This window comes from Epinephelus fuscoguttatus, linkage group LG14, assembly GCF_011397635.1.
Source record: "Epinephelus fuscoguttatus linkage group LG14, E.fuscoguttatus.final_Chr_v1".
Classification (NCBI taxonomy): domain Eukaryota; kingdom Metazoa; phylum Chordata; class Actinopteri; order Perciformes; family Serranidae; genus Epinephelus; species Epinephelus fuscoguttatus.
In genome coordinates, this window is record NC_064765.1 from 25,339,647 (window position 1) to 25,818,632 (window position 478,986).

General features: G+C 42.1%; 17 protein-coding genes across 29 annotated transcripts; 6 read left to right on the forward strand and 11 right to left on the reverse strand.

Annotated features, from left to right (window-relative positions):
- Positions 1 to 14,375: 14,375 nt before the first annotated feature.
- Positions 14,376 to 16,619, forward strand: LOC125901423 (uncharacterized protein C22orf31-like). The gene is made up of 3 exons (XM_049597133.1): positions 14,376 to 14,579; positions 14,914 to 15,242; positions 15,350 to 16,619. The coding sequence occupies exons 1-3, from the start codon at positions 14,445 to 14,447 to the stop codon at positions 15,561 to 15,563; spliced, it is 678 nt and encodes a 225-aa protein (XP_049453090.1). The 5' UTR covers positions 14,376 to 14,444; the 3' UTR covers positions 15,564 to 16,619.
- Positions 16,620 to 17,731: 1,112 nt separating this feature from the next.
- Positions 17,732 to 23,442, reverse strand: LOC125900785 (KH domain-containing, RNA-binding, signal transduction-associated protein 1-like). Of its 3 annotated transcripts, XR_007450876.1 has the most exons (11): positions 23,068 to 23,442; positions 22,386 to 22,513; positions 21,737 to 21,853; positions 21,478 to 21,624; positions 21,187 to 21,314; positions 20,668 to 20,935; positions 20,438 to 20,514; positions 20,279 to 20,340; positions 19,970 to 20,144; positions 18,131 to 18,190; positions 17,732 to 18,046 (listed from the first exon to the last, which is right to left on the reverse strand). XR_007450876.1 is itself a non-coding variant. In XM_049596007.1 (9 exons), exons 1-9 carry the CDS (start codon positions 23,216 to 23,218, stop codon positions 20,035 to 20,037), a joined length of 1,188 nt encoding a protein of 395 aa, XP_049451964.1. In that variant the 5' UTR covers positions 23,219 to 23,442; the 3' UTR covers positions 19,130 to 20,034. The 3 variants fall into 3 exon arrangements, 1 of the variants encoding a protein (XP_049451964.1); XR_007450877.1 differs by lacking the exon at positions 18,131 to 18,190; XM_049596007.1 differs by lacking the exons at positions 17,732 to 18,046; positions 18,131 to 18,190 and having other exon boundaries at positions 19,130 to 20,144.
- A 1,250-nt stretch (positions 23,443 to 24,692) lies between these two features.
- Positions 24,693 to 28,326, reverse strand: zbtb8os (zinc finger and BTB domain containing 8 opposite strand). Its single transcript, XM_049595348.1, has 7 exons — positions 28,126 to 28,326; positions 27,835 to 27,859; positions 27,308 to 27,429; positions 27,123 to 27,205; positions 26,665 to 26,717; positions 25,477 to 25,513; positions 24,693 to 25,282 (listed from the first exon to the last, which is right to left on the reverse strand). Exons 1-7 carry the CDS (start codon positions 28,205 to 28,207, stop codon positions 25,196 to 25,198), a joined length of 489 nt encoding a protein of 162 aa, XP_049451305.1. The 5' UTR covers positions 28,208 to 28,326; the 3' UTR covers positions 24,693 to 25,195.
- A 52-nt stretch (positions 28,327 to 28,378) lies between these two features.
- On the forward strand, positions 28,379 to 34,142 carry LOC125900386 (histone-binding protein RBBP4). Its single transcript, XM_049595345.1, has 11 exons — positions 28,379 to 28,498; positions 29,283 to 29,430; positions 29,541 to 29,686; positions 30,175 to 30,348; positions 30,436 to 30,551; positions 31,616 to 31,776; positions 31,899 to 32,025; positions 32,146 to 32,223; positions 33,445 to 33,579; positions 33,667 to 33,777; positions 33,943 to 34,142. The coding sequence occupies exons 1-11, from the start codon at positions 28,483 to 28,485 to the stop codon at positions 34,003 to 34,005; spliced, it is 1,275 nt and encodes a 424-aa protein (XP_049451302.1). The 5' UTR covers positions 28,379 to 28,482; the 3' UTR covers positions 34,006 to 34,142.
- A 12-nt stretch (positions 34,143 to 34,154) lies between these two features.
- Positions 34,155 to 40,172, reverse strand: LOC125900387 (syncoilin-like). Of its 2 annotated transcripts, none has more exons than XM_049595346.1 (5): positions 40,046 to 40,172; positions 36,708 to 37,198; positions 35,035 to 35,445; positions 34,828 to 34,952; positions 34,155 to 34,748 (listed from the first exon to the last, which is right to left on the reverse strand). In XM_049595346.1, the coding sequence occupies exons 2-5, from the start codon at positions 37,182 to 37,184 to the stop codon at positions 34,703 to 34,705; spliced, it is 1,059 nt and encodes a 352-aa protein (XP_049451303.1). In that variant the 5' UTR covers positions 37,185 to 37,198; positions 40,046 to 40,172; the 3' UTR covers positions 34,155 to 34,702. The 2 variants fall into 2 exon arrangements, with proteins under 2 accessions (XP_049451303.1, XP_049451304.1); XM_049595347.1 differs by lacking the exon at positions 40,046 to 40,172 and adding an exon at positions 37,449 to 37,559.
- A 71-nt stretch (positions 40,173 to 40,243) lies between these two features.
- Positions 40,244 to 80,552, forward strand: si:dkey-157l19.2 (uncharacterized protein KIAA1522 homolog). Of its 3 annotated transcripts, none has more exons than XM_049595344.1 (8): positions 40,244 to 40,503; positions 54,115 to 54,412; positions 73,008 to 73,154; positions 73,334 to 73,377; positions 73,486 to 73,621; positions 74,254 to 74,364; positions 74,536 to 78,582; positions 79,559 to 80,552. In XM_049595344.1, the coding sequence occupies exons 2-8, from the start codon at positions 54,139 to 54,141 to the stop codon at positions 79,618 to 79,620; spliced, it is 4,821 nt and encodes a 1,606-aa protein (XP_049451301.1). In that variant the 5' UTR covers positions 40,244 to 40,503; positions 54,115 to 54,138; the 3' UTR covers positions 79,621 to 80,552. The 3 variants fall into 3 exon arrangements, with proteins under 3 accessions (XP_049451301.1, XP_049451299.1, XP_049451300.1); XM_049595342.1 differs by having other exon boundaries at positions 40,245 to 40,503; positions 54,115 to 54,424; XM_049595343.1 differs by lacking the exon at positions 40,244 to 40,503 and adding an exon at positions 41,434 to 41,551 and having other exon boundaries at positions 54,115 to 54,424.
- Positions 80,553 to 82,286: 1,734 nt separating this feature from the next.
- On the reverse strand, positions 82,287 to 85,367 carry si:ch211-67f13.7 (uncharacterized protein LOC565426 homolog). The gene is made up of 8 exons (XM_049596011.1): positions 84,818 to 85,367; positions 84,630 to 84,742; positions 84,445 to 84,551; positions 84,144 to 84,318; positions 83,926 to 84,040; positions 83,414 to 83,493; positions 83,236 to 83,324; positions 82,287 to 83,048 (listed from the first exon to the last, which is right to left on the reverse strand). Exons 1-8 carry the CDS (start codon positions 85,277 to 85,279, stop codon positions 82,396 to 82,398), a joined length of 1,794 nt encoding a protein of 597 aa, XP_049451968.1. The 5' UTR covers positions 85,280 to 85,367; the 3' UTR covers positions 82,287 to 82,395.
- A 3,384-nt stretch (positions 85,368 to 88,751) lies between these two features.
- mfsd2aa (major facilitator superfamily domain containing 2aa) lies at positions 88,752 to 105,634 on the reverse strand. Its single transcript, XM_049596984.1, has 14 exons — positions 105,411 to 105,634; positions 103,635 to 103,763; positions 102,893 to 103,017; positions 98,629 to 98,752; positions 98,458 to 98,536; positions 98,220 to 98,371; positions 98,024 to 98,114; positions 97,144 to 97,259; positions 95,534 to 95,617; positions 94,067 to 94,150; positions 93,858 to 93,970; positions 91,393 to 91,536; positions 90,961 to 91,137; positions 88,752 to 90,697 (listed from the first exon to the last, which is right to left on the reverse strand). The coding sequence occupies exons 1-14, from the start codon at positions 105,492 to 105,494 to the stop codon at positions 90,643 to 90,645; spliced, it is 1,557 nt and encodes a 518-aa protein (XP_049452941.1). The 5' UTR covers positions 105,495 to 105,634; the 3' UTR covers positions 88,752 to 90,642.
- Positions 105,635 to 129,927: 24,293 nt separating this feature from the next.
- On the forward strand, positions 129,928 to 133,471 carry mycla (MYCL proto-oncogene, bHLH transcription factor a). Its single transcript, XM_049595537.1, has 3 exons — positions 129,928 to 130,230; positions 130,707 to 131,334; positions 132,057 to 133,471. The coding sequence occupies exons 2-3, from the start codon at positions 130,791 to 130,793 to the stop codon at positions 132,647 to 132,649; spliced, it is 1,137 nt and encodes a 378-aa protein (XP_049451494.1). The 5' UTR covers positions 129,928 to 130,230; positions 130,707 to 130,790; the 3' UTR covers positions 132,650 to 133,471.
- Positions 133,472 to 147,061: 13,590 nt separating this feature from the next.
- Positions 147,062 to 163,210, forward strand: LOC125900500 (cytosolic 5'-nucleotidase 1A-like). Of its 2 annotated transcripts, none has more exons than XM_049595538.1 (6): positions 147,062 to 147,534; positions 151,652 to 151,819; positions 152,036 to 152,165; positions 159,532 to 159,654; positions 159,741 to 159,925; positions 160,307 to 163,210. In XM_049595538.1, exons 1-6 carry the CDS (start codon positions 147,406 to 147,408, stop codon positions 160,676 to 160,678), a joined length of 1,107 nt encoding a protein of 368 aa, XP_049451495.1. In that variant the 5' UTR covers positions 147,062 to 147,405; the 3' UTR covers positions 160,679 to 163,210. The 2 variants fall into 2 exon arrangements, with proteins under 2 accessions (XP_049451495.1, XP_049451496.1); XM_049595539.1 differs by having other exon boundaries at positions 159,562 to 159,654.
- Positions 163,211 to 174,493: 11,283 nt separating this feature from the next.
- LOC125900503 (interferon alpha-inducible protein 27-like protein 2A) lies at positions 174,494 to 176,241 on the reverse strand. The gene is made up of 4 exons (XM_049595541.1): positions 175,596 to 176,241; positions 175,409 to 175,438; positions 175,074 to 175,235; positions 174,494 to 174,728 (listed from the first exon to the last, which is right to left on the reverse strand). Exons 1-4 carry the CDS (start codon positions 175,603 to 175,605, stop codon positions 174,643 to 174,645), a joined length of 288 nt encoding a protein of 95 aa, XP_049451498.1. The 5' UTR covers positions 175,606 to 176,241; the 3' UTR covers positions 174,494 to 174,642.
- A 5,873-nt stretch (positions 176,242 to 182,114) lies between these two features.
- On the reverse strand, positions 182,115 to 183,546 carry LOC125900501 (interferon alpha-inducible protein 27-like protein 2A). The gene is made up of 4 exons (XM_049595540.1): positions 183,421 to 183,546; positions 183,227 to 183,256; positions 182,879 to 183,052; positions 182,115 to 182,331 (listed from the first exon to the last, which is right to left on the reverse strand). Exons 1-4 carry the CDS (start codon positions 183,527 to 183,529, stop codon positions 182,240 to 182,242), a joined length of 405 nt encoding a protein of 134 aa, XP_049451497.1. The 5' UTR covers positions 183,530 to 183,546; the 3' UTR covers positions 182,115 to 182,239.
- A 1,356-nt stretch (positions 183,547 to 184,902) lies between these two features.
- LOC125900504 (interferon alpha-inducible protein 27-like protein 2A) lies at positions 184,903 to 190,738 on the reverse strand. 2 transcript variants are annotated; one of them, XR_007450861.1, is made up of 6 exons: positions 190,670 to 190,738; positions 190,091 to 190,135; positions 189,897 to 189,926; positions 189,053 to 189,214; positions 185,937 to 188,699; positions 185,645 to 185,782 (listed from the first exon to the last, which is right to left on the reverse strand). XR_007450861.1 is itself a non-coding variant. In XM_049595542.1 (4 exons), the coding sequence occupies exons 1-4, from the start codon at positions 185,944 to 185,946 to the stop codon at positions 185,054 to 185,056; spliced, it is 282 nt and encodes a 93-aa protein (XP_049451499.1). In that variant the 5' UTR covers positions 185,947 to 186,032; the 3' UTR covers positions 184,903 to 185,053. The 2 variants fall into 2 exon arrangements, 1 of the variants encoding a protein (XP_049451499.1); XM_049595542.1 differs by lacking the exons at positions 189,053 to 189,214; positions 189,897 to 189,926; positions 190,091 to 190,135; positions 190,670 to 190,738 and adding exons at positions 184,903 to 185,139; positions 185,455 to 185,616 and having other exon boundaries at positions 185,759 to 185,782; positions 185,937 to 186,032.
- Positions 190,739 to 192,628: 1,890 nt separating this feature from the next.
- LOC125900355 (interferon alpha-inducible protein 27-like protein 2) lies at positions 192,629 to 195,838 on the reverse strand. Its single transcript, XM_049595291.1, has 4 exons — positions 195,769 to 195,838; positions 195,629 to 195,670; positions 194,949 to 195,110; positions 192,629 to 193,075 (listed from the first exon to the last, which is right to left on the reverse strand). The coding sequence occupies exons 1-4, from the start codon at positions 195,833 to 195,835 to the stop codon at positions 192,981 to 192,983; spliced, it is 366 nt and encodes a 121-aa protein (XP_049451248.1). The 5' UTR covers positions 195,836 to 195,838; the 3' UTR covers positions 192,629 to 192,980.
- A 500-nt stretch (positions 195,839 to 196,338) lies between these two features.
- On the forward strand, positions 196,339 to 207,295 carry LOC125900353 (galectin-8-like). Its single transcript, XM_049595290.1, has 8 exons — positions 196,339 to 196,750; positions 197,015 to 197,103; positions 199,179 to 199,389; positions 199,491 to 199,610; positions 199,730 to 199,756; positions 202,779 to 202,867; positions 203,005 to 203,170; positions 204,293 to 207,295. Exons 1-8 carry the CDS (start codon positions 196,712 to 196,714, stop codon positions 204,440 to 204,442), a joined length of 891 nt encoding a protein of 296 aa, XP_049451247.1. The 5' UTR covers positions 196,339 to 196,711; the 3' UTR covers positions 204,443 to 207,295.
- Positions 207,296 to 207,425: 130 nt separating this feature from the next.
- On the reverse strand, positions 207,426 to 275,497 carry LOC125900352 (palmitoyltransferase ZDHHC14-like). Of its 3 annotated transcripts, XM_049595289.1 has the most exons (11): positions 274,947 to 275,497; positions 274,036 to 274,330; positions 253,385 to 253,545; positions 233,807 to 233,959; positions 228,490 to 228,627; positions 227,505 to 227,553; positions 224,858 to 224,960; positions 222,890 to 222,999; positions 218,508 to 218,613; positions 209,323 to 209,345; positions 208,394 to 208,589 (listed from the first exon to the last, which is right to left on the reverse strand). In XM_049595289.1, exons 2-11 carry the CDS (start codon positions 274,275 to 274,277, stop codon positions 208,538 to 208,540), a joined length of 1,137 nt encoding a protein of 378 aa, XP_049451246.1. In that variant the 5' UTR covers positions 274,278 to 274,330; positions 274,947 to 275,497; the 3' UTR covers positions 208,394 to 208,537. The 3 variants fall into 3 exon arrangements, with proteins under 3 accessions (XP_049451244.1, XP_049451245.1, XP_049451246.1); XM_049595287.1 differs by lacking the exon at positions 209,323 to 209,345 and having other exon boundaries at positions 207,426 to 208,634; XM_049595288.1 differs by lacking the exon at positions 209,323 to 209,345 and having other exon boundaries at positions 207,426 to 208,589; positions 274,947 to 275,496.
- A 10,210-nt stretch (positions 275,498 to 285,707) lies between these two features.
- On the reverse strand, positions 285,708 to 477,915 carry LOC125900793 (AT-rich interactive domain-containing protein 1B-like). Of its 4 annotated transcripts, none has more exons than XM_049596018.1 (22): positions 475,956 to 477,915; positions 452,587 to 452,790; positions 431,349 to 431,504; positions 415,717 to 415,821; positions 347,423 to 347,723; positions 333,215 to 333,301; positions 330,100 to 330,279; positions 318,720 to 319,038; positions 317,487 to 317,648; positions 310,071 to 310,210; positions 308,054 to 308,157; positions 304,801 to 304,995; positions 303,864 to 304,079; positions 302,006 to 302,228; positions 294,322 to 294,463; positions 293,229 to 293,398; positions 291,725 to 291,857; positions 291,360 to 291,479; positions 291,134 to 291,209; positions 288,828 to 289,566; positions 288,363 to 288,493; positions 285,708 to 288,093 (listed from the first exon to the last, which is right to left on the reverse strand). In XM_049596018.1, exons 1-22 carry the CDS (start codon positions 477,210 to 477,212, stop codon positions 286,252 to 286,254), a joined length of 7,002 nt encoding a protein of 2,333 aa, XP_049451975.1. In that variant the 5' UTR covers positions 477,213 to 477,915; the 3' UTR covers positions 285,708 to 286,251. The 4 variants fall into 4 exon arrangements, with proteins under 4 accessions (XP_049451975.1, XP_049451974.1, XP_049451973.1 ...); XM_049596017.1 differs by having other exon boundaries at positions 288,828 to 289,563; positions 431,349 to 431,507; XM_049596016.1 differs by having other exon boundaries at positions 431,349 to 431,507.
- Between the last annotated feature and the right edge of the window lie 1,071 nt (positions 477,916 to 478,986).

Genomic DNA, 478,986 nt, shown 5'->3' on the forward strand with positions numbered 1-478,986 from the left:
CAATTATGAGTATTGTTTAAATATCTTTATGTCATCATACTGTGAGAGCAACAGAGAGGTGTTAACTGCAGAGAGAGATTGTTCTCACATGGTGCTGGCCTTTTCTCATTCAGCAAAAGAGATTTAAATTGGCGTATTGTTGAATATCTGGCAAAAATGTCACTGTAAAAGACAGATATGTCTACTGTATGCACGGGCAGATTATGAGACAATGGGCCCCTGGACACAGATATGCAAAAGGCCCCACCATCTCTCCTACACAGGAGCAAGACACACAGAATTTGTGGCGTTTTTGCCTGTTTTCTGTTGTTTGCGTCTCTCTAACATAATCTTGTGTCTCTCTGAGGTCATTTAGTGTCTCTTTGAGGTAATTTTGCATCTGTTTTGGCCATTTTGTGTCCCTTCATGGTAATTTTGTGTCTCTCTGAGGTCATGTTGTGTCTCTCAGAGGTACTTTTCTCCTCAAAATCATTTTGTGACTTTTTAAGTCATTTTGTCTTATTTGAGGTGATTTTGTGTCTCTTAAAAACCATGTTGTGTCTCTCTGAGGTGATTTTGTGTCTCTCTGAGGTATGTTTTTGTCTCTCTGAGGTAATTTTGTGTAGCTTTATGGTAATTTTGTGTCTGTCTGAGGTAATTTCAAGTCTGCAATAATGTTACGCCTAATTATGTATCTCTTGAAAGTCATGTTGTGTTTCTCTGATGTAAATTTGTGCCGTTTCAATAATTGTGTCTCCTAGGTGACAGAGAGTAGTTTACTTAGTGTAAAATGCTGCTTTAGAAGCTTTTTCACCCTGACCAGAACACAGGTCTCTGAAATACAGTGAATACTTATTATGGTCATATGTTCAGGTATTAAACATTGTACAAAATACTGTGAGTCAGAAACTTCAGTACAACAGAACCTGTATCTGCGCTCTACTTGTTGACAGTCATCAGTTGTTTTTACAAACCATGTTAGAGTCACATTATTGTAACAGTAGAAGTCAAATGTTACATCTGCCCCCACGTGCAGGGGCGACTGTAACAACACACTTAATACTTTGATATAAATACCAAAGACAGCAATAAACATCCAAGAGTGTAGATTTAGTTAGAACAATTCAATATCCATTGAACAGTTAATTCATTTTTTTCCATTTTGAGGTCAGGTGTACGCTATTATGCTATTTCATTCATTTCAAATGTATTAAAAAGTGGAAAATACAGTGTAATATCAGTGTTTTGTTGGCTACATCACTGTCAATTGTGATCATTTTTGTTAAGTGTTGGTACGTCATTAAAAAAGTCATCAAAAATTATAACAAATTCATAAAAAAAAGCATAGTTCAGTGTGTTGTGCCTAAAAATGACATAAAAAAGTCACAGTGTGCACTTTTTCTGTGTGTCCCTCAATCATTTTCTGGCTCCTTCAAATGGCACTCAGACATCTAAACTCTGAAAACTCCTGATCCAAGATTTGTCTTTCAAATTGCTGTAAAATGGTCAATTTAGCTGTAAAGTTTCTAAAAAAAAAATCACCCAGGGGGTTAGTGGTGATTTACAATGGTCCCCCCAATGTTAAATAGGTGATTACGGCCCTGCATCACAGCGCAGCTGATCAGAGTTTCATTCGCAACTAACGGCAATTATATGTTGACGCTGAAAGTTGCGTTTCACACATCCATGTCAGAAACACGGTAAAACTGTGCATCGTTCGTCTGATGGCCGTCCTTCAAGATTCCTCTCTGGGTCAAACATATTGTTACGGACCTGGTGGTTCCATGGTTGCTATGTGGTCTCTAAGTGCATCTTTTCACACGTTTAGTCATTTAAATCAGAACAGACTTTATGTCGGAGAGACAAGCAGCACAAAACTTTCACTCGACGTTTTTTCTGGAAAACACACCACAAACTGAGTCCTTTTGCTCCTGGACCTCATCTTAAGACCTGCTGTCACTGACAAACGGACTGCTTTAAGGTAGACATGAGATTTTGACACTTTTTGAAACCCATGTTGTTTTCGGTGTGTTTAACGTTACCTTTGAGACTTTACAACAAATGTATCGGCCAAATATTACTAATACTGGCGATATTTGCCTACATCAGTACTATTTTAGTATAAATTAATCAAATTGGACTGACGTTTGACTGTTACCAAGTCTGAATAAGTTTATTTGAAGCTACTTTCTTTGGTTCACCAACTGTCTGCTTTATCTGTCCAACAAATAGCCTAGCATAAACATGCTAATAAAAATGTAGCCTAGCTTATACATTATTTAACATCTTGGTGATATAGGCCATCGGTGATGCAAACAGTGACACAAGCATTGAAGCCTTAATATTTGATAATGCTCATAATTCAACCATTTTCTCAATATTCAGGATATTGTTCAATTATGAGTATTGTTTAAATATCTTTATGTCATCATACTGTGAGAGCAACAGAGAGGTGTTAACTGCAGAGAGAGATTGTTCTCACATGGTGCTGGCCTTTTCTCATTCAGCAAAAGAGATTTAAATTGGCGTATTGTTGAATATCTGGCAAAAATGTCACTGTAAAAGACAGATATGTCTACTGTATGCACGGGCAGATTATGAGACAATGGGCCCCTGGACACAGATATGCAAAAGGCCCCACCATCTCTCCTACACAGGAGCAAGACACACAGAATTTGTGGCGTTTTTGCCTGTTTTCTGTTGTTTGCGTCTCTCTAACATAATCTTGTCTCTCTCTGAGGTCATTTAGTGTCTCTTTGAGGTAATTTTGCATCTGTTTTGGCCATTTTGTGTCCCTTCATGGTAATTTTGTGTCTCTCTGAGGTCATGTTGTGTGTCGTTGAAGTCATTTTAGTGAGGGCTGGGCGATTATGGCAAAAATAGTAATCACGATTATTTTGACTGATATTGAAATCACGATTAATAAACACGATTATAAGTTGGTCGTGTTGCCTTGGGGGACAGACACCACAGCGTGAAAAACTTTGCAAACAATTTCTTTTTGCTCGGCGTCCGTCAACTTGAAGCCAAAATGTTTCCAGATGACTAAAGTTGTCCTACCTTTCTTCTCAACCAAAGGCTGTCTTTCTGCCATGTTCTCAATCACTCGCTCCACATTTTATTGATCCACACATGTCACACGCTTGCTGCTGCTGCATGTGACACAGGTGCATTCACGGTGCTTTTCCAGCACAGGAACTTACATACACGGCACGCCGTGTGGCGCATTAATCGTTTTTCTTCTATTATAATGTTTTTATGATCGTGAGAATCCAAAATTGAAATCATGATTAAAATTTGATTAATTGTCCAGCCCTAATTTTAGTCACGTTGTGTCTCTCTGAGGTCATTAAGTGTCTCTGAAAGGTCATTTTGACACTCTGAGTTCAGTTTGTGTCAATGTATTATTTTTTTTGTCTCTGAGGCTATTTTGTGTCTCTTAGGTAACGCTGTGTCTCTTGAGGGTCATTGTGTATCTTGTTAAAGTCAATTTATGTCATTTTAGTCATGTTGTGTCTCTGAGGTAATTAAGTGTCTCTCTGAGGTCATTTTGAGTCTGTTTGGGGTCGATTTGTGTCTCTTTTGGTTGTTTTGTGTCTGTTGTCTCTTTTGTAATTCTGTGTCTCTTTGCAGGTCCTTAGCATCTTTTTGTGGTCATTTTGAGTCTCTTTCTGGTCAATACGTGTTAAAATGAGTGATATTTTGCAGGTGAAGGCCAGAGGGGCCTAGACACTTGTGCCCAATAGGTCCATTCAGTCATCCATCAGTGACTATAAGTGTGCTGTCAGAACGTTTCCAGACTCTTAGAAGGACAAACTGAGTTTAGAAATAACCTAATTATTGTGACTTAAAGAAAGGCTATAATTTGAATTAGTTTTCAAAAGAAGATTCTGACTAAATTTTCTGAGTGTGGCAGTAACGTACAGTCAGAGATGTTACATTTAATTGTACTCTGTACACTCAATTTTTAGCAGTGCTGAATGTGTGCTAACGGAACGATTCAGTATGTGATGTGATGAATTTTCTAGAAGGACAAGTGGTCTCAGAGTTGGATTTGTTTTTCCCTTCAGATGGCCCAAGGCTACAACTCCAGGCTCCGATCCCTCTGAGCTCCCCCAGTTAGGGTTAGGGTCCCGGTACACTTACCCTCTGACAGACTGGTTGGCCAGTCCATCCACAGCACCCTCCAGCAACCACAGCTGCTTTCTCCACCTGCAGAGTCGACCAGACGGCTGTGGCCAGACCTGCACCTAAAGCCTCTGCCACCAACCTACAGCCTCGACGTGCAGACTCTGGCACACACCTTAGCAAAACCTCCAACTAGAGCCTCTGACAGCAGCCTGCAGCTGCCGCCTCCACCTCTCACTTGTGGAGTGAAAACAGGGATCCTTTACAGCTCACAGCTCGGCCGCTCCAGCTGAAAGCCTCTGCCAGCGACCCACAGCCCTTGCCTGCAGGTCTGGCAGATCCGCTCAGCTTCTCCATCTCCAGCCTCCGTCAGGAACCTGCAGCTCGGCCGCTCCCGCTGAAAGCCTCTGCCAGCGACCCGCAGCCCTTGCCTGCAGGTCTGGCAGATCCGCTCAGCTTCTCCATCATCAGCCTCCGTTAGGAACCTGCAGCTGCCACCTCCCCCTGCAGACACCTGCAGCCAAACATTCAACTGGAGCCTCTGACAGCAGCCTGCAGCTACCGCCTCCACCTGTCACTTGTGGAGTGAAAACAGGGATTCTATTTTTCTGTCTTATAGTACATCTCAGAATAATGTCTAATGTGGAAACTCTCTCTGTTTTTTTTCTCAGGCCCTGTTGGACTTGACAGACTTCCAGGTCAACCAGGAGCTGTTAACGACTCTGGCAGACGCAGCTCGGCCGCTCCAGCTGAAAGCCTCTGCCAGCAACCCGCAGCCCTTGCCTGCAGGTCTGGCAGATCCGCTCAGCTTCTCCATCTCCAGCCTCCGTCAGGAACCTGCAGCTCGGCCGCTCCAGCTGAAAGCCTCTGCCAGCAACCCGCAGCCCTTGCCTGCAGGTCTGGCAGATCCGCTCAGCTTCTCCATCATCAGCCTTCGTCAGGAACCTGCAGCTGCCACCTCCCCCTGCAGACTCTGGCAGACACCTGCAGCCAAACATTCAACTGGAGCCTCTGACAGCAGCCTGCAGCTACCGCCTCCACCTGTCGCCTGTGGAGTGAAAACAGGGATTCTATTTTTCTGTCTTATAGTACATCTCAGAATAACGTCTAATGTGGAAACTCTCTTTGTTTTTTTTCTCAGGCCCTGTTGGACTTGACAGACTTCCAGGTCAACCAGGAGCTGTTAACGACTCTGGCAGACGCAGCTCAGCCGCTCCAGCTGAAAGCCTCTGCCAGCGACCCGCAGCCCTTGCCTGCAGGTCTGGCAGATCCGCTCAGCTTCTCCACCTCCAGCCTCCGTCAGGAACCTGCAGCTCGGCCGCTCCAGCTGAAAGCCTCTGCCAGCGACCCGCAGCCCTTGCCTGCAGGTCTGGCAGATCCGCTCAGCTTCTCCATCTCCAGCCTCCGTCAGGAACCTGCAGCTCGGCCGCTCCAGCTGAAAGCCTCTGCCAGCGACCCGCAGCCCTTGCCTGCAGGTCTGGCAGATCCGCTCAGCTTCTCCATCTCCAGCCTCCGTCAGGAACCTGCAGCTCGGCCGCTCCAGCTGAAAGCCTCTGCCCGCGACCCGCAGCCCTTGCCTGCAGGTCTGGCAGATCCGCTCAGCTTCTCCATCATCAGCCTCCGTCAGGAACCTGCAGCTCGGCCGCTCCAGCTGAAAGCCTCTGCCCGCGACCCGCAGCCCTTGCCTGCAGGTCTGGCAGATCCGCTCAGCTTCTCCATCATCAGCCTCCGTCAGGAACCTGCAGCTGCCACCTCCCCCTGCAGACACCTGCAGCCAAACATTCAACTGGAGCCTCTGAGAGCAGCCTGCAGCTACCGCCTCCACCTGTCACTTGTGGAGTGAAAACAGGGATTCTATTTTTCTGTCTTATAGTACATCTCAGAATAATGTCTAATGTGGAAACTCTCTCTGTTTTTTTTCTCAGGCCCTGTTGGACTTGACAGACTTCCAGGTCAACCAGGAGCTGTTAACGACTCTGGCAGACGCAGCTCGGCCGCTCCAGCTGAAAGCCTCTGCCAGCAACCCGCAGCCCTTGCCTGCAGGTCTGGCAGATCCGCTCAGCTTCTCCATCTCCAGCCTCCGTCAGGAACCTGCAGCTCGGCCGCTCCAGCTGAAAGCCTCTGCCAGCAACCCGCAGCCCTTGCCTGCAGGTCTGGCAGATCCGCTCAGCTTCTCCATCATCAGCCTTCGTCAGGAACCTGCAGCTGCCACCTCCCCCTGCAGACTCTGGCAGACACCTGCAGCCAAACATTCAACTGGAGCCTCTGACAGCAGCCTGCAGCTACCGCCTCCACCTGTCGCCTGTGGAGTGAAAACAGGGATTCTATTTTTCTGTCTTATAGTACATCTCAGAATAACGTCTAATGTGGAAACTCTCTTTGTTTTTTTTCTCAGGCCCTGTTGGACTTGACAGACTTCCAGGTCAACCAGGAGCTGTTAACGACTCTGGCAGACGCAGCTCAGCCGCTCCAGCTGAAAGCCTCTGCCAGCGACCCGCAGCCCTTGCCTGCAGGTCTGGCAGATCCGCTCAGCTTCTCCATCTCCAGCCTCTGTCAGGAACCTGCAGCTCGGCCGCTCCAGCTGAAAGCCTCTGCCAGCGACCCGCAGCCCTTGCCTGCAGGTCTGGCAGATCCGCTCAGCTTCTCCATCTCCAGCCTCCGTCAGGAACCTGCAGCTCGGCCGCTCCAGCTGAAAGCCTCTGCCCGCGACCCGCAGCCCTTGCCTGCAGGTCTGGCAGATCCGCTCAGCTTCTCCATCATCAGCCTCCGTCAGGAACCTGCAGCTGCCACCTCCCCCTGCAGACACCTGCAGCCAAACATTCAACTGGAGCCTCTGACAGCAGCCCAAAGCTACCGCCTCCACCTGTCACTTGTGGAGTGAAAACAGGGATTCTATTTTTCTGTCTTATAGTACATCTCAGAATAATGTCTAATGTGGAAACTCTCTCTGTTTTTTTTCTCAGGCCCTGTTGGACTTGACAGACTTCCAGGTCAACCAGGAGCTGTTAACGACTCTGGCAGACGCAGCTCGGCCGCTCCAGCTGAAAGCCTCTGCCAGCAACCCGCAGCCCTTGCCTGCAGGTCTGGCAGATCCGCTCAGCTTCTCCATCATCAGCCTCCGTCAGGAACCTGCAGCTGCCACCTCCCCCTGCAGACACCTGCAGCCAAACATTCAACTGGAGCCTCTGACAGCAGCCCAAAGCTACCGCCTCCACCTGTCACTTGTGGAGTGAAAACAGGGATTCTATTTTTCTGTCTTATAGTACGTCTCAGAATAATGTCTAATGTGGAAACTCTCTTTGTTTTTTTTTCTCAGGCCCTGTTGGACTTCACAGACTTCCAGGTCAACCAGCAGCTGTTAACGACTCTGGCAGACGCAGCTCGGCCGCTCCAGCTGAAAGCCTCTGCCAGCAACCCGCAGCCCTTGCCTGCAGGTCTTGCAGATCCGCTCAGCTTCTCCATCTCCAGCCTCCGTCAGGAACCTCCAGTTCGGCCGCTCCAGCTGAAAGCCTCTGCCAGCGACCCGCAGCCCTTGCCTGCAGGTCTGGCAGATCCGCTCAGCTTCTCCATCATCAGCCTCCGTTAGGAACCTGCAGCTGCCACCTCCCCCTGCAGACACCTGCAGCCAAACATTCAACTGGAGCCTCTGACAGCAGCCCAAAGCTACCGCCTCCACCTGTCACTTGTGGAGTGAAAACAGGGATTCTATTTTTCTGTCTTATAGTACATCTCAGAATAATGTCTAATGTGGAAACTCTCTTTGTTTTTTTTTCCTCAGGCCCTGTTGGACTTGACAGACTTCCAGGTCAACCAGGAGCTGTTAACGACTCTGGCAGACGCAGCTCGGCCGCTCCAGCTGAAAGCCTCTGCCAGCGACCCGCAGCCCTTGCCTGCAGGTCTGGCAGAGCCGCTCAGCTTCTCCATCTCCAGCCTCCGTCAGGAACCTGCAGCTCGGCCGCTCCAGCTGAAAGCCTCTGCCAGTGACCCGCAGCCCTTGCCTGCAGGTCTGGCAGATCCGCTCAGCTTCTCCATCATCAGCCTCCATCAGGAACCTGCAGCTCGGCCACCTCCCCCTGCAGACTCTGGCAGACACCTGCAGCCAAACATTCAACTGGAGCCTCTGACAGCAGCCTGCAGCTACCGCCTCCACCTGTCACTTGTGGAGTGAAAACAGGGATTCTATTTTTCTGTCTTATAGTACATCTCAGAATAATGTCTAATGTGGAAACTCTCTTTGTTTTTTTTTCTCAGGCCCTGTTGGACTTGACAGACTTCCAGGTCAACCAGCAGCTGTTAACGACTCTGGCAGACGCAGCTCGGCCGCTCCAGCTGAAAGCCTCTGCCAGCAACCCGCAGCCCTTGCCTGCAGGTCTGGCAGATCCGCTCAGCTTCTCCATCTCCAGCCTCCGTCAGGAACCTACAGCTCGGCCGCTCCAGCTGAAAGCCTCTGCCAGCGACCCGCAGCCCTTGCCTGCAGGTCTGGCAGATCCGCTCAGCTTCTCCATCATCAGCCTCCTGCAGCTGCCACCTCCCCCTGCAGACACCTGCAGCCAAACATTCAACTGGAGCCTCTGACAGCAGCCTGCAGCTACCGCCTCCACCTGTCACTTGTGGAGTGAAAACAGGGATTCTTTTTTTCTGTCTTATAGTACATCTCAGAATAATGTCTAATGTGGAAACTCTCTTTGTTTTTTTTTCTCAGGCCCTGTTGGACTTGACAGACTTCCAGGTCAACCAGGAGCTGTTAACGACTCTGGCAGACGCAGCTCGGCCGCTCCAGCTGAAAGCCTCTGCCAGCAACCCGCAGCCCTTGCCTGCAGGTCTGGCAGATCCGCTCAGCTTCTCCATCTCCAGCCTCCGTCAGGAACCTACAGCTCGGCCGCTCCAGCTGAAAGCCTCTGCCAGCGACCCGCAGCCCTTGCCTGCAGGTCTGGCAGATCCGCTCAGCTTCTCCATCATCAGCTTCCGTCAGGAACCTGCAGCTGCCACCTCCCCCTGCAGACACCTGCAGCCAAACATTCAACTGGAGCCTCTGACAGCAGCCTGCAGCTACCGCCTCCACCTGTCACTTGTGGAGTGAAAATAGGAATTCTATTTTTCTGTCTTATAGTACATCTCAGAATAATGTCTAATGTGGAAACTCTCTTTGTTTTTTTTTCTCAGGCCCTGTTGGACTTGACAGACTTCCAGGTCAACCAGGAGCTGTTAACGACTCTGGCAGACGCAGCTCGGCCGCTCCAGCTGAAAGCCTGTGCCAGCAACCCGCAGCCCTTGCCTGCAGGTCTGGCAGATCCGCTCAGCTTCTCCATCTCCAGCCTCCGTCAGGAACCTACAGCTCGGCCGCTCCAGCTGAAAGCCTCTGCCAGCGACCCGCAGCCCTTGCCTGCAGGTCTGGCAGATCCGCTCAGCTTCTCCATCATCAGCCTCCGTTAGGAACCTGCAGCTGCCACCTCCCCCTGCAGACACCTGCAGCCAAACATTCAACTGGAGCCTCTGACAGCAGCCCAAAGCTACCGCCTCCACCTGTCACTTGTGGAGTGAAAATAGGAATTCTATTTTTCTGTCTTATAGTACATCTCAGAATAATGTCTAATGTGGAAACTCTCTTTGTTTTTTTTTCTCAGGCCCTGTTGGACTTGACAGACTTCCAGGTCAACCAGCAGCTGTTAACGACTCTGGGAGACGCAGCTCGGCCGCTCCAGCTGAAAGCCTCTGCCAGCAACCCGCAGCCCTTGCCTGCAGGTCTGGCAGATCCGCTCAGCTTCTCCATCTCCAGCCTCCGTCAGGAACCTACAGCTCGGCTGCTCCAGCTGAAAGCCTCTGCCAGCGACCCGCAGCCCTTGCCTGCAGGTCTGGCAGATCCGCTCAGCTTCTCCATCATCAGCCTCCGTTAGGAACCTGCAGCTGCCACCTCCCCCTGCAGACACCTGCAGCCAAACATTCAACTGGAGCCTCTGACAGCAGCCCAAAGCTACCGCCTCCACCTGTCACTTGTGGAGTGAAAACAGGGATTCTATTTTTCTGTCTTATAGTACGTCTCAGAATAATGTCTACTGTGGAAACTCTCTTTTTTTTTTTTTCTCAGGCCCTGTTGGACTTGACAGACTTCCAGGTCAACCAGCAGCTGTTAACGACTCTGGCAGACGCAGCTCGGCCGCTCCAGCTGAAAGCCTCTGCCATCAACCCGCAGCCCTTGCCTGCAGGTCTGGCAGATCCGCTCAGCTTCTCCATCTCCAGCCTCCGTCAGGAACCTACAGCTCGGCCGCTCCAGCTGAAAGCCTCTGCCAGCGACCCGCAGCCCTTGCCTGCAGGTCTGGCAGATCCGCTCAGCTTCTCCATCATCAGCCTCCTGCAGCTGCCACCTCCCCCTGCAGACACCTGCAGCCAAACATTCAACTGGAGCCTCTGACAGCAGCCCAAAGCTACCGCCTCCACCTGTCACTTGTGGAGTGAAAACAGGGATTCTATTTTTCTGTCTTATAGTACATCTCAGAATAATGTCTAATGTGGAAACTCTCTTTGTTTTTTTTTCTCAGGCCCTGTTGGACTTGACAGACTTCCAGGTCAACCAGGAGCTGTTAACGACTCTGGCAGACGCAGCTCGGCCGCTCCAGCTGAAAGCCTCTGCCAGCGACCCGCAGCCCTTGCCTGCAGGTCTGGCAGATCCGCTCAGCTTCTCCATCTCCAGCCTCCGTCAGGAACCTGCAGCTCGGCCGCTCCAGCTGAAAGCCTCTGCCAGTGACCCGCAGCCCTTGCCTGCAGGTCTGGCAGATCCGCTCAGCTTCTCCATCATTAGCCTCCGTCAGGAACCTGCAGCTGCCACCTCCCCCTGCAGACACCTGCAGCCAAACATTCAACTGGAGCCTCTGACAGCAGCCTGCAGCTACCGCCCCCCCCTTGTCACTGGTGGAGTGAAAACAGGGATTCTATTTTTCTGTCTTATAGTACTCTCAGAATAATGTCTAATGTGGAAACTCTCTTTGGTTTTTTTTCTCAGGCCCTGTTGGACTTGACAGACTTCCAGCCAGCAACCTGCAGCTGCCTGCAGGTCTGGCAGATCCGCTCAGCTTCTCCATCTCCAGCTGTCAGGAACCTACAGCTCGGCCGCTCCAGCTGAAAGCCTCTGCCAGCGACCCGCAGCCCTTGCCTGCAGGTCTGGCAGATCCGCTCAGCTTCTCCATCTCCAGCCTCCGTCAGGAACCTACAGCTCGGCCGCTCCAGCTGAAAGCCTCTGCCAGCGACCCGCAGCCCTTGCCTGCAGGTCTGGCAGATCCGCTCAGCTTCTCCATCATCAGCCTCCTGCAGCTGCCACCTCCCCCTGCAGACACCTGCAGCCAAACATTCAACTGGAGCCTCTGACAGCAGCCTGCTACCGCCTCCACCTGTCACTTGTGGAGTGAAAACAGGGATTCTTTTTCTGTCTTATAGTACATCTCAGAATAATGTCTAATGTGGAAACTCTCTTTGTTTTTTTTTCTCAGGCCCTGTTGGACTTGACAGACTTCCAGGTCAACCAGGAGCTGTTAACGACTCTGGCAGACGCAGCTCGGCCGCTCCAGCTGAAAGCCTCTGCCAGCAACCCGCAGCCCTTGCCTGCAGGTCTGGCAGATCCGCTCAGCTTCTCCATCTCCAGCCTCCGTCAGGAACCTACAGCTCGGCCGCTCCAGCTGAAAGCCTCTGCCAGCGACCCGCAGCCCTTGCCTGCAGGTCTGGCAGATCCGCTCAGCTTCTCCATCATCAGCTTCCGTCGGGAACCTGCAGCTGCCACCTCCCCCTGCAGACACCTGCAGCCAAACATTCAACTGGAGCCTCTGACAGCAGCCTGCAGCTACCGCCTCCACCTGTCACTTGTGGAGTGAAAATAGGAATTCTATTTTTCTGTCTTATAGTACATCTCAGAATAATGTCTAATGTGGAAACTCTCTTTGTTTTTTTTTCTCAGGCCCTGTTGGACTTGACAGACTTCCAGGTCAACCAGGAGCTGTTAACGACTCTGGCAGACGCAGCTCGGCCGCTCCAGCTGAAAGCCTGTGCCAGCAACCTGCAGCCCTTGCCTGCAGGTCTGGCAGATCCGCTCAGCTTCTCCATCTCCAGCCTCCGTCAGGAACCTACAGCTCGGCCGCTCCAGCTGAAAGCCTCTGCCAGCGACCCGCAGCCCTTGCCTGCAGGTCTGGCAGATCCGCTCAGCTTCTCCATCATCAGCCTCCGTTAGGAACCTGCAGCTGCCACCTCCCCCTGCAGACACCTGCAGCCAAACATTCAACTGGAGCCTCTGACAGCAGCCTGCAGCTACCGCCTCCACCTGTCACTTGTGGAGTGAAAATAGGAATTCTATTTTTCTGTCTTATAGTACATCTCAGAATAATGTCTAATGTGGAAACTCTCTTTGTTTTTTTTTCTCAGGCCCTGTTGGACTTGACAGACTTCCAGGTCAACCAGCAGCTGTTAACGACTCTGGCAGACGCAGCTCGGCCGCTCCAGCTGTATGGCCCGGCCAGCAACCCGCAGCCCTTGCCTGCAGGTCTGGCAGATCCGCTCAGCTTCTCCATCTCCAGCCTCCGTCAGGAACCTACAGCTCGGCCGCTCCAGCTGAAAGCCTCTGCCAGCGACCCGCAGCCCTTGCCTGCAGGTCTGGCAGATCCGCTCAGCTTCTCCATCATCAGCCTCCGTTAGGAACCTGCAGCTGCCACCTCCCCCTGCAGACACCTGCAGCCAAACATTCAACTGGAGCCTCTGACAGCAGCCCAAAGCTACCGCCTCCACCTGTCACTTGTGGAGTGAAAACAGGGATTCTATTTTTCTGTCTTATAGTACGTCTCAGAATAATGTCTACTGTGGAAACTCTCTTTGTTTTTTTTTCTCAGGCCCTGTTGGACTTGACAGACTTCCAGGTCAACCAGCAGCTGTTAACGACTCTGGCAGACGCAGCTCGGCCGCTCCAGCTGAAAGCCTCTGCCAGCAACCCGCAGCCCTTGCCTGCAGGTCTGGCAGATCCGCTCAGCTTCTCCATCTCCAGCCTCCGTCAGGAACCTGCAGCTCGGCCGCTCCAGCTGAAAGCCTCTGCCAGCGACCCGCAGCCCTTGCCTGCAGGTCTGGCAGATCCGCTCAGCTTCTCCATCATCAGCCTCCGTTAGGAACCTGCAGCTGCCACCTCCCCCTGCAGACACCTGCAGCCAAACATTCAACTGGAGCCTCTGACAGCAGCCCAAAGCTACCGCCTCCACCTGTCACTTGTGGAGTGAAAACAGGGATTCTATTTTTCTGTCTTATAGTACATCTCAGAATAATGTCTAATGTGGAAACTCTCTTTGTTTTTTTTTCCTCAGGCCCTGTTGGACTTGACAGACTTCCAGGTCAACCAGGAGCTGTTAACGACTCTAGCAGACGCAGCTCGGCCGCTCCAGCTGAAAGCCTCTGCCAGCAACCCGCAGCCCTTGCCTGCAGGTCTGGCAGATCCGCTCAGCTTCTCCATCTCCAGCCTCCGTCAGGAACCTGCAGCTCGGCCGCTCCAGCTGAAAGCCTCTGCCAGTGACCCGCAGCCCTTGCCTGCAGGTCTGGCAGATCCGCTCAGCTTCTCCATCATTAGCCTCCGTCAGGAACCTGCAGCTGCCACCTCCCCCTGCAGACACCTGCAGCCAAACATTCAACTGGAGCCTCTGACAGCAGCCTGCAGCTACCGCCCCCCCCTTGTCACTTGTGGAGTGAAAACAGGGATTCTATTTTTCTGTCTTATAGTACATCTCAGAATAATGTCTAATGTGGAAACTCTCTTTGGTTTTTTTTCTCAGGCCCTGTTGGACTTGACAGACTTCCAGGTCAACCAGGAGCTGTTAACGACTCTGGCAGACGCAGCTCGGCCACTCCAGCTGAAAGCCTCTGCCAGCAACCTGCAGCCCTTGCCTGCAGGTCTGGCAGATCCGCTCAGCTTCTCCATCTCCAGCCTCCGTCAGGAACCTGCAGCTCGGCCGCTCCAGCTGAAAGCCTCTGCCAGCGACCCGCAGCCCTTGCCTGCAGGTCTGGCAGATCCGCTCAGCTTCTCCATCTCCAGCCTCCGTCAGGAACCTACAGCTCGGCCGCTCCAGCTGAAAGCCTCTGCCAGCAACCCGCAGCCCTTGCCTGCAGGTCTGGCAGATCCGCTCAGCTTCTCCATCATCAGCCTCCATCAGGAACCTGCAGCTCGGCCACCTCCCCCTGCAGACTCTGGCAGACACCTGCAGCCAAACATTCAACTGGAGCCTCTGACAGCAGCCTGCAGCTACTGCCTCCACCTGTCACTTGTGGGGTGAAAATAGGGATCCTGTTTTTCTGTCTTTCAGTCCATCTCAGAATAATGTCTAATGTGGAAACTGTCTTTGTTTTTTTCTCAGGCCCTGTTGGACTTGACAGACTTCCAGGTCAACCAGAAGCTGTTCACGACTCTGGCCAGGAGGACTGCAGCCCGTAGACAGTGCCCACACTGCAGGGACGACCAGGTCAGACATTTCACTTTCATATTTTGGATGAAAAAAATTTTTATGTCACAAAGTGTTTTAGATGTAATTAGACAGGTTATAGAGAATTTAAAACACACGTTAGATTACATTGTGAATACTGAACATTGCCAGACACAGTACTGTACAGTTGTCTTGCTTACTGGGCTCATTTACATCACAGTAACTTTCCTGTTCAGTTCCCATCAAAGTTGACAAAGTAGTCCTCTGTACTGCATCTGATGTCTTTGTCTCTTGTGAGATTATAACAGCATGTTGTTAAATAAGAACCTGACTGGAGCCTGACATCCTCTCATGTGTTGCTGACCTTCCCCAGGTGCCAACTTCAGGGCCAGATCACCAACACTCTGCTGGTCCTGCTGGAAAGCATCCCCAGAAGAGGAAGCGCACCTCCGTGGCTCGTCCTCCTTCCGAACCATTGGAAGCTCCAGAGGTGGTCACATCTGTTGCCACTCCTGAGCCCTCCACCTCAGCTGCTAACACGGCCTCTGTTTTGAATTTGGTCCCTAGGCCTTCTGCGACCATCTCATCATGCTCCAGTGTAGCCCCCAGCTCCCAGCCCGACGATGGCCCCCTGCTGATCCACAACCGCACTGTGGAGGCATACCAGTGCATCTACCATGAAGTTGTGGATGACATGCTGAGGTTTGTTTCAGTCAAAATCATCAATCTGCCAGTGAAGTTTTTTAATGTTGAAGTTTTTTAATCACGTTTCTTTATGATTTAATTTCTGTTTCTTCTGCTCCTCACAGGGACCTGGATGGCCGGCTGCATCCTTACAGTCTGGCATTGGGGAGGCGCATCAAGCAGAGGCTGTGGGAGCGCCTGGAGCGTCCAACACTCACCGAATCAGTCAGTGAGGACGGACTGGTTCGTGTTGGCGCGTTAGACGGGGTTGAAGACCATCCTCCCCTGTATGACGTCAGGCGGACCAAAGCCCCGCAGACCGCCACAGAAATGAGCTAAGCACTGAATATTACTCATGTCAGCTCAGTTATGTAAATAGTTTGTAGTTTAAGTTTTGTAGTTTAAGGTTAAGTTTTGTAGTTTAAGTTAGGTTAAGTGTTGCAGCCGTGTTCTGCAAGATGACAAACTTCTCTCCACCTCTGTCACACAGCCATTTACTGCCTCCACCCTCTGCCTGCAGGTTTTACCAGCCAATTGCTGCCACATGCTCCACCTACAGACGTTGGACAAACATCTCCACCAGCAGTCTCGGACATTTCCTGCTCTACCTTACATTCATAGCCTCTAACAGCCACGGTCAGATTCAAGTTCTGCCATCCACAGCCTCTGCCAACAACCTGCACCTCCACCTGCAGATTCTGGCAGACTGCTGTGGCCAAACTGCCTCTAAACTGTTCTGCTCCACCCTATACCAAAAGACCGTTACAGCTACGCTCAAGTTTAAACTGGCCAAACCTCCACCTACAGCCTCTGCCAGCAACCTGTCATTGCTGCCTCCACCTGCAGATTCTGGCAGAGAACTGCTGCCAAACCTCCAGCTACCGCCTCTAAAGTGTCCTGCTCCACCCTACACGAAAAGCCTGTCAAAGCCACAATGCTAGTTAAACTGGCCAAACCTCCACCTACAGCCTCTGCCAGCAACATGCAGTTGCCGCCTCCACCTGCAGATTCTGGCAGAGAGCTGCGGCCAAACCTCCACCTATTACAGCCTCTGCCAGCAACCTGCACCTCTGCCTCCACCTGCAGATTCTGGCAGATTGCTGTTGTCAAACTATCTCCAACAGACTAAACCAGAGTCCTTCACTGATGCCTCCACCTACAGATTCTTCCAACAACTGTAGCTCCATCCCCACCCTCCTGCAGCAACCTGCACCTCAGAGTCTAATCCTGTTGCCATGTGAAGACCTCAGTGGAAGAGCAGGGACCAGAGATCCACTTGTAAATACAACCATTCAGATAATATGTAACAATGCTGTGTAATAGTAGCCTGGGTTGATCAACTGAAGCCATCTGTCTGTTTACATATTCTTCTTCTTCTTCTTACAGGTATTTCCATACGCTGTGTAAGGTCACAGTGCTTGCTCTTGGTGGAAATTGTGGAAATTAGTTGGTTTTTTGATTAGTGTTCAGAGATAATTTTTGTGATCTGTTGCTATATTATTAAATTGGCTTCAGCTGAATTTGCTTAAAAATGCCTCTGTCTCTGTGTCTTATGTTAGAAAATTACAAGTTAGAAATGTTGCAGTGTGATAAAAAAAATAGTCTGGAGTTTTTCAGCTCCTAATAATCCATCGGCAAAAGTTCATCAGTCCGGTGTAGTCATACAAATGTTTAAAAATGTATCAATATTACTATTTATTAAAAAAAACAACTTCTAAAAACCTCCTGCACAAAAGCAGACAACACTTTGTGTCATTTCTTACCAACAAATAGTGACAAAACAAGAAGTTCAGAGATGGTTCAAAGGAATGATTTAGTGAGGTGAAATAAATAATATACAGAATCTACAATATATCATATACTACACTGGGCGCCCTGATTATTGAGCTCCTACACAACATAGCCTTTAACAGAAGTGAGGAATAGTGAACATTAAATGTATAAACTTGTAAAACATGCATATGGACTCTAATATTTTAATTAGTTTTGAGCCATGTTTAAACATGGAAATACATCTCTTTTTCTGACACAGATTAGGAACGTAAGGTTATTATTTGGAGTATCTACACTTTTTCCTCTGCCTGGTGGGCTCAGGGAGTGTGGCCAAAATTCTGAACTGGGTATTAACACCTGTTACCAATCTGGCAAGGAGGAAGTTTTTGTAATTAAACAACTCACTTTTTCATTGCAGTTAATCTGTGTGGATCTGATAATTGGATTTTGCCATAACTGTCAGCCTGTTTGTTCTGGGTCTTTAAATAGCAGGCAAAAAAGGTCTACAGTAGTTCTTCTTTGGTCAAGCAAATCTCATATCAAACCATCGTAAACTGAGATTAAAATCTACACATATGTATAATGTAAAACAAGGCTGAACAGCAAGACTGCATATTTAAATTTAACCTTTACTCACTGAAACCTTAGTGCAGCCTTTAACACAATGACAGCCTTCTGGCTAATATGGACAATGCTCTTTTGGTGATCAGACCACATGTTAAGACAGAACACAATTTAAATTTGTTAAAAAAGACTTTATTTTCTTTTTTTGTTTCATAAAAAGGCAGTAAAAATTGTTGTGTAAAAAATACTGTAAACCCTAAAATTCAATAAAAAGGATAAAATTCCACAGAATCAATGATCACTCAGCACATCTTAAATTTTTTTTTTTTTTTTTTTTTTTTAAAAAGGAGCGAGCATCTTCTCAGCAGCGATAGAGAACGCTCCCCCTACATTTAAAACCGGACAAATCCCTTGAGGGAACAAAGAAGCAATGAGTCTCAGAGACACTGCAAGGCCTCTGCTCTTTCCAGGGACTTTCAATGGACCTGTTAAAGACAAAGAGAAGATTTTAATCATCTACACAGCCACAGTCAAGGCTTACACTTGTCTGCATCATCTTTTAAACTGACCATAAAAGTCTGGTAAGCTGGAGTTCAATGTGCCAACAGCACCTACACAGTTCTGACAACCTAAGAAGAGAAACACAAGTGAGATCTCGGACACACCAGTGCTTACATGCACAGTGGATAACACACATGCAAGACTAACTTTATACTACAAAAATATCATGCAACTCAAGCTGAAGGGTTTTTGTCCACCAATGGGGTGTTTTACCTCTTTGAGTGCAACTACTAATTTTCATTAATCTACATTCTACAGAAAATTATCAAGATGGAAATTGGTAAGTATTGAGTGAAATGAATGGACCAGTATTGGTTTTATTTGAGCAAGAGTTGCATCACAACCATTTCTGATTGTTTTGTACGGCTTATTTTGCTCGGAAATAACTACAGATAGCATAATTTTGTACTTCAATGTTTTTGATATGTTTTGGATGACTTGCATTACTTGATGTTTTGCACAGAAAAGAAAACAAAAATCTAACAAATGAGTGTTGGGGTTAGTTTTACCTTCTTGTGGCGATCTTTAGGCTTTTAGAATCCTCTCCTCTGCGATTTTTTTCTTTTATAAAAACCAGCCAGCATGACTTTGCATCAAAGTCAAGTAAGATCCCTGCAAGCTTGATTTGAAACTGTTGAAATTCAGTTATTTCAAGTGGCTGAAGATACATTGCTCTCTTGAGAGCTTGAATAGATACACTAACTAAAGGTTAATGACAATACATGTTCAAGCACTATATCATTCTCAAATCAAACATGTATTTGGCAGCACATTACCTCAAGGAATGATGAGCTTTATTTTTTTTGAAGGTGACATAACAAGTGTCATTTAGGTAGGTTTTGAAAAACAGACGAAGAGGATCAGCTCATTGTCCAAACACTGCTTTTGTTTTTTGTCGTCAGGCTGACGTGTATACATACAGCTTATTCAGCGTTGTTGAGAACCACTGAGGACCACTTTCACAAACTGAAGGCATTCCTTTGGTACAACAAAGGCAAAATACCATGTTTAGATTGATTAAAAAGAAACTAGAAACTTTATTGAAACACGCACTGCAGAAAAACATTTTGGGATATATTTAGTATCCTATTTAGCCAAAGGTACACAAGCATTATGCATTTTGGAGACGGCACGGCTTAAAGCATACACAGTTGTCCTAAGGTTATGTACAAAATATTGAGTTGGCTGCAGCTTTCCTCACACACAGTAAGGATTGTTAATCCTTCAAGCTTTACAAGAATTAGTCGATCATCAGAGTCGATTTTCCAAGTAATAGTCCGACAGATTGTAAATACCAATTGTAAAGTGTGGCAGAATAGAAGCATTTGTCTTTATCAAATTGACTTCAAAAGTTTTTAGGAGATTCTACAACTTTACACAAGACTAGATTTGAATTGTGGTATAAAGAAGTAAATGATAAGACTTTTGTTTTTTTAATCAAAACGGCTGTATTTGAGTTGGTGACTAAATCTATTCTAGTTATAGTGAAGTCACATTGAGGCATTATGAATAATTTTTGTCCAGTCATGAAGGACTTTTAAAATGCAGCCTACATGGGAAATTTATCGCCACAGTCACATTTTGTTCATGGAAAATTAACTTAAATAGTAACCATCAAATATCACTAAAATGTTACTCTTGATCCTTTAGGTTTTTGTCACTAGGACCTGCCAACTACGCAAATGAAACAAACATTAAATGGAAACAGGTAAACAATGAAAAACCTTCTCCATGTTTCTTCCCTGGCCCTCTAAAGATACATCCAACAAAATGTCTCTACTGAGTTTAAAAAACAAAAATAAAACAAACAATAAAAAAAAGGGGGAACAAACGAGAGGGGAAATTACTTTTGAAAAGTTCAGCGAGTTACAATCGGAGACAGTTGCCAAAGCAACTCTCTACCAGTGGCCGTTCAGTATCTTCCATAAGGATGCTCTCTATAGGCTCCTTTTGATTGCCTGGCTGCTGGGGCTTTGCCTCCTGCCCCAGAGTTGGACCATGAGTTGTCCCAATCATCTTGAGCTACAAGGACAGAGAGGAAAGACACAGGAACAGGACATTGGTTAATATTCTGAGGGAGGTAGACAGGGGGTCCAACCATCAGTGAATGTGTGTGCTATGTGGTAAGACAAAAATGGACAACAAATTTTTCTTACCATAAGGCTCATATGCTGCTTCCTGGGCCTCTCCGTGTCCGTAGTCGTAATATTCAGTGTCCCTGTGGGCAGGAAAGAAGTGTTAATACAGCACTTCTCCCATTCACATGTAGTAAAGATTAACTGGGTAGATAGTCATTCAATATAGTATAAACTTACGCAGGTGCAGCTTGCTGATTATAGTAACTGTCATATCCTTCGTAGGCAGGCTCTGCGTATTGTTCTTCATATGGAGGCTAGAAAGAAAACAAATTTATAGTTAGACAATGTCAGGTGAGTCGTGACCACTGCTATCAAAGAACCCACACTACATCAAGCAAGACATCACTACCATTCACTAAAAGGCAATCCATGTGAAAAGTAGAATCCAGGGGGGAGTGGAAACTTACATAGTCTTCATAGGCATCGGCTTTGGGCTGTGATCCCGAAGAAGGACCCTGGTGTTGCTGGTGAGACATGGCTGCAGCGGGGAGCATCCTTGGAGCCCCTGCTGCGGGGGGTCTGGAGCGGGGAGCTGAGCCTCCCCTGTTGGGAGCAGAGGCTAGTCCACCCCTACCAGATGGTGCACCTCTAGGACCGTTGCCCCGTCCCAATCCTCCCCGTGGGCCTCCACCACGCATTGTTCCTCGAGGGGCCCCACGTGGCATCCCACGCCCCCTGTGGAGAATAAGCAGAGTTGTAAAATGTGATCAACCACAAAACTGATGAACAAGAGGCTACTTGGTGATAATACAATAGCTGTGCATAAAAACAGTGTCTGCATGGTGTGAGCATTTTGGGACATGGTTCCAATGAGAATGTGTTTACAGATATTAACAGGCCAATGCAGTGTGGTAACAGATGATTCTACAACGTGCAATAAGTCAGCAAGAAGTCAGTATCATTGTCAGTATGAATCAGGGTCCTACCTTGGTCCTCCAGCACCAGGTGGTCCACCTCTGCCCCGTCCCATATGACCACCGCGCCCCCTTCCTGAACCATCCTGGGATCCATTCAGGAAGTGAGGATCCATGTATGGGTCATGCTCACCAGGTTCCTATGAACAAGACAAAAACAGCATGATATTCCCCTGTGGCAGCAGCAGGAGAACATGCATATGCATGGCATATAACATGCATATGCATGGAATATAAGGAATGCAAATCTTAAGTATTACGTACACAAACTGTTTCAGTGATTGTGATGCAAGAGGCACATACCGGGATAAGGAACTTCTTGACCTCCTCCATGGCATGAGCCATGCGCATATAGGCTTCTGGTATGGGTGCCATCACCTCAATGAACACATGCAGCTCCATGGCCAGGTGAGCATACTTGGCCTCACCACCCTTCCTCAGTTCTTCCTCCTGGTGAGCAGATAAAATGTAAATTATAGTTATAATTAAAAACAAAACATCACAGATTAATGGACATCATCCCTTCAACAGTGTAGCAATGAAAGCTTGTCTGTACACATACCTTATTCTTGTCCCTCATGGAGCCTTTACCCAGGACGGAAATCTTAGCACCAGTCTCTTCCTGGAGTCTCTTGATTGTGCTGCCCTGAGGTCCCAAAAGCTTACCAACAAAGTTGACCTGTAGGGGAATTGTATTACTATTCATTACAATTAGCAAAGAAAAGCAGATCACAGGTCAACATGATGGTAGGAAGTACAGTCTGTTCCCACATTAAATCACGTTATGAGAGTCAAATTTGGCACAAAAACACCCTTATCTGCTCCGCGGTAGTGACCACAGCCCTCTCCTCACAAGCTGCATTTTTTAGACTACTGCGAAATTGTTCACCCAGAAGCAAGCTTAGTAGGGCACTGAGCGCATGACTTGACTAATTCTGGGACAGCAAAGCTGGAGGAGACAGGGGTGCTTTGATCAGATAGACAGGATTAGTCTGACAGTGCCACATGCTTATGCAAATTGTGCCTCCATTAAACGTGTTTAACCCAAGAATTAAAAAAAAAAACAAAAAAAAAAACTATCAACAGGATGAATAAAATGTCCCACTGGGCACCAGTCATAAAATGAAGCATCCTTTGCAGACGGATAACCCCTAAGGGACACTAAACGGTGGTCAAGCCCTGAATTAGAATAGGAATAGGAAAACACTCACCCTAGGGTACTGCTTGGTAGGAATGAGCACCCGCTCTTTCAGTTTGAGATTCTTGGTGGCAAACAGGTCCAGATAGGTCTCCTTCTCTGTCTCTTTCTTGGCTTCACCCTTCTGAATCCTCTCAATCTCTGCAGGAGAAAAATGTCTGTAAGCATGTGCAGACTCAATGTCCAACTGACCTCGGGATGATCTTCTATGGGCCTGCGAACCAGTCAAATATGAATTTTTTCCCCAGTTATTTTAAATTTAAAAGCAAGGACCCAGGTCACTACCCATCATAATCTTTAATGCCTTAGGCAACACAGTTTATAAGTTAATTGCATGTGTGCATTACGTAATTCATAATAAATGAAGCGCCCTGCAAAAAAACACGAGCCGAATTGAAGCTATTCAGTGAACTACGATATTAACGTAATTAACGTTAAACAAACTGTTCGTTAAAAACACAAAAGTAAATCAACATACTAAACAAAGTCGAGTGCTTGTAAATTAAACAAAACCTGGTGCATCTGAAACCAAGAGAAGTTGACCCACATCGCTACCACGTGTGTATTACACCATTGTTCAGGCCTGTGCCGCCCGCTGGCGTCTCGCTCAAAGAAGAAAGAGACTAGGCCTCGCGCCATGCTAACGTTAGCTAGCACGTTAGCTTCGATAAAACCCAAAAATACAATCAAATTACCTGCAGAAATGAGTTTCATGGCATGCGTGAACGATGAGTCCAGGCTGTCCTTCTCAGCCAGGAGCTCCGGCAGGTACTTGGTGTCTTCCATTTTGCTATTCTTCTGCGGGGTTGACTCTATGGCGGACTCAGAAATGCTCGCTTTGCTCATAACGCGCTAGCACGACCAGATTAACGAACGAAGCCTCGCTAGGTCCGTTAGCTTCGCTTTTATCGATACTACAACTGAATAGATAAAGTTGATTCCGACTGCAACGCGACAAACGGTCAAAGTTGCAGAGCCGCCCGGTGTCTCTCCGTCGTAGGTCGCTCCGCTCTTTTCAATGGACAAAGGCGGAATGGCGCAGCTGCATTTCAGCGCGGTGGGAGGAAGAAACACAGGAGAAGACAGTGACGTCACCACCGGAGCGCACCAAGGTTAAGATCATAGGTAAAGACAAAGTTGGGAGGAGCAATTTGCCCCCAGCGCTCTGCTCATTTTCTTTCCAGGGATCAGGTGAGGTGGGTGCCTCTGACACAATTTATAGTTGCAATCATAACTGCAATATCTTCATATCATCAGCAATTACCACACCTCTAACAAAGGGAGTCAGCTTGGGAGATAGGCTTATTCCTAGGTTAATGAAAATGACCAACTAATACTGTTTTCCCAAATGTTGACTCTTATCCTATTTGTGTATATATATGGAAATATTAACTAGGCCTACATATGTGCCCAACTTTGTTTTTTCCCTTTCTTTATCCACACACATCTTTGCCTCATACATCAGCTGGGACAGGCAGCAGGGGTGTGCCGTCTTATTATGCCAGTGGCATGCCATTGAAACAGGTTGTAATAGATCCAGCATCCTCTCCACAATGGAAATTTCCACCGTCCTACACTTGCCAGATTCATAATGTCCTGATTGCAACCTTTGTTCAAAATCTTTAGCGAGTTGATAAACGTCACATTTTTAGTTAGTGACAAACCCCTCAGTCAAGTTTTCTATTTTTTGTAAAGTGTCTGTGGTGGTCATCTTGAACCTTTAAAATGGCTACCACCCACATCACCCCCTGTTTATAGCTGGATCCCTCATGATAAATCAATTTGGCTTTTGAGATTAGTGGCCAATTGCCTATTTTTGAAGCCCAGGAAACAAATGAGAACATTTGCAACACACTAAACATAGAAACCGATGAATGTTAGCCTCCATAGTAGCTATGGAAGCACAATGTGCTGCATAAAGTGTGAAGTATAAGTTGCAGACACAAAATAAAGCCAACAAATGACCATTAAAGTGAATCAAATCCATTAAAACTAGGAATAAAACCTCATGAAATAATAAATAAAATAACTAAAAACAGTATAAAATAAGATAACAGCTTAACAACGATGGATGGCCAGTATGTTATTAAACTTAATTGAAGTTACTGAGTCCTGCAGATTCTTTGGCCCAGGCATTTTTTTAATTTCAGTTTAAACATATTTGTAGTGCAACTGCTTTTGTCTGTTGGCATGCATATTTACTATTTTTATGCTATTACTTGCTATAGACTCAAATGTAAAACTCTATAGTATAGCATTGTACATTTGAGGCTCCTGTTTACTGCGTTGTCCTCAAAAATGACCAAACATCCACAAAATATTCAAAAGCAAGATTTTATTTTGAGGTACCAGTTACCATTTAATCATCCCGAGGAAGAAAAATAAACATCAGTAGATTTATTTACAATGATAAATAAGGCACCAGCACAACTGAAATGTGACAAATAAAAATTTTCAAAAGCATTTCCAGTAAAAGCGGGTTGACAAATGTGTTTTAAAAATGAAATACATTGTTTTACGTTTACTGTGCTTTAAAGTAGAGTTCAATTAATTCCATGGCTTTGTGATTTCTGTAATAATGTAGTTTATAAGATATCAGTGTCGTATTGCGCATCTGTATGTATCAGAGAGCTCTTCCATCGTGCACCCATAATCACAAGAAATGTTGGGAAATGCTCGTTTGTAAACAGTTCAACTTAAAAAGTAGAAAAGCAGATTTTACAAGTCAATAATCAGTGCCTCAGTTAAAAGGCCAGTTAAATTGGCCGAGTAGATATTCCAGTTCCATTGAACCAGGAGTGCAGTCTGCCTCTGGAGGTGTCGTCAGATATCAATGATGGCAAATATCTCTGGCTTTTCTTTATCGTGGATCTGCATTGCGGAGTATGTGATGGCTTTCACCTCAGTCCCCTGGATTTACAAGACAGGACATAACACTTTGAATAGATGCAGTTATGTGTCTTTTATTTTACATAGTTCTTCTATGAGTGTCAATGACATAAAACATAAGGTAAAACCCTCCATAGTTTTATTACATAAAGGATTATAATCTGAATAAAGGGATATTCTACAGTGACATCTTTAAACAAGCTTTAGTGTCTTACCTGTGGATGCTTTTCCAGAGAGAATTCTTCACCCCAACTTTAATAAAGAAAAGAAAAATGACCACATCAGAGAGCAGATTAAAGGAGATACATAAAACAAAAAAAATAGAAATTAGAAATTATTAAAAATTAGACAGTCGAAGAAGATAACAAAAATAAGATAAAGGGGGAGGAGTAAAAGGTTTTTTGGGAGAGACAGGTCAGATGCAGTACTCTGATGTTTATTATCTATGCATGTTGTGTCCCTCCCAAACCTTAAAACCCTTTAACTTTACTAAAGGAGCAGATTTCTGGTAGGAATGCAGGTGTCTTCACAGACACTGATGTGACTGTATCAATGTAGTCATCCAGGTTGTCTTCATTAAGATCTATGGAGTCCATGCAGCCTCTCAGACTCTCTAAGGCCTTATAGGCCCATATTATATATCTTCTTGTTTCCTTTTTAGATGCTTTGAGCTTTTGTTACATGAGGGAACGAAAAGGATGAGGAAGTGATCAGTGGAGCACAGGTGGACAACTTAAATGCTTATATACTGGTCTGCTAGCAGCTGTTGTCCGGAACTGGTAGTTCTCCTTAAGAAGGATATACACCCCAACCGGTATTAAAGAGGCAATTTCATGAGGGGAGAAAAATGGTTTGGAGTAAATACAAAGACTTTCTGGGTCAGGGGAGCATTTAGACACAACAGTCACATCAGTGCACAAACTTAGTTTAATGTAGATTATTTCCCCACTTTTGCTTTAATGACTCAGAGGAGTTGTGGACTACTCTGTGCAGAGAAGCCTGGTAGATTGACTGCAGCGTTGGGAGTAATGTACATTTATTTTAAAAAAAAAAATTACCAGTAAGTACCTGTCTCTGAGTCAAAGCCCTTGAGCGTGTTGCCTCCTATTTACTTTGTTGTGGGTATTTGATTGATCATTATGAGCGGGTCTGTTCATACAAATTTCTTTGGAGTGTGTAACAGATTCAGCAGAAAATTTTGTGAGAGGGAGCTTCTATTAAATATAAGTTTGTTTTCAAAATTAATCATGGTGGAGTTAATGGGGATGAGTTTAGTAAAGAAAAAAATAACAGGACATCACAACACTGTGGCTGCCTCTTGCGGTGTCGTTATTAAATCTTGTGAAGAGGTGCTAAAAAACGGAGGCATTGTCGTGTCAATGTGAAGAGTTAACCAAACTTACCCAATGGAGCGGATTTTGAAGTTCATTCTGTCTATGTGTAATACTTTGACCTCCTAGTAGATAGATGTAAGATATAATGGTGTAAGAGGAATAACATACAATTGACAAAAAACAAGATCTTAACATAGTCTGTCCATCAAACAACAAACAACATGCATGTTGTGTAAAATATACACAGTAGTGTATTAACAAGCAGCTGTGGCACATGTTGTGATATAAATCTCCTTCAGGGTCACAGGGCTCTAAAGGTTATTCCAAAATACAGTCAATTTTAAGGCAAGCACAGACACACAGTCACAGAGTGTTGTACCAATAGTGAGTTAACAGTCTGCAATCTCCACCCATGAGACAAGTTGGTAACAGGCAAACACCACAAAGAAGAAGACCAGGGCCTGAATAAAACTATGACTGTTCTTTCTTTCTTCAAAGCCACCTCATAACTGACCAACAATACTCACCCTGGGAACAAAGAAGAGATCTGCACAAAACTTGTATAACCAGTCATCTAGGAAATGGAAAAGAAGAGACTCCATGTCGTCACCTTTTGAGAAGGGAGGAAAAGTATGCATAAAGTTTAGCTTCAGTGATCTGGAGAAAGCATGACTGAAACGATTGGTCAGTGATAAACTGGCTTCACTCTCACCCTCTGATTCAATCTCAACAGTATCAAGTGGTTCTACTGTTTCCGTGTCCGTCATGTAGCCGAACATGCCCATGGCACACTGCTCGAACGCCTCCTCTAGAGAGTTTCCCCAGGAGTGGATTCTTGGAGGAAGAGAGCAGAAAATATGATCGTGATGATTTATGAACAACAGAGTAGGGCTGCAACGGTATGAGATTTTCACAGTGCAATAACTATCGCAGGAAAAAGTGTGGTTTCACAGTATCCCAATATTACAGAATTTATATTATTTTCAGTCAGAATTAAGTTATTGAAGTTATTTGAACAAGCATTTATTGATATAATTGAAATTAAATTGTTGCTATAATTACTGCTCAAATAAAGGGGGGATTCTCTGTCCAGTTGCTTTTATATATCATATACATGAGATATATATATATATATATATCTCATGTATAACTTGTATATCACTGTATACCTTAAAACCGGTATATTGCTGCAACCCTACCACAGACAAACATTTCACTGAGATATGAAAACACACTCACTGTACATCTGCTGTATGATCCAGATCTGTAATAGTGAGACACAAGGTGACAGGATGAGTCAGAGCATGCTATTAAGACAAACTTAGACTATATATGTAAAGTTAAACTCTGTATGGCAAATGTCACTTAATTTAGACAAACAGTTTAAATGAATTAATCAAATTAGAGCATCGATATAACATTAGCTACAGTTAGCTAACTTTAGCTGAGTGTGTAAAGAGTTTCTTATAGTTTTCTATCATAGTAAACAAGCTATGCTAGCTACATTATTCATCATAACTTCGGACTTACACTCATATTTCTTGTTAATAGGCGGGTATTTTGACTTCGTAGCTTTCTGTGCCTCTGTCAGGTCGAGCTGACGGTCGTCCATTGTTGCTGTAAGTTCGTTTAACGGTTTATAAAGTGATAACGTCTATTCGTTACCATGCTAGTTTCTTACAACCGGTTGCAACATGTATCTAAAGGAGGGCGTTCCGGATGTAGTCATGCGTTGCAATGACGACTTCCTGTCAGTTTTTTGTTGAACGCTGATTGGCCCATCCTGTTCTACGGAGTTGGCGCCATAGCGAGCCTCCGTGCTGTCTACAGAGCTGTCTCTGAAGATTTTACACTCTTTGCCGGTTTAAGTGGTTTAACCACGACACAATGGCGGACAAGGACGGTAAGAGCGTTCACTTTTATGAAGTAACTGGTTAAATATGTGTGTATGTTGTTCACAGTGATAGAAAGTAGCGCTCAGGATGTACCGGTGGTTGTTGGCGCGCCAGCCAGCATCACCTTTCATTGTTATACACCAGCCAGCTAGCTGTTAGCTGTCGTTAGCTACTAGCAGGATGGCTATGCGGGGGTCTTAATTTACGAGTTAACTTACTTAAACACATGGAGGGACATATTAGGCTCTCCCTCACGAGCTCAGTATAATTTTGTGGTTATTTAATTGACCATAGCAACGTGTGCTAATGTTATCTCATCAGCAAAACAAACACTGGTGCTGGCAATTAACAAGGAAAGACTTTGCTGAGTAAGATAAAACTTTATGTCTATATCTGTTTAATCCAGGCAAATTACTATGAGATGCTGAATGGCTGTTATGGATCATATTGTTACTGTACATATCATTTGTCACTGTCAATATAACTCCTGTGTATACAGTATGTAAATATGTGCACAATACTGTATATAATCATCCAGTCTAATTTTGTTCCATTTTTATTTTCACTGTTGATGATTTTTATACATATTATCTATATAAACACCCTTTTTTCACATACTTGTGTACATAATAGTCCTGTCTATGTTTTACCTCTGTTTGTCCAGCTTTGTGTGTCTGTTTAAGTACTTTGAGAGTAAAAGTCTTTGTATGTGTGTGGATACTTGGCCAATAACTGTGATTCTGAGAACTTTATAACGTAACTTTGTGTCACTGGTAAATTTGACTTCTGCAGCTGCGTTTGATGATGCTGTGGAGGAGAGGGTGATCAACGAGGAGTACAAGATCTGGAAGAAGAACACCCCTTTTCTCTACGACCTGGTCATGACTCATGCCCTGGAGTGGCCCAGCCTCACTGCCCAGTGGCTGCCTGATGTCACCAGGTAAGAGGAGATTTGATTCACGATGACATCCACCAAGACGTGAGAGAGAGATTGGATTTTCCTAAACGAACGACTATATGATATATATTTTACTTCATCCCACTTGACAGGCCTGAGGGGAAGGACTACAGCGTGCACAGACTGGTTTTGGGAACACACACTTCTGATGAGCAGAATCACCTTGTTATTGCAAGCGTTCAGCTCCCTAATGATGATGCCCAGTTTGATGCATCACACTACGACAGCGAGAAAGGAGGTGAGAGATGATGTGTGCATGGGAAGCTGTGTTGTTATAAAGATTAGAGTACGCTGTATGTTGTGCCTAGCTGCTTATTGCACAAAATGAATTGATTGATGGATAAACTATGTTCTCAAATGTTAATGGCATATAATCGTGGCTTCAATTCCTTCACGGTGCCAAGTCACATAAACTAATTCACATTGCAAGCACTGGGTCCATGTAATATATCAGTATTAATATAATTCTCATCCATTGTCTCAAACAAGTTCCTGTGTTTGAATATTGTGGCAGTTCTTCTCAATGAATGAATACATTTAAATCTTGCTGAAATCTTTAATGCTTCAGAAAATATAGGTACGTATCTTTGTTTTAGATTACATTTTAGTTAATAAACTGCTATAAACCATACTTGTATGTAGTATACCATTAGAAGAACAAAATTTTTCTTCGACAAATACTCTTGTGCAGCAACCATCTTATGTAACTGTTGTTTTTTATTTCAGAGTTTGGAGGCTTTGGATCTGTAAGTGGGAAGATCGAGATTGAGATCAAGATCAACCATGAGGGAGAGGTGAACAGAGCCCGCTACATGCCGCAGAATCCTTGCATCATTGCCACCAAGACCCCCACTAGTGATGTACTGGTCTTTGATTACACAAAGCACCCTTCCAAACCTGGTAGGATTACAGCCACAACACATTTTCTGAGTTTTCAAGTGTTGTTTTGGTGCAATTTTTGAAACATTGGTTTTATTTCTATTAAAGATCCTTCGGGAGAATGCACCCCAGATCTGCGGTTGAGAGGCCACCAGAAGGAGGGTTATGGCCTCTCGTGGAACCCGAACCTCAGCGGCTGCCTCCTCAGTGCGTCTGATGACCATGTAAGCAACCTTTCACAATATACCTGAACTCTTCTGTCTTTAGTCTCTCTTCCTATTTTACCGCGTGTTAACTAGAACCTTGTGTTTCCTGTGGCTCATGTTGGATATTAAAGTAAGAATGAATTTGTTAGTTTTCTACTTAAAAGGACAGTAAGGATCTTTCAAATTGGGTTGTATGTGGCACCTACCCATGGTCAATGTATTACATACAGTTTCGACAAGCAGGCAGGAGTACAGATACAGAAGTTAAGCAAAAAATTAAGTACCAGTTTAAGTGTTTATTATTGTTTATTTAGAATATCTTCACCACTTTACCTTGCTGCCAGACAGTAATTTCAGACCTGCAGCTGAAAACGTTATGTTGCGTTCTTCAAAGCCAGACTCCATTTAGAAAAAAAGTGATTTAACATAACTGAACACTTGAGTTGCTGAGCTACCACTGCCTCAATCAGTTAGTTTGTTTGTGTTATTGTGTGACTTTGCTGAATCTGAACTAACCCTTTTAAAACACCTAAGTCACACAATAAAGCTAGATAACTAACTAATCGAGGCAGCAGTAGACCAGCAGCTCCCTGTGTTCAGCATGCTTAAATTACTGTTTTTCTCAATGGAGTCTGGTGGCATTGAAGAGAGCATACATTGGGGACTGAGGCTGTGAACAGCTTCCCTGTCAGAACGGGATGTCTTTGTCAAGGTAACACGGCGACAGTATTCTAAATATAGAAAAAATAGACTTAATCATTTTCTTTTTAAAGTGGACCTTTTTATAGGTGGCTAAAATACATTTTGCAGCTGCCCCTGTCCACACGAGTAAGCTACTTAGCTCCCATAGCAATGCTCTTGTCTGCTTGTTTAAACTTTAGGGGTGCCAGCCTACATCTTTTGCAGGTAATACACTGACTATGGATAAGTACTTCATGCAACCCTACTTCAAAAGATCCAAACTATCTCTGTAACTAGTCTTTTATTTGTGTTGTTAACCCATCTGTTGTTGTTATGGCAAAGCATTGTGTAACTTTTAATTGTTGTTAATGCATTTCTACCACTACTCTGCTCTTTGACAGACAATCTGCCTATGGGACATCAGCACAGTGCCCAAGGAGGGAAAGATAGTGGACGCCAAGACCATCTTCACAGGCCACACAGCAGTGGTGGAGGACGTTTCCTGGCACCTCCTCCACGAGTCGCTCTTTGGGTCCGTGGCGGACGACCAGAAACTCATGATGTGAGCACCTCTTACGTTGACAACAAAATATGTTAACAATGTGATGACTCAGAACAATGAAAGCTAAAGTTCTGTTTCATTTTTCTTTCTTAACAATGGTGCTTTTGTCTTTTTTGGCACAGCTGGGACACACGCTCCAACAACACCTCCAAACCCAGCCATGCAGTAGATGCCCACACTGCTGAGGTCAACTGCTTGTCCTTCAATCCCTACAGCGAGTTCATCCTGGCCACTGGCTCTGCCGATAAGGTGGGTCCACTCTTTCTCTGTAGAGCTGTTACAAAGCATGTTGCCATCTGGTGATGTAGAATCTGTTCTCATCTTTTACGAGGGGAATCGTTTAAAGCTGAAGCTACTTTTTATTTTTAGACTGTGGCTCTTTGGGACCTGAGGAACTTGAAGCTGAAGCTGCACTCATTTGAGTCTCACAAGGACGAGATCTTCCAGGTAAGAAGTTACACTCTGATCAGTTACATTCATCTGAAATACGTTGTTGCAGAGTTACTGTTTGTAACAGTAGCTCATTAATCATGTCGTGCAGTCAAGCACACATGTCGCTGCTGCATGAACCTTAGTCCTGTGACATTGAGCATGTTAGAGTTGTTATCCACCCGATCTGATTCCATGGAGTTGTTGTAAACACCCACAAACAAACTGGTCACAGTCAGCCAACTGTTAGACCCATTTTATTCTTGTTGATTGTGCCTATTTTTTTCCTTTTATTAGTGCAGTGGCACAAAGTACAAAATAATGACACATTAGACAGACATAGATGTAACAAAGTATACAGACAGTAATACGAGACATAACAAATGGAGATTATTATTTGACTATGGTGCAGATTTGTAGTTGTTTTTGTCAGTCGGAGAATGGTTTGTGCATGTATGAAAGTGTGTCTTATATTCATATATGTCTAACTGAAACCAGAGGTATGTGCAAGGAAGAGAAGAGTGAAATAAATAATAATAATAATCTTAATTCTTAAAAAAAAAAAAGGCAGATGCTATTTGCACCCAGGGTGTAAATAGGCAATGTGGCTTTTTACATTCGGGTGTATATGACCCCGCCTCCCATGGGCGCATGGGGAGTGAGAAGTCTGAGAAGTCCAGCGCTCTTCATAAAACATTCAGGACGCCACAGTTTATTATACACTACTGAAGCTGCTCCTCTTTTTGGAGCCGCTGCGGAGTCTGTAATAATTTTGCTTTCAGCCATGCTTGTTGTTTCCACGGGTAACAGTATGACTTCAACATGTCAACAAGTTCAAATATCACGAGTATCGTAATATGAATTTTTTATATGATATTAAAAACGATACTGGTATTATCGTGAACGAGGTGATATGGCACTCCCCTACTTCCAACCATGACACATCAAAGCAATGAGTACTAGCCATTCACAGATCTGAGTGGGATCCATAATAATGCGACATAGAGATGGTTGTAAATAGCCGCAGTGTGACTGTTGTCACCTGGGTGCAAATAGACACTCCGAAAAGAAAATACATTACATGTGCACATACACTCATATGTACAGTATACATATATCACTAATAAAATAGTAAAGGCAACTCTGGTTCAGTTCAGCCAGGGAGAGGCAGCCAGGCTGGGTTTTGGTTTTAATTTTTCATTGCAGAATTGTAACATCTGGCCCATCTCTACCCGACAGGTTCAGTGGTCTCCTCACAACGAAACCATCCTGGCCTCCAGCGGCACCGACAGGCGGCTCAACGTCTGGGACCTCAGTAAGATCGGAGAGGAACAGTCACCAGAGGATGCTGAGGACGGCCCTCCTGAGCTGCTGGTCAGTTGTGACAAAAACCATCACTGTGTGTGTTTTAAATTGTATTTAAACTGCTGTGCTGATCCTTCCTGCTCTGTCTCTCTTTAGTTCATCCATGGAGGACACACAGCAAAGATCTCCGACTTCTCATGGAACCCTAACGAGCCATGGGTCATCTGCTCTGTATCAGAGGACAACATCATGCAAGTGTGGCAGATGGTAAGAGCTTTGTGTGTCACATGGGGGCGTCTGAGGTTCATGAAATTATGTGGGATTATAAGGAGCAACAAGTATCAGACACAGTAAGGATATAACATTGAAGTGCATTTATTAACATTGAGCAGCAGTTACAGTGAATATGCTTCTGAATTGTTTCTTGTACAGGCTGAAAATATCTACAACGACGAGGACCCAGAAGGTGCAGCAGATTCAGAGGTCCAGGCATGAGTCCTGTCTCCACATCTCTTCATTCAACCTGCTCATTAAAAATGGATCCATTTTCCAGCGCTGGGTGCATACGCAGTAATCTCTTTTTAAAACACATTTTGGGCAGCAAAGTTTTTTAGTAGAACATTTAAACAATAAAATGCTGTCATCACGTCCTAAGGTATTTAAAGTCTGTATTGGTGAGATCTCTTTAGATCTTTGTAGTTTCTCAAACTCCCAGTACTCAACTCTGGCTTGTGATGAAACCAACACAGATGTGTCCAGTTTTCAGGGTTGCTTTCTGATGGTTTTATTTCTTTCTTCCTGATTAGTTGTGCTGACAACATTTCTACAAAGATCCATTTTTAATAAGAATTGTACATATTGTAGGTTTTTCTGGTAAATTGCTTGATATTCATAGTATGAATTTTCCAGATTGTCTTTGTCTCTTTATGTGTTGTTTTTTTTCTCTGCATTTTTTCTGTGTTCCATCTAATCTCTTGTGTACTTAAGTATATTCATAATAAAATATTTACAGTAAATCTGTTTGCTTTGTTTCTTGGCACAGCATGCCAGATGTTAAGTTGTAGTAAGAGTCAATTCTGCAGAAGCAAAAACAAATTATGCATTATTTGTTATCTTTTCTATATCCAATTTAAATGCTCTACTGTGGTTTGGTCTGTGTGTAGGTACTCAAAAATATCCACTGGAAACAAAATCAGGGATCCTCCTCTGCAGTGGCTTCACTAGGTTCATCTCGGCCTCTATGAAACAACACACTTGTTAGTCCTGATGTCACAGTTCAAATTAAAGTAAAGAGTAAAAAGCTTGGCATAAACCCACCTCAGAAATGTCAGCTCTTTTAAAAGGTCATTATTATAATCCTCCAGAGCTGTCTTAGATTTTCTTTGAACTTCAAACTCCACTTCTAGTTCTCTCAGGGTTTCTCTTAATCTCTCCACAGTCTCCTGCAAACAGAGAAACATCTCGGTTGGTCTTGTTTTACCAAACATCCTTTCTTGACCTCCTCCTTGACTTCGGTCAGTGTACCTTGTGTTGTGTGACGCTCTCCTCCCTCCCCCTCTCCATCAGAGAGATCCTCTGCTCCAGACACGCTCTCTGCACCTCAAGTCTCTGTATATCCTCCTTCAGGGGCCCCAGCTTGGTCCTCAGATCCATAGCCTGCTCCCTGCTCTTCCTCAAGGTGTCCTCCCCGACTTGCCTCCTCCTCAGCAGGGCCATGAGCCGAGGCTCGTACCAGCCCTCCAGTGCCCTCACGCTGCCGCTGAGCCGCCGCTGCAGCCTGACCGAAGCCTGCCGGCACTGGCTGACGTCGCTCATGGCCCTGGGCCTGCGCGCCTTAGAGGCCTGGTCCCTCAGGGTGTTGAGCTGATTCTGCTGGGCCTCCTGGAGCTGGGACAACTCCTGGGTGAGGCTTTCAATGTGGGCCTTGAGCTCCTCCTATGGATGGATAAAAACAGAATACACAACACTCTGGCATAATTGAGCAAAGCAGTAAACCAAGATGTGCAGAAAAATACAAATTGTAGAGGACATTTGTTAAAGATTTCACATAAGTCAGCAGGTGATTAAACAATTAGGCAAGAAAAACATATATAAATCTACATCCTACGTATTAATTGTATACAAGTTATTTCAAGTAACCAACATGTCTTGCTGGTCATACATTTTTATATATGTTAAATTGTTTTAAAACATTTTTAAACTTACAAAGTTCATGATTTTAGTTCCTCACTACATCTGTTGTATACATTAGTCACAAAAACACATTTATTTTTTGTGCATCAAGTTTAGAATAATTTATTCTCATATGCACAACAATTACAGAGAAGTAGTTATTAATTTAGTTTAATTTAATTTAATTTAACTCTTAGATCTCAGGCTCCCTCCAAAAATGCTCTTACAGTATGTAGGAAAAGAAAATCATGTAGTCATTCCTGATTCTTTCTTTCTTAAACATGCACATACTGCTCTAAAGCCATATCGACTTCATCTCATTTAAAAGAAACATTTGGATACCAACACATGGTCATTTATTTTTAACTCCATATATGAATTTTACTGTTTTAAGAGCTGCCAACTTTTGAAATTTTAGAGCCTTTAATTTAATCAAAAGAGGGTTTTTTTGGTTCCTGATAGTAGTTTAAGATACTCGTGGGTCTCTATTGAAGTATGAAAATATATTTCTGATTCCTCCGCACCTCTACACAATCTGTAAGGTATGAGACTATTATAAATGAACAATATAAGATGCATAATTATGCTTGATAACATTTTAAACAGTATTTTTATAGAGATAATGTTGCTTTAACATGATTTATATTTGGTTTCCAGCATAATGTGTTGTATGTTATCACTCCCAAAATTTGGATTTCAGGCACTCTCTCAGTCTAAACATCATTTATTGTAAGTTTACTTTGTAGATTTCATTAAATAATAATTAGTTTTCTGCTACATGCCTTAAATTCAGTACTGACCCCTTAAGTTTGTTGCAAATATTAACTTGTTTTTTAAAATGTTGGTTATAGTATCTGCTGCAAAACTTATTTTTAACTTGAGACAAGTTCAGAAAAAGGTTAAATTTACAGTAGATTATCAAGTTGGAATATTTCTTAAACTCCATATAAATAAGCCACTACTATGTGCTATGACTAGCCACAGTCAATCAGTCCTCCGGAAGTGATCAACCCTGTGGTTCCTACCTGTGTGACAGCAGACTGAGCCACCTCGTGCTCCTGTTCAGCCAGCGTCACCTGGCTCTGGATGCAGTCTCTGGCTGTGGAAAACAGTTTCCTCTTCACCTCCTTCACTTCCTCATAAACAGCAACATAATCCAGCTGAGCCAGCGTGAGCAACCTCCGTGTCTCCTGCAGCTTCCCTCTCAGGTGCCCGATAACCCGCAGAATGGGTTCCTGGAGACCGAGGAGCTCTTCTATGAGTTCGTCCCTCTGTGTCTCCAGGTGGGACACTTGCTGGATGCAGTGGTCAAAAAGTCGCCCTAGGTTGTTCATGACTGCCTGGTCCATTTGTAATTGGGGATGTGGTGTACACTCATCCAGGGGAATGATGGTCTCTGTGTCAGAGTCAGTATGGTTGCTGTGTGTTACATCTTCAGCAAGTTCAATGTGTGAGTCCTCAGATGCCATGTTTGTACCATCCTCTGCTGTTTGCTTGTCCATGGCCTTCTAAGAGGCTAGGAGAAAGGAGAAAGAGAGAACGACCGTTAATCAAGTGACCCAGTGATAACTGATGATATTGTGGTTTTGACATCCCTTTAATCTGCTCATTCTTTTAAGGCTGTTTTGCATCACAAAGCAAGTTAAAGTCAATTTAATCATGCTGAAACTCCAAAGATCACACACACTAGAAGACCTTAAAAACCTCCACTGTCAGAATCTGTATCTGATGAGCAACACTTCATATTAACTTATATTTCTACTTACTTTGTTCGGAGATGACAGTCCTGACAGCTACGAGCACAGCTTGCTTTAAACTTTACGGACAGCTCTTCAGTGTGTCTGTCTCTAGCAAAACAGAGGCACACTTTGTGTTTATTAATAACACCGGAGGCACGGGGGAAACTCTATCTAAGACTCTCTCATACCCCCCCAGGGGATCACAAACTGTGTCAGTGCTGAGGGCAGACTGGCCTACATGCTCTGGATGCACCAGCTAACACATGTCTGGTCCAGCCTGTGTGGCACAGAGAGCTATTTATATACAGATGGTTTTATGTGTGTGTATAAGAAAGGGGTGACATCATGACTGAAAAGTGTTTTGAGCAGTAACCTTCCTCAACTTTCTGCCTTTTGGGCCTCAGACGACTGCTCAGGGAGAGGAGGTGGTAACACTAGCTGCTCTATTCTTTTAATAGCTTTCTTCAGTACTGAGCTCAGCTGCGGATAAAGTTTGCATGGCTCATATACAGTATTTGTTTGTAGTGTTTTGCATACTGCCCATCAAATACATCACATACAAAGGAAACAAACACACATCGTCACACACAAGGATATGCACAGAGGAATCTCATGAAGCAGGCAATCTGTGTCATATTTTGTATCATATAATATGCCATATTCCACATGAAAAAACCCCATTAAAATAAAGATAAAGAACCCCCTGTTGGTTTATCCAAAGTGCCTTTATGATAACATGACTGCATCATTTGTGTCCATGGCAGCATCGTGTCAATGTAAAGATGGACACCACTACTGGAGGTAATGGAGGACCACTGGGACTGATAATTGAAGGATTACATGCTTAGAGAGAAACTGGACTGCAGGTGACACCCTGAAATAGTCTAATATGACTTCTCTTGAGGTGACGCAAAAAAAAAGCATTTTATTTTTCAATCTCTAAGTTTTCTATTTTCCTGTGTATGTTGAACTGAATATGTATGTCTACATACGGTGAACTTTCATATAACCCATGTAATTTTTTTTTTTTCATAAATAACAAATAAATAGATATTGACTTACAAAGGTGTTGAATCAAGACATACATATAGAGACAGTGGGCGGCCACTAATCACACCACAATATGTTTCTAGTACTTGTTCAGACAAAGTCAGGCCTAATGTTTGAGACATATATGAGCTACTTCATGCAGTTCTCAATAAAAAAAATCCTTCTGGGTTCTCAAATTAAAAGTCTCCATTACATAACTATTATATACCAAGTCAATCCATTCATCAACACTAGGTATTTCTTTTTCCTCCATTCTAGTTCCTCCAATCTGATCAGGTACATCGTTCAATTTTATTTTGATATGTTTATGTTATTTCCTGGTCATGTTCAGTGTTTTAATTGTTATTATTTTAATTTGTTTTGATTTATTAAGCCTCTGCCCTGGTGATAGCCATGACTAAAGGCATTATGTTTTCACGTTGTCTGTCTGTGCATCCCATTCTTTTGAATACAATATCTCAAGAGTGCCTTGGGGGAATTTCTTCAAATTTGGCACAAATGTCCAATTGGACCTGAGGATAAACTGATTACATTTTGATGGTCAGAGCTCAAAGGTCAAGATCACTGTGACCTTGTTTGCCCCATGCCCATGAACATGACATCTTAAGAACTCCTCGAGGGAATTTCTTCAAATTTGGCACAAACGTCCACTTAAACTCAGGGATGAACTATTAGATTTTGGTGGTCAGAGGTCAAAGGTCACTGTGACCTCACAAAATATGTTTGTCAAGATTTTTTTTTTTTTTTGGACAAAATTTCACACAAATATCTAACAGGGTAAAAATGAAGTGATGACATTTTATACCCAAAAGGTCAGAGGTTAACTTCACTGTGAAACCATAATGTTCTGCAAAACCACTTTTCTGTCCATTATTGAACATTATCACACAGGAACAGAAGGGAGAAATACTGAACCATAATGGTGACTCTAAACTTGGTTTGGGTATCCACCTTGAAACTGTAAAAATCTTCTGTGCTGCAGGGTTGAGGATGTGTGTGACGCATCAACATTTTAGAATGTGCAGCTTCTTTGCAGCATCATCCATACTTGAAGCATTGTCAGATGTCATGGCTACATGAGTCTGGACAGACACGTAAAATATAAACTGTAACTGCAACTTGACAGGTTTGCATATGCATATAACTGCAAGGCACTAATTCCAGCTTTTATACATATTTCCATGTTGTGTTGCTTGTATATATAAAACCTGATAAATATTGTCACCCTTTGTAAAGGAAACTGTCAACTTATGTTGAAATGTGGGAAATAACCAAATAAAGAAAGTTAAAAAAAAAGAGCTAAATGCAATGTATGTCCTGTCTATGAATTAATTTGTACTTAAATTGTGTGCAATATTTATTTATTTATTTCCTTTATGTGGAATAATTTTAAGTTATTTTATGTTCACAGCAAAAGTTGTCACTGCTCACTGCATTGTATTTATTTACAATGTAAAAGGAATTTAATTGAATTGTGAGACATTATTTGTCACTCATATTTTATGTATGTAAACAGCTAATATCCATATGCACATACACATTCATAGCATTTCCTCAGGGGACATTTTCTTTACCTAAAAAAGCTGTAAACACAAGCCGAGTGTGGGAACGGTGAAGTTCTCCTTGCACTGTGTCACTTGCTGTTCCGCCATCTCACCGCTAGATGTCCTCACAACACCGACCGCAGCCTCGCGCCCTCACCTGAGCGCGCCCAGCCTCCTCCAGGTGGGAGCTGCAGGTCGACACCAACTTCACTTCACTTCCTCCCTGCGGTCCACTGGAGCGTCCACAGACAAACAGCACGGGGCAGTGGGAGAATTAACTTCAGTCTCCATCCACACGAAACAGACCCGTACCCGCGGGTACACACACATCCAGAGTCCCGTCGCTTCCTGAAGTGCTTCTCACGGAAATGGTTCACCTGAAGTTTCGGTGAAAGTTTGGGAGTTGGGGAGGAAGGAGACGCAGCGGGGAGACGCTGCAAATGGAGAGAGGGTAAATTAACCCATCTGGATCAGCAAAGTTCAGCAAGGTATGAGAAAGTTTTCTTTGTCATTGTGTAGCCTATGTTTGAACAGAGAATTGCAGTCATTAGTAGCCTTTGATTCCTTCTTATAAAGCTTGCTAAACTTTTCTTTGGCGTGGTTAATGGTGAAAAATACACTTAAATGTTGTTTTAAATAGTTTAAATCACGGTTAAATAACATTAGGATTGACTGAATCAACTTTCAAGTATGTCTAAGTACATTTTTAAGTGTTGTCTGATTAGTTTACTACAGTTGCTGCTTTATAAAAATATATAGGATAAGATCAGACTTAAAAATAAATAAATTACTCCCCACTTATTAAACCAGTGTTCCCCAGTGTAATCAGATAAAGCGAGTTCTTGATGGATGACAGGAGATCCAGGTTGAGTATAGGCATGCATGGAAAACTAGGTGTGGGAGATTTGCTTAACTTGGCCTTGAGGGATCCCAAGCAAGAGGTAATTTAAGACCTGCAGTGCTCCTCTCTGCTGATGACAATGAAGACTATTGTGTTCTTCCCCGTCACTGACCCAGCAGCATGGGGCTCTGACACTTGGTTTAATCTGTGCCAGTCAATGACAGGAGTCTGCTCTTATATAGATCCATTGCTTGTTGATTAACCTGACAGAGATAACATGCTTCTGAGGGGTCTCCCCCTGTCCCCTCTCTCTGTTTGCCCGCCACCTCCTCTGCACTTTGGACTGGAAGCTTCAAAGTCAAACTTTTCTGAAAACTCTGCAGCATTTCCATCGATCAAGAGTGGTTGTTGTTGTTGTTTTCAGCTCCATGGATTCACCTTTACCTCTTGTACCCTCTGGTAGGTGAGGCTGAGACACAGCCATTTGTTTAGAAAGGGTGTGTCTCGTACCGGTGCTCCTTCTTCGCCAGCCATGCCATGCCAGGGCTTGTACCCATGGAGATTACAGGTGTGTTATGTAAGCATTAGAGGCAGAGCAGAGCCTGGTGGATTCCTGAGATCCAGAGGAAGATGAAGGAAGAGACGAGGTGAGAGATGAGGAATGGGACAGGATAAGGCGGTTGTGGTGCAGCCTGGTAGGTTTCAAAGACACATGATTATGTGTGTGTTAGGCAAGTGGAGTGTGTGTGTCATGCAGGCCTGCGATAAGAGGAGACTCTTTCCTGATGAGTGTGCTGTTAATCAGAAGGATTAGCTGATGAGTAACTAATCAATGACTCCTCATCAACACCTCTGATAAATGTAATCAATAGCTGTTAGGGGCATGATGGAGTTTGAGTGCATGCAAACAAGCCTGCACATTTCTGATTTACTCCCTCCTTCTTTCTTTTCTTGTCTCTCTGAGAGTTCACATGAGTTCTGGTCCAAACTGCGGCCGTTCTTTTATATTCCCACGATAAATTTTTCCTCGACTGCCGTCCACTCAGGCGACTGTCAGACGGAGTCAGCTGCAGATTGAAAGGATTTGAAAGCAGCTACAGAGTTTTTGTTTTGACTGGGGTAGAGCAGAGACACAGAGATGCCAGGATGTATTTTTAAACCCCCAGTGTCCAGCTGTGTTTGTTCTTCGCTGCAAACTGGTCACCGCTACTGCATAACACTCTTTCTTTTTTCACCCGTGACTGACCTGTCAGTTCAGGGGTCTTAAGCTCCACAGAGGCTGCAGTCCTGACTTAAGACCCCTGGCAACCCCTGGAAGCAAAGCAAACAACACACTTTTAAGAGCTCTGTCGCTGTCTGTGCTCGCTGTGGTCTCCTATGGTGCCAGAGAGGAGTTAAATGTGTGTCGTTTTTCTGTCCTGTTTTTGGAAAGAAGCTAAGATTAGTGGGATTCAAACAGTCACATTGGAGGAATTTTACTTGTGTATTTCAAAATCTACTTAATGATACTTGACAGAGGTTGACCAACATTTGTTTGTGCATCTATATCACACACCTAGGGATGGCACGATAAGATTTCACCACATTAAAAAACACTCACAATGAGGTGATTGTGGTGAACTTCCATTATTGGGATATTTGTCAATATCATGTCAAGACTGTTGGGCAACCAACAATAAAAGCCATCCTGCAAAAACAGGCTGCCTACTCACCAAGCTTAAAAACGCAAAAGATCCTAATCAGTCATTGGCATATTTCATATAGAATGATATGACGATGAATGTTCACCAAAAAGATGTGTCCTTTATGTGATGCAATATAAATAATTTAAAGTGATTCCAGTATGTTTTAGTGCTGTTTAAGGGTTTTAAGCATAATTTGAGGATTATTTGGAATAATGGTGTGAATTGTAATTATTTTGGCCAGAATTATTGTAACATATCACACACCAGTAGATTGTTCTTCTTATGCACTGTTGACATCCACAGTATATGTCAGAAGCTAGAAATATTAGAGCTAAAATGGATTAATGGATTAGATGACGAGAAAACTGTTCGGCAATTATTTTGATCATCGATTACTCTTTTAAGTAGTTTTCAAGTAAGAATTATTTGTCTTATTTGATAGTAAACAGAATATCTTTGGGTTTTTGACTGATGATGAAATGAAACATGAAATTTGAAGATGCCTCCTTGGACTATGGGGAATTATAAAGGGCAATTTTTTTTTTATTTTTTTTTTTGACATTGACAAAGTAATATATCAGGAGAAATACTAGCAGACTAACTGGTGATGAAAATGATCATTAGTTGCAGCCCTAAATAAAATAATTTTAGGTACTGAGGCTTGTAATATTCACAACACATTTAATGCAACTAGCTTGAGATTAGCTGGCCAGTATATCAATATTATATTGATATTGTGATTAGATTTTGGACATCATACTATTGTTAGTGTTGTCTTTTCCTGGTTTTAAAGGCTGCATTACAAAGTGATATCATTGTCTGAACTTACCAGACTGTTCTAGCTGTTCTGTTATTTGCCTTTACCCACCTTTCCATTGCATCCACATTACTAATAACTATGTATCAAAAATATCATTGTGTAAATATTTTGTGAAAGCACTGATAGTCAAAAACAATATCATCGCAATATCAGTATTGAGGTATTTGGTCAAAAATATTGTGATATTTGATACTCTCCATATCGCTCAGCCTTAGTTCAGTTATATTGTAGGATATGTAAATCAACATCACAGTGTTGTCATTATACTAACATTTCTAACTCTGATACAACACCCTGAAAAGGTTAAAGTTAAAAATTTTATGAAAGGACAAATAATAAGGCTTTAACAGCGAGAGAGAGCGGGAAGTGCTGCTGGCACCAGTGTATTGATACTGCAGGAAATGAATATTGAAACCGTTTCAAATATTCAGAATCAATATTTATCGATAAATCAATATTTTTGACAGCAGAAATCTGCCCTGTTTCCATAGAAATAAAACATTTGTGACTCCCCTCTTAAAAAGAAAACCTAGTGAACAATAATCTCAGTCAGAGCACACAACCCCCATGTTATAATCTTATCAGAAAATGACTCTCATGCGCCAGCCATTATCCTTTTTCTTTCATGGCTCCGTCTCCTAGGCCACTGTACTCTGAGGGATGTGTGGCAGGGCGGGAGGGAGGGAGGGGGTGAAAGGGAGAACATGAGGGGCGGAGGAGTAGGAGGAGGAGGTGTAGAGGGGGGTGAAAGCACATTTGGAGTGAAGAGTTCCTCAGTCGGTAATTATCAATCTCTCAGGAATGCGGCCGCTGCTCTTACCAGACAAGCTGCTGCATGGCTACAGCGGCCTCGCAGCACGCCAACTTGCATTACCCCGTCCACAGATCTCTGCGCACACACGCACACGCAGCGTCTATAACCTCAGTGAGTCCAGTTACATAGCGTTTTGGTTTATTTGTGTCATTATTGTCTTACGGTGTTTATTTTTATCACTGTCATTACCTACATGGTCTTTTTCTGAAACTGTATCCTCTCTGCAGCAAACAAAGGGACCACATAATGTCAGCAAGGGCTTGTCTTTCAGTCCAAGTCCCTCACCACTGTGTGTTTATGCTGATATGTTGGTATGGAACCAAAGTGTAGGAAACTTGTGGCCACCCTGAAAACCTGGGATTTCTAATGAAATTTTCATGAGCTCTTCGGTCTCATTAGCTTTATTTCTAGTGATCCTCTCTGTCAATGCTAAACTACTTCCCTTAAGAAGGGAAATCTCTCATTGACGCCTGAAGACTCCCACAGAGCTCTCGTAAAAAGTTCCTCCTCAGTCATGTCAAAAGTCCTCAAGCCGTGGAATTGAGTATTTCCAGTTTGTGCCTCGGTGGCCTTATCATCCATCACAGTACATTTCTGGTTGAGTGTTTGAGCTCCAGTGTGCAGAGCTGCAGCCCAGACGAGGGTTGCTTAATTCTGCTCCCGAGTAGCAGTGCTTCTCTTTGTTTGATAATGTCTACAGAAGACGGCCAACGCCCTGACTGATGCCTGCAGGTGCCACACAGTAACACCAGTTTTTACGCCGCTGAACACTCGCCATGTAGTCACGGAGTCACTTTGAGTGCAGTTTAAAAACTGTTATTGTCCAAACTGGCTGTTACTGTAAAGCCTATTCTGGTGATCTCAGCAGGAAGACCGGAACAGATCCGAAACTTCCTCCAAAAAAACCCCCCAGAATATGAACCTTGTTTTTTTTATGCAGACACTAACCACATTCAGCCTGACCTTAACCTTGCTCGCTGACGGCTAAATCATGCCATGTGAAACCCCATAGCTCAGGCGTAGATGTGAATGGCCTCCTGGTTAAACTGAGCCAGTCCTAATTCAAACAAAGGTGGCTGCCTGTATCACTGCCACTCCCTCTTGGCTTATTCCCGTGAGGCATTGGAGTCTGCAACGTCAGCTTCCCTTTGTGACTCACTGCAAAGTTACAGTTCCTGGAGACCCTCCCTCGTCCCCCCTGCTGCTGCCTGTGAAATTCACATTGTTCATATTTGCCAGAGTCGATAAGGGTGTGATTACACTTGAGCATGAAATCAGTATTGTGAGTTGACCAAGGTTTGGGCCTCTGTGCCTCCATGGAGTTTTTTTTTAGGCTTTCCAACTCTACATTTGAAAAAAAAATTGAATTTTAAACACTTTTTATGACACGTTTCAACCTAATTCTTTTCCGCATGGTTGTAGTTTGCCATATAAAGCAACACAATGGGTGTCAAAAGCATGTACAATCATAGGAAATTAGTTCAAGGGCAGTATAGTTGTCCCAACTGTCTTGTGGACTACATCCCTAAAACAAATACTGACAATTATTTGCTGTTCCTCTTTGACCTGGATCTGGCGAGGGTGTGTACATGCTTAAGTCACTGAAAGTGGTTTTCAAATATAACGAGAACTGGCTTTCCCTCATTCTTTTTACACAGCAGTTTGTCAGAGAAAAGTACAGTAGAGTCCGGTGTGAGATGGAAATCTTTGGCATGGATTTGGGTTTGGATTTGCACAGTAAGCTTCGCTGCTGTGTTGTGCTCCGCTCCAGGCAAGGCAGGTGTCAGTGCACTGCTCTGCTTTAAGTCTATTGACCCACCTGCATAAAAAGTGGAGGACACCCACATATCCTCTGGAATTTATGTCCTTGAGCTCCACTCCAGGACATATAGCTGTTAAAAGCGCACAGACGATAGATGTCATTTTTAGATATGGTCGCAGTCTATTTAATGACAGTGTGTAAACTATTATCAGCCCCAGTTTACTTCGTGCTGATGTGTACACACTGCTGTCTATGTCAGATAATCAGTCAGTGCGGCAGGTATTGACACACTGCGTTGAGGTTTGCCGTGTTTGAGTGGTGCCTCCTGTCCAATGCGAAAGCCTGCCGTCTTTTTGTAAAGGATAAGTAAACAGCATGTTGGAACACATGCCTGCTCCGGCAGGACTGGGGCTGGGCTGGGAAACCACAGCGGCTTTAGTGTGTGTGTGTGTGTGTGTGAGAGAGAGAGAGAGAGACGGAAAGAGAACATACAACTTTTTTGTTTGTAAATCAGCTCAGGGCATATGACTTGATCATGATGTTTCTGATGATATGATACACCCTGATGTGGTGTACTTAAAGGATGTGGTGGATGTTTTTTAGTTAGGTTTATGCTACAAATCCTCAAAAACAAGTCCGATTTTAAATCCTCCTTTTATGCCTATAGTTTGTGTATCAACTTTTATGAATTGAGAGGCGTGGTCCGGGGTTAAGTAATTGCTGGGACAATGAACAAACTCTGTAATTAAGTTGTCGGCCAGAGTGGTTTAACTTTGAAGAGAGATTGTGAGTCCAGGGCCGACCTTATCCCTAAAGCGATATAAGCAGTTGCCTAAGGCCCACTGTTCTCTGGTGGCCCCCTAGAAAAGATATTTTTGAAGAGACAGTAATAAAATAGAAATTGAACTAAACAAAACAAAAACTGACAACATTTTGTGTCGTTTTTGCCAAAAATGGTGACAAAACGGTCAGCTCAGAGACAGGGGAAGTTAACTGTCCCCTACAAAACAAGTGCTCCCAGGATTCTGTGGTTAAAAATAACATTTAGCAGCTGTATAGACCAAATCACAAAGTTTATTCCGAGTAACTTCCGTGCTGAAAACCCCCGCATCATGTACATGAACTCAAATGACACCAAGCAAGCATTGCCAGTTAGTTAGTTTTTAGCCACGTAAAAAAGGCCTACCAAAAAAGGCCTATCAATTTAAGTGTGCACTATATGTAGAGTTTTTCACTGCCTTTGTATCAAAGCCACCAGACTCCATTGACAAAAACAGAAATTTTACAAAGCAGAACACTAATGCTGTGTCTCAAATCGCGTACTTCTGTACTTACACTTACTATTTTGAGTGCATAAGTGCGTTCACACTGAGAAGTATGGAAAAATGCAGTGCACTATGAATACCCTGATGGTGCACTCAAAACAGTCAAGTTGTTGGGTGTGGAACTATGGACACTTCTCGCCCTCAATGGTCGCCATCTTGGCTACGTAGCAGAAGGGGAGGGACCACTTTTCAAACTGGAAATGGCGGCCGAGGACTGTGCGACTGTGAACGTTGCTGCATTGTACAAATACATGTGTTTTTTGCACTAAGTACCACTATACTGTTGGCGGATATAAGCCAGCAGTATGTTTATTGGGTTAATGTAGCAGTCTGTAATGATTTGGTACCACGAACGATAACGCAAATGCTAATCTTCATTAATGTGCACTGTCCCTATCCAAATGCTAGTTTGCTAACTAGCTAATTTGCGGTCAGCATTTCCGGTGAGTGCACAGTGGCCATGTTTTGTTTGAGACAACACAACCCTGTCGAAATTTGCGCACTACGCCACTAAGTACGTAGTGCACATAGTATACTACATACAAGTATACTAACGGAAGTATGTGATTTGAGAGACACCATTAGTGTCTGGTCTACCATGGCCTCCATTGGTTAGTATGTAAGGCAGTGCTACTCAACCTGCAGCCTGTGGTCTGTATCTGGCCCCCAACAGGGTGCTGGATGCCACCCCAACCATTTTCTAATTCACAATAAAAATAAATTGACTAACACTGGGGATTATATTTGTACTTTTAACACACAGAAGGTGCCAGAGTGCATAAAAAAGTACCAAAATAAAACTTTTTTTTATCAAAAAAAGGTGCCAGGGAAGGATCCCCCACACCTTTAAATCCCAGAAAACACCTGTGCATACATGACTGGCCCCTGGTCTCCTGTCATTTTGCAAAAGTGTTCCCCAGACAAAGCAAGTTGAGTATCCCTGATGCAAGGTAAAGCGAAGCAAATATTCAAATATAGCGTACACTAACACTGATATTTATTTTATTTATTTATTTATTCATCCACAGCGGTATGTTGCTTAGCTTCTGTGCTGGTAGATTTGGTTCATCAAAGATGGCAGCATTTAACTATGTATCTTTAATGTTACAGTTACGGCTGAAAATGAAACAGAAATCAACAAGTCTGTGAATTTTTCTTATCTCTGCAGTTGAAATCAATAGCTACCTGTTAGTGATTGATGTTGTTAGTGTGATGTCACAGGTATTTGGCTAAATCAATAAATATGACAATAACGAAAGTCAGCACAAACTGGAATAACAGCCAACGCAAGCTATTCTTTGACAGTTTGCCAGTACTGCAGCCCATAATTTCAGTTAAATAAATTACATTTGGCGGTCTGTTTAAGAGGATCATTGGAAGGGTCAGGGGGTCGCAGACACAAACTGTATTTATGTTGTCCATTTAAAGACAGCGTTGCTGCTAATAGGTCCCATTTTAGTCTTTGTGTGCTTATTTGTACATTATATGTGTTTAAACTAGTTTACAATACATAAGTTGGTTCATTGTCATGTGAAGAAGTGGCATGTTAGAACGAGGAGGGCCCCAAAACCTGTTTAAGGCCCCCAAAAATCTAGGGCCAGCCCTGTGTGAATCTAAAGCTGTTTTGCTAAAGAGAGGATTGTGACAGTTACCTTTAGATAAACCCAAGAGATGTGCCTTTTTTAGTGAGACAAATGTAAAAAACATAAACAGACGTCATCAAACAAACAGTGAGAATTTCCAACGACACTCCACTGTCTACGTCACCTCATTACATTTGTTTGCTGAACTGAAAATTGCAGGTTGTTATGGGTAACCACAGCAATGGTGGCATGAGTCAACTCCTTGTGACTAGACTGCACAGACAGCGGTCTGCTGGGTGGTCCTCCGCCGTGTCCCAGAGCTCTCAGCATTACTCTGGTCCCTCTGTGATGGAAATAATACGAGGAGCTGTTGCACTCAGAGCAACCTTGTGGGCTATAAATGAATGAACCGGCCCCCTCTCCTCCCGAGAGAGGCGTCTGATTATTGGCGACTGTAGCCAATACAGATGCACGGATCTTAGTCATGCCCAAATGACTGTAATTTGGAGCAGGAGAAACACAGGGCTTAGTGAGGAGAGGAGAGGGAGAGGCCTGGTGCTTTTCTTCAGAGAAGATGGATGCTCTTCCTTGTTACTGGCCTTTCACTACAACTCACTCCTCATGTCTAACTCCATACTCACTGTGCCACATTAGATGTGCAGCAGTGGATAACAAGTTCAGCTGGGCTGCATTAAGATAACAAATTACTCCTAAAACGCCCACATATGTATAAAGTTTAGAAAAGCATTTAAGTACCTCAAGTAGTCATCTTAAGCCTCTCATATGGGACAGCATACCTCTCTCTCTGGACAGGGCAGAACCAGATTTAACTCTGCTTTTCAGCCTTACTAGAGGCATTGTTGAGTCTGAAATATCTCAGCTAGGGATAAGATTTTATTGATACCAGTGCTAATACTACTTATTGGTCTGATTCTTTATCTATCCTCTTATTGATTCCTGATCAGATATCTGTGTGGAAAAAATGTAGGCTGCTTTATTATCTCTGAGTCTGAACACTGTGTATCTGTGTAGCTCTAATGTTATTATAACATAGGGTATTGACCCTCAGTAATGGATGTGCTGCTCGGTTGGGAATAGGGTTGCAGCAGTATACCATAGACCTTACACCATGGTATTAAAATTAGCGGTTATCATACCATGTACATTTGCTTATCTACAGTACTGAAAAGTATTGCAGTCGAACAGGTAATCTCACTTGTGTGTGTATCTCCTGTCTTCCACCGCTGCCTCTCAGATGTTTTACATATACTTCTCCTAAAAGAAATGGTTTCAAGTTTCAATTATAACAAAGCATTTAACCAAAAACACTTCACTTTCATTCCTTAAAGGGTCATTGTAAATGATAATCATAACAGACTAATGGTCGAATATCCTACACCATGAAACTTTATTTTCTGAGACGGTTATTGTACCATGAAACTAGGGCTGCCACTAACTATTATTTTCAATGTCAACTAATCTGTCGATTATTTCTTCGATTAGTCAACCAATCATTTCATCGAAAAATGTGTTAAAATGTTGAAAAATGTCGGTCTGTCTCTCCCAAACCCCAAAATTATGTCATCTAATGTCTTGTTTCGTACTCACGCCAAAGGGTTTTAGTTCACTGTCACGGGAGAGTGTGTAAAGCTGCCAATATCTGAACGTAAGAAGCTGCAGTAAGAGTATTTTGGGGTACTTTTATAGTACTTTTCTATGAAAAATGACTCAAACCGATTAGTCGACTACTAAAATAGTCACCGATTATTTTAATAGTCTATTAGTCATCGATTAGTCAACTAATCGTGGCAGCCCTACATGAAACTCTTAGACCGTTTCAACCCCAGTTAGGAAGCAGTGCCACTCATGTAGAGTATCAAATACATGGCGTTCTTTGAACTGAAGTCCATGTTGTGTAAAACGATGTTTCAGCATATCCTCCTGAGACCCTGTTTCCTCATATGGGGACATCACATTTGGGGTTTACTGGACCTTAAACTTCATTCTGCTTACTTCAGACCTGCTGTCCTCGTTTGTGGACACTGTTTTGTGCCATCTAGTGGTAGCAAAACCACAATACACTAATTCATGTAAAAACAGGATGGCAGCCATCTCTGCCAAGTCAATCTGCTGCCAACCATGATACAAAAGGGGACAAGGTCCAAAACCTGATTAAATTTAATGATTGAAATGATTGTTTGCGATTAAAAACATTTGTAGTTTGATATGCTATACAAACTTTTTTGTACTACGAGCTAAGAAGTTGTTGATTAGAAAGTACTTGTTAGGCAACATTCGGACTTTATTATCGTCTCACTTGAGGATATTGGGACTTAATTATTGTGGACAATGTTTAGTTTTTTATACTTATCAGGTCCTACTGATCCCAAATAGCTAGTTAAATAACTAATAACAGTTCAGATCTCAGGAGGATATTGCAAGTGTTTCCATGCTTACTTGAAATGATCATTTTACAGACATTACAAACCGCACTGTTGTCATCTTTCCTCTTAAAATGAAGCCTTTGGAGTGTCTCTTTCTGTCCGCCATGATTCCTTTTCATTGCAAGTTTCCAGCAGCATAAATGCATGGTTTTGATGTCATTTGCTTGTAACTTGCAACTGTTAGAAAAACATGCCAGCATCGATAAAATTAATTGATAAGCTCAAAAGAATGGATCGGTCAATTTGGAACCGGTTCAACTGCAACCTGTTCTCGATTCCGTCCCCTGATGTCAACAACTATTTGATGGATTACCATGAAATTTTTCACCAACATTCATGGTGTCCAGAGGATGAATCCTAATCTCTTTCTGACTTTTCACAAATTTAGTTTGTCATCCATTTTGTGTAGTGCTTATAACTTAATGCTGGCATGCTAACATGCTAAAAGATGTGAACATGGTAAACATTATACCAGCTAAACATCAGCATGTTAGCATTGTCATTGTGAACATGTTAGCATACATTAGCATTTAGCAATGTTGGGCCTAAGTGCAGCCTCACAGAGCAGCCGACATGGCTATAGAATTGTCTCTACTTTAACTACACAGTAAAGACCAATGTCTGCCTTAGAAACTACATCAGTTGCCAGTTTATTAGGTACATCTAGCTAAAACTAATGCAGTCCAATGCAGCAGTCCTGCAATAAATCTTTCCCTTTATGAATGCACAGTTTTGTTTAAACTGTCAAGATTTGACTGATAAAAGATAAAGTTATGACCAATGTTGAGAATGTAAGGCATCTGGCTTTAAATAGTGCACATCTGCTTGAAAACTTTCCATACCATGCATCCAAACCAGAGTCCTCTAACTCCTCATCAGAACTCCCCCTCTGCATTACACACAGCTTTGATGATGAGAGGCAGTTTGGAAAGTCACATTTGTAGTCCTCGGAGAACATGACATAGGTTTCTGTGGTTTAGCTCCATGTCTCGTCTGGGGCAGGAAAGTATTCCTAGAGACTGTGAAGGAAGTTTGCTTGTATTGAACACATGTTGCTTGTGCTAGAAATCTGCCTGCAGTGTTTTTCATGCATGACTGTGAAGCAGCATAGCAGCCAAAAACTTTTCATGAACTTTGTCGACAGCAAATCATCCAGGGCTTTATTATAATTCTCTCACTCCGACTCGGCTCCCACCTTCCTGCAGTCTTTGTGTGTGCTTATTTACAAGCCGTGACTCCTGTCATCTTAGGAGCTTGCTCCTACTTTTAGCCTGTGATTTGGAGATAAGTATCTAATAAAGTGCGCAGCTGGAAGAAGCCCAGTGTAAGCTACAGATCCCCAGGAGCAAGGCTGGGAAACCTGCCTTAAAGTCGTGGAGTTCAACAAGGTGAAGGGGTGGAGGAAGTCGATGAGCTCATTCTACTGAGAAAAAAATGAAGGAAGACAATGGAACATAAAAGTGATCGTGAATCAAAAACTACACTGCTGTATGAATGGACACTGTTTGTTAGAAACACCTCGGTGCACACTGGCAACTGTTTATTTTGCTGTTCTCTAGCTCTTCCCAGTGTGCCGTTGTGCCTGTGTGTAAGAGTGCAGGAGCCTCACGGGTGCGGCTTTGTGAATTATGACTCCATGTTATGGAATGAAGGGAGCAGTGCCAGTTCTTTCTTTGCAGAACTGTGAAGTTTGGTTTAGAGGCAGGAGGGGGTCTGTGTAGGCTGAGCGTGTGGGTTGAGTGAGCAGTGCCCACACAGACAAACACAAACAGACATATACCCACACAAATACCAACTGGGGTTGTTGAAAGAATAAGACTTTGCAAATGTCGGACACTGTATTTATTTGCACTACAACACCTTGCTTTGCTGACAAGCCTTCTCCAAAGCATACTTTAAGTCTTAACTTGTTTTAAAACCTCACAACCACTTCTCTTCAAGATGAAAAGACTCGCCTGGAAACCTGTTTGGCATAATCCATCATCTTGAACCTTGGTGCTTTTGTGGTGCATTCAATAAAGCACCAATATCCCCTACATCAACTGCAGAAAAAGCGTGCAAATAATGAGCTGTGTTGTTGGGAAGTCAAACCTGGAAGGCAGACAGTAATCAGATACAGTAATTGTTGTAAGAACACTGAATTTGGCAGCTTCCTGAGCTAGAGAGGGTTTTTTATACACCGGCCAACTCTCAAATATCGGATGTTGTGATTTTTTTGAGCAGAACAGTAAGGTTGGTTTTCATAACAGCCCCTGCTTGCAACTGCACACAATGACAGGGTATCTCTGACAAGAAATAATGTTGACATTTTGTGTCCTAAATTGTGATATGAGCCTCCATTTAAGTGGGAATGGTAGTTTTTGCATTTCATTGTTACTGAAAGAAATATAAAAATGATGATGATGTGACTTTTGCTGGGGTCTCTACCAAACAAGCATGTTCCCTTATGTCTGAAATATGATTTTTAGGCCGGGGCAGCTTTGTAGCACCATTATGCGTCATTTTAATGGTACCATTGTGACACATGTTACCTTTATCAAAGAATTCTAGCTCTTGTGATTTGAATATTGCACTGCAATATAGCGATTTCAGTAATATTCTAAATAGTTGTGGAGCCCTACTGTTATGGGTTACCTAATGCAAGGTTCAGGTCTGTAAGTTGATTTTAATTGCCACCAGTGGAAGCCAGAAATGTTAAAAATCAATCAAACAAAATGGTGTTTAGTATGTCTCCCTGAGTGTTGGCACATGTCATGGTTTGATAATGCTGATGTTGATGGCTAAAATTTAATTTCAGCCTCCCCTCTCTTCTCTCCTCTTTCCAGGACATAGCTCCAGTGTGAGGTGGTATGTCAAACCGTGACTCGCTAGGGTTCGGGGAACTGCTTCCCCAGGATGTGGTTGATATTTTTGCCCAGGAGAAGCATGGCAAGAGGGGCCAGAAGAAACGCAGCCACTCCCTGGGCCGGGCTCTGGGCTGGCTGAAGGGCAAGAAGAGGAAGGAGCTCGGTGCTAAGGGGCAGGGCCTGGGTCTCGGTCCTGCGCTCGACTTGGCTTTGGATGGGCACCCTGCTGGGCATCAGGGTGGACACAAGGGAGGACATAAGTCGGGAAGACCACAAGGTAACAGTCATGGTAAGAGCCTACAGGATGCTCAACAACCATTTTATCCCCTTAAGTATTTTATAATGGTGTTTGGGACTACTATCTGACAATATTTTCCATTTAAAAAAAAAAAAAACTGTTTCTGTGAGCACACCATAGAAAAATTAGGTGGACCAACTCACCAGAAACAGACCACACCCACTATCATTGTAAAGGTTAACACACGTTTATGAAATAAAGCATTAAACTATTGGGAAAAAGAGCAGAGACACTCTTTGACACAGCAAAGCCATATATTTAAAGGAGCTGTATATGACATTCAGTTTATTAATATAACAGCAAACAGCTGTTTTCTATAAAGACATAGTGAAGTAATAGAGTCCTGAGCAGAAAATGAAGTCACGCTCCATCTGTGTGTGTTGTAGCCCAAGCTTCTCTGTTCTTTTGTAGTAGATGGTCCAGCTGTGTGTGCACGTTAATGCATGTGAACCCCTGTGTGTGTGTGTGTGTGTGTGTGTGTGTGTGTGTGTGTGTGTGTCCCACTGGCTAGCTAATCGTCACTGCTCTGCTCTGCTCTGCGCTCATACGGCAGTTACAGCTGATAATGCTGTCCTGGCCCATCGAGGCAGAACAGCGTTGTCGCAGAATCATTGCGAATCATCACCCTTCTGCTGCCCCTCCTTGTTAACACTCTTGGCTCCGTTAGCACTGTTGCCATTGTTAGCGCTGTTCATGTTGTTAACACCGTTAGCTGCTAGCCGCCAACTCAGACAACTTCCTGTTTTTTGCTCGCTAGAATATAGCTCACTCCTTTAATGGATGTGGCTATTGATTGGGCTGTCCTTTACTCGTTTGATCCCGAGATGAGAAGTGTCAAGATCTGTCGGGTGTACCACCTCAGCCAATCAATTTTCCTGGGAAAACTCTGACATTTACTTTGTACTGTCCAGAAGGCCAGTGGTGTCATTTCACCAGAAAATGAGACTCAGCTTGCAGAGACTGGAAACCTGCTTCAGGTAGCTAATTTAATTGCAGTGAACAGTTTATTTGCCAAACCTACGTCGCCCTCGGCGTCTGTCTTGCTCATTACACAATGTAATAATAGAGCTGACTGAAAAATAAATTGCACACCATTTTGAAACTCGATTAATTGCTAGTGCCAGCAATGAAGCCAAACACTGGGTTGTTTCAGATTCTCAAATGTGTACATGTGTTGCTTTTTGTGTATCTTTTGGTCATGGGTTGTTGTTTGGATTAAACAAGGAGCTCTGGGAACTTGCAATAGGCTATTCTGTCACTATTTTCAAACATTTCTTGTAGTCTTAACAATTAATTGAGAAATTAAATAATTTACATTAATTAAAAATAAGTCATTCATTGCGGCCCGACAAAAGAAATACAATTTCACCAACTGGGAATTAGGTTTGGATGTAAGAGCATCTTTGAATGCATCACCAGTCTCGATAGTTACCTCTGACACATACTCACACTCGCACAAACCAAACCATTCAAGTAACAAATTATTATGATGAATGATTGTGATGTGATGTGAATGTGATGAATGAATCTCTATCAAGGCCATTCCAGTTCATTAACATGCTGTGCTGATGTGAAAGAGACTAATGGGTGCCTGCAAGGAAGGAAAAAACCTGCAGTTCAGAATAAATATTAGTAAAATAAAGATTGTCATTACCATGTGAAGTAATTTGTTGCTAATGGGCTAAAACCCACAAGTGGCCCCTCTGACTTCTTGTTGTCCCAAATACAACAGAAACCCAGTTCTCTTTCACTCGGTGGAGAGAGGGTTGCCTGAGGTGTTTCACAGATTTATATTTTGAGGGCTTATATGCTTATAAGTATAAATTGTTCTGGTACTTTCTAACTTGTAATTACATTTGCATATTTTTTTTATTTCCTTGTCTCAGATTCCAGTGGGTCCTCTTGTCGTTAAGATGCTTTCTGTCCCTCAGGCACGTGGTGTGATCTCAGTTTCATATGAATATATCATCCTCGGGTGTGGCCTGTCTTGCAGGGGTTTAGGGGTAACTGGGAAAAGAAGCTTGAGCTTGATGTGACACATGAATCGTGGGAAAGAGGCGTTAGTCAGGGTAAAAGCTACATCTTCACGTGCCTGTCTAAGTTAAATTCAGTTTAAGGTCCTGCATAGGGTTCATTTTATTAAAGCCAGGGTTAATAAGTTGTTTCCAGGTACAAGTGATACCCGTGGTAGATGTGGCTTGTCACAGATGGATCATACTGAGTTCTGCTTAACTTTTTTAATGCGTTAGACAAAGCCCTCAATATTGCACAAGACCTTTGGAGATCCTCTTGAACCATCCAGTCTCACTAAGAAAGATTCAAAGGTTGTTGCTTTGGCCTCACTCATATCCCGGAGACGATTACAGTGGAAAAGCTGGAATCCACCCACGTCTTTGTTCATTTGCCAGTTCCTATAAAAGATGGCTTCCTATTATCTCATATGTAAATACTCGTACCTCAACTGATACATCAATGCATCCATTCTTTGATGAAAGCACCTTGAGCTTCCCTCTAATAGTACTCCCCTCCCTCTTTTACTTCATTTTATTCACTTTTTGTGTGCATGATATTTATTTTAATTAGTCGTTTGTATGCATGTGTTTCTTCTTTGCTTCTTTTTGAGAGTTTGGGGTGGGTGGAGGGGTCATTCTTGGAACCCATCAGCTATCAATCTGACAACAATAAGCTTCTGGGGCAATGGCCGATAGTTTGGGAGATCTGGTGTAGCCAGTGGATATCCAGGCCATGACTTCCTCTTCTGTGGGCTGGCCATTTCGACTAATCTCTATAAAGAGATATCTGCACATGAATGCAGATACATTGTAAAAAAAAAAGTAATATAAAGCTAAGTCGTTGTCAGATGATAGCTGATGGGTTCGGAGATTGCGTTTCGGTCAATGCTTTCCATCTCTTTACATGGACCACTGAAACTTGATACTGCTCAGACTACCTTTGGTCTACAAACATAAAAAACAGAACACTTAGGATACCAAAATCTCTGTTTCAACACACCAAAAAGTACTTTGCGTTTGACATTAGTGTAATACCGGATTCTGGAAACAAAAATTACATGGGCAAAAAAACCAGAGAAGTCTCAAACGTGTGATGTCATGGGGGTGCAAAGTCTGGAGCTGCTCCACAATAAATGGGAGCCTGATTTTGTGGATCCACAGAATGTTTTTTCTTTTTTATACCTGAATTAGCTTTATTCTAATGTAGTGTTCCTCAGATCATTACTCCGGGTGCTTTCAGTGTCATCTAGAACATTCCCAATTTATTGTCTGTGGAGCAGCTCCAGGCTTTACACCCTATGACATCACAAATTTGAGATTTAGCACTCTAGTTTTTGGTTTGTGAGAGAGTTGTTCATGTTTACCTACATTTCTGTAGAGAGTAGTCTATCTCAGACGAGTAGGAAGACCTTCCTGGGAACCAGTCGACTATGCTGCTCCTTGGCTCCCAGGCATGTGTGTTTGTTCACTGGGGGGATGTTTGAACAGAGTGTCTTCCTACTCCCCTTCTGAACTTAAGCTCACTTTGTTTGCCGTGAAAAGAAATCTCTGTCTGTCCTGTTCTGTGACACCATCACTTAACTTACCTGGTCTTCAGGTTACGTGGAGGGAGAAGTGCTGCACTGTGGCGTCCATCCACGCAGGACACGCGTGAAGTGGATGGTGTATTTTATTTCAACCTGTGTGCAGCCACATGGGTACACATACACCCAGACAAGCAACGCTCACACACAAAGTGAGTGCAAAAAAAAAAAAAAAATTCACACGCTCCCAAGGAAATGGCAGCAATGTACTTTTCCCAGAGCTGTGGGATCTTGTTGAAGCTTGCACATGTGCACTCGCATGTCAGCATGCTGAACTACACCAGTCCTGTTTTCTCTTTGTGAAAACAGTTTTTTTTTCCCAGTGTGAACTCTAAGTTCTAACTTTAGTTTAACACCCTCATTAATCACACCCTGATGCAGTCAGACCTGAAACACAAAAACATCAGCCAGCAGAACCTTGTTCTACTGACAAGCCTTACACAAAAACAGAAAGGCGAACACAGTTTTGGGCCCGGGCTGTTTTATGTGTGTTTGTCTGCCAGTGTTTGTGCAGTCTTGGCTAATTGCCGCACAGACACAGAGGTCCCGCCCGGTTCTTTTGCTGCGTCTTCTCCATGTGGAACTTGTAGTTCAGCGGGAAGGGTGTCAGTGGGGATTTCCATGGGATTCAAACTCATTCACACAGTCAAACTATACCCACAACAGAATATGTATAAACACGTTTTCAGTCATATCTGTGGCTTTTGGTAGACGGTGAATGCATAGACAAGTGCGTCAGCAGTACAGTAGACTGCATTACACAATCTTTGCACTACGCTATGCTACTTATGATTAGTTACAACAGCAGTGTGGGCCTAAGAGTTTTGTAAGAGAAAGTAAACTGTGACGACAGATAAGGTATTTCTTCTCTGCCAAGGTCAGCTCAGAGGCTACCTCCCACATCGGACTGAAGCCATGAATTCTTCTTTCACTTCTCCAAACATGCACTCAAGAAGAATTACTGAAAAAAGTAGATTTCTGATTTTTTTTTAAAGTTGGAACCAACCTTTAAACATTGTTTTTATAGCAGCCACAATGATTTTATTCTATATTTATTCCCTCAAGGTAATAGGCCTCAGGGTAGCAGAATTATGTCACCACAACGCTGGAAGTGTTGCCTATTAAGTGTGAGCTATGTGCCAGGTATTAACATATGCTCCCATTGAGCCCTCAGCGAACAGTGTGTTGTGTGTGGCATGCAGATTGTTGGTGCTGGCAACAGACCGCAGCAAACTCCTCGCCAGACGCTTCCTCTGATTAGAGAAGGAGCTCAGCGAATTCCCAAAACGCATCCAGAGGAAGTTTATTGCAGGAGGAGCAGGACACGGTGCAATGTAACACACTTGGCCAGAGAATTGAATACCTCCAGCTGAGCCCCTGATGATGATCTGTATTGATGCCAAAGGGGCCTCCTGCCCACTAAATGCCTGGTATGGCAGGCACAGTGCCAGTTAATTAAAAGCCATGCCAGGACTGTTACAGTGAGGGAGGAACAAGGGGTTCTGTTTTTCCTGACCCCTTCACTCCCAATGTTCCTCCTCGACCGGGACACAGAGGATCGTGTGTGTGTGTGTGTGTGTGTGTGTGTGTGTGTGTGTAAGTACGAACGCCTTGGTATCAAACCTCAATGTCATCGCAGATACCAAGTATACAAAACAATATCAGAAACGTCTTTTCAAAATAGTTTTTACATGATGTTGTTTTATTCTGGATGCTGAAGTTCGTAAGAGAACTATAAATCACCATAACAGACCATTTTAAAGCTGAAATGATTAGTTCATCTTTCATACATGATTAATTGTTAAGTAAGTTCTTCAGTAGTAGAAATGCCAACTGTTCCCTATTTCTAGCTTCTGAACTGTGAGGGTTTTCTCCTTTTCTCTTTATACTTGACAGTAAACTGAATATGATGAACAAATTTGGGCAGTTTTTAAACAGATACCAATAACCGATATTTATCTGCATCTCATGGACGATAACTGATACAATAACTGATAATTTCACATTCTTGTATTTTAAAAATAAGTGTATAACCTGTAGACAAACAAGTAGCTGTGTCTCACACACATGCAGCCAGAGAGAGATGTGCTCCACACTGGGTTGCCAGGTAACAATACAAATAACTGTAGCATCACATGGCTAGCAGTTATAAATAACTTTAACAACAAAGTCGAGCTTTAAAAGCTTGGTGTTGGATGTTAGCTGCTGCTGCTGCTAATTAGCTTGTGCTAACACTTTGGAGACGGTCCTTCAGCACTGTGTCTAACCTGTGTCGGGCTGTTGGAGATCAGATCCTAAGGGCAATCCAGTTGTCTTCCTCTGAAACTGTGAAAGACATCCACACCGTGACATGTTTTGACCTGTAGACAGCGTGCTGTAGATGTTGTGACTCTTCTCCTTTGTTTAACAAACCAAGTTAAAAGGTACATGTACCGCCACCCACTGTGATGGGTGTGTACATGCTGCCCTTGTTAAGTCAGTGAAAGCAGCCTGGCTTCATATTGGCGCTATTTTTCAACTAGAATTATCAGAATAATGCATAATTATAAAAATGTCCCATTATAATTTATCGGCCCGATATATGTCGTCCATCCCTAGTTTGATCACATCACCTTGAGCTCTAGGAAATTTTATTCATTTAACTTTGTCTTATTTTTATAATTATGTGACATTCAATATACATTTTATTTACTCAATTAACAGTGGTAAATCTGCAGATTAAGGGACAGTAAAAATAATCGTTAGTTGCAGCCCTAGACATGGATATATTACAGAATAGGTCTACCAGGCCCAGAGGCCCTAGAGCCCCAGGGATCAGGGACCCCCTAAGCCAGAGCCTTTGCGTGAAGTTGCTGTTATTAAATCAGCATTTTCTTGTCAGAGGGCTCAGTCACTCATGTCAGTAACAGAGCCCCTCCTAAAATAAAATAAAGGAGTAGCTTTAACAATTCACTTTGAAGTTCTTACAGGAAAAAAAACATAATGAAGCATTTTAAGTGAGTGTTTCGTTTCCAGTCAGTTTACCTGTAGGACTGTAGACGGGCTGAGAACTCTATACAACATGGGCCCTTCGTCTCAGTGGGGAGAAGAAACAACATGTTGTACCTGTCCTGCAGTGGGTGGAGTGGGGCCTAAGGCACTAAACAATATCACCGCCAACTTTTCCAAAAACTTATTTGACGCATCAATACAAAGCAGCAAAATCTGTTGTCTCTTTTTTCCCCACAATATTTTTTTAAGAACACAGTATACTCAAATCTTTTCCATTTCCCAATACTTAGGCTATGTATAACCTAATTCATAGTCAAAGTGAATCTACAGTTGCTCTTAACACATCCCTACTCAAACTGGAATTCAGATTATTTTAATTTTTGGGGGGTAAGTGTATTTTCTTAAAAGATTAATGCACCAAATCCCACTCTGAAAATGGGGACTTTATTTTTAGGGAAAAACTGAATTGACCAATTGCAATGTGTCCGCAGCACTGAGTATTGAAAACTGTCGAATACGTAAAGCTGCCATTGAATGTCTGGTCAGATTTGTAATCTTGATTATTTAATCTTTAATCTGATATTTCCTAATTTTGGACTGATACTATTAACACATCAGACAATTGAATCTGGCTGTGTGTTTGCTTTTCAGTTTGATTTAAGGATGACAAACAGGTTGCTATAGATTTTCTGTATGGGACTACTTTACCCTTTGCTCTTGTGGTAATGCATTTTTGTAAACAAAGCCTTTGGAGTTTGACCAGAGAGGAAACTGCACGGTAGCAGTTTTTGGAGGTGATAAACTCTGGACCTCCTGGACCTTTCAGTGTGGAGATCCATTAACTCTGCGTTGTCTTCTCTGATTACCTGTGCAATGATTCATCCTGAGCTGAAAGGCCAAAAGTTTATCTGTCGTCACGTGTTTAATTTGCTTCCATTTGTCTAATTCCTTTGTTACCTGTCTGCAGATGTGGAGGAAGTTTTCAAACTACTAAAGTAAATGCCCAGTAAAAGTCCTGCATTAAAAATGTTACTTGAGTAAGACAGTATAATCGAATGTACGTAATGTAGAAAAAGTCAAAGTACTCAGTGCAGAAAAACGTCCCCTATGACAGTTGGATTATTATGACTCATGCATTAATGGAAAAGCAGGATTTTACTGTTGTAGTTGGTTGAGGCGGAGCCCACTTTGAACTATTTACTGCTGATTATTTTCATGATGGATTAATCTGCTCCATCTGCTGCTTAATCTACTGATTGTTTGGTGTCTAAACATTCTGCAAATAGTGATAAATGTCGACACAGTGACCCCAAGCCCAAAGCAACAGCCCAAATCTCAACATTATTAACAATATATTTAAAGTGTTAAAATGATTAAAAGGAAAAGTGACAAATCCTCACATTTGTGAAGCTGGAACTGTGACATATTTTATATGAAAAATGTTTAAACAATTATAAAAATAGCTGCTAATTTATTTTCTGTCACTCAATTGCTTGACTGATAATTTCAGCTGCCCTTGTATAAACTGTTGTCAAGTTTTATTCATCACAAAGCATCATATTTTCCAACTGAAATATGTTTTTTTGTGTAAAAATCTTAATTTGTAAAGTACTAAAGCTTCCAGATAATTGTAGTGAAATAAGAAGTACAATATTTCCCTCAGGGATGTCGTGGGAGAGATGCAGAAGATGCCATTAAAGGAAAGACTCAAGTAAAGTACAAGTACCTCAAATTTTACGTACAGCACTTGAGTAAATGCACTTAGTCACATTCCTCCACAGCCCTTCTGACAGTGATTTATGTCCCTGCCGTGCTGTCACTTTACTCGATCCTGTGTAAAACTAGAAGATGGGCCTCTCTTACGCAACTCTGGCAGCTCAGATCTTGCCTCGGCTTCATAATGGGCTCTGAGAGGAACGGCCTTGGTTTGGTTAAATGGAAATATGGTGAAGTGAAGACTGATAAGGTCATACAGTCCCAGGAAGGTCACCTGTTACACTCCCTCGGAGATTCCTCACATTCCTGAGCGTAATAAAGATAGTTCTTTGAGGAAGTTAGAAATAGATAGCCCTTTGTGTGTGAGTGAGTGTTTGGCATATACTGTATGTCAGGTGACGGATCACGGGAGGCATTTTATTTGACTTCCTCTGTTGAATATTTTGTTATAGACAGTGTATTTATTTAAGGTGCAGACACATCAAACAGACATCAAATATCTTGTGGCGACGAAGGCAGACACCTCACATCATCTGTCTCTTGGCCACAACGTTGCACTTGAACACACCACAAAGACTATAGCTGATGGTCAACTACGAGTACGTTCTGGGAAAAAATATCTCTGCATACAGACGGCAGTAGTCTGTATTCAAAAAGGGAAATCTAGCATTGTGGATATGCAAACCATTGTTAGGATATACACATGAAACAAAGCAGCGTTGCCGACCATTTTCACACCACTCTTCTTCTATGTTTGCCCTCTTGACTTTAGTCATTTGCTTGCTTTCCTCGCTTCTGTTTCTTTCTCCCTCCAACATTCTCCACCACCGATTCAACAGGGTCAATTAGCCGAAAAGCCGCAGACTAGTGCTAATGGTGCGGGACACGCTGCAAAAAACTAGGGTCACAGATGCTTACTGAGGGCGTCACGTTGCAGATCCAGATGCATAAAACTCAGTGTAGATTCACGCACACCTGCATGACCCTCATTTCCACACACACACATTTTGCCATGAATTGATGTAGAAACGCCCTTAAACATCCGTCTGCATATCGATACTTGGGCCCGCTCCACCATTCATTAGACCTGTCAATTAAAAATACAGTTATGAGAGAGCAATTTCACTGACTGTGTTGCATTGGCGAGGTTCTCCTACAGAGCCGGAGCAGCTGTCATCGTGCACGGCTGTGGATATTTGTAGCATCTGTGTCTGTGTCACAACTTATCACATGTTTCTGCAAATCATCATTGCATCATTATTATTATTGAACATAAGAAGGATGATCAGTGATTCATTCATGATACTCATGTTGGAACTGACTTTACAAAATGCTTCACAGGATAAATGATCACTCACAGGGAGATGAATCACTCAAAAATGATTTGATATTAACTTCATAAATGTGCCTTTGATTGACATTTTACAGAACACTGTGCAGCCTGCAAAACACTGACAGAATCAGTGAAATTAAAAAACAATTTAAAAACAATATCGTCTCATAATTTATATTTAATCTTGTCCATATCATATAACCCGCAGCTATCTCAGCTAAAACCATGTGTACACCTGGTCCAAAGAATCTGTAAGGTGTGCACATTCTCATGTGTGGGAAAACACACACGCATTGTTTTTGTGCGTACATATCGTTCATGCATAGGGCCCCTCTTCTGTCAGGGCCTTGATTGCATTATAGCATAAATCAGGGAAAATGTGTTTTCAGGGAAAATAGAACTTCATCTTTGGGATGGCAGATAGTAGAACAAGTTAAGACTGATGGAAAACTTGCAACACATTGTTCATTTAGGGAAGAAAACAAGGAGGCAGCAGGGCACAAGTGGCAGCATCCTTATTTAGATTCAGCTGGAACATACACACTGTCATGTTCAGTGAAATACACACAGGAGCTTTGGGGATTTTTATAAAGAACAGTAAGGCTAAAAGACAACATCAACTGTCGTTTCATTAATCGAAATGAATATTGCTTTAAAAAAGTGGTGCCTTTAATGTTGTTTCCAACACTGTGGTTTAATGTGTGTGTTTGTAGTTGTGTCGAGATGATGAAACAACAACCGTAAATGGCAGGAGAACAGGTTTGAGAAAACTGGTATGTGATAACGTTTCACTTTCTTGCTCTCATGGCGGGAAGTAAACAACCAGTCCGCCTTTTTATACACTGTCACATGAGGGAGGTGAATCAGTCTGATTATTTATAAACCACTTGTTAATTCTGTCATGTGTATTTGTAAATTAAAACATCATAGTGGAGTGAGGATGGGGTTAACTTCTGTCGTACTTTCAAGTACATTTTGTCACTTTGTCTGTAAGATATCTGAAAATTTAGCTGACGCATCACAGACGCCCATCTGCTGAGCTGTTATGTGAGAATCAGGCTGATGCTGACGTCGTGGGAATTTCTGTACTTTCTTGACTACCTGTGTAGTAAACAGTCGCACAAATGCTTGCTTATAATCACAGGGTTTTGTGGGCATTTACTAGGATTTTGTTTCAATAGGTGAAAAGTCACCACGCCTGAATGGCAGAGGAGATCACGTTAAGGTCACTCGAATGGTAAGAGAGGTTTGCCCTCCAGTCCCAACTGAATAATCTGCTCCGGTTTCATTTAATCAAGTTCCTTTTATTCTTTGCAGTGATCTAATGTTTGGTGTCAGTGTTACCAAACTAAGCAGGATGGCCGAAAGCAACAGTTATTATTTATGAAATCATACATTGTTTCATTGTCAAGATGTGCAAATGCATTGTTACTGTGGCTGTGCACCGACTGCACACACTGTTGTCACGAAAGGAAAATATTTGCCAACACACTGTGGCAAGTCTACAGAGAGACAGACAAATATGTGCTTGGAAAATTTTGTGAGTCACCAGTCATGACTTTTGTAGTCAAATCAGGCTCTTTTTGAGTAATGGGGCTTACTGTAAAGACTTGACATTCACAGTTCCATTGGTGAAGATAACTTTGTTGGTTTTACTTCACTACTGAAACAGAGTTTAATAAAGGTGCACACAGAGTTGGTTGTTCATAGTTTTCCTCTCTGAGTACACACTGTTCTGACACGATGCGTTCAAGGACTGGAGCTGTGATAAGCCTGCTGGTGTATAATGGAGGGACTTGCCCAGTTTACATCAGCACAACCTAGTGATTTAGTGCCCAGGGGTGTTAGGGAGGTGATCCACTTTTCATTTTTTGTGAAGATGTAGAATTAATGGTAAACAAGAGACTACAGTCATGCTACCACCTCTGTGAGGCTGCATGAAGGTTCAGCACATGAACCTGGATACTGGACCCCAAGATGGTGCCTATTCATTCCAATAAGATTTGCTCGCCTGGTGCATATGCCAAAAAAAGTTTCCAGCTGCAAGTAGGGATGGGGGAAAAATGGATATAGCATAGCATCACGTTTTTTTTGTATGGCAGTATTGTGTCAGTACACAGACGCCAATTATCGATTTCTTTTATTGTATGAATTTTTAATATTATGAATACAAACTAAACTTTTGGTGGCCTGATACAATAATAAATTACTTTTTCAGTTCACCAGATACATTTTGCTGCAATAAAAATCATCAAAGTGAGATGGACAGACTGCAAACTTTTTATCGTATTAGATTTTGGGACTTTGGTATCACAATACTCAGCATATTGCAGCATTTTCGATATCATAATAATATTGTATCATGATTTAAATATCGTGATAATATATTATCTTAGGGCCTCTGGTGATTCCCACCCCTAGCTTCCAGTTTTACTTCCAGGGTATGCTGCCCGCTGGCCCTGCCAGCGAGTAGGCCTATCCGCTCGTCCCTTGGACTTGACATTGTGATGGCATCATGGATTTTAACATCACTTTTCTCTGCTCTAGGGAAGTTTTAGAAATATAAATCCTCCATGGATCAAAAACTCAGAACAGAAAACGAACAAGCTCGCATTACGTCACCACCCAGCGGCAGCATTTATTGGTCTGGTGCGGCACAGTGCATCCCATTATTTGCAGGTTTTTACCTCTTGAGCAAAGGGGAATGCCACAGTCTTTTTTTTCTGTTTTCTCTGGTCTCTAGCACCATTTTCAAAAGTATTTGCATCTTTCTACCACATAGACAGCCCACTTGTATAAAAAGACCATCTTTTACAGCAGTGAAATACTTTTTTAATGAGCCTACAGCCATGCTAGCATGTCTGTGAGGCTGAATGTAGGCACTAGGATGGGTTGAACTAAATGCTAAAGCTTAAATACATAGAGTGTATAATTCGTGTATACTCACTCTTGTTCTACTGAACGGACTGTGAAGCTTTTGTATTGTCTGTAATCGTATGTAGCAGGGGCCTGTAGCAGCGCTGTGCTTACATTAAACAGGCACTAGCAGGCTTGAATATGTTACATTCTCCTGTACAGTTTTTAATGGGATTTGATTAGTTGCTTACTGCTAAACCTATCGATAGAGACCTCATTGCTCTGAAACTGGCACTGAGTTTACTTACTCTTGGCCTTTAAACTGTGCAGTGACAGGTGAAGGCTGCAGGTCAGCTCAGGATGTGAACTGACATAATGACATTGACTGTGGTGCAAACAAAGTGACCACCTGCAAAATAGTAGTGACGGTGTGTTGTGTGCACCTTGAGTTTATTTCTGGAGGTATCTGATACATGCAGGCTCGCTGGCGTACAGACTGTGTTGTCTGACAGTGAATTGGAGTGTAACTCTGCGTGCCAGATGATGCAGGTGTATCTGTTACCTGGATTGTTGTCCTTGTCACACCACGCTACGTCCTTCCTTTCTTCCAGCCGGGATGTTTATATTTTATTCATTGAAAACCAAGAGCGTGAAAACAGTCAATGGAGCACACAGGCTCTGACCAGGATGTGTCCAGATGAGACTGTGCATACTGGCTTTTAAAGAAACAGAGAGCCCCTCCAGCTCTTTCCCACTGTCATCACAGTGCGTCGAGTTGGGTTTGTGCTGATTAGAGAGGCTTAAGCACCTGGCAGACAGCACCCTCAGAGCCCGAGAGAATGTCTCTGCATGGCTGTCTGCCTGGCAGTGCAAAACAAGAGAGAGGGGCAAGTTAGGGCAGGGAAGTTAGGTGTGTGTGGGGCATTTGCATCTGTTTGATTCCCATGAAGCGGCGCTAAGTAAGAGTCACATCACGTCAGTGGTAGTTTGTCTGCGCTAGTGTGTGTGTGTGTGTGTGTGTGTGTGTGTGTGTGTGTGTGTGTGTGTGAGTGAGTGTGGGTGCGTGTGTTGCTCCATCTAAAGCAGGGATCTTAAACTGTTGTCTTTTACAGTAAAGTTTAACTTTATACATTCTGGAGCAAACAATTTGTCTTTTCCTCTCCTCTTTTTTTCTGGCATTCTGCCTGCTTTGTAAATGATGCTGTTAGAGATGATATAGATAAAATATAGACAGCAACTTCACAAAAAAAATCAGTTGTCCATCCCCTTTTGAAACTAGAGCACCCAGTATATGTCAGGCAGAGCTGTAGCCGCACTGAGGACAGTGAGGTCATGTTCTCGGCATTTTTTTTTTCTTGGAATTTGGGGGTTTTAGTAACTTGAAGGGAGGTTTACACTCTACAATTAAAATACAATAACGTGGGCACTTCACAGTATCTCTACATCGCGTAAAGTAAAATTTGGCATCTTTTAGGTGATAAATAAATAAAAATAAAGGATTCTGTATTTCCTTACTAGAATTTTGCTGTTGGCAGTGTGGAGCGGGCTGAAGGGGACAGTTCACCCTAAAATCAAAAACACACATTTTTCCTTTTAACTGTAGTGCTATTTATCTGTCAAGATTGTTTTGGTGTGAGTTGCAGAGTGTTGGAGATATCGGCTGTAGAGATGTCTGCCTTCTCTCAGTTATAATGGAAGTAGACGGCACTTGGTTTGTGGAGCTCAAAGTGCCAAAAACTACATTTGAAAAACTCAACAGCAAAGTCTCTTTCCAGAAATCAGAACCCAGTTACACAAGATAATCCACAGACCTTGTTGTGAGCAGTTTTATGTAGTTTTGTTTTTGCCGGACTACACTCGCCAACGTATCACTGCGCAGCGTGAAGCGTCCATCTACTGCTTGCACACCTTTTTATCTTGTGCTGTCACAAGCACAAGCCATTGTCTTGTCCATGAGTAGATGCATGCTTTCTTTCTGCACTATGATGCAATTGGTGGGTGTAGTTTGGTTGACAGAAAATAGTTCCTACATGAAACTGCTCACAATGAGGTCTCTGGATTATCTTGAGTAACCAGATCATGATTTCTGGAAAGAGACACTGCTGTTGAGTTTTTCAGATGTATTTTTTGGCACTTGGAGCACCACAAGTCAAGTGCCATCTTGTTTGATTACATTGGAGAGAAGGCAGGCATCTCTACGGACGATATCTCCAACATTTGGCAGCTCACACCAAAACTATCCAGACTGATTAAAATCAGTACAGGTAAAAGGAAAAATATGTAACTTTAATTTTAGGATGACTTGTTCTTTTAAAAACAGAATCCTGAATTAATTAAATATGGTTAAAAGAAAATAGAGACTTGGACTTGTCCTGGTAAATCAGGCTACTGCTGTTCATAGATAAACTGTCTGTGCTGCCCTGTTGTCACAGTTAACTAAATGTTAAATGATGAATTTGTATGCTCTGATTTAAAAGCCTTGTTAACAAAATGAAATGAAAAAAGAAGGTTAAAATACTTCTTGAGTAATTTCTCGGTCCTTCTATTCTAAGCCCAAATTGATTCAGAGCTCAGTGCTCCTAATCTAAAACAGGTAGTCAGAGCTAAAATGTACAAAGCATCGCCATGGTTGCAGATCATAAACACTCTTCATCGCCGTCTGTGTCACTGGGTGTAATTTGTTTATGACGGAGTTGATGACGTAACACATCTCCTGAACCCTTCTGTCTGTGTTTACTGCCAGGGAATCCATATTTCACCAAAGCACACTTACTAACAGATGTTTGCTGAAATGTTTTATTTTAAATCCATCGTTATTTACATGTCATAAAATGTAATACATAATTCCCCTCTGGATCTTATTGCACATTGTTTTTCCTCATTAGAGGCTGAAGTCTGCAACATAAATCCAGCACTCACGTAGTATCACACCCATTAGATTCAGTCTGTTTATCCAAATCCGAGATGTAAATAATCGCTACCAGCCTGTTAATATGGTCAGCTTCAGTGACAGATGGTGTGTTTAATATCAGTGATAAATATGGACACAATTACAATGTGATCACAGAACCAGTGATAATAGGAGCCCCTCATTAACGTGCGGCCATGCCCCACCCACCACTTCAGGCCTCTCCAGTCAGTGTGTGCTGTCATGGTAACCAGATAAGTGTTTTCCTAGACTGACTTGACCCCACACATACATATCAACTTTCTGTTTACGTCTTTAGGTTGAAACCTGCACTTAAGGGAGTGGAGTCTGTGTGTTCAAACACCGTTTTTTTCCTATTTGTCACTGGTAACACATGCAATTCATTTCTTTCCTTTTCTCTGTAAACTGCTTTTGTCTTGAGTCACTCGCTAGGATCACGACCATGAGAATGTTTTCCATTTGTTCAGATGGCATACATTCCATGTCATGTCTGCTCAACACACCAGGAAGTGAACAAACCCCCTTTAGCCGCACGTGAGTTTGAGGTGTCTGAAATAGAAACTAAAAGAAAAAAAAAAAGGAGAAGAAACAACAGACTCAAATCAACTCAAGAGCAGCATAAAAGTTTTTTTAATGCGTCTCCAGATCATAAGTTTAACTTCTAGATAGCAGCTCCTGATTAACTGAGTAATTTAAGATCTGTCATCTTCTGTTTTCATGCTGCATAGTAACTAATCTAACGTAATGTTGCTGGGAACAATAGAGAACATTTTTCACATGTGTGACCATGTGCTGTGGAGCTGAGGGCCTCCTGTTAAACATGGTTTTAATCTTGTTTTAGAAATAGATTCTTTTAAATCACTTACTCCCCCTTGTGGCAAAACAAAAAAGTTATATGTCATAATAAAGTATGGGGAGGTGAAACTTCCTGCTTTAATAGGGTTCAACAGGGAAAATGGTGTCTGATCTAACAAAGCAGTGTAGTGTTATTTATTAACAGTGAGGCTCAAGTGAGAGGGAGCCACCCGTGACGCAATCATACCTCAAAATCCCTAACAACAGCTTTCCCCTCAATGTTTACATGCGTGATGTCATTTTCATCTGTGCCCTGACTGACCAATCCGGGGCGGGCGTGCCTGCAGATGGGGGGCAACAGTGGGATGCTGGGTAGCTTGTTGAGCAGCGAGTGGGGGAGATACAGCAGAGAGGGGTGGCAGGAATTAGGCTGCTGAGGATTAGTGTCTGAGCTCTGATTGTCCATTGGCTGTAGAGACCTGTAACACTGCATGGACATGAACTGACAACAACAGCTTCATCAATAACAAGCAAGGCTATCATTGTGCCGTGATCTTTCCGGGATGTTTTTTGAACTGACGGACTTTAGATCCTCTTTTCTTTAACACAAACTGGGCGTAGATTTGGATTACTCTACCAGAAACCATGGTGGTGCTTCTGACCAATAATTCTAGTACTAATTTCTACTGCTTTCCAACTCTCTTCAGGAGGAAAGGTGAGTGAAAGCAGCACAATTATTTAAAATTACAAGACAACAGCCCTGATTGGTTCATGACTAAAACCAATTGCTCCTGCGCTGATTGTTTAAACTGCTATTCAAGTATGACCAGGACAGGCTGGATGAACTGGCTCGCCGAGGTCAGGCAGTAAAGTAATTTAAGTGTGGACAATCACTGCTGCTGTGGACCATAAAAGCTACTGTTTGTTATGTTTACTCCCCTCATGTATAATATGCTGTGATTTTTAGTCTCACTTTAGCAAATAATACTTGCTCTAAATTGCAGGAAAAATAGATTAAGGGTTTGGAAATATGCATATTTATAGATAACTGCGTATCAGGAGCACCTGTAATGCTGTTACAAAAGAGACAGTGGTGAAAATTAGTGGTGATCACTGAGCACATGGCTGCTGAGGCTAATTACAGCACGGTCTTACAGTGACAGCGCCGACAGTAGAGTACAGTAGGTGCCTAAATGTGGAGCAGCTGTTACATAAAAGTGTCTTAGCCGAGTGTTAGCCCGGTGATGCCAGACTTGGTCGTGGTAGTGTGAGGACACCACATGGAGTTCAATCGCATGCTAGTTGGTCAGCTAATGTAAAGCTACTGTAGTTTTTTTTAGTGTCTATCTTGATTTTGTTTTGCATTTGAAATGTAGTAGAAATATAGTAGACAGAGCTACTGTCTCAGGAGATAGAAAAAAACATTTAAAAACTATTTATAGTTCCTCAAAAAACACCTAAAAATTATAAATGGCAACCAAAAAAATTAATTAATTAATTACAAATTCATTAAAAGGCACAGATACAGTATCTCTTTTAGCTACATTCACAATAAAATTAGCACAGCACAGTATCACTTTGGTAATTAAGATGAGTAATTACAGGAGCACATAGATTTAAAAAACGCTGTCTTTCTGTGCATGGAGTTTTCCCATTATTTTTCCACTGACTACACTGTCAATAACCTGTCCTGCTATTGATGTAGGGTGGGTGGTGGTGGTTTAAGCCAGGATAGAATTGTATTTTTTTTGCCAACGATAAAAAAATATTCAGTTTGCTTTAATCCATAGCTCCATTAGGGATTGTTCCTATTATATAACACAGTGGGTCTATTGGCAAATCAGTGTTTGAAGTGGTCAGTATTTCTGGGCTACAAAAGGCTACAACTTTAAAACCAGCAACTCAGAGTCATTAGAATATAATATTCAGGTTTTTGGAGTGCAAAGTAATATTTTTTTAATGACGCACATGACTCAAGTGTTACATAATTAGACTGTAGCATTTTAATTGGTGTCCTCACTGTCTAATGAAGTGATACTTGGAAAAAATGCGTAACGCTGAGCATACTTTCTGACAGTAGATTTTTTGATGTGATAACCCAGTCTTAAAAGTCACTGTCAGAGTCACTGGAGTTAAAGCCTGCGTGACTGGAAGGAACGAGTTCAGCCTTCCTAATTCGCATACTCTCATGTAATTAACCTGTGACCATATTTACTGTTCCTGTGCTTAAATGTCCCTGACAGACACTTGAATGCTCTCATCCTGTCCATATGGCCCGTTTATCTACTGTTACAGTAACACAGAGCTTTGAGTTGATCCAGACTGATCCCCTCTCCTCTCCCTGTCTCTCTACTTTAAGCTGTCTCCAAGCGAGATGATGATGATGACAAGACTCCGGCACCCCCGGAGTTCCAGGAGAATGTGTTCATCGAGGCCAGCAGGCCCAAGTACCTGGAGAACCTCCACACTGAGGCCCTGGAGGGATTGAAAATGATGCAGCAGGAAGGTACAAAGCACTCTAGTGATGCAGTATTACATCTGTGCACTAAATTAGAGGTGTGCCATGCCAACATATTGACAACTGTCTGAATATTGCTCAAGAGGGTGTGCACCAGAGGATATAAACACTGCTAAGGATTTTATTTGTCATTATAAATCTGCAGTCAAATGTTTCTCTCCTTGCAGAAACCAATAACGGAGTGGAGTTCCAGGACAATGAAAGCGCGATTGTAAGTAACGCATCACAGCCAGATTTTATTTTCTTACACTTACAGCAAACACACATTTCTGTACAAATGATTTTCATTTTTTACAAAAATATTGTCTCTTTTTGCCAGTCGACAATAGGGACCAACACGGACAGGGAAGATGCTGGATTTATGACAGACAGTACGATTGCTGACACAACTTCTGTTGTCTCTGTACAATCATCTGTGTCCACAAGATCCTCCCGCTCTGGGCTCACCAGGCAAGGTAACCACAAGCAAAATACTATTTACATCTCGTCTTGGTCATAATACAACAAACAGTGATGATGCACACACATTAAATGACAGATTAAGAAAGGAGTGTGTAAAATTTTGGGGGATTTAGTGGCATCTAGTAGTGAGGATTACAAATTGAACAATTGATTAAAACCAATAAAAAACTGAATGGAGACAGGCTGCTAGCCTAGCACCTGCAAATGTGTGCTCACCTTTTTTACTCTGATAACTTAAGATCCAGACCTTTAGGATATCTTTAACAGGAGCTGAATTACATGCAGAGATGTCTTCCTCTCAAAAGCAAAGGGACACTGTGATTGAAACCAGCAAAAACACAAAATAAAGCAGTTTCACGTAAAAAAAAATCAGTGCCTTTCAAATGCAGCTTGTCACAGAGGGGCTGCTAACTACGGTCGTTGACGCAAAAACACGAACACTCCTACAACGAAGCCACAGTTCTTATTTCCTTTGATTATACACTAAAGAAAACATTCTCATTTTGTATTCCTTTTCTGCTAATATATCCCCCGAAATCCTACACGTTGGACCTGCATTAAATAGGTTAAATATACAAAGTGTATTCACTTTACATTGACTGTTTTCATGCCTCTGTGTGCCCAGGATCAACATTCAGACCCTTAAACTCTGGGGAAAAGCCTGACAAGAGCAAGAAAAGGAGACGACACAGGAAGACTGTTGGGAGTATCCCACAGCATGTCCAGAGAGAACTGGGTATGCACCTCATCACTCAAACGTGTTACTTACAAAAGACACATGTCTGTGAATTACTAGTTTAATTGTATGTGCCACATGCAGAAACATCATGGAAAATAAATGGTTAGATGATTTGCTTGCATGTCCATTTACTTAATAATAACATGAACCTCTCCTGTCTTGTCTCAGGCCTGGACAGAGCGGGTTGGTCACTGACTCAGAGGTTAGATGAGGAGCAGCTTTACAATGGTGAATCTGACATCAGCCCAACCACTGATGGGCTACAGCAGGCAGCACAAAGGGGAGCTGGTGCCAACTCTCCCAACATCAATGTCATGCATCCCCTCAGCAAAGAGAAACTTGAGCAGCTGGGTGATGCTCGTCATAGGGATGACCTGGACCTGCTGCATCACCTGAACCCTGACTTGTCAGATGGGGACAGGCCTCATTCCCTGGCCGTTCCTTGGATGACCACTGCCAACAGCCTCCAGCCGGAGCTGCCAAGCCCTGTCATAACCACATCACCCCAGGCTGCCTACATGTCCAAAATCATTCCCAATGCTGTGTTGCCACCGTCTATCGACGTGGTGGAAATCAGCCGTGGACGGAGTCGTAACAGTGTCCGCACGGTCAGCAAGAGCAGCCTGCTGCTGTCCAGTCCAGCCACCTCTCGTGCTTCCTCCAGAGCCTCCAATGTCACCTCCGCTTCCCACCAAAAACCTCCCAATATGTCCGACAGCTCTTGTTGGAGCAACTCTGAGTCCTCAGATACCTTGGTATCTGACTCCTCAACCATCTCCAGGAGCAGCACCCCCAGGCAGAAGAGGTCACAGAATGGAGATGCCTCTGCTAAAGCGGACAAAAGCAGTGTTCACTCCTCCACCAGCAAGGGTTCAAAATGCACCTCCAATGGGAAGGTCATTATTAAGGAAGGCGAGGGTAAGAAAGATGGGTCGTTTGCACGTAGCCTCTCTGTCATGAAAGCCAAGAGGGCTCCTCCCCCTCCGAGCCGCTCCTATTCCCTTCACAATAAGATGAAACGACGGTCACGTGATCTGGCGGAGGTCAGGATCAACTCAAGGGAATCTTCATTACAAAACATTGCAACGTCTGGTGAAAAAGAGAAAAACAAATCAGGATCTTCTCCTTTGCCCGGCAAACCTGTAGACAGCCCTGGATACAATGCGGACACCAGTTCTCTGGAAGACTCTACAGGTTCTGCATCATTCAGTCCCCTCAGACCCTATCTGCCTGCACGAAAGACAGAGGAAGCTGCAAAGGTTGATGAATCGGATTCCAAAGATGCTTCACAAGAGAAAAAGGAACCCCTTAAGGAGAATAAGCTAAGCAAAACAATCTCTCCGTCCAGTGGCTACTCCAGCCAAGATGTTTCTAAGCAGTCCCACAGCTCATCTCCAAGGCACAAAAGAGGCATCTTTGCAAAGCTTCAGAGGTTATTTCCTGGGTCCTCTCCTGCTGCTTCAAATGCATCCTCTCTCACCAAGCCAGAGGATCCCAAACCTGATACCACAGTCGATACTGTCAGTGACAGCCCTTCTGTGAGGGCCTTGAGAGAACTCTTCAACATCCCTCCACCACCTAAAATCCATGCACCTCCACCCCCTCCTCCAGAGGTGTGGGTTCACAGCAGGCGCTCCATTGAACTGCTCCTGGGACCACCGGTCCCCGACAACCTTCAGGCCATCATAAAGAAGAATCCAAAGGACAGGAGACAACAGAGGCAGTCTCCTCCTGCATCTACAGAGGGCTCTGTGAAGAGCTTGGTGGTGGAAAAAAAACACAAGAATCCGGCTGTGACAGTGGAGTCCGTTGATGGATCATTACATGTGCAGGAGATAAAGAAAGTTCAAGAAAGTGGTATTTTGAGTGCAGAGATTCACAAAGAGAATGATGAGCGACTGGCTGAGCAAAATGTTGATTTGGAAGGAAACAGCAAAGTGACAGAAAAAGATGAGAAAGTAAGAGTAAGTGACATTATAAACGGGATGTTAGTGAAGGCTGTAGAGAAACGCAAAGGAAGGCTGGCAGCACTGAAAGAAGACGAAGCCAAAAAGAAATCCACACAAGCCACAGAGCTAAAGACTAACACAGATACGATACCTGCTATTTCATTAGCACGCATTCCTCCCCAACCCCCAACCACTGTATCCCCTGAGTCGTCCTGGCCCCCACCACCCCCACCAATAGCACCAGCGGGCCTCAATGGGCCTGATGACGTTGATTTCCCTCTTCCGCCCCCACCAATGTTCAGTGAGGTGGGGTTAGTTGTACCTGTGCAAGTCCCACCTGAGAGGACCATTCCTGGTGGTAACTCCTCTTCTACAACTACGTCTGTAATATCAGTGGTGAAAACAGAAAGTGTTAGGGTGACCACAGAGGCTGAAACACAGAAGCCCAGTACATCCGTTGCACCTACACCCCTGATTATCCCCCCTCCCCCGCCATATTCAGCTCCCCCTCCACCAGTTAAAAAAGTCTCCCCTCCTACAACTAGAATGGTCACTCCTCTGCCACCAATTCAAGAGGTCTCTGCTCCGCCACCACCAAAGGAGGTTTCTCTTGCACCACCTGAAGAGATTCCTCCTCCACCACCACCAATAGAGGTTGTACCTCCACCACCAACAATAGAGGTTTCTCTTCCACCACCTAAAGAAATTCCTCCTCCACCACCAGTAAAGTTTGCAACCCCACCACCACCAAAAGAGGTTTCTCTTCCACCACCCAAAGAGTTTTCTCCTCCGCCAATAGAGGTTTCACTTCCAGCACCAACTAAAGAGGTCTCTCCCCCTCCACCACCTGAAGTTTCACCTTTGAAGCCCACAGAGCCCTCTCCTCCACTTGTTAAAGACGTCTCTGTCACACTGGTTACCGTGGTATCTCCTTCACCAGTTAAAGAGGTCTCCACTGTGTCCACTGAGGAGGTTTCTCCCCCATCTTCTCAAGAGAATGCCTCTGAGGAGGTGACACCTGCTAGCAAGCACACTCCACCAGAAAGTATTCCACCTCCACCACCCCTACAGTCACAACCAAAGTCATCAGAGCAGGAGACTGATCTTCCACAAGAGAGCATCCCATCTGAGTCTGAAACTAACCCAGGTTCATCTAACAGTATTCTCACTCCCCCTCAGAGTATTCCCCCTCCGCCTCCCACAGAACTTTACCACCAACCTCAGGTTGTGCCTACGAACATTGATGTTCCAGCAACCCAGGAGGCTTCCCCTTCACCACCATCTGAAGCCCCCATCCCACCAGTTCTAGAAAACTCTCCTTCACCAGAAAAGGCCCAAGAACCTGATCCTTCTCCACCTGTAAACATTCCTTTGCCTCCACCCTTGCCTGTGCAGGGTCTTGCCAGCATCAAGCCGCAGCCTTGTCCTGCAAGCACAGAAAAACAAACCCCTGAGGTGACCTCTGCCCCTGTTGTACAGGAGGGATCCACTCCCATTGTTACCCCCTCCCTTCTGCAGATGGTCAAGCTGCGGTCAGTCAATAGCAGCCCTGAGCCTCCTAAAGCTCAGGAGCCACCAGAGGCTGAGGTCACGATGAGGGAGCAGCAGCCCAGCAATCCAGTCCCAACTTCATCTGCCAGTGGTGAGGCTCCTCAGAAGCCCATCAGAAGGTCTCTGATCCTCCTCTCTCCCGGACCCTTCTCTCCACCATCCACCTCTCCGCCATCCACCTCTCCACCACCCACCTCTCCACCTGCTATAGTTACCGCACTACCAGCTCTGCCCAAGTCCCAGTCCATTTTGGTTCCACCTACATCTTCTTCCGCAGTCATCTCCCCTACAAAAAAGTCTCCTCCTGCCATGACGGCTTCTCCCTCCATGAACCTACAGGAGGCCATCCGTCTGAGGACAGCAGCCAGATCCAAAGAAGGCCCTGCATCTCGCCTCAGCTTGCACTCACCAACATCACCAGTAGACCTCCGTAAGTCCCCATCCCCCTCCAGCACAGCAAGCTTTATCTTTGCCAAGAGCACCAAGAGGGTGGTGATTGATACCAAGCAGGCACCAGAGACCATGGCGACCGTACAGAAGACGGTGGAGGTTCCCTCCCCAACAAAGGTGGCGAGTGAGGCGGAGTGGGCGAAGAAGGGCATCAAGGTGCCACCACCTGTTGCAAAGAAACCCAAAACGAAGGGCAAAGAGATTGAGACCAGTGAAGGGACGGCGCAGACTGCAGGACAGGAAGCACTGGAAGAGAGTATCAAGGGTAAGAGAGATTTTTTTTTTACAAACCAGAAATAAAACTCATCAGAATTAGACTGGACAAGAATCCATACAACCACGCTGTGAGGCTGTACTTTGGCACAGCATTTCTTTGAGCTAAATACTAATGTTGAATGCATGTTGACATGCTCAAAATAGCCATGCCATCATGCTGGTATTTATGTCACATTCACGTCATATAATTTTGACCATAATTATGAGTGACCAAGTCAGAAAAACAGTTCACGTCAGCTCCCAAATTGTAATTTCGGCTTGGGGGTCCTCCACCAGGAGGTTTTGAGCCGCAAATGCTGAATGTACTGCATAAGGGTGATTCACCAAGTTGTGCTTTTTCTGCATCAGTTTATCTTAATGCCCTTAATTTTGTCAAAATAAAAGCCCTCTGCTACTTTAATGTTTTTATTCAGGAGGGCAAATGGAGGTAACGGGAGGTTTTCCGGTTCTTTCTGCATGACAGCAGCTTTAGCAGGATTAATGTTTATCATGCTCACCATCTTAGCTTAGTTTGTTCGCATGCTAACGTTGGCTAATCAGCACTAAAAGTAATCACTATGTAGAATGGCCCATTTCTGATTATTGATACAGAATATAAATAAACTAAGTTACTAGTTGTTTAAGCTTTGAAAAATAAATGCAGTAAAGTAGAAAAGTATGTAGAGGAGTAGAGAAGTTGTGCTTAAGTACAATACTTAAGTAAATGTACTTAGTTACATTCTACCATTGAGTATTGGACTAATTGAAAAGAGATTAAAGTGATTACATTTCATTCTAAAGGGGGCATGAATGTGCACACTTATATTGCAACCCATCAAATAGTGTGTTATTTCATTCTGAACCAACCAAACCACGCGGCCATCTCTATAGCCATGCCACTAGCATGTCTAAAAATTGAATCAGCTTTATTGTACAGCTCCTTTGTGCTATAATAAACTAACTCTGCTTGAATTCTCCAACTTTAGATGCTGCGGAGAAAACAAATGGGACAGCAGGTACTGTTGAAGGAGGGACACCATCAGCATGATTGTAAAGACTGAAGGAGACCTGGGAAGGACTTACCTATAACACTGAAATTGCTGACAGTTGGTCTTTGTGTGTGAGAGACAAGAAACTGGATTTTGAAAAGACGAGATGCTTATTTCAAAGATTGCATTTGGAAAAGCTGTGGATTTTAAGAAAATCCTATGACTTTGATGTTAATGGTGTGGGTCTTAAATTTCTCAAGTACTCATTTTGGAGTTTTGTAAGCGTGAATTCAGCATATTTTCTTTTGCCTGTGGGTCTTCTGAGCTTTACCATTGCTAGAGATGGGAGTATATCGCCCTCTAGTGTCAAACATTGATTGTACCACTTTTGTCCTGCTGAATCAGAGCTTTAGTCAGTACTCGTATCAATGGGACTTTTGGGCACTCATCTGTAAATATAGCAAGATTTTGTACATTTAACACATCCAGGAGTGATGGATCTTTCCTACAGAGTTCTGTATTTTCTCCAAAAACGTTTCCACACCAATTATATTTGTTAAAAAATGTTAATTATCTTAAGTTATTTTTCCTGTTTCCATGTTCAGAGGAGGGTCTCTACAGGCACAATGTCTTCTTTGCAGTTTTGTTACACCCTAATATCATTTAAATCAAATGTGTATGTATAGCTCTTAATCATTCCAAATCGATGTCCTTCTCAGAAATCCCACGTCCTTTTTATTTTGTATGATTTAAAGATCTTTATGTGTGCGACCGTTAATGTCACAGAGGCAGTGAGCAGAAATGTAAAGCAATAGAGAGAGTCGTTATTTTGGTGCACATTTTCTGCTGCTTTTAGTTACTGAGAATGGATTAATGGCTCAAAACAGTGGGATATATCTGTTAAACTATAATATATTTCAAGCTGGTTTCAGACACTGTAATGTAATAAATCATTTATAATGGAAAAATAAAGATTTATGGACAGATCAAAGCCACACCGATTGAGAACATCTTTATAATTTTGCTGCTAAGTCCTATACTTGCTGTTTTATTTTCTTATTACAAGCTCCTTTTGTTGAGTCTCAAGTTTGTATGACACAAATACAATATATTTTAAGATATGACACATGTTTTTGACATTTGTAATTACCGGTAGTAATAATATTGACATGGCTTAATTCTACAGCAATCAGCCACAACGTTAAAACTACTGACAGGTGAAGTGGATAACACTGATCTTCTTGTTACAATGCAGTGATCTGCTGGGAATCCTTAGGTCCTGACATTCATGTGGATGCCACTTGACCTGCACCACCCACCCAAACACTGTTGCAGACCAGTTGTCTCCACCAGCTCTGCCCAAATCCCAGTCTGTTTTGTTTCCACCTGCATCTTCTTCCACAGTCGTCTCCCCTACGAAAAAGTCTCCTTCCATGAACCTACAGGAGGCCATCTGCCTGAGGACAGCACCCACCCAAACACCATTGCAGACCAGGTACACCTTCTCGTGGTAATAGCACTCTCCGATGGCAGTGATATGCCACACTGCAAAAACTGTTCAGGACTAGCCTGGGGAAAGTGACAAAGACCTCAAAGTGTCGACCTGGCCTCCAAATCCCCCAATTCCCAATTCGACCAAGCATCCACGGGACGTGCCTGGTATCTCAGAGCAAAGTCTGATCCACGGTGGGGCCTCCTTGGATCGTACTTGGCTTTGACCTGTTGAGGCATAGACATAGGACCTCTGGTTTTCCTGTTATGTCTGGCACCAGCGCCCAGTTATACAAAAAATGTAATTGGAAGTCCCATGTTTTGCTGTCCAGGATCAGCTAAACCATTTTACTTTTGTGTCAGTTTTTAAAAGCAACATTAGATTGGATCACCTTGATCCACATACAAAGTTATCCAGATTTGGTAATCTGGAAAAGTTTAGAGCTAAAGGTAGGATGTCTGCCACTGCAATTTGCAGTTATGGCAATAGGTGCCGCCAAAGACAACATAACAGAGATCTTTGAGATTATAACTTTAAATCATTTTGACAGCTATTTGTGGGATATTTTCTGGGGACAGCATCTTTTTGTTAACTTTACTGTACTGAAAGGCACAATAGGTAGCCTAATGTCTACTTTATTTACTCTATCAGAGCAACTGTTAAACAAATCTAGTGCAAAGTATTTTGCCAATTTAAAAGTTTTATAACATTCTGTTCCTGAAATCCATTCTGAATCCAACCATCTGCTAGGATTAAGATAATCCTTTTTTGCATAAAAGGTATCCAAATCCTACTAAAGACTTTTGAACACATACTTAAGGTTTGATCCAGATCAAACCCACACTCGATTAAGTGATCTAATCCAATTTCAGAATCCCTTTTTTTTTTTTGAACAACCCATTGTCAGGATTTCTATCCGACAGCCAAACTCCAGTCAGATTACTTCTGAACAACTGGGCTCTGGGCGTTGGTGGTGGATTCTTTGAGTCCTGTGGGTTGCGAGACGTTCTGTTGGATTGGGATGCTATTTGGGAATGTCGCTGTACTTGGTCTGTAAACTGTTTGGGTGGGTGGAACATCCACGGCACCAAAGGAAGTAAATGTTATTCACTTCACCTGTTAGTGGTTTTAGTGTTGTGGCTGATTGTTATATGTCAGCTGTTGGAATTCATAATGTTTAGGATGTCTAAAATTTTTAATTGACTTATTTTGGTTTCCAGTCATGACGAAAGAGTCCATCAACCGCATTTTCATGTTTTTATTGAAACAAGTCAGAATATTCTTCTGTAATGGAGAGTTACAATAGTCTGAGCAGAGCACTGATCGACTCATTGAGCTAATGCTACCTCCATGTGAAATACCACGTCACTTCACCATCCTCTACTAAATCTGCTAAACCCTCATCATCCTTCCATTCCACCTCAGCGGCCTTCATCCTGTCATCCTCTTCACCTCTACCTGTATGCTTCCCATTTTCCTCCTCCCCTCCAGGTACCAGTAGCTGTAACTCTCTCTGTGGGCCGACTTGTGTTGGTAACATTTGCCCCACCTGCACCCAGTGACGCAACACTTCATCTTCCTTCTGATTCAGATGGATCTCATCCTCTCTTCCTTCAGATCTCTCCTCCTCTTCACCTACATACCCTGACCCATCTTCTTCGAACTCGTTTGAAACCTTCACTACAGACTCTTTCTCATCCTGCTCCACCAACTCATCAAAATCAGGCTCTGGTATCACTCCAAAGATTGCTCCACTTTCCTCTTCATCTTCATCTTCTTCAAACGCCTCCTCCTCTTCCTCCTCATCTGCGTAGTCCTCTTCATCACCATACTGTACTACATCCTCACTCTCCCACAGGTTCTCATCACTGTGCGGCTCATCGATGTAATGATATATGGTGGCCTCGCCTTGGCTGCTCATGCTGACTGGTAGAAAGCCGTCTTCTGCTGCATACGGCTGATCAGAGACCAACAGCGACCCGCTGCTGACAGAGCCTTGAAGTAAAGTCAGAGATGGAGCCATTTTTAATCATCACAAGAAAATGTACGATCACTATGGTAGTTATAAGAGAACAGTCAGCTGGAGACACTTGTGCAACTGAAACAACCACAACAACCCAGTCTCTCTGAGTAGGAATGGATTATTTGAGACTAAACATTTTTTAAAAACACTGACACATACCTTCCATCATGGCCTTCCGGTTTTTAGAGGTCACACACTGCGAGTCACAGCATTTACATACAGAGTCGTCCCCAGTAAGGGCTGTCCACCTGTAATGACAAATGGACAAATATGCTAAATCCAGAAAAGTCAACTATATACCTAGAATGGAAATTTAATTCATAGCGTGAACTCTCACCTGTTCCCTCTGTAGGTGCATGATTTGTGAGCAGGACCCGGGTCCTCAGATGTGACGAATAATCTGCAGTGAATACTGACCTAAAAAATGGAAACAGCGGCTAAACACATAGTGGTTGAAAGTGTTTACATTGATGGAGGAGATTAAAAAAAAAAAAAAACCCTCTGTATTTAAAAGCAGAGCATTTAATTTTGGGAAAATCTCCAGCTACTCTTTGTCAAGATGAAAAATATCTATTCAGAGTCTTGAGAACCTCAGCACTGAAACAGATAACCAAAGGATGGAAACAAAACTATATATTATTTTATTAAATGCCCAGTGTACCATCACACAGTTTCTCTGCTTTCTTCTGCAAATGAATGTATACCTAATTAGACAATGCCTCGTTTGCATGTTTAAGCTTTTATTTATTGTGTTTGTTAAAAATAAATAAATAAATTATCAACTGGGGAACTTTCATAGTGGTATACTAGTTAACTTAACCCGCAGCTCAAGTTATATCCCTTGCTCACCTCCGTGTCAGGGTCAGAGGTGAACTGGAAAGCCTTTAGGGAGAATCTCAGGGTCTTGTCTGTTCGAGAGATGAACTGGGAGGCCCCTGGGTCCCTCTTGCTGTCCAGCATGCAGCTATGGGTGACAACAATATCACGCCAGTCTAAATTTAATTGCAAATCAGGGCACCAGGGGTAAACCAAAAGACTGTAAGTGCATTACTGTGCAAAACACTCACCCAAAATTGTCAATGATGCTGTATTTGAGAGATGATTTAAAGCCACTGGATGGCGTAGCATAGCAGGTATTGATGTATAGTTTTCCACCAGTTGGGAGATGAGGAGCAAAGACCTGGAAATTAATGGTCTTTCCAAGCTGGTACACCTGGGACTGGGCTGGTCTGCTCCATGAATCTACGAGGTTATTAACATAAATCACAACAATTGAAACCACTAAACAGACATAATCTTTTAAAATATATTTGCACTGAAAACCGAAGCAGCTCTTAATCTCTTTCATCCAAAGTCCTGTAAACATACCGTCCATCAGCTCCATCTGAAAGTCAGATGGACTTCCTTTCAGCCTTTTACGCACAACAGCAGTTTCCCAGGTGGGCTGCACAGTCAGTTGGTACACGTGATTATTCCTGGACAGGTATTGGAGGCTGTAAATAAATAGTCTTTCACACACATGATGCTGAAAATGACCAAGAGACAAGTCTAACCTTGGATAACGGCATTCAATGTCGACATTGATCCTGTGCGCTCTGCTTGGGAAACGCTTTGGCGACGGCTCATAATGGAGCACGAATTTGTAGAGCAGATAGCCGCGGGGCGCCTGTCAGGAGGGGTCAGAGGTTGTGATTTTAAGATTATGCAGGTAGAGTCTGGAAACAAATGACACTAGTCTTACCCCACGCACGACATCGCACGCTGTCAGAGGATACATGAAAAGCAGGTCCCCGTATGGCCTGAGGACCCCGTTGCTTTTGCAGGAGCTGCCTAATTTCAGCTCCTCTGCATCTGCGCCCAGACCGTAGAAAGCTGGTTTGACCCGCACCACAAAGTCAGACGTGGAGCAGGTGACAGAAACGTCTTGGAGGTAAGCAAAGTCCGACTGGATCTTTGTCTCATGGTCCCCTGGGCGCAGGGCTCGGGCTCCGAGGTGAGACAATGTAGAAATGCTGGCAGGTAACCTCTGAGAGGATTTTCTGTCACCTGTCGGAGACTGTTTGATTGGTTTGGATTTTGGCGTTCCCAGTTTGAAAACCTTTTTCCGTCTGCTAAATGGAGATTCATAAGTGTCCACTGCACAGCTGAGGAGGCCAAGTGATACAACACTCCACAAAATATAGAGATGCCACTTTGTTTTCATCGCAACAGACTGCTGTCCGTCTTCCTTTCCTTTTCTATCTGCGCGTAAAACCAGCGCTCAGCCACGGCTGGAGGTAATTAGTGGCAATGATGACTAAGCATGGACGGATTGCTGGAGAAAATGCGAAGTCATGCTTCCTTTGGTTGGTTTCTATTTTATAAAGGAAGCAGTGGCAATTATCTTTGGCTGAGCATTTCTTCGTTTCATCATTTTCTTGATTCCTATGGGGTGCCGTTTGTAAAGTGTCTTACGCTGAAAATAACATCAACATTTTGCCACATTTAGCTTCAAACAATGTTTAAAAAAGTATTGTGATTTTTTTAACGTCACCTTTTACCACATTTACAGCAATATTTGTTAAATTAGAAATATATTAAATAGTTAAATTTAAATATTAAATGTGGCACCTAAATGTTAAATCTAAATGCTAAATCTAAATCTAAATCTAAATGTTAAATCTAAATATTAAATCTAAATCTAAATGCTACATCTAAATCTAAATATTAAATCTAAATCTAAATCTAAATGTTAAATCTAAATGCTAAATATAAATATAAATGTTAAATCTAAATATTAAATCTAAATCTAAATCTAAATGTTAAATCTAAATGTTTTGGGTGAAACTAAATATTTAGCTAATATGCAAATTCACACTGCCGGTCACCGGAAGTACCAAAATAAAAGCTCGAGAAGGTCAGACTGTTTATAGAATCAAATAACGAATTAAAACTAACTTATCGGGGGAAATGGACACTTGAACATACATTAGCGTGATAATAACTACCTAAAATAACAAGAAACGTGTTTGGAGAAATTTTATTTGACGTGTACTTTGAGTTGTTAGTGTCCCTTCGGAGGGATTAACAACCTAAGCTAAGCTAACAACCGTCAGTTCTTAGCCCCGTTAGCAGTGTCTGTAATGACTCATTAACTCTTAAATGGTCCGTGAAAAAAATATTTTTTTCCAGCGGATGTCTTAGTTACAACATGATTGAGCTAGCAAAGCAGTTTTGTGTTGCGATGTGTGGTATTTATTCAGTTTTGGGAAATCACGATGTCTAGAAAGCACCAGTGGCCGCAGCAGCAGCAGCAAAGCTATCAGGACGTCATCTGTTAAATGTCTCCCATTGTCGGATGTTGTAACTAAGACATCCGCTGGAAAAAATATTTTCTTCACGGACCGTTTAGAGTTAGTGAGTCATTACAGACACCGCTAACGGGGCTAACAGCTAACAGTTAGCCTCGCTAATCTACGATAACCATGTTATTAATTTCAGACCGTGATAGTAATGTTTGTTCAGTCATAGTGTTTATAGGCTTTACAAACACCAGATTAGTCTAAACGGTGATACAGTGACGTGAAAAACGTGAGATGTGCATATATATATGTTGCTAAACTCTGGTTTTCTACCCGGAAGTATTTGTAAACAACAAAGTGACTTCAGAAGGGACACTAACAACTCAAAGTACACGTCAAATAAAATTTCTCCAAACACGTTTCTTGTTATTTTAGGTAGTTATTATCACGCTAATGTATGTTCCATCTCGAGCTTTTATTTTGGTACTTCCGGTGACCGGCAGTGTGAATTTGCATATTAGCTAAATATTTAGTTTCACCCAAAACATTTAGATTTAACATTTAGATTTAGATTTAATATTTAGATTTAACATTTATATTTATATTTATATTTATATTTAGCATTTAGATTTAACATTTAGATTTAGATTTAGATTTAATATTTAGATTTAACATTTATATTTATATTTATATTTAGCATTTAGATTTAACATTTAGATTTAGATTTAGATTTAATATTTAGATTTAGATTTAGCATTTAGATTTAGATTTAATATTTAGATTTAACATTTAGATTTAGATTTAGCATTTAGATTTAGATTTAATATTTAGATTTAGATTTAATATTTAGATTTAACATTTAACATTTAGGTGCCACATTTAATATTTAGATTTAACTATTTAATATATTTCTAAGTTAACAAATATTGCTGTAAATGTGGTAAAAGGTGACGTTAAAAAAATCACAATACTTTTTTAAACATTGTTTGAAGCTAAATGTGGCAAAATGTTGATGTTATTTTCAGTGTGAGACACTTTACAAACGGCACCCCATACATTCCAGTCACAATATCTTTATACAATCACTGTAGCTGGAAAGTTTTTGGAAACAGGCTGACTTGTGGAGAAATGAGTGAAATGATTAAGCAGTAAAAACCTGTTTCACTGTTGTTTTTGAAGTTTTATTTCTTCTAACTGATTTAATACAAAATAATCTTTCTGTGTGCACAGGAAACTGCACACACACTAAGACTTTACTTTTATTCTACTATGGCTTTTTTTAAATATTATTATTAATTTTTAACTTTTTATGAATCAGGCTTCTCTACTATCACTTTTATATGACAAAATATGCCATTCCTTTTTAAAGATATACTACACTATGACTAAAAAAAAACCCAACACGTATTGACTTAAAAACTTATTAACGATATACTACGACTTTTTCCACATTTTCGACTTTTTCTTGTTATACTATGACTTTTAAAAAGACATGACTTTTATGACATTTTTAACTTTTTATGACAAACTACACTATACTTATTTATAACATACTATACTATGACATTTTTATGACAACCTGTACTGTGACTTTTTTTTAACACATACTATACTATTACTTTTTTATGACATACTATACTATGACTTTTTTATGGCATACTATACTATGACTTTAATAGGATACTATACTATGCTTTTTTGTGACATACTAAACTATGACTTTTTTTTAACACAACCTGTACTAGTACTTTTTTATCACATACTATACTATGACTTTTTTAAATCACATACTGTACCATGAGTTTTCTTCACATACTGTACTATGACTTTTTTAATTACATTTTCAATGATATTTACACTTTGCAAACGCTTTGATTTAGCCTACTTAATATTCATATTAATTTTAGCTTCCACTTTGTAAATGTTTTGAAAGTAATTCAGTTGATAGGCAGTGTTGACATTTCTTGTACCTACCAACAGCAGTTGAGCAACTGCTTTTGTTGGGGCTATGGCACCTCCACTTTCACAAGTGACCTGCAAAATTGCAGTGCCCTGTAATACTAAGCACTGGTAATGATAACAGCAATTTGTTACATTTTTTATGATTATGATCACAGTTGCTGATGACTATTTTGGACGACAGCGCGTGGTTACCTTTTGAGGCATTGCAAACTTTTTTCTTTATTTTGTGCATATTTGAATATTGGGGAGATGAGTGTCCCCTAGAATACGTGATCATCTTTGCTGAGCTGAGGACGGATCGCTTTTCCTTTCAGTAAGCAGCATGTGTTTATATTCAATTGTCAAAAAAGGTTAAAGAATAAATGTAATTAGAAATGCTATATGGGGTAGAGTTTTGGATATCGTAAAGACATCACACAGGTTCTTCTGTTTCAACCAACTTTATTCACAGACTTAATTACAAATTTACAGCACATTAATTTGCCCCCTCGCTGCTTTATATATTGCTCATCAAGGTCAAACTTAGAAAAAAAAAGTATTTACATATTATACATAAAGCAGCATTTCAACACCATGGAGACCTAGGGTGAAATGTAATCTGCATCATACAGTTCATTTAGAGAAATTTCAAATGAAAACTATGCAGGAATATATAAAGTTTCAAAGAAATTTCTCAGAAATCCTAATAACTTATTTAATTTATAACAAATAAGGATATCATGTGTAGTTAAATCAAGCCATCTAAAGTGAGGACAGATGTCTCCTTCACACCTTTACAACACAAAAACTGGGTTTGGGCAGTTGTTTTAAGAGTCACAACACTGTAAAGGCAGCTTGTTTATCACAACATAGCAACGTGATATTTTCTTTCTTGGAAAAATAAAAAATAAAACCACCATTTTGATGTTCTCAAATGTTTTCCATAGGACTTGAAAATCACTCATCCATCAAACACCACTCACTGTCAATGTGCTTTCACAAGAATGTAAATCCCTTAGATAATTTAAATAAATATTTAATTAAAGCATTTTTTCTTCCTTTTGGGAAGTGAGAGCATGCTAGATGAAATTACTTCATACTGGAGTTGTCTCCGCAGTGAAAGCACATTCAGAAATCTAACAATCCTGACGAAGATTGGCTGAAATGTTAAAGGACAAAAAGATGAGATGGAAATCATTCTTCGTAGCAAAAAGAAATATAATCTGAGTTCAACAGACAATCTCATTGCAACTAATTACTCAAGATGTGTGTGTAAGGCAGTGATTCAGTCATACAGTACATCATACCACAAGGTGCCTTTTCCCCTTTCAGAAGAAGTACACTTAAAGTTTTTGCCTTTCTGAAATGACCTCTAGGAAACAACACCAAATGAAAAGTAGAAATTGTATCATAGCTTCATACAGTTTCAATTAGTGGAATAGTGCTGGTATGCCCTTTATTAATAAGGGCTGATACTGTATAGTTCCTTCAGAGCACTGTCTGAAAGTCAAACACAAGTGACCTAAGAAACAGTAAACATCACAGGTAATCTCACACTCCAGTCTGATCTTGTCTGACCAGCAAATAAATACTTCATAAAAATACCGCAAATCACAAACTGTGTCCCAAATTCAACCTGGTATTTCGGTATGTAGTGTATTGCCACTGGAGGTGATGAGAGTTGTTGTCCCACAATGCAATCACACTGCAGCTACAGGAACATCTCAGTAAACAAAGTCATAACTCTTTGGAAAAACAAGTTTGAGTTCTCTTTGGTGAGTAAAACTCCACCAACTTAAAATGACCACAATGCCCACGAATCAAAAAACCTAAGTAGCTGTAGTTGGTTAAATGCTGACGAAAAAGTGTTTTATCCTCCTTAAATGATAAGGTGATCAGATTTGACTGTACTTTCAGCTAAATATTGACAGAAAACCTCTAAAAGGAAAAAATATATTTGTGAGTGAAAGTGAAGTGAAAGGACGAAGAACAGACACTAACCCAGGATTTTGTTTCTACGCTGTCTGACAAAACAATGCATCGTGGAAATCTGTAAATTGTGTCTGCCTTTTAGTTTCAGCAGATGGAGTTTAATTGGGACACAGCTGGAGATGAAGGACATCAGAAAAAAAATACTTCAATCCCACACGATGCCATTGGCCGACCACTAGAGGGCGACGTAAACCTGCGTGATCCATCAGAGGGAGCTGGTTAATGCTGATAGTGTTTGGGCAGCAGTGGTCTGTGGTCTCCCTCTGTTAGTCCAGATAGTTGGTGGTTGTGTCCCTCGACAGCCTGTGCAAACATGTTAAAGCAGCTGTGGTGGTTGGCTCGTCCTCTGCCACTACACACTGCTTCCAAGCGCTGACGTTTCTGACTCAGAGTCTGTTTCAGAGTCTCTGTTAAAGGATGAAGAACAGCCAGGAGTCACACACAAAGGACTCGGCATATCCAGACAGGATGAATAACTCATGCCAACACTGGAGCAAAACAGTTTTCCTCAAAGGTTTCATTAAAATTTAGCTCAGGTTCATGGAGCAGAACTGAATGTAGCACGAGTCCTGCTGCACAACAGCACGTTTCTAGCCTTGTTTGGTTATCACGAATCTAGCATTAACCTCTGTATAGTAGTGTTAGGTGCTTGTGTGTGCTTTTCACTTACAGGAATTTCTGCAGTAGTTTTTGGTTGCTCTCCCTCCTTTCTTCATCAATGGGGTAGGTCTTCAATATCAAAAGTCCCACAGCTATCAGACCCACAGGCACAGGTGCAACCAGAACCTTCAGGGTAAAACTGACCGCCTCGGGTTGTGAGCAGGCCCCAGTCACATAACCAGCAAATCTGCGAAAAAATGCAGATAGAGGGAGAAATGTTGAGCTGATGTGAGTACAGTCTGGAAAGACTGTAAAGTGGAGGATCATATGATTGTTGAACACATGACTGCTGGACTGATGAACTGTAAGACGGAGCTAATCTCATATAATGTTAGAGACGTAAACTGAGTGGAGACTTAACTTTGGTAGACAGTGAGGGAAAAAATGTAAATGAAAATAATTGTAGGACAAAATGGCTACACATATGGACCAGCTAACTCACTTCAAACTGAGTGTTGAGATACCCAGGGATACTCCAGAGGCAAACTTGATGAAGAACACATAGAAGGAGTAGAAGATGGCTTCATGACCGTGGACGTCTGGGTTTTTCACCTTGAAGTCATCCACTACATCAGGAAGCATCGACCTACAAGCACAAATATGACAATTAGAGGAAAACTTGACACAGTCAACAAAGATCCACATCTGCGTACAAATCCAGGGATGGCTTCTGTGGCAGGATATACAGTAATTTTTCTTTTTTTTAACCAGGAAAATCAATCTAAGTGTTGAATATTTCTCTGCTCATCGGGTGCCATGAAAATACTTCCATTCACTGGTCCGAAAAAGTGTGTGCTTAGAAGTGAAATCTTGGGAGCCAACAATAGGTTATGGTTATTTTTCCCCTTTGTTTTCAACTAGTCCATACCCATTGGTAGCTTTGTCACCTTCTACCTATGCCAATCCTCAATGCCTATGTGCAGTTTCACAAAGACTAACCACGTCAGTGAGTAGAAAAACGTGGGACAGACAGAATGACACACTGACAGTTTCCGTGATTATGTACAGCATACCATACCATGACTTAGTCATACCAAAAATTAAAAAAAAACAACAAAATATTCGGCCACAGGGGGAGCCACAACGATCGGTCGCATTTTAGCCATTTTTAAGAATTTTTCTGTTGTTATAGCGCCACCCAGTTGCCAATTAGAGTTAAATTTCTCCAGTCACCTTGAGGCGTCCTGTTCTACACCAAGTTTAGTAAAAATCAATATGGCGGTTAGGCCTAGATAAGAAATTAGCTCTCTAGCGCCCCCATTTTGTTTGATGGGGTCAATAATGGAGGGGTCCCCTCAGATTATGTGTGGTCATGTGCCTACAAAGTTGCGTGGTGATGGGTGAAACCCTTGAGATGTTATACACCGTTATGTGATGAGCCACGCCCTCTGCAATATTCATTGCCTTATAGAAGCTCAGTTTTAGTAAGTTTTCCAACTTTTGCCAAGAGGGAACTTTAGACATTGGTCCCTAGATTATGTTCACAGAGTTTCATGCAGATCGGTCAAACTTACTAGGAAGAGATCGATTTTAAGTGTTTGTCAAAAAATTCAAAATGGCAGAAAATCTATATAACCGGAAGTTTTGGGTTCTTGAGGCAGATTTGTTCCTCATGAGGAGAGGCATCTCTGTGCAAAGTTTCATGTCTCTACGACATACGGGGCACGAGATATGCCCATTCAAAGTTTGCAATTTCAATCGGTTGCTGTAGCGCCCCCCTTTGGCCAACTGATGTAATATTGCTTCATTCGCATCCTCCCATGACCCTCTACCACTGTGCCAAATTTCACATGGATTGACCAAGTCAGTGAGGAGAAAAACGTGGAACAGGCACACAGACACACCCACAGACAGAGTTTTCATCATCATATAGTAAGATGTTTAATTTGATTTTTTTTTATTATTTTTTTTTATTATTTTAGAAGAGAAATGTCCTATATTTTTGATTTAAAGGCGGTTAGAACTAATTTATCAAAGTAATTAATAAGGCCAGGTTGACTTACATTTATTTTCTGGGTTTTTGCAAATAGATTTCTTTTATTTGATCTAACAATATGTCAGTCTAAAGCTCAAGTAATGTCTTTGTGTTTATATGTTCCCCCAATGAACATAGGCTAACATTATATTTATCTATTTGCTTCTGAAATAGCATTATTATCAAAGACTGTTTAATAAAGATCCCAAAAGTGAAGCCAAAACATCTTGATCGCCCCCTGGTGGCTGGTTGCAGTGAAGGTCATAAACCCCGCCCCCTCCCTGTTAGAGGATGCACATGGGCCCAAAAGGGGAAAATCAAATTACGTGTCAAATAAATTTTTCCCAAAGATGGTTTCTGTCATTTTAAGTAGTTCTTATCACCCTGGTGTGTTCAGGTGTTTGTTCTTTCTAAAAAGGTTGGTGTTATTAACTATGTGATGCTCTAAAGAGTGGGTTTGACATCATGATTGACAGCTATGTGTGCCTATCAGTATGCTCGCTTTCAATGGTGCTGCTCATGATTGACTGGATGAGAACTTGATACTGCAAGGATCACTGCTGCGCAGACTCTGGCTCCAAGTGACGTCACCAGAGCAAGATGGCAGCAGCTGTATCCGTGAAATTTTGTCTTTATTTTTGTATAGTGGGAGGAAGTGGAGATACATTGCCCATCTGTTTATAAGTCTATAGTTATTACGCACATGAGAATATAATGTATAAGAAAAAGCAACCTTTTTTTCAATAGACAAATGTTTTAAACATGTCTTGATGATGTCATTCTTTATGTAGCCTGCCTGTCAGTTGTTTTCAAGACCAATGCACACAAATAACAGTTGACTAGAATTTCTTTCAATGAAATCTTCCAGGAAACATGGACTCACACCACTTTTTCTAATGGAAACCGTGATTTGTGGATAAACTCATGCTTACCAAGGCAGAAGGAAAGCTGCCGCCACGCTCACACCTGCCGCCACTGCGACCAAGTAAGAAAGAATCAGGTTTTTTCCAATGGTGACGCTTAGGATCATGAAGGGTACTGCCCACTGCGGAAAGAGACACACAGATGTGAGCAATTCCATAACACACACTTTTTGACTTAATGCCTTTGTTGAACCAAAAAAGCATTTCTTTTTACTCACAGCTATGCCAAAGTAAGAGGCCGTCTTCTTCCCAAACCGGGTCAGAAACCACTGCCACCACGGGATGGTTAGAGTCCCCGATAGCTGGAAAAAAACGTGAGACAGAATTCTCAGTATTGCTGTTTCGTTAAATCCAATTATGCATGCTCGCAGAAGGACAAGGGACGTGATTTATCTGGAATCATTGAGACACATGAAGCAGTTTAGCCTAGCGAGATTACTCATTCATACATTCATTTTCCATAACCGCTTATCCTGTCAGGGGTTGCGGGGTAGCCAGAGCAACCAGCAGACACTGGGTGATTACACATAACATTACACATAACATTAATCTGCATGTCTTTGGACTGTGGGAGGAAGTCGGAGTACCTGGAGAAAACCCACACTGACACAGGGAGAACATGAAAACTCCTCACAGAAGGGCTCCCCCACCCTGGGTTTGAACCAGGAACCCTCTTGCTTTGAGGTAACAATGCTGGACCAGCCATGAGCCACTAGCCAGATTAGCTTAATCAAATAAAGAGGAAAATTCTTGAGGCCATATGAATTATGTTGTGTTTATGGAGCTAAATTTAACAGACAAAAATATTTATTTGCACAACTTGCAGCCTAAATGATAATTATGGTAAATAAATATTCAGTTAGCAGACATTTAAGGGATTGTGTGAAATAGCAATTTATAAAATAACTATATCCTGAAATCAAAATTCTGACTGGGCTTCATTAAAATTCAGAAAAATTGTGGGAAGTGGAAAGAATAAAAGCGCTCTTGCAAGAGAGGTCAGGGAACAGGGGCACAGTTTGCTTTTTTGTTCTTGACTTGTCCCTGCAGGGGGCGGCTGACCTTCGACCTCCTGGTCAAACTTGGTCAAGTAGTGTTAAATGGCCACACAAGAACAAGTTTGCTACTGACAACTTCGCAGCATGAGAAATAACATGAACATCAACTTTGGGCAAATATGACGGGAAATATTTCCTTCCTCCCTCTCAACTCCCACCTCTCCAAATATGACACATGGTGTCCAAAAAATGTTTCCACTCCCAGTCAGAGGGGAAAGCACCAGAGCAGAAAACAGCAAGCGGAGAATGGAGAGGAGGACGCAACCAATGGTGGTAGTTCCCATGGTGGCAGTGAGAGATCACCAGGGCAACAAAAGCTTTACTGTGTGCCTGTCTCTCCCTTGATGTCCTGCTAACGCCAGGCGAGTGTGTGACTGGGAGACAGGTTCCCAGGAGTCCAAACAACACCTCCTCTCACCCTGAAAATCTGCCCTTTCAGCCCCAGTACCATGCGTCTCCTCGCGTGAGGAAAGGCCTCAGAGTACGAGCTGAAAACCCCTCAAACACTGGGAGCTTACTCTGTGCCACAAGGATAGCCAAACAAGGTTGATGTCCTCCAGATCTCACACTGATTAGGGCTCTGACGTGGAGGTAAACAGTCCTTGAGTGGAAAATAGAAACACTCACCATGATGAGCAGGAGAATATTCTGGAAGTCTTTTCTATGGCCAAGAGCGTAGGTAATGAAGAGGGCAAAGTTTCCCTCCATTAGCTGTAAAAAAAAAAAAGAAAAAAAGAAAAAAAGAAGAAGAGTCAGTTTTACGCAAACTACAGTTACAGATAAAGGAACAGCTCAACATTGTGGGAAACACACTTCATATCTTGCTTGTTTGATCTATAAAAAGCCAAAGTTTAAAAACACTATGTTGTGGTCTTACCATTGGACTGCTGTTTCCACTTGTCTTTATGCTAAGCTAAGCTAAGCTAAGCTAAGTGTCTCAGGGCTGTAGCTTCATTTAAACAGATGTGAACAACATTTTTTGAAATGGGTCCAGTGTTGAGAGACAGGGCTGCAGCTGGCAGCCGCGTTGTGCCTGCTATGTAGCCAGATGGGGCAATTGTGCACCATCACTGTATGTCCAGGCTCAGATTTTTATCAGAAGTGTCTTAAGTGTCTCTTTACATTTTGTGTTGCTTCCCTGCAACAAGTCTCATTCTGAGATCTAATAAGACGCAAGTGAAAGGGAATAGTGTGTTGTGTCAGAGTACAGAAGTGTTTCTTATTGTTATCTTAAAGATTTTCAGTGTTGTGGATGATTATTTAGCTGATTTCAGCAATGGGAATGAGGCCTTTGAGCTTCTACTAATTTGTCGAGGGGAGGAGGAGAGCGAGAAACAACCGGCAGCAGAGGGTGAGCCAGCTGCTGTAAGGCCATGAAGCTCAGGAGACTGGTGGTGTAACTGCCACATGAGATTTTAGAACAAGACTTCTTGAATGAGACTTAGATGCAATAACAAACATTCAAGATCAAGCAAAAGGTGAAAGACACACTTCAGACACTTACAGTAATAACTGCGGTCTTTCTGTGGAAAAAATAATCACTTTTAATGGACATACAGTGATGGTGCACAGTTGCCCCATCTGCTTACATGTCATTGTGCCTCTGCCAGATGAGAGTCAATCATGTTCGCACACTGAGACCAAAACCTTCCTCCTTCATAAAATTTTTTGGAACAAGTTCCATTTTCTGCGTTTTCGAATCTGTCAGAAGTCTTCAGAGAGCTGTCTGACCAAGAATCAGTGAAGACAATGTGGCAGTGGGACACAGTTACAACAGACAGAGGAAAGGGGCACACAGAATCACCAGTTCACTTTGAACAGGTCAGATAGTAAGATTCAGGTGGATGATGATGAAGAGGAAGAAGATGTGGACTGCACACAGAATGTGGAGGACAGAGAGGAAGGACAGCTCTGTCCCTCTCATGCAGCTACAGTGCCAAATGAAAGACAGGGAGGGAGTGATGACAGCCAGAAAGGTAACTTCAGTGGAGAGAGGCAAAAGAGGATGTGTGTCTTTTTATTTTGTCACGTATTGCAAATTTTCGCAACAAATAGAATAAATCACATCAGAATCTTTCGAAACTATTTTTTCCCTGGATGACAGATAAAAAAAACGCATCCGGAAAAAAAAGGACTCGGTGTGCAAAGGCCTTAACTCTTGATAACAAGGCAAAGATATTTCCCAAAATGTTGAATCATACCTTCAACTAAGACTTTCATAAAAACTTTAATATTACCATGAATGCCAGAGAGGTGAAGAGGAAGGCAGTGACCAGTTTGACGTACGGTCCGTGACTCATCACCAGCCACAGGCCCTGACGGAAGGTGAGCGGAGAATTTTTCTTCCCGCACTCTGTAATCAAAGGTGGAGGAAAAGAGAACAAAGACAGCTGAAAATGTTTGCTGTAAGAAATTCAATGCACAATGCAGAGCCATTATGATGGGAAACAATGTTCTGGTAAATGTCTGATTCATTTCATGAATTCTGGCAGACATTTAGTGTCTGCCAGAAATGTGGCTGCCACTTTGACATTTTTTTGAACAGTTAATGATAAGGAAACAGTGACAAATGTCTCCCAAGGGAAACTGATACAAACTTTAAATCAGAAATGGAATGTCATGGTATTGTAAGACACCAGTAAGACTCACATTTTGGCTATGAAGTCCTGAATCCTGGTCTTTAAGTTTTCATTTTAAGTCCTGAACAAGTCATTGTGCAGCCATCACTGATGCCATGCTATTTGTGTGATACAGTCACAATTATTTGCATTGATTTGCCCCAAAAGTTCTACATCCTGCAGTCTGAGTGATGATCTAAGGTATCTGTCATCTGTCTTTTAGTGTGACTGCTCACACAACATGATTGGCTGCTGTCAGACTGATTCGGAGTTATTTCAGGAAAGTGAGATTTAAATCCAAGTGAAGTCATGAGTCATTGGTGTTCAAGTCTTTTTTCATTTTTATCAGGTTGAGTCTAAAATCCTCAGATTCATGACTCAAGTTTGACTCCAGTCCAAATCTGTGTCTGAAGTCCACAGCTCTACTTTAGACATTTAAAGTATTCAGCTTTGGCACTGGCAAATTAAGAACTTCTCCTGGTATTTAATGGATTCATACCTTTTTGCTCCTTCACACCCAAAAACAATATGGCAGCACAGGCGATGTAGATGATGCAGATGACCCCTGAAGCAACCAAGTAAGCTTGTTTCTGAGGACAGAGAGGACAGCATTAGCTTGGACAAACACTCATGCAAACACTCTATGTAAATATCATCATTTATCTGAAACAATGCAAAAGACTCCAAAGGCTCACCGTCTCTTCCAGTGAAACTCCGGTCGCGTTCATTACAGTTCCGTTTCTGCTGTTAGGCTCATCAGGCTCAGTGGGACAATCCGCCGCACCACCTACTATCTGTCCCGGGATTGCGGTGCCCAGAACTGTGCCCAGCACCTCTACCATCATACCTGAGAGCAACACAGAAATTGAGCGTCAGTTCCTGAAAGATAACTCACATGTAAAAGCGTTTGATCTCACAGGAGAGCTGACGTACGGTAAGCAGTGGCAGAGTCCCTCTCCTTCTGGTTGCTGCTGATGAACATGGTGAGAGCTGAGTATGGCACATGGAAGCACTGCAAATGTACACAAACACAAAGTTAGGCTAGTGTACACACTGGGACCAAGGGGGGAGAAGTACAGCAGAGTGTCAACAATACATACTAACCGTCTGCATTGACTGGAAGAGGCAGTAAAAGATCAGATACCAGACGACCTTCCCTTGCTCGAAAGGAGGCACGTACCAGATTAGGAAGTAAGTCAGCACTGCAAACGGAGTAGAGAAAAGGATCCTGGGAAGAAAAGAGAGGAGGATAGGAGACAGTTTGATAAATTTATCAAGTTTATTTGTATTGTTTTTAATAAGCAAATATGTGTTTTTAGACAAAGCCAGAGTATTTTCCTCTCATTTGAAATCACTACAGTGTGGTTCCTCTTTACATTCTGTACTGTTTGGCTTGAAACAAAAAGCGTGATCAGCCTGCTATTTAATGAATTCTGCCAACTGTTAATGCAGCTTTACCCCCGCTTTTCATTTTTCCCCCCTTGCAGCCACTTCTTTGCTACTTTCTCCCTGCCGCTTTGTGAATAATCCCCCTAATCCTGCCTTGTTAGAGCTCGTGTGTGGAGAAAGGGCTCAGTCTGGGCTGCAGAAAGAGATGAGGGTGGGCTGAACCAACGGTGAGGCCACTCTGGCCCACCTCGCTCTCACCCCACTCGGTCTTAACAGCCTTTTCCTCAGCTTTGTACATCCTCCAGCTGACCTCAGTCAGAGAAGCTGGTGCCACTACAAAAACTTGTTTTCAAAACAGACTACAGTCCAGCTAAAACTCCCCACGAGCATGAAGATATCATAGTTTTTCTTTAGTCTTACTCAGTCTATTGCTGCAGGGCAGTAAAAAGAAGCAGTACAATAATTTTTATTTTGTGCCTCAACACACCCTATCAGGTGAAGCAAAGCTGAAATAATAAGTCAATGATTTTATTAGCCCAGGCTTTCCTACATATTCCTTTATTTGTGGCAGCCTGCCATGATTAAAAATCTGCCACAGTTTTGGTGCTAAACTGTTCTGTAGGAGTGCTATTGGAATATACATGTTAGGTTATTTATAGGACCATGCTGTCGGAGTCCAGATGTGGAGCACGAGAAAGTCAGTAGTATTGAAAGTGAAACTCCTTAACCATCCCTTTTGCTGGGCCTAAAAGTTTGCATTCACTTGCAGCAGCTGCTCCTCTCTAATCTGATCAGCTCTGTATGGCTCGACAGGCCAATTATCCACTCTGTAGGTCACTGCTGCTGAGGAAAAAAAGAGCCCCGTCTGTGCTGTGTTCACAGATCTGCAAAAACCTCTGAATTTAGAGAGTGCAATAGTGCTGCTGTAATGTCTGTAAAATGATCATTTCAAGCAAGGGTGGAAATACCAGCAACATGATGAAACGTCTTCACAACGTGGGATTAAACTCCAAGAATGCCATGTGTTAGACACTCGAGTGCCACTGCTTCCCAACCAAGCAGCGCGTCCGTTACCAATGGTAAATATCCAATGTTTAAATAAGTAACATTAGCATTACGTAGGCAGGCTCAGCAATCTTTTCTTAAAGAAGAAAACCTAAATAAAAAAACGAATGCTGCACAAAGAGATGAAAAGTCCAATGTGTAGGATTTATGGGGATACATCTGCAGAAATGCACTTTAATATAATAAGTATGTTTTCTTAGTGTAAATTCACCTGAAAATAAGAATCATTGTGATTTTGTTAACTTAGAATTGCCCGTTTATATCTACAGAGGGAGCCAGTCCTCATATCCCAAAACAGACAAACCAAGACACTGGCCCTTGAAATGCTGAGTCTCCCTGAGAGCCACGTCACACACACAGGGGGTTGTGTCTTGATTGAACATGACACTGCTGCACTCGCACGTGGTTGTATACCCCGCCCCCCTTCTTGTGTGACACATTTGGGAAACAAGAAAGAAAGCCCCTCCTGATTCCCTCTCATGTCTGAGTGAATTAGGTTAATGAGAGCTAATTTATCTGGAAATGGAGGCCAGGTTGAAACTGTGAGATATTGAACACACACCACAGATCAGACCAGTAAAGCACTGGAACATCCACTAAACCAGTTTAAAAGCAAAACCTGTTAATGTTTAATATGCAGACAATGCTAAATGTCCAATTCTGGTGTCACGTAACAATATGTTTCTGCAAAACATTTTCAGCACAGAGGAGCGAGTGAGGACATAAAAAGGCATCTGCGTGTTCTTATCTGACAGCTGGTTGTTTCCCTTTGAGAAGTAACCCCACCGCACAGTATCATGTACATGTTTCCCTTTTTAACAACGGCCTCCATTATTTCCATGAAGCATGCCTCTTGACCCAAGGTAACCTCTCTCTGCTTCTGCAAAAAAAATCCCCTCCCATACAGCAAAAGAAATCAAACACACACACACACACACACACACACACACACACACACACACACACAAAGATGGACACACCCTTATTGGTTTGAAGCTGATGGTGTGTTGTGGGTTGGACCAATCACAGCAGAAGCCGGTAGAGTGCCCTCCCCCACCTCAACTGACAGCGTGCAGCACAGCCGGCATCTCTGACTCAAATACCCACGATGCTCAAGATATCACCATGACATCATGTGAGAGAAATGCCAGTAAAATATTTCAAATCGGTTCCTGTGCAAATCATGGCCTGAGGCGACTTCTTCTGAACCAGGAGGACTTGTAACACTGCCACATCCTGCCACCGTATTTCATGCTCTCCTTCTCCTCCGACACACACACATTTATAAAAGAAACTGCGTTATGTTTCACCGCACAAGGAGAACCTCAAGGTCATCTTTCATCCATTCCTTTACAGACGGACTTCCTCAAGCAGACCATTTGAATTCTACAATTTTAAAACCTTTCCCTTGCTTTGTGTCGAGCTTGTCAGTGCTTAAGGTAAAAATATATGAAAACATATCTGGTCTATTCAGGGTTGCAGGCAGATCAAGCCAATCCCAGCAAGCACTGGAAAGGGGTAGAGATTCCCCAGACAGGATGCCAGCTGGTCGCCACTTGCCAGTGAGTCACAGGGTTAACACGTACAACAGTTAAACACATTCACACACTGAGGATATGCTGCACACTGTGAGACTGCTCATATATACTGTACATCTTAAATATCTTTAGCTGTTAGATCTTTGTAGACAAATCAAATCAATGAGCAGAAATGCTTCAAGGGAAAGATTGAATTTTGGCTTTAATGTGACTTAATAAATATTAGATTTCTCATTGATCCACTGATGGAGGTAACACACCGAGAAACCCAGCGCTATGCTAACAAAGACCGTGAAGGAAACCTCCTCCGGCAAGTAAACATGGTTGTAAATATTTGGCTAAAAGCTTAAAAGTTCTTCCAGCTGTTCAACTTAAGGCCCAGACACAATAAAATGGCATCAAAGAACTAGCAGCCGACTGTTGTGTCGCCACATGTTGTCTATGTCCCGGCCAACAAGTTGCATTGGAACACGCCGGGCAGCTGTGGTCTGTATTCGTCATTCAAAAAGGGCAACGCAAGATAGACAGGACAGCTTCAAGATGCTAGTTAGCCGGTTAGCATGTTAATAACGCAACCAGACATGAAAACAAATTATATTTACTGTGCGCCAGCAAACAATAGCACAAAGAATTACAGTGTGTTTATGCTAAATAGCCCAATAGCTAAAAAAAACAATCCTTCTTTGGATCTCATGCCCTCTTAACAAATGTTCGTTTGCGTTCCTCACTTTCCTTTTTCTTCTTGTGCGCTAAGCTGAAATGCCAGTTAGAGTGATTTCAAATCCCGATAGGCTCTGCCAGCCCCAACGCTGAATCAATAATCTGAACCGGCCAAAAACAAACCCACAAGAGCCAACTAGTGTGGGACACACCGCAAAATCTAGTGCGACAGACACTCACCGATGACTCAACATTAATGGAAGGCCAACTGTCAGCTTGGTGTGTCAGGACACTTAATTGTACTAATGCCAAATCAATTAAAAAAAATGAACCACATTTCTCTTTACTAAAGCTAAAACAGCTGCACACATCTGCGTCTAGAAAAAAGTGAAGACGAACTCTAACGAATGCCACTGCTTCAGCTGCTGTTTGCTCATTTAAAAAGGTTACTTTTGTGGGTTTCATGTGCGTCATACTGATTTCTGATGCACACATTACATGCACTGTGTTTCATACAGACTATATTCTCACACTGTTGCCACTCATTATTCCTCAGCAGCCAACCCTGTTGCCATGGCTACTGCCAACTGCATGTGAGCTGGTTTTTGTCAGTACTTTTGCCTCACCATTCTCACCCCACTCAATATTACCTTACATTATCCTTTAATATGTGTGAATCTAAAATGCATGTGCTGCTGTGACATTCAGACACCTACCACGGCATCATGCGGCCGATGCTGGTCCATCTACTCCGGCTCACAAGGAAACCCACCGTGGGGTCTGTGACCGCGTCCCAGGCACGGCCCACAAACAGAATGATAGAGGCATGGAAGGGATCCAGCTAAGGGGGGAAATAGGGAAAAAAAGAGTGAAACCAAAACAAAAAGAATGCCAAATACTACGTCATGTGGAACAGCCTGTGAATGAGTCAAAGGTGCCACGACACCAATGGGGTTACAGAGACATTTCAAGGCTTTAGAACTGCAGCGGTGAAATAAACAACTGTGTCGTTTGTTTAAGAACAAAGTGGCATTCAAAGCCCCTGTAATGCTCTCATCTCTGGAGCTGAATGGCCTCTATTTAAGGTCCTACTGTGTACAGTGGAAACGTCTAATTTCCTAATTGAGTAACAAAGCAAAGCAGTAGGAGTCCAGGTTAATGCGCTTGACCAGCCACTGCGGGGTGAAGACTGATACAGGGCTGAGAAGAGCGAACACACACTCTGGCCTTGGGGTTAATCAGTATGCACAACTACGGGGAAAAATGCAAAGATAAGGAAATGAGTCTCTAATTTGGGTGCTGCAGAATCCACAAATGATTTGTTTTAAAGAGTGGGGAGTATAAGGGGCATGCAGTTTGCAACTTTAAGTATTCCTACAACTTTTTACAGTTATACAAAACGCCTTTTTATACATGCATGTGTGCTTTTGCTCTATTTGTGTGTCTGTTGTCAATCACCTGAGCCACATCCAGCAGGTAGATCTGGAGGAAGAAGCCCAGAGCGCTGCCTGTGATCTGGTATGGAGCCCCACCGATGGCATAGCTCAGTTTGTTCCACACAGACAGACCTTTCCTCTGCTCCTTTGGCTGGAAGACAAAGAGAGGGGAGGACAGTAATGGAGTTAGTTTGGCTTTATAACAGTTTGTGCACATTCCCAGAGGAGCTATCAGGTCAGGTAAAGTGATGCGGACAGTGCGGACTCTCTTCTGTGCTCTGGAGTTCATTTAATCTCCATTTTCTGCTACATCCATCCCTCTGTCCAGAACTCTTTGAATAACTGATGCCGTGTTAAACAACCTGTTACCACGAGGGACCGAGATTGGCTAACCTCCATCACCCCACCGCTCAGAACGGCAGATTAGAGACAAATCCCCTGATGTGGTCCTGGCCATGTACACCACAGTCAGACAGTGGTGTGAAACTGCGAGGTTACTACAGTTCACACACACTACACCACAAAGACTCTGCTATTGGCTCTGGCAATAGGATGTTTGAGGTAGTGTGACATTTCATGCTGAGTTGCCAGCAGACAGCTTAGAGTCTTATCACATCCAACAACCACAACCAATCACCTGTACAGGGCTCCATGATGTCAGCAAGGGAGTCTCTACACTCCGATCCACATCCGCTTCAGACACAGAGGCAGCATCACCTCATGTTGAGAGCAAATCGCTGCCTCCTGTTCTCTCCACCCGGATCTTTCAGCGTGACAAGTCCACGCTGGCATGACTATCATGTGGGAATGAAACTAAAGATACATGAAGGGGAAGAGCCTGTAGGCGACTGGGAAAATCATGGGCAGTGTAACATAAAGCAGTGGGCAGACAAAACTACACAAAGATTCTGGATTCAAGTAAAGAAATATAGAGAGACAATATATGAAATGTTTTCTATTTGAATAAGAGCTGTAGATTGGACTATTTTCTTGTTTATATCCTTAAAACTTTTGTCCACAAAATGTCTTAATGCAGTAAAAATGCTAATCAAATTTCTGTCAGCTGTATTTAAGGTATATTTGTACAATCATTTTGATACAGACAAGTTTAGATTGCACACGCTCTAAGCATTTTGTACAGGTGAAATGCCCTGTGATCTAATATTACTATTTAAAAGGGGCACAACAAAGCAGACATGATGTAGCTAAAAAAATAAAATGCAGTGCTTCCACAGTTTTTCATATAAAATACAAAAACACACAATCATCTGCAGACTATTAGACACATACAGCTGCTAATAAGAGTCCCTTGAGGCTTTTAGACTGGTTTCAAGTCTCTGTAGAAGCACTTAAAGAGATGTTCATTAACAATACAAATCCCAGTGTTGAATGCACGCTTAATTTGAGACTTTCAAACCAACCGGCTCATGCATCATGAAGCTCTGGAGCTGTGGCATCTCGTCCACGTCACGCTTCTGCAGCACATCTGTCATCACTACCAGGCTGCTGTTATAGCAATACTGTACGGTTTGGATGAGACGTTCAAATACGATGTGGTCCCTTTAAAGTCGGCACGCGAGCCTCACGAGCAGCTGCCCGAGGACAGGTGGATGGACCGGGTGAAATTCAAATACCGAGGACGAGTCAAGGGGGGGCGTTTGAAATACATGCCGAGAGGAAGTAACCCCATTTATCAGATGTTGCTTCAATTTAGGCGCCCGTTTAACGCTCCGGAATAAAGCAGGAACACCACCTTAGAATTAAACCATAAATGAAAAAAAAGAGTCCTTCCTCTTACCTTTGCTGTCTTGACTTCTGTATTTATAGGCTTGACTGATAGTAAACCCGCCGTGTACTGCTCTGCGCCCTCTCCTCGTGCCATTGTGCTCTCAAGTCGATGAAGTAATTAGTATTTTTTTTTAGGATAAAGTAATATTTTAAAGTATCAGAGGAAACAAAACGCCTCACACCTTCATAGTGTCTCGTGTCGCTCAGTGCTCTGACTGTCTCTGAGTCAAGTCTCTCGCGCTCGGTCTACTCATTCATACTCTACTATGCCGCCTACGTCACTGACGTGCCGTGACGTGCCCATCGTATGTTGCGGATGCTGGTATAATAGCTGAAGGGCATCGAGCCCTGGTTGGATGGTCAGACCAAGGAGACCCCGGGATAACGTGTATGTGGGCTATTGTCCTTCAGTCAGCAACACATTGGTGAATGAGAGAGTAAATATCGGACAGGAAAATGCGCCATTACATTCAGAATCAGAATAAGGTTTATTGCTAAGTATTTTTTTTTTTAAATTCTGATTCATTAAATGTTACACAATTTTTGATTTAAAAAAATCATGACCCAAGGCTACACATTTTCCATCTAGCCTGTAACTGGGCGAATGTAACAAAATGTAATTGTAGGCTATGTACAGCTGTATATTTTGTTTTATTGGAAACTGGAAAAAAATGACCTTACAATTAGCCATTAAACACAGCAGCAAATCAAAGTCAAAGTTACCTGTTTTTTAAATATATATATTTAAATTTTTTTTTTTTTTTGTTAATTTCTTTTTACATTTTTAAAAAAATGTATTTTATTATTAATCTGTGTTGCACAGAGAGTTTATAGTTATTGCTCATTTTCAGCTCTTGTCCCTAGTTGGGCTTTTATATGTAGACCTAAAATGTTATTTCAATAAATAAATAAAAAGATATACAGTTTAAAACATCACACAACCCCAATACACTGAACATGGAATGGACAATACACATACCACAGTGCATATACCACAACACATCTACTACAATAGACATAGGCTACTACTATACACATACCACGATACATAGACTTAATACCGCAGAACACCAAAACACTAATAGATACAATATACAGTGGTGGAAAAAAGTTTTCGGACACCGCATGCATTTGTGAAATATTGCATTAAGAATCACTCTTAGGTCTTCAAGTGCAATTTCTTTTAGTACAGTCACAGCCAAAATACTAAATAAATCCTAAAAAAAAGCCATTAAAAACTTAAAATTGATTGGTTCCACAAAAATACATAAGAAATTTTGAGTATTGGGTCATTTTGGTACCAGTGATGAAGGTCGTTCTTTTTATTAAAAGACACAATTTTTGTTGCCAAGCTTCGTGTCTACATAAAGCCAGCACATTTGAAAGTTCTTCAGACACAAAAATGGCTAAAACAAGGAACCTAATGCAGGAAACGCCTGAAGATAAAGATTCTCAGCCAGGAAGGGTACAGCTGCTGCCAGATAGCCAGGAAGTGCAGATGCAGTCCTTCAGCAGTTGGATACACTCTGCAGAAATACAGACGAACCAACAGCTTGGAAGACAAACCAAGATCTGGGCGTCCAAGGGTTTCTTCAGCAAGAAATGACCACATCCTGATCCGCATGTGCAGGCAAAACCGCCGAATGACATCACAGGAGCTTCAGCAGCAGTGGTCAAACCAAACTGGTGTCCAGTGTTCCACCCGCACTGTACGTGGCCGACTTTTAGATCATGGCTTGAGGTCCTACAAGGCTATCAAGAAGCCCCTGATCAATGAGAGACAGAGGTTAGCCCGGCGTCTTTGGGCCCAGGCACACAAGAACTGGACAGCCAGGGATTGGAAGAAGATTTTGTGGTCAGATGAGTCCAGTTTCCAGCTTTATCTTCCTCCTACTAATGTGAGGGGACGCAGAAGGCCAGGCGAAGCATTATCTCCAGCATGTACAGTACCTACTGTCAAGCATGGTGGAGGCAGTATCATGGTTTGGGGATGCATGGGTGCTGGTGTTGGTCATCTCACTGTCTGTGATGGCACATTGAACTCTACCAAGTATTGTACCATTCTCCAAACCCACATGCTCCCTTCTGTGTGTGCACTGTTCCGTCGAGGTAAAAACTGGATGTTTCAACAAGATAATGCCCCTTGCCGCACATCCAAGGCCAGTAGAACTTGGCTGCAGGAGCACAGTATCCAGGTCTTAGAGTGGCCAGCTCAATCCCCGGACATGAGCCCCATTGAAAATCTGTGGTGGATTATCAAAAGGTCTGTTTCAAAGCATAAACCAAAGAATTTAGAAGAATTAAAAGCAGTAATTCAAGAAGAATGGGACAAGATTACCCCTCAACAGTGTGAAAGGCTCGAGGGGAACATGCCAGCCAGGATTAGAGCTCTACTACGTGCCAGTGGCAGGACTACTAAATATTAATTTGATGATGTGATGGTTTATTTATTTTTTGTTCAGTTCTGAACACATTCTCTGTTATTTGTTGACTTTGATACCAACAATGTTGAGAACTGACATATTGAAACTGTCAAGAATTTAGTTTTGTTAGTTTTTCTTGTAAACAATAAACAAAACAATATAATTTGTATTTGTTTGTATCTGTCTAATGCAGCCACACCTTTTGAAACACAAAAAAGATTTTTCCACAAATATTTCATGATAATATTTGAGATTGTGTAAAATTTTAAGGGTGTCCAAAAACTTTTTCCACCACTGTATATATGTATAGATTTTACAAAGTCAGTTTGCTTTTTGCCCTCTCTTGGGATAAGACATGGCAGTGTACAATATTGCATAAGCAGTCAATCACGAGGCTCTAGTTGCGTTAAGAGACCAATATTTTTGCAGGGGCAAACTAAACCATTTAGTGCCTTTAAGGGGGGATGAGAGGGGCCTATGAGAGCTTTCATTGTTTTTTATACAAAGTGTAGTCTTTTAACTGATTTATTCACCCATTTTTAATTTAGTCATGGCACCTGTTTCTTAGAAATGTAAAAAAACAAACGCAAACAAAACTTTTCATTCAAGCTGTCCCTGCCCCCTTTCCACCCTTACCCCCCTCCACTTCAAGCCCCTGAGATAGACAGATGGATAGATAGATAGATAGATAGATAGATAGATAGATAGATAGATAGATAGATAGATAGATGGATAGATGGATAGGTAGAAAGATATTAACTTGTGCACAAGTATTTTAAATCAGATTGACAGTGATGACATTTCAATGACTCAGAGTTGATCCACTACCTACACATTTTTGTTCATGCGACTGAGCAAAAATATATAAATAATGTACTTACACACACCACACACACACACAGGAGTATATATCATGACTCATATGACTCTAATATTGGACAGTTCATAGTTGCAAAGATAGAGAGGGGGTGACATATAAAAAAAGGTCTCCATCCACTTTTGCTTACAGTAAGTTCTATGCATATGTCAACTTTTTACACTTTTACACTCAGTGCCAATACACAGTGAGAATGATTTATCATCAATATAGCTTCTGACCTGCAAAGAGGGTGTCTGCTGTCTTTACCCTCTCTGAACCAGTGTCACCAACAGAGCCAAAGTGGGTGCCAGACCAGTCAATCTAAAGACCCTTTCAAATGTATTATGTACAGTATCACAGTGCACCATAACTTAATATGTTTTATCATCATTCATTATGCATAACCCAAGAGATTAACATTTTTTAACTGGTTAGAAAACCCTGGAAATGAAAGAAGTCATCAGTAAAAGTACAAATACTGGACCATGTGGTGTTAAAGTCCTATGTTGCTGATCTGATTTTTGATATACTGGACAGTATAAAGAGTCTAGGTAAGTGGAGAGAGGGATAGCTTGCATCTATTATTAGCAGTGGGTCAAACTGGGGGGCTTCTTTGAAACCAGATAGCACCAGGGAGCTTCACTTTGGACTCTGCGATACTAAAAAGGTTTGCAGGTTGCAGTACAGCACCTTGGTGACAGTTTCAAGAAAAACAATGTGTTTCCTTTTCAATACTAGACTGAAAGTAATGGATTTTATGTAGGTTATGTTTAGTCTTTATTTTACATAGTGCTTTGAACACCGCTGCCACAGTATCACCTTTATTTACCTTGATGTTTGTAGACCGAGCCATATTCCCCTGGCTATTTACTGTAGCATTTTATTTGTCCACTGCATAATTTCCAAATGGGTTGCATTGTTTTCCCAGTTTTCCCAATCTAAATATACACAAACACACAATCGTTTGTTCTATTTGCACACCCACTTCAAACAGAACAGAGTAGGCAAAGCAGCTAAAACAAGATGTGCCTTCCCTCCCATATTATATCTGTCTCATTCTGAAAGTTAAAACAAGATGCCACCTCTTGGCTGAGGCACTGTGCTGCTTCTGCTCCAAACAAGACAAGTTAACACTAACACAGAGTTTGTGCCAACACAAACTGTTGTTCACATTCAGCCTTGAAAACGTGACTGAAGGAGGAAAGCTTTTGAGGCGTGTGTGTTAGTGTGTCAAAATGAAACAGAAAGGGAACATGTGTCTCGTGTAAATCGTCTATCACAGTTTTTGTACTGCTAAAACACATTTCCTGAGACCTCCACCCATTTTCTCAAAACCTTAATAACAAATCCTAAAATTCAAATTTTCTATCACAATCAAACTATCACCTCAAAACCAGTTATCCTGTGTTCAAAGCCAAACAATGTGTTCAGATCATACACACAGCACGTAAAAATATATTCACCACAGAGCATTTGTTAGACACTACATAAAATACTGTAATTTAGGACACAGCATCCAGGGCATGTAGTTACAGTTTTTCTTAACCTCTCTAACTCCACTCCTCGCTTCATCCTCTTGAGGGTCGCGGGGGGGCTGGAGCCCATCCCAGCTGACATCGGGCAAGAGGCAGGGTACACCCTGGACAGGTCGCCAGACTATCGCAGGGCTGACACATAGAGACAAACAACCATTCACACTCACATTCACACCTATTGACAATTTAGAGTTATCAATTAACCAAGTCCCCAATCTGCATATCTTTGGACTGTGGGAGGAAGCCGGAGTGCCCGGAAAGAACCCACGCTGACACGGGGAGAACATGCAAACTCCACAGAGAAGGGCTCCCACGCCCATGATCGAACTGGCAACCCTCTTGCTGTGAGGCGAGAGTGCTAACCACCACACCACCGTGCCACCCCTAACTCCACTCCCTCCTTTGTTAAAGGTATTTAACAGGCACACTACATCATCAAACCACGTCATGTTTGGTGTGGAGACTTAGATCTTTTATAAAAGGCAAGAGTCTCACTCCTACCACTATTTTTGGCTGAGATATACCGCCTAGAAAGTGGGATCACAACTTTCATGTTTCATATGGCTTTATTTGGTGATATTTTATGGTGTTTCTGTGTCATAAACAACATCAGCTATCATAATCCCACCTGATTTCAATAAGGTACGATGTTTGAAGCTGACTGAGTGTTGTTTGATCACTGATAGTACTGTTTTGAAGCGGAGTGAGCTCCACCTTGATCTTTTCATGGAAAAAACACTGTAGAATGGTCATACTTTGAGCAATTTTCTTCAAATATTTTTTTTTTTTTTTTAGGCAAAATCTTCAACTTTGTACTGATTTCAGAGGCCCATTACTCTGTCTCTGTATCACCTAGAATGTTTCTGACACTTTCACAAGAAACTTCAGTTTCGTCACTTTTCTTTCTGGCAAGACCTCATGCATGCATGTAGTCAGAGTGGTTCAGAGGCTACAGTCATTTTAATTTGGATATGTCATTTTAGACGTTTTCGCTATAAAATGGGGGTGGAGTGCAAGAGGCTGAGGAGGAAGCACCGGTTAGCCCCGGTTTCACTACAGGCAGATTCACTCGCTAGAGGGGCGAGGGAATAAAACCTAAACAGCCAAACAGAGTGATCTCTTTCACCGACAAGATCCACCGCCTTTTCAACATGCTCAATCGGCCGAAAAGCTGCCGATGCCGAAGGGCCGACAGCGCGGGACACACTGCAAAAACTAGGCCGACAGACGCTCACCGACGGCCCGACTTTGGTCGATGGCCGACCGTCGGCTTGGTGTATCAGGGCCTTAACAGAAAATGTTTAATGTAAATGCATTTAGCAAAAATATATCATAGTGATAGTATTCAGCACTTTCATAAGAAAAAATAAAAAAAATAAATGAAAAACACATTACCGCACAATCAAAGTAACTGAGATTCATTTTCCATCATGTGTTTTTGCAGGGTCAGGCAGAGGACTTCATCCACGTCACAGGCAACATTTTCCCTTGCCAGACAACGGGAGAAAACATTCTGGTGTGCCAAACCCAGCCTTGACAAATTCCACAATTATATCATCACAGGCCTGTTCAGTTGGCGCCAATAAAGTCCCCCTGGTGTAGGACTCTCTCACACCCACAGAAAAACTCTTCTACTGGATTCAGGAAGGGGCTGTAAGTTGAAAGGAAAACCTTGATGAAACGCTGGTTGTTGGTGAACCACTCACGTATCAGGACAGCATGGTGAGAGCTCACATTGTCCCAAACTATGACATATACAGGATGCACTGCTTGCTGACCCAGCTGCTCACATGCAGCTGTAATATCCTGGACACCACCACGCAGAAATAAAAAAGAGATGAGTGTTATATGGCCCCAGGTTTGCATGACGGTGGAGACAAAAAGTAGTTTAGTACAGAAAGTGATACAGAAAGACAGACTTCTGCAATAGTGTATTTACAGTATGCACATCAGATTTACCTACATTACAATCAAGTTTACAGTCCTATAAAAGTAGAAACTGCAACACTTACCTGCACATACTGATATCTTAGATCTTTGACTCTTGCAGAGTTGCACTCAAAGGGTACCCTGGAAATCCAGAGTTCTCGCTAGAGCACAATTTGAATTTGCTCAGCGAGTCACTCTGGCAATCAGTAATGATGCTCATTACCCATGCCGTTGGAGCCGAGCTGCACCAATCACATCGGTGTATCTGATATAGGCGGGCCAGAGGCGAGCTAAGCAGATGACGACAGCGCTGCGACGATGAAGTCCGGAATCAGTCAGTAAACATTGCAAGATGGCTATGGATGAACATCAGTTGTTTGAAATGGCTTTGGCCGCTACAATGAACGAGTTAGACTTGGATTTTTCTCTAAAAAAGGAACAGAAGATGGCGCTTGAGTCTTTCCTTTGCAAGAAGGACATTTTTGCTGTTTTGCCAACCGGATACGGCAAGAGTCTAATCTACCAGTTAGCTCCGCTGATTGTGCTCTGGATACGTCACCCCATGTATTGTTCTGATTGGTTGTAGTGTTATCCAATTGCGTGCAGTGATATTTACAAATGCATGCTTGGTGCCGCCCCTCGAGTTGGGCCATTTTCATTACTCATAGGATTTCCAGACTACTCAAAGGGTACTCTATATACTTGTTTCATGCTAAGTCTGTTGCGTTGGAGGACATGATCAATAATTGACAGAGACAGATTCCATCAAAGTTGACATTTGCTGTGTCTCAAATCGCGTACTTCTGTACTTACACCTGATATTTTGAGTACATAAGTGTTTTCACACTGAGAAGTATGAAAAAATGCAGTGCACTATGAGTACCCAAATGGTGCACTCCAAATGGTCAAGAAGCTGAGTGTGGAACTATGGTCACTTCTCGCCCTCAGTGGTCGCCATCTTGGCTACAGAGCGGAAGGGGAGGGACCACTTTTCAAACTGGAAATGGTGGCCTAGGACTGTGTGGCCGTGAACGTCACTGCATTATACAAATATACATGTGTTTTTTGCACTAAGTATCACTATACTGTTGTCGGATATAAGCCAGCAGTATGTTTATTGGGTTAATTTAGCAGTCTGTAATGATTTGGTACCGCGAACGATAATGCGAATGCTGAATTTAGGGTTGTCATTTCCAGTGAGTGCACAACCACGGTGTTTGGTTTGAGACAACACTACCCTGTCGGAATTCGCGCGCTACACCAATAAGTACATAGTGCACATAGTATACTACATAGAAGTGTCTCATTGTTGGGAGAAAAGAGCAGTCCTTCCACCCTCATTTGGTCGTCTTTCAATTCTACAAAGGGAAAAATGCACTTACAAACATATGCAGCCAGTAAGAATAGTGTTGTAATGAACATTACAGTACTGACAGTTCAAATAAACACAAGAAGTTTATGCTCTAGAGAAAGGATCAACACTCAGTGAAGAACCTAAGCCCTATGATAAGCTAAGGCATGGCTTAACTATACAAACCAGTGAGCAGTGATAACTAGCATGTCTTTGGGGTCATCGGGTGGGAACCTCCTTTGACCAGTGTTTCGTCTAGTTGGTCCCATGACACCTCCAGGAGGCTAGACGGTGATCTCTGGCGTCCCAGAGACACTTCCCTAATGCCAGGTCTCACTGCTCCCCTCCCCGCACCAACCCAATAACCTCCTTTACCTTACTTACACATGGCTTTCTCAGCCCAAACAGCACTGCCACCTTCAACCAAACCCAGGCTCCGTACATGTGAGCTCCAGGTAGAAACAGGGCTGATACTACCTTTCCTAGCACATTCACCATACTCTATTTCACACGCTACATAGCATAACTCCAATATAAGCTAAAGTTAAAGGAGCTAAATAAACTTACAGGATCAGCAAACACATTCACCTTGCCGCACCACAGTATAGTATTCTGTATGACAAATGTTGTACAACCAGAAACAATTAACCTGTTCTCCTCTCTGAATGTCCTGATGATGCTGGCCACAGAGAATCTGCTCAGATTGGGATGGACTCTTTGTCCTGCTTCTCTCATTGTCATCCCATGAACAAGGACATGGTGTACAATAGTTTTCATCAGCAATGATTGTTCTTGGTCTTCCTTTGCCTCTTCCTCATCCCCTTCCTCCTCATCCACCACCTCTCACACGAACTCTTCCTCCTCTGCCTCTCTGTATGTTTCTGTCTATTGTAGATAGATGGATCCTGCCCAGTTGGACTGATCACATCATTAGAAACACGTGTTCAATTTTGAGTTGTTGTGTGTAAAAGATGACAGCTGTGCTGGAGTTGTGTTCACATTTTGCTGCCAGTGTTTACAATTTTGTAACACAAGTGTATCACGGTGAGAAATGTGTTTAGTGACTGAGAATGTGTTTAAGGTTTAGCGGGAAAAAAAAGAGCAGATGAGTGTTGCAAATTGAGTCTAAGTACCTGAACAGTGTTTAAGGTTTGGCCAAAAGAGTGTTTGATTCGAAAAATGAGAATTTGGTTCAGATAATGGGGTTCAGTGTTTTAGCAGCTGTGGAAAACTGTAATAACAAAGCTAAGGAGGATCCAGAAGAAGTGTCTCAAGATCAGGAGTTTATATTAAAAATAAACATAAAAACTCAACTCAATCTCAGTCACTGTCAGACAGGGTTGATGCCAGACTTTCTAAAGACTCTTTTCTACATTGTGAAGGTACAGGAAACTTACTCAGTCTTGTGACATACAACAACAGAAAACATCTTAATCCTGCAGATTCCAGCAAAAGTAAAGGTTTGGCAAGCCTTTACACTTAATGTGAAAGAGAAAGTCTGAGTACTTAGTGTCAATACTTTCACTTGTGTTTTGACCAATGTTTCTCTTCTTGTTAAAGAAAATAAATACAGTGCAGATGTTCAATGCTCCAGATAATTGAATGAAGATGAATTTCCCCAAGGCGGCAATAAAGTAAATGAGTAAGAGCCATCTGGCTTTACTTGATTATTTTTCCTATTCAAATAGTTTCATCCTTGAGGCCTTGTTGCAGTTGACTCACATCACAAACACCAAAACCTTCCAAGTCACCTACTCAACTTTAAATCATTATGTGACAACACTGCAATTTTATTTTTTTTAATTAGTGGATTAATATTCATTCTACTGGCAAGAGCAGATGAACACAAAATACAATAATAGGATGGTATATGAATTCATATCCACAGATATGTGCTAGAATAATCCATTTGCCTGAAGCCATGTTGGCATAGTACACGTCTGCAAACCAGGGATATGTTACATTTGCACATTATTATGTAGTGGACACATTTAAACTTTATGTTTCAACAACACTGTGGTTAACCTGTGGTTAGGGTTAGGCACAAAACCCATTTGGTTATGGTTATGGTTAGGAAAAGTTCACATTTGGCTTAAAATTCTTGTTTGGGGGGGCACTATTCCAGCAGGAGAAGCAGTGGTGTCTCAGAAGAAACACAACCACTGTTCATGCCTAAAAAGCTGCTCAGAACAAAGCAATGGGTGTCTAAAGAACACCCATGTTTGGGGGCTAAAAGCCACAGGAAACACAAAAATGACTCAGCAAATCATAACTAGTTTTGTTGCTTGTTGGGCTCAAACACTGATCTGCAGCTTGGCACACCATCCATCCGTCTTCTGCATACCTTGGTTGTAATGAGCAGTTGTTTGAGTTACTGTTGCCTTTCTGTCAGCTTGAACCAGTCTGGCCATTCTCCTCTGACCTCTGGCAGCAAGGCATTTTCACCCAGAGAGCTGCTGCTCACTGGATATTTTCTCTTTTTCGGACCATCCTCTGTAAACCCTAGAGATGGTTGTGTGTGAAAATCCCATTAGATCAGCAGTTTCTGAAATACTGGCACCAACAACCATGCTACATTTCACGTCACTTAAATCACCTTTCTCTCCCATCCTGATGCTCAGTTTGAACTTCAGCAGGTCGTCTTGACCATGTTCACATGCCTAAATGCATTGAGATGCTGCCACGTGATTGGCTGGTTAGCTATTTGCGTTAATGAGGAGTTGAAGAGGTGTACCTAATAAATCGGCCATTGTGTCACTTTACAGTAACAGTAAGTAAGCTAGTCTGGTGTAAAACCCCACCGTGTCCCTCCAACACTCTGCCAGATATGGGTTCACCAACTGCCCAACGTGGCTGAAGACAGTCACCAAATTGCTTTCCCACTTCTGTGTGTGTCTTTTTAAACCAAAACTCATGTTGCATCTCTGATAATTGATTTAAGTGAAAATGGCATGCAGTTTGGGACTGTGCTGCATAAAAAGTGCAAAGGAGAAGAGAAGGAGTGTGGAGCTCAATGTTTCTGTTCTCTGGGTTTCTTAAACAATATTTAAAGCTTATTTAGAACATAATAATAAGAATTAGTGCATGACTTTTTCAAACTGCAAGGGGTAGAAGAAACGGAGGAGAGGTGAGCAACAAGGAGAGGAGAGGAGAGGAGAGGAGAACGCACTTAGCCTGATTTTTGTGACTGAGCACAGGCCAACTTTGTAGTTTGGAGGGATTGGTTGGTTTATTATTTTATTGATTCAGAGAACGGCATTTTTCAATTATGTGTTAAGATTTGTTGATTGTGATGGTTATTTACTTTATAGACCACAAAAGCGTGCACAATGTGTTTACTTTGTTGTTGCCTGTTATAAGTAAAAGATAATTGTAGAAAGTGTGTGTGTGTAGTAGTGGCTAATTTTGTATAGATATTTAGATGCCTCATACATAAACTAGACAGACGTTTCACCAGCTCATTACTGTGCACAAATTTATTGTATGTACTTAAGCCTTAGGCTCGAGAAACCCTCTGATGCTTGCAGAAACCTCCCTGCAGGGTGCATTTTGCGTGCAAATATTTTGTTGAAAAAACAAATTGTGGATAGTATGCCTGTTTTTCCACATGAGCATCTGTGGGGCAAAATGTCTGTGCACGTCACCGCTGATATAATACGCATGTAAAGTAACATATTTGTGGCAGAAATGTACAATGCCAACATTTTCTTCCGGAGATTTGTCAGAATTTTAAAGTTTCATTCACTTAAATCTCTATTGACAAAAGATTTACAACATAAAAGTGACAATATGTAACTTTTAAGAAATAATAATCGTAAATTACTCTCTTGAATATGACTTCACAAGCAATAAAACAGACCCTGGATAAATTTAGTTCACTAAGAGATCTGGTATGACCACTAGCTTATGATGGCCAGTGTTAGCTAATGTTAGCAAACCATTTGCTGTGTAAATGAGATTACAAATTTGTGGAGTCAAAGGTTTTCTATGCTGTGAATTACTAAGAGGTATTAGAAGGATTCAAAGATAAATAAAAGCATAGTCTAAGTTTTCATTAAGTGTATGTTGCTCGGTGTGTAGGTGGACTCTGAAAAAATAGTCAAATGTAGCCTACACATGCCACAAGTACAAGGTAAACTATAATTTAAATTTGAGCTCAAGAGCAAATTTGCAGAAAAGTTTAAATTTACAATATACAAAAAACGGTTCTGTACGCAAAGACTTAAAGTAAATAGCCGAAGCATGAGCAGCAAATGCATCAAAAGTAAAAATGGCCATTATGCAGGATGCCCATTGTCAGTGTGTTATAAAGGGAACACTTAATGGACACAGTATAACACCAAGTCAGTTAAACTTCAGGGATATCAATCTGTCCATATAGGAAGCACAAGTCATTGTTAATCAGTTTCACCTGCAAATGAAAGTTACAAGTGGCAAGATATGAAAGAAGGTTTGCTGTGTCTCCCAGCACAGTCAGTCTCCTAGCACAGTCTGTTTCTGACCAAACTGTCAGAAACAGACTCCATGAGGGTGGCATGAAGGCCCAACGTCCTCCAATGGGACCTGTGCTCACAGCCCAGCACCGTACAGCACATTCACCAGAGAACACCAGAATTGGCTGGTCTGCCATTGGCGCCCCATTCACATTGGTTTACAGCAGGTTCACAATGAGCACATGTGACAGGTGTGAAAGAGTCTGGAGATGCCATGGTGAACATTATGCTGCCTGTAACATCATTCAGCATGACCGGTTCACTGGTGTGTTGGTGATGGTCTGGGGAGGCATATCCTTGGAGGGTCACACAGACCTCCATGTCATAGCCAGCGGTACACTGACTGCTGTTAGGTACCAGGAAGAAATCCTCAGAGCGACTGTCAGACCTTAAGGCCCTGACACACCAAGCCGACGGTCAGCCGTCGACCAAAGTCGGGCCGTCGGTGAGCGTCTGTCGGACTAGTTTTTGCAGTGTGTCCCGCACCGTCGGCACTTCGGCGTTGGCAGCTTTTCGATCACATCACTCTGATTGGCTGTTCAGGTTTTATTCCCTCGCCCCTGTAGCGAGTGAATCTGCCTGTAGTGAAACCGGGGCTAACCGTTGCTTCCGCCTCAGGCTCCACTTCACTCAGCTGCCCGAGAGACCCGCTACTTTTTCCCCACTTTAACCTGAATAACAAACAGGAGCTAGCTGGGAGCGGCTAGCGGAGCGTTAGCCGCAGCATGACGGGAGGGAAGCAGAGCCAGTTAGCCGCCGCTAGTCTCTGAGCTAGGCCCCGGCTCTCTGTTTGGATCCAACCAGAACACCGAGCCCTGGTTTGTTATTCGGGTTAAAGTGGGAAGAAGCTGCGGGTTTATCGGGCAGCTGAGTGAAGTGGAGCCTGTGGAGGAAACACCGGGACCGTCTGGATGTCATAGGATGGATGGACCACTCATTCACTCCGCTCTCCCTCACGCAGGCTCAGAACGTACGTGCCTCTTGGCGGTCGGATGTAGTCCGTGTAGTGTGTTCAAATGCAACTGACACAGGGCGATGTGAGGCAACATAGACGACGCAACAGTTGGCTTTCGTCGCCGCTAGTTCTTTGATGTCGGTTTGGTGTGTCCGCACCTTTACAGTGGTGCAGTGGGCCCTGGGTTCCTCCAGGTGCAGGAATGCCTGGCCTCATGTAGCCAGAGTGTGTAGGCACTTAATATATGATGAAGGCATTGATGCCTTTGACTGGCCCTCTCCCTCCCCTGACCCAATTGAGCACCTATGGGGTTATGTATCGGTGTATCCGACACCCCCAAGTACCGCCACAGACCTTCCAGGAACTCATTAGGAGATCTCCTGCCGACTCATCAGAAAACCCAGAGGTTGTTGGGAGTGCATACAGACATGCGGGGGCCATGCACACTACTAAGTCACATTATGAGTTGCCGTGATAAAATTCACACAATTTGGATCAGCCTCTTTTTTATTTTTTTTTTACTTTGATTTTTGGCGTGATTTGAACGTCATTTTGTTCTCAAAAAAATGTATAATGTTCATCAGTAAAGATTTTCAACTTGAATAATTAGTTCGCTCTTGCAGAAAATCCTGAGCATTCTGGTTTATTTTGATGCATCAAGTTGTGCCTTTGCTTAATTTTTTCAAGAGAGACCTGAGTACATAAATAAAGAATACATAAAACAAACAATATAAAAATGTTCAAAATCAATTGTGTAGGAAATACAATGATATAAAAATGATCATTTAAAAAGTCATTAAAATCACAATAATGTAAAAAAAAAAAAAAAAGGCCAGTTAAAGCAAGTTAAAAACAGTCAGTTGAAATCAGTCAGGATTTTGACTAGATTTCTGAATCGAGCCATTTAATCCAGAGTATCAAGCCTCAACACTGCAGTTCATTACAAATGTAATGTGCTCAAATCAAACAGCAGTCACTGTAAACATCTGAAAAGTAATGTACAGCTCTAATGTAATGGAAAGACTCAAGTCAAGAACCACAAAGTATGAACAGTGGGCTGGAGTAACTCTACTTTCCACTAGTGGAGGCTGAAGAGCAGTTTGTAATGAGGTTAAAACTTTCACCGTGGCGCCACCTACTGGACGTCAGTGTACATTACAACGTGCTGTGCCGTAACAAGGACTGCATGCCGAGCTCTGTAATTTGAATAGTTGATTAAATAAAATTCTTATTCGTCTGTATGATTCAAGTCATGTGTATTAAAAACAAACATTAAAAGATATCAGACAGTAGTAACAGTGCGTAATACTGAAGGCTGAGCTTGATCACAGTGATTTTAGTCACAGGGATTTCCAGAAGATCTAAATTCTGTCTGATACATTGTCAATACTAGCCATATGCAGAGGTATGTCAATCTTTGTGAGATCTTTAAAAACAGTGATACTCAACTTACAGCCCTTGGGTCAAATCTGGCCCATGTTACGGTGCAGGGTGGCCTAACGACCATTTTCTAATTTGCAATGAAAATAAACTGATTCATTGTGGGATTTTTCATTTTATATACTTTGAATGTAACTAAGGTGCCAGAGTGGATATAAAGAACATAAAAATAATGTTTGTTTATCAAAAAAGGTGCCAGAGGTAGTTTTCCTCATAAAGGTCCAGGCTACACCCCAAATGTCCTCAAATCCTAGGAACACCCCTGCGTACACCTGATCTGTGTACCCCTGATGCTACTGGTTTTCCCTTATGGCAAAGATAAGTGGGTGAAGCAAGTGCTGAAAGGTTGAAAATGGGCATTTCATCTATAATATGCACTAATGAATTTTATTAATCTGTGTTCATTAACTGGCCCCTCTCCTGTCATTTAACAAAGGTGGCTCCCAGGCAAAGCTACTGAGTATCCCTGTTTAAGAGTCTGATCTGTCATGATCACTCTTTGAACCTTATCTGTCTCCCTGTTTGTCACACTGGAGTCAGGTCATTCCAGTAGTTGAATATTACTAAATATATTCTTTCAAATACTACACCTAAGCATAATTATAGGATACTCTTACTTTGAATATTTACTTAGGTTTCTCTTTATTATTTTTCCCCCTTTATGTGTGTACTTTTTACTCCATTATAAATGTTTGTCAGCATATTTATTTTCTTCGCTGATTTAGTTTTCACATAAATACACTCATGATTGTCTTATAAAATATGATGCACTGCTGGGGATTACTACTTAACAGTGAATCAAGAATGTAAAATCCTATTTACACAACAGCAACAATTATCATCATTAGCAATGCTAATAAACTAACTCTCAGAGAGCGCATCTGCACTTTGACTTTTCATACTTTAACTACATTTTGCATATAATACTTCTATACCATTTCCTGTTTTGAATGCATGGTTTTACTTGTTATAATTCTACTTTTACCTATATAAAGAATCCAAATACTCCCTCGACCACCGGGCCATTCACAGCAGTATGTGAGTAAAGACATCAGCTCTTAGCTCAGTTATTTACACATAGCAAACACCAGGTGGCAGCCCAACTTAGTCCACATGTGCTGCAGTGAGGGCTGCACTCAGGATGTGGCTCTTCAGCTGTTACTATGTTTGTACTTCACATGATGAGCTCACTCCTTTTGCACATGTTATTCAGAGTTTGTTGATCTCACACCTTGATCAGAAAACATTACACTAGTGTGAGAAACCAATGTATTGATGGTATGAACATGTTCCGCATTTACCATGAACTGAGAGGTGTGGTTGTCCTGTGAACATTCAAAAGGACAGATCATCCCAAAATGAAAAATATGTTTTTCTCCTCCTACCTGCAGTGCTATTAATGAAACTACACCCACCAACTGTATCACCGTGCAAAATGTGCATCTACTGCTAGCTAACCTAACATAACTGAACTAGGTAACATTACAAATACAAGCCCCTCGTCCATGAGTAGATGTACGCTTCCTTCTCCTTCTGCTATGATATTGTTAAATGGGTAGAAACAAAATGGTACCTACATGAAACTTCTCACAACAAAATCTGTGGTTTGTTTTGAGTAACAGGGTCATGATTTCTGGGGAGAGGCATTGGTGTTGAGTTTTTTTAAATGTATTTTTTTTGCTGCTTTGAGCACCACAAGCCGAGTGCCATCTAGTTCCATTATATTCAAGAGAAGGCAGACATCTCTACAGCTGATATCCCCAACACTCTGCAACTCACACCAAAACAATCTAGATTGATAAAGAGCACTACAGGTAAAAGGAAAAATGTGTATTTGGGGGTGAGCTGTCAGCTGTAAAGAAAGGTCAGGACCTTAGACTGTAGGCGTCTCATATCTAATGATATTTGCTGTAAACTTGCACTTTGCTGAGGAGGAAATAAAAGACAAGTGATAACATCAGCAGTTAAAGCTCAATGTAATGCATGCACTGCTAGATATAGATCGTTGGTGCTTGAAAGCTGTCAGCAGGTATAGCTGGCACCCTGCCGATCACATTCTCATGGTACTTTAGGAAGGGGGCTGCCAGAATACGGTGTGTTACATCCCTGGGGAGCAATAACACTTGTGTGAATCATTTACGTCGTCTCCCTCGTCTGCATGGCTTTTCTCTGAGCTCTGGGTGACTGGTCCCACTTTTGCTACAGATTGTATTTTTCTAAATGGGTGGAGGAGGTGAGAGGTCATGGTTAGGGGGATCCCTGTGTCACTGAGGTCGTGGGGAAAAGAAGGACGCCCCCTTGTATAGCACACGGGGTCAATTCCGCACACAATCCTCAAAAAACCATCCAAATTCCTGCACTGCATTGTGCCCGATATTCTTCAGGCGGCTGAGTGGGTGTTGCGGACTACATGAGGACTCTGCTGAGGTGGATCCCGACCCCCCGCACCCCCTTTTTACCATCCTTACACATATGCTACTATGACAATAAAGGACAATGGCGGGTACTTGAAGTTAAGCTGGGAGATGACTTGGGGAGCAGGCTATTGTTGGTGTTAAGCATTGTTACCCCAACAATGTCCCGTCTGAGGAAAAGATCTCCATGTTTTAATGAAGGAACAGAGGAGAGGAGAGGGAGGAGGTGGAGGGCCTCATCTGAATTTTATGGGACCAAAGTTTTTTCTTTCTTCTCTTTGGCAGGGACAAAATACTCCCAACATAGCAGACTGAGGGCTGGTCCACTGTGTAATTATGGGATGTGAAGTTACAGGATCCACAGGCTATGATCATTGCTCTGTGGGCAAAATAACTCCAGAATCACATTGGTGAAGCTTGAAGTTAGCCAGAATATGTCTCTTTTTGAACTTATTTTAGATTCAGAACACTATCCATTTTAGACTGATATCACTGCTCTGCATAGACGCTACAATTTTCAATGGTTCCTATAATAGTCTCACTAAGATTAAAACCTCTATCTAAGAGAAATTGGCCCAAGAAGGCAACATTAGAAAATTATTACAACAATAAATCCGAACACCATAAACCGGCTTTGAAAACTGTCACAGGCTACAAAAGAGTGGAGACAACTTCCTTACTAAAATGACTGAAGATAATGAATTTTGAAGCAAACCTTTGAGCTCACTCCAAAGTTGTTGAGTTAGAAGATAAACAGACTTGTAGTCATGTGTGGGAAATGAACATCAGTGTTCCTGCAGCAGAAAATGGATTTCCGAAATAATTCTGAGTTTGCCTGGTCATTTGTGGAGCAAAATCACTCTTACGCAAGTCACAGGTAAGTCTCAGGTCTTTCCTTCAAGATCCTGAGTCCTAGCTCCAAGTCTCTAAACTATCTGTTTCAATTGAGATTGAAAAGTTTAGACGAAATGTACGTTTTTGTAATTTTATGCAAGTGGGCAGATCTTGCAACACGATTTAAAACTCCTTAACAGCAACTGAATGGACTTTGGGGTCAGAGTGTTTTGTCACTTTCTGTTTCCAAGCTTAAGAGTGCACTTTAAATCTCTATTTTTAAGCCAACGTGGACCAGAAGGCCAAAGAGTGTTCTGAAAATGGAAATATGAACATCTATGATATTGTGGCAACTGGGCCAACTGCTGCGTGTGATTTCAAAAGCTTCAGAGCAGCTACTGACAGTGTTGCAGTACTCGACATTGGTCTTCTTGAAGGTCTCTGTCACATTTCAAATGCATTTTTACCTGGCCTTGTGTCTGTCTCAGACTAAGAGGGCTCAGGAATTTACTCCAAGACTGGTCAAAACACAATTGCGGGGATATCACTAATAGTCTGTGCAAAAAAGGAATGTTTAACAAAAATGGTTCCGTTAATTTTAGCTCCTTAGTCTTTGTTCGTATTTGTTTGCTCATGGAAAACAAAGGAAAACCTCTGAAATGCCTTTTGACGATTTGATCTAGACATTTCTCATTCTCATTTCTACACATACATTACATTACAGCAATAAAAGAGGTGAATAAAGGGGAATCTTCATTTCTTTTCTGTGGGTGTTTTAATGGAAATGTAGATTTTTCAGATCAATTTGCAGAGTGCATATGGTTAGCATGTTCCATATTCTAAGTGTGTCATGCAGAGGGTTAGGGTCTCACACCAATCTAGTCTTGAGAGTCTCAACCCATCAGTCTGATTTTGTCTAAGTTTCATTACCCTCTAGTCTTGGTCATGAATTGGTCCAGGTTTAGGTGGTCTAGACTATTACAATGACTACTTAATGATGGGAAAGTTTTGTCAGCTTTTGTTTTTGAGTCCTTAGCAAGCATCTGACGGTGTAACCTGCCAAATGCATATTTGCCTCCTGCTCGTACAACATGATTGGCTGCTGTGGAGTGATTCAAAGTGTATCTGTTGTCATGAAATTGGAGGTTTGATATCCCTGTACACTTTAAAAAAGCATATATTTTTTGTTTTTTGGCCTTGGGCATGATATCAAGTAGGGCTGCAACTAATGATTGTTTTCATTGTTGACTAATCTGTTGATTATTCCGTCGATTAGTCGAATAATCATTTTAGCAAAAAATGTGTTAAATGTTGACAAATGTCAGCCCGTCTCTCCCAAACCCCCAAATTATGTCATCTAATGTCTTGTTTCGTAGTCACGCCAAAGGGTTTCAGTTCACCGTCATGGGAGAGTGTGTAAAGCTGCCAATATCTGAACGTAAGAAGCTGCAATAAGAGTATTTTGGGGTACTTTTATAGTACTTTTCTATGAAAAATGACTCAAACTGATTAATCGACTACTAAAATAGTCACCGATTATTTTAATAGTCGATTAGTCATCGAATAGTCGACTAATCGTTGCAGCCCTATTATCAAGTCATTCTAGTCAAACACCAGATTTGTGACTCAGCTCTCTTTCCCGTCTTTGTCTGATAGGATATTGATTGATACTGCCTTTAGTCCACTTTAACCACACTACACACTTAAAGAGGCCAAGCATCAGAGGCCTCAGGCAGACCTCAGGCCAGTCGCTGACAACAGATGCCCGTCACTAATCAGTGTCATTAACTTGGCCCTAATATAATCAGGGATACTGTTTTTCTTTGTTTTGTCCACTGAGATGCTTAATCAAGGAGAAGGCGTGCATGCTATGGACCCAGCGGATCAATATGTTAGACGGGAGGAGGTTGAGGTCATGGGTGGTGTATGATTTTGACCTGGCGTTGTCTGCTCATGAGACGTTGGAGAACTTTGACCTTTTGCTCACCAGTGAGGATAAAGCATTTGTTCACGCCAGACAATATACAGACAAATCATGTGTCTACTTAATCATTGCCTTGTTCAATATGTTTATATCATGGTTAAAATAATTTAATGTTCCAGGTCGCTGAGTGCACATACAGGGGTGGTCTTTTCTTTCTCTGGCGGAGCTGTTATTGTGGCCTGTAAACAAGAATTTAAGACCCAATATGGTAGTGTTTGCTTAACACATTAACATGTTTGTTTTCTCTCACTGTAAAAAAAGGATTACTTACTTCACCACCACCTGCAGACAGCTGACACTCCACTGTTTGTGTCCTCGTTGTGCTCTTTTGTGTTAAAAAGCAGGTCATTCAAACGTGCGCTCCACCCTTCTCTGTGGAGATGTTTCACAGCTTGGAATCGAATACACCTGTGTTAAGATACTGAATATGGAAATGAGGAGCTATCCGCACTTAATGTCAATCCTTTGTGATACGAATGGAAGAGTTGATACTGTGAACTTTTCACACCTATGCAACTTTATGAAACTGTTCTGCAGCTGCTTTGTCTTTCTCTCTAACTGATGTCCTGAGCTGAGCTGGTTATGGGTAATAATTGACAGACTGAAAAAGAGTCACTGGAAAAAGGGCGGATTGGAAATCTTTTCTGAGGTTTACCAGTTTTAACAGGATTAAGGAAAAGAGGATCATCTTAAAACTAATGTTTAGCCTCAAGGTCGAAACATGTCAGCTTTACCTCAGGATGAGGGAAACAGACTCATATAGCAATGCAGAGACGTCAGACTGGAAAAAATTCTGTCAAAATTCTGTCCAAAAAAGGCTGAATGTAACAACATTGTGGAATATTTCAAATGCATTATGCTGTTATAGTGAAATATTAACTCAGCAACATGTAATAGTGATGCTGGGAAGCAGTGGTGGGAGATGGATCCTTTACTGGAGCAAAGCAGCAACCTTATTGCACAAAAATGGCCATTGGGTGTTTATTACTTTTTACTTTAGCTGTGATTATTTCCTCATAAGTCACTTTTAATCTATAAATGATCAGAAAATAGTAAAAAGTTAGCATCACAATTTCCTTAAAGCAAAGCCAACATCTTTAAATGTCTCCTCTTGTGCCATCAAAATATTCAGCTCACCAGACGCCCGTTCAATTAATCAACTCTTTGCCTCGGCTCTATTATTGCATCATTAGCATTGTGACAAAGTTGTTTCACTGCTGCAGCAGGACAAAGAGGAACTGAGTCTTACTTCATATATCGCTGAGTAATTTGATCTATGGCCAGTGCTGGAAAGGTTACTTTTGAAATATTAAAGGTCAGAGATTACATGTTATCCTGTTAAACATACAATATGTCATGCCACTAGTTTAATTACTCTGTCAAAGTCATATAATTTATTACATTTGATTACTTTTTGATTTCTGACAAATGTTTTAAACTGGGAAATAAAGCTAAAAAAGGGGGGGCCAGAGATAGACAGTGCCAAAAGAATAGTCGCAGATGAAGAAGCAGAAAGCTACACTTGTGTAAAAGTACATCTTCACAGGAAATGTCTCTGGTAGAAATTAAAGTCACCTAGAATATTACTTCAGTAAAAGTCAAAGAAGCTAGGACCAGTTGCACAAAACACCATAATTTTCTCCTAAAGTTTGACCGTTAAGGCTTAATTTCTCCTTACACAGTTGCAGAGAATACCTTAAAAGGTTTCCTTAGTTAAGGAAAAGCGTTAATTCATTTCCTGCTGTGCTACTACTACTGTAAAAGTTTCCATGGAGATAATTTGTTTGATTGAACTCACGCTTGTGATGTAAAGTTGGCTTAAAGTTAAATAGTGAAAAAAATGGCAGAAGAAAATAAGACGAGAGAATCATCTTGGTCAGAGGAGGACAAGATTACACTTCTAGAGGAATACAATCACAGAAAGCACAAACTACAAAGTAAATTTGATCCCCAAATAACAGAAAACTGGAAACAACTGCAGGAAGAATTTGCAACAGAAAATAATTTGGTGAAATCTTTAGTGTAAAATCAAAAGTGTGTCTATTGGGCTCTCCTGGTTGCACAACTCCTCTGTTAGATTTTCATGTATCATCATAAACTCTTTCTTTGCAGTCGTCTAGGGATTCCTTAAGTACAAGACCAAGAGAAGGAGAAAACCATAAATACTTAAGTGAACATTTTAAGGAAATCTTAAGGAGAACACTTGAGGGTGTTTTGTGCAACTGATTTTACTTTAAAGAAACTTTAACCAGGACTTAAAGGAAAAATCTCAACTTAAGGTGTTTTGTGCAACCGGACCCTGATATTTACTGTACTTAAGTATAAAAGGTAGTTTGATGATATTAAATGTACTCAGGTATTAAAAGTAAAACTACAAATGATATTAATAAAAAAGCAAGCAGTCCGAATTTGGAGAATGATTAAGTTTGTTTTTCATAAAATGTACACCACCTTAAAAATGTCACTCTTGAAGAAAAGGTTTTTTTTCACAACTTAAAGGATTTAAAGAAAAAAATCCAGCTTTTCCTTCCCTCCCCTAACTCCATTCATCTGTCCATCCATCCCTCCTTTCTTCCTTCCCTATTTTGTGGTAAGTATGATGCTTGGGGGAAATGTATTGGAATAAATGTACAGTTCTTGTGCTGATCATTTGCTCAGGCTGGCTCCATGCATCATTATTGGCATTTATTAATGCCTACTTAGAGGTCAGGAACAGTTCATTTGTGTCTTTGATAGTGTTTTATAGAATAATAGATATAACTGTTTATGGGCAACTTACACTGTAACAACATAGAAATGAAACCTAGATGACTGGAAACAAAGACACAGCTGTGTTTGCATTGGTTTCAGCCATTTTTAAAACTGATATAGGCTGAACGAATCTGCTACGAATTTCCAATCTTAACAATAAATATCTTTCTAAAATTTCAGTACAAGTGTGTCGTATTTCATGTGTGCATCATTTGCATTACCAAATCTTGGATGTCTTTTGTTATAGGCCAGTATATCAAAGTCATTTAAGCATTTACTGGAATTGTAATCTATTGAACCATTTTATTTTACAGATTTTACTGTAACTAAACATGAAAATAATAACCTATTTATGAGGTAAATTTAACCCAACATTCCATGTCATTTAATTCTGTACATATTCCACAAAGTCTGGAGATTACTGATTAAAAATCCAACTTGTAGCAGCAACATATCAGACCAATGTGATGGCACAGAGAATACAGTTATTGTCAGAAAATTTTCACAAGACAACTTACAAATGTTCTTATTCCAACCAACACCATTTCCAGTGTTTCGTGTACACATCTTTTTTTATTCTTTTAAGACTAGAACTAACTTGTATACTCAATCACCATTTACTGTTCTTGTCTAGTGTGCAAGCTGCTATTCAAACTGTTGAATATTTGCACATTTACATTGAGTGCAGTTACATCTTTGCACGACTTGGTTGCTCTTATTTATTTTTATTTGTAGTATCACCTCTATTTTATACTTATCCTTTTGAACTGTCTGCATCGTGGGTCAATTCAGAGTGAAGCGTTGTTTGATTCTCTATATGCCTATACATAACTGTAGAATTGACAATAAAGCCTCTTATATCTTGAAATGTTTAACTATAAGTGGTAGAATCATCATTGTATCGTCTCTTGTATTGTTTGATGGATGTTTAAATTGTCTTTATTGTAATGTCCAATGTTATGAATTGTCTGAGGGTTTTGTCTGCAGTGTCAAGTGTTTGTATTGTGGTGTCTTCATTGTAATGTTTTATGTATCTTTTTCTGTTTTCTCTGACGGCCACAGACACAAGAAAAATTTCCAAAAGGACAATAAACAATATCTATCTAGAATTAACCCAGCATTGTGGTGATTGTTGCCCAGCATTTGGGGAGACTTTTCAACCCACTTTGCTGGGTTAGATTCAATAGCTACCCAGCAGTGTAGCTGAAATTTACCCATATAGGGTTGTTGTTTTTAACCCATGCAGCCTTTTAAGGGTGTAATAGTGTGCTCTTAAACGTGACAGAGTAGAATCAGAATTCAGCATATAATGGTCAAGCAAAGCAGGCTGAAGGATGGGAATGTAAATCTCAAAGGAAATGCCTGCAACAGTAAACACATCGTTTCCTTCTACTTCCACTGAGAGCAACAAATATTAATAACAAAGTCTGTCAGTTATTGTGACCATAATAGGTGTTGTAGACGGGGCGGGGCTGTGCGCCTCCACCCGCCTCTGATGCAAATGAAGGGGCTTACCCGGATCTACCGCTGCAGATATTTCCGAGGCTCCTCCCTGCACTTTTTTTTATCGCCTTATAACAGGATATCTCACTGGCGCGAAAAACGCACTGTGTGGCTCTCTATAATACATTGTGGGGCGGATCTTGTGTGTGTTGTTTGAGCCCCGGCTTTTTTTTCTTTTACTCAAGACTAAAACAAAAAAGTTTGGACTGTATCGCAGCAGCGCGTATTTGTATCCAGCAACAACTCGGTCAGCTTTTATCCGGTTGATCCCGGTGAACCGTGGACTCTTTGCTCTTTGGCTGCCGGGGGATTTTCAATGCACTGAATTTCACTGTGGGATTTTATTTTCCGGAGAGCCGGTGAGTACTTTTACCCATGTGTGTGCCTTTGAAAGTTTCCAGTGATTAAACAGAGGGTTGTCTGTGCGCCTTAACACACGCTGTGACTTTTCTTCTTCGCCGGTTCACATGATTGCTGCGTGAAACAAAGCGCTGCCTACATTTCAGGAAACGCAGCCACAGAGCGTTACTTTTACGCAGGATAGTCCTGTACAAGTCTGCAGCCCCTTCCTCTGTATTATACATTTAATTATATATATAGGCTATAATAGGTTATGTAATAACCTTGTGTGCCCGGACAGTTTGTCCATCCCTGCAAGAGGAGCATCCGCAAGATGCAATCAATTATTAATGTGGTCCCATTTGTAGAAAGTAGGCTGTTAGAGGGATGTGATGTCCTAATAGCCCATTAGATGGACACTTGAAATGTGATCTTACATCTGATGGGAGCCACTTTAAAAGGATCATTGCTAATCACTGTGATATTCCCCCCTCAGGTTGTACAGGACGTTCTTCAGAGGCCACTGGTGTCATTTGATCATTTCTGGGAATAAACTCTGGAGGATTTATTAACTGGGAACATGGAGTTCGACTGTTACCAGCACTATTTCCTCGATGATTTCGACAGAGAGGAGGATTTTTACAAGTCGACCGCACCGAGTGAGGACATATGGAAAAAGTTCGAGCTGCTGCCCACCCCTCCCATGTCTCCCACCCGGACTCTGAGCGGTGGTGCCCTGCACCTCTCCCCGGGAGACAAGCTCAACTGGCTGTCCAAAGTCCTGGGGCAGGACGAGGAGTGCGAGGGTCAGTTCATCCCGGACACGGAGGAGCTTTTCGGGAACCTCAGCTCCATCATCATCCAGGACTGCATGTGGAGTAGTTTCTCTGCCAGCAAGCAGCTGGAGAAGGTCAACGGGAGAGTGTCGGCTGCGGCACAGACCGGTGTCTCCCCGGTGGCTCAGATCTCCGTGAGACCGAGCAAAGCGCAGTGCGTCTCTCCCAGTGGCCCGCACGCCGCCTCGGCGACAGACTGCGTCGACCCCGCGGCTGTTCTCACCTTCCCGGCAAGCAGCTGCAGAAAGCCGGCGTCGTCTGGCTCCGAGTCTCGCTCTGATTCCTCTGGTAAGGAAGCAGTCATGCTTTAAATTGCCCCACCCTTACCCTGCCTCAGGACTATATTGCCCTCTAACAATGCGTAATTTGGATAGCTGGGCTGCTGTTGCATAACTGTGGTCTGTGGTGCAGAGGGGTTATCAAGTACGACACAGTCAGTCACCTTAAAGCTGGATTTTTTACCCTCACTTTGACAATGCGCCACATGCTCGCTTTGAATTCCCATGCAGTCTTTTAAAAACCGCGCCCCCGTCACTTTGACTTGAATTTCCCCCTTTCAATATCATCCACCGGCTCTGCATTACAATCAGAGTGCGGTAGAGGGGCGGGGTGACCGGGTCCTGGTGATTTATTACTACTACACACACAGCGACACACAGTGAGAGTAACTCTTTCACATTTTCCAAATTAGGGTGTGCCCCCTGCCAGCAGATCTCCTCATTTAAATTGTTGATGAATGCTCAGTGCTCAAAGACAAAAGCCTGAATTCCTGCAAACTTTGGCATAGATGACCACTGCTGTTAACACCTCAGCTCCTGCTCTGCCCTCCTCAGATGGGGGAGTAGTGATCTGCAGGCTTGGCTGAGGAATGCACTTCCTTGTAGTCAGTTTTGTAACATTTTCATTCAGCTTGACTGGCTAGTAGAGTATTTGGGAAAGGATGGCACTGAAACATGCCTTTAAAACCTTTATTCTACATGTATTGATGAGTACTTCATATGTGATTCCAGATGATGATGAGGAGATCGACGTGGTCACCGTGGAGAGCAAGCAGAACCGGGTGCGGCTGGTGAACGTCAGAAAACCAGTGACCATAACAGTCCGGGCTGACCCCTGCCCCAAACGCTTCCACATGTCCGTCCACCGGCAGCAGCACAACTATGCCGCCCGCTCCCCAGACAGTGAACCAGAACCCGAGGAGGAGGAGGAGGATGAAGATGAGGAGTATGAAGAAGAGCCCCAAAGCAAGCGTTCCTGCACAGGATCCAGTCATCAGTCAGGCTCTTCTGCTGGTGCCTCCCTGCCTGGCTCCCCCTCAGATAGTCCCCAGAACTCAGACGCAGAGGACACTGACCGCAGGCGGAACCACAACTTCCTCGAGAGGAAGAGGAGGAACGATCTTCGGTCCCGTTTCCTCGCCCTGCGGGATCAAATTCCCGGTTTGGAGTCGGCAAAGACTCCAAAGGTGGCCATCCTGACCCAGGCGACAGAGTACCTGGCGGACCTGCACACGAGGGAGAAACGGCAGCTCCAGGAGAAGAAGCGCCTCAGATCCCGACAGCAGCAGCTCCTCCGCAGACTCTCTGAACTGAAGCGCTCTTGAGACGCATACAAACTTTGCTTTTTACATAAACTGCCTCATTATTTCCAGTCAGGAACTTTACTCTCAAGTTACCTGTCACTTTTGGAACGCTCCAGTTTTTATATAACAAACATGCCTCATGTAAATAGCTGTGAATATTGTTTTGGAATACATTCATATAGCTGTGGGCTTCCTATGAATTGAGTGTGCTGGCCAATGAACCTGATATGGGGAGGAGGAGCAGTTAGTGTGCTGTGTTTTATCTTTTCTCTGGACAGTGTGTTAGTTGTGAGCAGGGGTGATGGATTTTTACAATTATGACTAAGACATTTCCTGGTATGCTGTGATGGGAAATATGAACTTTGTTAATAGTTTATCAGTGTGATGATAGTGAGTATATGCAGCCTTCAGGATGTGTGTTTGAGATGTCTTCATTTCATCATTGCACACTTAAAAATGGAGTGAAGTGTGAATGCCTTTCTGTGTGTGTGTGTGAATGAATGAACAAATGAGTCAGTTCTAGTTTGTTTGGTTTACATGACTGAGTGTTTGATGTACAAAGTGTTCTGTAAATAATAGCTTATTGCTCCCGGTGAAGGAGACAAAATCAAGAGTCGTCAACAAGCTTTGCTCCTCTTTATGACGTGCCATCAGGCATCGAGGAACCTCTATTTTGTTAAGAAAATAGGAAAAATGGGCAAAAAAAAGGAGTAAGTAGCACTGCTGTACTTTATATTCACACGTCACTTTGTGATTTCAATGCTTCTCCTGATTTTAGTTGATTTTTAAAGCATGCTAACATCGACAGCAACATTAAATTTTTATACAATATTTGCATACAAACCTGAAGTCTTTGTGTTTTATTCAAATGCCATACACTGCTAACACACAAGTTACCCTGCCATCAAATTAGTTCTGTTCTCCTCTCAAAATTACCACCATAGCATCTACTAGTTTCCACTTCCATCACAAAGAAACCATGCACCAAACTGAACCTTTAAATTAAATGTTTAAGGCAGAAGTAACAAATGACACAGATTCATCCTGCCTCACACTGGTGGTGTGGGTAACATCCACCACATGCTGCCGTGGTATTGCCCCTCCGGAGAGAAAACCTACTATCACACACAAATCAGCTGTAAATGAGGGCGGATCACAAACAACCTGCTTGATTTCCTCCCCTCCGTGTCACTTTGCGGTATCTGTCGAAAAAATGAGCATGTCTTGTGCACCAGCTGCTGGTCTACAGAAGGTTAGACTGAGCATGTCCTTGAAACTTGCCCTTGAAGAGTGTGTGATACTGTTGTGGATCCTCCCCTCTGCAGTGGCTGCTGCACGCTGGGCACCTGATGTGCTCTGAACTAGGTTACCCACACACACACACACACACACACACACGTACAATCGGTATCTTTAGAACAGTCCCCGGTGGTTTGGAGGCAGAGGTTGTGTGGACTGCTACTTGGATCCAGTGCAGCTATTCACACAGGTATGCAGCTGGAGAGCAGCGCTGCTTCATGTAAGTGGCTGTAAAGTGGCCTGTAAATGGAGAACAGTTAAATCTCTGTGTGAAAATCTCTCAGTCATTTCTACATTATTGGATAACACTACCCTCTTGTCCCTCCTCATAAGGCTTACATTTGTTATGTGACATGCCTTTTACTGCCCTTTGTTATATATTCCATTGCTTTGTGGTCCATGTAATTGGTGGGTGTTGCGTGCCTGTAAGACTCCTAACATGCAGCTGCTATTCCCTAGAGAGCTACTGGTGTAGGTATAGCAAAGAGATCTCGTAAAGATTTCTTCACTTTTGATAGATGAAATTGTCTGTTAGCAGCAGATGCCCAGTTTAGTGCAGTTACCAACAATAATTTCTTAATGTGCGGCCCGAGGGCCAATGGCAGCCCTCAGACACATTTTTTACGATCTCTGAGCATGACATAAAGTGCATGCATTATATTTTAATCATCCGCTGTCCATTTCAATTTCTTCATCTTCAGTGGCTTACATTTAATACACTACTCAGCCTTAAGAGCGCCTGTCTGGTTAGGTATGACTACTTAAAGAAAGCTACTGGTGTCATGGTAACAAGTGGCACCTCATAAGTGTTGTTTGTGTAATCAATGCTAGTGCTGTTAGCTAAAGTTTAATGTGGAAGTGAGATGGAAAAGATACTTTGTTTAATATATGCATATTTGTTGTGCGACCCCCAATCATATACTGGCTCATTAAATTAGCACTCTGTCATAGAAACTTTGAGAAGCCCTGGTATAGTATGTCATAAAAAGTGTGTTTAAAAAGTAATAGTATTTTATGCCATAAAAAAATAAATTAAAAAATCATGACATAATATGACATAAAAATGTCATAGTATAGTAAGTCATAAAAAAGTGCAAAAAAAGTATATGAATAGTATGTCACAAAAAGATATAGCATAGTATGCCCCTGAAGGATTTTTAACCCTGTGAGTAAGATCATTACACTCTCATATATCATTAGCAGAATGGTAGTTGTGAGCACATAATGCCCTATGTTTAGTGAGTACAGAACAACAGAGTTAATGGAGCAAAAAATAAAGAGTATTCTAACATCTGAAAGTTACCAAAACTTTACTGGACTGAATAAAGCCAACATTTTGATCCTAGCAGGCCTTCATCAGGACACACTTCTTCAGAATTTGAGCAGGTCAACAAGCTCCCATCTGCTGCCTTTGTCGAATTCATTCTGAATAAATCTAACGAACATATAATAACTTCTTTCATGTATGAATTCCTGTGCAATGCTGCTGCCCCATCGATGACCTCACCGACGAGTCTCTGCAAGCCTGGATGACTAAGGTTTGACTGGGAGTCATTTGTTTAATAAGCTCAGAGCAACCATTTCGTTCAAGTACAGCCTGACAGACGAGCCAGGCACACCCTGAACTCCAACTGTCTCACACCTCACTGGCCTTTGTTACGGCTATGATAGCTTGGTGTTTCACCTGCCTGTGTTCGCTGTCTGGGCCCCATTGTTGGCCCTGAGGGCACTTTTTTCTGGCACAGTTGAATATTTCCTTTACAATATCAGCATTTGGTCTCAGGAAGCTTATTCGAGGGGGTAAAATGACCCCATCTACACACAATAGATGACTGAAACTCTCTGCAACGATACTGTGTTTGCTACATTTTACTGAGAGATCTCTAATATTTCTGCAGAACTTAGTGCTTTGTAGTCCTCATATTTACTTAGTAAACTAAGAACAAGTCCACATAGCATATCAAGTAATGCAAACCTGAGTGAACTTATAATGAAATGAAGTACAACCTGAGGTTGACATCAGCTGCAGCTGTGTTGTTTGTACTTAATACAACACCAGGAAGTGAAAGCAGAAATCAGATATCAGGTCCTGGACCAGATAGCAGTGACCTGTCTCATACATTTCCTGTTACCTCTTGACCATGAAATTCATCTTAAGTGATGCAGCACAAGAGTAGGAAATCAATAATTAACTTGATAAGGTAGTCAAGGTTCAAAGACTTTCTCCAGGAGATCTACTGTTAGCATAGTTGCAGGTTCATTTCTGGTCAATGCAACGATCCAACACCAACATGCAAAGTATTAAGTTTGTTTCTAGGAATGCCGACGGAGAATATTGCTGAAGTTTGGGGAAAGATCATATCTCGATGATGTCACTTCTTCAGGAACTAAAATAAAAACAGGCTGTGTGTAAAAAAAAAAAAATAGGCCCAACATTCACTTGAGTTAACCCAGTGAGGGTTTTCTAAGGTCAGCTGTCAGCTGAGTGTTGAGATAAAAACATTAAAATTGTTCTCAAGTTCTCAACAGAAGCGTGTGCATGTGTGACAGTAAACACTCTGTGATTATGGCGCTCCTATGTTTAAAAAAAAACAAAAAAACAAACAGGTTTTCCCTGCAGGAAATAATGAGGTAAGAGGATCTCTTTTTCCTGTGGGATGCTCTGCTCTGTTCTGACGGTTAACTTGCCAAACCAGATTTTCTGCTCTCAAGTTCATGCAACGCCCACACCAAGCTGCGACTTCTCAAGTGCACGTGTGATGACTTTCACACACACACGCTCATACCGTGGCTGTGTCCTCTTAGAGTGTACGTGTTTTATCTCTCACACATCTGCGGGCTACAACGGTTTTCCGCAATAAAGTAAGACTTCTAGTCCCAAACAGCTGCAACCTGTTGCCATTCCCTTTGCTAAATATCAGGCGTGTGTAAGAGGAGATCCATTCATGGCTGTGTCATAGAGGTCTACATATTCCCAGGGTACACGGCAGAATGTGACAGGTTTACTGGTGGTCAGGCAGAAGCGTGTGTGATGTGTGCAATCAGGGTGGGACTGTGGAGAATTGATGATTTGGCTGGGTGGTGCTCAGCCTCTCTCTGATTTATACATCCTCCCCACACACATGCTTGTCTTATGTAAAAAGCAATCTCATTCATTTTTTCTTGCCTTTTTGAGGCAAGTAAAAAAAAAATTATATTTCTTATGTTCTTTCCACATGTTACCTTTGGCACATAATTTCATCACCTCAGAACAAAGGCACAACCTTGTAAACGTTGGCAGAGAAACACAAAAGCAGATGAGCATGCCTTATCTTCGCCCTGAGGAGAAACTCTACCAGTTAAACTCGTTGCTCCAGCATTTCTTGCACCATCAAGGTCAAACTACTGTGAATGCGAAGTTTGAAAAAAAAAAATAGATAACTGAAACTTACCTTAACAAGCTTTTAGTTGAGCAATATACGAAGTGCATCTGTTTTCCTGGAAAGTGGGAGGATAAACTTTCGCAACTGTTAAGATCCCCAAGCTGTCACTGTGATGAATCTCTTAACTCGGCACTTTAAAAGAGAGAAAAAAAAAACACAGACACACAGGCAGATTGAGCAATATTTCCAGCATGTTAACTGGTTGGGTTCTGACCGGCCTGGTTTGTATAGCATGTATACATTGCGTGTTTACACAGTGGGGCAGAGGAGGAAACGGACTATTAGCACACTGCACTGGTTTGTGATTCTAAGAGCATGGTTGAACTGGCTGCTTATCTCTGACCTACATGTGGGTGAATATAGGACATAGAATATGGGCGGAAGAGAAATGGGCTTATCTTAGGATAACCTTATGATCTCCTGTGTGAGAATGAGCTGTGGTAGCATTGAATCATCTCCCATTAGGAGGCTTGGTTCAGGTTGTGCTGAGAGGTTTTGAGCTGTTGCATGCTCAGTGGGAATCAGCTGGTGAGAGGAGAAGTGGCCTCACTGTCATCCCTTCTCTTACTCAACAATCAACACACACCCTTCCCCTTATTCTATTTTTCAAGTGGTTGACGGTCAAGAAAGATGGGGAAAACATAAGCGGGAAGAGACGCAGATACACACGTCTGCTTGTGAGGACACACACACACACACACACACACACACACACACACAAATCCTTGCAGGAAACTTTCCCTGGTCGCGGTCCTCCATCTCTCTGCCTACTGACCCACATTCCAGCCTGGTTGTGTCACTGGAACTCAGCCGAGGCCGTGGCGGCTACTGTCCATCTGATCCTAATGAGGGTGTGAGCCTACCACTGAAAAACCACACGCATGTGCTGGCATGCAAGATATCACATTCTTTAACTCCCTGTTTTCTTGTTTCCTATTGTCTTATTGTTTCCCTATCTCTCTCACTACACCCCTTCTTCCCCGAAAACCCCCCTCAGACACCAAACTGTATTGTCCCCCCCGCTCTCTCTCAGGTACTTATCTCCACCATTTGCTGATCTAGGTCAGTCTTCTGAGCTCCGTTTCTCTTTCCCTCTGTGTCGCTCACCCTCCCCATCCTAAGGCCAGTGTTACATAACAGCGATGATTCAGTTGGAACATGCTGTATATGTTCTTCTGTCTCTAGATACATCTGGCCCTGGCTGACTGGTGTCAAACCAGTGTTTTGTTTTCAACTGAAGCCAGGCCAGAAGATTGGGCTGCCTTAAAACCAAATAAACACACGAGGTGTCGGGAGTTCCTGTGCAGCACCTGTTGTACAGCACAAAAGCATATGTTGCTGTTGTTGTTTTTTAAGTTGTTGCTCCTCCACAAGCACCATCCTTAGCCTCAGACAACCCCATCACTTGAATAAATGATGCATCAATGAATTAATTTTTAACTGCAAACCACAGATACATTTGTACATTTTGTAGCGGATATGTTTAAACTTAACGTTTATGTTTCAGTTTTAAATGTCATGTTGTGACAGCACTGTGGTGAATGTGTGGTAAAGGCTTAGGCACACTCACTGAGTTAGGGTTATAAAAATATGCTTTGTCTTAAAATAATAATGACATATGTTTGATCACTACATGGACATGTCATGAACTGTCATTAAAAGGACTCAGCTGGTTGCTACAGTACAAACACGGCTGCCCATGCACCTGAATGATTTTTTATTTCACATATTTTATTAGCATTTTAGGAACTATCACAAAACAATTTAGTGACACGAGTATTCAAACAATGAATGGCTGCAGGTTCAACTCCAACCCATGTCATCACCTCTCTCTTCGCCTTTCGCTCTCAAGCTGTCGTATCAAATAAAGACAAAAACCCGAGAAATAAAACATCTGCTTTTGTTGCTGCACTTAAACACAACTGGACATGTCCCTCATCGTCATTTAAAACACCCGCCTTTGTTGCTGCAAATGCTACCGGACATGTCCCAAACTGTCGTTTCAAAGGACCCCGTTTGTTGGTCAGAAACAATAACCTGCTGCTGTCTACTGCTTGGCAGCTGTCTCGCCTAGGTGCCACAGCATCCACCATCCCCTACTCCTCTTGACAAGAAACTCTACTCTTACATGTAATCTGAACTACATCATACGTATGAAACGTACAAAGGTAACATATCTGTTGAATGCAGAAAGGAACAATGCCAACATTTCATTCTGGCGACTGGGCTGCCTCAGCAGACAGCTATACATTCTGTTGTGGGTTAGTAGCAGGTTAGCGTGGGGCCAGGCGGCCATGTCGTGTCAGCGGAGCAGGCCTTTCAACTCGCCTGTCTAATCTGGAGCTAATCCTAATCCCGTTAGTGTAAACACTGCTGCCATCTGGGCCCAGACACACCAGAGCTCCGATTATAATGAACCCATCAAAAGGTCTTCAGACCATCACACTGCGTGAGCCATTGGTGGCTCGCGCTAAACTCTCTGACCTGGGTTTATGACACAATCACGCCGAGGACGGACAGTCCAACAGTTGATGGGTAAACAAACAAATGCATAGCCAACACTGTACATGAGCTGATGTTAATGAAGTAGGCAATTAGGATGAGAGACTAGAAAAAAGCCAAATGAATTATGTGTAAGAGTCTACAGACACAAACATGAGTAACCTGCTTCTATAGGTTGTTTGGCCAGTGGAGATGTAAGAGCTACGGTGATGTAACCATGGTGCTGGTTAATGGATAAGCAGAAGGAGGTGGGGGGAAGGCCTCAACAGTGACAACTGCTGTGCTACCCTCACCCTGGCAACTCCCTCACCACCACCCCTCCCAACACACACACACACACACACACACACACAAACACACATGCTGAATGGGTGACATGGTTTGTGAGTGAGTCACCAAAGCTGGCAGTATGCTCCCAATGAGTATGTTTACATTCACACTACTATCTCAATGTTGAGTCTCACTCTGTTTTTAATTTATATCGAGGATCTGTTTTTATTTATTTATTTATTTTCACTTGACAAGACATAATATTTGCCTCTAATTGTTCTTGCACTGACATAATGTCTATCTCTCACCAAATGGAGCTGGCCATAAATAGCTCTTGGTTTTGTCATATGATGTACATTATCACGTAAACTCAAAAGGCTCAATGGTGTCATTCACAGTCAGCCACCCTCGAGTACGATGTAATAGTATGAAGTGAAACCTTGTTATTTATGTTTGTGTTCATGACTTATTGGCCACGGTTTCGGATCGTCTGACTCTGTCCAGCCATTGTTTGTTTTTTCTGCGCTGACTGAGTAACCTTGGCAGGTGAGGACAAACACCCCTGGGTTTCTGGCCTCCTGAGCTTGGTCCATCTCTGTGTTGAGTTTGGCTTCTTCATCATGTTACCAGTAATGAAAAATGAGAGTGACAGAGTATGCTTAAAGCTGCTCTAAATATTTTTTTTAATTTATACAGGGCACTTTTATTGACACTAGTAAAGGTTTGTTTGTTTGTTTGTTTATTTGTTTATTAAGACCCCTATTAGCTTTTGCACTGCAGCAGCTGGTCTTCCTGGGGTCCACACAGTTACATATTGACAATACTAAAAGTGCCTTCACACTACACAACACAATACACTAAAACACTGACATAGTTTACGTAACACTGATTTGGCTCTGACTGAATCCACCATAATCTAACATATAAATAACCATATAACATACAATAGCCCAGAAGGGCCATAAAATATTTACACTCCAAAGAATACTATTTATTAGTAAAGTTTCTAAGTTTCTAAAATAATGCTCTTTTAGCAATTTTTTAAAACCACATATATTATTTTGTTGTATAATATGATTTGGAAGTGGATTACATTCTTGCATTGCTCTGTATGTTAGAGGACTGATGTGGTTTGGGATTTTGCTTAAAGGAAATGCCCACTTTAGAATGAAAATACAGACAGTACTTACTGACCCTCATGCCAACAAGAAGTCCAGTGTAGTTTTTTAATCCACAAAGATAACAGCTACACTTGAAGTGCATGGAACCCACATTTTGAAAATGTAATAAAACTCCGGCTCGTGTGTCGTAATCCAAGTGCCCTGACGCCGCAGCATGCAAAATTGACTTGAAAAGACGCAATTTACTCCACTTTTATAGCATCATTTCTCACCGTGGTCAGTTAGCCTTCCCTGCAGGCGTGCTGTGTTTACATGGCAACTCGCGCGAGACTCAAGAACTAGCACCACCACTAGCCATCAGCTGGTCTCGCGACGATTACGACGGACAAGCCGTTGTTTTTGAAATGCAATAGAGGAGTTTTATTACATTTTCAAAATGTGGGTTCCATGCACTTCAAGTGTAGCTGTTATCTTTGTGGATTAAAAAACTACACTGGACTTCTTGTCGGCATGAGGGTCAGTAAATACTGTCTGTATTTTCATTCTAAAGTGGCCATTTCCTTTAAGGTAGCAACAAGCTGGTGAACAAAGTGGAGCATTTAGCTGTTAAAGAGGCTAACATTACCTCCGTGGTTGGTGGAGACCAAAACAGAGCTAAAATGAGAGTGACTATTTCACTACACTTCTTCAAGTGGGACTTCAACACAACCCCAAATTGATAATAATGTTTTCCAAACAATGTTGATTTTGGGTTTACAACTTGTTGCGCTCTCACAAAATGTAAAAAAAAAAAATAAAAAAAAAAAGTTAAAAAATGCATTTATAGATCATCACTACATTGCTTCTGGGCATATATTTGGGTTTTACTGTCTAACTACTCTGCAGGTTGAGGATGCCAGACAGCGATGAGAAATCTCGGTAAAATGTTTATATGCCACTGTATCTCCCAGCTAGCATATCTCAGTTTTTCAAATCTAGGGTAAATTTACTGCACATGTGCCAACCGTGTGTGCAGCGTGTTGCATTTGCTCCTGATAGTTTCTTTTTTTTTTTTTTTTTTACCAACTTTTACGCTTCTTTGTACTTGTTCTGTAATAATTGGGGCAATAATTCAACTGCCACAATACTCTGTGTGCACACTTCTTATGTTTATTGTTATTCTTGTCTTTATTCTAGTGATGTATATACTGTAGTAAACATTACAGCACAGCACATATTCTATATTTCTGAATGTAACACTAGTTTATACAGTTCGATGTAGCACAATGCATGTATATGTATATTTTTATGTATGTATTTATGTATTTTTATTTTTTACACACAGACTCAGCACTATCTTAAGTGCTAGTGTTAACATAGTTGCATGATGCAGATTTTTATTTCAATATATGATATTTATTGAATGTAATACTTTATATTTAAGTGCTACTATTTCATATTCTTACTTCATATAATTCTCTATTCTTTACATCAGAGCGATTGTAATGACTCATTTCCTGTCAGGGATCAGTAAAGTATTTCTGATTCTGATTTATGATTCTGATAAGGACCTACCTTTATCTAGGATGTGGTGTTTATGCACCGACACATAACCTTGCCTCTGCAAAGACTACATCAAAACTGGGTTACTTGTGAATGCACTATTTGACATAGATACTGGCATGTTCCCACACTGCTTTCGAATAGAGTCAACTTCCTCTAAAATTTAAAAGCACATTTAAAAGACCATTTTATGCTTTCAAAAAAAGTGAAGCAATCTAGTCGGGTTGCCAAAGGAAGTGAGACGATGCCAAGTATCTATGATCTCAGAAATATGTTGTAACCTGTTGCTACTGTTGGGGGTTTCATTTGCAGAGCAGCAGTCTAAATCAGAGTTGCTACTGCTCTCACGGCTCTGTCAGCCAGCAGATGTTCCATTGTTTGGCTCTGTGGTGTAAGGTTGCTTCAGTTGAAGTTGGGACACTTGCTGCATCTTTTGAATTTAGCCCCATTGAGTGCCGTCAACACCAACCCCCACCTCCTTCTGCCCCCCCAAGCTACTCAGAGAGGGGCTTTATCCCTCCCCCCAAAGTCCCCTTTAACCCCCTGCAGACCTTATAGTCGCCCCCCTCTAGATCTCCACTTTAGTGCTTGTGCTCTTTGTATCCCCCTCGGTGAGGCCTCCAGTAATCAGCACCCCCACTACCACTCACACACACACACACACACACACACACACACACACACACACACACACACACACACATCAAAAGCCAATTTACTGACCAATTACTGCAGTGTGAGAGTGTATGTGAAGAGTGTATTTGCATCAGTATACATTTAAATGCAAAAGTACAGATTCACACACACACACACACACACACACACACACACACACACACAGACGCGCAGTGTGTGTTATCAGATTGTCTCTTATCAGATGGTGAATGCATAGTGTATAGATGCCTCTGTTTGTCCTGCATGGTTACAATTCCTTCTTTTCAGCTTGCGTCTGAATGTGACTGCTGTTGTAGTCAGGGCCTGAGTGACCACCACTGTGGGGCTTATGTAATAATCAGTGCCCTGCTTTCCTCTTCCCCGCTATAGGCCTGTGTGTGTGTGTGTGTGTGTGTGTGTGAGTGTGTTTGTGTGTGAGAGAGACAGAGAGAGAGAGAGGCTCTGTTATAAGGCCTAGGAAACACACAGGCAACGCAGACTTCCTGTTTTTGTGTCGAGCCCATTGGAGGCAGGAAGTGAGAGGAACCGCTGCTCTGCTCTTTTTGCTCTCTGATGGGTGAATTTTGCCAGACGAAAAAGATGCCGGTGCTTAGTCAGCTGCCTCCCACTTACAGATTTAGGGGGGTGGGAATGAATCGAGACTGTTGCCTCTCTGAAAGCCAATAACAACAAATCCAATAATGTCACTTGAGTGCAGTGTGGCTATTGTTAATGGCCTGCGATGCCACTTCAGCAAATGACCTTCATATGAGTGCTTTACCTTGGTGGTGGATGATCGCCAGCTCTTATTTCAGCCAGACAAGGAAGAGGGCTTCATACTTGTGTGCGGTAATACCACGTGGCTGTGGGTTTTCTACATGGAAAATGAGGAAGGGTTTGAGCCAAAACTAAGTGGAACCCAGCTAGAACAAAGAATCTGGTGGTGGCAAACATGCCTGAGTGGTTGCTTTGAAGGACTGATTAAGGTTATAATAGTCATCTGCCTTGCCTGAAGCCCTCAGGCTGTGTGTTGGGGGGGTGGGGGCTGATAAGAGGTGGTGGTGGTGGGGGGGGGGGGAGTAGTCCAGGCTGTTACCCTCTTTGTTCTGGCCCGCTCCACTCATGCCTGCTTTTGTCTCCACCCACAGTCTACCACTGAGAGAGCATTATCTCTCTATCCGTCTCGCGCCAAAACAGAGAGGGAGGCATGTTGCTGTTTCTTGTCCTTTCTATCTCTCTGTCCTTTTTTTCCCCCCAAGGTACATTTTGTATCTGACGTTTCCAGGGCAACCCGGTGACTGCAGGTATAGAGAAGGTGTGCCAAAGCAGCCAGTGCAGTCCCCTTCTCTTTCACTCTATTTCTGTGCCTCTTTCTCTCCAGCATTTCCCGCCACTCCAGGGTGCGCGGGGAGGGGCATGGTGTCACAGCCGGTATGAAGAAAGGCTGGCTCCTCTGAGCCTCGCGCCAAATGCCGGCGTTATTCAAATCAGCTCAGTGGGTGCGGCCCAACTGTCTCCATGTCCTGTTAACCCCCTCAGAGCTCCAGACTAGAAAGCGGAGACACAAAGGCGGAGAGCAAATGTGGGCTCAGCTCTCAGCCACATAAAGGGTAAATGTATCATTGATGTTCCACACATGCAGCAGAATGTGAAGTCTTTACTTCCCCCTACGAAACAGATTAAAAACATGTCACTAATGTGAGTTTGTTGCTGTTCCAGAGTCTATTTTTAGACATGAAATGTGGTATTTTTACATTGAGTGAAGCTTTATATTATCACATTTTTATCAACCCTTCTTTGACAAAACAGGATGTAGTTCACCCTATAATAAACCTTAAAAATATAAGGTTTATTTTCATAAAACCATTAGTTTTTAGATCATTAAAATACACATATACACTTAAAGTTTCTCCAGGGAGGTGTATTTGAGCCACAGAGCAACTATGCCAAAGTTAAAGTGGTTCAAGATACGCAAAAACTCAGGTTTTCAGATCAACTTCCTCTCTCACACTCAGAGAGTTTCTCTTTCATGTCCTCTTTGTCTGCACAGCCCAGAGTGGTGAATAAAGCAGTAAAGCATTCAGGACCACACCGGAAGGCTGAGAGACTGATCCTCTACCACACTCTAGTGGCTGTGAGTACGAAATGCAAGAAATAGCTGACTTTCAATACCATCTCATTGAAGAGAGACTCTAAATAAGGAAGAAACTCAACTGTTAATATAAAATATGCTGGATAAAAGTCCACAGGTCTCAGATTTTTAGACACACATAATTGTTTGGACGTACTAATGAGCGTGCAAGTTTGAATTCTAATCATGTCATGAAAATAGATTGCATGCATCTACAGTTCCTCTGCTTCCAGACAATGAAAGACACACAATCCTTCAGCTGTCCTCAGTCGATCGATAAAGGCTCTTTGCGGCTGGTCTCTGGAGAGCCTGGAGGAGAGTGTGTGGCCACAGCCAGACACATTATCCTGACAGTAACGTGGGCACAATTGCAAACGGCACTTTGCACTGTCAGATTCATGTGTATTGGACAGATAGGTGTAATGGGCGCCTGCTGTTTTGTAAATTGATACAATTTTGATGTTAATGCCTGGAAAGCATAGAAAGCAACACTATAAATTTACAATGAAAGGTGGTGAAAAAGATTTAACACCTTTTTAAAATGTCTGTTTGTCACTTATGGTGTTAGCCAATGTGTTTTTACATACATAACCTCGATGTCAACACGCAGTTTGCTACCTCTGTAATTCTGGCAGGTATATAGAGATGATGGCTGTATGTGCCCGTCAGGCTGTGTCTCTATTATCCTTTTGTTCCTGGAGTCCCTTCATGGATGTCTGCTCAGTATCTTTTCTCCAGAAAACGTCTGTAGTTGGCAGAGTGCCTGTTTGTTGTCATAAAAGCATGCGCTAATATCATTTATGATGTGTTTGTACTCTTCAAAGCGATACCTTTCATCTTGTGTTTCTGATTGATGCCGTGTTTGGAGGGCTATATATACAGTCCAGTGTCCCCGCAGCCAATCAGATCCTAGATATGGGTGTCCCAGCCAGCCTGACTCCCTGGCCGTTGCCTGGCAACTGGGACTGCTGCTCTGTAATTCAATCTATGGAACGATCCTGCAGGGGTTTACGCCAGGCAAGAAGAAATGATCATTTGATGCACAGGGGGAGGTAAATGACCCAGGATGGACTCCATTTCCCACACTGCTGAGCAGGAAGATGAAGCAGTGGTGTACAATTGAGAGTGAGCACACAATGCCCCCAAACTGTTTTTCCCAGTAATAACACCCAAGACAAAACTAATAATAACCATCCTCACTTTCAATGACCTGACAGCATTATGTGAGAAAACAGACATCCATCTCCACCTCTTCATCGGAAGAAGTGACGCGCAAAGGCATTACAAGCATCATGACACAGAGGTGCTCTGACACGCCCGCCTGTTATGTCCAGTAGGGTGCATCAACCAGTTGTCACATACATTAAATCACATGCTTTCCTTCAGGAGATTATACACCGAAGGGTTAAAAAGGGGGAGGATGCAAAATGGCTTGAAGTCAGCAGTATGTATGTGTGTGTGTGTGTGAGACAGAGAGAGGGGAACAGAAAAAGACAAGCACAGAAGGGCTGAACAAGGAATACAGTGCGTGATGCTTGAGATAAGAGGAAAACGAACAGCTCCTCCTAAGTCTCTCCATCCCTCTGCAACATCTTCTTCTCTTCCTTTTTTTTTAAAAGAAAAAGCATTTTGCTAAGTGCCTCTGCAGCTGCAGTCAAGAGAGATCTCATCTCCTGAGTGCACCAGGACTGAATTCAAATGGTGAACAGTGAGTAAGGACTTTCTTGGGAACTCCTGCCAAAGGGGAAGAGACTCGATAAGAGAGCTATCAGGGGACACACTGGGACTCAGTGTGGGCCTGAGGGAGACAGGAGAGTTGTGAGTCGAAGAGGTAAGATGAGTCTAAACAACGGTCACGCTCTGACCGCAAGTGGACAGGACTTGACCAGCAGCAGCAGCCGGGCCCCCTGGGAAGATGCTAGGACGGCATTGAAGCCCTCCACCCCCAGCAGGAAACCTAAACCAGTGAGTATCCCTACAGCCTTCCTTATGCAGCATCCATTTACAGGTGCAGTTTCCATGCTTTGGGAAAGTATCAGAGTTGTTGACAGCAAAGAGCATCTTTGCACATATTGCTTGTGAACTATGAAGTCAAATGTAATCTTGCTGTCATCACTTCGGAGCTGAATTATGTCGCACTTACTTGCTAGCTAAAGCCTGCCAAGACACACTGGTGTTCACCACTTGAGGGCTTATTTCACAGTGGCCAAACACTGGCATGATGAATGACAGATGAGAGAAGACAGGCACTGCAACCTCTCAACTTTATCAAAGCTCAGCCCTGGTAAAAACAGCAGTGGGTTAATAATATCACGTTCAAGTGCTGCATTTTGAAGCCTTAGAAAGATGGAATCATGTGGAGATGTAGTAAGGTGAAATGGGACACAGAGGCTCAGCGAGGCTCCATTATGTTAGTGGTAAACTGAGAAAACAGAGGGCTCTTGTTTCAGATCAGGTTCATGGTTCTCTGTAAAGGCTGTCGACTCGTTTGGATTTCTTACCCGGAGAGGATGCACCAAAACACAAACACAGACACAACAACTCCAACTACAAGGACTTGCTGGATGCAGGGAGTTGTCTCGGTTGTAAGTTTGGGACGTGAACTCTTTGTTTAATACTCCTTAAGTACTGGAAGTTTTCATCCTGTACAAGTTTTCTCCCCAGGTTTCAGGCTGAAATATCTGTTTTATAGATAAAACATGTCTTTAAAGTGGAGATGAAACAGCCATCTGTCAACAAGCTAGCTGGTGATGTTACGAAAATGGTTTTTCACAACAGTAGGAACACTGAGTACAATGCAGTACTTAGGACTAGTTAAGTGCTGATAAAATGGAGTTTGAGTGTTTTGATGAGACACAAAGAATGATGGACAAAGTTAAAAACCAATTGCCTGAGTTTTTTTGAGCTAATAAGACCAAATATAAGACCGGATAGCTGGTGGTGCCAGTTTGGTTTGCGTTCTTGCACTCATCCTATTTTCGGTGTAAATAATAGAATTATCGTGGAGACACTACCAAGATCTTGCTGGTTCTTTTTTTTTGGAAATGAGGTGCTTCCTCCTCAGCAACAGAATCGGCTTACAACGTCAGGATGGTTGATGACGTCAGCTTCCCCTTAGATCATAAATCAATAGTTAACTCTGTTTTCTCTCCTCACCACTTTTATAATGACTCCTCTCCTGGTTCTGCATAGCCATAAAAGTAATCCCAAGATTAATCATTTCCATCGAAACAGCAAGTAGGGTGGACCTGCGCCCTACACTTGCGCTGCCACTGGGATACCAGCGATATAATGTGTATCCCGCCTCTTAGGTGCGACGTGACTCTCTGTGCATTTGTGCACTATACTCTACTCGCAGTAGGCAGCACGATGGTGCAGTGGTTGGCAGTGTCGCCACACAGCAAGGGAGCCCTTCTGTGCAGAGTTTGCATGCTATCCCCAAGTTAATGCAGGTTTTCTCTAGCTTTCCTTCCACAGTCCAAAGACATGCAGATTAGGCTAATTGGGGACTCCAACTCGTCCGTAGGTGTGAATGTAAGCCTTGTTGTCTGTATGTGTTAGCCCTGCGATAGTCTGGCGACCTGTCCAGGGTGTACCCAGCCTCTTGCCAAATGTCAGCTGGGATAGGCTCCAGCCCCCCTGCGACCCCCAACAAGATAAGCAGTTACCAGTGAACAAAACAGTCGCCAAAGGATGCCTTACAGTACCGAGTTTTCCAAGCCTACCTCAACAACCCTGAGACAACAGAGATGATCCATTCTTGTAATGTCTCCAACCAGCTTGTTGAAAGATAGTTGCGCCTTTCAGGTGAAAATATGAAATATAATCTAGTATTCTAGAAAATATTGAGGGATATGAAGTTTAATTGCAGTGTCATATCTTGCCTGAGGTAAAAATGAAACGAACCACAGTCATATTGTTCAGTGTTTCATCTTCTCTTCAGTGAAGTCCAGTGAGTGGGATACAGAAATGGAATAAAATATTCATAAATTAGTTTTCATTAGTGCACCAGATGCTAAGAATTGTGTTTTTGTTGCCTTAGAACAGGCTGTTCATATCTACATATATTCCACAGACTCTGCCATGTGTTTCTACAGTAGACTAGAACAGACAAATCAAATACTGGCTCTAGATAGGGCCATTCACATTTTCCATAGGCTGTATACTCAAGATCAGCAACATGACACCTCCCCCAGAGTGCAGCTAAAACATCTTAATTGGCCCCTGGTGGCTGGCTGCATGAAAGGTCCATGGGTGCAGATCTGATGACAAGTTTGGGGGGGACACAATCAGTTGTGATTTTTTTTTTAATTGCACGTGTGCAAATCATGCCCACAGAGCACTTGAGATTGCCAGCATATTTCACGATTTCATAGAGGCTCATCACCATCACCAAGTCATTCAAAAAGCACTACAAAGAGAATCATGTGCTTACCTTTACTGTTTATTTCTCTTAAACAGCCAGTATTACATGGAACCAGCCATCACCCTCCTTTTCACTGCTTCGCTGTTAGTTAATGCTACTTCTAGTTTCAGGGTCTCAGGCATGTTATGTCCACTCACGTTTTCATCTCTCGCCTCTCACGGATTCCCATTTCTCCTCATCATCTTCCCTTTCTCCCAGTATATGGGACTACTGTATACATTTGCTCAATTTCAATCATTTAAGCTATTTAGAATTGGGGGGGGACAATTTGTGTTTTTCAGAATTTGGGGGGGACATGTCCCCCCCGGGGCGGCACGGTGGTGTGGTGGTTAGCACTCTCGCCTCACAGCAAGAGGGTTGCCAGTTCGATCCCGGGCGTGGGAGCCCTTCTGTGTGGAGTTTGCATGTTCTCCCCGTGTCAGCGTGGGTTCTCTCCGGGCACTCCGGCTTCCTCCCACAGTCCAAAGACATGCAGATTGGGGACTAGGTTAATTGATAACTCTAAATTGTCCGTAGGTGTGAATGTGAGTGTGAATGGTTGTTTGTCTCTATGTGTCAGCCCTGCGATAGTCTGGCGACCTGTCCAGGGTGTACCCTGCCTCTCGCCCGATGTAGCTGGGATAAGCTCCAGCCCCCCCGCGACCCTCGTGAGGATGAAGCGGTTAGAAGATGAATGAATGAATGTCCCCCCCGTCCCCCCCGGGATCTGCACCCATGGAAAGGTCATAAACCCTGCCCCCTTCATGTCAGCAGATGGCACATGGGCCAAACTAAAAGATCAAAGTACATAGCAAAAAAATCAAATTACATTTTCCCAAAGATGGTTCTGTAATTTTAGGTTGTTGCTATCACGCTGTGGTATGTTCAAGTTTTTCTAAAATGTGAGGAGATGTTCCAGTTAGTTGCAATAAATCCAACACATTCTCCCTCCCATCTCGCTATAACGAAGCTTGGTCAGTGGCCTGTCACATCAATATATAACACACTAGGTGCCCCTCCTCCATCAGTTTTGAAACGTTCAGTGATGGCGTGTCACTTTACTCATTACATGCATCACAATAAGTACGCTTGTATAACGTCACGTGACATATCACTAGCATACTATGTTGTTACTAAAACAACTTGATTGATTTTTGGTTTTCATGGGACATGGGACAAGTTACTAAATCGTACACACTAGACCTTTAAATCTTACTGAAATTACAGTAATATCTATTTTGAGTTTGACCTTCTCATAACCAATTAAAATGTATTACAAAGCAAGAAGAAACTCAAAATATGTCATGGTTATCAAGCTCCAAGCTCCACACCAGCCAGTCTGGTATGTGGGCCTGCAGATGAAAGTATTTCATATCACTCTATCACTTCTATTCTGTCACATTGGCTCACTCAGTTTATCCACTGTTGGCAATAAGGCCAGCTTTATTAAAGCATTCCTTACTACTGGGAACTGTCTGCAAACTAGCAAATGATTTTTCCATTATCTTTGTGCTGCTGCTCAGAATATAAATAAAGTACTCTATATCTGCAGGCAACAGTTACAACTCTGAGCCTGATTGGATACCAGCACTCTCATTCTTAAAGGGTGACTGTATTGGTGAAAAACAAGTCAAAGCTGGATGTAAATGAAGCATTTTTTAAACTCTTCCCCTCCAGCCCAAGCCACAGAATGCCATCACCATTGGTGTTTCTGCACGAGTCCTCTTCAACATGGAGAAGGAGCAGCATATCTATGAGCAGCAAGGCCTGGAAGAATACATCAAGTATCAGGTGGAGCATGAAACGCAGCCTTTCAGCCCCGGACCTGCCTTCTCCTTTGTCAAGGTCAGAGAAACAATTGCACACACACTAAATCAAACCCAATGCAGAGTGACGCTTTTGCATCAGTGATTGGTCGTGACTCTGGAGGCGGTGAATGAGTAAAAAGCATGAAACACCAACCCACTCAAACACACACACAGACACACACTTCCATCCCCATTGCAAAGATATAATATTGCTTTTTTCCTTACTGAGATCAGTGTTTTGTTGTGTTGCCAGGCTTTGGAGGCTGTCAACACTCGGCTGAGGGAGCTTTACCCCGAGAGCGAGGAGCTCTTTGATGTTGTGCTCATGACAAACAACCACGCATACGTCGGCTTGAGACTCATCAATACCATCAATCATCACCGTGAGTTACTAACGCACATGAACAAAGAAAAACGTACAAGGCATACCTGTGAAATATTCCTTTGTCTGGTGTATATCCTCAACCAGCATCACTGATTGGTACCTGATATGGTAACTAGTTGGTGGTGTTGTTACACCTCTGTAAGGGGAGACAGAAAGAAATGAAGCAGAGACTATAGCCCTGTTTCCACCAAACACTTTCAGTATGGTACCTTTGGAACCAAAAGTAACCCTTCAGACATGGTCCCTATAAGACCCTAGGTCTGTTGAGCATTTCCACTGCAAACACTGTTCCGTCCAGCACTCACTGTATTTCCTCATCACTGGTGACACAGAGGGAAGTCTGCACCTCATTATGGTCGGCAGAGCGAGGTTGCACGCCCACATTTTCAGAATGAAATAAAACAGGCTGCAGTGAGAGTCTCTCTCAATATTGACAATACTGTTTCAATCCCAATAGACAAATTGACATCAGACTTGAATGTACACCAATCAGACAATAACTGGCAAACCATTATGTAACAATACATTCTCAATATCACCCAACTCAAAAATTCAGCTAATTCAGGTTCTTCACAGAGTTCATATCACCACCCACAAAATGCACCTGCTAACAAAACCTGTACACACTATCCTTCTGCAATAGACAATCACTTCCATGCATTCTGGCTCTGCAAACCTGTTGAACGGTTTTGGTTGGAGGTTATAGGAGAGCTGTACAAGATCCCTGACCGCAGCATTCCCCTCTCCCCCTCCATCACTCTTCTAGGTGATCCCGCCTCACTCACAATCCCACAACATCTAAAGACTTTCATAATAGTGATAACTTTGGCCAAAAAAACCCCCACATTACTCAACTGGAAAGACGCAAAGAAATTATCAATAAACCAATGGCTTAATCTGTTGACAGAAAAGCTCACAGCAAACAGAAAAGACAACCTGACCCCATTCCATAACACCTGCTCTCCGTTTCTGCAGTTCATTCAGGCTAATTCCTGTTTATACTGTTTCACTCACTAGAATAGTTCACATCTGTTTGTAATTAATACAAATATTTTAAGCGCTTGAAGATCCAGATTGTCGTATTGAAATTTAAGGTGTGCTGATGGATTCACGCCATCAACTCATGCATTGAGTAACATTCCAAGTAAATGTTCCATCATAAAAGTTGCCGGCAGTCGGCCCAGTGAACTGAGTTTTTTTTTTCTAAGAATACAGCTGCTGTGAGAGGCAGCAAAATATCCTTTATTTTTATAGGTATAGTTTACTATTGTAAAACTTGCCACAGTATGAACAGTGGTTACATGAGCTTCAAAACCAGCAACAACTCAGCCCTGAGCAAAGTGACCGTCCGCTATTGACCAATCAACAGACTGCAGTGTTCACAGCTCCACCTTTTAGTACCAGATCTGTGTGCTAGGTACCCCAGCAGAGGGGGAACCAAAAATGGGGACGGTACAAAACAGTTCCATCGATTCCATCCATTTTTGTAAGCTTAAACCATTTCCCTCAGTGGAAATAAAGCTTTTATTTGCTTTTTTCCCACAGATAAAAAACACTAAATTGTAAAGACAGTAAAGCCTCCACAAAAATTGCATTTTAAGTCTTGTGTGTGATTTATCCTGGCTTCATATGAGCAGAGGAAATCTCTGCTCATTGCTAGGCTAATTTATACAATGTAAAATGCCATAGGCGTGTGCTAATAACAATAGCATGTTGAATTTGTTTGGAAACATGTTTAGTATGACAGTTGTTTGGTCGGTGAACCTTGTGAATTGTAATGGAGCCAAATTATGTACCGTTACCTTTGTTAAATGTTGCTGTCGTCCCTGGATTTATATGAGAAGAGAAGATCGCTGGCTGCTAGGCTAATTTATACAATGTAAGATTCCATAGGCTTGTGCTAATAACGTTAGCATGTTGCATTTGTGGGGAAAATGTGTCCAGAGCAGGACAAGTGTTTATCTGTGAATGCTGCGAGTTATAGTGAAGCTGATTTGTGTACTTGTGTTTGAAAATGTCTCTATTAAGTCATGTTAAATGTGTGTTTTGAATCAATGCCTCTTTACTCCACTTCATAGAAACCCCACCACCGACTAGTGTTTTGAAGGTGTAACTGCAGAGTGACACAGACATACCACTGCACAAGTATAAATGCTCACATTGATATAAATGCTCACATTGGCGTAGGCCATGTGCATAGGCTACGGCATAGGGTCTATCACACGAGTATAAATCATTGTTTCAGCTAACTAAATTACCTTGCTTAAATTACTTTTGACACAGATATTTAACCACCAGTGCGTTCCTTGTAACGCAGAAAATATGTGTACACAGTTAGTAAACATATTATAACCGCTGTTCTTACCTGAAAGGCGAGGTAAAGAGAAATGAAGCAGACATGATGTTGCTGGCTTCAAGTTCGAAGTATAATGATGCAACACACTCCCCCTCCCCTACAGGAAAAACCCAGAAGTGCTGTGCAATCAAAACATCTCTATACTGAAACAATGGATTACAGAGATGAAGTGATAATTCAGCTTAGAGAGACAAACATTGAAAATTGTTCTTCCACACATCTTTTAACACGTTAAAGGAATCAAATTAATGTGCATTTTCAAAGTGAAAGTGAAATTTTGTGTAGTCCCATATTGCTTTTCTCCTATTAGTTGCAAATGTGTAATTTTTGATAGCACCACTTGGGGGTGCCAAAGTTGAACATTTTTACACCACACAGGCAGTGCTTACAGAGTCAGCGGCAGAACAAATCTAATGGGGGCATAGGGTAACCAGCAGCGGCACAAACAGCCATTCAAGAACTCAGTATATGATGTAAATTCTTCTTTATATGAGTTTGCCATGAACAACCAACACACCAAACCTGCTCCAATTACAAAACATTCTGCAAAGTCGCTCTTTTTAATACACACTCCCACACAGTGTACTGCGCACCCAAACTGCAAAAAAGGCCAATGTGCAAGCCACGCCTCTCGCTCTCTTTCCCTCCGTTGCCCTCTCCATCTCTCTCTCATACAACACACACACATAATCCACTATACGCGTCATTACAACATCGTTTGAGACGATGAATCTCCAGACTCACCCAAACATTCCACATTTTGCGTACTAATGAAAGCCAAGGCTGGCGCCAAGAAGTGAATTAAATGCATGTCTTACCTTCAGAAGAGTTGCAAGCGGCGAATGTTGGTGCTGAACCTCCTAAGAACAGTGTCCTTCCACTCAGTTGTACACTTTGTGGTTAAATCCCTGTCAAAAGCCAGCTGAACCAAGTGGGCTTATCTTTTGTGGAGCATTACGTGTCTGTGGTCTGAGGGTGGAGAATGAGTTCTCACACATGGCTGTGGAGGCTCCAAATGTTAAAGCATGTTTGACAGCAGTCAGTACACTGGGCATTGCAGTGAGATGCGATGGTACTTGGAGATGATGTGCTGTACAGTCCACTCCCCCTCGACTGGCTGCGATTGTTTTTGCGAGATGAAAAATTGTTTAGCAACCTCGTACTCCATCTCAACAACAGGTGATCGTGTCAAGTCTATCATGTGTTTCAAAGCCTTCACAACCCGGTAATGTGTCACTTTCACTTTTCTCTCAATGCAACAAGTGCACAGGCCAACTCCGAGTTGCGCTCACTGAATCTGTGGTCCATATCTCCAAGTACTGAATCAATAGTGCTGTAGTACAGTCTCTTCAGTTCTGTTTTGTCATCATCATCCCTATGTCCTGTGGTTCTCACAACGACATACTCATTCGTATAAGCTGCTGATTTGCGTCTCAGTTTGGAAATCGTGGGTCTCAGTGAAACGCATCCCACACTTTATTTAGCTCCTCTTCTCAGCGGAGTTTCCGCGCACACAGGATGTTGAACTAGCCAGGATACTTAATCCTGTCATCAAGTCAGCGTCCTCTCTCTGAAGAAGCTTGTTTGGTGGATCCGGCAGGGCAAGAACTGTGTGCACCAAGTTAGCAATGAAAAAGAAGCTGGGCTCAGTCATCTCACACAGCAGGCCCACAGCCTCCATCTGTACCTCTGCGCTAAAGGCTGGTACAGTATCAGTCAGGTCCCTGAAGGATTTCCGGATGACTGACACAGTAGCAAGTCCTGTCCATCTCTGTTCCAGTGGACGTTGAAGGTGCCCACCTTTATAGTGCGCAGCAACTGTCAGCTTCTTGCAGAATTTGTAAAGGGCATTACACACATGAAAAAAATCCATCACGGCTGTCTCTGCTGACATTGTGTGTACTACCACCAAGTGTAGCTGGTGGTTCAGACAGTGTACATAAGGTATGTCACGACCGAGGTTCTGGACACCAACATGTTTACCAGACATCAGAGCAGCTCCATCAAATATCTGGCTAAGAATCTTTGATGTGTCCAGTCCAGCTCCATTTAGCTCCACCAAAACGGTGTCTGTTAATGTCTGTGCGTCACCTTTGACAGCGGTTGCTATGGTTAGCAGACGTTCTGTGACCTAATATGACTCATTTAAAAATCTGATGACAATCGATATATTCTCACATCCTGCAGGGTCACGGGTCCCATCTACTTTCAAAGTGTAATAGGAGTCCCCTACCTCCTCCACTGTAGCCTCAGTCACCACACTGCTCAATGTATTTATGAGTTCTAAACTGCCAACAACAAAAACAAAATGCTGCATCGGCTTTGATGCTGTATTGAAGCCAGTCTCAGTTATGATACCAAGCAGGGACTAATGAGCGCTTCCTTCCGCTGAAAATGCTGGCAGGGTACTGCTGTAAAACAATTTGGTTGGGCTGGTCGGTCCTGAGTTCATCCATGGGTGCTATTCCACAGGTAGCACTTATGCTAGCAGGTACATTGCTAGCTAGCTTGCTAGCTAGATAGGCAGCGGTGCATGGGCCAGGCACATTTGCTCCCTCTTCAGTAGATGGAGCTTGAGGAGGCCTTGAAGAGGCAGCACCGTGTACCCACTTTCTTATATCCATTCTCCGTTCGAGGTGTTATTTCAATCCGATAATAGCTAGCTCTCACTGTGAAAAATGTTTGCGCCGTCTTGCTAACTGATCGCGCTCTCTCTTGACATCAAACCAAATCAGTAGTCATAGGTCAGGCATTGGACCAATGAGCATACATCCCCAGATGTGATGCAATGTAACCAACAAATGTGTGTTTTTTTTGTTTTTTTCATTTTTCTTTTCATTTACCAAAGATGATTTCATGGTCAATATGATAAATTTAAAGTAATTATTAAAATACAAAGTTTGGCACCAAGGCTCGCCCTGCTTGCGGATCAGTGGAGTGACAAATCTGTAACGTCGACCCCAGGCTCTTACTGTATTTCCACTGCATGGTGCAACACGGCTTGACTCAAGTCAGTTAGCTCATTTTCGGTTTTCTTATAACAAAAGTTGTAAATGGTACTCGGGACTATTTTGGTTCCACCTTAGTCGAGGTTATAGGCGAGCTGAGCTAATACTAGTAACTGACTTTAAACACTGCAGACCACTGATCCAACACATTCTCACCCCAACCTTGTCACATATTGACATTTGGTCATGGACCTTCCACATCCAGATTTGACGTGGAAGGTGCCCTGGGTGTCTTGGTTGTTGACATTGTGGGACGCCATGTCAAGTTATGCCTGTTACATGCATTGTCTTCTTTCAAAATACACTTCCGTTTTACCAGGAAATTTACTGTTTACATACTTCTGTCTTTTTCAAATTAATGCACTACATCAGTTCAACAATGCAAAATGACGTTTTTATTTCCTCCAACAACTAATGCATGTGGTTGGGTTTGGGCAACAAAAACACATGGTTAGGTTTAGGGAAAAAGAACAGGGTTTGGCTTTATAATCTTACGGGACACAAGCACCGTTCTCCTGGGAGAAGGTCGGTGTTTATTGGACTCAGATTTTTTAAAAATGGCAGCCTGCAAAACTACGCCATATGCTACACCGTACAACTGACAAAGTGCAGACATTATTTCAGATGACATTGCTATGTGCAAAACTGATACCAGTCTCATGCCTGTACAGTAGCCTAAATATGAAGCCATCATACAGTTAACTTCGCGCAAAGGCTGGAAACATGGAGCCAGCCTGGCTCCGTCCACAGGTCAAAAAGTGGAGTCAAAAAATGACATGCTACAATTATGTGGCAGACTATTTCTTGACATGTTAATTAGTGAGTTTTAGACAAGCTGTGAAGTGGAAACCTTAAATTTGGAACATTTTACCACAGACATCCATTAATAAAGCCATTGATCACAACTTATACACCTTTACAAAGTTAGCATGAAAGTTAGCATTGGAAATTGATTCCCAAAGATACAAGTACATGCATATCAATTACTAAGGAATATGGATTAAATAGCAAGTTGTGTCTGATGAAAAGAACTTGTACTTCTGGTCAGCCTTTACTTTGATTAATTACAGAATAAAATAAAGAAACAAAAATGATAAGATAAATAAATACATTTTCTGGGAAGGAAGTTGGAAAGTCCAGTCAGTTTAATTCTGAAGTGTCAGTTAATAATTAGTACAGTTTCAAGTCTGTGCTGCTGAGATGGTTTCTTAAAGGCCAGCGGGGTTGCCCTTTTTATCCTTTTTGAGATCGTTAACTGTAAACTGAACTAGATAAGCATACTGTATGTGTAGATGCAACACTGCTAGTCAATATATGATATACTTTGGCAGTTTGCAGGTATTTTAGGTCAAGTTCATCATCATCATCCACCAAAATAACCTCTTCATAAAAAGCTTTGGTTTTCATTAGGTGATCTCCCCAAATAGCACAAGACCTAGCACAAGTCAATGTACTGACACAAACACACTGAGGGTGGGCTTGACACTAGCAATGTGCTGTTGCCCTGTGTATTCTTTAGCTGCTCTGCACAGCCGGTCATCTCTATTCCCACACTGTGATTGACCTCATGACCCAGTGTCCCTCTCCAGGTCACACAGACATGCAAGTATTCACATGAAGTCCACTCAAGACATCATAGAATTCTCAGCTGACTCAGCGAGAGGAAGATAAAAAAGGAAGTGGCTAATGATCTATACGAATCTCTTGCCCTTTCTTGCTTCACTGTTCAGCTGAAGCTATTTTGTTTTTCCCTTTGTGAAGTGTTGACAGACTCCCACTCAGTTTACATTTTATGGTGGGATCTTTCTCATGGTCCACACCATAGTATGACCCGTGGGGATATGTGGTGGGAGTTGGGGATCTGAAGTCCTGACCGCTTGCAGGGGTTTGGCAGTCTAACACCCAGCGCCCACTGAATTAGTCAAACCATGGGGAAAAATCTCAGGCTTTTTCCCTTCACTTCCCTGATTCACTGATCTGTCAATGTCTCCTCTCTGCAGATTTGTTTATTGAGCGCTTCTGTATGACAGGGGGAAACAGTCCCATAGGCTACCTGAAGGCCTACCACACGAACCTGTACCTGTCTGCTGATCCAGTCAAGGTTCGAGAAGCTCTGGAAGAAGGTACATATTCCTGACAAGCTGTTATACTACACTAAGAGCTATGTAAGACGTATTTTACCACACCTGCTTCTCAACAACACATTCAGGTATAGCAGCAGCCACCATGTTCACCCCAGAGAAGATGACAGAAGTGTCGGAGACTCAGCTGCGTGTCGCCTTTGATGGTGACGCTGTCCTTTTCTCTGATGAGTCGGAGCGCATTTTCAAGGCCCATGGACTGGACAAGTTCTTTGAGCATGAGAAGGCGCATGAGAACAAGCCCCTGGACCATGTATAGTATACACATAGTAGTATTTAGAATTTTAAGTATGTGCACTTTCTCCTGCAAACAAATGTAGCTAATCTGGAGGTTTGATATTGAATATTTTCTTGCCTCATTAACTTTTTTTTTGTGATTCCGCCCAATTTCCAGATCTCAGACACTAACTTAGCTATTGCAATGTTATAAGATAGAAATGGTGGCCAATACTATCAAAGTAAGACCCAAGTTACAATAAAGTAGCTGGTAAACACAGGACAGTTTGTTATGAGCTTTAACCTTTGGCCCAGATTCTAACAATGTCGTAGATTTTCATGAGTAATGAGCCACATATAAATATAGAACTACCGAATGGAAACAGTGATCTCACTGTAATCCTTCTTCTCTCTGCAGGGGCCACTGAAAGGTTTCCTGGAGGCTTTAGGAAAACTGCAGAAGAAGTTTTACGGCAAAGGCCAGCGCATGGACTGCCCCATCCGGACCTACTTGGTGACGGCTCGCAGCGCAGCCAGCTCTGGTACCAGAGCCTTAAAAACTCTGCGCTCATGGGGTCTGGAGATCGACGAGGCTCTCTTTCTGGCAGGGGCACCCAAGGGCCCCATGCTTGAGAAGATCAGGCCGCACATTTTCTTTGACGACCAGATGTTTCATGTGGAGGGGGCAGCAGAAATGGGGACAGTAGCATGTCACGTGCCCTATGGAATAGCTCAAAGAGTTATCAAGACAGGATTTAATGACAAAGAGACTTCTTCAGCACCCAAGTAGCCTGAACATCACTGACGATGCAGCTGACGATGTTATAACTGTGTTTAAAACTATGACAGAAAATGTCCCAAAAATGGGTTTAGAATGTAATAAAACCCAGCTGATGCAATATGACTAGTATATTATATAATAGTGTGATTATAAAGCAATGTTATGTTATTAAAACATTAATCAAATGATTTCTTTCATTAACAGTTATTATTAGTTTACAAAGAGGTATAACTCTCTAATGAGGGCTCTAATTAACCCTTTATAAACTGTTTATAAGTTGTAACAAATGCTTTATGAATCATTAATAAACCATTTACAGCTTTATAGATTAGTTATAAGCCATTCAGAACAATGTTTGGGTAGGAAATATCTTTGACTGATTGGACCGAGGAAAAGGACTGCAGAGGATTTAGACCAAACCCCAAATCTGTTCTTAGAAATGGCTTTAAATGTTCTGTAAATTGTTAATAAATCATTCTTGAACCATTAATAAAGCCTTAAGTCACAATTTATAAACCCTTTATAAAGATCGCCTTATTAAAAAGTGGCACTCAATGCCGCTTGTGTTTAAGACTTTCATTAGCAGTAGGCCGAAGACATTTATATGGGAGCCCTGAGAGGCAAGTCAGAAAAAACATTCGGGTGATCCATTTTTAAATGTGATCTAAACTGTTTTATCTCCTGTGTTCTCATTCAAGAACAGGTGAAAGAAACATTTTTCCAGGACGATCTTTATAAGTTTCTTAATTTTTTTTTCCATGTGTGAAACAGGTTGGGAAAAAATGTTTGCCAGAATCAGTTTTCCAAGTTGGGTTTTGTTCATCTGGAAAACGGATGAAAAGATACGTTTTGGCATGTGCTTTTTTTTTTTTTTTTTTTTTTTGTCAGGATCATCAAGATCAGTGTTTGCTGTTGTAATACTCATTTCAGCCACAGGAGGCTGAAATGCATGACGACCCCATGTTCTAAATAAGACTAAAAGCATTGATGGGTGATTCTCATGAACATGATACAACTCCAAACAAAAATTACAGATCATTGTATACACATATTGTTTTTCCTATCCAATTTCACACTTCAATTTAAGCCATGATAACTCAGCTAAAAGACTTATATACAGTAGATTAAATAAATTAATAGCTTTTAGAGAACATGATATATTACATATTACGGTAATGTTCAACTATGGTGTGGAAATAGGGATGCATAAGGATAAACTTCACAGTTAACAACATTGAAATATGACAAATAATCTTACCTTGCAGCCATCTTTTGTCTCCTCTTCTTTGTGGTGCATCATGGCTAAAAAACAAAAACAAAACTTAATCAAAAACATAACAAACAAAAACAAAAAACAAAACACAGGCCATGAACAGTTACGAAATCAGCATGTTGGGACACTTACTGATCCAAATATTTTTTATACATTGTTGGAAACCATTATATCTGGTTATAGCCTGTTAAATCATACAGTTTTAAACAAGTTAAAATCTATTTTAATAAATTTGCTTGAATATTTATTGTGCTAAATTGAGGGGAAATCATGAAATTTTGGATGCATTACAGTAGTGAATGTGTGACTCAAAAATCAGTTAAAAAACATATAAAATACTACTTTGGTACCAAACAATAACCTCTGCCACATAACAGACATGGTATACTTTCAGATAAAAGTTAATTATTTCACTGTCTAAGTTTCTACCTGTTTTTTTTTTTGTTTTTTTTTTTTTTTTGTTGTTGTTTTTTTGTTTTGTTTTGATGTTTTTCTCCTGCCTCTCAGGGCCTCTGTAATACCAGCAATCTTTTCAATTTATATATTTCATATTCACATCCAAAAACATGGTATAACCCCACAGAAGGACATAAAATACAATAAAAATAAAGTATATTTAAAATAAAGCAGAACTAAATGTCAGAAATATAAAACAAATTTTAGGCAATATTTCTTTAGACACCAGGTTACTAAGGAAACATCACTATTTTTTTATAAAGAAGGAATTTAAATGCAGCCTGATCAGAAAGGACATGGCTGCACTGAAGAAATGCAATCAGTCACTTTATACAGAAACTTTAATTGAATTGATACAGTTTTATCACTTTACTGTTTGTGTGTATGTGTTTTTAAAACCGGTGCCTTTTTTTCCAGTATTTTTGGATTTTTTTTGTTGGTCTTGCATGTTGTTGATATGTGTGTTGTGGATGTTTGATCGGTGTATGTAAATGTGTTTAAAGTTTGCAAATTGGTGGAATTGGAAGATTTTACTTTATATTTATAGTATTTATTCGTGTTCAAGACAGTAATGATAAGTTTGAACACATGCATATATTGACATTCATCATGTGCAATTGTGATTTCAGCTACTCATCCCTGAAGTGCTGGAAGTTCAGTGTCTCCCTTGTTGTTGCCTGCCTGTCTTATCCTGTCCTTTAGGTGTGTTGTTACTATTATTAACTCATTGTATGAGTGTGAAGCATGATAGTACTGGATGAGACCAAACTAGCTCACATGTGGAATCTGGGTAAATCTGGGCCAAATGAATATTGTGGACTGTTGTGCAATCATGTTTTTCTGTTTCAATAAAACAGACTGTATGAAGAAAAACACTCTTTCCTGTCTTTATTATCATTCATTGTTTTACAGCAATGAAATAAAGACTTTCAATGTCTCACTCTCGATCAAGAATTAGAATAAAAAGAACAGGATGAGAGTTGATGGTGGCCACAATGATCTTTCCTGTTCACAGCACACATGTCCAAACCCTTAGTGAACGTAGAGTAATTTTAAGGTATGTCTTGACCACAGTAACTTAACCTGCCTAAACCTAACCTATGGAACTTTATGTTAAGGACGTAATGGGGCGCTAATTCTTTATTGTTAACATTACACTATTGTTTAAGTTTCAGTTTCTTAGAAATAAAAAATCCTGGTGTTGATGATGAAAGAATGGAACCTGACGAATCTGACTTGCGCAAACATACGAACAGGTTAAACACCTTCCTTTAAACTCAGATAAGTTTCCCTTCAGACACAGAAGGCACACGCTCCTTCTCAAAGCTGACATGGAAGTACTTTGTGAGCATACATGTTTCTCTGGCCTTACTGTTACTTTATATTAATTTATATTATATGACATGTTTAACCTTCAGGAGCTTTTATTGATAGAGCTTAAGCATTTAAATAATAATAATTATGGGTGGATTGTTCAGACATGGACTGTGAGAGAGTTCCACCGTGCTAGGGATATATTGATAGGCACTACAAAGTGTTAATTATGTAAGTATTTAACAACACTTAGTTTCTATAACACCTTATGTGTCCCTTATTCCATCATATAAGTTTGTTTTCTACTTTGAATAATAATGAAACAAGGATTGCTAAGTAGAACGTGTGTCCATTGTTTAGGACCATCACAATTTTGTACCCGATTTAACCAAAAGGGTAAATAATAGCAAATTTGCTCAAAAAACATATGTATGTTCTTAATCCCTTTCAGCTCTGCAAATTAACATAAAAACATGCAAAATATTTAACAAAGTTGTTATGTTATTTAAAAAAAAGTGACTAACAGGGTGGAAAGGACCCTAACAGGGTGGAATTATCAACAATGACTCAGTGAGTTTCAACAATCATTTTATTAAACACACATTAACATTAAAGGTAGGATCTGGAGGATTTTCAAACAAAGCAAAATATAGACATATACAAATGAAATCCTGCTTAATCATCACCTATAGGCTTCTACTCATGTGTGGTGGTGACTCTGTTTGCAGAGCTCCTGCTTTTTAACTGTATTTTGATGTTTTTGTGAGCTCGGACCACTTCTGGGCGGAGATTTCCCCAGCCAATGAGAGAGCGCAGGTGCCGTGCCCGAGCGTGTCCGAGTGTGCACCAGCGCGAGCCTTGCCTGAACCTCTTCTGTGAAGCCTTCTTCTGTACCTCTGGGCTCCATACACCCGGGAGAGTTGAACCTGATAGGAGGGGCCAAATTTGAATGTGTGTTTACAAACAGCAACTGGAAAATCCTCCAGTCCCTACCTTTAACATTAAACACATTAATTAATTAGTCTCGCCTTTCTCTGTAGCGATGCTGCATCTCTGCTGCACTTAGTGCTGGAGCCATTTCCTAACAAATACATAATTTAACTTTATATTATCATGTAAATTGTATAGACCACATAATACTGATCAATTACTGTTTAAATGCATACTGATTACACACAAAAGGGTGTGATCAATTGATAATTGATCATGGCTGTGTTGCGGCATGTCAAGTAAAGCCAAATAAATGTTGAATAACTTATAGTTATAAAGTGTAAACCTTTAATACATACTGGTAAATTACATGATCAGTTTAAATGACATTTGAATATGTATATATCAGCATTAATATGCATTTCTTTACATTTTGTAATAGATTTTCCACCCTGTTAGGTGCATGCTCCACCATGTTAGGTTTGTATGCCTAACAGGGTGGAATTTTGTCAACCAAATTAGCTATAGCTCTGTGAGGCAGCCATCTATAGCTAGCTAACTCTGCACATAAACAGTACTTTAGTATATATATCAAACATGTTTGTGATTATTTCAAAAATGTTGCTTACTTTCTTCACAATTTAACATGATAGGGTGAAAAGTTAAGAGTAGGACATACAGGTTAACATCATAAAACTTGTAACAAAAGACAGACAGAAAGTTGGGACTCACCTCTCTGTTCTTTTGAATTCCCGCCAAAAGAGTGAATTGTAGTTTTTTTTGTTTAGAAGGTGAAAAACCACAAACTAACAGGGTGGAACACAATTTCGAGGACACACAGTAAATTATAAAAATGATAAATAATAACAATTGTTTCCATTGATATTTATTTATAAGTAGAGAGATTTTAACTTGATTTATACAATAATAAAGGCACATTTCTATTTATTTATAATTATATCGCAAATGTGTCTCATTGAAACTGAAAATTTGCTTTGGGAACATTGTAAAAAGGAGTGTATGTTCCCAAAAAAAGGTAATTAAAATTAAAATAAATATATTTTGCAAGATTTGTGTTAATCTTATAAAGAAGACCTCAATCTATAATAAAAGTTTTTCATCATAAGTATTTCATTTATTTTAAATAAAATATTAACATTTATTTCTTGGGGACAGGAAAGTCACCAATATCCAGGAATGACCCAATTATGAATTATTGGCTCAGGGCAGCCCAACACAGATAACATGTTTCTTGTTTTCTTTTTGTGTTTCATTAACAGGCAAAATCCCCACCATTATAGCTGCAGGTAAGACCAGTTGGACAACACATTTTAAACATGTAAAGTATCAAGTTGTACTCTAATGATTGGAAAAATGTTCTGCACCCCACAGGGGGTCTCATAGCTGTGCTCCTGTGGCCTCTTCTGTGTCCTCTTTTGATCGCCATAGGTTTCAGCTCATCAGTTGCTGCTACAATCTCATGGTCATTTGGTAAACTGAATATTTTATTTTCATCTTTTTAAATTTATGACCTTCTGTCTCTATTTAGTCAATACAAATATCTGTGAAATGTGCATTGAAAACAAATAAGCATGTTTTGATGGTAGAAAGGAGCAGCCTGAGTGTTGAGATAAAAGATAACATTGAGGTTCAATATAATGATGTTAGACTGCACCATAAAAGCTTTACTTATGGACAGGCAAGTGTAACATGGAGTTGATGGTGTCTTGGGAATCCTAAAATGTAATGTAATGTAATCTCGCTGCAGGTATGGCTGTTCTGTTTGGGACTGGACGAGAACTGGAGGAGCTCTTAGCCATTTGTAACCAAACTGGAGCCTGCAACAAGTACTCTAAACCATACGAGCACATAAATCATTTGTTCCTATCATCAAATATGACCTTCAAGAGCATTTAATAAATTGGCACCTGTTGGGATTCACAGGACCACAGATGATTTATCATTTGGTAAAATCTAAACTGTAGATTTAAAGGCTTTTTCCTCTGCATGCTCTTTGTTCTCCAAACAAAAAGAGCTATGTGACACCCATCTCTCACAGGAGATCTCACCTCACACCTCAGTGAGACTCAAGTCCCAAAACTTGATTGGACAAGACCTTTACAGGGACATGTGACTCTGATGTCACAGGCATCTGTAGATCTGTGCTCCCTTCCACAGATCTCTCTCCCCTCTTGCTCTCCAGCTGTTGAACAGCTAACACCTCTCTCCGGCTGGGCCTGGGACAGCAGAGGCCCAGACCCTGGCTCCATAGCCCCACACCACTAAAGGGAGGGCAACTGATCATAGACTCTTTTGCAAACACAAGGTTTGCAACTAGCTTTCTAGCAACAAGAAACTAAGTGAGTTAGCACCCAGCGTCTAACTCTGCAAAGACCCCGAGCGACTGGCTTCCTCGGATCAGAACCTTTGGAACAAAGGAACACAACAAAGACTGCAGCTAGAATCATCTTCCCAGCCTTCTTCTGCCGGCTAACAAAGCAGCACACCACCAAGTGACTCTTTCCCCCATCCACTCAAGGATCAGTAACGTAACAACTGGGCATAGCTTATCACAGCTTTACAGGCCTAGCAAGACTGTTTAACTTGTTGTATGTGATTTGATGCTGTTTACTGAGTTATTGTTGTGATAGATTGCAGTTAGGTCATTGATTAGTTGGCTTTGCCAAAGCTAAGTGTTTTGTTTGCTAATACTGTTCACAAACAGATTCTTGCACACAACTAAACAATCTCTGCACTATTCCAGACCGTTTGCAACACAAATCACATTCACATAGACTCATTAACAAATAGGCTTTCAACAGAGCTACACCCAAACAGGCATCTCAAAGTTCCCGCTTCTTTTCCTTTGTCTTTGTCCTGACCACACGGTCAGACAGACACCTCCCCTGTGAGCCCGTGAACAATCCAAGCCTATCTGAGTGAAAAAAAGCACTTTTAGTGGACGTATTTTGACATTGTTTGACGCTGTCTGAGTGCCCTATTATTTAATATAGCGTGCGCTCACGGGCTGCAGGCAGGTCAGCCCTAGCTTCGTACTGGAGAAATGTCAAATACTGAACATCCTACCACTCATTTAGACAAAAGTAAATCGGAAAATAGGGCCCAGGTTGAAAAAACATTAGTTCCCCTTTAAGTTCTAAAAACTTATGTGCGTAGATGTTGCACTCAGTTTTGTTCCAATGGCTTTGCTGACCCGTTTTCCAAAAGAAGACATTCCTGCACAGCAGAAAGATTCAAAGCAACACAATGATTGTTTGTTTTACATGTCAGCTTTTTGCCAAGAGCAATATATTTGAACGTAACCTCTCTGTAATGACCAACATTTGGATTAGTAACCATAATTTAATTACTTATCATTTTCTCAGTAACTGTAACATACTACAATTACATGTATGTTGTAATTTAAATATGTCTCTGTGTTACTCTGCAACACTGCTCCCATCATCAGCTGTTACAGCCATTAGAGCAGTTGTTCCCAAATGGGGGGTTGCAGTCTAAAAGTGGGTCGCGGGTCCGTTCTGTATGGACCGCAAGTTTGTAAAAAAACAAAACAAAAAAAAAACCACACTTTATTTTTAAGTACAGTGAATTTCGGCACAGAGTTTTGCCACATCGTGCTGAAGAGTGAATGAATAATGGACAGCGACTTGACAGAGACAGCAAACTAGCTTGACTAGTATGACGCTGAATGTACTGAACTTAAACTAATGACCAAGGAGAAATCTGGACCCCGTGGCTGGACCAGTTGGGAACCAATGCACTAGAGGTTGCTGCAACAAGAAACGTGAACGAGGGTTATAATAAACCACTGTACACACTAAATATGCTAGAATCGCTTTTTGCGGGAGAACAGTCTTCGAACCAGCTAAAGATTGACAACATAGATTTTCTAACAAACTGAGTCTTTTCCTAATGACGACAACTTCAAATCATGTTTTCTGTACTGTGATAAATCTGATCACCTAAACAGAGTAGTTTTGCCACTACAAGGACGTGAAAAGTGTAAAAATGCCCATATTCATCTTGTATTTCAATAAGTCAAAAGCTTGTTTTATAATGTGGAAGATGCATGCTGGTGTTACTGATGTTCATTCGCTCTGATGAATCTTTATTTTGAAACCATTTACTAAATCTGGAGGCAATTAAGATGATGCACATATGCTCTTTAATGCTAATTTTATCTGATTATAAAGCCATTTTTAGTCACTTAATTCATCTGATGTAGCAATTTTATTTTATTTTTTATTTATCTATTATTATGTTTAATTTTTATTTCTTATTTTTTCTCTTTAATCTTATTCTATTTAAGGTCCTTTGATTTTGTCTTGTGCTGCTGTGATACTTTGTGAATTTCCCCCCTGGGGGATCAATAAAGTATATCTTATCTTATCTTATCTTATCTTATCTTATCTTATCTTATTAATTCTGAACCAAATCTATTGTCATCATCGTTGTTGTTGGTGTAAGCATAGTTGTTGCCATTTAAATGAAGCAATTTCAAACATTTCCATAAAGTTAATTTAACAAAACACAGTGGTGCTTTAAGCTAAACATCACAATGATATTGCCAACATGCTAATGTTTAGCAGGTATATGTTTTACCATGCTCACCACCTAGCACACTAATATCTGTAACTTAGCACTAAGTACAGTCAAAGCTGTTGGGAGTGTCATTGGTTTTACTGGAGGAAAAGATAAGAAGATAAGAGATCACTGAAGTTAGTACAATTCATCCTCTGGGAACATGAATGACTTCACCAGATTTCATGGTAATTCATTTATTAGTTGTCATTTCACTCTTTCCTGTATCCTCTGGCCCTAAAAATGATTATTATTCATTGATTTGCAGAGGTGAAAAGAGTGTCAACCTCTCACTCTTGGTCAGGAATTAGAATAAGGAGCACAAAATGAGAGATGATGGTGGCTTAAATGATTCCCTCTGTTCTCAGCAGGGGGAGACAGACACCAAACAGCTGACTACAACATCTCAACATCATATAAAGACCAAATTATTTTCTTTTTGCAATAATCAAATGTAATAATGTATTGATTTATCTAATAGATGCAGTATTCCTAACACACTAATGCCAGTGAATACCCAGTAACTATTATCTTTTCTGTTACACTATTACAACTCTTTACACTTGAACCTTTTTTACTTTTTGTCCCTATTTACGTCAACAAGGAGTTTCAGTTTCTCAGAAATGCAAATCCTGTTGTCAGCACATGATGTTGTCCTCACGCCATCATGATGAAAGAAATTTTAAAACGACTGCAGCCTCAGCCAAACATGCCAGCAGGTTATATAAATACATACACTTTCCTTTGAGCTCAGTAAGGTCTCACATCTGACACAGAAGGCTCACTCACTCACTCCCAAAGCTAAGATGGAAGAACTTTGTGAGTATACTTATGTCTTTGACAATACTGTAATTTGATAATAGTGTTCAACTTAATATTCCTCAGCAAATATTTGCTCAGGGCAGCTCAGCGCGAATGACATGTTTTTGCCTTCTGTCTGTGTTTTATGAACAGGTAAGGCCTTCGTTGCGGCCACAGATGAGACCAATCTGAATCACCACAACACACGTATCAAATATGTAAACTTCTAAATTGCAAAATCCTGTAGCCGTACTTTAGTCATCAGGAAAATTGTTTCCTCTGCTGTGTTCTCTCCCAGGAGGTGCAACGGTTGTGATCCTGACTCCTGTTATCCTGGCTGCCATGGGTTACACCTCACTAACAGCAACAGCGGCAATTATTGTTGCTGCAATTGCTAATGGAGATCTGATAGCAGCATTAGGAAGTCTAATGGGAATCCTGTGGCCATTTGGTAAACTGAATATTTAATTTATAAATTTTTAAGTCAATGCAAATATCTTGGAAAGGTGCGTTAAAAAAACAAATAAGCATGTTTGTGTAGTAGACATCGGCAGCCTGAGCACTGAGGTAAAAGGTATCAGCGAGGCTCATTGAACATCTATGTATTAATCAAGTTTCATTGAGCAAATTGATTATTAATGTGCAGTAATAAATGATAATAAAGCTCTCTGGAATCCCTAAATGTAATGTGATCTTACTGCAGGTCTGTTTTCTGGTCTGTCTGGGAATGAAGTAGCAGTGGGAAGGATGCTATTTACCATCTGTAACCAAACCTTTACACCTTGAAGATTTACAGCATGGATATGCAACACATTTCTCTTTAACAAATGAGGACGACTACAAATTATGATTTTTTTTTTTATTTTATTTTTTTTTTTTTTGCTGTGATAAATCTGATAACTTTCTTAATTCATTTAGTTTTTCTATTTAATTTTGTCATTAGGCTTTTCAATAAGTCAAAATTGTTTTATAAATGTGGAAGATGCAGCCTTGAGTCATTTTGAGGATGTTCATTAGCTCTGATGAATCTTTGTTTTCACATCATTTAACTGAGGACAATTAAAACGATGCTTTTGTGCTCTTGGAATATTTTCATCTGATTATACTGTCTAATTCTAAACCTAAATAAAATGCATGCAAAATAAAGCCATTATTCTACTGTCATCATAGTTGTTAGCATTGTGCTTGTTACCATTTTGATTAAGCTATTTAAAATATTTCCATGAGGTTAATTTGACAAGACTCAGAGTCGCAGTGATGCTTTGAGCTAAAGGTCAACATGCCCACAATGACAGTGCAAACATGCTGATGCCAAGCTGATATAATGTTCACCATCTGGCATGCACGCTAATTTTAACTAATTAGCACAAAGCACAGCGGAGGCTGCTGGGGATGTCATGAGTTTTGCAGTTGAACACTAAGGTATCACCAGAGTTACTACAATCCTGTGGGAACATGAATGATTGTACCAGATTTTAATGGCAATTCATCGTGCAGCTGACAAAACACTTTGCTGCTACTGGGTGGGATTAGTAGGATTAATCCTCTGGGCACCATGAATATTTCTATAAAAATGTGGCCACCTGTAGCTTTTATAACATGTTGTTGGCCTTCCACAGCGCCATGTGTAACGATCATAAACCTCTGTCACAAGTGATTTAAGTTCACCATCACTACAGAAAGTAATGTGACTTTCCAATTTCCATACAGCAGAGCAAAAAGTTTGGGCAGTGTATCAGTGTTGAAGCTTTTGAGTCCAATCCTGTCAGCACTCTGTGGTGTACTATATGTCATTGTGGTGCAACAGTTTAGGGTGTGCATACAACTTAAAATGCTCATCATCACTCCAGAATCGTTAATCGGTACATCACACAAATGACAAGAGTTACATTGAAAATATAAAATTTCTAAAAATATCTATGAGTGTAATATGTGTGCCATCTTTCCTTTAAGATGTGGTTATTGCACTTAACAGCATTTCTCTTATATGTGCTCAAGCTTGTGCTTAATGCCACCCAAAGGTGTCTGATCAACAAGATCAGAAACTGACATATTTAACATTTTTGAGGTGGTTACCTAAGTTGCTAAACCAGTTTAGTTCTGACAGCTCCTTCAAGAGACAGATAGAAATGCGTCACCACAGGTGGATCCGATGAGTTCAGTTGAAAAGCCTGTTCTCTTAAAGCTGCACTATTTAATAGCCTACTGTTATACAACAATGAAACTCACAACTGATAATCTCCTGACAATGCATTTTCCACCAGCTGAACTTTAGAGCATCTTCCAGCTCAGTGTTTGTTTGTTTTTTATAGCCCACAACCTGACTGTATAAATGAAGAGAAAGTAGCACCTGCGCACTTAGTCCATGCCACAACGGTGTCATAAAAATAATGTTTTGATCCTACTTAGATCTTTGTCAGGTTTAAATGAAACCAACACTTAAAGCGACACTCACCTTTCTGGAAATATTATGCTTGTCTTTGTTTAGGTTAAAATGCTATTAATAAGCTGATGGCACACTAAAATGTAAGTGCATTCCACCAGATATAAAAAAAAAAAATCATAATTGTACCATTCTTATATGGTTCTAAGAAAACTCCGACCAATCATTGCCTTCGGACCGAATGCAATGATTGGTTGAGCGTCCTGTCTGTCTTCCCCATGTGGAGGCATCCGACTGACGTAACCGCTCGCGTGACAAAGGCAACTTTTGATAAGATATGGGGACGCATTATGACATTTCTAGAGGGAATGGTAAAGGGTACCTGCACTTGTATAGCGCCTCTCTAGTCTCCCGACCAACCCCCACCCCCGACCAGGAAGGGTCTGTGAGACAACAAATAGGCTAGTAAAAGGGATGCTTGTGGATATAAACCTTCCGCAACAATGGCAGACAAATGCGGACCACCACTTCCACCTCCAGCCGCTCCAACAGGGAAATCAGTTGGCAAAAGAAAGAATATAGCAGAAAAAACTAACACTAAGAGAGAACTTGATGCTGCAAGAGCCAAAACTCGGGTCAACATCGGCTCTGCTTTCGAGCGATGGCGAAGACTGATGCAGCTTCATCCTGAGCTAAAAGGGGACGAGATGGTCGCAGAGTTTCTGCTGGACAGGTATTTTTAGTTTGCCTCTAATGTAACATAGGCTATAACGTTATATATGACAACACAACATCCAGTTGCTAATGGCTAATGTTAGCCTACTGTAGCATAGCCTCTGAAACATTAACGTTATCTTCCTTGTGCGTTTCCATGTACTAGTAACGTTAACACTACTATCTAACGTCAGCACCTTATTCTAAAACTCACCAGTCATCACTGACTCCGGTTGAGTTTTAAAACTTCAGGGTTGTGTTTGACTGTCTTGGTTGTAACATTACACTCGCACTCCTCTTCTATGTATCTAACGTTACGTTGCCAACGCCTATGTCTATAATAAGGACGTAATGGAGGAGGGGGGAGTAGGCCTTTGGAGAGAGGTGGAGTAGCAGGAGGAGGGGGATAGGACTTTGGAGGGAGGCGGGAGTTGTGGATGTTCAAATTTTTGCTGCATGAAATGCAAGAAAGGTAAGAGTAGCTTTAAGTGCCAAAAAGTGTCCTTGAATGGCCACTTGAGGCTGCCTCCAGAAACTAGTCAATCCCCATAGACTCCCGTGTTAAAATGACCAACAACTCACCAGTTTACATTATATTAAGGCTTAAAGTTATGCATAATTAAGGGCGGGCCACTTTAAGTGACAAACTGTCTGCCGAGATATGGACACTTTTGGCCCAAAAAAACCATTGCGTTGGCCAAAATGCCAAACTTTATGCTTCAAAATGTGAGTCCACAAACCACAGAGTGACAGCGTGGTAGTTACGGTAGTCCATTATGTTTTCAGTCTATAGCCAAAATGTTTGAAAAGTAGAAACCAGGCCAGCATTCACACATCATACACACCAAGAGGCTGCTAATATCTATGATGGCAGGTGTGGTTAGCCATCTAAACTACCCAGAGTGATAAAAAAAAAATGACAGTGAACAATTCAATGAAGGAAACAGGAAAGAAGTACGTAGAGAAAAACAGTAACACAAAAAGCCACACAAGATAGTTAACCACACCTGCCATCACGTCAGCCTACTAGTGTGCATTATGTGTAAATACAGGTGTGGTTTCTGCTTGTAAAACATTTTAATCTAATGAAGATCCAAGTGGGATGGGAATGTTGTCTATATTATTTCTGGCATGGAGTAACTGTGCAGGCAATACTTTTTCTTCTGACATGCATATAATTACTTTCCTTCAACTCCCACAACTTAACTGTGTCCAGAAAAACATATGAATGCTGCTTTGATTACAAAACATAAATGAACCTGTTGACGCTTTTCTTCCTATCCTTACTCAGTCCATTCTGGTGGACATGATGAGGAATGGAAATATTTACAGATGACACGCTGAGCCAGTATCTTTTAAAGGTAACACAGATTTATTGCACATATCAGCTAAGTAGCCTGAGATGACAAAAGTGTTACTTCACAAGTGAACAGATATCAGATGCAGTTGCCACCTTCATTTGGCAAAAGTAAAGATATCCATCTTGTTCCTTCATGATTTTCATATGATGATTGCAGCCAGCCATCCCAGTGCTGCTCCAGTGCCGCCCACAGCTGCAGTGGCAGCTCCTGACAGACCAGCAGCACCTATGGAGAGATAACACAGATGTTTAATATCAAGGAGCTACAGAAAAGTTGAGAGTGCCTTCTTCTGATGCTAAAAACACTAACCCATTATACACAGAAGTGTCAGTTTATTCTAGACACTGCATTATAAACCCAAAACTAAAGTTATTGTTTCCTTTAGTCCCAGGTTTGTGAGACACCTGTGAGGATTTTGTACTGTTGTTGTTGCACCTCAGAATGTGTTGACATGATAAGACACATAATGCCCCTGTGGTTATCCTTCACACAATTATCACCTCACCACTAAGATAAGAAAGTTAAAACCACAAGATTAAGATAAATTTTAAATCAATTAACAGCATTTACCTGCTGCTTGCAGACCAGCCACCAGACTTCCTGCTGCCACTCCTCCGCCGTTAGCAATTGCAGCAGCTGACATCATTTTTGCAGCAATGGAGCCTGCTGCTATTCCAGCTGCAGTGAAACCTGCACCAGTCAGAACAAGAGGAGCTGCGACCACGGCACCCGCTGAACATGCAAAATACAACAGAGGGAACTTTTTTAGTGATAGTGTTCCATTTTGTCAGGCCACTTTAAGTACAAAATATGTTTAGCATGAAAATGCTTTTTCTGCATTAAAGTGTGTTAAAATCAGATGAAAAGTAAACAAAGATGCACACAAAGGCTGTACAAAGTCTTACCTGCACCGCCGCCAACTAACACAGCCGTCACTGAAACAGAAGACAAAAACCAAAATCAACAATCACAGTCCATCAAGCTTAATCAGATATTTGCTATCAATATTTTTTATAAGAAAAGAGTTTAAGCAAAACTATCAGCACTTTGAAAGCGATGTATCAGAATTATCAAAGGAACAGTGATACTCACAAAGCCCCATCTCTTGATGGAGCGCGCAGGCTACTGATGAGCCTTGAGTTGCGCTGAGCTGTATATACTGTGTGAGGGTTAGGTATCATTTCTTGAGTAATGACACCGTTCAATCTGGAACAATAGAGGGTGTCACAGAATTCTTGTCTGCAATTAACACAAATAAATCCTGAGGTGGTTAGTTATTACTGTATGTAGGGCATAAGACGGGAACACCAAAGGGCTGCTTGACCAGTTTAGTTGGGACGGCTCCTTTAAACCCACATTCAGGACAACCTTTCATCTTTACGTCACCAATGACATTTTGGATGTGTATGACAGATTCAGGTGAGATGCTACGCCTGTAATTAATGATCAGTTCCTGGGTTTCAGATGTGTTGAGCAGGAGGTTGTTCTTGTGGCACCAAGTGACTGCTTGGCCCCTCTCCTTAACCGTGGTCCTGGTTTTTGGTTATCAGGCCTATGATACTTCTATCATCAGCTTATTCAAAGATGGTGAGGGACTATTTGTTATTTATGAGGGGGGACAGGGTGGTTTGAAACAGGTGAGGCATTGCTATGGCTCCAATACCTACATTTGGAAAAAAAATAAAAGAAAGAAATATGGTTAGAATGTCAATTGATGGTTAAATGTTGGTCAAAGCCACAGGGAGCCACTCCTCAGCCACCATTGTGCTGCAGTCAGAGCCAGCATGGCACAACACCTACACCAGCTGGCTGACTGCCTCGGAGCAGCACACGTCCTCGCAGCAGGAAGGATGTTCACCGAACGTTTCCTTCTTGCTGTCTCTAAGATGTGCGTAGATGGCGCACCAGAACTGAGGCGAGTTATCAGCTTCTATAGATTTAATGTAACATTTTGCACAGTCTTGTGATTTCTGGCTCGTTATTAGTGTTTGTCACAGTCTTCATTTTATTTTCCTGAACCTTAAGCTAAATAAACGTATTCCTCCACAGGCACCACGGACGAATAGTCCTCCTGGACCTGGCCCACCAGAGGGACTTCCTAAAACTCTGGACTCTGGATTGTTCCGGAGAAAGAGAGAAGATGTTTAGACAAGATCTTCAATAAGGCCCATTGATAATGCACAACATCTGCATGATTACAAAGTATAATGTTTCTCTTGTAATTGTTATTGTTGATGATGTCTTATATGGGGTGCCGTTTGTAAAGTGTCTCACGCTGAAAATAACATCAACATTTTGCCACATTTAGCTTCAAACAATGTTTAAAAAAGTATTGTGATTTTTTTAACGTCACCTTTTACCACATTTACAGCAATATTTGTTAACTTAGAAAAATCTATTAAATAGTTAAATCTAAATATTAAATGTGGCACCTAAATGTTAAATGTTAAATCTAAATGCTAAATCTGAATCTAAATCTAAATGTTAAATCTAAATATTAAATCTAAATCTAAATGCTAAATCTAAATCTAAATATTAAATCTAAATCTAAATCTAAATGCTAAATATAAATATAAATATAAATGTTAAATCTAAATATTAAATAAATATTTAGCTAATATGCAAATTCACACTGCCGGTCACCGGAAGTACCAAAATAAAAGCTCGAGATGGTCAGACTGTTTATAGAATCAAATAACGAATTAAAACCAATTTATCGGGGGAAATGGACACTTGAACATACATTAGCGTGATAATAACTACCTAAAATAACAAGAAACGTGTTTGGAGAAATTTTATTCGATGTGTACTTTGAGCTGTTAGTGTCCCTTCTGAGGGAGTCACCTTGTTGTTTACAAATACTTCCGGGTAGAAAACCAGCGGAGTTTAGCAACATATATATATATGCATATATCACGTTTTTCACGTCACTATATCACCGTTTAGACTAATCTGGTGTTTGTAAAGCCTATAAACACTATGACTGAACAAACATTACTATCACGGTCTGAAATTAATAACATGGTTATCGTAGATTAGCGAGGCTAACTGTTAGCTGTTAGCCCCGTTAGCGGTGTCTGTAATGACTCACTAACTCTAAACGGTCCGTGAAGAAAATATTTTTTCCAGCGGATGTCTTAGTTACAACATGATTGAGCTAACTGGAGTAGTTTAATGTCGTATCCGACAACGGGAGGCTTTTAACAGATGACGTCCTGATAGCTTTGCTGCTGCTGCTGCTGCGGCCACTGGTGCTTTCTAGACATCGTGATTTCCCAAAACTGAATAAATACCACACATCGCAACACAAAACTGCTTTGCTAGCTCAATCATGTTGTAACTAAGACATCCGCTGGAAAAAATATTTTTTTCACGGACCGTTTAAGAGTTAATGAGTCATTACAGACACTGCTAACGGGGCTAAGAGCTGACGGTTGTTAGCTTAGCTTAGGTTGTTAGTGTCCCTCCGAAGGGACACTAACAACTCAAAGTACACATCAAATAAAATTTCTCCAAACACGTTTCTTGTTATTTTAGGTAGTTATTATCACGCTAATGTATGTTCAAGTGTCCATTTCCCCCGATAAGTTGGTTTTAATTCGTTATTTGATTCTATAAACACAGTCTGACCATCTCGAGCTTTTATTTTGGTACTTCCGGTGACCGGCAGTGTGAATTTGCATATTAGCTAAATATTTAGTTTCACCCAAAACATTTAGATTTAACATTTAGATTTAGATTTAGATTTAATATTTAGATTTAACATTTATATTTATATTTAGCATTTAGATTTAGATTTAATATTTAGATTTAGATTTAGCATTTAGATTTAGATTTAATATTTAGATTTAACATTTAGATTTAGATTTAGATTTAGCATTCAGATTTAACATTTAACATTTAGGTGCCACATTTAATATTTAGATTTAACTATTTAATATATTTCTAAGTTAACAAATATTGCTGTAAATGTGGTAAAAGGTGACGTTAAAAAAAATCACAATACTTTTTTAAACATTGTTTGAAGCTAAATGTGGCAAAATGTTGATGTTATTTTCAGCGTGAGACACTTTACAAACGGCACCCCATAGTCTTATAAACACATTTGCTTTCGATTGTTTTCAAAAAATGCCTTTTGAGTTGAAATGAAGATGAAGTACTGAGAGTATGCAGTAAATGACACACCCATCCACAAATCTTGTCTTGTTATATGCGCAGACAATAAGAAAATTACATCCTTTGATAACACGTACCCTCCCAATAAACCATCATTGAGTCATCATGAGTGAATACAGCAGCTGACATGACGTAACACACGTTACACCAATGTCTGGAGTAACATCCTACATTTAGTTGTGATTTCGGGTACACTTAATGAACTTCAACATATAAGGTTGCTTTTACAGCTTTATACAGACTGACAGGTAAATTGATTGGACAGTTTGGGCAATTTTCATCCTGTATCATCAGGATCCACATGGAGAAGTCATATTTCCAGGGGTTTATGCAGCACCAGGGGCACTGGTTTCATTTTAACATTGGAGGGGAAACATATTGATCAAGGTGCCTGGGGGTCTTCCCCCTGGAAATTCTGAGCATGAAAATCTTTGTTTCCTGCATTCTGGTAATTTTTTATGCGGCAATTTATGATGGAAATGTCTTGCTTTATGTAAAGGAAAAACCTCAAACGGTTGGCTCAGTACATATATACTATTATTCTCCTCCCGATCAGCTTTTCTCATTCAGCCTCATCTCTGCGTAGTCAACACATGTTGGCATGATGTACTCTTCCCTCCTCTTTTGTTTGAGGAAGTCACTTTTTAAAATGTGCATGTGGTACTGATTCACATACATTTTTTTTCTCATTTCTAAACCCCTGGGGCCGTACTCACAAACTAACTTAGCCTAAACATTTTTAGTAAGGAGTCCTAGCTTAGGAGTGATTTAGGAAAGTTCTCAACTCTGAGGGAGGAAAGGACAGAAACTTTTATCTTAGTGAGAAGGTGTGGTTGGCCCCCTTGCTATGTGTGATGCATTGTTTTAACAGGTGATTGTCACAAACACGTCCCTCTGTGAGCCTGGAGGGTGTGGACACTCAGTGGAAACGAAATGAACTGCTGATTGTAAAAGTGTTGTCATTGTTAGTGTGATCGCTCTGCTGATGGAAGGTTGAGACAGACCCAAGTCATCACTGCTGCACTGATGTATTTTTAAAATATCTTTGTGTTGTGGTCATTTTATTTCTGGCGTTATACCTTTATTATGTTTGATGGGAAATATATGCGTGTCAAGGATGAGATCGACCACAGATAATATCCCTGCACAATCTAATCTGTGGCATTTCATTTACTTACTGTCATCCAGCATCTAGAGAATACTTCTCCTTCCTCTTTGTGTTTCTGCCATTTTCTCCTCTGCTTGAGAAACTTTTTTTTTTTTTTTACCCCAGGAGCTCTTTTAAGGGTTGAGATGCTCTGTGAATAACCTCTGTCTTTACAAGGACCTAAGGCGTTTCTTAATCTGCGTTCTTGCCTGTACTTGTGTTCTTGCGGACTTGTGAAACGTCATCAGTCGCAGCCCAGCTACTGTTCCAATTCAAAGTCCGCATCCAGCCAAGTACAGTCCAAATCCCCGGATGTGAACTTGCTCTGCCCGTTCCATTGGGGATGCATCGGGAGGTGACTTGTGTGGACTTTTGACAGCCAGGTATCCCAGAATGCATTTCTCACAGATCAGTGGCAATGGCAGCCATTCTTGGGAGTTTGTACTCCCGAGTCGAACTTGCCAAGTCCGAACTCTCAAGTGCGCAAATCCAAACTTGGCGTACTTGGTATTGAGAAACGCCTCTAGTCTTAACTTTAAGGGGAAATTCTAAAAACGTCACAATTCTAAGAATTTTCGTAGAATTTCGTCACTAGGAGTGACTCTTAGCACTAGGAGGCTTTGCGAATACGGCCCCTGAACTTTAATGGCTCTTAAACGTTACAGTTATATTCCTGCTCATGTTCGAAACTTTCTGCACATTCAAAGCATATTTCACACGTCTGTGTTGAGAACAAAGCTGTAATTTTAAGAGAATAAAGGTGAAGACAATCATATTAGCTATACTGAGTTAGGGAAGCAGGACCGAAGGAGAGAACAAGTTCTGTTGACTGTCTATGTACCAAATACACTGACTGCGCTGACAGACAACAGTGTTATTGCTGCGAACAATTCAGTAGTCGCTGGATATTGGTAGGACATATCCTTACTGTCTCTACACAAATCTATGCCCTTGATTGAATATATCCCAGTCACTGGAAACAGACTCACAAGGTTTTAGTGGCATCAATGGTTTAGAACTCTTTGGTTTTATCTTGAGAGATGTCTGGTGAACAATTTAATCAACTGACAATTGCATTTTTAACCAGGAGATTCGGAAGGTTACAGATAGTCATGTTTCCCTTAGGAAGACTTGTAATGACTTGTAATGACTTAGGTAATCCCTTCACCTTTCCTCTTCCTCATCAAGTTAACATTTTATTTTGTGAAGACTCAAAAAACAGCATGCACATCTGGACAGAAGAACAAATACAAAAATACAAAAACAGGTCCACACACTAGAAACTGCTCCTTTTGGAAATTTTAATCGTATCACCAAGTGACGTTTTGGGCCCAAAGAAATGTGCCTGAAACGTCACGTGTGGTGATACAATTAAACTTTCCAAAAGGAGCAGTTTCTGGTTTGTGGACTTATTTAACATTTTATATTGTCCAAAACTTTGCTTAATGATTATAGAGTGCTCCAGGGATGACGCTTTTCTGTAGGCTGATGCAAAAGTTAGCACTGGTTCCCTCGTCAAAAAGCCTATGGGATTTTCCCACTGGATTTTGGATTATTGCCAAAAATAAACACTGCCAATAAACAAACCTTGATGATGCTTACACAATTTGTTCAGCAGGATAATTTTCACAAATTTTCACAAACACCAGAGGTAAAAAGCTAATGGTTAACCTTAAACAAACGTCGCTACTGTAGTCTCATTTAGCCTCTTGCTAGCAACCGCCTTTTGTAGACTCATAAAAGATTCAAAATTCACGAGCGGGGTATTTAGTGATGTATTTCATTTTGTTGAACAAAACATTAAAGTCTCTCAAGCTTGTGTTAACCACAGACCTTATTCCAGGCATCTAACCACAAAAACATTGACTTCAAAATGGGGGAACCGGGAGCGCAAAAATGCTAACTCATTTCCAGGTTTTAGGACTCATTTCTGCGGTACTCTACAAGCCTGTTGTTACCTTTAAGCAGGACTAATTAATATCATTACAACAATTGATTAAGTGACTTGTGTGTGTGAAGTAAAAGATGTTGCTCATAGTTATGACCCAACAGCTGATTATCTCCGAACAACAAGGCTGCTCACAGCTGTATATTAGCTTTATGGCATCTCTCAGCTCAGTGTTTTAGTTTTATGACCCCCAACTTAACTGTGGCCAGGAAAGATGTTGCTTAAATGTTATAAAGTTAATGACTCTGTTGACACTTTCATTCATTTGCTCACTCAGTATCCTCTGGCGGACATTATGAGGGAACTGAGATATTTACAGATGACATGCTGAACCAGTATCTTTTACATGTTACCATTTATTGCACAAAACATTTGAGTTAGTAAATAATTGATGTCATTTGTGATTGTGTCCTTCAGTTGCCAAAAGTAAATGTATTGTAAACGCATCTTCTTTCTTCATTATTCTCAGATTAATATGGCCAACACTGTTCCTCCTCCAACAGTTGCTCCAGCGCTGGCCACGGCCACATTGGCAGCTGTTGACAGCCCAGCAGCACCTACAGTACAGCAAGATTACACAGGTTTTATAGGTACAGCAACAGAAAGAGTCTTGTTCTCAAGCAGGCGCATAATTATACACAGTAGTGTCATTTCTACTTAAACACTGCATTGTAAACCCAAAATTACCATAAAGGTGCTACAGTTAAACCACAAGATTCATTCATCTTCTAACCGCTTCATCCTCTTGAGGGTCGCGGGGTGGCTGGAGCCTATCCCAGCTGACATCGGGCGAGAGGCAGGGTACACCCTGGACAGGTTGCCAGACTATCGCAGGGCACCTATGGACCTATGGACAATTTAGAGTTACCAATTAACCTAGTCCCCAATCTGCATGTCTTTGGACTGTGGGAGGAAGCCGGAGTGCCCGGAGAGAACCCACGCTGACACGGGGAGAACATGCAAACTCCGCACAGAAGGGCTCCCACGCCCGGGATCGAACCGGCAACCCTCTTGCTGTGAGGCAAGAGTGCTAACCACCACACCACCGTGCCGCCCAACCACAAGATTATAACTCATTTTAAAAAATCATGTAACGGCTTCTACCTGCCGCCTGCAAAACAGCCACCAGACTTCCTGCTGCCACTCCTCCTCCGTTAGCCACGGCAGCAGCTGACATCATGCTGGCTGCATACGAGCCGGCTGCTATTCCAGCTGAGGTGAAGCCTATGGTTCCCAGAACAAGTGGTGCTGCAGCCACACCAGCGGCTGCACACAGGCCTACAACACAGCAGAGGACGCTTTGTGATAATGTGCTGTATGTTTCCTCACTTTAAAATGGATCATGTATGACGTCAGTTTAGCATGCACATTTCTGCTATGCATCAAAGTGTGGTTATATCAGTTGTACAAATAAACACAGGTGATACATAAAGGCTGTTCTTAAAGTCTCACCTGCTCCTCCTACAGAAGCGACATACGTTACTGAAACACAAGATGAAAACTGAAATCAACATTTACAGTTCATCTGACTTAGTCAAAGACATTTGCTGTGGTTGCTATCATTTGTTTTTATTTTCATAACAAAGGCATACAGTCTTAAAGTATCAGCACTTTCAGAGAAATGTGAAAGGAACAGTGGTACTCACAAAGCCCCATTTCGTGGGTAGTGTAGTGTAGTCTTGCTGTAGTGTGCAGGCTACTGATGAGCCCTGAGCTGGGCTGAGCTTTATATACTGTGTGAGGGCTAGGTATCATTTCTTGAGAAATGAAACTGTTCTGAATCTGAACTGAGGAGGGCATCATAGAGTCTTTGTCTGCATTTAACTCCCCCAGAATGCAAAGATCTAACATATCTGAGGTGGTAAGTCATGGCTATGATTGGAACATAAGAGAAGGAACAAAAGACATGAACACTCACGAGCTGCTGAACCAGTTTAGCTCTGGTTGCTCCTTCAAACCTGCACTTTCATCTTCACCTCACTGATGAAGTTAATGCTTTGGCCCTTTTACTCAGATCAAAGTAATTACTGAGGTACAATAGTAAGTATTTGTTCTCAAGAAATCATAATAGTGTTAATCCAGCATACGGGACCTGAGGATAAAATGTAGTCACTATTTATATTTATGTGTACCAAACATTTATTGCAATAAAAAGGGGGAATTTAACCTTTTGAAACCTGGAGTGACATCACTTTTCTTGTGCTGCTTTCCGAGCACATTGGTGCCATTTCTTTAAAAACATGGGAAAGAGGCAACGAGCAACTTGGTAAGAAATGTCCTACAAATTGCAAAATTGTTTATTAGAAAACCCCTTTTTTCAAACTAGGGAAAAAAGAAAAAAGTCAGAAAAAAAATATTTATAATTTATTACAAATGTGTATTTAAAGTATAGAATTATTATAATATTGAAGCCCTTTTTCCAGGTCATTTCCGTGTTTGTTTTTAAATCTTTTTTTGTTCTTCAACTAATTTTCTTGTTTTTAATTTTCTCTTTTTACCAGTTTCATGCAATTTTTTTCTTCTTTTGTTGCTCATTGCCTTCTTCCCGTGTTTTTGAAAGAAATCAAGCCAATTTGCTTGGGTTTCAAAGGGTTAACGAAATCTGCAGTTTGACACAAGGCATGTCTCATGGCCAAATCATTCAAGTTTCTGTCGTCTTATTTAAATTCTGAGCAATGTGAACACACTTTGACGTAATACAAACTCTTATCAGTGGAGGGCAGCACTGTAACAGCAGCAAAGCTCCCCTGCTGTTGTAGATAACAGCTCATCTTATGTTTACATAAAGATAGAGACGCTCAGTATCTTATCTTAACTATTTTCTGTTCAAGTTGTCAGTGGACATATCCATAGCCATCATAACAGACATGGCTGCAGTGGCCTGTTATTAATAACTGCATTTAAAAAAAACCAGATCAAACTATTGGATGGATTTACAGAAGTGAGCAGAGCTGAGGGAGAACAGTCTCTGCTGGGGCTTTTCTGCTGATGTCTGAGTTAATATTCTATGAGTGTGAATTGCTGCGTTAATTAACCTTTGCACACTCTCATTCATTTACTCACTCAGTACTTTCTGGTATGAAATGAGGACTGGAGGCATTTACAAACGACGCACTGAACTCAGTATCTTTCCCAGGTTACACACATTTATTGCACAAAGCATTTAACTCATCTGAAATTACAAAAGTTAAGTAAGTGAACATTTTAAATTTGCTGTTGCTTCCCTAATATGAGAGAAAGTAAAAAATATTGTAAATGCATCTTGTGCCTTCATGATTTTCAGTAGAAGTAGCTTGTGAGCCATCCCACTGCTGCTCCAGTGCCGGCCACAGCTGCAGTGGCAGCTCCTGACAGACCACCTGCACCTACAGAGAGATACACAGATGTTTTGTATCAAAGTCTGGAGCTACAGAGAAGCTGAGACAGCTGAAACAGTAGCATTATTATACACTGTAGTGTCATTATATTGTACCTAAACACTATTGTTAACTTAAAGCCACAAAAATCTGTTATGACAATGTGAAGCTTGGATTCTGTGTTGTTGTTGCACCTTAAAAAGACATAATAGGGCACAAAACACTCCGTGATTATCATTCAAACAATGCTCATCTCATCATTAAGATACAGTCATTAAAACCACAAGATAACATATATTTTAAATATCAAGTAACTGTGTTTACCTGCTGCCTGCAAACAAGCCACCAGACTTCCTGCTGCCACTCCTCCTCCATTAGCAACTGCAGCAACTGACATCATTTTTGCAGCAATGGAGCCTGCTGCTACTCCAGCCGCGGTGAAACCTGCGCCAGTCAGAACAAGAGGAGCCGCAACCACAGCAACTGCTGCACATGCACAACACAGCAAATGGGCTCATTTGTCAGGCCACTTTAAAATGGATCCTGCATGATTTCAGTTTAGCATCTAAGTGGCTTTTCTACATTTAAGTGTGTTCATATCAGTTATAAAGGTTGAACAAAGTTTCACCTCCTCCAATCACTGCAGCTGTGCCTGAAACACAAGATGAAAACTGAAATCAACACCGACTGAACCAGATGGACTACAAAAGACATTTTCTATAGCTACTGCCATTTTGTAAGAAAAGCATATACTCGTTAAAAAGTATCAGCAGTTTCAAAGACAAGATAGAAACAGCAGTACTCACCAGGGTCCATGACTATTTGTTTTGCTGAGTCACAAGCTGAGATGAGCTTTATATGGCGCACTGTGTGGGTTGGGTTTCACTTCATCAAAAATGAAACTTTTAAAACCTTAATGGAGGGCAGGGTCACAGAGGCCCTGTCTACATTCAACCCAAATGAATTCAAGTAATAAACATTTTTAAGATGGTAATCATGGCTATGTTTGGAACATAAGAGTAAAAACAAAACACATTAACACTTAAAGAGCTGCTGAACCAGTTTAGCTCCAGCTGCTCCTTGAAACCTGCATTCAGGACAAACTTTCATCTTTACCTCACTGATGAAGTTAATGTTTTGGCACTCGAGGTCACAGTGGCTTTTACTGGGATCAAAGTATTTTAGTTAAGTACAATATGAATAATTAAGGCCTGAGCAGGTCACAGACCTGCTCAGGCCCTATTGTTTTTCTCCCAATTATTTATTTTATTATTTTTTTTTTCTTCCGCCCATATGATTGCATTTTTCACTGCCTGAACATACCCCAAAACTCACCAAACTTGGAATATAAGTCACACAAAAATTTTATAATCTATTGGCGTCCTGAATTTCCACCACTAGGTGGCGCTATTATTAAGGAAAGTGCGTTTTGGCTCATAACTCCCATATACTTTGTCACACATTCAAAAACCTTATATCCATGCGTTCAGTGAATTGTGCTGAATTTTGTGGTATAGGCCACGCCCATTTCCGCCTACCGTTTTTTTCCCCCGTAAATTCGCAAAATGTCGCAAATCTACTTTTTTGAACTCCTCCCAGGCAATTTCACCGATTGGCATGAAACATTGCACACAGTATCTGTGGACCCTCCCGACAAAAAGTTATTAAAAGAATTTCGATATTCCAAACAATACTCAAGTTATTAAATAGCAACTTCCTGCAGATTTCGTTCTAAACAGGAAGTGCTGCATATCTCCACATTGGTGTATCCGAATGACATGAAACTGAGGTTACCACTTCCCCATGAGCCCCTGAGGCTCTGTGCAAAATTTCGGGTGGTGAACACAAGGTGGCGCTCTTTAAATTGAAGTATTTTATATCTCAACGTCGGTTGGGCGGATTAACACAAAACTTGGTATAATTATTGTCAATGCCCTCCTGAGGATATCTGACTAAGGACTTACCGATCCGCCAATAGGTGGCGCTCTGGTGGCCGTCTAATTTAATATTTGGCACTGTGCCAACATCATAACACTCATGGAAATAAAATTGATAGGGGTGGTATAGACTGGCCCCTGTAACTCACACACCAAAAATGACCAGCAGGTGGCGCTATTTTCAATGCAAAAGCGTTTTTGGCTAATAACTCCCACAAAATATGTCGCACATTGTTAAACCTTTTATTTACGTGTTCTCTGAATTCCGCTGAATTGTGTAGTGTAAGCCACGCCCACTTTCGCGATAACTTTCCATTCGCTAAATCGCGACAAATGAAAAACATACTTTTTCGAACTCCTCCTAGGCGATTTGACCGATTTGCACCAAACTTTGCATGTAGCATCTGTGGACCCTCCTGACAAAAAGTTATTAAAAGAATTTTGATAGTCCAAAAAACGGCCAAAATATAAAACAACAAATTCCTGCACATTGTTTTCAAAACAGACAGTCTTTCATATCTTGACCAAATACAGTCCGATTACCACAGCACTTTTGCTAATTGTGTTCCATGGCCCGATGAGGGTTTGTGCAAAATTTGGTGCAAATCGGCCAATAGGTGGCGCTCTGGTGGCAGTCTAATTAGTGTGAATGGAAGTAAATTGGAAAATCTTCAAATCCTCTTCAAAACTCATCGACTTTCAACCTCATCTTGTCCCTCATACTTTGAGGTAGACACACCATGTCAGCTTTCAAAGAGTCAGAAGACCTTGAACTGTTGGGCATGTATTCAGCTTCTACTTTTTGGAAAAATATATATGTGGGTTGGGTGCCTACCTGTATACTGGAAATGTAAGTAAGAGATAACGTTTATTTTTTAATTTATTACAGCTGACAAGACATCTAGGTGCACGCCCCCTGACGGCAGCATGCCCCGACGCGCGTGGACTGTGAGGGCCCGTTCATCACTGCTTGCAGCTTTAATTGTATATTGTATTCACAACAACAAAAACAGAGAAGGCTGGAATATCTCAACAATTATTGGATTGATTTACATTAGTGAGCAGGGTGGGATGGGTGAAATATCATTTTACCAGCCCCTCTGATTTGTTGTAGTGAGTAAAGTGATGAGAAGGGGAGTCTATGAGTTTGGCGGATCTGTTGACAATGTGCTTTTATACAAATACAAGTATCTAGGCTGCTGTATCAAATTGTTACAGATTTAGTGAGGATACTTTCAATGATGGCTGTATAAAACTAGAGGATTCAGTGTTTCACTTTGAATTCCAAAGTTGTCTAGGAAGAAGAGTCTCTGCTCAGCTTTTTGTTTATGTGTTTGCGTTAATATTCATTTACAGATCTATTTACAGACGACACACTGAACCAGTATTTATTTATTTTTTTTACAATTAACACATTTATTGCACAACACCTTTCAGTTGTCTGAAATCAAAAGTGCCATGTGGTAAATTATCAGATGTGATTTGCAGAAATCTTCATTTGGCAAAAGTAAAAATACTGAAAATGCATCTTGAGCCATCATGATTTTCAGCGGAAGAAGCTTGTGAGCCATCCCACTGCTGCTCCAGTGCCGGCCACAGCTGCAGTGGCAGCTCCTGACAGACCAGCTGCACCTACAGAGAGATACACACATTTTATATCAAGGTATGGAGCTACAGAGAAGCTGAGAGTCTTCTTCTCTAGGTAAAGGAGTGAATGAAACATTCATTACAGTGCATCATTCAACTGTACCTAAAAACTATGTTGTTGAATACAACACTGCTTACCCATATAAGCTTTTTAATTCTATTGTGACGATGCTACATTAATATTGTTTCAGTTACAGGCTTGCTAAACACTTGTACAGGGTTTCGTGTGATTGCACTTCAAAAATCTTCAACCAAAGATTATCATCTCACTATCAAGAATATGGTTTTAGAACCACAACATTAAAATTCATTTAAAAAGAATCAAGTATGACTCTTACCTGCCGCCTGCAGAGTAGCCACCAGACTTCCTGCTGCCACTCCTCCTCCATTAGCAACTGCAGCTGACGACATCATGCTGGCTGCATATGAGCCTGCTGCTATTCCTCCTGAGGTGAAACCTATGGCTCCCAGAACAACAGGAGCCCCGACTGTAGCAACCACTGCACATGGACAACAACGCAGCAGAGGAAACTTTGTTATGAATGATAGAGGGCTAATTTGTGAGGCCACTTTAAAATGGATCATGCACAGGGGCGTAAATATAGACAGTGCAGTCTGTGTGGTTGTGCTGGGGTGCGTGGGGTGGAGGGACCTGATTGTCACCTGGAAATACGGCAGTGTTCACAGAAGAACTCAGATTAAAACAAAAATGGTGCAGTTTTTATATGACCTCAAAAAGGCAAACCCATTTTTTTTTAATACTATCAAGTTATAACAAACTGCATGCTTATTCTACATAAACTATTATTTAACTATAAAAAACTGTTAAGTTAAACTAATAATTTCCTATTTTCATTTGTAGTTTTGTCATATGCAGTTGTGTAACGATGATTGCTGGGTAATATGTATGTTGATGTCATCCAATATCAAGTCTGTTTACTCATGGCACGAGACAAGATGATCTACAGTGGCTAGTTTCGGTGCAAAATCTCAAGACTGACAAGCTGGGCACATCTGCAAGCGGATAAAACATAAAAGCGGCAGTAAGACACTTTAACTAACTGTCTTACACCACTGATGATACATAATATAAGTTGACCATGTAAATGGCTTTTCTTCATAAATTTAAAATCAGTTGAAAAGGTAAACACAGGTGACCATAAAAGCTGTACAAAGTCTTACCTGCACCTCCTACAATGGCGGCAGTTGTCCCTGAAACACAAGATGAAAACTGACATCAACATGTACAGTCCATCCTGCTTAATCAAAGATATCTGTCTTGGTTACTGCCATTATTACATGTTTGTAGGAAAAGTACATTTAACACCACTTTGCAGGCAATGTATAAGCACTGTCAAAGTTACAGCAACGCTCACCTGCTAGACCCATGTCTTGTTACTGGTCTCAAGATCTCTTCTAACCTGTTGAGAAACGAAATTGTCCCAGTGTGAACAGAAGAGGGCGCCAAACTCCTATATCAAACCCATAGACATATATACATAGGCGCCGCATCGACTGCCTGAGCACGTCCTCGCCTATTGAGGAAGGAGCTGTATGCACAAAGTAAAATAGAATAACTCGCTGAATTTTCAACTGATTTTCACGCGGTTTGGTTTGTTACAAACGGCACACATGTAGTTATGATACAGGATGCTTTCGTACATTAAAAATGCGGGATTTCATGCTTTAATACTATATATATGTACATATGTGCGTAAGTGCGATACTCCTCTAACGTTATAGTACAGCATTTCTTAAGACTACACCCTAATTGCTGAACAGGACTGAAATGACCGTTACTTACAATGGCACTCATGCGATCTCTTACATTAGCTAGCGTCTAAAATATCTTATTTTTAGATTCACCCACTTTCAATAACAATAGGAAACGATACGACACCAAATACTGAGCCCTTATTATCAGTGCTGAACACAAAATAAGGTATAAAACCCACCTTTCTCTGGAGCTACCGTATGAAGCTTTGTCCGTTTATCCTACCGGAAGTGTACTTTCAAAATAAAAGCACCAGCCTTTAAAATGTAACTAACAGGGCAATATTAACAGCCAGTGAAGTAAACACGAGATTATTTACGTAAAAATGTACTATTTTTTATTGCAGGAAAAAACAACGTTCAGCTGGTTTAAGGATAAAATGTCTTGATATTTAATGTTCATGTTTACTGTAACGTTAACTCTTTTCCTGGTTGTTGGTGTTCCCCAGTTCTTCCGGGCTGTGATAAGCGGGCCACAACATTTGTTTCTTCCACTGCCGTAGAATATAACTTTCCTTCCATTCAAGGGCTCTGGTTTCTTCCTCTTCTTTTAATTTTTACCAGCACTACAAGACAGTACTACTAACTTAGGGGTACAGCCATAGACATATATATGTATGTATGTATGTATATATGTCTATGGGTACAGCAACTTCTGTTCACTGTTAGGCACGAGGTGTATCACTCATATCTGTCTCCACAAGGTAGGAACTCATAACCATGGAAACACAATGAATCAATTGAAACACCACACATAAAAATACAAATGAAACAATAGACCTTTTTCACAGCAGACATTTTTTGACTAGTCATCAGAGGAAAAGCACAGGTGAAACTGATAGCATTAACAGTGGCTGAGTTCCAATTAGTGTCCCAGTAAGCTATTCCAGTGTGCCAGCATGCACAATGTCAAAGCCTGTCATGAGTGGAATGCAGCCATCATTGATGCCATTTAATACACCTGTGCTTTTCCTACAATGACGAGGCAAAATGTCTGCTGTGAAAAAGGTCTATAGGCTATACCAACTACTATAAATGTACTGTAAATGACATAATTTACCAGTAATTTTCCTATTACTACCTAAATATAGATAATGTACCTATTAATAAATGACACACTAACTTAAGTAACAAAATAAGCAAAATATATATATATAATGTGTGCAGTAATTGTGATTATATTACCAACAGTTATGTTGCAATAAAAGTGGAGAATTGAATGAAAAACTTATGTAATGGCCTGATAATTCTGCAAGTCTCCCTCCTGTCATATACAGTAAACAATAAACAACTCTTAACTCTGTGGGAACACCTTGACGTAACATGAAACTCTTGTCAGTAAAGGGAAGTATTTTCCCGTAATACGAAAGGTATCAGCAGATGTAAAGCTCCTTAAGTTACAAGTCCCCTGATGTTCTGTTTGGGTGAAAATGAGAGCTCATCTTCTAAGGAAATTTAGAGATGGTCATTTTCTCTTCAAGTTGTCAGGTGGACATACCCAATGGTAAGCATCATTACTGGCATGGCTGCAGTGGCCAAGTATCAAGATTTGTTAAGGAGGAGGTGTTTCAGGACGAGAGGTCTACGATCATGGGCATCAGTCAGAATACTGCAAGTGGCCACTGGGGAAAATTGGCTGCAAGGCTGAGCAGTGTTCCTGCGGGAGCATTATTGGTCTGGTGTGGCGCAGTGCATTCTGGTAGTTGTAAGTTTTCTACGTCTTGTGCAAAAGCAGATTAAATAGCCATGTCATGTAGTACCAATTTCACACATATTTGCATTTTTCTTATGCATAAACAGCCTGGTTTTGTGAAAAGACCATCTTTCCTGCAGTGAAATACTTCTTTAAGTCTGAATTCATGACAGCCGAAACAGACCAGACTGAAATATCTCAACAACCACTGGAAAGATCTACATTAAATTATGCACAAATATTCATGGTCACAAGAGGATGCAGCCCTCTGAACTTAGAGATCTACTGACTTTTCCTCACGTACCACTACAGGGATGACATTTCATTTCATTTAATTGGCCACACAACCTGAGTCAGTGGAATCTGTTTTCAGTACAGTATAAATGAAATGCTCAATACAGCGTCAGCAGCACAACATGCAGGTAAACAAAACACATTACACAATAAATACTGATCAATCAATCAATTTTATTTATTGATTTCACTAATGACTATAGTCCCAGACCATGACGAGCTGAATGTATCACAATGCAAGGATTAAAATTCAGGAGGCTGTAAAACTGATAGCGTATAAGGAGAAGAGCCAGTGTGATTAGACACATCCCTGAGGAGCACCACTGCTGCGGGTTAAAGGGCCTTAACCCACTTCTCCTTTCCCATAGGAGGCTCCAGATCCATGGACGTATGCAGGGACTGTTGTTCATGTCCATCAATGTATTGAAGGGCTTGATAGGATTTACGTGTTGGAAGCAGAAACTAAAACATTTCAGTTGTCTGAGATTTGGCTCCATCTTGTTCCTTTATGCCTTTTTGCGGATGTGGCTGACCAGCCATCCCACTGCTGCTCCAACACCAGACACAGCTGTGGTTGCAGCTCCAGACAGACCAGCTGCACCTACGGAGAGATTGCACAGATTTCATATCAAAGTCTGGAGCTACAGAGAAGCCGAAAGAGTGTTGTTGAGAGTTGAAACAGTGACTTCATTGGCATCACAGTGTATACAGTAGTCTAATTCAATTGTGCCTAAACTCCTTATAAAAGTTTGTTGAAAACTGCACTATATTAAGATTTTTTTTAAAATCTCTATTCTGACAATGTTATGTTAATGTAAAGCACTTTTGTCAGTGCTCATTGTTTTTTTAAATGTGCTCTATAAATAAACCTGACTTCACTTGACTACTGTTGTGCAGGATTTAATGTTGCTGCACTTTAAAAGACATTAAAAGTTACCTAGTGTTGTAGTACTCGAGATCGGTCTTGGTCTCAAGACCACTTTTTGAGGGTCTTGGTCTCGTCTCGGAATCGAGGGCATTTTTACTCGGTCTTGTCTCGGTCTCGGACTTGGGTTTTTTGAACGAGACCGGTCGAGACCACCACTGATGCTTTTTGTCTGTGCTTTACTGATAAGAGTGAAAAAGACCGTCTCAAAAACAGCTAATAACTTCAAATCATTGGTAGCATAAAGACTTCCCCCAGCTGGAGGATGGAGATGGCAGGAGGAGAGACCGTGTGAACTCTAAGATTTGTTTCATTGTGCTCTGCAACAACAGAGCAGATATTGTTTTTGTTGTTATATTTATTTAAAAGCAAACTTAAATAAAAAAAAACACATTTTGATGTTTTTTATGATTTTCCTTTGATATATATGGTCTTGGTCTTGTCTCGGTCTCAACCTCTAAATGTCTTGGTCTTGTCTCGGTCTTGGTACTCTCTGGTCTCGGTAATGTCTTGGTCTCGGTTGGTGCGGTCTTGACTACAACACTAAAGTTACCCAACATGATTCCCTTTTTATTATTACTCAAGCAATCATCATCTCACCTTTAAAGGCCCAGTGTGTAAGATTAAGGGGGATATAGTGACACCTAGTGGTGATGATTGTAGATTGCAAACAGCTAAAACTTCTGCTGGTTAGAATTCCCCCAGTGTTATACGTTAGGAGGTCTTTACCAGGAGCCAAATTATATGCAGAGGTCTCTTCCTCTCCAAAACAAATCAATGTTTCTGCTATGCTGTTGGGCACATTGCTAGCCCAACAACAGCTAATGTGTGCTCACATTACTTCCAAACCTTCAGGAGGTTTTTACTGTGAGCTGAATGATCAGCAGAGGTCTCGTCCTCTCCAAAACAAACGGACCCAGTGATTTAAATTGGTAGTTTTGCACTAATAAATCAATGTTTTTTCAACGTTGCTTGTATGCTTGTGGAATGCGAAAATGTGAACAGCCCCATCCAGAGAAGTGTTTGGTTTGTCTGCTCTGGGCTGCTGTAGAAAAATGGCTGTACAACATGACAGACTCTATAACTAAGGACCAGCTCCCTATGTAGATGTAAACTAAGGTAAGGAAAACACAGCTATTCTTATTTTCAGATGATTATACTTATTATATTTCCATTTCTGTCAATCCCCCTAAATCCTACACATTCAATAATTTTCTGTAATTTTCTGTTCTGCTGGGGGTCATGGGGGGACTGGAGCCTATATCAGCTGACAATGGGTCAGAGCTGGGGTACACCGTGGACAGGTTGCCAGACTATCACAGGGCTGACACATGAAGACAGACAACCATTCAAGAAGCCGGAGGAGGACACGGGGAGAGCATGCAGTCTCCGTAGAAGGGGGGCTTCAATCCCCCCACCCTGGGTTTGAACCAGGAACCCTTTTGCTGTGAGGCGACAATGCTAACCACTACACCCCCTACACACGGGACCTTTAAGATATAACAGTTAAAACCACAAGATTAAAAAATCGTCAAGTAACAATGTTTACCTATTGACTGCAAAGTAGCCACCAGACCTCCTGCTGCCACTCCTCCTCCATTAGCTATTGCAGCTGATGACATCATGCCGGCTGCATATGAGCCCGCTGCTATTCCAGCTGAGGTAAAACCTATGACTCCCAGGACAAGAGGAATCCCTAGGACAGCAACGACTGCACATGGACAATGACACAGCAGAGGAAACATTGTTGGTGTGCTCATTTGTCAGGGTACTTTAAAATGGATCATGCATGATATATGTAGAGACTGTTCAGAAACATTTTAGATCATGTTTGGTTTGAGTTTAGCATGTGAAATTAATTTTCTATATTTTAAGAGTTGAAAAAGTAAACACAGGCATAGATGGGCAGTATTTCAATTACATGTATTTAAAGTATGTTATTAATAAATGCTGAGTATGTTGTTATTTGTATTTTGTTTGACAGAAAAAATAGTAAACAAAATACTTTAAGAGCTTGTGTATTTGAAAGATGTCAGTATCAGTTTGTATAGAGAGTATTTTTCCAAATGACAGATTATTTGTATTTCAATTAAATACATGTGCTCATACCAGTATGTTGTAGGCCTATTTTATTTTTGATACATTGGAGCAAGTATTTGTAACGAGAGGTATTTAGATGTATTTCTGTCCATCTCTGAACACTAATATCAAGGCTCTCCAGAGTCTTACCTGCTCCTGCTCCTGCCCCTACTCCAACGGCGACAGCTGCCTCTGAAACACAAAATAAAATCCGAAATTAACATTTAGAATTCATCTGCTATGATTACCATTTTTCAAAAGGAAAAGTTAAGTAAAACAGTGATACTCACTCGGGTCCATGTCTCTTCGGAGCTTCAGTCTGTTAGGGCGTCTGTCTTCTGGGGTTGTACTTTTCATTTACTGAAAAACGAAACTATGTATAAATCTAAACACAAGATGGCGCCAGAGAGTCATGTCATTTATTTAAATGCGTCATCGAATTACAAGGGAACAATAAAAACTAACACATGATATAAATATTAAATAAACAAAAATATAAAAACACACAATATATAATAAATAAATAAATAAATAAATAAATAAATAAAATGCTGTAGTTTCCCTGTCGAATAACAGGAAGTGCCATTTAGTTTTATTATTATAATTATCATTATTATAAATTAATTGTTTATTTACTTATCTATCTATCTATCTATCTATTTATTATTATTATTATTATTATTATTATTATTATCATCATTATTATTATTATTATTACTACTACTGGTGGTGGTAGTAGTAGTAGTGTTGTTGTTGTTATTGAATTATTATTGCTTTTTGCATGTAAATGAAAAACATTTCCCTACAATTAAATTAATAAATTATAGCATTTACTTTAGATTCTTAACAAAACTGTTTTTGAACAGAACCGACTGTGAGATTAAATTAATATCGTTTCATCCTTTCATTTTAACAGATGTCGCATTTGTGAACACCATGTTTGCCTGAGAGGAGGCGGTTAATTTAATTATTCATTTTGTTTTGCCCTTGCTGGTGAAATAAAGGTTTAATAATCTTAGAGACAACGGGTCTCCGTTGTTGCTCAGCGGACCTGATCACATGGTAGGATTAGCGCATGCGCGTGGAATCCGGGGCTGATGGAGAGAAGATGCCCACTGCCATCATCCCCGTGTAGTGCAGGAGAGCTACAAACCGGTCCTATTTACCGCAGACACCACAGACTCTGTTGTCTCTCAGCTCAGCTGCATGTTGTAGTCTGACACAAGAAGCCCGATGTCTGTGGCAAATGCGAAACACACTGTCCTGAATCCGGTAAGAGGCTTATTATATTATTAATATTATTATTATCCACATCAGCCCTCTGATGCCATCATGCAATGATCAATAGACCCTCCTGTAGCTTATAATGCAGCTGAACAGCTATGTGCAGCAGCAGCTGTGTACAAACGGCCTGCACACTGGACGCAAACTAATCCGAGATATCACACGGGTTATTCTTGCTATTTATTTTAGCTCTCTTCTTTCAGGCAGCATGTGTTCAGCATGTGCTTTAACGTCTCCAACTCTCCACCTCAGGTGATCCCATACACAGGGCCCATACCTGGAGGCCTGCACCCTGGGGAGATCATCATCATCCAGGGCACTGTGCCCCCAGATGCTGACAGGTGAGATGTAATTAAGTCAGAGGAATATACAGAACAAGTGCCACCTGTATGGATATGTCTAAATCAATTTAATTGGTAAACCTAGAGCATGTAATACTTTTAAACCCTGCTGTGTCTACTTCAGTGGTTCCTACACTGGTGATTTTCTTTTCATGGCAACCCGCCATAATAACCCAACAACATGTTTACACAGTGGAAAATGTCTGTAAGTGTCATGGATTTAATATAACGAATTTATTAAAACTCAGATGTATAGCTTTATTCCGCAGCTTTCATTGACGTAGTTGAACTAGATTATTTTTCAGTGTAGTTTTGCAGACAGATATTTAAAATGAGTATGCTCAGCTGTGACTTAAACTTTCACTCCTCCATCTGGGGGTCAGAGGTCAGGTTTGGCTACAGAACCGTGTGTTCATCAAAGAATCTTCAGCATTATAAATGTTTGTGATCTTTTGCCGAAGGTGCTCTCAGAGGTCAATTCATAGTTGCGTCTATAAGCATGCAAGGATCTTATTTGGTCCGTGTGACGTAAATCTCGTCATCCGCCCATGTTCTCAGGGGTCCATTTTTTGAGACCATGTGGACTGCTGGCTGCGCATGCTCCAGTCTCTTGCTCCACACTCCAGTCCTATCCAAAACACTGCTTTAAAGCCAGACGCAGCCGCCTCACCACTGTGAAGTTAGACCCAACAGCATCGTTGAGGTTCAGTTCCACCCAATGGACTCAAGCCTTCCTGTTCACTGCTAGGATCTAAAACAGACCGTCAATTGTTTAAGTTCCACCTGACGTTGGCAGTAGGACAGTACGCTCACCTCCCAGCCCCCTGTGCACTGCCAGGGGCTGACACAGACTGACAATTCAATTGAACTGTGTGTGTTGATGTGACCACAGCTGTATGGTTAATGTGGAAAGTATGGCCAAGCCTTTAAAGAGATAGTCCGGATCTTTTGAAGTGGGGTTGTACGAGGTACTTGTCGATAGTCAGTGTATTACATACAGTAGTCGTCAGTTGGTACACCAGCAGTTTGGAGAAGCAGGCAGGAGTACTGACATGAAAGCTAAGAAATGTACTGCTGTGGACGGGATCAGCAACAAAACACCTAAAAAAAGTCCCACCTAAAAAAATAATTAGTTTATATCTATGTTATATTGAGGATATTTTCACCACTTTACCGTAATGTCAGACAGTGATTTCTGACAGGAAAGGGAAGCCTCTATATCGCTGTCTTAAAAGCCAGACTCCATCGAGAAGAACTTTGATTTAAGATCACTGAACACAAGAACTGCTGCTGTACCACTGCCTCGATAGGCGAGTTTGTTTCTGTTATTGTGCGACTTTGGAGTTTTAAATAGTTCAGATTCACCAAAGTCAAACAATAACACAAACTCACTAACTGCTCGAGGCAGCGGTAGACCAGCAGTTCCTGTGTTCAGTGAGGTAAAATTACTGTTTTTGTGAATGTTGTCTGGTAGCTTTGATTAGAGCATAGATGGGAAACTGAATCCGCTAACGTCTTCCCCGTTAGAACACGCCCAGACAAAAAGGTATGGTGCTGAAAATACTCTCAATATGGCGTACACTTAAACTGTTACATAGATTGTTTTTCAGATGGGACTTTTCTAGGTTGCTAAAACACATTTTGCTGCTGGCGCCATCCCCAGCAGTACATTGCATAGCTTCTGTGGTGGTGCTCCTGCAGCTTCACCAAACTGGGAGCATGATGACAAACATCTACTGACTTTGAATAAGATGACTGATTAAACACAACCTCATTACTCAACATGCACCATGTAATATTGTAATATTCAAATTGAGCTTAAAAATGATTTCTTTACTTTGGTAACAGTAGTTTTGCCTACTGTTTTGTTGATCTTTAAAGCCCCTTAAGTCAGATTTTTTTTGGGTAAACAATTAGTAGACCTACATTTTGACGCCTCTCTAAGGACCTGCCTTCACTGATGTGGTACTGAATAGGTGCAAACAGCCCAACGCTTTGACATGAAGTGAATTTGCAGGGGCAGTTGCCCACTTTGACGGTTAATAATCCAGCCTCTGTGTGCATCCTCTCTGCAGGTTTCAGATCGACCTGTCGAACGGCTGCAGCACCAAGCCGCGCTCTGACGTCGCCCTCCACTTCAGCCCTCGCTTCAAAGGCTCGCCCTGTGTGGTGTGTAACACCCTGCTGCAGGAGAGCTGGGGCAAAGAGGAAACGCTCCATCAGCTGCCCTACAAACGCGGAGCCCCCTTCGAGACCATCATCCTGGTGCACGAAGACGTCTTCAAGGTCAGTGAACTCATGCTGTGAAGGACATAGGCATGGATGAACATGTGTAGTACCTTTAAGAAAAGCAAATAAGTGACTGAAGTACTTGTCTTCGCCCATAGGTGGCAGTAAATGGCACCCACCTGCTGGAATACAAGCACAAAATCCCACTGAACAGGGTCGACACGTTTTCTATTTCTGGGAAAGTCAGGGTGCACGCTATTGGCTACATCCCAAACTCAGTAAGTACTTTCCCATCACGTGTGTGCTTTATTTTGTCCTCAAAAGCTTGTCAGATGTGTTTTTATTTTGTAAACATTTCTAATTAATTGTTTCTAAATTTGGCTTTTCCTTCTTTTAGGCAATATATTCAGAATCAGGTGACTTGGTGAGTTTTTCCTTTTGCGTCATCCACATAAAAACTAATGTGCCTAAAATGTATCCGGCATCTTGTGATGCCACTAAAACTGGATCACATTTCCTCAATGATCCCTTTTGTTTGTGCACTGTAGCCCTCAGACATTTAAAGCAAAATTCCGGTTTATTCAAGAAATTTATGAGATCTGGGAACAACAAAGTCCAGCATGGCATGAAATGTGAGCCCTCAGGCAGTCAGAGAGGTTGTAAACAGTCTAGATTATTTAAAGCACTTAATTTGGAGATAAAACACAAACCAAAAACACCCAAAATGTTGATAAGAATCTGACTTCTTGTGTTGGTTTACTTCCTTTGGTGATGATGCTCATCACCAAGATCAACAGATAACATGATGATTACAGTGTTATTATTAACGGCAGGAAGGATGGTCAAAACTGTTAAGGTAGCACAAAAATCATAATGAATCAGAATTATTCTTCAACTAATAATCCACAATATTCACACCACTAAATAGTCCCCTTACTCCCATATACATAATATAGCACCTAAACCTGACTATTGCAAGCTGTAAGGAGACCTGCTCTGTCCCTGCTGCAGCATCGGACACTTGCAGAGGCATCAACAAATAGTTTGCAATAAGCAGAAAAGGGTTATAGATAGTATGTTAACAAACCACCAAACCAAAAGCTGCCGCATAAGATGTGAGCACTGAATCACTTTAGCTTAGATTCAGTTCTTACATTCATTTATACCTACAGACTGTGTACATACATGTATAATTTCACTTACACCTATGCATCAATGCGTGCAGTCGTGTACAGCGCACAAACACACTGGTACACACAGGCCTGCACACTAGCTATAGTTAGAAGTCCTTTATAAACAGTATTCAGCCTGTGTGACTTCTCCCTCTGTTACAAATTAATAAAATAAAATCATAAAAAAAAGTTGTCAAATCAAGTTTCAAAAGCGTGTTGTGGATTTCCCCTTTCAAATGTACACTGCTGTTCAAAACTTTGGAATCACCGGTTACATTGAAGTTTTTCGTCTTTCCTTCAATAACAGAGACTAGTCCATACCCAGTGAGTGCACAGTTGCCCACGTACAGTTTCACATGGTGTATGTTTGGGATACAGGTCATAGGAAATTGCAGATTAAATAGTTAGCTGAACCCATTAAGAAGAGCAATGTATTCAGACAGTTTATGTGAATTTGATAGAATGATTCCTTTATTAAAAGTACAGTAGATTGATCACGTCAGTGATTAGAAAAAAACGGACAGACAGAATGACACACTGACAGTTTCTGTGATTATGTACAGCATACCATACCATGACTTAGTCATACCAAAAATTAGAAAAAAACCCCAAAACATTGTTCCACGGGGGGAGCCACGGCGATCGGTCGCATTTTAGCCATTTTTAAGCATTTTTCTGTTGTTATAGCGCCACCCAGTTGCCAATTAGGGTTAAACTTCTCCAGTCACCTTGAGGCGTCCTGTTCTACGTATCTACCAAGTTTAGTAAAAATCGATATGGCGGTTAGGCCTAGATAAGAAATTAGCTCTGTAGCGCCCCCATTTTGTTTGATGGGGTCAATAATGGAGGGGTCTCCTCAGATTATGTGTGGTCATATGCCTACAAAGTTGCGTGGTGATGGGTGAAACCCTTGAGATGTTATACACCGTTATATGATGAGCCACGCCCTCCGCAATATTCATTGCCTTATAGAAGCTCAGTTTTAGTAAGTTTTCCAACTTTTGCCAAGAGAGAACTTTAGATATTGGTCCTTAGATTATGTTCACAGAGTTTCATGCAGATCGGTCAAACTTCCTAGGAAGAGATTTTAAGTGTTTTTCAAAAAATTCAAAATGGTGGAAAATCTATATAACCAGAAGTTATGGGTTCTTGAGGCAAATTTGTTCCTCATGAGGAGAGGCATCTCTGTGCAGAGTTTCATGTCTCTACGACATACGGAGCATGAGATATGCCCATTCAAAGTTTGCAATTTCAATCCGTAGCTATAGCGCCCCCCTTTGGCCAATTGATGTAATATTGCTTCATTCGCATCCTCCCATGACCCTCTACCACTGTGCCACATTACATATAATTAGACACCAAATGGTTTTTTTTTTTTTTTTTTTTTTTTTACATTTGATATACATATAAATGTAAATGTGTAATCATTTGTCAGTATGTAGATGCTACACAGTTAGCTCGGTTCATTTCTTTTTACTGAAACCATGAGCACCAGAGAAGACTAGAATTCATCAAAATTCATTTACCAGCGTGACGAAAAAATAAGTGGTGACTCTAGTTCGTAAAGGTCCTCAGATTTAAACAGTCAAAAGTGTTTTTCATAAAATTTGATCCAAATTATGAATATTGTTTTAAAAAGGATGAAGTGGTGCTGTGTCTGTATGCCCGGGGCTGTTATCCTCAGGTGCCGTAAAACAAGTGTCACAACATAGCACATAATTGACATAGTATTTGAAGCCTAATTTTTATACAAGTAATATTCATACTTTCTCCCATCTTTGCTGAGCAACAGTTTTGTGTGAGAGGAATTAAGGACCTGTCCCATATAGACAGGTCTATATGGGACAGTTGAGTTAAGTGAATTAAGCAAATAATAGCCCGGGCTACTAACTGAAGTTTAACAGTACGAGTCATCAGAAAAGCACAAGTGACCCTTGATCATTATTGAAACACAACGGTGAGATCTGGCTCTAAATATTGGACTGTTGCTCAGAGGGATCAGTCTGGTTGAACCATTGAACTGCGTTTTGTACTCCATGTACAGAACTAGGGCTGGGCAATGTATGAATGTATAAATACCCTAACATGACACTAGATATCCTCTTGGAATTCGCATAAAAGCATTTGACAACATCACATTGAACTGTGGGAAAAATATTGGGCATTTTTTATTATTTTTATAGAGCAAATGCTTGATTGAGAAAACAATCTACAGATTAATCAATAATGAAAATAATCACATAAAATGTATGAACAGTTATATTGTCATTCCAGAGCCTCCCTTACAAAGGCAGTATACTCAAAGGACTGAGCCCCGGACAGCACATCACAATCAAAGGACAGGTCAGCATGTATCCCCACAGGTAAAGTGATGAGTCATTACATTTACCTCCACATAACAAATGACAGCAATCTGATGTTTGACACTCTTCCCTCTGCTAACTGCAACATTTCTTATAAACACAAAAAAAGATTTACCTTAAATCCACGCTTCCTCCAGCTTTACAGTGAACCTCCGCAACAGCAGGACAGAGAACATTGCTCTCCATCTGAACCCTCGCATGAAGTCTGGTTTGTTCATCAGGAACTCGTACCTGAGTGAATCCTGGGGTCAGGAGGAGCGGGAGCTGCCCTTCTTTCCCTTCTCGTCAGGGGAGTACTTTGAGGTAGGAGCCGCCTACAACCTGTAAGGTTTACTTTAATGGGCTTCTGCTGTCTGCTAGAGTTGGGTCGACATCTGGGTTTGCTGGTCCGGTCTGGTGTACGATCCTAAACCGGTTTGATTGATTCAAACGGGATGAAACGACACTTGTCATTAAACATCATGAGTGCTATATCGCAGGCAACTGGACTTGCTTGAGTTTTTTTTTTTTTGCCTATGATATAGGACTTATGATTACCATGACCTGGATGACTGAGAATCTTCACCGACTTGTCATTCGACACCTTCTGCCAAATGAAAAGGTAGCCTCCATCGGCAGCGTGTGCTGATGGTATCACGGTGCTAAATCCACCTTATGCTGCACTAGTAATAAGCAATATGACATTACGATGAACATAATATTATGTTTATGACGGACTAAAAGAGACAACAGTGTCTGACAGGCTGTGAGCCGAGCAAGGCAACATGAAGGAGATCTAATTTCAGCAAAGATTGTAGGGCCGTATCTGTGCACATCTTGTTTGTTTACTAGAAAGTTCATGTGTTTTTTGGGGTGACGAGAGGAGACATGGTAGAGTCGGATGCTCTGTTTATATTTCTATTTCTGTTGCTAGCTTTGAAAATTCCACAATGGACTAAGAGTGACTGATTCATGAAGGTGAAACGAAGAATTATCCACACAGTACCTCCTTATTTCACTACAAAAACCAACATAGGTGTCAGCTGGCTTGAGGGAGTCCAACAGGGAGCTGAAAGTTTCTGGTGAGGCAAAGGACTATCGCTAATGACAAGCTCAGCTACTTCCTGTTGGCTATATTGTATGTCATTTACAGCAATTGTCGCAATATAAAGTGGTTTTCTGTTCATAAAGTAACGTTACTTACATAGGAAGCGACATATCCAGTCCAATCTGGACAGCAAACGTAATAGTTTGATGCTCATTTGCTGCTAGGACACGGAATCACCATGTTCCACTTTAGAGCGACTGCGGAGTCAAATGCGTAAAATTCAGTATACCGGTCTGGTCCGGTGCATGATATCAAACCAGTTTGAAAATGTTCCAAGTTGATCATTATTTCCTGGTGTCCGTAATGACTGACTATTCCTCAGTGTTCTGTTTTGTCAGATTCTCGTCCTGTGTCAGCCTCATCAGTTCAAGCTGGCAGTGAATGGCTCACATCTGTTTGAGTTCAGACATCGGGTGCAAGACCTGAGCAGCATTGACCAGTTGGAGATTATGGGGGACCTGGAGCTCAATGACGTGAAACTGTGGTGACCTGGGACTGTCGACTTAAACGGAAACCAGCGTTACAGACACTGTTGTGTTCTGGTTATCGATGCTAAATTAGCTTACCCACACTGACCCAGACAATGGATGCTGAAAACGGCAAACTGCGCTGAGGTCAGGTCTGGTTAGTCTTGCAGCAACCACAGGTCACTGATTTTAAGCTAGTTTAGCATTTTTGGTGACTAAGGACCATGGACAGGCCCTGCCATGGAGTATTAATGGTCCATGTTTCCAGCTCTGGTTAGACAAGTGATGCATGAGTGTAGGCTGTGCTGGAGCATCAGGCTGTGAGCCACCATGACTGTTTACAGCTACAAGTTAGGTTTGCCTTGGTTCATTTCTTCTACTGTCTCTAGTGCATCTCTGCTGTGATACGCCCTTAGTGCACTGTATAAATAAAACAGGAAATATGTGTAAATCTTAAAAAGCACTTGGCTTTGTTTGAACGCCAAGACAGTCAGCAAATACAAACAGTGGCTCAAACTGAAGGGCTCCAGTATTTTGGAGCAAGGCCCAATAAAGACTAATTTATTGTACAGCTAATTTAAAAAGCTTTGAAACATTTCTCATCATTACTAAATAATTAATACTATTTTTTAATTAAAACATTTAATGTGGGTTCAAAATTATTTTCATTTGCAATTTTTTAAAATTATTTTTCACTTTTTAATTTAATTTAATTTAATAGGATATGCCTACTTTTTAGTTTATAAATTCAGTCTGCTATAAAGTCGTAATCCTCAGGATTCTTTAACACATGACAGCGTCCCATGTACTTGACATTTCCATTAACTTAACATGTAATGGTGCAGCAGAACTCAAGCACAGTGCAGTACAGGGTCTGTTTAAAATATTAACTATTTCAATAACCTAACGAATGACATTTTGCAATCTTTATGCAAGCTGTAGAATATAGTAGAATCCTGCATCTGTGACCATCTCTTGTCTCAATGCTCTCCCACTCAGTGCTGCAAGAAAAAAAAATCTGGAATATTTCTTTTCCAATGTCATTGGTTTTTTTTTTTGCATTGTCTGTTGTAATTGTTGTAAAATATGTATGAAAAATCCTCCCTATGTATCATAAATGATTTAATAACAAATAAATGTGTTACTATTATCATTGTGCATCAACTGCATTAGTATATTTTTGGCCACTAGAGGACAGCGTAACAGGTTGTAAATAAAACAGTGAGATAGCCTCACATTAACGGTTATAGGCTTAATGTGTTGGTAAGAAGTGGCTAGTTTACATATCCAGCAGACGACAAGCAATCTTAGCATTCATTTGGTGTCATGTCAGTGTCTATCTGATGAATGTGAGTCTAATATTCACTGTCCTATCTATTTTGCCCTCCAGCAACTCCAGAGAGAAAACTATTGGGTCTTTAGCTAAATGCTATACTTTCTGCTCCAGCTAACTTTGCTAACTTTGTGGGGGAAAAAACCCCCCAACACAAACAAAAACAAACAAACAATAAAAATGTAATCAGCTGTTAAACAGAAAACTACTGAAGCTGAGAATGGCAATGCTAGCAATTTTTTTTTTTTTTTTTGAAATGCTGTTATCTCGAGAAGTTAATTATCAAGAAAACTGAGACGAGAAAACAAAAGGTAATTTCCTGTCATTACTTATGTATATCAGATCGGATCAGATCAGATCGCCATGTCAGCATGCATCTTAACAACTGTAGCAACTTATTTGACAAAACTACATATTTCTGCCTAAAGTTACTGTTGATTTATGAATCCTCCCTAACAAGGACGTAGGTTTTGTTTCAACACATATAAAACGGAATGAGTGTCAAACAAATTTCCTTCATTGTTGTGAATTCTACTGCATCAATTTACAGTGGTCTTACTTCATAAAAATTAAAGTCCTCTGCGCCTGTAGGGATATGTCTTCTGCATCCCCCCTGAAATCTACGCCTATGTTCCCAAACAGCCATTACGGTGATCTTGAATACGAAGATCAGGTGTGATCAAATGAATCACTCATTTTTGAGTTCTCCATAATTATCCAATGATCTCAAGAAAAGTATTTGTTTCCTTGTGATAAATTATTTTGAGAAATTGGCCTCTTGAGACTAGCACAAATTAACACCCTTTACCATGAGGAACAAAGTTTTCATGGGATGCTTAAGTAATTAACTTGTGGTCTTGAGATTATGGCATTAAAAAAATAACTGCAAGCATGGCCATTCTCGGCTTTCATAGAAAACAGCTGCCTACTGCATCTGGAGACACAGCTGATAAAAAGAGACAGGATGAACCAACACAGTAAAGTTACAGGCAAGAAAAATCCATGAGCTAAAAATGCTGTGTAGAGCTGAAGGAAACGACAGTCTTACTCGATCTCTGCAAGTTCTTGTCTAGAACATCGCTTTAACATTACATGTAGTCATTCTGTTTTTAATAACGGAATATTGGTTATTGTAACGTTAATATTACACTAATCAGAATGTAATGTCTGTACTTATTTATGATGTATTTATTTTAGGTAAAATGTAGTTTATTGTTAAGGGGGAAAAAAACTAGTCAACTGCAGTACTCCTACTGAACCACAAGGTGGCAGGAGACAATTAAATGTTTATTACCAGCACCTTTACTTCTCATACATCTTTACCGACCACTGTCAGTGAACTCTAGATCTTTTTCCTTTAAGGCACCTACAAATCAGTTTTATTAAATATTACTGTAAACTAAGTCCTTGTTTTAGTCTGCATCTCTCACCAAAGGTTGGTGCTTGAGGTCTTACCAGGACTTCTGTAAAGATGAATGGGAAACTTAATGGCCTAGAGTGAGTCTTCATAAATGCTGAGCAACATCCAGACATGCTTGTTTTTAATGTCATTTACGCCTAATGACTACAGGCCTCAGTCACAAGATGAACTTTAAAAGAAATGTTATCGCCACATGACTCATGTTAGCACACATTATGCCCTCTAAACCTCAATATTAATGGAATCGTATCTGATAAAAAGTTGGTGTTTTATTAATATCCACAGGAAATATAATAATTTGTAAGATTTGTAATAACCATGGAACAGTACAACAGTCTCTTATTTTTTTTTAACATAGAAAAAGCAGGATGATATGCAACATGACATCAACCATTGCACTGCTGAGAATGTCCAAGAAAAAAAGGCAAAAGACACTGTCCAATCAGCAACAGGCAAATAGGCTAAAGTTTGTTTTACCAAAAAAAAAAACTGTCAGACCTGTGATCCATTGACAGAGATTCATAATTTTGACCAAAAATGTCATGTGCTGTCAAAACAAGTCTTCTGTTTTTGCTTGACATGGCCAACAGACATACGCCACTTTGAAAAACAAACCCTCCTGTCCAGTTTCCAGAAACTAACGGATTATGCTTCCCTTGAAGTAAAAAAAACAAGAACAAAAAACAGAGAAGCGTATGTCTGAGTTGTCACAGAGGCCACCATGCTAGAAAACATCTTTCCTGTTCCAGCAAAGGGGTTTGGCAAGATGTTGGCTGAGGACAACTGGTTTCACTTCAGTTCAGTTTTATTCCACCCAGTTTCTAGCAGCTGAATTTAAACCACAGCCTTTTTCAGTTCTCACGTCCCGCTGAGGAGAGAAAGGAAAACTAATTCAGGGTGAGAGCGAGCTGGTCCAAACGTGGCACAAGAGAGTTTCATGGGTTGGATGCATGTTTTCAGGAGGGAGGAGGTGGGTATATATCCCATTGTCAGACAGAGCTGAGCTTTACCAATCCTCTGACAGAGTCCTCGTGTAGTGAGTCCTGGCTGGCTGGGTTGTAGAAGCCGGCCTGCATAGTGTGGCTGTGACCCAGGGGGCTGCCGCAGGGGAGCATACCTGGCGGCGATGGCACTTCCTCTGGAGTGAGAAAGTGGTGGTGGGCCACCGGCTCCTGGAGGGGGTGGCTGTGGTTGTGTGTGTGGCTGTGTCCATGGATTGGCAGCATGTCCGTGGTCTCGTGGCAGCTGAGGCTAGGGGTGGACGTCGGAGGGGTGGGCTGGCCGAGGGGGAGTGAGGTGCACGGGCCGCCCAGGGTGAGGGAGGTGCGGCCGGGCAGAGAGCCTCCGTTTTCAGGTGAGGCTGTCAGGATGACTGGCTCGCTGCTCTGCTGCTGGAGGAGGGGTGTGGCGGCAGCCTGTAAAACGAATTTGGTGCTCTGAATGCACTGGTCTTGGTCACACTGAGAGAAAGCAGCGGAAAGCGGGAGAAGAAAAGGAATAAAGGAGGAGATGTGAAAGTCAAGAGGGATAGGTAAGGTGCCAGAGTTGAAGGACGGAAATAGAAAAATAAATAACAGCGAGGCAAGTGTTGAAAATTAGATGAAGGAGGGAAGAAGAAACAACACACAGGATATGTGGAAAGACAACAGAGGAGGGGGCAGGTGATTGGATAAGGGAGAGAGAGAGACAAAGATGTTAGTACCCTTGTTAGAACGCAGAGCCACACAAAGAACCTGCACCAGCTCGTGCATCCGCCCCAGTATAAACAGAGCTGAGGTCAGCGGACAGAGATGAAAACACAGGACTATTAAGTCACTGCCTCATGACCTATTGATCTTTATTGCCTTTCTTTAGAGTGGAAATCACACATCTGAAAGTGGAGCAGAGTAACTGGGTTAGGACACGGAGCGTAATCAATAGCATACATTAGCTTCAGGGAGATTAGCTTTAACCCTGTTAACCCTTAATCACCACAGAGCAATCATATAAATTAGAGACCAATGGAAGATGAAAGATTCTCTGGTTGAGAAGGAGTTAAAAAGCCATACAAACAAATAAGCACTTTTATGCCTCCATCCATCCCGCACCACTCCCAAAGTCTGACTGACAAGGAATTTGATGCACAAAGATTCGTCCCGGATATCTCACCTTTCTGTCTCAATCTCACTGACCTAAAAGGAGCAGATTACACATGTGATTTAAACAGAAGTTGAGCTACCTTTGACAGCACAAGAGATGTTATTCCAAGCATTATCAATCCTCTTATCAGAAGCACGTATCAACTGCTCTTGACTTATCACCTTTACGAGCTTGGCCTCTCTCCAGGTGGTTGAGAGGGCCAATTTGAGCGAGGGTTATTGGACTGAAATGACACAGAAACTTCTCTCGTAGCCGTGTTAGCGCAGCAGAGCTACATCATCAGCCTTGAATAGAAAATCAAATAACGAGGGGGGAAAAATGAAACAGCGCTTTGTCCCTTTCTTTCTACTTTCAGGCCTGTTTTATAAACAGTCATAGCTAGACTGACTCAGCACTGTCCATCCCCCACGGCAGACAGACACACACACGCAGAACTACAAGGAACAATGTGTACATAGACTGCTGATAGACTAACCTTGGATAGCAGGCAGCAAGTGAAGCAGCACAGGCCATGTTTTGGTTGTTTTTTCATGCGTGGCAGTGATAAAACAAAGATAAGAGAGCATTTTCTTACATCAAAAAGCTGAGCTGTGTACATTAGTCAACATGACACAGACAGATTGTATCACTCTAGTGGTGGAGAGTAATTTCATTGCATTCATTCATTTTCTGTAATCACTTATCCTGTCAGGGGTCGCGGGGGTGGGATACACCATGAACATGTCGCCGGGCTAACACAGAGACAGACATCTATTCACACTCACATTCACATCTATGGGCAATTTAGAGTCATCAATTATCCTGCATGTCTTTGGACTGTGGGAGGAAGCCGGAGTACCCAGAGAAAAAAAGAAAAGAAAGAAAAAATGGCAATGTGTCTAAAATACAGTATTTCCTGCAAAGCTGAAATGATTACTCCATTAATTTAGTAGATCCATAGAAAAATGAGAAAAATGCTCAGTAGAGTGCAGATTTCCACCAGGTAGCAACCTGGGCTGATCATGGCAACTCAAGACAACTCTGTTACTGCAGATGCAAGCGCAGCACACTTCAGAAGCATCCCAGAAGCTAACATAAATACACGCCGTATCTATTTTTGACGGAGCTGCAGCGTGTTGCACAGAGCAGAGTGAGTTCTCATGCTAACACCTGTCATAACGAGGAAGGACGTATCTTCATAACTTAAACACAGCACAAATCTTTGTCCTGGACTGTATATGGTATTAACTTTGGGACAAAACCCAGTCCCAGCCACGGCCACCGCTGTGGTGTTGCCAGTAGAACTGTCCCTCCCGACTCCCTCAGAGTTACGATGGCAGCAGTGCATCATAACATATCAGGTATGGAATTAATCTGCAGATGTTCCAATTAAAAAGGAGACTAAACTTTTCTATGGATGTCAGTTTTTCAGACTTGACGAAGGACAAAATGTGTTCTGCAACAGACGGAAAGGCTTTTTGTTTTTGCCGACCTGATTTCCAGAAGTCTTACGGCCTCTACCAGCTGGTTAAAAGGAGTGAGGACTAAGCAGTCAATGACGGTGCAAATAAATCAATAAAACAGGTTTTCAACAATTATGAATCGTAACAACTACCAGAGATCCTTGCGCAAACGGTCATAAATGTGCACATAATATATGAGGCTGATTGGTCCAGTATTTGTGAGATTGGCTGCTGACAAACACTCACTCACTCACACGACCAAACGCACGATCCCCTCCAGCCTTACGCCTGGTGGAAATTGGAATGGCAATAACTTCAATAATTTATCAAACAAGTCACTTACAAGGCAAAAATGCCAAACATTCCCTTCTTCCAGCTTATCAGTTTTAATGCTCCTCTGTATCATGTGAATATCTTTTGGAGGGTCAGTTGGACAAAACAAGCAATCTGAGGACATCCTATTTGACTCTGGCAATTGTCATTGACATTTTTCACTATTTTATCACATGTATCAGACCAAATAACTAATTGAAAATAAAATAATGATTAGTTGCAGCCCTGCTTTTCAGTCAGTTTGTGCATTTAATTTAGATTTTCAGAAATGTCAAACAAGAGAGGGGGAGGCCTTCAATTTACCCACAATTAGCCACAATTACAAGACTAACTCAATAATTGTGAGGTTGTGAGAAGGATGAACATGACCTTGCTCAACAAAGTGAAATATTTATAAAAGCTGACACCATTTATGTTCCATCTTTAAACACATCTTACGATGAGATAGCTGAATCCAGCAACAAGTTGGGAGATTCCAGCCGTCTGTGTTACTCCTGACAACACACCGCTATCTGCCGTGGCTGATAATAAACTGTCCATTTGGCTGACACTTAGGTGGTACATGCTGTTGAACTTGTCTGAGAAAGAAAAATATGAATCATTGTTCATATTTCATCTTTAATAAAACTGATTAAACAAAGTATGAATATTCATTGTATCCAACTCTTATGGGAACAAAGTTTTCAGTGACTGTAACTCCATCATTCATGCCGCTGACAGAAGTGAGTGGTGAAAATGAAAACTGAGCCGTGGGCTGTCAGTCCCTCATCACTCACTGTGCAATTATCAACAAGGAAATGGTGGGTGATCAACTTGCACTGTGTGAGTGTGGGTTGCACAGAAATAGCTCACAGCTCATAAAGGAAAAAGACTTAGACAGAGGAAGGCGTAAAGGAAGGAAGGCAATGCCAGAAATAGAAATATTTACAAGGCCAAAGCAAACTGTGTACCATGAGGTTAAAGGACAAGTTCGCCCAAATTACAACATATTTTCTCACAAGCTCACGGTGATATCTATCCATGCAGAAATTGCTGGTTTAATTACCTCTGCCGAGAAGGTCATGTTTTCTTTTTGGTTGATTTATTTGTCTGTTTGTCAGCAGAATTAACGTAACACTACTGGCCTGATTTTCATGAAATTTGGTGGAACGGTGTAGCATGGGCCAGAGAAGTGCCCATTAGACCACATTAGACTAATTATTTTCCACTTTTGTTAACATTGTGAGTTAGGGCATTTGGCCTTGGCTGAAATCTGTATTCTCTGAGCGCCCTTTTACTTTATAATGAAAATGAATGCTCACAGAATTGAAATATAATGTTAAAAAAATGAACTCCTAATTTGTTTCACCTTCACTGTACTGAGGTGGAGGCAAAATTGTCAGACACACATCTGTAAATAAGGCTGTAGCTAACAATCATTATTTCTGATTAATCTGTTGATTCAAATGTTTTGGATGAATTGTTTTGTCTTGAAAATATCAAAAAAAGGATTGAAAAACTGAGTATTTCCAGATCCTGAGGACGACTTCAAGTTGCATCTTTAGTCCAACCAACAGTCTAAAACCCACATACTCAATTTGCAATGATCTCAAACAGAGAAAAGCTACAAGTTCTCACACTCGAGGAGCTAAAGCCAGAGAATTTCTGCAATTTTTTTCCCCTTTTTTTTGGTGTTACTTTTTTTGTAATTCGGGTGAACTGACCCTTTAACTGGAGGCTATGATGACTGCTGTCCATCAAATTGTGCACCTCCACCCCTCACCCAACTAAATCCCAAAGAGAGATTGTATGTTATTGAGGCTACACTGTTACCATGGCAACCACTTACAAGGCTTCTCCATACCGGCCCGTCGTTTTAAGCTGCATCACAGACAAAAGTACCTCACAAAGAAACAGGGCTTTCATAGTCCAAATGCAAATGCAACCTAAATGCATTAACCAACACAGTGCTATAAAAACACAGCCTGGACGTGGGACAAGTACAAATTAACAATAGGTAAGGAGATATAAATGTGTGTCGCCAATTATCCATTATTTTTTAACATTCAGCTAAATCAGAGCGCTGGACAGCCAACAGTGATGTCACTGGGTCCTGGTGTACACCTGTACATCACTGCAGCCAGGTGAGAAGTTAAATAGATGCTTAAGAAGATTTTGAGGGGGTGTTAAGTTATCTGTCTGTCTCTATCTGTGCTTTCTGCAGGGCATTCACACAGGATAAACAAAGTCTGTGTTTTACTCAGATTTACTGACATAATCCCCAAGATATGATGCGCACAGTCATTTTCAACTCCACTTTACACAACACAGAAACCCTACACAGCACCAGTAAGCAGTGATGTATGCTGTCAACCTCCTGTTTTATTTTAAATGTGGGTTGAACAAACAGAACCGATTCTGCCACACATTGTCACACGTCATCCATCTCATCATCTTTCAAGATTTCACTCTTCTGATGGATTTGAGCCATCTTCTTGTGCAAATGTGTCTCCATGCTGTTTAGCAAGATGAGCCTCCTGCACCCAAAATGCTATCAAAACTTTAATTTATCATTGCCAAAGCAGCCTCCATAATTGCTTACGGGTAAAGAGGTAGGAAAAGAGGCACGGAGAAAACAAAAATCCTAACTATGATTCCAAATCAAGGAGATGTCAATACGCACAGGACTACTATATCAATATGTCTGTGTTTGGCAAAATATGGTAGGTTATTTGCAGTGGAATCTTTACTTGACAAAGTACGGACATGGCAGATTTGGGATTTAGCAACCTTCGCAATTGTCACAAATAACTAGAGGTCCCCAGGTAATTTCATAGACTGTTCAAAATAATACACTTAGCCACCATGACATCACCCATTGGTTTGTGGACTTCCATTTTGAAGGGTCAAGTTCAGCCTTTTGGCCGTCGCCATCTTGGTCTTTTGGAGCCAGATGTTACCATATTCGGACAAAAGGGTGGTGCTGTGGAGGAGCGAGGGGTGAAACTGACTGTCACTCAAAGCGGCCCCGCCCTTAATTATGTGTAACCTTATAAAATATAAAAACTCTCCCCTCATACAGTTGTCACAGATGTTGAAATAAGCTATAGAGACCAAACCGTTTTTTTGTACCATGCTGTAAACATGTTTATTTCTACTGTAAAGTTGATTGTTTTAACGTGGGTGTCGCTTTCCGAGCCAGCCTCAAATGGCCATTCAAGGAAATGCATTTTTTGGCACTTCTGCATTGGCATCATTCTTCAGCCCTGGAGGTTGTCGCTTGGGTAATACTAGTCCGATGCAAACACTTATTTAACTTATCTAATGTGACATGTCGGATTCACAGTCTACTGATGATGACTCTCCTCGTCATAAGTCGATGTCAAAAGATTCCAAGATAAAAATGGCTGACCCACTGTACTGTGTTTTTCACAGTCAGTTTAGGCTTACATTTAAAGGCTAAACAGCTAAAAGTCTGAATCAAGTACAATACATTTCTATTTTACAATTCACTTCTCTTCCATCTCTTTGTCACCTCTATCTCTCTCACACACACTTCATGTACATTCACACACTTTTCTCAAATAGCACCCACCCACACACCTCTGTAGTAAACAGACAAAAATGATGGGAGACTTACTCACAGTGGTCTGAACGGATTTACTAAAACAAGCCAGCAGCAGCCTCTCGAAAACTACTTGATGTCGAAATACAACGTGGACCTGAAATGAGTGGTCTAGCCCGCACTGGATTTTTAAGGCAAACAAAGCAGTGCAGTGAGTTGCATCAGTAGGCGTGGGGGGATGAAGACAAGAATATTCAAGAATAGTCACTCATGATGTGTTAGCAGTGTGGCATGTTACTGAGTTTAACAAATGGACTTTAAGTAAACAGCTGACTCTGTATCAGTGTGCTGATAAATGGCCAGCAGCCGGCACAATAGGACAACTCTGGCTGCTAATCATGAGCACTACAGAAAACAGATGGCAGTTATTTCTGAATGTGCTAACGTAAGGGAATGTTCCTATGGCTCTCAGCCCATTACAAGTCGTCCACACATTTAGGACCTGAAGACAGATGACATTCACGTTTGACATCTCAATGAGAACTTACAGGAGGAGGTTGACTATGGATGAGAACAACGGGACGACTGTGGCGCAGAGGGAGGGCACCAGTGAAAGACGTTCAGTAGATGTGTGTGTGAATAGGCCTTAAATCCGACATGTTATGTGCGAGGTTAATGGCTGAACTGAACAACGGTAGACTTGTTGCTTCTATTCAGGCAAACCGGTCAGTGAGGTCAGTACAATGTCCTCTTCACAACACCAGCTATTCTCCTCCAAGACTGTAAGAAACAGTTTAACACAACAGGAGATGTCTGTTTACTGACTGTGGTGTACTTTCACTTCACAGATTATGTCTTTGTACAAAATGGTAATGCATTATGTATTATCTCTCTCTGATTCCTGCTCATTGTTTTTCTTGGGCGCACTGCAAGACCTGGATTATCAGCATGATGAGGAAACCTGTAATCATTCATACAGTTAGGCCTGTCACAATAACGACTTTTGCTGGACGATATATCGTCCTAGAAATAACTGCGATATTATTGGAATTCTGAGACCACTTTACGTCCACTTACAAAATGATAATAGTGAGGCTCCAGAACACTGCAGTTACCTCCATAATCCAGTCGATGTGCTGCAGTCAGGTCCCAGGGATGGACGGCCTAGGAGCCATGCAGATTGCTGGTGGATTTACAGACTGGAGGATGAAGTTGTTGGAGGGTACAAACAACAAACGACAGCCTTTTGGCTCATTGCTGGGAGTTGGCAAGCTACAGACTATCAGGGCTGTATGTCTTCCACTCCAAAAGTGTAGCTCCAGGTTAACCTACCAGTAAGCTATACTGTTATCTTTGAAGTGTTGTTTTATTTTTCTTCAGACTCGGTGGAGAGAGAAAAAAAAAGGGAGAATCGCTGCACCCAAGTCACATAATAGTTGGGGAAACCCTGCTGTGTTTGTTAGCATCAAGTGGGCTAAAATGTTGGTGACATTCTTTACACAACAGGCAATGTGATAAGTTGATAAAGCAATTATTGTGACAGGCATTCATACAGTATTCTGACTGATAAGCAGACTGTAAGACAGGAGAGTGACTGAAATTAGAGTTAATTCATACAGCTCAGAGTGCGATGCCACGATGCGCGCACACACACACACACACACACACACACACACACACCCACAGAGGCCCCTTCCTTGTTACTGCTGACCTAATTTACAGACGACATGGAGCGACACATGCAAAATTAAAAACATCACCGACTCGCTCTTTGCAATTCAGAGCAATTTCATCAGTTTCACTCTGGTGGGATGAGGAAGACTAACTGGGTTTGCTTTCCCAGGTCTGGATAGAGAGAGGAGGATGCAGCTGGTTTGTGAATCTGCCGAACATTGAGAATTAAGTGAAACTGCTGTTTGAAATAGTTTGACCTTATCTGGCCTTTACCTTCTCTGTCTAGGCCTTATTATCTCAGCCAGACCTAAAACCAATAGCATGTGTTTACCATTACAAACAAAAACAAAATAATATGAGCCATGGTGTCTGTAGTTTACATTATAGTGACAAGGGGCTAAGTTCATCTGCCTCAATTTGCGAGAGATGATTTTCTGTTTTTGGCAAATGAACATAAGACAACAGCTGGAGATCTGTCAGACGGGCTGCTGTGAAAGGTACTTTGTCTCTGTGAGTCATGCTGACCAAGGTCTGGCCCTGTAGGAGTCACAGTATCATCTGCATGAGGCTGGGCCAAACAGTAGTGCAGCCATGCAGCTAGGGACCGGTGAATGTAGACGACTGAGAATACTTCTTAATGTTAAATCACTTTCATTCTGTAAAATCACCTGGACTGAAATCCTCAGGATTATTATTTCAACATGTTAACTGTGAGCCAGTATCAGTAAGCTTTTGAGAATAGAAAAGAGCCAGATGCAGAAATATTCAGTCCCTTTATTCAATGCTTTTTCTATACCTAAAATATCATCCATCAAGTGACCTGCCCTCTTCTGGGGCCATATTCACTAACAGTCTGAGAACAGTTTCAGAGAGCTCTTAACTTGGCCTAAAAACATTCTACCAAGGAGTCCTAGCCTAGGAGTGATTTAGGAAAGTTCTTACGACCCCTCTGAGCAAGGAAAGGACAGAAACTTTTATTTAGTGATGAGGTGTGGATGTATTGTTTTAAAAGGTGTGATTGGTTGAGCCTGAAAGGTGCAGACATCAAGTGGAAATTAAATGATTTGCGTCACAATATGAAGTCATCACTGCTGCACTGTTGCATGTTTCTAGTTGCCATATATCCTGGTGAAGAGATCATTTCTGGCGTTATTGCGTTGGGTGAGAGACGTGAGCACATCTCTAATAAAACCAACCACAAACATGATCCCTGCATGATCTAATCTGTAGTGTTTCATTAACTCAGTGTCATTCAGCGTTTTCTCCTCTATGAAACTCTAAAACCTCTTAAAACAGAGTTTATTAAGACATCACAATATGAAATTCAAGGACTTTAAATTACTTTTTCAAGCACCCCCCCATTTTCAGGGTCTTAATTTAAATGTCAGAGAACAATCTGAAAGTAGCGCAAGGAAATAATGCCAGCTAGATCATAAGTTTCACTTTCAGATTTTAGCGGAGCTTTTACAATGGCGCACCGCTGAAGAGAGAAGACAACAAATCATAGTGAAAAGTTGGCTCATAAAGTTGAGTACTGTTAAGTTTAGCCATGCCAACATAGGCCTACTGCTTGTGTCAGGGTTCTAAGAGTGGAGCAAAGTACAAATAAATAGCGGGTGGGACATCATCAAAGCAAGGAGGAAGGGAGAGGAAAAGCACTGCAGTCGTGCCGAGTAGTGCAGGACAAAATTAAAAAAGAAAAAGCTGAGCAATTTCTGATTCTGTGTAATTTAATTATATTGATATGATGACTTTAGTCAAAATATAAGACAGGGTTATGTGGTTCTTTTGAATTTCAAGAACTTTTTAAGCACTTCATTCAAAAATAGGCGACTTTTGAGGTATTCCAGTACTTGATTTTTTTTTTTCTCCTCAAAATTCAAGTAATTCAAGTACCTTGTGTGATCTCTATTCTCTCTACAGTTTTTCACCTAAGGAGGCACTCTTGTGAGTGCTAAGATGCTTTGTGAATAACTTTTATCTTAACCAGTATTTAGTCTGTAAGGGGAAAAACTTTACCATTCTTAGACTTTTCTTAGAATTTCTGTACTCGGAAGCTTTGTGAATATGGCCCAAGGTCTCTCAACACTCTGAGCAACTACAAACATGCAGACTACTCGTGACCATTCAGTCTGCATTTTTACTTCTACAACCTGACTGTAGTATCCTGGAGAAATGACAGAGTCAGGTCAGTGTCTTACCATGTGGCTCTGCTGAGACTGGGTGGCGCCGTACATAGTGATGCCATTGGTTGGTGGTGCCAGCTGTGGTGTGTCCGATTGGATAAAGCCTCGTCTGTCAATGAGACTAGTGGGAGAGAAACAAAGAAGGGAGAAAAGCATTGTCTGTGGGCATTCATTCACAAATGTTACAAAGCAAATGGCATCACCCAGTAACAGATTAAACACAATAGAACATCGAAAGCTTTAAAGCACAGATGTAATAATGAAACAGCCACAACACTTTTGACTGATTGAAACAACAGGCTTATCCTGTATCTACAGCCAGGCTGGATTAGCAGAGTGCAAATGCCCCTGTATGTCAGTGGCACCACTCTGATAAAAGAGACAATAGCATGTAAGTGATTGTGTGATGTATTAATGTGTACAGTACTGGTAATACATTAACATACCCCGCAGAATTTGTTACATGTTTACCATTCATTACAGAGAACATGAGTGATCAGGCAAAACACTTTTTTTTTTTATGTCTAATGGGATTCAAATTAAACTATAAGGCATCACAGAACAGCACAATCATTAAACAGAACATAGCAATAAAGAAAATACTGCAACAGTTACTGTCCAAAAGTCTGCCTACCCTTAGTTCTTAATAGTGTCTATTGCCCTCTTTAGCATCAATGACAGCTTGCGGTCTTTTGTGATAGTTGTGGACAAGACCCTTTATTTTTTTTAGGTGATAAAGCTATCCATTCGTCGAAGCAAAAAGCCTCCAGGTCCCGTCAGTTCTCGGGTTGTCTTGCACAAACTGCACGTTTGAGAGCTCCCCAAAGTGGCTTAACGGTAATGAGGTCACGAGACTGTGATGGCCACTCCAGAACCTAACCACTGCAGGGTGGACTTGGCCTTGTGTTTTGGATCACTGTCATGTTGGAAGGACCAAGTGTGTCCCAGATGCAGTTTCCAGACTGATGGATGCAAATTGCCCTCTTGCGTTCTGATGCTTCAGTCATTCTTGCATCAATTCGACTAAATACCATGTGCCACTGCAGGTCAACCACCACAAAAACATCAGAGATCCCTGTCCATACTTCTCAGTAGGGATGGTGTACTATTCTTCATAGGCCTTGTTGACTCCTCTCGAACATAGTGTTTATGGTTGTGACCAAGCGTCGCTACTCCATGCTTGTCTAGGTGCTACGTGCATGGTGCAATTGGGCTGGATGCTAAGTCATATTATAAAAAAATACATTCTGCCAGGAGTATGTATATCAATGAGCACAACTGATCTTCAGTATCTTCCATTCAAGCACAAACATTCACACAAACATATATAAAATCACCACTCAGTACTATATCAAATCCTGCAGTGGAGCACTGGAGTGAATCATAGTTTCTGTCTCATCGTTACTGCTCCTGAAGTGTGACATAGCTGGTTACATAATGACCTGCTGAACTCTCGGTATGCACATGTGTGGTCATGGGCCAGATGTATGTGATAATGACTATTTGTCAGGCAGATAAAGCACACACCACACACACACACAGAGCCAGTTGAGGTGTTAAACTGTGTGAGCAGAGTAATCATTTAACAGAAAGTTAACAGTGTGACAGTGTGTTCCAGTGGGACTGAGCTCGATTCAGGTGGAAATGGTTTGCTACAATCACAGACACAAACTCCGGGAACCTACAGCGATGGCTTGTGTTGCTGGTAATGAACACTGGAACGTCTGCAAATGCTGTTAGGAAGAAATGAGCATAAAGACATGTAGGCTGATGCATTAGAAAATGTGAGTCAAGGTCTCAGCAAGGAACGAAATGCAAGAGGCTTTTGTCTCGGTGTGTGTGAGAGGCAGCGTTGCTTGCATAGTCTGAGGCTGAGGTGAAACATTCCTTTCTTACTGGTGGACCCAGCTGTGCAGTGCCTGTGGCCGGCCACAGACACACACACACACAAAAAACCACACGCCCAGATGGCAGCCACCTGTGCGCTGAGGACTCTCCTTTGCCACCCACTGGAATCATTATTGGTGACTTATGGCTTGTGATGGCTAGAGCATAGTACAGCCAGATACACTGACAGGATGTTGCCAGAGGCCACCATCACTGCTCTTCTTATACTTTATGTTAATGGCTCTATCTACATATTAGGGCTGTGCCTCTGGAGATTTTCAAATGAAGCGTTGAATGTGTGACTTCAAATTTTATGACATCACAGCTACATTTTCGTACCAAAACCCAGTGCCAATATGGCAATGATTCCTATATGACTGGTGCCTACTGGGCTGCATCACAATGCAGATTTTGTTGGCTCATTTTGGTGCCAAATTGCGTGTGCAGTTGAAAAAAAAAGAGATTGGTGTGTGACAGTGATGCATGACAGTGAAGCTGCAGTGATCGTAGCAGAGACTTTGAAATTAATTTAAGTTAGTGAGCTAACTAACCTAACCTGACCAGGCTCACTTAAGGTGGGCCATTAAGGTGGACCAGCTATTCTTATTGAGTAGGTTTACATGCACAAAACAGTCCAGTTTTTACCCTTATTCTGAAAGGACAATATTCCTACTAAGCTGTTTACATGGCTGATGAAAATTAATATTCAACTAATATTCCTGTTTGCATGCAGCTGTACACACTCCATTATCGTGCTCTAAAATGTCGAATTACCTCAAAGAATCGAAAATGTTGAACAGCTGGAGCCATTTGTCATTTTGCTTCTTTGCATCAAAATAAGATTTCTTAAAGTTTCCTATCAGTGGTGGACTAGTAAGACTGTGCGTACACAGCCTCCCTCTTTTATTCCTTCCTGAAAAGGTCAATGTTGTGATATTTACATATCCCAAAACATGTTAATCAAGTCTTCCAAAATGTGTAACAGCAGGTATGTATCTTCTTCCAACCAGAGCTGTAGGTTTCTGCATGCATTTCTATACCAGCATGTCCCGTGGATGCTTGATCAGATTTGGATCTGGGGAATTTGGAAGCCAGGTCGATGCCTTTAGTTAATTAAATTCAATTTTTATCTTTATTTTTGTGGGCTATTTTACCTTTAATGAACAGGACAGTATAGCGTGAAGGGTATAGAGAGAGAGGACGACACGCAGCAAAGGGCCACAGGCTGGAATCGCACCTGCAGCCGCTACAGCAAGGACGATGCCTTTGTACATAGGGGGGCCTGCTCTATCCACTAAGACACCAATCAATTTTCCTTAATGAATAAATGTCATTTATGGTGCTGTTAGATTACTGGTAGACTGCTTCAGTAATACAGATGTGTGCCTCCCTTGGTTTGTGGCAAGAGTAAAACAGCAGTGAAAATGTTTCTGAAAGGCTAAATGCCATTAAATATGGACTGAAATAGAAGATATAAGCATGTTGTGAATTTTGGAAATGATTACATCCATCTGTTTCTAATAACTTTTGGACTTCATAATGCACTGGGGTTAATTATATTAATGCAGCCTGGTCTTTATTTGCAGCTGTGCAGAGATACCGAGTTTCAACAGAATAAATAGACATGCAAAAAAAGCTGCACAGCATTTGGAAGTCAACATTATGAATGAAGCTTGAAACTATTCTGTACAGCCGTGATATGTATTTAGCCTAACCAGAGACTGTGTGTTTCACTAACTTCCTGTTTTCATGCTTAAATGAGCGCAAAGCAAAAGGCCAAAGTTTAAGACTGCAAGTTCCAAAGGCTAAGAGATATTGGTGACGTCTTGACAGCGTTCTTGCGAGCGCTTTATCTAAAAAAGTGGGTCAGATGGCCAGTGAAGATAAAAACAGATAGTAGGTATCTCTGTCCAGTGGGTCAGCTTGAACACTTTCAAACCATGATGAAAGGAAGGAAAAAAAGAGCAGTCTCAGAGGCAGCAGTCAAGACGTACATTTTCACAGATGAGTAATGAGAATTGTTGGGCAAAATGCTGAACTGAAAGAAGCTGGGAGGGAATGTGCGATGTGTACTGACATTTACAGTCACATGGACATGAGAAAGTCGCTGTGACAGTTGGCCTGTATTTTTGTTAAATCACATGAACAGCAAAAGTGTGAAATCTAATATATCAAGCCAACTTTGATCTTGGATTTGGTTAAAATGGGCTTGAAATCCTTTCCACTCATGCAGTATCTTAGTGGCTATGTATAGCGAAAAGGCTGCAGGCAGGCTCGTCTCAAAGCAGCTCCTCACATCAAAAGGAGTCTCGACTAACAGTTCTATTTTAGTCTTCGGACAAAACGCTAAATTACAAGGGGTGAAAATAAAAACAGGTGCTGTGACCTATTACAGTAAAGGTGACAAATGGGTTTTCTCCGAACGGTGAGTGATAGGGCTAGTATGTCATCATATGGGCACCTGGGAATGCCTAAATCACCTCGTAAAAACACATCAACACACGTCATACCTTGGTGGCAGGGGTCCACACAGTGCTGCACAACAGTTGGTGAATATATTGCCATAGCTGTAGGGGTTATAGTTGTCCTTCCCTCTTTTAGAAGACCATGAACCTTTTATCTGGAAGAAACCACACAGCACAGATAAAAATCTCAAGTGTCACTGGATGAAAAATCACGTCTGTCTAACACAGATAATGTTTGTGTATCGTGTCTAGTCCGGGGCTAAGAATGTTTACGGTTCGTACAGGGATTGGACCTGTGACCTTGGTGTTTAATAGCCACGTTCTTAGCGTGCTATTACCACGCTCCAACCAAAGTTAACTCTCTCCTGTCTGTGTGTTCTGTCTCTAGTAGGGATGTAGTGTAGTGGGATGTAAGAAGCAGAGTCCACCTATGATGGATGAAGTTGTGGGTCGTTTCAAAGGTTATGTAACCGCTGTTTCTACGGTGGTGAGTTTACATACATCAGACAAACTACACCAATAGAATAAAAGGATGTTTTGTTGCCTTTGTATTTTTACTAGTTAACAGACTAAGAAAAAACACTCAAATCATTGTGATGTTGATTTGAACATCAAGGCTACAGCTAGCAGGTACCGGCAACTTTGACCATGCCATCTGTTTTTATTGTCTCTCTTACATGACATATGCTTCAGTGATGACTGGATCAAGCACTAAAAAAAAAGTGTACGAATTTTAAACGAATTATATGACTGCGAATACTTTATTTCCTCACTTGGAGAAAAAAAGTGCCTGAGCAGAGTTCTGCTGCGCTCTGGGAATACTATACCACTAGTCTTTAGTCAGTCCCTCCAGGATCTTGTGGCCCAAAACCCTTGAATTTGCAGCCAATTTTGTCAAAAATTGTGGCATTTTTATTTATTTATTTATTTATTTTTTTGCGGGAAATTGCGGACAATGACAAAAAATGTGGCTAATGACAAAGGGAGATTTTTTTAAACTACTACCACCAAAAAAAGATAAGCCATGTAATCACTTGCTATAATAATCATACTGAATATTACAAAAAGAGCTGCAAATGTTTTTATTGTTCTCTTCTTTAGTTTTATTGAATTAGTTTCAAAACATGGACTCCAATAATGTTGCAAAAAATCCTGAGTGAATATTGTAGCTCTCAAACCACACAATGTGACTGCAAAACAACAAGAAAGCTACATCGTCTGTAAACATAACATTTTAATACATTCAACACATACAGTATTGTATGCATTCAAACAGTGCAAATTCTTTTGTCAATTCAGAGTGTTTCTCCATACTGCAATGCCATTAGCGTCATTTGATGACGCGTCTGATGACGTTTCAAATGACGACCCGTGTGCAATGACTTCCGGTAAGCAGGAAAATGCAGAAAAACGCGGAAAAATCACAGGACTTTTGAAAAAATTGCAAGACCCCACAAATATTGCGGACTTTCGTTGAAGTTGTGTTAATTATTGTGATCGCAAGATTGCGATTTTCTGGAGGGACTGTTTAGTGCCTATCTAACAAGGCTATAAATGCCAAGATTGTAAAGTGAGAAATAATATAAGAAACTATTCAAAAGCAATAATTACATGGATGAACAGCCTCATGACAAAATAAACAAAATAAAAGGATAAAAAATATTTTTTCCCCTCTCTTAATCAATAATGAAATAATAATAAATAATTCCTCACTTAATAAAAATTTAAAAAATGTATAAAAATATGAAAAAATACATTGCTTTTTTCCCCTGAATTCCCAATATTACACAATATGTGTTGAAAAAGTTCTGTAATTGCACTACCAACAACTGTCATTAACAAAGAACACTAACACCACTGTCTAATCCTCACAGGAAAAGTAACTTAGACCAAACTGTAAACTAAACAATCTAACAGCAATGCTTCATTCTTTTATTATGGTGTCTCCTTTTTTTGTAGTTCATATTTTAAGGAACAGTATATGTGGCACACTGATGTCTGTTTTATACTCACATCCTCATTGGTGGTCTGATTAGAGCTGATCAGGTAGGTATGGAAGCCTGAGAGGCCCACTATGGACCAGACAGAGAAGAAACACACCACCACCTCCAGCACAGTGACACGGTTGAGTCAAGGGATAATTGTTTAACTAAATGGAAGAATGGATTAAATAAAAATGGCGGTAGACACACAATAATGTTAAAGCACAAGCACAAGCACACAAAGACACACACACATTATAGACCCATATGGAGCAAGCATGGACACAATATAGTACGAGTCCTAACAGCTAGCGTATTGACCTACAGCCTCGGGGCTGTCCTCCTCTTGCCAATAGGTCCTAGTTACCCGTTCACTTGGCTGGGACTGCAGAACGCTGCTCATTTTCTCTGCTCCACATAAAGCACGGAAACACAGACACTGTTCAAGATGAATCCCTCTGCTTTTATGAAGAAAAGAAAAAACTACAGTAGCCCTTTAGATCTGAGGATACAGTCTCTAAAAGAATATCTTCTTCATTAAAAGGAACCACAAATACCCTTAGTACAGATAAGTCTCTGTGGGCATATTGGTAGAATATTACATACTCAAAGACCACGAGCCAGTCTGTTAAAGTGTACTGTAAAAACCAACTAAACACCCTCACTCTGCGCCTTTCTCTCTCTTAATCTCCCTCTTCTTTTCTCTCTTCCCATTCTCTTCCTCCTTAGCAAGGACAAAACATGTCATCATTCACCTCGTACAAAGGACTACTACGATACTATCGACTGCAGTTCCCCTTTATTAAAGTCCTGTAGGACACAGGCCGTTATCAGCTTGGCTTGGCACACATTTCTCTGCCAGAGAAACAGTTATCTCACTCAGCCATGGAGAGAAAGGGCAGAGAGAGAGAGCGTGTCATAGCCCTGAGCTTTTAACTTGATTTGTGGCTTAGAAATAGCGTTGGGTATCATTTAGATTTGATCAATGCTGATCTCCAAACTTGCTTATTGATTTTGGTTCTTATAGGATCCTGGTTCAGATTCTTGTACTGTTTAAATCAGAGAAGAATTCAAAATATATTTAGAGTAATAACACCTTTATTTTCGGCAGATTGAGGCGGTCATTAATAGTCAAAAGGTGAGGTTAATTTTCCTCTCTGCTCAACACTAGTGTGTTGAGGAGCAGGGCTGAGCGATATGGCTTACAGGTAATATCTCAGTATCTCTAGGATATGCCGCCATAGGATATATATCTCAATATTTTCATATTTTTGTTTGATTTAACCCTTTGACGCTACCAGATGAAACAAGTGTGATCATTCTGGTACACTAACTGTATTTGGCATCTTAGAGGGCTTTAATTTTGATTTAGATTGTTTTTTGAAAATGTATTCTCTATTAAATCTGAATAATTAAACACACATCTGAAATTCAAATTTTCTCTGAAATACAGTGTCTCTGGCAGTAGCGTTTTTAAATTATCATTTATTTTATCTTTTATTTTATATTTAAATCATTTTGTTTATATATTTATTCACTCATTCATTTATTCATATTTTATATTTACTTATTTTTATCTAGTTATTTATTACTGACAGACTGACTTATTGAATAAATGTGAAAAATAACTTTTAATGGAAGAAAGCTTTCACTTAGAAGTTAGTGTCTACACACGCTTACCGTAATGCCTGGTATATACACACACCACAAAACAACACTGGGGCAAGTTTGACTTTTTTCCCATCTTTTTTCAAAGTGGGGGCCTAACTGTAGTGTTGTAGACTGGGTGGTGTTTTAAGTAATGGAACAGACTGACTGTACTGCTACCTTCAGCAGCAATCCTTCTGTGGCACATTTTGAAGAAGACAGTCTATCCCACATCTGCCCTTCTGAAACTGAGCCACCTCCAGATGACGGACACACTCCGGTTTCTTCCTCACTTTCAAATTGACGTGAATGCAGGACAATGATCAACATTAAAGCGATGGAGCAGGGTGCAATTACACCTCTAGCCATGCTTGTTGTTGCTCTGCACAATGGTATGATGTCAGTACATCAACATTTTTTTTACTGCATCCGACCTTGCCTGGATTCACAGCCGTAAGATCAAATGGCAGGAAGCCAAACTTTACTGAAATGTCAAAATAAAACATTTGACTTGCCTGGATTTATAGCAGTCCACTGATTATCATTATCACTGATGCTGTGCTGAAACAATAAGCTGATTTACAGGGTATTTGTAACAGCTGTAGCTTAAGACGTCTCGCACACACTTGGCATCAATCACACAGACGGACATACCCGCGCTTATATCCAATCTCACTCACACGGCATCTCTGTAGAGGGAGCGGGGGCAAGTTGGAGCCAGCTGGAATCAAAGAGCAACTGAGTCAATCAACAGAGACAGAGTGAGGAGCTGCCTTGCGTGCTGTATTACCCTGATGGAACAGGACTAATCAGACGTACACCAGTTACACAAGTACTATAACTGATGGGAATGCATTGAAAAGGCATGTTATGCAAATGAATTCTGACCTACAGGATGACCTAAACGGAGCCCTCGCTGGGCAAGTGAGTCTAGTCACTACGGACAGAGGAATATATAGAGAAAAATCAGACACTTAATAGACACATATTCCACAGTAAATGCCAAAAGGCCAGCTTCAGTGAAAGGATATCTGGCAGGACTATCTTTAAGTGCATTGAGGAATCCGTTTCGATGGGAGTCTGTGAACAGAGAAAGACAAAGTTTCTATTAGACCACTATGCAGTTGCATTCGCCATTACATACACACCAGCTCATGCAATGGTGCAAATCAGTATTAAACAACACCAATTAAATGTGGGTACTTGTATCAGGTATTGGCTACTACTACACACTCTGGAGCTAGTAACTTGCTGCAGACCCTTTCTTGGTTTAAGTGTCAACAAGATAGACTGAACTGGGCAGAATGGGCCCACTTAAATTGGCACTCCAATTTAACGTCCATGTGTGAAGAGGATGGAGCCAAAGGAAAGAGCAAAAAAGAAAAAAGCTTAAATGAGGGCCAGTTATATGTGGCTGTAGGATTCCTCTGTGGCTCCAATCAGCCAGATTGATCATTTACTTTGCCTTTTAATTGCATAAGTACAAAATGGGTTGAGAGAGTGCAAAGGCATGTTTTACAGAACAAATGAAATATTGTGATAGTGTAATTTTAGAGCCTCAAGCACTGGAGGACTGCATCCATCTTTGATTTGAAGCACTGACGTGCCGGTTTTACCACCGCCATACTGTATGCCTACTGTACGCCTCAGCAGTATAATTTCCTAGCATCTAATCTTGGCCAATATTTCTTTCCCAGTGCAACATAGATCCGCTGACTGTCATTTATGTGCGCGCGCGCGCACACACACACACACACACACACACACACACACACACACACACACACACACACACACACACACACACACACACTAATGGGGAGCCCACAGTCCGCTGCCTGCTCCCAGCTGGAAAGATGGTAACAAGCCAGAACGCTGCAGCTTTTCACAACACCCACTTACAACCTGCTGGCTCGAAGCACACCAAGAACACAGCCAGGAGGAGTGTGTCGGTGTGTGTGTGTGTCTGCACCATGCCTGAGCATGTGTCCTCTTCCCCTCCCCTCTGCTACTTACGTAAAATAATGTGTGTGATGACGAAGGCGAAGATGAAGATGGTGAGGAAGGAGAGTGAGAGGATGAACATGTAGAAGAAACGGTAGTTCCTCCTTCCCACGCAGTTCCCCACCCAGGGACAGTGGTGGTCAAAACGCTCTGCACAGACAGAGAGAGACAGATGGAGGGAGAGTAAGAAAAGTTTGGGGGTTTTTTTGGATACAAGGACTCACACCTACAAGTTTTTCCTTTTATCCCACCACACTGCTGCTACAGTGACATTTCTCCTGTCTGAAGTCTTTGTCATGTATTTGTGCTCTTGTAAAAACCCTAAAGGAAACCAGGTTATGTTCACACAGCTTAAAAATCTGGTTTCTCCAGATGATGTCTGGGTTTTCTCAATTACAGCCATTACATCACATTTAAAGAACCAGGTTACTTCAGTGTATGTAAATACAAACTAGAAATCTAGAGCTGTGGGAAATGAAGAAAAGGGGAAGTGTTCCTCTGAGCCTTGGCATGAAAACATACACATTTTTCACATAGTGTAAACTGGCTATTTATATAAACTCGCTAATAAAAGTCACAGGCCGACATGACTGTGTATGGCTGAAATTCTCCCCGTCACTGTGGGTCTGTGTGAGGTTGAAAGAAGCACTTTGCTGGGTCAACAGATAAAGTGCTTTCAGTAAGACATCAATTTAGGGATATCTGCAGACGTTTGAGGAATTACAAATGAAGACCAAAAAAAGGAAGTTCAGTCAAAGTGTCGTTCAGACTGTCGGGTTCCTTTCACAGAGATCATGCAGACAGGAGCAATAAGAGTCTGAAACTGAACAAAGTATTGTGTTGCACAGAGGAGCCTCTTTTATCGGAATATCTGTGTTGTTTAAGCAAATAAAATGTCTTGTGCAATGTACTCAAAACACAAATATGTATCTGAATGCAGTCTGAAGAGTTTAACTCCTTTATAATTTAAGGTGAAATGATTTCAGAGGAAAATGAGTCAGTAATGTTTTAATCAAAGAAACGGTGCTCCAGCACACTTATCTTCTCACTGATGGCTCCAAGAGTGGAGGGCTTATTGTTAGCATGGTTATTCAATCAGTCCTGACTCCATAATCCTGTCTCTGAGTGTGGACTGCTAGCTGTGCATGGTGGTAGCTACTTAACTAATTAATCAGAGCCATTATTTGTTTAGTGAAGTGAAATGACCTGCTTTTGTCGTCATTAATCAATGCCTGGTTGAAATGTGTCTGGGAAACACAGCCTCTAGTCAGACAGGATGAAAGGGGACAAGCTCTACTCGTCAAATCTGATTATCACAGCCTTTCCACAATGGTTATTAATATTAAGTGACCAACAATGTTAGGAGAGGAGGAATGGGACTTTTGATGTCCCTCTGTATGTGGTTCTACAGTCCTGTTCTCCATGTGTCAAAGTAAGGATGTTTTATGAGGATGTGAGAAGAATGAGCCAGAGTTTCCACTAATGACAGAAGCATTCTTGCTATCTTAAAGTGTCTGTTTAACTTTGAACCATGATCAGGAGGAGGTTAAGGGAGAAACAACTGCAAAGAGATACCAGGGGCCAGATGTATAAATGATGCAATTGCACAAAAAACATGCGTATAAAGGAAGAATGTGCGGTGACACCTCACACATTCTTCAGACCAGGTGTACACACAACTTTAGCTGGGACAGCTGGGGGTAATACAAAGCTGAATATGAAATATAAGGCAAGAGATGTCACTTTATAATAAAACATTGTTTTCAGGTTGCCAATTTCATGATTTTGTTATTATTTTCGTAGGCTGCACAGTGCTCTGTAAAATGTTGATCAAAGGTGCATTTATAAACATCAAGTTAAATTACTTATGATTTCTCATTCTTTGTCTTTACATTTAATCCATAATCTCACAGTTAATGATCCTTTAATTTGATCCTGAATTATAGTGCACTTTGTACCGTCATTTTCAACATGAAGTGCTATGAATAAAATATTAATCATCCTTCTAACGCTTAATTATCATAATGATTGAGATTTTACCGCAGTGATGGTTTGTAGAAACATGTCATAAATTAGCGTGGAAGCGACAAATATCCACAGCCGTGCATGATGCCTTGGTGACACAACGTGATCAGTGGAATGACACTTTCTTTGCTGTTCTTCTCATTGACAGGTCTAATGATTGGTGGAGTGGACACAGGTATCGATATGCAATGCAAACAGTTGTTTAAGGGTGTTTCTACAACTACTTATAGTAAACTGTGGGACTTGGAAATGATTGATATTTATACAACAGAATGAGTTGTACACACAGCTTTATAAACCTTACAAAAAGAATGTCTATGCACATTCCTGTCTTTGTACGTACACACAGTTTTAGTTGTGAATCTACACACAGTTTTATGCATCTGGCCGCAGGCGTTCCAGCTGATTTGCTCATGAACATCATCCCTTCAATGAGGGCTTTAAATTAAAATGAAATGCCTGCAACTCTAACAGGTTCATAGTAATCTAATACATTCTTATTTATGTGCCGATATTCTTTTGATGTATTTTATTGTTTGCTTACATAACAAACTCATTTCCCCCAAGAGTGTCATTAAATCTTCATCTAATGTCCTTTAATTAAGCAAATTAGAGACAGATCCAAAATCCCTCTAAAAGTCAATCACAAAATCCCACACTAACAACAAGCACCAATATTTATGAGCACTACAATTGGAGTTAAACACAAACAGTGAGGCAATTTTAGAGAACTGTACAGTCTGTACTGCGAGGGGAAAAAAGAGGAGGACAGAGGGCAAAGTGAAACGGTGTGTGTGTGTGTGTGTGTGTGTGTGTGTGTGTGTGTGATAATTCTGCACTCTTATAAGCTTCTTCTATCACTCCCACGGGGATAACCCTTTTAAAAAGGAAGTGACTCCACCATATTCCTATCCTGCACTTCCACAAGGGAGGCCCTATCCATTCTGGCTGTTAACTTATTTAAGAGCTTGTTAGCCCCCTGGCATTTACAGCACCAGAAGTAGACACGAAGAGACAGAGAAGTCGAGAGACAAGGGAAGCTTTTTTTTTTTTTTTTCCACTGCTCATGTGATCTGCTTCTCCCGTTTAAGCGCAAGTCCCAATCTAATCTGTTACTAATACTGATCATTACAGACTTAATTCACGGGTTATTAAACCAACATAAATAAGGTTCACCTTGCTCTACAGCAGAGCCATTCAGGGGCTACAGTTTAAGAAAGCTAAAGGCCTGGGGGCCAGACACTTCCTTGAGCTATTATTCTCATTATGTATGTAGACCTGACACAAAACTGAAAACTTTTATTTCGCTACAGTGCAATTTACATTTATTATTTACATTTTCACTACCTCTTGTCCTCTCCTCTCCCTGTAGACAGCCTGCACTTTGGTGGAAGTTTCACTGAATTTCTGCCACGTGACTGTTGATCTCAGGTGAGTTATTAATGGCTTCCCAGAATTTAATGTTTTTTACAGGATTTGGTCAGTGCAAATGGTTTTATTTTAGGCGATACTTAAAAAGATACATGTCGAATGAAGTGATTCTGATGAAATATCACTATTCTACATTTGGTATCCTTGACAGAAGCATTTGTCACACATGATGCATTCCAGGACCGTTGGAAAATGGAAAATCTGATGATAATTTCTGTGTTTACAGTTTCTGGCTATGATAAATGGTGTAATTTTGGCATTTTTTTAAAAGAAAACATTCCTTTCAGACCTCCTTCCTTTCAAAATTCCTTTCAAGAGACAATTAGGCCAAGTGCACAGGAGTGCTGCACTGGTTTGAAGCATTTATTATGGCAAAGTATGTGTTATTTGCATGATTTATTTGTAAACTGAACCGACTGACTAGCCGGTCTGGCTTGATTGCCGGGCCGGATTTGGCCCGCGTGCCACTCTACAGTGTTTGAAAAAGACCAGAAAGCTCATCATGTACATGAATGATGGTCCTTTTCTCTTGCATATGACCAAATTCTCTATATCCTGATTCATACAGTTTATCTTCGAAGCTTCATAACCAACCCTGGACTGACTGACTTCAGATTTAACTTTGGGGATATGGAGCCTTGTTGGGTGGGGAGCTGGAACTGGAGTTTTGAGCGCAGAGGGGAAAGTAGTTCTCATGAAAGAGACACCATTAAGAGCTGACGTTCATCACTAGAGCCCATAAACAGTCCAACTATGTGTCTATATCTCATTCTTCATTTCCCTCCCCATCTGTGGCTCACAGCTATGATCCAAACATATTTCTTAAACCTTATATTTGGATTTAGATTTAGAAGATCACACTGCTCTGCGTCCATGTTTGTTTGTTTGTTTTCTTGGTCAGGATATCTACTTTAAATGACATTTTAATCAGAAAGTGAGCATTGCCAGTTTCGTTTTGGAATCCACCTAAAATGCACACATAATCCGCCACTGTGGACATAGCCTGTTTGTGAAAATGACTGCCCTCCCATCTTTTTTGTTCAGCTGCCAGTCTGTCTTCCTTCCTGCCAGCGTACATCTGCTGAATCTGATTACCACCTCCTCATCTTTTTTTTTTCTTTCCTGTGTTTACTACTTCCTCATCTTTGTCTCCCAGGTTTTTTGTCAGCCCCACTTCTGACAAGGAAACAGACATTGAAAGACAGGAGTTGTCTCTGATGAGTGAGCGGCACAAAAAACCTTGATGAGGAAGATATAGACGCACAGGTCCCTGTATCTCTGTCTCTATCTTATGGTAATTGCCTAGCTGTGGTCTTTGCTTTGTCTCCAGAGATGGAGCATGAGGTTGTGAAGAGCAGCAAAACTATTATGCTGCTGTTTTCTTTCTGTTGTTCTCGTTGTAACTTTTCCTTCCCTCTCCTCTGTGTGGAAGTGGATGCCTCTGAGCATATGTACTGAATATTCCCCGTAGATATGCATCATCAACTAAACATTTATCTTGGCTCATTTTCTCACCTACAGATGCAACTTTTGCTAAATCAGGTTAAACATGAATTTGTGTGTTTATATGTGTGGATGGGGGGTGGAGAGGCTCTAAAGAGAAATAAGTTTACAAATGTGATTTTCTCAGATAGGCCTACAGTTAATCTGTGTATCTATATTCACCTTTTGTTTAAATACATAAAAAACAGGTATGAAGTGGTTCAATTCAAACAAATCACAGACTAGACTGATGACTGAGTTTGGTGATGGTCTTGGCTGTTTGTGCTAATTAGACTAATTCTCAAACTGAATGTGATAAAGACTTAAGTACTAACAGAAAATATCAGCCAAACATACAAACTCACTGCCAGGGAATATCATTTTCACTCACCCACGCAGTTGTCACAGAGGCTGCAGTGGGAGGCACGTGGCGGTCTGAAAATCTTGCAGGTGAAGCAGTACTTCAGTTTGACTGTCTGGCCGTTAATGACCACCTCCTTGGTCCTGGGAGGAGGCCTGTAGCCTGTGCTGCCATTAGCCACATCTTGGGAAGATCAAAGAAGAGAAAAACAAGAGAGAAACGTAAGAATCAAAGTGAGAAGACTGTTAATACTACTGCACGGTGTTTTCTCTGGGTTTCACTCAGGCCCTAATGGGCTCCCATACACAGTACTACAGTGTGGTGTGGCATTGATGAAGCGGGTGTGTTGTGATTATTCCAGTGGCAAAAAATACTACCAGTTTAATTGGCAAACCTCTGGACAGGATGTGCAGACTGAAAGTAAAATGCAATGCAATAAAAAAGCAGAAAGGACTGGCTACAGTGTGAAATCAAACATGTCCACCACAAGAGGAAAATACAGCAGTCTCGTGATTCACTAGAACAGAGAGTAAGTTACAATTAATGTAATATAGAAAGGAGTAAGTTTGATAAACTCACCGGTATAAATTCAGTACTGAATTGCACTGAGTTACTAAAGCTACAGTTGGTAACTTCTATGAAAATAACTGTCATATTTGCTGAAACTGTCACTATATTATAATAGAAGCACACGAGACAGACAGTCTGTATAAAATACCATGTCCCTCCTCCCCTCCTGTCACCTCTAATGGCATTTGCTAGGATCAGACCACACAGCGGTCAGCAACAACCAAACAGATTTGAGGAGTCCCTAATGCAGCTGTCAATCTTGTCAATTGCTCTGTGAACTGCTGTCAAATTGTCAAACTGGGCAGCGCTGATTAAATATGACTTAAGATTCTGTTGCAATGCCTCCAATGTTTTAAGAAACATATTTTCATACATATTTACAATGTATTTGTTCTTTGTATCTGTAAAATTAGGAAGTTGGTCAGGCATGTGGGCGGTGCTTGGTACTCAACAACATGACGCTCGGGTCACAAACTTTCTAGAAATGCTTCAAGGCAACAGACTAAGCAGAGGAGGTTTTTTTTCACAAATGATCTGCCTCATTTGGTGCTGTGTAAACATAGCACTGAACAATGAGGTTTTTTTTTTCCTAAAAGTTTCCATCCCCAGTCTTCATGTCGAAGTATTCTTGAGCAAGATACTGAACCCCAAATTGCTCTTAATGGCTGTTCCATCGGTGTGTGAGTGTGTGAAAAACTGAGTAGCAGGTGGCACATTGTATATATATATATATATATATATATATATATATATATATATATATATATATATATATAAGCGCAAGTCCATTTACCATTTTCTATGTTCAAAATACACTTTATTTTTCTCACACTGTCTGCCTGAATATATCTGTATTCATGCTCTGTCTGACACACTCCATTTTAGCACCTGTTCTTTGGGAAGGGAATGACTGTAATGGAGTACAGCAACACTTTCTCTCGTAAAAAAAAAAAAAAAAAATCTTCACAACTGGACATGTCCCAGCAGGAATCTGATCCGAAATCATGAAGAAATTAACATCGGCAACCAAGATTACATTTCCGTAACATCAGCATGTAGCTACATGTAGCAGTGTGTGTAGGCTAATGTTAACAGTTGCAGTGACATGATGTACATGGTGCAGACGACCATTTAAAGACATCCATTACGAGCGACCATTAGTTTGTCTTGTAAAAAAAGGGAAACTTATTTGAAACTTTGGCCTCCAACACTGTAACATTATATATATGCGACAGAAAATAAGGAAAAGTGTAACAGGTGCCCTATAAGTGTACCAACACTCTGTTTCCATCTAACTTCTACCTTACACACAGCATGGATTATGCAGCCCTTACAACAGAGAGCAGCACACTATATGAAGGCTAGAGCTTACCAATGCTAGCAAAATTCACATTTGTAATGCAGTCTTCCCAGAATAAATGTTACACTGCCTTAAAAACCTAAAACATAATCTCAAAAGAATTTCAAACCTTGAAGATTTTTTAGCATAATGAAATGTATTTTGTAGATAGGACATGTCTTTATTTGTATGATGAGCCGATAGAATTCATTAGATTTTACGGTCTTTTAATGTGTACAGGTTGTCTGGTTTAAAATGGTCTTAAGACTGAGACTATGGTGAAGTCATATTTTTACTGATCTGCTATAACCTTTAGCTGTGATAAAGGTACATGTCAGGATATCGGTAGCTTAAAAGGCTGAACATTGACAACCCACACAGCTCATTATATTTAATTAGCCCCACCATTTTAGCTCTTTTGTATGAGCTTTACAGATCTGGTGTCAAACTTGCCAACCAGATCCAACCTTTTGTGCTACTCAACACCAGAAACTAGCGGTCCTGTCTTTTCTGAATAACACAAAGTCAGCTGTTACAGTGACTAAACTTGTAACCTACTTCAAATAATATGAACAAGTCTGGAACTCAACATGCACTTAACACCACTATCCTCAGACTATAATACAAAAAAGAAAATGGTGGCAAACTGCTCTGAATGGCTTTTGGTGGAGTAAGACAGCAGTGATGACAGGCTAAACGGTAGGGATGAGAGCAATGATAGTGATTTTCAAGCCATAAAAGGTAGAGCCTGTATCCTATTATTGCTCAGCTTGCTTTGAGCGCTCTCACGCACCCTGAGAGTAGGAGATAGTGTGTGTAGGAAGATCATTACACAGAAACCTGTAGCATTGCTCACAGAGTGGTATATGTGTGTTAGTGGGGAGGGGGAGGGGGGTTGTATAGGGACTGAAAGGCTTGTGTGGGTGTTTGACATTTCCAAAGGAGAGCAGAGGAAACGCAGCCAGTGAGTTCTGTTGTATTGGATTCGTCTCTATTGTGATCAATGCCTACAGAGCGCTCTCCACTCTCCTTCATACTCCCTCTGTTCCTCTGCCCTCTCAGCAGACTCCGCTGAGGGATACCACAGACAAGGGGAGTGTGTGAACAATTCAGAGCACAACTCCACTACCACATTGTTAAACCACCAGAAGTTGTCCTATTGTTCAGATATTCAAAGTGAAGTAAAAATTTCTGGTAATATTAGCTCTGGTGTGGTGAAAAAAAAAAAAGACATGGAATGCCATTTAAATCAATAGTAAATAAATGATATGCCTGATAATAATGGAACAGCAGCATCATAAAATCAGCAAACTTTGTATTTTTGATGAATTTACAGTTTATCAGATGACAAATTAGACTAGAATTAGCTAGCTAGTGCTGGCGGGTTGCGCTAGCTGGCTAATCCTTGTAGTGTTGCGTTGGTGTGAATCTGTTAACCATGTCCCATTTAAATATCGGAAATTGAAATTTAAAAAAAAGCTGTGAATTAAGTGTGGCATTATATAATGAAAATGTGGAATTGTGAAAATTAAAGTCCCCTGAAATTAATAAAAGCAGCCCTTGTAAAAACATCCTTAAAAATATTTATTCATTGAACTACACTGACTGACTTATATATTTATATTTGCATTTATTAACATATTTGATGCCTCACTTATCTATTTCTGGATTTATTTCGCATTTAGTTTTTTCACACGCATATTTATTTAATGCTGACTTAAATGGCATTCCCTGATTAAAAAACAATGACAAGAAACTATAGGTTCCTTCTGAAGCAGGAAACCTCTTTGAAGAGTATTCTGAGATCTCTAAGATAATGCTGGCAAACAGGTAAAGATACATAAGGATGCATTTATGTGATATCACAAAGACTATGTAATTAGAAGCAGCTGAGTGGGAAAATACATTTTTGTCAGCCTCCTAATTATAATTCTGATTTGAGGATATTAGAAGATATTTCCCTCTAAACAAATTCAACTACAGGAAGCGACAAAACTGTTAAAAAGCAACTACCATTGCCTGTTACATTTTTATTAAATCCAACATTAACACAAGTATGTGTTTATGTATGTGGTTTTACTTAATAAACAATTATCATTTTAAAAGTAAGCATCTTGGAATAATGCGTCAGAGTTCCCAAGTTGGAATAATGGGTTTTCCATTTTTGACATGGCATGAATGCAGCAGCATAGGGCAATACTATCAGTTCAGTAAAGGGCAGATATTTGGCAACAATCACATAACCTCAGAGACTAGCCAAGCAAAAGCCCTCATGTCCCAATCAAACAACTGCAACCTCGACTTATTGTCTGCAAAATTATTTTAATTATCAGTGCAGGAGAATGATTGTATTAGTGTAAAATAAATATTTTTTTGAAAGCAATAACCGCAACACTACAATGTAATCCAATACACTCAACACTGCAGTGATACGTTTGCAAAGTGTGTTGCATTCATTTCTTGATCACCTCCAGGGGGATAAAAATATCAATAGTACAATATATAATTAAAATATGCATGTAATGTTAATTCCCAGATGGACAAAACATTACAAGGGCACAACAGACACAAACTCTAGTCTGAATGGTTACTGCAGACCTGAATCAACATATTTTCATGTTAACAATAATTTGACATTATTAACTTTCAAAAGGTCACTGCAGGGCTATTATCGTATTTCATTATATTGTGCAGATGTTCTAAGTCCATTTAGCACCACGCAGCTGCAGCAGGTTTGAGACTACACAAATTTAGGTTGCGGAGTGGACAAGGATCATGGAGTAGATCTCATCTCACATCAGGATTGTTAACCCTGTCCACACACTAATATTGTGGCCGTTATTTGGTGTTCACAGACATTAAAACTAATGCATACATAAATTAAGTAGCAGGGTTTTTTTTATAAGTAGTATACAGAGTGCTCTTCTGCAGCCTCTACCTGTCTGCTGCAAAAACAACTATCCACTGACGGCACGGCCAGACTCTAAATACCTGTATTTCTGCACACCCATTCTTTAAATCAACTGTGGTCACACTTTAAGTACACTTCGACCGGCCCATCAACATTCACAACACTCGTTCACAGATGCCTGCAGTAAAGTAGTGGGTGAGTGGGGAGCGTCAAAGTAGCTTTTCTGCTGAACAAAGCCATTTGTACACTGCCATCCAAAGCTTAGCCTTACATCAGTGTCTAGTGGGAGATCCCTCAGAGAGATAGGCCAGGCCTAAGAGCTTGAGGCGAGAAAATAAGGCCAGGTAGACTAGGAAGTGATGTAACGGAACACACAAACACTAGTGCCCACTCACACTCTCATGCATAAAAGTAAGTGAGGATTCAATGTCAGCCAAATTGTGCTAGGCGTTGCCTGTTGAGGTATAAAGGGAAACTAATTGCTATCCTGCTGCGTATGTGGAGGAGAGAAAGCTGAGGCCTTCACCTTCACAGATGGATAAGTGTACCAGAATACAATGATGATGACTAACATACAGAAGGTTTGACCTCAACCTGTCTGCCAAGATGCAGGACTGAACCCAGAGAGGCACGAGGAAATTCTGTTCAGTCAAGCAGGGTTTTCAAGGTCTTGCACATAACAGCTGACAAGACAGAAAAACGGCTTCAAACACACTTGAAAAAGAGTGAACGTTAATCAGAAAATAAAGGATCTTACACCCATTTCAAATAACATACAGGATTTTCCCAATTAAGAACATTAAGAAGAGAGACTAGCACTTTCACAACATACAAAGATTGTTCAGTTCTGTGTGTTTGACAGCCCACAGATATAGCAGCCTGGAGTATGTGATGGGGCTGATAAAGAGTGGGTTTTACAAACCCTCTAAACGGAACATATGCCCATGTGATATGTCTTGAAAACCACAGTGGAAAGTTAAAGTTCACTTGTTCTGTGCTTTGTCTGATTTCTACCAATGAGTGAAGCTCATTCTGCAGTCTACATTGCAAGTACAAAAGGTGTTGTGTTAGAAAAATACATCTTATATGCATATATAATTAAAAAAAAGTTTTTTAATAATCCAGGACCAAATACGGTTATAACTAAACTATAACTAAATCTATTTTTATTTGAATGCAAATGATTTTTAAAGGAAAGGAAACTTAATCTTTTTTAAATATCTGTTTTTTTTTCAGCTTCAGTGTTTCTCATAAATGGTAAACGCATACAATGACACTGAGCAGACAAGTCAGAAGTCTAGAAGAGTAGAACAAGGTTCCAACGCACTTTTACCAATGAAATTTAAAAACTTTTCCATGATAAGTTATCTCATTTCCACAAATGTATTTAAGAAGTTTAAAATGGGTAGACCTGCATAGCAATGCAGTTATACATTATGTAACTTGCACTTGAGGCGCTACAGGCACTTGTAGATAAACAAACTTTTAGTGCTTGCTAACTTAATTAGCTCGTTAGACATTCCTGCCGCCAACTAGCTGCATATGCCAATAGACCAGACTTGCACATACAGGTGCTTAAAAAAAAGCAATCCTTTTTGGCGGGATTTTTTGTGACCTCGTCTGAACCTGAGTGTTACCGATACCTTAATAAACGAAGGTTGATCACTGTCATGTCCTGTTAGTCTTCCCCCCATCCAAATGGATCTATGACCCAACACAGTGGCCTGGTGATTCAATCAAATATGTATATATGATTAAATCACCAGGTATTGTTGGGGTAAGTGTTGTCTGTAAATAATCAACTTGTAAATAGTCGTTTGATCTAGGCTGAGATTAAGTTGGAGACGACAGTCTGCAGCAACCTCCCACTCAAGCTATTAGCTATATATCAATAGCAACTGTCACCAGCATCATCTAGGGATTTACTGCACTGACACTGAATATACACACATCCTATGTGTCTCAAATCTCAGTGCGAAAGCCTTGGTTAGCCTTCTGCACAACAGCTTTTAAGCATTTCCCTGTTTCTCTCCTGATGTGACAGTGCATTTTGTCTCCTCAAAAGGGAGTGTGGCCTTGGCGATGGCACAGTCCCGGTCTGATCTATGTGTATCACGTGATATTAGTGACCTTCCAATGGTCACGCAACTCAGCACTAGATTTTAAATTGGTAATACAAAAAAAAAAAAAAACACATTTTGCATAACGTTTGACATGTATTGGGATTTTTACACGTTTACACAATAGCTAAAACAATGTATATTCAAAACTTTTCCATCACATTCTGTTAATTCCAAACCAATTCCAGGCCTGGAAAACCATGTTTCTGACTTCATAGCTTTTCCAGGAAACTCCTGGCCATAGGAACTCTAGTAGAACATTCCCTCCAGAGCACAAAAGCTCCACCAATCACTTTCTCAACAACAGATTTTCCCGTTTACACACGGCTTCAAAGCTTTTATTCACTGTTGGAAATGACAGGTTTATGGCCTCAACATGCTGAGTGTTCTTTTCTTCTTAAAAATTACTCACCACGACTATTTTATTCTTTGAATGGATTAAAGCAAGTGCTGTTATTCCTGGGATGACTTGAGTTGTGCTAATGCTGGATCAGCTGCTATTTCCAATCTATCTCACACCCAAATTTATATACAGTCAATGCTACTCCAGCAAACACCTATAGGCTCCTTTTCTTTTTACCTGTGCTATCAATCTCTCTCTGGTCTTACACAGTGTGGTTCTGAACACTTAAAAACAACAGTAATAGTCACTGTATTAGAGACTTCAAATAGGAAAACCTTAATACCACTCCAGTTATTATTGACATGAGTCCAATTTTTCAAAACAACGACAAAGTAAGGATTAGCGATGGATAAATCAAGGCTAATCACAGGTTTACTAACTAAATAAGCAGCTTTTGTGGTGAGTATTTAGTCTGTAACTGTAGAGCTTAACACTAGATTGCCTGTTGTTCCACTGCAGGTTGTATCTCCTCACTAACACACTATAGTATGTAGATAATCATCAAAGAGGCTTTTAAACAACAGGTTAAAAACAGCAGAGAGAAGGTGTGAGACGAGCAGAGAAGTGCAGCAGTTGTAAGAAAGCCATTGACTTGCAAAGATGCCTTTAATAGATGATCAGTTGGTAGCATCTAACTAACAATGGCAGTAGGTAGTATGTGTGCACTGTATGGCTGGCACAAGACTTTCACTACACAGTTATCTTGGCAAAGAGCTCACAATAACAATATTATTGCAATAGCTATAAAAAGAATGAAAGAAAAATAATAACGCTATCAGTCAAACTCAACTTTAACCTTGTTTACAGTGTGTTTTGTCTCTTTTATGCACATGAATTATACTCAAATTACATGTGTAGGAGAGAGAGTCTGTAACAATATCTGTACAAAACCATACAAATAGAGAAATTACACTTAATGTATAGTGAGAAGGTGGGCAGATGGTGTTGGAGGAGGGAGACAACGCAAGAATGGAAAGAAACGGAAATGATTTAAGAAGTGCTGTACTTTTTCAACAGTATTATTATGCGTGTATTATCAACATGATGTCAATATTTCATTTATCACTTACCTGTACCATCAATACCGGTACAGCGCAACACCCCTAGTGCACTGTCCTGCTGTCAAACAACTGGCAGAGAACTATGCAAGATTAGAATATTCAATGGAGCTAAATACAAGCATTGGACAAGTCTGTCTGCCATTGTTTCGTTCACATGCATGGTAAATCAAATCTGTTCCAAAAATGAATGCACCAGGCTGAACTGTCTTGCTGATTTAACAAGTGAAAAGCATCATATTTGAGGAAGTTGTTCTGGAGTTGAGTAACTTTCAACTATTGCAGCTTATGTGGATTTAGCTTGGCAAAACACTTTGACTTCAGAAATTCACTGCAGAGAAATTTCCTGTCTGACCTTGTTCTGACACAAGCCAAGAGAAGTAACACCTGTCACACAGTTAAGACAGCAGAGTGAATCATTTTCAAGTTAAAGCTACTCAGAAACTACTTGTGGAACTGGGTGGCAACTGAAGGTCCAGACCTGAAACAATACTGCTGAGGATTTCAAATGCAACGCTTGATGGATATTTAAATAGATGTGCCAGAGCTTCTTCAGAGGGATATGGGACTTTCGGTTTGTTGCTGTGCCACCTGGTTTTCATTTGGTTTGCTGCTTAGCATAATCTTTGATGTGGCCACAACATAAAACAGCAGCATTAGAATAGTCCGACAATGCATGCAAAATACTCTGCTGTTTCCAATGTTCTTAGAGTCTGATGTGCTGCTCCACTGTTACTGTTGAATAGCCTACAGTTATTGACAGTTACAGAATGAAATGAAAATCCCCAACATCTCTGAACTATCGGGCTAACTGTCTTCTGCTTCAGATTTTGTCACTCTGAGTTGAACTGAAAAGGCCTTGGCTAAGACCATGAAGAATCAGTTCAATAGTCTGGATACAGAGACATGTGACATCTGTCTGAGTGAAGGGTGACAAGTGAGGGCATAGTCAGGTAATGGACGAGGCCAGAGTATGCCAGCAGAGTGCAGAGAAGCACAACACAGGTGTTGCTGCAAAGACACATTATGGACACCACAGCTGTCTGCTGTTTTGCACATACAATCACTTGCACTAGATGTGCTCCCTTTATCCACTGCTCATTTTTTGCTCATTTTCATTCACTGCTGCTCATTATTATCCACTTCCTATTATTATTGTTATTGTTATTTATCGCCGCCTCTTGTATTTTTGTACTTATTTGCATGCCTAGTTATTTAAGTTTTTTAAGTTTAATTTTGAAATCTTTAATCTGACTCTTTCTCCTTGACTGCTCTAACACTGGAATTTCTCAATGATGGGATCAATAAAGGTTTATCTTATCTTATCTTATCGACACAGAGACGGGTAACAGAAAATGATCACAGAAGGTATTAATGGTCATGTGGTAGTGTCTTCTTTATTGTGATCTAATCTGATCCTTGTGCAACAGCGTACACTGCTCACTTTCATGCATACACAGTACAATTTATGCTATTGAAGTGCATTAGGATAAAAGGCGCGTGCATGTGTTAAACAGAGAGGGAGAAAGATAGCTTAATGGCATAATGGATGGGGCAAGAGAGAGTGAATGATCAGCATATGGGGTCAATCCAGGCCAGGGTAATTACTCCACAACAACTTTGTTTTTCATTGTCTCCGATAAAACAGCTCTACAGAGGCAGCTCTATTTCTGTACGTTCCCTGTCCTCTATGCCTGTCCCCTGCAGCTCCATCATCCAAATCATTTCTTTATCTGTCTTTTTCATGTCATGCCACTGTAAGCCTGGGGTCTAGCCAGGAATGAAGGAAGACTAAGAGGAAAGGATAGAGGAGAAAGTTATTCTGCCTAAGGCATGTTAAAGAGCAGAAAATTTACCTTTAAAGCACACAAAAAAATGAAAGAAGTGTTTAAAAGTAATTCAGCCCTTCATTACACTGTCTGTGAAATACTGCACAAATTTAATCATACAAATTTATTAAACAACCTATTAATACAATATTTTTTCTTTCCCTCTTGGTCTTTTATATTTCTGAGAAAACATTACCAAATTTCTCCTTCAAATAACTGCATTTATTCAAGTTTTTCAGCAAAAACTAATTTTACAAGACTGCAGTTAAACTCATAATAATAGCGTTTTAATTAAACTTTGAGTTTGAACGCCTCATAATCTCAATGCAACCTCCTTTAGCTGTTAGTTCCAGTCACCGGCTGTTAACAGTTAACATTAACTAGCTGTCATTCTGCCAATTTCAACAAAAAATGTATTCACAATGTAGCATTATGGGTAAAAAATAGGGTTTTTTATTTTTGTTTTTTGTTTTTTTTTAAAAAATTGACAATATGTATTAATAAACAATTACTTGTAAATAGATGAGATTATAGCCAGGTGGCTAATTTCCATCTCCAGTCCCATGGCAGGTTGATGTTAAACACAGAGAAGGCAACAATGCCAATGGGTGTGCCCCATGACGCGTCGATGGTGACTTTACTACGTCCTTTCGTCTTGACTTCATTCTGGAGAAGATCTCTGTTCATCCCAAACATGTTATCTGTTGTTCCCAAGACAACGGGACGACATTAGTCTCAAGCACTGTTTTTTTTAGCCTGTGCAGAATTGATGTGACACAACAGAAAAACATCAGCCACTGCCATCAGTGAATGTCATCTTATTTGCCGATAAGCCGGTGGCAGTCAACAAGCTGAATATCAACCTATACTGTGTAAAATGACTCTTCACAGTACACATGATCAAAATGACATAAATGGTAGACTGCAGAAGAAGCTCTAAGTTGTGGGGGTGTGGATGAACTTGTGACTGTCCTGGATGTTGGGGGATTTGCCAAGGAAGAGAGCTTCACTTCAGGGAGGAAATCAAAGATACAGTATCCTTCAGATGAACTCAAGCAACACCTGACACTTGTGTCTCTGAATTGCATATAAGGAATTAAAACACGTGGTGAAATACAGTGAGACAATGCAAGGATCAGTATTTTCTGCATGCGTTCATCATTCTGCTTGTTTTAATTTAGTAGTCTACTCCTCATCCTCTTTATCAAGCAGCTTCTTCCTGTCTGTGTCATGTTGAACTCTTTCTCCCTTGCCGACGTGCCCCCTTTGTCAGTCATAATAAAAGAGGCTAGGCCAAGGTCCATGTACAAGAAATTCACAAATGTAGAAGTTGAGATGTCAAGTGGCTTAGTAATAGAGCCTCTTTCCACTGGCTGCACACCTATTACTTATTATTCAGCCAATAACAATGAAGTCAAACATGAATGTGACCCGGGGCGGTTGGCTACACTGTGAGGGGAGAGGAGGGAGGGAGAGAGTCACCGTAGCGATTTAAGTACCAGTATGAATTATGATTGGACTGTCACTCAAAGCAAGGTATTAATTCTTTTTTTACTGCAAGAGGACGAACATCTCAGCACTACGTCAAACAGGCACACAGTATATTGTCGTGGCAAGGGCAAAATGGGGCTTTAACATGAGTTAAAGAGACTGTGCTTCTGAAATACCACATCACCGTGAGAGACCACATCTTACAGTCACTGGTGCATTCTGGCTGATATATTTCGCTTTTTTAATTTCTAGAGTTGGAGGCCAACAGGAGGTCAGAATCAATACAGCCCTGTGGACCGCACTATATGATGATAAATTCAAATTGGTGCCAGCTTTTTGATGTTTAGTGACATGTAACAATGCAATGGTCAGCATTTAAGAGACACAAATGCCAAGATGGAAATAAGTAGCCACCTCTTTGATGTTCAAGACACAGCTCATGATGAAAAAAGCCCCCGTTTACTCATGATGCAGTCTCACATTTGCCTCCAGCCAAAGCAAAGCCAGCGCTACAAGCAGACCTACAAGGTGTTAAAATCCGACAAGCATGTTGCACAGTGTCTAATCGCTACAGGGAGAGGAAGCTGTATCTAATGTGATTAAGCTAGATCTCATCTTGGAGAATGGCTCGAGCTGGTCTCTCTGGTGATGGGCTGTGTATTAGAGTTTGGCATCTGAATTAAGTCTCTGGCAAGGACACTGACAAAAGCAGTCCCAACAAAGCATTTCACAACAAACAAACAAAGACGATAAACACAAAGTAATTAACACAGGGTGCAAGTTAGAGAATTATGTGGATTTAATTAATTACTTCACCCCTAAAAAATAAAGTAAGAAAATCTGATCACAAAATAAAAGACAAAGAAAAATCCTATGTGATTAGACAACCCCTGGCTAAAACCTAATTCTTTTGGTTTCCATCACATCAATAATATCCTTCACACACTAGGATTTCTCATGCCAAACATTTACAGAGAGTATCATCACATCACCCAGTCAAGTATCTCCGCCTGCATCAGCAACAGGGTGTCTGGCTTTTGTCCCCTCAGCAAGACTAAAGCTTTATACAAGCAGTACACTTACGCAATCTTCAGTTTGTGATGACATTATACACTTTGGCAGAGTGGAAAGAGTCAGGGTACAAAACCACACAGCAAAAGTTTAAAAAGTGTGGGTTGCACTCCTAGCCCAGAGACTACAACTACCATTTTCATTCCACGCATATTACATGGATATATTCTTGGCAGTAATTAGCATGCATGAGCTTGGGGAACATACTAGGGGTTAACCAATTATCGACCACAATGTTAAGCATTTTGGTAATCATCGGAACTGTTATTTTTTTATCCGCTAACCGGTAAAATAAATGAATTGAGAAACGTGCTACTTTGGCTCTCATATCACTGCCTGTCTCTGTTTTTATTTACTAAAGAAAAGGTCTAAAAGCACAGTAGGCCTCAAGGAGTCTTACACATGCTAATACGAGGGAAGACAGACAGTGGAAGAGCAAAGGCTCTTTCTTTTAGATAATGCTGAAAATTACGCTCTTGCAGAATTTATTTTAAAATGTGCTTAAAGGCATTTAAACAAAGTTTTGTGTTGGAGTTTGTTACTCTAAATTTTGACACTAAGATTTTCATTTTTACTGCAAATGTATATCAGTGTCAAATATTTGTTATCCCTTGATTACTAATAATGAGTATCAGAATCGGCCATGACCAAAACATATTTGTCAATCCCTAGAACATGCACACAGATGCACTTCAGAGCACTCACGTGCCCACCTTCAAACACCCGTATTGACTGCTCCTTCAGTCATGAAAAGCCTAAATGTCATGGCATCCTCCACTGATGTGCCCATCCTTCCTCCAGCAGCACAAGCTCTAAGCCTTCCAAAATCTATTTCCTCTGCTGGCCCAGGGTCTGACTGGCAGCTTTGGAAAAACTGTGTGGCTGCCCTGACATTCACCAGCTAGCTTGGACCATATTAGGTGGAAGGAAGGAAACAGGCAGCTCTGACCATCTCTCACTCTGATTAATGCTTCAGAGAGTCTTTTGGATTTGGCATGTGCTAGCTGAAATGATGCCAGCCTGTCTAGTCCTGACATATTGGGCAGGCAGGCAGACATGCATAGACATCAAACATGGCACACTGAAGAGAAATCAACTCTTGTCTCCATCTCAGGCCGGGATAAACAACAAGCTGTGCTACCTTTCCTGACCCCACACTCTGTCCCCGAGCCCTTTATAGGTGCTCACAGTATTTCTGCTGCTTTAGGATGACACATACAGTATTATATTGCAAATGACGCAAACATGTCATATTTGATTTGATTTCTTTTTGAACAGGCTATACTTCCACCACCCACTCTAACCTCCCTTTCACAGACATCTGTCAGGCAGAGATATCTGTTCACAATGACAGCAGAGGCCTAGCTATCAGCTTTCCCTCCTAGCAAACAAGGAGCATGAGAGACCTTGATGTCTCATATTGTACTGACATTAGGTACCCCGTTGTTTCGTCAACAGATCGATAGGAGCGGTGTCGAACTTGAGCCTTGTAGCACTTTGTGACTTGAAAACATCATTATTTATTTATGAGGCTGCTGGTGAATGACAAAACTTCTTGGGCTACTGGTGGCTGACTTACTCAGGGATTTTTGTTGTAATTAAAACAGCTAAATGGATACATAGAATACACATGAACATGATAAATGAGTGTAATAAATAGGTAGTTTATCTATACTCAAATGTTATTCACACCCTCTAAATGATAAGGATTTTAAATGAAGTTTTTGAGACAAATGCATAACAGTTAGGTAAATGAAGTGAGCGAGTGCTGTATATCAAACTGTAAATCAAATAAGCAGTAGCTGAGCATATGGGCAACAAAGCCTGACGTGGTGCCGAGGCATTACATTCTGGCAGCAATGACATCAGGGTTTTTCCTGGCTCAAAATGAGGTAGAGGTGGTACCATCCTGATCATGTGCACACGTGCAACATATTTTAGATGTTCGAATACATACAATTATAAAATAAATTGTGGCTAAACTGTTACATGGATAGACAGGTGTTTCTATATTTTGAATTCCTGCATGTTAAAGTTGTACAAGAAAACAGAAATAGAGGTGCTGGTAGTTGTTTCAAAACAAGCCAAGTCCAATTGCCATTTTCAACAGCATTAATAAACTCTAACTGTCAATACAAAACTATCATTGAACGGCAGGAGAAGGAGTTTTGTTTTCTCTGGTGACTTTTTTGTTGTGGTGGCAATGACTTTTCTAGCCGAAACACTGTGCTGCACTGGGCTGGCCCTTGCAAACAGCTCTCTTCTTCCTCTTTGGCAGTTTAGGCAGTGCCTTTCCCGTTGAAATGTGCTGATTACAACAGTGCCACCACATCGGCGTAATGCCACTATTGCAGTTCCACCAAGTGCAACACTTGTTACAAAATGTTTTTCCATCATGACACCTGTCAGAGTGTTGTTGAATGCTTGAATGCAGGTTTGAAATTTGACAGAGGCGACCACCTTGTAATTCTCTTTGGAGTTACCCATGCTCGCGAAGCCTGTCAGCTTCTTTATTACCAGCATCTCCACAGTTGCGTAAGGACATATGGGTTAAAAAAAGAAGCCGTGAGTAAAAATGGATGAGAGCTGTCTCAGTGTGATGAGAAAGAAATGGCTAGGAATGAGTCCTGGTGTAAGTAAGAGAAGGAGAAATATAGAGCACTTACAAGAGCAAGCATGCACAAACACATATACACAAAATGAATAAATAAGAGTGTTAACATGGGCAGTGAAAGACGATACTATAAACTATCGTGCCACTCCAAAATGCATTTTCATCACTGCCTCGAGACAAATTGGCAAAGAGAAAACACAAGTGGTAAAAAAAAAAAGAGTAAGGAAGAGAGGAATAGGCAGAGACAGGCGTAAGTGTTTCCTTTTAGAAGACATTGTGAGGCTGGTTGGTGTTGGGGCTTGGGATGGGGTTGGATGATCAAGCTAAGCGCTAACAGATGTGCTACTAATGTCTTGCATGTAAACCTGCCACGCCACAGCTGGGACCAAACAGCACTGCACGGCACAGGTCTGAACTAAGAAACCAGAAAAGTTGGTTTGAATAGAAGGACAAGGCATTGGGAGGTGTGAGCAGAGAGAGTGCACTATGAGACTGACAGAAAGAAAAACAAAACAGGGACGAAGAGCAAGAGTGCAATAAGCAACTCTATGAATAAAATGTGTCTCTACATTTTTACTCGAGGTGGGAAAACCCAGTGACCTTTACCAGTAGCTTAAATCTAACATTCCTAGCTTAAGGATACAAACCACCTAAAGTATTTATGTGTGTGTTTGTGTGTGTATAAAATGTCAGTGCTATTAGAAGCCAGGTTCTTTCAAACAGAAGATAATGGGACCCATAATGGCACCAACACTAAAGCAGTCTATTAGTCTACTGGCAGCCATTGGATGTGGATGTTTCAGGGAAAGACTACAGATACCTCAGGGCATCCCAGCTACAAGCTCTTCTACAACTGAAATAAGCTTAACCTAACTGATCTAAACATTCATGTAAGTTTTTCTTGGACTTGTTTAACATCTGTCTGAGTGCATGTGTTGACGATTTCTTAGACTCCCTTGCAAAGCTATGCTGAATCCCTGCAAGCACACCCGTCCGCAATTAGGCTGGTCAAAAAAATGTTGTGATAACCAACAGGAATGTGGGCAAAAGCTACAAAAATAAGAACCATGTTGTAATAAAAACAACAGAATTTTCCTTTAGGAAAAGCCTAATCTGTTCTATCATATCACCGCCTGTGCTTCAGCTGCAGGCAACCAACAACATGACAACAATCTTTTGTCTGTTAACAAGAGATTCAAGTTTAGAACCAGCCAATTGTTACGCTTGGAAATTCACAGCGCAAGAGCCAATTGGGATGAAATGATGGTGGAGAGGGGTGCAGAGTGCGGTATTTGGGTCAACACTGTTCATATTTTCAGTCTTTAATTTGTTTATCCTTTGAGAGAAATGCTTGCCAATATAGCATTGTACTTTCTGCACAGTGCTGTTTCAGCCCACTGCTCCAAGCTCTCTGTGCTTTACCTTCCCTCCAAAAGCTTTTAAGTCTCCTAATGAGATTAATTAAGCCAGTCCAGAGTTTGTTTAATGAGGCCCCAGTGGCCTGAAGCACAGAAAGGACCATCGCTGGGAAATAGAAGCTTCACATTACAAATAAAAAGGACCAAAACTTTAAAGGGGGTTTTAGAAAAACGGTTTAGAAAGTTAAACCTTTGAGTAAAGCGGTGATCATCCATTTAGCTTCAGGGGAGCGAGACACATTTGGAGACTGGGATTCAGTCCTGCAATTTACTAAACTGGCACCATTTCCAGTGTAAATTCCAGTCTAATTTGTCCTTGATTGTCTCCTTAGCTCCTCTGGAAGAGGCCTCATGTAGCGAACTGCACTCTGATGAAAGTATTAGTTTTGCAGTCACAACTTCAATCATGATGGTTGCATTTATGCAGTGGCCTCAAACAATTTCTGAACAGGTAAATGATTGTTCATTACTTTAATATTGTCTTTCCAATGTCTCTCCTATGGTGGGAACCACCACCAGTCCAATTTTATTTTTTTTAATGCCAAAAATAAAGCCAGTTAACCATTCCAGATTTCCTCTATGTTCATTTTGCAGCGGAGCCACATGTGCCATGAATTACAGTGGCACACCGGGCCAAGTGTCCGTGGCTGGTTAGTTCACGCCTGTAATAACATCAGGCCAGATGAGAGTCTGTTATTTATATGGTAAAGTCAGTTGAACATTTGACGTGAAGATGACGTTGATAGGCTACCAGTTACAAAGAGGCTCGGTGGTGAACGACATGCTAACATGCTAACAGATTCAGAGATTTTATGGTTTTAGCTAAGCTAAACCAGAGAATACTTGGTTAAAACAGATCAGTGATGCTGTTTTGTCCTCATTGTTCTCCGTCTTAATAAAAACTCCAATCATGACATTTGCTCCAGGTGTTCACTACTATTTTGGAAGAAGGAAATACCTTGAGTAGCAGAGAAACCAGCTTTAAAAGTACTTTGGCTTGAAATAAGTGTTATGTGGTCGATGTGATTCATGTCGATGTGAAGAGTGGTTCTTGTTGATTTCAAAAAGTAACTAATAAAGATTTGGGCAAACAGGCTGAATATTTAAAGAACTCTAAAGAGTTAAATGTGAGAACAAAAACTGGTGGCAGTAGGTGGTAGACTGAGTGTTTAGTTGCGTTAGTGTGTGATGTAATATTCTGAACTTAACAGAATGTTCTAGCTGTTCTATTATTTGCCTTCACTCAGTTAGTCATTGTATCCACATTGCTGATGATTACCAAAAAAGTCACTGCGTAAATATTTTGTGAAAGCCCTACAATATCACAATCAGGTCAAAAATACCGTGATATTTGATTTTCTCAATATCGCCAAGCCCTGGTCCATTATCTGTGAGATCATATATAGTGTTAATTGTAGAGAAAGGGAAAATTTCAATGGCCATTTGAAATCTTCTCAATCTCAATTTTTTTGCTTGATACCAGCAATGAAACCGCATTGGTAATAAAACAATCAGCTACATCTGGACAGAGGCTGCATCCGGATACTGAGGTCCTTGCATTACTGCATTAAATTTAAAATAAATTCCTGATTTCACTATATATGATGTAACGAACTGTAAACAGTGAAGCAACTTGGAGTCTTATTAACAGACTGAATCCACATCACAAACTGTTGTCTCAGCTATTTCTGAGTCACGGCGAGCTCCAGCCAGTGCTGTGCTGCTGGTAATTCAGTTACACCGTATCAAGTGGATCCTAATGCACCAACAGTTTTACCTTTCACATCACAAATTAGATTCAGAAGTTATCCAGATGAAATTTACGAGGCAGGTTATACATCAGATGGGGACCTTTGGAGAAGTTGGGAGTGAAATAAACAGATCAAAAGCCATTTGGTTGAAGCAGCACCAATATTTCACCTTAGCCTAAATGCAGAGTGCCAGTAAAGTTGGGGGGAAGCTTGATCCCCATTTCTCTGGCTACACAGACAAACTCCAGACACATCAGCAAAATAATCTGGCACTCTTTACAGGAGGTTGTAAAGGCACACAGCAGCTCCAGTGGATCAGTACCATGCAGAGAAGCTTGCTCAAAGACAAATAAGAGTATCTAAGATAAAACATAACCACGGGCTCAGACAGGGAGGAAGAGCCTGGAGATACAAAATACAGTAACTGAATACAGGGGTGGTAAGAAAACACAGAAATAGTGAGAACACAGGAGAAGCACAAAAATGCAGAAGCAAAGAAACAAAACCTCAAGAATGGGTTTTCATTCCCATTTTTCATATCTAAAGCTGGGCTCAGATACCAGGAATTTTGAAATCGAGTTGCATCACGCACATGAGAGGAAACTTCACAGATGTTCTCCTCTCTGATCTCAAACATGGACACACTACAAGATTCAATAGTAACGGTGCATCACACACTACAGGATATTATTAAGATTATCGTGCCAGAGGGAGCATGAAGGCACCGCCTCACGTACTCTCAAGAGGAAGCAGATGTAAACAAAACGGTGACTGACATGGAGCAACATCTTGCTGTAAAGTTGAAAATGCTTTTCAATGGAGGAAAAAACAGAAGGCTTAATGAGTCTGGATGAGAGAATGGTTGGAGAGACATGATCAACACAGGCTGTCTATTATTCAGCTTGAATTGAAGGTCAGTTTTAACATCTGTGAACAGTAATAGGCTAGCTAACGTTAGGGGTGAATCAGAGATAAAACATCCAAAAACTCTGTAGTCTGAGGGTGGCGTAAAATAACTTGATTGAAGTCTTACCTATTTGCCTCTCCAGGTCGGCTGCTTCATCTGGGGTGGCCCTGGGCAGCACCCCTGGGTCACTGAAGCTGGTTCTCAGAAGTGTCCCCAGTACAAATAGAAACAGCACACCTCCTATAACTGGGATGACTGGGGTCAGGTGCTGTGCCAGGAACGGACAACTGGTGTGACAGGAAGAGATAAAGAGATGTAAGCAAACAGCAGACAAGAGTTACACAGTTCAGCCAGACAGGTAATGCCTAGCTATGTACTTAAAACCTGAAAGTTCAAATTGAGTCTTGGAGGATTACTGAACAAACGTCAGCTGATGGCTCAAGGGGCTATGTCTGTCTGCCCAAATACAATTTGTTCCTCTAAGCATAAATATTTGTACATAACAAGCCATTGCAAAACAACTGCAAAACAAAAAAGAGCTCTACTTGTAGCAGAGACAAGCCATCATCTTTACGAAGTGTTAATACCTGTGACTTTTTGCTTAATGAACAGTAAGTGGATATACAGACGGGCACACATGTAAGGTTCAGTCCCCCGTGTTGTAATCTGTTCTACTGAGACAATTTAGCATAATCCCATTAAACATCCACGGTGCAGGTGGTTATTACAGTAATCACATTTAGTCCCACAGAGGTGGGGCACAGGCTGCTGCTTCTCATTTCATTTCTTGGTCTCTCGTCTATTGGATTGAGTTTGGGGGTCAGTAAAATGGTGCCATTCAACACAAGGGAAACTAAAAATGAACATGGGGTAACCATATGTTTTTGGGGAATACAAAATGGTACTGCAAGGTTCACAATAACAGTGTTTACATTAAGGTTCTTGCTCATCTACTCATGCACTGAAATGAAAAGCAACATGAAAAAAGGCGGTGTTAATCAAACCTTTAAGTATTGATTCTTTTATTTGTTGTGCTGAAAATACATGTGCATCAAATACTTTTGTCAAGTGACTTTTATCAGAATAGACTTTATTTATTTAAAAAAATACTTAAAGGTGCTGTATGTAAGAATGTGGCCAAAATGGTTACTGCACCCCCCCCACCCCACAGATTCGAGGTTACTGGACAGCGGCACGCTGGAGACTGATTTGTTTGCCCACGGGCGGCTGCCGTGGCAGGGCCGCGTCACCGCGTCCTTGATCTTCCGTTTCCAGCGGACTGTTCGAGCAAGTCCGGCTTCTCTGCTGCTAATGCTGCTTGCCGTGCTGCTGTAGCTCAGTCGTAACTGTAACTGACGCTGAGACTCTACTGACTGCGTGACTGGTAGACGGCGCTGGGTGGCGCAACAGGCCAAAACACAAATTCAAAACATAAACATGATTTGCGGACTGTAAAAATTTTTTTTTTAATGCGAATATTCTGGCTGTACTATTGTTGTCGGTGAGATCAGTATGTTATATGAACATTATTCATTAGTCTCTGTGACATATTAGGAGGATATTACGACTATTTGCTTTAGATTTCTTACATATAGCTCATTTAACACTGGCTCCTTTTAGTAAAGGTAGAGGTCATTTGTTTGTATATTATGCATTAGTGACTCTTGCAGTAGAAGCACCATTTATTGCTGCATTACACTGAATGATGAACAAAAAGATGAAGGTAATTATAATATCACTTTTCAAGCGAGGCAGCATAAAGCGCAGACTTCGCATAGACAGCACTGATAAAAACAACTCCAAATAAAGACAGAAAAGCTCAAACAGCAAAATATATATATATATATAAGATATATATATAAAATATAAGCACACAGTTAAAAGGACTTATGAGATAAAGTTACAAATAAATCATCTGAAAAGAAACAGTGCCCATCGAATACGAACTGGAAGACCGTTCCAGAGTTGAGATGCCATTGCAGCCAACGCTCAATCATCCTTCGCCCCAAACCTGGTCTTTGTAACAGCTAGCAGACCTAAACCAGCAGATCCATGAGACCTTTGTGTGACTGGTCATGTAAAGCCTTGTATGTCATGGAGTAAAATTTTAAATTGGATTTTAAAAGACACTCTTAACTGATTGGTGGTATAGGTATTATCACCATCTACTAATTGCGTTAAACAGCACTCCATGATTGACTGCCATTCAAAAATCAATGCAGAGAAACGATGACTGCATGATCATAAACTAACTGAGGATGCTTGAAGTGACAGTAATGGCTATAATAAACCAACAGAGGTCAACCATTGTGGTTAGTCTGTTTGTAAGCCGTAAATTTATTTAACACTTTACAAAAATGTCACACTGTACAGTCCTTCTCTAACCCTGACATGTATGATAGGTTGCTGACGGACATTATATCACTATCCCTCTATCTAACCAGCCTTCAGATGGTAACACCTTAGGGGGGCGGCAGTTATATCCGCTGATCTATGCCAACAGCAGTTACTCTGATAAACCAAGCCAAACTATATTTAGGCTTGCCATGTTGGGCTCCATCAATGGTGGCGGATATGGAGGATGTAAATATGGACCTGGAGCATTTACTTTGCTGATCTGCGCTAATTGGGTTCAAGCATTATATGCTGCTTTCACCTGAACTGCTGGAGATAACTGCCCTTCAGGCAGGGGAAAAGGTCAGCCAACACATGACACCTAAGCAAGGAACACAAAGGCTCACTCATGTATTAGTGCACTCTTGAAAGAGTGCATGTTTCTAATTTTATAAATATAAGTGGCTGGCATTATGCCATATTCTGAAGTGATTTGAAGATACATTTTGCTCATAAGCAGAGGACGCCAGTTCACTATTTTTTTTAAATAAAAAGACTAAATCTGATCCAGATACATACAATAATTCTTTTGTTTGGAAGAGTCTTTAGGCTGTGACAAACATAATGTATACAACTTGTGCCATTGCCCTATCCAAGTGGACACAGGCCAGTCCTGCTGCTTCTCTACATCTGGAGTGAGACTGAACTCAGCAAAAAAAAAAAAAAAAACACAACTTGTCTAGGACATCAGCAGGAGGCTGCAGGCAGGACAACACGGTGCAGCACAAACATTTCTCCAGTCAAAAACTCGCCTGGAGGTTCCCAAGGTCACTGCACTGGACACTGACTGTGTCAATGTACAATACACACATCTTATGTCAGACACTTGCTAACAGAGCGTCCATTTTACAGCTCTCGGTGATTTGTGGTTCTTCCCCAGCCTCAGTCCTCTGAGCTGGGCTGCGTGGACACACATCATCCGGCACTGTGTCCTGAGATTTTAATCCAATACAGGGCATATTCCCATCTCTGGCTGAGACAGTGCTACAGACTATTTTTCTGCTTATAATCTTCCAAATCTGGCTTTCATTGTTTAGACAGAAAGCAGCTCTGTTGTTCCTGCCTATCAAAATACTTTGACTACAATCACTGGATGTACTAGTTGCATGTATCCTTTAGGCTATGCTTTGCCTCTAAATTCATGCAAACCACACAGCAGACATGATTATACAGCCAAGCATTAGCCTATTTTACTTCATTTGCCTAACACTACTGCAACAGTAATGTTTTGGTAATGTAGGCTATTCAAAGAAGAGAAAAACAGGCTTTGGGGGGGTGGGACAATATGCTTATCTCCTGATTCGATACTATCACGATACTCTGTTGCCAATTCTGAATGTATTGTGATTTTTAAGTATTGCTATTCAACAAGTATTGCAATTGATAATATGATTTATTGTTGTTATTGCTTTTAAAAAATATTAACACAATGTGATTTTTGATAAATAATAATCAGTAATGTGGATATTAGGAGTGGGGATGGATACAGCATAGTATCGCGATACTTTTGTGTGGCAAGATTGAATTGTCACATAGTGCCAAGTATTGACTTTTTTTGAATTAGTATATAAATTATTAATATGACAAATACAAATTAGACTTTGGGTACCCTACTAGAATAATATAATCAATTGCTTTTTCAGCCCACTAGATACATTTCGCTGCAAAGTCCCACACTAGACCATGGGAAAAAGTTAAATCGTACATTCATAATAAGTATATCTGCATATCATGAGGCATATTTCCTAAAACACTGCACATCACATGTCAGTCAGTCTATCTTCCTTTTATTTAAGCAGCATTATATACTGCATAGAAAAGTGGTAAATCAACTAATAACTGTTTTTATGGTCTTTTTTTTTTTTAACTAATTCACACTTGATCACAAAATTAAAAACTTGTTTTGTTACATGATGTTTTACAAACGTAATGAAATTTATCTAGACGACAGGAGTGTGCATCACATCGCACATTCATTCACTTCATTATAGGGTTGCAATTAACTTTAAACAAATCCCAATACTATAGATTTGGAGTTGTCAATATTGCTTTTCTGTGTACTGTAAAGAGCAACGGTTACAACTGAGATACACCCTGCGAAGAGCTGGTACAAACAAAATGACTGAGCAAATTGTATTTTCTTGCTCTACTGCCACAGACGGAGCAAAACGTATGTTTTCAGAAAGACAGATTTGCTTCAACTGCCAGAGAGAAAACAAATAACGAGAGAAAGCCAGCAGATTTCTGACCATTTAGACAGTGCTGAGAGGACGATTCCTTAAGAAATGCTGAAATGAGATGACTACTCACAGTCACACAGGGAAAGAACATGGTTCTTTGTTTCCTTTCTGGAGAGTTAAGTGCATGAAAAATGCATCATCATCTTCATCACATAGTCAACACAAACCATCCTGCTGTTGGCTGTTAGTGAACATAAATATCCACACTGAAGCCTGTAGGATTACCCGTGTCTTTTAATGTTTTTTAATGTTGTTATGATTGTGATGCTGTTTCTGCAAAGTTCCCGATGACCAAAATATCTGGAATGTTCCTCCACCAGGTAAAAAAAAAAAAAAAAAAGACATAAAGCAATCAACATCTGTAATACAGATGTATTTGTTTTTCTATGTCAATACAAATAGTTATTATTTTTCTTGTTGTTTTATTTATTCAAATAAAATTTAAAGAGCTGACAGCAGAGTAGCTCAGTTCATTTTACAAATTGATGAAACATTTTTAATAATAAATAACAACAATAAAATCAGAGAAACTTCAGTGGAGCTTTCATAAATGAGAAACAACAGAATCACACGGGGAATATTTTTTTTAGCATTTCAGAATAAGTGATGGATAAAAACAACACAATGAAGCTTAGCTGCTAAATGTCAGCCCCACCAAAACATGCCGTCTGTTGGGAAAAGACCTGCCTCTCTGACTGTTCATAACAACCACTGTGTGTACGAGTCTGCAGATTAGCTGTCTGTCTGCACCCGGAAAGCAGAAAATTTCAAAGTCTGATGTCATTACTGGGCATTTATTCATCTCCCCATTCAATCTGTCCTCTATTTTGTCTGATTGGTCACACATCACATTAATGAATCCACCAATTAGAGGTGCTAATGGGAAATCACTGCAGCTGTAAAAAGCTTGGCAGAATTTGAGTGAGGGTGCTACATTTGTAACAATTAACCCCAAGCCAAGATTTGCATGGTTGTAAAGTGATCAATGAGAAAATTAAGCCCTCCTTCCAAAATTTCAAATAAATGCAGAGGTCATTAAGAGCTACACATCCACAGAATCAGTGATGAGCTGCGTGTTCTCACTTTCTGTAGGGAAAGCTAGAACGTACAGATTTGTGCTCTCTTCCATGAAAACATTATATTTCTAAACTTGTCTGCTGGAAAGTGGTGATGGAGATGACTGAGAGCGCAGCACAAACTGCCGCCTCTGTCCTCAGAAGCCGTGTCTCAATGTGTCGGACATTGGGAACATAATGAAAAGGCAGTCATGTGTGGTAGAAAGTGACAAGTCGGTAGAAACGGACAGAGATTAAACACTGAAGCCATTAAAGAGGGGGGTGTAGATGCCACATCATGCCTGCCTCTTCTATGGACATGGATCAATAGAGATAAGTGGACGAGCTGCAGGTAAGCAACATTTTGCCTGGTTTAAGATCCCCCTGAAGACAATGTCCTCGCAATCAATTTTTATCAGTCACTGGACATGAGCAGTGAAGACAACGAGCAATTTTGGAAACCACTGCTGAGTGGATATCGACAAGGAACTGGACATTTCCAACTTTACATCCTCATTTTCCTTTTAGTTTGATACCAAATCTTATATTTAACTGGGACTTTAGGGGCTTTGTTGCCATGGAGACGGACAGTATCCAATGTCAGACATGGTAAATTTTCGAAAGGGAATGTGGTTACCCTGGAAACAGCCACATGAGTGAGCTGAAGCCTCCAAGGAAGAAAAAAAGAAACAAAGACATTCAATAAGATAGAGACAGCATGATGACACTCATTAAAATCCTTTTAAATGTCTCAGAAAACATTTTTTGGCTGATGAGGACGAAAATGGGATTATTGTTGGATTTGATCCAGAAATGGTGTCAAGACAGACGTCGCCACTGGGTGCTGACCACAGACGTAACCTAGGTTGAGGATTAAGGTGATGGAGACGTCTTCATGTGTTCCGTTGGTCTTAGCATAGTTTTATAGTTCTAAGTTTTTATCACTAGGAGAATAACTATGTTGGCTGGGACTAAGGCTGTGATGATAACCACATCACCGCAATACTACGGTCACATGCTACCACAGTGATGAGGTCACTACCGGGTTGTTTTTTTGTTGTTGTTTTTGAGCCGATACAATAAATTCATTAAAAAATGCGCTACTTGGGCTTTGATGCAGCCCCTTTGTTCAGTAACCACTTTGTAGCCTCGCTCCATGTCCCACCCACAGTGCTATGCGATGTGTGGTCAATGTCACCAGTAATAGCCTATCAACAGTGATGGCTGTCGAGCCACAGACAGCAAAGACGGGGACTGGAGCTGCTCTGCTTGGCGGTGGACTCGGAGCCGGTTGTCGAACATAAAGCAGCAGGTGTTACTGCAGTTGCAAAAACAATCCAGTGTTTCCTCTGGTTACATTCTGCTGTTAGCAATAGTAGTTACTGGATATAACCTTTGTTATATGAGTGCAAGAACCGTAAGACGAGGAAGAGGGAGTAAGAATGTGTCTGGACACAGACTATCCTAGTTTATAAAAATGTAGTGTAATGATGATACAGACATTTCATACACCGTGTAACACGGACAAACCGATAGACATTCAACCCACGTTGAAGTGTTCGTATGAGTCAGCCAACACACAGTTTTTCACAGTTAGTACATAATTCAGTCAGCAATGTAGTTCATACGCTTCGCTGTTAAACCACAGAATTAAACAATAACACTGATCACGTCCAAACTCATAGTGGTCTTTGCGCAGGGCACCAAGTGTTGGCAGGGGCACTTTAAAGTTCAATGGAAAACTAAGACCAAAAAAGTTTTGGAGGGCGGGGGCAGTACTGCCGTGAGAAAACACAAGAAAAAAAATCCATACTGCTATATAGCTATGAGATAGGATTGGAAATATTCTACCCTCAACACATATTGTATAGAAAGACACTTGTATGACAAACCGAAGAGGGCCTAAAGCTGAAATAATTTATTTTCGACATATCCCTACAAAATAAAAGCTATGGGTAACTGCAGAGATTATTGCTAATACTCAAGGTAACAAAGAAAATTACAATGCCAATACCAGTACCCTTAAGTGATAACAGAATAGTTTATCACTTTTTTCCCCACTTCAATCCATATCCATCATGTGAACGGAGGCATTCATTTGCATAAAATGCCACCAGATAGACGCCACAGGTTGTATAATATAGCCATACTTTCTAACATTTTGGTGGCATCTCGGCACGCTGAACTGCTAATTCTGTCAAATACATTGTGCTTAACTTCACCACACCACAAATTGTATGAGTTGTAGATGCTATAGTAGTGTGCAAGGCATATGTCGCATTAAATCTAAGAACACATGCAGTGATTGGCTGCAATCCAAACCATAGAGATCCGGGTACAAAAAGAATTGAAAGCAGGTATCGTTTGACTGGAGAAGTTTCAATACTTTTAGGTATTAGGTTATTTCAGTCGATACCTTAAAAGGTATTGAGTACTAATTACAGCCCTACTCTTCATACTGTACTCTAAGCGGACAACGATCATATTACTATACAGAGAACTCTAGACAGACAGATCTATCATTGGCTACTGTGGGATCATCTGAAATAAACTTAACCAAACATTCATAATGGAAAATATCCAAAATAAACTCCTCTTGTAATGACTGTCAAAACTCTTTTCCAACTCAGTTAAACCCCTAGCACCACAGACCAACAAAAATAGCCTCATAGGCCATCAAAGCAATCAAAGCTGAAGTTGTGCATTATGATAGCTGGTTTGGAACAAGTCAAGTGTTCAAACATAGACAGCAAAGCCAAGGTCTGAGATGACAGTTCTTTGATAGCTTGTCCTGATAATTACTCATCAAAAGGTACTCATTTATAAAAGCATACAGCATGACTGTGTGAATAATGTGTGTGAATTATTGACTGCTGAAGGCAGTGCAATAAAGCTATGATGGCCAATTCCTAGAACAAACGCCATAATGATATATGGTTAACGCATCTGCAAGAGATATTACCGTATGTCACTGTAGAGCAAAGAGTAACACAATGCACTGTGAGTAATGGACTTTAATCAGAGGATGGTTACAAGCATTCAGACAGCAATAAGCAGCAGGAGGACACATTATGTTGACAAAAGCAAAACCTAATGTTTGCTGTGTCTTTAAATAAGAAATGCTCATTGCTTCCTGCTTTCATTCCACTGGAGGGAGAAGCACTTGGTGCTGACACACTTGAGACTGGTGCACAGAAAAGTTAGCAGATGAGATTACGTAATACACCATTGGTTTGGGTTTTGAATCCCATGACCAAATTAGAGCATTTGAGGGACCAGGGTGGTCCCAGTCTTCTCACCTAAACTGATGAGTCCACACCAAGAACAATAAATATAATGACAACGATGTTAGCATCCACACTGATGAACAAGGCTCTCTACAGTGCATCTGTCATGTTAAACGTGAAGCTCTGTAAATTCGGATGAATTTTATTTCACTGTCATTGTTTCTATCATTCATTAAATCACTCTGAAAGTGATCTTAAAGACACGGTTCGCCACTGCTGTTGTTGTTTTATTTGTGGTGTGGATTCCAACAATGTAAACATTTATTTTTATAGTTACCATTTTTTTAATCACTTTAAACAGCTACTTTAAACTGTCTAGTAAAGTAAAGTCCAAGGAGATCAAAATTTGCAGTTTTCATCCCCTATGTATTTCTCAATTCCAATCCAAAAAGTAAATAATACACTTTCATTATTAAATAAATTACCTAATTTTAAAGTTGAATCATTAAAATAAAAATTCCCCCATCATAATAAAGTAGTTTCTTTACAGCCTCATCAAATCAGCCTTTCCAGTCATGACTGTCTTAAGCTTTTCCCTTGTTCCCTTTTCAGAAATCAGTATGCAAGGTTCGGGTTCGTATTCAAGTTCCTAGTGGTGAAAAAGAAACTAGAATGGCAAGCTTCAACACCAGCAAGGCTAACTTCAGTTTTTCAGTAGTGACACAAAGTACCAAAGTCTGCGTCAGCCATTGTTTCCTGCAATGTGACAGCTGTCAGCTGTGTGTGAATAATGCTTTAAATAAAACAGGGTAAAGTTCACCACATGACAGCTTCACAGGGTCACATACACTGGCACTTTACTTATCTATGCAGCAGGTATAGTTTAGTGCTGCATATGGTAAGATGTTTGGGATTGACTTTTACTGTCCTAATCTTGACTCTTTCAAATGTTCTTGCAACATATAGGCCATTTCTTGACTCATATTTACTTAGTAATTAAGCTTTGACTAAACAGCCAAAATATCTAATGCTGGACAAGTTCAAAACAGTAATCCAATTTAGAACAATTTAATCCATGTGCAATCCAATAAAAGCAATACACATGAACTTTATTCTCTCCAGACAAACAAAGCCACGGTCTAAATGAACTTTTTGGCTTTACAAGGTAGCTGCCAGATGAAAAACAGTTACCAGACAAACAGATTTTTTACCAGTCTAGAATAATAAAAGCCTTTTACTATTGCAATTTGCTATTATTAATATTTAACATGTTATCTTGGTCTCATTATTCTTATTTTTATAGTAGTATGCAGTAAAAACAGTAACACCATCTATGCAGAAATATTGATTCAAATGTTTAAACACTTAAGTGAAACACATGTGGATCATATACTGTGCATATATATATATATATATATATATATATATATATATATATAGATATATATATATATATATATATATATATATATATATATACACATATATATATATATAGATATATATATATATATATATACACACACACACAGACCCACAGATATATATATATATATATATATATATATATATATATATATATATATATATATATATGGAAAATTTATTAAGGAATAGCTAACAGGGTTTTTCATCTCTTCAGATGACAGCAACAAGTACCTCACATACTGTTACCAAACGATTTGATGACTGACGCACTGACATACACATGACACATGCAGCACAGCAGATCTAGCAGACTGAAGGGACAGCAGACCAGCAGCTTCCCCCACACATGTAGGAAGTTTGTTTATTTTCTACCAGCAAGAATGATGGTTGGTTTCCACAATTCACTCGCCAAAGACTAAATTTACTCGCATTTGGTGGCTGGCGAGTGTTAACTTTGGACCTTGCACAACACTTAAAACGCAACTATTTTAGTAAACCAAAAGGTCAAGGATCACAAAGATGGTTTAGAACTAATTTAGACTCAGGTTGCCTACCTCTCAGCCAAAGCTTCACTCTGAGTAAGAATCATTAAAATTAACAAACAGGAAACAGAGGAGGCAACGTCAACGTTTAGCATGGGAATAATCACATAAAACCAATCTGTATGAGCTCACATCCAATCATGTCTATTTGTGTGTCTTGCTTATTTAGACTTCTCACTAAACAAGCACAGGAAGAGGATGAGTCCTGTCAAAACAAGATTTGATTCCAATAAAAATATTTTTTATTTTGATCACACAAATATGTCCCAAAGGAGATATGTTTCACCACACAACTTTCTTTCTCTTATATGCTTACCAGCAAATATTGTAGTAACCAGAATAAAGAACATAAACTGAAGAACTGAAAATACAACCTGACATTACAGTTCCTTTTCAGTGAGTGTCCTCTGTGAGGGACATATTCATTATTTCCACAGAATACCAAAGGTAATCTTTCTACCTCAATAGGGTCTCCCGAGGTTTTCCTACTCATTTGCTTCCCAAAGGGTGCACTAATCTCAACAATAATCCAATCCAGATTACCGTTATCACATTTCCCACTAAATCCTCTTATGATGCCAACCAGTTTTTCAAAACTCAGCTGGCAGTTAAGCTTGAGGGACTTTCATCTCTGCTTGGTGCAACCATGTGAAGCTCGCAGCACTGTTCGCTGGCTGTCCTTTCAGCGTCACCTGGGATAAACTGCACCCTCGTTTACTTTCTTCTTCAGCCATAGAGCTTTGAAGGCAATCAATATCCTATGATCTGCAGAAAAGGGTCTGTCAAACATAGATCATCGTACACACCATCTGGGCCTGCAATTCTCTTCAGTACTTGCTCGAGAAGAGGTATAGTTTACAAGGAGATATTACTCAATGGTGATGCAGTACCAAATATGTGATTGTGTTTAAAATGTGCTGAACATTGTGTTAAAATTGCATTTGAAGCACTTGCTTTTGCGGCCTCTCGCTCCAAGTCTCATTACTCATCTGGCTACATGGATACAAGGCTTTGTCAGCTTTGCCTTTTATTACATTTTGATTGCTTTTGATGGCAGGCAAGGGCAGAACATGAACCTCATTTTAGCCGTAGGCCAAGTCATTTGTCAATGAAACAACTGAACATGACACGCTTTTGCAAATGGTTACATTTTTTTCGCCCAGACTACTTCATTGAATCATGATTTCCCGGCACCTTTCGCACAGATATCACTAGTGCACGACATAGCCTCACAGGACTGCAGTGGTCATGCGTGCATTTGAGAACTCTGCAAATCCGTTAGCATAACCTTCCAACATGTGCCACGCACTCAATTACTGCTGGCACAGGGAGCGGATTTGCCAGCACAGGAGGGCTGTGTGACAAACAGAGGGTGCTGGGTCAATTGAAGGCTTGGAGCGAGCCAGAGAGAGGAATCGCACTACAAAAAGCAAACAGCTGGGCATGATTCCTGGTTTCAATGAGCCTAGGTGACAGATCGGCCTCTTGATTCAACAACAAAACAGACAGCGGCGATAAAGTCTCTGACAGAATGTCCCGCGAGGAATTAAAGTCACATCCCAAACACATTCACTTTTGAAATGACCTAGATCTGGCTAGCTGATGTTTATACATGATTAAACACTCAAGTGCAGCATGCTCATTGTTCTGATTTACCCACCTGAAAAAGGAGCAAAATCTGAGCATTTTATGCTCTTGTGTTGGGCTTCTGTGTGAAAATGTTTATATCCTTTATTCAATTAAGTGTAAGCCAGTGAGACTAAATCAGGAATGGCACACTACTCTAAATTCTTATTTGACAGTTTGGCTTGAGAGGAATGCTTTTCTTGTCTCGAGGAAACCATGTCTACCATGGGTGTGACTGTTCAAATTATGTGGACAAAGACTCTTTCGCAACTGTGTGCCTTATGACACTCCAAACGCTGACTTATTATTTTGGCCAAGCATGCAGCAAATACATTTGCTATTCTTCTGGAGCAGTGTGCAGAGCTAACATTGCAAAGAAAATAAAGAGTCAACATTTCACTGGTTTCATTACATTACATTTCCAACAACAGGACAGCAAAAGATGGCATGCTTGTTGAGGGGTCTTGAGAGCTATTGTATTCTCTGAGTGAGGCAGAAAATACAATGCCTGGGGTGTTCACAAAAAAGTGGTTTTGTTCCTATTCACAAGAGATGACCGAAGACCACTTCTAAGAAACTTGACCTCTGCCTACTTGTCCATTTAGAGTGTTCTTAAGAGGCCACTTTATTAAACCTGTGGACAAACACGATTATGTCAGCTTAATGTGGTTTGTGCCAGTTCAATTTCTGAGCAGGTTTCTTTTCAACAACTTCCAGCATCTGAGCTGTCAGGATTATCTGCTGGTGCAAAAGGAGACTCTTAAAAATTACTTGGAAGATAATTTATCACAAGACTAGACAGCATCTCGTGAGATGATCTACATGACAACTGTTGAACCAGCACAAACACGCTTCTACATAAAGATAAGATGGCACACCTTAATGTGCTGATGAATGAAGAGCTGGTGAAATTAAGATCCTTATGGCCCTATTCCACCAAAATGAGCGTGTGTACGTGAGTTTTTGAAAGCCACTAAAAATAGGTGATAAACTTCTTCCAGAATGCCTGTAGACCATAGCTGTGTACACAGCTCTGCAGCCGAAGAGTATGACTTTCTGTGTGTGGGTTTTGGTTTTTTTGGGTTTGTCACAATTGACATCATGCACAGGCCAGAACACTGGTCAGTAGCGCGTTTACCCAGGTGTTGTATTTCCATCAACGCTAATCGGAGCCAGAGCCAGACCCGATGAATACCTGTGACTACAGCAGAGTTACCTGACCCATGTGTGATTGCCGATCATAATCTTCCCCATTACACTTTTTTTTGCAGTGGGAAAAGGGCTTTAGTCTTTGTCAAAGTCCAGGTAAAGCAAAAATAAGCATGTTCTGAATGTATTACACCACAGAAAAATATGTTATTGACCACCCAGCCAAACATGAAAAATGACCAAGTATATAAAATTAGTTTTCAAAACTGTAAATAAAATAAGCAGTATTCTCTGCTCTGAGACGCTGGGGGCGCTGAACCGAACAACGAGCTGCTGTGCATCAACAGGCTCTCTTTAGCAGCTAACCAGATAGCACACAGAGTCTATAGTAGCGTAGCACACACCCCTGAGCCTAAGAACAAGCGCTGCCCAACGGCGACAGACTCTCGTTCAGCTGCTAACATCAGCAAAAAGTACACCCACAGCGATGAACACTAACTGCCAGTGGGCCAGGGAGCCAAATTTGGACTCAAAGACTGAAAGTTCTGTTAGTGATGGCCATTTAGGTTGTGTTTATATGGTTGTGGCATTTAAAAGAGATGTTTATTCATGTATTTATTAGACTAAAAGAGCTAAGAGTCAAAAATGGGGTGAAAAAAACCCCAACAAAACACTGATACTATGCACTCTAATGATAGTGGTAACAACACCGCTGTGCTCCATTGACTCTAATGCAATCATTTCAAATTCCTTCATATTCAGGCTGGTTGTGTGGATTGGGAGCCTGGGGCACGTTGTGTATTAATGATACTCATTACCTGGAGAGGTTGGAAAAAAATCTACGTTTCTTCCCTGTTCCAAAACCAAAATCAGACACTTAAAAGTGTAGGGTTAGCTAGCTAGCTACTGAAGATATAGCCTACTGAGTGTATACACATGCTGCTTTTGCTTTTTAATGATTATAACAGTGAAAAAAGGCAGACCCTGCTGTACAGGAACCAGTGAAGGGAAGCAGGGAAACTTTGCTGATATTCATCCAGCTGTGTGACATCGCATTGTGTGCAGATGAATGTTGTTTGACTTCCCCTAGAGATCCCAGCCTGTCCAGCGGCGGAGGTCTGACTGCTGGCAGCGGCACAGGGACGAAGCCAAAACCGTTCATCTGCACACACTGTGATGCCACACAGCTGGTTCAGCATCAGTGAAGTCTCCCTTTATATTCACTGTCCTGTGTGGCGATCAGCAGTGATGTGGTGGTTCACTTTTACACTGTGATCTGTAGCCTATAGTTCGGCTTTAGCTTCTAACTATCTTTGTCTTTTTAACCTGTTGTTGCTGCTGAGTCAGTTTGACATCCTGGATATATCCTTCAAACTCAGACTGTAGAGCCCTCTGTCTGCTTCTCTCTGGAATCACTGTTTCATTTTTCCAAAAACATGATAATATCTCTTCAGGGAGTGCAGTTATTTACAGTGCGGGCTACATGCTTACTCTGAAAGCTTGTCAACAGTTGGATCATCACAAAGGGGCGGGGCGTAGCAAAAGTTCAGTTCAGTACTATACAGTTCCCTGTCGTGACACATTATTAACAAGTATTTTCTAACATATATCATGTGTTTATAAAGAAGTCACTGATTTTGATTTACCTTGACTTCAATGTCACTGACAGACCAAAGTGAAAAAACTGTTTTTACGCTTTCTTCATACCCATCATTTACCTTGTCTCCCCTCTCCACAGCTAAGTTTAATCACTCTTTCAAAAACTACTGAGCTTTAAGTCGATCCTAATCGCATACTTAGAGGTTTATAAAGGCCGCACACATTCAGGCAATCTCCCTCTCCATCCTGTCAAAATCATGACTAGTAAAAACGCAGATTTGGATTAGGCAGGTGCAAAATGGGTGTGACTAGAGAGTAAGAATTTAAATAACCCCCTTCATTAAAGCTGCTTTACTTGTAACTCAACTACATAGTCATCTAAACATCGGATACACGCACTGTTTACATTTCAAGTGGATTACTCATCAAGCCTCCTCCTTTCCATGCTCAGTCAATGCAAGTTTGCGAGTAAGAACCCATCTGTCTTCTTAATTAGCTAAAACCATCTGATGGCATTCATAACAGCATCACTGTAGCAAACCAACTGCCAAAGTGGGTCACACTTTTCTGAATCAAACCAGAGTTTCTACCAATCAATCTTTCCAACAGTATAAAAGCAGGTTAGACAACTTCCCATAAGTCAGTTTGTCGTAATTACCCGAGCCAAAAATGGCTGACTTTGCAGAGGCTTTTGACGCAACTGCTACCCTTTCTGCTATATTGCAATAAACTGCAATAATATTTACAAACTACCAGCAAGCAGGAAAACATAATTGCGAAAAGGTAATATCTCCAACTGTTTGAGAACTGAAAGTTTATTTTGGCAGGTAAATGTATCTGGTTCAAAACCATTCTTGTTAGACAAAGAAATTCCCCATGATTTAAACCTGTCATGCAACAAACACTCCCAGGCAGTTTTACCGGAAGACGTAAATTAAAGCAAATCAAAGCACAGCCCGTTCTTCTATTAATGAAATGAACTACATGTGCCGATATCAAGTACATGAGCTGCCCTGATGCCCCTCACAACTGACTTCAGTTTCCGTGGTTTTACTCAATCAATATGAGCATTTCTACATGGTAACAAGTGAACTGTATGTGTAACCTCATCACTTCAAGATAAACATTTTGCAATACAGTTTTGCAAGAATGAACACTGCCAGAAAGCTTAAGATTCCTCTTTTGCCATTTAAAGAGCTGCAGGCGACAACCAAAAACTCTAACATTCAATGTGTCATCAAGGTGTCATTACCCTTTACAGTATGCTTCCTGTTATGTGGAAAACATTCAGCAGTTCACAACTACTTAGAAAACACAGCGCCCAGTTATCGCAAATGTATGGAAATTAGATTAGATCTTAATTTTACTAACATACGGGACAAAGAAAATAAGCAAATCCTCACAGTTAAGAGGCTGCTTGAATTCTCTGCTTCAAAAAGTAGGGATGTGCGTGATTAGTCGACTAGTTGATTAAATGTTCTTACCTTTGCTGATGGGCCCCAGAAATACTTGTTAGTTAAACTTATTACTTGTGTTAACTTAATGAAAAAAGTGACTTAATGGCTCTTATAATATGTTAGACCATGTTTTAAGTTAAGGATATAACTGTGCTCAATCTTGACAGTTTTCTAAGTGTTTAATCTTCCATTTAAATGTCAGGAAAATTAGTTGTTAGATACATCCCCAATCAAAACAGTCACCAATTTTCTGTTGATCGACTAATCTAGGGGCCCAGAAGGTAGAGCAGGTTGTCAACTAACCACAGGGTTGGACGGTCATTCCCCAGCTACTACGGTCCAAATATCAAAGTGTGCTTGGACAAGACACTGAACCCCAAATTGCAACCGATGGTCAAGCCAGCACCAAGCTCGCTGCCATCAGTATGTGAATGAGAGAGAATGAATGCTTCGGATAAAAGCACTGTATTAATGCAGCCATTTCAAATCAACACTAGAAAATGGTCCTTCAATAATCAACACGAGTGTTGCCACTATTCACTGCTTAGTGTCTTGATGACTGGTGCATTCCATTTTATGACTCTGTCCACCTCAAATACGACTAAACAGGAAGTGTTAAACCTCTTCTCTGCCCAAAAATGTGGTTCTCCAGATCGATTTTCTCAGCAAACAAAATGGCATAACAGAACACCACTTCAAACATCTGCCTGAGTGAACTTTTACAAGGCATAAGGGAGAGACGGCAACATGTGCAACAACAGCACACATGGACGTCTGGGGGGAGCCAGCATCGGAATAATAAACAGACCAAAGTCTGCCGGTCACTAACAGAGTTTATTGTGCATGGCTGAGCACCCCTTAGACAGACAAAAAAAAACAAGCTAAAGGAAATATGGAGACGAGGAAAGATCTCTGTTAAATGTTTTGTTTGTGTGTGTGTGTGTGTGTGTGTGTGTGTGTGTCTCCATCCCTAAACACTCGCCATCTGTTGACTCCTAGACTCCACTAATCAGAACATCGCCTTTAAACAGATACGGACCAGGTGTCATCCGCCTGATTTAAAGTATCGTAATAAGAAACAAAAGTAATTCAAGAGACAGACCGAATGAGAAGCTGTTCTCCACTATGCTGCTGACAACTTGCGAGCAGGGTTAGAAAAACACATCTAATCGAAACGCATTACAGTTAATGACAACAGAAGCCAATGTGCAGGTCTGCTGACTATCGCCCTGTCCGATAAATGTCTCCTTTCAGCTGATGGGAGTAGGGTGGGTGGGGAGGGGAGACAGTGAGAGAGAGGAAAACCAGGAGGACTCAGTCAGCCTTGGGGGCATGGACAGTTGAACAAGCAGGATAGTGCTAAGCTGAAAAGTGGCTTTGTGGTTGCATGGTGTTCCTGAAAATGTCCCCTGTAGTCACAACAAACAGAGGACAGTACACTGGGCCCAGCTCCATTGACTGGCCACAGTGTAGGAAATTAAGCTATCTGAGGGGGGAAGGTATCATCAGGAAGCATCTGGCATCCTCCATGTGGGTGCTGGGGAACATCCAGGTCCGAATGGACACTGCGGTACACTTCCCTCCCAATTTAGTATTTTTAATCAACTGTTCCATCGTAAAGAGAGTTGGGATGTTTTAGCCTGGGATAACCTCTCTCTAGCATGTTGCCCTTTGGTCATAGGTTATGTCTGTATCTCTGCTGAGGTGACAATGTATTGAAAGATGAAGTGGTCTAGAGGTCACTGCTGATAGATGTGTAGCATTGTGACTGTGAAGAACTTTACACACAAGGCAAACAAAAAACATACCTGGCAGTGGTTTGGAATGGCACATACAATCAAAATTTAAAAAAATCAATACAGCATAGTATGCTGATATTTTGTGTGGCAATTTTGTATCAATACGCGTGTATCAAAATCAGCTGCTTTTTCAGTCCACTAGATACATTTTGCTGCAATAGAAATGACGAGAAATAAACAGAGAGAAAATTTTATCTTTTAACATCAAACAAATTTTGATTACGTTTTCTTTTGGATACATAATTTGCGGTTGAAAAATGTAATAAATTGCAATATATCGCAATTCATGTTATTGCAATGTTCAGAATATCATTTAAAATCGCAATAACTTTGCATCATGACCCAGTATCATGATAATATCCTATTGTGAGGCCAGTATTTACATTATGCTACTAACACTAGCAGCATGACGAGATGCTGACCGCCTACTGTACACTGAGTGCTCTACATTTGGCATTGTTTCTAGTCGCCAAGAGACAAAAAAGCTGGGCTCAGCACTGACACTTTTTACCCAGCTGTCCAATCACAGTGAAGGAGGTGCTCTTGCTTAGCATCAGCAATGGAGGAGAAATTAATACTGCTGGCCAAACACTGGTGGTCTGTCCTTTCTCCATGCTTCAACCTTCCCTTCATCCAGAGCAGGTGCTCTACCTTGTGCCAACAATTTTACTTCTGCAGATATTCTGTATCATAGCAACCAGGCGCAACCAAATCAACTCAGCTGAAATAACGTTGCACGAATTTCATTTGTTTTAAAATTGTCTTTCTTTTGTCATTTGGAAACAGCTAATTTACAGATCACCAAAATCAGGATAAATTAAGCAATTTGCAAAAACAACAAAAATTGCAGTAATACTGCATATCACGCTTTTGAGCCAACCTAAAAAAACGCAGGGGAAATTCCATCACTGCGACAGCCCTACATCATAGTAAGTCCTTTCAGAATGTTCTAAATTATATGACACACTGATTTACACATGAACATCACATTTAGTCAGAGTTTTGTTAGAATAGTGCTTGTGTGTGTACTATTCACTGTCTGTATCATTACAGTCCAGATACTGAACAGCAGCCATCAACCACAGCACATATTTTGCCTGTTAAGCTTTCTCTGGCTCTGAAGCACTTTAACCTGATAAAGACTGTCTGATTGAGCCACAAATCTCATGATGAAGCAGGATTTTTATCTAGTATAGATGGGGTTTCTAAGATGATAGATGACAGAGTGATTACTTGGGACTAATGAGAGAAACAATGCACTCTGTCTCTCTCGTGGTACACACTGCAGTGCTCAGGTCAGTGTCTGTGTCTACATGCTGTATCATGCACTTCAGTCACAGTGAGCCAATCTGGGACATGTGGGATGAGGTAAAGATGAAGGGCTGGGTGAGACAGTGTGGAGAAGTACATTCTGTCTGTTGATTACAGGTTGTTCTACCTGTGGGAGAAAGACGGAGGGCTCCTTTGGGGATAGTGGGGCTGTGATTAAGGGAGTGCAAGTGGCACACAGAGGTGAACTGACACTGTGTAGTCAACTCCATAAGTCACAGGTGGCTGATTTGAGACCAATGAGAAACAAAAAGTGTGAGGTAACTCTCTACTAAGTTATCATGCTGTCACTGTGTCTGTGTGTTGCAGCACTATCTATATATATATATATATATATATAAAATCCTATTTCTGGACATCAACTACAGGATAGCATCCCTGCAACTGGTCAGGATCTCGCTCAAGGACACTTTGGTAATGTTAGTATTTGCATGTTCGCCAACAGTTGTTTGAAGACAGGCTTTCTAGCTGGAGGGTGCTCTTTTACTGCAAGGCCAGCATGCCAACACACAAATGGTAAATGTGGAACAGAAACTACCTGTCCCCTTTTTCAAGAGGCAAACATCATGCAAGGGCATGTACAAACCATAAACAAATTAAAAGAGGAAACCCACACCACAGAGTAGTTTCCGTCAGCAACAGCCCCCGGGGCAAAACACACTGCCTTTACTGAAGATACTTTATATATTATATCTTACTTTTTAAAACAGAGCTGTCTGCCTAATCCCCAACCAGTTTGTCCTGACATCTCCCTGAGCCCCGAGGAGGAGGAGGAGGAGGAGTGATGTCAGTGACATAACTGACCTATATCTAAACTTTTTTTTTTTTTATCTGACAGCTGAGCTCATGAAATGAAATCCCTAATCCACAACGTCAATGTGCACAAGTGAATAGCAGATGGGGGAGCACAAAGGGACTGCAACAGTACTTACTCAAAGGTGAAGAAAAGTCCACAAGTGACAAGGATGAGGACAAGGGTGAGGTAGAAAACCCCCGTCTGCTTGGCCATCATAATCCTCCCATCGCAGTAAAACTTATTCCGACCTGGGAAGGACTCCCACTTCCTCTTCCTTGGGGTCTTTTTCTTGTAAGGGGTCTCCATTGGTGTGGAGCTGCGAGTACTTATTTGGCTGTACTCGCACTCTCTCATGGACTCAGATACCCCGAGATGCATCAATTGCTGATTAAAATCCCCGCAGCTGAATAAATCCCGGGGCAGATATGCCTCTGCGGAGAAAACACACCAGACCAGTTTACAGGCTATGTTCACAACTTTTCAAACACATGCCTGCTGGGGGGGAAAAGTTTGTGAATAGTCCAAGACACTTCCTGGTATTAAAAATACTTAGCTAACACTGTGGCTTTTTAAAGATGTAACGTTAGCCTCTAGCAATTTAAGTAATGCTACAAATAGTACAGCAAGTCTGGCTAACCTGACGTTAGCTAACTTGGCAAATAACTTCACACATACCGTAGCTTCACATTTATAGCGACTTTGTTAGCTAGCAACCAGGTTAGCATTCACTATAAACTCAATGTAGATTCACGCTAAAGCTAACACGGCTAGCAAGTTGGTGAAATGACTGGTAAGTTATTGTTAGCACGTTGGCCAACTTTGCAATTAAAGGCTAGCTTACTGGCCACTCACTTAACCCGCACAACTACACGCTTTCACTCGGCTGTTTCGTCTAAACTCTACAGCTAAGAGGAGCTAAAATGAAGGTCTTGGTGTAACGTTAGTCTCAGGCTGTCAGCCACCTAACGTTACAGACACAACGGCTTCACATCCCGGTTGTGTGTCTGAGCTCTGCCTGCCGAAGCGACAGTTGAAGCGCTGCCTTACCGAAGGAAAGTAACGCTGGTCGTCGTGCTCGGGTGTTGTCGCGTAGCTACTCCTTTCGTTATCCAGGTTTGTTACGAGCCGACGGCAATGCGAAGAACACCATTTTTAGAAAGTTGAGGCTTTTAAAAAAAATGAGTCAGAAAGTGGCACCTCGTCGCCGATGTGGTTTAAAAAAGGAGAATCCAGAGAAAGACCGCACGACGGGGGAGCTCTCAGACGAGCTCCAGCATCCTGACTGGCGGTCGCTCGGAGACACACTATTACGAGTCTTTGCGCACAACACGAGCCGAGCAGGACCTCACAGCCATATGTCCACGAGCGAATAACACCCAGATATTTTCACCATTCTGCCGCGTTTTGGGGAAAAGTTGCAGCATTTCTCAAGGAGCGTGCAGACAGGCCGGACCCTCCGTTCACATTGTGTCCCTCTCCTCACACACACACACACACAGTGCTGCCACCCTCGCAAACAACAAACATCAACATGGGAGCAGAGCAGAGCCTCCCAGCCTGCTCCTCCCCCTCCAAGTGAGGCTGAAGTCACCACTGAGGAGGTGCAAAGGGAGGACGAGCTGTTAAAAGGGTTCCCAAATCGTGGTCCAGGGACCTCTAGGCGTCGATCACGGGGTCCCTATTAGCAGGGGTGCGCTCAGGGGTGACACTGGGCACCACCATCATGCATGGATGCAGTACTGCATGTTAAAGGTCAAGATGAATTATTTTTTTCATCCCTCAAAATCACAAAACAGTCTATTCCTTTGTATTTTCAGATCAAAATCCTGTCATGTCTTCTTACCGTAAAACAAAATATGACGTGTGCTTGATTAAGTTTGTACCAGCTGATTTCAGCCAGTGATATCCTCCTGAGATTCTCTCCTCTTTTTTGGTTTCCCACACCTTACACTTCATTCTGCATAACTTCGACCAGTCGTCCTTATTTGTGGACACTTTTTTGTGCCATCTAGTGGTAGTAAGAGCACAATACACTTATCCATGTAAAAACAAGATGGCAGCGATCTCTGCCAAGTTAGTCTGCAGCTGATGCCAACACTTCAGTGGACAAGGTCCAAAACCTGATAAGTTGTTCATTTACGATTAGTAAATTTGTAGTTTGATATGGCAATAAATTTGACCAATTTTAGCAACAGTAACAAGATAAGATGCAGTTAATTAGGAAGTACTTGTTTGAGGACATTGGGACTTTATTGTCATTGACAATGTTTAGTTTTTTGTACTTACCAGATCCTCCTGATCCCAAATAGCTAGGAGAAATAAAAAATGCATACCAAACAAAAGTTCAGGTCTCAGGAGGATATGATGACATCCACCCATCAATCAATCAATCACTAAACTTTAAGCTGTACAGAGCTATGATTCATTAGTTAGCTTCCTAGCAACAGCATATGTCAGTATGTCTTTGGGTGTTTGCCACCTCACACTGTGCTGCATTTCCCCCAAAATACCATGTCTACGAGCCCGCTGGTTAGACTTTTTCTCTGTTAGCTCCATTTGTGCCAGGCATTATAAGGGACTGGAGTGTATGGGCTTTGTCTCCTATAGACTGTATAAAGATGGACGACTTGACAGCTCTTCGAAAGTGAAGCCAAAACATATCCATCGCCCCCTGGTGGCTGGCTGCAGTATAGCTCATAAAGCCCACCCTCTCTATGTCAGTGGATGGGACATGGGCCAAGCTAAAAACTCAAAACACACATCAGGTAAATTTTTCCCAAAGATGGTTTCTGTCATTTCAAGTAGTTTTTATCAAGCTGCTGTATGTTCAAGTGTTCATTTTGCTGATAAGTCTAATTTTAATTAGTTATTTAATGCCTTAAAACTGGGATATTACAACTTGATTCACAGCTGTGTTAGCCAGTAGGTGGGCTTGCATTCAGAGGTGCTGCTAGCAAATGGTCGGACAGGTGTATGGGTGAGAAACTTGATACCACGAAGATTGCTACTTTGCAGCAAATGATGTCACCAAAGCAAGATGGCAACGGCCGTAGCTGGGATATTTTAGCCTCACTTCTGTACAGTGGGGGTAAGTGGAGATGTGTCGTCCATCTTCACATTCAGTCTGTGCTTTCTCTCTAATGAATACTGCTATCTCGTTGGTGGACACCATGTTTGTCATGACACACTCACTCTCAGCGATCAAATTAAATTCCTCTCAACGTTATCCCTCACCTGCCTATCTTATTTCACTCGCAAGTACATCCCAATACTGAAGCAAGATACTCACAAAATGCCATTTCATCTGGACTTAAACAAGGCTTTCTATTTATGCTTTTGATATTTATTGATAATCATTATTTGAGATTGGTAATATTCTGTTTTTTCTTACTGTCGACAAATCCCATGAATCCCATAATTGTTTGTGATATTGCTCGCTGGCACACAGTTCATTTCCTTTGTTCTTTCAACATGGGGCTCTATTGTTGATATGCTAACTGGCTAACTAGCGTCTTGAACCCGTCTTGTCTGTCACCTGCTTTCCGTTTTTGAATGACGAACACAGACGACCACCTCCTACTGGATTGGAGAGTTAATTCCTTTCATGCAGGCGCAGAACATATGTGCTATTAGCTTTTGTCTGTAGTCTTCGCAGTGTGTTCAGGTGCAACTCGGGGTCGGCAGTAGCTCAGTCCATAAGGCCTTATGTTGGGAACCAGAGGGTCACCAGCTCAAGTCCCCATCTGGACCAAATATGGAGTGTGGACTGGTAGCTAGAGAGGTGCCAGATTGCCCCTGAGCAAGACACAAATCCTCCAACTGCTCAGGGTGCCTGTCCATGGGCAGCCCCCTCTCTGATATCTTTCCAACTAATGCATGTGTAGGTCCAGTTTGTGCATGTGTGTGTATTTCAGGCCTGTGTGTGTATGACAACAGAGTGAAAAAATATCCTCTTCTTCTTCCTCTTAACTAACTTCTTGGCCGAAGCACAGGCAATGTGAGGTGACGCAACACTTGGCCTCCATGGCTGCTAATTCTTTGATGTCAGTTTGGCGTGTCTGGGCCATAAAAGGACTTTTCCCGTTGACTGCTATTATAATTATGTCTGTAAAACTATTGATAGGACACATCAAACTGCAAACAAGGCCAGACATATTCCTTGTATTAGGGTTAATTGTTATCATGTGGAACAGCCTCGATCCACCGGCCAGACACATGATGGCTGGGTCATGTTCACGCTTTAAGTTTGAGTCAGGACGCATATAGTTAAATGCAGTATTATTTCACACTTGAACATGAGTACAGTGTTAGATAAACGGTTCAATGCCCCTTAATTGACCTGTTGAAATGTTCCCTTGAAAACAGAAGCACAGTTATCGCATTAATCACAATGATTCAGGAAGAAGATAAAATGACTGAAGACCAACAAAACAAACATCATCACTGGCAACAAAACATTCAATAAATGGGGGGCGATGAGTCACATGAACTTTGCTTCCACTCAAAACAGACGTGGTGATGCTGTTATATGGCTCGTGCCCTGCTCTTGAGCCAAATACAGTTCTCTGATGACACAATTTCCTGTTCAGCATCAGTACGAATGATTGCATCATCAGCCTACAGCTCCTCAGTCATCTATCCTCCTCTTAACACCTACACACGCGCGCGAGCACACACGCTCACATGCACGTACGCCTCTTCATCTTAGTCCTGAAGTCACCCGAGCGGTTTAGCTCATTCACTCCCACAGCCAAACAATTATCCACTTTCTCTGAGAAGATGTCTGGCTGCATTTCATGTAATGTGAGAGGACTTAATTGTTCAGAATCAAACATTTATTCTCAGCGTGCTTTTATGTGCTGCCAGTGCATTTGTTGTATTAAAGGAAGGCATATTGAGCTTATCAGATCGGAAATGAAAAGTCATCACACACACATACAGACTGCATTACTTCATGCACAGGGCCGGCTGTTGATGTAGCATTTCTAAGGCAGTGGTCATACTGCAAGTTGTCCTTGTTAAAGCTTGTGTCATGCATCTACAACCCGACTGAGAGTGTGATTGGCCGCCGCTGCCGGGCATGTGAAGCTATCAAGTGGCACATGTTTCACTTAATCTGTTGGAAAGCTGTGGATGTTTTCAATGGTTGCTAATGATCTGTAAGCCCTCCAGACTAATTCCTTAACTGTGGGGCTCGTGTAGCGATGTGATGACATATGGCTGAGGCTGTGTTTGTGTTGGGAAATAAGTGGACGTGATAGGGCCTTTGAGTCCCGATCCAAGAACAACATGGGCCTGAATCACATCCTGCCAAGGCCTCATCCAGGCAATATTGTTTCATTTAGAAAGCTGGACAGGATGAAAGCACATAGTGACATCAAAGCCTCATCAAGAGGCCAATACTCTCTATAGCCACAATTATTGGACTTGGCCTGATCCGGTAAACACACACACACTTCACACCACACATATATTGTAACACATCCCCGAAAAGGTCAGAGCAGTCTCTTTTGTTTTCACCCGATGCTCATTCATCTACCTACGTTTGCGGTGAGAGGCAGCAGGGCAGGGTACCCAGGCCAGCAGTAGCCAATGACGGGCCTGGCTTCCTCTCAGCCACCACATCCATCCTGTCAGAGCTCGATGACTCAGCTTCTCAGAGGCACAGGAGTGTGGGAGGTTTTCTCCTGCGGTTGGCTGCCTACGTGAAACGCATCCTCCATCACCAAAAAAGTACAACAAACCTACTTTCCATCCAAACTCTAAATGACAGGCTGAAATTGAAAGCGCTCAGAGGCATGTGGGCTAAGTCTCTGTTTGTAATGTGCAGGTGCACACATGTAATGGCAATACAGCTAGGGTGAAGGTGCCAAGACATAACCGAAAGCATATGAATCATTTCTGTCTCCGCAGAAACGTGCTTCAGTTAGAAATCAGCCGGGCTGTTAACCACCTCTCAGGCTGCTGTAATTATTTCTAAGGTGTCGGTGAGATTTTAATAAGATGAAGATGAGTGATCGAGCCTCTCTGCAGCCAAGCAACCCGGCTTTGAAACCCAACCTGTTCACTGCCTGTGTTGTCAACCTGAGGAATGCTATTATTAAAGGAAGCTTAAAATAGGACTTGATATTATGCCCACAATTCCCCTGGCAAAGGAAAAGAGGGAGAAATATTTTAAATTCCAACTAAAGAGGAAGTAACAATTCTGGGGGCTGTATTCAAAGACAAAATAAATAGAAAGCAGGAGAATGGTGAGGAGTAACTGGTGCTATCAGACTCAGCGTGATCCACAGTGAAGGTAGTATCAGATGTGTAACACTAGAGGATAATAAAAAGGGTTGCTGGCAGATGTGTCTTTATCCAACTCTTTTTCTGTCTTATGAACCAATGCTAGAAAACTCAGAGTCAGAGGGAGTGTAGTCGACAGCAGTCTTGCAGCAGTTCCTATCTGATGTCTGTGTTTGCACTCGCAACAGCGTGCATGCCTTCATTAAAAGATAGACCTGTGAGCCTGAGAGAACAGCAAACAATGGCTTTGAATAAGAGAAACAATAATAGCAGAATGTGAATACGAAACTATCCATTTATGATAAAAAATACCATCTTTGATATTGGGAAATCTAGGGATTTCCCGATATCAAACGGGTGTCTGCTTTCAGAAACTTATGGCATATAGCAGGAAATCTAGGGATTATATATATCTTGTCTAGTCTGGGAACGTTTCGGAATCCCCCAGGAGGAGCATTGCTGCGGAGAGGCACGTCTGGAGTGCTTTAGTCGGCCTGCTGCCCCCTGACCCTGCCCTGGATAAGCAGTAAAAATGTAATGAAAAAAAAAAATAAAATAAATAAAACTAGGGATTAGTACTGCATACAAAATTACTGAAATTATAAATAAAGCTGCAGTCATTGGAGGCCAAACTAAATCTAGTCAAGGGCTTTAATTGTTACATTTGAATGAAAAATAAAAGAAGGGAAACAAAAAGGAAATTGATATTAGAGGAGAGTCTTTGTCCTCAGGAGTGATTAAATTCACTGAAATGCATAAACAATCAAAACTTTGATTCCAAACAAAAATGGTGCCTAAAAGAGGTTCACTGGCTCATAATCATGCAGGAACCTGTTTTGCTGCTGTATGACACCCATCTTTTAAGGGTGCTATACAGCCCCTTTGTCAGATAGTGCTATGTAGAACCATTAGAGGAGCCATGTAGCACTATATTGTTTTATATTTTTTTCTTGCTTGGGGGCCCTTTAATGATGCCAGATGAGTCAATTTGCTTCTAAATGACACTTTTATTCAAAATATAAATGACTATTATTAATTTCTTATGAAACATGGGCTTCAAAGATTCTGAATCCTGAACTAAATGATTACTGAGAATGACACTGTGTTACCTTTTCAAAGTTGGAGTATGTTCCATGCATATGGGGGCAAAAAGGTTGAGAGCCACTGCTTTGAAGTTTAAAATACAGTGGGTGTGGCTTAAACTGGGAGTGGGTGGGACCTAACCAGCTTTAAGCCTGAAATTGATATGGGTTGTTCATAAGTTGTTTTACCGATTATTTATTCATTCATTTTCTTTAACAGCTTATCCTGCTGGGGGTCGCAAGTGGGCTGGAGCCTATCCCAGCTGACATTGGGCAAGGGTCGGGGTACACCCTGGACAGGTCACCAGTCTATCGCAGGGTTAACACATAGAGAGAGACAGACAACCATTCACACTCACATTCAAACCAATTTAGAGTCATGTGCATGTGTTTGGATTGTGGGAGGAAGCCAGAGCACCCGGAGAAATTCCATGCTGACAGGGGAGAACATACAGAAAACTATTTATAGAACAATCTCAGGATCGAGCTTCAGCTCATTTTTGATCACAAGAGTAAGAGATTGAACACAGTTACCCCAATGAGGATTTTCCTTCATCACAAATACAGATAATGACACATTTTAATGATACTTGTAATCTTTATCTGTACCAAATTCATACCGTTTCATCCAAGCTCAACCCTAGTAGTGTTTTTATTCTTTCCCCTATTAACTAAACTAAACTAAATTAACATGAATAACCAGTAGAGAACCTCCAAAGAACAATACAGGGACCTTAATGTGTTTCTACTGGTTCACCAGTGGTGGTTTTGTTGAATTTACTGGGAAAGAACCAGTAGTTAACCTCTAAAGAACCCTACAGGGGCTACAAAGTTCTTTGTGTGGCAGCAGCGCTGTACAGCCCGTCAATCCACACCAACAACCACCAAGAAACCAACATGTTTCTGTGTGTACAATAGTTAGTCTTAAATGACCAGAATTACCACCATTTATGCTTCTTATGGGTCTTTATCACTGAAGACATTTTGACATGTCACAGAAAGAAAAGCTCAGGTATAAATAATAAAATTAATGACAGCTGAATTCCATTTATCTGCTTCAGTTTCAGGGTCCTGGTATTGTTCATTGTGATTAATGTCACACTGTCATGGCATACTGGGACACTTGAATAAGACAGAGCCATCTTTAATGATATTAGCAACCCCGTGGTTTCCTACTATGACATGTCAAAATGTCTTCTGTGAAAAAGGACTATTTGGATTTAATGGATATGCGTCAATAGTGCAGTTTAGTGTTTTTATTTGGGTTAGGTGATGTCCTTTCTAAATACAAGAGCACAAGGACAGGTTTGGGAGGTATAAGTTTGTGAGGAGGAAAGGTACTTATTGTATGTAGCAGTTCAAAGGTCACTGACCTCTGTCTTAATCAGGGGATTATGAAAACTGATGCTGTTCAAATTGAGTGTCAGGTCCCGTGAGCACAATAAATATCATTCATGATACTTAGTTTTTCTTTGCACCTATACATCACAAAGACATCATAAATATAGCAGGATCAGGTCTCCAATTAAAGGGTTAACCAATTCATTTTCAATTTTTTTTAAAGCTGCCTACATAGTGTGCAAAGAAGGAGAATAGGTGAATTTCAAGCCTTTATTTTAGAGTATATTAGTTTACTTTTTTAGATGTTTTGTGTCTTTTTCAGGTAATTTGGTGTCTTTATTTGGTTGTTCTGCCCCTCTTTGTAGTTATTTTTTGTCTCTCTTGGTGGTCTTTTTATGTCTCCTCTTGGTTGGTATGTGTTAATTTGAGTTACATTATGCAAGTGAAAATCAGGAGGGCCCCTGACAGTTTGGGTCCCCAGGGCCTGTGCCTGTTAGGCCTGTTCAGTAATCCCTCCAAGACTATTAATATCAGCTGGGGTGTCATAATGTCATCAACAAACTGACTGAGTGGCTGTAAGAAGGGGTTAGTCCAGGACATAAAGAAAAGAGAAACTTATTTTTTTCTTCCTATTTTTAAATGTAAACCCCTACATACATTATTTTCTTTCATCAAACTTGTGTCCCTCAGTGGCTATCTGATCAGTCTCAGGGTGTGACTGAGGGGTAAGACTGCTGCTAAGTTCTCTTCAGATGATTTTATTGGAAGGTTTGTGAGCTGGGACAGGCACATATTAGTCAGTATATGGCAACTGTTCAGGAAGGACTGACCTGCTCAGTTAAAACTGGCATCTCCTAAAATCATCTAACATATTATTTTAAGAGGTATTTCATTTAACAGTTGTTAACAGCACCTTAAAAATGGAATTATAGATATGATATAAAGTGATACAGCTGACCCATTAATGCCCTGGTAGTCATTAGAGAGAAAATCCAAAACGGAAATTCATGGATGGGAAACAGTTTGAGTATATATATATATATATATATATATATATATATATATATATATATATATATATATGGCCATTTATCTTTGAAGGTCCAGTGTGCAGGATTTACATGTATGTATTGCCAGAAATGGAATATAATGTGTTTTCTTAAGTGTATAATCACCTGAAATATACATCAATATATACACTACAATTTTCTTTTCCTAGAATGGTGAATGGATGACCTACCCTACTTGTTGCCTTCATTGGTTGGGTTAGTCAGGTTTAGATAAGAGGAGTAGGACTGATTAGGGTTAAGGTTCATTTATACTCCCTTTACACATGAAAATAGATACTTTAAAGGGAGGCAGCAATTGTTGTGGTCTGTGTGGCCATTCGATACATCCCGACATGTGGATGGAGAATTCTTTTCACTAATTTCACAACATATTATTAAATATAACCATTTCATTCCGTTCCAATATTTTAATTTATTCGTCGTCTCCTACAGTTGTATCTCACTTGAACCATGCTACACTGCCTCCATGATCTCTGGTGGTACTGCTCCATTTTGTCCGGATCTGTTAGCTCTCACAGAATGTTAACAAATATGGGCAAAATGAACGCAGAGAATGGACAAAAAGCTCCGTCCATAATGTTGAGCATACATGAGCCTTTAGAGTAGGAATGTCAGCCAATCAGAGGCAAAGTAAAGCAAATCAGGACGGATCATGACTCCACCATCCTAAGAAAAATAAGTATGCGTCCTTGTCCACAAAGTCCTCCATGTTGCACCGCCATGTTGCTACAGTAGCCCAGAACAGACAAAACAAACACTGGCTCTAGATAGGGCCATTTGCATTTTTGCATCAGCCGCTATAGTAAACTGCACCTTCGCAATGAGCAGCATTGGAAAAACATTGATTTGCAACATGAAACTGCTTTATTTAGTATTTTGCCCAGTTTTAATCAGCTGATCTGTTTGTTTTGGAGAGGAAGAGACTTCTGTGGATAGTTCGGCTTCTGGTAAAAACCTCCTGAACAATGAACACTGAAGGAATTCTAACTGGCAGAAGTTCCAGCTGGTTGAAATTTGTAGTCCTCACCACTAGACGCCACAAAATCGCCCTAAATCTTACACACTGTTCCTTTAAGCTGAATTCAAGCTAATGCTGCTATCAGACAGAGAACTATCAGGTCCTCTTATTACGAGTCCTTTGGACTGTAAGCCTGGAGGAGTCAGTTGTGACTGTGATGAATTTATTTTGAATGAAATCAATGAAAGGCAGTCCATGTAAGCAGTTGATGTTTGTTTTATTGGCCTAAGATTGTCTGGACATAATGCAACGTCTCCGGTGCTTAACGATGTTCATTGTACATTTATTTGTGACATGTGCAGCACAGAGTATAAATGTGTATACTGAATAAAAGAGAGACATGGAGTCATACGAAAAAAGGCAAATTTTACAATGAGCTTTCAGGACATTTTGAAGGTTCTTTTCACATGTTTCTTTTGGAGCATTATCTAGATTCAAAAATATGCCCATTGACATGAATGGAGGACAGTAACGAACAGAAATGTGTTCAGTTTTCTCATGTAACCTCGCCTAGATATCCTCTCACCCTGGCACTTCCACGTTTGATTACCAAAGCGATTGTTTTCTCAGCTATAATACAATGCATACAGGAATTTTTACATTGAAACACCAGTTACATCTGCCATGTTCAAATATTTGACCCCATTAACAAAATATGTATAATAACAATAACAAATTTTACCAACAATAAAAGCATTTGTTATAATAGTCGGAAAGCCTCTTGCTATGCTTGATTGAGACTGAAAGAATCATGTGCGTCCATTGTACAACGGTTTATATACACAGTGATGAAAAAATACAGACATAACACAAGTGCTTAGGAAACACAAAGTTCATCTGCGAAAGTCGTTGAGGCTATGATTGATAAATTAGACACTTCTTTTAACAGATGCTCTTCTCTCATGTTGATTGGCTGGTGCAATGCTGCCTCCTCATGGCCTAAAGCACACACTGCAGGTGTCTTTAAACATCTACACCCTCTTCTTGTTCTCAAAAAAGGGACAACTTGCTCTTGAGTCCTATTGCACAATTTATCTTCCAGCGATGGAAACATATACATTTCAATTTGAAAAGTCAGTGTTTTTTTTTTCCCCCCACAACTGTTGGCAAAAAAGTTCAAACTACTGTACAGTGTCACATTTTAAATAAATACTCTCCATTAACAAAATGTTGATGAGTATATTAGCATTTATAAAACTGAAAAACATCTCCACAACTCATCGACTCAAAAGGAACCACGTAATTCAGCACCAACGTCTGGTGGCAGCTTTGGCTGAAAAAAGTAAACAAACGGAAACAAAATGCCAAACAAAAGTAGCAATCCAACACCAGCAGGTATTAAATATTTGTATTAAAATGAGCTTTCAAATCCCAAACCCACTTTTTTTTTAACAGGGCCCAGAAGCTGTACATATATAGAGATATTTTGTTTATGTGGATATTTCTCTAAAAAAAACAAACATTTTCTGTCATTTTGATAAATAAAAATAGAAAACCACAGAAGTGTCTTGTTCGCCTCAGCGCCGGCCGTGTGAGTCCCGCCTCTCCTCTTGTCATAATTTCCCTAAGTGAAAGAGAACTTGGCAAATAATAGCCACAACCCCCGCATTGAGCACAGAGGAAATGGAGATGTCTAATAATCTGCTTTCGTACAGCACAAACTCTGTCTTGTTCTCCTCCACTTTAGCCATAGCCAGCAGGCCTTTCGCTGCTCTGCACATCATGTTTATGCTCGGCGGGTCCATTGGAGGATGCCCCATGTGCAGCAAGCTGTGAGGGTTCTGCTGGTACTGCGCCATGCTAACACCATCCTCCAAGAAGCCTACCAGATTACCCACACTGCTCTTCTGCATGGCTATGGCACGTGCCGCTGTGGGGTCTCCTTGTGCCAGGTGGGAGAGAACAGCCACCGCCATCTCTCTGTACACCTGTGCCTTCCTCTGACCGACATAGCGCACCAAGACTGTGAAGAGTTTTTCCTGTCGGCTGAAAGGCGGCGTCGCAAGGAGGAGGTCGACGTTGCCGCCCTGGATGCTCAGCTTGCAGAGGCACTCCAGCACCAGCCTCTGGGGAGTGAGCAGGGAGTGGGCTGCTGCTGATGGGAAGGGGTCCTGGGCTTCAGCTGAAGGGCACACCATCCAGTGGAGAAGGCCGTCCAAGATGGGGAGGCAGATGGTGTCTGGATAGTTGGAGAGGTCCAGCTGACCCGAGATGTTGGCCAGAGTGACCATGGCGTTCTCCCTGAGCAGGCTCAGACACTCCCACCACCACTCCTCTTTGCTACTCGACAGCCCCTGCTCCTGCTGCTCGTCCCTCTGGTAGCTAGGGGGCGACCTGTTCCTCTCTGGGTGCTGGTGGTGCAGCAGGAGCAGCCTGCCCAGAAGGAGAACCAGAGCAGGGTGGCGTGACATGTCCAAGTCATTCCCCGGGATGAAGGACAGGCTGCGGACGATGTTGGAGATGCACAGGCACCGCTTGGCCAGTGAGTCCTGCCAGGAAGAGACTGTGGAGAGTGGAGCCTCATCCAGACAACGAGGCTCGTCCTCCAGCAAGGTGATGTAGTCCTGCTCCCCGTCCTGATGCACTCTAAAGGGGTAGGATGGCAAGGAGCGTGCAGGGTGGGCGTAAGAAAGGGCATCAACCCGAGCACACAGAACATCATCGATAGTAGCAGTGATATGTTTCAGTGGTTGTTTCTTCCCATCATCCACCTTGTTTTCCTTGTTGTTTTCTTTTCTTGTCTTTCTGTCTGCGCTGGCAGGAGGTTCACTGCGGGGTTCAAATTGTGTTTGAATATGTGCGGTGGAATCACCTCCACCAGCCTGCCAGTGTAGCAACCCACTGGTGAACTCAGTGACGTAACCTAAGTGCTCTGTCATGTCTTCCATCAGGTCGTCTTTGTGGACAATCTTGATGGGGAGCTTATCATATTTACTGGCTTGTTTAGGTTTAGGCTCGAGTTCTGCAACAGGAGGGTCAACACACTCCTTTTTACTCTCCGCTCCTTTATCACTCTCTTTTTCTTCTTCTCCTTCTTCTTTTACCTCTTTGTCTTTGTCCTCTTCATTCTTCTCCTCCTTCTTGATGCTCACCTCAGACTCCTCCTTCTCACCGTTCACCTCAGCTAACTCTGGCTCCGCAGCGACCGGCAGAGGTTCCTCTGTGACGCCTCCTGCTTGCTCCTCCTGCGTCTCTGCTGCCGGAGCTGACTCAGGTTCAGGCTGGGCAGAAGAGTCTGTTTCCTGCTCGGGAACGACTTCTTCTTTCTGGTTAGCAGCAGGCTCCAGAAGGCTTTTCTGAGCCACCGTCCCTACCTCAAACTCTTCCAGGATGCCAAAGATCTCGATCAGGTAACGGCGGAAGTACTCCACAATCAGCTCGAGGAATCCAGGCAACTGATCAGACAAAGAAAAAAATGATGTTAACAGTTTAAGGAGAATGAAAATCATTTGGCCTACACTAACAAGTCACAGTGACATAATGGTCTTCTGAATATATTTCCCCTCACTGAATTTTACAGCTCTTCACTACAATAGACAATGTTGCTCTCGAAGATCAGGTTTAAAGAGACACACTGTGTCACACTGTCACAGCGTGCTCCGGTGGGATCAATGAATCCGTTCTGTCAGTCAGCAGCGAGGTGTAGTCATGAAATTGGTTTTACCTGCGAGAGGTTAAAGGAGCCCACAGTGCTGTCGTCGTACAGCAGGATGTTGATGGTGTCTAGAGCCCATGTGCTCTCTGCCAGCAGGCCAGACTTCAGAGACATCATCACGCGCCAGGCCTCAGGCGTTCCTGGGGTTAAAACAGTGGGATTTTGGAACCGGGATGAAAAAAAACCCCATGGTGATCAGACATAGTCCAAATGATAAAAGGGGACACTGAACAGAGTCGATTATTGTAATTCCTTTCATAGAATTTACCTCATGTTGTGCTAGCTATACCTGAAAATCAGGTTTAGCTATGTGATAAAATGTAGCTTTTTTTTAGAGCATGAAAACACTGCGAGTCCACAACTTTTTAAGATAAATGCACGACTAGTATTGATCAATCAGCATCTTTCAAAGAGCCTTACCAACCAATCAACCTCACAGCCTGAAAAAATAGTAATAACGGGACTCCATCTTACCAGTGTCCTTGGAGGTGAGCTTGCGTCGGGGCTTGAGAATTGGCATGGTGGCCTCCACTGATCCTGGAGGGTAGTTGAGGTCCCGCCTCAGGTTGGGAGGAAAGTGACCAAGTGGTCCACCTCCCTGTGAGCCCATCATGGCCATCCCAGGCTTGGGCATCTTCATGGGTGACATAAACGGTGCTTTGCTGGGTGACATCCTAGAGTCCATGGAGCGCTGGAAGGCCCCTGGGCTGGGTGCTCTTGGCAGATGGTTGGCCATGGATGGAGAGTTGGAATAAGAAGATGGCTGGCGTGAGGACAGCGGAGCCATTCCACCTGATGATGACATGTAGGGAGACTGACGGTGCCACTGTTCCTGCCCAGGCCGCCCGTCCATGTCGTCTCTACCGATGGAGCCGTAAGGTGGCATTTGTGATGGCGGCCCCTGTCTGTTGGGGTAGGGATAGCCAAGGTCTGTCCTGGATGGCCACATGTTGGGGCCATCGGTGGCGTGGTTAGGAGTGGGCCCCCCGCCCATCATACTGTGCTGGCTCTGACCTGAGGGGGCCATGCGATCGCGGGGGTAGGGGTAGGGGAACTGTCCCTGGATAGGTCTGTGTTCGGGGCCTGAGTACCCACCACCGTAGTGGTTGTACATGTCCGGCTGCTGGTTGGCGTACTGCATGGCATACATGTCGCTCTCATGTCTCTTGGGTGGGGGGCCATACATGCCGTCCATGGGGCGTTTGTAGCCCTGCTGAAGTAAGGGTATAGATAGTAAAAACACAGCCATGGAGAATTCATTCCCATCATTCCACTACTTTAGTAGTGTTTTATATACTATTAATATTATTAAAGGGGAACTACACCCATTTTCAAAATTCATATGGTATTTCTGTTGTCTAAGAAAGTTCAAAGGTATAACAAATTATTCATGGTTATGATTATGGTTTGGTTTTAACTAAGTTCATAATGCTTCTAATATGGCATTAGATACAACCAGTTTAAGAAATTCTATCATTTTTACCAACAGACTAAGAAAGAGTAATAACATACACTACAATTAAAGAAGAGTCCTGATGTTGCAAAAGTGGACCACTGATTAAACCTGTTTAAAAGAACATGCTGACTGCTTAAAGGGAAACTTTCATATTTTTTAACCTGGACCCAATTTTCCCATGTTTTTGTATCTAACTGACTGATGGAAACAACTAGTTTTGAAATTGGTATTGAGAGAGACCGCTGAGGTCAGCAGCTGCAAAACAAGCTGCAATGTAATCCCTAAGGGCAATTGTGCGCTGTCAATTTATGTCCATTAAAAGGCTTGTTTTTGCCATTGACAGGCTCAGATTGTTATTTTGAGTGTCTGACAACATTATGGAGAGGACTCTACAGAGAAATAGAACATTTTTCTATACCTTTCACTGGCCTGTATGTTTTTGTGGCCGAATCTTGCTTAAGGAGAAGTTTTGTTCTGAAACCTTGCGAGAGGTGACTTGTTGCAGGAAAAACAATGTTGTTAAGAGTCAGAGAGAGGAATGCTGGGAAGAGTTTGTTGTGTTGGAGTACAGAAAGTGTACCTTTGTGCTGGGTTTTTAGCTGATTTTGACAATGTGGAAACGTCTGCGACACTTCAGAACGAGACTTCTCCGTGAGCGACACAATAACAAACAGACCAGATAAGCATAAGGAAAAACGTTTCATTTCTCTGTTGGGTCTTTCCGTAATATTGTTAGACTAACAATCTGAGCCTGTCAGTGGCAAAAACAAGCAATTTTAATAGAGGTAAATTCACGGTGCACAATTGCCTGTTGGGATAACATTGCAGCCTGTTACACCACTGGTTTGTCAATACTGTACCAGTTAAAAAAACATACTGTCTTCATTAGTCCCTTAGACACCAAAACATGGAAAAAAGGGTCCAGGTTGAAAAATACCAACGTTTCCCTATAAACTAAGCAAATTCAAGATTACGTCATGGAAATAATGTACATGTTAAGTATTTCTGTCATCATATAATGCCAAACAGGGGTGATGAAACAATGTGATAAAACAAAAAGAAAGTGTTGCTCCCTTTCACTAAATTGGGCTGAAATGTTTACTGGAATGCATTTCTCAGTATTTTACGTGCTAATTTATTCATACAGTTGCTTATCTGCAGATTCAACTGTCACAATCTTCGGACATTTCCTGCTTAAATTTGGTTTAACTTAATAATGTTTTGCTAAGCTGTCCTATACTGTGTTCCTTTAAGACATGAAGTCACAGTGAACGGTGTATAACCACTGTTTACATCTTACAAATGAGCTCTCTCTCACTCTCACCTGTTGCTGTGGGTACATCCCAGATGGATGCATCCCATATGGCATGCTGGGATACTGCTGACTGTAGCCATCGTGTCTGAAACAGAGCAGAGGGGGGAGGAGGAGGAGGAGGAGGAATACGTCACTCGCCGGTAAAATGATTTGCAAATTTATGTGAAATTTTGCTATTGCTTTGACTTTGCAGAAGTGTAATCTGTGACACTCTACTACACACACAGGTGCTGACCTCTGCTGTGAAGGGTATCTACTGGGAGAGTACATGCTGCCCTCACTGTTAGAAGGTCCCATGTTGTTCTGGCTCCCAGGGGGACCCATGTTCCCCTCCATCCCCATGACATGGTCCGGTCTGAGGATCAAACAATAAGAATGTCGTCATGCTTCTGACAACACATCATTGGCATAAATTCAATAGCAAACATATGTATTGAACTATCGAATACACTGCCGGAGAATATGATCTGTGCTGCCCATAACAGGCAGCTACATACAATCAATACTACAGTAAGCGTTAAGGCTCATGTTAAGGAAATTCCAAAGAAATAATGAGATGCTACAGGTTCACCACTCTGTGCTGGCAACTTGTGTACCTACCTCCTGTCATAGCCTGGCCCGTATGGGTACTGCGACCGCTGGCTCATGCTCAAGGCTGACGGGGCTCGACCATACATGTCCTGCATGCCCCCACCGGGCATCTGGCTTGGCATGTAGGGGTCAGCTCCTGCCACTATTGAGGAGGAAACAAATGAGGTAAATGCATGTCATATTATCTTATATAATAGTGACTGAGTTGAGGCAACTTAAACAAAATGGAAAAGAAAAATACGTTAAACAAGCAACTATAATTGCCCTGCAAACATGCAGCAGAGGCTTAAATCTGCTTTCATATGCACAAACCTCATTTTCTGCTGACCACCAGGTGGCAGCATTTCTCTATGAATATTCACCACTCTCCATGATTAAACCTATTGTTCTGAGGCTGCAACTGTTGTTATGCAGCTAACATCCACCATATTATTCATTCAGACTCCATTCTCTCCAGCCTTCAGAGGAGCCGCCATCCTTTCTAAAACTACTGTTTGTTCTGAAAACTAAACTGCATGAGTTGGTCAAAACAGGTGCTTCTCAGCAGGACAGAAAGGATGAAAGGTTGAGAACGAGGAGGATGAAAAGGACGAACAAAGTTAGGATGAGACGAAGGCTAAGCTACAAGAACATCAGACGAGCTGGTGCGTTTACTCGATAAAGGGATGTGTGGCGTAACAAACAGTTCTCATCTCCTTTCATAGTTCTAATCGTAAAACACACACACACATCTGTCCTGACAAGACAATGAATTAGACCAGCGAGAAAGACGAAAGAACAATGGCCTTGGGATACATGAGTCATTTTGACAAAGTGCCATGTAAGTTTATAGAAGTTTTAAGATGAAGTTTTAATTTTAAATATCTTCATTTAAAGATTATATCACATAAAAAAAGATTCAAATGGTTTTCTAGCAGAAAAACAGTTTATTCACATATGTCCCAAAATTTTCTGTGAAACTGGGGAAGATGGACAACATGTCTCTTTGTCGCACCGTACAAAATGAAGCCAAAATATCCTGGTTACAGGCACTGCCATCCTGTGTAGGTCACGTCATTTGGAGCCAGAGTATTTGCAGTAGCGATCTCTGCTGTAACCACTTCCTGCCCGTACACCTGTCTGACCCAGATGCGGGCAGCACCATCAATCATGAGCACACCGATCACCGATTGGGACACACAGCTGTCAATCATGATGTCGCACATCCTTTTTTTGCATCACATAATTGATTAATACCAAAATTATCAGAAAAACAAGAACCTGAACATAAATCAGAACTACCTAAAATAAAAAAAAACATCTTTGGGAAAAATTTATTTGACACGTACTTTGAGTTTTTGGTTCGTCCCTCCCACTAGTTTATGGCCTATACTGCAGCCAACCACCAGGGGGTGATCTAGATGTTTTGGCTTCACTTCTTGAGAGCTGTTGTGTCATCCATCTTTATTATATAGTCTACGGCCTAGGGCTCGGTGTTTGGGTGAAAGGGTGTCACAGCGTGTGCCTCACTCACTCTTCCTCATCCCGGCGAAGGGGTCCTTGGCGTCGTACTGCATCCTCATCATCATGTCAGGCATGCTGAGGCCCTGCTGGTAAGGAGCCGAGGGGGGGAGGGAGGTAGCACGCTTCTGGAAGGCCGGGTCGCTCACCTCCGAGAAGGGGTCCTGCACGCTCACACTGCTCCTGGACAAGGCGAAGAGGGATGAAGAGACAGGGAGGAGAGAGAGGGGAGAAGGTGGAAGCTTTGTGAGAGAGGCGGAGACACTGAAAATATGGATACGATGTGTGCTGTGAAGGAGGTCTGTGCTTTTATTTCTGAAAAAACATAATCATGTTGTCATTTTTATTTGTTTAAATGACGGATGTTTCATTTTTTTTGTGACATACTTCAGATATGTCCTATAAGGCATAATAGTCTTACTAGTAGTGAAAGCAAAGGTGGTAGCAGATGTGCTCCTACAATAGTAACTGTAGTAAGAGTTGATCGTCAGTAGTGCTTTCAAAATTACTTAAGGGCATAAAGACACCAAATATACAACTGCAATGGTAACAAAAAAAGCACTTGTTCAACAGGAATATAACTTTGAACACATAATATCACAAACAAAGCAAGAAAAGAACTGCGTCTACACTCAGGCTGCAAATAAGATCTGCCTCAAAAAGGCTCTCATCCTTTATAATCATACAACAAGGAATCGGCAGAGATGAAGGACATTTTACAAAAAAGTAAAAGCGGAAAACGTAAAGAGCAACAACACATAATATGGATTTCGCTCTCGATTTCAGCTCGATCGCTTAAAAAATGTCGCTATGGATGATGGGAGTGTGTCTGAACAGTGCACATACAGATCTTTGCCTTTTTGTTATATTCTGCTTCAACAGATGATCCTTGTTCAGAAACAAGGAGCTATTTGTGCTGACAGTTGCACTGCAAGTTGTTTTACAAAATCAATTAAAGTGATGATATAAAATAAAGGACTAATACTGCAGTGGCGGGAGTGGTGGAGGCAGCAACAGTATTAATATAAGCAGTATTAAAGGCAGCTGCATCAGTTGTAGCAGTACTGCAGCAGTAGTGTTAGTGTTGCACTATGTCTGTGTGTTACCTGTTGGGGGGCAACGGTGTGACCTGTCCCAGAGGGGTGGTGGCAGGTGTGGGGGGTTTCAGATCTCCTGCTGCCTCGGCCGTAGAGCTGCTGCCAGAGGACTGGGGCGTCTGTGGGCCTTGGAGGGAGCCGCCCGAATTAGCTGGAAGACACAAGTATCCTTTTTATTATCATTCCAGCTAGACGACTTACGAAATTCACAGTGAAAAACTGAAACACATTCTGACCGCAGGGCTCCCCCCGCGTCCTCAGATATGATCTTGAAGGTGGTTTGAGCTAGTGCGGCCATAGTGGGGCTTTTCGCTGCAGCAAACTGCTGTATTAGAGAGATAACTTTGGACTTAGGGCCAAAGCACTAACAGTGTTACCCTACATGAGAGCTGAGCTCGAGCAAACAGCCTGTACGAGGGCAGAGAAGATGAGTACAGAGGGACTGCTTAAAAGGGCCAGCCGAAAGGGAGGAGAAGGGAATGAGGTAGGAGGAGACGACGAAGGGAAGAGAAGGATTCTTCAGACAGCCCTTTTCCGATTCCTGAACCTTATTTTGAACTATTTAGAGCATTTTGACATAAAAAAATTGCTTCAGAACCCAAAAAGTTGATTCTTAGCTGGGGCCTAAAGATAGCAGGTTTTTCTTGACCATAAATGTGAATCGTGATGACATCAGTGGGCGTGTCATATTCTGCAGGTTGGAAAGAGAGGAGCAAAAATCATCATAGAGCGTGCAGTGGTCTCATTAATAGTTGGTCCATGCTTGTTTGTTGGGTAAAAACAAATATCTGTACTAACAGAACAAAAGCTTGCAGGTAACCGATGTAATCTGTGGTCTTGATTCTATTGATTACCACCGTTGTGCATCGTGCAACGCCCTCCGTAGACGACACACACTTGAATACAATGGTTCTACTCATAAACGGAGGAAACGCGGGCTGGTTCACTAGATAGCAGCAAGTTTCCAGGAATCATGAACAGAACCAGTTCAAGAACCAGAGATTATTTGGTGGAAAAGGGGTAACAGAGAATTGCCCACTTGGGCGGTCGCACCACAGCTGTTTATTTGGGATAGAGTTGTTACGATACCAATGCCAGTATCGGAAATACCTCTAATGCTGCCCAAAATGCTGGATCGGTATTGGCGAGTCATGCACAGATACAATACTGTGTACAATTAATCACCAAACTTTTAAAGTAGTTTCACACACTGATAAAATGACAGTTCTTCCTTGTCGCTCTAAAACAGAAGCCTACACACTAAGTTGCGCTGTGGAGCACTGGAAAGTCCCACCAGTAAAAAGGCAACATGCATCGTTTGCGAAGGCTTTAGCTTCCAGGGTTGGCACTAGTGTGTCCAGTTTTTGCACCAGCAATCTTATAAAGCCACATCATACAACTTTAACAATCCTTTCACATCTTGTCAGGGTCAGTAGTATACAGCTCTTTTTTTAATGCAGTGGCATTGGATAGGCACTTGGTATCAACAGATAAGCTAGTTTAGTTATCAGTCAGTATCAGAAAGGAATAAAAGGTTATGAAGGCTGAAGGCATTTGAAGAAAACATAGTTTTATAGTGTACATACCTGCCATTAGAGTTTTGGGTAAGCTAATACGTCCGCAAACATCCCCTAAACATGAGTGAGGAGCCAGAGAAAGACCTCCCAATAAAAATACATTCCCTCACACAGAGGCTTCAACTGGAGTTAAATCTAGGTTAGTGTGCTCTCTTGTTATGACACCGTATTTCTGTGAATTTTTCTCAGTTCAGATGACTAGAAAATTATAGGAGTGCAGAGCAACAAGAGCCCAACACACAAAGAACCCCAACCAGATAAAACCAAGGGATACAAATTCCCAGAAGCAGGTTTAATGGAGAACGTGGACTGTTTCGGCTAAAAGGAGACAAAGACAGAGGAAGAGAGAATATGAAAGTATCCTAATGAGCATTTAGCGCAAGAAGACTTTCTCTGGAACAGCCTCAGTGGCCTTTCCCTGCTCCGCACGTTTCCACAGAAAAAAAAAAAAAAGAAAGACTTAAGCTTTAAAAATTCATGCAAATTCTGAATTATTCAATGATACCTCCTGCCTCTACATCATAGGAGACGGAAAGAAAGAGAAAGAGAAAGAGAGAGAGAGACAGGGAGAGATGGTTATCCCATGATGATGAGCAGGGGTAGGGGAGAGGGCAAGGAAGGGGCAGTGAGCATTAGGGATTCTTCACTTGCTGGGATATGCCTGCTTCAGATGAACATGGACGCACGCGCGCACTCACACGTGGAGAAGTGCAAACAATGGTGGGGTTAGCCGGGGTTAAGAGGTTTACCATTCCTCAAGAGCAGGCGGGCAGACAGACAGATACATAATACCAAGCAGTGGGGTTACAAAGATGGAGGGGAGGTGGAGGAGAGCGTGAACTCAAGTGCCCTCTGCTCCACATTTAGAGGGAGAAAAGAATGACAGAGGAGGCGATGAGGAGGAAAAAAAGTGTGTGCGCAAGAGGCATGTGGCTGACGTTTGATGTGCGCACGCACGAGAGGCTGTGTGTGTGTGTGTGTGTGTGTGTGTGTATGTCAGTGGGTGACATAATCCAGAGGGGTGGTAGTGGTTAAGGGGGGGAGGAAAAAAAAGTCAGTCAGCCGAGCCAGTTTTGTGAATGAAAGGTGACGGCGAGGTCGAGTTTGTTTACGTTCTACATTCCAGTCCTCATTAATCACTCCCCGCACCCTACCACCACTACAGCTACACACACACACACACCCTCTCCACCCTGACACCCCCACCAGCCCGCTGGACAAGCTCCCTCAGTGACATCATTGGGCTGTCAGTCTATATATAGGCTGGCAGGGTGTCAATACGGCAGTTTGCACTTTGGAGCAGGAAAGCGTGGATGGTAGTTTAAGACGGAGCATCAAACGGAAACGGATGGGAATTTTTTCCTGCTGGTTATTCAGAACTTAAGCCAAAGTTTTTAAAAAAGTAAAGGGGCGAAGGACAGAGAGTGATTAATAACGTGCCTCATTTGACGCACGCCAGTCGATGCTCCTGTAAGGTTGATGGCACACTGCAGGCATCAGATTTGAAATGCCAACACCACAGAACCAGCAGTGTTTTCATAAAAGGTTGCTATTAGGCAAACAAACTGTATATTACAGATACCCCCATTCATTTTCTATATGTTTCTAATTCAGTAATGTTACTGTTGTGCGCTCTCGCTGCACGTCTGCCTCTCTGCCTCACTGACAGACTGAGGTCAGTGTTTATTTGCAGGGTATCGCGTATGCTCAGTTTCTACTCAATGTAAACCTATATTGTGACAATGTAACACCTCTGTGCCTGACGAATACACTTGATTGTACTGATTTAACAAAGATCCACCTTGATCAAAACACTGTCTTGGTAAAATTGATCAATATTTAAGTGTTTATCATTATTAACAATTTATTTCTTTCATAAAATATTGTCATATGGCGGAAAAAAAACCTTTTTTAAATTTTTATTCCTTTTAGCTCTCTGCAAACAGGCACTGTGACTGCAGAAAACAGCTTTGGTTACTGAGTACATATTTGATGCCTGAAATTGGAACAAGGTTGGAGCAGGGGTGTCAAAGCAGTTTGACATTCAAAACGCTTTTGGTGCGTCTTTTTGGTTATTCAAAACAAAAGGTATACCTCAAAACACATGTGCTATAAGCATGTTTTAAGTGAAAAAATCTCTGCACTTACTTTTGTGTAAAAGACAAATACACCCCAAACTAAAGAACAACACACATCTATCTTTCAAGTAATTTTGTGTATGAAGTCTTGAAATCCTATTTGTTATTAATATTGTTGGCATTGTAAATGTGAAGTAATCATTTAAATGACACTGATACATCACAGTCTTCAAGAAAATGATGCATTGCAAGAAACGATAAGCAAGTGTATAAAGATTGAAAGTAAAATCATCACACCCTATTAGCTTATTTTTATTTCTTTAACTTTTTTTTTTTTTTACTAATTTAACAGTAGTCTTAAAGGAATGGTTTATTACTACTTGGGTCTTATTTTTTTTATCATTTCTATTGGTTATGATGATACTGTAAAGTCTTTGCTAATATCTGGGAACAAGGCAACAGTGCTACACTGAGGTCAGATGGACCCTTCAGACAATCATACAGGTTGTAAACAAGTCAACAGCAGCCAGATTAAGGCTGAACATTTTATATAATAATTTAATGGTTATTACTTCACAGGAATATAAACCTCTTTACCGTGGGTTTCTGCCTGAGATATCTCGCCATAAATTATGTCAGATTTGAAAACAGCACAGCAGACAATCTATCATAATTTTGATGTTTATTTTTTTCATATTTATGAAATTATATGTTAATACTTTTAGTTGAAGGAAAATCCTCTACAACTACACTATCTTTGAGGTGGAAAAATCATAATGCAACAATATAGTGATCGGATATCATTTGTTGGTTCAACCACAATAATCCCTCACTGCACAGGTCAGTCTGATGGACGTATATAACAGACATTTTACCTAATAATTTTATTATTTGCCTTAGTTTTCTCTTTCTTATAAGTTTAGCTAGCCTGGAGGTTTATTAAAGATTGTCTGATTGTCAGACTCCTGGTGTTCCCTGATCTCAGAAGTTAACTTGGTGAGCACGATGTTAGGAATGATAGCCACAACTCCAGTCATTTCAATGAGGCGAAGGTAGAAGAGGGGAAGCGGTATTGACTACAGCAGGAGTATGACTGTTGAACTTCTGGCGGTAGCAGGCTGGCTTCTGCCCGACCAAATAGAAGAAAGTGGGCATTGTGGAAGCAGACAGAAGACAAGATGAAGGTGATGAGTTGGTGTCTGAATATCCAGAGTTGAACAACACAGTGCTAGCAACTTATAAGGAAGACTAGAAGAAAAACTGGACCTGGGGTAGCATTCCCACCAAACTTCAACAATAAAGTCAATGTCTAGGATGACTGGTAAATTGTCGAAATACCTAGAAATCCTAATTTCACTGATTTCCGTCTTACAAGCTGCTTGCACTTCCATCACTGACGTTTACAAAGGCACCTGCCTGTCATCTGTAGCCGCAGCACACCTTGATGGGGAGATGTTCTGGTAATTAAAATCTTAATTGCACTTCAAAATAGTTGGGGTTAAAATGCACTATAGCACTTGTAGAATACTTTGTAGATAAAGCTTTGTTGGTCTTGTCTTACATCAGTGTTAAGGCTCTAGCTGCAGGGCTTCAACTCTCATGAGGAGCACTCTTTTTTACATATGCAGGTGATATAAAAAAATCATGCCGCAGATCTAACTTCAATCAAGTGTTGCAGCATAAGCACTTTACAGTTTAATGCTGCATATCCAAAGGCGGTCCAAACATCCCAAGTATTGACCTTTTCATATTTCACTATATAGAAGCCATCTGTGATTATGTGTACCGTGGTCCCATCAGCTGATGTGGGCAAAATGAGAGTGTGTGAAATTGGCGTGGTTCAGTCCCCTTGAGTAGATGAGAGGGGGCTGGACTGTAGATTATAAAGTGTTATAAGGAAGAGGGAATATGAATTCATTCATATGTGTTTATATGTGTGTGGCTCATGTGTATTGTATGTATGTGTGTGTGCATGCAAATGAAGGCAGATGCTCTTTTCCACCCACCAGGGAAAGCAATCTGCAGTGTCTCAGGCAGGTGAAGTGCTCTGATGTTCTATTTAAAAGCCAGGGTCACTTTTCTCATCTCCGCTGCAAATTAGAGACGTGACCTTACCGCTCCATATTGCTTCGACTCTTTCTCTCCCCTCCTCTGATCCTCACGTCATAATTGTGCACGGAGACACTTGGTGCGAACAGGTAACATACACAAACAAAAAGCATCCTTTGTGTTTATGGTGCTGCACCAAAACAATATTATTTAACCTCTAAAGCGCTGTAATCAAATAAAGGCGAGTCCCAGGTTTGGGGTGCAAGCAGTGTTCGTATCGTAGCTCACCTTCATTAAACTAAGACTAGTCTCATCAAAACTACGCTAATGTTCTCTCATCTCACTCGGGTATTAACGTGTGTTCGTTTATTCATGCTGCATTCTTGTTTGCTATTTTTAATAATATTGTAGCACATGGCGGCAGGACATGGTACTGTAAGTTGGTAAATGGTCAGGTAGACCAAATTACAAACAAACATTTTCTCTACTAGCTCCAGTGGAATTTGCAAGGTTTGTCATTTGTTAATGCAAAATCTCATATCAAGTGAGAAAAAATACTGTAATTTGGTTAATCTGACCCTTTAAAGGTCCAGTGTGTAGGATTAGGAGGATATATTGGCAGAAATGAACACAATATAAAGAGTGAATATAATGTATAATATAATAAGGGTGTTTTCTTTAGTGTATAATCACCCGAAAATAAGACTTGTTGTGTTTTCGTTACCTCAGAATGAGTTGTTTATATCTACATAGTGGGTGGACCCTCGGCCATGCTGCACCGCCATGTTTCTACAGAAGCCCAGAACGGACAAACCAGACACTGGCTCTAAATAAGGACATACGCTTTTTATGTTTTTTTTTTTTTTTGTTTGTTTTTTGCGTCGACCACTGTAGTTAGCAGTCCCTCTGTGCCAAACAGCATCCGAGAAACACTGATTTTCTGTGTGAAACTGTTTTATTCAGTGTTTTTACTGGTTTAAATCACCGGATCTGTTTGTTTTGGACAAGAAGAGACCTCTGTAGATAATTCAGCTGCCGGTAGAAACCTCTTAAACATCTGGATCTTAAGTTATCAGAGAAAAAAGGTGAGCACATATAAGCTGGTGCTGGGCTAGAGGCCCATCTGCGACATGCCGAACAGTGTCAATGAAACACTGATTTGTAACGTGAAACTACTTTATTCAGTGTATTTACATTTTTATTCCTCTTGATATAAAAAAAAAAAAACTCGATAGATCTTGATATATATATATATATATATATATATATATATATATATATATATATATATATAAAAAATCTACTTGGCAATAAACGCTCTTGTGATTTCTGATCATGACTCTGAGTTCAAGCTTGGCACATGAAAAAAGTTTCAGCTGGTTGCAATCTGAACTCCTTGCCACTAGATGTCACTAAATCCAAGACACGGCTCCTTTAACTGTCACTGGCTCCATGAACTGTCTTTGTTGTGATGGATAGACATGGTTAACATATGTTTTTGGCTCGTAATGAATCACCTCACTTTTTGTAATCCTCTGATGAAGCACAGCAGCAGTTAACAGCAAAGCTCACATGAACAAAATTACCTTTTATTTCTTTGCTAAATGAACCTCATAGCTAAATAGCTGCAAAATAAAATGCAGCTGTTTTTAGGCCAAAAGCGTTGACTTTCGCAATTTTATCTGTCACCAAAAACTTAACTGGAAAACAAATTTACACAACCTGTTAAATCTGCAGATGCAACTAATATCCCTAGCAGTTCCCAGTCCTCCAAGACGCTCGCATGGCAGCTACCTTCACTACGAGATTTCTGACTCAGCTTTATTGTGGTGATGTTGAGCGCCACATTGTCATGACTACAAATCACTCTTCCTCTGATGATTCCAGACACCTGTAGTCTGATCAGCAGCACCTGTTGTTTGGCTGCCGACAGATGGGAGAATGGAGTCTTGGAAAAACCCAGCAAACGAGTCTGTTATCAGGCCTTACCAGGTGAGGGTGGCTGGATCTTGACCTGCTTCCTGCTGTCCCCTCCAGCCATGCTGCTGCCGCTGCTGCTGCTGTCTGCCGGTGGCTCCTCTCCCCTCTCCATCTTACACTCATAGGCAAACAGATACTGGATGTACTGCTTCTTCAGCGAGCTGGCGGAGCTGCTGGACGTGCCCACGTTCAGGGTGGTGGACAGCTCGCGCCACTTCTTGTTCTTGTTTACCTGAGTGGTTGAGGGTTGGGGGACGGACGAGACATTAATAAATGAGGACCACTGATGATGATGATGTGCACAATTGTTCTCATGTCCTCTCTCTATTGTAATGTATCCCAGTAGCATCGGCCACACACTTGTCATTCTGCCTGGAGTATGGTAGACCACAGCCTGCTGAATTTAATCAAAATAATCAATTCCATGGCTGAGCACTTCGTGTTTTTGTACTTACTAGAACCACAGAGTTGTAGGGTCACTCTTTGAGTATTGCACATACTTTTCACATAACTGTTTTTAATCTAACAGCAAAAAAAGTCCCACGTTATATAGCCAAAAGTATGTGGACACCTCTGACCACACACTTTTAATCTGGGGCTGTTTTTCATTAGCCTGGGAACCAGACGAATCTGCGAGCTCATGTTTCATTTGCTCTGGCAGATGCAGCTGGCCTCCCTCTCGTTCAGACAGATTTCTAGCCGACATCAGATGAACCGGGCCAATCACAACCATTTATCTGATATGGGGCGTGTTTTAGACAATGAGTGACGACTTGTGGAGCCTTCACGTTTCGTGCAAAATACGTGACAACGTTATTTTTGGCTCCACACCCTCACGCCGGTAACAATATGGCGAGCATAAACCTAGCTTAGTAATGAGGATTCAAATTCTGATGGCAAAATCGGCGACACCTGTTCACAGACACATTAGGCCATCACAGCTCATCTGAGCACGCTATAGTCTATCCAACTGCGTCAAGAGGTGTTTTGATCTACACCCCTACCCTACTGTCCCTGGGAATTTGAAAAGGATCCAAGAGGTTCCAGACTAACTCACATTTGCGATTTGGTCTGGTGATGCCAGGCTAGTTTTTCAAGGTCCTCAGTCCCAATTAGGGGAAATCTTAACACTACAACATACAATTATATTTTAGACAATACTGTGCCTCCAGTCTGGTGGCAGCAGTCTGGAAAGGGTCATTTCCTGTTTGAACACAACAGTGTCTTAGGTCCTAAAGCAAGGTCCATAAGAAATTATTTTCCATATTTTGGTGACTGGCCTGCACAGAGCCCTGACCTCAACCCCACCGCACTGGAACACTGACTGTGAGCCAGGCCTTATTGTAAAACATCAGCAGCTGACCTCACTGATGCTACTGTGGCTGGAGAGGGAGCGGAGGCTGTTAAAGCAGCATAAAGATGCCAATGGCTCTGGAATAAGATGTGTAAGGTCTGCGTGTCCACATACTTTTGGCCATGTGGTATTTCCCATTTGCTGGTATCTCTGTGTTTCCTGGGAATCCCGCTATCAATAGTATGTAAAGCTTTATATGTTTTACATTTTTATGACATGAAAACACACATGGAGTTTTCTCAGAACTTGGGTATTGTGATATTTTCAGGAATGTAAATTCACAAGATTTATTTCCTTCTCTTGAGTACGTCTCTCAACATTTACAAGCTCACCATATGCCGTGCTGCTTCAGTGCACATTGCTGGAGAATATTAAATAGCCGATGCACATGGGCAGAATGATATGAGTGCATTGTGTATGTTCTGCTCAGAATATTTTTGGGATTGTGTCTGTTACTGTATCTCTGACATGATGCCAAAATGACAACATCAAGTGTGTTCTCCTAAACGTTACCATGGCGAGGCCTCCTATCTCCCGAACAGCTATGTAGAGCTTCCAGAGGTCCAGTGGCTTCTTGCCCACAGCGGGAAGCTGGGCAACAGGCGTGCCCCTCTCCTCCATGAAGGTCAGGTATCGCTCCACCCAGCCCCGCCTCTCTGGCTCCACACCCAGCTCAAAAAGTCGCGTGATTCTCTCCCCGCTGAGGGAGGAGGAGTTAGGGTTGGGTTTCTGGAGAGCAATGCAGAGAAAAAAGAGAAAAGTTTGGTTAATGGTGTGACCTTTAATATGCTACATTTGTGCTAATACACATTTTTTTTATAATATTAAAAAATGGTACACTATATGTGGTAGAGCATGTAAGTAAGCATAATGATAAAGCTTCTCATACATCTCATAAATGCTAATTTGTGGATGCATGGTCTGTTCTGCAGTTTATTTTTCTTAGTTGTATCCTTATGTTGTTTTCTGCTACTACCACTCTCCCCACGAGGATCATTAAAGTTTCATACCATATTTACACATTCTGAAGTAGGCCCTTGGTTGAACGACCAAGCAAAAATAAACACTTCTTTTAGCGCATTTTGTTCAGTGTGCAGCCTGTGTTTACTTCAAAGTTCACTCGCAGCGCATTCATATCCCTCAAGTTCAAACTGGTGGACAAAGTTTAATCTCACACAGCCATGTCTGGCTTCAGTCCAGGTTCAAAAAAGACTTCTGTGGTCTAAGAACCAGCTTTTGATCATGTAATTACACAATAATCCTTCAGTCATACATGAATCAATCAAAGCTGCAGCTGCTTGTACTGACATTATTGTCCATAAAGGGAAATTCACTGATGGTTAAGTCGCTTGGTTTGGTCTCTGCGTCTATTTGTTCAACTAATTCCTGTACTTATTCAGTAAATGCACACATCCATCTACCCAGTGGTGTTTAAGCTTCCAGTGCTTACAGGACTGGAGGGGGTCTTGAGGGGCCAGGGAGGGCTGCTGATGCTGTCGCTGTCGTCTCCGTGGTAGGAGGACAGGCTGGCCGGGCTGGGTGAGAGGGGGGAGGGCACGGGCAGGGCACCGCCTGGCGTGGCTGGCTGGGACACACACTGCTGGGAGCTACCGCTGCTGTTATTGTTGCTGTAGCCATCCTGTAGCTGGTAAAGACAAAGAGAGCGATATTGAGGAGGAGGACTTTCATTTTCTTTGTATAAAAGCATCAATCACCTCTCCACTACCAGTATAACACAATGGTGTGCCCTACTACTGTCCACACAGATCAGAGCTCAAGTGTGCAACTCAAAATGAGTCAACATTTGTTCACACAGACATACAGGCATGTCTGTGCGTGATACATATTTATTGTATTTGTAATTCTGCATTTTCTTTAAATTGGTTTAGTGCTGCTTTTAATGAAGTAAATGAATACTACCTCCACTGTTGTTTGTGTCTAAGTGGGTCTATAAGTTCTTTGTTTTGGCTGTATATGTCAGTGGCTGAAGAGGTCCTTAGATCTTCAGTGAAAGTAGCAGTGTCACAGTGTAGGGATCTGTTACAAATTAATCCTACATTTAAATTTCTATTTGAGTAAAATCACATGAGTATTAGCATTACAACATGCTTAAAGCAGTAAACAGTAATTATTAATTCATTAATGTGTGCATCACACAGCAATGATGTGGCTGCTGAAGGCAGAGCTGATTTTAAAGACATTTTATACCTCTGGGTGGCTAAATAACATATCATGAATAATTTGGTGATCATATTTTGTGTTCAGAATTACAGCTGCACAATATAACATTTTTAAACTGTCATTGTGATGTTTACCTGTGAGATAAACACATCCCAAACCACTGAGATATTGGACTTTGAATATAGTAACAAAGTATTAAATTACATGTCTGTAGGTGATATTTTGTCTGACGTGCGCCCTGCTGTTAACTCTGTTAACTCTCTGGCCAATCAGATAGAGCCCTTGCCGTTAGCTTTTGTCTTATTGGTAAGAATCTGCACGTATACGAATGACATACTACTCTGCATGGTTGAAGGAGGACAGTGTAAGAGGGTGAGTGGAGACAAATGTGTGAATGCCAGTAAGGGTGTAACAATACATCAGTCTGTATTGATATATCAATGTAATGATCAACAATCCAATATTATCAATGCAAATGGGAAGCATCAATACATATCGTCAACTTTTAGATATGCCTATTTTGAAATTGCCATGGCACATCTGTCACCATTTCTGTCCAAGCAAACCTTCTAACAGTGCAAGCAACTTAGCACCAGGCAGATAAGGTAAGCGACCATGAAAAAGATAACAAAGATCTTTACTGATAGCGTCTCATATCAATCACAGGCCCTTGAATTAAATCAAATTAAAATATTGTGGCAGACTTTGTGGTATCAGCCAATATTGTATCATTGTCCAAAAGAACAATCTAATATAGTATCATAATTAAAGTTGTGATTTACACCCCAAAATGCCAGAGAGGACCATAAAAAAAGTCCTGTCAGCCATCTGGCAATATTTTGGATACAGGAAAGACAACAATTTTCAACAACGTGATAGCACATCGCCTATTTTCCTCATACTGTGCAGCCCTATTAAGAATCAGAATCACTAAAGGAAGAAGTAACTATATCTCAAATACAAGCAGTGAAGTAAAGAATCCAATTTTCCTTGTGAATGAAATGTAGTGGAGTAGAAGTTTAAAGTAGCATAAAATGGAATTACTCAAGTAAAGTATTAGTACTTTGAGACTATACTCAAGTGCAGTACTTGCATGCTTATACCTAGTAACTGTCCAACACTGAAACAGCCCCATAGCCGAAGTAGGGAAATAGTTTGTGTGAGAGATTTTGCATGTCTTAGTGCTACTGTGTCTTTGACTGCATGCATATATGCATGCGTTTGCATGCCAGAGATACAGAATGCAGATCAGTAGGTATTAGTCTGTGTGTGTGTGTGTGTGTGTGTGTGTGTGTGTGAGAGAGAGAGAGAGAGAGAGAGAGAGAGAGAGAGAGAGAGAAACTGGATGCAAGCTCCACTTTGTGTAAATCACTCCATGTTAGCTCACATCAGTGTGTGTGTGTGAGTCTGTGTCTAGGCCTACAGTGCATGTGTACATAAGTTTGTGCGCGTGTGTATGTGTGCGAAAGAGACTGCGAAAGAGGGAACAACAGCTTGACAAGTGCTTCTGGTCTGTGTACAGAATGCTCATGTCAGCAAAACCTTATCTTTCTCCCTCTCTCTTTCTCCCTCCATCTCTCCCTCTTTCTCAGTCTTCCCCTCTCTCTCTCTCTCGGCAGACAGATCATCTCTTTTGGGAGCACTGGGGGTCTTTCTGGCTGCTCTGACTGCCTTAAATAATTCAAAAGGCCCTACTACCGTAATCAGCAAAAGAAAAGACAGGGATTTGGAGGGAAAAGACATGTAGTGGAAGTGATGGAGGCGTGTGAGTGTGTTTGTGCACGTCTGTGTGTTTGGTGTGTGTGTGTGAGAGAGAAAGAGAGAGGGGTTGTTAAGCAAAAACAAGGGGAGGGGGTAGAAAAGAGCAAAGAGCAGAGTTCTGTTGTTGCTGAGCTGAGCCAAGCCGAGCTGCAATTGTAGGGCAAAATGAGAAGTCAGCATTGTGTATTGGGACGTGTGTGTGTGTGTGTGTGTGTGTGTGTGTGTATGTGTGAGGCACTGAGGAAGTAGTGTTCAAGAGAGGGATGGTGTGTATGTGTGACTTACTGGAAAGGCCAGTGTGTGGCTTCGTGTCTTTGTGTTATGATAAAATAAATGAAGAAATATATGCATGTGCGTGTATATGCACTGTATTTATGTGCTGTGTTTGGATGTGTGTACATGCATGTGTGTACTGCAGATGCCGAGCCCTCTCTTTCTTTCTGTGTGTCTCTCTTTTTTTCTTTTTTTTTTGCAGCTTGGGCTGCCAAAACATCAGCAAGAAGAGAGTGCTGGGGGCAAAAACAAAGCGAGGAAAACATTAGGAATGGTAAATGTTAAACAAATCATTAAATATGGCGAGAAAACAACAGAGAAGCAGCCCACTGTGCTGAGGCAGCATATGCTGATCAGATTTGGTTTGCTTCATTAGGGTAGCAAGATCAAAAAACAAAGCAAAACAAAACAAAACAAAAAAAAACTAGAGGAGGGAGAGAGGGAATTGCAAAGAAAGATGGCGAAAGGAAGAAAGGTCAAGGAGGTACCTTTGGTTTGTGAGGCTCATTGGCGGGGCTGCTGTCATCTTTCGCATCCATTTTCGGTTTCCCGTCTGGGCTCATCATCCCATCTCCCGACATTCCCATGGCTCCTTCATCAAGAATGAGGAAACATTTAAAATACTTGTGCTGAAACTTTCACAAGCAAAAATAACTCAGAGATTGTGAAAGATATCTGTGGGCAAAGTTAAAGTTTGTATATCTTTATTTATTTATAAAATAGGTATGCTTTCACCACAGTGGAATGAAGAGGTATACTTGCCATGGTTTTGTATCACAGTCGATTAATATTCTTTAACTCACTAAAATGAGCGGTGCCCTCTTTGTGTGTGCTGAAAGCTTCTTGATAATGGTTTGTATAATGTCACAAAGTCAGAACATGTAAAATGGTTTGAATATTATGCTCTTTCTTTCTGTGTTCTCAAGGTCTCTCTAAAGCCTGTCCAGCCATTTATCTCAAAGGTAAGACTGTGAAAGAGACGTATAAAAAGACTACTGCTGAAGGAAGACGCAGATGGAGAATGAGATAAAACTCCGCTAAAAGTGAGTCAGCGAGCTCTTTCAACCCTGCTGGCTGCACATCCTCAGTTTGGGCAAAATCATGGACGTTCTCACGTAATCAAAGTGGCGACAGAACGTGAGGGTTAGCGTTCAAGAGATGTTGGCTCGACGAGAAGACTTGTTTCAGTTTTCAAAGACGTTTGTGTACCTTCATGAGGTTTCCAATTGGAGAAGAGCTGAGATCCTTAAAGACTACTTTTCATAGTGCCAGCTGCACCGTCCTTATTAACAGAAAGAAGGGGTCCTTGAATACAAGGCTCCCCTCTTTATTTTTCCCCTGTGTGCCGCGGCACGGTGGGAAAACTAATGGCTTTTTACCGTGCCCAGGGGCAAACCAGATGAGTTTTGAGGAACCTTGGCGCTCTAATTCGTTTGAAGTTTTCCAAATGTCACGCATTCTGATATTCGGTTTTGAATAAAAGGTGCCTTTCATTTTGGGAGCCACAGCACTCTCCGAGGTGCGTTTAGCAACAATGCAGCAGGGTGGAGGGCTGAAAGAAAAAGGGATGCACCGCATTAATCTTTGCTCACTGGAGGGCCAGCTCTACAGAAAAAAAGTAAGAGCTCAGAGTAACTCTCTTGATTTCTTAACGTTTTACTATCTTTTGCCCCTTTTAGTCCCCTCGCTCTGTTTCTCCCTCTCTCTGCCTCTGAATGGGAACAAACCTGAGATGCCTCTGCAATACATTCAACATAAACACATAGGTTAATCTTGAGTGACTCGTGTACCGTTTAACATGAACCCAGTGGGCTGATTTCTTATTCAACAGGCTCTTCTCTATTCTATCAAAATGTATTCTGTAATTGCAATGTAAGATAAGTCAGCAGACACAGGGTCATACTGTAACAAACCATTGATGGAGGGCTGTTGAAGGCTGGATGAATGGACTTGACTATGAAGGGGAAATTGAGATAATTCACACTAGTGATGCTTGGGTCGACCCACAACCCACGGGTCCTATGAGTAAGGCAGTTCAAGTTAGCTGATTAGAAAATATTGCAGGTTTTGGGTGGTCATATCTCACAGAACCACTGGGCAATAGTCCACCTTCCACCTTCTCCTCCCCTCTTTTTTTCTCTCAGACACACACAGCACACAGCTTTATCACCAAAGTGCTGCACTCTGGGTTTTTGTTGTTCGTTTTTTGACCAGGAAGATCTGTTCGACACATGTAAATTTCTCTGGTCATAATATCAGCCAAAAATATTTCCCTTTAGAATATGTAGGCCAAACAGCGTGTCTTAACAGCAAGCAAGCGTCTCACCGTCCACACTGAATCACTTAATATGCACTCATGGGGCAGATTGGCTCTAAACATGAGCCGGGTTGGTGTGAGTTTTAGATAAAGCCCTGACGGCGCATCACTAATTTACACCAATTATCTCACTTGTTAGATGTGTGTTTTCCAGTGTATATAAGTATTCAAATCCTGAGACAAAATACCTGAAGGCGGCATATTGTAAGCTGGACCTTGTGCATTGCCCATGGCTGAGCTGTTGTTTCCCGTTGGCTGGCTGTAGGGGACAGTGGTAGCCATGGTGCTTGCCTGGCTGATGCCAGGGCCTTGATAGCTGCCCTGCCTACTGCAGAGAGAGGAGAAAGATGTTACTAGAATTGGTAGAGATGAATCCAGTCTAGATTTGCAATGTAATGACAGGCTGTGGGGAGATAAGTGGGTCACAGTGAAAGCTGCAGGAGAACAGAAGTCACAAAATCGTACAAAAATGATATTTGGCAGTCTGTCGCTGCCATGCTCCTTTATTGTTGTAGTAAAAACTGAGCAGCATGTATATCTGAAAGTCGCAATGAAAGCACAGTACACAACATATCCCTGATCAAACAAAGAGCTCCTCCAAAAGATTGAAGATAAGCATGCAGCATCAGAAAACTCTCCCATCCCCTCTTTGCTCTTCTCTTCTACAACCCCCCCCACCTCTCTCTCCCACAAGTCATAATTTAACTAATTAAGGTGTGCTTTTGGAGAGGATCATGTTATTTGTTGCCATGGTGACAGCAGAAGTCAATCCCGCTCAATCTCCCTCCCTCAGCCTCCCTTCCTTCCCTCTTTCTCTCTCTCGGGCGGCTCATCACATGGTGTTGCAAGTGACATCAGAGGGGCTTATCTGCAACCTGCTGAATGCTAGCCATCCGTGTGTGTGTGTGTGTGTGTGTGTGTGTGTGTGTGTGAGAGAGAGAGAGACAGAGAGAGAGAGAGAGAGAGAGAGAGAGAGACAGTGTGTGTGTGTGTGTGTGTGTGTGATTGAAGGCAACGTCTATCACTGCACACCAGGCAGGCCAAAGCCAGTGACATGGGGGCTGAAAGGGAACACCGTGTTTGGAACAATTTGCTCTATCTCCTGCTGACTCGAGATTATCTCCTGGACGACCATATAAAAGAAGACTGGGAGAAAGGGGGAGACAGACGTAGGGGAAAGAAAAAAAAACATGGAAGGTGAAGAGAGGCCTGAAAGATTGAGCAAATAAGAGAGGACAGGGAGTAGACTGAGAATGCAGGATGAAACTAAATTAGAGGGGAAGACAGGAAGAGGGGCGGAGGAAAGGGTCAGACAAGTGAGGAAGTACCATGGTAGGGAGGGTGAATGTACAGGAAGAAAGGATGGGAGGAAAGCAGGGAGGAAAGAAGACATCAGAGGGACAACATTGGGCGATGATAGACCACAAGGAGGAGTATTTGGCCCAAAACGCAACAGCGTTTTATGTGGACGCAAAGAAAAATGCTATCCGGATTTATGTCAGTCAATTCCCTCCTAACTGGCATCTTTCTCTCTTTCACACACTCACACAGACACATAGTGTAATACCTCGTGTTGGAACCGATACACATAGCCTAAGAGGAGGGATTGGCTTGGTAAACCTCCCCATAATCTCATCTCACAGATGTAATTAGTCATAGAGCACGGCTGATGATACATATGTAATCCCTCTATGGGGGCCGAGGTGCACAGGGGAGCTCCATGGCAAAGAAACAAGCTCACACCAAATCCATGCTTATCTGGCCCCGTTTCCCTATAATGGGGGAAATATAGACTCCTTCGTCGCTGCCTACGTGTTCCCTAAAAAGCTTTGTGTGAGTCAAGACACAGAAATAAACGTACCTTTTGATCATTGCAACTTCTCACTCAAGTAAGAAAAAATGCGTGCAAACTCCCACAAAAGAGAGCGTTGATACGCCGGTGCTGAAAAATAAGTTTGGAGATGCCAAATGCCCGCGAACCTCATTTATCCAAACTGTTAAAAAAAAAAACAAACAAAAAAAAAAAACAACCCTCACCCACCTTAAGCAATATAAGCAGAAGCTCTCATGTGAATGCCGAAATATCCAAATCAACAACAACAACAACAACAGTGGTTGGAGGTTTTCGACTGTGGCGTTCTCCCATTATGACTAATTCATGTCATAAAAAAGCCCATTAGAAAGCACTTGATGGAGGCATTGCACAGCGTTTAATCACACTTAATATATGCATGTGCCGCTATTGGGGGGTGGGGGGGGGGGTGGGGGGGTGGCACAGCGCATTCATCTTGCTCTCAGGCACCTTTGTGCTGTGGGAAAAAAAAAGAAACATCCTGTTGCCGCAGAGAGAGAAAGAGTGAGTAGAGGAAGAGAGAGAGAGCAGGGATGGAGAGATGGATATAGAGGATAGAGAGGGGAAGAGAGAGAAGGAGGGAGGAAGGGAAATTAAGGCAAGAAGAAGCTTGAGTAGAGTGTGTATGTGTCCCTGGTGGACCAATGGGGGGCGTATCTTCAGCTCAGGGCCCCAGAGCTGGAGGTAATCGCTGTTCCATGAGACTGAGCCGAGGGAACACACTCTCAAACACACACACACACTCTCAGTAAGACACACAGAAACATCTATCCTAACACCATCAGGCCAGTGCACACTCAGTTTGTTGTCTAGGAGTGGCCTGAGGAGAGAGAAAGAGAAACAGTGCAGGGAAACTCAAGCATCTAAGAGTTTTCTGGGAATTTTAAGAAAAGTTAGCAACAGAGTTTTGACACCACATTACAGGGACGATGTATGAAAATTCTGCACCGGTGTTCAGTCTTTTGTTCGGCCTGTTCAGACACCATTAGGGCAGAAAAGCCGTCATCTCACACAGCTGAATTAAAGACCTTTGAAATGTGTTAACAGAAACACTGCTGAGTTTTTTTCACCACTTCAAAGTGACAACTACTATTCTATTGTTTTTCCATTCATTCTATCTAAATGCTCTACCCTTGCTGTCCTTCACTCTCTCTGTTTTTAACCCTAATAACACACACACACACACACACACATACACACACACACAGCTATCTCTCTTTTACTATTCAGTCCACATGTGTGAAGGGCATCGGAGAAGGCCACTTTCGCACTGTGGGCAGAGAGTGTGTGTGTGTGTGTGTGTGTGTGTGTGTCAGTGTGTGTTTGAGCATGTCCTTGTGTTCATGCGCAGGGTGGGCGCTGTTGCCAAGGGGATGCCATGGTTACGAGGTGCCAGCCAACCAGCTGACGGTGTCTCTCTCGAAGTGGCAGCGCCTTTGTCCTTCATTTGTGGTGACAGGCCGCGCCAATGCCTCCCAGCGCTGCTAACTGGACGAGACAGCAGAAGCGCTGGGACTGCAGGAGTGTGTGGTGGCTGAGCGTCCCTCCCTATCGATCCCTCTCTTTTTGTGTGTGTGTGTGTGTGTGTGTACGAGTGTGTAGAAGAAAGTGAGAGGGGAAAAAAAGCCAGAAGAGGAGGCTGCTGGATGGAAGGATGGAGTGGATCGGCTGGAGGCCATGAATTATATATGGACCCAATCTGTTCTCAGGGCAGCTTGGGCTCATAGCTCCTCCAAACTCCTGACTCAACTCACCACACACACACACACACACACACACACACATGCACACACACGTACACAGAGGGGGGGCCAGAATAAACCCCCCACAAAAAATAAAAGGACAGCTTTTAACATATTAAATCCAGAGAAAAGCTACTCTTCCCTTCTCCCTCCCCTCCTTCCCAAACATCAAACAGCTCAGGATGGATGGAGGAGAAGCCATTTATTTTGCCCATCTAATGAAAGCAGAGCGCTCCGCAGCACTGCCAAGACTGCGAGCGACAAAGCACCACAGGCAGCATCCCCCGTTCTTGACATTCAAGCGCTGCTCTTATTTATTTAGCAAATTTACTTACTAAGGAGGTCAGAAATGAATTATTTGGCGAGGATTTGCCTGGGAGCACTCTCCTCTCCTCTCTTCTTCCCTCTTCCAACATTTTTCTCCCTTCAATTTCCCTTTGATTTACGGCTCTTTTTTTTCTGAGCTTTGCTCTTCTTCTACTAAGTGCTTATTTTTTCGACAGAGCCCGTTCCTATAGCTCCAGGAACTTTTTGTAGAGTGTCGCCGGCAGCGCTGGAAAGTCATTTGAAAAGCCAATTCTGTCCTCAGAAGCTGCTGCCAAGAAAAGCTTATACCTTTTAATACTTTCTGTTCTCTTCTCTTTTCCAAAAAAAAAAAAAAAAAAAAAAAAAATCCCCTACATCAATCCACAGCCTTGCAAAAAAATTTTGTGCTGCACCTTTCTTCCAAACAAACTTGTACCTCCTCCACACTGACAGGCTTGACACCGTCCGTGTTATTTGAACATGTCAGACTTTTTAGGCTGCAATTCATCATGCTGACAACTGGCAGCCAAGTTTGCCCAAAGAGTCAACTCTTCATAAAACTGATGCTATTTCCCAGCAACATAATTTCAATTCAAGACTGACCACCATCGTTTTTTAAAATTAAGCAAATTAGTTGGTGCCTGAACAAATGGCATCACCCTATTACTTTTTCAGTGTAACTGCAACAGCACAATAAATCTAGATTACAGAAATTATGATTAACAAGATTGTGTGTGACAATGTTATTAAAATAAAAGCCATATTTCTCTTTTCGTGAGCACATTTAACTTTTAACAGAGCAACAGGGTTCTTTCTGATGTTCCCAAAACTCTCTAGGCCAACTCTGTTTTCCCTCAACAACCAATCAAACTGATTAACCAATAAAAGCAGGACATTTGTTTCTGATTCCAGTCGGCCAGTGGATGAAAAACTCAGAGAGGGCTCGAGGGAGAAAAAACACTCACGCCACACTTTATGAAGATTTAATCACGACCCACGCCTGCAGCCATGGGATACCAGAAGTGGCCCTCCTCTGCTCATTTGGCATTCTTTTCACTCAGCGTAATGAAGCTGGAGTATGTCTGCTAGTGTGTGAGGGTGTGTGTGTGAGTCAGGGGAGGATGGAGATGGGGGATGAGAGGTGGAAATGTAGCGGGATTATTGGTGGGGATGTAGCAAAGGGATGTGTTCAGGAAAAGGAAGGAAAGAGGAAGAGACCAGCCAGTAGCGTCACTGCTAACTAGCCCCCTGATTTGGAAGGTCGGGAGCGAGTGGCTGTGGCAGTTCACACGGGGTTGATGCATCAAAGAGCGAAACTAGACATGTGCTACGACTAACAACTTGTTTCTCAGACGGAGAGGAACTAGGTCTGAATGTTTCAGAATGTTGCGCTGAGATCTGGAGAGCAAACGGGGTACTGGAGCCTTTAACTGCAGGTTTTCGGAGGCCAATTTTCTCCTGATCTCCCTCAGATGTTCTAAAGTGGGATCTGAGGAAGAAAAACATAACAAGGCTGTGCTGGAGACAGCGGAGAACAAAAAGCAAATTGGGAGGAAGAAAGACTGAGGGAGATAAAACAGTCTGGGTAGGATAACAGAGCTGCACAGAGACGGAGAGGGCGATACAGTTGGGAGAGTTGGTAAAAAGAGTGAAACAGGTGGGAGGAGAGAGAACAGAGGCAGACGGGGTTGGATGAAAGAGGCAGAATGAGCGATAGCAGACAAGAACAACTCTAAGGGTGAGACGGGCAGCACAGAAACTGCAGTATTCTGCAAAAATGTCCATTTTAACAAAACATCTCGCTTCTTTTCTGTTTTAAATCAGTCAAAACAACTTTCTGCTAGAAGACTAATTCCTATTTTTAGTGAAAACTTGATAACAAATTATTCAAATTTGTGAACACTGATTTTCCTTCAAAACAAATAGTCTCACCTAGTTGGCAGATTTTTCTTTTTTTTTTCTTTTTTTTTTTACACCAGCTAGTTTACACAAGTCTTTTGTTGTTATAAACATCCAGCGTCTGTTCGGTTTTACCTCCAGCGCTGTGGAAGGAATGCTTTGTGTTGAATAAACACGATAGCAATTTGGAAGTTAGCATGCGCAGCAACAGCCACCGTAGCCGAACAGAGAAAGAAAAGATTTCCAGACAGAAAATCAAAAGGAAAAAGCCGTCATCATACTGGACTTTTTTGCTTCAAATGTGACCTTTGCAATGCAGTAAAAAAAAATAACAACACATTAATGACTGCTTCATGCCAAAGACAGAGATAAAACAATGAACAAAGACAAGGAACCCAGGGATGCTTTCACAGTCGATGGTGAATCAGAATGGAACACTGAGAAGAGAAATAAGTGAAGATACAAACACACTTTTTAGACAGATATGTAAACAAACAGAGCAGGAGAGAGAGCCCTCTCCTCCAGCGGCACCACAGCCAGCAACACCTCTCTGGTGTCTTGGTGAATGTGAGGAGAGACTGACAGGCAGTCTGATTGGTCCCAGCAGTGGGGATCATGTCGTGCCACTTCTTATTGACAGCCCCAGCCATCTCTTAATGGCTCGGCCAGCATTTGCATTGCTGTGTGTGTGTGTGTGTGTGTGTGTGTGTGTGTGTGTGTGTGGCACTGGGCCCCCCTGATGCACGTAATTAATCACACATACTGTCAGCCACCCCCCCAACCCCCCCCAAAATGCCAACACAGTGCACACGACAATGTGAAACTCAGTGAGTGTGTCTGTGTGTGTCCATGCATCACACTGTCTACGCTCACTTGTTGTTGCCATAAGAGTGACTAAGACATGCTGATGATGATAATGATGACTACAGTGATGATGCTGAAGGTGATGATGGCAATTACAGTGATAACAATGATGACTCCTCTTGTTTTGCTCTCAGAGGGAGCTTGTGAGAAATAACATCATGATCACTTTCAGTTCTGTTCAGCTTGAAATTTTTCAGTGTAGTCGTATGACACACAAACACACTCACATATAGATGGTACACACACATCAGCCACAGCATTAAATCACTGACAGGTCAGGTGAATAACATTAATTATCTCGTTATAAGGCAATGTTCCACTGGGAACCTTGGGTCCTGGCATTCATGAGGATGCCACTTGACACACACCACCCACCCAAACACCGTTGCAGACCAAGTACACCCCTTTGTGGTAATGGCACTCCATGATGGCAGTGGCCCCCTACCTAACCCAAAGGACTCAAATGATCTGCCGCTGATGCCCTGGTGTCAGACACCTCGGGACACCCAGGAAGGCTCCATTGTGAATCAGGCTTGCCTCTGACCTGTCGAAGTATGGACACAGGACCTCTGGGGTACTGGCACATCCCATGAATGCTCAATCGGATTGGGATCTGGGGAATTTGGGGGCCAGGTCGACACCTTGAGCTCTTTGTCATGCTCCTGTGAACCATTCCTGAGCAGTTTTTGTGGTGTGACACGGCACACTGTCCTGCTGAGGGGGCCACTGCCACTGGGGACTGCTGTACTATGAGGGCGGTGTACTTGGTCTACAGTGGCATTAGGGTGGTATTTGTGCATCCACATAAATTCCAGCAAAACATTGCATTGTAGTGACACGCTCAATGTTATTCATTTCACCTGTCATTGTTTTTAATGTTGTGTCTGATCTGTGTATATTTAAAGGCATGCACACACAAGTTATGAGGGTGGTGAACCTACCTATGATGCTGTGAATGTGAGGGTGGCAGGATGGGTGGATGGTGAGGTCTGAGTGGAGGTGAAGGTGGTGGACGGGTAGAGGTGGGGTGGGGTGCGGGCCAGTGGGTGGAGGTGGGTTGGGGTGGTTGCATCTGAGCTGGGGACCTCGCATATGGAGGCTGCCTGCGGATTGGCGTCGACATAAGCCCAACAAAAAGAGAAATCTCAAATATCATCACTAGCTCACAGTCTCCAGTCTGACTCATGCTTCATCAGAAATGGGAATGAGCATTGACAAATGTTAATCTGCCACTTCAGCCTGCAGAATGCTGGCGAGACCGCTCCCATGATGCACTGTTAGGCAAAAAACCCGCGCCGATTGGAGGAAGTGCACAAATCCACCCTTCCTCTCAGAAGACGGCCATGTTTCCACAAGTTCCCCCGGCAGGGTTCAGCAAAAGTTTACTGCCCACACAATCCCACAACAGCCATGGTCTCTGACGCTACAAACACTCATATATTCCAAGCTCCAACCCTAATGGAAAAATAATATCCCTTAACTCATATACCATTATAGCTTCAAAGTGCTTTGTATTTGTGATAAGGTGCCTGGTGTCACCTCTGCCTCTAGTGTTTTCACAGTTAAACCTGTGGTTTGCTTTTTCTTCTTTTATGTTTTGACAGTGCAGTATTCAACCCATGCTGTCTGCTCACAGGCCAATATCTCTCTTTTCTGTTACAAATGGCACTTGGTGTATAGTGCCAGCTATCAAAATGTCAGGCACTTTATGAGATGTGTGAAAATAGGGATAGCTCCGCAAATGGCTCATACAAGCGTGGAACCCCTGAGAACGGCTCTTGCCTTCACGTCTGAAAAGACTCTCACAAAGTCTGTGGCACAGAAACTCTCTGTGGTGCTTTTTTAGCACACCTCCCCACAGATGACCCTGCAGAAAGAGTGATGTAAGATAGAGATGCTTGCTGCCCCCTAATTTTAGCATACTACATTTCCAGGTGACATAAAATAGGTTCAGTCCCACAATGGGGTTTGGTCCATTTCTGTTTGAGTGGCACAATAATAGACACTTCTGGCATCGGTGCAGCTGCAGTGAATTACATGAAAAAAAAACCCCAAACAAACAGCAACATAGTGTACAAACTTAGCCACATAAAGTTAAACTGAAACACATGTTAATTTCTTCAAATACAAGATTTACCAAAGAACTTAGAGCTGAGTCCTTGCTGTGCTCTCACCTGTTGTGTGTTGAGTTGGCAGATCCTGGCATGGCAGCTGCTGCCTCCTGGGCCTTGCGGTTGGAGCTACCCAAAGAAGGAGGGCCCATCCCGGGCCCAGCTGGCTGGGGCATGCTGGGGGAGCTGGGAGCCATGGGTGGGTACACTCTGTTCTGGTTGCCTGGGCCGTGGCTGCGTCCTACAGGTAAGGGCTGGCCGGGCCCTTGGCCGTGCATGGGGCTGCTAGCATTCATTCCCAGACTGTTGGTCATGCCAGGACCGGGGCCGCTGTAGCTGGTACTGGCAGGGCCACCGTAGTTAGAGGGCCGAGGGTAGTTACCTGGAAGGAGACGACACATGAATGAGCCTAAAATGATTGAAAATGCAGGTATTACCCAAAAAATGTCACTCAAAAGGTAAAACATGACGGGCCGTCACTTGGGACATTCAACTTCTCACTTGAATTTGATAGATTGCTTACAAGAATGACACAAAATGGCTGCTGTGAAATGCTGTACTCGCAGATGGGTGCTATGAATCACCTCATTTGAGAGAAATGGAGTTTATCAAGTGCTTGTCAGCTGATACCCTTATACCTACAACAGTGACACATACAACAATTTCATCCATCAAGAAACTAATCTCATGACAGATGAGGAATGAGGAATGTGAACTGCAAAACTAAATTCTGATTCATAACCTCTTTAACCTCAAGTCGAGGCTGGAAAAACTGTACGGGGTGTGGTGACATTTTTCACAGCTGCAGGTTGCTGGATGGCCCTGGGAACAATTGTCAGGCTTAAGGCTGACTTTGTGAAACACTTGAGAGGAGCTCTAATCTGCAGTAAATGCTTTCTTGCTGCCCTGGAGTGCCACACGGCCGCAATGCCAGAAGCTTTCCTAAGGCACACTTAAACCCTTCCATTTTGGCTCTAAAAGCCCAGCTCGGCTCCAACACCAGCTGCAATAAGAGATGAAAGAGAATCACCATGCTGTCAAAGACAACACGTACATACATACATTTAGGCACACTAAAACACACCTACTGCACATGTAAGTGCAGTGCACTCCCACCCACAGAGCACATCACATTGTATTCCCTCTGCAGGCACTGGGCCTTTTCCACTGTGATATTCCCTCCCTGGGACAAATCCCCTGCAAGATAGAAAGGAAAATGTGGCATCCTCCATTGTGAAGGGGGCTATTTATTTTGATTTGATTAAGGGTGCTTTAGTTGGGCCTCACTGCTTAATCCTCTGAGAATATGTCTGGAAAAGGGGATCAAGTCCCTTTAAAACCTGGAGGCTTTTCCGCACGCTCAAACGAGGGAAAGTTGAATGACAATATTCCACATGGGGGAAAAACGTCTCCGAAAATGGAAATGGCTTCTCAGTGTCCTCGAGCTGCTTCAGTGAAGACACTTTCCACATGACATAAGCCTGCAAGTCCAACAGAGGGAGAGAGCAGGAGGAAGCAGCAGAGGGGTGGGGGTGGAAAGAGAGGAAGACAGACAGACAGACAGACAGAAGGTAGGGGGAAAAACTCTCGCACCCCCCTCCAAGCCCCGAGATAGGATTTATATTGAATCAAAATAAAAGTCTTTCCCATAAAAGTCAGCAGCTTCGGTTGAATTTGTCCAGAAATTGTGATGAAATCTACTGTGGGAGATGGGAAAAGAAGAAGCGGATTATTTCTGGGGAGGCTTTGGTGAGTCGGTGAGCTGAGTACGGCTGACACCTGTCAAGGGTTTTGGGGCTATAATAGGGAAGCGTTCAGGAAGAAAGGATGTCTGCTAACGAACACAGGAGGATACGTATGGTGCACAGTACATGTGTGTATGTGTGTGTGTCCATCTGCTTGTCTGTGTGAATGCATATATAATACTACTGAGACCTTGCAACCAGCGAACGACACATTTCCATGTTTCTTCCACTCATAAGCGACTGCCTGCAACACTGTGGAAAATCCTGGGAACGGTGCCCTGCAGCTTCCTTCCTCTCGGCTCGGGTGGAAGGTTTACTGCAGATGAACAAGGCCGCAGTCAGCGACCTCTCTCAGCCCTCTTTGGACAGCTGTTGAGCCCCATGTCATGGCTGCCTGCCATACATTCTCAATAGCCTGGGCGGACACTTTGTGGTTTTTGGCCCCTGTGACAGACTGAGGCTCCAGCACACCTCCCGGGGAGTTGTTTATATCACACAGTCCCATTTGGACAATCTGCATTTTTTTTTTCCATTTTGGCGGACAGGCCAAAAGCCCCAAAGGTGGGAGTGAGTGTCTGGAAGTTTCCATTAGACTGGGTTCAGCTTTACTCAGGCAATGAGATGCGAGGCCAAATCTAACTAAATAAGTTTGCGTTGAGAGAAAAAAAAAAAAAATTGTCATTAAGTTGACACGCTGCATCGAGAGAACTTATCAGCCTTGATGTACTACCATTCAAAATGTTCTAGTTGTGGGCTATGTTTGCCTCGGCTGACAAAGGAAAGACAGAGTAGCTGTGGGACTGGGTTAATGCTAAGCTTTCCTATGAGAGTTTTGCTCCGTCCTGACAAGAATGATTCACTTTCTGAAGGATTGGTGCTGCGCCAGAGTGCTTCTTCAAGGACAGATAGCGTACTAACCCACTTTTTAAAATGACTGAGAACTCAACCCTGAAATTCAGGTGTTTTCATAAGAGCCATTCATGCTGTCTGAGGCTTTGCAGGAGCCAGTCAGATTACATCACATGAGGAAGTTGGATCACTGCAGAGCCAAAAGACAAAATTCTGAATACTATAAAATATATTTATCATGTCTACATTACAATCACAACAAATATTATGTAACATAAATTAACAGAATCTGTAGTATTATTATTAATGTAGTCGTGGAATAAATTGATGATGACTGCATGCATGTTACACTGATAGAACAAGAAGATCTGACCAGGCAATCTGATTGGTCAACTAGACATTTAAAATGGGCTAAAATCAGCATGACAGCACACTCTCCTCATTACTGACAAGGAAACTATAAAAGCAGGAAAGGGCATTATGTCAGCGACAGCATTTCAGGAAGCAGACTTTGGTGTCAGTTCTACTGCAGTCGTACGTGTTCCTGTTTTTTTGTTACTGGTCTCCAAACGTATCACGTTTCCTCTGATTGGTCTGATCTAGCTAACGTGACATCAAGATACATAAACAAACAGGGCAGGACTAACCTATTATCGCTATAATCAGATCAGTTAATGGCTCTGATTAATATTCTGGCTGGACTTAATGATATCGCCTGTCAGTTTGGTAAATATCTGCCAAACTAGGACTTGACGGCATGCTGTAATGACTTGTACTTTGCCTCAGTTATTTACAATCATACTAACGCTAGTTGTCTAACAAAAATTAGCTAGCTCACATATAAGTCATGACAGCGATCAAGCTTGAGAGGCTGTAACATTGCTCAGCAGCTCCCTGTCTTTTTCCTTCCAACCTTTACGAGAATTATTGCTTACTAACGTTAACAGTCCAAATTAATGCAGGTTGATGTAACAGAGACAATGCTAGCTAACATTCGCTAAACACAGTGCAAATGCTAACTTAGTTCATTGATAAACAAAATTAACAAGCACTGGTAAATGATGGAGGTCCAGATTTATAATGATCTAGCAATTAGCTCCACCCTGACAGTAACAGGAGACATTTACCAATTTTATCCCTCCTGATTATTATTAAATATCATTAACAGTTTAAAGTTCGGTTAGTTATTGAAAACCAAATACATGTTCCCGCTAACAGCAGCTAGCATTTAGCTATCATGGATCCAACTGAGACTTGAGATGCAGCTGCTAGACAGAGCTGTGATCTGTTCGGAGACCAATAACAAGGAAAACAAATGCACACATTTAGATAAAAAAAATGCCAGTTAGCATCACGTATTGTGTGTTTTTTAATTTGGTGGGAGGAGCTTTCAGTCAAAGTTGAAAAAACAAAGATATAACGGGTTATAATGTGACTTGTTGTGCCTGTTCCATTAACTTCAATAGAACTGACATCAAAGTCTGGCTCCTTGAACATTGTCACTGACTTGAAAAATATTACTCTATGATGCCCATGGCAACATTGTAACTTCTAGAGCTGAATCAAAAACCAGTATGCAACAATATCAACACAAAATGGATGGTGTCGTTGATTTTGATTTAAATCAACTTTCTTTGATGAATATCACTAGGAGGGGCCTTTATCCTGCTGCACAACTGTTGTGCCAATGATGACGGTATAGCACACCCTGTTCTGTTGCTCAATTAGTTGCTGCTGACTCAAAAGTGTATCCAGACTGGGGACAAATGGCTTTGGCTGTAAAACCAATATGGAAATCAAGTGAGTGGCAATTCCTCTTATGCCCAGGGTAAATGTGTGTCCATTCTTGTTCATATAAGGCTTTTTAGTCCAAGCTCTGATTTAAAACAACAAAAAAAGACAATATGAGCGCTCAGAAATCCCACTTCCTGTTGCTAAAACAGGCCCGAAGAAAATAAACGCAGTGTTAGCTCATATCATGCACATATTAGCATTCACATATATGCACAGAAGTGTGTCATCTACTTCCCCTACTTTGCATGCTACTCGTACTACTCTGAAAACCAATCAAGGAGGGACAAGAGGAAAAGAGGACAAGGAGGATGTCATTTCTTATTTGTCCCTCCTCATGTCCTTGTGGCTCAGTCTTGGTTTCCTGCCTGCTTCTGGTGCCTTTGGGGAGACTTGGTGGTATTTATAGCGCCATGGAGGGGAGGAGAAGGAGAAGGAGAGCTCATGGTGCTTCGTTCACAATTACATGGAAATTCCCGGCATGGTCACGCATTCGGCGGACGCTATATCCTGCGCCGGGTTTAATCCCTGCAGTCCCGCGGGAGAGCTGGAGTGTGACCGAGCAGATTACCGTCTACTGCTTCCTCAGCAGAGTGGACCATCCAATGCTAACAGCCGAGGCAGTCATTCTCCCGGCTACGGTGGAGTAAGGTATGATGGTGCAGCAACGCGCCCTCCGGATCTGTGAACTCCATCAATAAGGAGTGGAACGCAGATTACATGGCTGCATGCTTGAGCTGCCAAGGACAGGAGCAGGGCAGGCTGTCCATGTCCACGTGTGGATGAACACAAATAAAAGAAATGAATAACAGCATTTTTCTCTCTTACTTTTTTTGTGTGTGGATTTGGTGGTGGTTGGAGGGAGACAGTTTCGGTTGGGGAGGTGGGTGAGAAAGAAATGTCATGTGTTGACAAGAATAAGACATCTTGGCACTCATTTCGTTCCATCTTACTCAGGAGTTACATTTCCTAAACCTCAGTATGGGTGCTATAATACACCATCTCCTCTATTTCACTCTTCTTATGATCTTTAAGTGTCATTCAGTTGCACTCGGTATGACATTATTTTGCTAAAAACCTAATTGTAAATGTTTCTGATGCAGTTTCATCACTTCACAGCTATTGATAATGTCGATATAGATTTCCTCACCTACTTTATATGATTTTAAGACTCAGGATTAGACTGCAGTATACATGTATGACTTGCTAGGATGGATAGGGTTTTTTTTTTTTTTTTGCAGCGTCTTCTCTTGCCCGAGGCTCCCACATCTTCTCCCAGCCACCTCAGCACCTTCCCCGGCAGGGCATCTGAGCCTAAGCAGGGCCGGGGTGTGCCTTGAGGCCGCCCAGCTCCACACACTGTCAATTTCCTCCGAAAAACTCCACTCCCTCCCCCAGGCGCTGGCTTTTTTGGCTGAATTACACCGCCGCTCCAGCAAGGCACCAAGGCTTAAAAGTGCTGTCTGAAGCATGGTCATTACCAGCGAGTGCTTAACCCCTCGGGGGGGGGGGGCTACGCAATGGGTGGGAGAGGGACAGACTCCAAATCTCTTTCCTGTAATGGCCTGATATCCTCCTCCCCCGTCTGTCTGTGTGTCCACTGTTCTCAACATGCTGGCTCTGTACCATGTCCAAGTGCATGTCTTGGAAACAGCTGTTGGAGTTATTTGAGTCCTGAGGAGAGACTGATATCAAAACACAGTATGAGATCAGTTTAACTTTAGATGAAGGGGGCTTTCAAAGGACAGTCATGAACATAAAGCAGCATAAATATTTTTTGGGAAATACTGGGCAGTCCACTTACTGTAAGAGCTCTCATTTAGACTGTGACAAAACAGCGAGGGTGGGGGGGGCTTTGGCAGGGTTCAACTGCGCATCTATCTGGAAGAAAACCTTTGGTTACAGTCTATGAAGCAGACTTATCTAATCAGAAATCTCTGGAAACAAGTACTGAATATTTTAGTATTGTTTGTAGAATGGCCATATCCTCCTGCGGTCTCATGTATCACCATAACTGTACGTCGGAGGGGTTTATATAGTCGATTACACAAGCTGTACTACAGTCGTTTGCCCCGGATAAAAGAGCAGTGCTGCAGCCTTCCCTTATACAACACCAGACAGCTTTTATGTTCTTCTGTGAGCTACAAACTGTAAGTGCTGGTGTGTGTGTGTGTGTGGCAAACATGACTGCCGGAAATTTTGTGTCACACACCACACACACACACACACACACACACACACACACACACACACAACTTAAGAATTGGGCTCTCCCAGCATAGGCAGACAGGCCAAGAAAAACAGCAGAGCAGAGTTCAGAAACTTGGAGTGTGTTTCTGTGTTGGCTAATGGCTGGCTAATTTGTTAGTGCACTAGGGAGAGGGAAGGGAAGCAGATGGAGCTGTCATTAAGAACAATGACCAGCAGCTGTCTGCCCTGTTCACCCTAAACAGGCCCCTGATGGACCCTTCAAGAACAGGGACTCTGGCTATGTCCCCATATGAACGCTCTCCAGTACTGAAGGTGTTAGAAGTAATGTTGTCATATTTCTGACTGATAATTGACCTTAAAATGATGGAAATATGTGCAAAATCCTCCATTTACCAGTGTAAAGGGGCAATTTAGCACATTTTAAATGAGGGTAAAGCTGTGTTTATTCAGGCAATAGCACTGCACCAAAAAACAAAGCCTTCTCGCTCATTACAGTGGGATCATTGCATTGGCAGGTGCAGTGCAGGTGCCTGAACAAAGGGGTTCCCACAAGAAACACTGGGTGGTCTGGCAAAAAAGCTTAACCTTGGTACTTTTGCCACAACTCAATTTAACATCAACCAGCAAAGCAATGTCCTAGCCAATCAAATAGTCTTGACGAACTAAAAGGGTTGACTTCAACAAATCTGAATAGTATATGAAAGTAGGTTTTTTTTGAAGAACTTTTCTATCAGAAGGCATCAGTGTTAGCCAGGTGTACCTAATAAACCGGGAAATGTAGATACAGGAGGTAGGGAAAAAGATATTTTGCCACCTACTGTTTTTGTTTGTTTTGTTTTTGAAGGTAGTAAGCGAAGATACAAATGTAGCCACCCAAGAAGCGTCACTTTTTAGATACTTGCCATGCTATTGTCTGAAAATATCCTAGAGAACCAACACAGGACAGATGCGAGTCGGTTGCAGGCGTATTAAATTTGAATGAGAGCATACATTTATATATATTGTATGTGTGTGTGTGATGCAAAGACAGTGGGCCTGAGTTGTTCTTTCCCCTTCTGATGGGAACATCTCTCCTGTCATCCGAGTGAGATTTCACGCTCATCTGCCTCCAGAGCCTCTTCCAGGCTAGTCCGCCTCGCTGTCGCTCTCTGCTTACTTTATTTCTCTTTTTCTGTCTGCTTACTGGGCTGTCAGCCCAGCCAAAGTCACATTAAGAGATAAGAGTGGGTGGAGAAGGGGGCCCAAATACCAAATGCATTAGGGCTATTAATCAACATTAACAAATGCGAGGGAGAGGACGCAATTTTGGGAAAGCACACGCACGGATGGGCGCATTTATCAAGGTGACACATTAAAACACACATTTACCAAAAAAATACCATAATGTTTCGTCTGGTGTGTCGCCAAAGGCAGAAAACGAAGTACAACAGCAGATGTCAACGTTTGTTGGATGGCCAGGAGTCGTACGTTGGAGAAAACAAGCGAGCGGAGAATGCTTAATTACAGAGAGCCATCCAAAGTTTTTTCCAAAATTTCTGGGAATCAGTGATTTGTTTATTTTTCCTTTTATTTTTTTCCCCTCTCGAGTATCAGAAAAAGCTTGGATTGATGGTTGATGTGACTGGTTTACCAAATGTCTAATCAAACAGACCCACTGTAGTATACTGAACCAAAGTCTAGTGCTCAGAAGGCAATATCACAATGAATATTCAGAAACACAGAAGTATTGTTCCCACATTGATCATGCTGAGACTTTTTTTTATATATACAAGTGCCAATGTTATTTTTGTTTTTTGCTTTGTTTTCATTTTGTTTGGTTGTTTATTTTGTTCTACACAGTCACTTCACTTGCTTTTATATATCTTATTTTTTGTGTTATTTGTAATTTGCTTATGTGTTTTTATGTGCAGCCCATTGAGGCATTTTTTGTGATTTTGGGCTATAATAAATTTTGACTTGACTTGACTTCAGCCTAATAATATTACAATTAGTTAACGATACCTGGAACAAATTAGCTCAGCTTAAAACCTGGTTTTAATTGTTTTTGTTCACTGCGTACATTAAAATGTGAAGCAAAATACTTTTAAACTCTTGAGATTCTTTTCTTTTTCTATAGTTTCACAGTTGCGAGTTCACTTATGTTTGAAGCCATATGTTTGAATGCTGTGCATCTTGGTACAAAAAGCTTTAGACTAACCTTATTTCAACACAATGTCCTCCTGCAAACTCCACATTGAGTTTATAGAAGCATCTAATGTGTATTTAAAGGAAATTTAACAAATATCCACACTTATACCATCTATGAAAAAGAAAAAATGTACGACGAAATCTTTATTTCCTTCAAAAGTTTCTGTGAGGCTAATATTTAATTAGCTTTTTATGATAATCAGAGCATTAATATAGCAGTGAACAGCTATTTGCTATGTAAAGATATAGTGGAGTTATGGCGTCCTGAGCAGAGAATGAAGCCACTGTTAGCTGTCTCAGCACTGTTAGCACCGTTAGCTTCTAGCCGCTTGCTCAGCCACCTCCATGTTGAGAGCCGTGTGCAGACAACCTCTGAGAGATAGATCCACTGTGAATATTGTCTACAGCTCCTTTAAAACTGAGCCTGATGACAGGATTGGATATCATCATTCAGTGGATAAGCCTCACGATGTGTCAGTCTGCCTTCTCAGTCTGGAGCCACCTCATAATCTTATCATGAGGAGGGCCAAGAGGTCTGTCCAGAGTTCAAGTGTCTCATGAATATTCTGAGAGTCACACCCTCAGAAAGCTGGGCTTTTATGCCCGCAGTTAGACCCACCACGCAGGACGAGAGAGAGGACTGTATCTGAGTGTGTGTGTGTGTGTGTGTGTGTTGTAGAAAGAGAAAGAGTATGAGACAGAAACACTGGATGGATATGTCTTTCAAAATGAGTCTTTTGTATTCCTCATTAGCAAACTCTCTTTGAAATCGCTGACAGTGATGTCAAGGCCCAATGTGGCTGTGAAATAGGGGCCAGCAGTCATCAAAAAAGACAAATGTGGCTTTCCCATCTGAGGCCAGATTCCTTAATAACCCCTCTGAATGAATGATACACGCAGTATTCATCCAATAAGACTAGTCAGAAAGCAGAAGCTGTTCCACAAAACGGGTGTCAGGTAAAAGTCAACAGAGTAAGTCAACACGGGGCCTGTTGGTGGTTTTCATGATTAATAATTCATCGTTAAGTTTGAATGGAGTCATAGCTTGCGGGAAATCAAATTTTTATCTATTTTGGTTTTGAATAGTCTTTCTTAAGGCATGGTCTGGAAGTTACATCCTCTGTTTGTGACAAAGAGTGACAGGAGTTGATTTATGTTGTTTGAATGAGCCTGGCTCCAAGGACTCCATTTCTCATTAGAGCCCTGAAAGTCCTGCTCCTGCTTAAAGCAATACACTGATATGTTGGGTGGACTGACTTTTTAGTCAAATTACAGACCTAGACTCCTTGATCAGCCTTTGTGTCATCAATATATTATTGGCTCAAGTGCTCTTAGCTAACACTTCAGTAAACACAATATGGAGCTTTACTTCAAAAGTGATATGCGGCGAAATCTGGCACTTTTGTGTAGAAGGTGAGAAAAGAGTAATTTTGATATTAAAACTAGGGCTGTCTACATCCCATTTATAACATACAAGGGATGTGTGATTGAGAAACTCTGCAAAGCTGAGGATAAATGTCTCATTTTCCCACCTGAACAGGTTAAAAAAAATAAATGGGTTACTAATAAAACATCTCACAGACTGTTATTATTGAAAATACTGTATGATTAAGTGTTAAGGCCTGGTCACACCTGCATTTAAAACAAAAAGCGAAATCGGGTCATTTTAATAGAATCGCCGAGATCAGTGAAATTGCTGATGGCGTGAAGTTAGTTTGCATGAGTTCTTCGGCCTTGTCCACACATAAACGGGTATTTTTGAAAACAGGGTTCTTCCTCCTTTGTTCTCAAAAAACATCCCATCCACACAAGCATTTTTATAAAAACATTTCTATCCAATTGAAAATACAGAAACGCAAGAGCAATACAAACCCTAACCTTAAGGCCCTGTTAGCAAGTTTAGAGCCAGCACTATTTGGTCATGTCCTGTGTTGCAAAATGTCACTTCATTTGTAGCACTTCACAAAGAAGATGACGCTGCACACATTGACGTCACAAGCACCATGTTTCCCTGTTGACACATCAACACTAAAAATAATAACTCTGAATATCTTCACCTTGGACAGTTTTAGAAAAGGTCTGTTTTCAGTGACCTAAATCACAGTTTGCATGTGGATGAAAGGCATAGAGTTCAACTTTGGTGATCTTTAAAAAATTTGCACCACTGACCAATACTTAGGCGTCTTGACAGTGCTGGCCTTTACAGGGAACGGACAGCCATGACGTCCAAAATGGAGGAAAGTATCTTCCGAAATGGGCCAGTTATGAGACAGGTTGATGGTATGCATATGTTTTTTAAATTTACTGCAAACTTATTATCTTGTGAGCAACCAGCAAAATTGCTAAGTGAGCAGTTAGCAAGGTTGTAAGCTTACAGAGCTGCAAGTGGCTCATAGAGAAAACAGAAAGAAGCTTGGGTGGTTGACTACTGAAGTTCTAGCATGTTTCTGGCTTGCTATTATGTCAACTAGCCTTGGGGAGTTTTGCTGTGCCACTTTATGTTATGTGCCATCCTTTAACACAAGTTTCAGTTTGTGGATAAGCAATGGGCCAATCTTCAAGAAACTTCTGTTTCTTTAAGTGTAATTGCAGCAATGAAAACAAGTTTTAATGCGTGTTAATGTTCATTATAATGCCCATTTAGGCAAAGAGGCTCCAACCTTGGTGTCCATACTGTGATCCTTGAGGTCCATAAGGGCCTGATGGGCTGCTCTGGGAGTAAGGACCCATCCCAGAATACAATGGGCCGCCAGGTGAGGGGTGGGGGGACATAGGAGGTCCGGATTGAGGAGAAGCGAACTGTGAGCTAGCCTGGTTCCTCTGCATGTTGGACATGAACCCTGAAACACATGCATAGACATAAAAAGCAATGTCAACACTTTGCCTATATAATACCTAAAACAGGAAGGATTCTTCGAAAGCACCTGCTCAGTGAAATCAAACGTTGACTGAGTAACTGAGCGAGGGTTTGGTGTTTTGTTACTCGTAGATCACATCAGTGAGTAACACAGCACGGAGCGCGCATTAAACATAACATGCACAAAAAGGACAGGCTGACATGTAAAAGAAACCCTGAGCCCAAATAAACAAACACAGAAGATGTTTTGTGAACTGCTTCAGTGGAAAGAGCACAGGTCAAGTGTATAACTGATCTTAAAGATGCATATACCTGCAAAAGCTGAGTCCGTGTGTGTCCGTGTGCAGGATGTGTGAGTAAAAAAAAAAAAAAAAAAACGTGTGCTCCACTCTCCACAGAATAAGCCAGCGATTTGACCATGGCTACTATGTTATTCTAAGCCGTTCTGTCAATAGATGTGTCAAAGCCTCTCAGGCCCAAACTCGCCTCCACCATTCAAATTGACATTTGGAGCGATCCTCGCCTGGGCTTCGCTCTTTCAGCGAGCTCCGTTCGTTTTTAAAAACCCACAGAAAGGTCTCCCAATCCACCACGAATGAGAAAAGGTCGCTGGACAGCCATTGAGGGAAAAAGAGAGATAGTGTGGGCGTGTGTGTGTGTGAGTGTGTGTTAGAGGGGGGGATTCAGTATTGCAGATTAGGTGTAAATGGATTGGGTCTGCTCGACTGTAAACTTTGATAGCTATCCGCTTTGTTGAATGAGCGTGCACAGACCGACTCTTTAGTGAGTTTGGGGTTTGGGGAAACGACGGAGTTGGAAAGTGCAAGCTGACACTTGTATAATTCCTTGTTTCTGCTAAGAGAGCAAGAGGAAAATGTGAGGGGAGAGGAGGGAGATAAAAGTTTAAAAATGCTAAGTGTGTATTCACTATATGCTTGCGTGCACATACATGTGTGTACATATTTGTATTTCCGAGTGTGTGGGGGGAGATAACGGAGAAAGAGAGCAATAAACGCTCTACGTTTGTGTGTGTTTGTGTGCGCAGGAAAGAGACGGAGGCCAAGACAGAGAGCGAGAAAGAGGCAGTGAGAGAGGAAGTGTGTGTGGGAGGGGAAAGACAGAGCAACGGAGGGAAAGAGCGATTGGGGCCTGAAAGTGCTTAGGCTGCGAGTGCTGGGTTTAAGGAGCGAGGACATTATTGTAATGTTTTGCTTCCATTAGGGTAAGGGGATTCTGGAGAGGAGGAGAAAAAAATTACAGTGTGTAATATCGCACTTTAAATTGCCTGGAAAATGGATGGGGAGAGGAACATTGTGCAGACAGTGCTAAAAGCAAATAACACATTCAAGGATTTCTCTCTCTCTATGCTTCGGTCCCTCTCCACACACACGTAAACACACACACACACACACGCACACATAAACCTTTCTCTCTTTCTGGCAAAGCGAATGAAGCTCTCAGCCGGACAACAACAACAGGCAGCCAGCGAAGCACGTGAGAGACAGTGGGGGGAAAAAAGGGACATTCAGCGGATTTATGGAAATGAAGAGTGGAGAGAGGCTCTTAGGGAGGCAGGCACTTGAGCAAAGTGGGGTGCGTGCGTTAGGGAGGCGGCGGCGCGGGGGGGTTAATCCTAGCTAGCAAAAACAGCGAAAACAACAACCAGCCCTGTTAACCGGCGCTGTGTTTTTCCGGACTGGGCTGGGGAGGGCTGGAGGTTTACAGGCATTAGAGAGCAGCATTAAATCTCCGGCTTGATTTCATCATGTTGGGAAATAACCTTTTACAGAGCCTCAGTCTCTCTCTTTCTGTCTTCATCCGTCCACTCCCTCTGTCTCTTTCTGATGTTAACTGCTCTTCGGTGGGTGATAGAGCGAGAGCATCACAGCCATTCCATTAAGGTTACGTCCCAGTCTTTCAGGTTTTTTGCAGTGGTGTGTGGAAGCTGATTTTTTTTTTTTTTTGTAATGAGCAATTCTGCTGTTTTTAGTAATACTCGAGAAGTGGCCATAATTGCTGGAAATAATTTCCCCTTTTTGGCAGGCGCATGTGGCTTGCGGGTTAACATTCATGTTACAAGCCCTTGGCAACAAGTTGTGGACAAAACTGAAGTGGCCCTATCAAAATAACACACACTCTGACTTGAACTGAGGATATATTGACTGAATGTTTACTGTCACATGTTTACCAAACCGTGGATTTCCCACGACCTATGTTGGAAAATAATGAAGCATCCTGCTAAAACCTTGTGTGTGTGTTTGTGTGAGAGCACCTGCTAAGCCTCAGCTGCCTCATTTGATCCAGCATTTGTTTAAAAAGTTAGTTTTCAACACATGCTAGAACTGTCAAAAATGCAGAGAAATATGAAAGCCGTAAAGCGGGGGGTACGCTCGCTGAAGGAACTCATTTTGGAGCAACAGAGGGAAGAAGAACAAAGTCCAGCATTGAGCAAAACTAGCTATATTCTTTGTTTACATCTTTGTGCTAACATCGTTTGCTCCAAGTCCTTCTATTCCCTCGGAAAAACCTTTCATTACAACCATTGAGCTTCGCTGCCATACCATTTCTGTTTTTCGTTCTTATGATCTCTACTCTTCTTCATGCCCCCCTTGTTGGTCTGGAATGCAAAAAAAACAAACAAAAAAACTGTTGCCATTTTGGATAAGTTTAACTTTACGGTTTCTTATAGAAGCTATTTATGTTGCACACATGCAGAGACTACAGTGTAAGCACTGGGTCTTCTAACAACGTGTGCTAGCCCCTAAGTTTCACTCCAATAAAACTCGTTATAAACACACATGCACGTACACACACAGCATCCCACTCTTCAAACACTGACCTCTGTATACTCCTTGTAGACTTACAACTTTCACTAAACACCAAATGCTGGCCAGTGGATAACACACATAAACCCATACCTTTCTCCTGGGCCATAGGTGAGCGGGTGATCGGTGGGTGGGCTCCTTCTGGTCCATTCCCAGAGCTCTGTGGGGCCATTGTGGAACCTGCACAATAACATGAAGTCAGGACATGAAGATTCACTTGATACTGCACTGACATGACACATTCAAAGGAACAAGGGTTCAACAGGTTGTAACAAAAGCTGTCACATTATAAGAAAATGTTTTGCATGAATTGAATTCTCTTCTTTGCATGAAAACAAGGTCAATCGAAAATTGATTTATATTTGCTCCCCGTCTGCTTTGCTCAGAAATTGAAGGAAAATGCGGGGAACTTTTGTAACAATAAAGCAGTGAAGGACCACTTTTGTCTTTCTTTCTGCATTTCTCTTAGTGGCACAGAAGTTAGCTGATTCAAAAAGTTTCCTGTCACTTGACTGCTGAAAGAAAAACAATAAGACACCAGTATTAGGCTGAAGGTTTTATTGTGACTAAGGCTGCCCTGGATGTGTTCCTTGAGCTTTAAGTGATAAGGTTAGTGGGTCTGATGCCAAATTTACAGACACACAGAGAGCTCAGCACAATCACTATACATGAAGTTGTTTGTGTTTCACTATTAGCTAAATGACAAATGCACTTCCAGAGGACATATCAAGTCATTGGACCCTGTGCCACTTCCTTGTGTAAGCATTAAAACCAGAGCGATCCCCTATAGAAAACCAGAGCCATTTGAGGATCATTGATTCAGCGGTTGTGCAGGTCTTTGGGCTGCGCCTGTTCCATTGAAATCCAATAGTGAGTTGAGGGTCTGATTAGGACAATGGCAGACAGAGACTATGGTGGATTGATTTGCCCCAGAGGAAGGAGAGAGATGGCAAATTAACCTTTTATCTTTGGATTCAGACCTGAGACAATGAGGAGAGGGAAAGACGACAGGGAAAGTGGTTGGTTTTTCCAGACTGTGCTGGTTACACTTTGCTGAAGGGACGTAAATATAATATGCAAAATGTTTACGTTGTTCAACTGTAGGTGTCCAGTGATGACTGTCATCGCACATTTTTACAATTAACATGTATGATTTGGGGCGGCACGGTGGTGTGGTGGTTAGAACTCTCGCCTCACAGCAAGAGGGTTGCTGGTTCGATCCCAGGCATGGGAGCCCTTCTGTGCGAAGTTTGCATGTTCTCCCCGTGTCAGCGTGGGTTCTCTCCGGGCACTCCGGCTTCCTCCCACAGTCCAAAGACATGCAGGTTGGGGACTAGGTTAATTGGTAACTCTAAATTGTCCGTAGGTGTGAATGTGAGCGTGAATGGTTGTTTGTCTCTATGTGTCAGCCCTGCGATAGTCTGGCGACCTGTCCAGGGTGTACCCTGCCTCTCGCCCGATGTCAGCAGGGATAGGCTCCAGCCCCCCCGCAACCCTCAAGAGGATGAAGCGGTTAGAAGATGAATGAATGAAGATGTATGATTTGACTTCTGTAGAAACAGAACTATGTGCAAAAGTAATAGTTTACTCAAGATGTGACATTGTGAAGTACTGTTGGAGTGATGTATTAACAAAATGTTGCTGCTACGGTGTCCTTAAAACCCTCTGTGAATATAAGTCCCTTATTATAAAGGAAACACTTCACATTATTCAATCACGCAGTGGAAAGTGTGCTGCATAAGTGTGTGTGTGTGTGTGCGTGTGATGTGTCTGTCCACGGTAGCAGTAATACATGACTGGAGGTGGCACACTCTCCACATAAACAAACCCAATTAAGTCAACATAATTGCTTTGCATAAAACTGCATAAACAACATTTCCATACACCCGGCCGCCTACACACGCGCGCACACACACACTCACACACACACATGTACACACATACAGATGTAAAAGTAATTGGACAAACAAGTGTAAACAAACACACTCAAACACACTGGGAAACATGTGTAAGAGCACAAAGGCACATAGGATATATGCTAAAATATTAGCGCACACACACACACACACACACACACACACACACACACACACACACACACACACACACACACACACACCAACCCCCTGCCTCACACTTGAATAGATCCAGCGGCGCAGCTTCAAAGAGGGAATATTCGATTAGTCTGTCACCATGTGGTGGAGGGAAGGGGAAACGTCAGAGTGCAAACCTCGAAGAAACCCTGAGATAACACTAGAAACACCACCTACGTGCTTCTGTGTGCACATACATGCACCAGAGGAACTCTATTACTTAAAGGATTATTTCACCCACCCAATGACCATTTATATATCAATTACTCATTCTGCTGACTATGTGAATATGTGTTTTCGGACCAGAGGCAACCAAGAAAAACAAAGCTTTCTTCATAAATTCAATGAAACAGAGATGGGTAATTGATCTATTAATCATAATTTAGGGGGCAAAGAAGTCCTTCAAGTAAATTCAGCAACACCAACATATATAAATACTCTATTACAAGTGAAAAAGTAAGACTACGCAAGCAGTAACAGTAAACTGCTACCAGTTAAAGTACTCATTGTGCACTATGGACCATTTTAGAATGCTCATTATGATATATGTGTATTATAATTAGGTTATTATTAATGAAGTATTAATATGTAAGCATCATTTTAATGCTGTAGATGGTCAACGGGGAGCAAATCTGAATTACTATATATAGTGTTGGGGTTTAATCTATGCAATGGATCATGTTTTATGAGCCACATGATTTTTTAATGTAGTTTAAACCTGCAAATAACTATATGACTATATATACTACATACATTTCCCTCTGAAATGTCGCACAGTAAAAGTACAAAGTAGTTTGCAATAAATGAAAATACTCAAGTACTAGTACCTCAAATTACACCTGTGTAAATGTAATAAATGTACTTTCCACGACCGGTATGTGTGTGTGTGTGCAGCTGTGTTTATTAATACTTCATTGTGCTGTATATTTAGCATGTGTTTATGTGACTGGAGGAGCCTAAAGCTTGTTGTAGAGGGTCATGGCCACTTGTTGCCAGAGGGACAGATTTAGCAGCGGCACGAGTTTAGATGGTTGGATGGGCAGTGGGGATGAAGTATGCTAGCAAGAGTTTACTGAACCCTTAAACTACAGAAGTCGACCCTCCGATAAAGGCTAGCCCGTGTGTGTGTTTGTGTGTGCAGGGATGCATGCCAGGCACCGGCTATGCTGTCAGACTCTGTTTGTTTGGATGGCAGAGTGGTGGTGGCAGCAGCTTGTACTGTACATGTGTGTGTTTATATGTGTGCCACTATAGAGGTACAAATAGGGGATGGTGCCCTCCATGCTCCACTACTCTCTCCACATACCCATATAAATTGTCACCAGAGATGAGATTAATGCAAAGACATATAGTGCGAGCGTGTGTGTGTGTGTGTGTGTGTGTGTGTGTGTGTGTGTGTGAGTGACAGAGAGAAGAACAATGAGGGTGAAACAACGACAAGAAACAGAGATCCTTGTTGAGAAAGAGGAAATTGAAAAACAGATGAGAGAGGAGTGGAAGTATCATTGAGTCTGACAAGGCCTCACCCCTCCTTCCCTCTGTCTCTGCAATGAACGAGTGAAGCTCGGAGCACTTCGTAATTATTTCACTACCAATTACTGTCCAAACAAAGCTTCTCCCCACATTTTCTCCTCTTCCTTTTCCTCCCTTGCCTTCCTCTGTGCTCTCCTATCCTCTCCTCACTATCATTTTTAACAAGGTGCCATTAAATAATTACGTCCAAATAAAACAAACAGGCTCCACAGTGAGTCCTGGCACGTTTAATCCGTACCATTAATAATTCATACGCTGAATCTTTGACATGCAGTTCTTCTCCACGTGCTGCTGAGAGGGAGCGAGAGAGAGAGGAGAGCTAAATGTCAGCAGGAGCCGACTGTATATCTTTCCCTGTCCAAAGAAAAAAGGCCAGCTTTTCTAGCTATGAATGAAAATGTAAAACAAATAAATGGGAAGGAAATGCTTCCGCTGTCCAGGTCATCTTCTTCTGACTGGTGTGCATGAGTGTGATTTAATATTTGTCTTGATCTATTCGTTTGCTTGTCTGGCTGTTACTGTGAACTATATGTAAATGTGTACTTTGTGTTCTACATTTCTGAGGCTCTTTTCAGTGATGCCATGGTTCCATGGATATGGATCTGTTGCAGTGTTTGGATGTTTCAAGCAAGTTTAAGTGACTTTTAAAGGTCCAGTGTGTCAGATTTAGGGGGCTATATTGGCAGAAATTAAATATATAATAAAATAAGTATGTTTTTTTTTTTTAGTGTATAATCATCTGAAAATAAGAATCATTGTACTTTCATTGCCTTAGAATGAGCTGTTTATATCTACATAGGGAGTGAGTCCTTGTCTATGGAGATTGCCATGTTGCATTGCCATGTTTTTACAGTAGCCCTGATTGGACAAACCAAACACTGGCTCTAGATAGGGCCATTCACGTTTTTTTGGGTTTGCCATGATAGTTAGCAGCCCCTCCGCAATCAGCGACCCCAGGAAAACACGAATTTTTCAAATGTGAAACTGCTTTATTCAGTGTTTTTACCAGTTTCAATCACCTGGGCAGTTTGTTTTGGAGAGGAAGAGACCTCTGTGGACAATTCAGCTCCTGGTAAAAACTAAGAAAACTGAAGAAATCCTAACTGGGAGAAGTTGCAGCTGGTTGCAGTCCTCACTGCTAGATGCTTCTATATCCCCTTAAATTTTACACACTGCACCTTTAAGTGTAAAAGGGGCTGTGTTTAAATATTTGTGATCATTCTTGTTTCTTCTTGCAAGTTTTTGCACTTCCCAGTCCTTAACTATGTATTACTTCATGTGCATGTGCTTTGTCTCAATGTTTAGATCTCTTACTGTGTGTTCCTTATAGTGCTAGTGTTCCCATAGGTGCTCTATAACACAATTAGCACATGTGGCAATCAGTGGCATTGCAATATCTTGCTGTCCCTCAGCCTGCGTCTTTATCCACTGTCATTAACACTGCCAATTTACACCTCCGCAAGTGCCCAGCTGAGCACACTCATATAAACATACAGAAATACACACAAATGGCAACGCACATCAATACACATTCAGTTTCAATGAGAACAGTGGTTAAGAAGCAAGGTGCTTTAATTTGGAATTAATAATAATTAACTTACTACTTTACTACCTTACTTAGACCTACTAGATTTCAGTAGATTTGTGATCTGTGATTTTTGATGGCAGCCCTTCAAACATGACTCATTCATGAGAGTGCGTCCGTGCAAATGTTTGTCCTTAAGGCTGACCTGTCAGACACCACTAGGCTTTAAAGATCATCACGCTGATGGAGTTTTAGAAAGACGGGGACCTGCTGCACGAGGACGAAGAGCAAACAGGAAGATATCAAGAACGAAAAGTGCTCTTTTGGAATCATACTGAAAAGTCAAACAACTGTAATTTCCTCTTTGTAAAAACGGCACTTAGCGAGCAGATCCATTTTCTACTCTTTGCTCATGATACAAGGCAGCAGGGCCAAAAGTAATGGGAGTTCATTGCGTTTTTTGGAGATAATGCTCCTCGCTAAAAACCCAATACACATTTTAAATTTCTCTTCCGCGAGGACTGTCGAGGCAACCCTGAGTCTCCTTTGAAGAGAGGGAGTGTGGTCTTTGAAGCTTTTTTTTTCATCAGGGTTTCAAACGCAAATGCCGGGGAAGTTCAAAGCCGAGGGAGAGCACTTGTGGCCATATTTCTGTTTTGTTTCAGGGCCCCGGTAATATTCAGCGTAGGAGCGACTGCGTATGTGTGTATGAGTGATGCCAATCAAGAAAAGTCAACCAGAGATTCGGTGAAAAGGCTTTTATTAATTGCTGATGAAAGGAAGGTGCAGGTGTGCATTAGCAGACGTGTGTACATGCTCGCAAGAGTGTACAAATGTATGTACACCGAGATGCTGTGATGCCTCTGCTTCACTGCACACACACACACACAGACACACACACTCACACAGTCTTTAACTGTTTCTCACAAATACAGACCCCCTGGAGCAGCGGGGGCCATTTTTGCTAAAGTGAGGTAACGGTGGTGAGCACTAATAGACCGGTGTAGAGTACAGAGAAAGGGCTGCTTCAGCACCATCTCTTAATACAACCCTTAGGCTGTAAGTGCACACACACCTGCACCACCCCACACACACACACACACACACTCACACACACACCAAGGTAATATCCCCTACTTGCCGTGTCTTTAGGGGAAAGAGGCAGATAAACAGCGGGCTCCAATAATGGTGGTTTAGATCTCAATGGGTGCGAGTCAATGCCTCTCCAAGCCGGGGGCTAATGCCAGTTAACTCTCCCTGTAGGGGACGAGCGCAGGCCTGCGGTGGCTCGCAAAACAAGCGCTCTCCCAAGATCCTCATTACTTCCAATGCTGAGTAGCAACTGTAAGTAAAGCAAAACTGCAAGCTTAAGCTAAAAAACAGCGAGCGGGATGCGGGGGAGAGAGAGCGATGGAGTGAGAGAAAGCAAGAAAATAGGTGTTGGGGAGGGAAAATAATTGCACACTGTGCTCCGGTTAGGGTTTTCCAGTCAGACAGAGTTAGAATGGGATTTCTCTAAATGGCTAACGCAGCAAGCCGGCACCATATTCTTTTTTTTTTTTTTTCTTCTTCTTGTTTTGGCGGACGGTGTGCTTTGTGAATATAATGTCTGCGGGGAGGGCATTTTGCTGTTTCACGCCGAACACGAGCAGCCATCAGGAGGAGGAGGAGAGACAGAGACATGTGGGAGTGGGGTGGGGGGGGTGGGGTGAGGTGGGGGGGGGGGGGGAGGACAGAAGTGGAGAAAGAGAGCTGGAGGAGAGATGTGGAGAAATGAGAGGGATGGAAAATTCAGCCTTGTTCCTCGGTGGGAGGCCTGTACCACAGCAACGCTCTGAGCAAAGAAAGCAGCGGAGACAAACAGAGATGGGGAGGAAAGGGTGGGGACGAGGGAACGTGAGACACAAGAGGAAACATAAGAGAAAGCGAGCACGATAAAAATAATGAGAGAAAAAGAGAGGGACAGGGACAGCCAGAGGCAGTGTTCCCACCACGCAGCCTCTTAGGGAGTGGTGTGACTAGAAAACTCGCCCGGCTCCACACACTCCACACTGCAAAACACACTTGCATAAAAACTCAACCCCCATACCCTCTTCCACTGCTTTCTTGTAATAACTTCCACCGCTAACAGAGGAAAAATATAAGTTATGGTTGAACATCCCTGTGGCGTCCTTTCTGGTCTGATATTTTGCAGCCTGTAAATTTGTTTTCTTTTCTCATTGGGTGAAGTCGTTTACTGACATTGTTTTTTAAAATGGCCACTTTCATGCGTGCAATCCTGATCTGAGGTCACTCCGGCTCCTTCCAGGCATCTGTGTTTGACCTTTGATCTCAGCGTGGGGAAAAAAACAGCACCATCGGAAACTTGTTATTTTTCTATCTGTGGTTCTCATTACCATAATTAGAGATAGAAATATACTCTCTGAAATGAGAAACTAAATGCAAACCACAGGCTAGGCTGGGGGACGATGTAAAGGACAAGAGCCGATGTAAACCAGTTGGAGGAGATTCACTGAAGAGATTCATTGGGAAGGACCCTTAAGCTAAGAAACTGGACAGGCCTGGCCTTCTCACCCTCTCTGTCTCCCACCCTCTATCTATCCCTTCTTCCCCTCTTCCTCCTCCACTCGCCCTGACCTCTCTGTCCTTTTCTAGGCCCTGGAAGCACTTGAAGCGAGCGCAGATACACAGATTAAACTCTCCTGAGCACTCGCCCGCGAGCTCCAATCACCTCTTTAGAAGAAAATAAAAACTTGGAGGGGTGAGGAGAGAGAGGTGGAGAGGAGAAGAGGGGGGAGAGGGGAAGGAGGGAGGCTTGGCAGGCACTGTTAACTGGACCTTGGTGGAGACAGAGGGAGAAGAGAGGAAAAATAGAAGAGGGAGAGATGAGAATTTGTGATTTTCTGCAGCAGACAGAGGCGAGCTGGACCATGGAGGAGTGTGGATGTGCTCTGTGTCAATTAGTAGCTGAACAATGTGGAAACGTGGTGCAGTTTGGCCCTCAAAGCAACAGAGGCACGCAGACACGTTTAAACACAGGCACACGCACAGATGAAAATACCACCAAACATAGACCAGATCTGAAAATGAGCATAAATGCAGACAGTCCTAATCTAGTTGACTTTGTCTCTGTTTCGGCCTTTCGGGGGACAGGGACACGAGGTTGCAACATATTTTGATCAGTTTGAACAAAACAAAGCTTGACTGGGGAAATGAGTTTGGATTAGGGTTGGGTATTGTTTCAAAAATAATGATACCAGTACCAGAACCTTAAAGTGATACTGTTACTGATAGTGTACTTGGTGGCATCTTTGTGTTTAATACACCATGCTCGATGTCACCACACCATAGACTGTATGGGTTGTAGCAGCCGCTGTGTGTTGTAAGAGTCTGCCCACCCGCATGCAAACAGTGATAGGGCTAACTGTTAGCACCACATGGCTAATGTTATCTAATGATTATCAATGGGTTTAATGACAGAGTCAAGGTGTTTTGATGTGAGTTTGTTGGGACTGTTGAGCAGCTCAGTGTTGGATGTTGGCTGCTGCTGCTGTGTTAGCTTGGGCTAAGTGGGCAGACACTCAACTGACCATTTGTCTGGAGGAAAGCTGCTCTGGACAGAAATTTGCTGATCCAACAGAGAGTCGCGATGGTGCGGGGTCAAAGCCCCTGCACAAAAATGATCAAATGCAGGTATTGTTTGACTGGATCATACCTTAGTCTATACCTTTAAGGTATCGAGTACTGATACTGACAAATAAAAAGATGAGCATGAATAATTGAGTGGAGAAACAAGTGCTTCTGTAAAGGGCACGCAGGGTCAATAAATGGCGATGGCCTTCGTAATTACAAGACCTTAACCCAGCTGAACATCTATAGGTGATTATGGAGCAACAGTCTGCTTCCACTACTTTAAGATCCGAGAAGAGCAGCATATTTTCTTGCAGTATACTTTGTTGACACTGAAATTTGTTGTGGGATTTCACCTCGCACAGCAGCAGACATGTGCATCTCCATCCTATGCGCAACAGTGATCCAAGCATATGACAACAGCGTTTCCGTGTGCTCTGTTTGTGCGAAGTTTGATTTAGTATGCACCAGGTTCAGTCTGGTAATCAATACAGTTTCTATTTGTTTGGGGGAGAAGTGACAGCCATACAAAGGTTGACAGGAAGTGACGCCATACTGACAGGTGACCTGGCAACAACTTGTCGAACCAGCACATGTATGCACTCACTATGTTACATATGTCTAGAAATATCCAAGAAATGCAGAGTTTTGGAAAGCCAGACACACCAATCAGCATATTTGATGGATTCTGTGGCTGTAGCGGCTGACGCTAACTTAGGGACTGAATGCTGAACTTGTGTTCTGCACTCTGACTGCATGACTTCGCTTTGCAGGCAGTGATGGAAGCCCCGACGACGGCGGTCCTGTTCAGCCCCACATCCATCTGGATGAAAGACGAATGTCTGCTTGCCTCGTCCCCGATGTCTCATGGAAGGAGAAGAATATTCGGAGGACGCTCTGAATTGCTTCAGAGACACTGGGAGGAAGGAGGTGTGTGTGTGTGTGTGAGACTGTTGTGTGTGTGTGTATGTGTGCATATGAGGTGGAGGAAGAGGAGGGGTAGGTTGGCGGTTGAGCAATGTGATTTCTGCTCGACTGTCACAAATCTAGCGCAACAGGAAAATCAATTTGGCCCTGTGTGTGCCTTTTTGGCTCCGGGAGAGAATCCAAATAGCAAGGCGAGGCCCGGATAATGTTACAGTGTATTGGATTTGCTTCATGGAGAGACAGAGAAAGAGAGAGAAAGAGAGAGGGAGAGAGAGAGAGGGGGGAGAAAGAAGAGGAGAAGTGAGGAGACGAGGGAATCACAGGCGTGCCGTGGAGCTCCGACAAGATAGATTTGTGCAAGTGTATGGGTGTATGATAGGCTGGCAATCTGTCAGTCTCCCCCTCTCTCTCACTCTGTCTGGCTCTTTCTAGCACACACACACACACACACACACACACACACACACACACAACACTGTCACTCATCCAAGCAAGCGAGCATATATAAGTGATTTATATGTGCGACCCGACCATATATATGTCACATGAAACCATGAAATAAACTGTTCATAGGTATGTGTGCTCATGTGCTGTTATGTATGCCTCCTGTGTTATTTTTTGGTGTGTGCGTGTGTGCTTTTGACAGCCAGGTGAAAGGATGACATGATGAAATTGCTCTCCTCTGACCGCTGTCAAGGGTAACGTGTGTCCCGTGAGTGCTCAGCCGTGTGACATGTTGCATCACTCCACCGAGTGAGGCTGACCGGTGACGGAATAATACACAAACACAGGCCTGGGCAAAATTACTGGTTCTACAAAGCTTGGGATGAGATGCCTTTACTTACAGATATTTTTTAATATCCCTTTACCGCTAATCTGCTGCATGCATAATTAAACACTGTAGATGCAGGTGGATATATACGCACACTGGAACAAACACTTTTGCACCACAAATAGTGATTTTTGTTTGTATTTAAAGGAAAAATCCACACTAATATCCTTATCCACAAAAATAAGTTCATGTATACAGGTTTTTTAAATGCGGGAAAACCCTTTAAAAATAGGTGATAGACTGCTCTCCCATACATAGACTCAATTTGACTTTCTGTTTTTATCTCTGTTCACGTTTGACATCAAGGACAGGCCAGAAAACAGATTAGTAAACAGTAAAGCAGCAAGGAGGCCAGTAAAAATGTTACAGTGGTTACTCCTTTCTTTATATCATTAACTATTAAGCTCCTCTCTCTCAAACTCAGTGCAGACTAAATTTTGAATGATGTTAGAGCACTGCTTGGATGGAGACAGAGGGTAATTTGTGGTGGCACGTCATTGCATTGTGCAAGCAAAGGAGCTACAATCAGTTTTTTCATTACTGCCAATTGAAGCCAATATGAAATGGAGCTGATAAAAACCTGTGACCACTCCAGAGTTATTTGACTCGTGAGTGAATGCCGATGGTAACCTTTCCCATTAAATTCAAAAGCCAGATGTTAGTGGGCGTTAGTTGGGTTTTGATCCAGTGAGAACGGGGTTTCACACACTTTAAGAATATGGTAACTACAAATTTTCTTTGTATTTTCTTTGGATTCATGTGTATAATTACCACAAAAACTCACAATATGACCATGATATTGTGACATTGCCGCAAAGCTATAAAGTAGTTTAATAGTAGGAAAAAAAACACCTAAAAAACAACCTCAAACATTATCATAAACAACAGATTTTGACATCAGTAAAGGGGCTGAATGCATTATAAAAGAACCTGCAATTCCAATTTCTCCTCTGACAGTCGCCCTAATGGACCAGAATGCAGTGCAAGATATGTTGTGTTTTGACTTTTTCTTGACTGGAGCTCAAACTACTGCAGATAAAAACAGCCAAATTTTTTCACACTAATTAATTAGCTTATTAAGGTTTGTCTTTTTTTTGTTTGTTTAGAGGACACTGTTGTACACACAGCTGGTTTGAATAATGAAGAATGTGTTTTTTTTGTGGTGGCAGAAGTAAGAGAAGTGGGAGCACTGAAGATACAAACCTCAGAACAACAAACACAGATAAATACACAGTGTTGCTTGCTCACTCTCTTGCCCCCTCCTCTCCTCACTGACTCGCACCAAACTAAAATGACAACATTAACCAAAGTGTCCTAACTTGTGATGAAGTGTTAGAAAGTGGAGCGTTAGTAATCAGATGTGTGCTAACCACATTAGTTCTCCTGTGTCTCTCTTAGGCTGGCTGCTCCTTGATCTAATTCAAACTGATTGTAGTACAGCCGCTAAAACATGCCAGATGTTACTCACTGCTCCACGCTTTATCACCATTTATTTGGCATGGGGAATATTTTTAAATATTTTCTTATTAATCACGTCCCAGCGATCGGTTTCGCTTCCCGTCTTTGCCGCCTCATTCCGGATTCTCGTCATGATTCTTGGCACGGGCGCCTGGAAAACCACTGTCCCAGTTTTTCATTAGCGTCAATCACTCTGGTAAGCGGCTGCGAGGAGGGGAGGAGGAGGAGCTGGCGTCAGGATCTCACTCAAGACATTTTGCCCCGCCTCGTCAGAGTGACTGACAGGTCTGAGACATGCTGATGCGCCGGTCAGCCACGCAGTCGGGCAGAGAGGTGGCGGGATGATGGGGAGGCCGGGCAAGAACAGCGCGTACACGCGCGCACACACATTCGCACGCCTGTCTGAGGCAAATCAAATCCACACTCGTTTATAATGCTCAGTGTTTATCTAAATGGTTATGCACTCTGCTATGGCCTCAGGAGACAGACAGACACACCATGCATTGTCTGATAATCCTGTTGGTGTCTTGTTTGGCCTGCCATATCTTAGATAAGGCTACAAATCAGATGGGAGGTCCTCTACTACCAGTCAGTCTCAATTCATTAACACTCAGAGTGGAGAGGAAATATTGCCTGGACATAAATGTTGGAAATACTTGCGGATCCGCAGGGGAGATGGACTTTATCAAAATTCCACTGCAATGTAGGGACGTGTTTCTACAACACTGTGATCAAAGACTTAACAAATCCTGACTATGCAAGGACAAAAACTGTGTGGAGAAAATGAATGAGACATATTCCGTGAAGTGCTCTGCACTAAGCTGTAATATTCTTCAGTGGTCTGAATTAGGATTTCAAATGGACCAGAGATATCAAAGTCTAGACATGCCGGATTGATATTATTTGGTCTTCTGCTGCAGTGTGCACTCAGCTTCATCCTCTGTCCAAACTGGCAGAATGAAAATTGATCTGGATGGATTATACGCTGAGTTGGAGATGAGGGGGAAAAAAAGATGCTATTAAACCAGGATGTTGTCACCTTTATGCCACGGGTCATCTGGACTGCTCTAAAAAGAGGCCAAACTCTGCTCACCTAACACTCAAGCAAAGTCTCAGTGTGTAGATTTTCAACGACTAATATTATCATGTATAATCGCATTAAATCAAGACACTGATTACAGCAAAGAAACACAGTTTCCCTCCTGTAACCCTGTTTTTTCCTGCTCTGGTTTATTTGCCTGTTTGGTTATAGAAAGGTGTGAAAGCTTCATTGTTGCAATCTACTCTTGCAATGCAAAACACACTACATTTAAATGCTGGCATGTTGTTATTTGTGGAAACCTGTATACTATTCTGCACCAGGGTCAGTTTTCTACATGACCTTTTTAAAATCCTCTTTAAATGCACATATTTAAAAACAAATGAAATCAGGCTTAGTTTTTAAATAGCACAATAAATGGAAAGGTCAAGCAGAAATGTAGGTGTGATAACAGTGATATGCTTACAGCAGCAACAAGTTTACTAATGGTGCTGCTTTAAAGGGATAGTTTGCATTTTTTGAAGTGGGGTTGTATGAGGAACTTATTCATGGTTTTAACCACATAAAAAAATCAGTTTAAGTGTACATTATGTTTAGAATATTTTCAGTGCTTTACGTTGCTGTCAGACAGCCCTTTCCAACGGGGAAATGACGCCATTATCTATGCTCTTTTCAAAGCCACCAGACTACACTGACTGATATATAATAATTTTAGCTTGCAGAACATGGGAGTTGATTCTACTGCTGCCATGATTAGTTAGTTTGTTTGTGTTGTTGTGTGACTTTGGTGTTTTAAAGGGTTATTTTAAAGGATTATTAAAGAATAAATCAAAACTAAATCACACAGGACTGGAAACTGAATGTTACGGCCACGCCCCAGTCGCTGATGTCACAGCAGCTTATTTTTAATCATCCGTCAAAGGCAATACACCTCATTTGACACCACTGACTGGGGAATGTTTGTGATTGTTTTCTCATTTGCTTTCGAACAGCAGCCTCTTGTTTGGTGGCACAAAGCAATTTCCCTTTAAGCTGTAAAGCAATTTTGCAAATTTCCCAGGGAATCTAACACGGTGGTACATGATGTGAAATGTAGTGTAGTGTCTTGGCTGGCAATTCTTGTCAGTTATTGTCTTGTTTGTTTGCGGTGATTTAACTAATAAAGGTATTATGCTACAAGTCGCACCTTCCGTCAAGATGAAATCTGATTATGAGGATGCATGTGCACATCATTTGAGAGGCTTTAATGGCGACCTTACAGTACCTGGTGCCGTGGTGTTGGCTGAGGGTCCGCTGGCAGGGGAGATGGGTCCGGAGCCTGATCGCGACTGCTGGGACTGAGTGGAGCCTGCAGGCGAGCCCACAGGGGAGGGAGAGGGCCCGCTCCTCTGGTTGGGGAGGTGGGGGGAGGCGTGAGGGGAGAAGGGGGACTGTCCCTGGTTGCCGGCTCCTCCCTGCTCCCCTTGGCTACTGCTGCTGCTGCTGGAGGAGCCGCCGACGCTGACGGCTGAGCCCAGACCAGCCTCGGTCCCAGTGGGGAGGTCATCAATCGAGCCGGACAGATCCTGGAACAGGAGAAAGGACTCACGCTAAGTATTTCTGAGGCTTGCCCAAGCATTTGATCAGAAGTGGCATGCAGCAGGTGGCAGATTTAAACGTGAGCTCAAGCAAAGACAACATTCTCCTGGTAAACATAATATCATGATAAAACAGTGTTCTTGCAACTATTTCAGCAAAGTTGAAATGTGATTGCTTGGCCGAAAGAAGATAACAAAACAAAAAAAAGATGTGAATCATATGATGCAAAGACGCATCATATTTCCAACACTTTCGTAAGGCTCTGCAGGGTTAATAGGTTGAAAGTTCTGCATGTGCACAAACAGTGTTTGACTTTTCCATGACCTACTGTAATCACTGAATCACTGCAGGCATGAAGACAGTGGTTAATATGGCATAGGAACAAAAAACATTACCCACATAAGAAGATACTACTGTACACTGGCTGAAAATGAATTGTAATGGGCTTTCATTCAGACCAAGGGTGAGTTCATATTACAGTTTCCATTCCCTGTGGTGAGCAGAGAACTGTGTGTTGGTGTGCGTGTGTGTGTGTGTGTGTGTGTGTGTGTGTGTGTGTGTGTGTGTGTGTGTGTGTGCTTAGTACTGTAGGTACTCCCCCTCCTGAATTGATTCCAGGGAATCCTCACCAATACTGCTGACAGAATACTGAATACTGTATAAAAGTGAAGAGCACGGGAACTAGTGAGACAATGAAAGATGGAGGAGAGAGCTGTGGAGGTAAAGAGAAGAACAGATGTGATGTGATGCAATGTGATGGCTGCCCCCTAACTACACCTCACACGCATTTGGACACACACATAAACACACACACACAGCGGCTGTGCCCCAGCTGTAGCTGAATATGGGGGAAGTCACCTGTAAGTGACCCTGGTTTCCTGGCTGGTGCCCGCCTGGGGAGGAAGGGGAAGAGTTGCGGGTGTTTGCCAGCTGATCCTACCTGCTCCATCAGGCCTGTTGACCCCGTCCCACCTGAGTCCTGTGCAACCATTACTGCCACTACGGAATGATACGTGTCTATCTGTCTGTCTGTGGGTGACCTAGAGCTAATATGGGGTCTCAAAATCAAAAACAGCCCAGCTATATGGCTCCTAAATTTACAGGGAATGCTTTCACATTTTGTTCATGCTCAGACTAGACAAAAAAGAAAGTCAGTTTTTGTCTTACTTAGATTCACAATACTTCTGCACTTCGATCAGACTATGCATCCATCACTTCTTCAGGTGTCTGAGCAGAAGAGAGGATGTCGGTGTAGTGTTGTAATATTTTACTGGAAGTTTCAGATTGTAAAAGCTACAGTGAAAGCAGCCTCACCACTTGTAGTCAAACTTAAAAACAACAAATACTGGCAGTCCAAACATACTAGAACGCTGGAAATGTCTGCCAAACCCTGCATGTCTCGACTGCATTGGCTTTGACTACAAATGCGGCATTTGTTTTGAATTTATGCAGCTCTGTCACACAGTCAATTCAATGTCAACAGTGGCAGACACTGTACTTTTTTCTCATTACCCCAGCACCGTGTTATTTCATATAAAATGTGAGACAGGCCTCTCCCATGTCTCTCTATCCATGCGTGGCTTAGCCTGTGGAACAGACAACCAAGTCAGTGTGGCAGTCGGTCCGTGGCTGCTTGTTTTGGTTAATGCGATCGCGGCGCTGACACACAAAGCCTTTGTTTTCCATCATGCCGCTGTGAGTGCCCACCCGCTCTGCCAGCCTGCCAGTCTGTCGCCTGGCATTATCTACCCTCGCTCGACTGAGTACATGGGGCACTCGCTTTCCCTTTCTCTCCTTCTCACCCGTGGTACCACTCCCTGTCTCAGCCAATCAAGTCACCCAGTATTCTGAGCAAAGTGATGTAATGTGCTGCCTCAACCAATAGGGCTGAATGTTATTTTCAACCGCCCTGCAGCCCCGGGTGCATGCCATTTGACACAGCGACGTTACCGTGAGAGCCGGTGTAACCATGGCAATGGCTTTTCCAAAACACCACGAGCTAGCCCGACGTACGGCTAGGTTGTTAACCTACAGGCTAATTGTGTGAATGGATGGGAATAATTGCATTTCACCTAATTGGGTGCTGTTGCCAGCTTTTCCAGTGGCAGTTTAGGGGTGGGAGAATGCGTACCAGTAATTCGTTTAGAGGCTGTTAGGCTCATTTGGATTATACACACACTTGAGCACAGCTGTGTGGTCCAAGACCAAAAAAAAGTAGCAGCACTATAATAACATGAAAGGGTGGGAAAGCTTAACACCCGTACACTATAAAAATGTCAATTGTAAATACCCAATAAACCCATAGTTATAACTTATGGCTGCTGAAACACTACCATAAAAAAAGTCGTTTCACAATGCACCTCGAGTCTGATGCATTTATCAGTGCATACACCCTTCCTCCACATGTACACTTAATCCTTGTCAAGGGCCACAGAGCATTGTGTTACCTGGCTAACTGTCTGCTACATAGTCATGTGTAAAGTATCGAAGCCAGCCAGCCAGCTAACCAGCCAGGCAGGCATGCGGTCGGAGGATCCAAACGCCCAACAATCTGGGGCCCCAATCCAAAGTGGCCCAAATCCAATTTGTTTGGCTCGGGGCTGCAAATTGCTCTGTGCATTGAGTCTCCAAATAGCTGTCAACCACTCCCGCTTGGCGTCCTGTATCGCTTAATTCGCTCCTGGAGCATGTAATTGTCATAATAAGAAAAATATTGAGGTGATAATAACCAGTTACTTTGAGATGCCCCCCGCCCGCCTCAAGACAGACACACATACAGTCGCGTATACGCACATAATGGGCCGCGACTGCCATCTACACATTTCACACAACATTGGGGAGGCAGTCGCTCGTGACCCTTCACCTCGCTGGTGTTGGCGCCTGCCTGCACTCTCTCGTTTAGTGTGCCTCTGTTTATGTGTGTGTGTGTGTGTGTGTGTGTGTGTGACAGACACACAGGCTGCTGGGCTGTCAGAGCGAGACATGCTTGAGCACTGATGCGGCCGAGGGGACAGATGAAGCTACACACACACACGCACACACGCAAACACACTCCCCATCCCGTCCCTCACTCATACTACTGACCTGCTCTCACTCTCGCAGATCCACACACACACACACGCACACACACACACCAGCAGGGTATAAGGCATCAGTGTGAAGCAGGGAGCTGTCACATCCGGAAGGCTGTGGGCCTTTTTCCCCTGACCATGGTGCTGATGTTGTCTCCTCTCACCGCACACTGGGAATTAATCAAAGTTGCTATGGTAGAAGGCACCAAGCGTGTGTGTGAGAGAGTGTGTGAGAGAGAGCGAAAGTGGTTCTCTGTCTAGACAGGGAGGAGCCAATGGCTGCAGCTTCCTGTGGGCTACAGGAAAGGAGAGCGACTGGAGAAACTAGTCCCTTCTCTCTCTTTCTGACACACACACACACACACACACACACACGCTCTCCCTCTCTCACATCGAGTATCTATTTTTCTGTCTCTCTCTGTCTGCCCCAGTCAGAGGGATAGTATGGCTGAGGGCTCTGCACCAGATGGCTAGCCAGCTAACTAGAGCCTGAAACACAAACTCAAACACAGCAACTGAGCACTGTGAGCGGCATCACTCAAAGACAACCTCCCTTATGGCTTCTGCACAGAACCAAAAGACAAATTTGCATGACAGATTTTACAACTTGACGGTAGTTATTTATCACAACATTTGATAGGTAGGCTTTATTTTTTTAATCACTATTTTGAAAAAATCAGCCGCTAACGACATCTGCCAGAGGAAAATAAAACTAGTAGTAGCTCCCTTTTATAGCGATATCACTGTGTTCATACTTGGCATGGAAAACAGAACATTTTTACTAAAAAATATGAAGAAGAATGTACTAATAGCAACTAGTTACATCACCTTATGAGTTTATCTTTTTACTGGTTTTAAGGGGCAGTTCACCCAAATGATCTATTTATGCAAACAGTTTTATTTGTCCAAGTCATGAGAAATCTGTCTCTGATATTTCTGCCTTACATGGAGGTAAGCAGAATTTGTTTGTTGTGCTAACAGCATCAAAAAATGACATTTAAAATATTCAAAAGCAACATCTTTCTCAACAGTACTACACCCCGATAATCACAGAACAGCTGTCAGCAGTTTTCATAGCAACTATTTCTGTTTCTGGACAAACCATTTTGTTGTTAAATTTTTAAAATGTTATTTTTCAATGCTGTGGACACCACAGATGAAATTTCTGGCTGCAAAAAGTCCCAGCGACAGATATCTCAAAATCTGGGCAGATAAAACCAAAATATCTGCACGGCTTGATACTACTAGAGATAAGTGGGAATATGTCTTTTTTGGACTTTGGATGAACTGACCCTTTATCTATTTATCTATATGCAATATCGGACATGTTAATGGGGGATTCCATGCTGCTCAGTATAGATTCTGCATGCGCTACTCCAACCAACTAACCCAAGAGGAATTATCTGAAACTTGAACATCCTGCAGTCTCATTGCTAAATAGGGCGAATAGGGAAAATTGACTGTCTCCCACTGATCTCTCCTTGCTTATCGAAGGCCACAAATCTGCTCTGTCTCTGTAGGAGGTGGGATTTTAGCTGCTACTCCCCTGGTGCAACCATGCTCCCCTCCCACCTGCTACACTTGCTGCTGGACACCAGACCCCATATGAGCACAGACTAGTTGGCAGAGTAGGGAACGTCAGGGGGGCCTACGCAATGCACACACTGTATGAATACTTTTCATATATATACATTTTTTGTTGTAATTGTTTCTCCTTTCCATTCTGGCTCCCTTCTAAAAGTAATTTCAGCATATGTCTGTTAGTCAAATCAGGTTATTTTAAAAAGTTGAAGTTACTCTTTAGTTACAGTCTCTTAGTACAAAATTTCCCCTTTGTGTTACCATCCCTCAGCTGCAACTCAGCCAGGATACACTGTTGGGGGAGACATAAAGAGGAAATTTTGCAATAAAAGTCCAACTGCTGAAGCCTCATATTAGCTTCGGCTGAACTTTAGCATTCATATTTAAACAGAATGAGGACTGTGGATTTTATCCCTCGTCTCTTACAGTGGAATTATATTAGAAAAAGATCTCTTCACGGTCAGTATGTAGAGGGGGAACAATTACGACGACCAAAAACTCTTCCATCGTACATATAGGCAGGTCTGTGTTGTTTGAAGACAGAAAAATGTGAACCTATATGCTTTAATGCTGTTTTTCTATGCACACAGTATTGATGTTTGTACCTATGTGTATATGTATCCATATAGGAAATATGTTTTCACAGGTCAAGAGTAAAATCCATTATAATGTTACACATAGCGGCGATTATGCTCCACTTCACTGTGGTACAGTATATACAGAAATAACACCTCAGTGGGCTCAGAGGGGAGTTTTAATCTCTGTTTCTCTTCTCTGGGTAAATATGATGATGTAAACTGTAATTAACTCAAACAGCTATCGTTTGTAGGCCTGAGGGACAGGTCTGCTCATGGCAGCACTGCACTCATTTATCGGCTCCGGCCGCTGTGTTTTCTATCTTTATGGTGCACTGGAGACTAAGAGGAAATGCTATTACACAAAGATGTTTTTTATCCTCCCCCCTAACCGTCGATTGAGGCAAAATCCAAATGAAATGCCATGCAAATGAATCCAAATGGACTGCTGAACGCGCGTGTGTGTATGTGTGAAAGAGGGTTTTAATGCGATGCCCCATGTAGAGCACCAACTGTAATACCCTTCACTAAGTGCTATTAAGTACAGAAAGAAGAAGAGAACTGAGAAGGAGAGAGAGAGACTTAGCGGAGGGAGATTTAACACAACACCCACACCATAATTTCTTTTTTTGATGTCAATCAGCTGGAATGTCTACCAAGCCTGGAATGATGATGATAATTGGTGATGATGATGAGAACTGATAGAAATTATGACGATTTAAGTGCTGCACTGTAAATTGCTGATCAAAATGTGCTTGCTAACGCACAGCGCTGCACTGCTTTAATAATTGTACATAGGAATGTGTGAACATGCCTTGACAGGGCATGTCTTTGGGAGATAATGTGTGTGTTTGTGTGCAAACTTGGATATGTATATGTATGAGCCCGTGTGTGTAGAGATAAGAGTTCTCGAGCAGAGTCTGTGCCACCTCCTGAGGGTCTTTGCCTTGTGCCTCCTCTTCTCACTGAGGACTTCACTCAGAGAGACTCCAAACACAGGCGAGGGCACTCTTTGCAAACCGAGGGGAGATGTTTGGCATGCCTCAGGCTCGCCAAAAACCCATGTGGGCTTTAGGCTAGCACCCAGCAGGCACTCAATTATGTCAGCACGCCAACCCATGAACGTCTGTGTTGTGCCACGAGCTTGCAGGCTGAATGTTACCGTCTCAAGTGCCTAAAGTTTCCTATAGTTTCTCACTTGAGTCTAGTCAGAGCTGCCACAGGTGGCACATCATCTTCTTGTCCTGAGACCAACTCAGCAATGGCAGCAGTGAGGACATATCAACACAGTACCACACAATACTAAGGACTAGACTCATGAGCTCTTGGTAACAACATGGGAAATGGGCCCAATGCCACCAGTTCATATGGCCTCTTCTCATGAACACAGCTAACACAACCTCATTTGCACTGTCACATGTCACAGTATGTTAGGTTACACTAACAACATTGTCCTGTGAGCAGGTCATTATGTATGTTCATCTACAGGTTTGAGGGCACATCAGCAGGTCTCCAGCAGTCGTGCAGCCTCCATGCAGTGAAAACACCTGACATGATCAGTATGTGGTTGAACCAAACTAGGTTGTACAATATGTCCTCTTACCACAACATCTGCAGGGCTTACACCTGTTGCAAATGGCCACACTCAAAGGTAGGCAAAAAGCTTTCTGCCTCTCATCCTTCTCCAAGAACTCTGTTTATTTATGTGTCTTTGAGGTGTCAATGCAAAGAAATGTACAAATGTCTCCTCAAAGGCACTGAGAAAGAAGTTTAAACTTTGCCTTATATTCACACGCCCGGCCAATACATCAAGCCCTTTGTTTTAAGCACACAGAAGTGTTCGCAGTGCTTCAGGGGTCCACATTTTTACCGTAGGTGGTCTGAGCAGGAATCGAACCCCCAATGCTTGTGATGCTACTTCCACAACGCATCTACTGAGGCTGCTGCTGCTCTGCTAATGTGCTGCTCACGCTGCACCTCCTGTGTAGACACAGTGTAAGCATAAAAACGAACAGTTGCTATGTAGCGCTCAGAGAAATAATTGCATGTAGACAGTGTTCATAGGAAACACTATATTAGTGAGCAAAGTGCTGGTTTGAACAAACAGCGGTTCATGATTACAGAGGAACTGTTTTGTGATTTGAAAAACACTGCACTATTTGGAAGGGTACATTGTTGCCAGTCTTTTTGCTCTGTCTCCGTTTTTTGTTATCTGGAACAAAAGCAGCCTAAGAGAACAAACTGTTCAGGGCTTCCCAAAGTTGTGCAGAGGAGAGCCACAGCAGCACTGAAAAGCAATTGTGCTTTTCTTTTCAATTCTGCTTCTGCACACTTCACAAAGCCCAGACAATCTCTTGATAATACCGCGGCATCTCGATAAGAGGAAAAGAAAGCTCTTTCTGTTTTTCCACCACCAGCGCTGAGCGGGGGAAAAAAAAAAAAAAAAAAAAGACTCAAGAGCGGTCCTGGAGTCAGGCGTGAGGGTCAAACAGTCGTGTGGACACCTGACTCAGGATTCCGATAGATTCACTAAATCTGGTGATAGTGCTAACAGTGACTCTACTGCTTTAGCAATTATTGCTTGTTGTAAGATAGGGGGCTCACTGAGTGATAACTGCCCCGGCTCTTAAGCCTCTCATAATGTGGAGATATGGGGCGGGCCACATTGAAAGGGACATTTGAGGCCCTATTACCCCTAAGCTGTTAAAGACGCCCAAATCTGGCGCTGCTTGTCTCCAAACCGGAGGGATTAGTGTTGAGTTTCACTCCGATTCCCCCTGATAATATGCCAAGCTGTAGCAGCTAGGAGTACTTAGCCAGTGGGCCCTATTCACTTAATGCCCCCCCACTGTTTTCTGCACCAACGACAATGACAGCAAAGTGTCTCCAACACCCAACAACATCCTTTAAATGGCTAAATAAACATGGAGGTTGGCCCTCTTTGTGTGCCCAGGTATTGAAGTCAAAGATGCCACGCACTCCACTCACCCACGAGTCCGACCTTTCACACGGTTGAGTTAGGTCATTGGTATTCTGCCTAGAAGTGTGTATTTAAATTTGCTTTCATTTCAAACGGCAGCTTTACAGAGGCAGAGGAGACAGGCCGAGGCTGCTTATTGTTTGAGCTGCTGAAACTTTTTTTTTCATTAGTCCGCAAAGGTTCTTCACACTTCAGTTTTTAATGCACAAGCCGACCACTCACCACCTCCCCTTACAACACACACACACACACACACACACACACACACACACTCACCCTATTTGTTCTGCACGTATTGGTTCCGCTAATGTTTTTATTTATGGCATTCCAGCATGACATCCTGCCATCCAACCACCCCCCCTCACCTCTCCACTCACCCAAGAGAGAACTGAAAAAAATGACGCATGACACAGAGTGTGCGTGTGTATATATATATATATATGTGTGTGTGTGTGTGTGTGTGTGTTTGAGAGAGAGAGAGAGAGAGATGGAAGGAGAGGAGCAAAATAAAGAAATAAATAAAGGGCCCAAATTCCTCATTTCTAATTCAGCTGCTCGTTCAGCTTAACCTCTCTCTCCTCAGCAATTAAAGCGCACGCCACATCCTTCACGCTGCGTACAGCCGAGGCTAAATAATGCAGGGGGCATCCAGCACCCGCATCCTTTATCATCCCAAATGACAGCCATTTGCATATCTCCCCAGTCAATTAGAGCGCGGCGGAATAATCAGCCCATAATTGGGGGAGAGCGTCGGTAATCACCCGCCCTGGCACACCGACAGGGCCATTGGAGGAGCGAGGGGGGAGAGGTTGTGTGTGGGGTTGGATGTATGTGTGTGTATGTGTGCGTCAGGGAGACAGTCCACCCGACTGCAGCCTCTTCACTTCAAACTAACACGTCCAAACAAGCAGTCTAACTTCTCTCTGGTTCCCTCTAATGCTCCCTGTCCTCCTCCTCTTTGCTGCCCCTTCTTCTCGCTAATTTGCACGTACCAGCTTCCTCAGTCTATTTGCCTCCAACACATTATTTCTATGTGATATCTTTCATCAAAATGGGTCAGTAAAGGACTTTTAATGGCGTAAAAGCTGATACATGAATGACGGGTTTCATTCCTGGATGCCATTCATTCTCAAATGTTATCAAATGTTAATTGCTCGCCATTTAAAAAACATGAATAATGACATCCTCTTCAGTGTTGCTGCTATGCAAGCAGGATTCAAGGGCTCAAGATCACTAATGTCAATAATGAATTTGATTCTCATGCCAGCAATTCTGTCTGTTGATGTGCCAAAAGTATCGGATTTTTCTCTTTGTGAGGAATGAATTCTTCACATGCAATGAAAAAATTGTGAATTTCCTGTCAACAAACATGATTGTGGAGCAACATTTTTTTTGCCTGCCTGCAATTCTTTTTTAAGAGCTATTAAATTTGTACTCTATTGCTTTAACACAGCACAACGGCCAAGAAACAACGTGAGAAAGACTGTGCCGAAACACCAGTGGGAAAATCCCCTGGTTGTCCCCTTTAGATGCAGACAATCAAAGTCGTTTCATGGGAAGTTTTCTGGGCAGCTTTGAAGTGCAGTAGCTGCATAGCCTCTGTATTTCCTGCTGAAAGGGGAATGACCATTTTTGTGAAACAACATTTCCTTTAATACACTGTAACCTCCCATTCCTCAGATGCTTTGGTGCTGTCCTCTGAACATGACAAATAAAAGGATGACTTGAGAGAGAAAGAGAGAGAGAGAAAGAGGGGTTGACAGTAATGGGTGCGGTGGAGGTGTGTGTGTATGTGTGTGTAAAGGAACATCAGAGAAACCCAGGCAAGGTTAGTTCCCATCTGCAGCTCCATCCTTTTGTGTTTCCCCAGCTGCTTTCTTTTCCCTCTTTCCTTTGTATTTATTCTACCCAATCCAGTTCAATGTTAGCCAGCGCTGCCTCTGTGGTGTTTCAGGCTCACCGTCGCTTTGGAAAGATGAAACGCGTGCCATTCACTTCTCCTTGATAGAAGTGGCAAGAAATAAAGAAAGGAAGTTAGAGCTTGGAGGGAGGGAGGCAAGGACAGCACAGGGGATGATAGTGATGATTTGTTTCGATTTAACCTCCACATAGGACTTCAGTCTATTTGCAGGTGAGGGGCAGAGCAGACTAACCTGAGACAAAACAGAGTTTAAACACAAACACAAAAGCTTCTTTTGAAGAGAAAACACAAGAGTGACAGCATCCTTAAACAGCTCTCCCTGTCCGCAGAGGGAGGAAACATTGATTTCCTTTTTACTCCTTTTTTAAGGGGGGTGTCTTTCTCTGTTTAATCCCCCATCCCTCGACTCTCGGGGGATCTGTGGCATTTCCTGCCAGCCAGCCAGCCCTGCGCTGCAGAGACTTATGCATCACTGTCAAAATGACTCTGATCAAAAGAAGGGAGGGGAGAGGAGTTTGAGGGGAAGGGAGTCTGGTTTGAGGGTCTGGTTTGATCGGTGTGATGCAAAACTCTTCCCCCATTGGACGTGCCGCCTGTCAGTGCGTCCGCCTGGGTAATCCATCAGCCTCGCCGCTGATCGATAATGTGATTGGTGGAATTCTGAGAGATATCTGGTTGTGATCTGTGTTTCTTAAGAGTTACTGCGCTGTAAAATTAACACCTGACTGGAGGATGCATAAAATTAGGATGTTAGCCCTCCCCGACCTTCTGTATGTTCATCTATTCTTGTGTCAAACTTAAAATTCTGTCGTATTATATTTAAATTACCTGGCAGCATCATGTGATTCAGGGAATTTGTTTTATGGAGTGCATTCTCAGAGGATTAAAAAAAACTGTGTTGATTAAATCTGTTCGGAAATGATATGGGTCTACTTGTTAAGTAATTAGAAGATAAACCCAAAAGGGACTCCAAATTACTCACAAGCTGACCCATACGGGACTACGAGGCACCTATATCAGATGACCTCTGTGTCTGGTGAAACGCTTGCCTGATATCAGACAGAACTGTCAACTTGTTCCACTCCGTTTCTGTTGACTTCAACTCAGTGGAGTGGGTGGATTCAAAGGTCTGGACCCAGGCAAGTGAAGCAAAGCCTGGTGTGGAATTTGTGCTGAAATTTCTGCTGGACAAATAACATACGTGGAAAATTCTTGACTATGATTACGAGAAGTGAAAACGCCTAAAATTATTGCAAATAACAAAGGGATCTAAGGTAGTGTGGCTTTTGCTTTATTTCTAAGTAACAAAGAGCAAATTTCTAACTTTATTTTCCCTCATTTCTATTTGTAACCACGATAGTTTGACACCAATAATTATCATCTGGGTCCTCTGCATATATATATGTATATACATGCATGCAAACAGCAGGCAACATATCAAAACACTCATTCAAAACACTGATGCAGTTTTGGCAAAACTCCATATGGTATGTCATGTTCAAAAGTACATGTAAAAGTGAAAATTATATCGTATTCTGTTTTTCTTTTATTCCTCATTATGTAACATAATACACCAATATGCACGATGAATAATTATGTGATAAAAGCCATGACATCGACTGGCGTTCTAGCAAACCGTGCATATGTTACCTACTCTCCACTTGTGTTGCCATGATACAGGAATTTCTAACTTTGATATAGTACCTTGGAAAATAGCAATATTTAATACAGATTTCAATGCCATGGGGAAAACACTGAGGGTATATGAGTTAAATTTTTTTTATTGAATGATAAATTTAACAAGGCTATAACATGATGATGACAACTTTTCTTGGTTATAAGTTACTAGAAGTTATAGTAAACATCAGTAAGTGAGTGAGAAAGAGCAGCTGGTACTGAAGTATCAATACTGAGGAAAATGAATATTGAAACCATGTCAAAGATTCATAATCGACATGTAAGTGTGTATCGATAAACTGAAAATACGCACTGAAAACACTAGGCAAAGCCATCTGGAGCTCACCTTGACCCCTGATCTTTCTGCAGAGTGGGTCAGTGTAATAAAAAAAACACTACATATAATACATAAAGATATAAATAAATACATCTTTATGCTTATTCCACACATTTGTGGCTGTTTAAATGGATTTGTAATTACTTAGAGAAATAGACAGACAGCCAATTAGGGAGACAGTGGGCTGATGGAACAATAAAGAGACAATATGGTTCTCATTTCAGGTTAACCAAATCACACAGGCTGCACCACACGCATACGCACGCTCATCCGCTGAAAGAGTTACGCAGCGAGGCAGCAGCCCTCTCAGGACAGGCCCCGGCGCCGACGTCAGCCCATATTTCAGAGAGAGCGTTCAAACAAACTTTTTAGCGGTGAAAACAAATTGGGCTCACCATCAAAGAGACTTTTCAAAAAGCCATTTCTCTCTATGCCAGTTCAAAAGAACCCTGGTTGGTAAACAGGCATGGAGAATTCACAGCGCAAGATATTGTAGGAGGTACAAACGGCTGGAGCTTCACCACAACAAAGGCAGAGGAGAAGGAGTGGAGGGGTGTAATTCATCACACACTCAACAAAAGCAAGTGTGACTGACTGTCCATGACCAAAGAAACAAAACAAAACAAAAAAACTTCTCCTTAATTGGAGAAGCTATTGGGTTTTTTTTCCATTTCAAACCCACTCCGTCTATTGTTTTTTTTTTCATCCCTCCAATTTCTTGCTGCTCAGTGTGCCTGGATGCCCTTGCCCTCTCCTCCTCCTCCCTCTCGATCTCCCTCTCTTCCTCCTCTTTCTTTTTTCCCCTCTCCTCTTCCCTCCCTCCCACTCCCCCCCATTTCTTCATTAAAACAATTCACCGTGAGTTATTCTGGCCTCCATCTTAAATGAGAAGACAGACAGAGCTGCAGGAAGAGAGGGACAGAATGAAGGGAGAGGAGGCTAAAGAAAAGGGGCGAGGACAGAAGAGTAGGGAGGTTATGAAGGAGGAAAAACCTCCGGGTCCTTTACGGCTTGTGAGATTTCCTAACAAACAGACAGACAGGCAGACAGAGGCCTTGCTCCACATACCATCCGTCCATCCACCTCAGGCAAAATCTCATTTGTCGGGGATTCAGCTGAAGACCAGAGGATAGAGAGACGGAGAGATCGAAGGAGAGCAGCAGCAGCAGCAGCAGACTCGAGCCCACCCCTCCGTCGAGCCGTCATTAGCTATGCACAAGACAAACTGCTGACACAAAGTCACACAGCGTGCTGAGCAGGGACTTGTGGGTAGGCAGGAGGAATCCATCCCTCCGTCCCTCCACCTGTCTATTGACATCCCTGGCTCTCCCTCATCCGCCTCCGGTTTTTGCAATTACAATCAAACGGCAGCATCCAGGCCCCGGAGCACTGACTGACGGCTTGGATTAACCGAGATGTGGAGAGGCCTTGGGATGCTGTGTGTGTGTTTGTTAGTGTGTGTGTGTGCCTGTCAGCCAGTCTTCTGTTCATCTACGTGTGTATACTACATTACTCTGTATGTGCAGCATGTTTCGGCGTCAGAATTGATGTTTGAGTTTCTGTGTCTCTTCCTGTCTATCGGTTGATTCTGTCTGTACATTTGTGTGTGCACAGTATTAATGTGTGCCGTAGCTCTGTCTGTGTAAATGACAGGGAAGGCGTATGTATGGGGTGGTGCATTAGCGATGAAAACGAGTGTGAGTAACAATGCAATTACGCATTTCAATTAAATCCCACTGTGTGGATCATTTGTTTCTGTTGGCTGGATTTGGGAAATGTATCATCAACTGATTATTTTTGGAAATGCACATGACTTCGAAGACTGATAGATATTCATGTGTGATTCCAGCTGCACCTTAACAATTACAGACAATTAAAGAGTACCATCAGATATGATTTGCAAAATAATACACTCCCCAAAATGCCTCTTCACTGCCATTTTGCTGCGAGTGCTGTACAGTAATTTGCAGAATTATCCAGATTCTACATTTTAAAGAAATAACAAAGTGAGACATGAAGAAGTGTCATGAAAAGTGACAACACAAGTGAATCTAAAATTTCAGGATATAGAAAGAAATCACAAAGCTGTCAGGAAAAAAGAAGGAACACACACACACACGCACACACTCTTTGAATTAACTTCACTGCTGCACTGCCGCAATCGAGCAAGCCACGTCAAACATGCAACCAAACAGAAATCTGTCCCTCAGAGGGCAGCGAATAAAGTGCGAGGAACAAAAACACGTCAATCTGCTTTGTCCAAAAGAATTTGAGCTGCTCTGTTGCGTCTTCTGTGGGATCGGTTCTTTAACTCTTCCTCGCTAGACGTCGACGTCATCCATCAGAGATGACAAATGTGACATGACAGCTCTGCTTGGGAGGCTGTGGTGACTAAAGACAGACGACTACTTACAGCACAGTGTGTGACAAGGGGGGAAGTTTGTCAATTCAAAAACCAGATATTCAAATCTACTGAACTTGTTGTGTCCTGTATGCCCCCCCAAAAAGGTCTGTAACACTCAACAAACTGCTTGGGTTGTATTTGTTTTGTTTTGATTTATATTGTCAATTCATCTGTCAGTTATTTTCACTATTAATCTATTAGTTATTTGGTCTATAAAAGGTCAAAAAATGGTTTAAAATGTTGATCAGTGTTTCCTACAACCTAAGATGGCATCCTGAAATGTCTGACGTTTTGTCCATAGCTCAAAGATATTCAGTTTGCAGTCATAAAGGAGCAAAGAAACCAGAAAATATTCATATTTCATAAGCTGGAATTTGATGATTTTAACATTTTCTTTTTCTTAAAAAACTACTCAAAAAGTTACATCGGTTATGCTATTAGTTGGTGATTAATTTAATAGGTGATTCTATCGTAATTCTAGTTATTGGTGCTCAATTTTGGCACCAATCCACAGATTCCACTGAAGGTTCCAGACTTGAATTTTCTTATTCAATATTTTCACAACTCATTTAACAAACTAAATTCACACACCAGGCCCTGGATGTCTGAAACAATTGGGTTTTTAGAAATACAAAACTTTTTTTTTTTACACAGTTAGAATCATGCTTTTGCCGCAGACGTGTGCTTGATGTCACGTCATGTTTTAGTTTCTCTCTTAGGAAGCCAAAAAGCATTTTAATTGGTCAGTAATTCAGCCTGCTGCATGATGTGATCTGTGAGTTGTTGGGGGTTTTTTTGTGAGTGAAACATTTGGCTTCCCCAAGTGAACCATTCCCAGTGATAAGGACGAAGGAGACAGAACATGACAGCGGAAACATCAAATAATATCTAAAGAAGGCATCTTAATACCACCTATGAATATGCCAACAACACACACTCATTCAGATTCATATCAGTCAGCCATCCAGTTTGCATATTCACACTGTGATTTGAGATGGAAAGTCGTCCTGGGTGCCCTCCCCCTACCCGGCCTGACGGAACAGACAACCAGCTCACCAACCGGAACGTCCTCGCGGAGCTTGTGAGCCAATGGTTGCCCCAGTTGTGTGTGCATGCGAGGGCGTGTGTGCGCGTGTGATGTAAGCACAGGGAAAGGAGAGGTGACAGGGGCGCGAGGCTGATCTAATAACAGGAGAAGATGAAACGCTGTCAGACGCCGCGGCGAGCAGCTCAAACGCCAGCAACGTTTGGTAAAACACACACGCGTCTCCTCCCAGACAGTCTCCTTCGCTCACACAGTATCTCTGCCCCTCACACAAACGCACACACACATTCAGACACGCACGTTTCTGTGTGATAGACAGTTTCATAGTGTCGTAGCTGAGGTGTTGGCCTATAAAAAGCAGTGCTGATATGATTTAATGGGCGAGTCTTATTATAAGACTGTCGCTGGGCACAGTGTAATCTGGCTAGCGCTCCAGGGCACAGCGCTGAGACACATGCACTACAATACTCCACAGCAGATAATATTGCTATGTGCTACATTGCTATTATAAGATAGAGCCATTTGCCACACTGATACGCCGTGTATAAGGCTGTCATTTGGGAAGGAGTGATTTATGACTGTGAGGCATGAGAATAAAGACAGATTATTTTTATTCATGTGTCTTTAGAGGCCAACTTCATTTCTTCTTTTGTTTGTACTGCACTTATTTTTACACAGAATCAAAGGGAGATCTTCTTCTGTGCAAAACACACATAACACCATATGGGCTTTGTGCTGTTTATATAAGCCCTGTAGAGTCTGGACCACCCACTCAAAAAACTGCACAATGTCACTTTGACATTGATTCTGAATCTGCACTTAATAGAACAAGATCCCTCTGTTAGCTGTCTTCCAATTTTTGCCGGGACTAAATTGCTATTAATTATAAATAGCGGAGCAGCTGTCTTAAAATATATGACATATCTACTAGCGTATTAGACACTGAGGTGATATTGCCTCTCCTGCCACTTTTAATATCGGCACCCTGGCTCCAATCACGGCCTAATAATGGCTTCTCATTATGAGGTGTGTGTGTGTGTGTGTGCAGGGGAGGGAGGCTTCAATTTCACCACTTAAAAGCCACAGATGACACCTTGTAAAAAGTTAATTTCATTTTAGACATTTACGGAATAGGGCTGTAAATTTAAGCTCTCGAGGTGCGCCTTGAGCCCATCAGCTCTGATAATTGAGATATTGAATAATTAGATGTAAGCAATTCATTACGTGTATAAATGCAAAGCGGGTGTACGGAAAAAAAGTTAGAAGTTTACTTGGGAACAGCGGGAGAAAAGTGTCTGTTTTCACACGAGCTGCTGTGGTGGAAGTGTGGAGGTAGTTGTCAGTGGTCGAGAGGCCCATTGTTCCCTGGATGCAATAGCAAAGTTGGACAGGAGATGGCGCTGTGCTTGCTGTGAGCACAGAGGAGCATGTGATCAAACTCCAAACAACAGAAGAGGGGTGCGTTCAGGATCAGCCAACATTGCTGGTTGTTTCATAATGTGATTCACACTGCTGACATGGACAGTTATTACAACGGAGAAAAATCACCATAATACTCCTCTAATATCCTTATATGAGCATATGTGTGATCCCAGCAGTGTTTTCATGGATATATTATGTTCTATAATACCTCTACATTACTCCCAATGACATTCTCACAGAATTTTGTTGTCAAATTTGTAAAGTATGCATCCAAAATTTCATAATGGGATTTTTTTTTTCTTGACAGGGGATTATACTTGGCTTGTAGTAAATCATGATCTGTTTCAATTCAATCATTTGGTGTAAACATCCCCACACATCACAAGAAAAGGCGTCTTCACACAGTCCACGGTCATTAACAAACAAGAGAAAATCTCTTTTTTTTTTTAGGAGTCTCCCATCTCTTTCTCTCTGTCTCCCTTCCTTGATGCCCAAGCCTTTCATTTCCCAGATTCCCCCCTAAACATGTTCTGTAGAAAGACGACAAAGAGACCGGCTGCCAGATCTATCTTTAAACTGCTTTAATTTTTTTTTTCTTTCCGTCAGATGAGATTGAGTTTGGTGAGAAGAAAGAGGAGAGGGGGACTCACACCTGAGTGTATAACCTCCTCACACACACACACACACACACACACACACACACACACACACACACACACACACACTCTGAGCTCTTCCTGTTACTCCTCACCCTCCACCTCCTGCAATCCCCCCACTTTCTCCTCTCTCATGGCCTCTGTCTTAATTTCACAGGGGAATCATTTGACAGATATTGCCCTTGAAGAGGCAGCCTGTGCCTCGCCACTGAGAGCAATGGGGGGTTGAGGGTTGTGGTGGTGGAAGGAGGAGAATTGAAGGGGGGTTGATGGAGGAGAGGAAGCGACAGAGAGTGAGAGTGATGGGGAGAATGAAGGAGGGGGGGAGGGAGGGAGGGAGGGAGGGAGAGAGAGGAGGAGTGGAGGGTAAAAAGTTATTAAGTGGATGTGAAAATGCAGCGCAGCCAAAAAGGTTAAGTCTGGAATAGGAAATTAAAACTTGCATCGCTTTTGGCTTTAAATAGATTTGGTTTCATTACGGGCGCCAAGGCCAGTTAGAGTCAAATCCCTCTGGAGAGAGGGAGACAGAGGGGAGGAAAGAGAGAGGAGGAAGAGAGATGGTGACATGGGAAGGGAGGCAGGCGAAAGGATCGTGAACAATAGGAGAGAGGAAGGAGGCAGACTATCATGCAGTTCACATTCATTTTCAATTTCCGCCTGTTTTTCCCCAAACCCCCTTCCACAGTCAAGCGAATACCAATTCTACATACCATTACTGATTTAATACTTAGAATTTAAGTGGAATCCAAGGCTGCTGTGAAGCATGAATACAAAGAATGCGACCAGCATTGGCTAACAGGTGTGTGAAAACCTCATGACTATTTTTCTCAATCCCCCCCGTTTTTGTGCGGTGACTCGAGTTAATTTTTTGACCCTGGATTGTGTGAAACCTGTTCAGACCTGCCATTCAGCACTTTGCCTTTGTCAACTGGGAAAATGAGGAAGCATGGGCCTTTTGCAGCGGCGGCCTTGCTCTCTGTGCATCTTACAAACACCTCATATACATACAATAAACGTGGAGGCCAAGACCATTTCCTTATTCTTACATTGGCTGTAGTTGTTTGACGGGAGGACACATTTCATATCAACAGTTACAGTGCAAACACACACAAACACACACATACACCTGCGCAGGTGACACAAACTGACCCTCTCACGGCTCTGGTTATTGCCTCCGTGGTCTCCCAGGGCGGACAGAATAGAGAGGAGCTAGATAGATTGCACTGAAAATGTGAGAAAGGTGGATGAAACAGAGCAGGGAGGGAAGATGGGGGACACAAAGTAAAGAGGGAGAGAAAAAAGGGAGCGAAGAAAGTGTGATAAAGAAACAGAGAGAAGAGGAAACCATGGGGGGAATGAAAGAATTAGAGATGGACAGATAAACCAAGAGATAAGGGAGAGGGAGAAACAGGGAAGTGTGTGTGTGTGTGTGTGTGTGTGTGTGTGTGTAGAGAGAGTCAGAGAGAGAGAGAGGTTGCGCTCTCTTTGGAGATCTTTATCATTTGCCACCTCTGGCCATGCAAGTAAACAACTGCGGTAATGAAACAAGTTGGTGCATACATGAATAAATAAGACGGTTGAGGCATTTCAGTACAATTTAAGTTGGTAATCGTTATGACCATTAAGGGTTACACTGATGACTAACACTAGCCTGCTTGTGACTCACAGCATGTTACCTGCAGGAATGAGAATCCAGCAAAGTTTAGCCAATTAACGTTTGAACTTGAACGAGCATTCAAAGGCACCAGTCGCTTTTATTTGAAGTAGCTTATACCAAAATATTTGCCTCAAAATAATTCAACATTATTTTAATGGAAATTTCTACATGTATACCTTTAGTGACTCAATTTACGCTTACATTAACACGCAATTTGGATTTTTTACCTGAGAATAATGCACGTAAGTGCAACACCTGGAGGTGGTTTAGCTTGCACTGTGACCATATCTCAGCCAGGTGTAAATGCATTCGTACAGTTTCGACACATTTTGAAAGCCGCTATAATCAGTACTTTCATTTAAACATTAGGGCTGCATGATATGTACAAAAAGTCACATATTGACAGATTGCATAATGAGTCATGTTTGTAGTAGGAATGGTATTTTTGCATTTCATTTTCACTGAAGAAAAAATAAATAAAAATGATGATAATGTGATTTTGCCAGGGTTTGTACCAAAGGCACGTTGCCTTTTGTCTGAAATCTGATTTGTAGGCTGTGGCATCAGTATGTAGTGACACATTTTACCTTTATCAAAAACAGCAGCTACAATTTGGATATTGCACTTGGCCATATTGGGATAACGATAATATTTCGATTAAGTGTGCAGCCCTAATGGGATCAAATGACTGTGTAATGTGAATCTGTGTAATGTGATCAGCTTTACAAAGCTTTATGGACACTTTTAAGTCATCATAACATACGGTACCTGCCTAGCACCAAACAGCAAAGAGTTGTCAACTAGCTGATCCATAGTAGTGACATAGCATAGCATTTAGCAGCTAATGAGACAGATGTTGCCCTCAGGAGGTGGTGGAGACCACAAAATAGAGAGACAACACTTTAAATGACAACAAAATCTGCATTAACAATGGTCATTATAGTATTATGGTTATCAGCAATTGATGACTGAAAGAACCAGGCCTTCATTTTAAATAAAACACACAGAGAGTGGAAGGGAGTGAGAGGAAAACAGATGATGAGCTCCGGCTCCAATGTGAAGGGAAGCCATTTTCTTTCCTCCCACCGTCCTCCTGCCTGGCAGGGACAGCAAAGCAACTGCATCTTCGCCGAGAGAAAAAGAAGACGGAGAGAGGAGGAGAAACTCTCCTCTCTGGCCTTCTCTCCCTCTCTCTCTGTGTCCCTCCCTCTCCCTCTCTGCCTCTGTACACCAGATTATGAAAATGAGTAGGAACCAGTGACCCCACAGCTTTCATTGCATATTCAGGCGGGGCCGGGGACGACACACGCTGGATACTAATAAATAAAAAAAGAGAGGAGACTTAATATGTGTGTGTGGGGGGACATTATAAGACACAACACACTCTGGCAGGAGAGCCACTAACCCCCACCCTCACCCCGATGTTCCTTCAGAAAAAAGAGACAGAGGAGATAGAGAATAGTCCTCCAAAGCTAAAACAGAGACACTGTCTCCTTAATACCAGAAGCAATTTACTATTCATCCTCTCCAAAGAATAGGCGGTAAATACTTGATGAGAGCGATGCGTGCAAATCTAGCAGCGGCAATACGTAGCTCAACCAAAGCATAACACACACCTTATTGTTTCAGTGTGTGAAATAAATGGCTCACTAACATGCAACACATCCATGAATGTAGCAACTGCTGTCATGCAAAGATGTGTTACGTATTTGCGTGCATGTTTCCACGGGAGTCCATGTTTGACTGTGTATTAGCTTGCATGAGTGTATCTGTGTGTGTATGAGCTCCCTCTCTCTCTCTCTCTCTCTCTCTCTCTCTCTCGGTGTCTGTCTCCTCCAGTGTGTTGTCAGCGAGGCGTCTCTGTGGCGTTCAGCTGGGTAGCTAGCCACGGAGGCTCATTGGCAAACATGAGCCGTGCTGCCGTAAAAACGCTCTCTCCAGACAGGAGGGAGAAGAGAGGGTATTACCTTGTTGCACAAGGGTCGAGTGGACAGTTTCTGTGTGAGCGAGTGTCAGAGGGAGAGAGCGCAAGAGAGAAAGGTGCTGAGACAGACAGAGAGAGTGAAAAAGAAGAGCTGACAGCAGCAGCCGTCACAGTGAACACCGTGAACACATAATTTCTTTGAATGACATTTCTTTTCAAACTTCTACCTGACTGACTGACCAACTGACTGACTTACACTTCACACCGCTGCTATGAAATCAAACTTTTCTTGAATGCTCTGCTATGCATGAAGTTAGCAGAATATTAGCTTGGGGCAGCTTATCTAGGAATTAAGAGAAGGCTAGCTTGCTGGCTAGGTGGTAGCATATAAAGTGAGGGCCATCAACTTCAAAATTAGGATTATTTTTCATGTTTTTTTTGGAAAAAACTTGTAAAGATAGATCTTTTCACAGCAGACATTTTGACTTGTCATAGTAAGGAAAGCACACAATGGCTTTGTCGTATGACAGTGAGCCAGCATGCTCAATACCAAGACCCTGAAACCAAAGCAGCTGAATGGAATTCAGCCATAATTAATTTTATTATTAACGCTTTTCGTTCTGTGACATGTGTTCTGTGAAAAAGGCCACTTAAGACGAAACATTCAAAGATTTAAAGGGCTGGTTAATCTGGCTAATTAAAGGCCCGACACACCGATGTCACACCTACACAGGTGTTTTCACTTATTGTGTCTGATTAGACCTCTTCTCTTGATTATGCTTGACTGACATTTCCCTGACACTCCATTAGCACCTGTTAGGGCAGGATAGCTTACACCTTTAGCATTCCTATTGCTACATGTAGACTGATGATGTCACATCATCTCCAGCATGGCTCCGCCTGCCTTCAGCCTGAGCAGAGGTCTAATCAGACAGGATAAGTGAAAACACCTGTGCATCAGTGTTTATTATGGCAGCTATTTTTGGTTTAGTCTTAGCCTTAAGACGAAAAGGCTAATTAGTTTTAGTCACATTTTAATAATTTTTATTCTTTATAGTTTTAGTCAATGGCAATTTAGAACACGTCTGGTTTATTCAACAAAATGTTATTACATTTAAGTCAACCTTTAGTCAAAATGTTTTCTTCTCTTTAAACTAATTCATTTGGGTTAATACAGGTATAGGGAATTGGAATTAAGGTGACAGGTTGTATCAAGTGTTGAAATTCAATTTAGACTTATTTTTTTTCTACAACTAAAAATAATTTCTACATGCTTACAGACTTGAATTTCTCTAGCAGAGTTTCTGTGCAGTTTCAAAAAAGATCATCATTTGAAAAGCTCACAATCTCTTTATTTATGCTCTCAAAAACTTTGAGAACACAAATAACTAATTTAAGACAAATAGGATTTGTACTCAGGTTCACTGTAAAATCTGACATATCGATTTAAGTGTTAGGAAGCAGGAAAAAACTTTATTTCCGCATGAATCCTTTCATAATCTGTATCAGGTTATCCTGGATGTTTAAACTCATGTGCTGTCTAAGAATCTGTGATTAAAACGGGATTTTGTCCGGCAGCTGGCGGCTTCTTGCTCTGCTGCAGACGAAACTTCACTAATCCATTCAACACTGCACCATCTAAAGTCAGACACACATGGCTGCTTATTCACTGTAGAATCACAACTAGCAACTTGTGCTACCGGTTGACGCTGCTCCGGTGTGAGTGTTTTGCAGGCTAGCACAACATCCTGAAGCTATTTACTGGCTGTTGCACTCCGACCTCACGCCATAATGCTCATACGGTGCCAGAAAATAATTGCATTGTTAGCACCTTACGAGTTTAAAACATTTTTCTAATATATTTTATAACAAAAGCTGTCACGTCAGTTCTCCTCTTATTTTGAATATCCGATAGCCCGCCAACAACATTTTTGTCCCATTTTGTCCACGAAAAAAAAAAGAAAAAATACATTTTGCAATAGTTTAATTATCAAAGATCTATTTGTAGCTTCTCAACGTCTCGTCTTCATCATGGAAAAAAGGTTGTGTGGGTTTGCACAGCCTTTAGGAAAACACACATTCTCTCACTGACTGGTATCTAGCCATGGAGATGTTTTTTTAAGATATCTGATGTCTGTTAAGATGTCTGTCCCTTAGATTTCTTCCTCCAGTGTTACAGCCACTCTGAATAATAAACATGCTGTCAAAATTTTTCATGGTGACTGTTTCCTCAGGAGCATTAAAAAAAGGTCAAGCAGTCAATGTTTATTGTGACTTGGGTGGACTGACCCTTTAAGAATGCGTCAAGAGACACTTAAGTGTTTGTTTTTTTAAGCTATCGCCTGCCTTTGCTGTACAAACAAGTGTTTATGTTTGTCAATTCGGACATGATATTTTTTTTTACAGCAAAGATTATTGGAGCTTTGATATCGTTCTCGTCTGCATGGTCATCTTTAATTACTTTTCTAAAACTAACATATTGAATATTTGGGAATCTTTCATTGGGAACATGTTGTAATGTGACTCAGGCAGATATTATAAAGAGACCTTGCTCAAAGGTACCTTGACAGTAGTTATTAAAGGGAAGAAAGGAGCTTTATGCATTAAATTTCCCTTCAGATTTTCCAGGATTCAAATTTGTGACCTTCCTGTTACACCTAGAGGATACTGCCGCCTCTCAATGGACTTAAGGTAAAAATGTGATTTGAATTCAGTGAAAAATGAATCATCTTATCATGCAGAAAGGTAAAATCAGATCCCTCAGACGTGGAAAGGAGGTCTTTTGATGTTACAAATATCTGCAAACTGTGTTATTTACAGTGAACCACAAATGCTCCCTTCCAGCATTAGAGCAGCATTTATACCCCTCAGCATTATCTGGATATATATACACATACACACACACACACACACACACACACACACACACACACGCGCACAGTCAACTCTTTTCACTTAGCGAGTGCTTCTCTCGTCTCTTGGCATCAAGATGAAGGCCAAAGCCAAACTCTAAGTGCACAGCTTTCCATTTAGGTCTAAAATACGACTCTTCTTCCCCCCGCGAGGGAGGACAGAGCTGTAGCAACGATAGTGCACTAAGAAAAAAAATTCTGGTGAGGTAGGGTGTGCATGTGTGTGTATGTGTGTGAATGTGCGGGAGAGAGAGAAAGACTGAGCAAGAGCACAGGGTAAAGACTGTAAGATGTGATGGGCTGGCTGGCTTTCAAGGCCCACTTTGTAGCTAGAGAGCTGAGGCTGGGATCTGTGCTAATGTGTATGTGCCTTTCTGTATATACCATACATTTGTGTCTGTGTGTGTGTGTGTGTGTGTGTGTGTGTACCCCTCACAGCCAAATGGAGAGAGTGAGCACTTCAGCAATGACAAGTAGGTAAACAAAATCATCCGTGCAGAAAAAAGAGAGACGGCGATGGACCACTACGGGGGGAAGATAAGGAAACAAGGAAGAAGGATGGACATTTCAAAGAAGGGAGGACGAAAGGAAAGGATGTATGACAGACAAGCAGGAATAAAAAAAAAGAGATGGGGAAAGGGAAGGTGTGAAGAAAAAGGGAACAGCATGCGAACAGAAAGAGAAATGCAGGAAATTAGAAATAGGGAATAAAGGATAGAATCATGAGGGGATGATAATAAGGGAAGAAATTTAACATCTATGCAAATAGAGGGTCTAATTTTCTGAAACATGTTTTACGACTATGGATCACAGTTTGAAATGAAGTAAAGTGAGATTGAAAAAAAGGCAAAAATGAAAGTAAGAAAAGAGGATGAAAGGGAGAGGAAACGAAGAGAGGATGAATGAATCAGAGCAAGGAAGCAATTTAGGCAAAAACAAGGCAAACATTGGAGTTAAAGTCAAGGCTAGTAACAATTCAATATCACACTGTATAAATTATACAGGAGGCTGCTCCATTATGCATTTGCAACCAAATGTAACCAAACCGTGATCACCGCTCCTCAGTGCTGGAGCCTCGTCGCTTTGCATGACAGATAGCCTGCGCAGACAGCCACGGCATTATGGGAAATCACCTCATGTCTCCAGGTGACCAGGGGGCCTCTATGTATCGACAGCATTGTTTTCTAGCCACTCCAACTAAATCACACCAGAGTAAGTAGTTCGTGTTCATGAATACTGACACACGAGTGTGCATGTGTTATTATTTGAGTATGTTTATTTTATGTGTATGTGCCGCATGTGTTGCGTGTGAGCGAATCTTTGAACATCTGTATGCGCCTCTGCCTCCCTATTCCTATTCCTCCTCCCTGTGTTTCCTCTCCATACAGCTCTGCCATGATGAAGTCCGTCGCAGGGTCCCCGACCCAATATCCAACGCCTAATAAACTAATACATCATTAATGAGAGGGAAGGGAGGGAGAGAGGGATGCAGAGAAAGAGAGATGCACTGAGTCCACTGCCAGGCGATGGCGAGCTATTGCTCCACAGCTCAATAGGCTTTCTAACAAGGCTCTGTCCTTGAGAGAGGCTGCATACTAAAAACTTCTCCATCGGCCGCCGTGCCAAGCAAGGGGAATTCATAAACAGAGGGCAGAGAGAGAGGAGGGAGGGAGGGAAGGAGGGAGGAAGGGGTGGGGGGAGGTAAAGGAGGACAGATGAGAGAGAGGTTCTTAGACATGGGAGGGAGGGAGGCGGAAAGAGAGGAAGGAAAATAAATCATGTTCTGCTTTAATTGTCCTTCTCTTATCTGACTGTTTGGTTTAGGTCAGACTGTCTGTCTGACCGACTCACAGTAATGACACATGATCAATAACCAGTTTATTAGTTTGTTTGTATGACTATTTCAGCCTGAGATGTGTGTACATCTGCGTGTGTGTGTGTGTGTGTGTGTGTGTGGAATAGAGAAATCCCATGGGTATAAGTGGGTAGTAAAAAGAGGGCGCCACTTCACTTTACAGCATCTCCATAAAACCGAGCGAGGGACACCCTGAATGCATCCTCTCTCAGGTAGATGCTGTGTTAACACATATGCAAAAACACCCCTACTGAGACACATCGCTGGACACACACGCCCACACAGACACAAATAGCACAAATAAGTAATTCGGAAGGAGAAAGAGGGGGCTGCAAACCACTCCTGTCAGATGGATGTACGCTCGCACTCACATGCACACACACAGAGATGCTTGCACGCGCGCACATGCACACACAAATTGGACGTCTCTAAGCAAATACTGCCGCGGGCCTCATTTGAATAGAGATAATTGAAAATCAGACTTGTTTATCAGGCTAAATAGAATGACAGACACTCACAAAAGGAGGCAGAGAGAGCGAGCTTAGCGAGTATTAGCATAATGTTCATGGCTGAATGATTTCTAGGTCCATTAGGCCAGGGAAGGACATTCGAGAAGTTCACTTTTCATAGCTGGGGCTAAATGCTGAAATATGACTTCATTTTGAGGTGTTACTTTAAAATAATGTATTGGCATTTCAACGCTGACACAAAGGTGGTGGTGGTGGTGGTGGTTGGGTAGAGGAAATAAGCTACATGAAATTAAAAGAAGGAGAGAAAGAAAGGAGCGAAGAGAGGAGGAAGGGTGGTTACAAATGCTCGGGAGAGATTCGGGACACTGTCCAAGACTTTCATTATCTTTGATGCAAATTATCAGACCCCATAATTAGGCCTCTCATATCACTCTCTCTCTCATTTCTTCTTCGCCTTCTTCTCTTTATCTTGTTGTGATCAATGAAGCACAGTATGGGGTGGAGAGGGGTGCCGTACCCTTCTTATGGAGCTTGTTTCTCTCGGGGCCCCTGGCATGGCTCGGCGCCTGGGCGTCCCCTTCAGAGTAAATCCATCTCTGATTAGAGCCCGTTCAATTAGTCTTCCAAGACACACGATACGCACGCGACGCACTCTCTCAGTATCAAACAACGGCAGCGAGAAATGAAAAGTGATATTTGGTGCAAATCAAAAGTCTATTTACTTTAACACATTGCATTGAATTATGCAGGAAACACTCCCATCGTTTTCAGCTGAACCGAGGGGAAACAACACCATCAACACATGCAAAACAAAGAGAACGTAGCGAGGTTTCTCAAAATACGACCCGACACACTGACATCTGTAAGAGTATTATCAAAACACACAGGAAAAAAATCTCCGGTAATGTGTGCAGAACAGGATTACGCCAATGTTCCCCTCTAATTCACATCCAAATAAAGAGCCACCCAATTCCATTATCAGCTGAAATCCAGTGCCCACTCTCGTCGATGCTATCACTACAAAGCTTTGAAGCAGCAGGAGCAAGAAAATACAGCAAATAGGAGAATCCTCAGGCCAAAGCCCAAATTGCCTCAGGACAGCCCTCAGACCATACAACACTGCCCTTGGCCTAACAAATTAGAACTACACAAAAAAGGGAAAATCCTATTACCTGGAAGGAAAGCCACAACAAAAGTCTGCTGCGATGCATTCTGCAGCTTAACTGGAGATGATACTGTATCAGATAACATGACAACGGTAGAAAATCGGAAACTTAACAAGACAATAAACAGAAAAACAGAGACACAGATAGGCCTGGTGCACCCACACTGGAAATAACATCTCTAATGCTCTAATAAAGTGAGAGCTGCATGTTCTCCTGCACTGTGGCAAACACTCGGAGCAGACATCCCTCCTTTTTCATGCTTAACAGATGGTGCCAAAGCACCATATTTACCAAATAAGTTACCACACATCTTAAACTGACTGACAAAAAGCAAAATATGCAACATTTGAGACCAAAATGGACCTGATGCAAGAACATTTTCAAAATTGTTTGCTTCACCAAAGTCCAATTTACACAAAGTTTGTGCACTTATTTCTGTTTTAAATCCCATAAAGCAACCTGTTTAAGTGAATACTGTTGGTGCACTCTCAAATGGAAGGACCAAAAACCTGTAGTGCTACCTTGTTGTGAGCAGCTTTATGTAGGGACAGTTTGCTTTCTACCACACTACACCTACCAACCGCATCACCGTGCAGAAGGAGACGTGCATCTACTCATGGGCAAGAGGCTCATGCTCTTGTTACAGTGTGAGATGTAAACATTAATGGTGACCTTCTCAGCTGAGCTGTAATGTTACCTAACTCAGTGGTGCTAGTTGAGCTAGCGGTAGATGTATGATTCCTTCTGCACAGTGACACTGTTGGTGGGTGTAGTTCAGTATAAAGAAAATAGTTCCTACATAAAACTGCTCACAACAAGGTCTGTGGATTATCTTGAGTAACCGGGTCATGATTTCTGTAAAGTGGCGTTGCTGTTGATTTTTTCAAATGTATTTTTTGGGGGCTTTGAGCACCACAAGCCAAGAGCCATTCAGGTCTATTATATTTAAGAGATGGCAGACATCTCTACAGCTGGTATCTCCAACACTTAGCAACTCACATCAAAACAATCTAGATTGATAAATAGCACTACAGGTAAGAGGAAAAATACATGCCTTTGATTTGGGGGGTGAACTGTCCCTTTAATTTGCAATTATTAATACTCTGTTAAATATTATGCATACCTGATATACATGTACACAATATGTCATGTATACTGGCTATTTCTGTGGATGTCATCATGGATGATGGAGGTAATTAGCATATCTGGGTGCTATTGGTTTACACCCATAATGGCCATGGGAGTCCTGGGCAGCAAAGGGGTAGAGTGAGAAAGAATAGGCAGGTTGTACTGTTTTTGTTTTTGTGTTTGTTTTTACCTCCTCTTTATGTACACTGGCTTCGTTCATCATGCCAGGGGTTAAAGGGTAGGGGTGGTGTGGGTAGCCTCGAGGAGAACAAGGGAAATGTTGGTAAGAAATGACGGTATTAAACTTTGCCTTTTGGCATGTTTATGACAGTAATGGTGCTCACCCCCTTACACAAACAAACTACCTGTACTTTTCTTATTTTCCTCTTATTTTGCTGAGCTAGGGACGTTCCTGGGCACAGCACTCAGGTGAGGTCAGGACTTAATAAAACAGTAGCGACCAGGTGCTGGACCATACGCAGTATGCATCCAGGAGGGAGCTTCAAAAACTGCAGACAAAACTCAAATAAAATGCAAATATAGCGAGGCAAAAAGCCAGGAGTTTGATTTTCATCTTCACTGTTGATACTGTTTACAAAGAGTGACTGACAAATCCTGTAGAGTTTATCTTTAAAATACGCATCCTGCTATTTAGAGGTCCAGTGTGTAGGATTTAAGTGCCTCTACTGGCAGATATGGTGTAAAATATTCATAACTATGTTTTCATTAGTTTATTATCAACTGAAAACAAGAATCCTGTTTTTGTTACCTAAGAATGAGCCGTTTATATCTACAAATGGACAAAGCAAACTGGCTCTAGACAGGCTCATTTGCATTTCACAGTGGCCACTATAGTTCTCCTACATGCTTGGCACATAGGAGAAGTATCAGTTCTGCAACCTTACCACAAGATGCCATTAAGTCCTACACACTAGACCTTTAAGAATGAGTGGCTTGAGTGTACGAGCCATTGTCTCTGTGTCACATTCAGATTTCAATTTAAACAGGGCGAATGGCCTTAGGCCTCTGAGAGAGACACACATGTAGGCTGTGACTGCAACGATTAGCACTAAAGAAGAACGTGTTGTGACTGACTTACAGCTCATGGCTATGGCTAGGGTTAATGTTACATGACACATATACTTTCAGGATGCTGCTTCAATGAAAGATTGTGTGTATGTGCAATGTACTCAATTAGAGAAGGGGAAAGGCAACACATAGGTCTTCTTCAGTCATGTATGTGTGTTGTATGTGTGTGGTTGTGGGGGTGTATCTCCCCTGCGATACGTTAATGATGGGATTAGTTGTCTTTGTGGAGGAAGAAGCACTGGGAGTCATCTGGAGGACTTGCTGTTCTCCCTCTACTCATTCTCTCTGCTGATATTTATAGTTTATTAGGTTAAAATATGGCTATAATCAAAACAAAATTTCAAAGGAAGTGCTCTGAACATGACAGATTCACAACACAAAAGTGAGCCAGATAAAATATACGCGTAGGTAATACATCAAAGACGCACATTTATCCAAGTTAATATCCTGGCTCACTGCCCTTGTGTCAGGTACAGACATCCAAAGGTAAAAGTCAAAGTCAAGCTTCCCATTTCCCTGGTGAGATGGGGTGATTAGCAGAGGGAAGAAAAATGGCAGAATCGAAGGGTGAGGTGATGGAGGTCCTCATAAAGACCCTCTGTAACACAATAAACTCAACATTAATTTAAGACAGTTTCATAATAAACCTGAAGCCAGCCAAAGAAAAACAAAATAAAAAGGCAAAGCTGGCAAAGTCATCCAATTTATGATTGGAGTTAGCTAATTATCATTCCGTTAAATTGGCAGTGTGAGGTAAAGCCAACCAGGAAATTAACTGTTAATGAAACAGACATGAAAAAGTTTGTTTTAAGATAAGATGAATAAAAAACCTGTCCCATTTTCACCATTACTGACACATTTTAAGAGCATTTTAGAACTTGTGATTAGCAAAGGACAGACGAGCCGAGAAAACAAAGACACCGATGACTTGTTGACCTCAAAATGCCCGAACCAACAGCAATTTTTCCTCCCATTAACGTGTCCGTCCCCGGAACCCCAACACATTGCGATAAGGCAAAGGACACAGTCGGGCAGAGAAATATAGACACCGACAAAAAAGAAAGAAAAGAAAAGCAGAGGGCAATGACACTCTACCTCCTCTGGGAATGGGAGGATGTGGGGGAGCAGAGGAGAGGAAGATGAGGAGAGGAGGTTGGGAAGGGGAAGAGAAGAGGAGGAGAGGGCAATTTGGTTTCCACTCTTCTCTAATCTAATATGTGTAACTGTGACTGATTCTCTGTCCTAAACCAGGACCCCAGACACAGGGAAAGGGCACCAAACTTCTCCGCTAGCCTGGGGGAGATGAACCAAGGAGGGAGAGGAGCTGGAGAGGGAGAGGGAGAGGAAGAGGGAGAGACAGAGTGCGAGAAGGGCAAAATAATGTGTCAGCTCTGGTGAAAAAGAGCGATAGAACCAATTCCAGAAATGGGAGAGAGATATTCCCAAAGCTTGTGTATTATTGCCAGGATGTTGGACAAAGCAAATATCTAATACAGCGCAGTAAATCCAGCAAAGGTGTCGAGGTGTGTGTGTGTGTGTGTGTGTGTGTGTGTTTGTGTGTGTGTGTGCGTGAGAGAGGGCGAGGACTCCACAGAGAAGCACCAAATCACACATTTTTCACACCACCATGCTGACTGTAAAGCAAAAAAAAAAAAAAAAATATGTGTGTTTCTCTCAGTGTGTATGTGTCTCTTAGACTCAGAAAGAGCAGCGGTTGTGGTCTTGTTTGGCGACTCCCACTGCAGCAAAGCTAAGGTTAGCTATTTGCTCTTTTCACACCTCACGGGGTAAAAAAAGACATGGAAGCATTGGGGAAATTCAGCTATTAAGACTTCCCAAATCCCCCTTTTCACCGCGGGGCAATATCCAGTATGGCTAGCTCTTGCTTTGAGACACTAATACCTACCGAACTGACAAACACACACACACACACACACACACACACACACACACACACACACATACGTACACACAGCCATAGCCATGGTCCTGCATTCTCCATTAGCTTATTGATTTTGGGGGGGAGAAAGGGTTTAGGGCAAGATCTCTCTACGGGGGATGGCTCAAAAGGCAAGGTCAGCAATGCAATGCAGTGTAAAAACACACACAAACACACCCACACCCACACCCACACACACACACATAATTTCTTTTAGTTTTGGACTTAAAGAAACAATTAATAGAGTGAAAAAATATTGTAAATTTGATGTAGTAAAGCGAAATACCAGCGCAGTCGCCAAAAGAAAATGTTGGCATTGTACATTTCTCAAACTGCGGATACGCTGTATTTGCATGTTTCATATGTATTATATTAGTGTGTCTAATTACATATATATGAGCTGACTTTGTCATCAGGAGGTGGATGGGATGGTGGATGGAGTGACACCTAGGTGAGACAGTTGACAAGCTGCAGACCACTGTTCAAGACCAACAAAATAAAGCTGTTTTTTTTCTCTAGCAAGACACTGGCGGCATTTCCAACTATGATTTTACCACCAGAAGCGGGTATTTCAAGCCAAAATGTGAGTTTCACCTAACTATAACCAAGTGTTTATTGTGCCTAAACACACACTAACCACAGTGCTATTAAATATTCATGGTGTGCATAAATGTACAATGCCAACACTTATTAGAAATACAAGGAAAACCTTAGTCTTCTGTTATCCATTATGATAAAGTAGCCCTTTTTCACATGAATGCGTCTTTTTAAAAGTTACTTCATCTTTTAGTTCCTCTTAAATGAACACAAGCATCTGCGGTGAAAACAAAACAAAACAAAAGAAAGGTCTTCCCCGTTTTTGCAAAAGTAGTCGCACCAAATCCTCAAATTTCCAGAGATACAAACAAACAAACAGCTCCTCACGTTCCTGACTTCAAACACAAGGAGAGCATCCTGTTTTGGAGTTGCCCATCAAATGAAGACTCGGTAAGCAGCAGGGACAAAAAAACCAAAACAAAACTATTACACGTGCAAATATTTTCACTGTTTTATCTGAACTGCTACTTGATTTTATTTATTATATTAAAAGCTGTTTCGACGGATTTAACAGCAGAATGTGACTGCGTCTGTCACAGAGTTCAAGCCAGTAAATTAATAATTGACTGCAAGAAGTAAGAGACGTGACCATATTAACCTGTTGGGGAATTAATCATGTTTAGAAATATGTACAATGTGAACTCATTCTAAACTGAAATATTCAAGGTCATAAAAATAGATTTTGACACATGGCCCCTCTGTAAGATAGCTAATCACATAATTATGCAGAACCTAGCACACAGATCGTTGTGTGTGGAGATGAAACTTACAGAAACTTTGATCTTATATCAGTTGATTAATTTAAATAATATGAAGAATATTACATAGGTGTGGCCAGAAAAACATTTCCTGAGGAGGTGGGGTCAAGCTTGGGAATATGGACTGATGACCTATATATTTACTTTTGGACAGGTATACAGATGAAGAGGCATAGTTCTTCCACTGTCTTACTCACAATATGATCTAAAGAACACTGATATGACAGTGTCATTTGATTCATCGGATGTCGTCAAAATTGATCAAATCCGGACGCAGCAATCGCCACGTTCACATCTCACTCATCCACAAGTGGCCAAATCCAAAGCATTCTTAATCCACAATGGCATATGACAGCCCTATCTCTAATGCAGCTCTCACAAATGTCCCTTACAGCCACTCTTACATTCTCACAATGTATTCTCAATGTCAAATCGCAGCGCCATTCAACCGTGCGCCTCTGAAGAGCACAGACACGGAAGCGTTTAGGCATTTAGTGTGAATAATGTGGAGACACACACACACTCTTAAGTTACTCTGTGGTGTGTGTGAGTGTTAGTGCGTCCCTGCGCGTGGTGCATATTCAGTGTGTCAGAGATGAGTAGCCATGCACGGCTCTCAGATAAGGCCTGCTACGGGGCCCTTAGAGGGACAAGCAGAGCGGGGGAAAGAACATCTGAAAAGGCACATTCTTCTGCGGCGATCAGAGAAACCCTCACACAGCCAGCTCTCGTCTGGATCACTCTCTCTTTATCCCCCTCCTTACTTTCTTTTTCTTCCTCTTACCTTCTTCTTACCCCCTCCTTCTTCCTCGCACACAAAGAAAATACGCATTAATCCAACACCTGCGGTTTATTTATTTCATTTTATAGCCTTCACGTTGGGGTTAAAGCACACTATGATCTCTGGGTGTGTGTGAGGTAACATTTTGGGACCTGAACTTGCTGTGATTTATGTTCTTTTGTGTTTGCTGATTGTGCAGCCAAGATGAGGAATGGATTAACTTAATTAATGTTTAGGTTCTATGCCTCAGCGTTAAGTGGATTTCTAAAATATATGTTAAGTTTTAAAATGATAAAAGATATTAAATTGACCCTCTTTGTTATCTTAATCCATTTAGACTAGACTATAGAGGTGTAAAAAAATAGCAATAAACTTTAAAAAAAAATCACTTACCTACACGATGAAGACGCAGCACAACCAACGGCAACAAAGACATACAGGAAGAGAGAAAGGCCATAATTATAATGCGATCAGCACTATGATATCACTGTAATTACTCATACATTCCATAGCATTTGCATATAATTATTGCCATGCAAAAACATGCAATTCATTAATTTTACATGGCTGCATTACAACAGGCATTTGGCATATAATTACATATATTCCCAGGAATGTTTCCCAACACTGGTGACACTTTACTATGTAAGTGTGTGTGTCTGCGAGTGTATGTGTGTGTGTGTGTGTGTGTGATGTGCTCTGTGTAAGTGGTTGTTGGATCATTAGTGCTTTTGAGATTCACAGTAGATTTCACAGTCTTATAATGACTGTGTTTGCACATGACAGAGCGAGAAAGAGAGGGAGAGAATTAGTGTTATTACCATAGAAATGGAGGGATGAGCCGAGTGATGGAGAATAAAACGGAGAGATATACAAATACATACCCAGAACTTAAACTGCATAATGAGTACTTAAGCATGAGAGAAGGGGGAAAGGAAAAAGGACAGGAAATGTACTGATTGGCTGTGAGGATGACAGACACAGACGTTGGCCAATAGCGCGACGGAGGCCCTCCACCATTGAGGACACAAACGTACACACGCTTCCCCATCTCCCATCCCTGTCACACTGCCTCTCAAACTCCCCCTTTCCCTCCTCACCTCCCCTCCCCTTTTCTCTTCCTCCTATTTTCAATCTCCCTGCTCTCATTTTAATTACCCAGAACGACGGCGAGGAGCCTGCGCGAGAAATTAAAAAGGAAAATGGAGAGCGGCGAGGAAGGGGGGAGAGAGGGAGGGATGGAGTGAAAGGTAAAGAATGGAAGGAAGGGGGAGGTTTTCGTGGCTTCAGATGGGATGATAAACAATCTATCCCTTTAAGTGAATTAGAATTGGAGTAGGGGGGATTGAAAATGGATGAGGAAGGAGGTGTGATTTTTATCATGATGGCAGCAAAAAACACACCGCGAGGTCAATGAGGTTAAAAGCGAGTGGAGTGGGACGTAACAGTCGACGTGAGTGTCAATTCACAAATCACAAACACACTCGCTCTTGAAGATACCCCTAATGGGTGCTGAGACACATTTTGACATTTTCTTCTAAATTCTATTTCTGTGGAGTATGTGTGTATGTGTAGTATGTGATTGTATGTCCCTTCGCTGTGTCTCAAAGGGTAACATGTCCTTCTTCAGTCTCCCAGGGTGAATGTGTCCCTGTTGTCACACTGTGTATGTGTGTGTGTGTGTGTGTGTGTGTGTGTGTGTGTGTGTGTGTGTGTGTGTCCCTTGGAGCTTTGCTGCTAGCCTCTGGATTTCTATCAGCACATCTGTGTTGCTGCCACTGTTAGCCAGGCGTGTAACACACACACACACATGAGCATACACTCACACACCACACACATGCACACAAAGAGCGACAGGAAGGAAGGAAAGCAAAGCAGAGAGGGGAACGGGGACATGATTTCAAAAGCGCTGAAACGAAATCCTCCAGAGTTGAGATCACAGAAACACTAAAAAAAGAAAGAGATGAAAGCGCAGTCGCTCTCTTTTTGAGCTTTTTTAACACACAAAACATTGCCCGTGCATTTCGTTTTTTTGGAAGGTAAAAACTCTGCCATCAGTTCTGCGTCTTCTACGTTTGAAAACTCTGTTCGGCTAATACTTTTTTTTGCAGCTGGTCCTCTTCCTCTTGTGTCGGAAAATGATTTGCCGCTCTCATCCCCCTAAAGACATTTTAATAATTCTCTCACTTGCCATTCTCCCTCTTTCTCTTTCTCTCCAGTCTTGTCATTCATTCCTCCTATTTTACCCTCCCGATCCTTCATTTTCTTCCACCCTGCTGGCTGCTTCCCTCTATCATTGGTTTGTAATTTAAATATTCAGACTTTTTTTTTTTTAAAGTGCAAGGACAAAGTTATTATGGCTGAATTCTTTTTCCTCCCTTCCTCTCATTTTCCTCCATCCTGCCTTGTTCTCATCTTCTGGAGAGTGAGCGAAAGACAAAGATGTGTGACAGAGGGAGACAGAGAGAGATAATGAGTGGTACGTGAGGAAGAAAAAGAAGAAAAGTTGCTGGACAGCAAAATAAATTCTTTCCAGAATGAATAAGAGAAGGGCAGAAGGTGAGACAGAGATGCTTACGGACATATAAAAGACAAAGGAAAAGAAAGAGAGGGACGAAGGCAAAGACAATGGGATAATAAAGACAGAAAAAGACTTGATTGTCCTGATTGTTGTCTGGTTTGGTGCCAACAATGTCAGGTAATGATGATGATTATCAGGCCAGAGACAGAGAAAAGAAGTTCCAGTTACAGAGCATCCAAAGGTGATGAGAGAGTGGAAGACACTATAAAGACAGCGAGGAAAAGGACAAACCGGAAGAGACAAATGGGATAGAGAGGGTCTGATGGAACGAGGTTGTGTATGTACAGTATGTGCAGACTGCAGCGTGTTGGTTGCTCTGTCTGAACGCAGCAGGAAACTCAATGGACTGGGGTCCTTCATTATGCAGCCCGAGCACGGCTGACTGAGGAGCTGCCTGTTTAAACAGCTAAACCAAAACGCATAGTCGACTTGTGTCACACCGCCTGACACACACACACACACACACACACACACACACACACACACACAAAGATAGACACACTTAATGCATATGCTTTCATATACAAATTAACCCTTCCATTTTTTCACAGTCTCTCCCTCTCACACACACGCACGCACACAAGTCACACATTCAACTGACACGCAGACATTTCTGGACGTACACACATTCCTGTTCGAGTTACATGTAAATGAGGTGAAGCTTGCCTTGTGCTTGCATCTGCATGGGAACAAGCACATGCATAAACTCAGGTCTGAATGCAAATACACACACACACACACACACACACACATACAAGCACCCAGAGCCATGCTGAATTAAATCTCATAGTAAAGACAGCTGCGACATCGCTGATACACTTTCTTTCATTCTTTGTTTCTTTAATTAGAGGGACAAAAAGAGGCAGGACAAACAAGCGAAGGAATGAGAGAATAAGAGAGAGATTGCTTGTTGGAAACTAGATGTAACGCTCCTATTGCAAAGGAGGGGTCGGTCATTATTAGGGAACACAGCATAATACAAATGGACTGCTGTTATTACACTAACTCCAACCCTGTGCCAGCATCTGTCTCTCTGCTACACTTCCCAGAGCTTGAGGTTTAGCTACAGGTTGACCTCCCGCAGAACAGAATTCCTATTCAGTTGGAATAAGCAATTGGCCCTGCAGTCCTCGCTGCTGGTAATATCCTCTGATGACCTGAGTGCTGCGTAGACAGCCATGCATCTCTTCTGATATAGCTTCTGCTTTTCACCTGTCAGGTGAGAGCTAAAGTAGGAACAACATCCTGGAGGTTTCCCCCGTCACTTCACTTCCTCCATAGAGACAACCTGACCAAACAGCTGGGAGTTACTATAGTGAGCTGACAAGGATGTGGTCAGCAGTTTCCCACTACAGCAATCGACTAAAACTGATCATATAAATAAAATAAATAATCAAGTCGAGGAGAGTTTATTTCTATATAACATTTTCGATTCAAAGTGCTATACAGAGTGCAAAAGAAACATAAAAGGACATTTAAATACAATTAAAAACGGGTCACAAGCCATGTCTTTTACAGCCCAGAAAGCATGAGGTTGGGCGCTGGGTGCTACTCTTGTGCCTACTGTGTGCCAACTTTCAAGGGCGCGAAGGCAGGTTGTGCCTGACATTGCTAAGCGACCATAACCAGCACCGTATCATAGCCTACTTACCAGAAGTCCCAAGTGTGGAGCTCATTTCCTTCCAGGCATAGTTTTATAAGTGTGCAATAGGCCTAAAGTATTGTTCATAGGGCAGGTGTAAATCTCTGAATGATCAACTGGGCTTCATTTATCATAGACTGATGTTTATGAAGGAAAGGAAAGATATCTGATGATAGCTTTGATTGGTTATAGATGTCACATGACATCCGGTGCATGTTGCTGCATTACAAAAGTTTAACATGATTTATCTCAGGGCACTGATGGCACCCTGAAAAATAGGCACAAAAACACAGCAAAGATGATAGAAAATGCAAACAAGCTAAAATATAATAAGACAGATATAAGATACAAGAATAAAAATTCCAGTGCAGTCGCTAAATTGAATAATAATTTGATTTATTAAAGGGCAGCGGCACACAGAAAAGTCTTCAGCCTTCGTTTAAAAGAATTGAGAGTTATATCTGACCAGCATCTTTCTAGAAGTTTGTTCCAGATGTGGTGCATAAAGGCTGAACACTGCTCATCTATGTTTAGTTTTGACTCTGGGGACACAGAGCAGACCTGTCCGAGGTGACCTTAGAGGTCTGGATGGTTCATAATGTAGCAGACAATCAGAAATGTAATTTAAGAGTAGTATTTTGAAACCAATTCTTCGACAGACAGGAAGTCAGTGTAGAGACCTCAAGACTGAAGCGATGTGATCCACTTTCTTGGTCTTAGTGAGGACTCGAGAGGCAGCTGCAGCGTTCTGATCTCAGCTCCTAAATACTGACATACTTTAAAAAAGCTGCGATGCCTTCAAATTTATCTTCTAAACTGAACCAATCTGAAGTCATGTAAGATAAATAACACCCAGCTGTTCTATTAAGAAAAAGATAAATGTTAGTTTAACAATAAATCTACCTACAAATACATGTAAATATACAGTGGCATGTCTATGAATAAAATCTCGGACTAATACTTCTATAGAACGTCCTAAAACAATGTTTACAGAATATTTCATGACTAATTTCCAAACACAAGAAAAGACAGCAGCTGTAGATAATTTTATTCCAACGGAATTTATAAAAAAATAACTTTCTGTCTTGTTTACATATCCTAATCCCCTAGATGTAGCAGACGGTGCGGCTGTGGTTTGGTGTGTCTCTGTGCTGGCGGATGTGTCTAATGAGCGAACCTTCCCTTCCAGCGCTCCCAGTATCAAACGTCTCCTTCCACTCCAGTCGTTTACCCGCGGACTGATCTCTATGAAGTTGATGCTACTGCTTGTTCCAGCGCTTCGGCTTCAAACACCGACGTGCCTTTTGGGGCTGCGCACATATCTGCTCTCTTCCTCTTCCTCTCCTCCTCCTCCTCTCTTTCTCTCCTTTATGTTCCCCTTTTCAAGCCTTCCCAGGCGTCTGCGAGTCTTTGTCTTCTCCCTCTTTCTTCTTTCAAGTCAAGACAGGTGGGAGCAAACAGCCTGGCAGTTTTCCTCTCCTTTTCATCCACTTTCTTGTTTTCTTTTTCTGTGGCTGCTCTCGCTCTATCCCTCTTTCTGAATCTCTCTGTTTCTCCAAATTGAGTTGAGAGAAATCCTTGATCTACCATTTTGAAGGAGGGAAGTCAGCTTTGGTGTATTTTTACACACACAGAAACACACAGCATCGTAGATTTGGCCTGCTGTATGTACATAGATAACCTGATACACAAACAAATACTGTGATTAAAACATACACGCTTTGTCACACAACAGACACTCACACTGATCCACACAAACTCACATAAAAGTGCACACAAAATTAAACTGCAACTGATGAGAGAGCTTGAGTTTATCTGTGCCACAGCTACCAGTGAGGACATGACCTTCATATGCTTTTCTAGGAATTCTGGGATACTAGCGAAGTGAAGCGTAGTTTCAATCTGCAGTCAGAAGTTACTCACAGTGAGTTTTTTAAAGGCCAAAATCGATTGGCTCCATTTTAAAGCAATGCCTGCCCATGTGCACAAGGATAGTGGGTGTGTGTCCAAGCTGTTACTTTTGTTACAACTGACTAGTTGAAGCCATGCACAAATAAAAGTTTGTGTGGTTAAGTTGTAGAAGTGTTACTCTTCACCACAGCAGAACTTCATGTGTAAACGCAGTGTGCTTTATTTGTATTTGACTATTCATTTATTTAATATCTGACCTGCTGCCTTCCGATCGCTGCAATGTTTATCCACGGAAGTCTTTGATGTATGTAGTCCAAAAGCAATTGTGGATGACACATATAAGTAAGAAGGATGTAGTCATTTTGAGCTCAGTACAATTTGCTTTACTCGCATTCTCACTATGATCACATTCAGGAAAAATCCTGGCATATTAGCAATCACTTAGATCACTTACACTATTATAATTTTACAGTTAGGCCTAATTTTTCTTGCGAAATAAACACAAGAAAGAAAGACATATCTAACATGGAGGTTTGTTTAAAACATGTTATCATCAGACTGCTCTGATTTCTTTTCAGTGAGACCACCACAATCCCAAATATCAGTAACTTGGTGAGAACAACGTATTATCACTGTTAAAATAGCCCAAACTTCAAAAGTGTATCTTCAAATCTGGAGTTATGACACCAATCTATGTGTGTATACTCATTTACAAGTTTTAATTCTAACAAAAGTTTATTTACGTTATTCTTTGTCTGAACTGGAGGAGGAGGAGGAGGAGGAGGAGGAGGACTGGTTTTCATTAACATAGAACTTACTGTAGTATATATAAGTGCCTTTGGGCAATCAGCCTTTTCCCTAATGAGCAGCACATACCTGAAACTCCATACCAACAAAACTAGCACTGTGGACAATTAAGAATTTTCCTAATCGACCAATAGTCATCATTTAGGGCCATTAGTTGACTAGTTGCCCGCATGTTCATGATATACTTTGGGCGGGGCAACACAATTGTTTGAGTTCAAGGTCTGAGACAGAATAGTTTTGCATTAGTCAACAGTATTAGTATATATATACATTACAGAGAAATACAAAACCGTACTAATGAACCTTCATTAATATAGGCCTATATTTTATCTACAAGTGCACGTCACACACTGAGCGAGCCGCCTGTTAATGACGCTGTCCTCAAAACAATAATGATTGTGCTAATGGGCATGTAGCTACTGACATGTTTCAGATGATACGTCATGTTTGTAGTCGACCAATGAAGATGAGTTTACATATCACCTTGGGTTCGTCCTTCACCTTCTCAAAATGATCCCACACTTTGGATTTCCTGCCCGACATGTTATTAACTAGCCTGTGGAATAACCACATTTATTAACGTAACTCCTGTCTGACTACTGAGCATGGCCGCTTCCTGTGTCTGTCCTTTCAGATTAAATTCCACATGGTCCAGATGGTCCATAGATTTTGATTCATTTTGACAAGGCACAGCTCCTAATAGAGTTTCACGTTTGTTTGTTTTTCTGCGACTAAGTGACCAATGAAATCCTGCCGACTAATGACACACATTTGATCGACTATTAGGGGGCAAACCTACACAAAACCATGGAGCATCACGTCTCTCAGCCTTTTTTTTCAAATCTGTAAAACAGTGGTTGCTGGACAAACATGCTGTCATAATCTACAGTATTAGTTATGTTATTGTTCCACTAATTATCTGCTTATGTGCTCTTGTGCTTTTGTATGTTTGCTTTTGATGTTTCTCCTATGCCATCAACCAGCCAGGGACTGCAGATGAAAATTAGTCTGTATGGCTAAATCTGGCACATTCACATGATGGACCCAAGTGCTCATATTAATTATCATGCATTGTCCCTTTTGAAATAAAATGAATATAAGCTACTGTAATGAACTGCAAAACAAGAGACACGTCCTTCTCTGAGATATTTCTATTTTCAAGGTCTTACTGAATTCTTAAATCATACTTCTGAATGATTTTGTAAGTGTGTCTGTGTGTGTGGTGAGTACTTTGTGTGACTGACGTGTCATTGAGATGTGACATATATATATATAGTGAATGTTTGTTGTCAGATCTTTCTTGTAAAAGAGATCTCAATCTGCGTGAGTCTTCCTGGATAAACAATTCTTAACTCAATAAGATTATTCTCTAGCTGCTGTAAGGTTTGGGTTATCATAAACTGACTGACATTGCACTTCAACTGGTCCTGGGGCGTCTGTTTTCAACGCAATGTCAAACATTCAGTTTTCACCAAACTAGCAACACTGCACCCTGCATTGCCTCATTTGCATTAAACTCCAATCAGCACCTCTCCCCTGTTTGTGCCATACACATTGCACTAGGTATGAAAATAGCAAACCAAAAAGCAAAGCACATTTCAAGGTCAGGAAAACAGCAACATGTCATAGCAGTGCTTGTGCAAGTCTTTGCAATACAACAGAAATATAGTGGATGCTTTTGAATTTGACTTTTTAAAACTGAGAACACAATAGTGGTATGGAGATAGATTAATAAATTAATAAATACAATGATTCGGTATTTCCCCTTTAGAGGTTTATTCCTGGCAGAGCGGAGAAGCCTTTTAGAAAACTGCATTTCAACCGTGTAACTCTGGGACATACTGCATTTAATAATAAAACAAACTAAAAAAACTATAATTGAACAGTGAGTGGTCAAAGAGCAGAGACGGCCCTACAGGAGGAAAGAGCCAAGTTAATTTATGAGCAAAAATCCTATTAGCATGTGTCTAGTGGCATAAAGCCATCAGAAATAAACAGAGAGAAGAAAGCTCAATTTAAAATGAAATGCAGCGTGTGAGGGGGGGGAGAGGCAGTCTCTCTCTCTCTCTCTCTCTCTCTCTCTCATTGCTTCTCTCTTTATTACTCTCCTCCAAAAATCATCCCAATTACAGCGCTAATTTTAGCCTCCAGTTGGTGTGCGTTTGTGTATTTTTACCTTTCCAATAGATCGGAAAAGAGGCTTAATACAGCAGGCAGAGGTCGAACTAACTAACCTTTGTCGGCTTCACACAGCTCATAAAACACAACATTGAGCTGGGTACTGTGTGTGTGTGTGTGTGTGTGTGTGTGTGTGTGTGTGTGTGTGTGTTTGTGTGCTAGAAAGAAAGAGAAAAAGAGCAAGAGATGTAGCAGCATGCTCTCCCAAAAAACGTGTGTGCAACTGTGTGAGAGAGAACACGACAGCTTGCATGAAAATCCCTACATTTGCGATTGTGCGTGTGTATGTGTGTGTTGGAGCTTAGTGCATTATGTTGCGGTGTGTTTTTTTCAGTGTACACAACTGCCAAAATGTCATTCCAGTAACACAACGATCATCAAAGCCTGCGCCATCTATCCTAAAGACCATCTAGTGATATTCATAAAGAGCATAGCAGATAACAGCCTTGTCATGTTAGCTCCTCCATAATCCAGACGTCTAGCCTTTCATCTACACCAGTGTGTGTGCCCGTGTGTGTGTGTGTGTGCGTGTGTGTGATAGAGAGAGAGTCAGAGAGAAGATGATCATATATGCTCCTGTTGTTAAGGCTTATCACTGAGATCACAGTGATGTCAAAACAACTGTGCGCTGGCAGGTGATGACTCGTACACACAGGTGCACATACTGTACACACACACACACACACACACACACACACACACACACACAAGCATATCATCATTGAAAGGATTCACGTGTGCACACATCATGAGGACACACACACACCTAGTAACGAACACAACCATGTGTCATCAGCAAGGACGAGCACTGTGCATATGCTGTTTGAGTATTTGTACCGAACCATCACGGTGCAGGGGTCATGGTTCGGCGCACACAGCTGCAGAATACATGGTATGTAGACTGATGCATGTGATGCGGAACCAAGTCCACAAGCATGAGTTCCGCCCGCAAACTTGTGCCCGCTGTTAGCAATATGTGCTAAGGCCGAGAAGGCTCAGAAAGGAGAGGGCGCACTTCAGGGTCATTTTCTGTATCTGTGTCACATGGATTTGCCCACTGCCCCGCCCCTTTAACAGTATAGCAGCAGGTCTGGAGTCTATTCATTCTAATGAAGAAAGTGAATGTGAGCAAAGACTGTGACCAATTCTTTCGCCTCACAGTCACTGAATTTAATATTAGACAAATTTTTCACAAGCTATCATATCGTCCGAACATTCTGACACTAAAATGCCAATTTTTCAGACGCATAAACCCGGAGAAAGTTAACTTTATTTAAGACATGTCTCCTTCTCAGCAACGGACTCTTGCGAGATCTGGCAATAACTAATATTTTCTTGCACTTGATACCAGGTATTAAGCTAGTAGATAAAAACAAGCCGCAAAACAAGGAGCAAAAATTAGATTTGTGCTGTATGTAGTGTTGTATTGTTTCAACTCTGCTTTCATCCATTCACACGTCATTCACAGCACTTCAAAACAAGGTGTGGGGATGCAGAGCAGAGACACCTACACGCACTTAAGAGACAGGAAGTGTACACAATTTCATGCCAATGGTGCAGCTTGCAAGGCGTCATCTTTTGTTACAGAGCATCTTTGGCCGAGGTTCACACAACAAGCTGACTGGCGTGCGTGTCAGTCAGAACAGAAAGTGCACAGGGTTTTGAAACCAATTTCCATAGTGGCCAAACAGTGTAACTGCACCGTCATGTGGTGCCCTGTGGCCCAAAAAGACTTTTTCCCATTGACTTCAATGGCAAAAGAGACGTCTATAAATCAATGGATATACTTTTATGAGCACAAACCCAGCAAAATGACTCATTTCACTAACGGGATTTTATCCATTTGGTCTGACAACATTTGGAAAGTCTAGCTGAGCCGGACGATTGAATCATTTATCCCTGTTCAAGTTAGTGGAGCGCTTAACCGGGGTCTCTAGTGTTGCCTGCTCTATCATCTGGGTAATTTTATACACATCAGTTGAACGTTTTTGGCTACGTGCACCACTGAGCAACTTTCATAGGACTGAACAGGGCCCTGCCTCCAACACTGTATCCAGCTCTCCTTATACATCTATAGACAGATACAACAGCAATGGAGAGAGAGTTGTATTTAAGACGTGACAGTGTGTCCACGTTCCGCCACCGTTGTTGAGGATATGAATAAAAATGTATCAAACATGCTAACGCTCATTCATAGGCATCACCCAGATGTGCCACTAGCAGGTCAAGGAGAGGCAGAGCTGAATGAAACAAATTTACCGAAGCAACTGGCATTTACATTGGCATAAAGACAAAGCGCAATAACTGCTACACTTTCCTTATGCACAAATGTTGTTTGTTATTATCCTATTTATTTTGTGTTTTCAGCCCATTGTGACCTGTTGCCTTCTGAAAAGGGTTCAGTGTTTGTGCAGTGTAATACAGTATTTGAATTGAAGAAGAGTTAATTAAAATTGCCAGTAGGTGAAATGCTACCTCATTCTCCAGCAGGCAGATTTTGTCCATGTTTGACACTTGCACTACTGTCTTTTCAAAATAAATGAAAAGAAATGTATCCTTATAGATTTGTTGTTGTTTTTTTCAGCTGAACCCGACCGTGACTCCTAAACTGGGTATGAATTGAACCGTGACTCCTGTGTACTGTTACACCCCTAGCAAGGACAGATGTATATTCATTAACACGTACTGTGCATCTTTAGGAAGGTGTGGCCGCCACACACACACACACACACACGCACACACACACACACACACACACACACACAGTTTTTCCCCTCCAGACAGGTGTACTAGAGTCAGTCGAGTTATTTGAGCTGTTGTAGCACAGCCAGCAACAGCCTCAGTCTAATTACCTCTGGGACGCCAACATCACACCAGTAGCAAAGCAGGTGTGTGTGTGTGTGTGTCTGTGTGCGTGTGTGTAGGCAGAGTTAAAGTGAGAGTCATGATTGTGTATTTGTCTCTGTAGGCACTCCAAATTGAAATGTATTTTGAGAGAGAAACGTTAATAAAAACCTTGATCAATATTTCACAAACCACAGCTGATTTTCTTGTTAACAGGTTCTCTAGTTAGCACCCAAAGGTAAAAATGCAGGGGGATATTTTTGACAGTAGCTTCCCAACGTGACATTTTATTACAAATAAATGTCCACTGTGGTGCTCTTTCATAGCTAATCACTGATACTGAGCTTATCAAAGGTTTTTTGGAGAGTCCTCTGCAACCAGGAATGATATTTTAGAGGTGGGGACGTAGCGCTTAACATCAGTGACAGCTAACATGGCTGAACAGGCAACTTTATCAACAGAAAATACAAGGAAAAGAAGTACAAACAACAAGCAGTTTGATTTCCTAAAAGAGAGCTGAGAAGTGCAGAAACATCAATACAAGAAAGATGTCCAAAAAAAAAGTGCAGGTTACTGTTTTGGTGTGTTTTTTAAATCTTGTTATTAATGTATTTTGTATGTACTGCTTCACGTCTGTGTGTGTGTGTGTGTGTGTGTGTGTGTGTGTGTGTGTGTCTTGTTCCTTGTTTCGTTGCCATGAGATCAGCAGCAGCCTCCCGCCCAGTTCAATCAATAGCTTGTTACTGCAGCCTAATGTCTTCCACCAAGATAGCTGACACACACACGCGCACGCAGATGAACACCAGTACACAAGTATATGTTAGCCTGCACCCAGGACAAGCACCTTTCAACATGTGACAGAAAAAAAAAACACGTGCATGGGAACAGAAATGTTTGAAAACATAAAAATTAAATCTTTGGCAACAATGTGTTTTCTAACTGTGCCTTGCCTTCTGAAACATGCTAATTTCCAAGGTCTCCAGTAAACAAATAGCTCTCAAGGGGCAGCATTTCAGCTTTACGGTCTAAACTCAGTCAGCCTGGAGGAGAGCAAGACCAGGTTTGAGAAAAAGAAAAAGCGGAGATGAGATGAAAGAGGAGGAGAGGGAGGAGGAGAGGAGCCATTAATATATAGTGAGAGACTAAGCAGGAAATGAAAGTTTAGATTTGTTCTTTCATCTGCCGAGATAGGCTTTATGGCAAAAAGCTGTTTTAGCAATTGGATCTGTCATTTTATTTTTATGGTGTAAGAGAGACTGTGCTAAACTGTTTCAATATCTTTTTATATTTTACCTTTAAATGACAGACATTTAGACGATGCACTTACAGACAGTGAGAGAACGGAAAAATCTCCGATTCCATAAGGCCAGAAGTAAAGGGGTCGAAGTTCAGACAGACTTTATCTTATAAAATTGCTGTAATCAACGGATGATCGAGTCAGACGGCAGTGCTGAGACAAGATATACAAACTTCAGACACCCTGACAGAATAGCTGTATTTTAGAGGGAAGTTAAAGTGAGTTTTCGGCCCATAACAGCAGATGCCGAGCGACTCTGCTGCTCTGACTGGACTTTTAAGTTTATTTCTTCACAGTAAACAAGGTAAAGCGAGGCTGTGTCTGCAGCAGCTGTCCGCCACTCACTGCAAGATGAAGACTTACGGCAGAGAAGACAAATTTAAGGAGGATTTTGAAAGAGCACTGATTGCCTCATATATGCCTCCACTAGCTATATCTATCAGCACATATAAGATCAAAGGGGTATTCTAAAGATGGATGGACACCCTCTGCGGCAGCGTAAAATGCATGCTGGGAAACGGTGTCACGCAGGAAAAGAAGACTGGATTGTTTGGAGCGTTTAAACCCCATATATTATCATGTCTAATCATTTCTGCTTCCACTGAATATTGAATATTTATCATGAGCACCTCATCAGCTGGATCCAGTGACCTTTGACCTCCCCCTGAAGCCAGTCATGGCGGTTGGCAGTGTACTATAGCGGGTTTGTGCAAATACAGGAAAAAACACAAATGGGAACACACACACACACACACACACAAGCCCACTTCAAACACACATCCACTTCTATTCCTACTTCCACTCCTGCGCACACAACAGACACACACGCACGCACAACAGCACGGCATCCTTTTGTTCGAGCCTTTGTTTTGCCGTTTCTACCTTTTCCCTGGCTGAGGGTTTGAAAGTGATTACCGATGCGGTCCACTTCATTAGCATGAGAACAAAAACAGCGTGGGGAACACATTATCACTTCACAGAGAAAGACTGAGAGCTGTCTGCCCGTTTGTTTACGCCGTTGCGTTCGGACATTTTCTACCAGCGCCGCCACTGCTGTCTCACGAGGACGGTGTTTTCTGCAGGAGGAAGCAGCGGAGCCGGGAGGGGCAGGAGGAAGAAAACACCAACGGATAAAGAGGCAGGCAGAGATAGAGGTATAATACTCTGATATGTGTTCTGCAAAACCAAGTGCATGATTCAGGCGCGGTGTACACAAGCAGTGAATATTTAGATGCACATGGCCAGAAGATATTCTCATCTGATGTCCCTTTCACTTTCTCGGCAGTTGAAACTGTTGAATCAAGTACGCGTCAGAAACTTTATTCACAGTTAAAAATGGGAAGTTTATTTTGTAATTTATTTTTCCATTACATCAGAAAAACATGCAGTACAAGCTTGTCGATTACAGTTCTTGTGGTCTTCACGTGGTTCTCTGTCACTACCTCACAGACAAAATACATAAGGCACGGATGTGGTGCGACATGTCTGTGGCAGCGTACCCCCAGTAGAGCCTGTCCATTATAATCAACTTGAACTGCTACACCGCTCTGCTCATCTCTATTTTTAAACAGCTGGTCTATTGTTTTTTATCTCCATGCGTGGCTATGCAGCCCTTCAACAGGTAAAAACTACACAGAGCTGTGTCAAAATCGAGTACACTCTCTGTAGGAATGATTGAATTAAATAATACTTCATTGTACCAGAGGCGATGCAACACAGCAGCAGAGCAACCTTGTGGGTGCTTTTAAATTTCACATAAAAAAAAAAAAATCAATCAAACCAATGCATCTATGATTTTGTATTTAAAACGATCCAGTTAATTAATTCAGTACCAGTTAATACAGCCTACGCTTCCAAACCCTGCATAACCAACTGCATTATCACTTGGCAAAACTCAGTATGCACACTGAGGCTGGCACGCAACCACATGCTCCAAAGATGGAGTCTGTGTAGGTGAAAAATCCTGCTTCGCCCCGCCTACGTGACACGTTGCATCCGTACCTTGTGTATTCCGGTCATTAGCCCAGAGGAGGCAGCAGTACTGTAGCCTATGAAAAAGCTACCATAGTATAAGCGCCATAGCTACACTGCAACCCTAAACGCAGACATTCAAACTCAGGTTAACAGGTGCAGAGTGTACTGCTTATACTGAAGAGCAGGACGTCTCAGCCTTTGGGGCCACAGACCCCAACTTGATATTGTTTTGTCCCAAACACTTACAGGGAGATTTACGACAATTGTTTTAGGAAGGTTTAGCTGTGTATGAAGAGATACAGTTTAACAGCAGACAGTAAAACCAAACTATGGATTTTCTGGTGAAATACAGTCAAATAAAATAATTCCTTGTTTTGCCAGGGGCCCTCTGGAGCCATATCAAGGACCCGTGGGAGAACCTGAACCAGGGTATGAGAACCATTGGCCTTGTAAACTTCCATTTTAAGCCATAATCCTTCTCCTTCATCCATCTTTCTCTCCTCTCCGTCTTTCCCTCAGCCTGCAGGGAGGTGTGCAGGCAGAAAGGGAGAGAAATACAGAGCAAACAAGAATGTAACGCTCCAGAAAAAGCTATTTGGAGCTGGTTGACCCCGGGGTCAGCTGGCTGGCTGGCTTCCTGGTTAAAGGGGATTGGTGGGAAATGGAGGCACCCTCGGTTAGCCAATCAGGGCGCGCGGAGCGGAAATCAATGAGGTTCCACGGAAAATGTCAGCCGGGACTGACCTTTTGGAGACTACAGCCTCCTGAGTCAGAGAGGAGAGGAGGAGGAAGGCAGGAAATAAGAGGGGATGAGGTCAAAAGGAAAGAAGAAATCAGGATGAAAAAGATGGTGAGAAATAGAAAGGAGGGGAGGGAGGGGATGAGGAGGAATTAGAAAGGGACAGAGGTGAGAGGAAGAGAAATGGGAATAGTAGACAGAAGCAGAAATCATTTTTAGAGGTATGGAATCCACATGAAGTGCATGGTTCACATTTTTTATGATTACACTTGACAATATTACAGAATTTAATTATTTTAAATCACTTTTGTATTATTATCTGTATCTTATTCTGTTATTTGTTTTATCATGTCTTATTCTAAAACCGCTTTGTAGAGACAAAGTGTAAAGTAACACGTCTGAGAGGTTTTTCTAAACCCAGACAAAAGTTGTGATAATGAAAAAGGCTACAACTAAACAAATATAATAACTGCTGCGATTTTAGGTGGTAATTATACTATAAAAAGTGATGTGGACGAATCTTTGGAGTAAAAATTTAGGACTTTCCTTGTCCGTTTCTGGCAGTCGTTCTGTATTCTGATGCCAAGCTGCAGCATTTCTCCATAAAACAGAGGCAGAAGTTTTGAGTGGAAATCATTTCAGAGATGGAAAGAACGAGGAAGCAAGGAGGAAGAGAAAGACGAGGTGACCTTTACTGTCTCCTGCCCTGCCGCCTCGTCGTCTTAAACCAGCCTCTGTGGGACCCAGGAGGAGCGAGAGAGAGAGAGAGGGAAGGAAAGAGAAGGGGGGACACACACTCTCCATCTGGCCTGGTGAGGATGCGAATATTTCTTTTCTTGCAGTCTAAATGTCTCCATAGTCTGGCTTTTCTGTCTTTATTTCCCAAGATTTTTTAAACCCAGTACTTCTTACATCATTTCCTTCCCACTGTCAGTCCACACCTCCAACCTTCCTTGACATCTTTCTCCCTTCCTTCCTTTCATGATTCCTTCCTTTGATGCCACAAAACCCATGTTCACGTTATTTCTCTTTCCTTCCTCCTTTCCTTCTGTCTTTTCTCCATTTCGCCCTTCTCTTTGTCCTTCCATTTTCTCAGGTCTTGTCTGAAACCGTGAGTCCAATACAAAGCGCTGGAGACATTAATCACGTTTGATTATCCTGTGCAAAAGTCAACTGTGAATATCAGATATCGAGCGCTAATCTGAAGCTGTCAATTGCTACCAGCGGGTGACCTTTAGGTCAAATGCTCCAATAAGATCCCCGGAGCTCCTGTGCATGAGTGTGTGTCTACAAATATACATGCACTCGTAGTGATGTACCAAATATAAATATCAATGTAATGTGCACACTCTCATATACACATAATCTTTACAGTATTAAAGTAAAAGAATAATAACGACCAAACGTGCAGAGGGAGATGCAGACATAATACCATGCAAACACACTCACAAAGTTAGAAGAGTGCAGCGGCGGGTCTTTCTCCCTTTCTCCCTCTTTCTATCTCAAACCGTGCAGTCATTCCTAACAAACACACACACACGCACACACGCACACACACACACACACACACACACACAAGCAGGCGTCTCTCTTTGAACTGAGTGCTGCAGTGCGTTCAAAGCAAAGACGAAGGCAAAAATACGGGGGTGGTGAGGGGAGAGAGAAGGACACTTCAAGGTGAATTTGATTTCCACATCATTTTAACCCACATGCACACACACACACTCCCAACACACACACACACACACACATATAAACACACGTGCTACCCAAGCCAAGCCAGCAAGTAAGCACATGCTTGCTGAGTTACCTCCAAGCAGCCACTGATATACATACATACAGTGACTGACACACACACACACACACACTAGACAGTGCATGTGTGTGTGTGTACGTGTGTGTGTGTGAGAGAGCACGCATTACAATCTGTGTCTTATAAATATTTATGAATTTTGCTCATAACAGAGGATCACCTTTAAACTTCTCCCTACTCCAAACTGTCTGTTTGTATATGTATGTGTGAGTGTGTGCGTGAGTGCACGCGTGTGTGTTATATGCAGAATATGCATATGAGTGTGTAGGAGCAGAATGACTCATGCAAAGTTGAACTGAACAGTGCAGAGTCCCACATTCGCTGGACAAAATATCACAACAACAATACATTTGGAGCAACCCATTGCACAGCATAAACTGCTTTAACCCAGAGTGTGTGTGTGTGTGTGTGTGTGTGTGTGTTTCAAATGTGTCCAACCAATTAAAGCAATCAAGTCAAGTGCAAACCACCCACCGTGCTGCATATTGATAAGGCTGGGAGTACAACATAGCGACCTGGGCCACCGTACCAAACTGCTCTGACCCCTGCGTCCACTTCTACCACCAACGCCAACCAAAATCACGGCGTAAACACTTTGCACCACTTAGTTTCACTGCAGTCCACACACACACACACACACACACACACATGCTAGATGCAAACACCGGCTTGACAGTATGACAAATATTGCCTTCCATCCAGAACGAATGAGGTAACGACAAAAAAAAGAAAAAAAGAATCAACGGCTCATTAGAAAGATAAAAACCTCCCAAAGCCCTGAGGGTGAAAGAGAAGGGGGCGGAAACAAGAAATGAAAAAGAAGAGAGAGAAAAAGACTTGAGAGACGACAAATCATAACAGCTGTAACTCAATTCGGAGGCCCTGCTAGAGACAGCTTTCTTCATCTCTTTCTCTTTCTCTCTTCATCTTTTTATCTCTCCATCTTTCTCGCTCTCTATCTTCTCATCCTGGCCCCTTGGTAATTTTTCCCCCACCAACCAATAAGCCATTATGTGGCAGTAATATGGCTGCTAATGGATGCACTGACCTGGGAGGAAGCACACGGCACGCCATTAGCCCAAATGCTATGCAAAGCTACCACAAGACTCTTTCAAAATTACCCCGACTCAGTGTGTTGGTGCATGCTGCGTGTGTGTTGGCTTGTGTGTGTGAAACCTGCACTGTCTAAACAGGACTAATTTGTTTGTGATTCCACTGATGAGTTTGGTGTTTGGCTGCATAAATGGACATTTGTCTTTTGGCAAGAGGCGGAGAAAGTACTCAGATCCTGTTTCAGAATCTTGGGGGAGGATATAAGACGCATCCGCCAAAGGGAATGTATGTAATCTCTAAATATACTCCATTACACATAAAATTCCTTTATCTAAAATAAATAAGTAAAAGTAGGGTAGTATCAACAGCAAAATGTACTTGAGGTACAGAAGTTTGTAATGTTGGATGGTCCCTTTCAGAATGTTATTATTTTTATACTATTGCGTTATTATCATTGATGTCCACATAGGAGTTTACATAAGCAACAAGGTCGCATGGGTGACATGTCAACACATAAGGGCCTTGACACACCAAGCCGCCGTTCGGCTATCAGCCAATGTTGGCCATTGATGAGTATCTTTTGCCCTAGTCTTTGAGGTGTGTCCCACACTGTTGAATCCTTGGCGGAGCTGGTGGAGCCCATCGCTGTGCGAAATCACTCTGATCAGCGGTTCAGCTCAGCGCACAAGATGACAAAAGGAAGTGAGGAAAGTAAACAAACAATTAAAGTCAATGACGAATACAGACTATTGCTGCCTGCTGCCACAGAGGTTTAGAATGTAGGTGTTAGGTGGCCTTTGGCAGTAGTCTTTGCAGTATATTCAAATGCAACTTTTTGGCCAAGACACAAGTGACTTGAGGCGATATAACAGTCAGCCTTGTCACCATTACATGGCCTGAACAGATATATTAATTATTAAAAATAAGTCTTTACTCTATTATGCGGGAATGCACAAACATCTTTAGTCAAAGCTAAAAAAATCTAGGGCTGTACCCTACCCAGAATTATGTCAGTCGCATCAGATTTGGCTGTGTAATACAAATATTTGATGATTTGCTTTTTTCTTTCATATAAAGTTTTAAAGTTCAAACGTGCTCAGCAGGATGTTAAGTGTGACAGCTGCATCCATGTAATATAGTAAACAAGCTAACTGCGCTAATGATGGATCATAAATGTGCAACAGGTTTTCCCCAACACTGGATCTCAAACAAAAGCCAGAGACTGTGTCGTATTAAGTTGCTGTGAGCTGTAAATTGACCACTTCTAAGCAGAGGAGAGAAGATAATGCTATTTTGGAGCCTTACGTTGCAAAGTCTCTCCCCTTCTGTGCCGCTGCATCTTGTCCGCAGCTGACTATATCAAAGAGTATCGTGAAAGTCAGGAGCGCTCACTCCAAAGCAAAATCCATGGACCAAAACATCCCCAGAAGTACACTGCACACCACGCTGACTAGCAAAGGAAAAAAGATTGCAAGACTTGACGTAATCTCAATCAACTGAGGGGTTGTCGGCAAAATTCATGATAAAGGATTATTTTTGATTTTATACTGTTTTGTTTCTCTAATAATCACTCTGTTTTGTACACATCTCATATTTTGCAATGTGTGACACATCACTGGACACTAGCCAAAGTCCTGTTCACAGAAAAAGTTGAATTGCACAGACACACTCAAACACAGAGATAGACACCTTTAAAAAAATCACAATTTGAATCTGTGCCCCTGCCAAGGTCAGGAGCTGTTTGTTGATGGAGTGCTGGATAGTTCTCAAAAAACCTCACTGGCTTTTTATGGGTGATGTGGGCTCAGGGGGTCTTATTACATTATGAAATAATTAAAACAATTAAAATGTACTCAGTCCATAGAGAAACAACAATTAAAACTTAATAAGAATCAATTATAACAAGCAAACCTTACTCAGAACACACAGAAACATTTCCAAGAATTAGAGCTCGTAAAGAATCCATTAAAAACAAGATGTTTTCTCTGAACAGAAGGGATATTGTTTCTTAATTTCTAGTGTGGTACATCCATCAAGAGATGGGAGTTTTATTTCGGCAAAACAACAGAATAGAGGCACACACACACACACACACACACACAGATGCGAAAACACCATGGGAGACAGGTTTTTCATGCCGTGGAGGTCACAGGTTGCTGATATGTGAGGAGACCTCAATCACTCTGCTGGCGCACAAACACTCGTACACAGAGAAAAGAGAGATGGAGAGAAACAGAGAGAGGGAGGATTTGTTTAATCGTTTGGCCAAATCGGACAGATGGTCGTACACTTCCAAAAGAGCAGTGTGACTGGGAAAATGGGCCATCGGTGACCCTCGCGGTGAGTGTCTTTGTGTGTGTGCTTATGCATGTATGACAGTGTTACAAAAGCAAATGTTACACAAGTATTGTTTCAGTCCCATTGTAACCCACTGCCAAGCCCTGATAGTAATCGGGTTGGCAGGACAGTAAACAGGAGAAGTGGGCTGCACAACAGGCATCAGTCAAGGCTGAATACCACGAGGAGAAAACCCCTCCACACCTCAATGCCTCCTTCCTTCCCTGTTTCCTTCCCAGCCAAACCCTTCTCCCCGCCTCCCTCTTTTTCCCTCATTCTGTCTCTTTCTTCTTCTATTCCCTTTTTGACTCTCCTGCAACACCTTCCAGACACTGAAGCCTTTCTCTCTCTTCCCACGCTGTGTTTTTTTCTCTTTAAGTTCTTCTCTTTTTCCCCTCTTCAATCTATTATCAGCGAAGCAACCGGGTCTTTAACACAGTAAACTTGGCCAGGCAAAGACGAACCCACACACGTTCACAGACATACATACTCATGCATGCAGAAATAAAGTAAACACTGTCGATATCATGCACACAATGCTGGGTCAGACACTTTGTAACATAAGTAATTAACACATTGTTGAACCGGTCTTTACATGAGAGGAGAGCTCAATTACATACACTCCGAGCAAAGGATCATGCACACACATGTACACACACAAGGGCGCAAACAAATATAAAGCACTTTGGCACGTACACGCACACTCTGGCGGGCATCCAGACTGAGTCTTGTTGCTTGTGTCTATAAAGCCCTGAGCACCATATCGACAACTGTAATAACTGTGGCTGGCAGGAGAGAGCAGATTACAGCCGCAATCATAGACCCCGCACACACACACACGCATGCACACACAGCTACACATCTTCTCTTTCTGTCAAAGACCTGTTTCGTTTCATCACCGATATAGATACACACATGTCTGGGTCCATCTCATGGCCTATATAAAGCAGTAATATTGTAGCAGCAGACAGCTGAATGGTAACAGCATGTCTGGGGTTCAATACAGCAACACACAAACATACCGTACACACAGACATGCGGCCAGTCAGGGCCAGGACAGGGGCAAAATGTAGGTGTAAAACACACTCAGATGGTGGTAGAGTAGTCAAATAAAGGCTGACAATGATTAACCACTGTAGCTTAAAAGAAATCTAAATATTTAGAAATTGCAGGTGCCATACTTTGAATTGTAAAAAAATCAAATATTGTTGATTCTACTATAAATTACAGACTGCTAATTCCAAGATGACTGACTATCAGAGACTAATCAGTCTTTTCAGTGCCCTCACACACCTACAAATGCCATCTAATCTGACAAAGCCAAACTCAGACCGAGAAATTGTTCTTTCGAGAAACAGAGAGCAGGTGGACAACCAGTCAGTAAACCAGACAGCATATGAGTAAGCCAGTCAGGCAGCCAGCCGGTCAGCGAGGGTCTGTAATGGCAGTGCAAGGCCACTGGTGGAAAATGAAAGTGGGCTATATTGGAGTGGAGAGAGCAGGCTAAGATTGGGGTCAGAACTATATGGTGCACAGGCCAAGGAGAGGAAATATGTGGAGAGGAGAGGAGAGAACCAGACTGAACTACATAAAAAAAACACCACATTTTCTAAAAATTAAAGGGGCACTCCGCCGCGTTAAGAAATAAAGGTCAAGCTTCCTAGTTATGAAGAGCCTTGCTCATTCTGTAAAAATGGTATTGTAATGTCTTTTGTGTCACTGGATGGATGAGCTTTGTCAAGTGTGACAATGCTGACGATGTCATCAGGTTTATACCAGCTTGGAGACTGCAAAAGTACAGTATATCAGAAAGCCAGTGGTAAAAACGAGAGGCATGTAGGTGTGGGCGTTTACCAGTCAAGGAAGGTCTCATGAACAAAAGCTTTTCATTGCATTATGGGAAATGTAGTTTTGAGCATTTATGATTCACATAGAGGAATTAAAGTTAGGGGTCTGAGTTAAGGCTTCCTCACAATAAAATTGTTGCACATGACACCCTTGGTCTACTCCTTCATTCATTCATTTTCCGTAGCTGCTTATCATGTTAGGGGTAGCGGGGGAGCCTTGGTCACCAGACTATCGCACGGCTGACACACAGAGACAGACTACCATTCACACTCACATTCACACCTACGGCCAATTTAGAGTCACCAATTAACCAGCATGTGTTTGGACTTGGTGGGAGGAAGCTGGAGTACCCAGAGAAAACCCACGCTGACACAAGGAGAACATGCAAACTCCACACAGAAGGGCTCCCCCACCGCGGGTTTGAAGCAAGAACCCTCTTGCTGTGAGGCCACAATGCTAACCACTGCACCACCGTGTCACCAAGTATTTCAGCTTTTCTCCTGATCTTGGTCTTATACTAAAGGAGTCCCTTAAAATAAGTTGCACAAACGACCTTAGATATTACAACCGCAACTGCAAGCAAACGAGTCTCGATCGAAATTGTAGAATATTAGGACAGTTAGGGAACCAGTCAGTAAACACTGCAAGATGGCTATGGATGAACACTGAACACCAGTTGTTTGAAACGGCTTTGGCCGCTACAATGAACAAGTTAGACTTGGATTTTTCTCAAAACAAGGAACAGAAGACGGCGCCCGAGTCTTTCCTTTGCAAGAAGGACGTTTTTGCTGTTTTGCCGTCCGGATACGGCAAGAGTCTAATCTACTAGTTAGCTCCGCTGGTAGCGCTCTGGATACGTCACCCCATGTATTGTTCTGATTGGTCGTAGTGTTATCCAATTGCGTGCAGTGATATTTACAAATGCATGCTTGGTGCCGCCCCTCGAGTTGGGCCATTTCCATTACTCATGGCCAGACCCTAAATCTTTCTAGATTTGGGTCTGGCCTAGCTAAGGATAAATTAAGTGTCATACTTAAGGAGAAAACTTACAGCCCCAGGATATTTGCCTCTTCTCCTCCAATTCTGACCTTTTTTTTTAATGGTTTGTGCCCAACTTTTCCCCGGGAGGAATTCATAGTGCTCCTAACTTCTAAATGACTTGACGGAGTGTCCCTTTAAAAACATGTCAGCGGGATAACTGATGTTACCATTTGTGTGTTGGTTTAGTTATTTGTTTTTTAGTTTAAGTTTTTGTTGGTCACTCTGTTCTTTCTGCATTTAGCCAAATAACCACTCCAAGTATGAAAAATATCACAAAAACATCACTTCCTGAGCAGGATCTCTACGAGAGCAATAGCAGCTAACATTAGATGTTAAAACATTAATACAGTGGGTAAAATATGTATCATTTGCCAGTACAGGATGATAAAATGGATAATAAAATGTTACAGATTATGACATTACTATTCTCACATTCAGTATACTGTTGTATCCAGGAACATTTACAAACTAAGTGGAGAGCTTGGGCACACTAAGAATGATAGGCATGTGGTAGGCTGTAGTATCAGTGCAAAGTTACATTATAGACACAGAGGAAGAACTACATTATCATTAAATAGACTGTATATGGACAATGAGTGTGACTTGGTTATGTATATGCTGATCACAGTGTTGATATTGTATCTGAACACCACATCTGTAAAACACTATCCTATACTTTTCTTCCCTTTATCCCCCGCATCCATTTCAATCACCCTCTTCTTTTCTCCTCTATTTCACCTTTCCTCATTTCTGCACCGTTCCCTCCCTTCTTTACTCTCATCCCTCTCTTTCTTTCTCTTCTTTTCCCTCTCCATCGGCCCCTGACCAAGGAGAAGCGATTTGCAGCAGCAATCCGTCGCTAATTCTCGCTCAGCGTTCATGAAAAATGTATAGCAGGCAGACTGTAGGGAGATGCAGATTGGCGCTGGGCCCTCAGCAAGAGCCTGGCTCTGCATTAATGGAACATTATTTTCAACCTCTCCATCCCTCCTCTCCATATACGTCTCCCCTCTCCCTCCCTTCATCATTTTCATCTTTTTATTATACTACCTTATTCTAAAGCAAGTTCTATCTATCTATCTATCTATCTATCTATCTATCTATCTATCTACCTTTGAAAGTACTCGTCGCTCTTAGGGTTTGAAACAAAAGCCATAAATATTCGAGGACTCAGTGGAATATTAGGAGCTCAAACAACCCAAACACAGCTATCTGCAATCTGAACATCTCTGTGTGTGTGTGTGTGTGTGTGTGTGTGTGTGTGTGTGTGTGTGTGTAAATGTGTGTGTTTTTTCACTTGCAGTTGCTCGTGCATTTGCCTGCGAGCGCAGTGTGCAGCCAGCTAAACCTTCTCAAAGATAATAAGAGGAAAAACTTTATCTTAATCTTTAAAAGGCACGACGTGAAGTTTGAATCCAGCTGTGAAATGGGACGTGTGTGTGTGTGTGTGTGTGTGTGTGTGTGTGTGTGTGTGTGCCTGAGTGCATCTTAGCGTGAATTTCCAGATATGTTCGTGTGTGCCTGTGTGTGCCTGGGTGTGTGTGTGTGTGTGTGTGTGTGTGTGTGTGTGTGTTTAAAGCACAGGTATCTTATGAGAGTAGATTAATAACAGCACTGTAATGCCATCAGGACTAGTCACAGTGTGGATCATGCATAATAAACCTCCCAAGGAGTTTACGCACACACACACACACACACACACACACACACACACACACACACACTTCCTGTCACTATAGCAACACTGGCGGTGTTGCTGCCCCTAACTTCAAAGTCAGATGTAATTTCAGCCTCCCAGCAGCCAGAGGGAGCCATGGTGATGACAGAACATTCCTCCTCAGATGGCTCCTTCCTCCCTCCATCCCTCCTTCATTTCCTTCACTTTTCTTCTCCTCTGCTTCTCTGCTGCCTCCTTTCTTCCTTCCTCCCCTGCCTAGCCAGCCTGCTGGGAGGCCAGGCATCCAGGACCAGACATAAAAATAAACCCAGAAAGGTTAGAAGTGGATGACTGAAGCGAGGGATAGAGGGAGTGAAAGGGGAAGGGGGAGGCAGAGCAGGGGAACGCTAAAGAAGGGGGGAGGGAAGAGAAGAGGGAGAGAGATGAGGATGAAAAGGAAGGAGGGAGATGATGCAGTCTTTCACTTCTTTTTTCCTTTTACAGCAACTAAGTCTCTGTTTTTCCCTGCTACAGTCAAAAGAGTGAAAAATGAGCCGAAAACACACTATCAGCTGCAGCAACTGTCACTCAACTTCAAATATTTGTTACTTCAATCCACATTATCATCCAGCGAGGAATAAAAATCCTTCCAGATTCATATACTGAAAAATCATTTGACAAGAGAACATTCCCATGTCCAAACTTCTAATGAATATAAAATAGACGTTTCCAATCTTCAGCTCAGATTGGCTCAATAACATTTGAAGCCATTTTAACAGTTAATTTAAATATTAATGTGGTAACAGAAAATCACCATTTATAATGGAGGGCTTAGTGCCAGAAGGGCATATTTGGCATTAATGGTTGGTGAAAATGAAATCTATATATCAAACATGAGCAGATCTATTTTGTGTTTTGAGAGCAATGTGATGGAGTGTTTTATCAAAAGCAAATCAAACACATGGTGAACCGAGCAAGCTGATGTGACGTCCAGCCGGGATCTTCGTCGCATTTTTAGAACAACATCGGATGTAACACCTCGAAAGGACAAGGCAAACTGGTAAAACACGCAGTGTGTCATGTTCGTTTACTGTGTATATCCAACTTCACGATAAAGCAGCCTCAGCTTTCACACACTGTCACGCTGCTGACTGTCCTGTGGTGGAAAGGGGAGGACATTTCAGAAGGTGTCGATGTCTGTTTTGTGTCCTCAAAATTAAAAAAAAAAAAAAAAACAGTAATACATACACACTGCTGCTCCACATACAGAAACACACACAAATGAACACACTTACACAAGCACACACAGTCAACCACTTTCCATTTACATCACCCATTTTTTACAAGATGTTAATGCAGAATCCTGCTTGTCACTGAAATGCAGATTACTGGTGTGTGTGTGTGTGTGTGTGTGTGTGTGTGTGTGTGTGTATTTCTGCGTTAATGGAAACCCACAGCAATGAGCTGCTTCTCCATTTCTGTCCTATTTTGTCCTGAATTTGAACTAGTCTTCCTAATCTCTTAGAAGAAACAAGCTTTGACAAAAGCCACCAGCCACAGAAGGAGAACTGTTGGGCAAAGGATGAAAAAAAAAAAAGATACAGAGGGGAAACATTTCTCTCCTTCTAGGGTCAGTCATCTCTCCCTCTCCTCCTCCTCCTCCCCCTCTCTTATCTCCCCCCTCTGCCTCTCCTCCTCTGTAGGAGAGGCTGGTGGAGAGGCGCCAGTGGAACGAGACTGGTGTTTTCTTAACCAAGTTCATCCCTCTCCATTTCCCCCTCACTCTCAAATCATAAAGCCTGTCACACACTGGGGGTGTACGCATGTGTAAGCATAGGGGTAGGTAAGTGTGTAAGAGCAGTGCTTGGACAGAGCGCGTGCACGCATGCACACACAGTCTCTTCTCTCTGCTGTGCTTGGCTTCAGTCAGCCAGCCTGTCAGGGGTGGATGGGTATAAACATGGCCTCCTCCGCAGCTGCGGAGCTGCTCTCCCGTCTCTGTACCACTGCTGCTCAACCTTGTGTTACCAGTTTGCTTTAACAACCTACACTGGCCGGCATAGTTCCCAGTAGGTAGAACAGTGTGTAGCCATCAAATTTTGCCATAAGATACAGCTAAAAAGCCTTCAAGCAAAAAATACTTTATTGATTCCCATAGGGAAATTCTCTTTTGGTGTGTCTCTCCTCCACAGGGGATGAGAGTGCAGTGTCAGCTGCAGAGGAGTGCTGGTGGGGATTCAGTGTCCTGCTAAAGGTGCAGATGCTTGTCAACACGCAGGCTCAAACTTGGATCCTCCAACTAGTAGCTGGCCTCTTTTCAGGTGGTCATCATTTCAATCTGGACATGTAGAGCTGCGGTCTAAAGTGTGTTCAGAATTCAAACTTCATCTCAAGCCTCACTCCTCTCAAGGCTTTGCAGACGAGTAAGCTGCTAAAATATTAAAAACAAGCTACAAACACTTAGAAACTGCCTAATTAAAACAACAGTGTCTGCGAATACAGTTTCAGATACGATCCCAGGTGGATTCTCTAGGTTCGAAATGATGCTGGTGATGTGTATAGATGAAAGACCCAGAGAAATTTTAACTGCAGATCAATTCCACTTCCTGTACGTCTGTGTTTTCAAGCCGTTGGGGAACAAATGGTATGGCCTCGGCAAAAACACGTGTTCCCTGCTCTTGAGGATCAAAAAAACTATGCGTGTACATGAAACTGTGTGTGTGCGCTAAATGATTCATGAGGAGCAAATGAAAACAGGCTGGCATACAAGCGGAAAAATAGCCCGTGTGCATTTTCGATGAAGCCAGGGTCCTCTGACTCGCTGTGTCATGATATCTGGGTCTGCGGTGGAACGGGGCAGAGGTGGAGACATGCATTACGTGTGTGTGTGTGTGTGTGTGTGTGTGTGTGTGTGTGTGTGTGTGTGTGTGGTGGCAAATTTGAGGAGTACCAGTGTGAGAAATAGTGCAAGTTTAATACAGAAATCTCAAATCATATGGTAAATTATGGAATCCTGGGGAGCGCATACGGTCTTCCAACACATAAAGGGACAATGAATCAATCACTGTGACTTACTCATATTTGAGCGAATGGGTCTACGGGTTTAAGACTGGCGTGACCGGGAGCATTCCCCTATACCTCAGAGTGTGAAACTGGCTTCAGATTAGCTGTCCTGTTCTCAGAGCCGCAATGTGTTCATAGCAGTGGCAGGGAGCTGCTGTGGCCTTCAGTGCTGCTGTCTGTTCTAAGAATAGGCAGCAGGGTCCAGAGAACATCTCGTCTCTGAGTCTCCGTGCCTCCCTCTCTCCCCCACCTACCCTCCTTTTCTCTCTCCACATGCTGCAAAAACATATCTGAAGTATACATGAAAAGATATAAGCAGAAATTATACACTTCTACATGAGAAATGCATTAAGAATGACTGTTTGGCTGCATTTTGTCAGTGTAATTTGAATGATCCCCCTAAAATATATGCTGAATGATTTGCATCTACACTACGTAATCTTTGTATATTTTAAACCATATGCCCAAACCAATAAAAGAGGCATATTTTTCTTTCCACCGGTCCCTCCCCACTACTTTACCTCCTTTCCTGTCTCTCCCACCACTTTCTTCCTTCCTTGTTCATCTCCCTTGCATTTCTCTGCTTTCTTGACTCCCTCTGCCTCCTTTTCTCCTCTCCTCTCCTCCCCCCTGTGTGCACTAATGTGGAGGCTGAATCTAACCCTGCTGGATGACATTACTCTGCGCTGCCTGCTGGCCTGTCTGCCTGCCTGGGGACTCTAAAATAAAACACAGCAGTGGGGAGAGCCGGAGTGAGAGCACATACTGTATAGGCAGCTCGACTGACATGCTCTGATAGAGAGCACACACACACTCGGTGTGTGAAAACGGCTTGCAGAGGACAGAATGTGTATCCAAGTGTGTGACGCGTGTGTGTGTTTGTGAGCAAAGAGGTCCGTGTGAATGTGAGTGTGGTTGCAGACAGGGAGAGAGAGGGGAGGGGAGCAGGCCTCTCCAGCTGTGCCCTGTCAATCATTCATGACCTAACACTTGGAATAACAGAGGAGGGCAAGGTGGACAGGAGTGAGAGGGAAGAGACAGCGAGGGAGAGATAGTGTTTCTGAATTTTCCCTTTTGTCTGATGGAAAATAAGTCAAGGAGGGGCAAATGAGCACTGAAAGACATATAAAAATATTTTTGCTATGTGTGCCTATGTGTGCCTATGTGTGTGTGTGTGTGTGTGTGTGTGTGTGTGTGTGTGTGTGCTAGTATGAATAACATGTCGCTGCCGGAACCCCATAGCCTGAATTCAACATCCCTCACCCTGAACAAGTGACAAAAAGATAACCACGTTTCACTTCACCGCTTCACGCCCTCTCTCTCTCTTACTCATTCTCTTTTTCATCCTGCTCTTCAACCCTCCTCTCCTCCCTCCCCCCCTCCTCACCTCACCCTCCCACCCCCAGCTCTCTCTCTGTCTTTCCACATGGCTGGCCATCCTCTCCCATGTCCCAGAGGATGGGAGGCTGCGCGGCAGCTTGGCAGGCTGTCAGGGGAGCGCCGGAGAGCAGGGAACATGTAGTGACTGGAACGGGGGTGGCAGTGGGGTTGGGGCGGAAGGGGGAGATGTGGGAGGGGGGTCAGTGGGTATGAAAGCCCTGGCTCCTCACCTCAGTGTGGCACTGGAAGAACTGGCTCTGCTTAGCAGTGTTAGGCAAAAGATACAAAGTGCTAAGGGCACTGCAGAGAGGAGGAAAACACAGAGCTCTCACTCTGCCTCTGTTAACGTATACTAGAAACGTCACCACCATATACAGCAGGAAATAACCAGAAAGCAGTCACATGTCAGCCTGAGCCAATCATGAGGTCTAGCTCTGTAACCGACATAACATGTCACCATTTGTTGCTACGCCTGTCGTGAAGAATCAGGGTAATTTTAAAAATGGCGACAAAGAGACGCATCATTCTTTCAAATTTCTGTGCAATCCAGACATTGATCTGTTTCGCATCCAAAGGAGAAAAAATAAACAGACAGAATGAAAAAGTTTTGTCAAAACTTACGGCCTTTGGTTGGAGATACAAACTGCATATGTACAAACAAAAATAAAAAAAGAACAGTTGGTTTCATCTTTATCTAACATTTACATCCCTGTATTTTTCTTACTCTCACTGTGTGAAGTGCAACTACAAGTGGGAGAGAATATTTGGGAGCAACTGGCAACTTTTCTTAAAAGTTTCACTATCGATTGGTTCATCCTCTCAATAGATGATCTTTGCTTTGGCTGCTGACTTCACTATTTTGTGGAACTGGAAGAACAGGCTCAGCTAGACCTCAGCAAGTCTAAAGAGGCAGAAAATACTGTGAGAGAAAAACTGTTGAGTTACTGTAAGACTAATCGGGGTACAAAATTAGCACCATTCACTAGCCAAATGTTGGTAGCTGGTAGATTTGCTTTACTCACCCTGATGCTAACACTATACTGAAAATCAGGTGATTAAATGCCAGGCCAGTTTAAAATGACACACTGAAAAGGCACTGATAAACAGTAAAGTAACTTCTGACACCATGAGGTGAGACCAAAGCTGTTAAACCTGTAAGAAATTCCATGAAAACACCACTCACTCATTCATTCATTAATACTGAGAACCACTGTGATAGAAAAGCAACACAATTCAATATGAATGCCAGCCTCAACCACATGAACATTAAGGTCAGAGCCCAAGCTGCTTAGAAATGCTACCACTAATGCTAATGCTACACTAGCAAGCTAGTGCTAAGCATTTATTTTTATAATTGGAGCATTTAAGTGATGGTGATTTTATATTAACTGCAGCGTTAATGACACAGATACTGTACAATGATATGGGATGCAAGGCATGCTGTATCTCTAACATATTACATTTTAAAAGACCCATGGGGCACTGTGACTTGCATTTGTGGTAAGTTACTAAAGCTCTTTTTCCCTTTGGTCTCCCTTCAAAAATCCCGCCACATCACACAGCAGACTCGTCCCAAAACAACAACATGACACTTTGCCGACCCGCGCTCCCTCCCTCCTGACAGAGAGAAAGGGGAAAAAAAAGATGACAGCAGCTTTAGATCTGACATCAAACGCCGGCGAGAGAGTGAGAAAGAGAGAGGGGGAGAGAGGGAAAAAACGGTTACATCTCTGCCGTGACAGCTTGCTGGAAGAGCCTGGCAAACGCCGAGCGAATTCTCTCTCCTTCTCTCTCCTTCTCTCTCTCTCTCCTCTTCTATCTATCCATCTCTCCCTCTCTGTGTCTCTCGCTCTCATCAAAACTTGCCGCCGATTAGGATCTCGGCGAGCCATGCGCTTTGGATGGGATGTGAAAACACACGGAGAACCCAAGGGGTAAAACGCCAGGATTAAAGTGGTGAGGGAATATGGGGTGATATCGGTGGTGGTTCAAATAGATCGGCCCCCGCGACTGCAGTGGCTCCTCGCCTCGCCTTGCTCTCTCGCTCCGGATTCACACACTGATACATCAAGGCCATTTCTCATTATAGCACGAGGGTGAAAAAAAAAGCTTTCATGATGCTACTTTAGAGGAAAAGACAGAGAGGAAGAGGGAAGGGGGGTAAAGAGTGTGGGAGAATGAAAACGAAAGAAAAAAGAGAAAAAAATGCCAAGATAAAGCAGCTGACATACTACTAGTATGTTATGGAGGAAAAAACTGAGAAAGAGATAGAAAGAGTGGCTGTGTGTGTGCACATGAGAAAGAGGAGCAGGAATCACTTGAAAAACTGACAGATAAATCAGCCGCTGATTTCAATCAAGGAAGAGTCAGTTCACGACCAATGAACACAGACTTTAAAAGTATCACTCCTTGGAAAATAGTATGGCTTAATTTGAGTTCATACACTTAATTTAGCTTTCCTTGCAGTTTATTCCTCCACTCCCGAGGCAGCTCCAAAGTATCTGGTAAATTAAACGGCACACACCTCAAGCAGTGCCAATATTTGCGACCATTTGCAAATGTCTGTTTATTCTATTCTTGAAAGTGCTGAGGAGCTGTGAGGGGAGAAATTATATTGAGTAAAAAACGATTAGTTTAGCCAAAAAACTGGAGCAGCCCACATCTCTCTCCCCTCATAGATCAGCCTGGCCTCGCCATTTCTTCTCAATTACTCCTCCAGTCAACCTGCTTAACGATTTTTTGCTCGCCCAAATGCCAAATGCGTGTGGGTTTGCATGTGTGACTGCGTGCATTAGCGGGAATGTCTGTGTCCGTGCATATGCTTTCCTGCGCATGTGGGTGTATGTGTGAGTGAGTGTATGGCGCTTAGGCCACGGGCTGATGCATGTGGCCTTTTTGCCATCGGCATGGATGCCAGTCAAAACACAGACATGAGCTCTGAAACGAGCAGTCAGATCCATGTCTCCCATGGGGCGTGAGACAAGGAGGCGTGTCACGGGATGAACAGAGGCTTACAACTGAATGTTAGACAGTACACTGTAAAAATACAGGAAGTGGAGGAAGACACGGACAAATGTTACTTTGAGGCTTGACAGTGTGTTTTGGTGTCTATTACGACAAAGGACCCTCTCACACACACACACAGACACAGACACAGACACAGACACAGACACACACACACACACACACACACACACAGAATCCTTTCCCTAATGTGTAAGTTTGTATGTGTCAAACTCGGTGATACTTTGGTGGGCAGAACTGTCTATCACTCAAAAGGGTAATGACCCATCCAGCTGGGTGGGCGCATCAACTCAACAACCAACAATCCACTACTATCGATGCAAAGTAAAAACATCAGTCTATAGCATAATCTTTAAAATACACCTTTATTTTGAAATTCCAATGGCATGTCTCCACGGACAATTGCAAGCAGCCCCAAAAAACCTTCTACGCAATGTTTTATGCAATGTAAAATGCCATAGGCTTAAGCTAATAATGGTGACTAGCAAAAATCAACTGTTTTGTCTGTGAATCTTGACAGTTATACTGAGCCGAATGTAACACTGCTGTTGAATGTTTATAGTAGTAAGCCATGTTTATGTGTGTAAGTGGAGTAAAGTTAAAGTAAACTTACTACACTTCTCCAGTTACAATTATTTATGTGTTGATGTTTTTTTAATGGCCAAAAGCATGTGAGAGATTGTGTTAAATGGGTATATGACATTGTCTAATATCAATCGCAGGCCCCCTGAATTGAATTGAAATTGTATCATGGCAGACCTTGTGATATCAGCAAGTATCACTGTCTTAAGAATCTATACAATATCTTATTGTTACACCTAGGGGTGTAACTTCTGACTCACTCACCGGCAGACTGGACGGGCGGTCCTGGGAGATGCCATCCTCATTGTTGGCCTTCCCAGAGTTCCCTGTAGCCGGACCTCTGGTGCCGTACGTCTCCTGCTGTGCCTCCTAGAAATAAAGACAGAGAGGTCATTTACATATATGATCGATAAATTAAAATGATTTATTTGACAGTGCATTGCCAATATTTTTTAAGCTCTGAAGGGGATTCTAATTGAGGATATTACAAATACTGTATATCATGTGTTTTGGCAGTTATGAGGGGGAAAAAAAGATAATTACAGAATACAATGCCGTAAAAAGTGCTGCAGGTAATTTAAAAACATTGTCATTACAGTGTCCTCTCTCTATGAAAATGTTAAGAATAATAAGTTCATGGTTTAACTGACTTCAGGTCATATTCGCTGTAGGTCTTTTATATACAAATTTGAAGGACTCTGGCTTCAGTAAAGTGCATTTATGTGCATAAAACAAACATGCATCAATACATTTTTCCTTCCAAATACTGGTCGTAATATAGATTCAAAGATGCAGTATCCTTGGATTTGAAACTGTCCCCTCTCCTTCTAAAGACTTGGTATGTCAGCAACACTCTTCTATTATGATAAGTATTGTCTAAATGTATTACAGAGGTTGAGAGTAAGCTGGACCGCTGAAGGTGTCTCAGGTTTAAAGGGCTGTAATAAAGACCCTGATTCCCAGTTAGATCATGTCACAACACTGAGAGGCACAGTAAGCAATACACACACACATACATACATGTACATGCACACACGCATACACGCGCACACACACACACACACACACACACACACACACACACATTGATACAGTACTCGCAGACTGGAAAAACATCCAAACACGCACCCATCAGCACACCATACCCGCCAATTCATTTCAACCAAATCCCGGCCTAACCACCCACTAATCCTCGAAACACACACACACACACACACACACACACACACACACACTTATAAACACACGCCAATACACACACTCAGTCCTATTGTTCAATCTAAGTCATTTTCTTTCCCTCTGTAATCACAAGCCTATCTAGTGTAAACCAATTTTCTCCCCATTGTCGGAGGTGTTGCCCTCTCCCTCTCCCTCCCTCTGTATCTCTCCCTCCTTCCCTCTCCCTCTTCTTTTCATTCACCGCGGAGGTCGTTCCTCCATCATGTTAAGCGTCGGCAGCACAATGGCAACTTGTTAAAGAGCTCTGTGTGGAAGGATTAGTGATAACTGATCGGCGAGACGCGGTGAGAGATCACACACGAGTGCTTGAACACACAACCAGACACAACATACGTACACAAGCAGCCGCACATTTACGTTATACACACATGCGCGATCAGGGTGTGTTCGGGCTTTTACTTTCAAAATCCATTTTTCCCCTCAGTTTGATTTCTTATCTGTTGTGTGATTATACTGTAGTAGGTGGGCAATATCCCTGTCAGCTAGGTGATATAATTTTATAGCTGAAGATTATCCTTCACAGCGAGAGATGTATCATGTGAAATGGATCTATTATTAGAGCATTAAATGTGTCGTAATTTGTGCTTCCAGGGTGAATGACACCAATTCGGTACTTTTGTACATTCTTTATGAAATCTGATATAAGGTTTTACACACACTCTACCTGTAAAGTTACTCTACGCACATTTGCATGCTGCCTTAGCAGCTGTGCACACAGAGACAAAAAGTTAATGTATTCGTTCATCCATTATTGAGAAAATGTAATTTAATGACCTTAAATGCCCTAGAGTAGTCCCTTCAAATTCACATTTCAATTATTAGCCAATTAAATCACTGAAGCACTTATTCTAAAAATATAGGAAAAATCCAAATGTTTCCTGAAATGTGAATTATTCTATCTGTGTAGGCATGTGGTGGACACAAATACATCTCGTGCAACTCCTCACTCTTGTATTCTTAGCAGTGCTCCGAAATCTGGTCCTGCAGTGTCATTTTTTGGTGAATATGCTCCAACAGCTTATTTGTCTCATATGTTTCAATAAGGATCATTTTTATTCACTGAGCCCTCGTGTAATTTAGGATAAACCATGATCATGATTTTAGTTTTGTGAGCTTATAGTTGAATAAAGGCATGTCAGCAACATGTAAAATTACAGTGGCATTATGGGAGTGTCCTGCTTCCACAGTTCATATTTCTGGCTGGCACATGGATCAAAACATAGAGCAGAGAGAGAAAGAGAGAGAGAGAGAGAGAGAGAGAGAGAGAGAGAGAGAGAGAAAACACGTTATGAAATGTTCCAAAAATTTGCAATGTCATTCTTGAATAAAAATTATAAAACTGCTAGTTCCAGTCGGTGATTATAATTGGCTGTGGCGTATTCTAAGCCACTGTAAAATACTCCGTAAACACAGAGCTGTGTGGTAGTACTAGTGCACAATGGATTACTATACGTGCACAGTTTGTCATTAAGTAGAAGTAACTGGATTTTGGCAAAAAAGAAATTGTATTACATGACCAATATCTTCAAAAAGCTGCATGTTATGATGTCGATCTGGTGATGTAACGCAATAAGGGTTAAATGTTTACAGTAGGTGAAAATATATGTGAAAAAATACAACATAATCCTTCATTTCTACTTCCTGAAATTCTTAATAATATTTGCAACTATTGTAACGAGTGTATTTATGTGTGATGGCACTTGTCTCATTGTCTCATTGTAATGTTCCATATGTGTGACTTATTTCCAGATCCCTCTTGTAAAAGACATCTTGATTTCCATTTGACTCTCTGAATAAATAAAGCTCACTGTGTTTTCATTTTTATTCAAATTACAATCACATAAATAAGTGGAACACCAAGCCGCAATCTTGGCACAATATCTCTCTTATTTCGGTCATAACCTAAACCCCAGATACCGCGTCTAAAAGCCAGAGGGAAACCCTGCTCACCCAGATGTGGTTCAATCACTGGATCACATTATCACCCCATAAGTAGGTGGGTGCGGAGAGACACTTAACAACAGGATAGCAGCACAGAACAGAGGTGCTATTTTAAAACCAGCCACGCTGGTTTCCTTGTCAGGGCCCTGGGCAGGCCCTGTGTTTGTATGCACAGCCCCCCTGTGTTTATCAATGGGAGCCTGGACGCACGCCAAACGTCAGGCTTTTATTACATGGTCGGAAGTGCCTCGTTTGAAGCAGAAACCAGGCTTAGACACAAATACACCTCCACAGGTAAATAAAGGCCCGGGGAAGGGGGGGGAGGAGAGGCGGGAGGCGAGTACATGTGCAGTGGCTCTCTGATAGGTGGACACACACACTCACACGTGCACACAGTTCAGTTCACAGATGAAAATGCACACATGGACAGACAGTTGCTCACACAGTGAAATGAGAACAGAAGAGTGGCTGCTGACCCAAGTCCAATATTTACTCAGGCATATGAGTCTGTAGTGAGTGTATGTGTGTGTGTGTGTGTGTGTGTGTGTGTGTGTGTGTGTGTGTGTGTGTACTCGAGGGGATTTCCGTTTTAAGTGGGTCAAAGTGAGGTTAGCCTCATACTACTGTTTACACTCACGTTCTTACATCATCACTGTCAACTGTAATATGGACAGAGAGGGTGAGAGAGACAGAAGCAGAGACTGGGAGGAGGGAGGGCAGATGCTGACAGAGAAACACAGAAGGTGAGATACAAAAGAGAGAAGGCGAAAAGGAGGAGGCAGGAAAGCACGAGGAGAGACAGAGGGGAGGGGAAGAGAGAGAAATAACGGCAGAAAAAAAGAGCAGAAGAAACGAGCGCGAGAGAACATCAGAGGCAAATGAAGGAGTGCTGCGAGTGCATCCTTTCATTTGAGTTTTTTCCAGTCCATTGTCTCAAAATCCCATTTCCCAGCTAATTTAGAAGCTTCTAAAATACACTCCACTCCATACCTTAAGCCTTAGGCCACAGCTAATCCTGTCTCCACACACACACACACACATACGCGCACACACAGAGACACGCTCATTCATCCTTCGTGCTTTTCAAAAGACTTCTTCTTGGCATAGTAGAAACGAATGAAGGATATTGAAGGCAAGCGTTTGAAGTACATGAGGGAATGCAGGAATCAAACTGTGAGTTAAATGCTATTAGACAGCTGTGTGGAGAGGCAGTGTAATATTAGATTTGATTGAATAGATGACTGCTGAATGTGGTGTAATATATAGAGCCGGAGAGGCTTTATGCGGACGCAAATCAATATTGCAGCACCGTGTTAATCCCAGCCACTCAGGAACGAGTGTCGGCCGTAGTGTGAAATGTTCGGAAAGCAGGAACGTGTCGATGTTGCACGCTGACGACCGTTTGGAATATGAGACTCGCACATACCACTTTCAAAAAGTAGTCAGTCTGGTTTGTGATTTAATCTTTTGCACTGTGTCAGCGTGATGTTAGACTTTGTTGAAGAGAAACACGAGGTCAAAGGTCGAGTTGTGCTATGGAACATGACCTCCCGGGAGCTAGCATTGAAGTTCTTTTTAGTTTAAAGAAAATCTGGGCCGCAATGCCGCCACAAACAGTAATAATTCCAACCGTGACATACAACCAATTTGACACTTCCTTTCTTTTTGACTCACACCTAATTTAAGAATGTTGTACTGAGCCTTTTTGGTTGGTTGCACTGCACTCTTTCTACCTCTACATTCAAGCAGGGAGCAAGGTGAAATGTTGCTTCGCTTTGCTTGTATGAGTTTGATTGCCTCGGAAAACAGGCGATGAAACTGTCATGACAGCGAGCAAGCGCATTTGATGCCGCCACTTGACAAAAAAGAAAGCAGCAGGAGCAAAAATTCACAGCCATTACGTTAAGCTGATTTTGGCTGACATCTGTCTCGATCTCCCCCTTTTTTTAACAGTGAGAAAAAGATGTGGGTTACTTCAAACTATACTTCAGCATTATTTTTGAAAAATTTAACATGCTTGCTTTTTAATCCCTTTTCCCGCCGCCTTTGTCTGCTCTGGGCGATATTGCTTTTATAAACTTTGTGTGCAGATGTCAGTGTTTTCGTCACACGCCGGCTCTCGCTTTATCACAGAGGTCGAATGAATTTCTCAGCAGCTTCTCCTCACATCGTCTGTTCTTTTCTGTGTCGGCTGTGCTTTTCCTACCTTTTGTCCTAATTACATTTATTTATTTTCTCTGCTCTAACCTTCCCTCAACATCCACTCTCTCCTCTCTTAACTGCTCCCTCACTCTGCATCACCCAACCTCCTCTTTTTCTGTGTCTATCCCCTCTCCTTATCAATCTCTTCCTTTCTCCACATCCTCATCACTGTCTTTTAACCCATCACTCTTTCCTCTATCTCTCCCACTTTACCTTTCCATCCCACCTTCATTTCTCCATCTCCACCCCTCTCTTCCCCCATCCCTTCCTGTCTCCAGCCGTTCTCCTCATGACTACCAAATGAATTAGTCATCCCCCCTTTTCCCCTGCACCTTGGCAGATGCACATCTCCACAAAATCTGACGCTAATGCCATTAATATTCATTAAAAATTAAGCTTAATTGCGTCCCCCCCACCCCCTAAACCCACTGCCTAACCATACACACACACATGCACACACACACACACACACAACATAAAGCCAGTGCATTTGACCACCACCCTTTAGCACATTACTCCAAGGACAGGAAGCCTCTGATGTCCACTGGGAAAGACCCTGAGAAGCACACACACACTCAGATATACTGGGTCATTCACTGGGAAAAGATGACAGAAGGGTCAGACAGAGGTAAGAAGTGAGTGAGTGTGTTACCTGCTGTGTCTGACTGTCTTTATTTATGTGTGTATGCCCTGCTCTGTGCCGTTAATTACTGCTGAAGGCAGCCTCTTTAACTTTCATTCGGCCCAACTGCTTAAAGACAACCAACCTTTAAAAAAGAAAACACTAACAGACATGTTCAAAAAGCTTCTATGCATCAGAGAGAGGCGGTGGCGGCAGTGGTGGTGGTGGTGGTGGTGGTGGTGGTGGTGGTGTGGGGAGGGAGGGAGGGGGGGCACACATCCATATTCAACACCCGGCGTTCACACACGCGTTGGTTCAGACTTGCAGATACGCACACATGCTCACACCAATCAGACTGACTGAACCATAATTAAAGCAACAATCAGCAGTGAGAGCGAGCTACACCGTGTTCTGAAAAATGTGACAAATCAACATTTGGTTATGATGTGCTTGTCTTTCATGTTTTTCTTGACACTTACATCTTTTGATCCATTTCAGAATATTTGGAAAACATCGCAGTTACATTCTGATTATGTCAGATATGCTGTAAATATATTATAGGGCAGACCTACTTTCGTCTCCTGCAACTGCCTTTTAAATCAGAGTGTTGGTTGGACTCCACATAAATGATGGGCATTTATTCCAGGGTACAGTCTATTATTATCATCACGGGAAAGGTGACCATTACAATAGGAACAGCTGCTGTATGTGCATAGGTGTATGCAAGGATGATTGTGTGTATATGCCTATATATCTGTGAGGTATGTGAGTGTGTGTGCCTGTGTGTGTGTCCAGCCTATCTTAATAGGCCCATTTGTAGCAGGGCCTGTTCTAGTGCTGTGTCCTTCAGATTGGATTCTATCTCAGCAATCCCCCTGACCTTTAGCACAAAGAGACTACAAGAGAGGACCAGAGCTCCAACACAGGACACACTCTCACACACAGCCTGTACACACACACATACAGAGCCACATGCAAGCATTCACTCTCATATAAAGAGAAACACACAAAAAAACACACATGCAGACAGAGAGAAATGGGCATGCACAGACAAACACACACTGGTATGTGTGCAGGCCATCCCTTAGGGATGATGTCAGATGTAGCTGACAGTGTTAGCTGCACATGCTGTTGCCAGGGCTTTCATTCTCATTCCTCTACACAGGCTAATCAAATAAGAGCCAGTCTTTGTACCATCTTCACTTCACACACTCTTCGCAAGTCCCCGTCACCACCACCCCCATCCGCCCATTCACTTCAATTGCTCTGGCTCGCAGTTAAAGAGGACATCCACCCAAACTGGTGTACACCCACATGACTTTTGCTAAAGCACGGAGGAACAATAGCAGCGTGTTGGCGAGCTCGACTTTGACTGTGACATTTTTTTTTTTTGGTGTTTTCTCTTTCTCTCTCTCTGTCTGTGAAGTCTGTATCCAGGAACAAATGTAGCGGCATTTCCTAACAAATGGCAGCTAAATGAGGCCCCTAGGGTGCTGTGCCGCTAACTACCGGCCCTCTTTTTTTCTGAGCCATTATGATTGTCCTAACCGTTCCAAAAACACCTCTCCCGTTCTCGTTCATTTGCATTTGAATTGCAGCTCGGCTGTACAAAAACAAACATAAATCAAAAAAGGGAAAAAAGAAAGGAAAAAAAAACAGTGGCGGATTCTAGTCGAGCAATTAGCGAGTGTCAGTCAATGTGGAGGTAAAAAACACACTAAATTAAAAACACTGTCTCAAACACATGCAGACACACGCACACACACAGAATCTAGCTGACATATACAGCATAAATATATATAATTCTTTCTTTTTTTTCAATTTTATCATTTAGTTTTTGCCTGAAAACTCATCAAGCTTAAGTGCTCGTCAGCGGCGGCCAATCGGAGTGCGGCAGGCCCAGGGTTGCCGTGGCGATACGCGGGGACATTTAGAGGACTCCGATAAACTCTGCCATTTAAAAGGTTATGACAATTAACGCGGCTCTCCGCAAATTACCACTGCCAGACCTTTACCCACGGACGTCTCTCTCTCCCTCTTATCACCCAGCACCCAGCCTCCCTCTCTCTCTACCTCCTCCTCTCTCTCGCCATATGCCCTCCATTTCTGCAGCCTGTCCTCCCTCCACCCCTCACTCCCTCCCTCTTTCTGTCCACCCCCTTCCAGCCAGCAGCACTTTTATTATCCTGTTAATTAACAGAGTTCTTCACTTAATATTCAAATGGTGACCAATTAATGACATTGAACTTTGGGCGCCCCACCCACCCACACTCAGTGCCCCCTCTGCACACACACACACACACACACACACACACACACCTTAGCCGCCATGCTCAACCCATCCTATTCACTCACACTTCACACACACACTCCTTCCTGCCTCTCATTTCCTCTGTCTTGTCCCCTTAACTTCCCGGCCATACCTCCACCTCCTCATCGCCAAGGTGAGCTCCCATTTCCGTGTCAAAGAGTGTGCATTTGTGTGTGTGTGTGTGTGTGTGTGTGTGTGTGTGTGTGTGTGTGTTGAGGGGCAGTCACGGTGATTGAGGCAGCAGAGCAAGTATACAGCGAGGGGGTAATAAAGCCAGGGGGGCAGGACGCAGAAAGGCTCGACGGCCTTTTAATTAACCTGGTGTGATTAAAAGCGGGGGTGGCGGAGGGTGGGGGAAAGGGCCTGCTGCTGCAGCCGGTCGGGGGCGGAGGGGTGACAGACAGGAAATAGGAAATGACACACTGGAAGTCGTGAAAGGTAAAGGAGCCAGGTGATGTGCCAGTACGGGAGCACCCTACAGTTTATATACGGTTTCCTCTGAATACCAGCAAAGATGTATGTACCCATGAAAAAAATATGTTTTCACATTAAAGCCACGACAGTATAAAATGAAGATAATATTTTTTTTAAAAAGTAAAAATTCATTCTTGACTTTGGAAACAGTAGTTTACAAAACAATCCTACCACAAGGTCAATATAGTAGTAGTAGAATGAACTTCTAAGCAAATGTGGACGAGAAGAACTCAAGTACTCAGAAGTGCTCAGAAAAAATGAAATTGAAATTTTTTCTACTACAACTGGAACGATTTCATCTGCAAAGAAAGATATGTGTGTGATATGATTGAAAGCTCCATATCAGCCACTAAGGCTACGTTCACACTGCAAACCTTAGTGCTCAATTCAAATTTATTGCTCGGATTAAATTTTTTTATTCAGCTATTTGTATTATTTTTCAAATGTGGTCAATATAAGATTCTGCTGTGGACTGGTCACGGCCCTGAACTGACCTGAATGCACAAAAGAACAATAACAAAGATGTCACCAGCAGCACACTCTCGTATGGAAGCCACTAAAGTCAGTGATTATGGTTTCATTTATATGTTGCTGTGCAGCGGAAGCCAGCAAATAAATGAGCAGATGATGATGAGGACAAGGATGAGAATGAGGACGAGGACGAGGACGAGGACGAGGACGAGGACAAGAACGAGAAAGAGGGGAAAGAGAGCCAAATTTTTAATTACGGCTTTTTGTGGTGCAATGGCTGCTACTACTTGAGGAGGTGCGTGTACATGTGGAGTTGGAGCCAGAAGTGGTGCCAAATTGTGAAAGCCAAAATTTCACCCCAAACACTTATGAGGTCACTATCCCTCCACTGACTACCTACCTCACAGCTGATGTTTGTATTCACTGAATGACAGCACAGAACTGCGACAAATGTTGATCTAGAGTGACTCAAAAAACGCATGAATTCTGATGTGACTATTCAGACTGAGGGGGCATTGCAAAGAGTCAGACCTGTGACTGAGTAAGGACCAAATCAGAATTGAAAATATCAGATTGAAAGCAATTTGTGCTGTTATGAGTCACATAAGAGCAAAGAAATCAGATACGGGCCACTTTGCCTTTTGCCAATTTTGGTGAACCTGCTTTGTTGAAATGAATTTGCTTTGTGAGAAATGTTTGTTCTCCAAATGTGCAGCCTGAGTTTAACACACATAATAAACAATGTGCATCACTGCTGTCTAGTGAAAATCATGCTTCTCCAAATTTGGTGATTCTGAATCTTTTTCATTTTTACAGAAGGAATACACGTTCCTTTGTGGGCTGTAAAAATTCCACTGCTTCATACAAAAAACATTTAAAAGCCATTGGATTATCTAAAAAGATGCACTGCCACATACCTGAAAACAGGAGTGTTTCCCTTCACTTTAGAAAAGCGGACATTTTTGGAAATGTTTTTCAAAAGGACAGCAACAATGTGCTCTGGTTTCACAGCAAAATTTTTAAATGTTCCACTGGTCTGAACATTTTATTCTGTCATGTAACCGTGCACAGTATGTCACGCACGCAGGAGTTACTGTCCTTTCAGAGGAAAACTAAAATTTAAACTAAAAGTAAAATAGTGTTAAAAGCTTGAACTGCCAGAGCTTTCACCTGAGTTCCTTTTAGTTTACAGCACATGGTGGACATGTGATGTTGTGCTCATGAACATCACTAATCTAAATCAATGAATCAGCTTCCTTCAATGTAGGTCCCTGTAAAGTGAGCTTGTCTCCTCCAATCAGCTGAGAGCTCCTCTGTGCCACAGCACCGCTCCCCAGAGCCTACTCTCAGACAGGAAGAGGAAATAGTTAAGGCCAATAGAGGAAACGACCGGTGGGATCAGTTTCACAGAGGAGAGTGAACAGGAGGGTTTTACTACGGGGAGTAAATGTCACAGGGAATGACTTCCTTCTTCAAAGACCAGCAGTCAACTCCACCATACACCCAAATACCACTGAGTGGCATATTCAGCATACAGTTTATATGATACTAAAACAAGGCAAGACCATATTCTGTTACATGTAATTACTGTCTAAACATAAATCTAACACACTGTTTCTTGGTAACAAATTAAATAGTGGGTGCTCCACGGAATAGCTGATCAAAGCCAGTACCATGTTCTCACCACATTATGAGTTTCAAGCCTGGCAGCCGGCCAATGCATTGCATTTCACCTCCCTTCTCTCTACCCCCTCAGTCTATCCTGTCACACTCCAGTGTATACTACCCAATAAAGCAAACATGCCATAAAAAATAATCTCCAAATTCTTGAAATTACAGCTCTCTCATTTCCGTTTTTATGAGGTAGAAAGTATTAGACAGTAACAAAATATCATGCACTTCATCTGTTATGCGTCAAGTGCAATATGGTTGGGAAGAGGAAGAAAGGGCACTGATTTTCTCCTTTTAAGCGATTTGTCTCACGCTGTAATTGAAGCCAACAATCAGACCGAAAACATCAGGGTCGTGATATTTATAGGGTCTGTTAAAATATACTTCCAGAAAAGAGGCCCCTGTTATATGGCTTTTTAATATTTCATTGACAAAGCAGAAATCTTTTTCTATTTCAGTTTTCACAGCAGTGAGTTTTGACTCAACGGCATTTGGTGGAAAGTGAAATATAAGTAGTATGTGAGGTCAAAAAGCCTTCTCAATCAATTAAGTTAAAGTATATGTCACAGTGTTATGCTAGAGCTACAACTTAAAATCATGAATTTAAAAATATCTGGTGTTCTCAAACACCCACAGCACTCAAAAACCACCAGCAAACCACCCACATTTACTTTTTCAAGACTTACTTCTTCCCTGATGCGATATTATATATTTTTTTATTTTTCAGTATCAGCCTTGATGTCTTAGAAATGTCTTTTTAGCCTGCTCTGCTCCTCGCAATCAGATGAGGTCACAGCAGTGCAATAGACTCAAAGAAAGACGGCATTTTCGCTTCGATTTGTTACAAAACCAGCTAATAGCGGTTGGTTGCAGAGCAAATTCTGTGTCAAAGGCAGCTGGAATGGTTCCATCAACTGGAGGATGTCCTCTGGCTAGGGTTAATGGGAGTGGAGTGGGGGGAAAGGAACTGCAGAGAGCGCCGGAAGAACAAAATAAAGAAGTTTTCAGCTTGGATTTCTCCAAGTAATGCAGGGTCAAAAAACAGGGGTCAAAACCACAATGACATCCTAATCTGGCGTGCGCTTGCAAAAGTGCGTATGCGTGTGCGTGTGATCCGCTCCTTGCGGCTCACATCATGTCTCATTTCAGCCCAGAATCACAGACAAAGGTCACCGTTTGACCTTTTCACAGCTCAGAATTGCTGCAGCACACTCGGCTGATTAGTGTACACACAGACACACTTATACAAAAACTGATAGAAAGACACACACTCGCTCAGAACAGAAAAATGAAAGTAATACAGCTCTGAGCTGAAAGCACACCAAATCTTCTATTTGTAATCTTGGCCAGCTGCACTGTGTAAGTTCAATTTGCAAACATGTTTACTCTTGGATCCAAAATCAAAGACAGGGACCTAGTTTCTTTGTTATTTAAATGTATTCTGGTATTTTCTGGTATTCTTTCCCTCTGTTAATTCCTCTCTCTCACTCAATCGATGGACAATTAACTTTGTCTTAATGCCACCACAGGCTTGTTTTTGTTATGTGCAAAATGTCATGTTTTTTAATGATCAATATTGGGTATTTTCGCTAATTACTCAAACATAAATTGCTGAAATGAAGTGAGCTCTTGGACCTGGACTTTGCATTTGATACACAAGATGGAACTGGTGTAACTGAGTGCAATGTACACTGATGTATATGCCAAAAAACTCCACCTCTATCCCAAGAAATCTAGCTTATTACATACTATACATTTCCATTTACACATAGTCTGCATATCTAGCTGGAGAAAGAGTCCTTTAACTGTACTTGTTAATTAATAACTGGGATACTAGTTGGAGCTCATTTCCTACACCGAGCCAAAATGTAATCTAAATTTAAAAGATTAGTCGATAGAAAGAGTGATCTGAGTGGGTCTACAGTTTGATGACGAGTAGACAGGGATCAGGATGTGTCGGCATATTGCCTGCTGCGCTGCTGGGACATAAAATGCTCTATAGCTCCAACACATAGGAAGGATTTCTTGATTAAAGGTAAAGACAGCGGGATGCAACACTGATGCAGTGGCTCCTGAAGGTATTGTGGCTTTTATGCAGCGTTAACAACTGCATGTGCTGATTGAAACATTTTCCCTTTAAAGTAGCATGCATAACAATGAAACCCAAAGGGAAACCAGCTACGTGGTCATCACAGCAGTTGGCATGGAAACCAATATGGGGGCCTATCAGCACAGGTGAAACAGGGCTTTGGCCAATCACGGTGCCTGGGCAGGACTACCTGGTGCGTAAATGTCAGCGAGGGTCAATTGCCGCCACATCATCAGCGATGATGAAAACACACCATTACTGTCACAAAATGTCAACTTGGCCATGGATCTCAGCCTTTCCCAGTTAGAGTGAATAATGTTTGTTCAGTAGGCTGCGCGGTCTGTGTGTGTGTGTGTGTGTGAGCAATGCATGTTAAGTGAGGAAACAAGAGTAAGTGCTTTTTTCAGTGTGAGACAAAAGGCATGCTGGCAGAAATGTGCACTCAGTATGAAAATTACTATGCTAAGACTAACGATTTCCTTTTTTGACAACTTGCTTTTGTGTTCACAATGGCTTTTTGCTTGGCTATTTGTCTTGGTGTGCTCAATATTCAAAGCTGTCTAAAGGAAGGTTTAACTACATCTCAGTAAATCACAGTATAACTACCTAGACAGATACGGCTACACCGCTGCCAAATGGTATCAACTAGTTCAGATGCTAAATAAGTCTATTCCCATTTGTGAACTACTAATGGCCCAATAAGGCATCTGGGCCAAAATAAAAACGATGCTTAGCACTGTCCATGCTGCCCTGTGCTTTTCTTTGCATGAATGTGCCTTTACATTCTAGAGGAAAAAACTTGCAGAGGAGCACATTTTTCTTTGAGTATCCTGATCTGTAGTGCGTTTAATGTATTCTTCACAGTTCTGTTTCGTGTCCTGTCGGGATGAGCTGTTAGTTTGGATATCTTCATTGAAACTGCTCCCTCTTGTTTTGTGATCATTCTGCTCTGTAGCAGGAGAGCTACGAATCACTCATGTCTATAAATGCAGCAATCCCTGTATTGCAAGTTTAAGTCCTGCTTACATTCTTTACTCAAAGTATTACTTAAAGGAGCAGTGTGTAGAAGTTAGTGACATCTAGAGGTAAGAACTGCACACTGCAACCGGTTGAAACTTCTCTCATGTGCCAAGCGTGAGCTCCCGGTTAGAATTCCTTCAGTGTGCATTGTTAAGTGTGCAGAGGGTTTTTAATGGAACGCAAAATATCCGCAGAGGTCTCTTCATCTCGGAAACAACCAGATCCAGTGATTTAAACTGGTAAGAACTGCACATAAAGCAGTTTCCCGTTAAAAATAAGTGTTTGTCCGATGCTGTTTAGCTCATTGTGGCGGGCATGCTAACTACGGTGGCTGTCATGGAAACACAAATGGCTCTAACTAGAGTCAGTGTTTGGTTTGTCCATTCTGGGCCAGTGTAGGAACTGTAGACGAGGGCCCGCTCCCTGTGTACATATAAACGGCTCACTCGAATGTATCGAAACACGCTTCTTCCTTTAAGGTGACTGTACATCAAAGGAAACATACTTGTTATATTATATTCCATTTCTGCCAATAAATCCCCTGAATCCTACACAGTGGACCTTTAAGTATGTATTAGAAGGAGAATAAGTAGCATTTATAAATTTCAGAGTGTTAAATTGTTGATGCACGCACGCCTAAGCAGCATTTTAGTGCATTGCTGGCCCAGGTGGTGCTAGTTTATCTCTTTTATATACTCTTAAGTATTGCAAAGATTGAATACGGACTAATACAGCCAGTACTGATGAATTTAAACATGCCTTTATCAGCCCTGATATTGATCTTGCAGAATGGCTCGGGGCATCCCTGTTTCACTCATCTGTCTTTTCCTGTTCTGCTTTCGTCCTATCTTCTCCTCTCCCTCCCTGTTCTGTCTGATCTTTCCTTTCCTGTCCAGTTCTGTTGTAATCTCGCCCGTCTTGTTCTGTTCTTTTCTCCCGCTCAGTTTTGTTCTGCTCTGTTCTCATCCAGGGCAGGGCTGTTCGCCAGAGTCGCTCCACGCAGGCTGATAGATCCCTCTGGCTGCAGAGTGGATGGGAAACACATGGGCAGCCTTCACTCAACTCAAAAACAACTGCTTGAACTCAGCTTCCCCAATGGAAAACTTCTACAGAACATCACACTGGAACTTGGCAGGACAAGTTTCACTCCAAATCTGTGGAACAGGCCTTTTGTTGTACTGAGGATTGGGTTTGCACAGGCGTGTTTGTGTGCATAGAAAATGTACAATATGTGTTTACACACTATGACTGGCCAATCAGTGAAGTCTTGTTTCTGCAGTGTGTGTGTGTGTGTGTGTGTGTGTGTGCGAGCTGAGAGAAAATGAAAATATATAGAAACACATGTGTGTGAGATTTACCTAAAATATCCCTCATGAATTATGCAATGGAATAATACAACCAATACACCAGACATGTTGGACCAACGACACACCACATTATCGTTTACACACAAACAAACACACACACACACACACACACACACACACACACACACACACACACACGCATGGTCTATCCCTTAAGATGATCTCTCCAATCTCAGCAGCACTAAAATATTAAAATACAAGCCATGGAAAAAGATTTGGATGAAATCCCTTTCCTGCTGATATTCCAAATTTTATTCTTCATGTTACATCTGATAAGCGACATCTGCGAATCTATGTGTAACTGATATATTCATTCATATTTATTTATTGAGTTATGGTAATCATTTCTATTTTTGCTCACAGCATGTTAAGGGGACTTTCAGCTTGGTTACATTTGAATGTCTTGGCCAATTTTTTCCATACAGGAAATAGCACAGTGGGTGTCTGGGTGCGAGTGTGATGAGCTTATGTGTATGTGTGTGTTAGTACCTGTTGCGGCGGTGGTCGAGGCTGCAGGTAGGGGCTCTGGGTCGGGCCTGGAGGGGTCTGCTGAGGGGGGCTGAAGTATGGAGGGGTTCCCTGCTGCCCCGCCTGCTGCTGCTGCTGGCTGTAGCCCCCCATCCCCTGCTGGCCATATGGCGCCACCTGCTGAAACGACCAATCACACAACGGTTAGAGGGGAGATATTAAGGTCAAGGCTGAGGTTGAAACAAAACTTTCACTTTAAATTAAAAGCTAATGCAGAGAGGCTGTCAGGTGCAATTAGTAGGAATCACAGCAGGCGCCCGCTGATGTACTGTAAGAGTCAATCACACTAAAGCAGGCGTCTCACCTAAACTCTCTTGGAATGATGGGAAAATAACAACAAAAACACCCCTACACAAACTGGCCTCTATCCATTTCCTAATTTATCTGAATGTCCCTCAGCTAGCACTCTTAATTTAGCTCAGACCAGGCTGACACCCGTCTCCCAGCAGTCCTCTGCCTAATGAACTCTCACTGCAGAAACCTCTAACTTTATGTCCTCTGGCTTGCCAAATGCATCCTCCTCTCTACATTATCTCCGTCTCGGTCAGCTCACAGATGGGATGAGGTGTGTTGGATATTACTGCTGGCTCGTCCCAGGCCGTAACCCTAATGAGGGACACATGGATGAGCCGGGGCATTCCAGAGCAGCACAGTTAAAAAACTAACTCGCGGGGGTGAAGCCACGCCAAGTGCCGATGCTGCATTACACGGTGGTTATGAGAGAGAATGTGAACAGGGAGTGCGTGTAACAAGCTGGCACCAATACAAATGTAGTCTAAATCCCTCCTTGTCGTTTGTTATGACTACAGACAGCGCCAGGTGCTCCTCACTCCTCTAAGGATTTCCTATGGAGGCTGGGGTTTTCTCATTCACACAGACGCGCACACACACACAGACACGCGCACGCACGGAAGCCAAGTACAGACTATTAAACAACATTTATGATCGCTGGTGAAGTGGTTTGACAGCACTTTTTGTGTCATATTTTTTCCCCATCATGTCATGTTGCTTTTTTATTCAGTGACGACAAAAAGCGGTGCCACAAACTCGTTAAACAAGAACACAAGCTGTAATTTGGGGCGTGTGCAATGCTCACGGTCCACCTCCAGCTTTTGCCCCAAGTCTTAAACTTTGAAATGTCCCTTTAAATCTTCCTTGGCAGGCTTGGCAAAGTAAAATTCTCTCAAACCCAGAGTGATTTAAATCTCAAATGATGGTATTATAGGGGACTCCGACATGACTAAAGCACTACACTACTGTCTTGTCAGATCACAAGTAAAGATCCACAGTTGTAGTTTTACAGTGACTGTTATGAGTGAGAAAACCCAGCCATAAAAGCCCTGTTAAAACTGGTGGCTGGTGTGAAACACAGTGAAATCTGATCCGGCTGCAGAGGGCAAGTGGAGATTAATACGTTTGAAATAGTTTTGAAGAGTAACTTCCTTTGAGTGGGTGTTAAAAAAGAAATCTTCTCTCTATGCTGGCAGAAGCTTTTTGACTCTTTGAATAGAGATGATTGGACAATGTAGAATACTTTTCACTTCAATGGAAATTTGATTAGAAAGGACAGGTCTGTGTGTGTGGTGTGTGTGTGTGCGCGCTCAGAGTGTGAGAGTGTCATTAGGCCGATGAGACAGACAGACAGGGTGAGATCAGTCTAGCTGGCAGAGAGGTTAATAGCATGGCCCTGCTCATGCCAACAGCACCACTGGATTCATTACTGCCAGCCGGGGCAACACACACAACACACACACACACACACACACACACACACACAGAGTACTCTCATACCAGTGTACTCAAATGAATGCACATTAATTCAAGATGTCTGTACAGTATGTGGAGATTTGTTAAAGTAAGAAAGACAAACAAATGCTCCCCCCTTGTCTCTCTCTCTCTGTCTCTCTCTCTCTCTCTCTCACACACACACACACACGCACACACACACACACACACACACACAAACGTCATTAGATGTGGATAAAAGACACTCTGATAAAACAGAAGCAACAGAAGCAACTCTATCCTGTGATCAGTGATGACAGGCCGGTGTAACACAGTGGGTCTCAACTGGAACACTACTGTTGTGGGATTGGCGAGGATTAGGTCGCCATGGAGATCGAGACCAGACAACCGTGGGTGGGTTCCTTTCTCAGACAAATACAATGACAGGCAGAGAGACAGATATGGGCAGACAGTGACAGACAGACAGAGGAATAGACAGATAGATGTAGGCAGAGAGGAGAAGACGAAACACACAAAAAGGGGTCAACAGAGAATGGTGCCTCCAAAAAAAAAACCCCTCTTGGAGCTATAAATAACCTTGTTAGAAAGCACGAAAAGCTAATGAATAAATAATAAACTACACTAGTTTCTGTTGTCTTTAAAATTGCCAGTTTGAGTTGCTGAGATTTTATATGTAAAAATACACCTGGGACACAGCTACCGAGCGCGCTGGAACGAGAAAGCTTGAACACACCAGTGTTACGTCTAATGTGTCTCTGTGCTTCATATCAGGATAAAGTGTCTTGTGACTGACTGGATGGGTAAAAATAAGCATGTAGAGCTAGCGTGTAGAGTGGATTGTCATGTTATGTGTGATTCTTATTTCCTGGATTTTCAAGTTTATAAGAGTAAAGCTACAATTTGTGGCTGATGTGCCAGTGTATGGGGTCTATCGTTTTTATACTGATTATAACAGACTTTTCACAGCAGAGTTTTTACGATGTCATGGCACAAAAAGCACAGATATATCATTAATAATGGCTGCATACCATTTAGTTTTACCAGTTCCAGGGCCCTTGCATCATGCGTGCTGAGCTGACTCACTGGCATGGCTTACCCTTACAGGGACAGTTGATCCAAAAATCAAAAATACATAATTTTCCTCTTACCTGTAGTGCTGTTTATCAATCTAGATTGTTTTGGTGTGAGTTGCTGAGTGTTGGAGATATCGACCATAGAGATGTTGACTTTTTCTTGAATATAATGTAACTAGATGGCACTTAACGCACCTTTGACCTTGTTGTGAGCAGTTTCATGTAGGAGCTATTTTCTGTCTACTGAATGACACCTGCCAACCCTATCACCGCACAGAAGGAAGCGTGCTTCTACTCATGGACAAGAGGCTCAAGCTTGTGACAGAGCGAGATGTAAACATTAATGGCGTCCTCCTTGGCTGAGCTGTGATGTTAGCGAGTTTGGTGGTGCTAGGTGAGCTAGCAGTAGATGTGCACTTTCTTCCGCATGGTGATACCACTGGCGAGTGTAGTTCAGTAGAAAAAATATAGCTCCTACATTAAACTACTCACATGAAAGTTTGAGGATTATCTTGAGTAATGTTGTCTGTTGAGTTTTTCAAATGTATTTCTGGCATCCCTACGGCCAACGTCGCAAACACTCTGCGACTCACACAAAAACGATCTAGATTGATAAATGGCAGTATAGGTAAGAGGAAAAATATATATTTTGATGTGGGGGTGAGCTGTCACTTTAAATGGAAAAGATCCAGTGTAAATGTAATTAGTGCTCTGACACCTGTGCTTTCCCTGCTTTGACAAGTTAAAATGTCTGCTGTAAAAAAAGGTCACAACTGTTGAACAAGTTTTAGGGAACAACAGTTAATTTGTTCAGTCCATAAGTATGTGGCTCATAATGCTTTTTAAATTAACTTTCTTGTCTGATAATCACTTGTCTCATGATTCCCACACATAGATGGCTCCCCTTCCTCCACAGCAACAGATGCATGCAAAACTTCTGTCTGCATGGTATGTTTTTATACCAGAACACTGCACATTCCCTGTTCAAACAAACTGAGGAAGTTGGTACTATAATGAAAGGTGGTTACTGTAAATGGTACTTTATATTATTCTCCTCATTGTTAACATCTAGCTTCTTTTCAAGCTGCCTGTAACTACTTTATATAGTTTTTTTTTACGAGGGGCCTGTACAAGAATGTCCATTTTCAGTGTATTCAAGAAGAGAAACTGACATAAATGCAAGCAGGTAGACAGGAAATCAGGTAAGCGAGCAGGGGAGACAAGACATTGAGACAAACGAAGACAGAGACAGAAATACCGCCAGTCAGTCAGTCAAATAGGAACAGAGACAGCAGGCAGACTGGAGGTCTAACAAGTAGCAACCTGTCACAGTGGCTTTGGGAGGGAAGAAAGAGTCATTCAAATGCAGCTTCTGTTTGATCGCTGGGGGCGACTGTATGAATGTACTGTACCTACTGAGTACACACCAGCTCGCTGAATCCTGATTCTCTTTGACTGAAAATATGCTTAGTGATAAACAGACTTGCTGTGCTGTTGCTTATACCAATAAAAATAACTGCTGGAAGTAGAAAATAAGACCATTTTCTGCCTTTTTCCTTCTACTCAGGTGTGTGGAAGCAGACAAAATAACAGTGTGATTTATCCAGAGTGTCTTGGCAGGCACACAGTGTCAAATAAATGTCTGTAATGGAATGACAACAGATGTGAAGTGCTGTAGGGAGAAATGACGCAGAATAGACGTCCTGCGAAGCAAATAATTCACCATAAACTGCAGAAACAGTGTGATGAAAACAAAAGCCTTGGCGGCATATTAAGATACAAAGACACAAACACTCGCACAAACACTGAGAAGAACTCAATCAAAAATCTATCAAAACAAGACTCATATGCAGAGGCAGACAATATCTTCCTGCTCTGCAAATGGAGAGAATAAATAGCGATGCTAGCTCTCATCCATGGCACTGGTATGTGTATGTGTATGTGTGTGTGTGTGTGTGTGTGTGTATGTGTGCCTTAAATCAGCCGTTTAAAAACCCTGCACGGAACAAGGCACTGCTTGTAATTCAATTGGGCCAATGAGCAATAGACAGGAATTTTCATAATTCTGTCGAAGTGGCGATACGGCTGGCTGGCAACCGGGACCACAGGTCGCCCACTTTGAATGACAGATGGGCTCAGCCAACCAGAGAGCTAAGCAGAGCAACCACCCCAACCCCTACACTCACACACACACACACACACACACACACAGATATACACACTGACAGGCATGACAGGCACACACACGGGCACCGCTTCAGCATTAGCATGCTATCATGCTAGCAGGCCATCGCAGACCACAGAAGTGCAAGCTTAAAATAAAAAAGACATAAAGAACGGGTTACAAGTAATAAAGCATCAGACGACCTGACAAAAGAGTGAAAACAGAAAAGAAAGCAACATAAAACATGATACAGACACGTGGAGAGATCCAGAGACAGTGGCAAAGGAAAATGTTTAGAGAGACAGAGATGGAGAGATAGAGGCAGAGGGGAGATAGAGGAGAGGTGTTACAGACGGAGATACTTAAAGGGATGGATAAAGCGATGTTTCACATGATAAAGACAGGGAGAGACAGATAAAGACGTGATGCAGACAGAGCGATATGTGGAGAGAAAGGGGCGACACAGGCAAGTGTAAAAGAGAAGCAGAGGAAGAAGAGTCTTCGAGGAGGGATGGGGGTAATGTGAAATAATGATGAAGACGAATTGAGAAAGGATGAAAAAGTGAAAGAGCTTCAGCGGCGCTTCAAATTCTTTTATGCTCACATAATATGAGGAACGTTATGGGAGAGGCAGGGTGGAGAGGCAGAGACAGATAGACAGGTAGATAATATAGATCCCACTGCTCAGATTGGCACCGGGAACACCAGGTGAGTGCAATTAACGAATTACCATTAACAAGAGTGGTTTGAGTTCTGATGGCTACACGCTAATTTAAAGCAGGTTCAAGCAGAAAATTGAAAAAATGTATACCCAAAAAAGAAGAAAGAAGCAGAAGAAAAAAAAAACCTTTAATTTTGTTTGTCTGATATTTTTGAGTGTGCTGTTGACACACACATTTGTCCCACAATGTAATACACAAAAGAAAAGGAGGCGATACTCACAGATACAAAAACATGTAAACAAATCGGAGGAGGTGGTAAGCAGTTCAGGAAAGCTCAAGATAACAAATACAAAATGTAAAATATTTAAAAATCATTTCATTTCATTAAGTCACAGCTTGAGACGTCTGACAGTGCTTATATTGTACAGTTACTGATGGTATGAAACAGAAAAGCATATTGACAAAATTACTGCACTAAACAGTGTACCATAAATATTGTATATAATATATAACGTATACAATACAATGGATTTAGGACACACCAACTGTTTTCCATAAGTTACATGAGGAGTTTTTGCACCAGCCAGAAAGAAGGAGCTAATCAATGACTGTGTTTACATGCATACTTATATTCCACTATTACTGTGAATATGACTAGACTTTGAATTTCATTATTATTATAGTATGCTGTTAACATGACTCCATTTGGATATTCCGAATTAAACCTGATTCTGAATGTAGCATTTTCCGATTAAGACGTGGGATATGCCGGTATAATGCAGGTTTTAGGAACATTTTTTGGACATGTATAGAGCACACTGAGAATACACATCTCAACCCTGGTATTTAATTGGAAGGAGATACACACCTACTTTTAAAGATTAGGAAAGACTGGGATATCATCAGGTTCTTGGATATGCCCGGACATTGCCGCAACTTTTTCAAAAACAGCGGTTAAAAGAATGAAAGTAGGGAGGCTGTGTCTGCACAGTCAAGCAAGTCACACCACCAGTGAAAAACTTACAAGAAAATAGCACAAGTGGCTCAAGTGGTTCCACTTTCCCATATTTTGATGCGACAAACAACATATTAAGGCACATTAATCAGAGTAGGCACGACTGCATGTACACAGGAATATCGTGGAATGTTCATTTTCGTTAGCCATGTCAACAGCTTAGTAGGAATATTGACTTTTTCGGAATACGGGAAACAATCAGAATATTTTGTGCATGTAAACGCGGTCTGTCAAATGACCTGTTTAGAGTCACAAGTCCATATTGCATGGTAACAGTATACAGTGCAGTATTTTATGCACTACATATTTATTTTCACAGTACACTGTTTTAGTAGTTACAAATAGAAATCGACATACTTAAACATTTTTGTTCAACTTGAAATGATACACTACAAGACTGATGCTGTCAGACGTCATTCAAACTCTAACTTTTTGATTTCGCCATGACAATGTAAAGGCAAAGACTTTATTTTGTTGTTTGTTTTCTGAGATGTTTCTAGAGTCATCTCACCGCCCCCCAAAATTTGTTCTCACTTTTGACAGACTGAGCAGCTCCTTAGTTTCCTGTGTGCATTGCCTTGTGGTACAATGGTACCCATCAACAGCAAACTCGAAAATAAATAAGTTAGTATGCATACTGACATGTTTGAGTATATTTAATTACACAGCTCTGGTGTCAAGACCGAGAAAACACATTGCTGTTTGACACCCTTGATCTATACAAATGGAAACGACCAAACAGGCAGTTAATAATAAAACTAACAAATAATCCAATGTCCCCGCAGTGATGGTCGGGCACGCTGATGAAAAGAAATGATAACATGTCAGCACTACATTATATTTATATCCTGCACAGAAACTGATGGATGTGGTAATACCCTATACCTACTTTGCTAGCATTAGCATACATTACACTAAAAGCCCAACGTCATCGATTCAAACTGACATTTTTATATATAATCCCGTCCAAGTTTCATTAAATAACTTGGCACCAAGCTAAACACGTCTTTTATTACTTGAACTTAATCATACAAGGATAGATATTGATCAAGAACTGTTGTTGTGGCACGTTAGGTGTGTTTGTCTCAATGGCAGCCATTTGTGCCATTGTCTTCAACAATGGTCCCAAATTACTTATGTAAGGTTCGTCATGGGGCAGAAGAGGCCAGGAGGTTTGAACATAAACACAAAGAACTGTAGGGTTAGTTACTACACCTACAACCGGACAAATGCTCTTTTAAAATAATATTATGTGTGCATTGCAGCATCACTGGAGGGATGGATGTGAATATGCAAAAGCTGGCTACATTAAAATAATTACATTTGTAAACAGAATGCAAAATGAAACCGTTTTTTTTCCATATTCAGACTCTCCAGCAGTTCAGTAAATCTAAAAGCTACTTAAAGGCATATAATCAAAGGAAATTTCAGCAAGAGAGCGCAGCGGGGAAACAGTGAGGGAGAAATGGCGGTGTTGACGGATCTGTCAGTCAAAAGAATTAAAAAGTATACCGGTATCAAAATAACTCTGACAACTGTGGCAGTTGCCTCATCTATTTCTCTAAAGCTTATTTGCCGTAAGTGGCTGAAGCATTTATGCAACTGCAGAATATTTTAGCTGACCTGCAGCTTTCCTTTTCCTCTCGCTGTCTGATCGATCACACCTTAAAATCTCCGCCTGTGGATAAAGCCTTATTTTTAAAATAGTTTAGATATCCAGAAGTGAAATAAACCCAACAAGAAAAAAAGAGTCTTTAGATATAAGAACTGGGGTGATTTAGACAAAGATTATACATCAAATTTACAGTGTGTTAGTGTTGGTGAAACAAATGTACCCTGAAATGTTTTTGATAGTAGTGATATTTTAAGACAAAGCTAAAGAATTTATCTACTCAAAAGGAAAAGTGATAATAAATGTTTCCCTTATATAAGTCTTGCCATTGTTTGGTCATGTATTTTTACCATTATTATTTCTTTGGGAAAAATATCTGTAAAAGATCTGACTAGTATCACTTAGTACCTGTTTCTTTTGTTTGTCTTCTTTTTAATTTTTCATTTGTATTCTATGGATCCTGATGTATACAATTTGTCTCATTTAAAGACTTTTTTTTGCTTTGTTTTTTTTTGTAAATGAGTGATAAGAGATTTGTCTCAGTTGTTTGACACCTAGCTTCCCTTTATGATTGGTTGTCGCATCCTGTGGCTTTGGTATGAAGATGCTTTTGTTTCACGCTGTGAACTTGATGCCCGACAACAAACCATGAACAGTAAGTAGTAGTAAGTATTGCACCTTTAATTCACTTATAATGAGGGAACTTGACGTCAGTTTCCTACACATCTGCCTACTGGTTAGACAACACTTTGTTTAAATCAAAGAAAATGAGTAAAAATACTACAATAAGCTTTTTAATGTAGTTTATGTCAAGGTGTTTAAACCTTGCGCACACTTTGCAGCAACAGAAGTTTTTGGAAGACAGTTTCTACATTAGTCCAGTCTAAAATCACAGGGCGCATAAGTTGTTGCTAAAGTCTGTGACTGGAAATATGAATATCAACTCTCCTTATTTTGTAACACATAAAGTTGACATCAAAAGAAACACATTTCACGTCTGAGCTGAGCTTGCGCAGCTGACAAGAGGTTATCATTACACTCAGGACCAAAACAAATCAACCAGTTTCTTCAGCTCCGTGTGGTGATAAAATCAGCCGCTCATAGCCAATACCACGTGCACTCTTGTATACAGAATGAGACGGGCACAGCATCTTGGTTTGTGAATTGCAGGCGAAGGTGAGTCCCTTAATGAAATGTGAGGCTTCAGAGGGACAGATCGGCATCAACAGGCTCATGATTAAACATAAGGGAAAGAAAAGGGGATGCATCATCATGCTCGTCATCGTCCTCGCATCTCTCTCACCCCCTCCCAAGGTGAGGGCGCTCTCCATCGCTCTATACCTCTCTTTGATCTCTCTTTCTCTCGCTCCTCCCCCTCCTCATACACTGGGAGGCCCTTGACACCTCAAGGAATGAGCTGCCCTTGGAGGACCGAGAGAAAGAGTGAGGGACAGGAGGAGTGATATACAGGCCTCTCAATCGTGACGTGCCGATAACCTGAACCTAGACACTACACATCAAGCCGAGACTAAATATAAAAACATAGAAACACCGTCACACTCAGGCAACAAAGAAAAACAAGGTTGCAGATGAATTTGCTCGTTTTTTTTGTTTTTTTTTGTATGAAGCATGGTGCACTTCATATACCGCAGGTTTTTATTCCCAAATGAAAACACAGGCCTGTCTATTCAAAGATTGTGACTTATCGACCTGGTGATAACATCAACATCGCTCTGACGGTGAGTGAAAGCGAGCAGATAGTGTAGCTATCGACTGTTAGACACACAGCCGTGTTTTTCTATATTTTCATCTTGGATCCCTTTTCTGAAGACTGCCAAACGTTGCTCTCTGCCCCCTGTCTGTCTTTCTTTATTTTCCCCTCTCTCTAATTCTCTGTTTCTGCTCACATCAATTGATGGCTGGCTGCGACTAGCGATGCCTGTGTTGTTCCAAGCAGAGCCGTAATGGAGACATTTGGAGAGGCAGAGCAGGGCAGGTTAATGCTCTCTGTAATGTGTGTGTGAACAGCGATTTATTTTTTCTTTCTTTTTTTTTTTTTTTGCGAGAGGCTCTGGGCCCTGTGCCACCAGCTCCAAATGTTTTTCCCCTACTAAACTCCTGACCCCAATCTGTGGCCAAGAAAGACAGAAGAGAGAGGGGAAATTGAGAAAGAGGGAGAGAAAAAAAAAAAAGCAAATGTGATTCATTGGGGGGGTCAAACTGGATCTGAATGAGAGAGGAAAAAGAGTGCAGATGCTGAAACTGAAGGAGTTTTCGCAGGCTTTCCCAAGGAAAGAATGTAAGAGAGACTAGTAAATAGATAATTGATCACCTGAAATGTTTCTCAACACAGAATTTCTCAATGTTTATACTGGAAATTCAGTGCTGGGAAGGCTACCTAATACCAGATCTAACTCAAACTAAATTCTACCTTGACAGATAGAAAATAATCATCATTAAATTACAAAGGGGAGAAGAAGGAAAGAAGGCTCGCGACACATGTAAACACCACAATTCAGCACAAAATAGCCCTGAAATGTCTTTCAGATCAATCATTCAGGCACATGGCGGCATTTTTCACCGCTCGCTGCGATGACAGGCTCGAACTTGTGTAGGAGTCATGTCAATTACATCTGAACAGGGAGGAGGGAGGGAGAGACGGGGGCTTCTAGTTGAAACACGCTTGTTCACCATTAGCGGTCGACATCAGCGCAGGAGATTATACTCGTATTTTACATCTCCTGCTGCGAGGCTGTCTTTCTCAGATACAAACGCTCTGAGGTGCTGCTGTGTTAAGCGACAGTGACACTATAGATTGGCGGGTTCCTTCAGGTCAGTGCGGATACTGTACGCTGTGTTAGAGATGAATCAGATGTTGGAGAAGAGAGGATGAACCTAGAACCTGACAAAAACTAATGCGGTCTCACACAACAGTCCTGCAGTAAATCCTGCCTTTATGAAGGTTATAACATTTTGTTTTTGTTCAAACTGTTATGAGGTGTTGATTCAACTACTAACTGATGAAGGCCCAAACACACTGGAAGCCATAATTGACGTGCCTCGTTTGACACACGTCAATTGATGCTCCATGGCGCACTGCAGGCATCAGATTTGAAATGCCAGCACCAAAGAACCTGCAGTCTTTCAGGAACAGGTCGTTATTTAGTGTGAAAATGTTGTTTATAACAGATACTCCCATTCATTTCCTATACATTCCTATTTGAGTAACATTACATGAAATTCCAACACTAGAGAATCAGTAGCATTTTGGGAAAAGTTCACCCCCAGAATTATTGAGAGATTAATTAAGGAAACCTCGCAAATTTTAGACCAATCGTACCAAAGAAATGCTACTTCTACTGAGTCGAATAAAACATTTATGACTCCAAATGTTCATAAACTATAGACTTCAGATCATTTATTACCACTGATAAACTTTATAAAGACGATTATATTGCTTTCAAACAGTACTTTGCCATCGGAATCATTGCAACACGCGCTCCCTCGAGGTGCAATTCAGATCTCGTTGGACAGGAACAAGTCTGCACAACAATTGCAACTGCGGGAAAACAGATTAGGTTACTGGGTTGTCATTTGATGCTCCAAAATCAAAACACGATTGGAGTAGGGGCACCAAAGTAGTTTGACGTGCCTTGTAATGCTTTCGGTTTATGTTCAGCCACTTAAAACAATAGGTGTAATATACAGTTCAACAGCACAACAAACTGCAGCCTCCAAAATTACTATAAAATCAATAAACCCTTCTCTAGTTATAACTAGGTGTACCTAATAAACTGGCAACTAGGTGTTTATAAGTAGCTATTATTAATCTATGGTCATGTCGGCAGCTTTGCTAGAAATATTATGGTGTTTCCCTCAAAAAGAGAGAAACAAGGGAGGAAGCACACAGCATTGTACGATCACTAAATAACACAATAGATAACATACACAGCATCAAGTTGCCATATTGACCCAAAAGATCTATAAACCGTATCAGCCTGAATATGAGATGATGTTTCACACTTAAACATTCAGCACTTTCTCTCTGTGTCTGTCTCCTTCCTCAGGTAGTTGTGAAGGAAAACAGTAGTTACCTGAATGCATCTTAACCTTTCCAAATTGTACATGATGTTTGGTTAAAACAATCCACAAGTTCATGATGATTCTCTTGAGATGATTTTAATATTGAAAGGCTACAATATGTTTATTGTTACATTTTATTAAGAGATTATTTATTGTATTTATCTTCCTGGATTTAGCGCTTATCTTGAAAGGTGTTGCAAAAGAGTGGATCAGAATTCAGAGCGACTCATATTCAATTCACTACAGAATGTTAGACGTACTTTGAATTTCGACTCCATAGTCTCTATAACTGGGCTCTGTCTTCATCTTCTCTTCTCATACCAATCTAACACCAAATAGATGGATGTGAGCGATACACAGAGGCTGAATTGAGGTAACACCTTGATCATGCCAATCTATGCCTTCTCAGATCTGTTTTCAAATGTTGATGGCATGTCACGTCTCTGCGCTTCTCCGCTCCACAAATGAAGCCCAGAAACTGAGATGCCGGAGCAGACTTGACCTGCGTAAAAATCTATCTCTAATCTGAAAGAAAAACAGAGATGAATTCTCGGTGAGCCAATTAGAGCAGCGACTAATCCCCTAGTAACTCGGCAAAGACATAAAGCATCCCTTTCTTTTCTCTCTCTTCCTCGCTCCCTCCGTTTCGCTCCACTTTCATCTCCCTGCTCTTTTATCTTATCAATAGGCACATATAGAGCGCTGCAGACACAGAGCGCCGAGCCTGGATCTTTCAAAAAACACTCCGTTTGTGACGTTTTACACCGATTGCCTGCATTCAACACTAAATTATATTAAATTCCGACATCACTTCACCTGCCTATGCGAGAATGATGGAGTTTGCAGCTCATACAACTAATGCAAGAGCAAAAAAAAAACTGACAGCTGGGTTTGTAATTCCACTAATGGCTCACAAAAGTATAATCCACTGGGTCGTATCATATATATCACAGTTTAGTTTTATACATTACGTGCATGTCATGCTTGTCCTGAGTGGACACAAAATTTACTAATGCATGTCCCACTCTGTGTTTTGCTATCTTCCTTTATGTTAGATCTAGTATACACACTTGATATAATTGATAGTGTCGCTTCAACTGTGTCTGTGAAACGGGAGGGGTTTTCTCCCCCCTTTCCAGTTAATGGCCACGTAGCATCGTCTCCACGTGGCGTCTGATTGGCTGAGAGCCACTCCACAGCAGCGGGGTAATAAAAGTTACAAATGAGAGCAGGCTATTAGAGCCATTGACGTGCGTAGGCTAGCTTGCTAATTAATTGATCCTGAAACTTCATCTATTCTATAGCCAGAGAGGAACCCTTAATTAATCAGCCTTTCCATATCGTTGTCCTCCTTTCTTTCAATCCTTTTCTCTCTCCTCCTTTAACCCCTCCCTCCGTCTCTCTCTCTCCTCCTAATGTCTTTTTTAATTGTGAGGTGAAAATGCCCAGGGTCCCATGGGCTGGCATGGAGTGCAGGTTCTGGAGTTGTGGAGGAGATAGAAGAAAGAAAGTGTGCGTTGTGCGGGTGTGTATCTGCATGGCTGAGATGTGTACTTTGAACAGCGAGCCTCCGGTGTTTCAAGAGCCTTTCAAAAAGGGAGGGGCGTGACGAGGCTGGAGTGGTCCCCTTTGTACCCTCACCCCTCCTCTCCTTCCATCTTTCCTGGCAGAGGGGCTGATTTATTGGGGCTTCCCAGCCATCCGTCAGAGCCAGCAGCGCTGGCTGCATTAACCCCAGAGACAACCCCGGCACCCGGGGCCCCTAAGTGCTTCCAAGTGGCCCTCACTCTCCCCACTGGTGAGGAACCCCCCCACCCAGGCTCAATCGATGTCGTAAATTACCCATCTAACTCCCTAAAGTCGATAGCCCACAAGATGATGTTTGGACAGACAAGGATTTTTACAGCTTTTTGTTTTAATGGAAACTTAAAAGCCCAATCACTATTTTTTGGCTGCGGCGAGTATACTCACAAATTAAGTTTTAATTATCAGCATTCTGTGTGTTTTTCAGCTGGTAACAACTCTGAGTCTGATGTTTACAAACTTAACTTGCTGGCTCTTGTCATTCTTGTTAGGTATTAAGAGACCTGTCAATCAATAAGTCTTTTTCATGGGAGACATTTTATCACAGTAGGAAGAGCACAGGTGCAAATAGCAAAAATAACAACAGCTGAATTCCATTTAGCTGCTTCAGTTTCCTTGCTCCTTTTCCACAGCACATATTTTAACTTGTCACAGCAGAAAAAAACTCAGGTGTTACAAATGAGTGTCTCAGTAAGCCATGACACTGACAGCGAACCAGTATGCGCGATACCAGGATCTTGAAACTGAAGCAACTAAATGGAATCCAGCCATCATTCATTTTAACATGTTAAAGTGTCTTCTGTGCAACAGGCCTATTCTGTTACAATACCACAAGACAGAAAATATATAAATGAAATTATTATTTTTATTATCTAACAATTCAGTTCAAATAGAAGCTTCACTGAGTACCGACAACTATTTCCAGAAAGCAATAAAATGCACAATTGACAGTTGCATGACAATGGTTTTTATTTTAGTGGTTTCAGCTTTTTTGAAAACCACTGTAAATCATGTTGCATTGCAGAAATTAAACACATGAAGTGAATAAAAACAAAAGCAGAAGAGCCATCTTGAAATGTTGCTTATTATTTAGGAATGTACACATCTTGCTGAGTTGAATACAACCTCTTCACAGAGTACAGATGTATTATTTTTCTGTTCTTTCTTCTTGTTATTTGCCCGCCAATCGTTACTGAATAAGGATGATTCCTGAACAATAAATTTTTAAAAGAGAGTGTGACTTGATAAAAGCCGTGAAGGACAGCAGGCGTGTTGTGAAGGGGTGTTGTGGTTTGTATGGACCAAACAGGCGGCGGGGTCAGCCACATTTCCACTTGACTTTAAATGCTTGGCTTCTATTAAGTTGGCCCAGTGTGTAAGGAACAAACAGCCAACACTGGTAATGGTTTCTGCCTGACTCCTTGACACATTCAACCCCCCTACCACACGCACGCACGCACACACACACATACACACGCACACCTTGCTTTTTCTATTTCTCCCTCTCTTTCATTTTCCAGGATATCTTTTTTTCCTCCTGCTCTTTCTCCCACTCCATCACCCCTCCCCTCTTTTCACATCAAACACTAATGTTTCCTTCAAATTCCTTTTCCTCTCTGTCTGCCAACTTTGAAAATCACAGGAAATTACGCTAAGAATTGGCAAGGTTTTTTTTCTTCTTCTTCTTCTTTTTTCTTTTTTTTTTGCTTTCAACTTCCAAAACAGACGCTTTTCTCGTGTGGCCTGTCATCCCCAAGACACCCGCCTCCTTATTCTACTTCCTCCTCTTCCTCTTCTTATTTTTTCTTCCTCTGCTGATATGTTTGTTCTGGCTCCCATCACTCCTGTCTCTGTCTGTCACAGGCATGCATGCAGACGCGGCATGACGCTAACTACACCTAATGCAAGTTCTAGGCTTATTTGCTGCAGGCTGGTAGGAAAGGTTTTTTTTTCTCTCTCTCTGAGACATCAACAGTGAGATCAGTGTCTGTGCATGCCTCCTATGGCTGGATCAAGGAAAGGAGGCCATGAGCAGAGTACCTAATTGGTAGTGAACTGCTCTGTTAAGAATGTGTCGGAGAGTGTGTGAGAGTGCATGTACGATTGCATCAACACGTGAGCAGGTGTACTGTCTGTGCAAGCATGTACTGTATGTGAGTGAAGAAACGGAGAGAGCTCCAGACATTAAGCTTGAGGGCCTGAACTGGTAAACAAGGTCCCCCAGAAACAATGACTCAACCTGGACTGAAGGGTCACACATCGCCTCCGGGTTACACACGCAGTGAGTACCTTTACATGTACACCAATAACTCTACCGCTGTAAACAACCAGATTAAAGTAACAGCACAGTCACAGTGTTTGTATGAACTATAGGAGAGGTCTTTGTGTAAGCTCTTAGCTCCCTGCACAAGCTCATTCTTATATATATATAACTGTGTCAATACAGCATGTAGGTGTTAATGTGTTTATGTATGTAAATGTCACAGTGCGGATATCACATCTTTTTCATAACTGTGTATTTTAAGGTGGAGACAAATATACAGAAATAATAATAGATAGCTGATCTGACATGATTTCTGGGTACAGACATGCCACAGAAATTCAAAACATTGTCCAGCTCTGAAGAATCCAGCTCTGGGAATCAAGTTATACTTATTCTGGTTATAACGTCTTTTCATACACACACACACACACACACACGCGCGCACACACACACACACACACACACACACACACACACACACACACACAAACAAAAATCTAGCAATGCAGTGTTTTGCTTTGTTTGTTTTGTGTTTGTCATCTCAGATTTCTGACTCCACCCCAAAACAATAGAGGTAAATAGAATTCTGTTTGTGGTGCTCAAAGCATCAAACAATGGTATATTGTCCCTGGTACTCTGGATAATCACCGACCCTGCTGTCAACAATTTTCATAGGGACTATCTTTTTAGTGGAAAGTAGTTCAAATAAAAACTGTTTACAGGGAGGTCTCTGGATTGTCTTGAGTAACAGGAACACAAATTGTGGATATAGATGTTGCCTTTGGGCTTTTTTATTTTTTGGCTTGTTTATCTTTATTATTTTGGGGGCATTTTATGCTTTTATTACATAGCAACAGCAGAGAGATGGCAGAGAAAGAGGGTAGAGATGAAACAGCGTGAAAAATTCCATATCAGAATTAAAGCAACCAAAATTATCACAGATATCAGTATCATCATAGAAGTAATATAGTAAAATAATGTCATAGCCAATATCTTATGTAAACAAATAAAAAAACATATAAAATGTACATTAATCAACATTAAAGATAGACTGTCTTTAAAATGCTTGCTTGACTGTGTCGCTGGTCAAGAGGACAAGGAAACAGTAGCATCACTGGGTTTGCCTGCTGTACACCCACTCAAGGGAATAGTGGAACAAATCCACAAACAGAGCGCTAAACAGGAAGTCGGCCATTTGGCTACTCTCAGCTTAGACGATGTAGGTCTCTGGTGCACCTGCTCTACAGGTCTCACAATGTGGACGACCTGAGTAATTTCATTATGTGGAAACTGAGCTTTTTTGTAATTCATGCACCACTGAGCAACTTTCGGGGCCCCGCCTCCAACGCTGTATCCAGGTCTCACACTACATCCATGTGCTAGACAGTAGTTACCGTGAGTTTTTCAAAGTGCGGTAATCAAACACAGATTTAACAATTAAAAATTCTAACAGTAATACTAATCATCAGGAATTTTACCAGAGTTTATTGTGTAACCGGTCACAGTTTCATCCCTAACAGAGGGACAAAGAGATGCAACAAAAGCCCCTGGCTTTGAACAGGTGATGTTGTGTTTCATAGTTGCCTAAACTATGGGGTGACCTGCAATTTTTAAACATTGTGAGCACCAGAGACAAAATTCAAGTCATCACTGTTGTACTAGGGTGGTGGTCAGATGTTTCAAAACCTAAGCAAAGATTACAAAACCTATTATATGGCAAGATATCATACAGGTAAGTGACAAAATAATAATGTACCCTTAGATTAAAAAATGAAATACCAATAATTGGAGTGCTGCTCTAATCAGGTGCAATCAAAATGATTGTAAGTGCATTCATAACATATATCCAAGCTGTTACAAAGATTACTTTTGACACTGTGTGTGTGCGCGTCTTATAAAAGGACAGAGGTGAGCCCCTACACACCCAATACCTCTGCTGGATGAAATGTATGTATTGCAGTGGAGTTCTTATTTAATATGAGTGGGGCTTAATTTTAGCAGGATTTAATCATAATAATGAAAGGCAGTCAAAGAGGACCTTTTGTTCCTCTGCTAAAACCCCCTACACACACTCTAACACACGCACACACACTCTCAGTCCTGGGGAAATCACAGAGACAGACGTACATGCATATCTTTGTTGACGTCACGTTGCCTGGCAACATCCCAGCATGCTTGGCTGTGACAAGCTGAGGTCTCAGCCCTGAAGCGCAGTGCATCATGGGGGATTGTGTGTGCCGCGTCTTACATCACCCACAATCCCCCCTTGCTGATGCAGCCACAGTCAAGATGGTGAGAATGTTTTTTGCAGCTGATCCTGGGGCAGTTTTATAACATCTGAGGGTTAAGGAAGAGGGTGGGGTGGCTGATTTCTCCTCCTCCAGACACAGCTGCAATCATGTCCATCTTAACGGCATTTGGTGCATCTTTTGATATGTAATTAATAGTCACTTTAAGACTTGGTATACAGTATATTTTGCAGTACACATCTGGGGCATTCATTTTTAGCCCTCCCTGCTCCTCCCTGATCAGACCCCTGACCGCTTTTCTGTAGGTGAGGCTCATTACGCTCATCTGAGAGTGTGGAATTAAACCTCCTCCTCCGAACTCATTACTGTGAGCTAGATTTCACCGGCTGCAGATAGGCAATGCGGTGGTGCTGCTTTTAAAGCCAGAGCCAGATAATTAGAAACTTTAGAAGCGCATTTCCCATGGCTATAGCCAGAGTGAACAACTAATTCTATTTGAACTAATTACGTTCCATAGCGCTACGTTCGGGCTATGTAATACGCCCGAGGATTTCATCACAAATCAGTAGCAGGGATGTATTTCTGTGCGTCTTACTGACTGTACGTCGTTATGCATTGGCACTTCTCTCACTTCATGTGTGCACCCCCACTCACTCCCCAACTGTGTGTATTGAATGCTGCAAACCCCCCGAACAGGCTCAATAATGCTCGTTTTGGGGGTGTGTGTTGACATCATCAAAATGCGTCAAATTGGGTTGAGACCTGCACCTTGGGTAATGTAGTCTAAGATGAAGGCTTCCTGTTAGGACTGCAGAGCACAGTGTGACCAGTGAGACAAAATTAATGATGTCTGATAGAGTAAATTAGTGGTTTAGCATGACACCTGAAACTTCTTTGGTAATTCATGGTGATATAACCTAACTTTTTTTTTATTTGTAATTGCTGGTATAATAAGTTCTGGCTTCAGCCTATACCTTTTCAATAACTGCTTTAATTTGTTTTTGACATTGACTATTAATTTTTTTTGTAGCTTTTAAGCTGTTTATCTATTTATTTATTGAAACTAAAATATAAAAAAAGAAGATAAATTCAATTTTTAAATATTATTATTATATTGTTATACACCCATAATCAACTGCTGTAATTTTTTGACATTAACTCATTATTTTGGAGCTTTTTAAGATATTTATTTATCTATTTATTTATTCTAACTTAAAGACCAAAATAAAGATACATTTAATTAAAATTTTCATATATTTTTTATATTATTATTAATCATAGTAAAAACACCTTAAAATAAATACATTAATGAGAAGATATAAATATAATTTTGACATTAGTGCTCCCCCAAAGCCACAAAAGACTTCAAATAACTGTTGCTGTATAATTTTCTATTCCCCATACGCTGATCTTCATTTGTAAAAATAGTGTCGTAACCCTTTAAGTCTTTGTGCACATTTCAGTACACCTATTTCTTAATGTCATTTCTATCTCCACATGATGTTTTCTTTAAAAAATACAACATATATCTTCATTGAATAAGGTGTAAGAGTCTATCTACATATAAATACACGAGCATCACACACCAGTTTTCTCTGCTACTGCTGTATGCAGATTTGTACGATATTTTTAAGACAATGTAGGAAATCTGTCTGTCAGTCCATCTGTGTTTCTCTCCTTCTCTTTCTATCTCTGTGGTCTTGCTATGTGTGGAAGCTCGCTCGCTCCAATAAGAGGTGTCCAAGTCCAGACCAACAGACCAGGCTGACTAAATATAGCAGGCAGTGACAGCAGGGGACACTCCCCCCTTCTCCCGCTGTGGTGCTCAGTACTGCTGTTTCACTTCAAACTACACTGATGGAACTAGATTGCCATAAAAACACACACACAGAAGAAGTTTGCTTCGTGCCAAAAATGTGGGACACACACATCTTTCACGCAAACACATACATACAGTACACGCAGATTAATACACATGCATACTTTCTCTGTATCTCTCCCTCCAACACACACACACACACACACACACACACACACACACACACCCATCCAGTCCAAATGGGATTTACTTAAGACTCAATAAAGCAGACAGAAGCACTATTGTCTCCAACACAGGCCTATTGTGTCGCACAGAGAGACTGTGACGTGGGTCGGCTGTGCTGCGTCTATGTTTACTACACAGAGAGCATTCCATTACACACACACACACACACACACACACACACATACAATTAAAGAGACATGCATACAAAACATCAAACAAGCATGCACACACACATATACAGTAGAGAAGCATATAGAAATACATAATCAAGCATTCAAGCACTCAATCAGACAAGCATGAAGTATGAACATGCTTACACACACACCACGCATAGCCCCCACCCACCCACCCACCCACCCACGCACACGCACACACACACACACACAAACACACAGCATCAAACCCATCTCGCTCCAGTGGGAGTCTAAGGGGAAACTGAGTGATGAACAGGAGTGACACCACCACATGCCAGGGTGTGAGATGTGCTGCCTGGTATTTTAGGCTGCGTCTCAAATTGAACATGCCAAGCCTTCGGGGGAAAATCGCTAGAAGAATGTTCACTGCGAGAAGCAAATGTCCCACAGCAATATCGCTTATACCAGCTACAAAACCTGGATCGGCACCGCAGAGGGGCCTGACTCATTCATGAATCACACTGAGATGCGCACGTACAAAAGACGTAGTGTTGGGGTTTGTTGACATACCTGCTGCTGAGGATATTGCATCCCTCCCATACCCATTTGGCCCCTCCCCTGCATGCTCATTGGATATCTGTGAGGAGGAGGCGATGTGTATGGCTGGCTAGGAGGGTAGGGCCCGCCTCCTGGCTGCTGTGGGGTGGAGTAGGGGTTGTTGGCCATGCTGTAGAGCTGCGAGCGCTTCATAGCCATGAAGTCCATGGAGGACACCTGTAGAAGAAAAGAGGGATTAATATATGTCAAGAGCACTTTACAAGCATTTACAATGGTGTATCGTGATTGGTTGAGGATAGTTCAAATGTATTCATCCGTATGCCAAGTTGGACAGAAGTCCACTTAGTGCACACACTCCAAACCACAGCCATCATTGATTTATCTTATAATTGCACAGCCAGCGGAAGCCTTAAATTAATGTCTACAGGTCATAAATGAGCTACAAATGGAATTAAGTAAGCAAAGATGTTTATTGCATAGCTATCAGTAGCAAACTTTGCTGGACGAGGGCCAAAATATAATGATTTAATTAAAACCTGAAGCCTGTATCTTTGTTTTAATGTCTGAAAGGGTTTTAAAAGTGTTGTAAATGTTGTTTAAAACGATGGGAAGCAATAGCAATAAAAACTCTATGGCCTTGTTCCCACAACCACAGCCCAGCGGTGCCAGTAATCGCCGTACAGCGCTCACTCTCACTTGCTCGTTTTTGCATGTTGCTGCCTGCAGAAAACTGGCAGAAATACTGATAATTACATTTCAGTTTATGCTCTCCTGAATTCACGTAAGAGAACAGGTAAGGAGGTTGAGAGTCTGGCAGGGATTCAGACTTTGCATGACAATTGTGACAAGGCATTTCAAGTTCGCAAGTTTGAACCCCGGGAGAGAATTCAGGGCAGTGAAGCAGTCAAAAGTACCGGCTCTCCAAAGCTACACCTTGGGAGCTAGCGTCTTATATGAACACAAAACAAAATCAAAGAGAAGAAAGAGAAGGTGTCAAGGGCGATTTATTCCATTGTAAGTATTTCAGAGCCTTTTTAGAGGTTGTTTGGGGTCTCAGTGAGCCATTGGAAAATTCCGGTACAGTGCGTCAGGCTAATGCTAATCCGTCACCCGTAGCGGCGTGTTTGTCTGTCTGCCGGGCAGATAATGTGGACTTCTTCTATCTTCCCTCTCTCCTCTCATGCTTTCTCCCTTTTGTCTCCGCCGTGTAGGATCATGTGTGATTTATGACATTTTGTTCCTACTGTTTCTTACACACACACACACACACACACACACACACACACACACACTTTCACTTCTCCTCTCTCATCTCCAACTAACCCCCTCCTCCCCCTCCTCCTCCTTCTTCTTCACCACCACCAGCTCCCTCCTCAGTTCCCTCTCCTCTTCCCAACTCAATATCACCTCGTCTAGTGTAGAGAAGAAATTGCCGTTGCCTCATATTGCCAGGCTAATATCAAGAAGACATGTCAGGGGATGGGAGCACTTTATTCAGCAGGTTACGTGCGGACGGTTACGGCGCTCTAGCTTTAAAGTGGTTTTGTCTACTGAGGCATGTGCGTGGAGTACATTGGACTATTTCACAGAGTGCGAAAGAAGAGAAGAAGAGAGAGAGAGAGAGAGTGTGTTTGGGTAGCCACGGAGAGAGAGGAATGAGTACTCTTGGGTGTCTAAAAGTTATTTCACAGCATGGCGTTGTATGTGGGTGTGTGTGAGGAGAGAGGGTTATCCTGCAAAGGTCTGCATCACCAGGATTTCGAGAGCCTAATCCTAAGAAAGAGGGAGAAAAAGCCTTTTTGCTACACGTGTGTAGAAGTCCTGTGCTCTTTACTTTGCCCTCCTCACATATGAAACAAAAAATAAGTAAAGCATTCCCTAAGACGCCAAAGCTGAAGTCACCGAGTGCACCAGCAGCACTGATGTAAAATGAAATATTTAACCACCGGACAAAACTGACACCTCATCTGACAAAATGATTGCCAGCATTAGAGTAAAACACATTAGGGAATAATTAAAGTTATGAGCCATTGTGGTGTAAAACCCGTTTAAAAATGCTTTTGATAGAAAAATCATTTGTATTTTTTTAAATTCTGATGGATGAACTACAAGTTCAAAAGGCAAAGTCGGTTCTGGATTGGACTTTTTTGGAGAGAGAGACCTTGAATCATCACATTATTTGTCTCGGCTCCTTATTGCTCAGTAAGATGATGAAGAGCCTGACTGAACAGGAACGAGAGTGATCTAATAACTTAATTCAGAATGCAGCTAAAACAGATTTAGTCCTCCAGTGTGTCTGAGAGGAGCATTATACAGAGTTAAAAGGAGAGATTTGTTTAAGAGTATTTTTTGATGTGCTAAAACTGACTCTGGTCATATGTTTCTAATGTAGCCATAATGGGTTTTTTTGCTCGAGTGGAGGGCGACACGTGACCTGCCTTAATGTTTGTACACTCAGAACACGCCACAAGCCAGACACACACACACACACACACACACACACACCCAGGTCCGCTAAGCGATATCTGCAGCGAAAGGGCGACGCTCTCCAGTTTCTGAAAATCCAGGGCACTGTGCCACCCGTGATATGGGACACACACCCCCTCCCCAGCTCCATCCAGTTCACCAATCCATCTCAAGAGGTCCTCCGTTTGCCAAAAATGCTGAGCGCAACACAAGTAAATCCCCTCACACGGCTGCCAAGTGTAAACACACGCTTGCAAAAAAAAAAAAAAAAAAAAAAAACCTTTAACTGCTGCACTTAGAAAGGCACTGGACACAGAAAACAACTTCAGAGTTTTGGGAGAGGGGAAGTGGACGCTCAATTAAACACACACACACACACACACACACACACACACACACACACACACATGCACAGAAATGTGTATTAGCAGAATCTTGGCTCTTGCTGTTGATCTCTCTCTCGCTCTCTCGCACACTTGTGGGAAATTCTTAAATAAAACAGCCACAATAAAAGGATATAGAGCTATCTAATACATTGGTCCATCTTCCACACATGGCATTATCCACACCTGTCCACGGAGGCAAAAAAAATGAGTATTCTCCGCCTCCCCAAACGGAGTCCTCATATCTGCTCTCATGACAAGTTCCACTAAATGAGATTTCAGCCCACTGCAGCCTTTTCCTAGAGATATGCCCACCATTTCCCTCACACCACCAGGCATAAAAAACGACAACAATTCTTGACAAATTGAAACATTATTTTTTTTCCTCCCCTCGGAGAAATGGCTGTACTTAGGAAAAAAATTATGAATATGACACGAAGTGAATCGTGTCTGCGCCAGGAGGGACAGCAGATAAAAAACTAGAGGGAATACGCAGAAATTGTTTTTTATTTTCTTCAAATGTGTTTTTCACTTTTGTTCATCTGGGCATGCCATTCAATGGAGGAGGGGGAGGAGGCACGGGAGACAATAGTAATTCAACTGCTAAATTTAAAATTCAATTTATGAACTCCTCTCCAGCGCTCTGACTCTCGTGAGCTTTTTTTTTTTCTTTTTTTTTTTTGGAAAACAAAGCCATTAAAACAGAACATGGGTGAAATTACTGTGGGGTGAAACCTGCTAAATTGCTTTTCTGAGCTCAATCGACAACATTTTTATGTTGCAAAAAAATGATTTTATTCCTCCTCACTTTAATGTGCTAAGTTGTTAATCAGAAAGAGACAAAATGCTCGACACAAAAGGCTCGGATATGTGGATTATGAGACACACACTGGGATCAAACAAACATAAAACAATATTGGTAAATGGTTATTATTCCAATTTCATTTTGAATGCGGGAATTATTTTTATAAAAAAATCCTCTGATTTATCAGCCATGGCGAATGAACATGTTCGAACAGGGCTTACATACACACAGATACACACACACTCACTTACACACTGTGTCCCTGTGGCTATTGCTACCCTTGTCCTTCACACCAGATGACCAAATCATCACCTGTCTGCATCAGCCCTTCATTTCAGTTATTTACTATCCACACACACACACACAGAGGATACAGTGACAGGGACAGGCTCACCCACTTAGCAGGTGTAGTAACAATACAGTGGGATCAGTGTTGCCAGATAGCAGCCTTCAGGGCTGTAGTGTTTCCACTAAAATCCTGTTTTTGTCTGATTCAAACAGCTTGGTTGTCTTCACAGAACCAACACTGCAATAAAAGCATCCTTTCATATGTTCTTTATGGACTACAAGCTGCTTTATTGAGCGACGGCTACTTCAGAAATTGTTTGAACCTCAAAGGAGCAGTTCAGTGAACTATTATCATCCATTATATCACCTAGTGGTTTAATACTGTCTAGAACAACAGATTTCTTCCTGCTGGATAGGCAACAGTTCCTAAAAGAAAACACCTCATGAGCGGCTACAGTGAGTATATTGGTGCTCTAAAGCTCACTGTACCTAGCTGCCTGGATACTCCTGAGTTTTCAGTGTGATGTACTGTGCAGAAATAGCAGGATTCATATTTTTCAACTATCATATTATAAAACCTATTCCACACTCACATGGCGCAAATTAGTGCCTAGTGAAAATGCTTCTAAATATCACCACAGCCGAACGCATCAAACCTGATTGTGTATGAAAATTAGCCCCAAGATGCCTTTTTGGTATTGATTATCTTCTCTTTTCCTTGGAAGGACTACTGCTGAATGCCTTCTTTTATACCTGTCTAATGAATCCATTTTAGCCTTGTGTGTGTATTTGTGAGGAGAAACAAATAAGGATAATTATTGTCAACGGATCCTCTTTATCCTCTGTGCCGCGTCTGTCTCTGGAGAATCAACATGCTGCAGCCAGAGCTGGTTGGTCTGCTGGGACAATCGGCCTTGTCTTTTATGTGTTTTATTTATACCATGCAGCAGAGCACTCTCCAATTCCTATTACACTGCAGGGCCCGGCGATGCCTCGGCCTCCAGAACAAAGCTCCGCATTTCAGGCTTGAAACCCTGTGCATTTGGGCCTGCTGTTTCAAACACACACACACAAAAAAATAGAAAGGCTGGAAAAGAGAAAAGATGGGAGAGGAGGAGAGGGGGAGAGAGAAAGACGAGAAGAGAGACTGCAGCAGTGGGCGAGTACAGATCGAGTTCCATATTAATGTGTGCAAATTCCCCCGCTCCTGCTGACTAAGATTAGAAAAATTAATTTCATGGATGCAGAGACAATACTGATGTCATCAAGCGGAGAGGAGAGGAGCAGCGCACTGTTAACTCCTCCCTGCCCGGCCTCCATGAGGAATAGATCACTCTTTAGTATCGCTCCATCGCTTCATTTCACTGCCAGGATTCAAGCAAGTTAACTTACACTAAACACAGACAACAACACACAATACTTAGCCTCGACAGATCACTCCTATCGTGTTACCTCATCCTAAAAACACAACTTATTGTGTGAGTGTGTAGTGAAGTAGCTGAGCTGTGTGCATGGTGCTGTTCCCATGTGACTTCTGCATCGCTAAGAGGACCAGATTCAGTGAATTATGTCTCGAAACACAATCTCATCCTGCATCTCAGCACGCACGCCTTGTTAGTAAAAAAGTCTCGTAATGAATGACAGTGTGAAGAGTAGCACTGGTCCGCGGGGAGCTGGGCAGAGCCAAATTGCCTTTCCTCGGCCCAATATGCCTGGATGGCACAGGCAGCAAGGCATGAAGGCTGGCTAGCAAAGAGAAGCATGAAATTATCTGAGGAGAGAGAGGTGCAAGGGAGTGACAGCCGTAAAGGAGACGAGGAGAAAACGCATTCGTACACACTGTATGTTTAGCAATGACGCCGCGAGTTGAGAAAGAAAGGCAGACAGAGAGAAGCCAGATAAGAGGCTGCTGTTATGCGGCCGAGCGGCTTGCTTTTGTGTTTGGCGCAATGCACATAATTGCTCTCTCTCCTGTGTCGTCCTCGGAGCTGTTGATCGGTGTGCCCTCTGCGTTTGACACCAATATTTACACCACACACAAACACATGCTCACACACACACATCGGGGTACTCAGAAACACACCCGTCTCCTTCCAATCCCCCCCTCCCATGTGCATGAGGAAAAGTTGCCGAGCGTTTGGTTCGTCACGGCCAGCACAAAGACGTCATTAAGTGAGGGGAGGAGGGGGGATGGAAGAGAAGAGGGAAGAGGGGAAGGGAGGGAGCAGGAGAAGGAGAGAGGCTGCTTCATCTGTCTCAAGTGAGATTGGGGTCGCGGGGTCACCCCAGCCCTTTTCCTTCCCCAAGACTAAGAGCTGAAGAAGCAGCAGTGACAGAAAAAAAGAGGAGAAAACCTCAATGACAAAACGAGATGCGGCTGACATGCCTGCGACACGCCATTAGAGAATGAAAACAAATAAAATGCAATCGTCTGCAAACAGTAGAGGAAACACGTGTGGAGGAACACAGACTGCAAATTTGCCAGTCAAATCTCCTGCCAGGATGCAGTTTTCCAAGACAGAATTCATTCAGATTTCCACTGTATAACAAGGAGTAGGCTCAAGGATAAAAAAGATAAACCTGCACAGGTTCTAGTTACAGCAAAAAGGGTTTTTTTTTTTTTTTTCCAGGGGACATTTTGTTGTGTTTTTCAAGTCTGGTCAGAGATCAAAATTCTTCATTCTCTTCTCTTCTAACACGTTTTTTTCATGTGCTGAGCATGTGTTTTTAAATCATCTGACAAACTTTGCTACAAATCAGCAGTGTTTCCCCTTGAAAAAGTTTCTTGCTGGGTAGAAAATCCATTGAAAAGCCTCTAGGTAAGACTGGTACAAGTATTGCTTTGAAACCGATGCAAATTAAATGCTTTCAGGAAATAGGGAAGGCACCTCTCGCAGCGCTGCTTGCCTATTTTCATAGAATCTGTTTATGATGTGGAGGAGGGAGAGCCTTGCTACATTCCCGGTCTTTTCTTGTCTCTCAGTCCTATGTGTTTCCTGCCTGCCGCGACCCTGGGACAGCAGAGGGCCGCTGCAAAAAAACCCATTTCATCTAAGGGCCGTGGTGGAACGAGAGGAATGTGCTCCTCTCTAACTTCCCCAGCCCGCAGAACCCCATGGAGAGATGCTGTTACACAACCAAATGAAAGAGAGAAAAAAAGAGGGGGGGCAGGGGGGAGGAAAATAACAATAACTCCATCTGCCCCAAAGAGAGAGAACAGGCTATTTGAGTAAATGTGCTGCCCTTTCGCTTCCCACGTCTCCCAGAGCCGAGCCGAAATGCTGGTATTAAATATGCAGGCTCGATTCCCCCCTTATTCAAGGAAATCACCACCTTTGCTAATGGAATGGTATTGGAGAGGAACTGCGTTTCTACAGCTTGGATAATTATGAACGAGGTCCCGTATCGCCAAGTGTGTTTATGAATTAGCAATGGTTATTCATGATATTGTGCTCAGAGTAGGGTGAAAATACATAAGTGAATACTAAGCGAGCAGACCAACAGAAACGATGCTAAAGGGTCCTGAGGGGGCTTTCTCTGCCATCCATTAGTCTTCCCTGTAAGGCAAAGCTTAACGAGCTCCTCAGGCTGGGAGGCTGGCCATTGAGGGAGAGAGAGCAGAGTAAATTATGAATGCAAAAGCTCCATCTAAAGCAAGACCACAATAAGCCCACATCCCTGCTATTAAGCTCTTTCCCACCTTTCCACCTTGATTTTTTTTTTTTGGAAACACAGGTGTATTCCAATGACAAAAATGTCTTTCATCAAGGTATTAATAAATAGTAACAATATTGTATCTATAAAAAGCAAGTTGTCAAACTAGGTCATACCCGTGGTGCAGTTAAAGAGGCTCCCCACTAAAAACAAGGATTTACATTCAGGCTGTTTGTCTTGGAGCACTGCCCAGTCCTCCAGGGTGAAACCATCCATGCTCCTCCTGCGGGTAATCCATCACTTAAAAACAAAAACACAAATAACAAACAGATATCCTGACCTTCCTTCCTCAGGCGGATATTAGATACTCATTAAAAGTCACCTGAAACAATTTGAACCAAATTGATTTCATTATCGGACTCGGCACGACACGCCAGGCCCCCACGTCTGATAGCTCAGCGGGAAATTTACAAAGTTAATTAGAAAAAAATTGATTTTCATATCATTTTTTCCCCCCTCTGCTTTACTTTATGTCACTTTACCGTCGCGGAGTGACATGTAGAGGGGCTTGTTGACGCACAGCGGCGGCGCTGTTCAGTGTGAATGGGAACACAGCAGGTTAGAGGCTTGAACATTGTAAGTGGAACCAGAACATTTATTCCAGCTTTCAGTGGTAATAGAACAGCGTGTGTGTGTGTGTGTGTGTGTGTGGTTATGACAGATTGTGTAATAAGAACGGTACAGTTCTTCCTCTCTCAAACGTCTATGCAAGAATATCTCTTCACCTTTTGCACACATGCACTCAAACACACACCCCACCTTGTTTTTCCCCACACCTCAATATAATGGCAGCAGTGGCAGACGTGGCCTTGATTTTCTTGTGTAATGAATGTGAGCCTCCACTCCACTTCCACCCCGCTGTGAAGGCTTCCCCCAGAAATGGGCTCCTCGACCTGGGCCAGGGGCCCTGGAAATAGGCTTCCCTCCCCCCACTGCAGCCCCTCCAGGTCACCCTCTGGGAGGCCCCAGGCTCTGTGAGTCCGGGCCAGGCCTCCCATCTCCAGGGCCCTGACTGGGAATCAATCACCGAAGCTGGCTGGGAACATGAGGTGGGGGAGCCGGGTCGATCAATGAGAGCCTGTGGGAGCCCTGATGCATGGCCTGACTGCACATGCACACCTCTGACTCACACTTAACTCCACCATTCACTCCCATTATTGCTATGCCTCAGGGCAGCTATGTTTACAGTGGACTGAATGTGCCAGACCATATGAATAACATATGACTGAGAAAATTGAGTGATATTTGCTACTAAAGGGCCCATAATTAGATTTGGACATGATCACGCTGGAAGTGACTGTGCCTATATACATCTCCTGTAGAGTATCCAACCCTTTTTAATTCTTTTTCATTTTCATCTTTGAATTTTCGTCGCTATACGAGAAAAGACACAAAAGCTAAATCTGCTATTAATTCAGCTTTGAGTAAGACTGTATCTAGATCAGAGCGAGCCACTCCATGGCCAGAAAAGCACCCTGATTGTGAGTTGTTTTACACGCCGAACCTTGACCGACCTTTTATGTTCAGGTTTTTATTAAAGGCCAGACATATTAAAGGGATGCACATATTTCCCAGGGGCCACAGATCCTTTGGCTGCAAAACACACATTTCACCATGTGTCCGATTCTGTGAAAGGTGGGTGTGTGTCTGCGTGTATTTCACCCACATGCGATTTTCATGTGAACCAGTGTATGTATGATTTTAAAGAATATGAGTGCAAGTTAAAGTGATTTTGAAAACAATATGCGAGCTAACTGTGTTTGTGAGTGGATGTATGGACGTACACACACACACACACACACGCACACACACACACACACACACAAACACCCATCAGTGTAATAATCAACTGTAAGTACACAGCATGTCTGTGAATGTCTGCCAGTATCGCTAAAACATGTGTGTAAGTATTTTGTGTGTGTGGGTATGCGTGTGTTTGTGTGAGTGTGTGATCAGTGCGTACCATCTGTGTCCAGATGTTGCGTAGAGAGCAGGCTGCGTGGACAGCCAGACAGTTGGCAGGCCTTCTGACAGGCCTGTGTTCCTTATTGATAGAGGGATCACAGAGACAGAAGAGTCAGCCGTGCTCAGCTAGACCACAATATTGTCCGCTCTGCTGTTATTCATCCCAGTCAGCCAGGAGAAAATGGGATGTTCTGAGCCAAGTTTATAGCTGTCAGATCTGGGCCAAATAGGAGTTGAATAGGTTTCAAACATTTGGAAAACAGCATGAGGAACGTTTGATTTGTCATACAGATGCCGCCAGATTCTTGTGCCAGAGCTGAAGAATTTCATTGTATTTCATTTCTGACAAGGATTTTAATACAGATGACAATAAAGCTGAACCTGAAGTGCACAGCCTAGCCCAGTGGGGTGAACTATAGCAAGGGCCAACATGTTGGTGGAGCGGCCCGACTGGTTCTTGTGTAAGTGTGTGTGTGTGTGTGTGTGTGTGTGTGTGAAGGTGAGATTGAGGCACAGTACAGCATAAAGGGAATCTGACTTACTACGACTCCTATCTTTACTTAATCCAGTAATCTCTGTGGGTCGAAACAACCCAGTCGCCAGAATACATATTGGCACTGTATGTTTCTGCAAACCACAGATACATTACATTTGTATGTTATTATGTTGTGGACACATCAACTTCTTTAGACGTTGTGGTTAACGTGTGGTCATGTTTAAGCACAAAAACAACTTGGTTAGGGTTTGGAAATGATCATGTTCTGTCTTAAAATTCTCTTTTTTACCTGGAAATGCAGTGATTTCTTAGTAAAAACAACCACGTTTGGTGGCACTATTACAGCAGAAGATGCAGTGAAGGCTTGGTAAACAGCATGTTTTTTGTGACACTATCCCTGGTAAAACAATACAATAATAGGTGACTACAAAAACGCTGGAAACGCAACGACTTGGTAAAAACTACCAGTGCAGTTGTTTGTTTGCCTCGAACACTGGTGTGCAGCTTGACGCGTCCCCATCCCCTCCACCTCCACCTCCCGAAAAGTCATCTTATATACAATGTTGCTTTAGAAAGTTGATATGATACATATTAAACGTACAAATGTAATGTATCTATGGTTTGCTTAAATGTACAAGGCCAACTCTTTTGTTCTGGCGACTGCGCTGGTCAACGCTGAGCACATTGTATCTGAAACCATTATCATGATTCTATACACACATATAATGTAAAATGAAGGACATTTCCTTTTAAGTTTCTCTACATTTAGCTTTTACAAAAGGCATCTGTTGACTGCCTCGTTTCCATTATTGCCTCGCAGAACTGTCTCTCTGACCTCGCACCCTGTGCCATCTTTCTTCCCTGGCTCCTGCCAGAGTTATGGAGCAGGGCCGACATTTATGGAGGGCAGACCCTTTTTCCCGGAGCTTTGATCCAGAAAGTTCTATACCTTATACTTTTGCAGGGGTCATCCATGAGGAGCCATGTGGGCAGCAGCATGTGTAAGTGAAAGCACATTGAGCTGCTCATTTTGAGCGGAGCCTCAGTGCGGAGGCTAGTGCAAAAGGGCCCGTGAGGACTTGAGGGGTTATAAGGTGCATGTCGGGTGTGTGCGCAGCTACACTCTACCTACTTGTGCGGGTGTGGGAAAAAGAGAGATACACAGAACTAATCCATGAGAAAAAAAAAAACACAAAATGAAAATAAGTGGCAGAAAATAGTGAATCGGAGGCCAACCCAAAATTTCATCAGGCAATATCACAGCTCTCATATCTGTCATCTCTCTTTCATCAAACCCCTCCATCCCCTATACAAATTATTCATGCCAGTAGCTAAATGTATTCATACCATTCTGTTTACTTTATTACTCCACTTTTATTCTGCTCTTTTCCCCACATTTGTTTACAAGAATAAAAGCCTACTCTGACAGAATTATCCCTCTGCACAACAAAAATAAATCACAGCGCTTGCACACACATCATTCACATTCAAAGAGCACAGCTAAATTATAGATGGCCCCTTTCTCCCCAAATATGCATTTCATTAGCATTTCCTTCGCCTGTTGTCTTTTTTTTCCTTCTGCAAGCCTGCGCCCAAAACCCACTGATGTGTGTGTGGGTGTGTGTGTATGACTGGAGAATGGGAACAGACTTGCAGCAAAGCAGGACGCGTCCCCTTTCCCAGGCCTAATTTAGGATTCAATTACAATACTCTTTAAAAAGCGTCGACTTCGCAATTAATTATTTTAAGATTAGCCTGACAGTAATGGGCCTCCCACCGACGCCAGCCAGCACAAGACTGGCCGCCTGCACCCCAGAACCACTCTGTCTCTCTACATATATCTATACACCTTTCTCTTTATCCCCTTCATTCTCTACCTCTCCCCTTCACACTCTTCCTCCGCCTTCTCTCCATCTTCCTCTCCTGAGGAAAAGGAGATAAATCTTCCTAATCCTCACCTTCACTTCCTCCCTCTGTCCTTCCTTTTTTCCCCCTCCTCTCATTGCTGTGTTACACTTTGTTTCTTTTCTTGTTGTTTTTTTTCCCTTTGTTACTTTGCGTCGTGCTCTGATCTCCTTGGCGGTTGCCGCGCAATTGATATTGCTTCAGTACGGCGGGCTGCTTTTTTACGAGCCACAAGGGCCTTCTCCCACGTCCTCCCGCGTCCCCAGGAAATGCTGACGGATGAGCCCCACGACAACGTGCACATGCACATAAACACTCGCAGCCGCACACACGTTCGCATACACAACCGTCTGTCACCGCTGCTGCCAGGCGTAAGCGAAAAAACACGCCGCCCTCCTCCGCCCGCTTTGATTGGAGCCAAGCGAAGCATTTTTTTCTCCCCCCTTCCTCTCCGCCGCGGCTGCTTTTCCTCCCACCCTTCACCACTACTACCCCTCCACCCAACCCTGTTTTTTTTTTTCTTTCCTCGTTTCGGAAATGAATGTCATCATCCATCCCCTTTCTCCCTCTGCCGCAACTCCCCCCGTCACCCCCGGGCAAACCTCAGCCGAAGCCCCCGATTCTGTTTATTTAAATATTTGATATGTAAGCAGTCATAAAATAAATGTCAGAAGAGGGAAAGGGAATGGATATGAGGGGTGTGGGGGAAAGAGGCCATTATGGGTAATGGTTTCTGATGTACGTCGCGGCCCCCACAGTGACCCCCCCCAACCCCACCATACAGACAAACCTGCACATGACGGAGCCGAGAGACGCTGGAGCAACAGGGGAATAGATGGAGCGGGGGCATGTGCAGTCAATGTGTTTGCGTGTGTGTGCCACGGAGGCAGAGATGCAACAGCTACACACACACACACACACACACACACACACACACACACACACACACACACAGACACACTTGTTCAACTAGCGATATGGAAAATAGGCCCTCCCATGCACAATTGACTTCTAATACATTGTATACTCCTCAAACCATCCATTTACCAGGAATTGCAATTTCAGGGGCCCTGAAAGCAGCACTTTGCCAGCACTTTGCAAAATACCTTAAAAAATCTCCAGCCTCTACAAATGCTCTCTCTCACCAACTGCCAATTCTAACATGTCTGTTAAAGTGAGTACACAGGCCTGTTCCCTGGTATATTGAACACCGCTTTATTGACTTGCCAGGATTTCCATGTTGGACACAAGACCCGGTGCTACCTACTGTTTAGACACCCTGCCGCCAATACCATTACAAGCACCCATCTCTCAGAGTGCGTGCTCACGTATAAGACTCTCAGCTAGTGGCACCCAAAGGATTACACGGCTGTGACAATTTCACCCAAGAACTGATAAAAAACGGGGAGGTAGGCGGGGTGAATAAATCAAGCGCAGCCACTGAGAATGAGAGACAGAGGGAAGAGTAAGAGAGTCTCTCTGTGAACAACCTTGAGTTTCTCCTTGATGCTGAGATGCTAAAATACTGCAGATCAGCACAAATATAAAATCCCCAATTAAGAACAAAAATCATCACAAAATGTTCATTAGCGCTGATGCGATATTGGCTTGGCATTTCAGGGCCTTTTATTCGCAGACCTTTGCCTAACGAGCTCCCTGGCCACACCGACAAGCTGCGGGAGGGGGAGTGACATCACATCAGGGGTCAAAAGTCAGAGAGAGGTGTTGCCGGCTGTTGACCTCCATCACCTCTAAATGCTCCAACGTGCCCAATCCCCCTGTGATTTTCCCATCTGTCAGCACGCAGGAATGTCTGTGAGGCCACACACCTACAGCTTTGCCCTACAATGTACATAACTACATAACATACACACATCTTAAACATCATATAAACACCCACAAACCACACTTATTCTTACACAAGCACACTCCCATAACACTGGTTACACATGTACACACACATTCCCCTATTTACATACTATCTCTATTACATGGATGTACACATATCTAAGCACATCCTCATATACATTGATCACACAACTATAACCGCTTCACTCACACACAGAAAAACACACGCTCTTCCATGACATCAATACACACACCCACAATAATCATCCACAAAACACTTTTCTGCACATATATACCTAAATCTCTTCCACACACGCCCCCTGCTCCCCTCTGCCCCCTCCAGAGTCCGGGTCAGGGTGCCCTCCAGAGCGCCTCGCCCTCTCCGCTGTTAATTACCACTAATTGGCCCCGCTCGTTTTTTCCCCCTGCTATAATGGAACCATTCATCTTTACTACTTAATGAGTAGGCACTGTAGTCACCAGCCAAGGTCACCCGCAACTAGCATCCAAAAGACAGAAAGACAGCGACTTGGAAAAAAGAGAGAACAGCAGAGAGAGATGGCGAGGCTGTTTATGCTTTAAAAATACAGATGAGAAAATGTGGAATTGCTGAAGTTTCAACACATGACTCTGCTGCTGGAACAGAGCCAATGTGTAAAAAAAAAAAAAAAAAAATGTTGAGAAATGTCTGGGAGCTGTGGGAGTCTGCAGTGTCCAACGCAAAACCACAACACACACAGGGAATTTCCAAAGACAGACTAATTAAAATACCGGTTATGCGAGTGAAAACAATGGATCCCTCAAAACAACGCTGAAAGCGCAGACTCACACAGTCAGACCGAGCTGTAAATATGAAAATGTATTTTTCAGAAATGCAGTAAGAGCCTCTTCTCCGGCTTATGCACACATAATTATCAAAACAATCACTCCGACTGTCAGCACAGACTCCAGCCCCAGCGGGTGAGAGGGCAACATGTTAGCCGCCTCAACTACCATAAAACATCTAATTAACACTGAATGCTTTAAATATTAGTCCAACGCTTGCTTTGTATTCATTTCTATAGTGAGTCTTGAAACGAGGCAGAGGCACTGCTGGAAAAGTTGGCCTCACTGTGTAAGAAAACCAACAAATGAAACTGCATTTAGTGCAAAATGGTGGATGTTTTGATCCTAAAGACCCAAGAAAGCTATTCTCATATTCCCATACTAACACTGGAGTGAATCTGTTTAGACTTTAGAGCAAAATTTAACCCCAACCTTCTCATGAGGAAAAGGAAACCTCCCACAGAAGAGTCTTTATCAGTCTGATTCCAACCAATTGTTACCAAATCAAGTCTCTACCACTGAATTATTAGAAGTTCTCACAGTACACAACAAACTGTTGACACATGCACCCAGAGGCCAGCAGGTCAGACAAGACAACAATACCTCCACATTTTGTAACTGTGTGAGCAATGTAAGCTGTCAGCCTTTGCCTAGGGTAGAGCAGAGGAATGGTTCGGGTTCAAGCATCATAATTTGTCCTGGCGAGTCATGCCAAAATCTGACAACCAGCCATTTTCCCCGGGAAAAGTCTCTCAGTCAGAGAAGTGCCATTGTTTTGTAGTTCCTCCTCGGTCTCATGCAGCGTAGCAGAAGCAAGAGCAGTCATGTGCTCCTGCAGCGCTGTGGCGATCAGCCCGGCACGGCGATGTTTGTAAATGGGACAGTTGTCTATGGATTATGTTAATGTGGTATTCCACACTCCCCTCTGGCATGTGTCTGACATTACAGTAACCTTTGCATGTTTAGCCAACAGTAACTATGGATGTTCATTGAGTAGGGAGACGCACCCACGTGCACACACTTAGAAACACACAGACACACACACAGAAACACACAGGCACAGTTGCACAGGGAGATTAACTGTGAACAGCAAACATCTGCTCTTGCCAACTGTATTGATATCCTTTGAAGGAATTAACATCTTAAAGAAATAAGACATTTAAACTTCAACATAAAGTTCACTTGTGTTGTCAATATCTGATCCAGTTCATCCGGTTTGTGTCAAAGGAGTGGCTGGAATGTAGAAAACAAGTCTGACCATATCAGTGGGGTGCGTAATGCAAGAAAATGAGAGAAATACCAGGACTAAATATCTGTACTCCACACCCACTGCAATACATCACGGACAAACCAAATTTCTTACATAACATCTTCTTCAACATACAGTATCTCCAGTGTACAGTCTAAAATGTGTGTGTGTGTGTGTGTGTGTGTGTGTGTCCGTTGTGCATATGTGGGGGAGGAGGAGGATGTGGTGTGAAGTTGCTTCCTAAATTGCTGAGATAAAATTGATCTAAATTAGGTAGCGTTCAGCCAGGAGTGACCGAGAGTGTCCTGTTGTGATCGGTGTCTATAAATCACCAATATGTCCACACACCAGATGTGTTCGCTCTTTCTCTCCCTCTCTGTCTCACTCACACACACACACACACACACACACACACACACACGCAGTGAGCTGTAATGGACAATCTTAGGTTTGGTAAGAAAGGAAAAAGATGAAAGGAACATGTTGTGGCTGGGAAAATACATGGTTGACCATCAACACAAAAGACACTTAAGTGTATGTTTAAGAGGGAGGAGAAAGTGCGTGTGTGAGTGCGTGTGCATGCGTGTGTGTATGTGCGACAGAAAAGGACAAAAAAAAAGTGGAACTCGGAGAGCAAAAGAAACGACCTGAAGAAACAGACAAAACCCATCAACAGAAACTCGCCGCGTCGTCCGTGTCCCATCGTTTTTCTATTTTTGTCTCTCTGTGCTTCACAAACGACAGACAGCGCCTTGCTGGTGCTGTTTGGTTGTATCCTTTTTTTTTCTTCTTCTTCTTTTAGCTGAGCAAATGGTCCCACTGTGCCAGCGCTGATTAGGATCAACTCAAACCAAACAGCAAGACGTGTGACTGGAGTGCACAGTCTACAGTCTGGAAACAGACACGAGTGCAGAGGCTTTGATGTGTAAAGTGACGGATGATGGTGATGGAGATGGTGATGGCGATGATGATGATGATAATGATGATGATGATTTTCTCACAGGCTTGTTAAGTCACACACACACACACTATATGGATTACACATGGGCTTCTATGGTAGAATGTCAACATTTCTGTGACAGCTTGCTCGTTTTGTTATAAGCAGATTATTTGGTCAAAAGTTCAAGGTAATAGAAATTCTACATTTTCAATGAAATATAAAGTACTCATTCTCATAAATAAATAAAAAAAACTCCCATGATTATCTGCCAGTTATCCTGCCCTCTTTTCTATTTGTCCAGCTGTACTATCGGACCATCCGTTTTATTATCCAAAGAGGAAGGAGATGCAGAGCTTGGTTGGATCTTAAAAATGTCACGCTGACTCTTTGAATTTGCATTAATTGCTGCAATCACAAAATTACTCATTTCTAGAGGGACGGACCCGTATGTTTCCCATTTCCTCTTCTGTTGGCCAGAGGGGAGGGAAGGGAAGTGGAGGCAGCCGTTACTGTAAGCAGGACAGTGTTCCAGAAGTGACCCACAGATCTGCTCAGTATAGTGTATAAATATTCGATAGGATATGTTGGCTGTCTAAATACCTCTGAACTGACTGCTGGTCCCTTGGGAGACCTAGCGAGCTACTGAGAGCCAGGGACATGAGGCAGATAAAAGAGGAGAGACCGTATTTAGAGAGAAAACACAGAGGGAACAAAAAGAGATGGCTGCGAAAGTGAAAAGCAAACTGTATGGTACCATCTGTTCAGTAAGTATATAGTTAACTGCTGTACATTTACTTTGCAAATACACAGAGAAATAACCCCAGAGAGACAGAGAGGAAGACAAAGAAAGAAAGAAAGAAAGAAAGAAAGAAAGAAAAATCTCCCCCCTCTGGAATAGAGGAGGAGGAGGGGGTCCTTCCTTTCAGCAGCTGCACGTGGCTAATTAGCATATGTGAAGGTCAGGGTGGAGGAGTGGGTGGGTGGGGGGTCTGGGGTGCCACCACAGCACCCACTGCCACGAGACATGGCACACTGCCAACCGCACACACACGCTACTATAGGGAGGAAACCCAATATATTTGTGAGTGTGAGGCCAACGACTCGTAAATACTTCTTTTTCCTTGCAACATTCACAAGGCTGAGGCAGGGTGAGATCCCGTGGGAGAGGATTTTAACTATGCTGACATTTGCCAGAGTTCAGATACTGATTCTCTCTCCCTCTCTGTCTCTGTGAACTCGGTCAGGCCCATTCCTCAGAAGTCAGCAGCCCTCCATGTGACTCCCTTCAAATATCGCCTACATTTCCACATCTGTGGCCTTCCTATACTCCCTCTGTTTACACAAAAAGGCATCGGCCAAGTCTCAATGCAAATACATTTATGGAAATCATAAACTATTGAAACAGGGCAGAAAAAATAAAATTCAATAAAAATACAAAAAACCCTGATGAAATTACAAACACAAGATTTTTTTTTCTTGTAAAAAAAATCTGTGATGTATTTTTCAATGGGGAATGCACTGGCTGGATAAACAATTGCAAGAGCAGAACACACAAAAATCTCATAATTGTGCCCATGCAGAAGTTGTGATTACATGATCATTATAATACTGACAAAAGCTTCCCTTTGTTTCAGTGTTCAGGCTGCATAGCAGGCACAAAAGAACAATAACAAATACTATTAAATTGCTGAAGGACTTCGCTTTTTTTTTTTGGAAACTGTGTACAAAATGTACTGTGTATTCACTTCGGCTCAGCTGACAGATGAGAGAAAAAGATCCAATGGTAATTTGAAATCTGTTTGCTGTGACATTTCTAAAGTATTCTTTGTTTTTGATTAAATCATTGCTGTAAAGTCCATTCGGCTACTTGAGAAACAGAGAGGAAACAGTGGTGATACCTATAAGGCACAGCATCTAACTCCATACCAGACTTGTGATAAATCCTTCAAATCCCAGAATGCCAGAGGACGCCTATAGCTTTCAGACATGGCCATCGCGTAGAATCCACCACTGCTGACAGAGGCTGAACAAGGTTGAGAAATTAAATTGAAATGACTATCAAATCAAATCGAGAAAGCATCAGACTACTTCATCCACACAGAAAAGTCAAATTCTCCCATATGCACAATTAACTTTCTTCCCCTAAATTGCTCTGGTTTAGATTTTTCTGCTCCCTCCTGACACCGGCAGTTCGGATGAGACAGAGCTGAGAAACAGCTGACACCAAATCAACGGCCGCTCGCAGTAATTAAATCCTTTCTTCAGGGCGTTTACACATCAACCTTTAACTCCAGGGTATGTTGTGAGTGTGTAGTGGAACCAGACGGAAAAAAAAACTACAATTATTTTATTAAGCCCTCAAATAATACATAAGCTTACGTCCAGTGATGCAACTGGACAGTCTGTTTTTTAAATTCATATTATTTCTAAAAATCAGAATTAATTGGCGTTTTGTGGAAACCGCATGCAGACCAGGGATAACCCCGGCCTGCCAATTACCTAAGCAGTCTCTGTGTTTCATCCAAGGAAGATGAAAAACGCTGCGCGGGGCCCTTATCGGACGCAACAGAGCAAATTAAAATTTCACTCTAGTGTTGCTAATCAGCACTGCGCTGGCTAGCCAAGACAGAGATGTAAACAAACCAACATAAACAAACGACTGACGGGAGGGACCAGAGAGCGAGAGATGGAGGGAGAGAGTGAGACACTGCGAGAGGGGCGGGGTTGAAGTTGGACTGCTTAGTGCTGACGAAGGGGCTTTCGCCTTCTCCCGCCTGCACACACGCACATACACACATACACAAACAGAGAGACAGAGAGAAGAGACACACACTCAAGGACATACACAGAAAATCTAAACACACACCCAGAAAAAAAAAGAAGCACCCAAACACACACTTGCGTGCCCATTTCCTGCCCAGACCCCATGGGCTGTCTGTCCGATGCAGAACATGTACCATAAATTAAATTCCAGCAGCCACAGTCAGGCCCATCACTATGCACAAGGCTCCCTGAGATAGCCGCATAATACAATGTGACATTGATGCATTGCTCCTATTATAAAGTCTTTGTTCGTATCACACTAATAATTCATAAGAGAGAAATGTAAACAGTATGCACTGGAGAGCACTGCGAGCAGGAATCATTTCAAGGTAAGCACATTACCAAGGATGGGATTGGGTCTAGTCTTTGATATGGAGAACTACCGAGCTTTGATTTCAATTCTAAAAAAACAAAGGCAAAAACACGGAGCATAATAGCGATAAATTAGTGGAAACTGTAGATAACCATTCATTTTTCTTTTATTAGGTCAGATTTTAAATGAGTTGCTGCTGCAATTATCTAAGCAACAACACTATTTCCAACTTCCTAGGTCCTCATTATTATCTACTAATTACTTTTATTGTTCTCTGTGTGTGTTGTGTGTGTGTTCTGATTAGTGAATAGCAGACAGATTCTTGTTACGCATACAGGTTGAGACACAATATGCTGTTACGTTTATGATGTCGACGTAAGTCATTAGGATTGCACATATGCTGTTGTATTACTGCTATACGTACACACTGCACATAAGCACCGGGGAAAAAAACACATTGAGCAGGAGCGGCCTGGATTGAAAGCAGCTGATGTGTTGACAAACATGCACACACACATTTACGCATAGGTCACAAACTGAACGCTGAATATTGTTCTGTTATCCCTCAATCAAGTAGGCCACGGTAATCGGAAAAACTAGGACAATGTCATTTTGATAAGAGAGCAGGTTCATGCACACACCTCTAAATAACATATCTCACATATCTCTGATGTGTGCGCACATACACAACAAACACACACACACACACACACACACACACACACACAGTGGTAGGGCTCTGTCTTCATTTTGGTGAGTGGCCAGACAAGTGGGGGGGGGGGGGGGGGAAGAGACAGCAGTGTAAATGAGGTGCACTCGTTTCGCTCACAGCTTGCTCCTGAAGAGAGGCAGTGGGGAGGGAAATTGAATTTGAAAGAGGGGAAACTGTGCCAACAGGTGACAGAGGCGTGCTCTGACCAAACGCACTCTGAAGTGAAGCGCAGTCATATCACGGGGCCAATTTGGAGGCAGTATTATGCACTACACCGCTCGCCTTTCTCGCACAGCCTGTCAGTGCACAGGAGAGCAGTGCTGCCGCTCCAAATATGAATTAAACATAGGGCTTTTGTAGCGTGAATATACTGCTGCTGAAATGTTGGTAGAGACGAGAAAAAACACAGTCGCACATGCACTTACTCCTGAAGTGGGAAACTGAAGAAAAAAATACATTTGCAGTATATAATGTTAAATGTAATATTTGTTTAGGGGGCCGGTTTGTTGGAATCATATGTACTAAAAAACAAGTAGAGAATATGGCTCATGTGACTGATACGCTGTCTGAGTTTCATTAAGGCGTCTGATATATATATATATATATATATATATAAATATATATATATATATATATATATATATAATATTAATATCCAATCTGCACACAATCAGTAATAATTACTGTAGGTTTCTCTTGACCACCTTATTGGTGCATAATTTGATACAATCAATACCGCAGCAAACCCTCCCACGCTAAAACATTCACTTAATTTCCCCAGCATCCAACACAAATTGCCTTTGATTGAAACAATGTAGGCTAATGAACTGCTTTTGTTTTGCGAGAGGCACACAGTATAAGCTATGCTCAACCACCTTACCCTCCAGTCGTCCAGATGTGCCACCCAGCAGTGCGAATAATTTAGTGCATCAAAAACAACCGCAGAATAATGGCTCTTCTGGAGAAACACTGTGCTGTGTTAGGGCAGAGTTCTGAGCTGCCAGCGACTGCCTCCCCCGGCTGCGGGTCTGCACGCTACTGACACATCAGTGTTTGAGCACAGGCTTCGGGGACACCCAGGGATCCTTGAGTGCAGTCCCCAGAAACAGAGGAGAGAATACTTGAATAATCAGTGACACTTTCTTCCCCTCTCTCAGCTGTTACCACTGAGGTGCCCTCGAGCAAGGCACTCAACCCCCAGCTGCAGCAGTGGCCAACAGAACTCAGCTTGCAAGGGCTGTTGTGTAAAACTGTGGCTGGGAATACAAGTGTTTCCAGAAAAAGTGAATTTTCCTTAGATTTCAAAGTGTCAATGCACACCCTATTCCATAATGCATTAACATCACATTTATAAGATATGTTGGAGGCTTTCTCTAAATTCTGCTTGAAATGAAACATTTATATCAAACAGAACAAACACAACTGGAAAATCCTTCACATATAACACGTAATCCAATACTACAACTCCACATTATTTCTTTTTTGTCATCCCGAGCTGACATTGAAGTGTTTTTGTACGTCTTTTCAGCGTGGAAAAATTATGTGAATAATTATTTTTATTATCAGGAGCAGCCTACACTTTCATAAAACTTCAATTATTGCATTGGACGGCCTCCAAGTCTGGAGTATTCCCATAAGACGTGAATGCAGCATCACTACAGCGCCATGGCCAAGGATCCCTACAAGAAGCCTCCTCTTTTTTTTCTGAGTGCAGTCTGCCCAGCGGGGCCACGGGGAGCCAATCAGATGGCAGACAGGGTGTCAACTGTGAGCTGGGAGTACGGAGAGCTTTTAGCCAGTTTACCTCCACTATTCAAATTGTGAGCTGCATGGGAATAAACGAGGCGCACAGAAGCGCTCCGCTCGATACGGAGCGCGCGCGGAGAGGGACAGACGGTCTTTGCACGGCCGCGGCGTACGTTTGATTTTTTTTTAAATCACTTAAATATAACATGATAATAAATATCTGCGCCCATAATGATCATTCATGTACATTTTTTATAGGGATAATTTACTTTTGTTCGACGAGCGCCTCGAACACAACACGTCCTCTAAACAGGGCGTTTCGCAATGTGTCTGACACCACGTCGGCAGAGAGGTGAATCTGCCCAACATCAATGTTGCTTTTTAATCTACTGAATAAAACTAAAAATGAAATAAAACGGAGAGTACACAAGAATATGAACTTAGAAAATGGGATGATATAAGCACAGCCTTTGATATAGCTTATCAATTATTGTAGAGGATCATTAAACAACCCAATCGATAAAGCACATTTAAAATAAAAACATTTTTGCGACAAGTTTTCTTTCCTTTTCCTGTCATGTTATAGCCCAGGCAGCTCTAATATTTAAAACGTTTACACAAGTCAGAATTGTGCACACTTAATTGACTTTCTTCTACATAACACCCCTTGATAAAAAATATTAACAGCTGTATAATTCACTTACAAACTTCAACACTCTGGTCCACATATAATGGTCCATGTCCGAGGCACACTGACTGTATTTGTGATCAACACACACACACACACACACACACACACACACACACACACACACCACCTGGTAATTATGAGTGACACACCAGCGCTGAGAAACCCAGGTTCAGTGCCGCACACCGGCTGACTGAGAAGTTTCCCAAACTTACCTGCGTCCTGCCGAGGCCTTGCCCTCCGTTGCCCGTACTCATTGAATGAGGGTGGTTTCTTTGCTGTGCTCCCCAACCGTGGGCCGAGGTGGCACCATAATGGGGCCCCACGTCTTTCCCCAGGCCCATGCCGGCTTGCTGCTGCGCCGTGGAGCCGCCGTAGTCTTGATATGCACCGCCATAGCCCCGCATCATGGGGCTCGGGGACGTCAGCAGTTGGTTGAGGGTCGGGGTGGCCCCTGAGGGATGCTGCTGCTGCTGCTGCTGCTGCTGCTGCTGCTGAGTTTGTCCTGGGAACCTCTGAAAGCCACCCGAAGCAGCACCCAGGGGTGACTTGCCCTGGCTTGCTGAAGAGTTGCTGCCCATCATCATGTTCCCAGGTTGCCGGCATCCAGAGGGGCCCATCATCCCGTAGGCCCCGCCACCGTAGCCCGCCCGGTACGCCGGGTACTGATTGTACTGGCTGTTGTGGTACCCTGCTTCGTGGGAGTTCTCCATGCTGTTATGTGCCGTGGAGTGCGTTATCCCCATCCCACTGCTTTGCTGCTGCTGTCCGCCATGTTGCTCGTAACAGGGCCTTGGAGTGTAATAGTTGTTATTAAACTCAGAGTTGTTACTAGTTGGCCCCAAGTTAGAGTGTTCATACCTGGTACCCATCATCCTCTCTGTGGGTTTACAGGTGAGCTCCCCCTCACCTTTTCCTGGCATGTGCTGCTGTGGCTCCCCCTGGCCCCCCAACAGGTTCTCTTTGCCACCGTGGTGTTGGTGATCCATACCTCGGTCCCCACGGGGCCCCTGGCCGTTGTTATTGGCGGTGTTGTTACTTTGGATCTGTCGCTGCTGATGTGGCGCAAATTGGCCGAATTGCGGCGGCTGCTGCTGCGGCGGTTGAGACTGAGGGGGATCTCCGCTCCCCACACATTTCAGCTTGTGATTCGCGATCAAACCCGCTTCCATCGAGGAAGTGGTTGAATTAGTCGAAGCCGTGGCGGACGTGAGGTTATTCCCATCCTTGTCGTGGCCGTCCGAAGCGTTGTGAGTCGTGGAAGTTGAATGAACCATGTTGAGCTCGTTTCGGCGGTGATGGTCTACATTATTCAGAGTCCCATCTCCGGCACCCAGCATCGGTCCAGTCCGTTGTACGGTCCCTCCTCCTCCTCCGGATTTCCCCGAATTGAGCTCCGGACCCAAACCGCTGGATAATTTCTTATTTTTGTTATTAGTTCTGGTCGGAGCCGATGCAACTTGCGCAGCCATGGTCACTCCAACATCTCAGCGCGCAGTGACAGCAAGCCCCGACCAGCCTTGCACACAGAGAATAATACAAGAGGGAAGAAAAACACAAGCTGGGAGGAGAAAAATATATTCAGTGAAAAAGCAAGCTTTGTTCTAGCGCTGGTGTTGCTGTGGTGGTGGTGAAACGGTGCGTCAGTGAGGCTTCATGTTGAAAGTTTCTCTGGCAGGTTTAAACGAAACTTTTTCTCTTCCCCCCTCCGCCTCTCCTCCATCCCGGTTCTCGGTAATATGTAGCAGCGTCTCCCGGAGCCCTTGTGGCCCAGCATGGCATGAGAGAGAGCGGGCTCTACCAGCTTATCCACCTCCAGGGCTCCGGCGCGCCTCGCATGGAAAATCCGGACTGGAGTAGCGAGCCATTACGCACGCTGCATTTTGATGTTTCTGTCTTTAACGAGGCTTTGACGGCTGATTAAACAATTAAAAAACATTCACTGATGGTGGCTGTAGTTTTACACAGCATACGTTTTCTTACTGTCATTATACCATCCAGATTTCTTTTGGTAATTCCACCTCTCAGGCGGTCAAGGAATGACTCCTTCTCTTGAGTTTAAAGTGCACAATACTCTCTAACAAACAATAACCTGACACATCGGGCATCTCCAATTTACGCACAGACACTGCTCCTCCCGTCCACACGGATCCTTCACATAACCACACCAGCAGATGTTAACTTTGCCCGAGTGAGTTTCTACACGCAGTTATCCAGATCGGATTTTCCCTCTTCCCAGCCTCTCTGTCCCTCGGCTCAAGCCAGTTCTCTGCAGCTCTGACAGGAGTCGGACACGCAACCACAAGCTGTGCGCAATAATGTTGCCATCGGAATAAGAATGTAATCACACTTTATAGCAGCTATAATGTTGTAATATCTGTACCAGAGTTCATCCACTATGCGCCTCAATCACTTCTTTTCAGCCTGAAAAGGAGTAATGCTCCCCTTCAACAAAAGAACCATTGCAATCGTGTCATAGCAGGGAAACCATGGAAATATCACAAACTATAAACTATATAATATTTCACGGGTGTAATAGCAGATAAAAAAAATGCCATTCAGTACGATTAGGTCACTATAAACTCACTAAGTTTCCATAGGAATGTAATATGAATACTATGAATATTAAAGCCATTCTTCATTAGGGTCTTATTTGAATAAAAGGCTACATTCTTTAATTTCCTTGGTTGGTTTTACTTTGTCAAAGAGAAGTCTGTCTGAAATGATAATGAAATAAAAAAAGAAAAAAAAATCAACCCCAGGCTGCAGTGTAGGACCACACAAAACCAAAGTCTACAAGATATGCTATCCCATCAGTGGTATTCAAACATGAATGTAAAATAGTGCTTAGTAAAGAAGCTGGGGTGTCTGTTGGGACTTGAATGAGCAGAGGGTCTGCTTTGATGAGATCAGATGCATTTGATCAACAGAGGGAGCTGTGGATGAAAGAGGGATGGAGGGGAGGAGGGGACGGGGGGGGGCGGTGGGAAGAGAAGGATTTGGGGATGAGAGTTGTGCTGAGGATGGCCGTGATAATGATGATGACTGGTGGTGGTGGGAACAAATGCGATGATGACAACGAAGATGCCAGTGGTGGAGGTAATGATGACCATAGTAATGATGATGACTATAGGGGAAGTGATGAGCATATTTTTCTAACGCCTAATTGTTGCTTCAGGTCACATATTGGTGAAACAAGGAGGCACAATTCACTCTGCCTTAGACTGTGTATAGTGTGAGATAATT

Excerpts from the sequence above, each read along its gene's own strand:
- si:ch211-67f13.7 (XM_049596011.1), bottom strand. The coding sequence starts at position 85,279 with ATGAAAACAAAGTGGCATCTCTATATTTTGTGGAGTGTTGTATCACTT. Across the intron at positions 84,319-84,444 it reads TCAGATGGAGCTGATGGACG|ATTCATGGAGCAGACCAGCC; the intron begins GTATGTTTACAG and ends ATAACCTCGTAG. Across the intron at positions 83,049-83,235 it reads CCGGAAGGCCATGATGGAAG|GCTCTGTCAGCAGCGGGTCG; the intron begins GTATGTGTCAGT and ends CTTTACTTCAAG.
- LOC125900386 (XM_049595345.1), top strand. Across the intron at positions 31,777-31,898 it reads GACGACCAGAAACTCATGAT|CTGGGACACACGCTCCAACA; the intron begins GTGAGCACCTCT and ends TTTTTGGCACAG. Across the intron at positions 32,026-32,145 it reads CCACTGGCTCTGCCGATAAG|ACTGTGGCTCTTTGGGACCT; the intron begins GTGGGTCCACTC and ends TTTTATTTTTAG.
- LOC125900355 (XM_049595291.1), bottom strand. The coding sequence starts at position 195,835 with ATGAAAAGTACAACCCCAGAAGACAGACGCCCTAACAGACTGAAGCTC. Across the intron at positions 195,671-195,768 it reads CCGAAGAGACATGGACCCGA|AGGCAGCTGTCGCCGTTGGA; the intron begins GTGAGTATCACT and ends TTTGTGTTTCAG. Across the intron at positions 195,111-195,628 it reads AGGGGCAGGAGCAGGAGCAG|TCGTTGCTGTCCTAGGGATT; the intron begins GTAAGACTCTGG and ends GTCCATGTGCAG.
- LOC125900353 (XM_049595290.1), top strand. The coding sequence starts at position 196,712 with ATGTCTGTGGCAAATGCGAAACACACTGTCCTGAATCCG. Across the intron at positions 197,104-199,178 it reads GTGCCCCCAGATGCTGACAG|GTTTCAGATCGACCTGTCGA; the intron begins GTGAGATGTAAT and ends TCCTCTCTGCAG. Across the intron at positions 199,757-202,778 it reads ATTCAGAATCAGGTGACTTG|AGCCTCCCTTACAAAGGCAG; the intron begins GTGAGTTTTTCC and ends TTGTCATTCCAG.
- mfsd2aa (XM_049596984.1), bottom strand. The coding sequence starts at position 105,494 with ATGGCACGAGGAGAGGGCGCAGAGCAGTACACGGCGGGTTTACTATCA. Across the intron at positions 93,971-94,066 it reads CCTCTTACTTTGGCATAGCT|TGGGCAGTACCCTTCATGAT; the intron begins GTGAGTAAAAAG and ends CTCTTTCCGCAG. Across the intron at positions 91,537-93,857 it reads GCAGCTTTCCTTCTGCCTTG|GTCGATGCTTCCTGATGTAG; the intron begins GTAAGCATGAGT and ends TTGTGCTTGTAG.
- LOC125900500 (XM_049595538.1), top strand. The coding sequence starts at position 147,406 with ATGAGTCTAAACAACGGTCACGCTCTGACCGCAAGTGGACAGGACTTG. Across the intron at positions 147,535-151,651 it reads CCAGCAGGAAACCTAAACCA|CCCAAGCCACAGAATGCCAT; the intron begins GTGAGTATCCCT and ends CTTCCCCTCCAG. Across the intron at positions 159,655-159,740 it reads TCGAGAAGCTCTGGAAGAAG|GTATAGCAGCAGCCACCATG; the intron begins GTACATATTCCT and ends CAACACATTCAG.
- LOC125900785 (XM_049596007.1), bottom strand. The coding sequence starts at position 23,218 with ATGAGCAAAGCGAGCATTTCTGAGTCCGCCATAGAGTCAACCCCGCAG. Across the intron at positions 21,315-21,477 it reads TCAAGAAGTTCCTTATCCCG|GAACCTGGTGAGCATGACCC; the intron begins GTATGTGCCTCT and ends TCTTGTTCATAG. Across the intron at positions 20,515-20,667 it reads CCGATGCCTATGAAGACTAT|CCTCCATATGAAGAACAATA; the intron begins GTAAGTTTCCAC and ends TTTTCTTTCTAG.
- LOC125900503 (XM_049595541.1), bottom strand. Across the intron at positions 175,236-175,408 it reads GTTAGTTGGCGGCGGTGCAG|CGGGTGCCGTGGTCGCAGCT; the intron begins GTAAGACTTTGT and ends TTGCATGTTCAG. Across the intron at positions 174,729-175,073 it reads GGCTGGTCTGCAAGCAGCAG|GTGCTGCTGGTCTGTCAGGA; the intron begins GTAAATGCTGTT and ends ATCTCTCCATAG.
- LOC125900504 (XM_049595542.1), bottom strand. Across the intron at positions 185,617-185,758 it reads AGCTGCAGTGATTGGAGGAG|CAGTTGCTGTGGTTGCGGCT; the intron begins GTGAAACTTTGT and ends GTGCATGTGCAG. Across the intron at positions 185,140-185,454 it reads GGCTTGTTTGCAGGCAGCAG|GTGCAGGTGGTCTGTCAGGA; the intron begins GTAAACACAGTT and ends ATCTCTCTGTAG.
- si:dkey-157l19.2 (XM_049595342.1), top strand. The coding sequence starts at position 54,139 with ATGTCAAACCGTGACTCGCTAGGGTTCGGGGAACTGCTTCCCCAGGAT. Across the intron at positions 54,425-73,007 it reads ACCACAAGGTAACAGTCATG|CTGTCTCCAAGCGAGATGAT; the intron begins GTAAGAGCCTAC and ends CTCTACTTTAAG. Across the intron at positions 73,155-73,333 it reads GAAAATGATGCAGCAGGAAG|AAACCAATAACGGAGTGGAG; the intron begins GTACAAAGCACT and ends CTCTCCTTGCAG.
- LOC125900387 (XM_049595346.1), bottom strand. The coding sequence starts at position 37,184 with ATGGACAAGCAAACAGCAGAGGATGGTACAAACATGGCATCTGAGGAC. Across the intron at positions 35,446-36,707 it reads CTCAGTCTGCTGTCACACAG|GAGGAGCTCAAGGCCCACAT; the intron begins GTAGGAACCACA and ends ATCCATCCATAG. Across the intron at positions 34,749-34,827 it reads AAAGAGCTGACATTTCTGAG|AGGCCGAGATGAACCTAGTG; the intron begins GTGGGTTTATGC and ends GTTGTTTCATAG.
- LOC125901423 (XM_049597133.1), top strand. The coding sequence starts at position 14,445 with ATGTGGAAACTGTCTTTGTTTTTTTCTCAGGCCCTGTTGGACTTGACA. Across the intron at positions 14,580-14,913 it reads CACACTGCAGGGACGACCAG|GTGCCAACTTCAGGGCCAGA; the intron begins GTCAGACATTTC and ends GACCTTCCCCAG. Across the intron at positions 15,243-15,349 it reads GTTGTGGATGACATGCTGAG|GGACCTGGATGGCCGGCTGC; the intron begins GTTTGTTTCAGT and ends TGCTCCTCACAG.
- LOC125900501 (XM_049595540.1), bottom strand. The coding sequence starts at position 183,529 with ATGATACCTAGCCCTCACACAGTATATAAAGCTCAGCCCAGCTCAGGG. Across the intron at positions 183,053-183,226 it reads CGCTTCTGTAGGAGGAGCAG|GCCTGTGTGCAGCCGCTGGT; the intron begins GTGAGACTTTAA and ends GCTGTGTTGTAG. Across the intron at positions 182,332-182,878 it reads GGCTGTTTTGCAGGCGGCAG|GTGCTGCTGGGCTGTCAACA; the intron begins GTAGAAGCCGTT and ends GCTGTACTGTAG.
- zbtb8os (XM_049595348.1), bottom strand. The coding sequence starts at position 28,207 with ATGGACGACCGTCAGCTCGACCTGACAGAGGCACAGAAAGCTACGAAG. Across the intron at positions 26,718-27,122 it reads ATCTCTTCTTTGTTCCCAGG|GAGGTCAAAGTATTACACAT; the intron begins GTGAGTATTGTT and ends TCTATCTACTAG. Across the intron at positions 25,514-26,664 it reads TTCAAAATCCGCTCCATTGG|TTGGGGTGAAGAATTCTCTC; the intron begins GTAAGTTTGGTT and ends TCTTTATTAAAG.
- LOC125900352 (XM_049595287.1), bottom strand. The coding sequence starts at position 274,277 with ATGCATCTCGGGGTATCTGAGTCCATGAGAGAGTGCGAGTACAGCCAA. Across the intron at positions 227,554-228,489 it reads CATCACACACATTATTTTAC|ACTCCCATCGAAACGGATTC; the intron begins GTAAGTAGCAGA and ends CTCTGTTCACAG. Across the intron at positions 223,000-224,857 it reads ATCAGACCACCAATGAGGAT|ATAAAAGGTTCATGGTCTTC; the intron begins GTGAGTATAAAA and ends GGTTTCTTCCAG.
- mycla (XM_049595537.1), top strand. The coding sequence starts at position 130,791 with ATGGAGTTCGACTGTTACCAGCACTATTTCCTCGATGATTTCGACAGA. Across the intron at positions 131,335-132,056 it reads GTCTCGCTCTGATTCCTCTG|ATGATGATGAGGAGATCGAC; the intron begins GTAAGGAAGCAG and ends ATGTGATTCCAG.
- LOC125900793 (XM_049596016.1), bottom strand. The coding sequence starts at position 477,212 with ATGGCTGCGCAAGTTGCATCGGCTCCGACCAGAACTAATAACAAAAAT. Across the intron at positions 308,158-310,070 it reads TTACAATATGCCGCCTTCAG|GAGCCATGGGAATGTCGGGA; the intron begins GTATTTTGTCTC and ends TTCTTGATGAAG. Across the intron at positions 293,399-294,321 it reads ACACCGTTGCCCCCCAACAG|GAGCAGTGTGAGCGTGCAGG; the intron begins GTAACACACAGA and ends CGCCTTGTCCAG.